The 576,716-nt window shown below is 36.6% G+C and overlaps 1 protein-coding gene across 4 annotated transcripts; it reads left to right on the top strand.

Annotated features, from left to right (window-relative positions):
• The first annotated feature begins 143,890 nt into the window (after nucleotides 1–143,890).
• Nucleotides 143,891–548,739, top strand: LOC108697174 (protocadherin-15). 4 transcript variants are annotated; one of them, XM_041570857.1, is made up of 38 exons: nucleotides 143,891–144,008; nucleotides 200,382–200,396; nucleotides 201,081–201,146; nucleotides 240,137–240,297; nucleotides 248,644–248,799; nucleotides 261,427–261,546; nucleotides 264,303–264,413; nucleotides 270,063–270,233; nucleotides 292,011–292,119; nucleotides 297,503–297,615; nucleotides 310,468–310,674; nucleotides 317,166–317,300; nucleotides 328,287–328,436; nucleotides 334,507–334,700; nucleotides 335,938–336,070; nucleotides 336,265–336,344; nucleotides 339,168–339,261; nucleotides 354,816–354,944; nucleotides 374,319–374,624; nucleotides 378,616–378,840; nucleotides 395,475–395,591; nucleotides 410,507–410,647; nucleotides 412,853–412,965; nucleotides 434,750–434,859; nucleotides 439,398–439,538; nucleotides 456,049–456,176; nucleotides 471,367–471,582; nucleotides 474,968–475,056; nucleotides 500,881–501,057; nucleotides 504,892–505,110; nucleotides 509,901–509,909; nucleotides 514,426–514,536; nucleotides 533,714–533,735; nucleotides 535,346–535,384; nucleotides 537,611–537,684; nucleotides 538,362–538,514; nucleotides 539,043–540,528; nucleotides 546,179–548,739. In XM_041570857.1, exons 1-38 carry the CDS (start codon nucleotides 143,924–143,926, stop codon nucleotides 546,713–546,715), a joined length of 6,642 nt encoding a protein of 2,213 aa, XP_041426791.1. In that variant the 5' UTR covers nucleotides 143,891–143,923; the 3' UTR covers nucleotides 546,716–548,739. The 4 variants fall into 4 exon arrangements, with proteins under 4 accessions (XP_041426791.1, XP_041426790.1, XP_041426788.1 ...); XM_041570856.1 differs by lacking the exon at nucleotides 539,043–540,528 and having other exon boundaries at nucleotides 538,362–538,497; XM_041570854.1 differs by lacking the exons at nucleotides 533,714–533,735; nucleotides 535,346–535,384; nucleotides 537,611–537,684; ... (1 more) ...; nucleotides 539,043–540,528; nucleotides 546,179–548,739 and adding exons at nucleotides 519,770–519,775; nucleotides 523,750–525,990.
• The last annotated feature ends 27,977 nt before the right edge of the window (nucleotides 548,740–576,716 follow it).

The raw sequence follows: 576,716 nt of genomic DNA, 5'->3' as shown, positions 1-576,716 counted from the left end.
CCTATAGTAACAGTGGATAATAGTCTCTGGGAAGGGAGTGTGACTGTGGGATAGCAGGTATGGTAGGGAGAGATGGTGTCTATAGTAACAGTGGGATAATAGTCTCTGGGAAGGGAGTGTGACTGTGGGATAGCAGGTATAGTAGGGAGAGATGGTGTCTATAGTAACAGTGGGATAATAGTCTCTGGGAAGGGAGTGTGACTGTGGGATAACAGGTATAGTAGGGAGAGATGGTGCCTATAGTAACAGTAGATAATAGTCTCTGGGAAGGGAGTGTGACTGTGGGATAGCAGATATAGTAGGGAGAGATGGTGCCTATAGTAACAGTGGATAATAGTCCCTAAGAAGGCAGCATGCCTGTGGAAAGTAGGTATAGAAGGATTTTATTACATTTCAGACATAATACGTAGAATTTGGAACAATTCAGTTATCTTAGAGTATGTTCTGAAGACATTGCATAATAATAAAACTTTGAACAGTAACAAACATGTTTTGGCAAACAGGGAAAATGAGTTCTAAAGATCAGTATAATCATATGACTACAATTAATGATCAGCGGCTGGCAGTGACTGGAAACGAAAAATTGAAATTAAGGGCTAACTGCTATAAACCCATATACCATTATCATAATTCTACATGAGCATAGCCTCTGCATGTGAACTTTGATTATAATTTAGTTTTATAAAAGCCATCTTTCTTTGTAGATGCATATATTAATTAGAATTAGCGCTTCTGAGTTAGTACTCAGATTAATTGTAATGGTTTCAATTTTAATAAAACCACCACTTTAACCTTATTCTTCTGTCCATTTATCCAAATATGCTCACTTTATGACTTTATATCCTTAGTGTGCTCCAAAGCAAGATATAAGCTGATCGTTTGGGTTATATTGTCATTTTATATCTGATAATAACTGAAGGTGACTTTTCCAGGTCAAAGTAATATTTAAGGTTAAACTGAGTGTGAAATAAGGTACAAATATAAAATTGGCCATAAAATGTCAGGCTATTATATTAGTAAATGTAGGCTCTTTATATGTAGATATGTTTTGCCTCCACTAATTCTATTATTATCAGTTGTAAAAACCCCTGGGATGTCCATACATAGAGCAGATCTAATCAAACCTTGGACTGAGGAAGCCATCTAGTTTTTATTCAACACAACAAATAAACAAAACAAAAACATTCATTCTATTAAATTGAAATGTGAGACTTCATAAAAAGAATGGTTGTAAAAAATGGGCTAGTGAGGTGATTTGCTACCCAAAGAGCAGAGAAAAAGTGAGAAAAAAGGGAGGATCTACACTTCTGCACTTTGCTATTTGTCCTGCTGATAACAGAATTGCTTCCCAAATGAAGCACAAGGAACGACATAAGAGACATTAATAAACTCTGTCTTTGCTCATTATGGCTGTATTTACAAAGGACAGAGCATATAGACATCTCATCACCCTTCTTTATCACTAACTTGTGAATCAATCATTTTCACAAGTTGAGGAGGACCTACCAGTAGGCATGTACAGAGGTGAAAAAAAATATTTAGTGGAGATAATTCAGACAATATTTTATTCACCCACCAGGGGGCACCAGCCAGTACAGTTGGCCTGAATGGGGGATTCCCATTCAAGCCCTATATAAGGAAGTTAATTCCTTATATGTTTCATCAGTGGTTGAAACATACATTACTGAGTCAGATCAGGTGGGTACCTGTTCCTTGCTAGGGCTAGACAGAGAGGTAGGAGACTGTTATCAGCTCACTCTAGGAATGAGAGGTAGATAGGATCTCAAGCAAGGACCACCTCCCCATGAGTAAGGAGTATTGGGGTAGAGCACCATGACGATAGTGCACCAGTTCGGGATTAAGTTGCAGTCTAGTGAAGTTGTAGTGAGAAAGTTCAGGAGAAGCTTGAGTTACTGTATGCTGGACACCACAGAGAAGTTGAGGGACAGTTTGTTTGGAAAGAAGGCCCACTCAACAGCTAATGGCACTCTGCCAGTGCATTTTCTCACAATAAGGGTCCTGGAGGCTTCAGGCAAGACATGCTGTGTGTGTGTGATAATGAGAGAGGATCCTCTGCAAAGTGTAACTCCTGTAGCTTAAATTTACTGGTCTGTTGGCTCTGCTCTGCCCCCATGAACCAATGAGAAGCTATTTGATAAATGTTTGCCCTGGTTTATCGCATCAAGTGTGCTATGCCTAGTTATTACAGTTAAGGCCTTCATAATAGGAATGTACCAGTCAAGGGTACCCAATTTATAGGCACTTCTGTGCAGGGTCTAAATAAATGACACAGATCAAAAAGAAAAAAAGAAAAAAAATAAGATATCAAGCAAGTGAGGTGCAAATAACCCAAGGGTAACACCACAACAAGTAACCCAAATCTCTATATATATTTATCTAAATAAATGACCCCACTGATGTACCTATTCTGAATATGTGTTGGCACATTCAGAAGCAGAAGACATGGGTGGGTCAAATCATGGGTAAAGCAGGGACTTTTTGAGAAAGAAAAAACATAGTTTGGGAGTATAGTATTTTTTGAAGTAACTTGGACCCCTTAAATCAAACTATTTGAAGATATTGGTGCATAGCAAACAGTGGATTTGCTTAAAAAACACAAATATATCAACAGAGTTTCATATTTAATTTCTGTTGCCCAAATCAATCCCCTTATCTCATTAGTAATGTAAAGGGCTCACAATCATCTGCCAGTTGCTGAGCATTCGTTGTCTCCTGTAGCATTTATGCAGCTGATAATAATGTATCAAATGATTTCCAAAATGAGATCCATACAAGGGATCATGAATTCTAGGCAAAGGTCTCAATTTGCATTTTCATTTGGTGTTATTAAATTTTCCCTTCACAAAATCATTGCTATTTATAAAGCCTGGAATCCATCTTGAGGAACTGAAGTGTGGCCTTCTCTATGGCCAAGGTAATTTCCATAACAAAGCAAAGTTATTATATGCACTTAAAGGCAGAATATGTTGTTTACAGTTAAACAATGGCAGGCATTTTTTTAACCAGAAATCATGTAATGCAATTTATCAAAGAGAGAAAGAATTCTACTGATGAATAATCCTATCTTCGATATGCAATTTCCTAATTAACTAAATTGCCTCATATTCTGCTTTGTATTGGGGGGGGCTTATTTTCTGTATGTAACGTGCTTGTAATAATTCTATGGATAAAACATCAATGAAATAAATTGCTTTCCACGCTCACCTTTGGTCTTAAGCCTTGATGTCTTTAATCACTTGTCTAACAGCAGATTGATATTTGCAAAGTTGATTATTTGCATGGAAATGAGTTTGATGGGATGGGCTTATTTTTCGATGTTAAATCATCTTTTTAATGAAGATGTACTGTTTTTGATCTCTTACTTTATGATGTATTAAATTTGCAATTTAAGGTTAAGATTTGAATATGTTCTCTTTTTGTAAATAAAAAGGGTAAGATATATGGTTAAATTAGATGTCCTTTAATGAGTTTATATGCCAAGTCAAAGTGCTGTTAATGTTACATCAAGGAAGAAGCCACATTGGTGGAACTACTGGTAGACAGTTATACTTGAAGTTTTGAATTTTTGAATTTCGGAAAAGCTTGAATTAATTTGAGCACAGTTTTTTCTAGATTTCTTGAAAAATTATTAAAAAACGTGATCACATTAAATCGAGCGGGAAAACTCACACTGAATTGCATTCTGTTATTTTCTCTTAAATGAATGTGCAAAATCTATTTTTTTAAACTCAAATTTGAAAATAGTTTGAATTTGTAAATTACATCTCCCATGGACCTCTACAGAAGCTTGCCAGCTTTTAGCTGGCAAATTTAAAGTTTTGAATTTCGCATATTTTTTTTCTTAAATTAATTTTTCCCTTTTTTTTCAATTGCTACATGTCAATCATTTGAAATCGGAGAACTTGAATTTAGAAAATTATTGCAATCATGTTTTTTGCTGTGGAAAACTTCAGTCTTAGAAAAATCAAGATCAAGCAATTGGGTCTCTACTCCTGTTTCACAATAAAATAATATAATATTTGAGTAATACAAGGAGAATAGTGAAGAGGCCTTTTGTGAACCCTCTTTAAGATGAAATTTTAACTTCTGCACCTTAATAACTACTTTTAGCAAGAACTAAATATCTGGCATTCTGCTTACAAATATGCTAATAACAAAATGAAATGTTCAAGTTTCAAAGTGAATTAAACTTCCACAGAGTATTTCTTGAGTATTTTATTTTAGTACACGTTAATGTAATAAATAATGTAATAAAGAATGTGATTGTTACCTACTGTTTTGCATGTGGATTGGGGATTTTGTATTGTTTTGTGATGTATTCTGTGGTGATCCTACTGTGCAAAATAAGCAATGGCAATTGTTTCAGGACGATAATAGCAATAATAACAACATGAATAATTGGATGACAGATGGAAAAGTTCTTTGATGGAATCAAAGAACTTTTATCAATGTTAAAAGAGTGATTTTTTCATAGTTCGAGAAAACTACGTGGACTGATTTAGCAAAGAAGGCAGTGCTAGACTAACATGTCAAAGAACCACCATGTCCAAGTGTGTTCTGGTTAATCAGTATTCGAGGTATTCAAGTTTTTTTCACAATTGCATTCAATCAAGTTTTTTACGTTTGAATTTTTCATAAATATGCAAACATTCAAGTTTTTTTGTGAGTTTATTCGAAGTAGAAAAAACTCACCTCACAAATTGAATCTTTGATAAATAAGGCATAATAGCCAGATTTAGAGATGGATTTCATTTCTGTTATAGTGCCTCTGGAATTAAATATATTATTTATCATTATCATAAATGGGCTAGTCATCCTGATAAATGATAATATCAATAAGCAGACACTTTAAAGTGAACACCTGAATCTAGATCATGTTATTATAATATTAAAGTTTCAGTTCTACTTGATTAGTTTCTATGACATTGCCGCCATCATTTTAATTTATTTTAAAATATGGTACCTATTGGTCTCCTCAATGTTCACATCTCACCAATGACTCCCAGTGACATATTGGTCACGGAAACCGACATAACATTGATTTGCATCCCTGTATTTATCTTGTTTGTAACCAACCAAAATGTAAAATTACCTGAAGAGATTTGTATCCACCACCCTCACGCAAAATACCTTGTATGTATTTTACTAGGTATGGGAGCTTGCCTAACTGTGAGCACAGAAGCTACTGTAGGCCTTTCTGTAGGTATATGTACATCTTTTTTGCATAGATTTCTTCAGGTCCTTGTGATTTTCTCCAAGGCACTGTCCTAATTTAAAAAAAAAAATGTCCAACCAAATTTGTGGTGTATACTTTTGGGCAGTTAAATGATCTTAGACCCTTCAATGCATTGTTGTGTATTCACTTATATTAATTAGGACTATGAATGTCAACAAATAACAAACTTACATGGCTTGCGTCTTCCTTTTATCACTTTATGTGAATAGATTTATAGGGCTTATGATACAAACAGAACCTATTCTTTAGTAGCAATAAGAAATGATGAGCCAAATGGCAGACAGTAACTAATTAGTAGAGGTAAACCATAAATTCTGTAGCAGCTAAACAGTTGTTATGAAATGTGACATTCTTAAGTGTCCCGCAAAGATATCTAAAATTGTCTATGTTTCAGTTTTCCTGCACTGCTTTATGCTGGAGAGCCTCAGGCACATTACATATATTGTATTATAAGAAGTCTCATTGTCAACAGATACTGACAATTTTACCCTTTATCAGACAGCAATCACGGCATTGTCTGTTTGAAAACATGGCATTCCTACAACTTTTCTATACAGAACATGTTGCAGCAATGAAAATAGTGTTCGTATGGCAACACACTGACCTACTTACAAACTTATTTCCAACACACTGACCTACTTACAAACTTATTTCCATTGTTGAAAAGTAGCAAAACAATTAACTGCTTTTCTACCAAGTTGTTTCACAAAGATCAGTAAGCTAAAGAGAACTTTGGGTTAGCACCATATTGCAGAAGACGTGTGAGGCAGTATTGCATTAAATGTCTCTATTCAAGCTAAAATAATCAAGTAACATCAATTCTTTAAGACAAATTAAAGGTTACAATTAATGAATTAGAACCTATGCCCTACATATGTGATTGCTTATTTCTTTAAAGGGTGAAGTTATACATTTGGATACATTTCACATAACATCCCACTTTTAGAATACTAAAATAAAAATAAAGCACCCCCTCAAAAATCATACCTTTTTGATTTGACCAAGATACCAGACCCCAAATGGAAGGATTCATCTGATAACATTGGCAATCACAGTACCCTGGAATGAATACTATCTGGCCCTGGACCTTTGTTTATCTTAGCATGTTCTAGTCTCGTTTGAATTTCTTCATGTGTGAACCATGCATCATTAGTTGTATTACTAGAATTTGGACTATTAAGAAGGAAACCTTCATTAACTGGTTCCTCATTTGTGTAGATATAAAAAATATGAGTTCAGAATCTCAGCTTTTTTTGTTCTCATCAGCCAGCTGACCCCCCTCTGATATTAAGAGTCCCGTCCCTTCCTGCTTCATTTTTTTTACTATTAACATTTAAAAAATAATTTTGGATTCTTTTTATTGCTTGCTGCAATATGATTTTCCATATTGAAAGCCTTAAAAGCATGTATTTTCTTACCCACCTCCACACCAACTCTTCTATTAAAAGGTTTTGCTTTACAACGATGTTCCTTGCTTACAAGGGGAATATACTGACATGTATATTTATTAAGCAGCATTTTAAAGACTTCCCATTTTTGTTTAACCCTGTGAAAAGCATTTCCCACTTAATATGTTGCAGAGATGCCCTTATACTGTCAAAGTTTGCACATCTGAAGTATAGCATTTTAGTTACTCTGTTATAGAATTGCCTCTGCAACAGAATCTCAAATGAGGCCATGTTATGATCACTATTCCGTAAATGCTCACCCACACAAATGCTAGAGATGAATTCAGTATTATTAATTATTACAGGAACCAAAAGAGAGTTATTACTAGTAGGTCCTTGAACGAGCTGGAATAAAAAGTTGTCATTCAGCATACAGTATTTACAAACCTCTAACCAATTCCATCCCTCTAACCAATCCCTCTAACCAATTTAGTTGCACTTAGTCTCTGCACTCTTTCCAGCTCATTTAAGGACTGGAGCCCAAAACTGCATTGCATAGTCCAGGTGACGCCTTACCAGGTACCTATAAAAAGGCATAAATATGTTTTCATCCTTAGAGTTTATGCCCTCTATTGTGGCCACAGAATGACAATACCCAGAATTAGACAACTTGTTATCTACAAAAACCCCTAGATCCTTCACGGTGAAGGAAACTCCCAAAACACTGCCATTAGTGTATAATTTGCATTTATATTATTTCCACCATAACCTTGCATTTATCAACATTGAACCTCATTTTCCAGTTTGCTTTCCAGTTTTCCAACTTAGTCAAATCTCTCTGAAAAATGGCACCGTTCCTGCATGGAACTTATAGTTTTTTGTATCAGCAGCAAAAAAAGAAACAGTACTTTCAATGCCCAGCTCCGGGTGATTAATAAACAAGTTGAAAAGCAAAGGACCATGTACAGAGCCCTGTGGTACAACACTGGTCCAATTAGAAAATGTTCCATTTACCACCACTACTATGTGTAGCTATAACATTTTAGGGTTTAGTGTCCATTAATTTAGAAAAAATAATGAAAAAGTCATTTCCACTATAAGTTTAAAAAGGCCTACCTAATTCAATGTGATTAGCCATTTTAATATTTCTAAAAAATAAAGCTTAGCATTTTGAGAAACCAGCTCATTGTGAACCAAACTCATACTGAGGGCCTTGCTTGCTGATTGCAAAGTACAGAACATTGTTAAACTAACCATTTTGTTTCTCCTACGGTGTAACCTGCAATTGTAGTAGATTTGGTGCTATTACTCCTGGAATAAAGTAGCCCTTACATAGGCAGGACATTCATGTATATTTACAAGCCACTCAAATCAATAAAAATACACACCAATAAATAGAGTATGCTCTGAATTATGCAGTACATTCTATATATAATTAAGTGGGTAAGAGTAAAGGCAAAGCCAACATTGTTTTAGCATCTTCAACTACTGTAGCTTGTGTTTTTAAAATATATAGTATGAATACAAAAGTATTTCAATATCTTTAATTTTATGATACCGTTGCTTTGTAGGATTTGAAATGTAGCTTCTATTTAAAGAAGAATGTAGAACCCTTCTTACTGAGTATTTTGCTATACACTACAGAAAATGCAATTCAACAGATATAGAACAGATTTCGCAATCTTCTGCAGAGTCAGTAGTGATTAACTGTAGAGAGGTTGACAGTTGTAAAATCACAGTTTGCCTGGACTAAAAGCAAAGCTCGCTGCAGTGTGCAACAAATGGTTCTTTTGTAAATAATCCTTCTTGGTATCAATAAGATATAATAACTGTCAATTGGGCAATTGCCTTGGGATTAATAGATCATGTTTCCAGCAAACCATCAAGTATAGGTGATTCAGTCAAAATGAAAGGATCGTTGACTGGCAAATCATCATGATGGAGTGAAGTATTGAAAATGAATAAGCATACTGTATGCTGCAAACCCTTTTCTAAATATAAAGTGAGGCTTATTAAGTGTATGAAATTAGCCTGAATCAAAATCTTTGAAAGGCAAAGAGCATGAATACATTCAGTGGTCTTTATATTTGGTGGTGCTCAATAGACAAAATGATTTCTAGCAAGAGCAATTGAATTCTGGAACTTCCTATGCAGGAAGCTCGAGTGGGTTTAAAATTGGTTTGAATTTCATTTAAATTACAAGTATTTTATTGGTATTGTTGTGAAATCATGGGCTGACCCATGGGGTTTGATTCTGGATGATTTTTCTTCCTGTGGGACCTCCAGAAAGAAAACCTAATGCAGGGTGTATTTTCGTTGTTGACATAATGCACAAATGTAGCAAAAATGACAAATATATGATCATACTTCCCTTATTCCATGCATCGCCAACAACCCCCTGTCTGTATTGACATAACAATGAGAATAATGATGTGCGCTGATGTTCTCAGTTGATGTGCAAATGCATCTCTAGAATAATTCAGCTAAAACTTTGTCTCTTGTGATAGGAATGATGGAAAACACAGCATATGGCTATGTAATGTAATGTTTCACAAAAGGGATTAGCAATGGCAATTTGGTATTGCTTTTTGTTTTATACAAAATAAATTAGCTGGCGGTGCATCTTAATTGTTTCTTTAACGGCTCTTTCTTCTTGTATCTTGTACAGTTACATTGGGGAGCTTTGGGGGCAGAGTACCCTTGATGATCTTGGGGTTTAGGAGTAATAGTGCACCTCAATACACAGGCTTGGAATCCCTTTTCTTGCCCAATAAGCGAAAAGCAGCAGCAAGTTCTTAATTAAAACCATTAAAAACTGTTGACAAGTAGTGATGGGCAAATTTGTCCCGCTTACTTAAAGTTGACGCCTGCGCCCATTAAAGTCAATGGGCGTCCGTTAATCAAGCCGGTGTCAATTTCGTCACGAGCATAAAAAAACTTTGATGCCGGCAAATTTTCATTGCAAATTTGCGCAATTTATTCGCCTGCGTCGAAACATGGAAATATGCAGCAAATTCGCGCCTGGCAAATAAATTTGCCAATCGCTATTGACAAGTCTTGTTCTAAAGGACAAGCATTTAAAAAATAATACAATTATTTATATTATATAATTTGTTGCAGTATAAAAAAAAACACTCCCTTATCTCATTTTCTATAGTATGCAAACTACCTGAGGGAGTGTTGGGATTAACAATTCTGTAACATTTCTTTAAGATGCCAACAATATATTATCTCTTCATGCCATGAAGATTTCTTAAGCAAACACTCCAATAAAGGAATTAAAAATATTTTTCTAGTGAAATCTAAGGCACATGTATCTATGAGCTTATCATTTAATCACTTTTAGAGAAATCACCAAATAAAATGATGTTGGATGTCAAGAAAACAAAATAGGTAGAATTTAAAAAAAATGCAAAAGTCTAATAAAATTCCTATAATATTTATCAATGTCACTAATTTAATTTAATGACCCCACATCAAAGCACTTTTTAAGGGTAATTTCACATGCAGTATATGCACAATTTGCAAATTTGGGTACAACTGATAATTTAGCAAAATGTTAAAAATAAAAAAAACAGGAATGGGATTTGTTATCCAGAATGCATGGAACCTGGGATTTTCTGGAAAAAGTTTTTTTCTGTAATCTGGTTCACCATAACATAAAAATAAATACAAAATAAAAAAATACATTCAACAATTACAAATAAAAAATAAATACAATTAAAAAAACACAACAATGTTTTTTTTCCATAATGTAGATCACCACAAAATAAAATAAATAAATAAAAAGCTAATAAAATACATTTTAAAAATTGAAGAAATAAAATTAAAATGCATTAAATAAAGCCAATAAGATTGTTTTGCTTTCAGATGCAGATGAGTTAGTATCGACTACAAAATACTTGAAAAAAAATGTAAACAAATTATAAGTGGACTTGAGGGGAGATGACGTCCTGTAATTCAGAGATTTCTGAATATCAGTTTTTTTTGGATAGGAGATCCCAAAGCTGTACAATTCATACACTGAGGAAAATGAACTCAAATTTGTTGCACAATATGTTGTATTGCATGTATATAGAGTTATCCATAATATCAACAGTATTAGGTGCAGATTTCTACCCACATTTAGGAATATTGAATGACATTTGATCTGTTCTGTATATTCTTATCTGCAGAATAAAGCAGTAATAAAGATGCATATAACTCTACTTGTACTGCACTGTAAATATTTGATTGACTTAGTGTTTTTGTGTCTCCACACTAAGGGGCAGATTTACTTAGGGTCGAATATCGAGAGTTAATTAACCCTCGATATTCGACTGCCGAATTGAAATCCTTTGACTTCGAATATCGAAGTCGAAGGATTTAGTGCAAACAGTTCGATCGAACGATCGAAGGAATAATCGTTCGATCGAATGATTAAATCCTTCAAATCAAACGATTCGAAAGATTTTAATGCATCGATCGAACGATTATCCTTCGATCAGAAAAACCTTGGAAATCCTATGGGGACCTTCCCCATAGGCTAACATTGATGTTCGGTAGCTTTTAGGTGGCGAAGTAGGTGGTCGAAGTTTTTTTTAAAGAAACAGTACTTCGACTATCGAATGGTCGAATAGTCAAACGTTTTTTAGTTTGAATCATTTGATTCGAAGTCGAAGGTCGAAGTAGCCCATTCGATGGTCGAAGTAGCCAAAAAACCATTCGAAATTTGAAGTTTTTTTCCTCTATTTTCCTCTATTCCTTCACTCGAGCTAAGTAAATGGGCCATCTTTGGAGGCACAGATCTTCCGTGCTAAAGGGCCATGGTTTCCTTGGGCTGGTACAGAAGCCAAAACATAATGTAAAATATTTCTAGCTTACTTCTTCAGTTAAGCTTTAGTTGTCATTAAAAAGAAGCAACAAAAGGAATGTGGAGGTAGCTTGCCAAAAAATGGTGCCAAAAACAGTCCATACAGAATGGAACAACAATCAACAGAGGATGTCTTTCAATATTAACACTTACAGTTTTTTGAATTTAGACATACATTTTCCAATAATGTCAATTATTCATCAACAAGTTAGTATGAGAATGTGGAAGTTACTCTTTTTAATTGCTCCCCAAAGTAACAGTCAGTTTGTTAAAAATGTAATGATCATATAGCATTGACAATGATACACACTGGAAAGATAACTTCATTTGGCTGTTACTGCAGCTGATTTCCCTAGCTATTTCTATTCCAACAGCAATTAAGATATGGTGAACAATAATAGCAAGCCATGTTGGTCCTCAGGGATGATTTAATGAGAAGGTAATGTCCAGCAGTTTTCTGTGAGTTTGGTCACTAGCCTTAAGACTTTAGAGAGGCTGGGTATATTACTGATATCTGCAGATGGCATTTTATGTTGCTTAATTTTGACATCAATTAGTTAAGAAAGAATCTTAGAAATTATGTCTCAGACAGAATTTGAGCAATTTGACAAAGGTTAACAATAACATTAGTAAATAATTTTTCTGTTGTTGGTATGAATTAGATATTTTGTCTAGACCCTGATGTTGGCCAAAAGTTTGCAGACATATTTAAAAATGGTCCAATCTGTGAAGCTAAAATAGCCCTTACTCTTCTTGGAAGACTTATCACTAGATTATGTAACATTGTTACAAGGTCAGGCATCTATTCTATTAGTCAATCTCTTTCACACCCATATCTGACAACTCATTTGGTATAGATCATACTTTGTGTACTAGGGTGGGAGGCATGTGTTGGAGCCGAGAGTTATCAAGAAAGTTGCATGCTGTATGAAGTAGTGGCACTTGTGTCACTTGTTCTGTCTTTGTATCCTTCTATATCCTTCTGTATAATGTATAATGTATAATATAATTAGAAACTACCCTATTGTGACCACATTCTCAAAATTCTATTAAAAATACATGAATGTATAATTGCATATCAAAGACTTGCAATAGCCATGCAAACTAAGTCATCCCAAGCATTGGTCACTTTCCTTACTGGAGCCTCAATGGGTAGAATGCTCTAGTGTGTAGTGATGAGTGGAATTTTTTGCCAAGTTTCATGCAAAAAAAGATGCCCATAGACTAAAATTTCCCTTTAAGTCATAATATTTCTACAACAGAATTAACTTGGAATAATTTATTTTGCTTCATACCTCTGGAGATGTCCCAGACAGAAACAAAGAGAGCCTGAACAGCTTATGAGGCAAACATTCAGTATACAGCACTGATAAGACTATAGTAAGCTTTTAAATGTCTAGCTAGGTCTGCCATTCTCACTTTTAAAAAACAATATATCACTGCTTAATTTATTTCAGTTTTGAATTCTTTAGGACTGATGGATTTTATTTTGCCCACCCTACTGAAATAAGACAACTAATGACAATTAAATGTGTGCTCAAATATACACAGAATTACAAAATCAGAGGGACAGTTAAATTATGTTTTTTTTGCGGAGTTCAATTGTTCTGTGAACATAGGAGTCACATGGCCTAATCTTAAACCACCTTCTTCCAAAGAGGGGTGGTGGATCTTTTTTGTAGGCTCAAAGTAGCAGATGATGACCAAGCTTGAAGGCCAGACAGGGAAATATATTTAATGGAGCAACATTTGACAACATGAGGGCTGATGTTTTTTTTGTTCAAGAGAAATGTCTTGATGCTAGGGCTACAATATTTCATCCATCTAATGTTACTTCACCCATTCAGTAGTCCTTCGTGGAGATCATTGAAGTTTTGCCTGCTCAGTCTAAACTGGCTCACTATCTTAGCTACTAAAGTATTTAGTCACAAAAAGTAGTCCTTTCACTGACTATAGCATATTTACTGGTCCACCTCTTATCACTGGGACTTTCAGTGAGCCAACATTCTCCCTCTTCCTTGAGGGAGATTAAATAAACTAGTCAGTATTAGGGATGCACCAAATCCACTATTTTGGATTCGGCCGAACCCCTGAATCCTTGGTGAAAGATTCGGACGAATACCAACCCCGAATCCAAACCCTAATTTGCATATGAAAATCAGTGAGGGGGAGAAAGAGAGCCATGCAGTGAATCCTGCTGAAATGGCTGAATCCTGGCTGAATACCAAACGAATCCTGAATTTGGTGCATCCCTTGTCAGCATATTGGGCTGACAAGTTCTAGTAGTGGAGCGGACTTATCAAGTAGAAAACTTTAAATGTAATATGTCTTAAAATTTCCCTTCTCTATATTTTGTGATAAATATCTTTAATTATGAGGTCTTAATCTCATCCCGCACAAGAAAGTTGCCAAAGGGAGGTAATCCATTACATTCCAAAGTAACCATTATCAGCTTGAGATTCTTATTGACTTCAGCACTAATTAGAAAACTGTCATCAGTAAGCCAATTATTTATACAGCTGAAATAATCTTTTTCACAGTTTGATTAAGTGTAATTAATACTGTATGCAGTTTGCACAAAACTTGAAATACAGTAAAATGTCACTTTCTTGTTTTTTCACCATACTTTTTTTTGTTTTAATTACTACCTTCTACCAAGCTAGAAATTTTAAGCTTAAAATATGTCAGGCTGTTTTACTTGAAATTATTTTCATTAAAGATATTCTGAATTTCCTGACAACTTTTCCAGGCATTTTTTCTATTGTAATGTTAATTTTTTAAAACAGAAAATAATTTCATCCACTTTACAGTGTGTATATATATATATATATATATATATATATATATATATATATATATATATATATATATATATATTTCATTTTTTTATTTTTATTTTTTATTTTTGTGTGTATATAGATATATGATAGATAGATGTAAATAAATGTAAATATTTAATGCAAAGAAAAGTACAGGTTTGACAATGAATTTTCAACAGGATGAAAAAAATCAGCTTTTTTCCCTCTTGTTTTCTTCACTTTTGTGCCAGAAGGCTAATTTAATTTAGCAAGAAGCAAATAAGAAGAGATTGAGCCAAGTTGAACAGATGCTGCCATTCCTTACAATAAAAGAAAATGTTGCTCGGATACAGTCTTGATCAGGTTTCATGCTGGATTTCCAGCCCCCATGTTTTCTCCAAATATGTCCTCTCAGGGGTACAAATATCTCCTACAATATGCCAAAATAAAGTATCAACAAGAGGGCTGCTATTTGTTGGTACAACCTCATTTACCTTTCTGAACACCATCACACTCCTCCATTCATTAGCTAAGGGAGTCTGAGCCAGTAGCTCAGGCAGTGTAACATGCTCTGGTGTAATGGCGGTAGGAAACCCCCTACAAAGAATGAAAACTGAATTTCAAAAATGTTTCCACGCACCATGTATTATAAGAATTTAATTATTCATTATATCAGTGAAGTTTACAGTTTAATTTCTCTGTCATAGGAACACAACAAATTAACCTGCCAGTATATCTAGAAGCTAGACTACAAACACCTACACAAATGCAATATTAAGATTTATAGATGAATAGATTTATAGGGGCACATTTACTTAGGTCCGAATTTTCGCTTTGGAAAGCTTCGCCATACTTTGCACCACTACGTCAGACATTAATTCGCTACGATTACACATATTCATCAAAATGCAAAAATTGCCTCAGCAAATGAATGCTGGAATATTCGCCAGCGTAAAAGTTTCTAAGCGAATTTTTTTTAGCGTTATTTTCCTCCTACTTTACGATACTTATGCTTATGTCAATTTAAATATGACGGGGGCATACAAGTCATATGTATGTCTTTATAAGTGATGGTGAAATTGCTGGAAATGGCCATTTATTATTAAAAATGTTCAGGAAAAAAAAAAAGACAGGTCCTCTGTTATAAATGTATACATAGGGGGTTATTTATCAAGGTCCGAATTTATCTCAATATCGGCTGCTACATTCTCCGATCTAACCTGCTGGGGTTTTTAACGCTTATTTATTATTACATTTTCCTGAAAATTTGCTTTGTGGGAAAAGCTCAGATTTTAACGATGTTTTTCGTGAATTTTCCCTGAAATCTCCGAATTTTCCGGAGTTTTCACCCGAAAGCTCCGAAAACATTGTGAAATTGCCCAAAACCCCCGACACAACCAAAAATCAATGGGACTGTTCCCATTGACTTTTATACAACCTCGACAGGTTTGAGATGCCGTGTTTTTATATTCGAGCTTTTTAGCCCTCGGGGTTTAATAAATTCTTAAAAATTTGTGATTTTTCAGATTTTATAAAAAAATATAACACATTTTTTTGGATTTTGGGGAATTTCGGTATTCAGAGATAAGTAAATAACCCCTTAAAACAAATGTGGCATGAGCTTCAAATAAATATGAAATAAATATGTCTACTGGAGTTTACATCTTACCTCCACCTTGCTCATGTTCCTACTAAAGGTAACAAGTTGGAGGAGCATAGGAGCATTACTTTACATTATTTTCGTAAATTCATTGTCATCTACTTTCCAGCTCAAAATACTTCTGCCCCCCCCTCCCCCAGGTCCATCTTCATGGGGACAGGCATCGGTACAAATTATGACTATACGAGTGCACGTCTTGTATGTTGTGACACTGTAACATCACTGTTTGGTGCCAAATTTTACAATAACGTATTCCCTGGTTCCTGTTTCATTGCCAAATCATCCTCTGTTCTTCCTCTGTCTCAGTCCTGCCTAAGCCCTGTAATTACTTACTTCACTGGTTTTGACCCTGTGACTGTTCCTGACATTGATTGTCTCTGCCTGCCATGACATCTTTCCTGCCCTGACTATGATTCTGGTTAACCCAAATCTATACCACATTTGTGTGTCAAACTCTGATGTGTCCAGGTTCTTTGTCAGCCTGCAGCAGAAAGTTCTGGGACCCCAAAAGAGCATCAGTGAAGATCAGTCCCAGAAGTCTGTGATTTTTAAAGCAGTCCTTTTGGTTACTATTACACAAATTGTAACAGGGGAAAATGCATAAAAATGCTTTAATTTGCTTGATCACAAAATATGGGAGGAAGATTTATGAAAATTCAGATTTTCATTTTTTTTAATTCTAAAAAAACTTTAATATTTGAACATCTCAAATGTGTGTTTCTATATGAATATAATATACCCTTCCAATCAAATTTTGAATTAATCACAAAAGTTCAAACTGAAAAATAGCTGAAATTGTAAATGTACTTTATTAAGCATAATAAATCTTGAATATTTGAGTCTCTGGAATACCAAATCAATGATTTTCAACAAATAAAATCACAAACTGCAGTAAAAACTTGAATTCAAATGTTTAATCTACCACAGATTTCAAGCAAAGGCTTTGTAATGAATGTGGGCTGGAGAGTATAAAGTATTGATATATATCTTATATTGAGGGTGCCACCTAGTAGGTATTTTGCAGGCCAAGCAGATAAAAATGAGATTTTACGCCATTGTTATCAATATAGAAGAAACATAATTGTGGCCCTAAAGGGGAGAACTCATGTAAACCTTGAAAGATGTTTATACAGTAAGGGGCTGATTCACCAAGGGTCGAATATCGAGGGTTATTTAACCCTCGATATTCGACTGGGAATTAAAATCCTTCGACTTCGAATATCAAAGTCGAAGGATTTTACCACAAATAGTTCGATCGAACGATCGAAGGAATAATCCTTTGAGCGAACGATTAAATCCTTTGAATAGAACGATTCAAAGGATTTTAATCCAACGATCGAAGGATTATCCTTCGATCAAAAAAACGTAGGCAAGCCTATGGGGACCTTTCCCATAGGCTAACATTGAGTTCGGTAGGTTTTAGATGGCGAACTAGGGGGTTTTTTCTTAAAGAGACAGTACTTCGACTATCGAATGGTCGAATAGTCGAACGATTTTTAGTTCTAATCCTTCGATTCGAAGTCGAAGTGGTAGTCGAAGGTCGAAGTAGCCCATTCAATGGTCGAAGTAGCCCAAAAAACACTTCGAAATTCGAAGTTTTTTTACTTCGAATCCTTCACTCGAAGTTAGTGAATCGGCCCCTAAGTAAAAGCATCATTACTCAATCAAGAGTTTTGTCTAAAAAAAAATAATTAATAAAAGGGGTCATTTCCCTACAACATTGTTTTTTTTTGCATAATGAAATTGTAATGTAATTCTAAGCAACTTTACAGTATACATTCAAGGACTTTGCTCTTTCCCCTGCCAGATTTTTCTGAAGTTAAGATTACTTTAGGCTGGGCAATTATCTTAACCTAGAAACAGATTCTACATCATCAGGAAGCTGCTTCCTTGTTAACTGACAACATAGAATATTTTTATTCTCCTCATTCATGTTGGTTCTGACTTTAAAAACAATGTAGCAGGAATCAGGTCTCTAAGTCTTTTAATTAGCCATTAATTAGATGGCTAATATTAAAAGCCAGAAAAATAAGAAAATGTAAACAATATAAGAAATATTAATGTTTATGAACTGATTGTGCTATGGATTTTTTTTAAGTGGCTTGGTAGAATTTCAAATAAATATGTATAGGTATTGACATTTTCTCAAGATGATTGTATTCATTATAGAATTGCACTGCATATCTATCACAAGCATTTTCACATTAAAGTCAGAGTATATCCATCTTTCTAGATACCATCATTATCAATTTTAATGTTGTCAATTACCTGAGAGGTTTTAGAAAAGACTGAAGAGGAGAGGTTTGGGAAAAAATATAAGTGTCTTTTCCTACAGAAGCATATAGTAGGGATACAAGGAAAGTATATTTGTATTTGTAAAAAAGAAAAAAATAAGAATCAGGAATATTATGGGAACAAAATGACATCAGTTCAAGCTCACATCAGAATCATTGGTTCCACATTTTAGGCAAAACTTTTCTGTCTGTTATTTTTCATCTTCTATGGTTTCTCATATGTACCTGCTATAAATTTATATTGCTGGGAATTCTTCATTTTCTCTCAGGCTGATTCAGTTTGCTGAGGTTCTCTCCACGGGAAAGGTTGCAGGGTATATGGTTACTGGAGTTTGAGAAGAGTTTAGTCTTTAAACATATTCCATCAATATTAGTACTCTACAGCAGGTTAAGTTTCAATAGAATGTTCACGATTCTTATGTAGGTGATATCTCCTAGATGACTTTGATAACAGAAAGGTATTGTTTCTGGAATACTAATCAGAATGATCTACATGGAAATTGATTAACAGCAAAACATTCTTAAACCTTTGTATTTGAATATCTGCTTAATTTTTTTGTGCTCATGCTAAAATGGGAAATTTGAAAATGAGACGATTGAGAGAAAATGTTTCCCATGGAATGATGCAGCTCTCTTGCAAGTGCTTTAGTACCAGTAATATAATTGCTGACTCGACCCATATATAAAGACTTAAAGGGCTTATTTAATAAGGTTCGGATTTTAGTGGTTTTAAAGGTTTTTGAAACCATGAATAAACTCATAAACTCAAAAACCAGGACTATCATTGAATCTATTAAACGTTCTGATTAAAAAAGTATGAACATAAAAAAGCACTGAACAAAGTGGTAAAAAATCCTAATACCTTGAAAAATTTTAGTTTTTTGGACAATTTCTATCAGAGAAAAAATTGACCGAATTGATTGAAAGTGGTCCAATAGGATCAGCGCAGCTCCCATTGACTTCTATAGCACCCGACAACTTTCACTTGCTGAAGTTTTGCCTTAGAGGTTTTCATGGTTTTTACACTTAATAAATGTCATATATTTAGAGCTTTTTCGAAACATAGGATAACCCCAAATTTTTCGAGATTTGTGAAAAGAAACTAAATACGATTGTTAGTAAATGGGCCCATAAATAATCATCTGTCACCAGGGAATTTTGTGACACTCAATTGGGGGAAGGAGGTTATCCACTAAGGGGTAGATTTATCAAAGTGTGACATTTTAGCTTGGCACAGTAAATTACTATTTGTCTGAAAGCATAATGCCACCGTTAACACGTGATAGGGGATGAATAATGGTCTGGACTGTTTTTATGCCCAAACCTTAAGTCTACAGTTTACACTGGCAGTTTTGACAATTCCATACATCATATTTTACTTCAAAACATTAATACAATGTGAGGTCTGTATAGAAAGTTTGCTGAGGTAGGAGAAGAAGAACTTGACTGGCCTAAACTGAACCTAAATGAAGACCTGTTGGATGAATTGGACACTGACTGTAAGCCAAGCCTGATCCACAACAACACTGCCCAACCTCACTAATGGTCGTATGGCTGAATGTAAGCAAATGCCACCAGCAAGGTTCCAATATCTATTATAAACCTTACCAGAGCCTGTTTTAAAAAAAAAATGGATGAGCAACTTCATATTAATCCTCTTGTTTTTGGAGATATTTGATAGACCTGTCTAGATATTTTTTTGCCATATTGTGCATCTTAGTCTATTGAAAAATGACATTACTATGACAGTTTTTTTTAATTACCATATTTTTCTGTTCTGACCTCAACTCAAGTATGCCAGCCCTATGACCTCCCAATATTCCACACACAAACCACTTTAAAGGATTATTATACAGGAGATCTTAGTGATAAGATATAAAGAATTTGCATGAGCAAAAGGAACAATGACTGCTCAAGACAAGATAGAATCTGCGAGCAGTTAGTAATATAATTACTTTCCACATAACGTAATAAATACATAAGGACAATCATAACCAAGGCTATTTCAGAAATGTTAATAATAAAGAGACACACAAAATGCAACTGGTAAAAAAGAAACTTTTTCTTTGCTAAAATTTAAATCTCTGCTTTCAGAGGGTTGTTTTAAAATAAAAAATAAAATGATCAGGGCATTTGTTGAGTAAAATGCCATTTTAAAGAAAAGAAAATGTTCTTCAAAATTGGATCTGCCATCTGATTTGGTCAGCCCAACAGCAGTGCTGTAGACAGTCATAAACTTTGTTTTAACAATCATCCTCTACAGACACATCTCATTAGACGTTTCATCAATAGAAGGTTCAAAATGTCAAACCAGTAAGAAGAAAATCTGTATATTTGCTAAGTGCCATCTTTTAATATTTGAGATGACAACTTGCAAACACACATTCCCTGTTATGCTGATGGTTAATATTGTGCCAAACTCTGCAAGACAGAAATCGAATGATTCAGAAATCCTCTGTGCCGGGTGCTGTGCCGTGTACCAAACTGTAGCTATGCCAATCTACATTAGAAAAGTTGAAGCTGTATAATATTTCATAAAAGGTAAGTTTTGTAGGCCATTTTTTGTGATTTGATTGGAATTTTTTTTTAGTGCATTGTTGAGCTTTTTTTTTTTTTTCGTTCTTGCTTTTTATATTTAGATGTTTTAATAAATAACCTGGCATTCATCTTCGCATCTTCTTTGGGGAGACTAATCTCCCCAAACTGCTTTCCCCTGTCTTCCGCCTGCTAGAATGAGAAATGCGGCATGGCACTCGCAGCACTTCCTTTTCCAAAGTCACCTCACAAGGAAACTTCGGGCGACTTCTGAAAACAAAGCGCCTAGCAGGTGGAAGACAGGGGGAAGCAGTTCGGGGAGATTAGTCGCCCCTAAGAAGAGCCGATTAATCACCGGGTGACTAAATCTCCCAGAATTTCCAGGTGTGACCTTATCCTTAGAGATAATTCGTTTATTTGTGGTTTCTAAAACCATTAAATGAGAACGTTAATAAATGGGCCTCTGAATTACAAATAGTTTGCTTTAAGTGGATGCTCTTTTGAGTACTGTTAAATTTAAGTAAGTAGACAGGTCACATACACTACTACTTACTACAAAATATTTTTATTTGTATCTTCTATCTTTATACAAAACAGAATTTGACCAATGCTGCCAAAAAGTTTAAGGGGCAGATGTATCAAGGGTCGAATTTCGTGGGGTTAAATCCCTCGAAATTCAACTGGGAATAGAATCGGATAGGGCATTCAGGCGAATTTACGCGCTGGTGAACATTCGAATGGGCGAATATTCGCCCTGCGAATAGTCGCACGATCGAATATTCAATCTAAGGATTTTCATTCGATTGAATGATCGATCGAATGCCTTTTTATTCGATCAAAAACTTAGAAAACAAGCCTATGGGACTTTCCCATAGGCTTTTAAAGCAATTTGGTAGGTTTAATCTGGCGAAGTAGGCAGTCAAAGTATTTTTAAAAGAGACAGTACTTTGACTATCGAGTGGGTGAATAGTCGCAGCGTTTTTTCGCTAGATCTATTCGAATCATTCTACTCAGGCGAATTTACCCCAATTCGATAGTCGAGGACCACAAAAAACTACTCAAAATTCGTTTTTATTCCCTCTATTCATTCACCCGAGCTTGGTGAATGTGCCCCTTAAAGTCAAAGCTTTTAGATTTCCCATCACTATATTGATCCTGTTCAGATAGACCCTCTGAGTAATATAGTGGCAGATTTATCAAACTGTGACATTGAAGCTCACTGCAGTAAGATTCAACCACTTGCTGTTCATTCCTATAGGAGGAGTATCAAATGGTGATGAACTGTAACTTTCATCCATTGACAAATACACCTGTAAACATCAAATAAGAATGAATTAAAAGTTATAAACTTTAGATTAAAACTAACAAAATTACAGCATTTCCCATTTTATTGACTGTTTTAAAAAGTTTCGTTCTAACAATTAACATAAAATGTAAATGAACCTTCTTCACCTGGTGAACTAGAATAAATGAACGTAACAGAAATCAGAAATTGTTGTCACTGAACACAGTAGCTGACTTAAAATGAGAATCAGGAGGTCATTTGCCTGAAAAACCGTGTAACTAGATTTTCCTCCGATCAGACTGTGTAACATAAATTAAAATTACAGTTTTTATTACAGTTGAATAAGTACAGGACATTTGTGCTGCGTTATACTGAATTTAATCAATATACATTTCATAATTAACCACAGAAAGACAAAGAGATATTTGGACATTTTTCTAGTGAATATAAAAGGGGTGATTTAAGAAAGCAATTGTGGGTTGCATAGTGCAATTCCATTATTAGTGATGGGCGAATTTATTCACCAGGCGCAAATTTGCGGTGATTCGCCGCCACCGAATAAATTCCCGCGAAAATTCGCCAGAAAAAATTAGTCAAAAAACGGGCGCCAGCGTCAAAAACGAGACGCCGGCGCCGTTTCGCAAATTTTTCCGCCATTTTGTGAATTTCGCGCGAAATTCGCTAATTTTTCGGCGAAGCAAAATGGCGCAAATTCGCCCATCACTATCCATGATCAAATGGCATGTTTTTTACCCATAATACACATTTTCCCTCATAATTCCTTGTGGCTATGCTCCAAGCTGTGTTTGGTAATTGCAGCCGGTGCATCAAATTGGATGTACCTGCACCTGTTTATTCAAACCGCAAGTTGCATCTTGTGTTTCCAGAGTGAGAGTTGCTTCTCTTACAGTGAAACCAGTAAAAGGAGAACTAAATAAGGCTATTTTGATCTGTATATATTTTTGTTGCTATTAAAAGCCCACTGTATTGAGCAGTCTATAATTTATTGTTAGTCTTATATAGGATTGAATTTCCTAATTTACAAGGCTTGTCAACCCAAATTAAGGTAAAAGTCTTTTGTAAAGTACAAAGGATTATTTTTTTTTAATCTAAACTAAGATATCAATATTCCAATATTCCAATATTTGAAATGTTTCAATTCAGATAAATAGAATAAAAATGATTGGGTTTGCCATTGTCGATGCATTTCCAGTTTGGAAGCCTGATTGTGAAGCATCAATATGGCAGCCCTCCTCACAAATTAACACCATATTGGTCAAAATTCTTTTCACATTGGCAAATATTTACATATTTTCCACAGTTGAAATTTCTCCAGTGAATATTTACCAAGTGAACACGATTACATTTTTGCCAAGAAAAACTTCTATAGGTTCAGACAAGCAAACTACAATAAAGATAGAGCAATTATTATATATGTGACCACCTTTATGCTAATTTTCCACATACGTCATTTCTTGAAGAGAATTTTCCCCACTACAATTGGTTGGGTAATACACTGGTGAGTTTTCACAGAAAATTTAAACCAAGAGAAGTTTGCCACATTTATCTCTTAACAGTGTGGTTACTATTTCTAGTAATATGAAATGTGTGGTAAAAAAATACTTTGGCAGTATTAAGCAAGGAGAACATTCTCATTTTAGCAAATATACCTCTAAGGGAGGGTGAGTACAATGATTTTCCTCGGCTGCTCAAAGAGGACTAAACCATTTCTCAACATCATAATATCCCTTACATTCCTGACTAGTGATGAGCTAAAAATGTGAGTTTTGTCTCAAAAAAGCCCATAGACTTGAATGGGTGAAAAAAATTGTTGCGTAACAAAAATTGACACGCCATGTCACACGGAATTTTTATTTTTTTACACCTATATACTTCAATGGATTTTGGCAAATTTTTGCAGTTTTTCGCAAATTTTGCGCGAAACGGGTCAGATTCACCCATCACTATTCCTGAACTCACTTTCTGCAGTGACTCACCCCTCTGCTGCCAATCCCTATCATGCCCCTAACATTCATCCTAGCATTCTCTGCCTGCTCTTCCTAGTACCATCGAGGCTCCTCTTCTTGTTACAGAGTCCCCTTCTTATTTACAGTACATTGTTTTTCTTGTAAAACAAAAAAGATGTACTTTGCATTTACTATATGCTTCTTCGTTTGACATTTTGTATCCAAAATAAAAATCATGAATTTGAATAATGGTTTCTTTTCCAAAAATTAAAATAAAAATATAAAAATAACTTTCCATTAATATGTTTAAGAATTTTTGCAAATCAAAGAACAAAGAAAGTATGCAGTTTTTGATATCTTTAAAAAATGGAGGAAATGCACAAAAAAATGCCACTTTTTCTGCTTATTGTCTACATGGGAAATACTGATATATACTTATTGAAGTGTGGCTATTTCCACACTGGAAATAGCCTAATCCCCACTTGAATTTTAGCCGCAGCTTATACCAACACAGTTGTGGAATAAAAAAATTCAGCGCACAATTTATCTAGAAAAATTTAAGTCAAACAGCTGACAAATGTGCATCTAGCCCTTGGCATACAGGATGTTTAACATTTTGAGGGTCTTTTACTAAAATCTGAATTTTTCTCATTATTTTATCAAAACAACTTTGACCAATCACCATCCACAATTTTACCTTATTTATCAATAACATAATTTATGTTGTGCAGGAAAAGACATAAATAAAATCTCAATAAAATTGTGAAAACATTTAAAACTGTTTTGGATTATCGCCCAAAAATCTAAATTTTTTCAGATTATCGCACAAAACCCAGCACAGATCTGCCATTGACTTCTTTATGACCTCAGCAGGTTTGAGATGGAGTATTTTTTTTTATTCTGACTTGTAGCAGCCTTGTGGTATAATAAATCTCGAAATAAAATTCTATTTTGTTCCATGAAAAGTTTTGTTTTTCCCCTTTAAAACTCCGACCAGAAGAAAATTGGACTTTAGTAAATAACCTCTATCTAACTATCTAGAAATTCACAAGTAGCTTTTAATATTTGATTTTGAACCCCAAAATGGGTTGTTTATTTTGCATTTTATATGATGACTTCAGTTTTATAGATATGTTTTCATAAAAAGTCACATTATATCCAAGTTAGCATCTGTGTAATTTACAATCCACTCTGGTTAGCTCTACAATAAATTGTTTTATTTCGCAGGTAAGTAAATCTTCTCATCTTGACACCCCATGTTTACAGAGATGATAGGAAAAGCACAATCTTTCTGTCAGAGTTAGCTGCTTATATCATCCATCATGTACCTTACTCCAGATAGTAAAGATTGATTTTGTTTCAGGTATAGAATCTTTTTCCAGAATGCTTGGGACCTGGAGCACAATGCCTTGCAGCTACTAATAAAAAGCTGATAGGATTCTTTGAGATGAATGTGCATCTAGGCTAACTTAGTAAAGAACAATATACACAGTAAATTCTTATTGCAGCAAACCAGTGAAACATTAAAAAAAATGGAGCATGAGTTTCCAGATAAGAAATACCATGCCTGTAATTGCCATTGTATTTGTTATTGATTACCATATGTTGGGCAGAGAATAATGAATACATCAGAAGCAATGCAAGACATAGGGAAGTGACCATTATTGTGTGAAAGGTAAAGTTAAGCTTCGATCTATCATTTAGGTGAATAAAACCTTTAGTATATTATATCTTTGCATATTATGTTAAAATGGAGTAGTATAATCATGGAAAAATATCTGCTTTATTTCATTCATCAGCTTTGACCCTCCAAAATTAAAATGTCATAATTCCATTCATAACAATGTCTTGTTTTGTCAATTTGCATTGGTTTTACCTATAAAACCTATAAAATATATATATATATATATATATATATATATATATATATATATATATATATATATATATATATATTTAAGACTGTAAAATTTAATGGCTTAATTATTTTTAGAATAGACAGAAATTCTGAATTTCAAAGATATAGCATTAGACCAAATGTGAATAAAATACCAGTTTACCTTGAGAGTTTTTGCCCGTTGTTTTAATGTTTCCATTGAAACACAGAGTAATGATAATAATAATTATAATTTGATATAACTGATCTTTTTGAATTTGGTGCAATTTCTGCTTTGGGCGGCTGCCAGCTGCTTCATACGGTTATAGTATTTTTTCTAAAGAAAAACATTGTTTGCTGTGTAAACTGAGTAGATTATGCTTGTATTGTGCTGTGAAATGACTTCTGGACACTGGGAAAATTGCCTGAAAATTATGATTCATGAAATTCATTGTATTTATGTAAAGTTAGCTCACAATGTTGATTTTAAAAAAAAAACATATTCATCTCTGTAATAAAAACAATCATATGCACCGTATTAGATGCATTCATAAGAGCATTTTCCATATCTGTTTTCCAACCACACTTGCATTTGTTGGAATTCTCCTTATAGAGAATGGATTAATATACAGTATAAAGTCACAGCATATTAAGTAAGAGAAAAGAACCAGAGGAAATCACGAAACACTTCAAAATATTAAATATTATTTAAAACCCCAGGAGAAATCCAATTGTTTGGATGATGAATAGGCTAGGCTTGAAAAAAAAACAAATTCATAGTGCAAAATAACAATACAGATCTAGCCTGATGAATCTGCCTTGTGGCTGTTTAGTGATCCGTGGAACTTTTATGATGAATGGTGTGCAACTGAACCCAGGAGCTACCACCATCCTGGACCTTGAGGTAGAATTAGGGTTTCCCACAATGGGTTGGTCAACAGGTAAACTAGACTTTCACCCAGAAAATCAAATGTAAATACCAATTTGAAGCCACACTCCAGAAATGATACAAGCCCCTATAAGTAAATGCTAGATGCCACTTGCATCCAAACACAAGCGTAGTTTGGACCTTGGCTGCAATTATACTGGAAATATTGGTAAAAATGTTTGCACTTTGCACACTTGACTTGTGTTAATAAATAATCCCTTATGACCTCTATGTTGAACTTAGAAACAAGGCCTCTGAATGTTCCAATAAAATGCGATAACTAGAGATGAACAAACACTTTAAAAATCTGCATTTTGTTATGCTGGAAAAAAACATGCAAAAAGATATAACCTTTTTTGCTTGGGGACATTTTTTTTTATACTTGAAAAAAACTGAAAAAATGGCAAAAGACAGAACACTTTTTTTTGTGTGAAAAATAATAATGTCATTAATACAATTTCTCCCTGCATTTTTCTTAAAATTATGTTGGAAACAATTTCCAATGGAAAAACAGTCAAATGGCAATGGCATTGTTAGAATACTTTTTCTTTTCCCAACAAAAAAAACCTTTTGCACTGGGAAACAATGCAGAAAGAATGTCCATTACCTCCAGTACAGTTGGTGAATGTTTGGCGTAATCTCGTAAATCACTTTGGCAATATTTTGGTGGTTATGTAATTTTTTGGTATCGTTATAAAATGACTTAATGCAATGAAAGATGAAATAGATTCACTAAAAGAGAATGATACATTCACACTGACCACTCTACCAGAAGATAAAAATGCAGTGGGGGGTAAATGGGTCTATGCAACAAAAACAATGCAGACAGATCTGAAATATAAAAAGCTAGATATATTACTAAAGGATACAGTCAAGTAGAGGGAATTGATTACATGTAGACTTATCTGCAACTGTGAACTTTACTTCTATACGCATTTTGATGCAAATGACATGTACAAGACCAAATTTGAGCTGGGTGATAAGTAAACTGTATCAACAAGCCAAATGAACAACATTGGACTATTGCTAAACATGTGATGAGATACGTGACAGGTACTATTGATTTGATGCATATAGTGATGCTAGTTGGGCCTCAGACCTAAATGACAGAAGAAGCACAACAGGATATTGTTTTAGTCTATCCATGAATGGTGCATGGATTTCTTGGAAGTCAAAGAAACAACCCATGGTTGTGATAGACTTCCTGTGAGGCTTAATATATAGAGTTTATACCAGTGTCGGACTGGCCCGACAGGACACCGGGAAAAAACCCAGTGGGCCCCGACCCCTCATGGACCCCCTTCGGGCTAGACCCCCTCTCCCGATAGTCTTTTTTTTTTTTTTTTTTAAAAAAGTATTTTCAGCAGCGCGTGCATGCAGTGCATGCACGTCGAATGCGCGTGCCCACTGAATGTTGCTGTGTGCGAATGTGTACCTTCATGCACGGCAGTTGCAGGAGGGGGACGGGGGGGTCGGAAGGGGCCCTAGTCAGCAGACCCGGTGGGCCCCGGTCACCCAGTCTGACCCTGGTTTATACCCTGTGCAGTTACTCAAAGAAATGGACAGTGAATGTCAATATGAGATCGTTAATTATTTTGAGGATAATCTAGGTGCAATAGCTCTCACAAAGAACCCGGTTTGTCATCAAGGTGCAAACATGTTGATAGCAAATACCATTTTCTTACATCTGTATTAAGCGAGGGAAAGACAACTCTTTAATCGTTCCACAAACAAACGATTAATGACTAAGCCAGTAACAAAGTTTAAATTGGGAGAATTTCTACATTACATATTTAGAGGATAAACCAGTGTACTATACATTTATGCTAAATATATCTTTGGATTATTGTACAAAACCCAGTGTCAATGGGACAACTGCCATTGACTTGTACTAGATCTCGGCAGTTTTGAGTTGGAGTACGGTTTTATTTTGACTTTTAACACCATCAGAGTTTAATAAATTACAAACAAAAAGAAAATATTTTTTCCCCCAAAATAATTGTGGTTTTCCCTTTAAAAGTCTGACCAGAAAATAAATAATTCATATAAATAACCCCCTATATGTATACTTTGGGGTTCTGGTTCCCATTCAATCTACTTATGTAGAGTGAGTTTTTGAAGCATATTCACTGCACACTGACTACTGTATGTCAATAGTAATAGATGATTTGAATTATTTTGCTATAGAAAATGCATTTAAAAATTGGGCACTACTACAGAAATTTGAGCCAGCTGAGCATCTGTCACTTTTAATAGAATATTTTAATGCATTATATAGGTTTTTTTTTTATCAGAAAAATTGACATCTGTTAACTCCAAATATATTCTCATGGTGTTTCTTTATTGGAAGTTGTTCCAAAATACTGCATACTTTCTCTCAAGGACAAGCAATGGACATTAATAATATAAAGACTTGCAGTCAGAATATAATGAGGGCCAGAATAGGAAAGGCCTACATCTTGCTTGAAATGAGGATTATTTTCCCGTGTAGTTTCGTGTCAGTAGAGTATGTATACACGGATCACTCAATAATAATGTATAACGGTCACATCCATGGAAAATAATGTATAACTTGGCAGTGAGAAAGAACATACTATCAAATAACAAGATCATCATGATTAATACTTTTTATAGACTCTGCATTATACATTTATGCTCACATAAACAAAGAAATAATGTAAATTAAGACGTTTGGGTGAGGCATTACTATAGTCAGTGTCGGACTGACCCACCGAGATACCAGGAAAACTCAAAGTGGGCCAAGGTGTCAGTGGGTCCTCCTGCTTGTAAACATTTGGCCTATTTCATGGTCATTACCAATTTCTATGAGAACAAAGATGATAAATAGATGGATTGATAGATTATAATATGTAAAGAAAAGAGACTAGGAAAGTAGAGGTTGAGCGAGGAGAGGAAGAATAATAGTACTGAGAGTGGGCACCTGGTCTAAGGTCTTTGGGTGAGCCCCTGGTGTCCCAGTCCAACACTGTGTGGGGGCCCCCAAGGTAACAGTCAAAGTGGGCCCAGGACTCCCAGTCCGACACTGACTATAGTTTATAACTGTTTAAAATATAATGCACCACACATTACGGGGCACATTTATTTAGCTCGAGTGAAGGATTAGAATGAAAAATACTTAGAATTTCGAAGTATTTTTTTTGCTACTTCGACCATCGAGTTGGCTACTTCAACCTTCGACTACGACTTCGACTTCAAATCGAACGATTCTAAAACGTTCGACTATTTGACCAATCGATAGTCGAAGTACTGTCTCTTTAAAAAAAACTTCGACCACCTAAAACCTACCAAGCACCAATGTTAGCCTATGGGGAAGGTTCCCATAAGCTTTCTAAGCTTTTTTTGATCGAAGGAAAATCCTTCGATCGATGGATTAAAATCCTTCGAATCGTTCAATTCGAAGGATTTAATCGTCGATTTTTTCGTTGATCGTTCGCTTGAAGCATTTGCGGTTAATCCTTCGACTTTGATATTCAAAGTCTAAGGATTTTACTTTGAGGGTCGAATATCGAGGGTTAATTAACCCTCGATATTCGACCAATAGTAAATGTGCCCCTATGTGCACCTAATGTGCATCAATTAATTATAGTCAGTACTGTTCAACATGCAGATTCGCTTGGATGATATTGGCCATTGGAATAGTTGTTTAATGTTTCAATAATAATCATTTTGGACAATAGTGGGTTAAATAATTCTGCTGTGTTAGCTCAGGTGAAGCAGTCAGACAAGCACAGAAACTCCTGTTACATTTATTACAACATGGCAGGTAAGACTGGCCTGCTAGAAGTGAAAACTGGCCAATAAGGATAAACACTACACACAAGGTAAAACCTTTGCAAACAAGCCCTTTGTTATATACCCTTTTATTCAGTATAAAGATGATGAAGCCATTAGGAATTCACATTTTGTCACATTGTGTCCTGACAATATTTTTTAAAGTCTTGTCTCTAGATCAGGGGTTTGCCAAAGCCATGAAACATATTCAGAGGGAAGCAAAGCAAGCATGAAAAATGTTATTGGGTGGTGCAAAATAAAGGTTGTGATTGGCCCTTTGGTAGCTCCTTTGTGGACTCACAGCCTACAGGAGGGCCTGTTTGGTAGTATATCTTGTTTAAATGCAACAAAAACTTGCTTCCAAACCAAGAATTCCAAAATAAGCCCTGCTTTGAGGCCACTGGGAGCAACATCCAATGGTTTAGTGAGCATATTGCTCTTGAGCCAGTGGTTGGGGATTAATGGTCTAGATGGTGCTAAAGTGCCATTTTTTCAGGGCATTTCGTCTGATGGACTAAGGCCATGTATGCATTCTAGCACCATCTATAAGCAGGACTTTGCACTAAAAAAATTACACGATGTGACAAAATATGAAATCCCAATGGCTTTATTTGTATTACTTGCTGATGCTTGAATCAGCTTTTTCTCATTATTGCTACATGGCCATTTTCATTTTTTTAATCACAATTGCATTTTATTTCCTTCTTAATATTTAATGTGATTTTATTTATTTTCTGCCACCAACAGTGGTCCGTCAAGTCCCATTGTGTTAATCAGGTGCCAATGCCTATGTCTATGATGTGCACAGACTTATGTTTCCTTCATTTCCTGCTGTATTTTAATCTTTTTATCTTTAAGTCTCTAATTTCTAAAGCTAAAATAATATCACTTAAAAGGCTTAGGGGCCCATTCACTAAGTTCGAGTGAAGGAAGAGAGGAAAAATAATTCGATTTTTGAATGTTTTTTTTGGCTACTTCAACCATCGAATTGGCTACTTCGACCTTCGACTACGACCTTCGAATCGAACGATTCGAACTAAAAATTGTTTGAATATTCGACCATTCGATAATCGAAGTACTGTCTCTTTAAAAAAAACTTCGACCCCCTAGTTCGCCACCTAAAACCTACCGAGGCCAATGTTAGCCTATGGGGAAGGTCCCCATAGGCTTTACAAGGTTTTTCTGATCGAAGAATAATCCTTAGATCGATGGATTAAAATCCTTCGAATCGTTCGATTCGAAGGATTTAATCGTTCAATCGAACGATTATTCCTTTGATCGTTCGAACGAATTGCGCTAAATCCTTCAACTTCGATATTCGAAGTCAAAGGATTTCAATTCGGCAGTCGAATATCGAGGGTTAATTAACCCTCGCTATTCGACCCTAGGTAAATCTGCCCCTTAATCATTTAAAATGAAGAGCATATGAAATAATACTTATGAAATACTCACATTAGAGTTTGCTAAAATAAGCAGAGATCTGTTTTCACTTCAGCTTCTCAAAGCAAGCATTTTAAAAGTCAGTCTTTTCCAACTCCGTGCACCTCTACCTGCAATAGGTAACTGGTCAAGCATAGGGATAGTCTGTTTTTACCAAATTTTATCATTGCTTGTCTGTGTATTCTACAACCCTAGCTTCTTTCTTACTTTACATGTAAACAATATATTTAGATGGGCGATGCAAAGTGTTGGCTTTGCTGCAAATACAAGCTTTCTTACAATAGAAACAAGACTCCACCCAGTGCAAAAAAATCAGTTTTTCTTTTATTAATGTAAGATCCCAGCAAACGTTTCAGGGCCAAGCCCCATCATCAAGGGGAAGATATATCAAGGGCTGAATTGAAAATTCTAAGTTAAAAAATTTGAATTTTGAGCTATTTTTGTGTACTTCGACTATCAAATAGGCCAAAATTTGATTCGAATTTGAAAAAAATTTGACTATTCGAATATCAAAATTTATCATGTACTGTCTCTTTAAAACTTCGACTTTGACCATTTGCTATCTAAAACCTGCCAAATTGCTGTTTTAGCCTATGGGGGACCTCCTAGAGTAATTTGGTGAACTTTGAAAAATAAAAGTTTTTTGGGGCAAATTTTTCAATTCGAATTCGATAGAATTTGTTAAAACCTCGATTCGAACAATTCAAATGCAGCCTACAGATACAATATAATAGATATTATTTTAAATTGCAGTTTGTTTTAACAATTACTCAATGTTTTCTGTTCTCTGTGCCCTCTTCTATAAAGGCTGAACTGAACTAATCTGATTTTCTCATTTATCATGTGAAAAAAAGAGTGAAAATATTTTCTGCTTCAGTGGGCAAATCCCTATAGGAGTCTGTTATGTTCTCAGATACAGCAAATTTTCTTGCAAAAAGACTCCTTTCAAAATCTGGTGCAAAAATTCACAAGTAGAAAAAACGGTGCAAATACAGTATACCAGGGCTATGAAAATAATGATAAAACATGGAAAGTTCAAACTTGCAAATAAAACATCATTTTTTGAGTAAAATGCAATTACTTAAAATAAAAACTATTATACTGTAATTACTATTATTATATGCTTGTTTAATTAATTAAATAGTAATACAAGTATGTATTATTATTTAGTTTCTTGTTTATTAAAAATGTTAAATTGTTAAAATAATGATGTTAATATATTACTATTATCATTCTTCATTTGCTGTTGTAATAATAATAATAATAATTATAGTCGGTGCTATTATTATTATTATTATTATTATTATTATCATTCATAATAATAATAATAATAATAATAATAATAATAATAATAATAATAATAATAATAATAATAATAATAATAATAAATAATAATAATAACTCAAATATTTTAGTATAGCATTGATGGTGCATGTACTAATTCAGGATTTTGCCTTCCACCTCTATAGATATATTATTTTACATGTACCTGTTCCAAGTTGGCAGCTAGAGGAGACCTGGCCTGACATAATACCTATTCAGTCTGCCCAGTGAACGCAGAAGCCCTAAGGAAGTAAGAGTTTCTTATCAAAGACATGCTTGAGTGATCTCCTGCCTGCTATAGTCACAAGGGAGAAAAGGTCACAGCATTAGTCAACAGCACAATTCATGGACCATTCTCTTGAATAAAAAAGGGATTGCAGAGTTTTGTTCCTGGCTTGGTAATAGGATCTTTCTCCCTAGCCGACTCCTAATCTGAATATCATTCAACTCTAGTGGGCGAAATTAAGATGGGCTATTTTCATAAATGGCAAGCAAGTTAAGTGGGAAACATTTAGAAAACTTCTTAATGGAAATGTATTCTTTTGATCCCATTATGATGTCTCATTACTAGTGATGGGCAAAGCTGACCCGTTTTGCTTTGCCCAAATTCGCGAAACGACTAAATTTACCAAAATGCATTAAAGTCTATGAACAAACATAATTTTTTTTTTTGTTGTTGCGCAATGCGGTGTGTCAATTATTTTTGGGCTCACGGCAATTTTTCTCACCCGTTGGAGTCGATGGGTGTCATTTATGCAGAGAAACTCTATGGAAATCACTACTTGTTACATATAATATATTTCTGTATTGAGTTGGGCAGTTTTTTGGATACAATTTAATGGAAATGGCTCACCTTGATGCAACACAAAACAACACTATATAACTCATGTACACCAGGGGGCCGATTCACTAACTTTGAGTGAAGGATTCGAAATAAAAAAACTTTGAATTTCGAAGTGTTTTTTGGGCTACTTCGACCATCAAATGGGCTACTTCGACCTTCGACTACGACTTCAACTTCGAATCGAAGGATTCTACCTAAAAATCGTTCGACTATTCGACTATTCAATAGTCGAAGTACTGTCTCTTTAAGAAAAAACTTCGACCCCCTAGATCACCATCTAAAAGCTGCCAAAGTCAAAGTTAGCCAATGGGGAAGATCCCCATAGGCTTTCCTAAATTTTTTTGGTCGAAGGATAATCCTTCGATCGTTGGATTAAAATCCTTCGAATCGTTCGATTCGAAGGATTTAATCATTCGATCGAAGGATTATTCCTTCGATCGTTGATCAAACTATTTGCTCTAAAATCCTTCGACTTCGATATTCGAAGTCGAAGGATTTTAATTCCCAGTCGAATATTGAGGGTTAATTAACCCTCGATATTCGACCCTTGGTGAATCGGCCCCTAAGTGCATCTAAACTGGTAAGAGGGAGGGAAGAGTTAAATTATGAGGGGAGACTGTCAAGGTTGGGGTTGTTTTCTCTGGAAAAAAGGCGCTTGCGAGGGGACATGATTACACTTTACAAGTACATTAGAGGACATTATAGACAAATAACAGGGGACCTTTTTACCCATAAAGTGGATCACCGTACCAGAGGCCTCCCCTTTAGACTAGAAGAAAAGAACTTTCATTTGAAGCAACGTAGGGGGTTCTTCACAGTCAGGACAGTGAGGTTGGGGAATGCACTGCCGGGTGATGTTGTGATGCTGATTCAGTTAATGACTATAAGAGGGACTTGGATGATTTTTTGGACAGACATAATATCTTAAGAAACACAACTATTGTTTATTTAAATAAGCTGCTGTGTAGCAATGGGGGCAGCCATTCAAAGGAGAAAAAGCTCAAGTTATATAGCAGATAGCAAATAAGCTCTGTCTGTCTAATGGTGTTATCTGTTATCCATTAGTTAACCTGTGCCATATAGCCATTTTTCAATTTCCACCATTGCTACACAGCAGCTTATTTATATAAACTATAGTAATGTTTCTGAAGCAAAAAGATCAGTTTTACCAGTGCTGGGCAACAGTACATGATATTTTCATTACTTTAAAACACTTAGGGGCAGATGTATGAAGGGTCGAATATCGAGGGTTAATTAACCCTCGATATTCGACTAGGAACTAAAATCGTTCGACTTCGAATATCGCAGTCGAACGATTTAGCGCAAATCCTGATTATTCCTTCGATCGAACGATTAAATCCTTCGAATGGAACGATTCGAAGGATTTTAAACCAACGATCGAAGGAATATCCTTCGATCAAAAAATCTCAGGCAAGCCTATGGGGACCTTCCCCATAGGCTAACATTGACTTCGGTAGCTTTTAGCTGCCGATGTAGGGGGTCGAAGTTTTTCTTAAAGAGACAGTACTTCGACTATCGAATGGTCGAATAGTCGAACGATTTTTAGTTCGAAACGTTCGATTCGAAGTCGAAGTAGTAGTCGAAGGTCGAAGTAGCCCATTCGATGGTCAAAGTAGCCCAAAAAACACTTAGAAATTCGACGTTTTTTTAATTCGAATCCTTCACTCGAGCTTCATGAATCGGCCCCTTACATTTTTTGGTGTTACTTTTCCTTTAACTATGTAACTATGTAACTCTGTAACTATGGTCAGTTTTATCAGAAACAAATTAACCTGCCTTTATGTTTTTGAGGAGCTTAAGAACCCAAGAAACATGCAGTATTTGGGAAGGGGGGGGTTCAATTTAACAAAAGTAGTATTTAATAAAAGACAAAAACATGTGTGGATGAACAATATATATGCCAGTATACACCTTTAAAATGTTGCTTTTGTCTAAAAACTAAAAGTCCTCTTTTCACTTGTTCTTGAACAACTAAGCTATTCTGGTACTTTAGTGCACTGGCTTAATTAGTTGATATGGTAACAGATTATGTGGAACTGTCACTGGCCTTTGCTGGGTATCCAAGTAACAGACTAATGATCAAAACACTTATCGCAACAAACAGAACAAGATATCCAAGTAAGCTGAATATATTATTCACAGTGCTCTGTAACTGATATTTAAAGGCACAAACTTGCAGCAGTCAAACGAAGCAAAAATGGCTTCTGCTAATTATACACTAGTTGCAAAACAAAGCAGTTTGGCTGTCTGAATCACAAAAAAAATAATAATAAACATCTGTACACGGTAGTGATGGGTGAATACATTTGCCAGACGTGAATTTGCTGCAAATTTCCATGTTTTTCCACAGGCAAATACATTTGCGAAACTTTAGCGGAAATTCGCCACGTCAAACAAAACTCGTAAAAATAGTCGCAGTCATGAAAGCTGTCGCCCGTCAGCATTATGTGGACGCCAATTGACTTTAACAAGGGCGTCAAAATTGACGTGGGCGTCAGAATTCGCATTTCGTGAATTTTTCACCATTTTGCAAATTTTGAAGATCACTAGTACATGGTAAAGGATACAATATAGCTCTTTTCATTAGGAATCCAAATTACAACTTAAAGAGGAAGGAAAATGTCTTTAAAAAAACTGGCAGATCCAGAAGATTGTTGCAGCCCAGGGGTTAGTCTGTCCCACCACAGTTCTAAGTATCCTGTAAATCTGACTGCAAGCTAGGTGCCATTCCAGGGCATGTCCTCCTTCAACCAACCATCTACCTCTTCTGAACTGTATAATCTTAACTGCCTTTTTGGCAGCTGAGCTAAGTGTAGCACCAGTAGCGTCATTAGAGGGGGGCGGGCCCTGGTGCGTGACGTGCAGCCGGGCCCCGCCCCCTCCCTGCAGCCGCATTTGTCAGTGGTGCACGGGCTGCCGAGGGGCCCTAAGGGGTGCGGGCCCTGGCCCGCTCGCACCCCCTGCTCCCCCGGTAGTCCCGCCACTGTGTAGCACATTCAGTGCTTGCACCAATGCCTCAAAGGAAATCTAAACCCTCAATAAAGCTGTCTCTCTATGACCCTTAAAAGTAGATGCCCAAAAACATACTAATACAGTAGGTGCTGAAGAATGCTGAAGAATGCTTTCCATCACTATGGAGAGTTCAAACTTCCTCGCTGCAAGTGTGGAGCTCCCCATTCGTCCAGAGTACTCACGTGACCTCCAGTCCCACATCCTGGCATTGGATTCCTTCAACTCTCTCACTACATGGACTTGATTCAAGGACACAATCTGGATACGTTAAAAGTCTTCACATCCTTTATTTATTCATATATAAAAAGTTTTTTATATATATATATATTTATATATATATATATAAATATAAAACTTTTAATATATGAATAAATAAAGGATGTGAAGACTTTTAACGAATCACTATGGAAAGCTCCAGTTGCAGAAATAAAGAACACGGAGTCGAAATTACCAAAATTATCTGGGAATCTCTTTGGAGGATTTTTTGCATTTTAAAGACATCACCATCCTCGCGACAGCTGGCAGCAAAATATTACCCTTGATAATATTTTATGGTTTTAGTGTTATTTCATAATTGACAATGAATTCATGCAAAATAATGAACAGACTGATTTAGGCAGCAAAAATCTCCACGCTTTGCATGGAATCAAGATTTCTGCAGATCAGTTCCCTTGTTTGTTTGTTTTTTAACATCCACACAAATTATTGTTTAAGAACATCTGTTATGATCTTTTTCACAGTCCCTGCTGAAAGGTATAATTGATTGAGACTGAAATAATGATTATGCTTTTCCACTGGTAACAGGTAGGGGGCATCACAACCACTTTAATGGATCATTTGAACGCAACACTTTGCCCACAAAATGTATTGCAAACACTGTGAATGGCCTACTGCCATATCTGATTTATAAAGTGATAACTGGCAGTTTTCCTGCATATTTGCTTTTTTCATTTAAATGTAATTGATTTCATCATTTGTGCAAGACTCCACTAAAACAGTACAGGGATGAAAGTAAAATAGGTGCATTATTTTGGATTGCTTTATAGTATTTGATGTAAATATAAGGTTTTCATTGTAAATATAACTGTGAAAAAGGTTTAACTTACAGCAGATATAAAGGCAATTCATAATTAAACAACCTTGAAATATAGAAAATTGAAAAAAGGGTAGAAACACAATATCAGATTTAGATGTCACCAATAGGTGGCAGTATATGCAACAATTTGGTTCTGCAGGTTGGACGAATCTGACCTTACCCCTTAAAGGGAAATTTTGACTGATAAACCTAAGATCCTACTGGACTGCCGCTGATATTTCTATTGGAAACACTACAGATCTAAAAGAGAAAGGGCAATGTTTGAAGGACTATTTATATCTGCCTATTATTTATTATTTCATACCAAACGTAATAATGGAGTTTCCTGGATGCTAATGGTTAAGGTTTGGGAGCTTTGTCCAGGCTAGGAAGACAGGGAGGAAATGGTTAAGGATATGGCTACAAGTAAAGGGGCATACCTCAATATAAGGGACATACTGTTGCATGTGAAAGAGTAAAGTTATTTTGCCAATAGTGGCAGCATGGGTTGGTGGGTCCATTTTAGTGCAGCTCAGAGCCAGTGATGGGCGAATTCGCGAAACGGCAAAAAATTTGCGAACCGGCGACGGCGTTTAGTTTTTGACGACGGCGTCCGTTTTTGACGCCGGCGTCCGTTTTTTTGGGCGAATTTTTGCGGCCGTTTCACGAATTTATTCGCCGGCGAAGAATCACGCAAATTCGCCGCGAATTCGTGCCTGGCGAATAAATTCACCCATCACTACTCAGAACCTCCTTGGGTCATGTTACTGGGACTGTAGTGGTTTAGAATGGTACTTACATTGCTTTCATTGAGCACAACTGTGGTGGTGGCCACCCTGGCAGGCTTATTCATATCCATCCAGGTACCTCAGTGTGTTCCTACTTAAAGAAAGCATGGAGGGTGGCTAAAAAAGATTGACTTCCTTGATGCTGCCCTGGTCATGACTGTCCTGGTCATGTTCCATCTAATACATTTGTGTTTCAGCAAGATGAAGAATTTAAAATATTAGCAGGAATGCTATTGACTGCTCAGGGAGGGTGGCCAACATAATTGTTGCCAGTGAGAGGCCATTATTTAGGCTCATGCACATAGTCAATGTGCTCTCCATAAATGGTGCACATATATTTAAAAACCCTAATGATGCCCTTGGGTTTCTCTAGAACCAAGAGAAAACAGCAGTCAGTGGAAAGTTGTGTTTTAATTGTCATAGCTGAAAAAGGACCAGTGGCTTGACTAAATAGTACTGGGGGTGTAAATTCATTTTAGGCCCCTCCAGACCTGTTTTACCAATATATATTGGAATTCCTCATTAGGGGGCATCATGGGTCACCCTATAACTTGTGGGCCCCCTTGCAGCCACAGGGTCTGCTTCCTCTGTAGTTACACCCCTAAAAGGGACATCTGGTTGCTATAGGTTACTAGACCTGGGCAAGCTTCTAATTTTGTGTTCCAGTCACCTTCTGGAACTTCTGAGCAATGTGCAGGTGCTTTGCAGATGGTAAGAAAAGGCAATGTATGCAACACGGCTATCAGTGACAGCACTAGTCCTTGCACATGTCTAACCATGTCCAGGCATTATTCAATCTGCAAATAATATAGCAAGGCAACACTGGTTTCATACCTGCACAGCTCAATAGAACCAGGTAGGTTAAATTATTTAGTTACTGCGTTTTTTTGAGTTGACTTGAGTAGAATTGTGTCGCTGGACCAGGCAGCAAGCAATTAAGCCAGTGCAGGTATGTGCCTGTGATATGGAACACGATGGATATATTTTGAATATATTTTCAATTACGTTTGAATAGAGCTGCAGCCATGGAATATTTTTAGAGGCTAAAAAATCCCACCCAGTACTAGCAGTTCTGTGTAAGAGGCAATGCTTGAGGCGGCACGTGAATCTGCTTGGAATACGGAATGAGAGAAAGGCTGAATCTACAATGCTGATATCCACGCAAAGCTCCTACAACAGGTGGCCTGCTTCCACTCATACACAGTCTGCGATTAGGAAATAATCATCTCTCTAATGGGCTTTTCAAGAGACAAACCGGCACAGGCTTCTCAGATATGGCTGTTTGTGTAACTCATCAGATCTATGGATGACTTGTTCTAGTTCTCTAATTAGAGTTGTCACTCTACATTAAAGGAGAACTAAACCCTAGTATTTGGGGGGTGGGGTTTGTAAAGTTGCATAATAGAAAATTGCTTTTCTCCTGTCCCCGGAACTGCAACTGTTATTTTTTCTACGTGGGTTGAACACAAGATAAAAATAAAATCCAATTTGTACATCAGGAATATCTACATGTGGTCGAAGGCAGGTGAAAACTACTAGGCTTGCGCTGCAGGGGTAATGATGTATTTATTGATATATAAAGTACTATAATATAAAATCCTAAGACTTGTTGAGAACAAAGTACAAAATCTGGACACAAATTGCAATGCTTTTTACCCACAGTGCAGCATTTCCCCCAAGTAATGGCAAATATTAATGAGCAAAATTTGTTGCCAGGTTTCGCTGGGAAAAAGACACCCATAGACTCCAATGGGTGAAATAAAATGTTGCATGTCATAAATAAAAATTGTATCCATTGACTTTAATTCATTTGCCGAAATTTTCGCAGTTTCGTGATTTGTCAGCTTAATAAAATAGGTCAGATACGGCAAACGTCACTAATTAATGCTCAACCTGCTAAAGGAACCCTCGGTTTTTTATGAGGTCCATTTCAAAGATAATTCTATGGTTCCCTTGGGTCAAAGTGTGCACCTCCGTATAATTCAGCAGACTGAAGGGGGGCATGAGTTGCAAAGGAGCATATATGAATGTTAGTACATCTAAGGGGTATATTTATTAAAGAGTGAAATTAGAGATCGTCATAGTCCTAGAGTGAAATTCCTGCACTCTCCATTCATTTCTAATATGCCTTTCAAATTCCCATAGAAATGAATGGAGAATGGTGGAATTTCACTCTAGATCAGTGATCCCCAACCAGTAGCTCGTGAGCAACATGTTGCTCTCCAACCCCTTGGATGTTGCTCTCAGTGGCCTCAAAGCAGGTGCTTATTTTTGAATTCCAGACTTGGAGGCAAGTTTTGGTTGTATAAAAACCAGGTGTACTGCCAAACAGAGCCCCAATGTAGGTTTACAATCCCCATAGGGGCTACCAAATGGCCAATCACATCACTTATTTGGCACCCCAAGAACATTTGTCATGCTTATGTTGCTCACCAACTCCTTTTTCTTCTGAATGTTGCTCACGGGTTCAAAAGGTTGGGGATCCCTGCTCTAGATGAATGTGGCAATCTCTAATTTCCCTCTTTGATAAATATACCCCTTTGTGTCCATGTCAACACCAAATTTGGTAAATTTTAACACTTTGTTCTTGTACTGCACCCAAATGTTGTTGATGCATACTGATTAGGTGTCTTTAGGGTACAAACATATCAGTTATACATGGTGAATTGGTGAATTGTTGAGTATAAGCCAAAGTGGGACATTGGGGCTTATTTTGGGCACAGAAACGGACAGCAACCTACTTTTATTATTTGACTTGGATGGAAGCACCTCATCTCTGATACCTTTCTGTGGTTTTTCTCACTGGTGCAAAACTGACAAGAGTTAGTTGAACGAGCCCCATTGAATTTGGTAATAAATGAAAATAATTATGATCACTGATGATTGCTATCATCACCAGTAGTGATGGGCGAATAAATTTCGCTGCCGGCGAATAAGTTTGCAAAACTGCAGAGAAAATTTGCCAGCAAAAAATCTGCCGCGTTCAATACGTTTCACAAATATTTTAACGTTTTCTTAATTTCGCGGGAAATTTGCAATTTTTTTCCGGCCAAGCCAAACAGGACAAATTTGTCCATCATTAATCCCCAGCACAGTGTTTCACAGTGGCACCTGATGCAATAACAAGGGATTGTCCTGCTTTGTTGCCCTCTTCTTCTTTTAGAATCCACTAGATTTCACATATGTGAAGCTGGAACTAGTCTGGGCAATGACAAGAGGTTTGTTGGTTAAAACCTACATTTTTATTGGTTGAGCAGCTCCTATATCCCTAGTGTCCTCAATTCAACAATCACAGCTGGTCACCGCACCCTCTTCTTTTCATAACTACAGTATTGGGGAATTTTTAAATCCATGCAATTCTATATTCTATCTACCCCTTTAAACTACACTGGAAGCAACTACTATCAGTAGCCGTAATTGTAGTAAATACAGTATACATATATTTTACTTATTTGTGGTTGTTCTTACATGCCAGGCACACATAGAGACTCAGTTATTGATTGCCTTTATATTGTGTTTAGATTCATTATCCTTTAGATTTTCTCTTTACTTGAGGATAGAACAACTTCTCATTACCAATGCTCTTAATATAAATAATTCAATAAAAACAGCTTTTTTTCTGAAACCCAAAAGTGAAGATGGCCCTTAACTCCTCTTTGCAACCTCTCAAACCTCAGCTATTAATTAGAAGTCTGAGACCCTGAAGAAGGGCCCTTTATATACTCATTACTGTAGCAAGCTTGCCCTCAGCATTCTGAGCTTTTAAACGGCTCAGTTTTCAGGTGTAAATGAAAAATCCACTTGAAAGATGGGCAATATGCATTTCTCACTAGTGTAATACAATATGCAAAGGCTTTAATTTGTGAGGTTAAATCCAAGGAACTTCATGGCTAATATTGCAGAAGAAGAGATTTATATGTTAGTGGCATTTCACCTAGTTGAATATTGCACATCCAAATGCTTTTATTGACATCATAGGTGTTTCAGAGAAAGGAATTTTGGCTATCGTGGGTGGTTGGGCTGGGGGAGATTTTACAGTGCACGTGATTCATAGGGGGGAGGGCCCGACAGGGGGGCCCAGGTGCTCATCCTATACCAGGTCCTGCCGGTGAGTAGTTACGCTACTGCTTGCAAATAAAATTAATTTAGTTCTTCCCTTAAATTTTTCTTTGCCCAGATGTATATAGCTCCTTGTTTTCCTTGCTTTTCATGGCATTTACATATCTAAACTATAAAGAGCCACATTTTAACTTAAATGCTTACACTAATCAAAAGACAGTTCCTCAGACCCCCGGGGAGCCATTAATAGGCAGAGAAACCAGTTCATGAAGTGGACAGCAGATTATGAAAATAAATCATTTCATTATTCCATCTTCACATAAGCAAATAAGTAGCACATACGCTTCCCACCATGTCATATGGAAATGAGATTGTCCAGTTATGTTACCAAATCCCTCATTAGTGGCGCAATTACACTTGGCCATCTGCTGCAGATATTACTCAATTAAAACAGGTGCAAACAATATCGGCACATGTTAATGACTTTATACTTTATGTTCAAAAAAAATTACTTTTAATGTATTTTTCTTCAATTAAAATCTGCTAATTTGCAGTCTGAAATAGAAAGCACTGAGAGACGTTTGTTGATAGATGAAAGGATACTTTACAGGAACCTTCATCCATTTCTGTTCTATGGTTACGAGGTTATGAGGATGATGAGATGATAATGGAATTAGTGGAACTTTCATCTATTTAATATATAAATCCACAGAAAGGAAGGTTTAGTGAATGTTGAATTAAAAAAAAAATCATTGCTATGTACTTGCCTGCTAATTTCGCTAATTAATAATTCCCTTCCCCTGCTAATTAAGAATTCCTTTGAGATTTTATTCCATAAATCCATGATTGCATCCAAGAATTTTCCATAGCAAGAATTCTGATACTTTTCATTTTTAACAAATTGGACATATGTAATATTTCTTTTATTGCAAAAATCTACAAATGTCTTGATGAGCTAATAATTTCCTGCTTTTATTTGTTTTGTTTATTAAAAATGCCAATAAATATAATTGAAAAGAAAGAACAAATTGGACAACATCTGTGGAATTTCCTAGAAACTAGTGTGAACTGTCACATGTAGTGATGATCAAAAATTGTCACCAGGTTTCACCGCAAAAATGATGACCAAAGACTCCAACGGGGGAAAAAAATTGTAGCATGTCAAAAAAGAATTTGTGCTATTTATTGACAATGCAAAAATGTTATCTATCTATCCATCCATCCATCTATCATCTATCAATCTATCTATCTATCATCTATCTATCTATCTATCATCTATCTATCTGTGAAGTTAGTGTTGCCTCACCCCCAATGATGTCACTGACATTAATGACTAATTACTATATTTAAAATCCACTAATGCAGATACTGGTTGACAGTTTGTTGGACCCTGCTGGCCAGTTTGCCCATGGTAAGTGCTCATAGCTGAACGGTTCCTGTAGTAACTTGCTTCTTTCAAAACCACTACTAGTGCTTGGTCTAACTCATCCTGTGGCATTGACCAGCTGGCCATGAGATCTTACATATTTTGGCCAAAGTGTGGTGTTAACACCTATTTTTTTGTAATAACTATTTTTAAAGGCAAACCATGCACTGGAAAATTTTCTCTTACTTTTTGACTTGTTTCTCTTACAGCCTGAAAGCTGCTTGCCCTACATTATTACTTAAACTTTGGATTTGTGCTGTATTAACCCTGTTGTTTGAAGCCTTGGGCTTTTGTCTGCCTTTACCTTCAGTGCCTACTTTGAATTAACCTTTCTTGGTCTTGATGTTACCTTTTTTGCTCTGCAGAATAAAGTTCTTTTTGTTGACTTAGCTTTTTCCCAGCCTGCCTTTATATGTCTTCTTAAACACCATGACAGTGGCCTCTAAGACTTTGTCGCCCCTCTTGTTGTGACACTATTTAGCTGTCTATCTATTTACATAGTTTTGTCCAGTTCAAAGTACACAGATCATGAATAGGAATGATTTCATGACCATACTGTTAATCCTGACAATCCAATAACACAAACAAAAAATAAAATCTGAAATTTATTCTAACTCTGCTGTAAACTATGAGTATAACAGTAATACATTCACAGCCTTAATGAGTTGGAAGATGTGAATATTTTTATTTGACTCCAAACATCACAATTACTTTTATTATACTCCATCTGTGCTATGGCTGTGTGCTCTGCAATTAAGTCTTATCTTCAGAAACATCTTCCTGCCTTCTCCGTGCTTCTTTACAAATATAAGTTAATTTAAAGGGACAAAAAATCCATCTTTAGTTTTTATATGTTCATATTTGATGAGAAAACGTGCAAAGTATTCTATGAAGAGTACCAGAAGATACTAAGTTTGTGATCTTTAGATATTACCTCTTTACTTTAATGCTATGGGTAGACATCTTTATTCTTGACTACTTCTGTACTGACACTTTCTTTTTTAATTAGCATAAGCAAAGGTGATTGATAGACTGAGATATTTTGTCTTCTACTAAAGGCCTCAGTGTCAAATCAGCTTTAAATTGAGTTTGCATTGAATATTTTTTAATGCAATGTCCCTATAGTGTTTATATTATTTAAATATATTTTGGAATGTTGTGTTGCTATAGAAACAAAGTGTGAGTGATTCTGGCTGGGGCCATATCAAATATAAAGATAGAAATACAGGGAAAAAAAGATGTCCGTGAAGGATGGTGGTATCCCTCAAGTACAATCTAACAGACCAGGAAAGCTGTTGTGACTACAAACTCATTATAGTGAATATGGCCTCTGTACAGGGCTGGATTTACATAGCGGTCGCTACTGTTCGTCGCCCCTGTCCCCTCCCCTTTACTCATTCAAATTTTCATCATCGGGACCGGAGCAATGGGGATTGGTGCATAGGAAATTTAAAAAACGATCTTATCTCCTGCACATCCCCAATGTTTCTGAACCAATTTGTGTGTGTGGTTGGACAACATGCTGCCCCCTAAAATCCTGCCGCTCTAGGCCCGGGTCTTGGTGGCCTTTCCACAAATCCTGGCCTGCCTCTGTATAAACAAATTCAACCAAATTCAACCAATATATGTCCTGTTTGGTCCATAAATGTTAAGCAGCTACTTTATGCCTGTCCTGTCTGCATTTGCATCAAAAAACTACTAGCGATGAGCAAATCTGTCCCGTTTTGCTTTGCAGAAGAATTAGCAAAACTGAAAAAAATTCACAGAACTCAATAGGCGTCAATTTTTTTTAAATTGATTCATTATTTCTCACTCCAAATGCATTAAAGTCAATGGGTGTTTATTTCTTATGGTGACTTTTTTGTCGCGGCATATTTTTTGGGGTGGATTTTTGCTGATGGTGAAGTGGGGAATTCGCTGCAAATCCATGCCTGGCGAAAAAATTCACTCATCACTATAAATTACTAATTCCTAGCAGATTAGCCGTGTATAGCAGATTAGCACTTTTCATTGACCACTGCCTAAAATGCTCTATATTTTTAAAGAGCTACACTTGCCTTCTCTGTCTTCTTATAGCTGACTTCCTGTCATTCTGCTGCTTTAAATGGGCTTTCTCACTTCCTCTTTAGCATTTTGGTATCTTCCATAAAATCCTCCAGAGCAGCTGCCTCATGTAATTAGCACAATTAAGCATTTAAGTATAAACTTGCCAACTCACGAGAACACCATGGGAACCATGATGGACCTCTACCACGTCATGAGAAGTAAGTCTCTATGCTTTGGTAATTTACAGTTCAAGTGAGGGATATTTTAAGTATACCTGGGACAATATACCCCTGTCCTATTTCTCAAGGGAGTCACATCCTCTTTTCTTTTCTATATTATTTTTCTTCCACTTTATCTTCTTCTCTCCTTTTCTCTTTTTCTTCTTTAGACAAACACAAGACCTTTGGTGCAAAGATTGTCAAGAAATTACGTTTTGATACATTTTTCAAAAACCCTTGGGATGCCAGACCTGTCACTCAATATTGCCTGTCTGGTTTTCAGATGTCTCCCCCTGACACACGTCAGCCTCATAAATGTCATGTTTAATTATTTTTAGCCAGTTTTGCAAGTCTTACAAAGGAGATTTCTTAGGCAATGTTTTAAATTCTCAATTCTAAGCAAAAGCCGATGTCTGAATCATGTAGTACTAACAGGGAACGATTTACTGAGCATTTTACTATTGAGCTTAAACCATTTAAAGTTTAAAAGTGTCTACTGTATATTTATGGCAACCATCATGGAATTTCAGGAGCGGCAACACATTGTGCAATTCAGTGTGAAGTTTCAATTGTGTGTTGGTGCTGATCTGTTCATCTTTATTTCTAAAAGAATCATCGCTGTCTAGAACTAAAATCTTGGGAAAATGCTACAGCTCTGCGTTTACTGTATTTCCTTGTTGGAGCACAAGACTTTATTCACTATGACCTACTTGATCTGTCTGCAGACTCCTCTCTCTATATCTTATCCCCTACAGAAATGCTCCACTCACACACAAGATACAAAGAAGTAAGGGTAATCAGCTTCAGACTGAGGCTGCTGCCTCGGGGCCCACCACCACCTGCGGGCCCCCCACACCAGACACAATGCACTCTCTGGCCCCCCTTCCCAAGTCAAACCCCCCCCGCACATACCTTCTTTGTCTTTCAGCCACGCCAGGGGCCAGGGAGGGTTGGTTGGAAGCCACTTCTGACTTCCACTAAAGGACCAGGTCTGGGCCAGGGCCCATCGGGTTTTTCACCTTTGTCTTGCCAGCCCAGTCCAACACAGAAGGCAAAACGTTTTTCATTTAAATTGCTTTTCCACTTGCCTTTTTTTCACAAAAGTTTGATAAAATTCTTCAGAGCGAAATTGTGGGGAACAAGAAAAAAACGAAAATCCTGTTGAGAAAAGAAAACTACAGGCTTAAAAATGCACATTATCATGCGTAAAATGCCACAAAAAAATGCCCGTGTGACCTCGCCTTAAATAACAAACCTCTGTCATAGAGACCATGACATTATCTATTAGAATCCTTGCTTTGTAGAGCTATTGCTCCAAGCTCAAACCTTAACCCATACATGCTGGGACTGACTTTATATTTCTATACCTTCACATATATTTCTTCCTCCTGTGTTTTATTTCTACAGTTATGTAATCTTCTCCTACCTATTGTTAATACCTATGATGATCCAACCATTATAGACAATAAACAGAGCTGGTGGTCCTCCTGTTATCTTTGAAATTCACATATCACTGGGAGAATATAAAAAAAAGTCTTAAAGGGATACTGTCATGAGAAAAAAACATTTTTTCAAAATGAATCAGTTAATAGTGAATATAATACTGAAATCCATTTCTCAAAAGAGCAAACAGATTTTTTTATATTCAAATTTGAAATCTGACATGGGGTTAGACATTTTGTCAATTTCCCAGCTGCCCCAAGTCATGTGACTTGTGCTCAGATAAACTTCAATCACTCTTTACTGCTGTACTGCAAGTTGGAGTAATATCACCCCCCTCCCTTTTCCCCTCCAGCAGCTAAACAAAAGAACAATGGGAAGGTAACCAGATAGCAGCTCCCTAACACAAGATAACAGCTGCCTGGTAGATCTAAGAACAGCACTCAATAGTAAAAACCCATGTCCCACTGAGACACATTCAGTTACATTGAGAAGGAAAAACAGCAGCCTGCCAGAAAGCATTTCTCTCCTAAAGTGCAGGCACAAGTCACATGACCAGGGGCAGCTGGGAAATTGTCAAAATGTCTAGCCCCATGTCAGATTTTAAAATTGAATATAAAAAAATCTGTTTGCTCTTTTGAGAAATGGATTTCAGAACAGAATTCTGCTGGAGCAGCACTATTAACTGATGTGTTTTCCCCATGACAGTATCCCTTTAACTAGTGTAAAAAATACACAAACTTATGAAAAATAGCATTTTTAAAAGCAAGGGTAATGGCACAACAGGTGCTTTGGTGGCTGCAACTATTTAGTAGTTTAGGGGGTAGCACCAAATCACTTGAAGCCTCCCACCCTGTGCATAATGGCAGAAAGCTGAATGCACAATTTCAAGCAAACTTGCCAATGCCCCCGAAATCACCTCTATGTGTCATTGATCAAATTTCAGTTTGAGACCTACTTGATGTTGCTATTTTTTGTTGGAGAACAGTTAAGACTTTTACAGTAAGACATGTTATTACTTGCACTGCTCAAAGCATAACATTTCCTGAAGTAGATGAGTCACTGAGTAGCTTTGTGGCTTTGCAAAAATGATATGAAATAAATGGTAATTCGGGCAAAGGAAAACTGTTTGCTCAGTGTCAGCATGTTTGTGTTGTGCTTTTTGTTCCTATTAACAGCTATTATAACATCCACTCTGTACATCTTTTCTCTCTTTTCTTTCTTTGTTATTCAGCAACCTATGCCTGAATCACTATGCACTTTCATTAATAACTCTGATGCTTGGATTTCTTTTATTGAGCGGGTTTTGACAGTTGACACTGCTGTTTCACAACTTTCTTTCTGTACATCCTTTATTATAATCTTTCAGTGATTCCAGTCTCCAATATGAACTGATGGCTGTCTCAGCTTAATAATCGTGTTCTCTTTCAATATATTTAATTTATTCGTAGTGCCTCTCTCTATCTGACATCAATCAGGGTGCAAAGTGCAGAATGAAGAGCAAAAGCTGCTACTTCCTCTGAATACCATGATGGCTGTGGTCGTAAGGGCTGGTTTCATATGGAATGGGTGGTAGCTGGCATGTGGAAGGGTCGGACTGGCCTGCAGGGATAATGGGAGCAAATCCGGTGGGTCTGGGCCTTTTTTGGCCCCACCGACAGGTTGGCTGGGGAATGTGCAGGAGCTGTTGATCCTTTGGTGGAGATGGATATGACCAGATTGGTGGTGCCCTTTGCTTGGGTTTTCTGATGGGCCCTGCCTCCCCCAATATGACAGTGCATGTGGGCATCTTCTGGAATACCCCCAAGACTTTATTTAATTTAGAGGTGCACACTAAGAAGCACCAGAGGTTGCAAGAGAAAGGAGAGCCCTGTATGTAACTCTGTCTATCTGTCTATTTGACATGAGCCACAAGCATTTATTACCCTTAGTTCCTTTTATTCTTGAATCCAGAGAACTAGCAAAGCGCAGAGCACAGCAACTTTCCCTGAAGCAAATTCTCAGTACATGGGCATTTTGTGCCCCTTAGTTCTCTTGCTCATGCATCCAGGGCATGGGTAACTGAACCATCTATTTATCATTTAACATCTCACATCCTTCTGTCCTCCTCCAGCCAAGTTCACTTAAACCTCCTTGCCTCAAGAACTTTAAGAATGAAATGAGTGCATTAGACAAAAGTTGTGTCAATGCAGCACCTGCTACTGTATATTGAAACCTCTGTGACAAAAACCTCCAACAGTCTGTTGTTGAAGAAGTTCAAGGGAAGTGTATTCATTGTTTGACCACGCTCCTTCTTTCATAGAATCATAGATCACCTGCTGCTCAGTGAAATTCTACCTCCTTTTTGCATCTGGCATGCAGCCTTTACTTTGCATATATAACAGCCCTCATAATGCTTCTCTACAGCTGAGATCCCTATAGTCTTCCCTCACACTGTACTCTGTGTACTGCAAGCTAATATGCAAACTCCAAGTTAATAAATACCTGACTATAATTTTCCTATTCCAATCTGACCTCTCTCAATCCATGTTGTCTAACATGACCATCAACATTAATGCTATATATTTTTTTGTGTGGTCTACAGTACCTACAAGAACTTCAACCTTATCTTCTACTGGCAAAGTCTAATTAACTTGGGTTCCATTTATCAAAATTCAAATTTGCGTTGTTTTAGAGGTTTTTGGAACCACAAATAAATTCATTTTCTCCAAACCCACAAATGCTATGAAAGTAACTAAAAGATCAGAATAGAAAAAGCACACCAAAAAAAAAGCTGAAGGATCCCTAAGAAAATACAAAAAACTTCAAAAAATCTTAAATTTCAAAAAAAACCTCTAAAAACCAGAATGGCTAAAAAAAAAGATCCAATCGGATTAGAGCATCTCCTATTGACTTCCAAAGGAATTCGATTGCTTTTACTTGCCGAAGTTTTGTAGTAGAGTTTTTCGTGATTTTATAAATTTTTAGGGTTTTACAGAAATATGAATTTTTAAAGAAAAAATGGGATTTGTGGAAGAAATTCGAAGTAATTTACTAGTAAACAGACCCCTTAAGCATCTTCCCTATCTTGTCATTTGCATGTATTGTTCTTTGTTTATAACAGTTATAGACCTTTGAAAGTTCCATCCTAAAAGCCCTGCCATTATTCTGCCCTATTATTTGCACCATATCCCTGGTGAGGCCTCCGTTTATAAAGGTAATGTAATAAAACAATGTTTCCTCAGGTCCGCCAACCTGTATCAACCAATCCTTGTATTAAAACAGCTGCCCAGTAAATGCCACCTGCTGATTGGTTGCTATGGATAACTTGACCTGTAGCAAACTTTGCACCTTTACTACATTGCTTCCTAAAGATTAACAAATGTGGTGAGAGAAAGACAAAAACAGAAGGTCACAAGGTACTGGAAATAACACACTGACACTAAGTAAATTTACATCTAGGCTGTTACCCTTGGCAACTGAATATCACAAAGAAAGGTTAGCTGGGTGGATGGACATAAATATATAGCTTCAATCTATGAGAAAAAATCTTTTCCTCGGAACTCAAAAGTATCAAACCTGTGTGTTTTCTTCCTGGATACTCAGTGCTAACTGTGTTACCAAGGGTTTGTACATTGCTCCTGTATAATGAAGTGGGAGGTCTCACTGGACCTCGGGACCCTTCTGTACATGTTTGAGTTTTATCTGAGCAAATTGCAAATCATTAAACGATAAAATGTATGTGTTCCTTCTAGTCTGTTGCTCATGGTATTTCTTTCATACAGGATAAGGGCAGAGACACACATGGAGATTCGGGAGATTAGACGCCCGGTGACAAATCGCCTCTTCTTCGGGTAAATAATTTCCCCAAACTGCCTTCCCGCCAGCTAGAATCTATATCGGCACTCGGAGTGCTTCATTTTCTGAAGTCGCCCAAATTTGCCTCATCAGGAAATATCAGGTGACTTCGGAAAACGAAGCAATCTGAGTGCAATCCCGCCGGCGATTTAGATTCTAGCCGGTGGGATGGCATTGCGGGGCAACTAATCTCCCCCAAATAGCATTGTGTGCCTCTACCCTAAGACTCTTGTTCCATTACTACATAAAAACCTATTCCACTAATTATTCTTACATCAATGTCTATGGATTGTTTCCTTATGATCACACACAATAGGGATAATCCTGGCCCCTTATCTTGACTACTGTAATGCTTTCTTGGTCCAAACATGCCTAGATTTATGGAAAGGCCCAGACCTAGGGTGGCATCCAGACGCATTTAAATTTTTTCAGAGTCCCAACAAAGTCCCAGTCAAAGTCCCAGCACTAGTGAGAATATTGTGCATGCCTGCAGGGAAGTGTTGTGGGAACTGCGACCACCTGGCCTAGGGGCTTACAATTTAAAAATGTAGACCTGGGCCCAAAACTATGTTTTTGGCTACTCCCCATTCTTCTCCTCAGACCCTTACCTCTGATTAGTTACAGAAATACCAAGGAACCTTTAGCCTGGGAAGGGAAACTACCCCCTCCCCTAACTTTTAACTTTTCCGAGGACAACTTAAAGTAAAGATGAACAAAACCTTTACTGTCTTACACTACCATGTGATCATAGGACATTACATTTGGAGTTAACATTGTATTTATCTTGTTATGGGGCAGATTAACATAGGGTCGAATATCGAGGGTTAATTAACCCTTGATATTCAACTGCCGAAGGTAAATCCTTCGACTTTGAATATCGAAGTCAAAGGATTTACCGGAATTAGTTTGATTGAACAATCAAAGGATTTTAATCCATCGATCGAACGATTTTTCTACAACCAAAAAAAACTTCTCCATTCCAAAACACCTTCCCCATAGGCTAACATTGCACCTCGTTAGGTTTTACTTGCCAAAGTTTTTTTTAAAGAGACAGTACTTCGACTATCGAATGGCTGAACGATTTTTAATTCGAATCGTTCGATTCAAAGTTGAAGTCGTTATCTGAAGGCCGAAATAGCCAATTCGATGGTCGAAGTAGCCAAAAAAAACGTTAGAAATTCTAGTTTTTTTTATTCTTCACTCGAACTAAGTAAATGTGCACCTATGTATTCTGGGGTATTATACAGGAAACAGGGAATACATTTATCCTGACACGTGAGATTTTATAGAAGAATTTGGCCTCGGGACACCATCCTAAGGGATGTCTTTAATTAGCCTCCCCAAAAAGAAAAAAAAACACACTCCAGCTGTGAATAATATGTTTCTATTACCTTGAGAAAATATATTTAATGGCTATAAGTGCTTTCAGAAAGCTGTAGGTGGGAACAACATCCTCTGGATCTGAAGTCTATTACTGCAATGCACGACCATAATTCAGTGATGCTTTCCAAATCACTCCCTAATTCTCTGGACTTTAATTAATGTTCAGATTATTCACCTGCTCGGACTTTTCCCATTTTAAAGTAACAGAGAGCCTCATTGTTTAGAATAATAATAATACTAATAAAACTATTGATGCCTTGTTCCTTCCCAAATGTAATATTCTTACACGTCACGCTAACGGTTTGTTAGTTGGAGACATAAGGAGAATGTTAGGCAATTAGTAGGCTTTAAGACCCAGTCTGGCAGTTCCCTCTTTAATCTTCTTTGGGATCTGGCTGTGCAGAGCATGGGAAAAGCAATTTGTCATTCACGAGGAGGCAAATGTTTCATCAATTTGTTACACCCAAGGACCTTCCCATACATGACATTACATCAAGAATTTTTGGCTGCTCTTCTGGGAAATTGCCTTCAGGTTAGAAGAACAAATGTGTGTGTGTGGCTTTTAATTAGCTGTATTTGTTGTGCATTGTCCAGGCTTTACTTAACCCCAGTCTAATAGTTTGGTCAGCACTGGGCAAGAGATTTAATTCTAAGAACCCACGTAAACCTTCTATACCTTAGGGGTCACTGTCATTGTCATTTTCTTTCTCGCTCTTTCTCTATATGTTTTCTGTAAAGGCTTTGATATAAAATCATGTGCTTGTGTATTGAAATATTTAGCCTTTTATGCACCTAACCATGTGAATGCAAAATGCATTACATAATTAGTTTTTTTCTGCTTAAATTAAATGAATGTACTTATCATTTTTAATCCACATAGCCTCTATTTGTGCATTTGAAATCTCACATTCTGCTGCTGATTTGATTTGATTAGTCATTTGCTTGTTACCTCGTATGGACTGCTGTGTATTCGAGATATAATACTGTACCTATGCATAAATAAATAGTGTTTATTCCAAATAACGGCTGTAATCAACAGCTTACTCCCCCAGCTGCCCATGAGTGTGATCATCCAGGTTTAACTTGTATTACAGTTTAGCTTTAAAACTGTTAAATATACAGATTAGGATGAAAACATAAAGTCTTTTGTCCTCATGTCATTTGGACCTACCAGCAAACATTTAGGGCCTTCTTTATCAATATCTGAATTCTTCTGACTATTTCAGTAAATAAAAGTCCAACCAAACTAGAATCCACGATTGGACCTTATTTATCGATAAATACGGATCGGGGACAAACACGGAAAAACCGAGCGTTAATCTGAATCGTATGAATTTATGAGTTTTTTCCCAAAATTTTTCGCATTTGTGCCGTGAGAAATCTGAAATAGTCAGATTTTCAAGCTAATTCCAAGGCAGACCAAAGAAACTTCCAAATAGAATAGGGACCTCTCCCATTGACTTATATACAACCTTGATAGGTCTGTGATGCCGGATTTATCAGATTCCGTCTTTTTCCATCCTCTGGGTTTGATAAATCTTGAAAAAGTCTTTTTTTTCCACTTAAAAATTCAAATTTTATAGTAAAAAAAACCTTGAATTTTTTGAGTTTTTGGCGCTCGGACTTTAATAAATAACCCCCTAAATATATCTTTATTTTTGGCTTTCAATTCTCTTATTTTGTTTTCTATGCCAGAGTGTGCGCAATGGGCAGTTTTATAAATGGCTGATTATCTTAAGGGGACACCAGGCAACATCTTCTAGGGGTCGTGGTGGTTTTTCGCAGATGCCTTTTTATAAAACAAAACAATTCAGAGAGGTGATAAATGTATATTTTTTTGACACTGCCTACTGAATAGATCTCATATTAATCTGCAAAACAGCAAAAGCTCTCCATTTGCTTAACAGCCAATTACAAATGTTCCCTTGGTTTCAGAATAGAGAAGCTCAATGGGATTTAATCTAATCCCTCGCTCTGAACAGATGGACGGCTTGTAGGTCTTTATTAAATAAACTTCCCCGAACTGTAGTCAACACCTCCCAGCCCTGCAATGATCGGCTTGTTTTTATAACATGTTTGGCAGCTCTAAATATAAATATTTAGGGTGGTTTTTTTTTTCCTACAATTTGTAGTTTTTCTCCAGGTTTAAAAAAAGAATTATTCTGATATATTTCTGGACAAAAAAAATTCTGATCAAAGTGCCCTTCCAATTTCCAGCTTACAAATTGCTGCCACTTTTATTACAGTCAACTGCTCCGCATTAAAAATGGAATTATGCAGAACGTTCCACAGAATGTTGATGACTACAGACACTTCAATCAGTTCTAAGTTGTACAGCATCATGTGGAAATTACCGGAGCGAGTTATAAAAGTGCAGAAAAGGCACATAAAATAGGCCTCAAGTTGCTTTCATTACTTTCATTACTTTAGGACACTTTCATTTTCTGGTGTTACTGTTCTTTTAATGCTCCAGTAGATATGCCTCTCAACTGTTGGTCTTGGGAGGGGCTTCATAGAAAAGGGGTGGGGGCAATTGTTGACCTGGGAAGGGTGAACGTGGATTGTGCTGTGGCCTTGGTCGATTAGAAGCAAAGTGAAGCGTGTTGCAAGTTCATAATGCAATTGTTTATTTAATGTTGTGACAACAGAATATTTATAATTTATCACAGTGACGTAACTACCGGTGGAGCTGGTGGTGTGATCTCAACTGGGTCTTCTCCCCCTCGGGGCCGGAGACCGCGGAACAGAAAACGCGGTAAGGAAACCGCGCGTCTGGGAAGGGGGAGCCAGGTGCACATTCTGCACCCAGGCCCGGAAGAGGGTAGTTACGTTGCTGATTTATCGTATGAAATAACCTGTATTACTGAATTATCCACTGTGACCCCCTGGGTGTATATTTAGGATATTTCGGAAAAACAGATGCAATGTATTTCACTCTATAAAACGTTAGGATTTTCAGCTTACAGTGCTATGGGGACAGAATTATACCATTTAACACCAGTGTTGCGGTGCTGTCCACATTAAAAATGCTCTCCATGGCAAACACAAGTTGAAGATATATCTATATGAGTGTAGAGCGTTGCACCTAAATAGTAATATAGTATAGTAACCCCTTGCCTGCTGGGGCCTTCCATTTTGATACACAGTGCAAAACATTATTAGAGAAGGATAAATTCTGTATATTGATTTTTCTTTACCAAGTTTACGCCAGGCATCAGTGTCAGACTGGCCCACCGGGATACCAGGAACCCCAGTGCTAAACATTTGGCCTATTTCATGGCCATTCCCTATTTCTATGAGAACAAAGAGGCTAAATAGATGGAATAAAAGATTATAGTATGTAAAGAAAAGAGACTAGGAGAATAGAGGTTGAGTGAGGAGAGAAAGAATAATAATACTGAGAGTGGGCTCCTGGTTACATAGGTATATAGTTATATAGTTAAATCGGTTGAAAAAAGTCAAGTTCAACCCCTCCAAATAAAAACGCAGCATCCATACACACACACCCCTCCCTACTTTCACATAAATTATATATATAGCATAGAGTTTAGTATTAGTGATTGGCGAATGTGTCCCGTTTCGCTTTGCCAAAAAATTAGCAAATTTCCTGTGAAAAAAAAATTTCCGAAACGCATTGAAGTCAATGGGCGGCAAAATTATTTTGACACCCTTCAATGGGCATCCAAATAATTTTGACGTGCAACAATGTTTATGCGCGCAACTATTCTGACGCACAACCACATTTTTTCAACCCGGCGAATTTTCGCACAGTTTTGCGAATTTATTTGCCGGTGGCGAAACACGCAAATTCGCCGCGAATTTGCGCCTGCCGAATATATTTGCCCATCACTATTTAGTATCACAATACTTGACAGTCTCCCCTCATAATTTAAGTCTTCCTCCCTCTAACCAGTTTAGTTGCACTTAGTCTCTGCACTCTCTCCAGCTCATTTATATCCCTCTTAAGGACTGGAGTCCAAAACTGCCCCCATACTCCAGATGAGGCCTCACCAGGGACCTATAATTATAATTATGTTACTTATACATTTATATATATAATCTACAGTCTGGTCATTTCCCTATGGGACCAGACTGTAAATTATATCCTTATAAACGGCACGTTCTGACATCAGAACGCGCTGTTTATATGGCAGAGACATTTCCGGCTGCTGCTCTGGCTCTGCAGACTTCCCTTCCACTTTTGCCTCCCTCCCGTTTCTGACTGCCAGGGTCACTGCTAGCGCACTCCAGCTGTTGCGCTCCCTCTCAGCCCCTGCTTTAACTTAAAGGGATACTGTCATGGAAAAAAACATTTATTTCAAAATGAATCAGTTAATAGTGCTGCTCCAGCAGAATTCTGTGCTGAAATCCAATTCTCAAAAAAGCAAACAGATTTTTTTATATTTAATTTTGAAATCTGACATGGGGCTAGACATATTGTCAATTTCCCAGCTGCCCCCAGTCATGTGACTTGTGCTCTGATAAACTTCAATCACTCTTTACTGCTGTACTGCAAGTTGGAGTGATATCACCCCCCTCCCTTTTCCCCCCCAGCAGCCAAACAAAAGAACAATGGGAAGGTAACCAGATAACAGCTCCCTAACACAAGATAACAGCTGCCTGGTAGATCTAAGAACAACACTCAATAGTAAAAACCCATGTCCCACTGAGACACATTCAGTTACATTGAGAAGGAAAAACAGCAGCCTGCCAGAAAGCATTTCTCTAAAGTGCAGGCACAAGTCACATGACCAGGGGCAGCTGGGAAATTGACAAAATGTCTAGCCCCATGTCAGATTTCAAAATTGAATATAAAAAAAATCTGTTTGCTCTTTTGAGAAATGGATTTCAGAGCAGAATTCTGCTGGAGTAGCACTATTAACTGATGCGTTTTGAAAAAAACATGTTTTCTGATGACAGGATCCCTTTAGCTATTCAGGTCTTTCTCTGTGCTGCTGACTGTTCGCCCCATGCAGTTTCTTCCCTCACATGCTGACTCTGCAGCCTTCCGGTTCCCTTTGCACGGTCTCTCCTCAGTCTCGCTCCTCTTCCCTTCCGGGCATCCAGCTTCTCACATTTCACTCCCGCTCCTCATGTCAGCTCTGTCGGTTTCTTCCCGTCATGCTGCTTCTCCAGTCTCCCTCCCTTCCACCCACGTCTCAAGTTTCACTCCCACTTTCAATCCCCAGTCTTAATCTCAGTCAAGCTCCCCCTCCACCGATCTCAGCCTGCAACTGAAGTAAACCATGGCAAGCAAGAAGGAAAGGGGCAGAATACAGCAGAGAAATAAAGGTAATTAACTCCAAAAAAAGAACTACAGGGAAACATAAAGAGAAAACTAAAATCAGCAAGGGAAGGGGGGCAAAAGCATAGCCTACTAATAAGTGTCATTTAGAAGTACAGTATGTAAGTGAAGCCATTCTTTACATTGTAAAGCACATAAAAACTGTAGATTATAATGCATAATGTACCGCCCTACTAAAATTTATAAAGATATTAGAAGTCACCTCGGAGTTATGTGACCTGTATAAAAGCACTCGGCCTGCGGCCTCATGTTTTTACGTATATGGTCACATAACTCCTCGGTGACATAATATCTTTATAAATTACAGTAGGGGGTACATTATCCACTATATCATTATGAAAACATAACTATGTTTTCATCTCTTGAGTTTATCCCCTAAGGTTTTTTGGCGGGTCCCTGGTCTAAGGTTTATGGGTGGACCCCTGGTGTCCCAGTCCGACACTGCCAGGCATGTACAGTATATCTGAGCTTCCCACCAATGCACTGGGATAAATTCACTGCTTGCAGAATAAAGGAGGCCAGTGGCATCCCAAAATGACATATTTTAGGCTTTCCTAGAGGATTATCTGCTGTCATTCTGTAAATCTACATTAATAGAAAGAGACTGGTCAATATAGTCCGAAATCCCTGTGGGATAGATAACACAGTTTATCTGCATATTATATAAGGCAATACCTTTAGGCCGGTGATCCCCAACCAGTAGCTCACAAGTAACATGTGTAGATATCAGAGTTTTAGATTTAAGCCATAAGTGGTTATTATCAAAGAACAAAGATTATAGAATATGACACTAGTACAGAATAGCTGTGTTGTAGAAGAAGCTCAAGGTTAAAGGCCATTCTGTTATTAGGGTTGTATAATGTTTGCACAGAACAAGAAATACATCTGTTGTCTCATGTCACAAGTATAGTGCAAGGCCAAGCAAGACACATAGGGGCAAATTCACTAAGCGCCTAAGCGCCGAACGCTAGCGTTACTTCACTAGCGTTTGGCATTTTCGTTACTGCGCAAATTCACTAACGAACGCTGGCGTAGTTTCGCTAGTGTTACTTCGCACCCTTACGCCTGGCGAAGTTTCGCTAGCGACGTAACTACGCAAATTCACTAATGCGCGCAGTGTACTGAACGCTACCTTTTACGCTAGACTTCCCTCGCCACCTCAGACCAGGCGAAGCGCAATAGAGTAGATAGGGATTGCTTCAAAAAAAGTCAAAATTTTTTCTAAGTCCCAAAAAACGCTGGCGTGTTTTCTACATTATGGGTGATAGGCTGAAAAAGATCGAAACATTTTTTGGGGCTCCCCTCCTTCCCCCCTACATTTCCTGACTCATGGCAACTTACCTAGACAGTGGGCACATGTGTAGGGCAAAATAAAAATTTTTATTTGAGGTTTTGAAGCTTTTCTAGCCATTTGTAGTGCTGATACGTATTCCTCCATTGAAATTTGAATTTGGCGCCGTATGCAAATTAGCCTTCGCTAGCGTAACTTCGCTTTACTTAGCGAATCAACGCTAGCGCAACTTCGCGACCTTACGCTACCCCTGAGCGCAACTTCGGATTTTAGTGAATTTGCGAAGCGCTGGCGAAAGTACGCCTGGAGAAGTGCGGCTAAGTGCGGCGAAGTTACGCCTGGCGCAACTACGAATCTTAGTGAATTTGCCCCATATAGTCTCAGAAACTACAGTATAGATACCATTCTGGACACTGAGCTGACACAGTAGTTGCACCTTATTTGGCTTTTGTACTGTGACTGTGAGTCTGTCCCTAAGATGGACATAGTGACACAGTTATGCTAAAACAAGAATGATGATTGGATGCCTCTGGATCAGCCCCATGGAAGAAGAAATGGTTAAATAGTCATCTGTTGTATTGCTAATTGTCCCCCAACGTCCTCACGAGCTTTCAGGACGTATGAGCTATTATTTAATACTCTGTATTGTAATACTCTGTATTAACGTATACCTCAAATAAAGCTGTCTGGTTAATTTCCTTAGAGAATCTGTTTGGTTCAAGTCAGGCCCAGGGGGAACTTCGGGGCCAGGCTCGATTTGAGTAAGTATTTATTCTAATCCAAGAGGGACTTACTCATCGTGGCTGAGAATCTTATATCCCTGGAGGACTATAGGACAACATGTTGTTTTCCAACCCCTCGGATGTTGCTCTCAGTGGTCTCAAAGCAGGTGCTTATTTTTGAATTCCAGGCTTAGAGGAAAGTTTTGGTTGTATAAAAAATAGGTGTACTGACAAACAGAGTCTCCTGTAGGCTCCCAGTCTATATAGGGGCTACCAAATAGCCAATCACAGCTCTTATTTAACATTCCTATGGACTTTTTCATGTTTGTGTTGCTCTCCAACTCTTTTTTTACATTTAAATGTGGCTCACAAGTAAAAAAAAAAGGTTGGGGACTCCTGCTCTAGGCTATAGTTAGTGTCCAACCTGCAGCCCTCCTGCTGTTGCTAAATTAGAACTTTTAGAGGGGAAAGAGAGAGAGAGAGAGAGAGAGAGAGAGAGAGGGGGCAAATTCACTAAGATGCGAAGTTGCGCCAGGCGCAACTTCGCCGCACTTCGCCACACTTCGCCAGGCGTAGTTTCGCCAGGGCTCCGCAAATTCACTAAAATCCGAAGTTGCGCACAGGGGTAGCGTAAGGTTGCGAAGTTGCGCTAGCGTTGATTCACTATATAAAGCGAAGTTGCGCTAGCGAAGGCTAATTTGCATACGGCGCGAAATTCAAATTTCAATGGAGGAACACGTATCTGCACTACAAATGCCTAGAAAACCTTTATATCAGCAAATAAAAATGTTATTTTGCCCTACACATGTGCCCACTGTATAGGTAAGTTGCCATGAGTCAGGAAATGTAGGGGGGAGGAAGGGGAGCCCCAAAAAAATTTTCGATCTTTTTCAGCTATCAGCCAACATGTAGAAAACACGCCAGCGTTTTTTGGGACAGAAAAAAAATTGACTTTTTTTTAAACAATCCCTATCTACTCTATTGCGCTTCGCCAGGTCTGAGGTGGCGAAGGAAGTCTAGCGTAAGGTAGCGTTCACTACACTGCGCAAGTTAGTGAATTTGCGTAGTTTCGTCGCTAGCGAAGATTCGCCTGGCATAAGGGTGCGAAGTAACACTAGCGAAACTACGCCAGCGTTCATTAGTGAATTTGCGCAGTAACGAAAATGCCAAACGCTAGCGAATTAACGCTAGCGTTCTGCGCTTCGGCGCTTAGTGAATTTGCCTCAGAGAGAGAGAGAGAGAGAGAGAGAGAGAGAGGGGGGGGGGAGTAGTTGTTCAGCAAGAGCTGCAACACTACAGATTAAAAGACACATGGATATCATTGTGATGTTTATGCTACAGTACTTCTTAGTAACAGCTGCTTGTGATAATCCTGCAGCGACATCTCAGCCTGGAGACGTTTGCAGACACTTTGCAGCTTCTCTAACAGGCCTGCAGTTCCGCTAGCTACAGACAGAGGGCCGCAAAGCTGCAAACTCCTCATATACTGTACAGAAAACTCTAATTGAAACGAACAATTAAAAAAGGGGTTTGGGGAGGGGCCGGGGAGTCTGCAGTGAGTTGTAGTTCTATGGATTAATATCTGCATTATTTAAATGGCAACTCCGATCGTTTTAAAGCTAAAGGGATTATTAACATGTACAGGTATTTGTCTATGCAAATGCTGCCCCTGTGGCTATGGGGAAAGTACATTTATGGAGATATAAGATAATGATCATGATTTGAAGACTTAAGTGGGCATTGCTGCCGGGGATCGGCAACACCACAAAGCAAGGAGATTCCAGTAAATTTGCATCACAAATTAATTGGGGGTCATCTGGGTCCCAATTACAGGTCCTCAACGCAAACATTGATCCCATTACCAGACAAAGGCCTATCGATCTAGAGATCATGACATGTGCTAATGCCCAGTTATGTGCAGAGTGAGGACTATAACTGCTGCCTCATCATTTCGCTGCTTCTCATACAGAACCTTGTGCTGCTGCTGAAGAACAGTCTCTTGCCATGGAACACACACTTATTACACACTAGGGCTGCTGTACAGAATGACACGGCATAGATATTACATATATAAGTCTATATGTAGGTCTATAATGGCATATAGACTACGAGGCTGAATAATCAGAAGTCAGCAGGTCCGGACTGAGAATCAAAATAGGCCATGCCATTTCAGGTACAGAGAGGCCCAAACAGCCCCCACCAGCCCACTAAATAGTGACTTTCTATGGGACCTTACAGCAGCCCCTCTGGCATTTGCCAGAACCCACAGATTGCCAGTCCGGGCCTGGATGTCAGAAGGGCAAATGGACAGATCTATAGGTAAATAGTGACTACAGAAATATGGGTCTAGGCTGGCTGGTCTGTAAGTGCATATTTTTTATATAAATGACTTGACATTGAGATCTGCCTGCTCCAGTATTATATTGAGACAATGGGGATACTGATGCTCCTATAGGCAGGGTTGCACTGGGGGTCCATATAAAATCTGCCCCGACTGATATCACCACTTTAGCCCAGGCCAGTGAATAGAATGACGGGAATAGGAAGGACCGGGAAGGTTATTTCTCCACCAAGGAATCCCGGTCCCCCTGTATGAGCTCCACAGTCTCACTCACACACTCACATACTCTCTGTCTCTTTCTCTCGCACACACTCTCACTCTATCTCTTTCTCTCACACTCTCTCACTCACACTCAGTAGCGTCACTAGAGGGTGGCGGGCCCTGGTGTGTGACGCGCAGCCGGGCCCCGCCCCCTCCGTACGGCCGTATTTGTCAGTGTTGCGTGAGCTGCCGGGGGGCCCTGAGGGGGTGCAGGCCCTGTCCCACTCGCACCCCCTGCTCCCCCAGTAGTTCCGCCACTGCTCACACTCTCTGGGGTATATTTATCAAAGAGTGAAGTTAATAGTGAAGTTCCGCCACTAGAGTGAAATTCCGCCACTCTCCATTCATTTCTATGGGATTTTTATAGGCGTATTTATCAAAGGGTGAACTTTCACTTTCACCCATTGATAAATACGCCTTTCAAAATCCCATAGAAATGAATGGAGAGTGGAGGAATTTCACTCTAGTGGCGGAACTTCACTCTTTCTCACACACTCTCTCTCTGTCTCTCTCACACACTGTCTCTCTCACACTCTCTCTATGTCTCTTTCTCTCACACTCTCTCTATGTCTCTCTCACACACTCTCTCTCTGTCTCTCTCACACACTCTTTCTCTGTCTCTCTCACACTCTCTCTATGTCTCTCTCACACACTCTCTCTCTCACAAACTCTCTCTCTCTCTGTGTCTCTCACACACTGTCTCTCTCGCACACTCTCTGCCTGTATGTCTCTCTCACACTCTCTCTCTGTCTCTCTCACACACTCTCTGTCTCTCTCACACTCTCTGTCTCTGTCTCTCTCTCTCTCCCACACGCTCTCTCTGTCTCTCTGTCCCTCTCACACCCCGTGCGTCTTTCCCGTCCCACTCAGGTACATGAGAGCAGTCAGTAAGTTCAGCAGCAGCGGCAGCGTCAGATCGCAGATCCCGGCGGCTTTAGGAGCAGCGAGTGTGACAGTGATCGGATCAGAAGCAGAGGGCGGAGTTATTGATCGCACTAAGGGGGAAGCCAACGTGTTTCCCGGGCGCTCAGCTCATTCCTCAGCGATAAGTGCGCCGGGCGGACGAGATTCAGCACCAGGGACAGCTCCCCCCGGGCTCCACCATTTCTCCTGCTCCCCCGCTCCTCTACTTTCAATGAGGGAACGTGAGCCGCACTGTCTGCTGCTGCTGCTGTCGCTCCTGGTGCTTCTGATCGGATTTCAGCAACCTGACTCCGTCTCATCTCCTATAACTGCTGCTGCTTCAGAAGGTCACAGTCCCCCAGTCACAGGATGAGACTCTCCGCCTGCCAGCTGTCCTCAGGGTGATGCTGCCCAAACTGCCACTTGCCTATCTGTCAGTTGTGTCAGAGGAATTGTACAGCACTGGGAGCCCACTGTCCTCTCAATGTGACCCATGCTGCTCCTATACTTCATCATTAACACATGGATTTCTCTTCTTACCCTGCTGGGATCTGTTAATTCACTGCAGTCTCTTTTCCCTAAAGGTAAGAACATCTCTGCCTCTGCTGTCCCTCACTAATCAGGGACATTGTGTCTTCATTGAAGGAAATCTGTCGCTTAAAAGGTTCAGTTTCCCAAAATATCATTTGTGTCATGGGTAAAGCTGTAATATCTGCCCCCCATGACGCTCACCTGATCTTTATGGCATTGCAAGAAAGTTACACCCAACTTTCTGACTTATCTGGTGGGGGATCCAACACTTTGCCCATCGGGATCCCCTACAAACTTTGTGCCTGAGAACTTGAGAATTTCTGCAAATCCACTTTGACTTTGGATACTGTCTATTCTACTGAGTTTTGCTCTTTATTATGCTATACCTTTAATACTGGAATAAAGTGTAGGTTCCTGCGACTTGCACTCCTGTGTATTTCTACCAAGCCCAATGTGCCACTACTCTAATGAATCACAAGTACAAGTTCACCTATTGACGCAGGGGAACCCTGAAGCTACTGCCACCTTAAATATTGACAGTTATTTAAAGGTTCCGACTCTGAGCTGCGTCAATATACACCTCAGACTTGTGACTAAAGAATAACAAGCAAAGAGCAAATAAATCCCACAGCGGGATTAATGGGTAAAATGAACATTGTACATTTCGTCTGAAATAGTGATGAGCGAATCTGTGCAGTTTCGCTTTCCCCAAAACTTTTCGAATTCACAGCGAAGATTCGCAAAAAGTCAATGGGAGTCAAAATAATTTTGACGCAAGCATCAGTTTTTATACACCTAACTATTTGGTCCAAATGCAATAAAGTCAACAGGTGTCCGAATAATTTTGCCGCGGCGGATTTTTCGCCAGCGATTTGTCGCTACAGTTCCATGAATTAATTTGATTGCAGCAAAACAAATCGCCCATCACTAGTCTGAAACGGCGGTTTTAGTTGTAAGTAGTGTGGGCGAATTTGTTTTGCTTCGCTGAAAAATTAGCGACATTCGCAAAACAGCGAAAAATTTTCGAAACGCATTGAAGTCAGTGGCCATCAAAATAATGTTGACGCGCGTCAATTTCGATGCCCGTGACAATTTTTATGTGTGCCTATTTTGTCCAAATGCATTAAAGTCAATGGGTGTCTGAATAATTTTGACGCGCAGCCATTTTTATTCTTGCGATTATTCTGACGCGCGCCCAAATTCTTTTGATACAGTGCACTTTTCGCCAGCAAATTGTTCCAGTAAAATCTGCAAATGTATTATCCAACAGATTTGTCACAGACTCGTGCCAGGCAAATTTATTGGCCCAGCACTAGTTGTAAATGAGCCTTTCAGGGTTTGGATTCGGAAAATGTGACTTTGATGCTAAACGTCAACTCCCTGGGGGGTGGGGCACACCGGAGCGCTGGGAGTTGTAGCGGAAGAGGGACTCTTATAAGGATTTCTTATCCTAAGAAGCCCATGAATTTCAAACTTGGTTGCTGAAGCATCGGGGTATTGCTATGATACTAGATTGTTAATCCAGGCTGCCTAGAGAGATTGTATTACAAAGGGTGACATGTCACCATGTTGTCATCAGAGGATTAGATGAATATGTACTGAGCATCTTGGGTGTTGAGTTTCCAACAATATAGAATTTCTGAAGCAGAAAACTCTAACGTTGTTATTCTGTTTCCTTATTGTACTTCCATTTGGATGTGAGGGTAAGGCTTGTGTTGTCAGCAGAACGTTACATTAAAGGGTTCTCCCGCAGCCAGCAAGTGCTGAGAGTTGCATTAAGATCAGTTTTATATATATATATACTGTACTATACTATACTTTCATATATATATAGATACTGTAAGACAACAGAGTGCTGCTCAATGATGTGCATCATTCTAATGACAAGTCCGGCTAATGAATGTTTCCCCATTGTTTTAGCAAGGTGTCCAAGGCTCCTCATAATCCGGATCACTGAGTCCATATGGAAATGCAACATGTTTGTCTCTGTCTCTTTCTTGCTGTCAACAGTTCTCTATTAGCGCAGTTTTCACTTAACATTCAGCGGCCGCAGGACGCGCGGGGGGGGGGGCGTCTGCCACATGTGGCAGTTTTTTGATTTGAAGCGCAATAAAAAGATGAGGTGTTTATGAAAGGTTGCTTGTTTGTGTGCACTGTAGGACCCAGATAAGATCACATCTGCAGGGATCTCAGAGGACAGTTCAATTTTATTAGAAAACAAAAGTCTGCCTTATAAACACTGACAGGGCTCTGTTGACTGGAATAAAGACATTTCACCACTAATAGATGATATTTAAAGGGGAAAGCACCTCAAAGAGCTTAAGTTTTACATGCACCTTTAAATGCATATAGAAGGAACATGGAGTTAAAAAAAGAAGTACTTTTCTGAATATTAAAGGGATACTGTCATGGGAAAAAACATTTTTTTCAAAATGAATCAGTTAATAGTGCTGCGCCAGCAGAATTCTGCACTGAAATCCATTTCTCAAAAGAGCAACCAGTTTTTTTTTTATATTCAATTTTGAAATCTGACATGGGGCTAGACATATTGTCAATTTCCCAGCTGCCCCAAGTCATGTGACTTGTGCTCTGATAAACTTCAATAACACTTTACTGCTGTGCTGCAAGTTGGAGTGATATCGTCCACCTCCCTTTCCCCCCCAGCAGCCAAACAACAGAACAATGGCAAGGTAACCAGATAGCAGCTCCCTAATACAAGATAACAGCTGCCTGGTAGATCTAAGAACAACACTCAATAGTAAAAACCCATGTCCCACTGAGACACATTCAGTTACATTGAGAAGGAAAAACAGCAGCCTGCCAGAAAGCATTTCTCTCCTAAAGTGCAGGAACAAGTCACATGACCAGGGGCAGCTGGGAAATTGACAAAATGTCTAGCCCCATGTTAGATTTCAAATTTGAATCTAAAAAAAATCTGTTTGCTCTTTTGAAAAATCGATTTCAGTGCAGAATTCTGCTGGAGTAGCACTATTAACTGATGCGTTTTGGAAAAAAACATATTTTCCGATGACAGGATCCCTTTAATGTCCCTTTAAGCTTGGCATATATCAGGGTGCTGTTTCTTGTAAATTTCTTAAAGTTGTATAACGATATGTTCTATTGCATTGCCAGCATGGGATCTATTATCTGGAAAGCTGTTTTCCCAAAAAGGAACAGCATTTATCCTTTGTATCTATTAAATAAACATTTCTTAATCTTTATCCTTGATGTTAATAGGGAAGGAAAATCCTTTAAGTGCCCTCCCCACTGTATTAGTGAGATCTGTCTCAACTTATCTGTGCCCCTGTAGCACTTCTAAAAGTGCAGAGTTGTGCAACAATGTTGGTGGTCACCATTTTTGGCAACGCCACCTCCGTTCTGACCCTGGATTTCGGGGATCAGCGAGCAGACACGGAGTGTTCCTGGGTCATTGTGCATGCTCTTTGTTTCCAAACACAGAGTTTTAAGAAGCCAAAAATGATGACCACTGACAGTAATGGACATACTACAGGGCATAATTTGGTTGGGGCAATTCTCAATGATGCAGTTGGGTTGAGTTGCTTGTGTTTAGGTGCTAGAATGAAAAATTCACCAGGGAAGCTTTACTTCCCCTTTAACTAATCTATGCTGATAGCAAAACATTCCATTATTTTTTTTTCTTTGGCAACGAAAGAGAACAAATGCCTGCTGACCATGCCAGGACCCTCCAAAGGCCTTCACCCCAGTTGAGAACAGAACAAACAGCCTTACAACTGCTTCTATCTGTACCAGGATAAAAATGTATAGTGTTGCACAGCAGAGTTGTTGAGTGCCATCTCATGCCACTTTGAGTCCAACACAGACACTGTGCAGCTAAAACCAGGTCTATGAGAGATGGTCCCCTTCATCTCCACTGCACTTCTCTGCATTACTAGCCAGGTACAGATATAATTGCAGTTGTGAGACCCTAGTGGTGCAGTTTTGGGGGTAGGAAGGATTTTATTTTGAGGGTGCCTGGGGTTGTCAGAAGGTTTTCATTCTCCTTTAAGGCATGGCATACCCCCATTAATGAGAGCTCTTTATTTGGAACTCCCATGCCTCGAGAATAAAAGATACCATATAAATGTCTGCCTTAATTAATTATTTATTACACAATTTATTGGAGAGGCTTTACGCAATTTCTATGTCCCTAGTTTAATTCTATTAAATTCTATGGGGCCGGTTTACTAATATTTCAGATTTCTATTATTTCTCTATTTTTATTTTATTTTTCTGAAACTCAGGATTTAAAAACCACAAAAAAACTCTAATACAAAACAGGGCCAAAAACCAGTTGAGGTCCTATAAAAGTCAATGGGGGCTGTGATAATCCTACTGGACCATTTTTCTAATACCACTAAAATTTAACCTCTAATGATGGGCTTAAGATTTCTCCTAAATATAAGCAGTTGCTTTTTAATATATCTGTGATTGAATGTAGAGTGTATATGATATAGTCCATGATAAAATACGTTTTAAGACCTTATTCCTTATTCCATATCAATTCTGAATTGAGATGGAAAATGTGCTGTGTTAAAATGAGATTTCATCCTCTTCCCGATCTTTATACTATAAAGGTGGCAATTTAGCTTTCTTAATGGGTCCTCAATTATTGGCTCAAAGAAAAATAAAAGTGAACAACTGACAAGCCTCTAATTCAGTTTATCAACCATGAAATCTGACTGAAAGAGTAGACAGAAATATCATTATTCCTCTGACCCCAGGTGGCGTTGTGAGTGGACAGTGAAATTACTAGGGCTCAGTGATAATTGAAAAGATCAGATGAAGACAGATCTCAAGGTCTTCACACATTCCTCATCATCAACAAGCATACCGTGCCAAATGCCAGGATTCTTCTTGCTTTGTTCATGGTTTGAACAGTGTCGTAGAGTGACCTTCTGAAGTAGCTCCTTGTACAAAAAGACATTTGAAATTCCAGTTGTTTGACAAGAAAGAATGTTGACATTACTTTCCTATCTTGTCTGGAAGAAAGATGATGACCAATGGTGTGTTAGCTTTAAAGGCTGGTCCTTCATAGTGTTGCACGTAGTTACCAGCTACTGTTTCTGGTGTCCTATTCAAGTAATATCTTATAAATAATACTTTTTATGCATCTGAACCAGAAGTTGCTGCATTTTTTTTACATCAAAATCAGGGTCTGTTGTCCTTATCTAAAATTCATATAGAAGGTTTTCCTTGGGTCAACCATGCCCTCTAGCCTACAGGACTACTGTGTAGCTGCTTGGCTGGCTCATCGTCTATTGCGCTTCAACCAGGGTCGAATAGGTAAAAGTCAAAAACAGGTTGGTTTGCCAGTGTCTCAGTGACTCATATTTTAATACCATTCAGCTAATCCTTACATATCATAATCAATTGGATATGGTACTACTACTGACTGCCCTTGTGTTTTGAGAATGGCAGTGTCAGACTGGGCCACCGGGATGCCAGGAAAACTCCTGGTTAGTAGGCCCTCTTGCTTATAACCATTTAGCCTATTTCATGGTTATTCCCTATTTCTTTATGGAAAAAAATGCATAAAAATGGAAATATATAGTAAGTAGATATAAAAGACTAGGAAAACAAAGAGGTTGAGTGAGGAGAGGAGGAATAATTGTTTGGAAAGTTGGCCCATGTAAGGCAGGGGTCCCCAACCTTTTTTACCCATGAGACACATAAGAGTTGGGGAGCAACATAAGCATGAAAAAGTCCCTTGGGGTGCCAAATAAGTGCTGTGATTGGCTTTTTGGTAGCCTCAAATGTGGACTGACACTATACTTTTTTTTTGCAATTCAAACTTGCTTCCAAGCCTGGAATTCAAAAATAAGCACCTGTTTTAAGGCCACTGGGATCCAAGGGGTTGAATAGCAACATGTTGCTCATGAGCTACTGGTTGGAGATCACTGGTCTAAGGTTTTCTGGTGGGCCTCCACGGCACTGGAGAATGGGGAGGGAAAACAGTTTTTAGAAAATATTGGATTTATATGAAAATAACTTGAAATATTTAACACAAATAACAATAATAATCATGCCATGGGTAATGCATAATTCTCAACCTATAAGGTCAGGTAAACTGTTGCTGCATTGGGTATATACATTTCTCGACCAGCACAGGAAATGCTACATGTGACATAGTTCTTAGTCAACCATTTTTAAATTAGCAGGCACAACATTGGTTAAACTTACTCTCTGCTATGAATGAGCTTTATTCTGCAAAATTTGTATGCGTTTCCCACTGAACAAAACCTTTAGAGGTCAGTTCTGCTTTTTATAAGATTCATTGACTGTCTTTCAAGTCCAAGCCCTGCCGGTGGGACAGGCACTATAGCCTTCCATCACTGTTAGTTTTCTTGATGTCTTGCTAGTTCAGAAAATTGAATTCCCTTAAACATCCCATGAGCCGGCTTCTTCTTTGCTCTTGGGGGGAAAGGTGTTCCATGCTGGGCTTAGGTTGCAGATACATCTCTAACACAGATGGTTGGTTCTGTGAATGATTAAACTCTTTGTCCAGCCGCAAGATGTTTAGGTCAATGCTTTCAGTTTTGCCTATTCATGTTATATAGTTTTCTTTTATTCTTGAATGAAGTCTGATTATTTCCAAAAAAAAAAAAAAATAGTTTTTTTGAATATGTTAAAGTTACATGTCACTGCTAGGGCTTAGAATTGCCTTACATTGGCAGAAATAAAGCACTTTGCTGGTTTTGAGCTGCGCTTTACTTCTACAGGGATGCATTTGCCTTTCCAGATTATTTTGAATTTGTATGAATTCATTATGTTGGGTTTGAGCATAAACATAAACAACATAACTTAATTATTAACACATTTAGCAAAAAAAAACGGAGGCTATAAACAAAAAATCTGGTTGTTTACAAGGGAAGCTGATATGAGTTCATTTTTATCACATTATAAAATGGCCAACTCTAAGGAACTTTATAGTTGGTCTTTATTTCTTTTTAATAGTTTTTTTTTTAAATGATTAGTCTTCTTCTTCAGCCTCTTTCTAGCTTTCAAATGGAGGCCATCTCAAAAACAAATTCTCTGTAAGGCTACACATTTATTGTTATTGCTTCTTTTTATCACTCACTAATGGAGATGTTGAATAAAAAGCTAGCTAACTCAAAAACCACAAATAATAAAAAATGAAAACCAATTCCACATGGTCTCAGAATACCACTCTCTACACCATACTTTGTGGCAGATTTACTAAGCTCGAGTGAAGAATTTGAATGAAAAAAAATTCAAATTTCGAAGTATTTATTCGGGTACTTCGACCATCGAATTGGTCAAATTCGATAGAATCGTTCGACTATCCAACCGTTTGATAGTCAAAGTACTGTCTCTTTAAAAAATACTTTGTCTTCATACTTCGCCACTTTAAACCTACCGAGGTTCAATGTTAGCCTATGGGGACCTTCCCCAGTACTTTTGTGTGGTCGATTAAAAATCCTTCGATCAATCGCTTAAAATAGTTTGAATCGTTCGATTCGAATGATTTTATCGGTCGATTGAACGATTTTTATTCGATCGTTTGATCGAAGTATTTGCGGTAAATCATTTGAATTCGAAGGATTTTACTTCGAGGGTCGAATTTGAGGGTTCTTTAACCCTCGAAATTCGACCCTTGATAAATATGCCCCCATATGTTAACACAAAGGTGAACAACCCCTTTACAATGTTTAATTAATAATTACAAATTAAAATAATTTTATAATTAGATTCTGGAAAATGCAACTGTATTTTCTAAACATGGACCAGTGTGCTTGTTCTATCCAGTCCATGTTTTGCTACATGCAGTCACTGTTTCTTTCTTATATATTTGAAGCTAAGGTGATATGTTTTAGTTCACTAACTCATATTTCCAGATTTTTCAGTCTTATATAAATTTATCTGAGCCCATAAAACTGCTGCCCTAAGGATGGGACTTACATGTCTATATGGTAAATATGGCCCTGCTCTTTTTTTACACTCTTCACACCAGGAATTTTGGTGACCTGGTAATGTACATTTTGGGGCAGATTAACTAAGGTTTGAATGGTAAATTTGAATTTTCAAAAAAAATAATTTTTTGATTAAAACCACCAACTCGAATTCGAATGTGAGATTTATCACACCTCGACCCTGGAAACAGTTCTCATTCGACTATTCTCCACCTTGTCGAGTTTATGTAGAAATTTGATACGCAAAAGTAGATTTTTTTTTTTCGGAGGAAAACTCAATTCGAATTCGATTCAAATTCAAATCGAGGTTGAAGTGTCATGGAACTTTTCACTGTAAGTCATCTATAAGGGGAACTACATTTAGAAACTTCAATTTCACTAACAAACCTACATAGCTATGGAAAGTTACATTTATTATAAAGCTTTGCATTACATGAGTGCTTCTCTTTCACAAGTCATTGATTGCTCTACAGCTGTAGGGAGTCTGAACCCCAATCAGCTGTTTGATATTCTACAAAGCTGTTTATGGCAGCCTTGGACTCAACCCTAGCTGTGCTTTCGCAACCAGGTCAGCAAGGACAGACCCAATAGAACCTCCTAGAAATACTGTTTTATACAACATAAAATAATTCATTGTATTCAACTGAAAAGGTATAGAAAACATTTTTCTGAATTTCCATTTTCCCTTAGAGATTCGGGGTATGCAGTGATCTCTTGTACTGTAGAACATTTGTCTGATATTCTATGCATTGCTTCTAGGCTATGCCAAGCCACCTGCTACCGTGGCTTAAAGCTTGAACTTCTGGGAAACAACATTTCACAGATACAACAGTTCCTCTATTCGCACAAATAAGCTGTCCAAGGAAAGGACAAAATTAATGTAGTACTTACTATTCAAGCCCAGTGTAGAATGGAATCCAAGATAAGGACAGACGCTGCATTCAGAAGGTCTACAACACAAATTCTATACTTATTTTGATTAAAATGTCTCAATTCTTTATTTTGCACATACACAGAAGTGCCAGACACAACCTCGTTGGCTTTAACGAATCAGGCATGGCAATATAAGGCATCTTTGTCAATAAGAGAAACCGTGTTGCCTTTCAGAGTTGAACATTTCAGTGGCTGTTGGATATTTGTGGTATATGTGCTTAAAAGGTTAAGGGACAGACATTTCAACTCAAATCCCATCGCAGTGTGTTGTGCGCATTAGCAAGCATTTATGCAAACTTAAAACCCAGGCTAGAGATGGTGCACAGGGTGTAGAAATAAGTCCTGTTCTCTATCTAATGACACTCTTTGATAAATATACCAGAATGACAGTTGTTTTAGCCTAATAACTGCCCAAAAGAGTGACTAGTGCTGTTATAAAGCTATATCATGTTCCAGCAAATGCCACCCTCAGGCAACCGATTACTTGCAGCAGGGCAGGGCCAAGGTATTTTGGCACCCTTGGCAGAAGCTTCAATCAGTGCCCCCCACCCAATCCTGCATTAGCATTTCCCACCTTACCATTCATATTGCCCCCTGTACCAGTGCCAGCAGCCATCATGTTGCCTCATGTACCTGTGCCAGCTAGTGATGGGTGAATTTGCGCCGTTTCACCGAAAAATTTGCGAATTTCGCGTGAAATTAGTGAAACGGGGAAAAATTCGCGAAACTGCGCCGGCGTCTCGTTTTTGACGCCGGCGCCCGTTTTTGACGCTGGCGTCCGTTTTTTCGAAAAAAAAATTTGCGGGCGTTTCGCGAATTTATTCTCTGGTGGCGAATCGCGCAAATTCGCCGCGAATTTGTGCCTGGCGAATAAATTCGCCCATCACTGGTGCCAGCACTTATCAAATTTCCCCCATTTATACCTGTGGCAATTGTAGTCAATCCCTCTGCCCCCAATCTGTACCTGTGCCAGCATAAGCCGAAAACATCCATCATATTGTTACTCCCAATCTGTACCTATGCCAGCGAAAGTCAAAAAAAAATCCATCATATTTCCCCTAATTTGTACCCGTGCAGGAGCCAAAAATCCATCATATTGCCACAAACATCTGTGTACCTGTGCCAGCAGCCACTATATTGCCCCATGTACCTGAGCCAGCAACAGCCAATCTCTCATATTGCCCCCAATCTGTACCTGTGCCAGCAGCAGCCAAAACAAATCAACAATATTGCCCATCATATATGTACTTGTGCCAGAAGGAGCCAAAAATCCATCATTTTGCCCCAAATATGTATCTGTGCCAGCAGCTGCCAAGAGGGAGGTGGGGAGTGCGTCTGCCCGCAGTACGGGGCAAGATGGGGTTGTAACAAGCATTTTATACAATTGAAAAACTATTAAAGTCCAAGCAATCCAGGGTTTTAAAAACAATTCCCCTTAAAAGTGCACCCCCTCCATGATTGCGCCCTAGGCGGGTGCCTACTCTTCCTGCCCCTAGGTGCGGCTCTGACTCGCTAGTGCCAAATGCTGCATCTGTTGTTTTTCAGCACATTGTTTTTTCGCGCAATATTAATAATTGTATTGTTCGTTAATGAACAATCCTCGAGATAATGCATATTGCTATTACACTTTGACACTATGGAGTGAATTCATTCAAGTTTTATTTTTTTCCAGCAATTCAAGAAAATTGCAGCGAAGAAAGACAAGTGAAAAAAAAAGGCAGACTCCCAAATTTACAGCTTTTCGTCAATTTGCAAACGTATGTTTTTAGAACAAGTCAGTTATTTAAAAACAAACAGAAAAGTGGGATTTTTTCGAAGCAATTTTGCTTAATTTCCACAAATAAATGGATTGTTTAAGTTTCAATTTCTGCAATCAAAAAACTATAATTCAGAAATGAATAATTTGGCCTCCCCAATTGGTCATAAAAAGATAGCAAACTTTATACATATTATATTTGGCTCAGTTGATGTTTCATGTCCTACCATGTCACTTCATCCAGATAAATCTTTCTGCACCTATTCCATTGGAATGAAAGCACTGTGCTATTACATTTGATATACTAAATACCTTTCTGTCTGGATGTAGCTTTTGTCTTTTCAGATGTTGCTGAACTGCTTTGCTCAAAATATAATGTAATAACAACAGCGATGTTAAACATAGGGTATCTTGTGTACCTGACGAGTTACTTTTTATATTATTAATTAATATTAATATATTATTAGTAGTAGTATATGGCGCAAATTTGCAAACAATTCAACTGTGGATTGCTGATTGATCCGCAGCCATTCAAATTTATCACAGATATTAACACTTTCATGTATCCCAGGAAACTTACATTACTAGTGATGAGCAAATTTTTTTGCCGTGAAAACTTTTTCCCACAACAAAAGCTGCATAGACAAAATTGTCAATGAGACAAAAAAGCAGCAAGAAGAAAAAACGCCCATTGATTTCAATGTAGTTGGGAAAAAAAAATCGCTGATACAAAAATGTCTCCACAAGAAAAACACCTATTGACTTGCATTTGGAGTGAGACAAAATTGTTCAGCGCATAGAACATTGTCATGCAAAAACTTCAATGTGGTTAGCGAATTTTTCGCCATTTCATGAATTTTTCCCCCGTTTGCGATTTCTTCAGCAAAGTTGAATGTAACCGATTCGCTCATCACTAGACATGACTATAAATCTACTCCAATCTCTCAGGAATAAGAGAACAAAATAACTAAAACATCTTCCAATTGGTCATTATTTGTGAACATACTTTTGTTGAAAGAACTGAAAGCTCCACCCATTGTTAATTATTTATCAAGGATTTCTTTCTCTGAGCCCATGACATATGGCAAGAAAAAAAAACACAGCTGCCCTGTAGTTCATAGCCCTATTGATATCTATCTTCAATGTGCAAATATAAAAGAAAATAGGAGCCCCACATACCAACTCTTTTTGGGTTCTTAAGTTATTTATTATCTGGCTCGGAGTGTGATAAAATTACTTTTCCATAGGTTTTTCTAGGGGACAAGTCGGGAAATCTTCCAAAACTCCTCATCTGGTTGCCAAAGTAATTTTAAGTTTTCCCATAAACTACAGGGCCAGCGTTAAGAAATCAGACCAATTTCGTGGGATAGTGTAACCTTTTCCTTTTTATTAGGCATTCCCCCAGCATCCTGACCTCAAATAGTTGATCAGACCGTAGTATTTCACAGTATCTTAACAGATAGCTAATTCTAGAAGCACTGATAACACAAAGGGGTGATTTGACATTTGTTGACTCCGATCAAAGTTTTTTTTATGCTTTCAAAAACTTGTACAAAATGTTTAAAGTTTTAGGGGCCGATTCACTAACTTCGAGTGAAGGATTCGAAGTAAAAAAACTTCGAATTTCGAAGTGTTTTTTGGGCTACTTCGACCATCGAATGGGCTACTACGACCTTCGACTACAACTACGACTTCGAATCGAAGGATTCGAACTTAAAATCGTTCGACTATTCGACCATTCGATAGTCGAAGGACTGTCTCTTTAAGAAAAAACTTCGACCCCCTAGTTCGCCATCTAAAAGCTTCCAACCTCAATGTTAGCCTATGGGGATTGGGGAAGGTCCCCATAGGCTTTCCTAAGTTTTTTTGATCGAAGGATATTCCTTCGATCGTTGGATTAAAATCCTTCGAATCGTTCGATTCAATGGATTTTATAGTTCGATCGAAGGAATAATCCATCGATCGTTCGATTGCACTATTTGCGCTAAAATCCTTCGACTTCGATATTCGAAGTCAAAGGATTTTAATCCCCAGTCGAATATTGAGGGTTAATTAACCCTCGATATTCTACCCTTTGTGAATCGGCCCCCTAATGTCTCAAGTATAAAACTTCAGCATCTAAAAGCTGTTGAGTTCAAGAACAAATCAACGGGAGCCGTCTATGACAAATTTAAAGCATTTTTTTCAAAGCAAGTATTTAGAGTTTTTAATTAATTTTCATGATTTTATTAAATTTTTTTTATATTTGTTTTTTTTAATAAATAAGCAAACTTTTGAGTTTGATAAAAATGTGAATTTATTCAAACTCTAACATTACACAAATTTGAATTTTGATAAATGGGCCTTATAGGTTCAGGGTTGCGAGCCAGAGAACTACCAATATAGATACTGGGAGAGAACCGTGAACAAATATATGGGTAGAATATAAAAAGTACTTCTGCACTAAAAATAATACAATTTGGGCCTTTAGAAGGACTTTGAAGAAGCTATGGAGACTATGAGTGGCCCATAAAGTATTTTTTTACTTGTCATTCTCCTAAAGTGTCATGATCCCAGTAATCTCAACAAATTGACCAGCTCTTATTTGCTTTAGCGCATAGGATGTTGTGACATTCTACAACTAGTATTAAAGCCAGTGGGCTTGGCTTATTTCTTTGTCCTATTTTGTGGGCAAAGCTGACCCGTTTTGCTTTCCTGAAAATTCGCAAAATGGCGAAACTTTGCCGAAATGCATTGAAATCCAGGACCAGAACTAGGGGTAGGCAGAAGAAGAAGAAAAGCTTGGAGGGATGCCAGGCATACCTCATTTGAAGCCTACCCCTAGTCAAGTGTTACCTCAGTGAAAAGTGGGTGCACTCTCTGAATTCAAAGTGTTTTGCACATCGCGTACACGTGTCCTCGGTTGCGCATTGCTGCAGCATAAGCCAAAGTGGTGAGCTGGGTTGCCCAGAGTGCCCGACCGGCTTGGCCCAGCATTGTTGAAGTCTATGGGCGTCCTAGTCCTAATCATGGTTTGCTACAAGTGGAATTTTGTTTAAAAGCAAAAAAAAATAATCATAGCACACCTTTTCATTTTTTATCAAATTTTATAGACACACACACACACACATATATATATATATACCTAGCGTAATATTATTGTGATTGATTTGCTTTGGGTTATTTTTATTCACATTTATTCTCATACAGTGATAAGACACGAATGTAATATCCTTGACAAGTGTATCATCTTGAGTAAGGATTAGTGTTACTGATATAATTTACTGTAATGCTGGCTCATTGCTCTCCTGTGATTCTTGCTTTGTGTCAGAAGAACTAATTTGTAATGTATGGGAATTAATATAAATGGGTCTGTAATGCATTACGTGGGTCAGGAGGACTAATGGATGGAGGAGAAGGGAGTAGTGGACTGAAAAAGAGAAATATCAGCTCATGCCATTTTGGTATTGAATTATATGCAATTCTGTAAATAATGCATTAATGCTCTTTTTAGTCATTTTAATATTGCACTTTTTGGACTTGTCTTTCAATATGATCAGACCAAAGAGAACTGAGAAAACTGGCGAGAACTGGAAAAAGTTTTCATTTACACCTAAGGGAATAGGAATTAAGGCCCTCTGTTCATATTGTTACAGTATAACCCTTATTTGTTAGATTATTGCAAGACTCCTGATTGTTATAAATTGATGTAAAGCTCTTCATAGCTTGCTGGTGCTTTGATGACAAATTGATGATGATGGTACATTTAGGGGCCAATTCATTAACTTCGAGTGAAGGAATAGAAGAAAAAATACTTTGAATTTCGAAGTGTTTTTTTGGTTACTTTGACCATTGAATGGGCTACTTTGACCTTCGACTACGACTTCGACTTCGAATCGAAGGATTCAAACTAAAAATCGTTCGACTATTCGACCATTCGATAGTCGAAGTACTGTCTCTTTAAGAAAAAACTTCGACCCCCTAGTTCGCCACCTAAAACTTACCGAACCCAATGTTAGCCTATGGGGAATGTCCCCATAGGCTTGGCTAAGTTTTTTTGGTCGTAGGATAATCCTTCGATAATTGTTCGATTTGAAGGATTTAATCCTTCGACTTCGATATTCGAATTCAAAGGATTTTCATTCCCAGTCGAATATCGAGGGTTAATTAACCCTCGATATTCGACCCTTGATGAATTTGCCCCCAAGTGAACTTGAGGCAATTGTACCATATGCTTTTCAGTTTTGATTTCAAGCAATTTATGCTCATTAAAAATGAACCCTTTTTTTCATTGTTCTTGTTTAGTGATGGGCGAATTTATTCAGCAGGCGCGAATTTGCGGCAAATTCCCGAGATTCACGAAACCGCTACAAAAAAACGGACGCCGGTGTCCAAAAAATGGACGCCGGCATCAAAAACGAGACGCTATCGATGTTTCACGAATTTTTTGCCGTTACGCAAATTTTTAAGGGACGTTTGAGAATTTTTCGGTGAATCGAAAGCACTATTCTTCTTCTAAGGTAGCAGTATAACCCCTGGAAAATGCATCAGGTATTGAGTGAAAAGAATGCTTAAAGGGATGAATATAGTATATGGATCATATGCATCAAAGCCATTTCCAAGGATTGTTTTCTCTTTCGATTGCTTTAGTGGCATAATGCAGAATCTGTCTGATGCATTTATTTTTTATACACTATTGATTGGGTTAAAAAAATATAACCCACTTAAATATAAATAATGGAAGTATAATGGAAGAATAATGGAAAATAATGAAGTATCTCTAAATCATATAAAGAACACTAATCTGTTCAAGTAGTGGCCATTGCCTGCAAAATGGTAGAGCTATTGCTTAGCTTTACCACATTTTAGCTTTTGAGCGTCAAACTTCTCACGCCATTCAATATACAATTTAATATGAGGTGACAATATAGTGTAAATACAGAAGAGATTGACCAAGAATAAGTTAACATTGTAACTAAGCAAAAGGACACACTTGGATAAACAGAAGCCATAGTGCTAATGTCTGTTATCAGCAGGTTTGACTGTAATATATCACACTGCCATCTTGTGTTTGGCCATGATAGATAATCAATTGTGTAATTGTCATCACTGTTTGGCCAATAAATGGTGGATCAGGGAGTAATGGACTTACTGTTAATGAATCATCTCTTTCCATAATTAATTTCTATCAGTGCAATAAAAATAAGTCATGAGTAGCAAATTAAAGGTCATTGATGTTGGGGGGGAGGGCGGGAGAAAGGCATAAAGATGATCCATATAAACATCCAAAGCCCTATTAGCTATAAAAAAATCAATTAAAATATGCAGTAGTACAGTGGGAAAAGCTGTGTAAAAGAGAATAATGAGGAGTTTGAACAATATTGCACTTAAGGTTCAATTTTATATAAAGATCATCTCCTTGATATAAAGATCATCTACTTGATATATAGCGGTTCTCAAACTTTACTTTGATAATTGCCTTTCAATATTTGCCCCTTGTTCTTCTAAAATCATTTTAATGCTAATTATTATACAAATGACACAACTGTCTGCTTGCAATGTAGTATGATGTCACCAAACCCTCAAGCATCATAGCATTTTTTGCTAGACAGGTGTAAGTTAATATATTTGCTTATCTAAGATCAGTCATAGGGCACATTTACCTTCACATGTAGTGATGGACAAATTTCTCCCGTTTCGATTCGCCGAAAAAATTTACGAATCTCGGATTTTGACGCCCGCGTAAATTTTGACGTCAATTCGTTTAAATTTTGACACGGGTGTTAAAGTCAATGGGCATCCGAATAGTGGCTGTTTTGACTTTTCCAATGCACGTCCAAATTGTTTTGACGCCAGTGAATATTTCACTGATGAATTTTTGCGGATGATTCACAAATTTATTCGCTGGCGGCAAAACTAGGAAGTTTGCCCTGAATTTACACCTGGTGAATTTATTTATTCGCCCATCACTATTCAAAAGTGCAGTTGCGCATGAAACCATTTTTTTTAAAGGAATGTAGTCCTTTCTGCCTTCTATGCTGCTGCACTTATTGACACAGGGGAACACTGGAGTCACCGCCACCTCCAACCAGGTGGTAGCTCCAAGGTTTCTTAAGCACCATTCGTCTATTGACCTAACACACCACTTACATGGCAAACACAAGAAATTATGACAACAAACTCTGGAAACGATGCCAGACAGACTTCAAAAATATTCTGCATAATTGCACCCAAGTTGCAACCAGAATTGTGGCAGTTGCAGCACAATTTTGACAGCAGTGATGCTAGCATTTTGGGGGGAAAAACTCTGCATTGTTGGGTAAAAAAACATAGGGATTACATTCAAAATTGTACTTTTCTTACTGTATTTGTGGACATTCATGTGCCCTCTATTTGAGATAAAATGCGAAGCATTGCCAATAGTGATGAGCAAATATATATATGTGGTTCTTCACAGTGAGGACAGTGAGGTTGTGGAATGCACTGCCGGGTGATGTTGTGATGCTGATTCTGTTGTGATGCCTTTAAGAGTGGCTTGGATGATTTCTTGGACAAGCCGGTGAAATTTGTAAAACCGGCGCAAAAATTCACGGGCGTAAAAAAAATGGACGCCTGTGTCCGTTTTTTTGGACGACCATTATTTCCACCAGTGAATGTGCGCCGGTGTCCAAAAAACGGGCGCTGGCATCCAAAAAATGGATGGCGGCGTCAAAAACGAGACACTGGCATTGTTTCGCTAATTTTTCGCCGTTTCGTGAATTTCGCAGGAAATTGGTTCCATGGGTTACTGCCCAGGTGCAAAAAAGCCCAGTGTTTATAAATAACCCCCATTATGTGTATGTATGGATGCTGGGTTTAATTTGGAGAACTAAACTTGATGGACTTTAGTCTTTTTTCAACTGGATCTAACTATGTAACTATATAAATTAATTATTTAAATTATTAGCACTTTCTTAGAGATAACTTTGCTGTATTTCCACTAGGGAAATATTGCATCCAGACAGCTACAAAATAGAATGGTTGCTGCAAACAGTTTTTAAGCACATTCTTCTTTATGGAGCTTTAACCCAAATATTTTAGAAAACATTTGATCCTCTTAGATCCTCAATCATGAGATCTGAGAATACCGCAAACCACAACGATCAGACACAGAAGATTTTAATTCTGTGTTAAACCTTCAACATAGAAATGCTACAGACCTTTTAGGAACGAGATAGTAACTGGATCTGTAAAAGGATGACACATGTTCCACTCTATAGACTAGGACTGTAAGATACTGTATTTAGTGGAACAGTTTAACAGGAAAAAAAAAGTATGAAGTGAAGTGTGGCTCAGAAAACAATGAAAGGAACAATATTGAAAAAATATGTTTTATTGTGGTTGCTGCTTGCATTTTCCTACAGGGCTATTTTAAATAAGGGTGCATATGGACAGGGGGCCCACCAAGTAGACTTTTCCTCTGGAATAACTTTTTATAAAGAATTCTGCAGAGATCCCCTCATTTTAATTCCTTGGACCCGCTCTACAGCAGTGCTTTTCTATTTATTTCCTAATCTGCTCCCATGACTCTTGGACCAGAATGGCACATCTGGGGATTCACTATATTTCAGTTTGCGTAGACCATTTGTTCCATTGCCTGTCACCTTATATTGAGGTTCATGTTCTTGATGGTTTTCTGATACAAATTACTTGGGTTCATCAGTGTTCAGGGTTGAACAAAATAAATGATGTGCCTCCACCCCCTCTCTTCTTGTTTTTACAGAAGTACACTTTTGTAAATACAGCGGGCAGTGCATCTGTAAGAAAACATTTACAATGCAAAAACAGCCTGGGGATAATACATAACCACAGCTCTTCAATCCATGTTTGGGGGAACAAGTGCTCCAAGGACACCAGAAAGTCACTTAAAGCAATGTTGGCTAATGTTACAAAACAGTGGGATGTTGTATTATAACAATTTATATAATGCTACTCCCTACAGTTATACTGGGATATACATTATGAGTAGATAAGTGTTCTTGATGAGATTTGCAGTGGACAACTAAATTGGCATATCCAATTGTTAAACATCTTATAGTAGTGTTAAAAAAAAGGATTGTTAAACTGAGCAAGCCACAGATGGTTTTTTGCACATACCAGCAGAACTGTAAGGGGCTGATTCACTAAGCTCGAGTGAAGGATTCGAATGAAAAATACTTCGAATTTCGAAGTATTTTTTGGGTACTTCGACCATCGAATTGGTTAAATTCGTTCGAATTCGAACGAAATCGAACGAATCGAACGAAAAATCGTTCGACTATTCGACCATTCGATAGTCGAAGTACTTCCCCTTTAAAAAAAACTTCGACCCCCTACTTCGGCAGCTAAAAGCTACCGAAGTCAATGTTAGCCTATGGGGAAGGTCCCCATAGGCTTGCCTGTGATTTTTTGATCGAAGGATTTTCCTTCGATCGTTGGATTAAAATCCTTCGAATCGTTCGATTCGAAGGATTTAATCGTTCGATCGAACGGAAAATCCTTCGATCGATCGATCGCAGGATTAGCGCTAAATCCTTCGACTTCGATATTCGAAGTCGAAGGATTTCAATCCAAGGGTCGAATTTCGAAGTATTTTTAACTTCGAAATTCGACCCTTAGTGAATCGGCCCCTAACTGTCAATTCATTATCAAAGCCTAACGTAAGCAATTCACCTGCAAAGATTTTACTTTTTTTTTTGCAAGTGCCTATTAAAAATGTGCATAAATATTTAAGAGGCAAATTGAAACAGCCAACACATCATAAATTAATAGCCCTGGTGATTTTTTTTTTTTTTATGATTCCAAGACTCTTTCAAGATTCTCTTACGTGAAAATAACCTAAAAATAAGGAAAAAACAAAAGGTGGAATCGTTTTTGCGGTTGTTTAAAGGTGATTATACAGTAGGTTGAACTTCTTGGGAATCATTCCTGCTTCATTTTTGTGGCAAAAAAATATATTAAATAAAATGGACTATCCAATAAAATAACGAATAAAAATATAAAGCCAAGACTACAAAAAAACAGAAATGATTTATGGCAGATGTATAAAATATTCTATAAATATTCTATAAATGCTATAGCAAATTGATTACCAGTTCAGAGTAATAGCTAAGGGTGCTTCCTTGTTTATTCATTTCAGCTTAATCAGAAACTAAGTATGTCAGTGTTTTCAAGGGGATAAATGTTATACACATGACTCAGTATTTAGTGTGACATTTAGCATAATATGATAATATGGATCTCCTTGACATTTTTGAGAATTCTGATAAATATACAGGCGGAGAAGCAGTGAGATGTAGTGATGGGCGAATTTCCTGGAAAATTTGGCGAACAACGAAAAATTAGTGAAACGCGAATTTTGACGCCAGCGTCAATTCTAGTGATAACTTTAATTTTGACACCATCGTTAAAGTCAATGGGCGTCCAAATAATGTTGGTGCCCCTCAGTTTTGACGCAAACGACTTTTCCAACGAGCATCCAAAATTTTTTGACGCCAGGGAATTTTTGCCAGCAAATTTTTTCTTTATCCAAGCATTGGTGATTTTATTGTTGTTATGGTGTCCAATTAACTAGTAAAATGTCTATTGATTAAAGAAAGCTGTAATACTTTTTTTATCTTCATTTTATTAAGGGTCTGCTATAGTTTATTTGCTCTCTGTATTGTGGCTATATGAACAGTCCATAGGCAGTAGTAGTTTTCCAAATCAAAGGGTAAAGAACAAATTAATACTGTTCTCTCTATCCTTAAAAACAATATTTATCTACTTGCTTTCTATGAAACATATTTTAAAGTATTTTCTGAAATCTCATTTGGAAGCAAAACCAGCCTAATGGGTTTATTTAATGTTTAAATTATTTTCTAGTAGACTTATTGGCAGATTTGTTTAGGTTCGAATGATAAATTAGAATTAGAATTTTCAAAAAAAAAAATTTGTCAAAATTTCGAATTAAAAGCACCAGTTTGAATGTTAATTCAAATGTGAGATTTATCACACCTCGACCATAGAAACAGTTCTTATTCAAATATTTGCCACCTAAAACCTGCCAAATTCATTTACAAATCAATAACAGAGGTTGGTTGACCCATTTGAAGATGTCAATAGGCTTTCTGACATTCGATTTTTTTTGGAGAAAAACTTGAATCGAGTTTCATTCAAATTTGAATTCGATTCAAGTTCGGGTCAGTAACATTCTTTAAAATTTTAGACATTTACGTTTTTTCTTAAATAAGATAACATTCGACTCTTGGGTACATTCAAATTTATTAGTGAAAAAAAAATTCACATAAATTCGAAATTCAACCTCTGATAAATCTGCCCCTTAAGGTATGAAGATCCAAATTACAAAAAGACCTGTTATCCAGAATACTATAGGTCCTGAGCGTTCTGGATAACAGGTCCCATACCTGCATTACCATTACACCATTACATGCTTCTAGACAATGTGTCCTGATTATAATTCCAAAATAAAGTAATAATTACAGTCCAGCCACCACCTAAACAGCTCTGAAAACCATTTTGATTGAGAGTGTGTGTGTTGTTTAAAGTTTTATTCTCCGAAATCAACTACTTAAAGGGAAACTCCGCCTTCCAAACCAAAATTTGATAAAGAGGCCCACATAACACAGAAACCCCTAATATAGAAATTTTTTAAACCACCATTCGAAATTTGAAGTATTTTTTCTTCTATTCCTTCAATCGAGCTAAGTAAATGGGCCCCTATGTCTTAGTTAAAATCTAACTTTATAAGACAACAGGAAAAATTCTGTCTTAGGTTTTCTGGTTGCAAGTATGGAAAGACTAAAAGAATTAAGAGAAAGGGAGGGACATGTGCTGGTCCCCTAAGGAGTACAAAATTGCACCCACAGAACACTTTCACTTTTGGGATTTGATGGGTTTTGCTGTGGGCCACAAGACAGTACTTGACACTTACCATAGTCAGGTGGTATGTACATGCATCTTCTTCATTCTGTGCCCAATTGTGCTCCCTCAATGACACAGGCTGTGGAACACACACCAACACATATTCATTTAGTGCTGCCTATAGTGTCTTTATAGATGGCTATAGTACTCACACTCCATTCTGGGAGCGCAAAATACTCTCTCTATGGGTGCAAAACACAAGGCCTGGTGCAACAATGAATAAACATGGCAATGCTTATATACATTTACTAAAATCAGATCAATATGTCATCTTTCACCCTTCTTTACTCAAAGGACTCCTGGCAAATGAACAGCTAGGGATTTGCTAACTCATTCTTCTTATCAAAGAATGAAAAGTCAAGTAAAACTCCACAGCTTTATTCACTTATATAAATATTCCAACTGTTCCTCTGGCAAACTGGACAAACATGTTGTTCCCCTTTAATAAGCAAGCCCTGAAATATCTACAGCACAACCTAGAAACATGTTTCAGAGAACTAGGGTGTTCAACATCGATGACATTTGTTGTAGACGTGTAAACAACATAATTATATAGAAGCCATTTAAAAAGTTGGTCATTTCTTTACAGATGAATCCTATCATTAAATTCATCTTGCCTTTCAAAGATTACAATTGCTGTCATATTGTGGCTTTTCCAGCAGCACATATTTAGGGGTAGAAATATAGGGTTTTCTATCGTTTTTAGTTCATATAATTCAAACACTAATTCGGCAAAGGCTTTTACACAGGGAAGGTAATTCAATAGGCTGGAATTGTCCATTTTCTTTTAAATTACTCTTTCCTAAGAGATATTGTAGAAGTATAAAGCAATAGAGATGTCGCGAACTGTTCGCCGGCGAACTTGTTCGCGCGAACATCGGGTGTTCGCGCTCGCCGGAAGTTCGCGAACGTCGCGCGACATTCGCCATTTTGGGTTCGCCATTGTTGGCGCTTTTTTTTGCCCTCTCACCCCAGACCAGCAGGTACATGGCAGCCAATCAGGAAGCTCTCCCCTGGACCACTCCCCTTCCCTATAAAAACCGAAGCCCTGCAGCGTTTTTTCACTCTGCCTGTGTGTGCTGAAGAGATAGTGTAGGGAGAGAGCTGCTGCCTGTTAGTGATTTCAGGGACAGTTGAAAGTTTGCTGGCTAGTAATCGTTTTGATACTGCTCTGTTATTGGAGGGACAGAAGTCTGCAGGGGTTTGAGGGACATTTAAGCTTAGGTAGCTTTGCTGGCTAGTAATCTACCTTCTACTGCAGTGCTCTGTATGTAGCTGCAGTGGGCAGCTGTCCTGCTTCTGATCTCATCTGCTGACTGCTGCAATAACAGTAGTCCTTGTAAGGACTGCTTTTATTTATTTTTTTGTTGTTTTACTACTACTACTACTACTACTACTATAAGAGCCCAGTGCTATTAGTCTAGCAGTGTTGGGGAGTGGGACTGGTGTGCTAATCTGCTGCTCCTAGTAGTTCAGCAGCACCAACTTTAATTTTTTTTTTTAATATTCATTTTTTTTTATTTTACTTTTTTTTATTTTACTACCGCTGTAGTAGTGTATAAGTTGACCTTGTAGGCATTGTTTGCCCAGTTTTTTTGGCCGCAGCCACTGAAGCACAGAGGCCAGAAAAAATATGCCATATAAATGCTGAAAATAGTCATTTTTTGCCATACGTTGACTCAACGTATATGGCAAAAAATGACTATTTTCAGCATTTATATGGCATATTTTTTCTGGCAACTGTGCTTCAGTGGCTGCGACCAAAAAAACTGGGCAAACAATGCCTACAAGGTCAACGTATGGCAAAAAATGACTATTTTCAGCATTTATATGGCATATTTTTTCTGGCAACTGTGCTTCAGTGGCTGCGTCCAAAAAAACTGGGCAAACAATGTCTACAAGGTCAACGTATGGCGAAAAATGACTATTTTCAGCATTTATATGGCATATTTTTTCTGGCAACTGTGCTTCAGTGGCTGCGTCCAAAAAAACTGGGCAAACAATGCCTACAAGGTCAACGTATGGCAGTTGTTTAAAGAGAACAGTAGATTACTAGCCAGCAAAGCTACCTAAGCTAAAATGTCCCTCAAATCCCTGCAGACTTCTGTCCCTCCAATACAGAGCAGTATCAAGCAGATTACTAGCCAGCAAACTTACTATCATCTGTCCCTGAAATCACTAACAGCTCTCCCCCTACACTATCTCTTCCAAGCACACACAGGCAGATTTTTCAGATACATTTTTGCCCTTGATCCCCCTCTGGCATGCCACTGTCCAGGTCGTTGCACCCTTTAAACAACTTTAAAATCATTTTTCTGGCCAGAAATGTCTTTTCTAGATGTTAAAGTTCGCCTTCCCATTGAAGTCTATGGGGTTCGCGAACCGTTCGCGAACCGCTCGCATTTTTGCGCAAGTTCGCGAATATGTTCGCGAACTTTTTTTCCGACGTTCGCTACATCCCTATAAAGCAAGGCATTATTTAGAAGGGATCATTGTATTTACTGAGTTCACTATCTTCATTTGTCTTTCCCTGAAAGATTTTAAAAGTACTGATGAAAATGTTTTTTACAACATTTTTACTTACACTGCTGTATGGGTTATTGCTATATGTTCACAATTTTCTATTTTATACCCCCTAGATTTTAAATAAGTCCAGATAAAATGAATTTATAGATTTCGTAACAGAGTTTTTTCCCATGGTATGATGTGCATAGAAATATCTACATACACGTACACTATATTTCCAAAAGTATATGGAAATTACACTGCTTATAAACCCCACCAATTCCCACACATCATTGCAGACACAGGTACTAAAATAGCATGCAGAATTTTTAACAATGTCTGATTCTTAATTTCTAGCAACAGTTTGGGGAAGGCCCATTTATTTATTTTTTCAGCTGGAAAATTACCCTGAACACAAATAAACATCAAGAGAAATTTGGTTTGCAAAAAAAGTTACATAGTTAAATTTGGTTGAAAAAAAGACCAAAGTCCATCAAATTCAACTCCTCCAAATGAAACCCAGCACCCATAAGTATATACACGCTCATACCGACCCCTCCGTACATTCACATAAACTATATATACCCATATCTATACTAACTAATACCCATATCTATACTAACTATAGATTTTAGTATCAAATAGCCTTTGTATTATGTCTGTCCAAAAAATCATCCAAGCCCCTCTTTAAAGCATTAACAGAATCAGCCATCACAACATCATCCAGCAGTGCATTCCCCAACCTCACTGTCCTCACTTTGAAGAACCACCTACGCTGCTTCAAATTAAAGTTATTCTCCTTTAGTCTGTAGTACAGTAATCCTCTTTATGGGTAAAAATTTCCCCTGCTATTTGTCTATAATGTCCTCTAAGATACTAAAGTGTAATCATTTCCACTCAGAAGGGACTTAAGGACTGGAGTCCAAAACTGCACTGCATACTCCAGGTGAGACCTAACCAGGGACACTGCCCAGAAACAGACAACTTGTTATCTACAAAAACCCCAAGATCCTTCTCATTTAAGGAAACACCCAACACATGTGAGCATATCCATTCTATTAAATGTTTATATTGTTTTACCATGTGTCAAAAAATTAGCTTTTGTATTTTAAAAGTGCTGTAAAAAAAGTGTATCACAAAGAAGTATTTTTTGTTTTGTAGTAGCAAAATAATTACAAATAGAGTGAAAATAAATGCAAGCAATATCCCTGAAGATATACTACACAACACCAGGGACAGGTCCGAGGCACATACTACCAATTCTGTAATGTTCTACTGATTTTAGCATTGTAGAAATCTGCGGAAAAAAAGCCCTTAAAACTAAGAAAGCTTTATCAGAAAGGTCTTTATAAATACACCAGTAAACCCTCAAGTTATGCTGATCTAAGTCCTCTGTCAAAAGAAACACAGCATTTATTTTCTTCTATTGTGTACACATGGGTTTTTATATCAGACTTCCTGTTTTCATCTTAAACTTCCAGGGCTAGGGCTTGAGCATGCTCAGTTTGCTCCTCTCTCCCTCTGTCCTCCCTTCTCCCTCCTCCACCCTGCTGTAATCTGAGCCCAGAGCTATGAGTGAACAGGAAGCGACTTAAACAGGAAGTGATGTCACACCAAGACATCAGAGACCAAAACAGAGAGAACTTCAAGAGCAGTTAACTAAGAAATGGTAAAGGAATAAATATAGCATTGTAGCTTTCACTATTGTGGCTAATCTATTGATAATAAATTGATTTGTTAGCTTCCCTTCCCCTTTAACAGGCAATACATGATGTGCATGCCAAAAACTGAACCAGGAAATATGATCATTTTACATAAGAGAAATATGTTACAGTTATTTCTTTGGTCCTGGAATTAATTAGATAAAACAGCGCCAACAGAAAACTCTTTTTTATGAAATTCAACGGCAGAGCTGAACTGTAGGCATTTCTCCTCTATATATTTATATAAAGTAATACAGGTTTTATGGTTACACAATTCATGTAATTCAATAGCATTTTTAGTAATTGCTTTTCCACTTAGAAGGTAATTCAATACACTTGAATTGTCCATTTATTTTAAATTATTCTTTCATGATGCGTAAATAATGATGACACTTTAAACACAATAACACATAGGGAAACAAGTGAGGGTCAGCCATTCAGTTGTTTATTATTCACTGTGAAAACATTAGATTATTCTAAGATCATATAAACAGGTCAGAGAACTTGGCAAATGTGAAAAGTTCAAAGGCTTAGAAAAAGGGTTACTGTCATTTCAGCAAAGTGTCTAGAAGGTTGATTTAACAGCTTGCATATTTTTTCTGTTTCAATTAAAACTTTTTTGAGTTAAAAAATTTATTTGATTATGCTAAACTGCAAAAAAAAACTATTAATTTCAAAAAACACAAAAAACTCCAGTACAAATGGTATCAAATGTGGCAAATGTGACATTTTGGCATTTAAATATTTTCCTTCTTAATTGTATATTATATTCTGTATAGTATAATTGTATATATTTATTGTAAAAGAAAACTAACCCCTAAAACAAATGTAGCTAGAAAGACCATATTAGCTGATGCTGAAGGGCTGATTATTAAGTTATCATGCTAATTTCACTGATTTTGGAGATGCCACATAATGAGAATCTGAATTAATTACTAATCAGCCTTGTATTTTGTCTTCTTTATATGCTGTATACTATGTTGGTCCCTAAGTTCAGGTAAGTGACAGCAATAAAGAGTTTGTGAATTAGAAAAGAAAGATGGGGAGCTACTGGATGAATTTCCAGAGGTACGGATCTTCCCTGCTTCCCTGGTTGCCTTGGACTGGTACAGAAGCCTTAAACATAATGTGCAGAATTTCTACCCGATTTTTAATAAAGATTAATTTTCCTTTATGTCCTTTTGACAATTTTTTTTAATAATAATTATTCATAATTTTTTTGTATTTATTTAAAACTCAAAAAAATCTAAATTTATCAAGTGGAAAGACCACAAAAACCTTAAACACAAAATGGCGCCAAGTTACAGCTGTCGAGGTCCCATAGAAGTCAACCGGAGCTTCACTGATCCTACTGGACCATTTTTAAATGATTTGGACTTTTAGGTGTTTTTGGATTTTTATTCTCTAATAATTGAAAAACTCAAATTATTAGAGGTTTTAGAGAGATTTTTTAGAGCATCATGAAACATATTTTTCATTCTGAATTTTTATATTTGGATCTTTTAATAACTTTTATGGCATTCGTGGTTTTAGAGAAGAGAGTTTAATTGTGATTTGAAAACCCACTAAAATTCGACCTTGAATAAATAGGCCTTCATGTGAGGATTTCTTATACCAGGCCCAGACTGTATGGGGTAAATTTATCAAAGAGTGAAATTCCGCCACTAGAGTGAAATTCCGCAGCTCTCCATTCATTTCTATGGGATTTTGAAAGGCGTATTTATCAATGGGTGAAAGTGAAATTTCACCCTTTGATAAATACGCCTTTAAAAACCCCCATAGAAATCAATGGGAAGTGGTGGTGGAACTTCACTATTAACTTCACTCTTTGATAAATATACCCCTAAGTTTACAGTTCATTAGGGGTTAATGCAATATTTGTCAGGTTACCCTGGTGGTATTGTATTCAATATTCAATATTCTTTGCCATTTCTTTTGTTGAAAACAAAAAAGGAGGAAGAAAATTTTAAACCATTATAGTCATAAAACTATAAGACTAATTCTGCTTGTCTGAAAGACTATAGTTTCACAGTTGTTCATTTCAGATTCTTTATGAAACATCTTTTCTCTGTGTAGCAGATGCCTCTTATTGCTTCTGACTATTCAGCTGGTCTTTGGTCTCGGAAAATTATCTTTACACCAGATGAAGTTTGATTCAAGAATCATAAGTAAATCGGTAACCCTTTATTGCAACAGAATGTTCTGCAAAATGTGACATCTCTGCGCATTTTTGATTAAGGTCTTTCCTCTATGATTATCATGCAATTAAAGGGACTCTGGCATTAAATAAGAGCTTGCCAAAATTCCCAGATGATCTGTTGTAATTATATCCCTGTAATGGAAGTTTACTTGTATGCACGTTGCTTTGAAAGGAATATGTTCCAAGCTTTTCATAGAGCTAAAAAGTTGACAATGAGTTGACAATTCCTTTCAAGTATACTTATTATATTAGTGGTAAAGCAATGGCCTTGCTAATTGGATGATCAAACCAGTACAAATGTATTTGCTATAGAAGTTATGGCATGCCAAATTATAATTTAGGGATGTTCTGAATGCTGGATTTGGTTTTGGACTTGGCCAAATCCCAAACTTATTTTGCAGTTGGATTCACACAAATTGGATCCTTGCAAAACTGAATCCACATCCTTATTATCACTTGACTTTTCTAATGATCATGGAACTTTAGATCATAAATTGGAGAAGTTTTTATTGCTTAAATCAAGTGATTTTGCTAATTTGCATATGGAAATTATGATGTGGGTTTGTTCAAGTGATTTTGTATTTGGCCTATTAAAATTGGACCTAGTAATATCAAGTTACAACACAAATTACTGTTCAGTTTCGCATCCCGAAATATTTCATTACATTTTTAAGGTGAATTTTTTTTGCACCTCTATGATACATTATTCATATCTGAAATGGTAATTTAGTAAGCAACTTAATTGCCTTGTGAAATGGTGATAGCTTTCTGAAATAATATTTGAGGGACTATTTCCCACGGTCTCTCTTTTTATTGAATTGAAAAATCAAAATAATTTAGGTTTCTAAATAAATGTTCTGTCTGATTATATCCTTCATTCTTCTTCCATTGTTCTATCTCAAAAGAATTAGATTGAATAATTATACCTAATTATTATGCATTCTCAATAAGCAAACTTCACAGTTTGCAAAATCCCATGTGCCATGTTTTTAAGAGTCTGAAGTCAAATTTAAGGCTGCCTTTCACAGAAAGTAGCAAAAACTGAAAAGTCATTTGCATGATAAGGAAGTCACCATAAAGATTTTTCGTACATAAAATTAAATTCATAGAGAATGAAGGGGCTGAGAAATGAGTTTAGATAATTTATACAGAAGCTAATAATAGCTGTCAAATTAACATCAAGGGATTTTTTCCCATAGATCTGAATTTTTACTGCATAGTAATGTAATACCTACAATGTTTTATTTCAAGCCAATTATACAATATGTCTTACTCCCTTTTGATACATGTGCCCTGCAGTCTTTTTGGATTACAATGGAGACTCTTTGCACTTTTCTCATTTTATGACAGCTAAAGCTCGTTAATGTTATTAAATAGAATATATAAGTAGTTGGTCTATTGTAAGCTTATGTCTATAGTGTATATAACAGACTTGTGTTTGAAGGTGTGACATCTTAGCAAAAAAAATATTGAGTCAATGAGTAATGTGTCATTGGCAGACAGTGTCGGACTGGGACACCAGGGGCCCACCCAAAAACCTTAGACTAGGGGCTCACCAAAGAACCATAGACCAGAGGCCCACTCTCAGTACTATTATTCTTCTTCTCACTCAACCTCTATTCTCCTAGTCTCTATTTTTACATACTATAATCTATTATTCCATTTATTTAGCCTCTTCTCAAAGAAATAGGTAATGGCCATGAAATAGGCCAAATCTTTAGCCGCACAAGGGCCCACTGACACCTGGGCCCACCGGGAGTTTTCCTGGTATCCCGGTGGGCCAGTCCGACACTGTTGGCAGATCATCTTATTTCATTTATAAAGGCCCTATGTAGAGCATGATTAGTTGGTACTAGAACCTTGGTTCTAGCATAGTTGAAAAAATCTTCAGGCATGATAGAAAAATCCTTACACTAATACTATGTTCCCAAATACACTCTCCCACTATTCTTGGTTTGCTTACACTTTAGGGATTCTATGTTAGGATCTTATTATGCATAGGGTTCTGTGTGTGCTAAATGATCTTGTAGTGAGATTATTATATAGTTGGTTTTCTCATAAGCATCTACTCACTGCCTAAGCTCACATGTTCTGCATTCCAGTGTAATTTTTTTTACTGTTGTACTGCTCTGTGACACTTTCTATAAAAAATTAAGCATATTTATCCCATAGACAGAATTGCACATGCCCCAACTTTGAGTTACACTAGGGTTGATTTATTATGCATTGATATATTGCTATAGTTAGTCCTATTATCCCCTTGGGTTTTTAGGACTCCTATCCTAAAAAAAACATTTCTGGCTTGATTTGGAGTTTTGGGAATGGGAAGCTTGTGTCCTTTTTTGCCTAAATAATTCTGAGGCATTAACTGAGTCTTCAGTGAAAAGGTCCACTGTGACTCTCTTTGCAGCTGCAATGGATTTGTGCTAAAAGTTATTTTTCTTGGGTGCTCAATGGTGCTAGTACTGAGCCCTGACAATTTTCCTATGAAAATAAGTTAAGACATTCAAAAAAATAAAATAAAAAAAATAAGTCAAAAAATGCATACAGGTATAGGACAGGTTATCTGTAAACTCATTATCCAGAAAGCCCCAAAAAACTTTTAATCAAATAATTCTGATTTCTAAAATTGATTTTCTTTTTCTCTGTGATAATAAAACTGTAGCTTGTATTTGATTCTAACTAAGATATAAGTAATCCTTACAAGAGGTAAAACAATCCTATTTGGTTCAATGCTTAAAGATCCATTATCAGGTTATTTTGATAAATAACCCCCTAATTGTCAAAATGCTTATTGCTGTGATAAATACCATCCATTGCCACATGAACAACAAATAATAGATTGCTGTTTATGTAAAGAATGTGGGCATCTGGTATTCAGAGCCCAGAGGTATCACGGGCTGGGGCTTCTAAACTGTAAATTGCTTTTGGGTCTATCATTTCATGTTTCTTAAAAATATATAAATGACTACAGGCATTATTTTAAATAGTGGTGAATGTTTCTACCTAACAGGTCAATGCTCAGATCTTTAGAAATAAAGCAAATTCCTTAATAATAATAATCATTTCACGTAATACGTTGTCAGACTCCAGCTTTCTGTAGAACCTGCTGTAATAGAATTGCGTTGGAATAGCAATTCTCTTGGTTGGGAATTAGATGACGCTACTTCAAATCCCAGCAGTGATTTCCAAACATAATTAAATGAGCTACAAGTTTTAGACATAATTAGCTAGATATTTCACAATCTCTAAAGCATTGTATGGATTGCCTTATATGGTCATTCCTCCTGTAGGCTTCTAGACTTGAAATTTAGAGAAGCAGAAATAAAAACAAGAACAGTAATATGCCATATTAATATGATGGTGAGAAGTTGACTCTTAGAGCATTCAGATACTTAATCATTGGAGATAGGGTCGCCATGTGCGAATCTTTTTGCGAAACTGCAGTGAAAATTTGCTGCAGAAAAATTTGCAGAGAAAAATACCCATAAGAAAAAATGCCCATTGACTTTAATGTCCTGCACAAAAATATTCAGTGGGTGCACTTACCGGACCGCTGACTCAGTGTGCTACACATTCCTCTGCTATCCCATACGGCCAAGTAGATATCCAAGAAAAAATAAATGAATGGAGCACCAAAGACACCAGAAAAAATTAAAAACCTAGAGATTGTATTACATGGCCTTTAAAAATCCAGTTACAGCAGCAACACCTCCATTCTGGCTGCCCGCTTGACACGTTTCGTGGCTCACCGCCAGAAGCGGTTGTCTTCTGTGCTCCATTCATTTATTTTTCCATTGAATTAATGCATTTAGACAAAAAAGTCGCCATAAGAAAAAGCACCCATTGACTTTAATGCATTAGGAGAAATAAGTCGCCATAATAAAAAATGCCCATTGACTTTAATTCATTAGGACAAAAAAGTTGCCATAAGAAAAATTGCCTATTGACTTTAATGCATTTGGAGAAAGAAAAATTGTTGTGCGTGTAAAAAATTGTTGTGCATAAAAACACCCATTGACTTCAATGCGTTTTGGAAATTTCGCTCATCGTTAATCATAAGGTTTCTTACTAAGAGCACACTTATCCTAAACCTAATTGTAAATTGGATATACAGTATATAGTGCTACTGCATGAATTTCAAACATTAATACAATTCAGATTAACTGCAGATCATTTATTCCAGGTTGTGGTTACGCGCCATGTTTTGGGTCAAGTTTTTTTTATCAAGTGTGATACCTAGCCAAAGACAGTGAAATATACACTTCAGAATAGCATTTTAAAAATAATAGGTTTGCCTGGTTAGATCATCATAAACGTCATAGAGAGATTAGGTGCATTAAGGTATTCAATTAAGCACATGAGACAGATTTAGGGAACCATTAATGAATGGGTAGCCAAATTGTTATATAACCATGTTATCCAACCACAATCAGTGCTAATGTGATCTCTAAGCAACTGTCAGTCAGTCTTATGATGTAATTATGATGGTGGCCATTAAAATATATCCACTCCCTTGTTTCTATGTAATCTATATTATGTTTGTAATGATTTGTTAACAAGGTGATTATAACCGATGACATCACTAAGCACTGTTTATAAGGATATCATTTACAGAATATTCATGGCTCTTGTATATATAAAGTAATGCTACAATAGCATTAGATGCAGTTGAAGCAAACTTGGTTTTAAAATCACATGGAGTGTTTGGCACAACACAGACTCCATATTATAGTCTTCATTTCCATAGAAATGTTAATGATCTATTTTATATGAACAGAGTGCCATGGTAGGATGTGAGCAGTCCAGGATTAATGTCGGGATAAAATGTGATCTATCTGTATCTAAGGGGTACGGTTTTGATATGTAACCAGTCTTTATAGCAGACATACATTACACACCTGTGTGTGTAGTCTTATTTCATTTATACAAATAATGGGGGTTCATATAAGCACGGTCTTTGAAAAAACAATAATTGCATATCTCTTAAATAGATACATATGTTCTTTATGCATTGAGTGTTGAACTCAAGAACCTCAGCATCTGTGTGTTTTTGTTCAATTAACCTTCTATGAATAATTCAGTTTATCTATATTGCTTCTCTGGTATCCCCAAGGTATTGTGTATAAATATACAATAAGGAGTCTTATAAAATAATAATACTCAGAGAGTGAAGCAGTGATGTTGGGGTGTGCCAGGTGACATTGGGGCATGTCTGATGTTGCTGGGGTTGTGACTATGATGGCATGTTCACACCGATTGTACAATTTTACATAGTTTTTTAAACTTTAACAAATGGACAGGATATTTTGAACTGGACAGCCCCCTAAAAGACTATCAGGTTCAAAACTGGACAGGTGGCAAACCTATTCATACATTGTGCAGTAGTCCAATATGCCAGTGCTCATTAGGACCTTCCCCAGTGGGAACTATTTAAACATTCATGTGTTAATTCTTGTTTTATTATTTCACTTATAAAGATACATAGGAAAAAAGTGTACATGAAAGTTTAGTGGACATTTAAATGATGGCACCTTTTGAAATTGCAATGCATGAAAACACCAATAGTGAGGTTGACTATTATAAAACTACTACTAATATTTCAATATAACTTTGTATTTTGTATGACACAATTGGAGCTTTTGGCAGAAAGCTACAGTATATGGTTTTATCAAGTAGTTACTACCACTTCCACCATCTACAGTTTCAGCACAAACTCTACTAATTGGGAATATGTTTATCTCAGCATATTTTATCCTTAAGGGAAATTATAATAAGATCTTTGTGAAAGGAGTGCAATTCACTCATGGAAAATAAGCCACAAATCCTACCAACCGGGACACAGTTGGACATAATACAGTATGACATAATATCTTACATGAGTAAGGAAATTAGATTAAGAAATATAAATAATAATTCCTGCCTCTGCCTCTTATGAAACAATGCTTATATGCATAATTTTGTTTATCCTTGGTTATAAGTAAGGTTTATTATCTTGTTTCCTTGTATGCTTAGAATAATTCTTGTGTGCATATTTATATTTATTCATATGATAATAGAACATTACTTGTCTGCATATTCATAATTATACATACAGTATATAACCCTAATTTGGTTACTGACTTTTTAAATAGCAATTAACCCTTTGCAATCCAGGGCCCTGAACCCCTTTTGTGCATAAAAAGTATTGAGAACTGGGATTTACAGCACAGTGCCTCCACCTAGGGAATACTGAGGAGCACACCTCAGGGGGTTTCCACTAGAGAAAATAAAACAAAGAGTTGCAGTACAACAAATATATAAACTGTAGGCAATAACTGTAAAAGCAAATTACATAATGTAACTTTACTCTGGGGAACCTGTGTGGACTATGAACCCCTGGCACAGTCTCTCAATACCCCAGCCCCACACTTCACTCCTGGTGGATAAAAGCAGAATCACTCCAGTCAGTTCAATGTCCCTTCCCGAAGAGCTCTTATGTCCCCAGATAGCGCGACCTGCCCCAAGGAACCTTTCCCTTTGAAAGTAGTAGCCACTCCCACATGGCAGGTACACCAGCAAGACCTGTCCTCACCCTGGGGAACACACAGTGGCCAAAGTATCCATATGTAAGAGATAGAAACTGGCTCTCCCTGATGCTCAGGTGGCTTCTCAAAGCAGAGCAAAACACAGCCCTTTCCTTTTCCTTCTCCTTAGAAAATCTCTGAAAAGCTTTGTCGGAAACCCTGTACATTTAGCTCCCCCTCTCCCAAGGATGAACTGGGGTGCCCAGCCAATGGGATGGTTTTCCCGCTGTAACTGGGCTAGATGATGTCACAGACAGAAAAACATGGGAAAGATTTAGATGTTTAGAAAAGAACCACCACTAAGCCAGCTATATCTGGTGCAAAAATGTTGATGTTTTATATTTTACACATCTTAATTTTTAGTTGGCTCTAAATGGTTAAAATACAGAAATAATAAAATAGAGAGCAAAGGAACTCGTTCTAGAATGTATAATAATTTGTTCTTTGAAGCAGAAGCATGATTTCAACTAAACCAATTTGTATAAATTTTGATTTAACTGAAACCTGGTTGTTGGTACATTTGAATAATAATTAAAAAGTACAGAGAAACTGACATACATAATAAAATTCTTTTGGGTATTTTTGAGGTTTTTGAGGCTTTCACAATAAGGGTCAGATTTACATGAGCTCATGTTTTTCAATCAAATCTGAATAATATTCAAATAGTTTATGCATTTTTCACTACTGCTCAAAACAATTACAAGCTGAGTTTTAAACCCTGTCTAAACTTTCTATTAAAAAAGTATCCAATAATTTTTATTAGGGTGTACCAAATCTGTAAAATCAAAGTAATAGCATCAGATTTGGCATAGTAAAAAAAACAAAAAAATATATAATAAGCAAAAATGAAATGTCAAAAATGTCTGTTGTCAGACAAATTACATTGAGGGTTGAGGTTTTGTTTAGCCAGACACACAGAATTCAACTGAATCCAGTCCTTCAAAAGTGCTAGGATGGAGCCAAGTTCCAAATTGAATTCTAAATCCAGTGCATCTCTAATTTTAAGATAAGCATTTTGGGGAGTCCTAAGGGTTTCCAGACAATGAATCTTTCTGTGAAATATAAACATTAAAACATCCTATGACATTGTTTTGACATCAACATGTTTCTGCTAGCATAATAAGCATTAAACACAAGGTATAGTTTATTATTACAAAAAGCATGCATATACTGGTATATTTGTATATTGGTATAAGACACTTTAAGAGTGATTTGCAGATAAAAAATGCTATAGCTGTGTGTCAACGAGTAAGTGAAATCTATAGTGTTCCCTACAGTATTTTGGTAGGTGGTATATGTGAGCAGGTACAGTATCTCGGAATCTAGCTGCTGCTTGTATTGTAGAAGTGTAGAATTAGGCATAACTAGCCTATGGATTGGTCCTTCACTCACTAAAATCTAAGTGAATAATGAATAATCTTCAGCACATCTTAAAGGAAAACTAAACCTTTAAAATGAATGTGGCTAAAAATGCCATATTTTATATACTGAACTTTTGTACATGCCTTAAGTTTCAGCATGTTAATAGCATCAATAATCCAGGACTTCAAACTTGTCACGGGGGTCACCATCTTGGAAAGTGTCTGTGACACTCACATGCTCAGTGGGCTCTGAGCAGCTGTTGAGAAGCTAAGCTTAAGACTCGTCACTAATTATCCAGCAGAAAATGAGCTTCCCTGGCTGTAATATAAGCTGATGCTACAGGTTTGCTGATTATTAAATTCTGATGCTAATTGCACTGGTTTCTGTGCTGCCATGTAGTAATTATGTGTATTAATTACTAATCAGCCTTATATTGTGACATTTCTATTCTATGTGTACTGTATATTGTGAGTGGGTCCCTAAGCTCAGTAAGTGACAGCAGCACAGAGCATGTGCAGTGAATCAGCAGAAAAGAAGATGGGGAGCTACTGGGGCATCTTTTGAGACACAGATCTTTACTGCTAAAGGGCTGTGGTTGCCTTGGGCTGGTACAGAAGCACAAAACATCATGTACAACATTTCTAGCTACTTCTTTAGTTATATCGAATATCGAAGTCGAACGATTTAGCGCAAATCCTGCGATCGAACGATCGAAGGATTATTCGTTCGATCGAACGATTAAATCCTTCGAATCGAACGATTCGAAGGATTTTAATCCAAAGATCGAACGAATATCCTTCGATCAAAAAAACACAGGGAAGCCTATGGGGACCTTCCCCATAGGCTAACATTGAGTTCAGTAGCTTTTAGCTGCCGAACTAGGGGGTCGAAGTTTTTCTTAAAGAGACAGTACTTTGATTATAGAATGGTCGAATAGTCGAACGATTTTTAGTTCGAATCGTTCGATTCGAAGTCGAAGTAGTAGTCGATGGTCGAACTAGCCCATTCGATGGTCGAAGTAGCCAAAAAAACACTTCGAAATTCGAAGTTTTTTTAATTCGAATCCTTCACTCGAGCTTTGTAAATGTGCCCCTAAGTGTTGACAACATCAACACTCATTTAACATTGTTTTACTGTCTTTAAAGTTTCTTGATTGCTTTTTCATTGATAGACAATGTTCTATGTGTAATAGAAACAGCAGTGGTCTTTGACTTTGATATTCTGTGAAAGATGAATGCTCTTGTATAAGCTATAATGCCCTTTTCTTATTTGGAAACATATAAGTAGATATGGCATGCACTCTGATTTGCTTGTTTGTAGCTGATGGCACAGTCATTTGATACAATTTATGGTGCCTAAATGTAAAAATAGTAATCTGCAACTATTATTATTATTTTTTTTTCTTGATTTGAAACTTGCCTGAGAGCTGAAGCAAAATTTATGCAATAAGTAAATTCTCCCCCATGGACTGAACCCCCCAATGCTCCCTAGTTAGTGTCCTGCATGATATTCAAGCTTAGGTGCCTCCCATGTTCCACCCAGCTCCAGTGGAGTACACGTTGAAGTTTTGGACAAACAAAAAAATCAATACATTTTGAGGAAGAGGAGGAGAAATCGGGACAAAAATGGAACATCACATTAGCCAAGCAGGAGATTTTGCATTGCGTAGAAATGCTTCTCCAGGAATAAAAAAAGTGGGCCTGGTATTTCAGGTGGAACTTTTGATATGTATTGTCTTCTAATAGACATTATTTCTTGGCCAGAATCTTTTCTTCTTGCCTGGTGAAGGGCACATCCTGCTGGTGACATTATCAAATATAAGATACATTATATAGGATACACTATCTTATACATTTTCTTTGCTGAGATCTATATATTATGTTTTATATTTAACAGAAAGCTATGTACAAGAAAGCTAGATGCCCAAGTGAACGTGTGTGCAATCCATTTCTCTTTCTGTGATCAATGTTATCCATTTCTACTTGGCTTTACTCATGCACACGGAATGGCTGGCCTGCAAGCACAGCACAACTGGGCATTTAATTGGTCAAATTGTGAAAATGAAATGGAAGCAACATGGACAGTCACTGCTTAATAAATAAACTACTGTTTGCATCATTTTATTTCTACATCTGAATTTGTTTATTTACAGTATTTTAGCAATAAATCAACAGCAAATAAAAATGTAATTCCATTTCATTAGAGACTTAGGGGGTTATTTATCTCAATATTTTCTGCTACAAACTCCGATCAAATCTGATCTGTTTTTTTACGCTTATTTATTATTAGATTTACCAGAAAATTTTTAGTATTTTTCTCCCAAAAACTTTAGACTTTTGCCCGAAAACTTTTGGGGTATTGCACCAAACCAAGCTCACATCAAAAAATCATTGGGACTTCTCCCATTGACTTATAAACAACCTCGACAGGTCTGAGATACCGGATTTTCTGATTCTGACTTTTCCATCCTCGGGGCTTAATAAATTCTGAAAAAGTCATGATTTTTTAAAATCCGATTTTATAAAAAAAAAATCCAGAATTTTTTATGATTTTTGCAGAGTTTAGTAAATAACCCCCTAAATGTCCCTGCATGCACTTGCATTTTGTTTATGTCCTTTTCTGTTCCAAAAATATGTAAAGAGGTAAAATTTGACAAGTGGGTTTAAATTAAATTAGCTGTAGATTAACCTCTAAACTGTTTAACATTATTTGCATTCTTTGATCCTGCAATTGGTTAACACATAGGCCATACTTACTGGAGCTTTGTGATCAGGACAGTTCAGTCACACAACAATATATGTGAGAATTCTATCATTCATACACCGGTGTCTCTCTATATCACTTGCAGCAGGTTCAGTTTTAGGTTAGAGGCTCTCAGGGCACTCAAGAAAGGTTTCATTCAGCTATTGTGTGGTGGTTTTAGTATAGTATATAGTTATGGTAATGTAACTTCTCCAATAACTCTTTACAATGAAATATTCTCTTTCAGTATTGTTAAAAATTACATGACTGCCTTATTTTAACCCTTTAAGTGCCAGCAGAATTTCACATTTTGGTTACGCGAAATGCCAGCCGTTTTTGAAACATTTTGTGCTCTCTCACTTTAGGGGCATTTTCTGAGGGGAAACCTATAGTTTACCTAGGAAAACTATACATTGTTTTTTTCGGTAGGAACTGAGCTTTCTAAATCTGCCTGAGTTTTCATGTATTTCCACCTGTGCAAAAAAATTTATAGTGCTAAATACCAAAAAAAATGAAAAATTACCATTTTTCATCGTATATCAATTTATACCAGAAAAATATTTCATTTTACGGATGAAAATCCAACTGATTTGTAAAGCCTTATGTCTCTCGAACGTGCCAATACCAGATATGTATAGTTTTAGGGAGATTTAGGATTTCTGTACAGCAAAAACTCCCGGCAGTATATTACCGAATTTTGAAAGCACTAAGGCAGAAAACGGCATGCTTTAGATTCCAAGGCAAAAAATCCTGAAACCGTAGGTTTACCCCAGAAAACCATACATTTTTGAAAAGTACACATTCTGCCGATTACAAAATGGGTAACTATGTCTCTCTACTCCCAACTACCAAACATAAAAGCTTGTCTGAACATATCGGTTTTTCAACAAAAAATTCAAAATTCTGAAAAATCATTTCAAAGGTTTTATTTTGCTGCTCCGCATATCCAAAACTATATTAGGTACCAAGAAAAAGCACCTTAAATATGATTGCCAGGGGTCCACTGAACAGTTTGATACCCATTATGCATAGGTTTACCAAAGTATCTGGCATTTAGAGACACCAATATGAAGTTAGCACATCCAAATTGTTCAGGACTTTACTTCAGCTACTGAGAAATCAACACATTGACTGCAATTTTTGTGGGGTAAAAACACAGAAATATATGTTTACCCCCCAAACCCATATATTTTTGGAAAGTACACATTCTACTGAATCTAAAATGGGTACCCATGCCTTTCTGCTCCAAACTACTGAGTCGCAAGGCTTTCCCAAAATTGTCGGTTTTGGTGAAATATCTGAAAATTGCCTCAAACCTTCAACTTCCCAGCACCATATCGCCCATTTATCATTACGTACTAAGAAAAAGCACCCTAAATATGATTGCCATGGTTCCTCTGAACATTTTGGTGGTCATTGTTCATAAGTTTACCAAAGTATCTGGCATTTAGAGGCCCCAAAATGAAGTTAGCGCATACAAACAGTCCCGTGGGTAACTTCAGCTAATGAAAGATCAACACATTGACTGCAGTTTTGTGGGGTAAAAACACAGAAATATATGTTTACCCCCAAAACCCATATATTTTTGGAAAGTACACATTCTACCGAATCTAAAATGGGTACCCATGCCTTTCTGCTCCAAACTAGTGAGTCGCAAGGCTTTCCCACAATTGTCGGTTTTGGTGAAATATCTGAAAATTGCCTCAAAGCTTCAACTTCCCAGCACCATATCACCCATGTATCGTTATGCACCAAGAAAAAGCACCCTAAATATGATTGCCAGGGTTCCTCCAAACAGTTTGGTGGCCATTGTTCATAGGTTTACCAAAGTATCTGGCATTTAGAGGCCTCAAAATGAAGTTAGCGCATACAAATAGTCCTGTGGGTAACTTCATCTAATGAAAAATCAACACATTGACTGCATTTTTGTGGGGTAAAAACACAGAAATATATGTTTACCCCCCAAACCCATATATTTTTGGAAAGTACACATTCTACTGAATCTAAAATGGGTACCCATGCCTTTCTGCTCCAAACTACTGAGTCGCAAGGCTTTGCCAAAGTTGTCAGTTTTGGTGAAATATCTGAAAATTGCCTCAAAGCTTCAACTTCCCAGCACCATATCACCCATGTGTCATTACGTACTAAGAAAAAGCACCCTAAATATGATTGCCAGGGTTCCTCTGAACATTTTGGTGGCCATTGTTCATAAGTTTACCAAAGTATCTGGCATTTAGAGGCCCCAAAATGAAGTTAGCGCATACAAACAGTCCTGTGGGTAACTTCAGCTAATGAAAAATCAACACATTGACTGCATTTTTGTGGGGTAAAAACACAGAAATATATGTTTACCCCCCAAAACCCATATATTTTTGGAAAGTACACATTCTACAGAATCTAAAATGGGTACCCATGCCTTTCTGCTCCAAACTACTGAGTCGCAAGGCTTTCCCACAATTGTCGGTTTTGGTGAAATATCTGAAAATTGCCTCAAAGCTTCAACTTCCCAGCACCATATCACCCATGTATCGTTATGCACCAAGAAAAAGCACCCTAAATATGATTGCCAGGGTTCCTCCAAACAGTTTGGTGGCCATTGTTCATAAGTTTACCAAAGTATCTGGCATTTAGAGGCCTCAAAATGAAGTTAGCGCATACAAATAGTCCTGTGGGTAACTTCATCTAATGAAAAATCAACACATTGACTGCAATTTTTGTGGGGTAAAAACACAGAAATATATGTTTACTCCCCAAACCCATATATTTTTGGAAAGTACACATTCTACAGAATCTAAAATGGGTACCCATGCCTTTCTGCTCCAAACTACTGAGTCGCAAGGCTTTCCCACAATTGTCGGTTTTGGTGAAATATCTGAAAATTGCCTCAAAGCTTCAACTTCCCAGCACCATATCACCCATGTATCGTTATGCACCAAGAAAAAGCACCCTAAATATGATTGCCAGGGTTCTTCCAAACAGTTTGGTGGCCATTGTTCATAGGTTTACCAAAGTATCTGGCATTCAGAGGCCTCAAAATGAAGTTAGCGCATACAAATAGTCCTGTGGGTAACTTCATCTAATGAAAAATCAACACATTGACTGCATTTTTGTGGGGTAAAAACACAGAAATATATGTTTACCCCCCAAACCCATATATTTTTGGAAAGTACACATTCTACTGAATCTAAAATGGGTACCCATGCCTTTCTGCTCCAAACTACTGAGTCGCAAGGCTTTCCCACAATTGTCGGTTTTGGTGAAATATCTGAAAATTGCCTCAAAGCTTCAACTTCCCAGCACCATATCACCCATGTATCGTTATGCACCAAGAAAAAGCACCCTAAATATGATTGCCAGGGTTCCTCCGAACAGTTTGGTGGCCATTGTTCATAGGCTTACCAAAGTATCTGGCATTTAGAGGCCCCAAAATGAAGTTAGTGCATACAAATAGTCCTGTGGGTAACTTCAGCTAATGAAAGATCAACACATTGACTGCATTTTTGTGGGGTAAAAACACAGAAATATATGTTTACCCCCCAAACCCATACATTTTTGGAAAGTACACATTCTACTGAATCTAAAATGGGTACCCATGCCTTATTGCTCCAAACTACTGAGTCGCAAGGCTTTCCCAAAGTTGTCGGTTTTGGTGAAATATCTGAAAATTGCCTCAAAGCTTCAACTTCCCAGCACCATATCACCCATGTGTCATTACGTACTAAGAAAAAGCACCCTAAATATGATTGCCAGGGTTCCTCTGAACATTTTGGTGGCCATTGTTCATAAGTTTACCAAAGTATATGGCATTTAGAGGCCCCAAAATGAAGTTAGCACATACAAATTGTCCTGTGGGTAACTTTATCTAATGAAAAATCAATACATTGACTGCATTTTTGTGGGGTAAAAACACAGAAATATATGTTTACCCCCCAAAACCCATATATTTTTGGAAAGTACACATTCTACAGAATCTAAAATGGGTACCCATGCCTTTCTGCTCCAAACTACTAAGTCGCAAGGCTTTCCCACAATTGTCGGTTTTGGTGAAATATCTGAAAATTGCCTCAAAGCTTCAACTTTCCAGCATCGTATTGTCCATGTATCATTACCAGCATAAAGCATCCTAAATATAAACATATGGGTCTACTAAACAGTTTGATGCCCAATGTGCATAGATATACCAAACTTTGTGGCGCACAGAGACCCCCAAATGACAATATGTATAGACATTTTCACGGCTGACGCGCTGGCTGCTTCAATATAACCACCTGGTGTGTGTATTATGCGACATTAGACCACCTAACAGTACAGAGACCCCAGAAAACCATATATTTTCAGAAAGTACACATTCTGACGAATCCAATATGGGTAAATAAGTGTTTCTACTGCAAACTGCCAAACTGCAAAGCAATGCTGAACATAACGGTTTTTATCAAATTTCGGAAAATCGTCACAAAGCTTGAATTCTACCCCATTATATGTCAGACATTTCGTAACTTATCAGCATAAAACATCCTAAATATGAACGCCAGGGGTCTACTGAACACTTTGATGCCCAATATGCATAGATATACCAAACTATGTGGCGCACAATGACCCCCAAATGACAATAGTGTATATACATTTTCACGGCTGACGCGCTGGCTGCTGCAATATGAGCACCTGGTGTGTGTATTATGCGACATTAGACCCCCCTAACAGTACAGAGACCCCAGAAAACCATATATTTTCAGAAAGTACACATTCTGACGAATCCAATATGGGTAAATAAGTGTTTCTACTGCAAACTGCCAAACTGCAAAGCAATGCTGAACATAACGGTTTTTATCAAATTTCGGAAAATCGTCACAAAGCTTGAATTCTACCCCATTATATGCCACACATTTCGTAACTTATCAGCATAAAACATCCTAAATATGAACGCCAGGGGTCTACTGAACACTTTGATGCCCAATATGCATAGATATACCAAACTATGTGGCGCACAATGACCCCCAAATGACAATAGTGTATATACATTTTCACGGCTGACGCGCTGGCTGCTGCAATATGGGCACCTGGTGTGTGTATTATGCGACATTAGACCCCCCTAACAGTACAGAGACCCCAGAAAACCATATATTTTCAGAAAGTACACATTCTGACGAATCCAATATGGGTAAATAAGTGTTTCTACTGCAAACTGCCAAACTGCAAAGCAATGCTGAACATAACGGTTTTTATCAAATTTCTGAAAATCGTCACAAAGCTTGAATTTTACCCCATTATATGCCACACATTTCGTAACGTATCAGCATAAAACATCCTAAATATGAACGCCAGGGGTCTACTGAACACTTTGATGCCCAATATGCATAGATATACCAAACTATGTGGCGCACAGAGACCCCCAAATGACAATAGTGTATATACATTTTCACGGCTGACTCGCTGGCTGCTGCAATATGAGCACCTGGTGTGTGTATTATGCGACATTAGACCCCCTAACAGTACAGAGACCCCAGAAAACCATATATTTTCAGAAAGTACACATTCTGACGAATCCAATATGGGTAAATAAGTGTTTCTACTGCAAACTGCCAAACTGCAAAGCAATGCTGAACATAACGTTTTTTATCAAATTTCGGAAAATCGTCACGAAGCTTGAATTCTACCCCATTATATGCCACACATTTCGTAACTTATCAGCATAAAACATCCTAAATATGAACGCCAGGGGTCTACTGAACACTTTGATGCCCAGTATGCATAGATATACCAAACTATGTGGCGCACAGAGACCCCCAAATGACAATAGTGTATATACATTTTCACGGCTGACGCGCTGGCTGCTGCAATATAAGCACCTGGTGTGTGTATTATGCAACATTAGACCCCCCTAACAGTACAGAGACCCCAGAAAACCATATATTTTCAGAAAGTACACATTCTGACGAATCCAATATGGGTAAATAAGTGTTTCTACTGCAAACTGCCAAACTGCAAAGCAAAGCTGAACATAACGGTTTTTATCAAATTTCTGAAAATCGTCACAAAGCTTGAATTTTACCCCATTATATGCCACACATTTCGTAACTTATCAGCATAAAACATCCTAAATATGAACGCCAGGGGTCTACTGAACACTTTGATGCCCAATATGCATAGATATACCAAACTATGTGGCGCACAGAGACCCCCAAATGACAATAGTGTATATACATTTTCACGGCTGACGCGCAGGCTGCTGCAATATGAGCACCTGGTGTGTGTATTATGCGACATTAGACCCCCCTAACAGTTCAGAGACCCCAGAAAACCATATATTTTCAGAAAGTACACATTCTGACGAATCCAATATGGGTAAATAAGTGTTTCTACTGCAAACTGCCAAACTGCAAAGCAATGCTGAACATAACGGTTTTTATCAAATTTCTGAAAATCGTCACAAAGCTTGAATTTTACCCCATTATATGCCACACATTTCGTAACGTATCAGCATAAAACATCCTAAATATAAACGCCAGGGGTCTACTGAACACTTTGATGCCCAATATGCATAGATATACCAAACTATGTGGCGCACAGAGACCCCCAAATGACAATAGTGTATATACATTTTCACGGCTGACGCGCTGGCTGCTGCAACATGAGCACCTGGAGTGTGTATTATGCGACATTAGACCCCCCTAACAGTACAGAGACCCCAGAAAACCATATATTTTCAGAAAGTACACATTCTGACGAATCCAATATGGGTAAATAAGTGTTTCTACTGTAAACTGCCAAACTGCAAAGCAATGCTGAACGTAACGGTTTTTATCAAATTTCTGAAAATCGTCACAAAGCTTGAATTTTACCCCATTATATGCCACACATTTCGTAACTTATCAGCATAAAACATCCTAAATATGAACACCAGGGGTCTACTGAACACTTTGATGCCCAATATGCATAGATATACCAAACTATGTGGCGCACAGAGACCCCCAAATGGATATATAGTAGATAAAATTTACAAGGCAAAACAAAATAAGGCAGTAAAGAGTGAAATGCAAAAAAATCCAATAAAACCACAAAAATCAATGTTTTTTTTTCCAGACTAGTGTTATCGGCCGTCAGAATCACAGTTTGAATATTTTAGCAGGGCCAAACAGGTTATACGGCTAGAAACAAGTGAACACAACATACGCAGAGCTGAAAATGCAATAAAATGGCTAAAAATTCAATAAAATGGCTAAAAATGCACCAAAATACCCAAAATTGCAATATAATCACCGAAATAACATACAAAAGATATTGCACAGTACGGTTAGCGAATACGCTATTCGTAATGGCAATAAAACATTTTTTTCAGCCAAAAAAAGAGACGATGCGATAAGAAAAAAAAAAAGCCACAATGCCATGTATGTGCGTGTGCGTGTGTACAAATGGTAAATTACATGTTATGTGCACGTGTGTGCGTGTGCACGTGTGTGTAAGTGCAGTGAGTGTAAGTGACCCCCCCAATCCCCAAAAATGTATGTGTAAGTGTGTGTAAGTGTGAATCTAAGTGTGTATTACTGTAATAAGTGTGTGTTGGTGTGTTTGTGTGTGTAATTGTTGCACTAACCTGAAAAAGTCGCTGGAGACTGTTGCAGGCGATCAGGAAGAGCCCCTGGAAGACATCTGCGACGTGGTTCCTGTCTCTGTGCTGTGGGGGCGGAGATCGACGGCGCGGTGTAGGCTGCAGCAGCAGGACACGTAAGTAACACGTGCCTGCTGCTGTTTTTGGGCCCCTGGGCGATCGCGCCCCAGGGGCCACTCGATCCCCTGCTCTGCTCGTTGTCTAGGGGCAGGGGATCGTGAAGGAGCGGAGCGAGCGGCTCTAACAGCCGCTCCTCCGCTCGCAAACCCGGAAGTGCTGCAGAACGTAGAATCTACGATCTGTGGCACTTTGGTCCTTTGATCCACAGAACGTAGATTCTACGTTCTGTGGCACTTAAAGGGTTAAAAAATATTAAGGGGGCTATTTACTATTAACTAGTTGGCCAAAGGGACATAAAGGAGTGATTTGCATGTCTTTGCCCATGATGCCTTATGGGAGAATCAAAACTCTAATTTTTGGTATCTAGGCAGTGCTGTGTGTATGGCATGAGACCTTCTGATTTAAGAAGGCATCACTTTGAGTACAATTACTAGCTAAGGGATTTTTGGCTCCTTTCAGCCCTTCTCACCATAACCAAATTTGGTTCCCCATTTTACCAAGAATGAACAAATTTTCTGTATTTGGAGCTGATTTATCAGAGATTGGATTGGTATTCTTGCAGGCCTTTCTTTTTGAAAAGTTTTAGCAATTCCATTAAACTGGTCTGTAAAGTTTGATCAACTTGATAGGTCAGTGTGAACAAGACAGGAATTCATTAATTAAAATCTCCAGTAGAATGAATGGTCTTAAATCCCAAATTCTACAGGAGGAGAAATGTAAAAACATTAAAAAATATTGAGGAATATGTCATACACTGCAGTCTTTGCAGCTCATTGGTAGCCAGTGGTTGTAAATATACATTGGAAAGCTATATCCAATGGTCTCCACTTGGAAAACATTGATATCTGAAATCCTTTAAATTACAAGAAGTCTGACACTTTTTGCAGCCTGAAAAAATGAAATTAAGTCTTGGACCCTGTGGTGACTCTAAAATATTATCTTCAATTTTCTTTACTGGGTACATATATGAATAGTAGTTATTGAAAAAAAAATTTTTTGTAATACGGGCTACAGCTTGATGTTTTTATCCAGGTCCAGGGTGTAACCCTCTAGAAATATGGTGTTATTTTTATTGTATGATATCACACTGTAATCAAACATCCAAGGGATGATATACTGCTGTTTAGTTGTTTTGCGATTTAAAAAATAAGTCTAGATCCATCAGAAAATGATTGAATTTTCATGGAACATGTACAATGTTATCAAAAAGTGTACATAAATGTTCATTAGTGTTACAACTCAGTATTCTTAATTAAAATAGATCAGTCATAATGACTGAATGACTTACTCATTGGTGTTAGGCATTAGTGCGAGGATACATTCATATTTTAACTCTAATGGGTCCTTGGAATCTAAAGCCACAAGCTCTTGAGTTATACTTAAATATTCTTTAAATATTACAGTTTCTTGGTCTTGATCTTTGTTCTGATATATTCAACACAGTCCTTGTCAATGGTGGTTAGGTGTGTACTAACAGTCATGGAATACATTTACACATTTGAAATGTCTCTTTTGTGAACACAAGCAGCAATTAGAATGCATACAGTAAACCATAAAAATCAGCCTAAAAAAATGTTAATTTATGTTGCCATAGCTACACTACTAAAGTAGTTAGCCACAGCAAATCCATTGCTTTGAGTGCTTTTTCATTTCCAAATTGAAATTAGATATGCTGAATCTGTGGTGTCATTTGAAAAAGCAGCAATTGCCAAAAAAAAAAAAAATAAGGTTTTCATGGAATAGAATCTTATCAAAATCAAAAAAATCAGTTCTAAGGCAATTATAAAAAAAAAGCAGGTTAAGACACAGACACAACAGCGTTTGCATCAATGTTCATCAAATCATTTAAAATGGAAAAAGAAAAGACAGTATTAGGGGTAATTTATGACTCCAGGGTGGTGCAAGTTCAGTGACTCTCAGAGATGCACAAGGTAAGGGCGGATAGAGGGGATGATGTCTAAATACTAGAATATTCTACCAGTAAATAAATATTTCAAGAAAAATTTCTTGTATTTTTTCTTGCAATAATTTTTCCCCCAGTATGTTTTCGTACAATTTCATCAAGAATTTTTAAATACCACCCAGCCATTGATTTCAGCCTAAAAATTTGCCTTATTTGAGGAACTACACATAAAATCTAAGCCAAATAAGTATCTAGTTTTCTAACATTGTATACTACTTGGTGGAGAAGGTTTTTGAACTACATGATAGCACTGACTGTCTTTTACTCACAGAGCAACTATGAGGCGTTTTTACGAAGCCTTATATTTTTCTGGTCAAGTTTTAAAAGGGAAAAAGTTTAAATGTTCAGAGGAAAATTTTTTTTAAAGATTTATTATGCTCTGAAGCTGCTAAATATCTGGATCCAAAAATACTCCAGCTAAAATCTGTCGAAGTCATGTAAAAGTCAATAACAGACGGCCCCTTTAACAATAGAAAGATGTTTTTGCCTTCATGATTCTTGATATTTTTGGGCTGTTTTTTGTTCAATAATTCCATAAATTTGAGTTTTTCAGGGCAACAATTAGAAAAAGTCGCATGATTCAAAATGTTGCACAATTTTGTTGAGACTTTTCCCACACAGACAAAAAAATATAAAATAAAAAAATTGGAAAAAGTTTTAGTAAATATGCCCCTATGTGCAAATTCTAGTGTACCACTAGCCAGTCCTGCATGGGGTCCCTCTTCCATTTATACCACTTTTGTCTGATAAATTAAAATAGGTAATAACTGTTAAGTACAGGCACATTCTCTGTGAGCTGAAGGTTGCCAGAGGATGCTTGATTTTATATAAAAACTAGGAGAGAACGATTTGTCAAGGCATTATAACCTTAAAACTGTGCTGCCTTATGTAGATTGTAGATTTTTTTATATGTTCTCACTGCAGATTATGAGCAAGTATGAAAAACGTTTTTTGACTCGACTATCCCTGCCAGATCAGCTTCTCTATCAATTAACCTTAAGTGTAAGATTTTCACACACAATGCAATGATAGTTTAAAGAATAAAAATAGCTTGAATTTTGAAAATACATCTTTTTCGATTTCTATAAAAGCTTTATAGCTGCAGAATTAATTAAAACATTTTTGTGTCTGAAACTTAGAAAATTTGAGATTGAAAAATTCAAATGACAAAATAAGTGCATTAAAAGTGCAAACACAATCTTTAATTGCAGAAAAATCATCCCGTATTAATATATAGAGGGCATTGAAAGGAGAAATTAAAATTCTGAAGGGGAAAACCATGTCTTTAGAATAATGGCAGGATCTTAAAGTACATTCTTAAAGAAATGATTATATAAAATCCCTGTAACAGGAAAGAATTATGCTTTTTACTGTTGATATATTTATATATATATATATATATATATATTAATATTATTATTATTATATAAAAAAGTATAATCTAGCAAATACAAATTGAAGATATTGTGCTCTTAATTTGAAATTGCGTGGGATTTAAAAAAACTTTTGGCATTTGTTGGGGTTAATTAGACAGTTGGGGTTAATTATACAGTTCACTTAATTTTGCTTAATTGGCATTCATATTCCTTTTTTTTGGTTAGAGCTCCGAAATTATCACTGTTATCACCTGTTCTTTGTTTTGCATAATCAATAGTATTTTAAGCAAATGTAAAATAAATTTGGCTGTATTCTCCATTTTAGTGAGTTACAAAAACTGATTTATCATGGTCATGACACATAATAGCTGCTTTGCAATGCTTATGTATTAAATGTACTTTTGCATTCCGGTAATTTTGCTTTTTAACTTTGATTGTTCTTTGATTCATAGCTATTCAGAAGCGTATTATAAACACAAAGCAACATATCAAAAAATAGATGCAGATATGGTCAATGGATTAGTTCTTAGTGTTTACCTATAAAATAATGAATTTGACTGATTTAAACTGAGCCCAAAAGAACTATGGTATATTTAGAGATAATACAAAACTTGGATTGGATTCATCGATAATTCTTATAAATTATCAGACATGTGCACTCTGGTTTCTGAAAACCTATTAGCTTTTCATACCGGAAAGTCTGCTACAGTAAAATGACAGATGTGTTATAATTTTGGTAGATTCCTATTTTCACTGCAAATGAATTTTTTGCACAAAGCCAAAACATCCTACATGTACATGGGTCTAATTAAAGCATAACTATTTTTTAATGTTTTTACATTTCTCCTCCTCTGGAATTTGGGAATTAAGACCATTCATTCTATTGGAGATTAGAATTACTGAATTCCTGGCTTGTTCACACTGACCTATCAAAAGGATCAAACTTTACAGACCAGTTAAATTTGAACTTCCACTTCTCCCAATCACATGACAAGTAACACACTATTGAAAACCAAAATGATTTAAGGTCTTGAGGCAGTTCTGTAAAACAAGTCAGAAAAAATATAGAATCAGAATAATTGGCTTTATTAAAAGAATGCTAGCACGATTCAGGCATCTGTCTTTATTTGAATCTCATGAATAATGAATGTATTTATGTCATATACTTTGAACTAAAATATTCTCGTGTATCTTGCTGACTAATAATGGCATAAAATCTTCTAAAAAATGTAAAAACCTACATAAAAAGTTTACTGGAAAGGTAAGACCTACACTCATCAGACAATATGTGAAAAGTTTTTCTAGCATGTAACTGTTAATTGTTAATCATGTTAAATACTTGCCTTTTGTTTTACCATGTCCAACATGCAACTAGTTCAGACACAAGCAATTTTTTGTAAGCCCTCAAGGACAAAGAATGTGGCTTCAATCAGAGTGACAGAAATTCAAGCTTTTAGTATCTTAGACTCCTTGGAGCAATACAAGGCTTGTGGCACTAGTGTGATGATTCAATAACAAGTTTAAACATTTGCTCCAGGCTTATGAATTTGCAAGGCAATTCTCTAAAAAGAACTGCTATAATATTCTGAAATTAATAATAATGCTGTTTTTTTAGTTATCTGCTAAAATAAGAAAAACAGACATGGAGGCAGAGTTAAAAAAAAACATAAAAAATGCAATCATTTTAAATTTAAAAAAATTCTAAAATCTCAAATTTATGCATGACAGAATTAAAACTGAATTGCTTAAATACATGAAAATCCCAGTAATATCACATTCTACTCTTTATTTTCATTAAGGGCCAAATTTTGAATTCACAAAAACTCAAGGAGTTTTTTTCCTGGTTGGACTTTTAAGTTTTTTGTAGGGAAAGAAACTTGAATTATTCGAGATTTATTAAACCCTGATGGTGTTAAAAGTCCAAATAAAAAAATACTCCACTTCAGACCTGCCGATTCATGTAGAAGTCAATGGCAGATGTCCAGTTGACATTTTGAAGGTATCCTGATCTGCGCTGGGGTTCGTTCAATAATCCGAAGATTTTGTGGTTTCAGGAGTCAAATCCAAAAAAGTTGTCGTTTTTGGCGACAAACCCCAAAAAATTGTACAATTAGGATTTTCTCTCAGTAAATTTTTGTAAATATTTATTGATAAATAAGGGGGGAAGTCCATGTGGAATTGGTCAGAGTGGTTTTCAGAAAATAGTAAAATAATAACCCCCTTAATGTTTATAAATCTGCCCCTTAGTATACCATCCTATGTCATTTAGCTTCAATTTGTTTTTTGTCCATGCGCCTTCCATTTCAACCCAATGAATATTACAATCAAAGTACATATATCTCCTCATTTGATAGTTGATGACGTCCTTCCCCAACACCTCTATGACATCATTTTTCATATACAGTACATCATATCTCAATCTTTGTTGATTAGGAAACATTAGTAAACTGACCATTATCTATTACTGTAGCTCTATTTAAATGAACCCCAGATACTTGCTGAGTCCTTTTTTCTCTAATTATTGATCACATTTTGAGCAGTTTGCCTGTTTAAAATTTTTATACAGGGCATCAAAGCTTAATGGAATATTGACTGATTAATTAGCTCATGAACCACACACATGTCTAAGCATCTTTTCTCAAATGCTTGGATAGCTCTCAGCTACTCAGATATTTTCTATATTATTGTACTTTGAAAAATGAAACATTTAGAAAATATATTTGGTTATCTGAAAACGGAAAGCAAATACTTGTGAGAATTCAAATAGTCTATTGAATTATTAAAATACATGTCAAATCATGTCCTTCTTTAAGAAGAAGAATATATTCACTTTCCTTGAACAACAGCAATGCCTAAATGATTGCTCTGATCGATATCGGGAAAAATATATATTCAACTAAACTGAGGAAAAAGTCAAAACACACTTTTACAAGTGTTCTGTTAATGTGAGCGTGCTTGTTTTTTATTATGTTTTTGAGGGATTTAATATAACAAAGATCTCCTGGCATTGTGTGTTTTTGTCCTTTCCAAACAGGGTGGTATAAGGGAAAACCAAGATAAAATGAGCTTAAACTGAGCAAAGTAACCTCTGAAATTCATATGCTCAAAGTTGACTCGTTGTGGAATTGATCCTTCCCTGACATTTTACTGAACAGTAAAATACAGCATCAGTGGGAATGAGAGGGGAACTGAAGCACATTTTAAATGTTTTTCTGCACATAACAAACTGTCAAGCTTACCAGTATAATCCAGTCGTAGAAGGAGCTGGAGCCGTAGATAGTGAACCCACAAGCGCCTCACACAACCGCTACCCACCTGGAGTAGAACAGGGAGCAGGGTTGTGGAGAGTAGCCAATGAGACGATCAACGAAGTACAAGGGATTAGGCAAAGTCGTAGTCAGGAGGTCCGAGGTCAGAAGGCAGGCAGCGAGATTCGTAAACGATGAGACAGGCCGAAGAGTCGAGACAGGCAGCAGGAAACGTAGTCCGGGTACAGGCAAGGGTCGATAACAGGAATTCAAAGAGTATAGAGACGCTAGGGTTTCAGTAAAACAACCTAATAACCAGGCAATGCATCTCAGTCTGAACCAGGTTTAAATATTGTTAGTTTGGCGCCAAACTTGCCTCAGAGGGGAAAAAAATCCTTCCTGCCTCCAAATTGGCAATCACACTAGTCCCTGGATCAACTTGTACTATGTTCTGTCTTCCATAACCTTATATCCCTCCTTTGCTAAAAATCCATCTAACCTCTTCTTAAAGCTATCTAATGTATCACAACTCTAACTGTAAAAAACCCTTCCAAGCATTTAGCCAGAACCTCTTTTCTTCTAAATGAGATGGGTGACCTTGTGTCAGCTGGAAAGACCTACTGGTAAATCGACATTAGAGAGATTATTATATGATCCCCTTATATATTAGTACATAGTTATCATATCACTAGTGATGGGCGAATCTGACCCATTTTGCTTTGCATAGAAATTTTTTGCAAAAAAATTTGTGAAACGCATTGATGTCAATGCTGTCAAAATTATTTTGATGCATGACAATTTTGACACAAGCGACAATTTTTATACACGCGACTCTTTTGTCCAAATGCATTAAAGTCAATGGGCGTCCGAATAATTTTGACGTGTGTCAGTTTTGACGAGTAACAATTTTTTGGGGGGTTATTTAATGTTTACATGACTTTACATGACTTTCTAGTTGACTTAGGGGCACATTTACTATTGGTCGAATATAGAGGGTTAATTACCCCTCGATATTCTACCCTCGAAGTCAAATCCTTCGCCTTCGAATATCGAAGTCGAAGGATTTACCGCTATTCGTTCAATCGAAGGAATAATCGCTTGATCGAACGATTAAATCCTTCGGGGACCTTCCCCATAGGCTAACATTGATGCTTGGTAGGTTTCACGTGGCGAAGTAGGAGGTCAAAGTTTTTTTCAAAGAGAATTTTATATTCAATTGAATATAAAAAAATCTGTTTGCTCTTTTGAGAAATGGATTTCAGTGCAGAATTCTGCTGGAGCAGCACTATTAACTGATTCATTTTGAAAAAAATGTTTTTTCCCATAACAGTATCCCTTTAAGAAAAATAAAATAAACAAAAGCTACTTACTTAACTGAGTATGCCATCTGAAATTTAAATTTTCATAACATTTGTGCTTTTTTAAATTATATTCAAAATAAAAACACAATTTAAAAAATGATGTTACAAATTCAAAAAAATCGAAATATTAATTTAACGCTAACTTGGCTAAGCAGACCAAAAAGGGGTTAATGTCCAGCTAGTGCTTAGAGCATGCGTTACATGTGACTCAAACACCCCAGGCTAGGGCCTTCGCTAAATGGAAGATTTCAGGAATGGTGTAATGCAACTACAACTCTCAGGCTACTGTGCAACAACAATAAGAAAAAGGGGGCACCAGTAGGTTCTTGCAGTATTACAAAATAACTTTTTTTGTCTGCGATAAATGATCCACAGGTTTACTTACATAATTATAGAGGCATTGGCAATATATACAGGCACACTTAATCACACAGCTTGGAGCTTCCAAGGTAGATGCCAGGGAGTTTCCTCCAGAGACAGCACAGTGGTTCTCCCTGAGGCGATAGTGTCCACCTGAATAGAGGCACCCTCATGATCTCAGCAACTTGACCTGGATCCTCACACAGGGGATCAGGGAACTCACTAGCCCTAATTCCCTATTAGGTTGTGTCCCTCTCTACAGGCCAGTCTTGCCTAAGAGGAGAGCTACCTCCTTGCTATCCCTCCTAGTTGGAGCCAAGCTGCTCTTACTATCTGTACTCTCTATCTCACTCTCCTAGAGAGTCTATAACAGATATATCCCTGCCACATACTAGCCTCATTCACGAGTTCCCGCCTTATCCTTCTAGAGGTACTGGTTCCTCTAGGCACAGGAATTTTCTGGGCCTTGCTGTACCCAGGCTCCCCTAGGCACACTCAGCTGGATCAGCATCCAGCAGCCAAAGAGGAAGATCCACCCCTTCACACTCACTATACCAGAGTGTGACAGGACGTGGTCACAGAGCCTCCATGCCAATAATATAACTATGCAAATAGCTCTAGCTACATGGGAATCTACCCAGCAACTAGGGAGATCAGGAAGTATAGGGCGTTAAAGCCATAGGGGCACATTAACCGAATGGGTCCCTACATTAATATGATTGCTATTACAGGTATGGGATCTGGAAAACCGTTACCCAGAAAGCTCTGAATTACAGAAAGTTTGTCTCCCATAGATTCCATTTTAAACAAATAATCCAAATTTTTAATAATGATCTATTTTTCTTTTCTCATGCCTTTTTCTCTGTAATAATAAAACAGTACCTTTAAACGCCACCGGCAAATAAATTTGCGAAACTGCGGAAAAAATTCAGTTGTGACGTGTCAAAATGATTCTGACGCCCATTGACTTCAATGCATTTGGACAAAATAGGTGCGCATATAAAAAAAAGATTGACGCGCGTCAAAGTAATTTTGATAGCCATTGACTTCAATTCGTTTTGCAAACTTTTTGCCATTTTGTGGAACGGGATAAATTCGCCCATCACTACTGAAGATCCCAGGGCCTAAGCATTCTCTGGATAATAACTTTTATATACTATAATTAGTACTATTTACAATTACATGTTTTAAAATACAAACCGAGGCAAAATACCTTCAATATGATAAAATATTACCATATCACTCATTTTAAGCATCCTTCCAAAAACAGAAATGCTTCTGTAGAATTTCAATGCAGCACAAGGGTCATACAGCAATGGGATTTTAGACCGTTTATTGAAGAAATAGATAAAAAAAAGGTTACCTACTTAGAATTCAAAGACATAGATTACTGACTTGACATTATCACTACCCTTCAAGGTTAATTAGTTATGTTCAAAATATCCATCAGGGTACAGATTTTAGTTGAACAGAATATACCCTTGAAAAAATATTGCTTTGCTTGGTACTTTTTCTTTGGTGTTGATTGCCGTATTGATCCTGGAGTAATAATGTAAGATTGTTGCAAATGGTGATGTTTAATGAACCATCATAATATTTATTTATAGATGTGAATACAAAGCTTTTAAAATCCTCTTAGTTTTATGCTTCATGTTCAGTAATTAAGTAAGAAGAAACCTAATCAGTTTTGGAAGCTCCATATTCCATCAATATCAACTATTGTGATTGCCCCATTGAATCAGTCATTCATATCTAAACACACAAAAAGTGTGAGATTTGTTATTTACAACAACAATAAAATCATGAGGAGAAATGTATATTACTATTTCTTGGTTTGTGTGAACTTTTCATACCGATAGTAGGATTATAGTAAAATAATACACAAAAGTCAAAAATGCTAAATTGTGGTTAAGATAGTAAAGGAGAATACACTCACAGTTCACCTCAGTCAAAAGGTGCAAAATCCAAAAACACTGTATCCAAAAAGGATGTGAGGATCTCCAATAATAAAGAAACAAATATAGAAAAAATAGAAAAATTTATTAGGACATGAGACCTAATACATTTTTCTATTTTTTATATATTTGTTTCTTTATTATTTGAGATCCTCACATCCTTTTTGAATACAGTGTTTTTGGGACCTGTTATTCAAAATGCTCGGGACCTGGGGTTTTCTGGAGAAGGGATCATTCCGTAATTTGGATCTTCATACCTAGTCTACTAGAAAATCATGTAAACATTGCTTTCAATAAAGATTAATTATATTTTAGTTGGGATTAAGTACAAGATACTGTTTTACTACTAAAAAGGAAATCATTTTTGGAAATTAGGATTATTTGAATAAAATAGAGTCTGTGGGAGATGCCCTTTCTGTAATTTGGATATTTCTGGGCAACAGGTTTCCGGATAAGGGATCCTAAACCTGTATTATAAAAAATAATGGACCCCCTGTTGTAAAAATATGAGGATATTAGATGTGACCTGTGACCTGTATAAAAGCACTCAGCCTTCACCTTCATGTCTTTATAGGGTCATAAAACTTCTTGGTGGCATTTAATATCATTTGTACAGTATTTTACAATAGGGGTATATTATTCTGCCATAATAAGGAATATGGCTGATTTATAGAATATTTTACTGGGTGTGATCATCCATCTAAAAAAATTTCATTTACAAAAACTTGAAATTTCATGATGTAAGTTTTGAGTTTTTCAGACTAGATCCTACTTACAACTACATGTAGCACAACAGGGGAAAAATGCAAAAATGTAACATGGGCTGTGATCGTACATTTAGTAGCCCAGGGTTTGGGGATCCTATGTGAAATTACAGGAATCTGTTACAAAAAATATCTGGCTGACCAAGACGTTAAAAAGATATTTAAGGGTCTAGGGGTACAGTATATGGAAAGAGCAACATTTTCTGCACACATCTGTGTAACCCATATGACAAATAATAAAAAATCCTTCCAAATTATGAAGGTATATCCAGAACCCATCGTCTGAGGGAAGTGCTCCTGAAGTGGCAGAGATTGTGGTGGAAGAATATAGAATGCTGCCACAGATGTAGGGGGTCATTTATCAAAGTCCAAGTGTATCTCAATATTTTGTGCTACAAACTCTGATCTGCTTGGTTTTTTACACTTCTCTATTATTACATTTAACCGAAAATTTACTTTGCGCGAAAAAAAAACTGATTTTCACAATTTTCTTTATTTTTCATGGGATTTTCAAAAATTTTTCGGATTTTTCACAGATTTTTCTCAGATTTTTGCCCGAAAACTTTGGGCTATTGCACGAAACCCAGCGCACATCAAAAAAATCATTGGGACTTCTCCCATTGATTTATATGCAACCTCGACAGGTCTGAGATGCCAGATTTTCTGAATCTGACTTTTCCATCCTCGGGGTTTAATAAATTCATTTTTTAAAAGTCCGAGTTTATAAAAAAAAAAAGTTTAGTAAATAACCCCTGTAGAGTGGAATTTATCAGATAGGCCAAAACAGTTTCAAAGGTGCACAGCTACATTATATAACTGCAGTGCACATTGTGATTGAAAGGCAAATCAATTAGAGATGTGTCGAGTCACAGAGGTACTCAAACTGGGTTAAGCAAAGCAGTTGAAGTGTTGTACATCTGCAGTTGCATTGTGTCATTCATACTGATCTTCTGGGTACAACGTTAGAAATCCAAATTTTCACTGTAGATTTAGATCAGGTGAGCAAAGTTCCTGACTAAAGTGAGAAGTAAGAGGTGAAACTTTGCTATTGCGAATGTGGAGCTCCCCAATTCATCCAGACTATTCATGTTCACTATCCTTTTTAAGTATGTTTTTGTAATGCATTTAAAATATTAAAATATTAAGAAGCAATACAAAATAAATATAGTTAAAGGCATCACAATAAGAATTAGAAGAAATTTACCTTTAATGTATCCCTTTAAACACCCCTTTAAGCAGGGTCGGACTGGGGGGCCCGGGGCCCACCGGAACTGCTGTTCCAGGGCCCCCCTCCAGCCCCCCGGCCCCCTACTGTGATTTGCCGACTGTGTGAAGGCACCGCTCAGTGCACATACATGAACGGCGCCATGCGCATGCGCGAGCAGCGTCGCTCGGCACGCATGCGCAGGCTGTGCTCTGCAGCGCGGAAAACTTTTTTCACCCAAAAATTTAAATATCGGAGAGGGGGTCTGGCCCGGCGGGGACCCACGAGGGTCGGGCCCACCGGGTATTTTCCCGGTGTCCCGCCGGGCCAGACCGACACTGCCTTTAAGGATTTGTTTGGGTGTAGTGGTATCTATAAAGTTACGTGTTGTGAATGTTATACTAAACTCTGAGGAAGTGCCTGGAAATGGGGCACAAAACGTGTCAGTGGCTTATCTAGTACACTTTTATTTACTCAGAACAATAAAGGATTTGAAGATTTGAAGAACAGGCTCCTGAACAATATGTGTCCTTAATTGATGTCCGTATTGTGAGAGTGAAGTAAAAGGTGCAAGGAATTTTGTATCTTAAATAAATGATGGCAAATGACAATTCATTTAAAAAATGTTCAAGCCTAGAATTTTAAATATTTTTTTCTTTATCACCTGTCAACAGCTTCAAGAGTAGACAAAGAGTAAACAACTATTTTAGTCACACAAAGTGGAAAATGGTGCATCATTCTGGTTAAGAACCCCATGTTTTTTTTTGGTGAGGTAGTCATCAGGCATAGGGGCACTGCTAATTCACTAAAACCTGAAGTTGCGCTCAGGGAGGCGAAACGGTAGCGAAGTTGCGCTAGCATTAATTCGTCAAGAAAAGCGAAGTTACACTAGCGATGCCTAATTTGCATATTGCGCCAAGTTGAAGTACAATGGACGTCTATGTAGCAGCCACAAGCCTGGGAAAGCTTCATAAAATAAAATAGAGTTGTTATATTGCCCTATACATGTGCCCACTGTATAGTTTATGTGCCATATGTTAGGAAATGTAGGGGGGGAAGGAGGGTACCCCCAAAACAATTTACGATCTTTTTCAGCCTATCACCCTTAAAGAAGGAAAAGACTCCAGCGTTTTTTGTGACTTAGAAAAAATTTCAACTTTTTTTAAAGGACTCCCTATCTACTCTATTGCACTTCGCCTGGTCTGAGGTGGCAAAGGCAAGTCTGGCGCAAGAGGAAACGTTCAGTAAAATGCGCAAGTTAGTGAATTAGTGCAACTTCACATGGCGTAAGGGTGCGAAGAAGCACTAGAGTAGGTCGACTTCGCTAGCGAATTTACACCAGTGCCCGTTAGTAAATTCGGCGAAGTTACGAAATGACGTCACGTTTGTTAATTTTGCGCTAGCGTTAGGCGCTTCACGCTTTCGTGAATTTGCCCCATAGTTTGAAGTCATTTGTTGAATGCATCAGGGTTTTAAAAGTAATAAGAAAAAAATAAATTTAAAGTTATTTGTTATGTCTTCTTTGGTTGTCCTTAGTTGTATGTGGTTGGCAGACTTTAACCAAGAGGTTTTCATACTCTGCTCCTTGTTTTTTGGTTGCTCTTTAAGCCACACGTATCCTCTGCATCTCTTTGTATTTCAAGTATCTGCTAATATTTACTTAGCTGCAAAGTTCAATCATCAGCTACTACACTCGGCGGGTATTTTGTTTGTAGTCGATGAACTCTTAAAGGCAGGAATTACAATAGCCTAATATTTACTGAAGCTCTGTGAACATATTCTTATCATTCTCTGGAATTTCCATTTCAAATTAGGGAGGAGTGAAAGAAAAATATACATAAATATCCAAAGTTATCATGTAGATAACAATGTTGTAGGAAGAGGAAAGATAATTAACAGCATTATTACCTACAATGCCATTAAAGTTTCATCAGTGTATCATTTTCATCAAAAAGGCTGTTTGAATAATCTAATTCATGACAATCATTGCACAAATGTGATGCTTAATCTGACTCTGATAAGCAATGCCTGACCTGCAATGTTAATGGACTACCTTTCATAAACATGATTATCTCCTCAAGGCTGTATTCTTTTATAGCAACTGTAGATCTCAGTGCAGTGATGGAATTACTCAATGTCACAAAAAGGAAGCTATTTTTAATAAGCTTTAATATGGTCATAGAACCATTGTTCGGAAACCCGTTATCCAGAAAGTTCAGAATTACAGAAAGGCTGTCTCCAATAGACTCTATTTTATCCAAATAATCCAAATTGTTTAAAATGATTTCCTTTTTCTCTGTAATAATAAAATGTTTCCTTGTTCTTGATCCAAACTAAGATATAATTAATCCTTATTGGAAGCAAAACCAGCCTATTGTGTTAATTTAATGTTTTTATGTGATTTTCTAATGGATTTAGCATATGCAGATCCGTTATCCCCAGGTCCTGAGCATTCTAATCCCATACAGATCCCATATCTGTACTTGCTAACTTCTCATTTCCTTATAATGTGCAGAAGGGGATACCTAATTCTCTATATTATTTTAGAACAAACATTATATGGACTATGTTGGTACTTTAAAAATAAATATATAATGAATAAAATATCCCCTATTATAAAGTCACCGAGGCCGAAGGCCCAAGTGTTTTTATACCGGTCAGGTTACTTCCAATATCCTCATATTTTCCAACAAGGGCAACTTTATTTATTATGATACACAAGTTTTAGTGAGTCATGAGACAAAAATGACATCCCTAAGCTCCGTTTATAACTGATGACATCACTAAAAGCCGTTTATAAGGATATAATACAAAAAAACAAGAATATCTTGTAAATTATATCCTTATAAACGGTGAGTTCTGATGTCATCAGTTATAAACGGTGAGTTCTGATGTCATCAGTTATAAACGGTGAGTTCTGATGTCATCAGTTATAAACGGTGAGTTCTGATGTCATCAGTTATAAACGGTGAGTTCTGATGTCATTTCTGTCACATGACTCACTGAAACTTGTGTATTATAATAAATAAAGTACCCCCAGATGCAAAATATGAGGATATTAGAAGTTGCCTTCAGCCTCATGTTTTTATATGGTCATGAAACTCCTCAGTAACTTATAATATCCTTATATTTTACAAGAGGGGGTACTTTATTCACTATATAATTTACAGGATATTTACAGGAAAGAAGGGTAGCATCTGACTGGGCACCTTGTTAGCCATGAGAATACACTCCTGTTTTCATAGTAAGTTTGTATTCTTAAAGGAACAGTAACATCACAAAATTAAAGTGTTTGTTTGCTTCAGAAACACTACTATTGTTTATATTAATATGCTGCTGTGAAGCCATGGGGCAGCCATTGAAAGGAGAAAAGGCTCAGGTTACACAGCAGATAACAGATACGCTCTCTAGAACATAATGGTGTTATCTGTTATCCACTATTTAACCTGTGCCATATAGCCTTTTTTCATTTTCCACCATTGCTACACAGCAGGTTGTTTAGATGAACTATAGTAATGTTTCTGAAGCTAACAGATCAGTTTTACCAGTGCAGGGCAACAGTACATGATATTTTCAGTACTTTAAAACACTTTAAATTTTTGGTGTACTGTTCCTTTAAATAAATAGTTCTTGATAAAGCTTTGATAACACCTTCGTTCTTGAGGGTCAATGGTAAAATTGATGTATGATTAATGTTACATTTTAAATAAATAATGATAGATATAACTTTGATAACATCTTCTTTCTTAAAGGCCAACATTCAATTTAATGCAAGATTATGCTCCAATGAGAGCCCTGCATGCTCTGTTTTTAGGGCTCCTTGTTCTTGTACATACAGTAGTCACCTAAACTGCATTAAGGCTTTATCGTTTGTTTGCTTACAATGTTATCTTGGCAAGTGAGAATTGTGCCGTAATCTCCCTAGATTAGAGAATAAGAACATGATTTACTGCAGCTGTCATTGAATGTGGTTCACCCTTTTTGGGGAGCTCAATGAGAGTGTTTTGTGAAAGGTTTATCTCCTCTTCCAGCGTGTGGTATTAATGGTAGAAAACAAAGATTATAGCATGTCTAAAGAAAGAGTGTGCTAAATAGATTCAAGAATTCTAAAAATCAGGTCCTGGGCCTATAACTATTGTTACATGGATATATATATATATATATATATATATATATATATATATATATCTCCTTGGGTTCATGACATCTGAACTGGCACTTTGTAGGAAATCCCTTTTAGTAAATAAACCTATCAAATTTACAGGTCTTCTCCGAACTACCCAATTTACACATTTTATCCACAGTGGAACATATAATATTGAGCTGAAGTCTCTGGATGAAGCTGTTTCTGTCGGGATATGTTTACACATCTCTTGCTCTAAACTACTAGGGACATAATCCTGGCTCATATTGAATATAGGTAGTAGGTAGTATTTTCAAGTGCTTAACATTGTAACTGGTATTTACTGCAGCTGTAATTATTAAATAGGGACTCTATTACTCTGCATAGGCCCATAAAATTTTAATGGTTCATGATCACAAGTTCATTGTGCAATGTGCCATTTCTTATGCAAATAACCATGTTTTTTTTACCCATAATGCAGGATTTTTTCTATAATTCCAGTGTAGATTGGGTAATTTATGATGATCTGCTTTTAAATGACATTAGCATGTGATTGTTTTGATGAAAGTGATTGTTTTGATGAAAATGACCTGCTGGGGGAAACCCAGAATTGACAGCCATGATCACGGTGGCAGTAGCTCCAGGGTTCTACAGTGTTAATACGTTCACCTGTGTGTGATTTAACAGAATGGTGCTTGGGGGGTATATAGAAATACAAATAGCGCATTTGTACATCAATAAGCACAACATTTGCATCTATTTTTGCACGACCACACGTGCAACTGCATTGTAAATGACCCCTATTGTCAGAACTACCACACTTCCCACACATACATGACCATCTAGAGAAAAAGGTAATGTGATAACAGAACGGGAATATCTGGGCTCATTTGTCATTATGATCTATGACAGCAAGTAGGAATTCCCTTCTGTGATACACTGGTGTGATAAAACCTAACAATTGGTCTTGTTTAAGCTCTTGAATTCTAAGTGTGCGACAAGGTGCGACACATTGCAGTTTCCATTCATTGCAGTACAAAGCAGTCTCTTGTGATACAGTCATTTATCAGAGTAGAAATGCTTTGAGCTAGTGATGAACGAAACTTTTTTCCAATAGTAATGACGGCCATAGACTCTAATGAAATGAAAAAAATGAGTGTTTTGTCAAAAATTGGTCGCCCTATTTGTCGCGAGTCAAAAAAAAATGTCGCCCATAGACTTCAATGCATTTTGGAGAATTTTAGCCGTTTTGCTTTGCTGAAAATTCACGAATCTGCGAAAATTCTCCAAAATGCATTGAAATCTATGGGAGACAATTTTTTGACTCTCGACAGATAGGGAGGAAAACGTTTTCATTCATTAGAGTCTATGGCCGTCATTTTTCTAATGAAATGAAAAAAATTAGTTATGTGTCAAAAATTGGTCGCCCTATTTGTCGCAAGTCCAAAAAACTGTTGCCATAGACTTCAATGCATTTTGGAGAATTCACGAAACAGTGAAAATTCGCCAAAATGCATTGAGGTCTATGGCAGACAATTTTTTTGACTTGAGTTAGATTGGGCGACAATTTTTTTCATTCATTAGAGTCTATGGCCATAATTTTCGCAGTGAATCTTGGCAAACAATTTACCCATCACTACTTTAAGCTCCATTTTCAAAGAGATGGGGCTATAGTAGTTGTGTACACACATTTTATTCCATAAATTAACTACTTACTGTATGCCTTGCACTGCTCTGTCTGTTGTCAATGTGGCTGCCCATAGTGTCCCAAGTCTTTGCACCCAATAATTGGGCCTCTGAATTCAGAATTACTGTATGGCATGTAAGATACTTACCACTTGCAATTGGTGAGATTTGCAATGAAGGGAATGGGTTGTACCTATAGCATTGGCCTACAAATTCTGGTGATGCCTAAATCTGTGTTTCAAATACTGAACATGTTCTAAGGAGCAAAAGGTGGCAAAGCATCTTGACCTCACATGGGTTGCTAAAAATAATGGTGGGCAAAATAAACTTAAAGGGTTACAACTGCAAGTTTAGTAAGTGCAATTTTGGATGCAAATCACCATTTTTTTTACCCACAATACAGGATTTTTTGCAGTCACACAAGTATTTGAACAATTGCATTCCAGGTTCTGAAATTCAGGCAAATTGGGCTTTTTTTGTGCTCAAAATTGTTGGGACGTTGTTGGCTTCAAAATTAAATTTGTGTCTTATTATATATGGGAAAATGTTTCTGCTACAATTGCAAAATAAACGCAATTGCACATGTGATAGTAGCCAGCCACATGAAAGTTGTGGTTAAAATATTTAAGGGGGAATGTAATTAAAATCACAAGCTTTGTTTAGCACTGATCGCAATGTAAAATCATTTGCTGGCAAATATTACATTGCTTATTATTGGTATTTTTTAAATCGCAACTTTTTTTTTTAAAAAAAAAAAAACAAATTCAACCAAACTCCCAAACCCCTTCATTTACCAATAAATATTATCCAAAAAATCATTGAGTAAAAAGCTTGAGGCAAAATCTTGAGTCAATTTGGATTATGCAACTTTTTCGATTTGACTCTCGGATCGCCAAAACCTTTGACAACCATGAAGACAAAACACATGTACGAGTAGTTAAAGGGACCATCAGCCTTGACTTTTACATGACTTTGACAGGATTTGGGCCAAATATTTTCGGATTAACATTTTTAACATCTTTGGAGCATATTTTGACAAATTCAAGTTTTTTCCTCTAAAAATTTTAGTTTTTCCCTTTTTTCCCTTCCACCAAAAAAAAATTGAGGTTTAATAGGCGCCTGTCTAACTAAGTCTACCAGAAAATTGTGCAAACATTAAATAAACCCATTTTATAAAATGGGAGATGGCATTTCCTTAATTTAAAGCTTTCTGGATAACAGGTTGCCAGATAATAGATCCCATACTTGTACTACAATTTATTTATCATCTATTCAAAATCAAGTGATTATTTAAAAATTATATGGTACTATTTTTTGCACAAGCCCAAAAAAGCCCCAGTAGCAGACTCAGTATGTATTAGTAGTATTCTCTGGGTAGATAACTTAAAACACCCCTCACCCCAGCATGTCAGTAGAGACACATAGCATACAAAGAATACAAGTGGACACAAAAGATGAAAAGCTCTATTCTCCCAATAAATACCAACAGCAAGTCAATAGTAAAGAGTATAATGCATACTTCAAACTCTCCAGGGTGTACAATTTTAATGGCATAGATGGAGCAATCAATATTGTTTGGTTCAGAGGCAGAAGGATTTGCATTCAAAAGGCACTCGTATTGTTTTTCTCTGGAAGCTACAGTTCTATTGACTGCTCAGAAAAATAACATCAAATGTGTTAATCATCTATTATTATTCATTATCTATGTACTACTGTGTGTTATGCCGTGCTTTCCAGAGAACATTCATCTATCATAGCAGTCCCTGTTCTCAGAAGCTTACATTCTAATTGCACAGTCACCATTTAACCCATGCATATAAAAAGTGCTGGTAGTCGCTACTTTGAATTTGGAGTACAGTAACTTGGTGGGGGTCAGTTAGAAACCTGGCTGCAGTTACTAATTTAAAAGGTCTTAAAACTAAAATAATAAAATGTAATTATTTAATTTTGTAAACTGTTATCCAGAATGCTCGGCGCTTGGGGTTTTCCAGATAAGGGGTCTTTCTGTAATTTGGATATTCATACCTTAAGGGGGTTATTTATCAGAGTTCGAATTTATCTCAATATTTTCTGCTACAAACTCCGATCAAATCCACTCAGGTTTTTTATGCTTATTTATTATTACATTTTACCGAAAATTTGCTTTGCAAAAAAATGCAATTTTCAAATTTTTTTTGATTTTTCATCTGATTTTCACTTTTTTTTTTCTGATTTATCACCCAAAATCTCAGATTTTTGCCCGAAAACTTTGGGGTATTGCACAAAACACAAAAATAATTGGGACTTCTCCCATTGACTTATATTCAACCTTGACAGGTCTGAGATGCCGGATTTTCTGATTCAGACTTTTCCATCTTTGGGCCGGGGTTTAATAAATTCCTAAAAATTCATGATTTTTTAAAAGTCATATTTTGTAAAAAAAACAAAATGTGATTTTTTGCATTTGGGTTTTAGTAAATAACCCCCCAAGTGTACTAAAAATAATTTCAATATTAAATAAACCCAATAGTCTGGTTTTATCTTCAATAAGGATTAATTATATTTTAGTACAAGGTACAGGTATGGGACCTGTTATCCAGAATGCTCAAGACCTGGGGCTTTCTGGATAATGGATCTTTCCGTAATTTGGATCTTCATACCTTATGCCTACTAGAAAATCATGTAAATATTAAATAAACCCAATAGGCTGGTTTTGCTTCCAATAAGGATTAATTATATCTTAGTTGGGATCAAGTACAAGCTACTGTTTTATTATTACACAGAAGAGGGAAATCATTTTTTTAAAAAAAATTTGATTATTTGGGTAAAATGCAGTCTATGGGAGACAGCCTTTCCATAATTCGGAGCTTTCTGGATATCGTCTTTCCGGATAATGAATCCCATACTTATAGTGCTTTTAACATTTAAAGTATTTGTAATTGTAATTGCTATTAAAAGCAGTTTGTTGCTGTCCCTTTCTGCACTGCTGGTTCTGTCTTGAGAAACACTTGAGGAGAATTCAGCCCTGTTAATCAGTTGGCTTGTTCTACATTGTTTTAAAAGTCAGTACCTCCAGAGCAGAGAATAACATGGAAAGACAGATTACACTTACAAACAACCACTGAACAAGTGTTGAAAGAAATGTATATTGTAACGTTGCCTAGAAAAACATTAGGCAAAAAATAATGTTTGGGCATACCTCCCCTTTAATACTGAATAATTCTAAGCATAGTGTTTGTAGTTAACAAGAGAAAAAAATACAGTATCAAATTTGCAACACAAGAAATATTAGTGAATCAGATAAAATTCACACTATGGGAATTTTCACATACATTTACAATTTTTTCAATTTTACAAATATTAAAAAATATTTTGAATCATCAGTAATGATGGGCGAATAAATTTGGCAGGCATGGATTTGCGGCAAAAATTTGCTGGTGCAAAATCTGCTGTGACAAAAAATAATGCATTCAATATAATGCATTTGAACAAAATTGTTGTGCATAAAAATTGTTGCTCGCGTCCAAAATCTACACGTGTCAAAATTATTTCTGCGGTCATTAATTAATCCACAGTTCCTTCTCAGGTGTGTGCTTCCAATAACACCCTTTAAAGGGGAATTTCTTTTTAAATTGGGAATTTCTCAACCTAACATTTTGGGGGTTATTTATTAAAGTCTGATTTTTTTCTGGTTGGACTTTTAAAGTGGAAAACCCATTTTTTTTACAATCTCAAATTTTTTAAGATTTATTAAACCCCGATAGTGTTAAAAGTCAGAATGAAAAAGCAATCCAACTCAGACCTGCCAAGCTCATGTAGAATTCAATAGCAGATCTCCTGTTGGCATTTTGAAGGTATCCTGATCTGCACTGCGTTTCGTTCAATAATCCAAAGATTTTGTGGTCTCGGTATAAAATTAAAAAAAGACACAGGTTTCGGACGCCAAATCCAGATAAGTCACTGGTTTGGTGAAAAATTCAAAAACATCATATGATTTGGATTTTATCCCAATTTTGAGTCTTTTCCCCCAAGAAATTTTTGTGAAAATGTATTGATTAATAGGGGGGAAAGTCTTAAATTTATATAAATAACCCCCTTTAAATTCCAATTTCATCGAACATGGTATTGCTGTGAGTCACTAAAAGATTTCCTTACGGGCTGATCCAAGAATGACACAGAACACACCGGCACAACACAGTTTTATATCAATACAAACAAAAGTAGCGCAAGTATGAACTGAAATATATTTTTATTCGTTTCTATATATTTTTATAAAACGAACACAGCAATTTTTGTCACTTTTTCCAAAAAATTTTTGTAGTTTGGAGTAATTTTTAGTTTTGGCCTATATGTATGCACTTGCACTTATTGTCAGTAATTGATTGTAACATGTTTCACTAATTAACTTAATTGTTATGCTTTTAAATTCTTATGTGCACTAATATCCGGTATGCTTGAGAAAGGGGTCACCCCCCGAAACGTTGCATCCGCAATAAACGAGCAAGGTTATACCTGCTAGAATTACCCATGTTGTGCCGGTGTGTTCTGTGTCTACGCTGTTTTTGAGGTTGCCCAATCCCTCTAACATCGAGCACCTGGGAGTCGTTTGAGTTTGGACGGCCAGGGTGTGTGAGTGTAAGTTTTTCTTTTTTGCAACTGATCCAAGAATGAGTCATCAATTTGCAAACAGCACGGTTGGTTTTTTTTTTTGAAGTAGGGGAAATGATTAGGTTGAGGAAGCATGCAGAAGTTCTTTATTCAGTATGGATGCTATGCAGCATAAATTTAAATCACCATAAATCTACATCTGTTTGTATTTATATTTAAATGGCAGAAAATGTCTCACTCTTTAGTTTTAAATCTTGAATTACCATCATAGTTCTCAATTAGTAGCTGCGAAGCAAAATGGGCATTTTAGCTCCATCGTGGTGTAAAACTCTATGGTTGTAAAAATTTCCTGGTGTAAAAAAGAAAAAACACATGTTCAACAAAAATCAGTTACAGTTCATGTAGTTTATATAAATTCTTCCTTAACTAATTCAGGGTCAGGCAACATGTGGGTTTTCATTTGCTCTTTAACTGCGACTCCTGTGGTTTATTCATGCTGGGAGATGTCTTTCAGAAAGTGCTGTAGACCTACACAGTGGCTTTATCTGATGGAAGTGGTGTATTTATGGAAAAATCCCTGGCGCAGAGAGTGTGAAGTCTCCTTCATTGAATCTATGTGTAAAATCTTTTTTTTTTTAAAGGAGTGTTTCATTCAGGTGCTCTGCTCATTTCCAGGAGATAAGCATCCGCATGTGCTCAAGAAGAGGATAAATCCTGAATGATCTGTTGCAATGTTCCGCCTGCAAAATCTCAGCAGCTGAAAGCGCACAAAATAACCACAATAATTCTTGTTTAAAATCATTTAAAAGGCTTTTTTTTTACACATTGAGCTACTTTCAATACAATCCAATGACATTTTAGAATCAGGAATAAAGCTTACAGTTTTAATTACATTTTAGTCGCTATGGAGTTTCTATAGGTCATGTATTTTTTTGCATTTATACCCTGCCTTGCAGATAGAAGATACAGTATGTATTCACAAGGCACATGCACTTTTTCAATGACCTTTTTTGCACCCTTTAAAGGGGATGTTCAACTTCCAAACACTTTTTTCAGTTGAGTTTAGTGATGGGCGAATTTTTTCGCCTCGTTTTGCCGAAAAAATGACGCCCATAGACTTGTATAGCGGCATGCGTCAAAAAAAAAAACGCGCGTCAAACAATTTCGCCACGTGACAAAATGTTTTTGATGCCCATAGACTTTAATGGGCGTCTGCGACATTTTGCCGGCAGCGAATTTTTGGCAAAATGAAACGGGTCAAATTTGCCCATACCTAATTGAGTTGTTTTCAGATTTTTCACTTTAAGCAAAGACTTTTTTCAGTTGTTTTCCATCTTTTATTGTTTACCGTTTTCCCAAAGTTGAAGTTTAAAGTTGAATGTTCCTGTCTCTTGTTTTTCAAACTGGCAACTCAGTGATCCAGGTGCAGATTCTGAACTGTAACAATTTGCTCTATTAGTTGATCCATTTCTCAGCAGCTGCATCTATGGGGGAATATTAGCAACTATTGTATCAATTCTAAAAGTTGCCTTAAATGAAACTCAGGGAGTCTGCTTAGCTGGGACAAAAATAACAAATGTATCAACTAAATGTATCAATTTCAAACAGCTAAAAAGTTCCCCTCTCCTTTATAAACAGGGTGATAATATCTGCTGGTAAACCAACAACCCCTTTACCTTCTCTAGACATCAGTTTTTCAGTAGCGCATGATCAGGGGCTTCTCAGTAATTGTTAATTAGTGTTATTAGCTAAATTGAAGTTCTTTTGGTACCAGAAGTGACAGGAAGTACTGCAGTAATACTGGCTTCATATTCTTGTGTAGTGTCAGAAAGAACAGATACCATAAATAAGCCTTATTTAAACTATAGGCAAATAGCATGTTCAACACATAAGACCATCATTCATCCTCACAGCGAACAATAATTTGTGTTGTTACAAGTGAAAACACTGTTCCTCAAGCCTAATGGGGTGACCCCTTGTCCTTTAAAGTGACACTCATGCTAAAACGCGCATTGATCTGTTTACATCTGTCTATAATAATCACATGTCTGTGCACTTCATTTTGAAAGCTGTAATCTATAATAGTAACAAAAGGGGAACATCTGAAGAGTACAAACATCACATTCTTTAGCTACTGTATCTTGGTGAAGCCTAATGCACTTCAACCAATGCAGACATGGATATATCATCAATGTATGGAAGTGTGTGCAATCATACCTGCACACACAATGTTGTATTATAAGCCTGTTATTATGTATAGAAGGGCTAGTTTAGCTTTCTGACTGATCTAGTCCTACCCCAAGGGGAATGATGGAGGAGGTGTACTGAAATGATAGAGTGGTGCTGAACCTACTGTATTTTTTCAGCCACATCTATCTATCATCTATCTATCTATCTATCTATCTATCTATCTATCTATCTATCTATCTATCTATCTATCTATTTATCTATCTATACATCCATATATCTATCTATCTATCTATCTATCTATCTATCTATCTATCTATCTATCTATCTATCTATCTATCTATCTATCTATCTATCTATCTATCTATCTATCTATCTATCTATCTATCTATCTATCTATACATCTATCTATCTATCTATCTATCTATCTATCTATCTATCTATCTATCTATCATCTATCTATCTATCTATCTATTTATCATCTATCTATCTATCTATCTATCTATCTATCTATCTATCTATTTATCATCTATCTATCCCTAGCAGAGCATCACATGTAAATAAAAATGTAAATAAGAGTTCTACAATCCTGTCTGAAGGGTGCTTAACTCATTTAATAGCCACAAATATGGCAAAAACTAATGATGATTGAAACTAGCCCATTTCACTTGACTGAAAAATCCACAAAAGTAAATGGTGAAATTTTGCCAAATGCATTAGAATCAGTTGACGTTATTTCTTTGTTATTTCCCAGAGGAGATTTTTTCCAGTGAAATAGGATGGAGAAATGCTTATATTATGGTAATACATTTGAATTAAATTAATTAATAATCAAACTGGGCATTAGAGATGAATTCCCACTAGCTTGATATTTGTGTTGATAGTTGCTACAGCTCTTAGCAGTGCTTAGTTCTAACACCTTTCAGGATAGTGAAGTCCTAGGAAATTAAAGATTAATATGTTAACTAGGGATGGGCGAATTTGACCCGTTTCGTTTCGCCAAAAATTCGCTGCCGGCGAAATGACACCGACGCCCATTAAAGTCTATGTGCATCAAAAAATTTTGTCGCGCGGCAAAATGTTTTTGACGCGTGTCTTTTTATTTTGATGCACAACACCATACAAGTCTATGGGCGTCATTTTTTCGGCGAAACAAGGCGAAAAAATTCGCCCATCCCTAATGTTAACAAATAATCCAATGCAAGCTAATGGGGCTTAATCATTCCATAAAATAAATTTTGCCCATTACTATGAAAATGAGTGATTATAAATCAGCACACTTTTTGGGAAGTCCCCAAATTTTAAGCAAGCTGTATCTCACTGGGAGACTATGGGTTGATGATACCACCACTGAATGATCAGAAGATTGCAATGAATCCTACAACATTAATTTGTGAGTGATCAGTTTGGTAATTGACATAATATTTTTTTAAAAGTGTTTAATTGGGGCACAGGCCCTTATTTTTTTATGTTTTTCAAGTGGAGGAGGGTGCTTTTAAAGCACTTATATAAATCACAGGAATATATAAAAAGCACATGATCACTCCACAATATAAAGGTTCAGCAGTGCAAGAACTGGGTCTCTCAGGGAGTCTTTGATGACTCTTCCCATGGAGGTGATATATGAAATCCTACATTTGATTAATTATGATGCTTATATACGGTGTCACTAGAAATCCCTTTAGCTGCTTTGCTTCTTTCTAGGTTTACCTGGAGATGCGTATTAATATAATCTACTTACTTCTATTATTTGTGTGTGCTTGTGGCTTTGGAAGAGAGCTGGAATGATTGAATTAAACTTCCTTCTCTGATGGTTATTCTTAGATGCTGAGCCAGATTTCACTTTTATGATACATCTGGGAAACCCTCTTCACGAGATAAATATACAAATTCTGTATATTAAGTAGATATTTCTATTGTATTAGGTAAACACAATATAATTTGTCCCGCTTGGGGAGGCATAAAAGAAAAAAGGTTTCAGTATCACTTTATTCTGCATATTATTTTTACATGTATAATATCAGGATTCATTGCTTCTACTGGCTGCAGAATAAAGGATATACAGACTGTGTAAAAGAATATAAAGAAGTATTATAAGCAGTCTTGTGCTGCTATACATTATGCAGAGAAGCCTGTAATGAAAATTTAATGGAATGCTAAAATACATTTCTTTCAAAGGGGAAATATTAAAAAGCGTGAAATGAAGGCTCTTGTTTTCTAAATCCTCTACAGATACTATCAAGATTTGAAAAGGCTCGTTTATAGTGATGGGGGAATTTGCGGCGAATCTCACACGAAATTCGCGAAACGACGAAAAATTCGCGAAACTGCGTCGGCGTCTCGTTATTGACGGCAAAATTATTATTTTTTTTTTTTGATGCTGGTGAATTTTTGCCATGAATTTTAGGGGGGGTTTCGTGAATTTAATCACTGGCGGCGAATCGCGCAAATTAGCTGCGAATTCGCGCCTGGCGAATAAATTCGCCCATCACTACTCATTTATAGAGTTATACTGTACCTGCCTTTCCCAAGACATGAATCTTAGTGAAGTTACTTATACTAAGATACCGGGCAGGTCCACCTCTCAGTGGGAAGGAGGATTCCCCAAATTCCATTTCAGACCCAACTTATGTTTCTCTTTGCAGAATCATCTTAACCATTCTATTGTTTTCCCAGGTGTATATAATATGTAATTAATGGATGCAACCAGCACTCTCAAATTGATGCTTGTATTCATTCATTAAGTAAATGTATAAAATCTCAATGGAAAGGTAAACTTGATTGAGTTAGCAAGCAAAATAACACTGGAGGCTATTTCCTTAAATTGTAGACTTCCCGCCAGTTCCTCTTGGCACATTTCTTAGCTATTACTTAAACGTGAAGACTCATAAATCTAATTTATGTGTTTTCCTGTACTATTTAAAGGGATCCTGTCATCGGAAAACATGTTTTTTTTCAAAACACATCAGTTAATAGTGCTACTCCAGTAGAATTCTGCACTGAAATCTATTTCTCAAAAGAGCAAACAGATTTTTTTTATATTCAATTTTGAAATCTGACATGGAGTTAGACATTTTGTCAATTTCCCAGCTGCCCCCAGTCATGTGACCTGTGCCTGCACTTTCGGAGAGAAATGCTTTCTGGCAGGCTGCTGTTTTTCCTTCTCAATGTAACTGAATGTGTCTCAGTGGGACATGGGATTTTACTATTGAGTGTTGTTCTTAGATCTACCAGGCAGCTGTTATCTTGTGTAAGGGAGCTGCTATCTGGTTACCTTCCCATTGTTATTTTGTTTGGCTGCTGGGGGGAAAAGGGAGGGGGGTGATATCAGTATAACGTGCAGTACAGCAGTAAAGAGTAATTGAAGTTTATCAGAGCACAAGTCACATGACTTGGAGCAGCTGGGAAATTAACAATATGTCTAGCCCCATGTTAGATTTCAAAATTGAACATAATGTTTGCTCTTTTGAGAAATGGATTTCTGCTGGAACAGCATTATTAACTGATTCATTTTGAAAAAATTTTTTTTCCCATGACAGTATCCCTTTAAACTTAAATACATAAAACACATAGCTGCAGTCTCAGAGAAAGACTGAGGTTTATTTCTCATGATCCAAATAAATGGAACAAGTAAAAGAACAAAAACAGCCATTATCTCATTTAAGTGAGATGCCCTATTTTCTGTTTAAATAAATGCAATTTGTCTATCATTGTAATTGAAAAATAAATATTGTAGAGCCTGGAAAACTCTGAGAATAATAAACAATTAGGATTGTTTAACTCGTTCTTTGTAATGAGTGTGGTTTAGTGTGAAATGACTTAATTTGCTGTGCAACAGATCAGTCAGACAGCAGATTAACTCTGTTTACCTGAAGCAAAGTTTTCAATAATGGGATATTTAGCTCCATGAGTAGCCAAGTAGCCAAAATTCTATTCAGGGTCCATTTGTGCAACCTCAGGCCTACAGTGCAACTGCCATGTGTCACTTAGGAACTCACTAATGAACACAGTTGGGAACATCCCCTAGAACAGAGGTATTAGACCTTTAGTAGACAATCCTTTTATTGGCCCTCTGTTAACTCAGTACTGTCAAGGATACATAAAAGCCTTAAGCTTTTTTCCTGTGTCTTTCTTTCACAAAAACTATTTTTTTTCAAGAATAACAAATGTCATGGACACATAATGTGATTGGAGTTTTTCCCTGCTGCAAAAAAAAAAAAACATTTCTCTTTCCCAAGCACAACAAAATACATTCCAGTGTGTATTAGTAAAATTCTAATAATGCCCTATTTGGAAATATATGGGAAAGTTGTTGTACAATATCTTAGCCAATAAAGGTATTACCTTCTTACCACTTTTTTATTTATTTTTTATCGAAATATATGGGAGTTATTTCTGAAATGGCATACAATTAGGGGCCGATTCACTAAGGGTCAAATATTGAGGGTTAATTAACCCTCGATATTCTACTAGGAATTAAAATCCTTCGACTTCGAATATCGAAGTCGAAGGATTTAGCACAGATAGTTCAATCGAACGATCGAAGTATAATTCCTTCGATGGAACGATAAAATCCTTCGAATCGAACGATTCGAAGGATTTTAATCCAACGATCGAAGGAATATCCTTCGATCAAAAAAAGTTAGGCAAGCCTATGGGGACCTTCCCCATAGGCTAACATTGACTTCGGTAGCTTTTAGATGGCGAACTAGGGGGTCGAAGTTTTTTTTAAAGAGACAGTACTTCGACTATTGAATGGTCAAATAGTCGAACGATTTTTACTACGAATCCTTCAATTCGAACTCGTAGTCGAAGTAGCCCATTCGATGGTCGAAGTAGCCCAAAAAAACCTTCGAAATTTGACGTTTTTTACCTTCGAATCCTTCACTCGAAGTTAGTGAATCGGGCCCATAGTGATAGGCGAATTTATTCGCCAGGCGCGAATTTGTGGTGAATTCCTGCTGGTGAATAAATTTGCAAAATATTTGCAAAAATTTTCCCGGTGTCAAAAAAAACGTACACCGGCATCAAAAACAAGACGCCGGCGTCGTTTTGCAAATTTTTCCCCGTTTCGCAAATTTGTCGGGAAATACACAAATTTTTCTGCGAAGCTAAACGCCCCAAATTCGCCCATCACTACTCACACATACTGTATGCACACAACACATACAGTACACAAATCAATGTAGAAACATACACCTGCCAAGACACATAGACACACACAGAAGGACAGATTTACTTCAAACGTCCTTTGTAAATGTGAAATCATGATTTTAAACAACCCATCATTATAAGTGGTTCTGTGGCTGACTACTTAGAATAATTTTGTGATTCCTTGTTGTGGAAGTTGTGACTGTTTGTGGATGAATGCAGAAACTGCATAAAATTAATTTTCATAGACATTCAAAGAGCATAGAAATACAAATAACAATGCTGTATGTTAGGAGGATATGTCACATTAATTTCCAGGCAGCTAGGACTCTTGCTTGACACTGTAAAAATGTAAAGGAGAAGGAAAGGGTTAATAGGAATGTTAAAGTGGCCATAGACGTAACAATTACAATCTTTCTTGGAAAGGATTCATTTCAATACACACATGTAGAGCTGAATCATTAGATATACAGGTAGAAACAATAGAATTCTACCTGTATTTGATGATTCAGCACTAACAATGGCCGATGTTCTGGTGCCTTCAAAGGCGCCCAATCAAAATAATCACTGGGGCATTATAATAACTCTAGGCATCCCCCCCAGTGATTGTGATCCTTCAAAGTTTTATAAAAACAATTTGCAATTAAATCTGAAATATCTATGTTAATCCTGACTGCAATAACTTTAAAAAATGAAAGACATGGGTCAAATTTTGAAGTTATGTGAATTCTTTTTCACTCTAATTAATTCAAATGTACTCACCACTCATTGGGAGGTTATTTAAGAAAAAACTCGAAATGTATAACGTTTGATCGAATACAAAAGATCCGAAAATTCGAATCAAATACAGATCAAATTTGAATCGAGTTTTCCTCTGAAAAAAAATCGAATGTCAGGAAGGCAATTAACATCTTCAAATGGCTTAATGTGCCTCTGCCAATGACTTGTACATGAACTCGGTAGGTTTTAGATGGTGAAGTATTGAAATATAACTGTTTCCAGGGTCGAGGTGTGATAAATCTTACAATCAAATTCAAATTCGAGTTACATAGTTACATAGTTACATAGTTAAATTGGGTTGAAAAAAGAGAAAGTCCATCAAGTTCAACCCCTCCAAATGAAAACCCAGCATCCATACACACACCCCTCCCTACTTTTAATTAAATTCTATATACCCATACCTATACTAACTATAGAGCTTAGTATCACAATAGCCTTTAATATTATGTCTGTCCAAAAAATCATCCAAGCCATTCTTAAAGGCATTAACTGAATCAGCATCACAACATCACCCGGCAGTGCATTCCACAACCTCACTGTCCTGACTGTAAAGAACCCCCTACGTTGCTTCAAATGAAAGTTCTTTTCTTCTAGTCTAAAGGGGAGGCCTCTGGTACGGTGATCCACTTTATGGGTAAAAAGGTCCCCTGCTATTTGTCTATAATGTCCTCTAATGTACTTGTAAAGTCTAATCATGTCCCCTCGCAAGCGCCTTTTTTCCAGAGAAAACAACCCCAACCTTGACAGTCTCCCCTCATAATTTAACTCTTCCCTCCCTCTAACCAATTTAGTTGCACTTAGTCTCTGCACTCTCTCCAGCTCATTTATATCCCTCTTAAGGACTGGAGTCCAAAACTGCCCCCATACTCCAGATGAGGCCTAACCAGGGACCTATAAAGAGGCATAATTATGTTTTCATCCCTTGAGTTAATGCCCTTTTTTATACAAGACAGAACTTTATTTGCAGAACTTTATTAGTTGGTGATTTAAAACTCGAATTTCTGAATTTTGGCTAAATTTTTTAAAATGTAAATCTTACTTAATCTGCCCCTTAATACAGAGATTCCTTCATAGTATCCCAGGCACATGTATCCCATAAAGAATACCCTGGAACATATTGTAAGATAAATATGCTTTATCATAAAAATATTTTTTTTTTATTTTTTGAGCTAAAGTGGAAAAACAGATAAACCCCCTGCATAATGGTCTCCTGCTTCTCTGTAAGCCAAAGCAATCACGAGGGGATCATTTACTGGTATTTAATTTTCTACATTATAAGGACCAAACATGGAGTAGCTTCAAATTACAATATATATAAAAAGTATGCTCAACGCAAACCCTATTCATCAGACTCACGTAATGCAATTATATTGGAAAGTAATTTTTAAGAAAGTATTTGGTATCACCTATGTCACCTTTAACAGTCATTATAAGTCATGGAATCAGTGTGTGTTTTCCTACTGTAAGCTCAAACCTTACCTGATATTTCAAAAAGACCTCAGAAATGTGACACGGACACAATTTCACACAGACGTCTTAGTGTCAGTGTAAGACAGGTTTTATTTTTGATTGATGTTTGTAGCTGCTCTCATTTTTATTATTTTAAGTAATATTTGCTAAACTTCTGAAGCCAATGCAAAATTTTTTCAAAAAAGCAGAATCCTTTGTTTACTGAGGATTTGTTATTCATGATCCATAATCTAGAGTAAATTGAGGGCAATAAAATACATTTAGATTGCCAATTACACTGGAGAGCAGCAGGTACAATGTTTTCGATACAAGTGACTGATGAACTCAACTGAGATGTGAACAATGACAATGTCACTGTACGAATGATAAATGATCATGTCATACCTTCCTTTCATTCTCTGCAACTTTTCATTCCAGGTCTGCCCCGAGTGAAGTTTGACGGAAAATGTTACTGAAGTTTTGGAACTGCATAGCTTTTCTTATAATATTTGAGACATCTTTTAAACGGGCCTTGGCACAGAGTGAAGATGGTAAGTCAGGATTCATCTTCTCCTCAATTGATCAAAAATGCCTCAGATATTTAACTTCTCCTGTAGATTTTTTGTCAAGGTCCATGGCGGCCGAAGCAGACTTAAAGATCTCAGCATCATTTCCTGAACGGCAACATGTTCACATCGTGAGTTAAAGTCCATTAAATGGAAGTTGATTGATTTGGGGAAAAAAATCAATTGTTCAAAAAAGTGCAACTGATTGGAAATGTGTAATGTGTCTGCCAGAGCATGGAAATGACTGACTCCCGTGTCTTGTAGAAAGACCATTAAGTAAACACATACAATTAAAGTGTTTCATTGCTGAATATTAAAGGAATTCAATTCACTGATGGTTTTTAAGTTCATAGGGGAGAGATATAAGATTGAAAAGTAATAACCAAATGTTTCATATCCCCACTGCAAACTTGTTTTGAAAAGAAACATGACTGGAGGAATGCCGTAGAAGTCAACCACTGGCTCACCAAGTACCTTATGTCAATCCCCATCCATCATAGAGTCTCTTCCAATGTCCCTCAATAAAAAGACCTCACCAATTCTGTTGAATAAGTTTGGATAGTGCATGCTTTATTAACAAATAATGTATTAAAAACATTAAACCACCATAAATATGTTACATATGATACATATATTAACCCTAACCATTCTTAACCCTAGCCTAACACAAGAGGTCCTGGGATTACAATGCTGTTCATTGAGCCTTCCTTCAATGTCCAATGTCTTTTATTACCCTCAACCGCAAATACCTGACTCAATGGTATTCTGCCTCACAGCCAAATTCGATACACACATCAATCCAGAGCCTATAATTCTTACACCGTTTACTCTACAGCTTTGGCTGCAACATTTTTTAATTTTTTTAACAGCGCCCTTATATACATTGTAAAACTATAGAACAAGCTCTAAAAACTCCAAGTGAACCCTCCTAATACCACTGAGAGAGGGCAGACCTGCTGTCTGTCCCTACATTGCTGCTGGCCATCAATAAGGTAGAGAAGTTATTTGTTCTAACACATACTTTGCTGGACTTCTGCATGGATTGATTTTGCTTACAACTAGCAAAAAAAAATTGGCTGCATTTCAACTGAGCGTGATTTGTCTCGATTTGAAATTTAAAATTCAGGTATATTGGAAGGAAATCAAAGCATGAATCAATGCATAAAGAGTTAGCAGATGGGTATGTGAAGTCTGAATTAATATGAGTACATTTGGCCATCTCCAAGAGATACACATGAAGACCTTTGACATTTTTACAGGGCAATCCAATGTTTTAGATAAACCTAGTTCCTGAAACCTTAATTTTTTCCACTATGACCACCGAGAGACATATTTTATGAGATATACAGTACCTCGTAGTGGAGATCACACTGTCATTCAGATTATCTTTGAACTGCCGGAGGCAAACTTCTTGCCTCAGGACTAAGTTAATATATTCATCTCTGCAAATGGCTGTTTTTCAAACAACTATTTGGGCTACTCAGCTTCTTTTTAAGCAATTCTTTTTTCCCTAAAGCTTTTCATTCCTTGCACAGTGCCAAGGACTTGGTTCATAATATTATGGAATTCCTTGCTGCTGGAGGTGGTAATAGCAGATTTTCTTAGATACTTCTAATTCTATCAGACTTCAGTGTTTGAAGGTATACCATATTACAGGTGTTTGGGGAAGTAATTATCATGTTGGGGTCAAGGAGTTTATATTTTTACCTTGTGGGTAAACTGTTTTTTTTGCATTCCTGTGAATCAGAACAATGTGAAAGTCCTTGAAATGTTAAACAGGATGCATTATGACTCTGAGTTACTATGCATGTTACTATGTATTGTGAGAAGATTAGATATAACTATAGGTAGATGCAGGGCTGGATTTCCTGTGCAGGTGCTCCTAGGCTGCACGGTCCTAATGCCCAGCTGAGCGGTCCTATCGCTAGCTCTCGCTCCCCCCCATGAGCGTACACCCGGATCCCCAGTGCTCCTCAGATAGCGACTGGGTGGCATGCCGCCTCTAACATTTTGCTGCCCCAGGCCCCAGCCTTTGTGGCCTTGCCACAAATCCAGGCCTGAGTAAGTGCCTTTCTTCTGCAGAGAAAAGACAAGAACATAAATATGCCATAACAATTGACTTTGCCTTAACTATATTCTATTAATATAGACAGGGTGCTTTTCTTCCTGACAAGAGTACACAAAAATATAACAGTTTCTCATATCTGAGATTAACGTCTTCATGACTACCTGAGGACCTCTCCCAGATACTTGAACACTCACACTTCAGAGAACCGTTTTTCTTTTGCATGGCCAGATTCCACATCATAATCACCCACATTACTCAAACATGGCTTTTATCTAGGTACAAATTTCTCTTTTCCACACACAAAGATACCAGAGAATCTCACACTCTCCACATGGCACCAACAGCCTCAACATCTTCAACCATCAGCTCCCTCTATGATTTGCAGGTTCAGCTCTTTGCAGGGTGGCAGATCTTTCCACACCTAATTATTTGGCTAGGAATTAACATTAAACCATTTTCTGCCATACAACCACCTGCCAAGAAGTAATGACTTCATAGTATGGAGGGGGTGATGAAGATAATGAGTGGCTGCTCTACCTTTATTGTATTGAACAGAGTTCAAGAGCATTCCCTTGGTTCAGTTGTTCCTTTATTGGTGGCAGATGGAGGCAGGTGCAATTAAAGAGCCATGTCATAAAACTGTGCCCTTATATATAATATAATACAGTGCTTATACAGTGTTTGTATGCTGGGCAGTGATGATATACTTAGTGAAAGGAAATCACTGAACCTTTATGTTAATGTGAAAAGTATACTAATCTGAGATAGCGGGAAAGTAAATAAGAAAGACGGAGGAATAATATATCTGGAATGGAGAATTAGATTAGCACACCCACCAGATGCTTTCCTTTCAGTCTCATTGATATTTTGCTTTAGGGAACAGTATATTATCATAAATTCCCATTTATTTCTATTTATAGTTGAGAATTATTGAACTACAGTATATTATGGCACATTTTGCTTATTGAAGAGTAACTAGAGCGTAGTGTCTGTTAATATGGAAAACTAAACATGGAATAGAAGAAGACATAATTAGCTTTTGTAGACTACACTATGCATGGGTTATAGAAACCATTTTAGGCTTGATCATGTTGTGCAAGCTCAGTGTAGTGCAAAAATCACTCAGAAGTGCACCAGAGTTTATTTTTTTAAATAACTTGGTAACAGTGAAATAGTTCAAATTCAGGTGAACAGAATTTGCATCTTCAGTAGAGCAGAGACCTGCCAGTTATGCTTCAATGGATCATAATATTCACACATGGGTTCCAAAGGTGGGACTTTCTAGTTAATGTTGTCTGCTGCTAGACGTACAGTATATATTTGATTGCCTATGCTGGTGATATCAAAGCTAACCTAATACACTGGTTTATGGAGCCACAGCTGCTCAGTGCTCACCAAATAGCCCTCTACCTATATAGCACTCTACAAGGGACATAACAGCCTATGGTTAGTAAAAGCCCTTTAGCTGAAATGGACCATAACTGTTTTCTGCCAAAGCATAACCATGTTCTTATTTATGCTTTTGAGAGATTAGCTGTACTTCAAAGGATTACCTTAGCTATAAAAAAGTGACGTTTCTTCTAAAAAAGCTACCCATTCTCCTTGTTGTCAGTCAAAGTCAAAAATCAGTCAAAAAATCATTGTGCTGGGGATCTAAGAACATTTTTCTCATATTGCTTCTGTTCCTGAAATTCAGAACCTACGGATACTTTCTTCAACTTCCCACTCCATCTGCCCCCAAGATTTTAGCAAGGAATGTGCCAGTGACTGCACTGCAATCAGTGGTACCAGACAGCTTCAGGCTATGTTACACCGTATGGTTATACAGTATGCACAAAGGCAGACTGTATATCCATATTATCAGTGGCTTATAGAATCAGAAAGGGGGGGGATTGTTTTGATCATCTTCCTCAAGTCAGGGGCTACTAATCCCCAAACTGCTGTGTGAGACCTCCCACTGTGCCAATGGGAAATTGAGGCATTTTAATGCATTGCATTGACTAATCCCTAGAATTCCTAATTCATATATTTCTACAGCCTGAATCAATTGAACTCTTTCTTCCAAACCACATCAAAAGAGGAAAGGAAAGACCTCTTAAAGGTCATATGACATTATGTATATATATACAGTATACTTGTGTTACATTTTAATAAGAATTTGCACTTAAGACCAGAGGGTAATCTAAAATACAAGAACAGAACTTCAGGCAACAGATGCAGAAATTCCTTTTTGCAATTTGAAACCTACAACTGACAAGAATTGTCAACAGATTTCTTCAGTATCCTGGGGCTAGACTGGAAATTACCATTTATTCATAACACTCAATAAAAAGCGAAACAGGAGGGGGTAGAAAAGACGAATCTTTCTCACCTGATGCTCTCCTATGCCTGAAGAGAATTTCATCAGTTAGGGATCATTTAATAAATGACAGTTTTGTATTTCATCGTGGATTATGTATAATTGTGGGGAAAATAATTGGAATGTCCCGGAAAGAATATGCAGAGGATTTTGAATGACAATGGAGTTCCCGGAATGCCTGTAAAGAAGCAAATGCGCTGCACTGTCAATTTTAATTACTCTAAAAAGTTTTTTTTTACCCATAATTGCAGTATAATAGTGGGTGCCAGCTATGTTGTATTGTGATGCACCAATATGGAAACATATTGCAAATTTAGAAAGTTAAAGTTTTTTTAAACCTTTACTTAAAGTAGTCTCCAATTAGAGTTCGGTGGAGGGAGTTGTTTACCATGTTAGAGTTTCCTTCCTTCTCTGAAAGGGGAGTCAGTTGTCCATAGTCTTTAAAAGAGAAGTTACCATGCTCCTCATTTAGTGGAGCAAGTGCATGGTGCTAGAAAGCCTGAGGCAGAGGCAGACCTCAGTAGGAGATGAAGTTCCAGAAATGGTGGGACTATCTAGCCACTGAGAAGTTGAACCATGGTATACAGTAGCTCAGTCTTGGAATAAGAGTCAGGCTTATGGCAGTTAGCAGAACAACCAGATGGTCCAACAAGGAGGCAGAAGGTTTAGTACCCTAGGAGTCACCTATCATCATAGAGACTCAAGTGGTCAAACATAGGAATAGAGATTCTGGAAGGAGCACCACTGTAAGAGGTGTGCATTCTGGGACAGAACAGTAGTGTTCTGGAAATTAAGGAACCAGATATCAGTTGAATTAAAAGACAACGTTTATTGAATTTTAAGCTCACAAAAAGTCAGAACCCTAAACGAAGGAATCACAGAGTTTTTATAGATTTGTAAAAAGGGAGTTACTGGTGGGAGAGCATAGAGATATTGCACCACAGCACAGAAAAACAAAGAGCTGCTCTTACAGCCAAATAGGAGGCTCTGCCCTCAAGTCCAGGGTACTAGTGACTAAAGGACGAATTGTGTTTGGAGAAAATACAACAAAATGAGAATTCGCACCAGTAAAAAGTGAAAAAGACAATTCACTGGCAAGAAATTTTGCTTGGTTTTGCAAGGTGAATTTTCGTTCAAGCCAACGATCGGTAATCCACATTTTTATCATTACTTTACCCTTTTAGCCAAAGTAATATATGTATATACTTACCTGTATATACTTGTATATACTTACCTGACACTCTGGGCCAGTGCTACTATATTGTTTGTCAAAATTATTCAGATGTCCATTGACTTTAATGCATTTGAACAAAATAGTCGCGCCTTTAAAATTGTTGCCCATCACTAGTGGCCACATGAAATCAACCCACTAGGGATGGACGTGTTTCCTTCCTTTTAATCAGAACTATCTGACATTGCTGTTTGAGCTCTGTTATCTGTTCTGCTCATCACATGCAGTGGGAAATCTGGTGATGTTTTAGTTTCTAGGAACATTTGAAGTGAACAGAATAGAATATATTCCCAGTATGTGACCCTACCAGAAATGTACAAGGCATCTAATTTTTTTAAAAAAACGGTGTTTCTGCCATTGGTTCTTTTACTTAGCACAACAACTGTTTACACATTTGTTGACTTAATTTAAATTAACTAATTTACAACTAAATTTAGAAAAAGATCAATAAACTTCTAGTGAATCTGTTGTTCAATTGCAAGTCAAACTGTTCTTGACTGTGTCCAACTCATTGCAGCAGAAAAACACCTAAAGGGTTAATCCCCCCTACTGCTCAGGAAGTCCCAAATCTGTTATGGTGTCCTGTGGGTGGGAGATATTCCCACTGGCACAGAGTTTAAAGGCTATTTCATATCTATCCTACAGGGATTACTTCCATAGCAATAGCTCAGGCATACGGAACGCATTTTAGGACATCATCAGGGGAAATCCATGTCCTGTATACGATCTCCTATGCTAGACGAATGCAATGTCGCCTGCTTTTCCACTCACCCCTCCTCAAAGCAGACATCACACCTCGCTCCTCCCTCCTCAGCTGTCATGTCGATAGACTACAAAGAGTGGTGGTAAATGGAACATTTTCTAATTGGACCAGTGTTGTTAGTGGAGTACCGCAGGGCGCTGTACTAGGTCCCTTGCTTTTCAACTTGTTTATTAATGACCTGGAGGTGGCCATTGAAAATACTGTTTCTATTTTTGCAGATGAGACTAAATTGTGCAGAACTATAGGTTCCATGCAGGATGCTGCCACTTTGCACAGTGATTTGTCTAAACTGGAAAACTGGGCAGCAAACTGGAAAATGAGGTTCAATGTTGATAAATGCAGGTTATGCACTTTGGCAAAAATAATATAAATGCAAGTTAAACACTAAATGGTGTTGGGAGTTTCCTTAAATGAGAAGGATCTAGGGGTCTTTGTAGATAACACGTTGTCTAATTCTGGGCAGTGTCATTCTGTGGCTACTAAAGCAAATAAAGTTCTGTCTTGCATAAAAAAGGGCATTAACTCAAGGGATGAAAACATAATTATGTCTCTTTATAGGTCCCTGGTAAGGCCTCATCTGGAGTATGCAGTTCAGTTTTGGACTCCAGTCCTTAAGAGGGATATAAATGAGCTGGAGAGAGTGCAGAGACGTGCAACGAAATTGGTTAGAGGGACGGAAGACTTAAATTATGAGGGTAGACTGTCAAGGTTGGGGTTGTTTTCTCTGGAAAAAAGGCGCTTGAAGGGGACATGATTGCACTTTACAAGTACATTAGAGGACATTATAGACAAATAACAGGGGACCTTTTTACCCATAAAGTGGATCACCGTACCAGAGGCCTCCCCTTCAGACTAGAAGAAAAGAACTTTCATTTGAAGCAACGTAGGGGGTTCTTCACAGTCAGGACAGTGAGGTTGTGGAATGCACTGCCGGGTGATGTTGTGATGGCTGATTCAGTTAATGCCTTTAAGAATGGCTTGGATGATTTTTTGGACAGACATATTATCAAAGGCTATTGTGATACTAAGCTCTATAGTTAGTATAGGTATGGGTTGATAGAATTTGATTAAAAGTAGGGAGGGGTGTATGTATGGATGCTGGGTTTTCATTTGGAGGGGTTGAACTTGATGGACTTTGTCTTTTTTCAACCCAATTTAACTATGTAACTATGTAACTATGTCTTGTTCCCTACTCCTCCCTCCACAACCATCCGACCTCGCTCCTTGCTCCTCCCTCCTCAGCCAGCAGTCCTGGGTCCTCCCTCCTCCATCATCCTTCCTGGGTCCTAGCTTCTCCCTCCTCAGCCGTCAGTTCTTGCTCCTCACTCTTCAGGGTGCGCATATTCAGCCTTGCACCCTAATTATAGTTACTTATAGTTACTTGCCATTTCTTTTAGCCAACAGGCGTTTTAGGTTTTTTAATTGCACCAATCAAATTCAAGCAAGAGGTGAGGGCTGAGGAGGGAGAAGATAGGACCCAGGACAAATGGCTGAGGAGGGAGGAGTGAGTAGCAAGAGTTGATGGCTGAGAAGGGAGGAGCGAGGTGTGATGTCAGCCTCACTGGATGGGTGAGTAAAAAAGCATGCCATGTCGCATTCCTCTGGCTTAAGACAGCGCACAGAGAACAACAATTTCTCCTGACAATGTCCTAAAATGCGTTCCGTACAGGCAGCTGCACTAGACTGGAAAGATTTAACTAACTCCCTGCCCTCTGACTATGTGATTCCCTATATGGATAAATGTTCTATAGGTGTAACCCCTAGCTTCCTACTCAAACAAATCAGCAGGAACACTCAAAGCAAAGAAGAGAAATCTCAGGCTGGCTCTCAGTAGATTTGTGCAGAGACCATGCTTTCTTCTTCTCTTCTTCCTGGAAAAGGTCTGCCTCACTTTCATTTTGGCTCCAAACCTCCTTCAGAGAGGTCACAAGGTTAAAAGCAAATCCTTCTTGCTCATTGGCCAGGCTGTGGCTGAAAACTGTCACACTGCAGTACAAGCAGCAGCCATTTTTTCCGTAGATTTAAAGTGACAAGGTTATGCATTTATGGAAAGGGTAAATAACACTTCCCTACACAAATATATATTTTTTAATTTCCTTTTTCTCTTTAATGTTAAAACAGTACTTTGTACTAGTGATGAGCAAATCTGTCCCATTTTGCCATGAGATTGGTGCTACTGTGAAAAAATTGCGAAATGCATAGAAGTCAACGGGTGTCAAAATATTTTCTTTTTTGCGAAAAAATTTGCAGATGGTGAAATGCAGAAATTCGCTCATCACTACTATCTACTTTATCCATCTAAGATATAGTTAATCTTTATTGGAGTCAAAACAATCCTATTGGGTTAAATGTTTTTAAATTATTTTTAAGTAGACTGTCTTAAGGTATGAAGACCCAAATTACAGAAAACCCCAGGTGCCAATCATTCTGGATAAAAGGTCCCATACCTGTATAGTAGGACTGCCTCAGTTGTGTAAGTTGATTTGTTTTGGGCTTAATTATGGGTTTTAAATACAGTTCTCTAAAAGACACTTCTGCTAAAGAGAGAATGGTTCCTTTAGCTATACTTTCACAGTGCCAAAGCAATCCAAAAAAAGCTCATACATATTTTTAACTTCAGCATCAAAATTCTATACCTCTCCAGAGCATTTTATTTTATATAGCAACATGTTCTTGGATATGAACAAGACTCTAAGATCCTTTGGGCTGTCTCTTTACCTCTTTGTGCAATAATTCAGTGGCTGCTGCCTCCAATGTTCGTGTCTGAATTATACTGCGTAACCTTACTCTAGAGACGGTGCTGTAAATTTAGTTGTTGCTTAAACCAGCACAGGCAAGGTTGCTTCCAAAGTAATACAGCTATTAATAAATGCTAAATGAATATTTGATTTAAAGTGAAAATAAACCTTATTTATTTAGTAAGTATGGCTTTCACAAATGCTTCTGTTCATTCTGTTATTCTATACACCATATAGGCATAACTTGTTGGGTGCAAGCTAATGAAGCAATGCATTCCTATTTTTCGTTGATTATATTTATATCTTCACATTCTTCTATTAATTGTGCATCTTTTATACTAAATTCCCAATTCTTGTCCAGTTGCTAGGGTAACTAAGTCTTATCGCCAATATAACTGGTAAGATTGAAAGTCTTGTAGACAAACAATGATAATGATAATTCAAAAACTACATAAATAGAAGATGAAGACCACATGGTAATTTCCTTAAAATACTATTGTCTGCATTGTCTAGTGTTTACGTAAAGTTTAATTTAATTGGTCTGCCCCTTTAAACACCCTAACAAAAGTAAGTGAAGGAAGAGTCAGGACCATGAAGGAGGAGGAGAACACCTCAGTGGAAATCAAGGAAAGAGGCCCATGAAGACAGTCATGAAGAATATTTATAATTAGTAGCCCCATTCTCCACAGAGAAGGGACAGTGTGGGGGTTAGTTCTGCAGGTGACACCCACCAGAGTAAAGTCTTCACTGTATAAGGTTTGTAGAATATATTCTCAAAGAAGACACCTCTGAATATCAAGTACACTGAAGTTGACACCTTTTTTTAGATTAACCTATTCAAGAAATATTAGCAGAGTTAAGTCTAAAGCAACTAGAATTTTTTTTGTAGTTTTCTTGAAAACATTTCACCACTCAATAAAGCGGCTTCTTCAGTTCAAATTTGTTAGATAATGTTTATCATGACCCAGATGAATAAGAATCTCCATAGACTATTAAAGGAAATTAGTACCTTTATTGCCAAATGTTTATTCTTTATTAAGGGGCAGATTTATCAATGGTCGAAGTGAAAATTTGAATTTTGAATTGAAAATTTTGAAATTCGAATTTTCAAGGTTTTTTGTGAGTAGGGTTTAGTTAAAATTTGATTTGAGTTGAAAAAAAAATATCGAATTAGATTTTTGGAATTTATAATACGCTGGCCCTTCATGGGAGTTTAAAATAACTCCCATGAATTTGAAATTTGACCCTTGATAAATCTACCCCTAAATCAATAATTCCTGATTAAGAATATCTTGCATCCAATATGTCTTCCAAAAGTTTGTACAGAGATTGTAGTCCCTTAAAGGACACTTGTTGGCTAAATATATTATCCCCAACCAAAGGTGCAGGCTTAAAGAGTTTGGGGGTAACAGTAATTTGTTTTTTTTAAACTGCCCCCCACCAGTGCTAGGACACTTGCACAGGGAGGGAGCTCCCAGAGTGATCTGCCAAGTCAGCAGAGCCGGGCCACACTGGGTGGGCGCCCTAGGCAACCTGGGCCGACGCTGCGCCGGCTGTGTGCGCGCATGCGCAAGTTGATGCTGGCACGCATGCGCAAATTAACGCTGGCGCGCATGCGCGTGTTAACGCCGGCGCGCATGCGCAGAAGTGTCAATCGACGTGCGCACATGCGCAGAACCATCAATCGCCCGCAGGAAGATGGAGAGTGAGAGGACCGGACATGGGGTAGGCGACAGAGCAGGTACGTGCCTGGCGCCCCCCCCAGCTTTGCGCCCTAGGCACGTGCCTACTCTGCCTACCCCTAGTTCCGGACCTGCAAGTCAGTCAGAGAGCATGCGCATAACATGTTTCTGATGTCACGTGCATGTGCATAAAAAGCAAGTTGCAATATCCGTTTATAATGTGCATGCATGTGCCCCATAATGGTGTAATTTAAAAAAAAAAAAACTAGTTACCCACAATCAGAGTGTGGGCTAATGCCACCTTTGGTTGGGGATAATATATTTAGCCAACAGGTGCCCTTTAAACTTCCTTATTGTGTGATGGCCCAATTGAAAGATTTTGTTCAATTCATAGCCTAATCAAGTCCTTAGTGATGGGCGAATCTCCCCCATTCTCGTGAAAAATTCGCGAAAAATCGTGAAATCGGAAAGTTCACAAAAAAATCATGAAATTCTAACATTTTCACAAAGAAATTATGAAATTCTAAAGTTTTCTCGAAATATTAGAGCAATTGTAACATTTTCACAAAAAAATCGAGCAATTCGAACCTTTTCATGAAAAAATCCAGCAATTCGAACTTTTTCACAACAAAATCGTAAATTGACTATGGCGAATTTTCACGGGCTAATTTTCTCTGGCGATTCGCGAGTTTATTTGCCGGCAGCGATACGCAGGAATTCCTTGCAAATTTGTGCCAGGCAAATTTATTCACCCATCACTAGTCCTTATCTCCTGGGGTAAATTCATTGAAGGAGTTATCAATTTTCTTCTAGTTAAGAATAGTTTAAACGTTTGTGCCCCTGCATTCTTAGGCCACAAGTTTGGATGAGATGCACATTTATATTTGAACTGAGACCCTCAATACAGTCAAGGGCCTATTCATGAACATCTCCGTCATCAGAAAGAAAAACAACAAATCAATCCAGACAAAGGTCAAGGTGAATGGCATATGGAATTAGTTCAATGGGGCTGTATTCTTTATTAAAGACACATTGAGTGTTCACTTTAATTGAAATTGCCAGTGGCACTTTCTAGAAAGAATCAAATAACAGACCAGAGAATATAAACACCAATTCATCTTTGAATAGAAATGTAATTAAAGAAAGGTCAAAGAAAATAAACATTGCATGAAGGTATTATTGAAACAGTCGTCCTTCACTGTTAGCTGCCTCTTGGACTTATTATTTACCAGCTCACAGGTCTCTCTTCTGATTCAATAGTCAAGAACTGTTGCAACAAGCCCACAAACCATCCAAGGAATGTATTTTAGTGACACTGATCAGCTCACACATATATGATTTTTTGAAAATATTGCAAAGGTACTTTCTACTTTCTATATATATAGAAGCAGTTTAACTCTTTAGCAGTAATTACTTGCAAGCATACTGTACATAGCCTTCATCTAGGGATAGCAGACTTTCGTGCATGATCTTAAATAAAAGAGACTAGTCCTTGTCATAAATATTTGTAGAACATCAAGCATCCAGTTACCATACATGTGGGCAATATCTACAAACCTTGTCCTTCATCCCGTAGATACCAAAAGGTTTTTTTCTGTATATTACACCTGTGTCTTATGTAGTTCTGTGTTTTTGTGCTAAGTGATTTAAAGACACATTTTCTGAATGCAAGACTTCCAATAAGGAATGTGTGCTTATTCACTGAAGACACAGGGGCAAGTGTTATGGTGTCACACACCTGGATTATGTAGTCTGTTGACTGCTTCTATAGTACTCGTCCCTATATAGTCCTGTTTTATTTATCCCCTTATTATCACATGGTATCCTTTCCCATGTAGTCCTGTTGCATTGATCCTCATATAGTCTTGTTTTACTCATCCCCATATAATCCTGTTGTACTCATCCACATAAAGTCTTGTTTTGTTCATCCCTTATAAAGTCCTGTTGTACTTATCCCCATATAGTCTTGTTTTACTCATCTCTTATCTAGTCCTGTTGTAATTATCCCCATATAGTCCTGTTGTACTCATATTTCATAGTCTTGTATTCAGTGCTGCATTTAGATTAGGTGCCACCTGATGCACTGGACCTCACTGTGCCCCGTAGCATGACTTCACTTCCTCTATGAGTGATGTCACTGTGACCACACTTTTATGATTGATCCCTCAAACCCCTGCTCCACTGCCATATTGATTAAAATACTCTATGGGGTACATTTATCAAAGAGTGAAGTCTTAGAATGCCACAGCCCATTAGAGTCAAATTCAGCCACTTACCATTCATTTCTGTTGCAAAAAGAGTATTTCTCAATGGGTGAAAGTGAAAGTTCACCGTTTGATAAATATGCCTTTAAAAATGCCACAGAAATGAATGGAGAGTGGCGGGATTTCATTTTAGTGGACTGTGGAGTTCTCAGACTTCATTCTTTGATAAATATACCCCTATGGTGGCTGGGGAGGTGTCTTACTTTTCTAAAAAAATCTTGATGTAGACACCTAAGTTCGGCCTTGGTTGTACTCATTGCCATATAGTTCTGTTGTACTCATCCCTTATTGTCCTGTTGTATTCAGTGCTGTATTTAGGTCTGGTGCCACCGGAGTCATTGGACCTCACTGTGCCCCTAGTGTGACTTCACTTCCATAACAAGTGATGTCATGGTGACCACACTTTGATGATTGACCATTCAAATCCCCAGCTCTGCAGCCAGATTTATTCAGGTGCAATCTGGCGGTAGCTGGGGAGATTTCTTATTTTTCTAAAAAAATCTCGATATACTGTAGGCACCTTGGTACTCATCCCCATATAGTCCTGTTGTGTTAATCCCCATACTCCAGTTCCTGTCATCTCCATATGTAATCATCCCTTCAGTTTCCTGTTGTACCCATACCCATATATGAGAAGACTTTTTGTAAGGTAATAAAGCAACAGAAGGATAAACGTAATGGTGGACATCTAGACGTTAACCTTACTTAATAGTGCTGCCTTCACTTGTTATTAAACTATATTTTAAAATTGAGCACTAGATATGGTATAAAATGAATTACATTGAAAATTCCTTAGAAAGTAGCTGGCTACGGATACTACACCGATTCTGCTAGATGACATCATAGTAATGACTGATTTATCTTTACACACCTACCATGTGACATGGTGTAATCATTTGGTAGTTAGCAGCGGAGTGTGTTGCGATGCCTATCATGCGATGCTTAGATATAAAACTCAGCAGTTGCTTGGGTATACACTTGGAAGTGAATAGAAGCAATGAGGAGAGCACAGCAGGGTTTCTCCAAGCTGTCAGATTTAGCTCTGTGTTAGTATTCTCCCGGGGCTCTTCACATGGAGGAAATACTGTACATCAGTTCCAACACTACCTGCAGGCTTAATTTCCAAGCACGCTGCATATATATGATACAAAACGATAAGCCCTCATTGTGCTATCTGCAAGGCAACAATACGCTGAAATTTCAAAACAGTGATGAAATCCTTGTTATTATGATCTTTGTTATCCGGAAATTATTTGCACCCCCCCAAATAAAAATGGTACAAAAATATATATTATTTTCCTTTTTTTCTTCTATGGTGTTTAAAGGTGAAGGAAAGCTATCGAAGCAGTTTATTGCCACTAGATTAGCCACAATAGTGCAAGCTATAAGACTATATTTATTCTGCAGAATGCTTTACCATACCTGAGTAAACAGCTCTAGAAACTCTCTCTGTTTCTTTGAGATAACAGCTGCCCTATTAGCTTGGTTCTTGCCTGGTTCTCTCCCTGTTCACATATAGATCTGGGCTCAGATTAAAGCAATGAGGGGAGGAGGGAGGGGTAGAGAGAGAGGAGCAAACTGAGCATGCTCAAGCCCTAGCCCTGGAGGGTTATTCTGAAAACAGTAAGTCTGATGCAAAAGCCGATGTTTACACAATAGAAGGAAAGAAATGTGGTGTTTCTTTTGACAGGCGACTCCGAGCAGCATTACTTTGAGGGTTTACTTTATTTATATAGACCTTTCTAATAAAGTTTACTTAATGTTAGCCTTTCCTTCTCCTTTAAAGTTTTAGTATGATTTGAGAAAACATTACATAGGCAGTTATTTATGGTCAGGCTTTATGGTGCAAAACTCAAATGCCTAGAATTTTTCAGGATTTTTTAAAGGCTGTTGCTGCAAAAAAGAAAAGTCAGAAATCTGTCATCTCAGACCTGGTGAGGTTGTATATAAGTCAATGCGAGTAGTCCCTACCCTATTTGGAAGTTTCTGTGGTCAGCACTGAAATTAGCACAAAAAAGGTTTTTTTTCATTGTTTTTTCAAAACTGCACGAGTTGAGTCCCCACTACCTTGTTCCTTGTTCCTGGATAGACAGCTCATTCAAATCTGCTGTGTAGAACATTCTGAAACTGACTATCTATATCTATCATCTATCTATCTATCTATCTATCTATCTATCTATCTATCTATCATCTATCTATCTATCTATCTATCTATCTTCTATCTATCTATCTATCTATCTATCTATCCATCGATCTATCTTCTATCTATCTCTCTTAGTGATGGGAAAATTTATTTGCCAGGCGCAAATTTGCGGCGAATTTGCACGATTCGACGCCAGCGTATAAATTCGCAAAACGCAAAAATTCGCCGGTGTAAAAAAACGGGCACCGGCATCAAAAAAACGGGCACCGGCGTCAAAAACGAGACGCCGGCGCCGTTTTGCGTATTTTTCGGCGAAGCGAAACGGCGCGAATTCGCCCATCACTAATCTCTCTATCTATCCAGCATCTATCTTTCTATTAATCTATCATCTATACATGGTTCTCTGGAAGCACAGAGCTGAAAACTATATGAAGTTGGAGACATACGCATACAGATCAGCAGGGAATTAAAAAAAATCAGGAGAGGAGTTTTCTATTATGTATATTTTTTACTCACCTAAATGATGAAATAATTGTTATTATAAACTCTGTGGGGGCATAATCAGTCAAGGTTCAAAACAAATCTACTGGGGGGAGTACATCAATTGTGGCTACTGCAGCACCAATCTCACGCAATAAGAGAAATTATTTCTCAACAAGGTTAAATTAAATTATGCTGAATATAAAAAAATGCTGTTTTTCCTTTGGTTTGTTTTGACATTCTTGGTTTGTGAGAAAATGTACATAACAGAAAGACTGCTTTTGACTAAACACAGATAAATTATAACTGTCTAGTGGAGAATAACACACATTTCAAATGTTGTATTTCCAAATGTGCTTTCTTCTTGTGTATCTCACTTAAATGTGACAGCAGATGATAAGGACATGGCTTGTGTAGATGTAAATCCCATACATTTTAATGCAGCAGCAGCAGCAGCACGCTGTACAATAAGTTCTATCCTAAGCAATCCACTGAGAGGTCCTTAAAAGAAGCAGCCAGTGATTTAGCCTCAAACTCCCATGTGTATCACACATTATTTATTTCACAGAAGTCTCTGCTAGGTTCCATACTATTGATCACATCCTACCCTACATTCTCAGTCTATTAGTGTTTATTTTGTTTATTTTTTTCTCCCCATCCTGGCTTCTCTCATGGGGATCTCCTGTAACATTTCTAAGTTAATAACTCAATGCTTTTTCTCTCTACTGAATTTGGTGAAACTATCAACTAATTGAATTTCCACTACAGATAAATACTGCTTGTCTTAGATTGGCTCAAATGTAACAGCCAAAATATTAACAGAAACACAATGAAATAAAGTAATTAAAGTGATTAAAGTAGACCTAAACTACTAGTAATAAATAGGCCACCCCAGGGCCCTTGCACCTGAACCAAACTACTTAGGACCCACTAAATGTGTTTGTTTCATCAAGCTTGTTGTAAAGAAGAGTAGAGCTGAAGGCTTGGTGGACTCCATCTCATGCCACTTCAAGTCATCTTTTTGGTGATTGAAGAAACTGAGTATATAGAGTTAACGTCATATCTGCTTTACCTTGTTAGTCTGGTGCTTGGTGATGATGTAACTGAGCTGGGAGGGCTATATGATGTCAGCGCTGACTAGACAGCAGGGTTTTCCCAAGGACTTTGCATGGGATGTCAACATATGCTAGTGGAGCAAAATTCAGACTCACTGGTAACTTGGCCCCTGGTAGGTGCCTTGCACAATGGAATTTGGGCTGCATTAACCATTGCCATGAGTGGAATGCTTTGTTGGGATTTAATTAAAGTTCCTACATTCAGTTAATTCTTACTGTGCCTGCAATTATGTGTGTTCTTCTGAATTACTTTATTTTTGGTGACTCCTGGCTACCTGCTTTCCAGCCAGCCTCCTCCCAGGTCTCTACTCCAAAATGCTACATCTAGTGGCCCCTGAGACTCCATTGTGTCAGTACAAGGCCCCGTTTAGGTAGCACTACTACAGTACTTCTTTAAGGGGTACTACAGGGGGGTAGAGTTCTCAGAAGTCCTCTCCCTTCTAAGAATAACCTCAAAGGACAGACCAGTAGAGAGGTGCCATGAAGTAGAATGGTGGAAATGAGATCTAATGGCTTGTGTAACAAATGATCTGCATTGACTTCACTAAATCCACTTCTGATGTATGTTGCTGTATAACCACTAATCAACAAATTATGGTAACGTGGATCATTAAGCTAATGGTACATAAATGCAAATGTGATTTTAGGAAATGGTTGGATACAATATGTGCTAATTCATAGCTTAATACTGCACATTTTCCTGGGAGGAAAAAATGGAGATAAAAAAATGTGCCCTTGATGTAAAACCAGTCAAGAACTTTGTATCTGATCATGTGATGGATTAAAGGGGAATCATTTTAGACAGGGGGAATCTGCAGAGCCGTTAGTTACAGTAGTTTACAGAATATGGCAAGAACATGCATGAGAATTTTGATTGTTGCTTGTGTGAGAAAATTGTGCATGTGAGAACAATGGCACGATTTAATAAGTGTCTGAAGGTAGAGAATTAATATGAAGGCAGAGTCAAAGGTGACTCCTAAGCAGTGAACTTGGGGAGCTGCGGTTCTTTCTGAACTAGACCAGTAGTGCGGTATAATGAGAATAGGAATGGTGCATTATTATCAATATTAGTAACTGAATCTTACTAGCCATGTATTTTCTCACTTGCTAAAAGGCCATCCAACCCTTTCTTGAAGCTGTCTAATGTACAATGTAGCTGCCTATTATATCCCTTATTATTATTATAAATACTATTATCCTTTATTTATAAATAAAAATGAAATGGGTTATTTTTCTGATTTTCATAGATTTTTTTGTTGTTCTAAAGCCCATTTTGTGGAATAAACCATTGCACAACTTCCTGAGGTTGTATCAGCTGTTATTTGCCTTTCTCCCATTGTGCTATGTCATCCAAAAGAGGTCTAAAGACTACTGCCTGTAGCAGGATGATTGTAAATCAAATCTACTTCTCCCAGCAAAGGCAATATAAAATATGTCAAGATGTGTTAGACCAGTAAATTAGAGAAAAAAAAACACATATAAAAATGTAATTCTTTGCTTATTTTTCTCTTTAATGAGAACTCCAGACCTTGAAGGAACAAGGTATTCCAAATAACAATTCCTAAATTCTGAAATGTGTTTTAAGGGATGGAGCCATATGCAATGCCTCTTCATACTGAAGAATAATGTGTAATAGATTTCCCTTTCAAGGAATATCTTAACTGCTGAAGATACATCAGTTAAAGGGATCCTGTCATCGGAAAACATGTTTTTTTCAAAATGGACCAGTTAATAGTGCTACTCCAGCAGAATTCTGCACTGAAATCCATTTCTCAAAAGAGCAAACTGATTTTTTTATATTCAATTTTGAAATCTGACATGGGGCTAGACATATTGTCAATTTACCAGCTGCCCCTGGTCATGTGACTTGTGCCTGCACTTTAGGGGAGGAATGCTTTCTGGCAGGCTGCTGTTTTTCCTTCTCAATGTAACTAAATGTGTCTCAGTGGGACATGGGTTTTTACTATTGAGTGTTGTTCTTAGATCTACCAGGCAGCTGTTATCTTGTGTTAGGGAGCTGCTATCTGGTTACCTTCCCATTGTTCTTTTGTTTGGCTGCTGGGGGGAAAGAGAGGGGGGTGATATCACTCCAACTTGCAGTACAGCAGTAAAGAGTGATTGAAGTTTATCAGAGCACAAATCACATGACTTGGGGCAGCTGGGAAATTGACAATATGTCTAGCCCCATGCCAGATTTCAAAATAGAATATAAAAAAATCTGTTTGCTCTTTTGAGAAATGGATTTCAGTGCAAAATTCTGCTGGAGCAGCACTATTAATTGATTCATTTTGAATTTTTTTTTTTCCCATGACAGTATCCCTTTAAGGGATGGAGCCATATGCAATGCCTCTTCATACTGAAGAATAATTTATGATAGATTTCCCTTTCAAGGAATATCTTAATTGCTGAAGATACATCAGCTAAATTGTTGGCTTGTTTGACCCAAGTCATGAATATGTATACTCTAAAGCTGATTATTAATTACTTTGTCTAATCAATCGGAAAGGTGTTTTTTAATAGAATAGATGCATACAATTAGGAAGAAGATAGGCAAACACATTGCAATAAATATGAAGTAATTAATGTTTAATGAAACTTAGATAAGGATATCCATGTTAGTGCTTCTCAAGAAAAGAAGAGTTGCAATAGACTTTAAATTTGATCAGATCTTTTAATATGCATGCTTGTGTAATTATAGGGGGTCTATTTATCAGTGTCAGCCTGCCAGTGATAATACACTAGCAATGTACATGTTTTTTTAATATTTTGCACAGCACTTATAAAGGACGTTTCCTTATAATAATTACAGAAATGGAACCACTCTATATTCATCTTTAGCTATGTATCAGAAAGACAGTATGAGGAGAATATAGATTGTATATTAGTTTTTAATATGTCTTTCCTGTCATATTCTTATGATCTGCTGGGGAAATACAGTGACATTCTCATTCTCCATTAATAAGTGTCTTTTTGTATGTTGGGCACTGAATGTGAAGTTGAAACAAAATAGGGGAACATGGTTAGTTACTGACCTCTCATAGTCTCTGTGGCCCCGTAGAGTGCCCAGTAATCAGCCTTTGGACAGGTTGGATTACAGTATAACCCATGTGTGCTACCCCCAAAATAGATTGGGGGGAGGGGTTTAGTTAATTTTCCACTACAGTAACTCCTTTGATCTTACAGTTACTCACTTGCAGAAATTTAAAAAAAAAATTCTTTACATTTTATGACAAGCCCTGCATGTAGAATACCCTTGTGTATCGAATGAATTCACAGCCTATAGTTTATTATTATTGTCATGCTCTTCAGCCTACATAAGGCAATGTTCAAAAATAGGCTCTGCGTGTACCAAATGTTCTTTGATATTTTCTTTCACACTTCCAGCAAAGTCTATTTCATTTACTTCATAAAACTTAGAGATCTGTGGAAAAAGAACAATATTTCCAGATAAAGCTCAATTTTTCCAGAAAATAGTTTTTCTTCAAGCAGTTTTAAAATATTTGTACCCAGTCGTATCATTTTATTTGTCACTGCTAGAATGCTCAGAAATAAAATCATTGAGATATATTGAGTTTCTACTTCAAAGTGGTTACTGACTAGCCTTTGTGCGGAACACATCGAAATCGCATTCAGAAAGTTTCAACATTTACAGTATAGGGAAATGTCAGGAGACTTGTTTTGTGAATTCAGCTATGGCCATTTCCAATTGAGATCAATGCAAAAAGCAATCACCCTCACAAATATATATGGATATGTTTGTATACATTAAAGGCAAGGCCAATCTTTGTTATTGGGATTGTTATTAGAATGAAATGTGCCTTGATTTACAAATGGGAGCAAAAAAAAAAGCCTATATGTTGTGGATATCCAATCTCACCCTTACTAAATTATTTTGAAACCTTCTGTTAGATGTATTGCAGTGTAAAACATTACATGGAAAAATAAAGGTCAGTACAGAAGAAAGCAGATGTCTATATGCAAGCTCGTAGGGATATGTTTTAATGTTTGCCTTGTGATTTTGCTGTAGTTCACATGAACTGATGATTGGTGAATTTGTAAATCTGCTTTAATCATGTAAAAAAATTCAAGCTACTGTACTTTCCATCCTTTTGTGCATCAGACAGAAAGCCTTATGTTTTTTTTTTTGTAACTAAGATTTTCACAATAAACTTACATAGTCAACAACAAAAGACTCATGTCATCATCTATAACAATCAGTTCCGTTCCATGCAAAGGTATCTAAATTACAGTACAGACTGAAGTTTGAATTACAGAAAAGTATCAAAACAGCACAACCGTAATGGAAAAGCAACAGTCAAAATAATAAAAAAAAAAAAAAAAAAAAAAGTTTGGAAAGTAAGAAGAGGGAGAGAAGAAAGCAACCAACACAAGAGATATCATAGGAAGGGGAAGAAGCAGCCAATAGAGACATTACGAATTCCGAGCTGTGTTGAAAGCAATAGGGAAATCAGGATCGGTCATCTCTAGAAGTTAGATAATAATCCCAGTTGCCCCAAATATTATTATGTAATTGCAAGGAATTGTTAATACGGGCAGTCATTTCCTCAAATCGTTTGTTATTTTCAAGCCTAAGGATTATTTCCTGTGCGGAAGGGATGGCGGAGGATTTCCATTTGGAAGTTATTGCCAATCTGGCCACAACAGTTACCTGGTTGACCCACTTTTGAGACGCACCTTTCAAACCCGAAATCGGGAGGGCTAAAAGTAAGTGGGGCATGTCGATATTCAAAGGAGTTCTGAGGACTGCTGTTATTAAATTAACAATCTCCTGCCAGAACTCAGTCAGTTTAGGACAGGCCCATAAAATATGATGAAGCGTGCCCTTATGGTGACACCCCCTCCAACATAGAGGGCTGCTCTGTGGAAACATCTTGGAAAGCCTATCTGGGGTGAGGTACCATTTCATCAGTGTTTTATAAATACTCTCTTTTTGTTGAACACAAGTCGTCATTTTGCGGGCATTTTCCCATATTTTGCCCCATTGGGCGAGGGTTATGCCTGGTTCCCACACAGATTCCCAGTACAGCATGTAGGAGTGTTTAGGGAAGGGGTCTTCTGGGAGGGCGTTCAAAGAGCTGTATAAACGTGAGATTAGACCCTTAAACGGGAACAGGCTACCTAACGGGGGATAGCCTAACAATAGCTTGCTGTCCAAAGAGAGTGGTAATGAAATGCTTAATCTGGAGGAATTCCATCTCCTTCCCCGAACTCCACTTACATCTACGAGCAAGTTCCTGATATGTATACAGCCTGTGCCTTAGCGGATCTACGAAATCAATGATTCTTACAAAATTAAAGGCCGCCCAATGAGATTGGAAAGTCGGTCTCTGACGCGGTTGGAAGTCTGGATTCCCCTGAAGCAGTGTTAGGGCCGAAGGGTGATGGCTAAATTTATATTTCCTTTGGCACTGTCGCCATATAGTACACGTGAATGAGATGGGTTTTGGGGCCAGAGTCGAAAGCTGTAGTTTGGGTTTATCAGATAGTATCAAATTGCTTATGTGAAGGGGAGAAGTCCACGCTGCCTCTAACTGAGCCCATTTGGTTGGAGGAGAAGTTTGCAGCCACACTAAAGTTTGGCGAAGATGAGTGGCTTCATAATATTTCCCCACATCTGGAACTGCCAGGCCACCTTGGCTCCTCCCAGTCAAGAGTACCGATCGAGGGAAACGAGCCTTCGTGGAACCCCAGATGAATTTAAATATAAGCTTTTGAATATGGCCCAGCTGCGATGGTGAAAGTCGAAGTGGAATGGTTTCAAACAAATACAATAATTTGGGGAGTATAGTCATTTTAATTGCAGCAATACGCCCGAGCCAGGAAATATGGTATTGCTGCCAATCTTGGAGATCCTTTGTGATTTGTTTCACCATAGGCGAAAAATTACTTTGAAACAATTGGTGGTAATGAGGGGTTAGTTTGATACCCAAATAGTTAATATGGGACTTGTGCCACTTAAGCCTTATGTTTTGATATCTATGTTTAGGGATGCACCGAATTCATTATTTTGGATTCGGCCGAAACCCCGAATCCTTTGTGAAAGATTCAGCCAAATACCAAACCAAATCTGAATATCCAAATTAGGGTTGGAAAGGGGAAAACATTTTTTACTTCCTTGTTTTGTGACAAAAAGTCACTTAATTTCTCTTCCGCCTCTAATTTGCATTTATCCAAATTAGGATTCGGATTCGGTTCGGCAGGGCAGAAGGATTCAGCCGAATCCAAATCCTTCCGAAAAAGGCCAAATCCTGGCCGAATCCCGAACCGAATCTTGGATTCGGTGCATCTCTATCTGTGTTAGAACAATTCTGTACAGCAGTTTATTTTAAGAATAAAAACATAGTTGTGCAGTTCTAGTCGTCTTTTCTAAACCACTTAATTTTATATAGAGTGAAATTAATTGTTTAGCCAAATACCGAACCAAATCTGAATATTCAAATTAGGGGTGGAAAGGGGAAAACATTTTTTACTTCCATGTTTTGTGACAAAAAGTCACTTGATTTCTCTTCCGCCTCTAATTTGCATTTATGCAAATTAGGATTCGGATTCGGCAGGGCAGAAAAATTCAGCCGAATCCAAATCCTTCTGAAAAAGGCCAAATCCTGGCCGAATCCCGAACCGAATCTTGGATTCGGTGCAAATTAGGATTCGGATTTGGTTCGGCAGGGCAGAAGGATTCAGCCGAATCCAAATCCTTCTGAAAAAGGCCAAATCCTGGCCGAATCCCGAACCGAATCTTGGATTCGGTGCATCCCTATCTGTTTTAGAACAATTCTGTACAGCAGTTTATTTTAAGAATAAAAACATAGTTGTGCAGTTCTAGTCGTCTTTTCTAAACCACTTAATTTTATATAGAGTGAAATTAATTGTTCAGCCAAATACCGAACCAAATCTGAATATTCAAATTAGGGGGTGGAAAGGGGAAAACATTTTTTACTTCCATGTTTTGTTTCTCTCCCGCCTCTAATTTGCATTTCTGCAAATTAGGATTCGGATTCGGTTCTGCAGGGCAGAAAAATTCAACCTAATCCAAATCCTTCTGAAAAAGGATAAATCCTGGCTGAATCCCGAACCGAATCTTGGATTCGGTGCATCCCTATCTGTGTTAGAACAATTCTGTACAGCAGTTTATTTTAAGAATAAAAACATAGTTGTGCAGTTCTAGTCGTCTTTTCTAAACCACTTAATTTTATATAGAGTTATTCTTAAATATTTCTGATATATATTTGTCAGAGTTATATTGGTCTCACAACTAGAAACAAGGTATATTTAAAGCACAGTACAAATGTATCATATGATCTGGATTTATTGTGTGGGACATTGGACTGGTGTATAAGGTAATTATTGTGATAAATATTTTGAGAACATTTTCCCCCTTCATTGTATATTAAAAAGGGGTCATTTACAAAAACCCTGGAGAAAAATGTAAAAGCACTAAGGGTGGCAAGACCCCTATTTGATCTGCAGTAATACAGCAAGCATGAAAGGCAGTGTGCAAAGTGCAAAAAATAGTGGATTGTGCTTGTTTTTTTGCACTTTGCAGAGACCTCCATATTGTAAATGACTCCTACAAACTTTCTGGTTTAACCATGGAGTGCACTTCAACGCCTCATTTCTAATAATAGCAACAGAAAGGATAATTATGGCGATTTTTTAAAGCCTAGAACAGTTGGTATGGTGTTTCATGTGAGATTCAAGGACAGCAAAGTAGATAGGATCCAGCAGAAATAAAAGCTTTAGAAAGCACTCGGCATAAGCATTCAATATCTGCTGAACTAATCCACATCCCCAGCGCTGAAGTGTATTACATTGCTCATATTTTCATTATGTAGAAGATATCAGAATATTTGTCCTAGCTGCAAATCCTGTATGCTATTGAAGACCTTTGCAGTTTGAAGTGCCTTCTAATTTTATTCATACTGTTTTCAGGCCTAGCAGCTCTCTGAGGGCTTGGCCGAACCATCTGAATTACAATCTCGGACTGCATAAATTAAACAAATAAAGCTACATTTATAAGTAACCGAGAGAAAATAAACTAGTTTCCTTTAGATTTTAGATAGGATTCCATCTTGTATCAAAAGTCTGCATTTCTATTCCAGTCACTTTTTGTGTTTGTATACTTACTTCGTACTTGATATTTGTATGCAGCTGGTTGACTCCTATGTGCCCCTGAATTCGAAATAAAAAACAACAACTATTTTCTTCTGATTCTTACTGTACAGCTTCTCTTTCCCAACAAACAAAATATTACTTACCATTAGAAAGTACCCAGTAAATAATATAATAGATATTAACGCTTTGCAGTTGGAAACTAAGATTTGTTTTAGAGTAGGTTCAAGATTATGTAATATGTGGGAGACTCGAAAATAATATAATTAATTCATATTCAATTTACTGACTAATGATCATATTTATTGTTTGTCGACTAGTGATGGGCGAATAAATTCGTCAGGCATGGATTGTCATGAAGTTCTGTTTTTTCACTGCCCGCAAATAAATAGGCGAAACTGCAGTGAAAATTCGGCACTTTAAAAAACAATTGGCGCACGTCAATTGACTTCAATGCGTTTCGAAAAAAATTTGCGAAATGAAATGGGAAAGATTTGCCCATTACTATTGTCGACATAAATTGTTCCAACCCTAAGTAATTTACAATTTACATATAAAGGAATTATGCATGAAAAGGTTTGGTGACTTGCAACTGTCAACAGGTGTGGATAAAAGAATTCAGTTTAGTTGTCCCTATGTCCCTTGATGTATTGCTGCTATAATGCCATACATACATTTTTTCCAAAGGACAAAAAATCTGTAAGCGAGGAAATGATGTTCTCAAAGTAGGACCAAAGTAGATGGCACAGAAAATACATAGGTTTTTTTTTTTATCAAAATCCGAATTTGTCTGATGTTTTAAATAAAAAATGTCTGGCCAAACTAGAATCCACGATTTACACTTTTTAATCATTAAAAAAAAACAAAAAAAGTGGATCGGGAAAAACCAAGCTGTCGCACAAAAAATGCATTTTTTTGGATTTGACGCCCGAAAAGACTGAATTTTTCGTAAAAACGATGGAAAAGTCCAAAATGTTCAGATTATCATATGAAACTCAGTGCAAACCATAATATCTTCAAATTGCAAATAGGACCTCTGCCATTTACTTCTACAGAACCTCGACAGGTTGAAGATGAGTATTTTCGAATTCTGACTTTTTGCGTCCTCAGAGTATAATAAATCTTGAAAAATTCTTATTTTTTTTCACTAAAAATTCGGATTTTATAGTAAAAAAAACCTAGATTTTTTTCGAGTTTTTACCATTCTGAATTGAATAAATAAACCCCAACTATCCAACTGAACACCATTTGGGAAACTTCCGGAAGCATCCTTCTTACTTTATATTGAGTCTTGTACATTTATAGTGAGGCAATTACTCTGATGGTTTAATTTTATAGGCTAGAGTTGGAAACTATATTCAATCACACTTCGGTCAGAACTTCAAAAGGAAAATATTACTTCCCACTGAAACAGTAAACAATTCTGCAAAAAGGGCAATGAGTGGTCTTCTCTTTATTACTGCATAGTTTCACTCCAAACGTACGTCTTCTGGTGGCATGTATTTTAAGGCACGTGCTAGTGCTAAGGTTTGCCTTACTTTGTTTTTTAATGCTGGAATGTAATGATCTTGTAGAAGTTGGTCTACAAAAGGAAAGAAAAGGCTCCAGATATACTAGTCTTTTCTATCCCCTTTTAGAGAAGGCTGTTCCTCCAGTCAAGTTTTCTCAGAGGATGTTGGTTTCTGCAGGCACATGGCAGATCTACCGTGTACCAATCCGGTCCAAAGGATCTTTTTCTGTTTTGGATTTCCAGTTCTTTGGGTGTAGCTCCCAAGGCTCTGTAACCCCCATTTTTCCTCCTGCTGGCTTGCCTTTGACATCCTTTTCAGATTCATATTTCTTCTTTTGGCCCTTGACTGTTTTGTAACTTCATGTATTATCACCAAAACAAAAAAAAAATGTTGCTATAGAGTTCCAGCCCCAGAACCTCAGCTTCAGGGAACATTCCAATTTATTGCAGGCTCTGTTTATAAAATGAATGAGATTGATATGATCCCACTTATCCCCACATTCCAACATTTCATATGATAATCATTTGATATGTCTTGCAGGTACACAGAGTAATCAGTTGTGGATGAATTATTTCATGCTTTAAACTGACTTCAAAAAGAGACAATTTGTAGATTTATTTGTATTAACTACTAGGACAGATGTGTGTTTATGCTCAGGAAAATCTTCATAATGGCCAATTATGATGTTTACAAAGTGTCTGTTTTACATCAAATGAACTGACAGCTTATTTTGAATGTGCACTCCATATGACTAAATACTAATGGATTGCAACGTGTCAGACTGATTCTGCTGCTCTTGTTCATGGAAATCATACAGTCGGTAGATTTATATTGCTTATTTTATGAGTGTCTCGGTATATGTTGTAGTTGTTAATAGTGTTAAATGTCCTCCAGGTACATCATTAATCAGACTCAGAGGAACATTTTATGTTTGCAATGTGCTTAGTCTATAAATGTAGAGTTTGTAAATTTATTTAATTAACTAAACTGCAATGTGAAATAACCTTAAAGGCAGTTTTTTTACTTGGGGCATATTAATGCCACTGCTTCAATGCAACAGGTTGACATTAAGTAAGTAATATGGGTCACACTAACCTGTAGTTATCAGCCAAAAGGGCATTCTTTTCATGTATTCCATTTGGAAGCAACCAGTGGCAATCACAAGTCTTTTTAACTTGGATTAGAGTGAACACATTATTTTCATGAGCTCTACCATTTCTGGGGATGCTTCAGCCAAAAGTAAAAGCAGATGAAAGTCTTATGGTGGCCTCTTTGTTTTGGTGGACCCTGAGCAAATGCTCCACGGAAGCTAAGCCATCTAAACAGCAAATGTTTTCAGTGTAATTTCATCTGATATGCAGGCCCAACTCTGTGTTTTAGCACATTGTCCCCTTGAATTGTGGGAGAAATATCTGCTTTGCTGTTAAATAAAAAAATGCAACCTTGCACCCAAAGTTCCACTTTGCACACTGCAAACATCTGAGAAATAGCAGAAATAGCAGAAAATTTGCAAAATGCATTGAAGTCAATGGGCATCTAAATAATTTTGATTTGTGACAATTTTTTCTAAATGCATTAAAGCCAATGGACATCCGAATTATTTTGACAATTGTTCTGCGCACCAATTTTGACGCGCAACATATTTTTTTAGGTTGCTGAAGATTTTCCGCTGGGGAATTTTTAGTGGAGTTTCATCCGGCAAATCCATACCTGCCGAAATGATTCGCCCATCAATATTAATGCAAGAGCATTAATATTATCATTACATTAATAATTGATTTATTTTTTAGTTTATGTATATAAATGTTGCTTAAAATTACATATTTATTCACAACTCAAAAAGAAAAAGCAAAATCCCCTTTAAGGTTATTGTTTGCAATATTTCTGAAGAACTGATACTTTTTTATGATATGTGAATACAAATTAAGCTTGCAGCTTTCTAGAGTAGGCTATTTGTCAGGATATTTCAGCACCTGTAATGGCTTCATTGATTTGGCTTGAAACCTTTGACAAATGGTTTCATACATGAAATTCAGTACAGTAGTATGTACGTGCATTGGTGGTGAATGCTGTGAGGTTTTTCGAATAGTTCCAGATATTAGACAGACAAAGTTTTGTATGTGAATCATGGTTATAGAATGTTGTACATGCAGAATAATGGGTTCAACTGTAGTGATGGGCGAATTTGCGCCATTTTGCTTCGCCGAAAAATTAGAGAATTTCCAGCGAAATTCGCAAAACGCGAAAAATTCGCAAAACGGTGCCGGCATCCGTTTTTTCCGACGCCGGCGAAAAAAAATGTTTTGACGCTGGACAAAATTCGCCCATCACTATTCAACTGAATTGTGGGGTGATCCCAACAAATTGCAGAACAGTTCTTTTTCACTTAGTTCATTTCAGCATTGGACATTGAACCTAAAATTATGGAATAACTGGTGACATATGTTCTCTTTTTGTTTATGCACTTGTTCCCTAACAGTAAATTGTTCTAAATCCATAAATCAATAAGATTGGACTACTCCAGAGACATATCCTAGAACTGTGAATAAATATGAGTGCTTCACCCACAATGAACCAGTCAGACTACATCATATCAATTGTTGTCTATGCATTAAAACCACCTTTGAGTAGAATCATGTTCCACCAGGCGATATTGTTGAAGGACCACAAAGCTTTTACATGGTTAAACCTGGGTGAAAAATGTACCTCAATGTGGTTACTGTGATTGGCTAGGTAGAACTTCATGTATAATTAGATAATCAGGGTTGGAAAGAGACCAGGCAATATGGATCACAAGACAGACATTGTAGATATGTTAGGCAAACTGGTGTCACACACAGATGAGCAGGTTGAAAGCCATTGGATAATAACCAAAAAGTCAGATCAAAGGCAGCCAGAAGTGTCTAGAGTGGAGGTCCTCAACCATTTTCTTTTGCCCATGAGCCATATTCAAATGCAAACAGAGTTGGGGAGTAACACAAGCATGAAAAAAGTCCCTGAGGGTGCAAAATAATGGCTGCAATTAGCTATTTGGTAGCCCCTATGCGGACTGACAGCCTCCATGAGGCTCTTTTTGGCAGTGCGGTTTTTATCCAACCAAAACTTGTCTCCAAGGCAGTCTCCAGTGCTCTGAGGCCCATAGGAGCAATAACCAAGGAGTTGGTAAGCAACCCCTCTGTTTGGGGATCACAGGAATAGAGAGTGATAAGGTGAGGCCTAAGAGCAAACAGAGAATATCAAAATAGGAATCAATGCTTCCTGCAACAGGTAATTTAACCACACAAGACAGACTGATCAGGATTTATTGTAAATTTTAAATATTAATTTTTCTCAAAGCACGACAAGTCCATCACAGGTCCATCACTTGTCAGAATGATCTGTGTTTAAAGGCACCCCATCCTCCATGATGACAGAACTCTTTACAGGAGAGCTTATGGACTTTGTATATTTATTGCACAGTTTACAAAACAGGGACATATTGTAATCTTCCGTGTGCTAGCACTGAGAATATAAATGGAAGTGACAATGAAAATCGGTGAGTCTGAACTAACCTAATACTGGCAATTAGTTGAACATTTACATTGTGAGCATATTCACTAAGAAGCAGAAGGGTTTATGAATTATGTAGCCTAGAATGTGATAACCCCAATATGCATATCATGAACTGATGAACCTATTATGTGAGCTATTAAAAAGTGATCAGTCACTAGCTACTAGACACTGGATGACTGTAGCTATTAATTAAGGGCAGCAGACAATTGTGGCTTTCATATATTAATTTCATCGGCTGTGAAGCTTCAGTAAGGTTGTTGGATTCATATAGGATTCATATAGTTTCAATGTTTAAATGCAACTGCTGTTGTTGCTGTTGTCATGGGGAATATGTGTATGTGTAAGATTTTATGTTTGAATGGATAGTTTAGGGAACACATTTTTTTTTTCATAATGTATAGAGCACACTTTTTATATAACAAAAAGTTGTGCAATAAAGCGTACATTTTCATATGGATGCATATTCTTTTTGTAAAGGATATTTTTTGTTAACCGCTTGGGCCAGCGATAATCTTCCATTTTCCTAATACACTGGGAAATAAAAAAATAAATAAAACAAATATGCAAATTTCCCTGATAACACAATTATAAAACCCTATAAATTAAATTAATGATTATCTTCATGGAGCTGGCTCTGTTTGTTTTTAACAACACTTCATTATTCCAGGAGCATCACTACTGGTGTTAATTAATACAAATTAAAACATTTTTTGGTCTCGTGCAAGAGAAAAAAAAAACACATGCAAATTAACACATCTGCTCAAAGACTGGCAAGCAGTTAAACAAAGAAATAATTTATTATGCAAAACGTTCAGATTAGGAATTGAAGGTCAACAAGTTGAACATTCAGATAAAACAAGGTTTTGTTGAACTAAAAGTTGATATTTCGTGGAAAGTATCAAGAATCATTTACTGTACAAACCTGGAACTTGTAATTAACTCAATAATCTTTGATAATACTTAAAAGGTCCACTTCAGGGGCTCAGTTATTTGGTCCTAAACCAAGAATCTTATCCCATGGGTCTGTGCAGTTGTTTGGTCCTAAGACAAGAATCTTATGCCATGGGTCTATAGCAAAACCTACAGGGTTGTCCTTGCTGTAGATAGTACTCTGGTGGCTATTTTTGAAACCTCTTGACTTTAGGAGATGGACCCTGCTTTATCCTTACAAAAGAATGATAACACAATAGTAGAACCATAATAGAGTAATAAAATAAAAAGGCCAATGTTTACCAAGGTCTACTTTACCATAGGTCTTAAAAATCTAATTCACATCTACTCTAACAACTAATAAATGCCACCTGCAATTGATTGCAGTGGGTTACTAGTTCAGTCTCAATTGCACCTTTCATTACATGGTGAAAGTGAAAAGTAGAATGAAAGCCTTCCACCTCCAATACCACCCTCCAATACATTCTTAAAAAAATACAGAGTTGTGTATTGGAATTGACAGGCAACATCTACACAACTCCAGGCCCTCCTCTGTTGGATATTGCTGCAGGGACATGTGCATTTGAAAGGGACTCGGACTTCAACTGAAGAGAAGAGGGCCTGAAGGGGCCCAAGATGGGTAATTGTAGGAAGAATGGGAGCAGGAACACACCAGAATACAGTTTAGACTTTATTGTGACATTCCTAAAAAGACACAACGTGATGGGGGGTGGGGGTGTTCCCTTCATCAGGTCAGGACCTGACCCCCAAAGCATGTCTTTCTGCAATGTCGCAATAAAAGCTATCATTGAATCTTAATTCTGTTGAGTGCTGGGCTCCCTTCTTCTAAAAATTATCAAGATGCAACATGGCCAAACGTTTGGAAATTGCACCAATACTGTGAGAGACTTATGTGATATAAGGAGTTCTCCTCAACTTTCTATAAAGGGCCTGCTAACTCCTCTGCAAACCTCTGCATTTTTAAGAAGATAAACTAACTGGTGGTGCAGGGAAGGTTGAAGGAAGGCTTTCCATATTTTACATATGGAGACTATTATACTACTAGTTATGTGTGTCATGGTCATTAGTTAAAATAATATGTAATGATTAAATGTTTGTGTGTACAATGGACTGATTTGATCGATTTCCCTCCATGTAAACACTTGACCAGTTTCCCTGTGGCTATGAATGTCTTGACTTCAAATGCGATTTAATAATATAATTGTAAACATGACTGTTTTGCTCCAAGGCTTTAGATTCTGTTCTTGTCTTTATTGTAATACTGAGCTGATATGTGTCATGTTCTACTCACTGGCCAAATCGTTACTGCTGCATCTTTTTCTCTACTGAAGGAAAGATTGTTTATAGGATGCCACTCAGCGGGGTGCTATATTTTAAAAGCTCCCAAGTGTCAGGTTGTGTTAGTGCTACTCTGAAAAAATAAATAAATCTATATTTACCCAGTCATGTCCTGCAAATAGTTCTCTGACACAGTGGGATGTCAAGGATACCATTATTATTTGCAGATTGTTTTAACTAATCAAATCCGAAACTATCCCAAGGCACTTTATGAATAAAATTGATTCCAAGAGGGTCCTTGTTCTCCGCCATTGGATCGAGTTGACTATTCTTCAGTAGTGTAATTTCTTCAAACCAATAACATGCAGATAATGCACAAGCCAAAGAAAAGATGATGTGTATTCAATTCCAATCTGGGCACTATCTGCATGCTTGCATGCTCCATTGTATTTCAGAGATTCTGGCCGAAAATGTTGCAGACAGGCAATAATTTTTTTGATGAGGGCCAGATTTTTTTCATTTTTTTGACATGCGACACCATACAAGTCTCAAAAAATTCACCCATCCCTATTTATTACATGAAAAAAAGGATTTGTGTTAAAGGAAAACTATACCCCCAAAATGAATACTTAAGCAACAGATAGTTTATATCAAATTGAATGACATATTAAAGAATCTTACCAAACTGGAATATATATTTACATAAATATTGCCCTTTTACATCTCTTGCCTTGAATCACCATTTCATGAATCTATCTGTGCTGCCTCAGAGATCACCTGACCAGAAATACTTCAACTCTAACTGTAACAGGAAGAAGTGAGGAAGCAAAAGGCAGAACTCTGTCTGTTAATTGGCTCATGTGACCTTACATGTGGTTTTTATGTGTGCACAGTGAATCTTACGATCTCAGGGGGCGGCCCTTATTTTTTAAAATGGCAATTTTCTATTTATGATTACCCAATGGCACATACTACTAAAAAAGTATATTATTATGATAATGGTTCATTTACATGAAGCAGGGTTTTACACATGAGCTGTTTTACTCAGTATCTTTTAATAGAGACCTACATTGTTTGGGGGGTATAGTTTTCCTTTAAGAATCAAACATTTCCAAATGTTTTACTGGAAACAATTTTTGTTAGATCAGGTTTATAATAATCCAAAATACCAATTTTCTTAACACTGGACGATCATAATGCTCATTGTCCAGCTAATGAAAAAGTGTTATGGGTGAGGGGCTATTTTGTTCTTATTGTTATAAACATATTTCGGAATAGCCAATTTTAAATAATTTTTAAACAGAACTTAAACTGAGTCTATTCCACCAGCAACAGTACATATTTTTAATGAGGTTTAGTGCATAAACAATTAGGAGGGAATAACTGAATTAATCTAATCAGGACAAAGCAGACGTTTGCCTCTAGGTTCCTGCTGAAGTCAATTGCTTTATCTGTGAATTTATCTTTTAAACTAATAGTGACAATGGGTCTGATGACACATAGTAGTAACTGTTTAACTACTTAAAAATAAACCAAACTATAAGCTATGTTTTAACCTTTCACATCCTGATGCAACAGGCACCTTTTTAATTTGTACCATCTCTAGGCTTAAACACACCACATCAAAGGGGCACCATACTTGGGAATGTGGGCTGCAATAGAAAAAATAGGTCATCCTATGTCTTATTTCTCTAAGCTCTTTTCCTAACTGGGCACCTCAGACCTCCTTTACTTATTATTGGATTTTATTTTTCACCTCCATATTCAAACACACTACTTCCAAGCAGCACTTCCTCTCCATGTAGGATTTATTAAAGTATATTTTAATTTATAGATATGTTTTTGATTGTTTGTTTGATTCCTGGGATTAATAAAGCCCTCTTGGGAAATTGGTGGTAGCATTTTTATAGACCATTTTACCCTCCTTATTAGTTAATATTCATTTTTATTCAATCTATTCAACAGATCAGAAAAACAGCATTCGTTTTTGGTTGGCAAATTGCTTCATAGTTGGTTCTCTGAAGACTGAGCTTTTTCTGCTTCTGGAATTGTAATTCTTTTTATCAACTTATGAATCTTTACTCTCTGTTCATTAAAAACTATTTTTGTACAGTGTAAAAGTAAGACACTAAAAATATTCATAAAGAAAGTAGGTGCAGGCACATCCCAGAGGATCAAGTGAGGCTTTATTTTAACAGACCATCACTTTTAGTCTGCATTTCAATGTATATATTAAATACATGGGTATACAGTATTTTAGCTGCCTACTGAATTATTGGTATAGCTATTTATATGGGCATTAGATTCAGTGGGGATTAAAATAATTGGAATTTTCAAATAATCTTATGTTTAGCTTGTGAAAATTATTTTCTTTGCTTATACAGGTATGGGACCTATTATCTAGAATGCTCGGAACTTGGGAATTGCCATATAAGGGATCTTTCCATTGGTTTTACTTCCAATAAGGGTTAATTATGTCTTAGTTTGAATCAAGTAATGGTACTGTTTTATTATTACTGAGAAAAAGAAAATCATTTTTTAAAAGTAGATTATTTGCATAAAATTGAGTATATTGGAGAAGGCTTTCTGGATAACTGGTATCTGGTATTTGTAAAGTTACCTATAGGTTCTCCCATATACATAAGGGCTTTTCACTCTTGCAAAATGGGCATTATACACAGCGAATGCACCTCTGTGCATATATTAGGTGCAGGCAGTAGCATAGAAACTGCCCAATGACATGCATGAAGATGCAGAAGGAGTGATGGTTGCTCAATTTCCTTCAATGTACAGGTTTACTGTATATGGAGGTTTGTTTAACAGTTCTATATACTGTAAAGGAACTGTGTGCGAATGATTATTTTCTGGCTTTCAATTTCTTGAAAAAAAGAAACCTGAGGTTAAATGAATTAAGAGTTGAGTGTAGTCAAATAATATCATCTCAGAACTTGATCTCTGTGTTCTATCAAATATTTTATGTTGGTGGTCTTTGCTTTGCTTTAAAATATATCATTGTCCTCCACTGTATGACCTTGAACTTCTTTTCTGCATGTTCCATGGGACTTTGTAAGAACAGTTTTATTCTATCACTTCAAACGTACTTGATTTTCTGCCTTTCCCGCTAGGATTTTTCACAGTTGTAGGAAAATTGCTAGTAACAACATTATCAAACAAAACCCCCGGCCGCCTTGATTCCGACTGAAGATCCAATTATAAAATATGTGAAGATTTAGCTTTGGTTGAAATCACACTCATGCTGGTCACCTGATGTTTTGTTCCAGTACTGAAGAAAGCTTGCTTAAGTTATGGCAATGGCATATGGCAACTAACTGGTTCTTATTGACATTATCTCTTCGCTCCATGTGTCTGTTCTTCTCAGACTTTTTTTTTAAGTATAAAGAACATTGCAAATTTGGGTTTAGAATTTGTTTAGCAACAGAGTAGAACAGAAACAAATCAAAAACTATTATTAGAGAAGCTGGACATTTGCTCTCAGTTTTAACCTACTTAAAATGTCTTCTGTTATGCCTTGGCCGTCTGAATCACTTCAAAGGGACAGTGATTCTGGCAAGTCTTTATTTTGTTCTTTCCCCTGGATTATGCTGCATGTTTATGGATGTCATTAAAGTGTTAATGAGGCATTTGAATGCACACATTTTACACCAATGTCTTGTGTTTTAATAAATGTTTTCCCTTTGTGGCAGTGGCTATACTATTGAGTGACAATGGACAAGGAAAGGTACTGCCCGATTCTTCATGTTTTATAGGAAAAGGGTGAAACACAGTAGTGCAGTGAGCATAGAAACCAGGTACAGAAACAAATAAAAAATAGAGATGGAAAACCTAGCTTGTCTCTTTTGCCTTCCTTTCCCCTACAGAAATAGAGGATGGTAGAACTATGTAGGTATTGACTATATAATTAAAAAAATTCACTGTCACATGTGGCAGATACAAGCAGGGTCAGACCCTTTTGATTTATTAGTGAAAAAAATCAATGGTCTGGTGGTAACACCTCTATGACCCTACTTGTATCTGCCATGTTGTTTTACCTATTGGATTGGGAGGGTGCTGATCCCTCCATCATTGAGCACTGGGCTTATAGTAATCCGAAGGTCAGGGTGTGCGGGTTTGGATACATTGTGTTGATCTACTATATAAGGACAGAGATAATGGAACTGGATTGGAAGGTTTACTTCTCACTTCTCAAATGTACAGTAGGTTGATAACAGTGGTTCATGGGCTGGACCCAAACCCATAGGACCAGTGGATGTAACAATTGGTTGGGTAGTTTGCGTCCAACAATTCACTTCCTTCAAGAGTGGAGAAGGCACCTCCAATCTGGAACCATCAAGTGTGCATAAACCTAATTTATATTAATACCCATACTGCACCACAACCCATGGTGACATCATAAATGGGCTTAGGTACAGTATATAAGAGATGGCAACACAGTGTACTGGGCTGGGTTTGGTTTGGAAAAGGACAGGTAATGGTCAGCACTGGCTAATTAATTGTCAACTCGCACATCACTAGATTACTAGTTACAGAAATAGGGCAGCACTAGACAGGTACTAAAATAAAGACACCAGAATTAATTGTTGAAGGGGGTTTTCTGCTGAATTTCATTAACTTTACATAAATAAATTTTTGTAGCACTATATAGATGGTTTATCTATAAGGACAGAGAAAAGGGAGTGATGGAAGTGTACATGTCTCCTCTGTTTTTTATTTAACCTATCATATAAAGGTGTGTTATTGGGTGTTTAGAAGGATGCCTATTATACAGGAATAGATACCCATAAATGCTAATACCATACTGTTTATAGCTAAAGCTCATTTATTAGTTATCAAAGCAAATTTGGTCTTATTTGCATACACAGGGCAATTTAGAACTAGTGTAGGAAAACAGGGCAACAAATTAGCAGTTAGCTCTATTGTGTTTTGATGTCAGAATTATATTGTTAATCTGTATGTTAATTAATAAGTGGATTTTTCAGTAGAGCCACTGAAGGCTTTTGGCGCTCAAGGTTACTTCTAATCCAGATAAGGATTTGCTACCTCCTCTGTCTTCACAATTTCTGTCTCCAATCTGGTTAGACCCACTGCCAGTAATGTAGTCTTCAAAAAGTCTATTTAAATCATTGGGATTTATTAAACACAGTCCCCTGAGTTTCTGGCATTTGTTTATGAGTCTATTCCAACCCTGCTATGATATTAATACTGTTTGATCTCCTGGTCCTGATCCCTGACCTGTTTCTTGGACTTGTTTTGCCTTCTGTTTGCTTTGATATTTAGAGTATTTCATGGAACTGCCCCAATTTATTGCCTATATATGGACTTGTTCTGTCTGCCACCTTCTTCAACCACTGGCCAGTTAGTATAGCCAGTGAAGAAGTTCAATAAATCATTCATATTTGCTCAGTATTGTTGTTTTTATATTTATGAAGCCTATGTATGAATTTCAGGGTTCCACAGCGCCTATATTCCTTCCTGACAGTCACACAATCGTCGTCTTGCCTGACATTTGATCTGCCTGCTGAATGTAAAATAATGTAAGAAAATCTCTGATTGGTTGCAGAGGGTTACTGCACTTGGAAACATATGTCTACCATTAATTTAGACCAGTGTTTTTACAACATTTTTATGTATAATTTAATTTCTTGTTAGGGTAAAGAAACCATACCAAAAGAAAAACTTCAATGTCCTAGTATTTGTGTCGCTATGTTATCCTATCCTGAACTGCATGTAATTTAATTTTAATACTAACAGGACTATAGAATGTCTCAGGGAAGACAAGGAATGATTGGTACACATACCACGTATACTTGAAGAGTAATTTAATGCATTTTGCAAAGAAAAATTGCATAAGTAGGCAAGTTCTGGTGATGCAAGAGTTGTATACTTTTATACAAATACATTCCAATATATTTTACATTTCTACTAACCCGTTCTCAGAAATCACTAGCAGTAAATTAAAATCTTGGAAAAGAATGCACATAGGATTCAGAGATTGCAATATTATAAATTCGAAACAAATAATAGCAGAAATATAAATGAGCCAAGTTGTTTTACTTGCAAATCTGTAGGCAGCAAACCCGAATGCAAATGACCAACGAAAGCATCTCTAGGCTTGTTTATTTATTTATAACAAACTAAAAATGTTTGCAATTGCCATGTTCTATGAAAGGTAAATAGGATAGAGAATTTTAAAATATGTAAGTCCAGAATCTTTAGCTTGCTCCAATTATGGCTACTTTATGTATATGTTTTAAGATGGGGCCTTGATTATTTCTTCAGACTAGGTTTCCTATTGTATTGATTGCTTGTTTTGCTTTAAAAAAACCTAAAAGAAGGATAAGAAAATGAGAAATGAACTTTTCATTTTGGTTTCAGTTTTTTTGGGTCAAAATGGACATCCTAAGGCCCACCAGTGAACCTGATATCCAGGGACACCTCTCACAAAATTATAAATATTGGAATAGGTGCTATATAGACCTATAGTAGAAATAATTAGGGGCTGATGGGCATTGTCCTTAATCTACTCTGGGTCCAATCCCCATCAAATGCTCTTTTGGGGTAATATGACAGCTGGTGATATTATATTACAGCACAATGAAAATCTTATCTGACAAAGCTCTATGGTGTTATTTAAAAAGGACATTGCAGTATCATATGACAGTACACTGGTGGTGTAATGTAGCAGTGATCTGGATCTGGATGTTATGTCATCTGGTGTTTTGTGGCAGTACCTAACATACTGGAGGTGGTATAATTTAACAGTACTTTGACATATTCAAGCTCATTTATTAATGGGGCAAGGTAAACATATCTCATATATTGAGAATCAGAAACCCTTAATTTTTTTAAAATCATAACCAGCACAAGGTTGGATTATGGGCCAGTAGGCATGAATATATAGAAGTATGTGGAATGCCAGGGTTATAGGGAGTAGTGAGGTTGTACTCCAGCAATATAATAACAAATAGAGATGAGAAAATCTTTTCTCCATGCATGGTTTCAGAGCAAAATTCCTCATTTCCCCATCAGCAGATTTTTTAGTCAAACTGTCACAAAAATTTGCAGAAAAAAAATTGGTGAGATAAACCGCCCATTCACTTCAATGCATTTTGAGACAAAACTTGAGAAAAGAAGCCCTTGGACTTAAATGCAGTGAGTGAGAAAAAAAAGTCACCCATAGACTATAATATATTTTGCTACAAAGAAGTTGCCACAACAAAAAAAAGTCATCCATAGACTTAAATCCGTTCTGCACATTTTTTTAGCAGTTTCACAAATTTTTCCTCAAAGCAAAATGGGGGACAGATTCGTTCATCACTAATAACAAATTATAACATGATGCTGATTCAGTCAATCTGTCCCTAAAACAGTGGAAAGGTTACACAACAAGGTACAAAGTTATATGTTCTTTCACTAAATTCTAGGGTTTACTTTGTTCACACTTACATGATTGTGTGATGAAATAAAATGAGGTCTCCATTTAGGCACCTGGTGACTTAAAATGAGTACGGTCATATTCATAAACACTATTATACTTACCTAAATATCAAACTAATGTTGTCTAGACTGCAATAGGCACCTCTAATTGATCACATTCTTACTCCTACAAAAAAAAATATTCTTGTATCCAGTGTCTGACTCTTTCTGTGGAATACATTTCTACTCCAGGAATTATGCTGTTGTATTGTCCGCACTTTGTTAATAAGCACGAGTACTGGCTTTCAGTAAAGAAATGATCATCCCACAATTTAAAGTAATTGTGTTGAGAATTAAGGCTAACAAATGATGAGAGTAGTTGGCTTTGGTAACATTTACAATATGAACATTTGTTTCTCTACATGTTGGTTCTGCTCTGTCCTTTTCAAAGTTGGTTGCATTCAGACAAAAAGGCATTATAGTATATTCTGACTCCCCACTGAAAATGTGTAGAACTTGCAACTCTGTAAAATCTGGTACATTTGTCAGTCAAACAATTAACCACATGGTGTGTGTGTGGGGGGTCATCCATTTGTTTTTAGACTGATTATTCCCTTGTAAAATAACCTTCTTTGCTTGTGCAGTGTAAATGCATTTTTTCAACTTTCTTTTGGATCTTTAAAGTGATCTCTTAACAGTTATGACTGTTGTTGCTGCTATCTATTTCTAGATACACAAATCAAGTTTTGGATTTTCAGGGTTTAAAGAAATCTTCTATTGAGTTTATGCCAACCGCCAGGGGCGAATATGCCAGAGCAGCTTAGAAGAGATAGCTGACTTTGTAGCTCAGTTTCCATCCTCAGGCAAACTATGTCTAGAATCATCAGGAGCTCTGTGAATTTCCTTGTAAATGGGCTTTGGAAGTCTAAGCAGACAAGGAAAAACAAAATAGAAAAGTAAAATATGACTCTGTCGGCGCATTTGGCATGGTGCTATTTCTTGATTTTAAGTTAAAGCATGTCAGTGATCTCAGGTCTTTTGTTTTGAACAATAGGTAATAATAGTATGTCACTTTCTTTACTTTAAAAACAACCCTGAATTAGAATAAGTACCAGCAATAAAGCAAAAGGCAGGTAGTCAATGACTCCATCAGTAGTCTGCCCTTGTATACATTGTATATTGTAAAATTGTATTTCAGAAAATGTTGCTGCTGTGTTTACTTAGTGATAACATCATAAATGGTGGAATCTAATGTTGTGTACATTTAGTTCTTCTCAGCCTTTGCACTTTAAGAAAATTAATTTTTCTGTTCTTAATCAATTGGTTAGTTATTATTGTCCTCCATAAACCTATAAACCTTCATGCTATATGGGTTCGTATAGGAATATGCATTAATGCAGCTTTGAAACCCAAGAATTGTACACAAGGAGTTTTTATATATATAAAATGAACTACGAAACTCATACTTGGTGAATATATTTAAGCAGTTTATTAGCACTTTGTCTTTTCATACTGGCTTGTAGGGATTTTGCAATAAGAGGAAACTATTGTACAAAACAGGATATCTTGACAAGGTGCTTAACTGGACACATTGGTCCTAGATATTGGTCATTCATGTGCAAGTGCCTCTTGGGACCTGGTTACAACTGGTTTCAGGATAAACAATATGTGGCATCCTATCATTGGTCAATGGGATAGGAAATCAAAACTCTAGTCAATGCCTCATTACTGTTACAACTGTATGCACTCCATGTACCCAATACTTCCCACCTCATACTTTCTACAGACTTTCTCTTGTACAAGGGGTAACTCTTCCTGTGGTGATGTGGTTTGCCACTGGATTCAGTATGACACAAGAGAAAGGAGAACAAACAAATGCTAAAACTCATGCTCATTACAAGGAGGAAAGGACACACAGTGCTAGGCCAGGCCAGCCAGGAACCCTAGGCAACCTTGACAGTCATGGCACTGAATGAGCGAGTGCATGTTAGAATAGGTGTGAGAGCACAGTCCCTCATGGCCAGGAGAAGAGAGAGAGGGGACCAGACAAGGTGTAGGATACAGAGAAGGCACATGCTTGGCACCCCCCAGCTCTGCACCGTAGGCACGTGCCTACTCTGCCCACCCGTAGTTCTGGTCCTGAGGACACACAAATGCCACAGTGTTTAAACAAACAAAGAACCAAATAAATGATGTTACCCTAATTTCCAGTTAGGCTGGATATTACATATGAATAAAGCACTTATGAACACTCATTGACTGACCAATGATTAAATACTTTGGGAAAAAGATGAAGAATTTGTAGAAAAATAAATCTGAATTATTCATTCTGGGTCAGCAGTCTGTAAAAAAAATGACTGGAAATGATTTTGTTGTATTTATCTTGGAATAGCAGTAATATGCTTCATATAGTGTTAATATAAATAAATTAGTTGAGTAAAAGAAGAATGGAAATGATCATAGCTTTTTGCTGTAATGCGTACAGAATATTTTACCTTGAATATATTACCTTGAATATTTTCAAGGTACTCACCATTCTATTATGTAGAAGAATTGAGATAATTACCATCAACATTGTTACTTTTTTGATGCAAAATTATAATTGCCTTTTTTTTCCCAAATAAAAAAAATAAATGTGTGTGTCTAAAAAAAAGTACAAAAACCCCCCACAAATCTCACCCTCCTCCTCATCATCGTCTTTATTTTATGCAATGCTTAATGGTTCAAAAGAAACATTTTTTTAAATAAAAACAAAAAGAATGTGTTGTTTAAAAATATAGGTAAGAAAAAATGTATTCCCATTTAGAAATGATAAATCTTTAAATACAATAGCACTATGGCATTCTATGCATGTGTTAGATGCACTGCATTGCTTAGCTTTACTACAACAGGGTTTGGTTGGAAGCCAAGGCATGGAGTTTTAAAAGAGCACTAAATCTGTGCTTGTGGTTTTTGGAAGACGTAAAATATACTTTATATTTAATGGATCTGGGGAGATGAGTTCCCATTAAACAATTTGGAAGTTGCTTAAAGGGAAACCATCATTACATTTTTATAATCCTGTTTCCTTTTAACTGCTGTGGGTCACAATGTGGAATAAGTAATATATTTGTTTTAGTCCTTTTGCCAAAGATGATCACCTTTATTATGCACTGCCATTGGCAAAGAGCAATGAAGGTTACAGGGGAGATAGCCTGTCAAAATGAGTCGTGTGCAAACAGTTTTTTTTAATAAAATCAACAACAGGTTATAGAGGCTTCTACAAGAGCTTTGGGGTATAATAAATCCACATACAGCACTAGACATGTTCTTCTCTTCCCACAGTGATGTCTAGTTTTAGTAGTTCATCTTCAATATTTTTTTATAATTCAGGTTGAACAAACTGGTTACAATAAGTTCTGGTTATTCTACAAACACAGTACACTATTTGGACTGCACTGAAGTTTGACTCCTAACTAATCCAAACTAATCCTCTGGAACTTTGGGTCAATAGACAAGTTTCCAGAAGTTTTATCTGACATAATATCTGGCAGTATACATACTGATTAGTGATCTGCAAATCTCTCCCATTTTGCTTCGCTGAAAAATTTGCAAATTTCCTGCAAAACGGTGAAAAATTCACTGAAGGTTCATGAAAAAATTGTGAAATTCTACAGTTTTCACCAAAAAATCAGGAAATTCGAACATTTTCACAAAAAAATAGAGCAATTCCAAAGTTTTCACAAAAAAATCGAGCACTTTGAACGTTTTAATGAAAAAATCGAGCAATTCAAACCTTTTCACAAAAAAATCGAGAAATTCGAACCTTTTCACAAAAAAATCGTGAAAATCGGAAATTAACATTTTAGAGAAAAAATATGATTCTTGAATTTTTTTTAAAATATAAATTTCAGTAAAACAGCCCCTTTAAAAGTTCAATATTTCAGAGTTCATTGCTCATAAATTTTTGGTTCTGAGGTCTTTACAAAACCTGAGTCCCTGAAAACTGTTCAGTTGAATTTTTCAGGTGACTTTTCAAAGTTTAATTGCACAGCCTTCTTGCTCAGACTTTTTAAAACTTATTTTAGTTTTTTTTTAACATCATTGCATTGCAGTTTTATGACAAGAAGACTCCTTTCTTGATTGGAGTGTCACTACAAGTTCCTTGTTCTTCAAATGGAAATGGGCACTATAAATAACCAATAATGTACAGATGATTCTTGCCATTATGCAGAACTGATTTTATGTATTGTAAGTTTTAGAGAATCTAACAGTGATTTCTGATTGCATGACTGAATTAACCTACATTGTATATGTTGAATAGGACCAAACAAGGAGCATTGTCTGATTTCCTCTGATATAAGGGTTATAGTAAGGCTCATTTTTGAATACAAGAGCTCAAAGTTCTAAAATGTATGCTAAAATCTTCAAATGCTGTTCACAAAGGTATTGGTACTAGTGCATGTTCCTTGACATCATGAGGTCATACAGTATGCCAATACAAATGATCTGGTGTTATCATATGTTTAAGTAAGGAAGTTTAGATGGGCTTTTCCTATCGTTTTCAATTGCAATTGATTGTTCATGAAACAGACAAGCCACAAAATTAAGATCTTTGATGTTCTGCACTATAAAACTGCCCATATCATTTCACAATTATGGGATTTAGTCTGGTTTGAGCAGATGAATACAATAATAAAATGTTGAAATGTAGCAACAATCTACACTTTACACTTTATCAGACAATAAAAGATTAGCAAAAAAAAAAAATCAGTGGGGAAACATTATTGCTTCAGTACTTGTATTGTTACATTTTAGCATGAGCAGCTGGTTCGATTAATTAATAGCTTGTTGAATATATGGAATATGATAATGCAGTTTATATCACTAATGCTTTAATAAAATGGGGCCTCAAAAAGTCAGTGAAAACTGGGACTAGCTGGGCTCTCCTGCCTTACTGAAGAGTTAGAGTCTCCTGGTTCCTGCTTAACTAGCAACCAAATTAATTAATTCATTCATTCATTCATTCATTCATTCATTAATAGCATCTGGTCAAAAAGTGGCAAAACAGGAAAAAAATGTTTATTATTTTCAGTAGTAATTTAAACTAACACCTAGGGGCAAATTTACTTATGGTTGAATATAATTAACCCTCGATATTCGACTGTCGAAGTTAAATCCTTCGACTTCGAATATCGAAGTCGAAGGATTCATCACAATTCGTTCGATCGAAGGATCGAAAGAAAAATTGTTCGATCGAACGATCGAAGGAAAAATTGTTCGATTTTAATCCATTGATCGACCCAAAAAAGATTACTTCCCCATAGGATAACATTTATTTCGGTAGGTTTTAGGTGGCGAACTAGGGGGTCGAAGTTTTTTTTAAAGAGACAGTACATCAACTATCGAATGGTCGAATAATGGAACGATTTTTAGTTCGAATCGTTCGGTTCGAAGTCGAAGTCGTAGTCGAAGGTCGAAGTAACCAATTCGATGGTCGAAGTAGCCAAAAAAAACATTCGAAATTCTAAGTTTTTTTTCTTCTATTCCTTCACTCGAACTAAGTAAATGGGCCCCCTACTGTATATCTGGAAAACCCCAGGTTCCAAGCTTTACGCAAGAGAGGTCGCATACCTGTATTAAATGGTGTTTTACCTTAGTAATAATGTATATGAAAACGGATCACCTGAAAGGTGACACTAAGCTAACGTTAACAGGCAGACAGTTGCATTGTCTTTCAACAGGTCAGTTACAATAAAAGCAAGAAACAAACTCTGTTAAAAGATACTGATGGTGGGAAACATATATTTAATGAACTGAAAACTGCAAAGGCACTTACATAATGACACTAGTGCCCAGTAAACCATGTAAATAATGTATTTTCTGACAGCCACAAAACATAGAAGCAGTAACTCAATATGATGTTTGCTATAAATTATAAATATTTGACTTAATTGTTTAAAAAAATAATCATATGGTATTAGATACGTTGCTGCTAGTAGTCTTTTTATATCATTATGAATAGCAATCTTCTTGCTGTTTGCAAATGAACCAAGAGTAAAAGTCTTCACATTCAATGAATGGGTTATTCTTTATGTTGTACATGGAAACTACATTTTTACCATAAACAAGCTTACTGTATTAATTTAAAGGGGTTTCAGGTTAATTGGTATGTTACAAGTCTGGGAAAAAGGCAAATTCTATTAATGTTTGACAAAGAAACACAAACGAGTAAAACACCGACAATGAAGATGAAAAGAGACCGCTCAAGCCTATAAGGGAATATCACAGCTGGTTGGGTTTTAATAATATGGTAGACATTCTACACTTTTGTGCTTCTTGATGGAAACATTAGCAGCGAGAACCCAGGAATACATTGAATGTCTCACTGACATTTCTCCTTCCACAATGTTCTTGTACAAATCCACTTGTGTACCTGTTCTGATGGGATTTCATGTACTGCCATTTGTAATCCATTAACCTTAACTGAATATCATGAAGCAGCTGTGCTGGAACTTTAGAGATATAGTACACTAAGGGGCTGATTTATCAAAGGTCGAGGTGTATTTTTTAATTTAAAAAATTCCAATTTGAGTTATTTTTGTGTACTTCGACTAGGGAATAGTCCAAATTCGAATTTTGAAATTTATCATGTACTGTCCCTTTAAGAATTCAAATTCGACTATTCACCATCTAAAACATGCCAAATTGGTGTTTTAGCCTATGGGGGACCTCCAACAATCAAAAAAAATTTGGGGGTGAAAAGCCTCAAATCGAATTCAATCGAATTCGATTCTAATTTGATTCGAATTAGAAGCTCGATCCTATTCACCCATTTTTAAAAAATTCTATTTTTTTAATAAATTTTGATTGTTTGTTTTTTTTTGAATATCGAGTTTATGGGAGTTGATAGGAGTTTTTAGAAACTCCCATAAACTCGAAATTCAACCCTTGATAAATCTGCCCCCAAGCAGCACTATGTACTGTATCCTGGTGCCAATAGAACAGTAACTCCAAGGGGGTTATTTATCAAAATCTGAAAAGTTCTCACTATTTTCTGCAAACTGCGACCAAATCCGCACTGACCTTTTCCCTTTATTTACTAATACATTTTCCTGAAAATTTCTTGTGTGGGAAAAACTTGAAAAAAATTGAATCCTTTGGATTTGATGCCAAAAAATTCAACTTTTGCGGATTTAAAGCCTGAAAACTCCAACCTTTTATGCTTCCGATTTAATGCCCGAAACCACAAAATCTTCGGATTATTGAACGAAACCCAGCATAGATCAGGATATCAACAGGACATATGCAATTGACTTCTACATTAACTTGGCAGGCCTGAGTTGGAGTACTTTTTTATTCTGACTTTTAACTTTGGAGTTTAATAAATCTCAAAAAATTATTTTTTCTATGAAAAAATTGTGTTTTTCCCCTTTAACAGTCTGACCAGAAAAAAATGGACTTTAAGAAATAACAGAATGTACAGAATGGTAACATAATTTAGAAACTCACAGAGCTTCTGCAAACAGTATGGTACTTGTGATACTGCCCCCAAGAGCCCATGAAAGCGTCTAGAATCTACAAGAATAAACACACATTTTCAAATTGGCCAATATTGTAATATTCTATTGCACTAGCTTTACTAGTACAGGTATGGGATCCGTTATCCGGAAACCCGTTATCCAGAAAACTCCGAATTATGAAATGCCCGTCTCCCATAGACTCCATTATAATCAAATAATTAATTTTTTTTTAAAATAATTTAATTTTTCGCTGTAATAATAAAACAGTAGCTTGTATTTGATCCCAACTAAGATATAATTAATCCTTGTTGGAAAAAAACAGCCTATTGGGTTTATTTAATGTTTACATGATTTTCTAGTAGACTTAAGGTATGAAGATCGAAATTATGTAAAGATCCCTTATCCGGAAAACCCCAGGTCCCGAGCATTCTGGATAACAGGTCCCATACCTGTATTACATATATATCAAAACACCATTCTCTTAGGATACATTTTTATCTGTGACATTTATTCATATGTGCTGGGTGGATGGTGCCTAGATTTGTTATCAACAATGCCCTGCTCTTCTAACAGTTTTCCAAAAACCAACCCCTTTGATTGGTTTAATTGTGGTCCTTGATGTAAAACATGGCTCAACACACAAGTATCCTAATAGAAAATTCTGTTCCTTAATCATTTTTTTAATTAGACAAATGGTTCGTATTTTATTGATCCTTGTTGTCCTGCAAAAGTTTAGTTCCTCATAGTTGCATATTTTTTTTACAAACCTCTGTGTCAGGGACTCTATGGTCTTCTTGTATTTCCTATTATTAAAGGAGATAGTTTGCATCTGTGTGTTTTAATAATATGGGGTTTTGTGTTTCTGTTTTTTCTCCTGGACTAGCATGCCATTATACAAGACATTGCCTATGCATTATTCATGCATTTCTTGCTGTTTTACATAAGTAAGGTTATTTTTGACTATGTTAGGAATTTGTTCTCACCTCAAGTTTGCTTAAAGATATGTGTAATAAAATGTGACATCTTTATTGTCTAGTCTGAAGGATTTGCTGAAAACCATGACAGATTTGAATGTTTTAGGAACTGCAAACATTTATTGCATTTTTTTTCACAGTTTCGCAAATTTTTAAGCAGTTTTGTGAATTTCGGGATAAATTTGCTCATCACTATTCACTACTAATGGTCATACAGTATAATCAATATTTTATCAATAAATATCATAGCTTTTATAACTAATGGTCACAATGATAACAATAATACAATATCTGCTGGAAGTTTTGTGAAGGCTGCATCAGTGTCAGTTGTCCTATTCATCCACATGTAGTTCTTTTCCTTTCTTTATAACTATTCAAAAAAATGTAAGTGTACAACCTGCATTAGAAGATATTTCTAAATAACAATGTCCTTGTGAAATAGATGCCTATCACCTTTTCTGCAGCCTTGATCATGTAACAGTAAAACATTGATAATATTTAGATGAATTACTGGAGAAATAAGTAAATAAATCTTTTTAGAGATGGGATCTCACTGCCTTCTTTTGTGTTAGTTTCTTAATGAATAGATAAACTACTCTGCAGTAGTGAGTCACTTTAAAAGGAAAGCTTTCTTTCTTCCCAAAGTTACAGCTACTTTTTCTGAAAGCTTTTAGGTTAAAAAGTTCAGAATCACCTATATTATTGGCAAAGTCCATTTTTGTAAGTAATTTTAAGTATTTATTTTTTAGTGAGTAAAGAGATAATATTATGTCTTCCTCTTATGGAGTTTTAGGGAATGTTGCTCACACTGGAAAGTGCGAAAAACTCGTTCTGTTTATTTATTAAAAAATCTGAATATAAAAAAAGAATGATTGCTACCATAAAAAAACTCGAATAATTCTAATTTGTGGGTTTTCAAACTCAAAAAAAATTAAAAAATTGCTTGAAGTTTTACATTTGTGTTTTTAGAGTTATTAACAAAAAACATTTGTGTTTTTAAAATATAATTTACATTTGTTAGTTTTTGTTAAAAAAAAACCCTGTAATTCGAACCTTGACAAATCACCCCCAAAGAGTCCAATTTATTCAAATTCGAATACTTTCTTTTGTAAATTTGTATTGTACTATAGCTTGAATTTTAAAAATACATCTTTCATTGACGTCTACAGAAGCTTATCAGCTTTTAACTGTTGGATAATGAAGAGAGAAGTGGCCTGTTTAGTTGAAAAATATTGTGGAAACATTTGCGAAATGGCAAAATATTGCCAAATGCTCTGGTGTCTGTTGATGTTTTTTTACTGCATTTTTTTTGTTGGAGTCACTTGAGGTTTTTACTTATTCAGATTACTCAGTTAAGTTTTTTCCAGATTGCATCCAGACTGGAATAAAAAAAAATCAAGCAGTGGTAAAAAAAATGCATTAATTTTACAAAATTTAGGCTCAAAAATATAATAGCTTGAGTGTTGAAATACACCTCTCACTGTCTTCTCTTTTACCAGGGTTTAGTCACTGATTTTTTTTAAATTTAAATGTAATTTGTTTTTTAAAATTGAGTTTTTTCCACAATACTCTTGATTGGTGGAAAACTCTTACATTTTATTAACTTTGCCCCTCATGTTATGTGCATACGGACACATGATTTATAACCTATGTGGACCTATGTGGAACTACCCGCCTCTCAGTTTTTAAAAGAGTACATAAAAGATCATTTTTTTTGCACACAGGTCCAAGAAGAAATGTAATATAAACTGATTGCTTCAAATTAAATTACAATGCAAAGCTGAAAATGATTATATTGCATGAGTAGGCAATACAATTGTCTGAGATTATATTACTACTTCTGAAAGCTGAGAAGCTGGGTAGTGTTATTTCTGAGATGCATGTTGAGGGCTGTTATATCTGACTGGATGCCCCCCCCCCAAAAATTCTAAATGGAGGGGAGGACTATGCATTAAAAGTGAAATCTCATAAATGCCCCAAAGAAACTTATAGTATGCAACAATTGAAAAGGACACAAGGCCTTTTATAAAATAAATATAAACTATTTAAAAGATTAAATAGAAGAAATGTGGGATTGGGTTTCCTGTCAGTTGAATAAAATGTTTTAGGAAAAGACAACAGGTCCTGCACAGGTCAGAGCTCTTTTCAATCTGGTAAAAAGTGCACTTATGTTTCATAAGATCATGATTACTGGAGAATCAATATTTAACAACTTTGTTACGGGAAGAGTCTTGCATGGCCAACGAGAACCACCAAGCAAACAAAATGTGGGTCATGAATCAGATACTGGAACAATGTATTTAATTCTGTTCCAGGTAAACATTTGTGTTGCTATACATCACATAAATCATGGTTTGTGGAAATAAACATTTTTAAATTTTTACGCTTAGGAAACTCTATTATTTAATGCAAAATAGATATGTTATGGTTGAAGTAGATAAATCATGACCAGAACCAAAAGTCACATGGTACATTAGCACAATGCCTATACCCATAACAAAATCCACGATTACCATTCTTACAATGAAATTTATAAAACTTACCATGGTAACATCTTAAATATACTGCAAGTTGGGGGCACCTGGCACAGATATATATATATATAAAAAAAGCTAGACAAGAAGAGAGTTACCTGTGTTTAGTGTTGGAAAGTTCGGAAAGTAATGTGCCATCTTTCTTCATTCCAATTTCTGTACTTTTATGGAAAAGTATATTTCAGATTTGCTGAAATAAGTCAAAGCTACTACAGAATAATGTATCCAGCTACATATTCTTATTTTTTATGCACAATTGATGGCTTAGAGTTAATCTAGAGCTTTACTGATTGATAAGTGAGCCCCTGTGAAAATAAATAACACACACAAGAATCAAAGTTACAGCAAGGAAACAAAAGTGAAGGTGAATTTATAATGGTTTATTTCTACAGGGCCAACAGTTTTATGCAGTACTTTGCAGAGATTTTTCATCCTTCACATGAGTCCCTGGCCCCTACAATGTAAGGTCCTGATCATATTAATCAAGAGCCAATTAATCTGCCTGTATATTTAAGGAATGTTTCAGGAAACCAAGGTACCTTGAACAAATTCACACAGACACAGGGGTAAGATACACATTTCTATTGTCAAATAGTTAACTTAAAGTTAAACTACCCCTTTAATATTATAATTACATAATTATGATTAGTGATGAGTAGTGATGAACAAATCTGTCTGGCAAAAAATTTGCAAAACACATCGAAGTCAATAGGCGTTACATTTTATTTTTTACTCATAGCAATTTTTTCTCACTTCAAATGCATTAAAGTCAATGGGCGTTTTTCTTGTGGTGACTTATCGTCTCTGTGATTTTTTTGTGCTTGACGAATTTTTTGTCAGAGCAACTTTTTTATACAAATGCTTTAAAGTCACTGGCCGTTTTTTTTTTAATGGCTACTTTTTTGTCTCTGCAACAATTTTGTCCTGACGACTTTTTTTTTGCAGTGAAATTGATGAATGAATTGTTTTGGCAGCCATGGATTTGCATCACAAAAAAAGCACTCTTTAATGTCATTGGGGCAGATTTACTAAAGGGCAAAGTGGCCGTCACTAGAAAAATTCGCCTGAAATCCCATCAGCAGACACATTGCCTATTTACTAACAGGCACACGCAATTCGCTAGCAAAAGAGACCATTGCTAGCACAGTTCTGTGCCCTGTCGCCTGGCAAATTTTCGCTCAGGCAAACGATCGTTACTCTGCAAGTTCACTGAAGTGCAAATTTTACAGAACGCCTTTGAACTGTCGAACTGATAAGATGAAGTTGCCTCCTCCTCAATCTTGTCATATCCTGTATGCCCAAAAGTCATAAAAGTTCTAAAAAAAAAAACCCTAGCATTTTTTCATAATTTAAAGTGGACCTGTCACCCAGACACAAAAATCTGTATAATAAAATTCATTTTCAAATTAAACATGAAATCGAATTTCTATTTTTTATTAAAGCATTCATAGCTGCTGTAAGCTCATTTAAAAATCTCAGATATCAATCAAATATTGTCTGCCCCTCCTCTAAGCCAATGGCATAGAGGCGGGGCAGACAATTACTTTCACTTTCCATTCAGCACTTCCTACATGTCACTGCTCTCCCCACATTCCCCAGTTCTCTTTACCATTTAATTGTGTAGCCAGGACATGGGGATGGACATCGGGTCCCCCATTCTGGTGCACAAACAAGATTCTGAGATGATGAAAGTCTTTCCTTAAAAACAGTGTCCACAAAATGGCTGCTGCCTGCTTGCTATAATTATGAATTCCCAGACTGAAGGAAACAAGATTCAAATCATTTAAACAGTGTAATTAAAGTTCATTTTGCTTGACTAATGTGATAAAATAGGATTTTGTATAATTTTTTTTTGTGACGGGTCCCCTTTAAAGTAGGATTGCCTTCTAAAGTTCTAACTATTAAAAATGTTTGTATTAACAATATTTTTTTACTAATTTGAGGGGCATGTCACATTTGTTTTAGGGTGGGCTCATGTCTAGGACATTAGAGGATCTCGTTTATCTTTATTTTGCTTCCTTGTTCATGTGTAATAATAAGTGGCCACGTCAATCATTTGCACCAACATCTCTAATAAAGACATATATGTGACCTTTATGTAGCCGCCCTATTAAAATTGACCTTCGGCAGCTGAGACGCAACTTCGCATTTTAGTGAATTCGAGTAGTGGTAGCGAATTTGCGCCTGGTGAAGTGGCGGAGAGTGTGGAGAAGCCTTCGCAGGCAAAAATAAAAAATTTGTGAATTTGCCCCTACAGTATGTATAAATGAATGAATAAAAGCCAAATTTTTCACCAATTCGTGAATTTTTCCACAATTTTGCAAATTTTATGGCAAAGCGAAACTAGACAGCAGCACTCATCTCTAATTATATATGATATGATAATATAAATATAAGAACTAAAACATATTGTTTCTGACCACTAATAATATTGGGAATTATGAATAATCGTCAAATTACCAGCATGTTAATGTCTAAACAAACTTGCCAAAAGCTATTTACTACAATTACATTTCAATATAGAATCTGCTTTAAATGAAAAAAAAAATTATAATATGAATTATATTGACAATTTCATCACCATGTCCATTTCAAACCTAAATTCTGTTTTTACCCAATTTTAAAGAAAAGTTTCTTTGTTCTATGTACAATTTGCATTACGTTATAGTAGATTTGCTAGTAAAGAATTCTAAATAACATTACCTGGGATGGAAGAGCCACTGCTGATAAACTAAGAATGAAAGAGTGAAAAAATGTACAAGCATTTATGTCCTTAGGGACATCAGATAAAATGAAGCCATGAAAGGAAATCTAAACCAGTCAAAAGTCTAATTTTTTAAAAGATGTACATATGTCACACTTGGCAAAAAGTGCATCAATCAAGCCAACTCCTCAACTTGCCTCTTGCGTTGACTCTTAAGAAAAATTATCTATTGATACTTTTTAGAGACTTGTTAATGTGTGACAATGTCTTTTTATCTCTGCTGTCTTTTTCCTGTCTGCTTAAGAGAGGTCTTTATCAGAATGATGCCGACACCAATGTGATGTTCTTGAATTCTAAGATTTATACTCAAGGAAAAGTTGGTTTATTTTATTTTGAATTTAGAAATCAATTTTTGAACTGGTGCAAGATATAAGGTACTAACATTATATAAGATACTAATACACTGGATTTATGTTTAATTTCGATTCTGTTCAATAGAGTTAATTTGAGGCATCGTGTATATAATCTATATAACATTTCTACCCTTCTTGTTTATACTTACAGTATATTCCCCTTAGGCACCAATAGAATGGCACAGTCTATTTTAAGCATGTTTTACTGTGTTTGTGCAATCATTTTTATGGCTTCACTTATCAACTTGGAAGTAGATGGGCAAAAAAAAAAAACGACTTAATTAAATGTTTTTATGAAATTTTAATTAAATTCTTCATTCTATGAGGAAACCACAAGGGTGTACAAACTTTCTGGCAGGAAATTATGATCAATTTGTTTGTATCTCTTTGATATATTATCCCTCCTACTGTCTTCATATATATTTTATATAGAAATGGGGAAATGTGGGAAAAAGTTAAAAATGAAAGTTGATCTCTTTGAAAGGTGCAAAAGTTATTGGTAGGCCTTGCACACTCAGGCATAATAAGGGTTACACTTATACTCTGTCTGCCCAAGAATGAAAATGAAAACTTACTTATAAAGCCCAGAACTTCAGCATAGTATCAGGTGTCATAACTATGGATTTAGTGATGCAGGCAAAAGCTAGCACACAAGCAAGGAACTAGTAGTGGGCAGAAGAGGCACCTACCTATGGCGTAATGATAGGTGGGAGTGCTGGGCAGTTACTGTACCTGTTAAGGGTCTTATGTCTACTCCTAGTGGTGGCTGGACAGGTTGCCAAGGGCTCCCTAGGGCAAGTTCACTGCATACAGGTGCTAATTCAATCAGGTTTAATTTCACCAGTACAGTTGCGATTAACAACCAACCAGCAGCTAGTTTTGATCAGTCTACTAGAAAATAAAGGTAAAGATCTGACTAGTGCAATTTAGCACCTAATGGATTGTAAAGCAAAAGTTTTTCTCCCATTTAATTTACCTGATATGTATGTTATGATTTAATGGATGAATAAAGGTGATTGTCCCATTATCAGTGCTCTCACTATAATGATAATACATTTAGAGGATAATAAATGATACATTAGCTGACTCCTCTCTAGATTAGAAGGTGATGAGGCCAAAGACAAGTGGAAAGGGCTGGATGCTGATTTACAAATGATACAGAACCATCAGAACTAGAGTTCTGAATATTGTTTCACCTTAATGTCCTTATCTTTAAGGATAAGTAAAGACCCAGATTGTCGTTCTCTTGATTTAGCAGCTGCACTTCCCAGGTGCAAAAGTCCTTTGCAAAGACATGTATCCATTCCCCTTGAGATGCACACTTTACAGTTACCATATACACTCGAGTATAAGCCGAGTTTTTCAGCATCCAAAATGTGCTGAAAAAGTCTACCTCGGCTTATACTCGGGTCAGCGGGCAGCAGCTGAGATTGCAGTCACTTTTAATCATTCCTATACCAACAGTTCACTTGGGGAGAGACTGCAATATCGCACAGCGCCCTCTGTTGGTTATATGAAAGAATAACAGTGCGCCCTCTGTTGGTAATATGAAAGAATAACAGTGATTGCAATATCACACAGCGCCCTCTATTGGTTTTATGAAGGATTAACAGTGATGGCAATATCACACAGCACCCTCTGTTGGTTATACGAAAGATTAACAGTGATGGCAATATCACACAGCACCCTCTGCACATGGTAGTGGGACAGTGGGACAATGCACACAGTAATCTGTTTGGCAATTCTCTGTCACCATCAACTTTGCAAAGAAGTCCGATTGATCACTGGGGGGGTCGCTTTGGCGGAATGTGTGCTGCTGGGAGACAGGGCTGTAGTTGTGTCTAGGCTTATACTAGAGTCAATAAGTTTTGCCAGTTTTCGTAGTTAAAATTAGGTACCTCGGCTTATACTCGGGTTGGCTTATACTCGAGTATATACGGTAGCTGTCTATCCCCATTCCTGGTCAACTACATATTATATCATCTTTCTTGTACAATCTGTATCTTATCCCTAACGCAAAGCCCTCTAAAGGGCAATATTTAGCCTATGCCTGTTTATACTATGGTAGAGCCAACATATGTCATCTAAGGCCCTATTAGTAGGCAAGATGATCTTGGGCTTTACCTGCAAAACTTGGTACTTACTTACTTACAATGCTTTTTCAGTTAAAGAAACACCATATTTTGAATCATGAAACTGAATAGGATTGAAGTTATGTAACATCTTTACTCTTCTTTGTAACAGAGATGTGTGACCTGTAGCCCTCAAGATTGTGTTGAACTACAACTGTTAAATGTAGATCAATGAGAGCTAGTGAGCCCACAGGTTGGACATTCCCTTTCTTAATCTAATTTCCATTAACCCCTTGGGCACATAAAAGCTTTCTGTGCATCAGTAGCAACCACTTCAACTGCCCAAAGGGTTAACTCTTTTTCTGCTGTTCTTGCATGTGACGTCTATCTTAAGAATTCTTCTTCTTTATTTCTTTTCTTCCATAATTCTTCTCTGCTTCCATTGATGACTATACTTCAGACTGGCAATATGAGGGTAAGATCCAACAGTTAAAATCCTGACCATTGCTTGTCTGGTATTCATGTGTCATTCTCTTTATAGCATTATTCAGATTCAGCTCACTCACATCAATTAGATCCTTTTGATCTCAATTAAATTCCAATTATGTGTGTTTTTGTTGTGAAGCTTTAATTACAGGTTTTGCCTTTTAATCATCGCTTAATGTTTTTTTTTTTTTCTTTTTCTTTTAATAAAATTACCATAAAATTCCCTGGTCCTGAAGGACTTCAGCTTCACAGCTATGCCTTTCTTAGACTTCAGAGAGGCTTAAAATGTTTTCTTTTCAAAAGCTTAATTTGCATAGAAAGGGAATTCACTTTTGAATATGGAGCAAGGAGTAACATTGTTGTGAGTACATCAGTAGCATTTGTTGTTAAGTGTGACCTGCTTGCTGTTGTGATGTGGCAGAAGCTTGATGTTTGCTTTTAGGGGTGCAGAGGCTCTTAGGAATTACGGTCTCTGTTCAGTGCTGCATTAGGACATTATAGATTATGGGAAAACATTCTGTGCTGCCATTTAATTACATTGCTTTTGGCAGTAAGCCTGTGATTCCAAAAGTATCATCTATTTTATAATAACAATACCAGAAACGTTGTTCGTCTAGTTAAGATTTTGAGACATCCATTTAGTTAATTAATTCCACCTATATTTTCCTTATAGATTGTAAACTGGCCAGAGGCGGCATACCTGCGACTATAGTTGCCATTGACGAAGAAAGCAGAAATGGTAAGGAAATGTATTCTTCTGCTAATTATTAATTCATTTATAGGAATGTCAAATAAAAAGAACTTTGGTACAATAAGGGTCAGTTACAAATGCAAGTACCATGAGAAAAGCAAACTTTAGGAAGCAAATCAGCATGTTCTACCTATAATGCAGCGTTACAATAATTCCACTGAAATTGTGTCCATGCACCAGACTGCATCTTATGTAACTGTCAACTGCCTGGATTAAAACAGTCACAAGTTGCATCTATAAGGCTTGTAAACATAAACCAAAAAAAATTATCACAAATTCACCACATCACACCAAGGAACTCATGCCCCAAACCTTGAGGAGAAACACCAAACAATTCTTGCAAAAATGATCTCAATGAATAAGTCCCCCATGTAGGCATGGAACACATCACGCGTTACCTACACAATGTAAAAGGGTACTAGAAACTTTTAATAAAGGTCCAGTTTGTAGATACACTGATCATCAAAAGAGACAGTGGTAGAAGCATATTTGTGCAGATGTACCTTAATTAATTGCACCAATATGCACTCCTATTGTGTCTGTTTTAAAGCACCTGCCCTTACAAGTGCATTCCTTTTTGGTCCTTCATAAATGAACCATTGAGTTATAAGTTGTTGAAGAAGAAAGGAAGGTATGCAGCTATCCAAAGAGGACTGTGATAGATAAGATATGGGGAAACTGATACAATAAGATCTAAAAGGGTTGCTATTATCCCATAGTATCACTTTTGTGATTAACTTGGTTAGTTTGACCTACAGTATTGTGTAGCAATCAGGTAGAATTGCTTTATAGCACATCTATGTAAATGTATTATATTTCAGATACAAATTGATTTCACTCGAGACATTTAGGATGAGGTTTAGGGGGCACAACCATTGGATTTCTAAGCCTAAAGATGTCCTTGGTTCTATGGTGCCCTATGCCAATCCCAACTTGTGTGGTGCTTTCTACACTTGTATATTAGTATATACCTTGAGCTACAATGATCTATGAAGCATTATCAATCAGAAGCCAGAGTGAAGCCAAGCTACAGTATATGTATTTTTCAACCAAACCAAGAAGCATCGAATTATATCTAGTATAGAAATTTTGCTACACCATACAGTATGTGACTGAGAATGGGAACAAGATCCTGCCTCTACAACCCACTCCACTGGGTCCATGGACCATTCAGTTAAACCATTTCAACCTGCCTCTCCTTGTGCAGGGCCTAATTTTACCATCCTACTGGTTCTTCATGAGCAATGCAGAGCAATGGTCCTGGGGTCTGAATGAGAATGTTCAATTACTTTGTACAGTAAGTTTTAAACAATTGTAGTTAGGCCTTGTTGTGATATTGTCAGGCCTAGTAACATGCTTACCAAACTAACTGCAGTGCTATGAACCGTGAGTATAATTCCTAACTTCTTTCACTCGGACAAATTTTTTAAAAGCTTCTGTGTAACTAAAAAAGGTTCGTCTGATACTGGGCTGTTCCATTTAAGTTTGTTTTCTACCACGTTAGATATGATTTTCATTTCACTGATTGATTTAAAATGCTCCATTAATGCTGGTTATGCTAACATTGTGTGTTTTGTTTATTACTATTAGTATAATTTTTGTGCTTGTCTCTATATATTTATGCGGTTGCATTTCTCGTTAGTCTGTTCATTGTATTTTCATTGTCACTATCATTTTTATGATACACTGTCATTGTTTATTCAATTGATATTTCCCCTCCCTCTGTTAGAGCTGTGGATTAAAGTGACGGCACTTGTTACTTATTTCTGTATCTTTATACTAATGCACAGAGCTCTGTAGTAGTACCAAAAACTATAATATATATACTATAATAATATAAGGATCTTAAAGGCGTACTGTTATGGGAAAATGCATCAGTAAATACTGGTACTCTAGCAGAATTCATGGAAATCCATTTTTCAAAATAGCAAAAGATTTTTTTTATATTTAATTTTGAAATCTGACATGGGGCTAGAAGTAATGTCAGTTTCCCAGGGGCCCTCAGTCATATGACTTGTGCTCTGATAAACTTCAGTCACTCTACTGCTGCACTGCAAGTTGGAGCGATATCATCCCCTACCTTAACCCCCCCAGCAGCCTAGCCCTATAACAATGGCAAGGTAACCCAATAACAGCTCCCTGACACAAGATAACAGCACCCTGGTACATATGAGACTAAAAATCCAAGTCCCACTGCAACTCATCCAATTCCATTGAGTAGGAATAGCCTGTCTGAAAGTAGTTCCAAAGTGCAGCACTGGCTCTTTATTAAAGCACAAGATCAGGTAAAATGACTTGAGATGGCTGCCTACACACCAATTTTACAAGTAAAAAAAAGATATACTCAGGAATAACACTTTATATGGTAGCGTGAATTATTTTCAATAGTCAGCTCTAATTGGTTGCTATCTGTTACTAAACCCTGTGCAACATTTGCGACTGCTGGGATATTTTAGTATTTAGCCAGTCCAATATTTGATAATATATTCAAATAGAGGTATGTAGCAATGCGTAGCAACGTACATGTGTGATTATTATGTTCCTAGCATATATATCCACTATGCACCTGATGGTAAATTGATCTGGACGCTACTTGCTAGCCATTAAATGGATACTGTCATGGAAATTTTTTTTTTCAAAATGCATCAGTTACTAGTGCTGCTCCAGAAGAATTCTGCACTGAAATCCATTTTAAAAGAGCAAACAGATTTTTTACATTTATTTTTTAAATTGTTTCTCAGGTGCCCCCAGTCATGTGACTTGTGCTCAGTCACTCTTTACTGCTGCACTGCAAGTTGGAGTGAGATCACCCCCTCCCTTTTCCCTCCAGCAGCCTAACAACAGAACAATGGGAAGGTAACCAGATAGCAGCTCCCTAACACAAGATAACAGCTGCCTGTTAGATCTAAAAACAGCACTCAATAGTAAAATCCAGGTTCCACTGAGACACATTCAGTTACAGTGAGTAGGAGAAACAACAGCCTGCCAGAAAGCAGTTCCATCCTAAAGTGCTGGCTCTTTCTGAAAGCACATGACCAGCCAAATTGACCTGAGATCGTGCCTATATACTAATATTACAAATAAAAAAAATACACTTGTTGGGTTAGGAATGATATTTTACATAGTAGAGTGAATTATATGCAGTGTAAACAGTGTAATTTAGAAATAAAGACTACACCATAAACATCATGACAGAATGCCTTTCATGATATACAAATATAATAAGGTTATTAAAAACCATCAGGTCACTCCTAATACATGCAAGATGTTGCACTGCGCTGATTGCATACACCTACAGTAAGTTAATTCACAGTGTATCCATTCCAGTTACAATTTATGAAAGTGTCCCCTGCTATTTACATGGATTGGTAATCTTAAATTAGGAGTAACTTCAGGCACCAGATATATTTCAAGCATGTTCTTAATTTCTGCTCAAGGTGATCATGTACTGCAGCCTCACTTTACACCCGTGACTGCTGCATTATTCCTCTTGCACTGAATATTCAATTAAAGGCACAATCAAAATGGTAGAGCAGATTTTAGCTGCCCAGCACCTCATACAAACATTATTTGCATTGCTCTTGTGTTCACATTCAGAAATCAGCCATATTGTGTTTATTATTTTATTTCAATGTATCTGTGTGTGATAAAAAAGATATATAATAAAACACTGCTTTGATCAAGTATTAATCGCTGAATTAAGCCTCCTATTTCATGTGATCTGATGAAATAAAGCCACAAAACGTTTTCTTCTTGAGCGCGAGGAACTTGAGTACTTAAATTGTCTTCTGTTAAAGCAGCTTAGCTCTTTTAAGATCTTAAGTCACATCTAAAGTTATCTGTGTAATAAAGATAATACTCAGGGCAGTTCATAATCAGGCGAATCGTGTAGCAGGCACATTAAGAACGAACATTTTTATCATGATAAATTGCTTAGCAAAATTTCAACAATACTAATGGAGCTACTGCTGTAAGGTCAGGCAATTTATTTTGTAACAGAACCTAAAACAAAATAGAGACATATCTATAAAATGTGATTTTCTTATATGCAGCCTGAAACCACAGTGATTCTGCTTGAACTCTAAGCAGATCTAGTTCTTGCAGACTATAACTTTCACCAGCTCCAGCATGTTCACTTTGACAATGTCATTGATAAAACATTTGAGAATTAATTGCATATTTCACTTTGAAAACGGGAATGGAATAAAGCTTCTTTATTCATTTTCACAATCTAAAGGAGGTTATTTCAGTTTATAATTGTATCATCTTCACATGTGTGTCCATAAATGATCGTAAACATTTCTCCAATTACCCAAAGCCCCATCCATTTGATACTCATATCATATGGAAATCAAAGGTAGGCATCCAACGCCCTTTGATAGGCAACAATGAAATCTACTATAATAACATCACCAATCAGATAATTGTGTCACCTTACTCTTTAAGACTAATTTATATCTGTGAAATGCTTTTTTGTTCATTTTAAATTAGGACCCATGTGTGGGGCTTGGAGAAGTGGCAAGAGCGACTTAGCATGAAAGCTAGTTGGGGTAAGAGAGAATGGTTATTTTCGGACTTAGATGCTTCTAAATTACCAGCTTGAAAGTCATTTAGGTTGAGATTTAGGGTGAATATATATTTGCTGTTAAAGGCATTCTTCAAAACATGACAGAATTACTAATGCACTTACAGTTTCCTATTCCTTCTAAGGGTTGCCCAGACAAAAACGTTAATAAACCTTCAATGAGGAGGCATTGTCCAAACCGAAAATGCTGACAGCCACAGCTCTAATGCATTGCTTACCATGTCACATTGCAAGTAACTCTTCTCAAGAGGAAGCCCAAGTTTTTGATCTTCTCATCTTATAATTTTATGCACCATTTCATCTTTATTTTACATAGTAACATAGTAACATAGTAAGTAAGGTTGAAAAAAGACACATGTCCATCAAGTTCAACCTTTTTTTTTTATCTGCCTAACTGCCAGTTGATCCAGAGGAAGTCAAAAAAAACCCATCTGAAGCCTCTCCAATTTGCCTCAGAGGGGGAAAAAATTCCTTCCTGACTCCAAAATGGCAATGGGACCAGTCCCTGGATCAACTTGTACTATGAGCTATCTCCCATATCCCTGTATTCCCTCACTTGCTAAACACCATCCAACCCCTTCTTATACCTATCTAATGTATCAGCCTGTACCACTGATTCAGGGAGAGAATTCCACATCTTCACAGCTCTCACTGTATTTTGTTGCATTTTTTTATACATGTTTGTGTTCTCTTAGTATCACCCCATCAATGACCTGAAATTGTACAGAGGTAAGGCAACTAGGAACATAGGCAATAAACCTTTGTGCCCTGTGGTTATGTGTGGGCTCGGCCCAAATCCATGGGACCCACTGCTTAAACGGGTTTGGCCTGAATGCTGCAATATAAAATAAAGTTCTGTCTTGCATAAAAAAGGGCATTAACTCAAGGGATGAAAACATAATTTATCCTCTTTGGTAAGGTCTCACCCGTAGTATGCAGTGTAGTTTTGGGCTGGAAAGAGTGCAGTGCAACTAAACTGGTTAGAGGGGTTGAAGACAGATAGCAGCAGACCTTTTTACCCATAAAGAGTAGTGATGAACGAATCTGTCCTGTTTCACTTCGCCAAAAAAAACTCTCCAAAAATTTCTGCTATATGGGTGTCAAAGTTTTTTTTACGGGTGACTATTTTTTTACGCGCGTGACAATTTTTTACAATTTCTTTTCATGCCTGGCAAATACATTTGGTCATTGCTAATACAGAGGATCACTGCACTAGAGGTCACCCCTTCAGACTAGAGGAAAAAATGTAATTTGAAGGAGCACAGGTGGTTGTTAACAGTGAGGGCAGTGAAGTTGTGGAATGACCTGCTGGATGATGTTGTAATGGCCGATTCTGTTAATGCTTTTAAGAGTGGCTTGGAAAAATTTCTTGGATGAGCATAATATCCAAGGCTTTTGTTATTCTAAAATCTACAATTAATATAGTTATTGGTATTTATAGTTTATGCGAGTGTATGGAGGGGTCAGTGTGTGTGTATGTATGGATTTAACTACTTAACTATATAATTGCCCGCACCAAGAACCAAGGAGCTTATTATACCCCTCCTGCTCCACCCTGTCCCTTTCCATGATATGAAAAATGGGTGAGTTAGTGCGGGTCCAATGGTGGATGGGTTGGAGTTGGTACAGTTCAGGAACAGGCAGATTAGGGTCAGTTCTGTCAGATTTCTTAGACTTTATCTACCCCTCCCCCCATAGAGACTATATAAAATGACAGCACTTGATTCCTCATGTTTAGTAGAATAAATCCTTCTCTTGAAAAGTGTCTATTTGCCAACCGTGCAAGGAAGCATCCATTAGGAACTCTAAAGGAACTAAAATCTAGACATTGCTACTAAAGATAACTACAGCTTGTCTATGTGAAATCCACCATTGTGTCACTTATCACAATGAGTGAAAATAACTTTGACATGTCAACTGGAGCAATAAAAATTCAATGAGCTTATCATGTGTGTTGTCTGCTTCAAGCCATCTTCTCAAAGGCATACGTATCTCAGACTACATGAACTACATGAACCTAAGTTGTACTTACCATTTTACATGAGAAAATGTGTAAATATGCTGTCATGCAAAGCAGAGCATTGTACATGGAAAGACACTACAGTGTATATATGTCACTACTGAACACTGTATGTTGATAATGGCTCTGAATAACTGAACATCAGGATTCAGAAAATATGCAGCATTTTATTGAAATTTTATTGAAAACTCCTGTAATTGCAGTGATCAAACTTCTCTGACCTGTATATTGTATTTGCTTAGTCAGTTTAAATAATTAATTGAAGCACCACATGACAACATAAGATTATTCACTTTCCTTATATGCCTTGCCTGTGCATACTGTTTATTGGATGGCTTAATAAATCAAGCTTTAACTCAATATATCAATAGAATGATATACCCAAGGGTCCAGTGTTCCTTGCACCACGTGTAGAATTCTTGGAACAATTTGGATATAAAGCCTAATGTTAAATGCTGCATTTCCTTTTTAAACAAAATAATTAACTCTGCTTTACCATATTTTATCAATTCATTAGCAAAAGTAAGAAAAAAGTAACTGAGAAACGGTTTTTACATCAACTGGGGTAAAAAAAATACAATATGGAATTAGCAGAGCAGTGAACATGAATATTTTTATTCTTTTTCCTTAATCTTAACTTGGAAAAGAAAATATCCACTTCTTAATGACTTTTTAAGAGTTAATATGAGAAGCAATATCACTATATAATTGAAAGGTTCTTTCCCACCCTCCCTCCTCCCCCCTGGCCTACCTGTCCCGCTAGGCAAATGCCCCTAACTTGTTACCCTTCTGCGCAGGTCCAGTCCAGGGAGTTCACAGACAACATCTTCTTCCATGCGATCTTCTTCCTGCTGTGAACGGCGTTTTGGCGCATGCGCAGTAGGATCATTTCTCCGGTACGGATCTACTGCGCATGCGCCAAAAGTCACGCGCATGCGCAGTAGATCGTACCGGCGAAATGCTCCTACTGCGCATGCGCTGTTCAAAGCAGGAAGAAGATCACGTGGAAGAAGATGTCGTCTGTGAACTCCCTGGACTGGACCTGCACAGAAGGGTAAGTAACAAGTTAGGGGCATTTGCCCAGCGGGACCGGTAGGCCAGGGGGGAGGAGGGAGGGTGGGCAACTAATGGGATGGGGGGTGGGGGGTTTGCGCCGACTAGGTTTCCTTCCCCTTTAAGTGGGGTACGACCAGCAGCCTTGACACTGCCCTGGCCAGTGCTAAGAGAATTTTTAAAATGATCCAATGTGACAAAAGTTTGATAATGGTTTCCAGCTCTATATTTTAACTATACTTTTGTGGCTTCCAAAGCCTTATATATTAACTAGACATAAACACAACATTTCAGCAAAGTCTATGAACTTTGATTTGTCCCACAAAAAATCTAAATATGTTGTGGGTGGCAGTGATTTGCACAATGTTCTACCAAACACTTGCAGGAACTTATGTCATTGTCTTGGATTTCAATGGCCATTGAGTGACATGAGAAACTGGTACATGGGAACACAGATACATTTGTTTATAGGCAGAGTAAAGAAAGGGGCAAATGACAGAGGCAACGGGAAAGTAGTGAAGGGGTTATTCTTCAAAGTAATCCATACCTGGCAAAATAGAACATTCTGAAAATCTACATTTGTAAATGCTTCGTTCTTTTATCCTTAGTTTATTTTTGCTTCCTACTGAAAAGAGAGAGAGAAATAATTTGTAATCTAAAATAGTGTTCGTTTCTGTCCAATCAAACACATGACATGCAGAGTTAAAGATTGTTCTTAATGTGTTGCTGCAGTTATCTGAACATCACAATGTGGCTTTATTTTAGCAGTTGAACAGTGTGTGGTATACATACTCATTACATTTTGGAGGCACAGTGAGTATTAAATAGCACATCTAGTGTAGGAGATCAGTGGGGAGTAAAAGCATAAATAAATATCGCTGCTTGTCTACAACTAATAAGCTTATGGAAGCAGGCCTTTTTTCCTCTTATTGAGCTGTATGCTAATCTTCAGGGTAATCTTGTCATTTAATTGGTATATCGATCTGTGCAACCTGCTGTCATACCTCACTTTAGTTGGAAGTAAAAGACTGTGTGTGTGTTATTTACACTGACGTATAGCAATATATATAAACTGGGCAGCAATCTGGAAAATGAGGTTCAATGTTGATAAATGCAGGTTATGCACTTTGGCAAAAATAATATAAATGCAAGTTAAGTTGTGAGTTTCCTTAAATGAGAAGGATCTAGTTTTTGTAGATAACACGTTGTCTAATTCTGGGCAGTGTCATTCTGTGGCTACTAAAGCAAATAAAGTTCTGTCTTGTATAAAAAAGGGGCATTAACTCAAGGGATGAAAACATAATTATGTCTCTTTATAGGTCCCTGGTGAGGCCTCATCTGGAGTATGGGGGCAGTTTTGGACTCCAATCTATAAGAGGGATATAAATGAGCTGGAGAGAGTACAGAGACTAAGTGCAACTAAATTGGTTAGAGGGAGGGAAGACTTAAATTATGGGGGTAGATTGTCAAGGTTGGGGTTGTTTTCTCTGGAAAAAAGGCGCTTGCGAGGGGACATGATTACACTTTACAAGTACATTAGAGGACATTATAGACAAATAGCAGGGGACCTTTTTACCCATAAAGTGGATCACTGTACCAGAGGCCTCCCCTTTAGACTAGAAGAAAAGAACTTTCATTTGAAGCAACGTAGGGCGTTCATCACAGTCAGGACAGTGAGGTTGTGGAATGCACTGCCCGGTGATGTTGTGATGCTGATTCAGTTAATGACTATAATGATTTGGATGATTTCTTGGAATTTTAGTAAAGGTATTCAAATCTGTTTATTTTTGCTACTTGTTCTAGCTCACTGAAATTTCTAAACAATATATTTGGCAAAATAGATTTTTGGTTAGGCATGAAGAGAGAAATTCATTAATTATTTACTGTGGAATCGTATTCTGTAAGAATTCATGGATAAAAAAATTGGAATGATCCCTACCGTGAGAAGCATGGGGTTGAGTAAACCTGTGTAGTTATTGTTGTTATTGTTGACCTTAACCATGTCACACTGTTATTTATTAGTGATCAGCAACATTTTTTGCCAAGTTTAGCTGCGGAAATTATGGCCATAGAAAAAATAGTTTTATGCATGAAAAAATTGTTTTGCAATTATTCACTCATCAAAAAAACTCATGTTGTTTGCCATTGACTTCAATGCATTTCTGCGCATTTTCGCAATTTTTGGTCAGGCAAAACAGGTCAGATTGACTTTTTTTGACTGTTTTTGAGTTGCAAGGTTTTGTTTAAAAAGCACACATTCGAATTTGGTTAAAATTAGATTTTTGATCACAAACCCTCTAAATGTAGTCTAACATGTGAACTTTCTACGCTTTTCTAGTGGACTAGTATTCCATAATCATCCAGGATCCCGTAGGTCTTTCTTCGGTTGATTGCACAGCAACTGGCAAAAATGGACATAGCAGCATCACAGGCTAGGTGCCTGGCAACCATGTATAAGTGGCAAAAATGAAGATGTAGCATCCCAGGGTAGGTGCCTGTTACAGGCAGCAATGGATACATGTGCATACTATCCACTTTAGTAGGGGCAATCTAGATTGATAGTGATCAGCTGGCTGAAAATGTTGCATAAAATTTACGCACAATGCATTAAAGTCAGTGGGTGTTTTTCTCTGCATTTTTCTCAACAAAAATTTTCACAGAGAATTTTTGCAGCAGTTTCATTAAACACATAATTTTGCCACAAATCCTCAGTAATCACTGTTGGTTGATAGTTAACAGTTCCATATTATATATGACCCTGACAATATCACCAATAAATGATATTGTTCTATTAAGACATAAACAACCTTCACCTGTTAGAGATTTGTGTCTGTGGTTGTGGTTTCCATTTTATATTTTGTCTTCCATGTATACTTCATCAGGCATGCTTTGCTTTTTTGTCTTTTCTTTGGTTTTGAATTAGAACATTCTGCCATAATGTTTATAGTTTTAGCAAAATAAAAAATGTTTGCAATATAGTTATGTAACCAAAAATGTAATGTATAAAGGATGGAGTAACTGGATGTATAACATAATAGCCAGAACCCTAATTCTTGTTTTACAGCTCTCTTGCTTTCCACTGATTGGTAAACCAGGCAGTAATAAGTGATTTGAGGGGGGCCATCTGGGCCTTAACTATTAGCTTTTGAATCGGAGCTGCATGCTGAGGATCCATTGCAAACTCACTGAACAGTTATGTCCCATGTGGCCCCTCCTTATAGTCACTGACTAACTCAGAGTTAGAGAGCTGAAAAGCAGGAAGTAGTGTTCTGGCTATTATGTTACACATCCAGTCACTCCAGCCTTTATACATTACATTTTTTACATTAGAAAAACTATTTTAGAAACATTTTTTATTTTTATCAAGTATTTTTACACTGAACTGTTTCTTTAAACAAAGTATAAAGTTTTCATACAAAGAAATCTAGCCATGGAAAAGAAAAAATAATACACTCAACTAAATAGCGATAAAACAACAGCTGTTGCAGCCCAAGGCTCATTAGCACACTTAAAACTCAACATAAAAAGCAAGGTTCAATCACTGGGAGAAGTCTGATGAAGTTTTGTGAAAGATCCTTCTTTCAGTAATTATAAAAGAGCATTAAATGGTGTATAGAACCACTCTGTTGGAAAACAAAGTAATTGAAAGAGTTTAGTATAAATTTGTTTAGAAATATTGCAAATGAATAGATTCTATTTGTTAGGCAGTTAACGTATACTGTATACCCGATAAAGTCTATTAATCACCACTTGTTATGTATCATTTTGGATTGATATTGATAGAGCATTGTTTAACAATCCAGCCTTATTTATCAAAATAAAAAAAGTCTTACCAAACTAGAATCCACAGGTGGACCTTATTTATTATTAAAAAAGCACGATTTAATTGGATCGGGGGAAAACTTCCAGCGAAAACCCGATTCGCATAATTTTATCAAACATTTTTCCCGAATCGCCTGAATTTTTTGGATTTTTACCCAAAAAGTCTGAAATAGTTGGATTTTCGGGCTAATTCCAACGCAGACCACAGAATCTTCCATATAGGATATGGACCTCTCGCAGTGACTTATATACAACCTTGGCAGGTCTGAGATGCCGGATTTTTCCATTCTCAGGGCATAATACATTTTCAAAAATTTCAAGGTTTTTTTTCCACAAAAATTTGGATTTTATAGTAAAAAAAAACTTGAATTTTTCAAGTTTTTGGCATTCGGACTTTAATAAATAATCCCCTTCATGTACATCACGGTAAGGAACAAGCAAAGAATTTTAAATACATTTTGGTTTCAAGTTAAAAAATTCCAACTGTAATACGGCATTCTGTCATGATCTTGGAAATTTCTCTGAAATCAGTTATTTACTCCAATATAAACTTTTAAGATCTTTTGATTGTCGGAAAGTTGGTGTAAGGAATAGGGATGGGTGAATTTTTTCACCTTGTTTTGCCGCAAAAATTACGCCCATAGACTTGTATGGTGGCTTGCTTCAAAAAAACTTCCGAACATAAAGTACTGTATATGGATTATTTCTTAAAGATGATGTCATATAAAGACATCTGTGGAGTCCTGGAGCAGGTTGAGAGCCATACAAATCTCCTGGGGAGCCACATCTGTTTCACAAGACTCCAACTGGACAGGCTAGAATAGTGATGGGTGAATAAATTCTCCCAGACATGGATTTGCGTCAAATTTCTGCATTTCGTCGCCCGAAAATGTTTTAGCGAAAATTCGCAGTGACAAAAAAATTGACACACGCATCAAAATTGATGCGCGTCAAAATTATTTTGACACCCGTTCACTTCAATGTGTTTCGCAAATTTTTCGCCGTTGCACAAATTTTCCAGTGAAGTGAAACGGGACAGATTCGCCCCTCACTACTTTAGAACATTAGGGTTTATAGTCTGAATTCTTTTTAGCAGAAATATTAACATCATTGGTGCAATCGGTTACAAAATCAGTAGGCCACATACTGCATGTATTGGATGGAGAACTGGCTAAAAATAGATTACAAAGAGTGGTGGAACATGAAACACTATATAGTTAGATTACTGTTACTAGTGAAGTAAAGGAGTGTTTTTGGTCCCTTCTATTTAATTTGCTCACATGTGATTTTGAGGGGAGCATAGACTTTGTATTTGCTGATGATATACAACTTAGCAATATTATAAATTCTATGTTGGAAGGATCAACTTTGCAAGACAATTTGAATAAATTGAAAATGTTATGCACCTGGACAAACACAACATAAATGCAAGTTTTAAGGTGGCCATAGACGCAACAATGAAAATCTTTCCTGCTACATGTTAGAGCTGAATCATTAAATATAAAATAGAATTCTACCTGTAGCTGATGATTAAGCACAAGCATTGGCCTATGTTCACCTTCCAAGGAACGCAATCAACATTTTCTGACCTGCACGATCAACGAGCCAACCAATATGATCGCCCCTTTTTGCCTCCTGCCATACACACAGAATATCGTACACGGAACTAGAGGGGGGCAGGCCCTGGCGCAGGATGCGCAGCCGGGCCCCCACCCCCCGCTCCCCTCCGTACACCCAGAACTGGCCGGGAATATGCAGCACGCGGACTGCCAGGGGGCCCTAAGGGGGTGCAGGCCCCCTGCTCCCCAGTAGTTCCGCCCTTGATCGTACAAAACTTTGTTTTGCAGTATATTATCTGTGCATCTATGGCAACCTATACTCTAAATGGAATGATGTTATGGGGATTCTTGGTTGAAAAGAATTTGGGGGTTATAACTTAATTTGCCACTATAGACACCATCAATTGAGCTGACTTGCCAAAGCTACAGTTGCAAGTTGCTGGTACAATGTGCTGCACTGGTACATAGGCAGGCATTCAGGGCTTCCCAGTGCCTTGCAACCTTGAATTACATGTTCTGAACTAGATGCTGAACTAGGTGTTAATGGGCAAGCCCATATGCTGCCCTTTCTGTGTGTGCAGCACTGCCATACACAGACAGCACTGGGAATAGTATAAGGCACAATTATTTACTCCTCTTTCAAGAATACAAAAAGTTTAACCTCAGAGCACAACATATGAGGTATAACATGGATGCCTCGTACCAGACCCAGAGAGAGGTTGATCCCTGTGAGAAAGATTGTTGCTAACTTTAGAGCAGGTGGTAGATATTTACAACTGCAAGTTATCCATAGTAACCGAGTTAATGAAGCGTGCCTTTGCACAAGAGGGAATGATGTGTAGTAGCATTACACAGTTCTACTCCTTGATAAATTATCCCCACGGTGGTCATGGTGGCATTGCATTTCAGTGTTGTTGCTTCTCTCAATAGAGACCTTTGTCTTGCATATATTAATGACCACTGAGCACTCTATAATTGGAAAGAGTATTATATTTAGGTTGAGTTCATGGAGTTTATTATGCTGCCTGACAACATAGCGTATAACAAACAAAAGATCTAAGACATAAGATGTAAAGATCTACAGTAACTGAGCTATCATTAACGAGAATTTAATTCCTCATCTTGAATGTAATTTACTGTATCTTCATGTCCAGTTCTTTAGAACCAATGGATACTTTTAATTCATTTTATAACAGTTTTAACAATAGTTACCTTAGTTCCATTTAGCATATATGTTAGTAAGTTATTCCCTTGGTTTTAATACAATTTGATTTTGGGGGAAAAATATCTTTTTGCTGCATCAATCTAAAGGGGCATATTTATCAAGGGTCGAATTTCGAATAGAAAAAACTTCTAAATTCGAATTCAAAAAGACCAACCAAAATTAAGTTGAAGTTTTTTTGGGTTGAATAGGTCAGTTTTCGATCGAATAGGTCCGTATTCGGTCGAATTCGAATCGTTTGAATCGAAGGAATAGCAAATTCGATCAAATTCGATTCAAAGTTTTCCCCAAAAAACTTAGATTTTTCAAAGTCCACCAATTGACTCCAAATATGTTCTAAGAGGTCCCCCATAGGCTAAAATAGCAATTTGGCAGGTTTGGCGAATGGTAGAAGTCAAATTTTTAAAGAGACAGTACATGATAAATTTCGATATTCGAACTTTTGACTTTTTTTGCAAATTCGAATCGAATTTGGACTATTCCCTAGTCGAAGTACACAAAATAGCTCGAAATTCAAATTTTTTCAATCCAAAAATTCACCTCTACCTTTAATAAATCTGCCCCTAAATGTAACCAGATCCAGGCCCGAGATCCATTTTGCCCCATATGCTAGATACAAGAGAACGGTTCATTTAGTGTGTCCACAGGCAGAAGGGGTGGCCCTTTTTTTAATTCAAAGAGCACTTCTGTTTAGGATCTACCTCCATTCTGCACCTTGTGGTGTATAAAAAAATCAAACATCAGGCACAGAGTGTAGCATTTAATGCCAGACTAATTTAATTTCCTTTTATGAGAAAATGAGCAGGGACCTAGTGACCAAGGTTCAACCTCATTTATATAAAAGAAAAGTATTGATTCCATGAATTATTATACTTTACCTGCCAACAAGCTTGTGTTTTGATTACTGTCATCTTTTCACTTTAAATTGTGTAGTCCAAGGGTCAGAGGGTTAGTATTTGTATCTGGAGTATTCCATAAAAATGGGAAACTTGAAAAAAAAAATTAAATACTTCCCAGAATTAGTTTTTTTGTGTGTGTCCCTGGCAGCAGTGTCAGAAGTGTCGGAGCAGAAGCCACTTAAGTAAACTGTATACAGAGATACATATTTGAACAAACAATAATTACAGACACTGTAATGCAATGATATAGAGGGCAGTGCACTGTAATGTTAGTTATACTAAAACTATAGAATGAAATAGGATCTGTGTCTCCAGGAAAAACAAATCTTTATAGTGTTTATTCGGTGGGAGCATTGTTTAGCATTTTAATCAGAGTCTTGAATCCCTTAAAATGGCAGGATTTAAATATATCATGACTAAAGAAATGATGAGGTCAATAGAGACTCATTCTGACTCATTTGTTCTTAACGTAAGAGTAAACCCAATACCAGAATTAATAAATTCCAGATCCCACTGCTGCTAGACACTTCTAACAGAACATTTGTAATAAGGTTTTGCATCTTTATTTTTGTTCCTTTGGCTTGTAATTAGTTCCTTTTCTACAGATACTAATATTGTTTTAAAAAAAAACATTTTAGTACCATTTTTCCTTTGTATACAATTTTTACAAAGTAGGAAATGAATTTGAATACTGTAAATATGTTATAAAACAATTTATCACCAGGTACCCCAAAGACATTTAGGGCTTTCAGCTTCAATTACATTAAATTGTTGGCTTTCAAAATGTAATTTTTACAGAAGTAGGCATGCTCTCTGTCGGAGTTCTTTGTATATGTTTTTTTTAAAGTGAACAAAATATATTCTTAAGCGTGCAAGCCGTTTTGTTTCATTACACAACTTGATCAATGTGCTAAGCATTCAACAAATGCATTGTAAACAGAGCAATGAACTGGAGCTGAAGAGTGTCTTTAATAATCCTTGTTTTTCTAATCAATTACTTTGATTCAGTATACTTACTGAGCCTAATCTCAAAATAACATTCAATGGAACATTTTAAGAGGAGTTCTTTGTTTTAACATTATGTATGTTTATTGATTATTGCTAAGCACTCTAGTGCAACAGTGAATATGCTAAGTACATTGGTATTCCTAAGCCATTTTTTTTCCTGTTCAGTATTGCTGAATGGATACTATGTAAGAATTACAAGATTCTAGAAGCTTAATGCAACGCAACACAGCATTGAAAAAATATTAAGGGTAGGTTATCTGCAATGTAAAGTTTGTAAATGTTTGGAGTACACATATGTTTTAAATTTAGCAAAACACAACACAAAACAGAGGTCCTGTCTTTCATGATTTCATGATTTCATGATTCATGATTTTATAAGGGGTTTTTTTTTCATCAAAAGTATAAAACTCAAATGGCATGGAGGTCCAATTTAAGGAAGTAAAACTCAACAATGACCAAATCATATTTAGGGGGTTATTTATTAAAAGTCAGTTTTTTTTCTGGTATGACTTTTTACAGGATAAAATACCATTTTTTGTAGGGAAAAAAACCCTCAGATTTTTGTGATTTATTAAACCCCAATTGTGTTAAAATCCAAATTTAAAAGTACCCCATCTCAGACCTGCCGAGTTCAAGTCAATGGCAAATGTCCTGTTTACATCTAAAAGATATCTTGATCTGAGCTGGGTTTTGTTCAATATTCTGAAGATTTTGTGGTTTTCAGGTGATAATCTGAAAAAGTCACAGGTTTTGGGCGTCAAACCGGAAAAAGTCATAGTTTTTGGTGACAAATATGAAAAATTTGAATGATTATGATTTTTTTCATTTTTTTCATAGATTTTTTAATTTTGTAGAATTTTATCATTTCTGGGCAGATTTAGTGGGAGCGGTTTTCAGAAAATAGTGAGAAAATGTTGGATTTTGTTAAATAACCCACTTAATGTAGCCCACATTTACTACAAAGAAAACATCCTTTAGAATGCAAGGCTTATTATTGTCATGGATGAGTCGATGCAGCTCTGTTATGCACCAGCACATGCCAACTAGATGCCAGGAATTCCCAAGGATACTGTATGTAACATCTGGTATCTGTTGCCGGTATTTTTGGCAGTTTGGTCCCATTCCTCTCTGGTAACACTGCCCATGGTCTTTTATTACCCTTACGTGCCTGATTGAGCCTGAACATTGCTGGTCCTGATCTGCTGCCTGTTCAATGGGCTTATGCTGTATTTGCCATTTCTGTACTTAGCCTTTCATTTTCTTCCTTTCTTGCCTTAATGTGCCAGTTGTTGCCTTCAGTTAACCCTTCATGTGTCTGTGCCTGTCTTCATGTTTGCTCTGCTGAATTAAGCTTCCTTTAAATATTAACTCCTGTTTTCCTTTTTCCCAGTCAACCGCTTCCTAGGTTTACTCCAGATGCTAAAACCAGTGGACCCTGAGTCCCTTCGGTGGCCTTATAGTGGTTGTATTAGTACAATTGGGCCACTGGTTGTGGCACCTATGCCTTTCTTGAATTACTGCAACATTATAACCCCAAATATAAAAAGAACCTCCAGTGGTGCATCTAGATATTACTGGGTCCACAGTAAATAATTTTTAGGCCCCCAAAATGTTCAAAGACTGACCCGTTTTACCAATATTTATTGAAATTGTATATAAATCAGGGCTTCAAAGGGCCCCTATTCCTCCTGGGCCCCCCTGAAGCTGCAAGGTTTGCCTCCTCTGTAGTTACACCCCAGAGAACCGCCTAGCTGAATTATACAAAACGTATGCTATGAGTTAAACATGTTAGGGCCAACATTTAATTGTAGGTCAAACAGTTGACTTGGAATGCAAAATAAGAACCACAAAATAGGATTTCTCTTATGTTTCTGTACTGCTTATTTGCCTCACATGACTATTTTTATTTAGTTCATAAAATGTTCATTTCATACACTGCCTGTTTTTGATTTCTTTTTTCCATTCCTTTACTGCACTTCAGGGTCTATGTAGAGTACTGGCTGACAATCTTTGTCATAATGACTCGAGATGAACAAAATGAGTTGTCAAGTTCCACATTTCCTAATTTGATTCCGCATTGCTTCCAAATCATTTTAAAAACCTTTGACTCATTCCAAGTGGAGGGTTTGGAATAAGAAATAAAAATGGACGCAATGATGTGCCAGTCAAAATTTATGTTAGATTCTCAATCAGTAAAAATTCTAATTTTTCTGTAAACACTATTCTAATTATGAATGTTTGGGTTATTTATGTTTTTGGATGACTGGTCTGTGGCAGATGCCATTTTATATGTTTGATGTTTCAGATGTTTTAGAACATTCATCACATTTTGACATTTCCTGAGTTACAAGCATCTTACTGTTCTTTCTTTAAAATGAACAGGAACGTCTTCAAATAACATTGGTTATATAAGCACTGATTACACATCCAGTGGCCTCACAGAGAGGGAAAAATCCTCCAAGATGTTCTCAGTAAAGAGCCAACAAATTAAATAGAGGTCCGTCTCTTAAATCTTCTTGATTGCCATAAAATCATTGCACTTGGCTTTTAGTTTTATGCCCTGAATGAGCAAAAGAACCACCTGCTATGCAACTGCTTGAGAAATATATATATGAGTTACTTTTTAAAGCATGAAAACAAGGAATATTTGTTGATATTTGTGTTCTGTTTCCAGAAATGCCAATTATTTGGATGTGAATGCCTTTGACTTTGACTGCATACTGTAGTGTCGTCAGTACCAGGGTATTTTCTTCTGGTTGGTAGGATTTAATTGTCATTCTACAATCAAACTGTTCATTAATATTAAATAGAACTATTTCTGTTTTCCTTTTTTTTTTGCAAGTACATTTTTTCAGAAATGCATTTGCTTAAACTAACAACTTTACTTTAAACTTTAAAAAATAATTAATTTATTGAATTGTATATGAATTAAAATATTCGTAAATGTTCATGTGTTGTTTGGCATTAAACCAAAATACATGTGGCTTTAATTAATTACAGCATTGGAAATATAGAAAAATTGGATTTCTGTAAAAAGGTTAATTTATATTGTGGCATCCAACATATACTGATGTCAAGTCTATAATGAAGTCTACGCACATAAAGGGCAACTAGATCCCTTACTTAACTTGATCTCAGTCTAATGTACACAATTGTGTTGTTTGTTGAGAAAAGTACGATCTACGGATGAACTAGTTTATGAGCAAAATCTCCCAGCTGTTTGGCCATGGTCCCACACAATTAGATTCAGGCACCAAACAGGTAAATGTGTTCAGTGCATGTCAAATGCCGAGAAGAAGTTCAGGGACAGGGAACAAGTCTCCCCTAAATGAAAAAGAGACTCACAACTTGTTATACTTAAAGCTAGTTTAAAATCTGTAACATATACCAGTCATGCACATTACACTACGCATCTGTATTTTATTAACTTTACATTGCCCATAGGTAAAAGATTTATACGCTTAGGATTTTGTTAAGAAATAGAAAAGCTCTTCATGATCTGAGAGAATTACTTAAGAAATCTTTGGCTCCCTTAACTTATTATATTTAGAGTTCCAATCCAACAGACCATTAATCTGGGAGAGTTGGGATCATAAAAGAAATAATAAAGGAGGAGTCATTTAATGGAGAAGTGAAAGTTAAAAGATGTAAATGTGTTGACCATCTCCAGTGAGTCAAAATGCCAGCCTTGTCACCCAGGCTGGTGTGCGTCTTCCATAAAAATCACACTGGATACTTTCCAGAATAGCACAACCATGCTCTTCAGAAAAGAACATGGAACAACGTGTTGCAATAACCCAAGTATCCCCTAATACTTTTATAAGCCTGCTTTATAAAATCAGGCTTTTAAAAGTTTTTTCAGAATTTATTAAACCCCAAGGCTGGAAAACTGGAATTTGAAATCCCGGCATCTCAGACCTGTCGAGGTTGCATATAAGTCAATGGGAGAAGTCCCAGTGATTTTATTGATGTGCGCTGGTGCCGCCAGGTCTTGTGTCAAAGCCCGAAGTTTTCGGAGGTTTCGGACAGAAATCTGAGAAAATCTGAGTTTTTACCACAGAAGCAATTTTTTTATGTAATAATAAATAAGCTTAGATCGCAGTTTGTAGCAGACAATATTGAGATAAGTTCGGACCTTGATAAATAACCCCCAGGTCAGGACATTGGAAAATAGCATTTGTAATGAAATTTTAAATGACAGTTATGGTGCAACATAAAGGAGAAAACTTCATTATTTCTTTAGATTTTTCGCATCAATCAATAAACTTCAGTGTTGATAAGCTATTCTAAAAGTTCTATGCTGAACAGTTTATAGAATACTGTACAGACATTTGAGAAGCAGCATCAATCACTGCTTAAGCTTAGCTACACTGCTTATTTAAGAGCCAAATCCATATATACATGACAGTTCTATTGATTACTGGTTGCCTGTTTAAAAGTTGAGTTATAAAATTTAGTTTTTGGCCTCAAAGATGGATTTTTACACATGCTCACAAGGATGAATATTAATGAATTAGTATAACGAACATTGAGATTTTATTAATTTTTATGAAGGAATTCCAAAGGTAGATACTAAAATGAAAACAAAACCTTCCCCTTTTTTTTAATTTGGATAGGAAAGTATATGCAGTGACATTATTAGAAATACAATTTGCAACCATGCTTTTCATTTATATCTATTGTTTTTATTAATGTACCTACCTTTAAAGCAAATCTGCCATGATTAAGTCCTATTTGTTTGCTTTATGCGTAGACATAAACTATGCTAGAGCTGCCCCATGTTTCTCATCATGTAGGTATGTGGTGCTATTCCTCTTTGTAATTCGTCTTGGACATTTTGTACAATCTTTCTACTACTCAACAAATTATAACATAGATCAAAACATTAATTAAGACAGATATGCATTATATACTTGCCTATAACTTCAAATAAGCATTGAAAATATATATTCAAATTACTAGAAGAGCACAGAGGATAAAAGTAGTCTATTGCAATACAAATATATAGATCTATCATTTGAAATTGTGGGACCCACAATGACTAGTATAACTGGCCTTTAGCACCATCTTGGCTCTATTGCCTGGAAGTAGAAGGGTCCTAGAGGCCATACATCAGGTCCATAACTAAATCCTCTGTTGGTGCTGGGCCAAAATATTGCCTCAAAAAATGTAATGCTTTGGAAAATCATTAGACCTATAATTTATCAGCCCCATACAGCTGATCATATTGTCCCATAAAGATGGCAGCCCTAATAATATGCATCTATGCAATGTACTTATACATGAAACAAAGTCTTCACCCAACTAGCTCAGTAACTAAATGAAGAATTCACAGTCAAGCACTTGGGTTTGAAACATCTAGGATTTAAAACAGGAGTGTTTTTTTAGATTGAATCAGTGATAATGAATGAGGTACTCTTTCTAGTTAGATACTAAGGGATTATAGTCACTTACTCATCTGTACTTTATATAAATTATAGGCAATTAACATGAAGTAGGGTCTTTTGAGGTAATGGTGTAGTGTGCTTTTAAGTATATAGCAACTCAACTAAAATATGGGCTAATTCTAATTACAGTACTTATACTGTAACATTAATAGTTTGACTGCATATAATAATAAAAATACAACACAATCATCTCTGGGGAATAAAAGCCCTTCCATAACCAAAATTTTCAAGTACTCTGGATTGTTTTTTTGTATATTGATTCCTTAAATAGGTTTCAACTACATGACATTATCTTGGTATGATGCCTCGGTAACAATTTCCCATTTAATCTAATAGCAGTCATAAAAAATAAAAGAATCTTCCATTTCAGAAGAAAGGAAACAATTAATCTAAAAAATTCAGCTTTTAGCTACACTTTTTTTGCTAAAAATAAAAATTGTATTATGGTAGTTGTTATCATTATTATTATTCACAAAAAACAACGAAATATATGGAATGTCTATTAACCCCCTAAGCATAAAAAATACTTCCAGTGCTATTTGGCATAGGTAGAACAATTTTATATTTTAACAAATGCATAGGGAGAATCCAATTTTGAAAATTGGCACTTTACTGCAGATCAGTATAGTGATAAAGAAAGATAAGAGAACCCTCCTCTTTAACAGAGCTACATCATGGTGTAGCTTTATGATTGGGGGTTCATTTTTTCTTGTTTATGATAGTGATAGTTTGTAATGAGCAAATTCGCCATCTGTGAATCTTTTCACAAAACTGCGGCAAAAACTTGCTGCTGAATCTGATGTGAATTTTTGGGTCGTTCCTATTTGATCAAATTTTTAGATATTCAAGTTTTTTCATAAATAACCACCCATTTGACATTTCTACATTTAGAGAATTATTTATTTGTAAGGGATCTATGGGAGATAGCCATCCAGTACTTCAGGGCTTTCTGGTTAATGGACAGTAGCCGGTAAGATCGGGCGGGTTCAGGCCAGACTTGCACTCTTCTTCATGGATGGCCACTTTCAAATGCCGGCTTTCCGACTTCCGGGTTTGTTTTTTATAGACACGGTGCCTGCTCACCCCAGCCCGGAAATCAGATGCGGGCGGGCGCGGCCTAAGGTAGGGCGGGATAACATATGGTGCGGGTCAGGAAAATTCCAACCCGAATATCACTAATGGACAGATAAGCAGTGATGGGTGAATTTATTCGCCATGTAATGTAGAAAATGAACAGCACCATCGATTTGGATGTGGTTTAAAAAGCCTTTATTTGTGCTCTTGTGGGCATCCCCCGTGACGTTTCAGGCCATGTGGCCTTTTATCAAGCTTGATAAAAGGCCACATGGCCTGAAACGTCGCGGGGGATGCCCACAAGAGCACAAATAAAGGCTTTTTAAACCACATCCAAATCGATGGTGCTGTTCATTTTCTACATTACATGGTCTGTCAATGGAAAGTGGTCGTTGCAGAACATGCACCATCAAGGCAAGATACTAAGAATCGGTGTGCTGACTAAATTTGTTCTCTGAATTTATTCGCCAGGCATGAAGTAGTGGCGAATTTGCGCGTTTCGCGCCAGCGAATAAATTTGCAAAACGCCCACGAAAATTCGCCCAAAAAAATTTGCCGGCATCAAAAAAAAATTTCGATGCAGTTGAAAAAAATGGGCGCCGGCATCAAAAATGAGACGCCGTTTCGCGAATTTCGCGGGAAATTCGCAAATTTTCCGTCGAAGCGCAAACGGCGCAAATTCGCCCATCACTACAGATAAGGGATACCATACCTATAATAAAATACTTTATGTAACACCAATAATTATATATAGTTGCAATTAACCCTTTTTATGTATCCACATATATTAATCAAAAATCATAAATGTATAGGATACTAATTACATTTCAAATGTATGGGTTAGACTTTAAAATTATTATTAATATTTTACTTTATTAGATAATATGTACCACCAAAACTGAGCCTTCAATGCATGTATTTATGTATTTAATTCATGTATTTAAATAACTGCCACTGAACTCCCGTGGATAATTATCTTGTGTTCTTATATTTCCGATCTGCATGTTTAGAAATAAATGATGTGCAGTATGCAGATAAATATTAATTTGCCAGTTGATATGGCGTGCTTTGCATAATAAGACATTGATTGTTGTTTCTGCTACTCAGATTTCCACAAATCTGTTTTTATTGTCCTTGAAATTAATTTCAAAGTACAATTCACTTGAACTGAAATCTGTTTTGGTTTACAAGGGGAAATCCTTAAATCTCATTTAACAGGGACTCTTCTACCTGTCTCTTCCTCGTGTACAGATTTGTCTTAATTTTTTAATATGGAAGGACAAATATCATCAATGCAACTAAACTGTGTTTTTTTCCCTTTGTTGTTTCATTTTATTGTTAGAAACATGTTGGCAGAAGGCCAAGGCCCTCTAGTATCTCCATCTCTAGTTTGGGCCCTGATCCCATTTGTAAAATAAATGTGTATATTAAAGCATCTTAGATAGGAAGGAAGGTTGATATCAATGTGCACAATATAATGTAAGGATTCCATCAATAGTATAATCATTAACTAGGAGGAGAGGTATAATGAGAAAGGCCATCTGGAGCTGGTAGTTTGTTATTGAGAGTTTGTCAATAGACAAAATTTATGATTGCCCTGAACACTCCTTAGTGACCTTGCACAGAGGACTTCCATCCAGGGAAATGGTTGGCTTCTGCCTAACCTAGGTCACTGTTCCTACCTATAGGTAGGCAGAATGTTTATGGTTGTCCTGTGCCTTGTGGCACCTTTTGCTTAGCTCATTTGTATGCCCCCTTTTGGTGACCCTTGCGTAATAAAAGAAGTGAGCAATTCTGAAGTGAGTTCTGCTTTAACCCCCCTATAGACAAAACTCACTGGTTAAAGAGCCATCTGAAACTGACAGGGGGCTGCTACAATAACTAGATCTGTTCCCTCTGTAGCAGCATGCTACTGTATGATTAGATATAAGCAGAAGCTACATTAACATAAATGTGAGATATACAGTATGGCACATGAGAATCTCCAAAGAGTTTCAAATAAATAGACTAAACCTAAACACAACACATTATGCTGTTCTTCGATGCAGCCATACAAGTACATCCCTTACCATTTGGAAAATGTAATCCTCAGCTAAATGTGTTCATCCATCCCTAATTAACTTGACACACGTTTAAGCCTCATTGGATTTCTTACACATGTAATACAGTTTAAGGCCCTTCTCTGAACAGTTAAAAAGTATAATTTTAAATGAAGTAGCTTAACGGCAGCCTTCCTAAAGAATGTTATGAAGTTCAGTTCAGTAAAATGTCTATGTTGCTTTAATAATTTCATATAAATGTGACTAACCACACAAGTGTAATGCTACAATTTGTATTGTTCTTTATCCCAACAGTATGGTGCTGTTAATGTTCATATTAAATTGTAATTGACTATAACACTATATATAAACAACACTCTGCTTCATTTGGGTCTGTGATCATTCAGAGTGTACAGATGGTCTCATTTGGTTTTTATCCCTGAAGATTTTATTGCAGATTTAAAAGTATATCTGACCCTTCAGCTTTTCCAGTGCTGGAATATGAAATTCAGAGAGGTACTGAAATCTGAATTCCAGAGGTAATAGCTAATGTCATTTTCAGCTGATTTGTTCTAACTTCCTTGTGTATTTCAAAATATAATGCAGCATAAAAAATTAATTTATCTAAATGTGTATGCGTGTAGCAAGAGACAGAGATGATCTATCTATCTATCTATCTATCTATCTATCTATCTATCTATCTATCTATCATCTATCTATCTATCTATCTATCTATCTATCTATTTATCATCTATATCATCTTTCTATCATCTATCTATCTATCTATCTATTTACTATCTATCTATCTATCTATCTATCTATCTATCATCTATCTATCTATCTATCTATCTATCTATTTATCATCTATATCATCTTTCTATCATCTATCATCTATCATCTATCTATCTATCTATTATCTATCTATCTATCTATCTATCTATCTATCTATCTATCTATCTATCTATCTATTTATCATCTATATCATCTTTCTATCATCTATCTATCTATCATCTATCTATCTATCTATCTATCTATCTATCTATCTATCTATCTATCATCTATCCCCAATCATCTATAAATCCCCAATTCTTTCTTTCTTTCTTTCTTTCTTTCTTTCTTCCTTCCTTCTATCTATATATCTATCTATTGATCTATCATCTACATCATCTATCTATCTATCTATCTATCTATCTATCTATCTTCTATCTATCTATCTATCTATCTATCATCTATCTTTCATCGATCTATCATCTATCAATCAATCTATCATCATCTCTCTACAAGCAGTATTGAACATATCAACATTTTTCTCAGTAAATATAATTCTAATGGGGCTATTGACATGAAATTATGATAACAACCTATGTAATATACACACGCATACAAAGAACTCAAAACAAATAAGTACAAGTAAATTAAGTTATGTGTAGTAAGTGAAATTACACAAGAAATAAGTATTGCAAACATGACAAAAAGGAGGTGCAAACATTTCTCAACTTGTACTAGAAATTAGAAATCGTCGGACTCCATACATCTAAAATATTAGAATTCCCATGGCCAACACATCTGGCTCTTTGTAAATACTATCAGGGACCACACAGTGGGGGTCATTTATAAACACCGGGCAAATTTGCACCTGGGCAGTAACCCATAGCAACCAATCAGTGATTAGCTTTTTTCGGCCAGCTGCATGTTGAACACTGAAAGAAACAATTTGATTGGTTGCCATGGGTTACTGCCCAGGTGCAAATTTGCCCAGGGTTTATAAATGACCCCCATTGTCTTGTCTGCTTGGGAATAGCAAGGTAGAAGTAGTCCATGCTACCATTTGGTGGATCACTAACTAGAGTCCCAACAAAGGCTGCATGGGTCTCAAATTTACTGGGCCCCCTACAGCAGTCCTGTCTGTCCTTCTTGCTGCCAGACCTGAGCCTGTCTACCTTTGGACTATTCCTGTGTTCCTTGTGACTTTATTTTCTTCTAAATGGTAAAGGCAACTTAACATATGCTAAGAAGAGCACCCTTAAATTCATGTTCATGATCCATAATCTGAAATCTTGTGTTGATATCAACCTTAACTACAGATTAAGCTACATTTCCCCAGTGTTTTATGCAAATACATTGGGGACTGAGTTTACTCTTGTTCTGCTACTCATTTTGCATCAGCTGATTAAGTAATGAAATAAGAGAAGAAAGTACAGTTTAGTATAGAACATTGTGACAGTAAAAAAAATGAAATACAATTGAGATAATAAAGATGATAGGAAGTGGATTATTATATCTGACATTTTCCCTGTTGTAATACACAACCAGGGGAACAAAATCATAATAAAAACATAATGTGAGGCCACGGCTCTTCTTTAGCTTAAGAATATACAATATATACAATGCCTGTAAATACATTTTTTGCCTGTGGCTATAAGGAAGAATGCCTTACAGTCAAGCCTTGTGTTTTTATAGCCCAGTACTTTAGCCGCAAGCCAGCTTACTCCCTGGAGGAAAACAAGCAAAAGAATACATGTGCTGCCTATTCAATTTTATTAGGACTACAAAGGACAAGGCTGCGATTTTACACACAATGTATCTGTTTCTCAGTCCATTAAACTGTTAGTAGGTAATAGAATCCATTATATGCATATTGATTAATATATAACCAATACAGATGGCAAAGACATACTGTACATGTAGGTTTATATAATACAAATTTGCCCAGGTCTATTAACTTTGATAACCAGCCGCAAATTCCTTTTTATTATTCAGAGTGCACTAAACCGATGACTTCTAATTGTTTATTGGTTGTTATGGGTTATTAACTATAGCAAACATTGGTGTTGCTACTGAAAACCCCTACAGCATTAATGGGAAACAAATTATACAGAAAAAGGGGCTTTTCATCAATGATACACCAAGGGAACTATTTATTAAACTCAAGATCATGTTTGTTCTGCAATTTGAAAAAATCACAGTGAAAAATATTGTCAAGATCATATTTGCTTCTCAATCTGAGAAAATCACAACAAAAGATATTGTCTCCATTTTTTTAAAAAAAATTAAGCTTTCTGAACTTAAATGATCTTGAAAATTCAAATGAAAAAGGCGGGCAGCTAAAACGTAATGGTTTTCTCTATAAGTCAATGGGTGTTTTTTTTAACTTTTAAGCTGTTTTTTTTTTTTTTAATAACAGTCAAATTTGTAAATGTTACAGTGCAATTTGAGTTTGTTTCCCACAAAATTATATTTTTCCAGAAATACTCTAGCAATCTTAAAAAAGAAAAGGTGAGAGGACCAGTAAACAGACCCATTGTAGATTCTATCCAGAACATAGAGCACAGATGTCCATCATGATATTCCTCTGGTCCTCTAAAGTGCTTTTCCATACCTTCAACTTAATACAGACAAAGCCACTTTGGTTTGTTTGTTTGACACAGAATAACTTAACCCAGATATCCCATTTATCCCATTTAACACAGAAAATTGCATCACAGCATCCCATCTAATTTCAAGCATTCACCATTGTGAACAATGGTGCTTTGGTATGCTAATGAAAAGGTTAAATGTATTAAATGAGTTAAAATGACTTTAGATAACACAGTTTCTTCAATTAATCCCGAGTCAAGACGCATTTAACACACAAATCCAAGTGGCTTCATCTGTACATGGTATATGGAGCACTTATTTCTTTAGCAGCCCAGTCAATATGTTACATTTCTGGAGAAAGACCTTTCAAAAGACCAAGCAAAAGACCTTTCTAGAATATTGAATTTGAAAAGTTCAGCTTTATGGACCAAGAGCTGATCTGTCATCTGGCTTTTGAGCTACAATACCTTGTTGCATAGAAAACAATGATAGATGTGTTGTGCACAAGCTCTGAAAAAAATGAGATTTCCTTCCAGGTCTTTCAGTTTATCTTTTAATCAGAGTCACATATAATTGTCTTCATTCCTCTTGGAAGTGTGCAGTAGTGCACTCTCTGGGGCAGTTTTAGTGGCAAGCAAGGAATCATTTGGTCTGAAACTGTGGCTTTAAAGAACATTGATTCACAAGTCCTATTGAGGCAGATCATTCAGGAGTGGTCACAAGGAAGATGTTTCCCCTGAGGGTATTTGCTGTCTAATGTACATTGTTCCAAAACAGAATTTTGTCACATCTCAAGGAATATCAATCTGCATTAGTTAGGACTGAGGCTACAAGTATAACCATAGTGCAGCAGCCATTTGTATTAGGCTATACCCTCACATACAAGAGTCTGAGATGATTTTCATTCTCATTGCCACTTTTCTTCACTGTCACAGCAAAAGCTGAATATTTGTTTCTGAAATAAATTTCCTTAACTTTTTCCACTTCCCTCAAAGAATATCTTTTCATATTCTTCAAAGGTCATTCATGTTCTGCCAAGAAGTTCCTCCTGTGATCAAATAGTTTAATGAATGTGCCTATATTGTAACAATGGGTTTTAACAAACAAAAATATTTGACAGTTGTAATTAGTAGTTACTCGTTATAATCTATGGCCCTATGTTCTTCATATTATTGTTTCAAAAACTTGTGATACAATAGTCATGTTGCTCATTAACAAGACACAATGGACACAAATGGAAAATCAAGATGTAACTGAACAATCTTTGTCCCAAGTGCTTACAGGTTTGTCCTTGATGCGCATAATTGAAGTAATAAAATTCCTTTATTGATTTGTTTGAGAAATATACCCCTTGAGTACCAGACACACATTTCCAATTAGCCTTAACAAGCAACTGTAAGAGACCAGTTTAAAGAGATCCAGTATTACTAAACTTCTAATACTCATGAAAACAGCTAACATTTAGCAAAGCTGTGGTGACCGGTGTTAAAACCAATTTTTTTTGGCAAAGAAAAACAAATAGGAATAGTTTTCAGATTCTAAAGTAAAGCATTGCCGTGGGAGATTCAGAAAACAGGATATAAGAAAATAAATAATTCTTCATGGTAAAGTACATTCTTCCACTAGAATATCTCTGTATTGCCTCCTCCATGTGAAACCTGTAATGACTTTTAAAGTTGACACAGAACAATGGTATTAATCGTTGTCAATGATCATTGAGCTGTTCAAATAGTGTGCGATTCCATTAATCATTTCCTCATGAATGTGCGCCTTGTCTAATGTGCTTGCCTTCTTAACTGCTCTGCTGGTAGCTAAGCAAAACTACATGGTGTTCCTGTAACAATAGATTCCAGCCAAGCAAACCATTATTGTGTGTCTAAGTTCAATAATGAAGCTCAATAAGACACATTAGATGCACTTCTTTAGCTCTGCAGGTTAATCACCAAAAAGAGCAATTGTAGGTTGAGCAACTCAAAGCTGGCTAGTCTGTAATTATTAGTGAGAAACTTTTAAAGGCTATAGTGCCGTTTTGATTTAAAAACATATGCGTTTTTAGGTAGAACATTATCTGTCATTAGATTTCTTTAAGTAACATACTGTACATTACTTGGTGCACAATATGCTTCAAGCTAACTTCTTTGAAATTGCTCAGAGCACTGCTATAAGCACTTTTGCAATTTACATTTTACAGTATCTAGTCTTGAAGATATTAGCAGCTTTTAAAATTTGAAATTTAATGAAGCTGAAACAGTAAGCCACCTCCGGTTCAATTCGAACAACTGGCTACAGTCTGCTAAAAAGGAATTACATGACAAAAGGAGTGTGAAGTTACTCTGCAATTTCTCTGCTTAATCAGAGTAATTGTAATTTTATAGAATTAAAAGAAAATAATTTTCAGCCGACTGTAATAAGCCAACCAAAATGAAGAACAGGTGGTATGGTAGCATTATTTTCATTATATTACCAAAGGTATTGGCTCCATTATCCAGAAACCTGTTATCCAGAAAGCTCCAAATTACAGAAAGATCATCTCCCATAGACTCCATTTTATCCAAATAATCCTATTTTTTTAAAAAAAATCTCTTTCTCTGTAATAATAAAACAGAACCTGCTACATGATCCAAGCTAATATATAATCAATCTTTACTGAAAGCAGAACTAGCCTATTGGGTTTATTTCCGTGATTTGTTAGTTGACTTAAGGTATGAAGATCCAATATGGAAATATTGATTATCTGGAAAGGCCCAGGTCTCAAGCATTCTGGAAAACGGGTCACATTGTAGTTTAAAAAGCTATGAATATCTTGAAAACTATAAAAATTTATGTTGCAAAGGTGTTTATAGCAGTGCTCTGAGCAATTTTAGAGAAGTTGGTTTTAAGAGAAAAAGAAAGAAGTTAGGGAAAAACATTATTTGCAAAAGTGCTTTGAAGAACACTCTGAGCAATTTTATGTTTATTTGTGTTGGGAATTTTTGTTTCCATTATGTGATGGGACATTTGTAAAGTAAGCCTGCGGTTGATGGGTTCCTAAAAGTGTAGCCATGTCTGTAGGGTTACAGATCCACATATAGATGTACATAATGTGTATTTACAAGTGTAGGGTCTATTATCCATATATCCAATTGTCCCTTTTTCCTATCCTTGTTGGCACCTGCAATATTAAGTACAGTATAATCCTACTATCATACCTATCCACCTGCCAAGCTTACAAGAGTGAGAGTTTTTTTTTTATTTCAGTGAGTTTCTAGGTAATTTCTATAGTTATCAGCACATGAGTGATCTTCAAGACAGATGTGGCTGGTCCATGTCTTCTGTGAGTGTACCACTATATTATCAAAAGATACCCTAAAACTAAAACAAAATCTGCTGACCAAGGGCAAAATACATAACTGGGATGATGATTGGCTGCTCAGGTAATGAATGGGCTTTCGCTTCAACTTCGTGAAACTGAGATGGCCATGTAGGTGAAGAAATAATACTACTATTGTATTAAATCACTCTCATAATGTTGACCGGTATTTTATCCCATTGGGGTGCAGATTTTTCATAACAACATTGATACAAACATATTATCACACATTTTAGTCATGGCACATAATATAAAAGTTGTATTACAATAGTAATATAATACCATAGTAGTTATGTCTGTGACATTAGCTATAATAAATTATCTTCATTTTTTGTACATAACAGCTAATGGAAAGGATTTTTGAAAGGATTGTTGCTTCCTTATATTTAATTGAATAAATGATAGAACTGTAAATGCATTATTTATACTTAGCTTCGTCTTGGTGTAATATTTAGATTCACTGGGCCATACAGAATTTTAAATCAGCAGGCAGATTGCCGTTGCTGATTAGAATTTGTATTATGTAGAACAGATAATTAACATATTAAATACAATCAGCAAAAGACTTTATACAGAGTAGACCCAGCAAGTGAGGCAGAGAAGATATAAATATAAATATATATGTGTTTTAATATAACTTAAGCCAGTTATACATAAATAGATCTGCTCATTTGGCAAAGTCTTAGGGATTCAACAATGTGATGGGCCCAGTCAGAATTATTTGATCTTTGGGTCCCCAGCCAACAATCCAATATGCAGGCTCATTATATCAATTTGACCCTTACCCAACAGGATTTTTAATATTTTGATATCTGGTGAATCCGTGGCACATGATTAGTCATGCTGACTGTAGGTTTGCACTCATACATGGGTCCTAAAGCTACAAACCCAATGTGGAGGGGCTTAACTTGCTTATGTATGGATACTTTTTTACAGAAGGAGCACTAGCTATCCCAAATTTATACAGATTAGCTGGTCTGTCACTTTTGGGGTTTTATTCTACCTTTAATGTCACATAAAAGGATCTCTTTAGGTAGAACTTTCCCAACATCAAGCATTGGTTTAAGGAAGCTAACACGAAAAATGTACATGCTTTTGCTAATGCCTTAGCTAACAACTAATCATGTGTCTAGCCTTAATAGATAGAACTGGAACATTTGGAGACATTGTCCCTTCTATTAAAAGTGACCATAAGATCTTACCAGAAACGTTTACATCCCAAGCAACATATGATTTGAAAATTAATTTTGAATATTTCTACTTATGGATGAATACCAGATAAAACAGCCCAGAATATCAGCAGGAGATTATAGTAAAAGGAAAAGACTTTGAGCTCATTATTAAACTTAGATAAATAGTTTAGCTTGCTGTGTTAATTGCCATAAACGACACTATAAAGATCTAAAAATACTGACAAATTAACCCATCTGTGTTTTAAATATTATACTAATTAAAGGTCTCCACTATTATACCATTATGGCACATGTACTATGTTATGTAGCATTATTCTTTCTATGTAATCGATCTGTATGAGTATTATGAATATTTTAACCTTTTCTTATTTGATCAGTGTCTTAAAATAATATTAAAATAATTATTATCAGAAACCTAGGGTGTAGTGACATAAAGTCAAAAACAAGTCTCTACTTCTGTTAAATGGAAGAAATGCAAAGTGTTCATATAGGTCTCAGATCTTGATTAACTTGTATGAAGCCAGTCCCAATGAGTGTTCAGGAATATCAGCAGGGATGAAAATTGTAAGCATTGTGAGTAGCCCATGGTCCTTATGATCCATAAAACACACAACAGGTGGTAGTGCTGTATTCTTCTATCATTCTCCCAACAGTAGTCAATGTGAAGCCATGAGCAGTAATGTTGTACCTTTTATCCATTCTATGTTTCTATGAAGAAGGAGTTGTGCTTTATATGCCAAATCCAATAGAATAACTTGTTTGTCCAATGCCATAAAATGCTTTAGGATTATTTTATTGCCAATTTGTCAACTAAAAAAAGGCTCATTTAGCAATTAATTTTTTTTTGTAGCTATTGGTTCAGGTGATAGGGCTTTAAAGGGCTACATTTTCAACTGGGAGCCAAGGTGCAATATGCAAAAAACAGGTGCATACTATATGGGCCACACTTGGTCATGATGTTCTGTAAGCCTCCTCATGTGAGCTGTAGTCTCAATCTGGTACTATTTTGAGAAAAAGCTCTATAAAAAGCTATAAAGCTAGGGCATCCACAGAGCAAAACCAAGCACCACCAAGCTTTTGGATAAATGGAGTATAGGGGATTTTATTCTGAGACTGCTATGTGCCTTGTGCCATATTTTAAATCTGTTGAAAGGCAAAAAGCACAAAATGAAAACTACCCTGATATAGGCACAAGTGCTCTGTGTACGGGCCATAAGGTGATCAAATGTCGCCGACGCCCGTTAAAGTTTTTTTTTTGATGCGTGTCTTTTTGACGCACGACGCCATACAAGTCTATGGGCGTCATTTCTGCAGCGAAACAAGGCAAAAAAATTCACCCATCTCTATTGATCAATTTTACACTCTGTATGCCCCTGTACTAATGGTAGAAAAACCGTTCATAGTGTAGCAGAATTCAAAAAACAACAAAACCCTGGAGAGAGAACTGCATTTGTCGTTAGACACCAATAGATGAATGAATGAATGAATGAATGAAAACTTAAATTCATGACATGTATTATTCCCATTAGGTTCTCAATTAATTCATTAGCATAGGAGCAACTATAATGTTTGTCTTTTCTACAGTATTGTGAAACTCCATAAATCTTTGTGGCCTGTGATGTTATATTTATTCTCAGTCCACTGATGACAGTGCGCTTAGGATAACATTAGTCAAACTATCATATGGATGAATAACAGTTGTATTGTCTTGGGTATTCATTTAGCATGGTTTGCAGAAGTTATCTACAGAAGCAAGTTTAACCATTCTTTTGTCTTTTGCGCCTCTAAATATCTCTAAATAATAAGATATTCAACCTTAGTTGCATGTGTAAATATTTATGTATAAATATGCATAAACGTCTGCAGCAACATTGATGTACTAAGAGAGATTTTTCATATTCCCAATCTACTGTAATAGCTACTTATACCCCTTGTATGAAATTCTCTTTTTGTTCTTTTTGTAATTTATTCTTTAAGGGAAAACAAACACCAAAAGATTTTAAACCCAGAGAATCATGTTATGTTCTGTAATCTTTAAAATTTGAGGATGGACATAGTACATCAAGAGGGGCATAAAGTTATCATTTAAAAAAAATTGGGCATTACATTATGTGGATAGAATCTTTGTAACATTTGGAATTGGTTTTTGTAAAATCACAAGTTTCAACTGTGATCAAATTAATATTTATATTTCTTTGAGACTCTACGGTAATATGGATCAGTCTGTAGACCACTCTTACCTTTGTGAGGCGGCAACAGTAGAGAATATGATTTCTGATAAGAAAATGGAAAGCCAAAGATATTAAAATTTATAAGACACCAATTTATAAAAATTAAACAAAGCCAAGGACAATAACAATAGCTATGTGGCTGATATCCTGAGCCTTTGTGTATAAATTAGAAGTTTTGGTTAGAGAAATACAATGGGTGTAAACTGTGGTCTACTTTCTGTCTAGAGTGCAACATTGGTCACCTATCTTTTTTGTTGACATATACTATTACATTATATTTTAAGTAGTGATGGGCGAATTTGCGCCGTTTAGCTGCGCCGTTTTTTTGGCGCCGGCGATTTTTTTCTGGCGAATTTTCGCGGGCGTTTCACGAATAAATTCGCCCATCACTAATTTTAAGGTCATGATTGTTCTAATTGAACAGGTATAACATTGCACACATTTCTCAATTAACAAGTTGTATTACCTTCAAAGCTGAAAAAGGAGAAAAGGCACACAATAAATATCAGATAACAGATAAGCTGAGCAGTATACAATGGGATTCTTCAGAACTCATCTGTTATTTACTGTGTATCCTGTGCTTGAATAGCTGCCCCCGTGGCTAAATGGCAGCTTGTTTATATAAACTATAGTAGTACTTATCTGTTATCTACTGTGTATCATGTGCTTGAATAGCTGCCCCCGTGGCACTATAATAGTGTTTCAATGCAGCGCAACAGTACATTATATTATCATTGCTTTAAAACCTTTTCACTTTTTGGTATTACTGTTCCTTTAATTTATTTGTTTCCAATGTTACAATGTCTTTCAATTTGTCGGAAGTTATCTGCAATTAGTGGATACATTCTGATTTACCCTGAAGGTGTATTTCTTAGCAAGATAGAAAAGGTTGCTATAGGTGAATAATTATCAAGGGAAAGTACATAATTTATGGCACCATCTCCGGTGGCATCTCCTGCGGAACATATAGTAAAGCAAGCTACATCATTTTCTTTAATGTTGACAGTGAAATACAACAAGATACAATATAATGAGCTGCTATTTTTAGCCAGTAGTAGAACTGTTCTACTGCAGAGAATAAATTGTTTCTAATGCATCACATTTACAACACACTGAACCTTTATTTTGTTGTTAAATACTATTCTCATCATGGCCTAATGTCTTTGCTAAGGCTCATGGTTAAGATTTTACTTTCAGTTGACATATCAAGAGCCCCAAAGAAGGAAGGAAAAAGTGCAAACATTCTTTGCAGCAATTCTACTGAATAACTTCATTACAGTAAAGACATTATTGAACTCTTGTGTTCTCACGTACATCATACTGATACAGCACAATGTTATTGTACTATGTTTGTGAATGAAGACTTTTTTGCTACTTCTATTTGGTGGCCTGTTTTCTTCAAAGTGTCTATTCCTTCATGGTTTCTCTCCAACTCTTAATTACAATATGGAAAAAGTGTTTGACAGTCACTCTCCATTTTATTATTGTCTCATTAGAAAACAAATAGTACATTTTATCAAGGAAAAAAGTTGATAAACGTTGGTGCTTTCCTGTGCTAGTACAAGAAGATGGACTAAGGGGAATTCCTGATGTGAATTCAGAATTCAAATTTTCTCTAGCATTTCTTTCTAAGATAGAAAAACCAGATGTCTGGACACATTAGTCATTTAAATTTTAATGGTTTTAGGAATACAGGAATACTGTATGGAAGCATAAACAGTTTAACTAAGTAAATATATATACTGTCTGTAGGAAAATTATGAATGTTACAAAGAAAACAATACAAATAAATATCTACAAAATTTCTGTTGCTGTTCTTATATATAATTTAACAACCTGTATACAGAATGGGTCAAATTACAATGCCAGAAACCATTTACAGTACATTGTTGCTGTCTAATAGAATCTAAAAAAAAAAAGAGCAGGAAATCCTGAATGCTATATTTTTAACATATAGTCATCAATTTCTTATGAAAAAAAATTAATATTTTTTTAATTTACACATTTCTAACAGGCATTAGCTGGGAGAATTTATCATTGATCATGGACATTTTGTATATATTTGTATCCTTTTTATTTTGTCTTGAGCATGGTTTACAATAATTTTTGCATCTCAGATCGGGTAAGACCATGTGCAACAGTGAGAAAAGAATTAGTCATCAGAGCATAGACATTCAGTTTTAAAGCTTAGCTTTAGCTTTTCATGAATGCAAAAAATTTGGAAGGCAGTGTGAAAAGTGAAAAAAAAATGGTCTTGTATAATACTTGAATACAGCAGTTGGCTTGCGTTTGGTAGCTCTGTATTCATGAGAGAGAAGATATTTGAGTGTCACATTCATCCATTACCTGCCCCTTATTTTGGACATCATTCAGACTCTCAAATTAGGGGTCAGTGGTCAAAGTTCCCCAAAAACTCCCAATTTTTCAGAGTTTTCACCCGAAAACTCCAAAAACATTGTGAAATTACCGGAAACCCCCACCCATAGACTTGTATGGTGGCGCATGGACAAAAAAATTAAAATTTCGGCGACATTTCGCTGGTAGAGAATTTTTGTCGAAGCAAAATGGTTCAAATCCGCCCAACCCTAGCCCTAACCTGATATCTTTTGTTTTTATACAATGCAAGATGCAGAGTGCAATCTGACCATGAACAGTGCTTTTTAGCAAGAGAACTAATGGAGGGCTCTTACTTTTTATTGTACTTAAAACCAAGCAGGGGGGGAAACCGAACCTCTTTTTAATAAAGCATCCTATAAGTTTTAGCTGATTTGCATAATCATTATTAGTGATGGGCAAATAAATTCACCTGGCGCGAATTCACAGCGAATTTCTGAGTTTTGGCACTGGCGAATAAATTTGCAAAACTCCAGCGGAAATTCACTGGCCTCAAAAAGTTTTGAATGAATGTCCAAAAAGTTGATCACTCAAAATCGTCAAAACTATTCGGACGCCCATTGACTTTAACGCCGGCATCAAAATTGATGCGATCAGACGCGCTTCCAAAATTGACACGGGTGTCAATCATCAAGTTTCACAAATTTTCACAAATCATCTAGTTTCTCAAATTTTTCACTGTTTCGCAAATTTCGCAGGAGATTTGCGAATGTTATGGGAGAAATTCACCCATCACTGATCATCATGGGTCAGATAAAGGCATACAATTGAAGGCCTACAAGACATATATTATCATTTGCAGATACTGATGCTAAAAAGCTTTTCCCCCATAACATCGAAGATAATATGTTGAATTAGTTATTTTCCATTAATATGTGCAGCATAAAAAGTCTATGCTTCATATATATATATATATATATATATATATATATATATATATATATAAGAAATGTATTTGTAGTTTATATAGTCTACATGGCTTTTATTCGTTTTTTTTATAGAAAAATAAATACCAAATGCATTTCTATGTAAGATATATCATACTGATTTTTACATACTCATTTTGATCAATAATAATACATCTGTTTCATTCTTGTCATCAACTTGACTGTTATGTGCCTGTACACTTAAAAAAATATTTACACACAAAGGTGGTGTTGCAAAATAGGTTTTTTATGTAAATAATTCATTTATCATACACAAGTACAATTTAAGAGTATATATCGAAGTTAAATTTGAAAAAAAACAATGATTGTCAAATACTTACCACCAATTTGTAACCATATTATGTAAGCAATACAAGGAAGCAGATACTCTTGCCAAAAAGTGAGAATTACCCCAACATTTCGGCGTAACATTTTCAAGGGGTTTTCACTTCCTTGTATTGCTTACATAATATGGTTACAAATTGGTGGCATGTATTTGACAATCATTACTGTTTTTTTTACCACCTTTGTGTGTAAATATTTTTTTAAGTGTGCAGGCCCATAACAGTAGATTAGTATTTTAGAAACACCACGTGGGTGTATTTCTGGGATTTTTTTCACTTTATGTCTATTGATATATTCTGATACAATTTTACCTATACAGTAGTGCCCTCCATTTATCTATTCTTGTCATTGACACAGAGAAAAGTAATGTGTTCAAATTGTATGCACTTATTGATTTATTGATGAAAAGTGATATCCCTGTTGGTCTACATAATTATCTGTTCATTTTTTTACAGGCACAATAATTGTGGACAGTATGCAAATCAAAGGGACAGCAGGAGTTCCAGATGCCACTATAGAACTTTCCTTGAAAGATAATACTGACTTCTGGGTCATTTTAGAGGCAAAAACACAAAGGCTATACCTTAACAGTACTGGAAGAGTTCTGGACAGAGATGTAAGTTTATTTGTTTATCTGTTTCAAAGCTTCAATTTGGCATTTTGCTTTTTTTTCAGAATTTTTTTTTCACACAGGAAACAGAGAAAAAACCCTCCATTGACTCATTTAATACAATGAAAAATGCTAATAAAAATGCCAATTGACTCCAATTTATTTGGTGCTAGCAAAAGAAAAACAAGAAAAAACACTATTGACTCTGCATTTGGCTTTTAATAAACTGTATTGCCCATTGACACAAGAAAAACACTGCAAAAACCTGTCCATTGCCTCCAGTGCATTTGGCAAAGTTTCACTCATCACTATTGTACACCTTTTACATTTGTAGGTTTTAAGAATATCACAATTAACAGATTTATCACAGGTTCAAAGCAAATGCAGCAAATGTAGATATCACATTGGATATAGTCTGGATATAGTATAGTATAGATGGGCGAATTTAAATTCCCAAATTTCTCGCGAAATTTGCAAAACGGCAAAAAACTCGCAAAACGTGAATTTTGATGCCGGCGTCAAAATATATTTGCCGTCGGCATCGAAACTGTCGCTGGCGGCAAAATTCACATTTGCGAGTTTTTCGCCATTTCACAAATTTCGCGGGAAAATTTGCAAATTTAAATTTGCCCATCACTAAATAAGACCCTTCAGCCTTATTTTCATATTGACACTGGCGACAATTCTGATGCACATTAAAGTCAAAGGGCGCCTAGAATTTTCACAGCGAATTTCCATGTTTCGCCACTGGCGAATACATTTGAGAAATTGACGCAAAAATTCGCCAGCAAAAATTATGCCCATAGACTCCAATGGGTGAAAAATTGTTTGTGCCTCAAATAAAATGTGATGCCCATAGACCTTAATGCATTTTGTCGACTTTACAGCATTTCGAAAAAAAATTGCGAAACAGGTCAGATTTGCCCATCACTTCTGAGAATATATGTTCTGATCATACTTACATCAGGCTGTGTAATACATCATTTAAGTCATTAAGAATCTGACTGTGTCATATGCTATTTCAGCCACATTTTATAAACCTTGTGCTATATACTGTGAATTTATGATATTTCTTCAAATTCATAAATCTTATTCTAAATTATTACTCGTAATTATGATTGCAATTTATTTTGCTAATTAGTCCTGGTAATTTCATAGTTGCATCCTCTTTACAAAGGTTTTTTGATAATGCCATTTACAGCTAACCCTTTTAATTTAGAACTTTTTACCTTCGTCTTGACAATAGTTTGCTCCCACACACTTTTTATATGAAATCAGATGCCCAATTTAGAATTGGCCCTAAAAAAAATGTTTAATTAATGAGTGATTATAATTTAAACGCTGAAGCATTATTAACATATACCATGTATATTCAGGAGATTTCAAGGCCACCATCTGCTGTCAGTTAATGGTAATTATTTACTGTATCATCTATAGCTGAAGTGGCAATTTGTTAGAAATATAAATAAGAAAAAAAGAAGATTCTATAATTTATTTATAGCTCTTATTTATTCATAATTCAGCAAACCCACTGAAAATATTTTGTCCTTTGCAATAGGAATTGTACAAGACTGATCCTCACTATTAGCTATAAAGTATATTTTTCTTTCAACTACATTTGAGAAAAAATGGCCATTGACGCTAATACATTTGGTGGCCAATTTATTAAAGGTTGAATTTTAGTGGTTTTTGAAGTTTTTGAAACCACAACTAAACTCACGTTCTCTAAAATCACAAATACCATGGAATGTATTAAAAAATTACAATAAAAAAAGTAAGAGCAAAAAAAAGTGCTACAAAAATGTGAATACCTCCAAAACCTCCAAAAAAACTTGTTGTTCTGACAATGCGTAGCAAAAAAAAAAATCGGAAAACGTCTAAAATTCTGAATTTATTCAAAATAGTCCAATCAGATCAGTGCAGCACCCATTGAAATCTATAGGCATTCGACAACTTTTACTCTCAAATTTAACTTTTTAAGAAATACAGTAAAACCACAGATTTTTCAAGATTCGTTTAAAAAATGAATTACAATGCAGTTTGCAAAATGTATGTGTGTTTTGCCATTTCAAACTGAACAGGCCAGTTTCATTCATCATCACTAATACTGGGACAGTAGTAGTTGTCAATGTTAGCTCCAGACCAAAAAACCCATAGTAAATAAACAGACAGTAGATGCTGGCTGGTTGCTGGTGAAACAAGCTAGGCACTGTATTATTGCAGCCCTAACGTCATTTCTACAAATCCTTTTCTGCCCTGATGAGGTCAGAATTAAAGTTCCCTATAACATTCATACACATTATTGTCAATTTATTCCAGAGTCAGTCAACCTGTCTGTATGGTATTGATGAGTGGGGCATAACTGGTACATCCAGAAGAAACCTATGCAGACAAAGGGAAAACAAACACATTCGTTTATGAATACACAGACATATAAAATAGAGTGAAAACACAACAATAACTTTTTATCATTTTATTTCTTTTGAATTATTCATCATGTAAAATCATGAATATACTGATTTTATGCAATATTTCAAAGAGAAAGCCTACTAGTGTGGAACAGTCTTTGCTTTATGCATGAAGTGCAATTTATAGCTTGGAAATCACAGTGCCTTTGCCTTTGGCTACCAATACAAACTCTCACTTCAATTAATTATTGATTGTTAAATACTGTTTCTTTTGCTTTTTGGAATAACTATATATATATATATATATATATATATATATATATATATATATATATATATATATATATATATATATATATATATATATATATATATATATATATATATATGTAATTCTGAAAATACCTATTTTTAAAAATGTTATTTTGATTTGTAAAATGATTGCTTTTGTAGAAATGCTACTTAACCTTGAGAGAATACCACATTAAATCTAATGGTAGAACTTCATCATGTATTAATGCAATTTTGTTTTTTTATTTTTATGTATATATATATATATATTGCAGTTTATTGGTAGCACCTGGGTAATTGCAACGCAATGGTGTGCGGAGGACTTGTGGACCGCGTGTGTGTGTATATATATATATATATGTAGTTGACTATATATATATATATATATATATATATATATATATATATATATATATATATATATATATATATAAATACATATTTAAATATGTAGTCTTGTTTGTAGGTATCGGCACTCACGAAAATTGCAAAAATTATGCCTGGGTGCAAGCATCAAATATCAGTATCCACATAGTCCATAGAAGAAGCACTCATAGGTCTTATGGCAAAAAATACAAAGTCTTTAATATAGGCACACAAAAACTAACGTTTCGGCTGGAACAACAGCCTTTTATACATATTTAAATATATAAATTCAGAAACAAATAATTTACAGTTTATTTTTAATTCACATTTTACATTAAATGGAAAATATAATTTGAACCTCTCATATGCCTAACATACTAACATACCCGTACTAACATTTTCATTAAAATAGTAAACGTTTTTAATAGTATTACTGAGTAAGAATGCAGTAAGAAATTTGCTGAGAGGAAATCTCTGATACACTACACATTAACAGAAGGATAGTAAGCCTTTCGGACAAGAAGCAGTTGATGGCCAAGGGAGGGGTACAGTAAGGTACTCGATGAGTAAGAGTGGGAGATGATCTGGAGCAGGAGTTGGCAAAAAAAGCAGTACAGTATGATGTTGGTTGCAGTGAAGAGATAGCGGACAACAAATTGGAGAAGGAGAGGTGGGCAAAGAAAGTGGACAAACTGGAGAAGATAAAGCAAGAGAAGAAGCAGGGCAGACTGAGCAACAATGCGTAAGCCAGTAAAAATTTAGGAGAAGCATTTAAATCAAGTAGAGTTCATTCATCTTTGATTTGCTGGCTCTAAATAGTCACTGAGACTGCTTGGATTTAGCTGAGACAATTGGGAGTTTAAAAAACAAATTCACCAGGAGTCTTCTGGCTGCCTTCCTGGACCAGTAGTTAGGGAAGGGCAGTCACTAACTGGGAGGTCCATTTTTCAAGTCCCAGAAGAACACTACATTTTCTATTTCCTTTTAAGAAAAAAATTAAAGATAGTTACAATCATTATATATTTTAAGCTTGCAGAAAGAGATCACCGACTAGTGGTTGAAACTTGCGGGTGCCCAGATTGAGGCTGCAGTGTGGCAGAGCCACACTCATAGTTGGGAGTATTCCTGGCATTCAGCTTTGCACAATATGCAGGTGCTCTAAAAATACTTGATGATAATAATAATAATCAGGAATGAAAATAACCTGGAGTGACTCCATTATCAGGGGTTCAGGACAATGCTATTGCCCCACTTCTGGGGTTGAAACTGGAGAGCTGGCTTTGAACATGAATGAAGTTGAACAGCTAGTACTGGATATGAAAAAAGCTTTGGAGGTTGGGATATTGTTTCAGAAAAGTAGAACACATGAAGAAATAAGAATGAGATGGTGGCTATTTATTAAATCAGTATAGTAACAATAGAGCTACAGTCATTGTTTTCCCACCTTCTGTAGTTTTAGGTATTTTTACAGTATGCCTTATTGCTGCACATTGATCAACATTTTAGAGTCAACTTTAAGTTCATGTATCTAGTAAAAAAAATAATGGGCAGCAAAAAAAAGTCCGTATTTATGCAGGGCAGGGAATCCAGAGATCTGTGAGTGAGAAATCATTTGCTTTATCCAAGCTATAGATTTAGTTACCAATGTTTACACAGAATCGAAGGGGGTCAAATTTCGATGTTTTGTGAATTTTTTTATCTAATAAATTCTAATGTACTCAAAAATCGAATGGGAGGTCATTTAAGAAAAAACTCAAACATCTAACATTCGATTGAATATGAACGACCCATAAATCTGAATTGAATTTGAATCCAGTTTTCCTCTGAAAAAAACTTAAATGTCAGGAAGGCTATTAACATCTTTAAATGATTCAACGGACCTCTGTTATTGACTTCTACATGAGTTTGGCAGGTTTTAGGTGACAAAGCATAGTAGAACTGTTTCCAGGGTCAAGATGTGATAAATCCCACATTTGAATTCAATTTGAGTGGGTGGTTTTAAATTCGAAATTGTGAGTTTGACCAAAAAATTTGAATTTGACTTCAAATTTACAATTCAAACTTTGGTAAATCTGCCCCTTAGTGTACAACATCAGTTAAAACACAGTAAAACTATTTTATACGTCAGCCATGTTCATATGTTCATTGAGCAAAACTAAATACAGGTATATAAAGACAAATTCTGCTACTTACTTGTATAAACAGATCTGTGCCCCCATGAAAATGTGACCAAACATAGTGTCCACCTTGGTCTATAGAACAGAAAATTATTTTTCATTTTTGGTACTACAGGCTCTTATAATATTTTAAACACATTTCACAATTAGATTTTCTTTTCATATAGTAGAAAACTATAATTATCTTTTAAGATATAATTTTATTTTGCAGAGTTGGCATTGGGGATTAAACATTTCAACGTCTCTTGCTAATTTTCTTTGTTGATCCACTGCTAATAAATTTGTACTCTTATGAGATGACAGACAGGTAATTATTTAATATTCAGGTGTCTGAACTTTAAAACATCTAAACTCATTTGAATTAAGGAAAAAATAATATTTACTGCAATAATAATCCTGAAGGAACACTCATTCCTTAGAGGGGTAGTTATACAGCTGCTTTTTACTGAAAATGTGTGAAAACATGGAAAATTTAGCTAAATACATGCATGCAATCTTTTTCAAGTTACTGGGTGTTTTTCTTGCACCAATTGCATTGGAGTCAGTGGGCTTGATAAGTTGTAGACTTATCTGGAGTTGCAAAGAGCTGCATATCTCATGAAATCAGCTTGCTTGTGTTGTGGTTTTGACATTCCTGTGGTCAATATCAATACTGATCCACTTTCCTGGAAGCAATTAACATAGTTATATAGTTAAGTTGGTTAAAAAAAAAGACAAAAGTCCACAATGTTCAACCCCTCCAACTGAAGCTCAGAGCATATACTTTTACACACACATTTACAATAACCCCTTCATGCACTCACATGAACTATATAAGCCCATATTTATATTAATTGTAGATTAGTATCACTATAGCCTTTTATGCTTGTCCAAGTAATCATCCACGAAGCCCTTCTTAAGGGCATAACAGAATTAGTCATCACAAAATCATTCGGCAGTGCATTCCACAACCTCACTGTCCTAACTGTGAAAAACCACTTACGTTGTTTCAAATTAATGTACTTTTCCTCTAATTTAGAAGGGTGGCCTCTGGTGCTATGATCCATTTTATGGGAATAAAGATCTCCCGCTATCTGTCTATAATGCCCTCAAATGTACTTATAAAGAGTAATCATGTGCCCTCACAAGCGTATTTTTTTCAAGAGAGAACAACCCCAACCTTGACAGTCTACCTTTATAATTTAAATCTTCCATCCCATTAACCAGTTTAGTTGCATGTCGCTGCACTCTCTCCAGCTCATGTATATCCCTCTTAAGGACTGAAGCCCAAAACTGCTTTCTCATGGTGAGAACTTACCGGGGCAGAATTATGTTTTCATCCCTTGATAATTTTCAAGGTGATTGATTCAATTTAATTGATTCAGAAAGATTCCATAGTTAGCATAATAAATTGCTGCAGTCATTATTAAAGGATTAACGGTAATTGATAATTCCATAAATTAGTTGATAAATCTGCCCTTAAATTTAAAAATTTTGTTTTGAAAAAAACATTTAAGAAAAAGTAGGTAGACATGCCTCCGGTTAAATAATTGTGTATAAAATATACGGCTTCTGTAAATTTTAGAAGCAGCCTGGCAGGTGCTTTGTAGTTTTTCAGCAAAGAAACTTCAACACAGCTTTTACAGGAAATTTTGAATAAATATATATGAATGAATACAAGTGAAAACTGTTTTTCAATGTTCTTCCCTTCCAAACATTTAGCATATGATTGCAGTTGTACATGGTACTTAAATTAAAACTGTAGTAAATCAAAATGCCTAAAAAATGTTACTTTAAATATTTTCAGTACAATAAATTTCCTGGCAGTTAGTGTAATAAGTATGTTAAACTGTCCCTGTAGTATGTTCTCTACTCATTGTTTTTCATTGAGTAAAATCTATCTCATATAGTGTGACTGTCCTGCAGCTGTTAATTGAAGCCAACATTGTCTAAAGCTATTGATGACTTAACAACTATGATTACACTGCAGGGTAAGCATTATTTTAGATTCCTTGGCACAATGAGGCTCTTCCACCTCTGAAAAGAACATTGATTTAAAGAAAGTAAAATGAATTTCTTCTTTAGGAGCCAAAAATGAAATGACATTGCATAAAAACATGATAGACAAAATCCAGAATCACACCAAAAATAGTTGCTGCATGAAAATAGGTGATTTATTTAGCCCATAAGAAATTCACAAACAATCCACGATACATGAGAGAGAGAGAGAGAGAGAGAGAGAGAGAGAGAGAGAGAGACTTCTATATATACTTCTCTATATTCTGCTTCCACAGAGTACATTAATTTTATGCTGTACTAAAATGAATGAATGTTTAAACTTTTATTTTGTGAAAAAAAGACCATTAAATGCCATGACTAGCCTTACTTACTCGCCTTACATGACTTCAAATAAAGACTGCTCTGACAAATACATGTTGGGTTGATAATACTGATAAGATGAACTGCACAACTTTGGAGTAATTATTAAGGCAATTACAAGTCACTTTTGAGATCCATGAAATATATCAGTATGTCTTTTTACATGATAATCGAATCCCTTGGTGATGTCTAATACCTTCTTGATAAAATATACAGTTTGTGTTAACATATATACTTTTGCATTGTGTCAATGATGATCACTGAATATTTAGGTATTATATATCCAGACCCCCTAGGGGGTTATTAATAAATTCCAAATGCAAAAATCACATTTGTGATTTTTTTTTTCTATAAAATCGATGGAAGAATGGAAAATCCGGCATCTCAGACCTGACGAGGTTGCACATAAGTCAGTGGGAGAAATCCCAGTGATTTTTTGAAGTTTTCTGAGTTTTCAGGTAAAAAAGCATAAGAAATCTGAGTTTTTGGGTGAAAAAGCCGAAAATATCATGAAAATCTGATTTTTTTTTCCTGCAAAGCAAATTTTCAGGAAAATGTAATAATAAATAAGCATAAAAAACCTGAGCGGATTTGATCAGAGTTTGTAGCAGAAACTGTTGAGATAAAATTGGACTTTGATAAATAATCCCCCTAGTGTTCCATATATATTTTGTGCTACAACTCGTGGATATTGTATTCAATCAAATAGATTGTAAAAATAAAATTAATTGAAGCTTATGTTTTCTTTACAGCCGCCGTCATCCATCCAGTCCATCGTTGTCCTTGTACAGTGCTTGAATAAAAAAGTTGGCAGCATCATAAACCATGAAGTAAGAATAGTAGTGAGGGACAGAAATGACAACTCACCACAGTTCCAAATGCAGAATTACAGAGCAGTTGTAAATGAGGTAAGATTATATATTTTTGTGTCTCACAGTGTATTACAATGGCTAATATTCTTGTAGGGACATGTGATACATTTTACTTTAAACTGTTTTATTTTCCTGGGAAAACAATTATCACATATGCTATGATACCTGTTAGACAAGTTGAGCCGATCAACTAGACTATAAAACCTGTAGGTATAATTGGTATGTTAAAAGTGTATTTCTGGGGGCGTGGTCTGTACGCGCGAGATGTAGCACGCATCTTTGGTGAGCTCCGTGCACTCAGGATACAAACCCGGCTCACAGGGGCGATCCTTCTCTCTAAAAGCCAGCACGAGCTGTCTAAACCTCGTACGATACAGCGCTGATGGGGAAAACAAGGAAGAAGGGAAGCCCAGCAAAACTTACTGAGTTTTTCTCGGCGATTGAAAACAGGCAACGGCAGAACAAAGATGGCGTTGCGCCGATAACTGCGCATGAGGATATGCGTTCCAGAGAAACATCGTCACAGGAAAGTGCTCTTCCTTTGGATATCCTTGGCGCTTCTGGCACTTATAATAAAGAAACTCCTCTTACAGAGGCTACAATGGTTTCCCTGCTGCACTCGTTTAAAGGCACGATGATGGCGGAATTGAAACAGATGATGACTGAGTTCCAGAAAGAGCTACAACTCATAGGTGAGCGAAAAATCACATTGAAAATAAAATGGGGGAATACGCTAGATCCCATAACGATTTAATAGATGCCAATGATGCTCTGGAAGAGGAAGTAGTATCCTTAAAATTGAAAATGGCAGATTTGGAGGACAGGTCACGTCGAAATAACCTTAGACTGCGAGGTATTTCAGAAGAAATTGTGCCTGACCAACTGTGTGCTTTCTTTCAAACATTATTGAAAACCTGCCTTCCCACTCTAGGAGATAGTGACATTATTATTGACAGGATTCATAGGATCCCAAAGCCTAAGGGTATTCCCTCCTCCCTACCAAGGGATACTATAGTGCGGATCCATTTCTTTCATGTAAAAGAAGCACTTATACAACTCTCCAAAGCAAATTCTGGCCTTCCTGACCCATATAAGGATATCCTCGTATTTTCTGATTTATCTGCCGCCACTCTCGCTAAAAGAAGAGAATTTATGGGAATCACAAAAACTCTAAGAAATAATAATATCCAGTACAAATGGGGCTTTCCAGTTAAGCTCATTATTGTCAGAAACGGAGCCCAGCACATAGCAGCGTCTATTGAGGAAGCGTGCAATCTGCTGCAATCTTGGAACTTGTTAGACTCCACCGAATCTCCCTGTGCTACCCCTGCAAAGCGCAAACGACAAGTGACAAGTGACTGGATGATGACACCGCAGCGTACTAATCGCCATTCATCCCCTTAATGCTCTGGTTTCCCTTCTGGTGCTATCTTATTAACCCAGGAAGTGTTTTGCCCTACTCCTGACCTGAGAGCACGACTCTCGATCTCTGTATAATCTTAGCTCAAGCCCCTGAATCCGGCGTTTCGGATAAAGCAGCTAAGTCACTCCTATATCAGCTCGCTTTTAGTAGAGCTATTTGTTTCTGTTACTTGTTTTATTTTATTTTTTTTTTATTCTTATTATTATGTTTAACGTTTGGCTCTGGTTTTTTACCTCAATTTTATTTTTCTTAAGGTACACGATGCCTAATATGTCAAGTTTGAATATTTGGAATTTATTACTGTTTCTTATAACATTGTATTTCAAATGCAAAGTTGCTCACTTTATTTCCAGTTCTGTGAGAAGAAGTCTTGGAATGTTCTATTATATCATATGTAGACACACTACTTGCTTTGAATGGTACTCTAAGGTTTTAAGATGGCGCAGAAATTCTGCACTTCGGGTTGCTTTATATCTACCACTGCAGTCTCTAGAGTTACTTTACAAGAATCATGGTGTTTAAGATCTTTTCGTTAAATGTCAAGGGGCTAAATAGCCCTTTTAAACGGTCCATGATGTGGTCCGAGATTCTGAAGTCTCAAGCAGATATAGCCTGTCTCCAAGAGACTCATTTCCATAGGAATAAAACCCCGAAATGCTCTCACCCACAATTTTCTACCATATATTTTGCATCTATGCTGGCAAAAAAATGTGGAGTTATGTTAGCCGTTAGAAACACTGTCTCATTGAAACATGAAAAGATTATTTGTGATAAAGAGGGGAGGTATCTTATACTAGTGTGTCACATTAACAATGCTCCTTATACCATAATGAATATATATGCTCCAAATCAGGGTCAAATTAGTTTTATTGAGAATGCGATACAGCTAGCTAAGAAAGAACAAAAAGGATCCTTAATCATTCTAGGGGATTTTAATAAAACTGTGTGTCCATCTGTGGACAGCTCATCCAATAAGAAACAAGCCAAATCAAGACTCGCACAAATTTTTCATAGAGAGGAGCTTTATGACATATGGAGAATTCAACACCAAGGTGACAGAGATTTTACCTACTTTTCTCCTGTACATATGATGTACTCGAGAATTGATCTAATTATCACAGATAAATGGGTATTACAACAAGTTCACAAGACAACCATTGGACATATCACCTGGTCTGATCATGCCCCAATAACGGCAGATATTTCAGAGGCCTTTAACTTAAAAAACCCCCGTATTTGGAAATTACATGCCTTCCGGCTTAAGAATAGTCAATATGTACAAGATATTCAAAAACATCTAGATGAATACTTTCTATTTAATGACAATGGGGAGATATCTAATATGACTTTATGGTTAGCTCATAAAGCATTTCTGAGGGGGATAGTTCTTCAAGTGGAAGCACGTATGAAACGAATAAGCACTACTAAACAAATTGCCATTCTTAACAAACTTTACACACTAGAGCAAAACAATAAAGACTTTCCCACCAAAGAGACCAGTGAACAAATACGACTATTGCAAAAGGAATTAAATGAGATAGCATTTACTAAGCAAACTTATATTTATGAGAAGTTAAAACTAAATTACTACCACCAAGGTGATAAAGCCTCTGCACTATTGGCAAGAAGACTTAAACATAAGCAAGCTACCCAAAGAATTCCGTACTTATTGAATTCTAAGAATGGAAAAGAGATGAACCCTAAAGTAATTGCGGATTTATTTGCTGCATATTACTCAGAGTTATATAATCTAAAAGATAGTACTGAAACAATTCAACCAGTGCAGGAGAAAATTGACGCATTTTTAGCAGAGAGTAAGCTACCCAAGTTAACTTCTGCTCAACTTGAGCTCCTTAACAACCCCATACTCCAAAAGGAAGTAGAATTTGCGATTAGTTCATTGAAATCTAACAAATCTCCGGGTCCAGATGGATTAGTCAATGAATACTATAAAATGTTCTCTCGAACTTTAGCTCCTTTTTTAACTAAAGCGTTTAATCAGGCTGCATTGCAAACAAATTTCCCACCTGAATTTTTACATGCAACTATAGTTACTATCCCCAAAGTTGGAAAGGATCCTGATAGGCCAGGTAACTTTAGACCGATCTCGCTAATAAACTCTGATGCTAAAATATTTGCCAAAATATTGGCTTTTAGATTAATTGATATTATTCCTCAGTTAGTACAGAGTGATCAGGTTGGATTTACTAAAGGTAGACAAGCACCGGATGCCACAAGACGAATCATTAACCTAATTGAATTAGTTGAAAGACGTTCCGTGCCTTCGATTCTTCTTTCATTAGATGCTGAAAAAGCATTCGACCGGGTCCACTGGGGTTATTTATATAGTTTACTGCAGAAGCTGGGGTTCCATGGCCTTATACTAAATGCAATTATGGCACTTTATTCCTGTCCCTCAGCTAGAGTTTTGTCATCTGGTTTTTTATCAAACGAATTTAAAATAACTAATGGAACTCGGCAAGGATGCCCTCTTTCACCATTAATATTTGCTTTAGTCATGGAACCCTTAGCAGCTGCAATAAGAGAGCATAATGATATTGAGGGTATTCAAGTAGGTGCACTTTCCCATAAAATTAGTTTATTTGCAGACGATGTTTTGTTAATTATTGCGAATCCTGTGAGGTCCTTACAAGCTGTACAAAATGTCCTGGATACCTTTTCTCAAATTTCCTATTACAAAATAAATGAAGGGAAATGTATGATTTTAAATATGGGGGTTACTGAGAGCATTGTTTTAACTATACGAAACATATGTCCTTACAAATGGAGCAAAAATTCAATCACTTATTTAGGTATACAATTGACCTTTCCAGTAGCACACATGATGGAGATAAACTATAGTAAATTGTACAATAGCTTAAAAATTGAAGCTCAATTCTATAACAAAACTGAATTTTCTTGGATAGCACGGATAAATATAGTTAAAATGATGCTCCTCCCAAAAGTACTTTATTTAATGAGAACTATTCCCTTAAAAATTCCCACTGATATACTTAAAAAGCTACAAGAGTTATTCCAGGAGTTAATATGGAAAGGTAAAAGGCCTAGAATAAGTAAGGATCAGATGTTTAGACCTGTTTTTCAGGGAGGTATGGGTGTGCCTAATCTGGAAGCATATATGAAAGCAACAGCTCTAGAATTTAGTAAAGCGTGTTGGAAAAATGATACCCAAAAACTTTGGCTAGATATAGAAAATTCCACTGTAAAGGGTACCACAGTTACTAACGCTTTAAGAGCTATAGCTATAAGTCCTGACTGTACTTTCCAAGCATTGTCAACAACTACCTACCTGTGTCAATTATGGCGAGAAATAACGAAACAAAATCACTGGTGGAAACATAATTTTAGGGATATAACTATTGATTCCGTATTTGCACTTCTGCCGACGCTTGAACTACTAGAGTGGAAAGCTAAAGGCATCTTGACAATTGGTGATATTTCAGATGACAGAGGTCTGTGGCCTTTCCAACAAATTAGAGATACATTTTTGATCCAGAAACATAATTTTTTTCTATACCTCCAACTGAGACATATTATTTACCCATTTTTAACAAAAACTGAGGAGGCTCTGAGTGCCTTTCAGGTTTATTTAAATGCGGAACGTGGGAAATTTCGAGGAATATCTTTATGTTACAAATTACTGTCTACGACACACACTGACACCAAAGGAAGCTCTTTTTTGAAATGGGAAAAAGACTTGAATAGGGAATATTCGTCTGAACAATGGGAAGCCGCATTGAAATGGCCAGGTAGGGCTACCAAGTGTATTAATCATATTGAAATTAGCAGGAAAATCTTGTTGAGATGGTATTTAACCCCAATACAGCTGGCAAAAATTGATGATGTAAACTCTAGCCTGTGCTGGAGGAAGTGTGGCCAAAACGCTGATACCATGCATATGTGGTGGACGTGTACAAAAATAGAAGGCTTCTGGATTAAAGTATCGGATCTTATTCGATCAATATTTCCACAAATGGTTGAACTAAGTCCAGATATGGCACTGCTTAATTTAAATATGGAATCTCTGCCGTGTGGTAGTAGTGTGGTTGTTTCTCACATATTAACAGCTGCAAGATATACAATAGCCAAGAACTGGAAAGGTGTGCTAGACCCGCAGATACAGGAGGTTATAAATAGAGTTGATACTCAAGCGTGGATGGAAATTATGTATCAGAAAAATTTGGGAAATTATGCAAAAGTTTATGACCATTGGAAGTATTGGTTGAATAGGATACGTATTAACCCTGCTGTCATTGTTTAGATAGATGCTGCTTTGTATAGCAATTAGTGTCTTACAAATGATTCTGTGATTGTGTGGAACCTTGCAATTTCTTAAGCTTTTATATACAATTGTACCTTGTATCCAATGTTTATACATGTACCTTGTAATTTTTCTTTTTGCTTTTCTTAAAACCAATAAAAATTACTTTTAAAAAAAAAAAAAAAGTGTATTTCTGCAGAGCTATACTTTTGTGTATTACTAGTGGTATAAAGATAATATTAAAAGAAATATTGTAACGGAAACATATCATAGATTAAACATTATTGTCCTCTTTCAATAACTATAAATACCTTTATATTACTGTATGCTTTTGTCAGAATATATAAATCTTTGTAGAAACTGATCTGAAACTGATAAAGAAAACTTTATCTGCATGAAAAACAAGGAAAAGAACTCTCGTTTTTAAGAATCTAACATTTCTTGGAAGTTTTCTTTTCTTTTTTTTTTTTTTTAAGTAAAGTGCATTTATTATTTATAGTTTTGGTTCCATGCATATATAGTCAGTTAGCCAAGCCTTAAAACTATAAAGTCAGCAATTACCCAAAAGAATATATCTGGATTTTGAGTGGCAACAAATATCAGCAGATTTGTAGAGAGCAATACTCTTTCTTGTGGATATGTATTTTATCTCAGTATTTGAGAAGTGAATGATGGCACTTGAAAACACTCCAGCAGTACTTGTGCTTGTGGTTTCGAAACTCAAGAGATTTCTGAGAAAATTTTTAATGTATCACTTAGAAAATCCCCCCACTTAAAAGGAAATAAATATATAACAGTCCTATGATTGGTTTACTTCCCAGAATTTGTCATATAATCCTGTCAACATATTTACATAGTCTTGAATAATTCTGTGAACTTTATTTAAAAAATAGTTTATTGAAAAGTAAATATCTGAAAACATCTTTGGATTTTCTTGATCTGAATTTACTCTTTCATATGTCTTAGATTAAGATCTCTCTGTGCTACAATGCTGAACAAACAGAAATCGTTGATCAAAATGTAAATGTGATTTCTCTTAAACTTTTCTAAAGATGCAAAATTATTTCTTGAGTTATCCCAGATAGTTACTTTAGCTTTTCTGTGCAAATTTCCCCTGGGTTAATCAACTTAAATGAAAATTTATGTTGGGAAAAACAATATAGTTTTTTTAGAGAAATCTTATGAAATCATGCTGCATCCTAATTAGTATTTGGAAACTAGGCCATGCAGATTTTAATCCTTTCAATGTGTAGGCTTAAATTAGGTTATCTGCATTTCCAAAGTATATAGATGACATCTCTGTAATCTACATCCCAAGAGCCAAGAACAATCATCCAGATTTTCAGAATTACGAAGTTGAAATATGAATAACATATGAGTTTATCAAGGTCATTCATATAATTTTGAAAGCTCTGAAAAATACTATCTGATGATATTATTCAAAACGGGTAGGTGAAATTAACACAAAAGAAAAATACAATCCAGTTTCCAATTAATCTGAAACGACTCCATGATCACTTTTTCACTTATGAAATATAAATCTTTGACTTAGTTACTATGATATTTGAACCTGACACTCAGCCCAAGGTTAATGTGTGAATATGTTTACATTATATTAATGGCCATTTAAAAAATTTTTTTCAATGTTATAAATATATGTAAAAATAAGAGACAAATAAGACCCTATATTGGAACTTGATTGAAAACAGACAGATTTTAAGGAGATACAAATGTTAATTAGGAATAAACCCAAGGATAATATTTCTCCCACCCTACTCCCCAAATATAGAATGAGGTACAGATTTCAATTTGCTGGTCTTGTAAAGTTACATGACACTGTAGCAGTTTTTTACTTGGACACAACTTGCATTCAGTGTCTGGTTGTGCTCTACAACTAGCACTGCATTCAAAGTCTGACACAGTGCAGACTGAATAAAGCACAAATTAAGGTGGCCATACATGGGCAGATTAAAGCTGCCAATATCGGTCCTTTAGACTGACAATAATCTGCATGAAAATGTGCAACAAAATATTCAATATTCACTGTTACCTCTTGGCTATTAATGCAACATGGACTAAGCAAAAATGGTTCAATAGGATCAGTGCACCTCCCATTAACTTCTATAGCACCTCAACATATTTTATTTGGCTTTTGTTTTAGTTTAGTTTTGTATTAAAAGCATTCAGTGCTTTTTCTCTTAATAGCTTTTAAATTTTGCTGTTAAGAAATTTAAAAAAAACACAAATTTTTTTGAGATTTGTGCAAAAAAATAACAATTCAGTTGTTAGTTGATGGACCCCTGATGGCACCTTAAGTCTGTATGAATTTTAATAAAATCAATGCAATCTTTGTTAGCAGGACCTGTAAAGAGCCATGCAACATTATGAATGATATTAAGAAAGTCCTTGTAAGCTGGGCTGGCTAAGGGTGTGTACAACATACTTTCTAGTGTTTTGTAGCATTTAACTGCTTTTAAAACACTTTTATCAAGTGATGAGCGAATCTTTTTGCAGGCATGGATTTGCGGCGAACGTCTGAATTTCGCCATCTGCAATTTTTTCACAAAACTACCTCAAAAATCCTTGCCGCAAAAAAATTTGCCATAACAAAAAAGTCGCCAAGAGGAAATTGTCACAGAGACAAAAAAGTTTCCATAAGAAAAAACACCCACTAACTTTAATGCATTTGGACAAAAAAGGATCTGAGACAAAAAAAGTTGTCACAAAAAAACACCCAACTCACTTTAAAGCTTTTGAAGTGAGAAAAAAATAGTCGAATTCATAAAAAAAATGGACACCCATTTTTTCGCCGTTTTGCGGTTTTGCAAATCTTTCTGCAAAGCTTATGAAAAGGTGCAAAACATTGTTAACGATGTACTCTTTCTCTAGCAAATGGTCCTCTTTGCCTGTTAAATAGGCAATGTCCTTGCCGATGGTATTTCGCTGAGGATGGAATTTTCACTAGTGGCGGCGACTTCACCCTTTAGTAAATCTGCCCCCTCAGGGAAAACCATGTAAAGGAAAAAAACTCGTTATAAGGAGAGTGACCAAAAGGAATACTCAATACATAGTCAAAAACAAGTTTAAAAATCAAAGAAAGAGCTGCTGGCTCTGTACCTTGGTGATTGGTGCTCCCAATAATTTCAGCAGAGCCACGTCGAGGATTTCATCAGAGAAGGAAGCTTTATTGATCAAGCACAGATTACAGAAGCATTCAGTAGCTCTGAGATATCTCTTCCCTCAAGCCCCTTACAATGTCTTTTATTATGTAGCAAATTATTTTTATTGGTTAATATTCACTTAGCCATTATGCATAAGCAAAATTGTTCCTAGGCAAACTTAGTTTAAGCAACTTTTAAATTCTCAAGTACCTTTGGTGTCTCAAATGTCCTTTCTCCAACTGACAGTTATCAAGTTCCGCTTTTGATTCTTATCTAGTCACTAGTGATGAGCGAGTCTGTCCCATTTCACTTCATGGAAAAATTTGTGGAACGCATTGAAGATAATGGGAGGCAAAATTATTTGTTACACAGGACACATTTTTTACCCCATCGGAAAAAAAAATTCTAAAAAAAAAGTCAATGGGTGACTTTTTTTGTCTCAGCAACTTTTTTTTTTGTCTCTGGACTTTTTGTCCAAATTCATTGAAATCAATGGGCATTTTTTTCTTATGGTAACTTTTTTGTCTCCAAAACAATTTTATCTTAGCAACTTTTTTGTTGCAGCAAAATTTTTTGTGGCGGATTTTTTGCTACAGTTTAGCAAAAAGCAGAATTCATGCCTGGTGAAAAAATTTGCTCATCACTACTAGTCACTCAGCCAACTTTAGTATAAACAAATATTGTTTTAATAGCTAATGGATATACTTTTATGGTAATTTCTGATGCAGATTATAATACCCCAGTAAGGAAATAACGGCCCTAACATGTCACAAACAAGGAATAAAGATTTTCTTGCAGCAATGAAAAACTAAAGGCTCAGACACTTATAGCTTACTCTGTTTTTGTGTCTAAAATATCTGGCATTGATTTCCCTAGCACAAGTAGTCACCTGTAAGCCATCCATGCAATGATTAAAAGATAATCACTCTAAACATCACAAAGAAGGCCCTTTGGGGAGGGGGGACAAAATAAGTAAACAGCCCCCGATAATTGCTTTTGCAAAGGAAAAGCAAAGAGATTTATGTATCACTAGTACAACTCATAAAATAAAGCCAGAACCCACTGCTATATTGATTACCCTCCCACGTTTAGCTTTGTACTTTAGATCTATATCTGAAGACGCTGTGGAATTTGACCACCCATCATCACGTACTAGCAGCTGCAGGTGGTCTCTTTCTGGCAATCAAAGCTGCTCTTTTTTAGGGATGTAGCGAACCGCCGCCGATGTGTTCGCGAACGCCGTTCGCGAACACCGGCAAAATTTGCGAACTGTTCGCGAACTGTTCGCGAACTTCGATCATCCGAAAATCGTTCGATTCGAACGATCGAAGGATTTTAATCGTTCGATCGAACGATTTTCGTTCGAATCGAACGAAAATCGTTCGATTTTAGCGATCGAATGGTCGAATGGGCGACCGATTTTGACGCGAACGCCTATTGGCGAACGTCGCGCGACGTTCGCGAACTTGCGGCGGACGCGAACAGTCGAAGTTCGCGCGAACTAGTTCGCCGGCGAACAGTTCGCTACATCCCTACTCTTTTTAAGAGACATGCACCATGAAAGCCAAACAAGTTATGCATATTTTATGTGGGTGATAAAATCCCTCTAATTTATAAAATAAAGATTGCTTGCTTATAAGATACAGTTCTACTACTGTATGTTATGATTCAAAGTCTAGTTTGTATAGCTGCACACTAGCGTTAACTGAAGCCCTGCTCTAAAAAATTTTGATCTGAAAGACATAAAGGTCCTCATTTAATATTTGTGGGAAAAGTTCATGTATAGTAAAACACAGTACATAAAGCAACTATAAAATATATGTTTTATTGTGACTACAGCCTATGCAACTACTAACATGATTGAGAATTAGTGATGAGCGAATTTATTCGCCAGACGCTAAATTTGCTGCGAATGCCCGCGATTCGCTACCAGCGAATAAATTAATGAAAGCCAGCGTCCATTTTTTTGGATGCCGGCGCATTTTTGCCAGCGAATTTGCGCCGGCGTCCAAAAAAAGAACGCCGGTGTCAAAAACGAGACGTCGATGCCGTTTCGCACATTTTTCACCTATCACTATTGATAGCCCTTAAATACCTAATTCTCATTCCCCAATTGGTACAATTTTTTGTGCTCTTAAAATTACAGGTTTGCCCAACCACTACACCCAAACTGTCTTCAGTGTAAGTCTTTCTTGGTCGATGCATAATTTGTGCATTCTGCAATTTGCTCAGATTTCTGCATAGCACGTCTATGCTTAGACAGATTGCTAGCTCTGTAGACTAGCAGAACGATTGTATTTATGAATTAACTACTAGAAAAAGCTAATAAAGATTGTCTGCAGAAGGAGGAATACATGAGTTCCTAATGAATATGTATGGAAGGCTTTAGGGTTTTAGAAATATGCGAGAATAATAAGCCACTCTTTAGAGAAGAATCATCTGTACATTGAAGACTAAGGGGCTGATTCACTAAAGGTCGAAAAAGTGAGTGTTATTTATAGCATGCCTTAAAATTTTTATCACTTCTATATTTTGAGAATTAACGATCGATTCACTAAAAGGTCACTTGTCTAACTTAAGAAGTGATATTTCTACGTTCATTTTAGCTCAATGTTGTGCGGTATTTTATAGCATGCATTATTTTGGGTGATATTTTAAAGCATTTAAAGCAATGTTATTAGTAGTGATGGGTGAATTTATTCGCCAGGCGCAAATTCGCAGCGAATTTGCGTGATTCGCCGCTGGCGCAAATTCGCCCATCACTAGTTATTAGTGCACATAAGACATTTGGGATACCACTGGCAGAGTAGAAGCCTCTTTTTACAGTATTCTAGTCATTCTAGTCTAGTCATTCCTTTCCCTGGGAAACTTAATTTAATTCCATGACACAGAACGTAGTGCATTCTGGATCTGCCCAAGGTATCATCAAAATGTGTTAGAGGCTGTAAGTAAGTCCTCGTAAAGGTCTTTAATTGCTGCCCAACAGCTCCTCACTACATCTTCCTTTATTAATCCATCTGATGTTGTTTAATAACGCCTACTCCTGAGAGGTGTTAAATTTCACAAAAGATATTAGTGAATAATGTGTTAGGATTAATTCTATTTTATAAATATAGCAATGCGATTAGAATACCGCTGTGCAGAAATGTAGAGTTAATACTTGCGATATATCTAATAAAACATGTGAAAATACTTTGACGAATCATTCCTTAAATAACGTGTCTTAAATGACGCACAAAACTGTGTTAAGGAATATCGACCTTTTGTGAATCAGCCCCTTAATTTTTTTTAGATATGAAAATGACAGGTAGGTAATTGTATATAGTCTAATTTCTCCATTTGCTGAGTGACTGAAAGAGCTTTTGCAGAACCAGTGCTTTTGTCTGTATTTAAATTATATGGACAGATTCATCTTCTGCCAGATGGTAATTTTGTAGTCATAAAATTCAATGTCTGATCTGACTGCATTATGTGCTAAAATACTGTGTGAGTGGGATACTTCAAGGACAGTCCAGCAAACAACTAAGGTTAAATGATTTTTGTTCTGCTAGATGAAAACATAGCCCTTAAAATTCAAACGGCAAAAATTACATTAAGAGGGTTGTTAACTTTTATAAAAGTTTTAAAAAGATACATAGATTTGCCTCTTGAAATAAGATGTACAAATAAATTATATTATAAAAAAAATCAGCGTTTTTGAATCTAGCAACCTGGAAAGAAAGTGATAGGCAGATCTTTACTGGTGCGCCTCCCATTTTAATCATCCCACCAAAAATAACATGTGCGCTCCTTCACAGCTAACACCAGTTGGAACAACAATCTTTACTGGATTCTCAGGGGATAGAGGAGCTACTGATATAGATGATGGACCAAATGGGCAGATTGAATATGTTATTCGATACAACCCCAATGACACTGTAAGTATTTCTATTAAGTTAATTTACTTGTGTGATGTCACTGTTTTTTCTATTGCTGTTAAATCCTCCATAAAGCTGTCCCACTCCCCATAGCTCATCTAAAGTAGTTGGCATGAACCTAATTAGAGCTGCAAGAGTATTCAGCAATGAAAGACTTGTGAAACATAGACCAAGTATTATGCAATGGTGACTTGCCTATATAACATTGTAATATAATTAAATAACAATGGAAATGCACTTCTTTAAAGATGTTCCAAGATGTATAAATCCAATTGCAGCAACAAATATAACGAAATATATAGTGTAGACCAGGTGGAACTTTCATTGAAGTTCTCTCTTTCTTTCATAGTTTCACTGGACCTAGAAAATTGGAGATACATTTTATTCAGCAATATTGCTTTAAGGATAACACCTTGATGAGCAAAACTTAAAAATGTATATGCATACATTTGTATAAGCAGCCCATTTGTATGATACAGAAAAAAGTAAAAATAAAATCTCGAATGTACAAAAATTGGCATCTAAATGCTGACAAGTTCATATTGGAGTCAATGACAGTTGTCCTAGGCAAAATTCAAGCTATTTTTTTAAATTTAAGTTTTTGACTTTAATTCAAGTTTTCGAGTTTATAAACAGGAAAAATTTTAGTTTTTTTCACTATTGCGTTCAATCAAGTTTTTTTACATTTGGATTTTTTTTCATAAATAAGCATATATTTTAGTTTTTGTAAATTGGGAGTTTATTCAAAACCTCAAACACACAAATGTGATGCTTGATAAATTAGCCCATAAATGTTTTATATCATCTGGTATATTAGACAGTGTCACATGTATGGTTTGAAAGACTATGAAGACGCAGGGGCCGATTCACTAAGGGTCGAATATCGAGGGTTAAATAACCCTCGATATTCGACTAGGAATTAAAATCCTTCGACTTCGAATATCTGGCAACCAAAAAAAAAAACAGATGTTCCATTAAAGTAAATAAACTGATTGAGATAGAGTTGAGAAGCTGATTTGCAGAAATCAGGGACCTCATCTTTTTTAGTGTGATGAGATTAATAGCATGTTGTGATTCAATGCATGTTGCCTCAATGAGGTATTTTAAATTGCCTTATTTTGTTTATGGGGCCGATTCACTAACTTCGAGTGAAGGATTCGAAGGTAAAGAGACAGTACTTCGACTATCGAATGGTCGAATAGTTGAACGATTTTTAGTTCGAACCCTTCGAATTCGAAGACGTAGTCATAGTCGAAGTAGCCCATTCGATGGTCGAAGTAGCCCAAAAAAAACTTTGAAATTTGAAGTTTTTTACCTTCGAATCCTTCACTCGAAGTTAGTGAATCAGCCCCATAAACAAAATAAGGCAATTTAAAATACCTCATTGAGGCAACATGCATTGAATCACAACATGCTATTAATCTCATCACACTAAAAAAGATGAGGTCCCTGATTTCTGCAAATCAGCTTCTCATCTCTATCTCAATCAGTTTATTTACTTTAATGGAACATCTGGTTTTTTTTTTGGTTGCCAGTACTTAAGAATGGACAAGAAATGAAAGAAATGGAAGAATTATCATTGCCAAAAAATGAATCACTGCTCATTTTCAAGTGGCAATTTTCAGGGATTTTCACAGCACTTCTCATTGTTATCAAAGTGACCATTATAGTTTCATCAAAGTTTTTTTTAGTAGCAGTCAAAGTGCCTATGATATAGGCCTAAATAGCTTAGGGGAACCTGGTACATGGTGCTCCAGCACAAACATCATGCATCATTTTAGTAGTATTTAAATATATCTTGAAATCTTTGCATCTACTTTTTACAAAACATATTCTTTAGCAAATAATCCTGTGAAACATTACTTGCCTAGCACACAGGTATATTTATTCTGCTTGTGCCTGCTTCATAGATGTTCTATTTTCTGAGCAAAAAAGAATGAAAGATTTGAAGACAAAGTTGAAAAATAAGTGAGGTACTATAGTGCCAGTGGGCTGAAAAATGCACTCAAGTCATTAATTGCTGCAAAAAATAAATATATTTGTTGCAAAATCAAAATAACATAAAAATAGTCAAACCTTAAAAAAAAAAACACGAGTTGAGTTGCAAAGATGTTAAAACAGGGTCCAGAATATGAGCTCAGGATGTACATGAAAATTGGATCTTGAAATCTTAAAAAAAATAAAAAATATGTGAAAATATGGAGAATGTTATATTTTGAAACACAGTCTTAAGATGACCATATAGGAAACAATTGGAGAGGGCCAGAAAAGGACAACTAAGCTGGTTAAAGGTCTCAGTTCTAAAGAAAGACTGGCTAGGCTGTTTTTTTGTTTTTTTTTTTAAGAAGAATTTAAGTGGTGATATAATAACTACAGCATAAATATTAGGGGAGCATATAGTAATCTCTCTAATGCTTTATTTACCATCCTTCCAGCAGACACCAGGGCAACTATTCCGATTAGATGAATGGAGGTTCCATCTTTATATTCGGAAAGGGTTTTTGTACAGTTAGAGCTGTGAAGTTAGCTTCAAGAATGGGTTGAATGACTTTTTAGCAAGTGAGGGAATACAGGGTTATGGTAGATAGCTAGTGATGAGCAAGCCTTTGACTGCCTTTCATTCCTAAAAAACTTGCAATGCCACACATTTTTTAACGGTCCACTTTAAATGTACCAGTTTTGTAAAAATTATGACCTTGCATTATTTCTCTCTATGAACAAAGATACAACAAAAAATATATTTCCATCTTCTTTAGGCATCAAATCAAACCTTTGACATTCCTCTCACATTGTCTGGAGCAGTGGTATTAAGGAGAAGGCTGAATTATGAAGAGAAGACTCGCTATTTTGTCATTGTTCAAGCCAATGTAAGTTCTTTGTGCATGATAATCAGTGTTCACAAAAAGCTGACTGCACTGTAGGTTTAAACGTGTTTAGAAGTAATGAAAATTTTACAGATGAGGATGCCTTGCACTTTTCATCTGACACTGCCACCGCATAATAGTCCAATGCCACCTCTTTATTATTGTGACCTCTTTTTCTGACATAAGCACAGAAGTAGATTACGGTATGTACCAATAAGAAAATTGCATCTGGATTCAGCTATTCATTCTTTATACTTTAATAATTATGCTATTATAAATAATAAAAAGTATGGTTTTATGTTTATGGATAACAGTGATAAAAATCATTTCAATATTTCTAAACACTATGGGGCCGATTCACTAACTTCGAGTGAAGGAATCAAAGTAAAAAAACTTTGAATTTCGAAGTTTTTTTTGGGCTACTTCGACCATCGAATGGGCTACTTCGACCTTCGACTACGACTTCGAATCGAAGGATTCATAGTAAAAATCTTTGACTATTCGACCATTCGATAGTCGAAGTACTGTCTCTTTAAAAAAAAACTTCGACCCCCTAGTTCGGCAGCTAAAAGCTACCGAAGTCAATGTTAGCCTATGGGGAAGGTCCCCATAGGCTTGGCTAACTTTTTTTGATCGAAGGATATTCCTTCGATCGTTGGATTTAAATCCTTCGAATCGTTCGATCGAACTATCTACGCTAAATCCTTGGACTTTGATATTCGAAGTCAAAGGATTTCAATTCCTAGTCGAATATCGAGGGTTAATTAACCCTCGATATTCGACCCTTAGTGAATCAGCCCCTATCTGTCCTTATCCAAATACTTGACAATACCTGTATATGGTTAGATGGTCAAATGTTGCCATATTTGATCATATACACTAGACAAGTAGTGACGGGCAAATTTGTCCCATTTCGCTTCACCACGAATTTCGCAAATTTCCCGCGAAATTCGTGAAATGGGCAAAAAATTCGTTGAGGTTGATGAGAATGTGAAGGGTGTAGCCATTTTATGCACCAACACTATGGGGCAAATTTACTTATGTTTGAATATCGAGGGTTAATTAACCCTCAATATTCGACTGCCTAATTGAAATCCTTCGACTTCGAATATCATACGATCGAAGGAAAAAACGATTCAAAGGATTTTAATCCATCGGTCGAAGGATTTTCCTTCGATCAGAAAATTGTTAGGAAGCCTAGGGGGACCTTCCCCATAGGCTAACATTGGCCTCGCTAGGTTTTACTTGCCGAAGTAGGGGGTTGAAGTATTTTTTAAAGAGACAGTACTTCGACTATCGAATGGTCAAATACGATTTTTAGTTTGAATCGTTCGATTCGAAGTCGAAGTTGTAGTCAAAGGTCGAAGTAGCCAATTCGATGGTCGAAGTAGCCAAAAAAATCATTCGAAATTCGAAGTTTTTTTTAATCTATTCCTTCACTCGTAAATGTGCCCCCATGTGTTTTGACAAGACTGAACAGACAGGTTCTTTATTAATAACTGATCTTTATGTGTATAGTAAAATTCAGAGTTTTGCCAGAAACTTTTCAGAAACATAGACAAATGGCTCTGCAAGTCACAGCTTTACATGGACGACTGGTTTACAATACATTTAAGATAACATTCGTAGATAACATGAGATGCACAATATTACTAGAATCCAGTAGGTTAAAGCAAATCCCCCTAAAATGTTCCATGTGGATAGTGTTTACATCAAGGCATGAAAACTGCTTAAATGCAAGGAAGAGATAAGGATGATTAAACACAGTCATCTTTTGCTGTAAGCCTTATGTTTTTACACGACAAAGCATATTAATATCATAGTAACACTTTATATTATTCCACACTACCCACTAACTTGCCTTAGGTTGTCTTTATACGGGACACCTTTATAGATCTTACCCATCCATCATCAGTGAGTATCTCCATAAAGGAAGGGTAAAGGAAGTGCCTATAAACCCTTTTATATTCCTCTAAATGTACATAAAATAAAATTATCCAGGCATTAAAACATAACTTATACCAACCAAAAAGTTTTACACCCCATCTGCGTATCAATTTGCAAAAATTTTCTGGCTAAAAATTGGGCACGTCATAAAAAATTGGTCACACGTCAGAATAGTTGCGCCTAAAATTTCCGTGCGTCAAAAATATTCGGACGCCCATTGACTTTAATGCATGTGGACAAAACAGGCGCGCATGTAAAAATCGTGCTGAAAGATCCCTTATCCGGAAAACCCCAGGTCCTGAGCATTCTGAATAAGAGATCCCATACCTGTATAAATATAAATTATAATGAGTAAAATGCAAATCTAGTCCCCTGTTTCATTAATTAGCAGATTTGCGAAATGCAGAATTCATCATTCAAGATGCACAAACCAAGGGATGTCACATTCAACCAGTTCAAGGTGAAAGAAAACATACATTGAAAAACAAATGGAGAAACTGTTAATAAAGTTTCTCTCTTGCAGACCTAAATTTCCATTCATCACACACCCATAACAAGATTAGAAATATCCATACTATGCACTGCTAAATCCAACAATAAAGGAAAATAACATTGTATAGCATTTGTATCCATTAATCCTTGCACATTTATCACAGTACACAACATTCTTTTTGGCAACTGAGAAAAGCAATACATTTAGATTTCTTGCAGTGAAGTTGTTAAACATTTCAGATTAAAATTCTTGAGCTTTGTTATATTTCATCACTTAAGATTAATTCTTGACCTTAACTGAGTGGGATCTATCTCTCCTCTCCTGATTTCAACCCATAACTCCTAACTCGGTTCTCCTCCTGCCTGTCCGCTATCTCTACTTGGATGTAAACGCTACCTTAAATGAAACCTCTCTAAAATGGAAATGGTTATCTATCATAGCTAACAATTCCACTATCATCCCCCTCTCCCCAGGCCCGGTGCCTTGAGACTTTGCCCTGTCCTTCACTCCTCATATCCAGTCATTTATTAAATTATGTTACTTCCACCTAAGGAACATACAAAATATGATCATTTATCACCCAAGATGCTTCCAAAATTCTTATTCACTCTCTCGTCATATCACGTCTAGACTACTGTAACTCTCTTTTAATTGGCCTTCCCCTCCATAGACTGTCACCTCTTCAGTCCATAATGAACACTGCCGAGAGGTTCATAAACCTCAGCAACCACTCCTCCTCTTCCTCAACGCTACTCTCATTACGCTCTCACACGCTCACATTCAGGACTGTGCAAGGGCTGCAACCCTCCTCTGGAATTCTCTCCCACGGTCTGTCCTACTTTCTCCCAACCTTTCTGTTTTCAAAAGATCTCTTAAAACTCACTTCTTTAGAGAAGCTTACCCTCACTCTACTTAACTACCAAATGCAATACCACACACAGTACTACATCACTCACGCACTTAATTCTGATCCTGCCCACTCCCACACCTTGTGTCTTATTCCCTTCCCTTTAGATTGTAAGCTCCATTGCACAGGGCCTCACCTTTTGCACCAGTATTGGTTGTGATGTATGTAACTGAATACGTTCTATGTACAGATGCAGCCACTTTGGTTTGTCTGTTTGACACAGAATAACTAAACACAGACATCCCATTTATCTCATTTAACACAGAAAACTGTGTCACAACATCCCATCTAATTAAAGCATTCACCATTGTGAACAATGGTGCTTTGGTATGCTAATGAAAAGGTTAAATGCATTAAATGAGTTAAGATAACTTTAGATAACACAGTTTCTTCAATTAACTCTGAGTCATGACGCATTTAACTCACAAATCCAAGTGGCTTCATCTGTATGTAATTAATGTTATTCAGTTGTATAAACACATTTACTTTACATCACTGCGAAATATGCTGACACTATAAAAATACATGTTAATAAATAATAAAATAATAATAAAAAAAAGTGCACTTCCTGAATGGTTGCTATTATTATGGAATTACCATTTTTTTCTAGGTGATTTACAATTTCTTAGGCTACTTCACAAAACAAAAACTGTGGTAGCGTGTTAGCAAATAGCAAAAATAACAGATTAAAAAACAAACAAATACAAAAAGTATCGTAGAAGTGATACCTATATTGGCAATACAAACAATAAAAATACATTGCAAGCCTTCAGAGCCCCTTCATCAGGCAAAATACAAATGAATGCTTTCATTTGATAGGTGCACAAAGGAACCAGAAGTGGCAGGTCCTCTTAGACATTGTTTAAAAAAAGCCAATACGCATTGCAGACTATATTAGAAAATTACTGACTATATGCTATAACAAGTATTGTATGTTTCAAGGTGAGCTACTTTACAACATGCTCATTTAGGCGCCTCTCAAACTAGGCAACATTCCTATGAACCAAAATACAAATTCCATCTAAATGTATGTTCTGGGAGCTGTAATAGAAAACAAAATGAAATATCTATTCTGAAATGCTTCTCATTTTCAAGCAACCTTAACATTCCTACCAATATTAGGTTTCAAATGTAACTCTTTAAATTGTATTGTAGTTGACAGAAGGAAAAAACAGCCCTTAATATACAAATATCTGCTTGTCTTTTAAAAATTCATTAAAATATATAAACACTCTCCCTGAATTTTTGAAATACAAGCAAAGAATATAAACCATTTCTTAATGCATTCTGCTTAAAAACTGTATTTGACAAGCCTTATACTGAAAAAAACATATACACTATAATGGAAAACACTGATTTCTTCCTAGAACTGGGACATTGCATTTTTTTCATCTGCTCAAAATTATATTTCCCATACTGTAGGGAAATATATACTACAACCATATAAGAGTGATAACATTTTCTGCTTCTCATTCATCTGTAAGAAAATCCTTCTTCTTGAGATTTTATTGCTGTCATCTAGCCATAATCATTTCACTTAAAATAGCAAATATGATCCTCTTTTTTCAATTCCTTACTTTTCAGTTTCTTGAGAATTATTGAAAGGGGCTTTTGATGGCTTCTTAGCATCTCAAGCAGGACAACATCAGTCTAGCAGTCTGTTTATATGGGAATCAATACTCCACAATCGAATGTTTGACTGTTATTGAAGAACCATATTATATGGCAAAGTCCTTACAATTGAAGATACTAATATTCTTGAGCCAGATTATTGGGATCTTTTCACATTGTATCTATTTTATATTATATTAAAATGTTGGATATAGGACAAAGTCCATTTGACTGTAATTATTCTTGGGAAATCTATAACTTTTTTGTTTGTAAACAGTTTAGGCCCTGTGGGGTTGAGTCAGCCTGTAAAATTATGGCTAATGCCAGTGTTATTGAAAGTTAAATGAAAATAAATACATAAAAGAACTGTAAAATGTGGCTGTTCTACATAAATCTACAAGCAGGGTCAGTGAAACACATATTAAAAGGAAAAGATGACATGAGTTTAAACAGCTAGAATAAACACTACTTGGACTTCCCAGAATAAATATTGTGCACCACTCACTATGGAAATCAGTGGGACTTTAAGTCCAAGAAGCCATCACTTCACAAAGGAACAAGTTACTAACATCCTTTCCTTTGAATATGTAGAATCAGGTATTTTTGTACAAATAAAATATTTGTATTATGAAACCACTAAATGAGATGCAAATGTGATGAATCAATTAGTATGTAAGTATGTAATATTTTACAGGATCGTGCTGCAAATCCTAATGAACGAAGAACCAGCACAACTACTCTGACAGTTGATATCCTAGATGGTGATGACCTAGGACCCATGTTTCTGCCATGCGTCTTAGTGAGCAACACTCGTGATTGCCGCCCCTTAACTTACCAAGCGAGCATTCCAGAACTCCGCAGTCCTGTGAGTATAACCAAAATTGGCAGCAAACAAATTCTCTAATTAAATATCTTATTAATCTATAATATAGAGTGTTTCAAATGGAATTGTCCCACAGCTCAATAAATTGGCCTGCTTTGAGATATTTTAAAAGAACAAGACAAGTTTTGTCTTTCTCTGGTGCCCAGTAGAAATGTAATGCTAATTGTATAACAATAATTTAAACTTGAATTTGTCATTTATGAAAACCTTGGTTTCTCTTCAAATATCTTATGGAACTATAATTTATTTTCTATATTAATGGGTTTTTGTGCTTTTATTGCAAAAATTGTCTTTCTCTAGTTTAATTTAAAGAATTTTAAGTTAGTTAAATGTACTAATTATAATTTCTATTGTTTTGTAATATGAGTATGACTTTTTTAACAGATTTTTATTTTATTATTATGTTATTATTATTGGGCTTTTGTGCTCAGGGAATCATAAAGGCAACACTGGCATATTTTTAGAAAAAATCGAATTGGTTATATGTTACTGCCTTTAATAAAAGTGAATCGCAAATTAAAATTGTATTATGTCGCTTATTTCAATAAAGCTATAAAAATTTAACTGGTAAAAATTTCTTTAAATTTGCCCTATTGCTGTAGATTACATAAACGAGTGCAAATTTTTTTTACAGACCTTCTTGATGAGAATTGATGAGAGGATTAACCAAACAGGACACATCAGAATTAGGCTATATGGACATGTAGGGGCTTATTTATCAAAATCCAACCAAACTAGAATTCACTATGTGACCCTATTCGTTATGAAAAAAGCATGATTTAAATGGATTGGGGACAAACTCAATAAAATTGAGCGAAAACCCGAATCGTACAGAGTTTTCTCCTGAATTGGATTTTCGGGGTAATTCCAGTGCAGACCACAGAAATTTCTAAATAGGAAAGGGACCTCTCCCATTGACTTCAAACGTTTTGCAGAATCAGGCTTTAATAAATCCTGAAAAATGTAAGTCATTTTTTTCGACTAAAAATTCAGATTTAATAATAATAAAACTCAAATTTTTCCAAAATTTGGACTTTAATATATAACTGTTTAATGAGACATTATAACATGGAAAACAGAGTGGACATGAAGTTACTAGATTTGGATTCCTTGCACATTGTTGTCATGGCTTTGTAGCAGTATGTTTTTATTTTCATTGCCTTAAATGATACACTATAATCAAAATATATTGTGCTAGTGACTATATAAAAATATAACTTTAGCAACACTAAACTATTATAATGATAATCGGCAGAGAAAAGGGTTTAATTTATCAGAAACTGCACATGGTTTTAATCACATGCAACTGCGGCTTTAGGAGCCATTTGATCTATGCTGTTATAAAAAAATATACTGCTAAATGAACTATTGATTCACAGCTTTGTTTATGGAGCAATATAATGTAGGATTATAACAAGTAAAATCTGTGGAGATATAATAACAGCAGATGCCACCCTGTTACATAGTTACATAGTTACATAGTTACATAGTTAAATTGGGTTGAAAAAAGACAAAGTCCATCAAGTTCAACCCCTCCAAATGAAAACCCAGCCCCATACACACACCCCTCCCTACTTTTAATTAAATTCTATATACCCATATCTATACTAACTATAGAGTTTAGTATCACAATAGCCTTTAATATTATGTCTGTCCAAAAAATCATCCAAGCCATTCTTATAGTCATTAACTGAATCAGCATCACAACATCACCTGGCAGTGCATTCCCCAACCTCACTGTCCTGACTGTGAAGAACCCCCTACGTTGCTTCAAATGAAAGTTATTTTCTTCTAGTCTAAAGGGGAGGCCTATGGTACGTGATCCACTTTATGGGTAAAAAGGTCCCCTGCTATTTGTCTATAATGTCCTCTAATGTACTTGTAAAGTCTAATCATGTCCCCTCGCAAGCGCCTTTTTTCCAGAGAAAACAACCCCAACCTTGACAGTCTACCCTCATAATTTAACTCTTCCCTCCCTCTAACCAGTTTAGTTGCACTTAGTCTCTGCACTCTCTCCAGCTCATTTATATCCCTCTTAAGGACTGGAGTCCAAAACTGCCCCCATACTCCAAATGAGGCCTCACTAGGGACCTATAAAGAGGCATAATTATGTTTTCATCCCTTGAGTTAATGCCCTTTTTTATGCAAGACAGAACTTTATTTGCTTTAGTAGGCACAGAATGACACTGCCCAGAATTAGACAACGTGTTGTCTAATTCTAATGGTATTCTAATGGTATTTGGATATTAACTACAACACTCTTATAATCCAAGTTTTTTGATACTACCTCCAAGACGGAGCACAAGTGTCTGGGTCTGATAGTAGCATCACTTAATATCTATCATCTATCTATCATATATCTATCTATCTATCTATCTATCTTTATATCATCTATCTATCATTTATCTATTTCTCTATATCTATCTTTTGCATCTATTGAAAAAATCGGACATTTTTTAACAAAAATGTTGTCTTATTTAGCGATGATCGAAAATTTTCGGCAAGTTTAGCCACGAACACATATAAATTCTAATAGGTGAAAAAATTTGGTGTACATCAAAAAAAAAATTGTAATCCATAGATTTCAATTCATTTCCGCAAATTTTTCACTGTTTTACTAATTATTGGTGAAACAGGTCAGATTCGCCTATGACTAGTCATGTTTCATATAGGAGCCAACAGGAGTTGTATTTTTCACTTTTTAGCTATTGTTAGCTATTGTTTACTACATCCTATTTAGCAGTTATAGAGGCATAAAATCACAACTTCATACTCCATATCAGTAATACAAAGTAGTTATAGAGACTGCTGCACTGAATATTTGCAATCATACCGTTTCCATTTACATTTTTAATTCAACATTTTCAATATGTTTGTTTTTCACAAAATTATCGGGTAGAAACTGCCTGGAATTGGACTTTGTTTCACACTGACAATGTTGTTTGTCACTGTCTTTCATCCTGAGGACTCTGCTGTGAATGAAATATGATAAACATCATTCAGCTATGTGATAACATATTCTTTAGAATACCAATTAACATTTTGTGTAAAGTTGCTGTAGCCTGACATTTTAATTACAACCCTCAGTAATAAGTTCTCCAGTGGATGCCTGTGAACCTGTGCATTTAAAAAGATTTTTTTTCTCTTGAAATGTTGCTTTAAATCATCCTGACATGCACACGTATTGAAGGATAAATGGCATTAAATCTAAAAACGTCATGTAGCATAGGTCTTATCCTAGTAACCAGAATTACTTACATAAAGGTTAGATTAGATTAAAATGTACAATTTTAAAATTAATGAATGAATTTGTGTCTGTTTTAAGGCACAAGGCTGCAGGCTGAGTTATACAGGGAACTCTGAGTATCACTCATGTATTATAAGGGATAATGTACCCCCTACTGTAAATGATAAGGATATTAGAAGTCACTGAGGGGTTGTTCTGTGACCATATAAAGGCACAAGTCTGCAGGCTGAGTTATACAGGGAACTCTGAGTATCACTCATGTATTATAAGGGATAATGTACCCCCTACTGTATATGATAAGGATATTAGAAGTCACTGATGGGTTATGTGACCATATAAAGGCACAAGGCTGCAGGCTGAGTTATACAGGAAACTCTGAGTATCACTTGTGTCTTATAAGGGATAATGTACCCCCTACTGTAAATGATAAGGATATTAGCAGTCACTGAGGGGTTGTTCTGTGACCATATAAAGGCACAAGGCTGCAGGCTGAGTTATACAGGGAACTCTGAGTATCACTCATGTATTATAAGGGATAATGTACCCCCTACTGTAAATGATAAGGATATTAGAAGTCACTGAGGGGTTGTTCTGTCACCATATAAAGGCACAAGGCTGCAGGCTGAGTTATACAGGAAACTCTGAGTATCACTTGTGTCTTATAAGAGATAATGTACCACCTACTGTCAATGATAAGGATATTAGGGGTTCTGTGACCATAAAAAGGCACACAGCCATTACTACTACTACTACTACTACTACTACTCTGAAGCTGTATTATATTTATTATTGTATTTATATAGGTCATGGGACCCTAAGGTAACTTCAAATAGCCTTATATTTTGCAATATTTATTATAATAACCATCACAATAAATAACATAACAAAACATTCCATCACTATTATAATGACTTATTACAAATGATAGGGATTTATTTTACAGGCTAAAAGCTCTTGGGTATCATCATTAAATAAGACATATATTATATTTTCAGATTAAGAACCAGAATTCCTCTTTATAGAAAACCTAAATTTCACAACTAATTTTCACAATAACTTTTCTGGCATTTTATAGCCAATAGTTGTTCCATTTGTTCCCTTAAACTTCTTTCTGAAGCCCTTCACGCTTACAGAAGCAATGGTGTTGTATGATGAGCAGAATGCATCATTATTCAGAAATAAAACAAAGCTTACACTTGAAAGCTTTATACCCACAGGTCTCATATTTTTCCAACCTGAAAAAAAGAAGACATTTAATTTGTTTCTCAGCCTTTATCGTTACTACTCAGCACACAACCAGCTATTCAGTACATTATTAACGGTTACTTTAAAGAAGGAAACCCTATTGCTGAAGCTGATTAAAATTTTGCTGCAAATAAACCCAATTTGCTTTACAACTCACACTGGCTACAAGTAATAGTGAAGGGGTGGTGGTGAATTATTCATTCTTATGGTCCTATTGGAAAGGTGTTTTACAATTCTGCCTAAAACACATTTACACTGCACACACATTTTGAGATATTTTTTTCTCAACAAGGGGCACATTTACAGATGATTCTTTTAACAATTCTCTGAAAAAGAACCCAAAAGCCTATACACATACAGTAGTTGGAGGTGACACATTTGTCATATAATTCAATGGAAATGTGGTTTTCATCCTACTATGCCCGTTGAAAGCCTGTACTATGAAAATATATTGCATAAAACAGTTCAGATATTAAACCCAGCTTCATGTAAATGAACCATTTTCATAATAATATACTTTTTTTAGTAGTATGTGCCATTGGGTAATCATAAATAGAAAATTGCCATTATAAAAAATAAGGGCTGCCCCCTGGGATCTTAGGATTTACAGTGCACACAAACATACCAAATAAACTATACTTGTTAGGTCACATGAGCCAATTAACAGACACACTTCTTCCTGCTATAGTTAGAGCTGTAGCATTTCTGGTCAGGTGATCTCTGAGGCAGCACACAGACCATCACGGAATGGTGGTTCAAGGCAAGAGATGTAAAATGGCAATATTTACTTAAATATATATACCAGTGTAGCACCTATTTGGCTGTATTTAGACAAATACCAACTAGTGTGATAGAGCATAGGCTACACACGACCCTCTTTCACCAGGATGGGCTTTCATTATATTGAAATAACATGTGCTGATGTTGTTGAACTACAACTCACTACTGCCAAAGATGTAAAATAACAGATGTCGGACATCAGGGGTTCTTTGCAAACTTTCTTATTCCTAAAGTCATTGTTGACTATTTCCTAGAAAAGCTGCAAAATCCTATGCTTATAATTAATGTCCACATTAATGCTCTTCATTCTTCCTGGAATGGCGTTTTCAAATAATCCAATAAATCTAACTAATAAAAGCAATAAAAGCAAATGATACAGGAATTGGTTGTTAGAACTCACACTGCTGAAACTCATGCCTGACTCATCTGTTCATTAATTCTTATGATAACCTTAAATTTCCTAATCCAACAAATACTCATCCCTCGAACAATACATCTCAAGGTTATTTTGTTAATGTATGACCGAGTTCTCTACACATCTGGAATTTTTAGGCAAAGCAAAATTTATATTTAAATATACAGAACATTATGTATTAGGATCTCTTTACAATCAGTATTTACCATAAATTTTACGTTCAAATTATATATTTTGATTTTTAAAGGAATGCACACTACCCACTTTTTTTCCTCACAGAATATTTTTCATACTACTTAGACTTTTTAAACATTCACCTTAATATGTATAAATGGCATTAAATAGTGAAATTAAAACATTCACCTTATTATGTAATGAATGGCATTAAATTGTGAAATTAAATCTTTTTCCTTAGCACAAAATTAAGATTCCAAATAGGGATGAACAAATATTTGCTGAGAATAGAGATTTGTTGCAAAATTCACGTTTTCCCATGTAGCAAAATATTTCATGATTCTACACTAAAATTTTGCCATGCATTTTGTTTCACAAGGAAATGCGGGAGAAAACTGTGAGCAAAAAAATCCTATTGACACCAATGCATTTTTTGCTGGAAAAAAGGTGAAAAACACCCGGTGACTCAATACATGATGCAAATCTCCATAGTTTAATGTGTTTTTCTTCAAAGTGGAGCATAAGTAAAGTGCTCATAACTAATTTCAAACACATTTGTACTTCACCACCAACAGAAAAAAAGATGCTTTTTGCCATATACACTAGTGCGCAGTAAATGTAATAAAACGATTTGAATCGTGGTCCGGTTGGGGCACTTATCATAGTGTCACAACTAGTGATGGGCAAACACGAAAATTTACAAAACTGTGAAAAATTCACCAAAATATGCAGGTCTATAGACAACATTTTTGTTTGACGCACAACAATTTTTTTAACCATTGAAGTCTATGGGTGCCTTTTTCACAACAAACCTGGCAAAACTTTTACTAGTCACAACTTTTACTTTTTATATGCATCTGTGTGACGAATCATGTCCACCTGCTCTGGGAGCTCCCTCTCAGCCTGGATGCTCCCAGGGGGGCATTTTTTTAAATATTGTTTCCCCTAACTGACGTTCTGAGAACTATTAGCCCACATCTACTGTGAAAAAAAACTATAAAAAAATAGAAATGCTGCAGTTTAAGGTACTGGTTTACCAAAAACCGAGTTAGTGTTTTTTTTTCTATTTGATAAAGAAGGAAAACAAAAAACTCAAAAAGTAGCAGGAAAAAACTCAACAAGTAAAGGCTGGAAAGGTTGTATAGAAGCCAATGGCAATATTCTCTAACAACTTTATTTATTTTCACAGTTTATTAAAATATTTGAGATTTTCAGCCTAATTTAAACTGAATGGGACAATGAGACTCTCACTGGCATGCTTCTTTACCAACCCAAGGTCACCACAGCCCATTATCTATGAGAATGTTTGCTTTAGAAATAGCAGCACATGCTGTGGGCTGATGTCAATGGGTTTAGAGTCCCATTTACAATATACTGTATATTTTACAATTAAACCGAAAATACTCCAGCTAAAACCTATCAAAGTCATATACTGTAGAAGTCAATGGCAGATGGCCTTCAGGTTTCTCAATAGTTTTGGGCTGTTTGCACTGGTTTTCGAATCCGAATTATTTAATTTTTTCACAACTCGAAAAAGTTGAGTTTTCGGTGCATCACTTCAAAAAGTCACCCGATTGAAGTTGATGCTTAGTTTTGTTGTGTTTTTTTTCCACACCAATTTTTTCGAGAAAAATGAGTGATAAATTAAGAGCATTCAGGTTTGGGAGTTTGGTCAGATTTTTTGTAAAATAGAGTGAGAAAAAGTTGAGTTTTAGTAAATAACCCCCTATGTGTTGATGATTTGCAGTTGCGCCTAAGTTTAGCTCCACGCTAAAAAAAGCACAGTTGAAACTCTGGTAAACATGTCAATACACTTTAAACGCCTTTCAAACAAACAACTGGTAATCAAGTAATTTGAAGTTAGTAGCATTCCCTAGGGAATAGCCTAGCAGCAAATATTGAATATAAAAAGTATTGAAACGTTTGCCAGTTTAAACAGGCAGAGTTGTCAGTCGCTGGATGTGATAACTTAATAAAAAGCAACTCTTTTGTATTAAATGCCTTTTTAACAGGGGAGTCTCTTTTACCAATGTCAAAACAGTCGCCTTTAATAAGCATCTGATTGTTTTCTCCTGTATGTTTCCCATCAGAAACCATTTCATCTCTCTATTTTGTCCCCTTAAATCATCCCTCTATTGTGTAACTTATTCATAACTCCTTTTCTATGTTCTCAATGAAAATGCCAGTGTTTGAAATAATCATAACAGTGGAACTCGTTTTATACCCATTAAATATATAACAGTAATAATAATAATAATAAAAAAAAATAATAATAATAATAATAGAAAATTATCTCACTGATTTTTTTTTAAAAAAAACCAGCAGAATTTAATTACCTGTTTTGCATTTGCTTAGATTAAAGGTTTATGCCTTTGAATATTATGGGAGATACCAAGAGGATCTTAGCAATAGAAATTTGAGTTTTTCTGCTAATTTGCTAATTAGGTTTGTCAAAACGATCTAAAAGGCTACAAGATAGATAAAATGAAGGACGTGCTCCCTGGTGAAGTATATTCACATGGGTTTATTAAAGCAATAAAATTGCACTTACAGAATTGTAGTGACAAATTAAAAAGTCATTGCAGCAATGCTCAATGCATTTTATCGATGTAGACTTCATCAGGGGAAGAAAATCAGATGCAAGGTACAGTATGGAGAATATTTTCTTCCCCTGATGAAATCTACAATGACGAAATGTGTTGGGCACTAGTGATGGGCGAATTTGCGTCGTTTCGCTTCGCCGGAAAATTTACGTGAATTTCCAGCGAAACGGTGAAAAATTCACGAAACGGCGTCAGTGTCTTGTTTTTGATGGCGGCGCCCGTTTTGACGCAAATTTTTTCAGGTGAATTTTCGCGGGCGTTTTGCGAATTTATTAGCTGGCGGCGAATTGTGCAAATTCGCTCCTGCCGAATAAATTCGCCCATCACTATTGGGCACTGCTGCATTGACTTTTGCATTGTCACTATAATTTTGTAAGTGCAATGTTATTTCTTTAATGAATCTGATTCTTGGACTGTGATTTGCACGGGTTTCTCTGTTTTTCATATAACATTGTCAACACTTGACTTGCCTTAAAGCGCCCCTTTCATTCTATTTTTAATATTTACAATCACAACTTCACTATCTGAACGTGTTTTGTGACTCGCTTGTTCCGCAATCAACAATTAGCTTTGATTGTTGTAAGGCACTTCAAGTAATTAAAAGGACGAGTAAATGCACTGACTTGGTTCATGCAAACAACTGGTTTATGTACATCTATGTTAGTGAAGGAAAAGAGACTTTAAATGAGTAAAGGAAAATAAAGAAGATTTCTGCAGTCATTAGTCCAGTGTACAAGAGTGAAAAAACACATGACAAATTGAAACTCTCAATTTGGAGCAGGAGGCACTAGGACTGAGCAGGACCAAGCACATCTATGTAGAATTACAAAGAGCACTGTTTGACACAAGGACCTTTAATGAATGGGATTTTTGAAAAAAAAACTTACTGTGGAGAAATATGAAGGACCACAGCTACACTAGCCATCATAAATTATCTGTATAAGGAACAGCAATAGCAAGAATATGTGAGTATACAGTAGGTAGTGCCCTATCCTAAGCTAGACATTTGTGAAGCACATTTGTCCTTTAAAGCTGTATTGTTCAAAGTACTGATTTCTTGCACTGCTCATAAATGTGACATTTTACCTTCAGCTAACAAAGTAATGCATGGATGATTCTACCAATTCCTATTTTTTGGGTGGGGAATAATGAACAAAATAATACATTCTTTTAAAAAAACAGAAATTAGATGGTTAGTCGCAGAAATGATATGGCAAATGCTGAAATGTCATTCAAAATCATTTGGAGATCTTTTAAGATTGGCATTTAACAAAGATGGCTGTACAATGGGCTCTTATCAGTGTTTTGCTTTCTACATATTTCTAATATTATAGCCGCACTTTGCTGTCTTTCCTTCTGGATGAGACTTCCTTTCGCCTTGCTCAGACTTAAATACTTCCTCGGAATGTTATTGTCAAGCCACTGTGAGTTCTGAATGACATACTAATAAAACATTAATCCTTTTGGTTAGATATGGACAACAAGTTAAGCCACAGATGTAACAAGCTGCAGCAAACACTAAACCCATTTTTATTGCACTTTATGGAGCCATGAAATTTTTCAAGATACAACAGCAGTTTTCGAGTTTTATAATTGCTCAAAGGGAAATGAGAGTAGTAAACCATGAAAATAAGTAGAGTTCTGAAATCATTCTGCATGATAGGACAACATTGGTATGCAGAGCTAATTCCCTGCTATTCAATAACCAAAACCAACTAGCAAAGTTTCAATTAAATTGTTGCACTAATTTATAAATATAAATGTAGATATCACTCTCTAATGGAGAAACCAATAATATATTAATAAACTTTTATCATTTTTTTTTATGGGAATATGACATTCTCAGGCATTTCCTAAATACCTAAGTTGATTTAGGGTCAGGGTTAGTAGGGATGTTGCTTATAGCAGCCTTAACTTGTACATATAGGCAGTGGCACACAAGTGAATGTCCCTCATTTACTTTGAGTGACAGTTAACTGAAAGAAAAAGAAAGAAAGAAAGAAAGAAAGAAAGAAAGAAAGAAAGAAAGAAAGAAAGAGAAAGAAAGAAAGAAAGAAAGAAAGAAAGAAAGAAAGAAAGAAAGAAAGAAAGAAAGAAAGAAAGAAAGAAAGAAAGAAAAAGAAAGAAAGAAAGAAAGGAAGAAGAAACATTTAAGAAAAATAAATGGTTTGAGAACTTCAATGAACAGATAAACTATAACAATATTTTAGCATCGTGGTGCACAGCTTAGCAGTTATTGAAAAAGCTGTTGAACAGTTTGTAACACACAAAGATGCTTTTATCTGAATTAGACGAGTTAAACTTGATAAGTCCATGATTTAAGGTTGCCTTCAGGCAGCTCAAGCTTCAGATCTCTCTAGACCTTCTATGTTGCCCTTTGATTTTCCAGGAGACCTCTGAAGAATTGTGTTTCTGAATTTTGTAGCTTCTCTGTGCTAGGCGCATGCATCATTAGTGAGTTTTATGAGATAAAATGTGATGCGAGGTCAAGTTTTTGGTTCTGGATCGGAAGCAGAGGCTTTGGTTGACATCCCACATTGAACTTAAAATAATCACATATACCACATTTAAATGTAGTTTCTCTGCCAGTGGTTTAGGTCAGATGTTAAAGGGATACTTCACTTAAAATTAATATTTAAATTAACAGGTATGGCAAACTTTGAAAACATTTTTGTATAGTATTTTATTTTTAATTCTAAGCTGGTGTGCTGCAAAATAATATCAGCTACATTATCTGCTTGCTAGGGCTTTTCTTTAAGACTAGCAATGCTAAGCAGCCAGAACACTCTGCATATCAGAGGGAGTTAGTGCCACTGAGGACGGGGTTGATATATAATCTATGTAAAGTCATGTTTCAAACGACAGCTCTGTATACATAAAGAATAATAACCAGAAATAGGTCTTACACCCACCTGTGCTGTCATGATGAAGGTTTCCTTCAGAGGCCTGGCACTTCAGACACCTGTGCCCATTGATGAATATTTCTATTTATTTATTTTGAAAATATTTTATTTTCATGTTAAACAAGTAATAGCAGTATGACAGCAAATATTATGCAGATGAAGAAAGACATGTTGCAATCAATACATTGGCATAGTGTAGATTACCATTTCTAAACCTCAGATACATGTGTTAGCATGAGTTAATGCTTTCCTTCATTTCAGTGGATGGTGGAACTCCAATAAAGATAAGGAGTACAAGGTTAAAGGGATACTGTCATGGGAAATCAAGTTTTTTACTTAATAGTGCTGCTCCAGCAGACTTCTGCCCTGAATCCATTTTTCAATGGACATGGGGCTAGACATATTGTCAGTTTCCCATGTGCCCCCAGTCATGTGACTTGTGCTCTGATAAACTTTAGTTACTCTTTACTGCTGTGCTGAAGTGATATCACCCCCCTTCCTCCACCCCCCCCCAGCAGCCGATTAGCGAACAATGAGAAGGCAACAAGATAACAGATAACAGCTCCCTGGTCGATCTAAGAACAGCAGTCGATAGTAAAAATCAATGTCCCACTGTGACTCCTTCAGTTACATTGAGTAGGAGAAACAATAGCCTGTTAGAAAGCAGTTCCTTTGTGCAGCACTGACTCTTTCTAAAAGCACATGACCAGGCAAAATGACGTGAGATGGCTGCGTACACAACAATATTACAACTGAGAAAAAATACAGTTGTTGGGTTAGGAATCAAATTTTACATTATACAGTTCATTATTTGCAGTGTAAACAGTTTACTACTACAGTATAAAAATCTGTTTAAGTATCAATGATAAGGGTCTACAACCTAATAATTGGTGTCTTGGCCTTAAGAAATAAATATGATTAATGAAATATAATGAATGTATAGCAAAAGTAGTTTGCAGTATTAGCAGGCCTATTTTGGATCCCCATTAGCAGGAAATGTATGTACTGTACACTCTGCTGATTTCTTTTCCCTATAACACAATTTTGCCTTATGGTTTTGATGGTCACATTTGACTGTTCATACCTCTTGCAGCTAGTTACATAATGTCCATTTTTGGAAACCATTTTTTTTTTTAAATTTGTGCAACTTTTAGATTTTTGTTAAATTGGTTTCAGCAGTGGGCTCCAAACAAGTTTATATTATATATTGTTAATTATAACTGCTCACGTATTGATAGGGATCTTTTGATACGTTTTCTCGTTAAATGCAGAAGAAACCACTTATGACGTTATTGCATAGAATTAAAGAATCAGTAGCACCAAAACAAAACATGAAACCATTTTAAAATAATTAAAATATCAAGTTATGTTGCTCTGCACTGGTATAACTGATCTGTTTGCATCACAAACACAACTATAGTTCATATAAACACAAGCTGCTGAGTAGCAATGGAGGCAACTGAAATAGGGCTAAAAATGGCACAGGTTAAATAGCAGATTAAATAGCAATCTATGATTTAACCTGAGCTTTTTCTCCTTTAAACAGTTGCCACCACAGCTACACAGCAGCTTATTTATATAGCCCTGTTTAACTACAGTAGTGTTTTTAAAGGCAACATACAGTACATTATATTTTGATTACTTTAAAACACTTTCATTTTTGATGTTACTGTTCCTTTAATGTTGATGTTTTATAATTTCTGTGGAAATGCCAGCCATAATATGACCAACTCAGGTTTCATTTCAGCCAAGTTAGAAGATCAATGTGACACCAATATTAACTTACTTGGCTGGAGCCCCATCTGATTTCTTCTTTTAGTTTAGACTCAAGGTTGAATCATCATATTTTATAAGTATATAAAACTTATATAGCTTGGCACAACTTAGGACTTATTATATGTATTCATTTAGTGCATCCAAACTTTCAACATATTGGTGCAGTTGCCATTATAAGAGTTATTATTAAAGATAATAGGGGTCATTTACAATAACCTGAACACTAGGGGGTTAATTGAATTAAATATGTTGTAGCAAAATATGATTTGCAATAGAAAAATTTTATTACACACACTATGAATGTTCACAAAAGACATTTGGTCGCAAACTCTGTGAGGAAGTTCTTAAAGTCTATAACCAGTCAAAAAAGGGTGCAAATATGGTCACTAACAGTATATTTGCAATGGTCTTTACAAATGTTTTTTGTGCTAATGAAACATATTAAAATTAAAAACATATTTGTGTATCGATATTTGTGATTTCACACACTTCATTATTAGCGACTTTTTTTTATCTTCCATGACATTTTTGTCTACTGAGCAGCATGTCTGTATACTGCGCATCATTTCTATCTACCATGCATCATTTTTGTTGCATGTGAAGCTGACTGTGTGGCAATTTTTTGGTGCCACTCTGCAAAACTATTTGCCGGCTGCAAAACTCAGTAATGCACTATAAAATCATACATGATGAAAAAAATCACTTATTACAAAAGTCACCCGTAGACTTTAAAGTGTTTCTCAAATTTTTTTGGTGTTTAGCTAATATTTTAGCAGTTTCGCAATTTATTTGGTGAAGCAAAATGGGGCAGATTTGTGCATCGCTATTCCTTCATTGCAGATGAAACCAGTTATTAATGCTATTTATGTACTAAATATATCCATTACCTAACAAATTGGTTAAATTATTGATAAATGTTAATACTGACCTTACATGTATCAAATGTTCTGTGGTGCCAATTAAATCAATATTAAAAGCAGGGGAATATATATATGTACTAACATGGTATCATATTCAGTAATAGTCATGACCGTGGCTTCACTTGCTGCCATTTTTGACTTGCGAAATACATTTATGATGCAGGTATTTGTAGCTTATCTGTGAGACTGAAATATCCCTGCATGTAATTAACATCATATCATCATTGCCATTAGTTAAATGTGTAACACAATGTTTCCCGTTTCTGGCAAAACAATTAGCAAATGTGCAGCTGCATCCAACACAATGCTTTTGGGGAATAAAAATGTCATAAACAGAAAAATAATTTGGATAAATAAAAAAATGGAATTTTGAAGTGTGAAATGTAATCCATTCAAGACTCCGGATTTTAATTGCGCGTAGCACAATTATAAGATCTGGTTGAGAGGTTTTATTACATACACTGAACACTGGTATAAATTCTGAAATCCACTTTTGAGAGTTCATTCATTGCTAACTGCCCAATATATTTATAGGGGAAGGAGTAAAGGAAAGTTGTTGGAAAGATTACTTTAATGTGATCTATAAAAGGGAGGTTCCTTATACTAGGAACCAGAAACAAGGGAAAATGTTACCCCGGGCAAATGCCCCTAATATTGTACTTACCCTTTGGTGCAGATTCAGGCATCAGAGTTCATCTCCGCCATCTTGAGCCGATTCGGTAATCTTCGGTATGAGACCGGTGCTTCAGCAATTTTTGTGAGTTTTGCCGCATGCACAGTTGTTGCAAACCAGAAAATTGCTCCAACTGCACATGCGCCGACATACTGGTTTCATTCCAAAGGGTACCAAATTGGCTCAAGATGGCGACCATGAACTCCGATGCCTGAATCTGCACCTAGGGGTTAGTACAATGTTAGGGGCATTTGCCTGGGGTAACACTTAGGCAGGGAGAGGAGGGAGGGGGGCCTAAGTTTGGTAGGGTTTTTTATGTTTTGGGTTGAATTCTCCTTTAAGGAGTACATGTAGAAGCACATAAAATCACGCTATGTGGCTTAATATAGAAGTGAAAATGTTAATAGGAAAGAAGAGAAAGACATTTAAAATGTCTGTTGGAACAGAAACTGCATTTAATGAATATAAACACTGTAATAAATGTTGTAAAACAGCAATCCAGAAGGTATAGATAGGTAATGAGGATCGTATTGCGGCTGTGGTTAAGACTAACTCTAAAAAGTTTTTTAAGTATATTAATAGTAAAAAGATGCGGGTTGAGAGTGTTGTTCCTTTAAATAATCGTACCAGTATGGTTGTAACTGATATAGAAAAGGCAGTCTTCAGTGTATACAAAAGAGGAGTCAGGGTTCCCAGGCTCACTTCATATCTGCACTGTTGACTGAGCTCAATCTAGTCACTGGCTGACTCATGGTATGATTCATAAAGTTTAATAAAAGTAATGTAAACAAGGCGCCAGGGCCAGATGGCATTCACCCCCGGGTTCTAAGAGCGCTTAATTCAGTTTTAGACTTGCTCCTATTTCTGATTTTCTCAGATTTGCTTTCATCTGGTATGGTACCTGTGGATTGGAGAAAAGCTGATGTTATTCCAATATTTAAAAGGGGTTACGATCTCAGCCTGGCAATTACAGACCAGTAAGTTTGACATCTGTGGTGGGCAAATTCTTTGAAGGCTTGTTAAGACATCACATTCAAAATGTTGTCCTAGTGAATGGCATTATAAGCAGCAATCAGTATGGCTTTGTGAAGGATAGGTCATGTCAGACGAATATGATTGCTTTTGATGATGAGGTAAGTAAGATGCTCTACAGTGGGGGAGCAGTAGATGTGATCTATTTGGATTTTGCCAAAGCATTTGATACCATGCCCCAACGACTGCTTTAAACTAAGGTCTGTTGGGCTCAATGAAGTTGTTTGCACATGGATAGGAAACTGGCTTTAGGATCGGGTACAGAGGTTGGTTGTTAATGGTACATTCTCTATTTGGAGTAAGGTTCTTAGTGGGGTCCCTCAGGGCTCGGTATTGGGTCAACTTTTATTTAACTTGTTCATTAATGACTTAGAGGAAGATATTGTAAGTAATGTATCAGTGTTTGCAGATGACACAAAACTATCTAGCCCAATTAATTTCATCCAGGATGCAGCATCCTTGCAACAAGATTTTGACAAACTGCCAATCTGGGCAGCTAAGTGGCAAATGAGATTCAATGTTGTACGTGGGATGTAAAAATATCTAAGCCACTTATACCCTTAATTGGACTGCACTAGGCAAATCCATAATGGAAAAGGACCTTGGAGTCCTTGTAGATAATAAACTTGGTTGTTGCAAGCAATGCCAGTCAGCAGCATCAAGGGCAAATAAGGTCTTGATCTGTATTAAAAGGGGAATTGATTCACTGGAGGAGGGGGTCATTATTTTACTGTAAAGAGCACTGGTAAGGCCCCATCTAGAATATGCCATACAGTTTTGGTCTCCTGTGCTCAAATATGACATTATTGAATTAGAGAGGGTACAGAGAAGGGCAACTAAGCTGGTAAAAGGTATGGAAAATCTTAGCTATGAGGAAAGACTGGCCAAATGGTGGTTGTTCACGCTAGAGAAGAGGCGCTTAAGTGGTGATATGATAACAATGTATACATATATAAGGGGATCATATAATAATCTCTCTAATGCTTTATTTACCAGTAGGTCTTTTCAGCTGACACGAGGTCACACATTCCAATTAGAAGAAAGGAGGCTCCACCTAAATATTCGGAATGGGTTTTTTACAGTGAGAGCTGTGAAGATGTTGAATTCTCCCCCTGAATCAGTGGTACAGGCTGATACATTAGATAGCTTTAAGAATAGGTTGGATGGCTTTTTAGCAAGTGAGGGAATGCAGCGTTATGGAAGATAGCTCACAGTACAAGTTGATCCAGGGACTAGTCCAATTGTCATTTTGGAATCAGGAAGGAATTTTTCCCCCTTGGGCAAATTGGAGAAGCTTCAAATGTTTTTTTTTGCCTTCCTCTAGATCAACTAGCAGCTAGGCAGGCTAAAATAGTTAAAAGGTTGAACTTGATGGACATATGTCTCTTTTCAACCTAACTTACTATGTTACTATGGTTTATTTTTGACCTCATAAATAGGCCTCTCATTATTACTTATCCAGGACAGCATGGTACTTTCCAAAACCATGAGAATCCGCTACATACAAAAAGGTTGTGTGTGGTTGCCCCATGCTGAAAAACATAGAATTAAAGTCTAGTTCATCTGTATTTTTGTATATGAGGGTTTAATTTTTTTAGAAACTGTACAAACCATAAATAAATTATTCTCATTTCAGTAGGCAGAACATAATGCTAAATGTCCTTGGACAACCCTTTATTTCATATTATGTTTTTATTGGCTATGACCCAACTCTTACTTGACTTAAGTATGTCCTATTGCATATCCATTGCCCTGTAGTTGGTAATTTACTGTTAAAACTCAGCATGGGGATTTATATTATTAACTGTCACTTAGCTTTAAGTGCAGTTACTTGAGCAGAGAGTCAAGGGAGTCTACAAGTCAGGTAGAAAGAAACAGGAGACTCTTGCTTTGCCTGTCAATAATATAAACTAGATAGTTGCAAATAAACACCCCACCCCCATCTCATATTTTGGACAAACTCTATTTTAAACAATCACAGGTATGCCCTCTATGTTATTTTAACAAAATACGCTCATAAAGGAATAATTCGTATTTTTACTAATGCTTATCTTTAATGCTAACAAATGGAATTGCAGAAACATGATTAATGGCCCTTTTTTGAACTTTTAACACTTCTACATTATTTATTTGCAACTTTATGTAAACATTCAATGATCTTGGCTGTTGCATTGTAAATAAGAAGGTTAAGATGGCAGCTCATTTTCATATTGTTGTGCTCAATGGCCCATTTTCTGAAAATGGATTCTGTTAATTTCATTGAAGATTGTCTCCTATTAGTTATGCAAATAGAAATTACCAAAATAATTGCTTTACCATGTCTTTATTTCACACAAATAAAGCTCTTATTTACCTTACTAAATTTTTATGGCACTTCATAAACACCTGAAAATTTTCAATGTGAGGCTGAACCTGTCTAAGAAAAATATATCGTGTTTTTGTACTGAATGTAAAACTCAATTTTGTATTCTGATTTTGACTATGGAAGGAACTGTAGCAAAACTGAATGACTGTCTCACACTGAGGGGGTGAAAGGGTCTTTTATAAAAGTGAGGAAATACCAATTCTGTTATTTTATTCTCTTTCATGAGTTGGCATGCTGCCCGTTTATCATTATTATAATATGTCACATATGTCATTGTTCTTGTATGGAAATTAATAGTTTCATGATCTGTAAATGAGCACTTGGAATTCATGTTATTTTAGCAACCTAGAATTATATTATATGGCTTCTTGACAGCTTTTTGCCTGTGAATAATAATAAAGATAAACCTATTAGAAATACAGACTCCATAGACCAACAAATGGCAGATCTTTGGACTTAAAACAGAGCTAGATAATGAGTTCTGCATAAAGAAGATCTTTGTTCTTCAGCTATGCCTCCCAAAAATATAGAAATAAATAAAAATGTTTAGCTAAAGCCTAAAAAAGGACACAAAATATAATTTTAAATGTTCCTTGATATTATAAAAACATAGTGCTTAAAGGGGATCTCTAGTGCTAAATGTGTGCATGAACATGTTTATGTTATGTGACTTAATGCAAAGTACAGGTATCGCTGATCCAAGATGGTGGAGATCATGGATATTTGAGGATACAATAGGTTGTCTCTATAAATGTAGAGCAGCATGCAATAAGGTGACTTAGCCATTTAAGACTATGGATACTATGGAAAGAACAATGGTGGATAAGATGCTCTTCTTCGCATTTCATCATTTTGTGTGTGTCAACCAAGACACTTGTCATTAAGAGTGGTCACAGGTGTTTTGACCTTCAATGTTTTTTGCTGGAGGTCAGCAGTGGTCAAAGCACGTAATAATTAATCCAGCACACGAAGTTTGCTCAAGGGTTATTACCCGTGTTTAATGTCAAGCCAAACAGGTTACAACGTTTCGGGGGCGTACCCCTTCGTTGGGGGTGCCGTCCTCCTATGATCCATGCACCGTGAACGTTGAAAGAGGGACCAGGTGTGCATCTGCATTTCGTTTGGCTGTGGTCAAAGCACCCCATGTTCCTTGTCCCCAAAATACCAAAAATATTCTTTTTTATCATATAGTAATACAATAAACCCAATATTCAGTTCAGGACTCATGTCATAATTTTTCTTATGGTTTAGATTTTGTTGAGTTTAGCACTATATATACAAACATACATTCAGTTAATTGTTTGATTGACAGCCTGTCAGGGCAGTTGAAGATAGGAATATAAAGGAATAGATAGAATTAAAAGTCAGAAACGGAAAGAAAATTAATTATACTAATAGATGACATAAAGAGTTAATCAAATTGCTACTTTCCATAACATTCTACAAAAATGCATTAAATGAGCCCATACATAAAATTGTTCCATTCTAGTCTTTCCCACTGCACACTAACAACTTAGATTTGCATTTTGTTTGAAGCCAATTAAGTCTGCCAAGAACCATGAGGAGAACACCATGTCTGGAAAGGGTTAATACATTGTAGTCCTTTAGAAACAAACACAATTAAGTGTGGTTGATGGATTTGTATTAACTCTTTTCCCATTTTGGTGCAAACAACAGAAAAGGGGTTAAAGGGAATAAACTGCTGAGAAAGTGGATCTGAATAAATAGAGATCAAAGCAAGAATGTATTAACTGTAAAATTAATTAAAAATTATCTTTTATAAAAGCCTACTTGATTAGTATAACATGTACGCTAATTACATTTATCCCACAAGACTAATTTATTCTCCATAAATATTAATACATGATTCAGGTACATGCATTTAGCATGTTAATTCAAATGTTTCTTTTTAAACTCTTCTTATTCAAAGATGTACACTCCTGCACAGAATATATGGTTTAGACAAAATAAATGACTTTGACTTACAGTGGCATAACTACTCACCGGTGGGCACTGGTACAGCATGTGCACTGGGGCCCCCCTTGTTGGGCTCTCCCCCCTATGAATCATGCAAGCTGTAACATCTCCCCCTGTCCAGCCTCCTGTGATAACCATTATTGCGGCTCCAGTGGGCCCCAAGGGGGTGTGGGGCCCGGTGCAATTTCACCCTTTGCACCCCTGGTAGTTACGCCACTGTTGATTTATGTAATAAATAACCATAAAAAGAAAGTTCAGTTCATCCCAAGACTTCAAGGGTCGTTGCACTTAGTCACTGACCCCCCTTCAAGTCAACTGCTTGAATGAAGAGTGACATTTTCTAAAATGATTTACATGAATTTTCTATTTCAAAACAAAAGGTTGAGATTTATCAGTGGTTGTACGGTTAAGGTAAAAAACACTTACTTGACGAATATCCATTTCTGAAAACCTAACCACATTTTAAGATGGGTCACGTGACCAAACAATATTTAGCCATTCGATGGGCCAATGGCCTGAACAAATGGAAATGAACAGAAGCAAGAATTAGTTGGTTTTATTTTTGCTTGTGTTGACACCCCTTCTCTGTTCTAAAATGAGCATTCTGCATGTTAAATCTGGACACACCCACTATGCTACAAACCAAAAGTAATCTTTCAAAACTGCCCTTCAAGGTGAAAACATTCCCAAATGCTCTTATTCTTAAAATATATATATTTTTTAAATTAGATACATAAAAGAGGGCTGTAGTTGTAAAATAAAAGGGTGCTGAATACATTATACTTTAAATTTGATAACAAGGGAAAATGAAGGTGGCCTGCTAATAATATAATATAGACAGGTGGAGCAGTGTGCTTTGTATGGTTTTCAGCTTAAAGGAGAACTAAATCCTAAAAACGAATGTGGCTAAAAATGCCATATTTTATATAGTGAATTTATTGCACGAGGCTAACGTTTCAGCTTGTCAATAGCAGCAATGATCCAGGACTTCAAACTTGTCACAGGGGGTCACCATCTTGGAAAGTGTCTGTGACACTTACATGCTCAGTGGGCTCTGATTGGCTGTTGAGAAGCTAAGCTTAGGGCTCGTCACTAATTATCCAGCAGAAAATGAGCTTCCCTGGCTGTAATATAAGCTGATGCTACAGGTTTGCTGATTATTAAATTCTGATGCTAATTGCACTGGTTTCTGTGCTGCCATGTAGCAATTATGTGAATTAATTACTAATCAGCCTTATATTGTGACATTTCTATTCTATGTGTACTGTATATTGTGAGTGGGTCCCTAAGCTCAGTAAGTGACAGCAGCACAGAGCATGTGCAGTGAATCAGCAGAAAAGAAGATGGGGAGCTATTGGGGCATCTTTGGAGACACAGATCTTTACTGCTAAAGGACTGTAGTTGCCTTGGGCTGGAACAGAAGCACAAAACATAATGTACAACATTCAACTACTTCTTTAGTTAGGCTTTAGTTCTCCTTTAACCTCATTCAATAACTGTAACTGTTTAATTACTGCCTTTTTTGTTCTGGTTTTGAGATGCTTTACAAACACTCCTTTTATTTTATGTAATTGATGTTTTTTTTAAAAAAATATAAGAATATCACTATGCTGGCATGTTATGCTAATAAACAATTGTTTTTATTACAGGCAGCTGTAAACCCAGTCAATGTCACGCCAACTATTCAAGCTATAGACCAGGATCAGAACATACAACCTGTCTCAGATCGGCCTGGGATTCTTTATTCAATTCTTATTGGTTGGTATATTCTAATCTTTGTGACTTTTAACAATGTTTACTCCTGATATTAGCGATATTCATACTTATATTTTGTGTAAATTTGCCTAAAAAATGAACATGGCTAATACGCTATATTTTTCCATACTGAACTAACAGCACCAGCCTAAAGGTCCAGTATCTCTTTGAACTTTCAAACTGTCACAGGAGCTCCCCATCTTGGATTTTGTTAAAAGTCAGTGGCACTGCACATGCTCACTCAGCATGTATAGAAGACAATCATCCTTGTCACAAGTCATGAAAGAGAAAATGAGGTTTGCCTGTCATAGTGGTTGATGCTACATGGCTGATAATTACATGCTAAAACTAATTTCACTGGTTTCATTGTTGCCATATAACAAAAGTCTGAATTAATTACTATTTACCCTTGTATTGGGCATCTTTCAATACACAAAGGGCTGTGGTTGTGTTGGGCTGGTACAGAATCCCAAAACATAATGTACAACATTTCTCGCCTACAGTACTTCTTTGTTAAGATTTGTTTTTTACTTAATTGTCGGATTATGTTTATGCTGTTGAAGGGGATATATGGGATCTATAATCCAAACTACTCTTGGGATCTGGGCCTTTCTGGATAATGAATCTTTCTGTAATTGGGATCTACTAGAAAATAATGTAAACATTAAATAAACCCAATTGGCTATTTCTGCTTCCAATAAAGATTAAATATATCTTAGTTGGGGTCAAGTACAAGCTACTATTTTATTACTACAGAGAAAAGGAAAAAAAGAAATAGTTTTTAACATTTTAGATTATTTGATTAAAATCGAGCACTTAACCAGTAAAATACTGACCTTCAACCTTTTTTTTTTGCTTTTACCTGTAGACATTATATTATTGTATGTGGTTGTTGAGTAGTAGGGTTATCACCAGCACCCCAATAAATGTTGTAACCCTCATCTGAAGTCACAGAGAAAAACTACACAGTTTCTGACCAGAAACTATAACAGCATTAGATAAGAATACAAGAAAGTACTTCTAAATCTTACTTTTCTTTTTTAATAGTTTTAATAGGAATGTTAAAATAGACATTGTATAGGTAATTATATAGTGATTTGAAACTTGGACTCTTTGAAGATAAATTATTGCACAATCTGCTACTTTCCTTTATAAATAACTTTTTGTACATTTTGTTTTACACTGAATACATCATTCTTGATTATATAATAAGACATTCTTCCATCAATCATTCAGTTTGTTATTATTTGCACAAAATTTTGCAAGTTGTCTCCTATAAGAATTTTCAAAGTTCTGGATATTGATTTTTTTGTTCATATTTCCTGCATAAACTGTAAAGATAAGGAGATAAAAAAATAAATATGTTTTATTATAATTTATAGATAAAGAAGGGAAATTGAAACCAATACTTTATATGGTTCTGAGACTGTACTTCACTGAGGAGACACCATTAGTTATTACAGTGCTGAGGACCCAGGGAAGAGTTGGAAATCCCTTTGAGGCAACATTAAGCTAAGGGCAGATGCCTGGTGGTGTGTGTTGGTAGGACAGGAATGGGACCGGGTATCCAGAATTATCGGTATAAGTTGGTTCTTCATACCTTAAGTCTCATAAAAAACAAACATTATTTATTTATTTATCAAAATTCAAAATTGTATGACTATTTTCTGAAAACCACTCCATCCAAATCCCCCTAATTATTTATCAAATAAATAAATGCTATCACGAAATCTTCAAGAAAATTTCTTGTGCAGGAAAAGACTCGATAAAATTGTGGAAAAAATCTGAATCGTACATATTTTTCGAATTTGTTGCAAAAAAATTCTTTTTTTGGATTTGATGCCCAAAACCACAAAATCTTTGGATTATTGAACAAAACCCAGTGCAGATCAGGATATCTAAAAAAAAATGTCAATGGGATATCTGCCATTGACTTCTATATGAACTCGTCAGGTCTGATTTGGAGTGATTTTGTGATTTAAGAAATCATAAAGATTTTGAGTTTTAGTTCTACGAAAAAAATTGTGTTTTTCCAACTTAAATGTCTGATCGTAAAAAATCAGACTTCATCAAAAAAGGATTATGGTCTTCCTATAATACTACTACAAAGGAAGTAGCCTTTTACATTTATTTTTATTTCCCCAATGCATCAGCTGTCATGTTTAAGAACCACTGGTGCCAAAGTTTGAGGGGCAAATTTATTAAGGTTTGAATGGTAAATTGGACTTTGAATTTTCAAATCTTTTTGTGTCAAAACTCAAAAATTAAATTTAAAAGTTAATTTGAATGTGAGATTTATCACACTTGACCATGGAAACAGATCTAAATTTGAATATTCACTGCCTAAAACCTACTGAGTTAATTTACTCAATGGCAAAGGTCCATTGAGTCATTTGAATATGTTAATTGCCTTCCTGGCATTCAAGTTTTTTTTTGAAGGAAAACTCAAATTTGAATCAAGTGTTGTGGTCATGAATATACAATCGAATATTAGACGTTACAGTTTTTCATAAATAACTTCCCATTCGAGGTGTGAGTACATTCCCATTTATTTGAGTTTAAAAAAATTCACATAACTTCAAAATTCTTCCTTTGATAAATAACCCCTTGAGTGTGTGGGAGTTGTGATCAGCCTGGAGACCCTTTACTACAACTCTTTTGTTACTGATTGTAGGAGAAAGACAAATGTAGCAATGTTCTGTCAGTAGAGCAGCAGAAATTAACATATGCCATACAATGCAACAAATACTCCCATGGTTTTATCTGATGATAAATATGTGTTTCATGGCAAAGCACTCCATCTATTTTTATTGATTATAGATAGCACATTTACAGTGAATGCAAATACTTAACCACATGTTTTCCTGTTAAATATACTTTATATTCTTTTTATATATCTGACTGCTTGACAAAGAGTTGTTCAAACAATGTCAGTCAGCCTTGACCACTGGAAATATCACTACCTGATCAAATGTCATTGCTTGCATGTTCAGAATAGTACAGGACATTAAGCAATGTGACAGAGATATATTAGAACCGTTATTCAAAGATGAAGATTTATAGTCTCCAAGACTGATGGAAACATCAATAGTATGGGGAGAAATCTCTCCTGGGGGGAAACCTGAACAATTTGCAAAGAGAAGTAGATTTATTTTCAAGAGAGTTCAGTGTTGGCCAGTAAACACAATGGATGTGATTTATGAGTAAACAGACACAAACAAGTATTTCAAATCTGCAATAGAAGATTTGGCTGAAGGTAAATGGGCTTTGAGAAAGGATCTCAGACAGCTATATCTGAAAGTACTGATGAGTTACACACAGTTGATTGACTACAGAGAACAACATAAATGCAGGAGCGAGGCTTTTAGTATGCAGGTGGTTGCATGGGATTGAAAGATATTCCAAATCATTTAACCTTTAACATTTTTGAACTCTGTAAAGTGACAGATATGAAGGCTGTTTACACCCGCAGGCCTTTTTACTAAGAAATATATTTGCCACACGCAGTGTCTGCATTAGGAAATAAGAGGCCTCAAATACAGGATACATTTTCCCTATCAGTTTATGGATGGGCTTTTATGGATGATTTGCTTCTACTGATCTACTGATATTATAGAAATTAATTCTAAGGAAGAATCTAAGTTTAATTCCTTGATGCTAAAACAGACAATAGTGCATCAAGTTTAACCTCTCCAAATGAACCAGTGCAAGTATATGTATATAAAAAAAAGCCAAAAAAGCCCTTATATTCACTCCAAAAGCCCCACCTCCATGACATCAATAGTGTAGGTGTGTTCAGTACATTTATAGTCCACATTTAATTGTATGAACATAGAGTAATGTTATAATTTAATCATGTAAAGCTCACATTTATATTAAAATAAATAGGAAGAAAACTATTCAATACTATTCAAATATCTTGTTACATAAAGCATATTGCAAAAAACAACTTAGATTCAACTGTTCATTCAGGCCTCTTGGATGCACTGTTTCTAACCTCCATATCCAATAATACTCTCTTTGTAACAATAGGTTTTATTATCATTTTCTGCCTGTGCTGTTTTTAATATTTGCATCTGATTTGACTGACCGTGTGTTTCAGTTCATGGAAATGTTTTGCTGATGTTGTCTCTTTTTAAACCTTTTCCCTTTTTCCATTTCCTACTTGCTTTTCTTTTCCTTATCCAGTTTATAATTTTTAATTGTGTCCTTATGTTCATTCAATCTAATTTTAATTTTTCTTGATGTTTGTCCCAAAAGCCGGGCCAGTCCAGCCAGGCGCCCTAGGCAACCTGGGCGTTCATGGCGCCACTTGGAAGTGCACTTGCGCGCAGATTGTTGCTTGTATGCATGTGTGCAAATTGTCACTGGCGCACATGCACAAATTTACGGTCACGCGCATGCGCAGAACGCCGGAATCTCAAATGGACGGAGAGAGGGGGGACCGGACTAGGGGTAGGCGGCAGAGAAGGTACATGCCTGGTGCCCTCCCCAGCTTTGCACCATAGGCACGTGCCTACTCTCCCTACCCCTAGTTCTGCCCCTGTTTGTCCAACATACTGTAAGCTAACTGGCAGGGGCATTTGAGGCATTATACTATATTTTCATATTACAGGTATAAAAGTCTTTCATAGGAATCCTAGTCCCTTGATGTGGATATATGCAATAATCCCCTGATGTAATGCCAGTACAATTGCCTCAATTAAGGCAGGGAAATATACCTCTCCCCTGTGGTTTTCCATTTTCTGTAACAAAAGCGTGGAAGGGTTTTAAACAATTTCCCATATACCTTGTATTTTTGTAGGTTTGGCCAGTGTCTCCTTATTTATGTATATTATATGTAAAGCACGGCCATTGCACAGAACCCAATAATTTCCAACAAATTTATGTTCTGACACATTATTTAGCTCATTTCTTCTAGTAGCAGAGCAGGTATGTAACTCAGGACTTACTTTATTAAATTCTTCTCTGCTAACTAGAGGTAAAAAGCAGTTTGGAAAAGATAAAGATATACAGACTATAGAAGTTTTAATGCAATTCTGAGAATCAATTGTTTATCCAGCTGAATACATGTATGGTCATCTCTGTACTTTTGTTTTTGTTATTTCACACTTTTCATAAAAGAGCTATGACATTTGCTCAATATAAGTTGCGATTTCAATGTAATGTTCTTGAACTGTCCTTATAATAAAGCAAAAGAAAGACCTATAAAATGAATGTCTAATTACAATCTCTTTGCTTGGATATTGTCTTACTATTTAATGAAGATGATTACATTTATTAAGCTAAATCATAGTGACACAAGTCACAAGGTGATATGTTATTGACAATGATTGCTTTTGTCGAGTGTGAATGAAAAGTTGAATAGAAATGTCTATTTTTCTAGGTACTCCCGCGGATTATCCAGAATATTTTTTTATGAACCAGACTACGGCAGTGCTCAGACTACTGAAGCCAGTAAACCGAGATTTGCACCAGAAATTTGATTTAGTGATAAAGGTATGTGTTTTTTATTTTTATAGAAAAGATTTAGAAAACATTAGGGATCATTTATGATCACAGCCACCTGGTCATGCAAAACTGGATACAATTATTACATGTATTGATGCCATTTATTAAAGAAATTTGGACCGATACATTGTCATTGAATAGCACCTATTTTTTAAGTGTAATTGTATCTGCCCAGGTTATCTGAAGAATTGCACATAATGTACCTACTGACACAGGGGAACCCTCAAACTGGCAGTATACCCATGGTTCCCACTGTGGGTGCAGCAGACATAATGTGCAGCCATAATTATAACTCCAAGTGCAATAATTGACAAAATTCAAATGCAAGGTCTGATTTGTAGAAACTCACAACTGCAATTTTGTATTTTAACATATTTGTCACTATTGTGGAATGTGCAAATTCACACTTAGCCATTCATGCTGGAATTGTGCTTCAACCAAAACTGCACTTGCCATGCTGCAACTGTGTCCGCCAATGAGCCCTGTTGTGTTTTGAGTAGTTCTAAAAGTCAATTTATTATTGACTGAAGGCGAATAAATTTGAAAAAAAAAAATTGCCGGCATAACAATATTTTGGACTCATGGCGGAAAAGTCCCTCACATCAAAACATTATTGGCAAGTCAACATTATTCAGATGCCAATTGACTTTAAAGCCGGCATCAAAATTGACACGGGTGTCAAAATTCGAGCTTCGCGAATTTCTAGTCGTTTTTTCAAATTTCGCAAGGAAATTCTTGAATTTTTTGGGGAAGCAAAACTGGATAAATTCACCCATCACTAATAATTATGCATACAATCATGTAATGGACAGATACGTACAATATACTTTGAAGTCTATTGAAGATAAAATTTTAGAAGTTTTAGAGTTTTTTAATATCAAAATTAAACTCTATGGGGGAAATGTAATAAAATCTGCAAAGAGCAAAACTTTGTGAATACAAATTTGCCTGTTACAATGTAATATTCTTTGTTAGACTTTTATTGCATAGCAAATCCTAAATTTCACATTGCAAACCTTTAACTTCTGCTCTGGAGTTTCATTAAATATGTTATAGCCAGCAATTTGGTCACAAACGTTGAAAAGTTGTTGAGGTCTTTAATCAGTCAAAAATAGTGCAAACATGGTTGCTAACGTTCGAAAAAAGGTTTGCAAACTTTTTTTGGCACTAAAGAAACCTATTATATACCCCCCATATTTCTCTAAAACCATGAATGCCATGAAAGTTATTGAAAGATTGGTTTGTTCTCTTTGCAAATGTTATTACATTTCCCCCTTTGAGCTTGAAATTACCATTATGGCAGCAGATTCCTCTGGTTTCTTGCATTGTTGTCACTAGATGAACCATGGTGATACCTATTACACATGGCACACATGATTGCTTAGGCAACATGCAGAATTATAATTTACATATTTCCATAATTTACATAATTACGTATATTTACATAATTTACATAATGTTAATATATTTACATAATTACATAAAATGTTAGATCAGTTGTATCAAGCCCTGTCTCATAAGAGCTTGTAGTCTAATTTCCCTACTAGACGCACAGGCTAGGATCAACTTCATCAGAAGTCAAATAACCCAAACAGTATGTACTTGGAGGGCACTTAGGGGAGAAGCATAGGGGAGAACTTGTAATTGTAAGCCCAGTATTTCACTTTTGCAAGATAGCAATGCTGGAGACTAGACCATAGATACTACAAATTCGCTATTTGCAGTAATAGGGTTTCAAATAATATGAGAGCCTGATGAAAAAAGTATCAACCCCATCCTCACCTTGTTCCATAGTGAGGTAATGGATTTTGAGAGTTGACATTTCTCTGCTTTCCATAGTGGATTTGGCACAGATTCTCTAGAAATCAGACTGACTTCAAGTCTCAGAATCAAATACTTCACAATTGAAAAAGTTGAGGTTGGGGTTGAATTAGTGAGCCTAAGCAGGTTGGGAAATAAATTCTATGAGTCAGATATAAACCACCATGGTGTTCCTTCAGGCTTTCTCGCACTTTTAGCACTTTTTTAAGGTATTTATTTATCAGAGCACACTCCTATAACCTTGCCTGCTACTTTCAGACTTGGAACCCATATGTAATACAAATGTATAAAGATAATTACTAACAAATGTTAAAATGGGAATGTACTTTTCTTAAAATATTTCTTTTTTTTCTTTTGTAAGTCTTTATTTTTTAATTTTCAAGTATGTGGGGGGTACAGAAGAGAAAAGAAGAGGGGGTGAGGGATACAATATTCCATTGAAGCCACATATCACATTTAGCATACAGTATAGAACAATCATCCTCAGGCTATTCCTTCAAATTATAACCTTTTGTTTTTGTCTTTTGTGTTAGACAGACTGGGAAGCCCCTCTGTCATTTTTTCCTTCTAAATATTTTTCAGTGATTCTATACTGTTGCTATCTAAGTTAGGGGGAGGGGAGAAAAGAGGGAGGGGGTAAACTATGGGGGAATCGGAAGATAATCTAGAACCCCTCTTCATTGGTCCTTCTTTTTGTCTAATTCCCTATATCTCTTCTTCATCTACTCAGTATACCTAAGATTACTTTAGTCTCTTGGATGTTGTCTGTTGACTCGTATTTTCCTGTTATGTATTTTGTAGGTCTTTCCAATCACTCCATATATTTCCAAATTGTTTCATTTAGACTGCCATTTATTTAATAATGACTGAAGTTCTTTAATGTGGTACATGGTTTACTTTATACAAGTCGCCTGGGTGTTTTGGCAACTGAATACCCAGATACGTCACATTGTGCTGGGCCCATTTAAATGGGAGGGTTTACTCCAATAACTGTTCCTGAGTCACTGGGACATTGATATTTAGAATCTCTGACTTAGAATAATTGATCTTAAAGTTTGATACGTTAAAATATTTCTTTATTCATAAATATGTCAGCTCTGTAGTTCCCCTTTAAAGTCCATGATATTTAAATGTAATCCTTAGCTTTCCGGCAAGCAAAGGATAATAAAGGCATGGACAAGTATGTTTTTTGACTGTGGTATGTTATATATATTGCATATGCATTAAAAAAATAATGAAATATAAGTAAAGCTGTGTTGAGCTGGCGACATGTGTACCTTGGTAATTGCCTCTTTGATCGTATGACCTTTAAGAAACTTGAAATAAAATAAGTTGATGCATAATCATGGGGCTTGTTCAAGTGTAATTTCTCCTGATTTCCCATGCCACTTGTAATTACACAATTGCTAGATAACACTATCCTAGTAGAAAGCACTTGACCAGGCTTCTTTTGGATTCCTAGCAGGCTGTTTATTATAAATCTATTCAGTTTATAATATATGTATTTACTTGTCAAATCCATTTTTCTTTTAGGACCTTTCCCTAATGGTTTGATAATGTGCTGAAATATAATAAAGATAATAGAAAATAGTAGTTAAAAGGGACACTGACACCTGGAAAAAGAATGTTCTGTTATGCATCATTTAAAAGTCTACAAAAAACTGCCTATACAGTATATTTACCATTTACATGGCAATTGCCCCTAAGAGCAGTTTGGAAGGTAAATAAAAAAACAAGCTGATACTGCAGGAATAATTGCCTAGATCAGTATTTGGAGCCACTTTGTTTCAGCCATTTTCAAAAGGGCAAGAGGTGAGAGAAAAAAAACTTAAAAAAAAAAACCTCTAGAGTAGGACTGGGGGGCCAAGGGTCCACAGGGGCTGCTGTCTCAAGGGCCTCCTGCCGCAAACCGCCCTCCAGACCCTGGCCACAACTGCAATGCCCCCCACACTTGCACTTATGAGTGTACCCTCTGTTGCTGTGACTGGAGCCAGAGAGGGTGGCCGGGGGCAGCATTGGCAGGGAGCGGGTCTGGGCTGGCGGGCCCTTGAGAGTCGGGCCCACCAGGCTTTTTCCTTGTGTCCCGTTGACTCAGTCCGACTCTTCTTCTATTCTCTTAACAGCAAATGTTGCCTATACTTTTTTTAACAAAAACAAACTGTTTTAATAGAATGTAATGGCATCAAAGGTTTCTTGTATGTAAGATGTATGGCAGTGTTAACTTATAACCAAAAATCTGACACCCAAAGCTCAGTGGAATGCTTCCATCATTAACCTTGCAGATGTCATGTAATTCTCTTGCTTTACATAAGAAGTATGACATATAAAATATAATTTCAAAATTGGCTTAGAACGGGAAGTTTTGGGATACTGACCAAGTCAGTTTCTCCTGTTCTGTGATCTTTTTATAACTGCTTTAGAAGCAATTACCAGGAAATGTTTAACATAAAGGAGGTTATTTATCAAAATTCCAAATTTTTCTGATGTTTTAAATAAAAAAAGTCATTCCAAACTAGAATCCACGATTTGCCTTTATTTATCAATAAAAAACTGAAAATTGAATCAGGAAAATTGACTTGTTTGAATTGTCGCACTTTTTCAGGGTTGTTGCTTAAAAAATCAGAACTTTTTGGATTTGACAACCGGAAAGTCTGGATTTTTTGTGAAATCAACAGAAAAGACTGATATGTTTGACTTATCCTACGAAACCTAGCGCAGACAATAATATTTTCAAATTGCAAATAGGACCTCTGCCATTGACTTCTACAGGACCTCAACAGGTTGCAGATGGAGTATTTTCAGGTTTAGACTTTTTGCAGCCTCGGGGTATAATACAAAATTCAAGTTTTTTTCCCCACTAAAAATTCTGATTTTACAGTTAAAAAAAGGCGAATTTTTCAAAGTTTTTAGCATTCGGACTTGTTTTTGACGCCAGTGTCCGTTTTTGACGCCGGCATCCGTTTTTGATGCTGGTGTCCGTTTTTTGACTATTTTTTTTAACGCCGGCAAATTTTCACCAGCGAATTTTGCCAGGCGTTTCGCGAACTTATTTGCTGGCGGCAAATCCCGCAAATTCGCCGCAAATTTGCGCCTGGCGAATAAATCCGCCCATCACTAGCTCTGAGAGCAATTCCACATGAAATGTATTTAATAAAGGGATTTCAAACTAAAAATGTATAAAATGAACCTAATCACTATGTGTATTATTAAACCATTATTGTATCAACTTGTGGGGCACTGCTACGTTCTCTGATAAATGAAGCTGATTTTGGTAGACATCAAAAACTTTTGTATATTGGTTTTTGAATAGTAAAGTATCATCTGTAAGAGACAAGGAATGAAACATGGGCTGAATTATAAAAAGGTTTCCGGATGGCTGATATACCATGTCTGGTACTTATCCTATTATATTTACATAGACAGTGAGCTTCCTGTTAGCAATTCATTACAGAAGCATTTGGAAAAGTGTATTAAAATCACTTTAATCACACGTCAGAGAGTATAATAGATTGTCAACCCTCTGAAATGAGCAATAAACTTCAATGTTCTTTTTGTTCTCTGACATTACATGAGGAAATATCGATGATAACATATGGAAGTGAATGTAATCTCTTAAGGCTAATATTCAACAATCAGTCAATTAATGGTGCAATTATCCCAAGCAATGTATCTAATTAGATTGAGCCAGCTGCCGGTTCCACGCAAGAATGGTCTACTGCATCTGTTGACCTGTGTTGTTTAATCATTTCTCAAGCTTGTCATCTATTCATCAGTAAACAATAATATTTTTTTTTATATGTTTCACGGTAGTAGGAACATCATTGTTGCTGCCATTTTTTTGTCATGTCACATGCCTTGTTATAGAACACTAACATTAAGGGGCCGATTCACTAAGGGTCGAATATCGAGGGTTAATAAACCCTCGATATTCGACTAGGTATTAAAATCCTTTGACTTCGAATATCGAAGTCGAAGGATTTAGCGAAGGATAGTACGATCGGATTATTCCTAACGATAAAATCCTTCGAATCGAACGATTCGTAGGATTTAAATCCAACGATCGAAGGAATATCCTTCGATCAAAAAAAGTTAGGCAAGCCTATGGGGACCTTCCCCATAGGCTAACATTGACTTCGGTAGCTTTTAGATGGCGAACTAGGGGGTCGGAGTTTTTTTTTAAAGAGACAGTACTTCGACTATCGAATGGTCGAATAGTCGAACGATTTTTACTTCGAATCCTTCGATACGAAGTCGTAGTCGAAGGTCGAAGTAGCCCATTCGATGGTCGAAGTAGCCCAAAAAAACTTCGAAATTCGAAGTTTTTTTACTTCGAATCCTTCATTTGAAGTTAGTGAATCGGCCCCTTAAAGATGTTCCTTTGGCAGTACTGGTTTATGGCTCGTATTTTCATACTGTATATCCCTTTTAAATATTCTGGCTGGAACAAGAAATTATGGCTAGAGGGGAAAATGAAATTTACATGTATGAACTTGATAATAAAAATGATTAAAATTGTGTCTAGTATTTTAATTGCATGTTCATCTAAATGAGCTGAATAGATAGTTTAATGTGAGAGACCATAAAAGGGCTACTATATTGTACCTTATGTTTTTATTTTTCAAAGTCTGCTTTGTTTACCATTGAATGAACCATAGACATAGGTATAGTACAACATTGCAAGGGACTTAGAGAGGCCTTATAGGAGCTTTAGTGTTGTTCCAGGAGAACAGAATTTCAGTATGCAGATTTTTATTGTTAATCTGATGAACTATCTTCACCATGTGCTCACAAGAGCCACAGCAAGTTGCAAACATATTCAAAATTTAAAAATAGGCAGTTACTTCTAGTGATCTGGCAATAAAAGAAGACTTTTATTGATATTTAAGTCAATAATGTTCTCCCAAAGTGCTAATTTAAGACTTTAAAATATTGTGAAATCCTTTAAAAGCCTTACCGTTTGATTGAAAAAAATATATTTTTATAGCTAGGAGAAAACCACATGGAACCCCTCCCTTGCATATATAATTATCATAAATATAAAATGTATAACACATACCCTAAGGGTTGCTTTTATGAAGATTTTTATGAGGGTGATCCTGTCATTTGTACGGAACTCTCACGATGCAGTTCTAACCTATTCTTAGCAGTTTGTTCTAAAGAAACATCCATTAACATTTAGCATGATATTCCCTTGATTTTCTAGAAGGTTGGTGGAGTGGTGTGTACAGATACAGCACAGATATATCACTCTTCCACCCTTGAGAAAGTTGGGACACAACGAAATACTATGGGAAAATATTTAACAGACTTTTTTGACGAACGAGCATTCTCTGCTAAATTGTAAGTGCGATATATTTTTCTTTGAATAAAGGTTCTGGTCCAATTTTACACAATGGGAGCATGCCCCTTCTTTTACCATACATTCATTTGTATACATTCATTTGTAGACTGCTTGGGACCAGCAGATTAAGGAGGCAGCACCCTATGTGGAACATTTGTTTGAGTTATCAGACTATTTTGCCTTTAACCCTTGGAGTATCATTTGTATTTGACCTTTGGTGTACTTGCCCCCCCCTTCCAACCAAGGCTTTGCTATTCATATGCATTATTCGTTTCAATACACAACTGCATTAATCCAGTTAGCACCCTTCTCTCTTATATACATAGATTAAACCATGTATCCAGACTTAGTCAATTTACAATTCTAACAAGCAAAAAAAGCCAAAGATACTCTATACTGTAAGGGATCATTTAAGATAGACAGGGAGAATAAGTGCAGAGCTCTAAAGGGTACAAGAGCACACCCCTTAGTTTTCATTCAGACAGCACATCTTGACAGTTTGGCCTGTGGTCTTTACATGGCCTTTCCTTTTATCCTAGTATTTCACAACCACTGCTAAACCAGGTGAAGAAGTGCGGCTTGAAATCATTAATCTACAGTATGTGCGCTTAGTTCTCTGCCCAGTATTTTAACATGACTACAGTTTCCTTTTTTAATGACTGTTGCTTCAAATCTTTAAGGTCTATAGTGAAACTGGTTTGCGTAAGTGCAAACATTGCCTGAGCTAGGGGGGCAGCCTTTTTCACTATGGGCCCTCACTCTCACTTGATTATGAAAGAGTTTTCCAATCAAAGCACAGCTATACACTTCTAACTTATATGAGACTAAATCTGTTGTAGCATGAAGAAAATATTCATATCTTTTCCATCAATTTGCAGATTTTACTGCTATATTATATTCCCTTCTTCCTATGCAAGTTGACATTTCCAAGCAAAAAGCTTTTCTTAAGTGATATTCCAAGTTTTCGATTTAAAGGTTCCTCAGAGCGTAAGGTCTTGTTATGTTCTTTTACTTATGTGGGTTATGACTTCATTTTCAACTTTATGAAATTCCATTTGTTTTTCTAATGGCCTCAACAATAGAAAGAGAATAAGGTGCATGTTGAATGGACAGAGGCTAAAATGGAATACTATAGATATTGGTTAAAAAGTCGATGACCCTTATACAGAAAGAGAGAGAGATGCAAGGGAAGTATTAATGAAGATAATATTTTGAGAAATTGGGGAATATCATTGCCATAGGGAAGAGTGTTAAAAAAATACCAAATGGGATTAAGGCAAAAGAAAGAAAAACAAAAGTATATTTAAAATTAAAAGTAGTATTCTGCTTTCTACACTATAAGAAAAGAGAGTGTACAATAAACAAAATTGAACTCAGGCTATAAGAATATATTTTTTTTAAGTAAGGAATATCTAAGTTCTTATAAATATGGTTTTTAATACCTGTCATTATGCTTGAATATATCACCTCTACATCTTACAATGCAGGAAAATGTGCCATATTTCACATGCAATTGACAGTGATTTAAACAGAAATAATCTAATATGATTTCTAGCAGAGAGCAGAGACATTTGTCAAGAAAAATAATACACTTTATCTGCAGTTATATCAAAACATCTGCACTCACACACTATCAGTAAATGGAGTGGGTGACATGTTATATGCCAACAGAAATAGCCATGTCTTTTCATAGTTCCAAAGAAACATTGATTCCAAGTAGAGAGCTCTCACCGCAAGGTCACCTATCTTTTGTACAATAGACAGCATCGTTATCTAATCTTTCCAGTTTTCTTTTTTCACTTATTTCTGATATTCATTTTTGTTAAAAGAAGCCCAATAAATAACTTGGGATGATTGATGTCTTTCTGACATATGCTGATATGTGTGTCTATTTCTCTAGGGCTATACGTGTATAGCTAGATGATAGATAGATAGATAGATAGAGATAGATAGATGATAGATAGATAGATAGATAGAGAGAGAGAGAGAGAGAGAGAGAGAGAGAGAGAGAGAGAGAGAGAGAGAGAGAGAGAGAGAGATAGATAGATAGATAGATAGATAGATAGATAGATAGATAGATAGATAGATAGATAGATAGGGATAGATAGATAGATAGATAGATAGATAGATAGATAGATAGATAGATAGATAGATAGATAGATAGATAGATAGATAATAGATAGATAGATAGATAGATAGATAGATAGATAGATAGATAGATAAATAGATGATAGAGATAGATAGATAGATAGATAGATAGATAGATAGATAGATAGATAGATAGATAGATAGATAGATAGATAGATAGATAGATAGATAATAGATAGATAGATAGATAGATAGATAGATAGAACATGAATTTATTTATATGTGTCTTTTTTTCATCCTTTTTCAACAAAAAACTACTGTACAATATGTAACAATGTCCTGCACCTTGTTTGTAGTTCTGTTGAAGTTGTTGTTATGTTAGAACTTCTCAAAATGTGCAGGGGTCATACATTTTGAAAACCATGCAAGATGTTTTTGTATATCTGGCTCATTCCCTCCCCCACCTTTTTAAAAATAATTTTTACAGGGATGATTTAGCGATTTGTAACATCTTTTACACATATTTGAGCCTGCCAGTGCATCTGCTGCCCCTGGCACTTTCATCACATTAACTGCCTTGACTTTATTATGTAGGGGTGTAATTGTATTCTTCCAATTCTAGATTCATAATAGTACTACAGCATCAGTTAGTCAGGCTGCTGTTCCTCCCACACTGTAATTCATTTAGCTGTCATTATTTTCATTGACACATCAATGGAAGAAAAATAGATATTTGTATCATAGGACCTAACAAGTTAACTTCAAAATTGCTGCTTGCTAATCTTTCTTTCTTTCTTTCTTTCTTTCTTTCTTTCTTTCTTTCTTTCTTTCTTTCTTTCTTTCTTTCTTTCTTTCTTTCTTTCTTTCTTTCTTTCTTTCGATCAACTTTTATTTTAGAATTAATGTCAGTGTAATGGGAAATAAATAGAACATAAATTCTTCCCATTAAAATGGATTTATCTGTCTTATAAACAGGGTTTTATATGTTTTCTTAATTATACCTAACTGCCAGCCAAGAGTATAGTTCAGATGTTGGACTGTTGAGCTTCTGATGAGGTATCAATGTTGTAGAACAAGTCTAGAAATAACTGTTACATTTGTTGCCTTTAGATCACACAAGGAATGTGCCATACAAATCAATCACTGCTGTTACTTCGCAAGCCCAGAATATTTAAGCTATAAATTGTGGTTGTACTTTAATATGTTTGGACAGTAGTCGATGATTTTAATGCTTTTCAAATTGTAATTTTCCAATGTTTATCAATTGTGGTAGAACGACCAGAACTGTATAAAAAGGTGGGGTTTGCCTTTAATTTTTCCCTAATAGGAGATTAAAACTGCAAGGAAGATGTTAAAACTAAACTAAACAGGCAATGGGTTCTATGTTTAAAGGATATTGTGGTCTGACCCTGGAAGCTATAATGTTCTGGAAGGAACAGGCAATCCATTCCAGTGGTCCAGTTGGAGCTCACTTTCCACATGAAGACTGTCCAGTGGAAAGGTATTTAATTGTAGTGAAATTGTTAGGAAGGTCTCTCTGAGCAAGGCACAGAACAGGAAGGTCACATGTCTGTGTTAAGAACTCACAGAGGTGACTAAAGTCTAAAGTGATTGAAGTGTTGCCAGATTGTTGGACAGGCCTGAAGCTGGTGAATTTGTGTTCCTGGAGGGGAAAGTCAGAAGGGCTTAGTGAGAAGCCTGAATATTCCAGTGTGGAAACCACCCTGTATGGTGAGAATCCCTGAGTGGGGAAAAGTTGAATATGTGTTGTTAAAACGCTAATAAACTGTGTTTGGTTTGTTTTTTTTCCTGGTTTTAAACTTGTGTTTTTTCCTGAAGATCCCGGGCCCCTGTCTTTATGAAAAACAATAATTCCAGCAGCACTCCGATGTGTGAATCAAAGGTTATTTATTTATGCCATTAGCAGAGCGACGTTTCGGGCTATTCCAGCCCTTTATCAAGCGCTTGATAAAGGGCTGGAATAGCCCGAAACGTCGCTCTGCTAATGGCATAAATAAATAACCTTTGATTCACACATCGGAGTGCTGCTGGAATTATTGTTTTTCGTTGGAATTTTTCCTCGGGCAGAGAGGAATACAGCTGTGCACCCGACGCTGCAAAAGGCGATCCTGTGTGAGTGTGGCACCTTACTGAATTGATTTGGGCCCCTGTCTTTATGCTCCTGATCCTCTACTTACCTGCCTACCATTGCCAGCTGGGCTGTCACACAATAAAAAAACAAAATGATAATTTGACTACAAAAAACAGCAACTAAAACCTGTCAAGCTTATATTGTAGTCAGAGGAAGATGTGTTTTTAACATTCAAACTATTTAAATTTCTTTTTGTTTTTAAGTTTTATAAAAAAAAATTAAAATGCATTGGAAAAATGCAATTTTTGTCACAATCAAGTTTCTTTTCCTTGACTTAACGTGATCAAATTTTCCTCATTTGTATAAAACAGCTATGGATCAAGAAAAAATTGTAATCATGATTTTGGTTTCCTCCTCTAATGTATTTTTTTACAGTCAAAAAGAAAGCCCCCCCTTTTCACATATATAGCTACACTAGCAGGTATAGTCTAAAGATGTTTGACACCTTTGAAGGTTCCCGAAAACATTGTAACGTTAATGCTGAATCATCAGATAGAGCTAAAGAATTGTTTTTGTTTTTATCTGATGATTCAACTCTTAGGGGCAGATTTATCAAGGGTCGAATTTCAAAGTGTAAAATACTTTGAAATTTGGCCATCGAATTGAATCCTACGAAATTCAAATTCGAATTTGTAGGATTTTTAGCAGTGTACGATCGTACTACGATCGTACTTCAAATGGTATGATTCAAACAATTTTATAGGACGATCCTACGATTTTCCTTAGAATGCCAAAAACTTAGAAAAATGCTCTAGATGGTCCCCATAGGCTAACATAGCACTTCAGCAGGTTTAATTTGGCGAAGTATTGAAATCTACGTTTTTTTAAAGAGACAGTACTTTGATTATTGTATGGCCGAATAGTCAAATGATTTTTACTTCGAATCGTTCGAATCAAAGTCGGATATGGCCTATTCGATGGTCGAAGTACCCAAAAAATTACTTTGAAATTCGAACTTTTTTAACTTTCGAAAATTCACTCGAACCTTAGTAAACGAACCTTAGACGAACGATCTTTAGTACGACCAATGGTCATGGAAAAGACCGTAATTGTACCATGTATTGTCACCATTATAAACATTCAACTGGACTGCAGAAAATGAATGTGGTTTGTGACAATCTTTGCAAGGAGATTTAGGGATTTCAGGGGTTTCTTTAACTATGTAAAGACCCCAGGAAATCAATCTAAAAATGTCATTAGGTTGTATTGTAATCTTATTGTGGTCCCTTTCCAAAGTTCAATATTCAGAAAGGCAGCAGTTTTATTTATAGCGAAAATCTCATGGCTTTGGGTTAGTAACCAATTTCTCTGCACTAGATTCAGCAAAATGATTGTAAGCTCTATGGGATGGAGGTTCATTGCACCTCAATAACTGAATTTGTGTAAGAATATGTATAATATCTGTAATGATCTTTATATTTTTATTATCTTTTCATAGGCAGAGCAAGACAACGGGCACCCTCTTCCAGCATTTGCAAACCTTCACATAGACATTTTGGATGAGAATAATCAGGCCCCATATTTTACACTGTATACATATGAAGGCTACATATTGGAGTCTTCACCAGTTGGAACAACTATCTCAGACAGCCAAAATTTAACTGCACCACTAAAATTTTTAGCTCTTGATAATGATATTGAGGAGGTAAGTTTAATTTTATTTTTAATTTTTAATATTTTTACTTTCTTTTATTCAACCCACGCCATGTCTGCCTGTTCATCCTTCCTTTCCCACCTTTACTAATGTCCCATCTTGTACAATTTATTACCTGATCCTAACCGTCATTATTTTTCAAGACTCCTGCCTTCCAAACCTTTAGAAATCCTACAAGAGCTACGATAAAAGGCAAAGTTACCCAGGTCATAGTCTAATTGAGTAGCCTATGCATGGGCATAGAAATCAGGTCATCCATTCTGGAGCATAAACAAGACTTTGGTGTGATGCAAAGTTTAACTTTATAATGATGTTTACAAAATGGCGCCTGTCTACTTGTTGGGATTGTCAATTCCAAGAAGCAAGGAAACAAGATTTAAATAATTTACACAGTGTCATTGAAGTATATTTTGCTTGACAATCACAATAGAAAAGAACTTGGAACTATTTCTTAGGTTGACAAGTCCCCTTTATTAGTACTTCTTAAAACATAACTGAAAATTCTTTTTTTGCAATTAAAATAATTCTGGCATTTTTTAGAAAGTAAAGGATTAACATAAACATATTCAGGCACTGAATAGTAAAATAAATTTGATTCAGAAGATGGACAGAGGTTTTGCAAAGTCCAACTCATCATTATTATGAGTTGTTTCAGTGGCATCAATTTAATTAACCTACATTAATACAGTGCTGAGAAAACAGTTTCAGACTGAAGGTGAAGACTCTGCATACTCAGACTCAAATCTGATTATTTTACAAATGAATATTACATATATAGATTTAGTAATATTTTGATATATAATTTTTCATAATTGTGCATACAGTGCACTGTAGTATTTGAATATTCATGTTAAATATTCAAGCTATCCTTTGGTGTGGATGACAATGAAGTTATGGGGCATCATTGAGTTCTTTAAATCTTTCAGTGCCCTAATTGTTAGATTTTAATATACAGATGCTTCAGAAATGACTAAAGAAGTCTTTCATTTAGTTTGATAGGGAATGTTTAAGCAAATACATTTTATGCTGTATACAGATGCAGCCACTTTGGTTTGTCTGTTTGACACAGAATAACTAAACACAGATATCCCATTTATCTCATTTAACACAGAAAACTGCGTCACAACATCCCATCTAATTAAAGCATTCACCATTGTTCACAATGGTGCTTTGGTATGCTAATGGAAAGGTTAAATGCATTAAATGAGTTAAGATGACTTTAGATAACGCAGTTTCTTCAATTAACCATGAGTCATGACGCATTTATCTCACAAATCCAAGTGGCTTCATCTGTATATACAGTAGGATGCTGGTATTTCTGCAATGCAGCCTTATACATTTGTATTCACTGTTTTTGATATTGCACAAACCTAAATTATAAATATAATGTAATAATGTGATAAAATCTGTTATAAATAAAGAAAAGCATAAATTGCCCCAGTGCAATAAAACTGAAAATGGTTCATATTTTTTTAAGAATTTTTAAAAAAAATTAATTCAAAATTGTAAAACATGTTTTTACTGGTTACTTTTTTAAAAATAATTCCTCTCCACTTCATGAATTGTGTCTGCCATAATGATATTTGAAAAGTTCATGGTCATGCATGTATTAAGATCATGAGGTAAAAGATTCAAGTAGTTGTCAGACCCGACTTCATCAACAGGGGCACACTGTTAGTGGAAGCCATGGCCACCCAAGAGCTTGTGTCCCAATTTGCCTTCCAGGAAAATACCATTAGGAACTGAGTCAAAGAACATGAAGGGTGTTGCATGTATATTCAATGTCTTTTACATTTTCTATGAAAGTACCTATGTGACTTAAAGTGATACTGACACTAAAAAACAAATTTTTAAAATATGAATGTACATTAAAAGTTTTTTTGTAAGTAATTGTTAGTTGAAGTTCCTAAACCTGACTGTTTTGCCAACCTGACTGTCTCATCTCAGCCTGTCAGTTAGAGATACTAATGCTAACGGACTTCTGATGCACAAATATGGCAGCCCCCTTATAGGCAATCAGAGGGAGTCAGATAGTTAATGTTAAAGCATTGGGCAAATACTTTATGGCAAAATTATAAGAAGCATGCAAAGTCAGTTTTGTGGTAGATTTTATGGTAGATGTAAAAAAAGGTTCAATTTCTGGTGTCAGTATCTCTTTAAGCTAAATGTCAAAAACAAGCAAGATTTTAGCCATTATGTTTATTCAATATACTAATAAGTGGCATTATTTTGTTTTACATTATTTTTGTTGCATTCAGATTGTTCATGGTATATTTTATTTTGTTTAATTTTTTTCCTTCTTTTAATTCTCATAAACCATTTTTTTGCTCATACTGTAGATAATGCCGGGCGCAATTCCCGTATGTATAAAGTGTGATGCTTTGTTTGAGCTATCCATAAGAATGCATGGTGTGCAGAATTTCATTTGCTCTTGCATGTCTGTTGCTATCTAAGCAATATAGCTACTTTTTGGGCTTTATTATTACATTATATAACAAATTGAAATTGATCTAATATCTTGCATTACATTCAATTCTTGAAAAAAATCTTTGTGGTTAAGCTGAAGTATGTGTGCAGTCTTTAATGTCATATTTCAAGCAAATTGACTATCCATATGCATAATTATTATTGCCGTTTGAATTAAGCATTGGTAAGAATGTAGGAGCAATTCGTTCATGTTTTCTGGAGATTATTCACAGCAGTTATGACTCCAGTGAGGAGCCACCACGGCAAAGAGAAGCACGTGGTGTACATATACAGGTTCTGAAATGCCTCCACCTGTTGGATTAAATAGAAAAATAAAAAAAAGAGAGGATTAAACTGGTGGATTCATTCCCTTTCATTAACCTTTAAAAAATGTTGACTAATTGACCATATGGATGCCTGTTGGTCTGCATTCTCATTTAATATTAGAGTTCAGTGTCTGTCAGAAACTACAGAAGAGATCCATTTCCCACCTGATTTGTTCAATATTAAAGGACCATAACTAAAAAGTAGGTAGTATCACTAAATGTTTACAACTCTGCAGAGTGGGTGGCCTTCAAGACCAAAATGTACAGGAAATATGTCTTCTGAGACCTGAAAGTTTGATAGAGATGATTGTCATTTACTGAGTAATGGTGGAAAACAAGTTGTTTGGAGATGTTAACAGCATATGAACACAATGGGGCTCATTTAAGACTGGAAAGGCAGTTTGCACAGTGCAAGAAAATTATTCATTTTTGTTTACTTTGCACACTGCATTTTGATTTCCTTAAAAAATCTGCATGTTTTCCCCGTGAATGCAGCGCTGCCTGTGTATTTGGCAACTCTGTACTTATGAGAGGTGGTAGGGGGTATATAAGTGTATTCCTTATCTGTCCCCTAACTTATGTGTCATTCAGACTTTCAAATTAGGGAACTGCAGTGGATGAAACTTATCATATAGCGGGTGGCAAGGGCATGGCTGGTCTGCACACCAGTGGGTTGATCTTTGCACCTTCTCCTGGATTTTTTAATCCAGTTCAAAGCACAGCCAATCTCCGGATAGAAGTTCTATGTGCTACACATCTGCTTGTGGAAACTGTAAATGAGCCCTAATATGTATGAAGACTATTGGGGCAGAACACAGATTGACACCTTATACTGAATCTATTTATAGTACAATGTACCTGCTGGCTCTCCCTCACTTGCATATCTGAATGATGCACAAGTTGGAGGAATGAATAAGGTATCCCTAAGTGCCTTCCCCAACATGCCCTTCATGAATACAGTATTAACATATGCAGGCAGCACTGTATTCATTGATGAGATGCAGGATGCTGTGCTCCATTCTGGAGCTGATTGACCTGCACCTCTGGGAGCTTAGCATGCAACAGCGAAACAATAGGAAAAAAAATAGCAGTTTGCATCTGGTTTTATTGCCCTTTTCATAGGAGAACATATATTGTGCATAAAGTTTACAGAACAGCATGACTTTTTTTGTATGAAATATTTTAGAAACATTATTGGAGAGTTGAATGGGGCAAGGTTGTGAAAAAGATAACAACAAGACGAGATAACAGAGATCTCATCATTCTATGGGATGTCTGGTTCATGCAGCAACAGATGTAGAATAGAGTAGGAACCAGATCAATAAAACGTATCATTTGATATAAATTTTTCATGCAGGTGTGTTGTAAAGACAAGTAGTACAAAGATATGGGGCTAGTTTTGTTCTGTAAGATAATAATTTAGAAGAAGGAAAAGGAAGTTAATAAATAGCACATAGTATAAAATAAAAAGGTATCAATACTGTGTCATATGAAAATCAAAATGAAAAAATACTATTAGGGAAAAGTAGTTTTCAGCAAAACTGTTATTGCATTAGATTTGGTGGACCATATTGATGCACTAATTACTGTTATTATATATTTGATAAGAATATCAAAACATGTTAGAGAATATATGTCTGTGGATAATGTGGATAATTTTTAAGTAGGATAAATATTATATGATGGCCCCTATACATCTAAAAACATAAAGAAAAAACATAATGTTATTATTATTTACCAGTAATAAATGCTGTAATTTTTATTGTGCATCAGTTAATTGATAGATTTTCCACAATGTTGAGTACTTGGGTATTGGAAGGCTGTCAAATGTATCTAAGGCTTGGCATTTCTGAAATTAAATCATTAAAATGAATTGAAGTTGTTGGCATTGGGCCAAGGGGTAAATAGAATAATTACTGGCAATAAAACATGTTTACTATATCATTGCGGTACTTAAATAGAACTATTTGATTAAAATAAATAAATAAAAATATATTTGGGCTGTAAAAGAATGTACACAAACAGCAAATATAAAGTCATCTGTAAAGAGGTTCTGCTTATTTGAGTAAGAAACCAGAAAGATTTTGCTTGAGATACCAGTAGCCTTAAAGGTGATTAGATGGGCCCTTCACATGGCATTTTGTTATTAACCTATATTTAAGTAACAGATGAAACTCTGTGAACAGATTATACACATTATGTAGATCTTTTCTTACTAGAGAGCTGTGGACCTCACAAAGTAATTTTTTGAATACTTCGACCATCGAATAGGATACTATGACTTCGAATTTACTTCGACTTCGATTCAAAGTAAAAATCGTTCAAATATTCGACTATTCTATAATCGAAGTACTGTCTCTTTAAAAAAACTTCGACTTCAATACTTTGCCAAATTAAACCTGCCAAAGTGCTATGTTAGCCTATAGGGACCTTCTACAACCTTTTTCTAAGTCTTAAGCGGTCGAAGGAAAATCCTTCGATCGATCGCTGATATTCGAATTTGAACGATTTTCATTTCACTGCAGGATTGCCACATTTGTTTAAAAAAATTTTAATTTGATATTCGAATTCGAAGTTTTTTAATTCGAAGGTCGAATTTCAACGTTTTTTGTACTTCGAAATTCGACCCATGATAAATTTGCCCCCAAGCTTTGCTTCATATTATTTTATCTCACCTTGCATGGATGGTCAAGCTTAATACAATGTAATTAATAGGTAATTAATTCCTGGTACAGAAATTAGTTAGGCTTGACTTTGGGCCTGTTCGTGTGAGGTTACTAATTCAAATGGAGGGATGTATTTACAGAAGCTGTTTAAGATCAAATAATTCAGAGATTTACGGAAAATGATGGGTTTCAGTTTCAGCAAGGGTTAACTGCAACCCAAGTTAAAGTTAATAAACATAGACATGACAAATAACCATGCTTAGTAGACAAAATATGTAGGTACAGTATAATTGTATAGTGTCTCAACATACCTGCCTCGTTCAGCTGTCTGTATTTCTGATGAGGTTAATTATATACAAGTAAGTAATAGCATGCAGAAAGTTAGCTTGATTTCTAGTAATTTGTGGCAGCAAATTAGTATGCGCCATTTACTTGTCTTACTTGTCTGTAAGGAAACATATGCCAATGGTTACTAGACCTCAAGTAAATGCTGCACTATAAAATGCACTTCAAAATATAAATGTCTAAAGTCTTAGACAGCTCAACATGTTTGATACAAATTTGCTAAAGGTTTTTTTATTTTTTACTATACTTCTTTAAAAATTGCAGGTGTACTATTGTTTTGTTTTTTTTTAAATAAATGCAGATGTTACCACTAAGGGTCATCTGAAAAGAAGACGCAGACTTTCATTATGAAATTACTTTTTTTTTCTGTAAATTCTATTAAATAATCATATTATGGTGGTAAGGTAAGCTATTAAGTATAATGCTGTTCCTAATATTTCTTATTTGCCTTAATATGCACCTTTAAACCGAATTCAATTAAATTAAGCGTGATTGTACCATATTAATGATTGTACCATATTAATGAAAATTAATGACATTCTGTTCATTTCTGTGTTTGTAGACTACAAACTAGACTAGACTAGAAATAACTACAAAACAAAAGAACTGCACATTTTATGATACAGGCATGTAAATGTAACGGTAAAGGTAATGTGAATTATGTATTTTCTTTTTGCAGACAAAAGATCCCCAACTATATCTCTACTTAAATGCATTTCAAACAGTTTTCTCTGTTACACCAACTGGAATTACTCGTTACCTTACTTTACTTCAACCGGTTGACAGAGAGACCCAACAAACCTATCAATTCTCGGTGAGCAATTTCTTGTCTTTCACATTTCTTTCTTTAAATATTGTCATGAATAAGCATGGTTGTTAGGTCAAGGACCATAGTATGAGTAATTGGTGTACAAATGCTGATAAACACAATGGAGCGTTCTTTACTAAAATGTCTTTATTTGTGTATCAAGAGAACTGTTAATGTGGAAAAACTATTTTTGAAAGAATTACAGAAACTTTATATAAATTTCACAATTTGTATTAAATCCAATAGAAATGATTAGTCATATGTAAGTGTCTCTATGATCAATTCATCAATTAACAATTTAATAAACATACTCCCTATTAATGATTTTAGTAATTGCTTATCTTTTTAATATATTATATGCCACTTTTATTATGTGATGATACTGTTAGGATAATGTGTTTTAAAATTAAGAATATAAAGCTTTCATCACACAGAATGGATAAATTAATTCTCTCTGCCACACCAAGCCCATAATAACTATTACTCTGCACTGTGTTTCCCTTTCTTCATTATTGAGTTATTAAACAATATTTTATCTTTTTTATTAACTTACTCCCTTTTCAATTATTGAATATTTGTTGAAAAAAGAATATAACTATAAAAGCTGTTTGTCTTGTACTCAGGAATTCATATGTTGACTTGTTAGTGATGAGCAAGTCATCAAGTTAGTAATTTGCTAGCCATGGGGGCAAATTCAGTAAAGGGTGAATTTTTGCCTGTGAAGGCTCTACCACACTTTATGCCACTTCATCAGGTGAAAATTTGCTACCACTACACTAATTCAATAAAATGCAAAGTTTGGTCTCTGTACCCGAACGCTGGCGAAGTTTTGTTAGCGTTAATTTGTCAGCACGAGCATTTCATAGCGAACTTTCGTTAGTGTTCATTTCTGCCTAGCGAAACTTTGTTAGTACTAGGGATGGGTGAATTTGACCATTTTTTGTTGCGCCAAAAATTTGTCGCAGATGCCCATTAAAGTCTATTGCCGTCAAAAACATTTTGTCGCGCGGCGAAATTTGTTTGATGCGCATCTGTTTTTTTTGAAGCATGCCGCTATACAAGTCTATGGCGTCATTTTTCAGAGAAACAAGGCGAAAAAATTCGCCCATCCCTAGTTAGTACTCTTACACTTATGTCAATTTGAATAGGGCGGGTACATACAGTATAGGTCATATAGACTTCTGCATTAGAGATGTTGGTGGAAATGCTTGAGGTGGCCACATACAGTATTATTACAAATGTCAAAGGAAGCAAAATACCCTAGACAAGAGCCCGCCTAAAATAAATGTGACATGTCCCTCAATTGTTTGGAAAAAAATGTTAACACAACATTTTTTTAATAGTTGGAACTTTTGAAGGCAATCCAGCTTTAAAATATAAAATAATGCCAGCATTTTTCGGCATACAGGATATGATGTCACTGACATAAGATTGAGGAGGATGCAGCTTTATCTTATCAGTTCACCAGGTCTAAGGTGGTTAAGGAAACTGTGGCGAAAAATTCTCACTTCAGTAAATTTGCATAGTAACGATTGTTCGCCAGAGCAAAAATTCCCCTGGCAAAACAATGCTAGTCTCTTTCACTAGAAAATTGGTGATGACCGTGTGGATGGGATTTCTGGTGAATTTTCTCTAGCGATGACACTTCGTGCTTTAGTAAATCTGCCCCATGGATTCAAAGTGAAATTCTCCATATGCAATTTTTTTTTCAAAACCGTGGAAAACTTTTGCTGTGAAAATATTCACTGTGTGGAAGATAAAAATGCAGTACAAAAAAAAAAAAACAGCAAAACCTCCTATTGCATTAAACACAACAAAAAATGCCCATTGACTTCAATGTATTTTGCAATAAAAAACTGAGTAAAAATGTCAATTTACTTCAGTGTATTTTGCACTAAGAAGCCCGTTGACCAATGTATTTACGAGAGAAAAAAATAGTTAAAAAAAAGCCCTTGTGTAGAAAAATGCAGCAAAAATGCCCAATGCACTGGGTAATGACACAAGGAAAAATAATCTTTTTTTGAAAATGTATTAAAATGTATTGTTTATTAATTTTTTTTAATTCAAGTTTTTTTTAAACCAGATATAAGGAATTTTTTTTTATCATGATTGATGCAAGTTGCTGTGTTATAATAATTTTTACAAACGTAACTTTAAAAAACAAAGCTCCCACTGACTTCTGTAGCAGCTTGCCAGGTTTTAAATTACTGAATTTCTTTTTTTATTTGAATTTTCTCGACTTCTTCCCTTGATAAATCATTAGAAATGCCAGTGATTTTCTCAAAAATGCCCAAATCACTGATCTTTTATTATAGAGTCACTGAGAAACCATGATATGGATTGAGTTAATGCAAACAATTCCCTTTTGATATGTGAATTAAGTTATTATGTGATCTACAGAATGAAAAAAAATTAACAAACGGTTGTCGGTAGTGAAACATCTCACACAGTGGTAAAAATATGATTTCTACACAATTTCATCATTCATAGAATAACTCTGCTATGGGAGACAGATTTATTGGCACTAAAAGTTAATACGACTAGAAAAGTGGAGAATGATGTGAAAAGATACTTCTAAGAAAAGTATTTAAGACAAATTGAGGGCAACTACACCCTGTGGGTAATAATAGTAATTTGCCTCAAATTTTTATTTTCAATATAAAACAATTCAGTTGTCCGAGCAATTCTTTTAGCTTTCTAAATTTGATGATAATACTTAATATGATTTGTGTTCAAACACTGCAGAGGATGGTTTGACTGCATATTATACAGTACAAATCATATTTAATAGGGGTTGTGTATATATTTAGTTAGAGTTGTACACTGTTTATTATGACTGTGTATTATGATTTCCAAAATATGACTCCATTTAAACTGATTAGCATTGGAGGTCATGGTTATTTACATGTGAACAGCATTACGCTAAGTCATTTTGTAAAGCATAGATCTGCACAAGGTAAAAGAGAAAACTTGGCAAATCTATTTATTATCATGTTGCCTTCAGGTATTATTGAGGATTTAATTAGCGATGAGCAAATTTTTTTGCCATGTTTCAGGGTGAAAATGAAGCCTATAGATTCTAATGGGTGAAAAAATTTGTTGTGCGTCAAAAAAACATTATTGCCCATAGACATCTATGCCTTTTTGAAAATTTTCACAGTTTCATAAATCTTTGGCAAATCAAAACAAGTCAGATTTGCCGATCACTAGATCTGGTTAGAAACATGTACATAAACAGACCTATTATAGAAAATGATTCCTTATTTATGCTGACAATTGGATTCCACTGTAAAGAAATGTGTGATAGATTAATTAACAGTGTATTCATTATTTTTTTAACTACAGTACTTGACCAGACCAGAAATATATATGAAGACAGCTACAATTCAGTGAGATCTTAGTGTTGGAGGTCTATATTTACCAGATTTTGCATAAATTAAATTGTCACTCTTTGTCTGAACCATCTGCAGATTAGGATCCGCCATATATACTTGATCAAATACATAAACTGTGTCGGCTGCTGATGGGAAACTGATTCCACAAAATTCTAATTTCATCAACAATAATTAAGTCTATTTATAATCTGGATATAAATAGACTGTCACTCTGCACAGAGTAGGTTTAATTGTCACAGAAGTCTGCTCGTGTATAATTCTGTAGGAAAGTAGATTAACAAATGCATGGTGGTGTCTGAACGGATGATAAACCATTAAACAGCAGTGTTGGATATATGTAATCTTACAGTGACACTGTATGCGTAGCAACTACGTTTGCCAATTAGAAGAAGGTTTCATGAAAACTAATTACCAGTGTCTTATACACGTAAATAAGCTTTCTCGTGTGGGATACAATTAGTGAATCTATATATATATATATACACAGCACTCACACCACATTTGTTATCACTTTATACAAAGACCAGCTGTAGTATAGAAACATCAGAACTATGGTTGCTGAGTTGATTAACCGAAAACAAAAGCGACAAAGGAAAACACCAAGGGCAGTTGCATGAACATATTATTTAGTATCTTAAATTGTTCAAAATATTATCAGTGTTTCTTGGCTCAATAAAATAACATAGGGAATTCTTCTATTAAAGTGCATTTTGTTATTTATACTATATATAGAGCCTCAGCTCTTCTGGGAAAGCTTTCCACTAGATAGGGAAACATTTGGCAAGAGTATGACTATAGTATGACTCAATGCCCGGTCTCCATACCCTGTAACACTTACACACATATGGGCATATTTATTATGCTGTGTAAAACAAAATTAGCCTGAAAAAACATTGTAAATTAAATGGCGAATTTATCAAGATGCGTTTTATTTTACGCCATGTGAATGTGTTGCTGTTATTTTTCCAGCAGAAGTCGCAATAAGAAAAATGTGTAAAAAAATTCACACAATTTTTATGCTGTTTTTTACATGACGAAGCCTATTATCCTGCCATTTTATTTACACCACATAATAAATATAGACCATAGACAGCAACTTGGGTGGAAAGGCCACAGCTTTGTGTATTTCCATGTACACTATATTAACATAACAAAAATGGTCCTAACCAAAACAAACTTGTATCTATATAACGTTTGCTAATGTTTGATTAGCATGGTGAACATATACAGTATGTTAACCTATTAGTTGTTAAAGGATGCATAAACCAATTAACATAGCCTACAATAACTTAAAATTATCTCCCTTTAACCAATATCCAGTCTCAAGCCTATGTCTAACCTTCAACCCTAATCCAGTGTCTCTTGGGCCTTCCTGCCCCTAATCCTGGCTCCAGGCCTATCAATTACCAAACAACTTAATACTCATAATACTATGAGTTTGTGCCAGCATGGTTTTATGCGTAATAGATCTTGCCAGACTAACTTAATTTCCTTTTACGAGAATGTAAGTAGAGACCTCGATTCTGGGATGGCAGTGGATGTGATTTACTTAGACTTTGCTAAAGCATTTGATACAGTGCCACACAAAAGGTTACTGGTTAAATTAAGGAATGTTGGCCTGGAACATAGTATTTGTACCTGGATAGAGAACTGGCTAAAAGATAGACTACAAAGAGTGGTGGTAAATGGAACATTTTCTAATTGGACCAGTGTTGTTAGTGGAGTACCGCAGGGCTCTGTACTAGGTCCCTTGCTTTTCAACTTGTTTATTAATGACCTGGAGGTGGGCATTGAAAGTACTGTTTCTATTTTTGCAGATGATACTAAATTGTTCAGAACTATAGGTTCCATGCAGGATGCTGCCACTTTGCAAAGTGATCTGTCTAAACTGGAAAACTGGGCAGCAAACTGGAAAATGAGGTTCAATGTTGATAAATGCAAGGTTATGCACTTTGGCAAAAATAATATAAATGCAAGTTATACACTAAATGGCAATGTGTTGGGAGTTTCCTTAAATGAAAAGGATCTAGGGGTCTTTGTAGATAACACGTTGTCTAATTCTGGGCAGTGTCATTCTGTGACTACTAAAGCAAATAAAGTTCTGTCTTGCATAAAAAAGGGCATTAACTCAAGGGATGAAAACATAATTATGCCTCTTTATAGGTCCCTGGTAAGGCCTCATCTGGAGTATGCAGTTCAGTTTTGGACTCCAGTCCTTAAGAGGGATATAAATGAGCTGGAGAGAGTGCAGAGACGTGCAACTAAATTGGTTAAAGGGACGGAAGACTTAAATTATAAGGGTAGACTGTCAAGGTTGGGGTTGTTTTCTCTGGAGAAAAGGCGCTTGCGAGGGGACATGATTAGACTTTACAAGTACATTAGAGGACATTATAGACAAATGGCAGGGGACCTTTTTACCCATAAAGTGGATCACCGTACCAGAGGCCACCCCTTTAGACTAGAAGAAAAGAACTTTCATTTGAAGCAACGTAGAGGGTTCTTCACAGTCAGGACAGTGAGGTTGTGGAATGCACTGCCGGGTGATGTTGTGATGGCTGATTCAGTTAATTCCTTTAAGAATGGCTTGGATGATTTTTTGGACAGACATAATATCAAAGGCTATTGTGATACTAAACTCTATAGTTAGTATAGGTATGGGTATATAGAATTTTAATTAAAAGTAGGGAGGGGTGTGTGTATGGATGCTGGGTTTTCATTTGGAGGGGTTGAACTTGATGGACTTTGTCTTTTTTCAACCCAATTTAACTATGTAACTATAACTATGTAACTATGTAACTTAAACTTACACCAACCTCCCCTTTTCACTAACCAGTAGAGCAGCTCCACCACACCATAAGCTGCAACAGGACATCTGCCTTATTCCCTATCTTGGGCAGGTGGGGGGTACACTGCCTGGTCCATTGCTAGCATCCTGAAGGTAAAAGACTTCTGCGCTTTCTTTCCCTACTTAAAGCCCAAGCCATTTCTCCTCCTACCCTTGATATCTTTGATTGTCCCTCAGTAATGTAGACCAACAAAACATTGGCCATTATGAATCCTGGCAGAAGAAACAACACACTATAAGTGCTTTTGTTCCTTTTTACTCTTTTACTTTGTTGAAAATAGCCAGCAACCAAAATTTGTACAAGATGGTAAAATTCCACCAGCTATATTTGTATTGTAATTCAATCACTTTCCCAGCATATATTTGGCCTTTACTTTTAAAAGTTACACTAAAGTACAATAAAGATTTTTAGCTGTGTATTGCAAATTACATTTCTTGTTTCTCTGACATGTTCTGGTTTGTCTAAAGAACCATGTTACTTTCGTAATTTGCAATGATTCTCACAAGGTTGAGTCTCTTACCTGACACAATCCCTTAATGAGCTTTCAGCATCTCCTTCCAGAGTCACCTCTGAATATATGGATATGCTAAGAAATCATATCAAAATAATTATTTCAATATATCTTCAGGTATTTCTTCTCTGATTAATATGCATTCGCTGGTATAAGTTGATAATAGTAACAGCACGTTTTCTTAATTTTTAACGTGTAAAGAGAAGGACAAACTCATTTGCAACTGACCTGAAGGATCAGCTGCTGAAACGTTTTTTTTTTGTTATGTATATGTTATACGTTATGTATATGTTTAATAATTTAATTTTCATTTTAATAAGACTACTTCTAGATTTTATTGTGCATGTTACTCTCGACACTGAACATTTTTCTTTACCAAGACCCCAGAAAGTAGTGCAAGAACATGCCATTTAGTGCTTGTTTGGACAGCACTTTTTCCCAGGGTCTGGCTGCTAGTGATGGGCGAATTTATTCGCCAGGCGTGAATTTGCACGAATTGCCGCCAGCGAATAAATTTGTGAAATGCCCGCGAAAATTTGCCTGAAAAAATTCGCCAGCGTCAAAAAAAAATTTTTCACCGCGCCGGAAAAATACGGCCGCCGGCATCAAAAACGGTCGCCGGCGTAAAAAAAAATGCCTGCCGGCGTCAAAAACGGGCACCGGCGTCAAAAACGAGACGCCAGCGCCGTTTCGCGAAATTCACAAATTTTCCGGCGAAGCGAAACGGTGCAAATTCGCCCATCACTACTGGCTGCCTCTTCAGAAAAAAAATCTAGAGCAAGTGTAGAGCACAAAAAAAATAAGCTACCCACTAAAGTTTATCAGTTTTTCACTTTTAACATTCAATTTTTGATAATAGTGATAACAATATATCCCTTTTCACCAAAAAAAATAGCAAAGCAGTGAAATTTCTCAGTGGGTGTTTTTATTTTTATCAGTGGATGACTTTTCCACACAAAATACATTGGTGTATATGCGTCTTGTATTTGTGGCAACATGGCAAAAATTTGTGGGAGTTTCCTGAACAATCACTATGTGAATCTGTACTTTAAGCTAATATAAGGACTTACCTGTATATATATTCTTATTCTTCAGTTTGTTATCCCGAGATGGATGGTCCTGTTTTGATATGTTCTCACATACTTGTCTTAGCTTTACTTTGTATTATTTGGTTTCAGAACTCACAATGACATGAAATTTTAAATAATGCTCTATTAAAATTTGAGGATAATTAGAAGTCTGCTCGTAATTTGTATGGTACCTTGGATGAAATATGTTTCTTGCTACATGACATTAATATTCACATTAATATTCAGTGCTGCTCCTTAGAGAAAAATATTTTCAGTTGCACAAGCAACTTTATAAACTGTGCAACTTTCCAATGAACAGGAAATTAATTTGACAAAAGCCAAGAGTCACTCTAGTATCTTGCAGTATTACAGGAACTTTATATACAGTACAGTACAACTAATTAATCAATACTGTATATACAGTGATTATTGCTAGGATGTTAATAATTTTGGTGTACTTATACTAAAAGAGGTTAACATTATTGAAATTTGTGCTTTTCTCCTAAAAATTCTTGAATTAAAAATGAAATAATTAGCAAGTTATATTTATTTATTTTTGCTGTTGGGATAGGTATACATCAAGGCTCATTTAATGGGTACAAGTATAAGTACACTTAGTAGCCTGCCTTCACTGCTTTAAACAGAATCATGTGCAGTTCAGCATATGTTGTACAGAATAATGTGTAAGAAGTGATCAAATTAGCAACTGGTAAGCAGTTGCAGATCAGTAAACATCTGCGTTTTCAGTAATACAGACCAGTTATTGAAGCAACTATTGAGTTGAACAGGTACACAGTAGTGATTGGCGAATCTGTCATGAAACACATTGAAGTGAATGGACTTCTACATTTTTTGACAAGCAACAATTTTTTCATGCCTGACTATTTTTATGTGTGCGACAATTTTGACATGTGACAATTTTTTTGTGTGTTACTAGAATTTGTTTTGCATATATGTTGCCAGAATATGAAGGACAAAAAAAACAGATCCTCTTTTCCATGAGTTATAAAACCTTACTAGTCTTGGAATGCTGCCTGTGACTTTTCTGCCGGCATTTATCAATTTCTTTTGTATTCAGGAACAAGAACATGGAAACAAAAAGGACTAAAGTCCAACAAGTAAAACTGCTTAATAGGCTGCAATTTATTGAGTAGCTGTTAGAAATAAAAAAAAAGTTCAAGAAATATTCAATTTTAAGTATTTTCTATAATAACAAACTTCAAAGTGTGTTTGTACAGAAAAGTCTAGACTCTGGACTTGCCAGAAAACACTATGAAAAAGGCAAATAATAATGAATAGCAAAAACTATCAAGGATAAATGAAAATGATTGTGAATAGTTGCAAACAATAAGAAATTATCGGTAATGGATTCTATTCTTAATCACAATGTTCATTTATCCCCCAATTACCTTACCCTAGGCCAATTACTCTCACATTATTACCTGTGGGTAATGTGTGAAATTATTATGGCTTGTTCCACAGAAAGGTTTTGAATTACTTCTAATAAAAATGACTATTTAGTGTATCTAACACATACCTCAGCAATGGCACAAGCAACAAATTCTTGTCAATGGCTTAATTGAGGCAGTAAGTGGTGTTATTACTCTGTAGATGTGTGTTCAATCCTGACTTGTTCATGAATAATGTATATTATATTAGAATGTTTTTTCAGCAGGACTAAAAGATTCATAAAACGGTGAAGATTCTTCTAGCTATTCATTGTTTTTGACCTCTTATAAAGAGATTTGTAACAACAATAACAATTAGCCTCAGACTCGAGTTTTTGTTCGCCATCACTGATGAAACATTTGATGTTTTTACGCTTCACCCTCTTATATTGTGCCTTGTGCAGATAAAGGAACAACACACATGACCTTGGTTTTTGAAAACATGACTAAACTCGCAAACTCTAAAACCACGACTGTCATTGAATGTATTTCAAGTTCAGAATATAAAAAGGACTAGTAAAAAAAATTAGAGTTTTCAGTTAATTCGTAGAGAAAAAACCTCTAAAATTCTGATTGGATCAAAAATGGTCCAATAGGATCCATGCATCTCCCATTGACTTCTAAAGCACTTTTAATTAGTGAAGTTTGGTATTCAAGATTTTTAATACACGTTTTCCGCGATGTGTGGGGAAAAAATTGCAATTTGAATATTAGTAAATGGGCTCCTAAATGTCAGCTTTGTTTCATGTAACACTCAAGTACAGCAATAGGCAAATATCGTCCACTGAAACTCACAAAACATCATTTTTAGATGATTTATTGCTGCAGTTAATAACCGCCCTGGCACTGGCCTTAGGCATTAGATAAGTAGTTCCCATCTGTAGGGCTGACCCTTTAGGGATTCTAAATATAGTAGAGAATGCCCACCTTAAAGAATGTTTATGGTAAACATTTAAGTTGAGTGCTTATTTCTTAACTAACCCTGTTAAAATAATGGCCACATTTTTAATATTATAGCTTTTTATCCATTAAAAGGGAGCAATAACCTATTGGGAAACTAAGGGGGTGATTTGTCAACATTCAATTAGAATTTTTGCTACAATTTGTTTTTGAGCTAAAATCCACAAATTTGAATTAAAGTTTCAAAAACTAGAATTTTAGATGTTTATTAAGCACAAAAAAATTGAAAAACTTGAATTTATACATGAAAGCTGTCACACTCAAGCAGAAGTCAATGGGAGTTGTCCTTAACAAAATGAAAGCGATTTTTGTTTTTTTTAAAGGTTTGCAAAAAATGTTTAGCTTGTAAATGCTGACAAATTTGAAGTATTCAAGTTAGTTCCACAATTATTTTGTGATGTTTTAATAAATAAGCACACATTTGAGTTTCTTAATGTGAGTTTATTTTAAGTTAAACAAATCCTCACAAATTCAAATTTTGCTTAATGTGGGGAAATGGGTCTTGAACCCAAATGTCCTGATAAATTTGTTAATGAAAAGTTTAAAAATCTACTTATGAATCTTTTAAAAAATATATTAGCCCTGCTAGATGATCAATTGCAGGCTCGTATGGGTTGTGCTGTAACCTGGAGTGCTGTAAATTCTACAATCTATTACATAAAACTAGTTAATGTCAAAACAACAAAACTGTGACATTTGTTAACGCTATATAAAATGCTGGAATCCTAAATAATGTATTTATTATTTATTCATTCATTGCAGATGATAGCTTCAGATGGCACCCAAGAAAGCTTGCCAGTCACTGTGAACATCATAGTAATAGATGCAAATGACAACACTCCAACTTTCTCCAACATATCTTACAATGTCAAGATTTATACGGACATGAAACCAGGAGAAAGCATCATCCGAGTAAGTCTTCCCCTGCTCATTCAATGTCAATCTCAGAAAAAAAATTCTTCATGAGATATATTTCTTCTTGATAGCATGCAATAATTTAACTGGCCGTGACATAAAATGCCTATGAAGGAATCCATCACAATGAATATTTATTTGAAAGAAAAATCCTAGCAGTGAATCAGTTCACAGTTTTTCATTGATTTATACAGATCCAGACTTTAATTTGACACAAACGGGTCTGAAATGCATAAAACAAATCCATGTGAATAAATTTGGTTCTAGTTAAGATATCTGTGTAAGCCATAGGTTACTGTAGTTTTTACATGCTCTGACATCTAGGGTCTATGTTTGGTCACATGGGTACTTGATTACACAGAGGGCATTGTCCTAAGTCTTTACCCTGTTGTGCAAAAATTGAATATTGTATTTTGAATATATGATCTAGTTATTATGTTTCATTTTGATTTTCAGTATTTATTGTCGGTCAGTTCCAAGTTTTTTAACACTCATCTCACTGTTAATAAGAAACAGCACAAAATTACAACCATAGAAAGGAAAGGTGTGATTACATACAGTAGACTTCAACAACATCTGCTCTTAGGAGCACATGCCTAGATTACACTACCATTAAATAATTTTGTTGGGATGATTTCCCTATAGTAGTGGTGGAGTGGTTTACCCTTATTAGTATTAATAGGGGTCATTTGCAACCTCTAAGCCAATGTGCGAAGGTCAAAAATGGTTGTTCCTCTTTTGCAGAATTGCCACAGGTCTCTAAGAATCATCTAACCAAAATTGTCACTAAAGTGGTTTACTTCAGTGGTTCATTACGTTAGTAAATATAGCAGATATGACCATTTAGTCATTTCGAATATTAGACATAGTTTTTAATAGTACCCTTTATAAAGACAATTTGAGTTAACAGTGAACAATGTTAATAAGGATAAATGTCATAATTGAGTAAACAATTATTTTATAGAAAAAATATCATAGTTTTTATATATTAGAATCAGAGGTAACTTTTATTTTAATATCTGACTGGTGGACAGTCTCTACTATATATATATATATATATAATTCTCATAAGATTATTCATTTCTCAAAAACCTGTAACTAGTGAACCAGTTAAAGTAGTAAGGAGTAAATTTCAGATGATGGTACACAAGGATCCATGGGAATAATGAATCCAAACACTTAAATAAATGAAAGTGTGAAACAATTTAGTCAGTAGTTATTAAACTGAGATCAATAGTTCAAGTTTATTTGCAATCATTTCTAGTTACAGTATTTATTTGCAGTGTGCAAAAATATCAAATTGTTCCAAAAATCTTGAATAAAATAGCATATGAATGTTGAAAATACATCTCCCATTCTCTTCTATAGAAGTGTGACGGGATTTTGTTGTTTTCATTTGAGTTTTTAAGATTTTTTTGTTGGCTACATGTCAAAAATTCGAATTCATAAAACTGAAATTTGAAAATATTTGAATTTGTGTTTATTTGTTATTTTCTTGTGTTATTTGAATTTTAACAGGTTTGGCCCATGCAGTTGACAATAATTTATTATGGAACTGTGGGAGAGTTGGCTGGGTAATGGGATTAATACATTACTTGTTAGCTACTACTCCTCGTGCAACAGACTCTAAGGCCTTATAGTCACTATTTGCTAAAAGAAACCAGTAAATCAAATTTAAAACTCATAAGCTGGTTTGCCTAAATCTAAACAATGCAATTTAAATTCCTAGACTGATTTAGGTCATGAACACTCCCTCAGCAGACCCTCGTTCTACCTGTAATTTGGTTTTGATGCACAAATTGAGTTAGTCGCCATATTAAATCCATATTTCTGTGGTATATTTAAAAGTTAAAATCAAAAACTAGTAGAATGAACAAAGATCAAACAAAAAAGTAATCTGCATTAAATGTCCATCACATTGTGAGACTACTGATTAAATGAGTTAAAAGTTTAAATGGAGTGGATTGCATCTCAGTAAATGATATCTTGTTTTGCTCAATTTGCAAAATAATTTTAGCATTCATGGACTTATATTTTGGATATATTTTGACCCCATTTCTCACAGAGAAGGACTGGGGTGCTATATGTAGAACTACATATGACATATTATCTATTTTAGCATACAGTATCTTCAATCTTGATTTTTCTACTTTATTTCCATTAAATGGATACAATGCTATAATTTCCACTTTGTAGTTTACATAACCTATTGATATACAAACACTCAGATTTACAAGAAAATGTCATGACAGTGATATTTTTCCTAAGCAGTTTATTTTTGAATAAGTACATGGGTATAAAAAAGTAATCTGATTCTTCCAGTTATGACTTAACCTAGTTCTTATTGTATAGAAACAACTTGTAATGCAGACGATATTACTGAAAGCTCAACTTGAGCATGTTGTCTAAGGATTAAAAATTAGGGATGGGCGAATTTGATCTGTTTCATTTCGCCAAAAACTTTTCCACTGGCGAAACATCACCGACGCCCATTAAAGTCTATGGGCATCGACAAATTTTTGACACACAACACCATACAAGTCTATGGGCGTCATTTCCGCGGTGAAACAAGGCAAAAAAATTCTCCCATCCCTATTCAAAATCTAGTGTTTGTGCTCAAGCTTTAATGAACTGCATTTGCCCATGTGATTGGAAAAAGAGGTAATTATTTAATTAAGGAGAACATTTTTCAGGAAAGCATTTAGTAATATATGTATAATGGTACCCTTTCTGAAAGGTTAAAACATTTCACCATGTAACTATGATGTAGCCTGGAATACATACATATCTTGATATGTACATTACAATTATAAATTAATATTCATGCCCATGCAGGTGGATATGACCTGTGCCAGTTGGTGTTTTCTCTTGAGTTTCAGCCATTGTCACACTTGAATCGGACATATGGTATGACAGCTGTTCAGACTTGTTACATGCAGTAATTAAGATTGAGTTTTATTATCTGAGGTGAGTTTGAACCATACCATGAAATCAAGAGAGCGTGGTTTAGCAAATACAGGCTCAGCTGGAAGGTCAATTTCTGAAAGAGGCTTAGGGGCAGATTCATTAAGGGTCGAATTTCGAAGTTAAAAATACTTCGAAATTCGACCCTCGAATTGAAATCCTTCGACTTCGAATATCGAAGTCGAAGGATTTAGCGCTAAACGTTCGTTCGATCAATCGAAGGATTTTTCGTTCGATCGAACGATTAAATCCTTCGAATCGAACGATTCGAAGGATTTTAATCCAACGATCGAAGGAAAATCCTTCGATCAAAAAAAGGTTAGCAAACCTATGGGGACCTTCCCCATAGGCCAACATTGACTTCGGTAGGTTTTATCTGCCGAAGTAGGGGGTCGAAGTTTTTTTTAAAGGGAAAGTACTTCGACTATCGAATGGTCGAATAGTCGAACGATTTTTCGTTCGATTTCGTTCGAATTCGAACGAATTTAACCAATTCGATGGTCGAAGTACCCAAAAAATACTTCGAAATTCGAATTTTTTTCATTCGAATCCTTCACTCGAGCTTAGTGAATCGGCCCCTTAGAGTCTTCAACATAGACAATATATAAATAAATAATCAAAAAAAAAAATTTTTTGACAATTTTACCATGTTTCCCCTGCAGCACAAAAGATCTCTTTTTTAAATCTAGATAATGATAGTTATGATGATTCTAAAGGCGGGAATACTGTTACTCTTGCCAGTGCTTGTTTGCATTCCTAACAAGAGTGTCCTTGAATATACAAAGTAAATTTGTTTCAGCCTCTATTAATCCATATTCATATTTCATGGACTTTTTTACAATTGATTTGGATTTTAAAGATTTTGCTACCAAGTTCAAAGCACCTGTGGTAAAGTCATTGTTTTAACATTTATACGTTTGTTATTGAAGTTAATGCAGTGAAATACATTTGCCTAAAGGGGAAACATATATATTTAATCTAGTTCCTTGTTTAAAAACATTATTATTAGAAAAGAGGTAAAGATTCAAATGAGAGAATGGGAGAAGATGAAACATAGGGATATAGAAGAACATTTTTCTTTTCCTTTGAGATATTCTCAAGAAATGGGAAAGATGGGAAGATTTATCAAAATACAAAATTCTTGCTGATGTTTGTGAGAGAATCTTACATGTCAGAAATGTTATGGAGAACAATTTTGCTGACCTTGGGTATATCATTTTTGTTGCATGAATCTTGTGAGCGCCTGAAAAAAAAAATCCTTTCAAAAGTTCACATAAACTGTAACCACACAACAATTGGAAAATTCTTGAAAGTATTGCAGTAATTGGACTGAAAGTTTTCCATTCAAGCAAATGCTGAAACACAGATTGCTTTTTGAAAGTTTGAGCTCCTGAATTTTCAGCAAAAAAAAGTGCTCCTTACAATGTTGAGCAAAATAAACCTTTGGATGACTGATTCAGCAAGTCCTTTGAGTGCCATTCTTCTGCATTGCTTATATATATATATATTTTTATATATATATATATATAACAAACAAGGGAAAGTTGTGCTCACCACTATTTTTTTAAAACCATTAGGCAGGGGTGCAATGAGGGTGTGACCACAAAATACATATAGTCAACTACAAGAGTTCCTCTGCACTCAACCCATTATCAATATATTTAAGACAGCGACATTTTGTGCATACTGCTACTAAAAAATGCCTTACCCTTTAAACAACACAGGGATTGTTTGTCCATATATTGCAATATATTTAAGCTGGCCAACTACGTCAAAGTCATCCCATATCTGGCCAGTCCTACGCTTAATTTTCATCTGATTCATTAAGAATTCAATTGCTTAATTATACATTTTACAAAGGGACTAAGTTTTACCTGCAACTTACTAGCTGCTTTCAAATTAAAACTCCCAAACTTGGCTGCCCTTTTATTAGACACCAGTGGGATCACCTGACTATAGCTGGGAGGGGTGGGAGCTACAACATGGAGCTGGTCACTGCTCCTGTATAACTATAACAAACAAGGGAAAGTTGTGCTCACCACTATTTTTTTAAAACCATTAGGCAGGGGTGCAATGAGGGTGTGACCACAAAATACATATAGTCAACTACGACATTGACGTAGTTGGCCAGCTTAAATATATTGCAATATATGGACAAACAATCCCTGTGTTGTTTAAAGGGTAAGGCATTTTTTAGTAGCAGTATGCACAAAATGTCTCTGTCTTATATATATTGATAATGGGTTGAGTGCAGAGGAACTCTTGTAGTTGACTATATATATATATATATATATATATATATATATATATATATATATATATATATATATATATATAAAATTGTGTTTTTTCTTTCTGTCCCTTACCCCACCAGGATTCTTCCACAGGAATGAAAGATGTTCTTTAAGAAAGATACCTTTAGCTTATTCACTGAAATTCAATCTGATATTTGCAAAAGCACCAGATCAGCATATTTAAATTATTGATATACTTTAATATGAAATCAATATAAGCCAATAAACAAGCCAATATAATATTGTTTTAAGAGGGACAGATGTTTCAATTGCTTAAACAATTCAACATTACTGATGCTCAATTGAATAGTGCCAAAACAACCAGCATGAGTTCTTTTCAGAAGACTATTTTTATGTGTCTGTAATTTTCCTATTGCAATAACGTATAATGAATTTAAGCTGTATTTATGTGCAGCTTTCTCAGAAGCTTGGTCAGGATGTTCTGCACTAGGTTGAAAGTATTCATCTCCACTCCACTTTGCATCTATCTGGCTCAGATTGGGGCATATCATTAGGTATCTCTAAAAATTGCAGTAGACAAGCAGATGTTAATAGTTGAGAATGTTTTACAGTAGGCGGTACAGTTAAATATTTATCGGGGATCAAACATAGGAGGCAGAGGTTTGCATTAGAGAAAGAAAGAAAAGAGGGTTGAAATACACATTTAATGCTATGAATTAAAGTTCTGGATTGCTCTGCTTTGTGGTTGCTGAGCACCTAAATACCTAAATAAAGTTTTTAAACAGAAGAAGAATAGAATTGCAAAATGCAAAAAAAAATGTAAAACTATTGTTTTTTTATATATACAGCTGATAGCTCTTGATGCAGATGAAGGAATTAATGGACAGATTACTTATGAAATCTTGGCTGGATCTCAGGGAAAATTTGAGATTAATGGAAGAACTGGTGTTATCACAATCTCCCCAGGAGTGTCAGTGTTGGTTGGAGAAACATTTGCTTTAACTGTGAAGGCATCCGACAACGCTCCTCTCAGTCAAAGAAGGTACCACTTTCAACCAAATTGGGACATATCTTGCAACATCAACAAATCTACTGTACCTTTTTCAGTTCTACATGCCCTCAATATCTCTATTTGATAGATCAGTTTCTTGTTTGAATAAAGATGGCTTATTAATGTGCTCCTTTACTAAATAAGAGTCTGACTCCTGCCTGGTACCAGGTTGAGTAGCTTCAGTTGTAACATTTCCAAGAAATAAATGTAAATATAAAGTTTAGTAAGGAGCATTCATTATAGTATCCAAATTGTTTGGGTTCTAGAAGTACAATCACCATTAGAATTCCACAGATGATAGTGGTCAAATGTATTAACTGTACATTGTAAAAGGACAAATAATGCCACAGTTAAAAAAAAGCTCCACATCCTTTATTCATTTATTAGTCATGGTCACTTTCCTGTTGTTAGAGACATCCATGTTTATTACATTTGAAATCTGCATCAGGGTGTTAATTGTTTAATTGCTATTTTTTAATTTGCTAACCAGCCTTCATGAAGTTAAACATATGTTAGACAATTTCTATACCCAACAAGATCTGATGAAACTGTAGGTTCATGATATGAAATTTCCCAGGGGAAGTAAGTTACTCAAAGAAACTTGCCTTCCAGATATCAATATCAAGTTTCCATATGATCTAATAAAAGGAAAGGAAAAACACATAATAAATGAAGATGAAAATTAAACCACAGTACTTAATCTGCTCTTATATACAGTATAAGAGAGTGCACTGTTATTTCTTAAATATTCACTGAGAAGAACCTACTTATAGTGATGTCTCGTTTTTGACGCCGGCCCCCTTTTTTGACGCCGGCGAATTTTTGCCGTGAATTTTCGCGGGCGTTTCACGAATTTATTCGCTGGCGGTGAATTGTGCAAATTCGCCGCGAATTCGCGACTGGCGAATAAATTCGCCCATCACTACCTACTTATGTTTGAAATGCAAATTTTTCTGAAATTAATAAATGCTCAATTAAAATGTTATCTCAGATTTTATTTCTTTAAAAAATCGAAAAAAAAAAATTTTATGTGCAGAAAATGATGGTTGTTTTTTTTTCCTTAAGCCTCCTGATGCAGACATGTATATACTTTATTTGGTCTATGGCCTTGGGCTTTAGAAAGATGTTATGCATACAAAGACAGCTCATACGATCAAGTTATTAAATGCATGGAATTTTTTGATTATACTTTTCCCTTGCTGTGAGTAGTTTTATCTTACTTTTACAGGAGTTCTATCACCACAGTATACATTGAAGTTCTTCCACCAAACAACCAGAGCCCTCCACGCTTCTCACAGTTGTTGTATACTCTTGAAGTTAGTGAAGCTATGCGGATTGGAGCCATTTTATTAAATCTACAGGTAAAGCATATTCTGGTTTTCTTTAAACTTGCAGTTAAAATTGGATATTTTAAACACTATCTAACATCAAGTATAATAAAATACACTATTTAAAGAAAACTTTAAAAATGTATTTTTGATTATTTTTTTAAATTCCAGGCTAGGCTTATTCTGGACTTCTCTGTGATTACATATATATTTTTTATTTTTTTCAGGCTACTGATAGGGAAGGAGACCCAATTACATACTTAATTGAAAATGGAGATCCTCAGAAAGTCTTTAATTTATCTTTGAGGTAAGATAACTGTTATCTCTCAGCTAAACATAAAAAATAGACTTTTTAAAGTATTGTACAAATATTTAGACTTTAGGGATTGCAAAAAGAACAGTAACTATATAACTCATACCAAGGTTAAAAATGCATTAAAACCCCTATGATTACAGAAAACCTAAAACAGCAAATATCTTTCCATTCTTGGAGGTGTAAACTTGAGAACTTGAATATAAAAATGTGTCATCTAAAAAGTGAAGAGTTCAAGTCATTGGAAGTTTTTTTTTTAGCAAAATTCAAGCTACAGTATTTTTCATTTAAAATCAATTGAAAAATGTGTAAACTCATTTAAAATAATGGGTAGAATGTGAAGTCACTCTAAGTTGTTTCTTTGTGTTTTTAAGTAATAATGTTTTTTGCATTCAAGTTTTTTTAATAAATAAACACAGATTGTATATTTACATTTTTTGTGTAATTTTGATAAATCAGCCTCTAATGTAACAATGGCTGAAATATGGATCATGGTGTACCAGTAGATGATCATTTGGCAGCCAGTAGCCATAGATGGCCGTTGTTCACAATGTAATAGGACCTTAACATTCCCCTTAGAGTGGTAGGTCTTAGTAGGATAGCAACACCAAAGAAGACCCCATATAAATAAATTCTGGTGGCCCCTGCCTCAGTGCTATAGTTCTAAATGTACCTAGAATCTCAATCACAAAACAGACAAGAACTGCTGCTGTGAATAAAAATCCATGTTCATTTGAATGCATTATTCTGTACATTTTTCAATCATAACTAAATGCATTTTCCCCAATGCTGTTCTTTAACCAAGAATTCTACATTTAATTCAAACATTACTATATGCTCTATATTTGTGTCCCTGTAGAAGGTTTTTTATGATTTACTGTATGCATACAAGTACAGGTAGCTAACCTTTCTGCATATAATATACCCATCACACAGAGTAAAAATGGTTATTCTAAGATATAATTTTTAATAGTTTTCAATTTTTGGTCAACAGAAAATAGTATATTTATAAAAACATGAAAAATGAACCATAATGAGAACCTCTGTGTCAAAATATGTATATTTAACATATTTTTATGTATTTTTGTCAAAAATAACTTATTGTACATTTATAAAGTAATTGTTCACCAATTACCTCTCTGTTAATATCTCTCTGTTAATAGCAAGACTGGCTTTTGAAAAATGTGCTGGCTTTAACTTCTGATACAGTTGTAAAAACAAAATTATTAAGCCTTTTGCCAACTGCCCAGCATTCTGCAATAACTGGAATTTTTACAGCCCCCTAAACTCTAGTACAGGAATAAAAAAGAAATTTACTGAAATAGGAAATATAGAACTTTTATAGATTTCTTTTTTATTCTGTCCTTCACTAGTCTTTCCAATTGGGTTTTTTAAAGTTGTTATTACATAGAGGTAATTTTAAGCTTGTTAGAAAGAGTAGCTGTAATTTTTAATTATTCTAGTTCATGAAAAGGTGAAATAAGGTTCAATCTTGGACTTGTACAAGAAAACATCCATTTTAGTTTTTCTCATTGTGTTCAATATATGAACGAGAGGTGAATGCAAATTGGACATGGACTTAAAATTAAACACCTTTCAGTTGCATGCAGTTCAAGTGGTGCAACAGTGAGCACCGATGTGTAACACATAAAAAGAGCCCTGTTGTTAAGGGCTCACTTGCACATTTGTCCAAATGTGAATTGGATCTCATGTGTCCCTTGATTCAAAGAATATTTTTAAATTAACTACTGCATCATATAAATGTCAAACCTGAGTCACTACCTAATGATGTTGAGCATTAAGTTTTTACTGTAGATCCCTGCTATGCTTGACTAGGATCATCTAATTGGAACCAAACAAATATACAGATGAAGCCACTTGGATTTGTGAGTTAAATGCGTCATGACTCAGAGTTAATTGAAGAAACTGTGTTATCTAAAGTTATCTTAACTCATTTAATTCATTTAACCTTTTCATTAGCATACCAAAGCACCATTGTTCACAATGGTGAATGCTTTAATTAGATGGGATGTTATGTCACAGTTTTCTGTGTTAAATGAGATAAATGGGATATCTGTGTTTAGTTATTCTGTGTCAAACAGACAAACCAAAGTGGCTGCATCTGTATGCTAACATCTCAATTTCCATCAGGGGGTTGCAATTTTCAAGTAGGCTTAGTATTTAGCTATAGCATCAATGGTGGATTTGTATTTCTAATGCCATTTAAAGGTCCATTATTAGTGATGGGCGAATTTATTCGCCAGGCGCAAATTCAAAATAAATAATTCACAAAACTGCCGCGAAAATTTGTCGGCGGCAAAAAAAAATATTTTTTTTTGCCATTTTGCGAATTTCGCAGAAAATTCGTGAATTTTTCAGCGAAGCAAAACTCGCCAAATTCGTCCATCACACGCCAAATTCGTACATCACTATTTAATTCACTTATATTGTTAATTACTATACTGGTAATCCCTAACTGATTAATTTTGTTGTTTTGGAAATATAACTAGCTGTTAGCAGCTATATTCTGGTAATACATTGTAAATCCTTGTTACAACTAACAAACACCTTGCTAGTGTCCCTTTTTTTTTTTTTTTTTTTTTTAAATCATCCTCTGCTTCCTATGCTTGATCTCTTACTTTAGTCACCAAAGGACAGAAGGAATCCACAAGAGAAAATATAAAGATTTTATGTAAACTCAAGGTTGCATGTTAGCAATGTGTTTTGTAATGGTAGAAGAACACAACAAAACAGAAAAATCTAAAAACTTAAAATGATTATAACATAGTAGAATGTTTGTCTCCTCTTTCTTTTCAGTTCTGGACTTTTAATGTTAGCAAAAGGTTTAGATAGAGAAAGTACAGATCGCTACATTTTGATAGTAACAGCGTCAGATGGCAGAGCAGATGGGGTAAGTTTCTTTGAAATTTTTCTCATATTTTTTACTGAAATTGGTATCCTGTTAGGCAGTGGTGCCCATTGAGTATTAACCTATGACAATGTTGCCCTCTAAGCTCACTAGGGGTCATTTATCAACACTGGGCAAATTTCCACATGGGCAGTAACCCATGGCAACCAAATTGTTGCATTCATTGTTTTACTTGCAGCTGGCTGAAAAAAGCCAATCACTGATTGGTTGCCATGGGTTACTGCCCATGTGCAAATTTGCCCAGTGTTGATAAATAAGCCCCATTGTGTTTTCAGACTGAAGAAGAATAATATGAAGTGGGATGCGGGAGCCAAATTAATTTTCAGTGTAATATATTTCACTTTCATTGGAAACGGAGAAGTAGTTTGATGAAACATTTAGGATGGGCCCATTTGGTACCTTGCCATCACTTATACATTTTAGTGCAAGTTACAATGAAACTCTTTTGCTAAAGTAGTAGTCTCAGAGAAAGTGATGTAAATGTATATCAATATAATTGAATCATTCAAGTACAATGAATCATTTAGGAATTGGTTTTCTAAAAAGACTGTTGTGTGTAACCTGTACCTATATGGCTGGCATTTCATATTTTGAAATTAATTGAAACATTTGCAAGTTTATGGTTAATAAAATGTAGTTTTAGGAAAATATTTAGCCTCGTTTTGCTGAGAAAAAAAGGTCCATAGATTATAATGGATAGTAGATTAAAATGCAGCAAGAAAAATCCCACTGACATCAATGCATTTGGCATTTTGCAAATTTTTGTCAAAGAGATACAAGTCAAATTGGCCCATCAATATTCAGCATCCTATGTATTTTTACATTTTTGAAAATGTGGAGAATTGTATAAACTCTAGAAGTGAAACAAGAAGCAGAGCTCTTTTATGACCGGTAAAAATACTATACACTATTGAAACATCTGTTTTGCAATCCATATAACCCATTATTGTAGGGTTGTATTTTGATGTTACATTTATAGAGACTTGTAACTTTCTGACTAAGATTTAAAAAAAAAAATACATGTTCCTCACATCAAACTATTGTTCTGACAGTTCACTCTTACCTTCCTATCCTGAAGTAAGAGGTAAAAATATTAAATTATCTCTAGTTGCCAAAAAGGGGAATTTCATTTTAATATAATGATAACTAGATCAGACTCTGAATCAGCCTTTATTATAACCATTATACAACAATGTTGTATTTTTCCATAAACTGAAAAAGTATCCAAAACGTTTGTATTTGCCAGTACAAATATTTTCGGCAAAAAAATTCACATCTTCTCCAACCTCCTTGTAAAAGTCTGATATGTAAGTTCAGGTGGAGTCTCCTTTTTTCTAACCATAGGATTTTGCCATGGACATTAAGGGGCACATTTACTTAGCTCAAGTGAAGGATTAGAATGAAAAATACTTTGAATTTCAAAGGTTTTTTTTTACTACTTCGACCATCGAATTGGCTACTTCGACCTTCTACTACGACTTCGACTTCGAATCCAACGATTCGAACTAAAAATCATTCGACTATTCGACCATTCGATAGTTGAAGTACTGTCTCTTTAAAAAAACTTCTACTACCTACTTCGCCACCTAAAACCTACTGAGCACCTACTAAGCTTTTTTTGATCAAAGGAAAATCATTCGATCGATGGATTAAAAATCCTTCGATCGATCGAAGTATTTGCGGTAAATCCTTCGACTTCGATATTCGAAGTCGAAGGATTTTACTTCGATGGTCGAATATCGAGGGTTAATTAACCCTCGATATTCGATCCATAGTAAATGTGCCCCTTAAGATCTGCTGGTGAATAATACTAAATTTTTAAGAAAAAAAACATTTAGATTAATTATATAGGAAAAGAATAATTTTGTATTATTACATAATTGTGATTATTGCATCTGGCCAAATGAGGAGCATTATTTTAGTTATTTACAGTTTGTTGCTTTTATTGCTTACACAAAAATGAGAACCAGTGAGTATTTAATTCTACAGGAGCTGATCCGTAAGGTGTTTTATGTGTCGATTCTCTCTGACCTCAAATATTCCAACTTGTTTTTAATTCAATGTCATGCTTCAGAGATTTTGCCCTTTTGTTTAGCAGCCTCGCACCATTATTAACCACATGTTTTTATGATGTCCTTGGTATTTGTACATTATGGCAGATGCCATTTTATCACAGCACATTTAAACAAACAATTTAATATGCATAATTACATAGCTTTAGCTCTGCTGCAGACATGGAAAGGAAAACAAACCAAGGTGCAGCAAGAAGTCAGATGACAATAGGCAAAGGGCCTTCTTAGCAATAATGAATAATTTAGAGCAATTTGAATAGCGAGAAATGCTGAAATGTAGCACATATTGTAGTATTATAATCTGAACTAGATGGTGTCGTTTCTGAAGAAACCACAAGATGTTGGCTTTGAAACGCAAGAGGTGTTGGGGCCAGTCGCCCCTGGTGCATAGAGAGTACACAAAGCTGGTAGAATCTGGTTTAAAACTGTGAAAATTGAAGCAGATCAAATTGTACCATTAAAATCAATCCAAAAAACCTGATTGGCTGTTTTTGGCTCCACCCACTTTTAAAATTTGAATCCCAGTCCCCCTGTGACCGACTGTGCCAAGTTTGATGTCCCTGCCATTAACTGTGAAAGAATGGCAGCAACTTATATATTGACATTGATTAGCAATAGGTAACATTTGATTGGCTGTTTTAAGCTCCACCCAGTTTTCCGAATTTTAACCCCAGTCACCCAGTCATGGTCTGTACCAAGTTTGGGGCCTCTGGCTTTAAAACTGTGAGAATGGTAGTATTTGAAACTTTTACATTGAAGTCAATAGGTAAAATCTGATTGGCTGTTATTGGCTCCGCCCACTTTTCCTAAATTTTGACCACAGTCACCCAGTGAGTAATTGTGCTGAGTTTGGGACACTTGGCATGGACGCCATAATAATAGCAGCAATTTGGCGTTTTTCATTAAGGTCAATGGCTGAAGTCCGATTGGCTGTTGTTGCCCCGCCCCCTTTTTTTCCTAATTCTGAACCAGAGTCACCAAGTGACTAACACTTTAAGGTTTCGGAATCATGACATTAAACCTGTAAAAATGGCAGCAGTTTTATGTTTTTCTCTTGAAAATCAATGAATGACATTTGATTGGTTGTTGGTGGCTCCACCCACTTTTCCTAACTTTGAAGTGCAAACACCCAGTGACCACATTTGTGATATTCGAGGTCCATGACAGCAATAATGTGCAAATGGCAGCAATTTTAACTTTTTCCCATTGAAATCATCAAAGAAATCTGATTGGTTGTTTTTGGCTCCACCCACTTTTCCAGATTTTGATCCCGGTCCTCCAGTGACCAACTGTGCCAAGTTTGAGGACCCTCCCATGAACAATCTAAGAGCGGCGAGACTGTTTTAACTTTTCCCATTGAAACAAATGGCTAATATTTGATTGGCTGTGGTAGACTCCGCCCACTTTTCCAAATTCTAACCCCAGTGACCCATGGTGCCAAGTTTGGGGTCTCTGGCTTTAACACTGTGGGAATGACAGTGTTTGACATTTTCTCATTGAAGTCAATAGGGAAAATCTGATTGGCTGTTTGTTGCTCCGCCCACTTTTTGGAGTCCCCAAAATGTGACAGAACTTTTCAGGTTGACCCCATGACTAAGTGACCCAAGTTTGGTGAGTGTAACTTTAATGCTGTACGAGTGGCAAAAGTTTCAAATTTCCCAATGAAAGTCTATGGGAAAAAATGGGGTCTTTGGGGGGCCGCCACAGGGCCACGGAGGGTGGGATTGCTTAACAGAGCACAAGCAACCTATTCGGGTATGAGCCGAACAAGTGTGCAAAGTTTCATAATTGTACTCCTAAAACTCTGTGAGGAGTAGCGTTTAGAAAATTGCTAAAATTTCATTGGCTGTTGGTAGCTCCGCCCACTTTGGGGTGCCCCCCCAAAATACATATTTTTATTCGGGGTGGCACCAACAATATGCGGTCCGAGTTTGGGGAGTGTAGCTTCAAAACTGTACGAGCGGCATCGATTTGAAAATTTTCCCTGTCAAAGTCAATACGAAAAACGGCGTCTTCGGTGGTCCGCCGCACGGGCGCAGTGGGTGGGATCGCTTATTAAAGCACAAGCAACGTACTTTGCTATAAGGCGAATAGGTGTGGAAAGTTTGGCGCTTGTACCCCTAAAACTGTAGGAGGAGTAGCGTTTAGAAAACCGGGGGGCGCTAATAATAATAAGAAGAAGAAGAAGAATAAGAACGAGCTGAACTAGTAGATCAAGATGTTGGCTTTTTCAAAGCCAACATAATTATTCATAGTAATTATTGGGTGTAATAAGTCTTCAGCAAAAACATGTGTTTGGCTGGACTGCTAAAAGCTGGATGGCATTTTTGCCAATTTACTGCTATAAAAATATAATGGGCAGCCTGGCCTATAGGCATTGGTGACTTCTAAAGGATAAGATGCTATTAAAATGGCAAAATATAAATTATGGCATCATTGTCCTAGTAGAATTCTCAGATGCCTGCAAGTTTACAGCTAGATAAATGTCTATATTGCTAATACAAAAGAATACAAATGGAATAGTTACATGCAATCTCCATGGCCACAAAAGCCTGGGCCTAGGGTGGCAGATTTACGGGCACTGAAGTCTCCAGTTGTGTGCCTGACAGGATACGCATGCACAGGAAGGGGAAATGGAAAGGTATGTGGAAAAGGAAGGGAATGGGAAGGAGAAGGGGCAGGGAAGGGGTTGAGGAAGGGGTGCTTGGTTTGTAAATCTGGGCCTGGGGATCCCATTGTGTTTTCATGCATCTAAAACTGACCATACACTTAAAGATCTGCTCATTTGGCGAGGTAATTTAGTCACCTGATTCCAAACATAATAGTTTCATCTAACTTATTCAGGTAACATATTAGATGAAATTAAGCAGACACTGGGATGTGGCAGTATGTAGGACCTGGAATCACATTAAGTCAGGTTTTAAGTTGCGTGACTGGAAGTGTGAATTGTTGAAAACCCCACCATAGGTATTGTATATTGCCAGATGTTGTAGTCACCTCATTTACAGTTGTTTGTTCTACTTTGAAATCAGTGGCCTCCTTTATGACTCTTTCCAACCATCTCCTTGAACCAAAATATGCACATTTCTGTCTTCTGAAGAGTATCCTTTTACATGTAGATATGGGTGTCCGCAGAAGGGGGCAAGAGGGGGCATTTGCCCCACCCTGACTTCTCCAGCTAATTCCAAGAAATTGTTTGTGAATTTCATTCATTTCATTCATTTTCAACACAAAATGTTTTTTGTACTTCCCATCCCAAGACAAGCCTTACTTACAGTTTTATTCTGCATTGTCATGACTAGGTTCATCTTCAGTGGGATGTTACCCTATGTGATATTAGTTTACTTGCCTCCACCTGGAAAATTTTCTGTGGTCACCCATGCATGTAGATAGATGGCTTGGTCTTATCCTCAGTTCCTATGTTAGGCCATTCACTAAATGAGTCTTCCTAATGACTGCTACACTGGACATACTGTATATACAGTATACCACATTACACTTGTACACGTAGGGGCCCACTCACTAAGTTCGAGTTAAGGAATAGAGGAAAAATAGTTCTTATTTCGAATGGAGCTTCTGATGAAGTGACGTATTGGTCACGAATGCGTCAAGCTACTCTCCCTGCCCTTGTGTATATATGGTTTTATTTTATCAATAAAGATGAAGTTTTACTCTACATTTGGTTCTGCCCTGGATGAATTGTTTCCTGGTTGCCACCCGTTTGTCTGTACCCTATGAGATGTGTTGCTTACTGCCGTTCCAGACCGGCACCTCTCCTCGACAACCGGAAGTCACTTCTGCCTATCCGTAACGGCGTTCCACACTGTTGCGTATGTTTTTTTTGGCTACTTCGACCATCGAATTGGGTACTTCGACTACGACCTTCGAATTTGAATCGAACGAGTCGAACTAAAAATCGTTCGAATATTCGACCATTCGATAATCGAACTACTGTCTCTTTAAAAATTTCTTCGACCCCCTAGTTCGCCACCTAAAACCTAGCGAGTCCAATGTTAGCCTATGGGGAAGGTCCCCATAGGTTTGCTAACAATTTTCTGATCGAAGGATAATCGTTCGATCGATGGATTACAATCCTTCGATTGGTTTGATTCGAAGGATTTAATCGTTCGATCAAACGAATTGTGCAAAATCCTTTGACTTTGATATTCAAAGTCAAAGGATTTTAATTCGGCAGTCGAATATTAAGGGTTAATTAACCCTTGATATTCGACCCTTGATACATCTGCCCCTTGTTGTTCTTAGAGTGTCTTTGGGTGTATCAGCTTCAGTTGAGGTGTGTTGCTTAGTTTGAAAAAACACAGGAATGTGATGTTCGTTAAAAATCTGTTTTTTTTATATACCAACAACATTGTCATGTAACAGCTGCCTAATTGGGATTCATGGCACCAGTTTGACTGACTGACATTTTCATACCTCACCGTTGTTATTTATTGTACATGCAATGTGCATTTACTTTGTCATTTCTATTGGCTATAGGGTTAAATGTTACCACTTGTTATCACTGAAGACTTTCTATGGCAAAACTACTTTATAGAAAAACATATTGACCCCCTTTTTTAAACTGAAGATTTTCAATTTTATATATGTCATTTAAAAGGTTGATTTTTATAATTACTTTCCTAGATGCCAGTATCTGTAATTTCTTTTTCTAAACTTCAGGTAATACCAGGGTGATTAAGTGAAAGTGTCCGGCACATTCAAAATTTCTTTTTTACTGTCTTCTGATTTTACTTCTAATGTAGAAGTAAAAGTTGTGAATGGCTTTCCACACTGCAGTTTTTCTTCAAATGGATTTGGAACAGGAACATTACATATCATTAAGAGGGATTTGTTACTGTAATCTACTTGCTGTCCATTAGAAACAGATAAAAGCTGAAAAGAAAATATTGCTAAAAACTAAACCAAGAGTACGATTATATGGTACAAGGTTTAGAGTTCATATTACTGGTAACATTTTAAAGGTCATCTGCAAGACATGGCATTGAATTTCACATTCTGTTTAAGAGTAGTGATGGGCGAATAAATTCACCTGTCACAAATTCACGAATCTCCCGTGAAAATTTGCCGGCATCAACAATTTTCGGACGCCCATTGACTTTAACGCCAGCGTCAACACTGATGCGAGCGAGTTTTCAGACACACGTCCAAAATTGAACGTGGGCGTCAATTTCGATTTTTTTTTCACCGTTTCATGAATTTTGCGGGAAATTCACACATTTTTCGGCAAAGCTAAATGGGAGAAATTCATCCATCACTGTTTAAGAGTCTATATCTATAGAAATAAATTAACGAAATGGAAGCACTTCAAACAGGGTGGGGTATGAGATATAAATTATAATTATTGTATCAATGAATAAGTCATCAATGCATTAATATTTGTGGATTAGAGGAGAGAAGGGAGAGAGGGAATGGGGTTTAACAGGAAGCATTCTGCAGAAGATGGAAATCAGAGGAAACAGGAAGAAAAAAACTGAAAGGCAACATAAGAAAAAAAGCAAAACCAGCATTAGTTGGAACTAAACAGTGAAGAAAATAAATATGGCTATTATACATATAACGCAATAGCAAAGGGCTAAACCAATGTTATAGTAGCAAGTAACATGGACCAACTGGTGCTTTTTTCCAGATTATTTGGCCTAATGATGGCCTGCTTATCCTGTAGCCTTCCTGTACTTTTATTATTCCTATGTACAGGGAAAAATGTAAGAAAAAAGGTGAATTGCTCTTAAATTTTGCACTTCACACTCATGACATGTGTGTAATAATTGAGCTCTATTGAGTGTGTAAGACCCTTAGGTACTGCATGATAAAGTCAGCTTTAACATTAAAATGCTGTTGTATGTACTCACATATGACCCTGGTGCAAAATTGGCTTCTGTTACCCTACCCTGAGACATGTAACCATACACTCTCCAACCTTCCAGCCTCCCTGTTTGGTGAATGGTGCCCCCAGTGGCTCCTGGGGGGCAGATCCAGGTGTAGTTGCACCTCACTCCTTTAGTGAATAAAAACAGGGAACTTTTTGCAGGAAGAGTTGCAATATGTTTAGAACTGAAAACTTCAGTAGAGGTTATGAATAGTCTGCATTAGAGCTTTTAAAATGCTCTCTTATTCATTAGTTTAAAAACTTCATATGCATCCTGAAATTAACCTTGGCCTCCTTAGACCTGAAGCTCTCTTTTTGGAAGACAGCTTTTCCTTTTTATCTAGTATAAAATAATTGCAGAGACAAGGGAAAATCTGAATGAAAATTATTTGTTACATGAAATCCATGAAGTATCCATTTAATATTCATGTGTGGATTGTACATAAATTATTTGAATTCTGTTTTTTTCTTTTCTCACTACTCATCTGATTGCTTGCCATTTCCAGATATTGATGTAGTCTTGGCTAGCCCCTAAGTGAGCTGCCAAAGGCTCAAGTCTGGAAATTTGCTAGGCTAGCAACTCGTTTGTATGCAACTTCTTAAACTCTGCTCCTTCTGATGACTGTTTGGGGAAAGCAAACTTTGAAAAAGCTCCAATGAAAAGCTGTTGAAGTTTGTAACAGTTTTTCTGAGTTTATAAAGCCTACTATATGTCAGAAATGATCATGATATGTATCTTATAAATATATATTATCAAGCTCAGAAAGCAACTGAAAGGTTTAATAATGGAAAGTAGTTCATAGTGTATATATTTACATTAAATCATCATACTGGTTTTATACAATAAGTCCACCAGCTACAAGGGGTAATTTACGGATTCTCAAAGTGCTGGTGAAAGGGCATCTGTGCTCTCTGCACCTTAGCGAGTATTGTGAGAGTGGGCACATTGCATAGGGAAGGCAGTAATGACTATTACTTATTAGAATGCCATTCAGGAGAGTGGTAGGGGACAGAAGGGAAGCCATATTTGCCTCCCCTTTCATCTCATGAATACAGGGCTGCCAAATACAGAGAGTTGTATTCATAGGGCAGATGCAAGTTTCTGCACTCAATTTTGGAAAGCAAATACTGTACCTGTGGCCATTCAAAAAAAAAAAAAAACCACAAGACAGGCCACAAGTAGCACAAGTGATCAAAAAAACTTGGCGTTTGCACCTGTTTATTTGCATTACATTTATTAGCTACCCTGACCTGCACTAAGCTCTACAGTGCTTAGGGCGCTTTGTATAGCAAAGGAATAGTGAGGAAATTGGTTAAAGTTTAACTAGTGATGGGCGAATTTATTCGCCAGGTGCGAATTCGCAGCAAATTTCGTGAATTTTTCGCCGTTTCATGAATTTTTCGCCATTTCGCGAATTTTTCAGGAATTTTCCAGCAAAGCGAAATGGCGCAAATTCGCCCATCACTAAGTTTAACAGTGTTATAAAATTTGGCTAATGATAAACCTCTAGTTTGATGGAAATATTTTTTCCACCAATGAAAAATCTTTTTTTTTTTTAAAAATGTTCCCTTATCTATAAAGAAACTTAACATCTCTTTTGATTAATTTGTTCTTTTTCCCTGTCAAAATGTATCGCCATAAGAAAAGTTTTTGTTTCAATGCTTTCTGAAGAAGGTTCCCTGTGCAATACAGTTTATTGTGCAGCAGGTAAATCTAATATTCTATTTTTATTGTGGAATATCCATGTTTTGACTTCCACCACCAGATTCATAAACCATAGCAACCAGTGCTCCATGACCTTAGGAATTTTATGCATGACAGATACTAAAACACATTTCATCAAGAAAAAAAAAAAGAGTTTGTGCTATTTCCATTTGATTAATTAACCAACAGCTAAGCAATATACAGCAGTTAATCAGTCTATATGAACACAAGCTATTTCGTTCAGTGGGATGACTTTATAAAGCATTTTGAGATTTTTGGAAATGTATATTTTTATCTTTTTCATTGCAAAATATATTCATAGTTACATAATTAATTGGGGTTAAAAAAAGACCCCATAAAGGTTAATCCTTTAATTTATCATCACCACTATTGCTTATGAAAATCTTATTATGCGCAAGGTCTAAAGGTTGATGGATTAGATTGTAGTGCTGAAGTGCATTCTTAGGTAATATAGTCATAGCAAATCTATTCATTGGCAACCCTTTTTGAATTTCTGGCTGATCAACTGTGGTATGATCAGGAAATCTCCCATACGGAAATATAACAGCAGATGTAAGACTTTTATACATTTGTGTGGATGCCCAGCTTAAATGTTGGCTGATGTTTCCATTGGCACATACTGTAGGTAAATGTCTTATAAAACTATGAGCTTTATATTAATAACCGTTAAAGTGAATAAATGAAAATTATTTCCCCATCTAACAAAAATTCAATCCATATGAACACATCCAGACAGCATGGGCAGAGAATATACTTCCATTTGAACTGTCTATTAAACTTTACTGTAAATGAATAATCCTTTTTATTGAAAGAGAATATCTAATATCCAAAATTCCATTTTGTGGTATGATTGGAGAGACACCTTTATTAATTTTTGTTGCATTAAGTAGAAACCCTGCACACCAAGGATCAGTAGTCTGGTTTGAAAACCTCACAGGTTTTTATTAATCTTTGAAACCTTTTGTTCTTGTCCACATGGCCGTGCGTCAAGGTGTATCTGCTTTAAAAACGATATGATATGATTTCAGAAAATCTTAATTCACTTTAACTCTGAATCTATCACTCTGCATTGTTGAAGTGAAACTGTAAAACATGGAGGTTTTATTTTTAGTAAAGCAAGGGGGTAGTTTGAATTATATTGTATTTACATTTGGGAACTTGTAGCATGACACTGTGTAATAATAAAAAAATAAAATACAGCATTCTAGTCATATTCTTTTTTAAGCTTTGTTGCTTTTTTAAGCCATAAAAAAGTGTGAACATTATACATTCCCTCAGTCAGAAGGGATGTGTTAGGAATAGAAATAGAGATGAGCCACTGTGTTACACAATTAATTGGTTACTAATTCCAGAAGACGCTACAAACATAGGGGCGGATTCACCAAGGGTCGAATATCGAGGGTTAATTAACCCTCGATATTAGACTGGGAATTAAAATCCTTCGACTTCGAATATCGAAGTCGAAAGATTTTAGCGCAAATAGTTAGATTGAACGATCAAAGGAATAATCCTTCGATCGAACGATTAAATCCTTCGAATCGAACAATTAAATCCTTCGAATCGAACGATTCAAAGGATTTTAATCCAATGATCGAAGACAGTACTTCGACTATCCAATAGTCAAATAGTTGAACGATTTTTAGTTTGAATCCTTCCTTTCGAAGTTGTAGTCGAAGTAGCCCATTCGATGGTCGAAGTAGCCCAAAAAACACTTCGAAATTCAAAGTTTTTTTACTTCGAATCCTTCACTCGAAGTTAGTGAATCGGCCCCATAGTGTTGCTATACTGGTCAAAAACCTTTTTCTTTGAGTGCTTAATTGACAATTGTTTAAAAAACTCACAACTTTGATAAACCATCAACAATATAATTAATAAATCATCACCAATATAAATAAAAAGGCAGCACAAATAGTCTATAAGGTTGTATTCAGTCATTAGCCTTACCTGAATGTCTCAGTTGGCAACTTACACAGATAGGAAGGCTCAAAAATCCCTTTTGCTATGTTACCTAACTGAAAAAGAATTTATATTTTGACAAAGCTCGCTAAATTGGAAACTGTCAGGAGGAAGACATGTTTTATTTGTGCTTGTAAATATCCTGCAGCGTTGACTTAGGTATTTTAGAGTTGTGAAAAATGACTATAAATCTATTCAGAGGGACACTAACTCTAAAAGGAAAATGTCTCCTTTATTATGAACAGCTGTGTTATAAAAGAAATGTGAAAATGGTGGCACTTAAAAGGGAATGTTAAGGTGAGCTAAACAGAGTCCATCTAATAGAAGTTGAAGGGGAAATACAATTGGAGTTGGCATGTGCACAACATGTTGAGGGTGTTTAAAATTTAAACATTTCTTAATTATGTTTTAGAGATATAAATTGTTAATAAATCTTCTTCATTCATATTTTGTGCTGCAAACAACCAGTTGGGTATTGCAAGTAACTGACTTATACTGGAATCAGCCTGTTTAACCAGATGGAAGAATTCTTTTTTTTTTTAAATAATTAGTTGCAAAAAAACTATGACAATCTAGATTATGCATGCATCCACAACAGTGCAGTTGTTCAAATACAGTGATATCTTAACAGAAGGTATTTAAATTGCTTATGCTCTATACCTAGCATTGCTTCAGAATCAAAAATAAGAATCACTCCCTCTACGTTCCTTTGGCTATCTTTACAAGTAGAAGCGATGGCTTGACAACACAGATATAACCATACATTTAGGGGCTGATTCACTATGGGTCGAATATCGAGGGTTAATTAACCCTCGATATTCGACTAGGAATTGAAATCCTTCGACTTCGAATATCGAAGTCGAAGGATTTAGCGCAAATTCTGTGATCGTACGATCGAAGGATTATTCCTTCGATCGAACGATTAAATCCTTCAAATCGAACGATTCGAAGGATTTAAATCCAACGATCGAAGGAATATCCTCCGATCAAAAAAACTTAGGCAAGCCTATCGGGACCTTCCCCATAGGCTAACATTGACTTCGGTAGCTTTTATCTGCCGAACTAGGGGGTCGAAGTTTTTTTAAAGAGACAGTACTTCGACTATCGAATGGTCGAATAGTCGAACGATTTTTACTTTGAATCCTTCGATTCAAAGTCGTAGTCATAGGTCGAAGTAGCCCATTCGATGGTCGAAGTAGCCCAAAAAATACTTCGAAATTCGAAGTTTTTTTACTTCGAATCCTTCACTCGAATTTTGTGAATCGGCCCTTCAAGACCTAAGTAACCAAATCTTCACTTTTTCATCTTAGATATTATTATTGTTACATATTGAAACATAAGTCCTTAGGTGAAGCACCTTAAAAGTAAGAAACCAATAATTATTATGGGCAAATGCATATGGGTTAATCACCAGATTGCTGTCATATTTTTGAAGCCTGGTAGATGGTGCTGTTTCATATACATTATTATCAGTTTTAAAACTGCTAATATCTTGAAAACAAGAGAAATGGTTCATGGTCATTTGCAAAACTGCCCAGAAAAGTGCTCAGATCTTTTTTACATAAATTTGCTTTTAGTTGGGAGTTACATTTCCTTTTATAATGATTAGTCAAGATATGGATATGGTATGTGCATGTACATTGAATCAACACTGTGGTAAATCTGGTAAACTATTTGAATAGTTGTGTGTAGTTATCTGTAAAACTAACTATGGCTTCAGTACTATTTCAAATAGATAAGGCCTTCCTATGGACTGTGATATGCTTGTGAATCAAAGAACACTCAGATAAACAGGGAGAAAGGGTTGTTGGTGATTTGGCAAGTAAGGCCTTTTAACAATTATATTTTATGAAGTCCCAATACAGTGAGAAACTGATCACTTGATTAATTTATTTACCAGCCAGAATCTTTCCAGTGACAACTAACCAAAGTTGTTGTGGCTGACACTTGCCTACACAACTGGGGATCCAACAAGTATAGCCTACTTTTTAAAAAAAAATCAGGTTTGGGTATTTGCCCAGAGTGACATTAGCCTAAATATTCTGAAGGAAATCAATTTCAGTTGTCTTTTAATTCCCAGGTATTTCATTTAAAATTAATTGGCATTATATCTGTTTACTGCCACTTAAATGTTTCATTATAAGCATCTGTTTATTCTGCATGTTTTACACCTTAATGAAGTGTTTGTTGATGAATGTTGACACCAACAGCATCAAGAAAATTAACATTTATAGGGAAGCAATATAGATTGAAAGATCAGTTGTTTCATTCCTCTGAAGTAGCGAGCAAGATATACCCTAGAAATAAAATTGATCTTAGCTTGTGACAATTTATGAACAAAAATTATTTTATCCTGTGGAAAGTTCCATTTCCTATTAAACACATTAAAGACATTAAACTTCTGTTAGCCACATAGATGTGATTAATACATTTTTCATAATTTTGCTAATTTATCGGTGAAGCAAAATGGGACAGATTCGTTCATCCCTAATTGTAGTTATTCACCAATCAAAAACCTTTGGAGATGACTGACCATCAGAATGAAAGATGAAATATTACTTCATGTCCTTAAGGGAAGCACAGTGAGACCTTGTAATATAGTTACGTAGTTAAGTTTCAGGGGATTCAGGGGAATGGATAAATGGAAATAAAAAAATGGTGTGAGCACCAACCACCAACCTGAGAAGCAAGTTGGTGTGCAGGGTCAGTTAATAAATAGTGATGGGCGAATTTATTCGGCTGGCGTGAATTTACGGCGAATTTGTGCGATTAAAATAAATTCTCGAAACGGCAGAGAAAATTCGCTGTCGAAAAAATGGATGCCGGCATCAAAAACGAGATGCCGGCGTCGTTTCGCAAATTTTTCGACGTTTCGCAAATTTTTCTGCGAATCGAAGCGGCGCAAATTCGCCCATCACTATTAATAAATCAATGGAAAAAGAAGTCAAAGAAAGACCCAAATTAACTGCACCATCCGCCATAATTGTCCATGTTACTCTATCCCAAGCTTAAGACATAACTTTTATTGCTATAATAAAATGTATATTGTCCAGAGAAATAAGTTAAAACTAACTAGGTAGTAGCGTTGAAGAAACCCACTCAGGGATATAAGTGGTTAGCAGCTAGCCAGTCAGCTGCAATAAATATAACGGTGCTGCATGCGCTAAATCGCTTAGAGAACCGTTAGAGGTAGGCAACACTGGTATTCACAGATTGGAGTTAGGCGAACCATTACAGCCACTCAGATCGGATCCCCATGTTTCCCTCCGCTACCAGCCCAATGCCCTCCAAACCAACGATTGTCCCATTATAGTAAAGTTCCAATGCCCTGGCTAAGGAAATCTAAAAGATTGGTAGGCCCAAGCTTTATCAAATGCATGGGTTCTCGTTATAGTATTCAGATATAACAACACAGTGTTCTATGATGTGCCATGTAAGCCATTACGATGGGAAAACAAAATGTACTCATATTATGTGGATGCTCCAATGGAGTTGAACAGGATCAGACATCCATTCCATTTCATGGACAGGTTTTATATTCAGATAGCTAAAACTATATACAGTATGTAAAAAGCTTGCCTCTTTGTATTTCAAGCCAAATGGATTTTGATATTTTAGCAATGTTAATTCAATATTCAAAATGTTCTTCACTCAAAAATCAAAACTGACTGTACGAAATTTTGTTTATTTCTTTTAAGTGTTTTACTTTATAGCTTGGAATGATACAATGTATGACAGCTTTTTAGGCACTTCTGCTTTGAAAAAGCTTTGGGTATTGATGTAAAAACAAATGAAGTACTAAGAGAATATAAACAGAATGCTTCACAATACATCCGTTTGGTTTCCAGAAAATATTATATTGCAAGTACTAAATCTAACATGCATTTTCTCACAGACATCAACTGCTACTGTTAATGTGGTGGTGACAGATGTGAATGACAATGACCCAGTCTTTGATCTTTACCTGCCTAGAAATCTCTCAGTCCTGGAGGAGGAATTAAATGCTTTTGTCGGTCAAGTAAGGGTAAGTGAATGCAATTTGATTTGAATGTTTAATTATTGATATAATATGGTATTGTATGCTTTCTGCAAGGATTATTTGCAACTTTATTGGAACAATCGTCCTTAAATATACTTTAGCTGTGAGATAAGCAATAAAATTCCCTAAAAATGTCAGGCTTTATTTATCAATTTGTCTTTTTTGGGATAAACATTTTTTTTATGCCTCTTTCTAGTTGAGAATTAGTCTGCAAGGGTCATTGTCATTAGCAACCACACATTTCACACACACACATATATATATATATATATACTATTAGAGTTACCAAAAATGAGGCATGGTACAATTTTATTAAATATTAACACTCAAGTAGAATGAAAATTACTGATTAACGAGAATAAAAAATCCATATGTTGATAAAAAATGACTGAAAATATTAGGACATGCATATTTGATTCTAATACCATAATTTTGATAGAAAATGGAAATTTATAGACCTCAGGCTACAGCAATATCATTGTGACATGAGGTTGACTTGATAATACAGAGTCTGAATAATTTAATGTCAATTATCTATTAGAAATAAAATATTCACAGTGTGGATTTTTAGTTGTAATTATAGGGCACATTATTCTACTTGTCTTTAAGAAACATCTATTGTTCAACATTTTAATACGAATAAAATAAATGAGCATTTATATGGAATGGACTGTCAAAACAAGTTTGGAACTAACGTGACATAAATGAAGCCATTTTTCTTAAGTTTCAGAACACTATTTTTTTAGGCATGTATTTGTTCCAAACTTGCCACTTGCAGTTTGTAACATGTCAGTAAATAAAATTAGTCAAGAATAAGCTGGCACAATTAGTAGCTTGGGATACAGAACCCATTTTGATTAATATAAATGTATAATAACACTACTGGCAAGTCCTGCAATTGTGATTGTATGATAATATAATTATATTAATACTCATGGTTGTTAAAATAAGTTATATTGTCACTTTAATGCGGCTTAAACCTAATGTCTGTCTGTGTTTTTACATAGTTACAGAATTACAAAAAGTCCCCAAACAGAAAAGTCAGTAGAAAGTTTGGATACAACATAGAAGCTATGATTGTACATAGTAATCGCCAAATTCATTGAGTTGTTATCACATGTACCAAACTTACAATGTAGTCTATTTTAATATATCATCCTTTTTTTTTTAATATTTAATATCTACAGGACAAAACATCATCTGTAAACAGACTAGTTTAAATACCCCAAAACTGAGTTGAGAAGAACTATAGAAAGCTTCTGTTAACTTATTTTAATATGCAGCATGAATAAATTTGTAATTAACAAGTCCAGAGTACTCTGTAGAGACCAAGTATAAATATGCATCTATGTGTCCTGAGGTTCTTAGCCTAAATGGTTGAGAAGTTTTATACATGGTCCACTTACTTACGTTTATTAAACTACCAGTGGCCAGCTTTTTATGTAATTGTATGTGTTATCAAGCAGGTAGAGTTGATGGGAAACAAAAAGGAACTTTTAGGGAGACATTTTAATGCAGGTGTTGTAATGTAGTGTTTTCAACAAAGAAAGAAAAAACATTTTTAAGAAATTTTATAATTCTGTAAAATATTAGGACATTAGAAGTTGCAAAGGGGTTCCATAACTATATGAAGGCATGCTATTTTTTTAATACGAGTTTAAATCAGTCATGTTCATTAAGTGACATCATTATGTACCATAATTGATGGTATAGGTAGAGAATCCATTATTCTGAAAAATGAAAAATCTGAAAGCTCCAGAAAGCAGTCTTCCATAGACTCCATTTTATCAAAAATAATTATATATATTTTTTAAATCATATCCTTTTTCTTTGTAATAATAAAACAGTACCTTGCACTTTATCCAAACATAGATATAATAAATCCTTATTGGAAGCAAAACCAGCCTATTGGGTTTATATAATGTTTCCATGATTTTTCTAGAGACAAGGTATGAAGATCCAAATTACAGAAAGTTCCATTATCTAGAAAACCACAGGTCCTGAGGATTCTGAATAGCAGGTCCCAATTGTCAATTGCTCCAAACAATGGTCAATCAAAACAACCAGGGAAGGGACTACTACAAGTAGCAAATCATAGAGTCCTATGTGCTCACTCTTGGCAATGCAAGTGTTGATTTGCCAGCACTAGGAGGCATGGAGGCAGTGATGTTGTCCAGCTCAAAAAGGGAGATCATCTAATGAAAGAAAACATGCAATCTGATTTCTTGTGTGGAGTTCCTTTAAATAGAAAGTGAATAAATTCCCAGTAAACTGTGGAGGTTTTGTTGTTCTTTAACTTACAAAGGATCAGTTTTCGTATGTTTTTATATTTATAATTTCCTATATTCAAAACCTTTATAGTATAATATGGATTAAAAACAGACAAAATCTAGCCCTGTTTCATAATCTCCATGAATCAAAAAATATATTTTCTATTTTATAAATTCATATTTTAAAAGTGATGAGACTTTTAACATATTATATTATATTAAAATATAGTATTATATTCACATATTAACCTAGTAATTACACAATTTGCTACAAGATTCTAAAAGTAATTTAAAAAATGTAGTAGAAATTTGAGTGCTTAATTTAAATGTCCACTGGTTCTTTTATATTGGTCCAAAATAATGCAGTTATTGAAGTTCCATGCCCTTTTTTCTGTGTATATTTGTTTTATTATATTTGATGTTTTCATTCAAGGGGAACAGAAGGTTTAAAAAGTGCAAGTCTCTGAGGTAGCCATGGCAACTTGTCGCATTAATGCCAATTCTTTAAATCTAAGAGATAAACCTGCAGAAATTTAGGATGACAATAAATGAGTGAAAACTTGTTACAGACAGTGTTTTATTTTAATCTGGTTTATACAAATTCAGGTTTCTTTTATGATGATGATGATAATGATACGTTAGTATTACTGTAATAACATAGAATATAAATGCACTCAAAAATATCTTTTTTTTTATCCTACTTTGTTTCAGACACTATTCATTTATTCACAATCAGCATAACAATTGCTCAAAAAAAAGCATATGGTTTATTGATGACTCCATGTATAACATCAACTTCCAGCATCATAACGTTTTTGCTCAATTGTATATTGAAATCGAAATCAAAATACTTTTAAAGCATGGTGCTAACTTTTCATTCTCATTTATAGATAAACACTTACTTTTGATGACAGCCACCCTTTCTGTCAACATTTTTCTTTCTAATCCTTGTGTCAAAAATTAATAAAATTAAGATGAAGAAATGTGAAAAAAGTGCATGAGAAATATGGATGAAATTGGAGAATTGGTATACAACAAATCATAAGCAGAGTGTGATGAGCTTCTTGGCTAGCCCCAAGGGGTAGATTTATTCAATCAATGATTTTTCCAAAATCCAGGAAAATAGTGTTTCAATGTTTTAATCCAACGTGTTATTTCAAAGGATCTCAACATTTTTTTTAAAAAAAATTGGCAACTAAAACATGGCAAGTTTTTCTAAAACTGTGTATTTTCAAAATTGTATTTTTCAGCCTCTTTTTAAATAGCCAAATTTCTAAAAATGAATGCAACAATGAGATTTTCATTGAGATCGAGTTTTATTTGCAACTTACTGAAATCAATTTTTTCCCATAAATTTGGTAGCAATTAAAAAGAAAACACGGCTAAGTTTTATCACAATATTTTCTCAGCAGTTGAGCTTAATAATAAATTCAGATATAAGAAAATCAATAAATCTGCCTTATAGACAGTAGGAAAAAGAATGTACATTCCTTACAGCCCTGCCAAATGAAACAGGACAGTTTATACTCTCTTAGATAAGCCTGTATTAACCATTTGGGAATATTTGTGCAGAATAACTGTCTTTGGTTCCAAATTGTTTTATTGGGTATAAAGTCCAAAGGCAAAAGAACATTATCATCTCTCCGTTTTTGGTCCATTTTTCATAACATTATTACACTACTTAATGGTGTTTTACAGATCAAACCACTTGAATTTCTGTGTTAAATTTGTCATGACAAAAACATGTTAAACTTTCCCAAAAGCATGCAATACCACCAATGTTAACTTAAGGCCTCAGAATAAAAAACCCTAATTAGATGAAGTGCTATGATGCAATTTAAAGTAAGTTAAATGAATTTAATTATTCTGTGTTAAATACACAAACCAAAGGAGCTTCATCTGTATTTATTAATTTAGTAGTTTTACTTAATTTCGTGTCACTAATTAGTTGTTTGTGATATGTGTAATATCATATGGAAGTCTATTAATCCTTGTATTCTCTCTCAATATGTTCTTGTTCACGATAACAAAAGTCTTATCATATTTGTTGATGCTGTAGCTTTTTTTATGAAAATTACCATTGTTAGTTGGGTAAACTGAGTATAAATAACTTTCTTTCATTAAAATTGTATCTAATTAAAATAAATGATGATTGTTTTAATACTAAACATGTATACATAAATCTTCATCAAGGTGACTTTCCTTGAATGCAGATGGTTAGCTTTGCTAAAATGTTTCTTTTGTATCTTTCATAAAAAAAACTAGCATCATTATGAATCTTTTTTAAAACAAAATACATTATACAGTATATGCATGATATAAAACGAGTATCTGGAATATTCTTTTTCCCATTATTTTATATTCATCTTTTTTTTTGCCTAAATCAACAATGATGCATGTATTGTTTTGTTAGCTTGGGGGAGAGGCATTTGCATAACATAATCATTTGGCAGGTTGCTGAAAATGATTTCTGAAATTTCAGAAAAGTCTTAGTATCTACCACAGCTATTATGAAGATGCTTGGCTTGAAAAGTGAAAGACTCATATTTCCAAGTAAATATGATTAACATATATTTGCAAGATTAATTTTGATCTTAAATTTTTTTAAGATTGCATTTTTAACAGAGTTAAAATCTTTATTGACACATGTTAAGCATGCACGCACATCTGCTTTTTCTGTGCATATTAAATTTTTCATTGGGTTTGTATTTTTATGTGCCATCAATAAGGGTGAGTGAACTTTTTTCCCAGGTACAGTTTTGTAATGAAATTCATGATTTCACAAATCCACACTAAAATGTTGCCATGTACTCTGTTTCGACAAATACTGTTGTTTTTACTAAAAACACAGATGACATTATTTTGCACCCCGTGACTTCCACATTAACCAGTTTGAGTGTGGCCCTCCCCTACCCTCCCCATGTCTAAGAAACGGCAAAGGCATCATGTTTGGAAAAAATTTGAATCATGACTCCAATGCATTTTGGTGAAATGTTGGCATTTTGCTGATATTTACACAGTTTTGCATTCTTGTGCTCCAGAATCTTCCCTCAGAAACTTTAACTTCACTAAGGGACATATTTGTGAGATTTGTAGTGATGGGAGAATTTTGGGGAAATTTGCAAATTTCCGGCAAAATTCGTGAAACGGCACCGGAGTCTCATTTTTTACGCTGGCAGATGCCGGTGGCGAATCGTGGGAAGTCACCACGAATTTGCGCCTGGCGAATAAATTCGCCCATCACTAGAGATGTGTTTTTTCCCCTTGGATAAACTTGAATTTCAAATGTTTGCATTTTTAAGGAAAAATCTGAATGTCAAAATTCGCAAAATGGTGAATTCTAATGATCACGTTTATATATATGTGGGTGTATTTGTGTGTTTCTACCACACAACCCTTCAAGTGTCATTATACATAGTATCAGGAGAGTAGCATAGTGCTGGTCGGACATATATTTGTTTATATGGCAATGCATGATATAGATAAAGGAGTTGACTGTGTCCCAAAGGGATCAATGGAGAGGTATAGAGTATTTATGAAAACATTATAATTGGGTCACTTGAGAACTAAGATAACCCTTTAAATTCATAATGGCATGTTAAGCTCTATGTATGGATCTTTTCTAAGCTTAAGTGTTGTGCTGAAAAGTATAGCTGTAGCCAGGGTCAGAAGACAAACGTTTAGCAGATCCTATGTCAGGGCAAGACATTAACACATATGGTAAATAACTAAGAGACAAGTTACTGTATGTCAACAGGAATATAAGTATAAGCAGTAGAACAGAGACAAAGTCAAAAACATAAGAAAACATAATAACAAGAGCTTCCCAGTAGAATTGTGATGTGGTAGAACCATTGTAAAACCCAAGTACAAGTCATTACAATAGAAACATTCACCTATAGGTGAATGGAAGTGCCACTGCATAAGTTAAAACAAAGTAATAGGCAAGCTGTAGCACACAAACCTCACAAATAATCTGCTTAATCCCTCCTTAAAACATTTTGCTGCTCCACATATTGCCTTTTATAGCTTCCAAAACTTTCTGCAAATCTCTGCAATGTCTTAACAGAAAAAAGGCTATAGTGGCTCAATGAAAGTTTGAGCGGGTGCGAATTCTCTATTAGTAGCACAAAATTATGTTAAACTCACTCTATTTATAATAATAATTTTCCTACAAGGTGGATTTATTCAGTCACAACTCTTATCATAAAGGAGAATTTAGGGGTGCCAAATTTTAGGTACCCCCAAGTGATTGTATTGATTTACCTGAAACCCCGGGCCGGTGCTCCTATCAGCAGAAAAATGCACTGGCCCGGTCTTACTTTTTTTTTGGAAATTAATCTTTTCCAGAACACTGTGGGGTGTGTTCACCACCTTATATTTCATTCTAATAAAGGAAGGGGCTGACATGTGTATAGTCTTGTCTACTTTATACATTAATAAAAAGCTTTCTGTGCTCCAAAGCATGTTGTGATACCACTAAAGCTTTGGCATCTTAGTGAGCTACACCTAAAATTGCAAAAGGGGAAAAGAAGTCTATATTTTCTTTCCAGATCAGTAAACAAATACATAGGGGCAATTTTTATCCAAAGACTGTTAAATAGCTGTATAAGGGAGGGGAGAAGAAATAATCATCTCACAACTCAGTGATTTATTAAACCTGAAAATAAATACTGTACATGATCCCTGCAAAGTAATACATATATATTTAATTGAGTTTTACATTGTACTCATATTGTTCTGAGACATTTGATCTGTCGTTATTGTGCAAACACTTATGGAACACAACCGAGACATTCCTCATCTCAATTAGTTGCAGAGAGGGGGGATAGGTAAAAGACGAGTTATGATGAATAGGCAGTATTCCGTATCATTTCTAGAAAGGGGGCTCTGAATTTGTTTGGATTCCAATTAAAGTATTTTTGTTTTCCGTGCATATTTAGTATGGATGCTCATATTAAGTAACCATCCCCTGTTGTGGGGATTTAATTGCAAATAATTGTTCATGACCTAAACTGTATTGTATTGTATGTTTTGGGCTGAAGGCAACTGTTACAAGCTTTTACAACTGTTTTCAAAATGTGGATTTAAATACTTATATGGAATTATCTCAGTGTTTGAAGAGACTCAAACTCAAAGCTGATTAGTTGCTTAATGTATTTTGACTGTGCTCCAGATTTAATCTTATTAAACTATGATAGCTTCATTCAGAAACATTAAGCATCGCTGCAGGAAAACAGCTTTCTTTCTTCGGTAGTCGAGTGAATTTAAAGTAACACTAAATCTATAGCCAATAATTTAAATGTATAGCTTTAATTTTGTCACGGCCAGCACCCTAAATTCAGAACCAATGCTAAGCACCTGTTCCCGGCTCTTGCTTCTGCCTTTAATAGCCACCTTTCACCTTGGGAGGAGCCCTCGGCTAATCGGATGCCACCAGGTCTTATTAAGAGAGGTGCAAAGCGAGGGGTTCTGAATGAGCAAAGGGGCACAACGGTAATGCATAGTCTTTTGGGCAGAAGGTCGCGACAGAAAGCGTGTCAGATCAGGCCGGGTCGGAGCAGGCAGAGTACAAATGGAGTCAGGCAGGCAAGGGTCAAATCAGGAGATCAATCAGAAGGGATACAGAATAAGCGGAGATGGTTACTAGGCAAGGGTCAGGATACAAAAGTCAGAATCATCTAAAAACAGGCAGGGGTCACAACAAGAATCAGATCACAGAAGCTATACAGCACAGAGGCACCAGGAAACTCAAGAGGAACAAATCCTATAACGGGCAGTGAAAAAATTCTAATTGTCCCTTTAAATACTTTAAATGTTCGCGCCATTGCGCGCTGGCGTGTGTCACCTGCGCCTATAAATGCAGAGGAGGCACACTGCACGCACCCTAGTTCCTGGCTACTACTGAAGAGGAGCGGCGTGGCAGGCATCCCCCCTGATGGCGTGGCGGGCGTCCCCGCCGCGCCGCTGGGCAGCAAGTTATGACAAATTTGTTGCAGGTATGAGACATCAGATAGGGATGCAAATAGGAAACACCGTAGCTCTAACCCTCAAGCAGCCTGTTAGGAGATGCTGAAGTTTATGGTAACAAAGCTTACCTGCATGCACAACAGACACTTTCACTATTTAGCATAACTCAAAGGACAAATATGGGGTGATGTACAAAGTCCCCCATCCCAAGTGCTAGAATGGACATCCATGGCAACCCTGTACTTGCCGTATAGCCTGCACCCATTGCCCACTTTTTACACTTTTCACGTGAAAAACACCATGAATTTTCTCATCTGCATTAAATTCAGGTGAAACACCCTATCCTATAGTGCAGTAACCATGAGTTGCACAATATGAAAATGATGTAATGCAATCAAGATGCCACAAAAATATCTGCGGAAATTGTCTTAGAAGAGAATGTATTTAAAAGCAAGGCTGCAAATGAAAAAGTTTATAGGGATAATTTTGCATGATGAGCTATAATAAGCTAGCAGGAAGTTTTGAGTAATTAATGATTTAACATAATTTTAAATCACCAGTGTACCAATCGCCGTTTTCTTGAAATGGGCTAATTAAAGAAAGTTAATTGGAGTACCATTTCAAAATGCTAAAATGTATTAGAAGTGTATTATTATTATTATTACTATAATTATTACAACTAATATCAATGTGGAAAGAGGGTAGAGCTAATACTATGGATAATATATAATCAGTCTATAAAAAGTAAATAGAGCCACCACATGGCATATACCTTGATGTAAGCAATTTTATGAGTTAGAAGCCTTGTTTTAGACTATGTATGCAGTAGCAAATACGGAATCAATTGTTACACATAGTGATGGGCGAATTTGTAGCGAATTAGCGAAACAAGAATTTTGACGCCCGCATCAATTCTGCCGCTCATGACAATTTTGATTCCGACGTTAAAGTCAATGGGTGTTCGAATAATGTTGACTCGCAACGGTTTCGACGCAATCTACTTTTCTGACGTGCGTCCAAAATAGTTTTCCCCAGTTTTTGCGAATTTTACTTCTTGATGAATTTATTCACCCATCACTAGTTACACATGGATACAAGGAATGCACATTTGCAATGTATATGCAATAATGGCATACAACTTTGACAGTTATATGCCATTATTGCCAAATAATCTGTCATGACTGGCTCTAAATCCAGTGCTAGGCTCTCTTGGCTTCTGGAGGAGCCCTCAGCTAATTGGATGCCGCCAGGTCTTAATAAGAGAGGAGCCAAGCAAAGGTTCTGGACGAGTCGCTAGCAAGGTTTTGGACAGAAGGTACAGTTCAAGGAGCAGACAAAAGCGCAGTCAGATAAGCCGGGGTCGGTGCGGGCAGAATATAAGCAAGGTCAATCAGGCCGGGGTCGGTAAAGGCAGCATTCACGGCTAGTCAGGCAGGTGAGGGTCAATACCAATAGACACAGAATAGTCAGACAGACAAAGATCAGGATAATCAGAGTACAGAGTAGTCAGGCAGGCAAGGGTCAGATTTGGCAGAATTCAGAATGATCATGCAGACAAGGGTCAAAACAGGAATCAACAGCCAGAACTAACAGGTCAGACCTAACAACAGGCAATTCGTTTGAATGAAAAGCCCCTTTAAATACCTTTAATTCTCGTGCCATTCCACAATGACGTCATGATGCTCGCGACGTTGCACCATGAAGTGCACCTATGGCAGACCAGCGCAAAAGGCAAACTGAAAGCACCTCGTGGCAGGCGTACTGGACCACTAATATACCTTGTGTATTTTGCTAGGTTTCATCTTATTTCCATTTGAAAAAAATCAAAACAGTTTTCACTATTGCACAGGGATTATGACTCCTGCTCAACAATAATAAATTGGGTGTTCACAGGTGAATATTAAGAAGCAATTGTTTCAATTGTCAATCTCATTGCATTTAATTTGCATATTATTCTCGAAATTCATGTATCCTGCTGCTAAATGCACTTCCCAGCACAGTAAGCAGGCAGTCACGACTGATGTATGGCAAATGTTCAGCATTTTATATGCCCTAATCTACATTTTTCAAAGATAGATGTCTTTTAATAAAAGTGTTTCTAAGAGGCTGTTATAACCTGAAATGCTACACAGTTTAAAAGGATGTCTAGATTTAACCCTTTCCTGTCAAAGACTACATTTTCTGGGCTAGCAGCAAGGACTCTATGTTTCTGCCTTTATTTATATTTAAATTAATGGAAAAAACTTGTTGTAAATAAAAATATATCGAGTTATACTTCTGGAGTGGAACAAAGTACAGTTTTCAGTTGTTCCCTATAATGCCATTTAAAGCGGTATTGGTTTTAAGTAGATATCCTTTTAAATAGATTAATCTTAAAAAATCAACATGATGTTGGGATCTAGATATTATTTACTCATAATAAACACTGGCTGGAGGCCTTTTCAGCATCCAAATTAAAGTTGCTTGCTTTTCTTTAGATACCACTGCAACTAATAGTCTTAGCATTCTTGTTACCCTGCTCTATTTTAACTACAATATGACTAGTATATGTGTAATGGACCCTGTGGTCTTCACCTAGTACCAAGACTATTTAGGTCCAGGCCTATGCCCCATGATAAGGTGGTTTTCCAATTGGCCCAAAGAACTTTGTGACCAGGTCCTGTCTAAGGTTTATTAAATAGGAAGGAGCACATGACTCTTCCTCTGTGACCTTCACCAGGGCTATTAAGATCTAATCCTATGTCCCATGGAAAGGTGGTTTTCCTATTGGCCCAGATATCTTTGCGACCAGATCCTGTCCATGGGTTATAAATTGGGAAGGAGCACATGACTCTTTCTGTGGTCTCCACCTAGTACCAGGGGTATTAAGATAAATAGACCAGCAATTTTAAATAAATCAGAACCGAATGTAAAGACAATGGATAGCAGTTTCTGTTATAACACACTCATAGTAGTTGTGACAGGTCAGCTTAGTAAAAGCAGTATTGTGCTCCATTAAGATGTAGTAGTGTTCAGATAGTTCTCCAAGATGACCAGTCTAAGGGGCCCATAGAGGAATAGAAGAATAGAAGAAAAAATACTTTGAATTTTGAATGATCGAATATGGCTACTTCGACCATCGAATAGGCTATTTCGACCTTCGACTACGACTTCAACTTCGATACGAACGATTCGAACTAAAAATCGTTCGACTATTCGACCATTCGATAGTTGAAGTACTGTCTCTTTAAAAAATACTTCAACTCCCAAGTTCGCCACCTAAAACCTACCAAGGCCAATATTAGCCTATGGGGAAGGTCCCCATAGGCTTCCTAACAATTTTCTGATCGAAGGAAAATCCTTCGATTGATGGATTAAAATCCTTCGAATCGTTCGATTCAAAGGATTTATTCGTTCGATGGAACGATTATTCCTTCGATCGGCCGATCATAGGAATACCGCTAAATCCTTCAACTTCGATATTCGAAGTCGAAGGATTTACATTCGGCAGTCGAATATCAAGAGTTAATTTACCTTTGATATTCGACCCTATGTAAATCTGCCCCTAAGTGTATGGATCACAGACTGGAAAAAGACTCAGGATAGTTTATCCTAGAGAGGCTTGAAGGGGATCTGTTACATGGAGGTTTGAGTAGCGATGGGCGAATTTATTCGCCAGGCGCGAATTCGCTGTGAATTTTTCCGATTCGCCGCCATCGAATAAATTAGCGAAACGCCCGTGATAGTTCGCGGCAAAAATTCGCCGGCGCCAAAAAAAATATTTTGTTTTTCGCCTAATTTTTCGCCGTTTCGCGAATTGTGCGCGAAATTCGCAAATTTTTCGGCGAAGCAAAACTGCGCAAATTCGCCCATCACTAGGTGTGAGTAGTAAGATTAACCCTTCACATGTTCTTTGTACTAATTGTAGTTTTATTTGTTGTGTTTACAGTGCTTATGTAATGTGCTTGTTGTTCTCTTGCTGCCTCTATATTAAGCCTAATTACTCTGCCAACAGATTGCTTAGTGTATCTATAGCTCTAAAGCAATAAACACAGCTACAATTTTGTGTACATTCCTATTTATATAGAGCACAGACCTCCATTAACTTAATGAAAGTATAGTACGGATTGTGCATTTCAGAGGAATGGATGCCTTGCATTATTTTTAACCAGCTTTCAAATATAGTGCAGGCCAATTTATTTGCAAATTGTTTTGAGGTACTGTATATACTTAGTAAACAACAATTTGGCCAAGACACCAAAGTGAAACAGTTAACAGAGAAGCTAGGATGTGTTTCTTATAAGTAATGGAACATAACGCAAGTTTTATGCTCCGTGTAGCAGAGAGATGACAATTTTTTCTGCTCCTATTAGTGAGAATGTTATAAATTAAGCAGCGTATTTACACTAAAAAGTTCTGGAATGGAAATGAAAGAGATGAAATTATTTCATTCAAACATTTGGCATGTAGGCATAGCTTATTGCATTCCCACACCATTCTTTCAAATAACATTTGCAGATGGAGCTGCCATTTGCTACTGTTAGATCCTACGGTGTTATAATGCCTTAAAGGAAATCTGAAGTGGTGTCTGTGTGGTGTACTAGTCCAGTTAGCATGATTGGGTACATGGCAACTTAGCAGGGCAATAAATTGACAGATGTTTATGTTTTCTTATTGTGAGGTACAATAAACTATGCTCAGCACAATTGAGTGGGAACATTTGAGGGTGTAGTGACCATATAAATCCTATGAGAAAGTTGCTGAAAATGTTTGGCTGGACACCATAAAATGATGCTGAAGACAAATGAACTGTAGTTCAGTGCAGATCACAGAGCTATAGACCTGTGTTGAACTTTGACTACACTAGCAAGATAATAGGGCTTATTAACATTGATTTAGGAAAGAAGTGCAGTATTCTAAGTGGTGCAAGTGCACATTCAGCAAGCCATTCTTGCCCAGTCTGACTTTGATCTGCACCTTGCAGACAATGAACAAGTGAGGTCCAGAGTGCAGTATCAGGGACACAGATAAGTAATGATATGCTGGTTGACCCAAAACCCATGCTGACCCATTGGTTGACTACAGGTTGGGTGGGTTCTGGTTGGAATTTGCACAACCATGGCAGGTTATGGTTGGGTGTGGGTCAGACGGGAAGTTCACTCCTCCTGAAGATTCATATCTTGGAACAGATGCACATACAGAAGTAGTATGCAGAGCAAAAAGACACAGGTACAGGTTGGGTTTTGGTCCTATAATGGCAGCATTTTGTGGGTTAGATTTGATGCGGGTTAAGGTTTTGAGGGTTGGGGGCTGGTTGGCTTTTTCCTGACCCTGTATCCTTTTCTGTTCCCTAACCCGCATGTCAATCATGATATTAGATTTGACCAGAGGTTGTGGTTTGGGGGAAATCTACATGCACCCCTTGCCCCACATAAATATAGTGCTGATGGATGTAATCAGTGCTATATTCTTCAGTGCAGTTGCAGGGTTCTATTCTCCAAAACAGACCCTAGAAAACTGTTTCATGTGCTTATCATAGGTGTTCATAAATTACCCCTAAAGCTACACCAAGACCTCTTGGTCAGTAGGGGCAAAATACCCTTGACTTCTCTTAACTGCTGGAGACTGCACTGTATAATATTACTCGCCTGAATCAATTAGTAAATGCCTGTATTTGTGTGTGTTTACACATGCAAATGAGATGTTATATATCAGCAGTCTTGCTGTGCTTTGTGTTAGTTATATGAAAGAATGAGTCATGTGATGACCTGTATTCTTTACAAGCTGCAAATCAAAAGGGTGATTGATGAAAAACAAACACATGATCAATCTATAGACATATCCTTAGATTGATTTTTTTTCTAGGTTAATCTGCAGCTGATAAATTAATTAAAATAAGTAAACTGCATATTTTATAATATGTTTGTTGTGTTTTTATAGTTTATTTTCTAGGCAGTGTAAAAAATGTTTACACCTATATTTGAATATTTTCATTAGTGAGTGCTGGCAAGAGAACAGGTCAACATTTGCCTCCTTGTCCTCTACCGAGTTCATATATGAGGTTCTAAAGAAGCCTCAAATTTTTCTGGTCGCGTTTTAAAGGGGGAAAAAATCTGAATATTTAGAGGGGGAAAAATTTATTTTTGAGATTTATTATGCTGCAAAGAACCCAAAAATACTTTTTTTTTACGTTCTTGATAGTTTCGTTGTTTGTGCTGGTTTTCATTTAATAATCTGAATGATTCAAGTTTTTCGGGCTACAATTAGGAAAAAGGCTCTTGGAGAGTTTATTCAAAAAAGTTGCACGATTTGAATTGACGCTTGATGTTTTTTCTCACATTTTTTAGAGAAAAATTATCGGTAGGGTTTTTTTAAAAACAGAGTAAGAAAAAGTTTTAGTAAATAACCCTTATATGAAGACTGTATTGCTTACTGAACTTTAACTTATATACAGTGTAGCCGCAAAAAATTATGTTGGTCAGTGGGTTGTGACCTAATGCTATGCCTTATATGCAATTCAAAAAAATACCCCCCCCCACTGTTCCTCATTGGTGCAATACAAATTCCCCCACACTCATTATTTCCTATTAATACATTACGTACTATAATATAATATCCACTATGGGGATTTGTATTTTTTTAGTATTTTTTATTTTTACATTTTGTATTTTTTCACAAATCATATTTTTTTCTCTTTTTGTCTACATTGGTTCAGCTGGGCAGCATACCAAATACTTCATGTATGTGTCTCTACTGGGGGTGCCCATTCACTGTCCTGCAGTTGACATCGACTTACTATTCCCCAATCTACTAAATGATAAAAGTTGATATTGTATGCTGGGAATTCAAATACTGTATAATGTATATGATATATGTGATCCCACATATAGTACTTTACTATTTTTTTCTCCTATTTTTATTCTTTTCCCATTTTCAGATTGGCTTTCTGTGGCTTTGTATGACTGGGCAAGGCATGCATCCGTAAAGACCTTCTTCTTATTCTGTCAATCTCTCTGTGACACCTTTTCATTCCAGAAGGAAAACACCTTCAGACTGTTGTTTTTTTCTGGCACCATCTATCTTTTGAGTGATATTTTGTACACACTAGGTTAGAAATAGTATACTGATATTAATACTTCCAAAAAAGATGTAGTTCATCTACCGTTTACTATCCAGCGATTTTACTATTAACAAAGTTAGCAAAATTAGGTTTGTTTCTACTAACTTGGTCTCTTGGTCTCTTTTAAGGAGGTGTAAATAATAAGAACCGGGTTAGTACAGGAAACTGTGCAAGAGGGTGAAAGGGGCTTCAGAATTATGGCACTCAAAGAGCTTTGATCATTGCCGCATCACACAGCTCATGAATCATGTTGGTGTTCAACGCCAAGTGCTAAACCACCAGCTAAGCAAGAATTCTTTTAAGTGTGATCAAGAAAACTAATTATTTAACTATTTCATTCCTTAGTAATGGTGGATTCTGTAGATCCAAAATGATTAGATGTGATTCTGGCCTCTGAAGGCAAGGTAAATGTCTAAGGCAGAAATCTGATTGAAAAGTTTTGGTTAGGTAGACAATATCAGTTAAAAGGACAATGCAACTTGTTTTATTTATCCATGTTTTGAGTTCTTGATATTGATATTAGGAAAGTGTTTTGTCATTTGAGAGTGGTTCTTTAAAATCAGTGAGTGCTTGAAGAAGCCATTAAAATTGTACTCCTTAATTAGCTTGACAATACCATGAAGAACAGTCTTCCATGGGACAAGGATAGTGGCATAACTGCCATATGGATCTGCTGTATTGTAAGCTTATCCTCAGTCCCTTAAGCTGTTTTAATTTCACTTGTTTTTATTTGACAGGCAACAGAGCAGGCAAGGGTGGGAGGAATAGACAAAGAGGGATCGTGAGCAATGGACTTTCTGCAAATATTATTTTTTGCGGAGGTAACCCAGTCCTTATTATATACACCAATGGAAAGAAACCATATTGCATTTTAATAGATTTTTACAGTGATAATTTTCATTATAATTTGGTACCTCTTATTTTGGCATGTACATATAATTAACAATTAACAAAATATTAAGCAATCCAATCTGCATCTTCCCAATTATAGACAACAGGCTGAGAAATGTTGGCCCAGCAACTCCTCTTAAAAAATAGCTTCTATTACTAAATACTAAGTACTGGGGTAATAACTGTTGATGAAAAAATCTTAAATAAAAGTTACTATTAGTAAGTACTAACTAGTGACTATCCAGCCCTTGCATGCGTATCTAGCTGTAAAGAGTCTAAATTCTCACCTTTTTACAATACATACAAACAGTATGTACAATTATGTTTGCATGATTTGGTTTGAATAACAGTTCACACAGCATGTTCCAGTACATCCGTTTTGCTTGTAAGTAACATTGCTGTCACTGGGTAAGCAGCATGTCATTCGGAACACTTTAGCATATTGTGGTGCACATTTCACAAATGATTATTCCATGAAACAGAGCCTGTTCCATCTGTAGGTTCAGCCGAGGACATTCTAAACTATTGCACTAGTAATTATAAATTGCCATCTTCCCCCACAAAACAGCATGCTTAGTATTAGCCTCATTTGATGTGTATGTTATAGTTGCATCTGAATGCAGAGAAGCCAGTTGTGAATTAAGTAGATCCAAACAGTGCACTGACATGGTAAGACTTCATGACATTGATCCACAAACTCCAGATGCACCCATTGTGGTTTTGTGATGAACTACAACAGTAGAGTGAATCATGTGAATTTACTTTTAACAATTTTAATTGAGTATAAATAGATTTCCAAGAAAGTATAAAAGAAGTATAAATGGTTTCATTACTACAACTCACACAGAGCACCTGGGTTGAAAATGAAACTGTTCGCTGATAACCACAGATTTATATTTTGGCTTCCTCATGAATAGTAGCTGGTTTTATTTATGGGTCTTAATATTAGAAACAACCGGGCTTTACATAGCGTTCTGACAATCATATAAAGAGGTTTATTTAAAGATGCTCTGGCTGAGTGTTCCGGGCTATAAATAGGATAGAAAGCAATGGATATTGTATAAAAAATAATGCTAATATGTCTGTGGAGGACTTCTGCTGAAAAGAGAATTTTAGTTTTCTTGAAGGTAACAAGTGCCCAACTGGAGAAATAATAATTTCTTAGCTTCAACAGGAATACCTTGCTAACTAATACTATTTTTAAAGTCATTTTCAAATATTCTCGTATCAGACTTATATAGTACTCTAATGGAGGAGCAAATAAAAGGTATCAGGCTATTAAGGCTTAGAATAATCAAAAAATAGATAGCACACCCAATTAACGAAAAATAAATTTATTACAAAGAAAAGAATATAATAAAAAATCAAGACCTTAAGGGTCTTCCTCAGGGGCACAAATAATAAAGAAATCAAAAATCTAAATCCTGCCTTTATTAATTTCTTTATTATTTGTGCCCCTGAGGAAGACCCTTAAGGTCGAAACGCAATGGGCTCACTAAGTATTATTTTGTGATTTTTTTTTTTATTCTTTTCTTTATAATAAATAAATTTTTCGTTAATTGCATGTGCTATCTATTTTTTTATTATCTTTAGTTATTTTTGGAGACCCTCATGGGGAGCCTCCTATGGAGTAGCACCGTGTATTTCATTTAGAGGGTGTGCATCTCCTTTTTCTATTATATATTTGCTATTAAGGCTTAGGACAGATGGTTGATTTTGAAAACAAAAAAATTATGTTTTTTTTGTGTAGATTTTTTAAAAAAATGCAATCATCCATATTTTTAACAAATCATCACATATAGTATTGATTTTCCCTATACAATTGAGTGATTATAAATTGTTTCAGTGAGATTTGGAAAACCCAACAGCACTTATCACAGAATGAGTAATTATCCCATACATGCTCTAAATTGGTTCATCAACATTCTGTTTTTTTTTCTATTTTGACTGAAGGGTAATTGAACCACATACATCAAAGAACAGAAGACTTAAACAGGAAAGACTATTAAGTTTGGAGTTGTTTTCTTTGGAGAAAAGGGCTAATTGAAACAAATTAAAATAAATTGTATGGAAAACTCTTTAAATTGTAATATTTAACCAGTAAAAGAAGAATTATTCATGTGAATGGCAAACCCTTGAGTCAAAAATGTGCAAGTTTTAATTCAGAAGTTCATGTGTTTTATACATTTGAGATGTTGCTTCTCAAGTGTCATTGCTGTCAGTTACATAATTTAATTATATCAAACCTCTTTATAAAGAGCAAAGGTAATTTCTTTTGGAATCTCAGTGAAGTATTTTGTGATGAGATCAGAATTCATTATATGTTTTGATGAGGAGTTAATTTCCACTGATGACAATTACAAACACATTCCAGTGTACAAAAAAAGGAAAGCAAGATGCAAAATGGTATATAATTATAGCGTTTAGGGAGCTATCATAAATGAAGAGGCAAGCCCTTATTTGTTAATATACAACATCCTATTATACAGAAAAGGACAATAAAACAATGACAATATCCTTTTTTCCTCCTTTAACCAATGAAATGTTACATACAATAAAATTGTACTTAATCATTACTGTTACAGGATGTGACTTTTAGGGGGTTATTTATTAAAGTATGAATGCTTAAAACTCTTAAAACTATAAAATCTTAAAACTATACAACTCTTAAAACTCTTAAAAACGTAAAACTATAAAATCAGAATTTTTAATGGAAAAATAAACTAAAATTTTTTAGATTAATTATACCCAGAGGTTGCAAAAAGTCTGAATCCAAAAATACTCCATCTTCAACCTGCCGAGGTCCTGCAGAAGTCAATGGCAGAGATCCTATTTGCAATTCGATATTGTCTGCACTGGGTTTTGTATGATAATCCAAACAGTTCAGGCTTTTCCACACATTTTCACCTATCAAATCTGCAAAATTCAGTTTTTTTTTTGTGACAATCTGAAAAAGCAGCAGTTTACGAATACACTCCAAAAAAGTCATGTTTTTTGTCAATCCAATTTTTTCGTGTTTTTTTTTTATTGATGAATAAGGGTTTTGGCCTACCCCTAGATTTGGCCCTGAACTAGCTGAGTAATTTGCATGAAGAATATCTTTAATTCTAATCTTCTTATCCCCCATAGGCAACAGATCCTGATGCTGGAGTCAATGGCCAAGTCCGTTACAGCCTGGCAAATCTAAACAATATTTTTCGTATAACTGCCAACGGGAGTATATATACATCTGTAAAGCTTGACCGAGAAACAAAAGATTATTATGAACTTATTGTTGAAGCAACAGATGGAGCAGCGGACCCACGGCGTAGTACAATAACACTTGCAATTAAAGTGATTGACATTGATGACAATAGCCCCCAGTTTACAAACTTCACTTATTCTGTCTCTGTGCCAGAGAATATGATTCCAGGCACGGTGTTCTTACGCGTACAGGTGAGTTGCAAAAAACTACTGAAGCGAAGTTTCTATTTAATTATGATGTTTAAAATTCCATTGGGGCCTTTATAGCTCTTGATTGATACCATAGTTCAGACAGCATTTAATTAAAGCAAAGAAGCTGCTGCTTGGTATCTCCTGTATTAATCCACTATGGTGAGGAAATACCAATCTAAATAACTAAAAAAAAATCTGTTTAATTATAATTACATTCCACTGTTGAAATTGGGTATTCTAGCCTTTTGCAGTGTTTTTAATCTTAGCGTGTGTGACATAAAAACCCAAGAACATGATTATGCCATTGAACAAAACATGATATTAAAAAAAAAAGGATGAACTGTATTACATTTATTGTCTTGAATTAATTAAGTAGTACATGATTTTCATGTTTGTTTAAATTGGAATTATTTCAGTATGTTCTGGTTAATTGCCCTATATTTCATGCCAAAGGAAATGTGCTCTTTTCATTGTAGTGATGGTAGTGCTTAATATAGTACAAAAAAAGTTAAATGGTTTATATACTGTACACACTGGGGCCGATTCACAAAGGGTAGAATATTGAGGGTTAATTAACCCTCGATATTCGACTGGGAATTAAAATCCTTCGACTTCGAATACCGAAGTCGAAGGATTTTAGCGCAAATAGTGCGATCGAACGATCGAAGGATTATTCCTTCGATCGACCGATAAAATCCTTCGAATCGAACGATTCAAAGGATTTTAATCCAACGATCAAAGGAATATCCTTCAATCAAAAAAAGTAAGCCAAGCCTATGGGACCTTCCCCATAGGCAAACATTGAGTTTGGTAGCTTTTAGATGGCGAACTAGGGGGTCGAAGTTTTTTCTTAAAGAGACAGTACTTCGACTATCGAATGTTCAAATGGTTGAACGATTTTTAGTTCGAATAGTTTGTTTCGAAGTTGTAGTCATAGTCGAAGGTCATAGTAGCCCATTCGATGGTCGAAGTAGCCCAAAAAACACTTAGAAATTCGAAGTTTTTTTACTTCGAATCCTTCACTCGAAGTTAGTGAATCGGCCCCACTGTATACAAAATAAAAAATCAACAAATCAGCATTGTAAAATTATCCACCATCTATACAGCATAGTTTTATGTTCTAAGTAGCTATACAGGTACAGTACCTGTAATTTGGATCTTCATACCTTAAGGCTACTAGAAAATCATGTAAATATTAAATAAACCCAATAGGCTGGTTTTGATTCCAATAGTTTGTTCAAGGCACTGTTTTATTACAGAGAAAAAGGATGGATGCTATGGAAAACATTGTTTCCATAATTCTGAGCTTTCTGGATAATGGGTTTACAGATAATTTATCACATACCTGTACATAATTCCTATTCAATAATATATTTTTATTCACCCACACTGCTGTTTTCAGATGTAGTAGCTTGGCTTTAACTTCTACAAGCAGCTGCAATATGCCTTTTTGACTTCAAATGAAGGTTCCAAAAGATATTTATCTTCATTTTCCTTCAAAAATAGTCTGATAGAATCCTGTGCTCTGGTGAACACTCATTATTTTCAAATTAGGAAAGGCTTTATTTTTCATGTTGCTTTTCTGACAGGAAATTAAGTACAAAGTTAAATGTGCATTTCCTGCTTACCCTCTAAGATAAATGAAAACAACAGTACATAAACTGCGAAAAACTCTTGGGTCTCAAATACAAAAATCTAAATTTTATGATGGATGAAGCCAAACAAATATAATAATTGTCTAAAATAATTAAAATACAATAAAAATGAAGTGACCTAAGATGAATAGACTTGCCATATGTGTTGTAAAATAACAATTTCTTTAAGAAAACTATGATAAATTTAATATTTTATATTTCAGTAAAACAAAATTGTCTATAAATGTTTTACAATGAATGGATAAAAAAAAAAAAAGTTTTAGATCCATTTAGATCCCTGTATTAAAGGTTGTATTACAGAAGATTCCATATATGACAAAATAACCTTAAGTCTGATTTAGGCCGGGTACTAAAACTAGAATATTGTTGTACTAGCATGATATTGTGTTGTTTCAAAGAAATGCATTAAGTAAGTGATACAAAGGTTAAGTGAGTCCTATTCAGCTGTAATGATGGTATATATATATATAAGAAGCACAATTCCTTCCCAGTTAGAAAACACTCACGGCAAATCACTCACATCAGCGTTGGAGTAAAATTATATATTTTATTTTAATCGTTCATTAAAATATATCAACGCTTTTCGATCTATAGAAGATCGTCATCAGGATATATATATATTGTCAAAAAGTTCAAATCCGAAAATCCGCCATCTCAGACCTGACGAGGTTGTATATAACTCAATGGGAGAAGTCCCTATCCTATTTGAAAGTTTCTGTGGTCTGGGCTGGAATTAGCTCAACAATCCAGCTATTGTCTTTTTGGGCAAATATCTGAAAAATTCATACTTTTAGAAAAAAATCCCCAAAAAAATCATTCGATTGGAGAATAAACTCAGAAACGTACGATTCGGGTTTTCGCTCAATTTTATCAAGTTTTTCCCCAGTCTCGTTAAATTGAGCATTTTTAATAATAAATAAGGTCAAAATGTGAATTCTAGTTTGGTTGGACTTTTTTTTAAAATAAAATATAAGAAAAATGTGGATTTTGTTAAATAACCCTCTAAGTGGTTGATCTGGAAACCCATTATTCAGAAAGCTTTTTATCTCCCATAAACTCCATTTTAAATAAAAAAAAAAATTCTGTAATATTAAAACAGTTGCTTGAACTTGATCCCAACTAACATATAGTTAAAACAAACAAGGGAAAGTTGTGCTCACCACAAATTTTTAAAACCATTAGGCGGGGGTGCAATGCGCTGTGACCACAAAATAAATATAGACAAATACAAGAGTCCTCTGCACTCAACCCATTATCAATATATATAAGACAGAGACATTTTGTGCATACTGCTACTGAAAATGCCTTACCCTTTAAACAAAACAGGGATTGTTTGTCCATATATTGCAATATATTTAAGCTGAACAACTACGTCAAAGTCATCCCATATCTGGCCAGTCCTACACTCAATTTTCATCTGATTCATTAAGAATGCTATTGCTTCATTATACATTTTACAAAGGGACTAAGTTTTACCTGCAACTTACTAGCTGCTTTCAAAGTAAAACTCCCAAACTTGGCTGCCCTTTTATTAGACACCAGTGGGATCACCTGACTATAGCTGGGAAGGGTGGGAGCTACAATATGGAGCTGGTCACTGCTCCTGTATAACTATAACAAACAAGGAAAAGTTGTGCTCACCACTAATTTTTAAAACCATTTATTATATCAATATATAAATATATTGATAATGGGTTGAGTGCAGAGGACTCTTGTATTTGTCTATATGTATTTTGTTGTCACAGCCTCATTGCATCCCCCCTAATGGTTTTAAAAATTAGTGGTAAGCACAACTTCTCCTTGTTTGTTATAGTTTATACAGATTTTTAGGATTTCGGGGAATTTCGGGTATTCAGAGCTTAGTAAATAACCCCCTAAGTGTGATTATAAGGTACCTAGTCACTGTTTGAAGAAGATAAAGACTGAAAGATCAGCTCTTACTGCAAGAAATGTAACTTGGATCTAAGTTTTAATGTTTACAAAACATATTTCATTGCATTCCATTATACACAAAATAAAGTTACTACAGCAGTTTAAAAATCAATTCTAATCAAGTTGAGAGATTACAGAATCCACATTTACTGCAAATGTGACAGAAATTTCAGATATATATTTGCTGAACTGTTTTTATTTCTTTTTTTTTTTTTTTTTTTTTACTGATCAATGCATTAAAATGATCCATAACACTAAAGCACAACAACTGTACAAATGTGAGGGCTCGCTAAAACTTATGAAATGTATTTTCTCTCGTTCAATTATTTCTGCCCTTCAACTTGCTTTGTTCACTGGTTTTGTCTGCTTCGATTTTTAATATTGATCTGTTTATTGTGTTTCAGGCAAAAGATGCTGATCTTGGTGCTAATATTACTTATCGGATAAGATCTCAGGAAGTTTTACAGCTCTTTGCAATGAACCAGTCAACTGGGGAGTTGTCCCTTTTGAAACCTCTTGATTATGAGTCATTCACAAACATAGAGGCTGTTTACATGTTTATCATTGAAGCATTTGATGTGACTGGGACTATGCCCCCTGGACTTGCTACCGTAACAGTGAGAGTTAAGGTATGGGATTGTTTTATTTTAATATTATTTGCATAGACTGTAATGATAACGATCATTTTAATTATGCATATGCTGCTGAAAGTCTTATTTACCTCCCAGGACAAGTCACCTCTGATGCACATGCTTACACTGTTACCTATAGTGAATTGAATGTCAGGGTCGTGATGAGCAAATTTTTTCTTCAAGTTTCACCTCAAAAATTATACCCATAGATTCCAAAAAAAATTGTCGTGCTACAACGACCGTTTCACTTAACCTGAAATCCGCAAAATGGCAAAAATCTGACCCGTTTCACTTCACCTGAAATTCGCGAAACTGCAAAAATTCTGGCGGTTTGCGAACTTCAGGTGAAGTGAAACGGGTCAGATTTTTGCTGTTTCACGAATATCAGGTGAAGCGAAACAGGTCAGATTCGCCCATCACTACTCAGAGGCTTACCCGCAAAGCTCTTATTAATAAAACCTAACCTTTCATTTCAAAGCTTCATTCAGGTACTTTCCAAATCGACCACTTCAATTCCTTAATAGTGATGGCCAAATTCATTCGCCAGGCGCAAATTCACAGAGAATGTCAGCGTTTCGCCGCTGGCAAATAAATTCGCAAATTTGTCATGAAAATTTCCAGGCGGCAATTCTAATGCTGGCGACAATTCCGACACCGACGACAATTAAATGCATGCCCATTGACTTTAATGCTTGGCAAATTGTCGACGGCGTCGGAAATTGTTGCATTTCGCAAATGGGACAAATTCGCTCATCACTATTCATTAAATAAATTTGGACTTCCTCCTAAGTAAAGGTGGCCATAAACAGGCAGATAAAAGCTGCCAAAATTGGTATGGTAATTGTATGTGGGCTTCCGATTGGTCTCCCCGATCGATACCTGGCAAAGATATAGATTGGGGAGGTTTGATTTTTTTTTCTGGCAAAGACATAACAAACACTACTTCCTGCTTTTCTCTTGGATTCCACTGATTGGTTACCAGGCAGTAACCAATCAGGGACTTGGGGGGGGCACATGGGTCATAATTGTTGCTTTTGCATCTGAGCTGCATGCTAAGGATCAATTGCAAACTGCTAGAAAATTAGAATAATGGAGATTTGCCCAGGGAAAAGTCACCATGGCATAACGTATATATCTAGTTTATATATCAAATCACAGTTATGGCATACAGGTGATTATTGGCATTGCAAGGAGGTCTGAGACTGAGGTTTAAATATTCTGAATATGTGCCATATGTTACTGTGCTGGTAACTTTCCCTCAGAAATTACAATTGCCAATTAGGCTGGAAAGTAGCATGAATCTTATTTTCCTATGCTCTAAATATTTTTGGCACTTTCTTAATACGTGAAGATTTCAGTGGTGTAATGTAGTGAACCGAGGCATATTTTATTATCTTTTTTCACACTTTTACAAATGTCCCTTTGAGGAAATTGAGACACAGCAGATTTATTCACTCACTGCCAATTTCTATGTCAGAATAAATACAGACATTATTTCATTAACCCTGTAATAATTTTTGTGTGGTTCAGTAAAGTCATAAACAACAGATTTATTTTCTTTAATATTTTATTTTGATACGTTCAAACTCACAACAAAATGATGTAGATTTCAGAGGTTTTATATTAATCAAATCAGGCTTTCCATTAAACTAAACTAAACTAAACTGTAATGCACAATGAATAATAACACACAATACACACAGCATTAAATATCACATGATGCTCACTGAATTTTAATACCCAGTCCTACTCCTTCTTATGTAGGTTAAGAGAAAGGCCAAATGGACTGAGTTTCTGAGACTTAATTCTATAAAATACTAATTATATATAGACATGGTTATGGCAAATTAATAATTTCACATGGGCAGCACATTATGGATTCTCTTTAAGGCAGAATGCAAGAGAAACAATTGTATTCACTAGACGTAGATTGAATAGCATGTTAACCCAATAATCAGGCAAGGTAACCTATTACTTCATGAAATTTCAGTAGTAACGTGGTGTGCAGATGCTTATGGTCAGCAGTTTGTTACAGGGGATATTTTGTGGTAAATAAATATGAAGCCACAGAGCAGCAAAGCAATCATGATTTCTATAAAGAATTTCCCATTTCTGCTTCTGGAATTACTGCTGCTCTTGAAATACTAGTGTAATAAAACCTTGGCTCACAAAACATATTTCAGAAATTACAATAAACCTGCTCGAAGATAAGTGAAAATAGGAAATATGCATTTTGTGACATTGTGCCCAATTTTATATTATCTATCTATCTATCTATCTATCTGTCTGTCTGTCTATATATCTATATATCATCTATCTATCTATCTATCTGTCTGTCTGTCTATATATCTATATATCATCTATCTATCTATCTATCTATCTATCTATCTATCTATCTATCCATCTATCATCTATTATCTATCTGTCTGTCTGTCTGTCTGTCTATCTATCTATCTATCTGTATATCATCTAGCTAGTATCTATCTATCTATCTATCTATCTATCATCTATCATCTATCTATTATCTATCTAGTATCTATCTATCATCTATATATCATTATTTATCCATTCATTCATCCATCCATATCTATCTAATTTTGTAGGGCGTCGTGCATCAAAAAAAAAAAAAAAGACGTGCGTCAAAAAAATTTCGCCGCACGTCAAAATTCTTTTTGACGCCCATAGACTTTAATGGGCATCGGCGACATTTCACCGGGGGCAAATTATTGGTGAAACTAAATGGGTCAAATTCACCCATCCCTACTATCTATCTATCTGTATGTCTGTCTGTCTGTCTGTCTGTCTGTCTTTCTCTGGAAAAAAGGCACTTGCAAAGGGAACATGATTATACTTTACAAATACATTAGAGGACATTATACAGTGTTGGACTGGCCCACCGGGATACCAGGAAAACTCCCAGTGGGCCCAGGTGTCAGGGGGCCCTTGTGCTGCTAAAGATTTGGCCTATTTCATGGTCATTCTCTATTTCTTTGAGAACAAAGAGGCCAAATAGATGGAATATTATGTAAAGAAAAGAGACTAGCAGAATAGAGGTTGAGTGTGGAGAACAACAATAATAGTACTGAGAGTGGGCCCTTGGTCTATGGTTCTTTGGTGGGCCCCTGGTCTAAGGTTTTGAGGTGGGCCCTGGTGTCCCAGTCCGACACTCACTTTATAGACAAATAGCCGGGGACATTTTTACCCATAAAGATGATCCCTATACCATTCATTTAAAACAACATAGGTGGTTTTTTACAGTGAGGACAGTGAGATTGTGAAATGCACTGCCAGGTAATGTTGTGATGCTGATTCTGTTAATGACTATAAGAGGGACTTGGATGATCTATCTATCTATCATCTATCTATTTATCATCTATCCACCTATATTCTCCTGCAACCACCTATAGTCTGTAGCATATTTATCAAACATAGATGTTTTCCTAAAAGAAACTACTTTGAATGTGTTTTCTTTTCATATTTACATATTTATTCCCTGGTGAACAGAAATGCTGATTGTTAAATTGCTACAAAATGACACAAAAATAGGACAATTTATAGATTTCTTGTCTCTTAAAACTAATAGAAAAGAACGTTACAGTATATAAGTCTCAATGTGGCAGTTTAACAACATGGAGAACCTCCATTTCTCAAAGGACTTGGCTTAAAGTATAGATGGAGACGTATGGTGTAAATTGTAATTTAAATAAAGCTGCAAGAGTTTACAAAGAATGGTATAATTAAAAACTTTTTTTTTTAATATTGACAAATATTTCTCAATCTTCACTGCTATTTGTGTTGCATTTAGCAGTGAGGTCTGAAACAGAGGGAATATAGTAATGTGTATATATTTACTGTATATATATATATATTCACAGTCCTTGAACCTTCTGCACTCCGTTCACAAAGGTTGACCCGGGTGGTGCACACCAGGATTTGTTGCAAACAGATTAAAAATCCATTTTTTTTATTTAGTACATTAAAAAGCAGCCAACATTTCGGTCTCCATCTTATATATATATATATATATATATATATATATATATATATATATATATATATATATATATATATATATATATATATATATATAAGCCCAAGTTTGAAAGCACTCACAGCAGATTTCATCAGTGTATAAAAAGGTTTATTCACCGCTCACATCTACGCGTTTCAACCCTCAATGGGTCGTCATCCTGATGACGACCCATTGAGGGTTGAAACGCGTAGATGTGAGCGGTGAATAAACCTTTTATACACTGATGAAATCTGCTGTGAGTGCTTTCAAACTTGGGCTTGTGTGAATTACGGTTAGCACCCAGCCGTGATACGTTATTTGGTGAGTGCCGTTATATGTGGAATTATATATATATATATATATATATATATATATATATATACACCCACTGTGCTGATAACTTTAGCGTATTTTTTTATTACGCAAACATGATTCAAAAAAAGGAGGATGCTAGAACAAAAGACTGTGTGTTTATTCGAAGAAATGCAAAATTTGATAGGGGAGGGCATTCCTTCTGTGTGGTGTCTGAGGAAGGGTTTCAGTTAGAAGAATTGCTCTCTCAGATGTGTTATGAAAATATCCCCTGCACCAAGTAGAATAAGGCTGATTATAACTCAAGAAGTTGCACAATTATTGCAAAGATATACATGATTCCTCATATAAGGAAACCATGATAGTCTGCTTCTGGCTTGCAGGGACCATCCATTCTTAAGATGAAAGATTTATTTATCCCTTACCTCACCTTGTTCCTTGTTAAAGTGATGGATTCTGGGACTTGATGTCCCTCTGCTGTCCATGGCTGATGGTGCACAGATGCTCTAGAAAGCAGAAACTTCAAGGGAGCTATTTGCTAAAACCAAAATTTTTCTGGTCACATTTTTAAAGAAGAAAACATTTTTTTGGTGGAAAAAAAAACCCTAACATTTTTCGAGATTTATTATACCCCAAGTCTGTTAAAAGTCAGAATAAATACTCCATCTAAAACTTGCCACGGTCATGTAGAAGTCAATGGCAGATGTCCCCTTTTCAAGTGTCAAATCCGAAAACATCATATGATTTGATACACAAATCTTTTTTCAAATTATTTAATTGATAAATAAGGTAACATTTTGGAAAGGAGTTTGGTTGAGTAGTTTTAATAAATGAATGAGATGTGTGTTTTAGTAAATCCCCCAAGATACAGACTTACTTTCAACATGAAACAATAATATAATAATTTTTGGTAGTTCAGATTGTGATTATGCATTTTTTACGTAAGCTTGGTTGTCAAAAAGTGTTTTCCATAAAAATATGTAATTCCTGTTAGTTTTCAAAAATTGTCTGTAAAAGGCTGAAAATGAAAGGTGATTGAAACCATATTTTTATTCAAAATATATTTTTGCAGGCAGAAGTACTAACACAATACCTAAGAGCTGTTCACAGAGGTTTTTCAAATAATACCACACTTTGACTAAACAAGATTTTGGGGAGTAAAACACTAGAATGGCTAATTCCATTTGTTTGCCAATTATACTGCTAATTCCATTTAATTAGTATGGAGGTAGGCTCAGTTTACAATAAAAGTTTCATTATCTTTCCTAGTTAATAGTTTGATGGAACAATATTTCAATGTATTTTATGTTCAAGCTTTAACATATTTTGAAAGAAAATGTAACAGCACCTTTAATCCAAGGATTCAGTGGTCATACTCAGCACATCAATTTAGGAAACACAATTTTGAGTCCTGTGGGACAAGGTTTTACTGTGTTGAAAAACAGTTTGTGCACAAAAAGAAACAATAAAAAGAAATAATATTGTTGTACTGTTTGTACTATGGAAGTCATTACGAATAAGCCAGGGAGCAGTGAAAACAGTAAATGTACACAGATTCTTCTAACAATATTGAATTATAAGAATTTTATAGGTTTAGTGAATTGATTTAATGTCAAGTTCCGGAAAGATTGCTATATATTTTCAGAATATACAGTATTTTGTTACAATATGTGTTAAATTCTTCGCCATTTGTAATATTAGGTTTGACAAGAGTTTTCTTATTTAAAGGTTAAATGAAGAATGAATTAAGAATTTTCAATAATAAAAAAAGGATAGAATTTTTTTATGGAAAACTAAAAATATACCATTGATAATAAGCTGAATGAAATTATATCATTAGAATAATACACACTCAATGGAAAACATAATCAGAATAAAACTGTAAGAGAGGAATTTAAAAGTAAATGATGTAATTTTTTTTTTTGGAACTGGGATGCAATGACTTGCCTGTCTTCATCTGGAGTTTCAAACATTGTTTGTCCAACTACTACACGAATTGTATATTATGCTGTACCTGATATAAAGGACTTTATTTGGAATAGTCAACATAATGTAGTTTTACCTAATTACATAGCACTTGTGGTCCTACATAAAACCTGTTTTCCAAATTATCAGAAAAGCATTTTGAGATCTTGGCATACATCCAGTAGGTCCATGGCTGGTGGAGGTTGTGACTGCTGGAAATTAGATTTGTCTTGTCGAGTGGATCTATTTTATTCTTGATCAAAAGGAACAGCATCTATAAGTATGTTACCAGACATTTGATGAAATACTGACAGATTTCTTTATTTGTTGAACTATTTTACATATATAATTGTACAACATTCCTCCATTAACTGATGGATGATGTATTTGCCTGAAATGTCATGCCAGCATTACCTTAAAGGGATTCTATCATGAGTTTTATGATGTAGTTTTTATTTCTAAATTACACTGTTTACACTACAAATAATTCACTCAACAATATAAAATTGCATTCCTGAACCAGCCAGTGTCATATGTTTTAGTTGTATTATTGGTGTGTAGGCAGCCATCTCAAATCATTTTGCCAGCATTTTTAGACTCACAATTGGGTCAAAACTGGAAGATATTGTATGAAAGAAAGAAAGAAAGAAAGAAAGAAAGAAAGAAAGAAAGAAAGAAAGAAAGAAAGAAAGAAAGAAAGAAAGAAATACACAAGTGTTTTTTTACACGTTCAGTGACTAAATCCAGTATATTAAAAGGGGAAAAATTGATTAATTGCACATAGAACAGTCATGCACCTTCTCCTTTACGCCTTTTTGTTCTTCAAGTGACCTTCATTGAAAATAAGCTTGCTGTGCAATAAGTTCTTGTTCTTATGACCTGGGCAGTTTATACAACATTTCCAAAAAGTGGTTTATTTTGTATAGTACCTGACTATTAAGCTAGCAGTATTGTTAGACTCACAATTTGGTGATAACTGGAAGGTATTGTATGAAAGAAAGAAAGAAAGAAAGAAAGAAAGAAAGAAAGAAAGAAAGAAAGAAAGAAAGAAAGAAAGAAAGAAAAAGACAGTGTTTTTTAAATTTTCAGTGACAAAATCCAGCATATTAAAAGGGGGGACATTGATTAATGTCATGTAGTACAGTCATGCACCTTCTCCTTTATGCCTTTTTGTTCTTCAAGTGACCTACACTGAAAATAATGATGCTTGCTGTGCAATAAGTTCTTGTTCTTGTGACCTCGGCACAATGTCACTTAGAATCCTATTGATCATCATCTCTAATAACACTTAATGAATGTCCCCTCGTACATTTCATGGTGTTAATCTATGAATTTATACCTCATTTCATCAGTCAACCCATTTGCAAAGCTAATTCATTTTATCTGTAACTCAGCAAGATACGGAAGTTCCTTCATTATTTAAATATGGCCTGGCACTTAACAAAAAAAAAAAAAAAAATTATATATATATATATATATATATATATATATATATATATATATATATATATACTTTTTAATTGAGCGTGGCATATGAAATGCTCTTTGAACATTTTAGATTGCGATTCATATATTTAGGCAGATCATTAGATATCTTATTTTGAGATCATAAGTAGACTAGAAAGTAATACAAATGTAAAATCAATTGAAATATGAGATTTAACAGCTTATACAAAATTTTAAAGCACTATTTGTCTTATCTTATTTTAATCCTTAATCATTCCAAGTATCGGTTACTGTATGTAATAAAAAATCAGTATTTGTATTCTTTTTAGATAAATGCAAAGGGAGAGAGACTTTTGATCATACAGGATGCTTTCAAGTTTAAAAGGGATGTTTGCCTTTATATTAACTTTTAGTACATAAAAGGACCTATTCTATGCAACTTTTTCAATTGCACTTCATTATTTATTTTATAAAGTTTTTGAATGTTTGCCATTCCTATTCTGCCTAGTTCCACGCTGAACCTTGAATGTTTTTTTGGTTATCTGGCTCACTGACCCCAAAAACAAATTAACTGAGAAGGTTCAATGTTATTGTTGTGGTTATTTATTTTGTTTTGTTTTCTTTCTCTCCTGGCCTTTTCTTATAGGTACTCTATTCAGACTTCCAGACTACCAGTTCGTTTTTAGGGTAGCAAAGTGGCAGAACAAAAAATATAAATATTTTATTGTTTCAAATGCAGTATTAAAACACAAAATAAGAATGATAGCATCTTAGACTACTACTGCCTCATATAAGAGGTATTGTTATGGTGAATTGTGTTGTTGCATAGTCAGTAGCAAAATTATACATGGGGAAAATTAATGGTACAATTTAAGTTTTAACTATGATTTTTGAAAATTGCAGCACAAGAAAACACTGTGATTTAAAATTTTAGTTATCCAAACTATAATTTTTGAAAGTGTAATTGGTAGCATAAACCAGGTAAGCGTCTACAAAAAGTCAATGGGAGTTATATTTTTAAAATTCAAACTATTTATCATTAAACTTTTATAACTATATATTTGTAGAAATGAAAAAGCTTATAAAAAACTTGGAGCAATGGGGATTTTGTTAATGATTAGCTAAATCAAGAGTTTTCATAAATATGATAGTGGTCGAGAAAAAACGTAATCAAGTTTTATCACTAGTGATGAGCAAAATTTTTCACCAGGTTTAGGTACAAAAGTGGAAAAAATTGTAGTACGTCAAAAAAAAGTATTGCGCGTCAAAAAAACATTGTCGCCCATAGACTTCAATGAATCGGGCAAATTTTTTGCCTTTTCACAAATTTTCGGCCAAAGTGAAACGGGTCAGATTTGCCCATGACTGTTAATCACAACTTGCAATTTTATTTAGAAAAAGTCTTGAATTAAAAAAATATATAAATTGGCCTCCTAATAGGTTATTTTGAAAGGCCTGTCTGTACCAATTATGTGTTAAAGGAACAGGTCTTCTTTTCAACATTGGTTCAAAGAATAGGCATTGTGTCTGGGCTTTTGTCTTTACTGGGCAGTAACTCATAGCAGCTAATCAGTGATTAGTATTTTTCAGCTACCTGCAAAGCAGGTAAAATTGATTAAATGTCATGGATAACTGCCCAGGAATACATTTGCCTAGTTTTATTAAATGAACTGTAGTGTGCTTTATAAATATATCAGTTATATTCTTCCTTTAATTTCCATCTCCATTTATCATCAATCCCAAAAGGAAGCTTGACCCACAACTTCATGTATATAAAACATTTATTGAAATACAAAAAGTCAAAATTCTAAATAGAAGCATTTCTCTCTAGTTTATAAAAAATACCTGACAGACATCCTAAATCCCCAGTGTATAATTACCTGCTTTTTTTCTGGTAGATATTACTGGGGGGATTAGTAAAGAACATGAATATTCTAAAATAATTTAGAAAACTTTCAACTAATTGGGATAAATATTAGCTTGAAGCCAAAAGCAGAAAAGTGCACATTATTTATTCTTTGGTAATTACTTTAAGCCTACCTCAATATATTGTGGATTTCAACCTTTGTTAAAGGACACAGAGCAAAATTCCAATGAAAGCAAATATGCAAAATATTACACTATGGGGCATATTTATCAAGGGTCAAATTTCGAGTTTATGGGAGTTTCTAAAAACTCCCATAAACTCAAAAGAAAAAAACATCTGAAATGTATCAAAAAAAAAAAATTTAAAAGTCCACCAAATTTGTTGTAGGAGGTCCCCCATAGGCTAAAACACCAATCCGGCAGTAGTGATGGGTGAATTTGGGACGTTTTGCTTCGCCTAAAATGTTGTGAATTTCCCGCGAAATTCACGAAACGGCAAATAATTCGCGAAACGGCGCTGGCATCTCGTTTTTGCCGCTGGCTTCCATTTTTTTGACGCCGGTGATGTTTCACACCGGTTTCGCGAATACTGGGAATTCGCCACAAACCCGCACCTGTCGAATAAATTTGCCCATCACTATTCGTCAGGTTTTAAATGGCAAATAGTCAAATTTGAATTCATAAAGAATGAAGTAATGAGGATTCCTGATGGAGTTTTTTTGTTCTTTAACATTTAAACCGCAAGCATGTAAATGCTGTGATTATCCATAGGTTGAGTATTACATTGCATTGGAGGACAAAGTACTCACAAATAGGGATGTAGCGAACTGTTCGCCGGCGAACTTCGACCGTTCGCGTCCGCCGAATGTTCGTGAACGTCGCGCGACGTTCGCATTTTGAGTTCGCGTTCGATTCGAATACAAATCGTTCGACCATTCGACCATTCGAATTCCTTCGACCGCTAAAAATCGAACGATTTCCATTCGTTCGAACGATTGTAAGCATTCGATCGAATGAAAAGCATTCGATCGAATGAAAAGCATTCGATCGAATGAAAAGCATTCGATCGAATGCTTCGATCGTTCGATTCGAATGAAAATCGTTCGATCGAACGATTAAAATCCTTCGATCGTTCGAATTGAACGATTTTAGCGGGTGTTTGAAGTTCGCGAACTGTTCGCGAACGTTCGCATTTTTTGCCGGTGTTCGCGAACGGCGTTCGCGAACACCAAATCGGCAGTTCGCTACATCCCTACTCACAAGCCCTTTTACTATCTGACTTTACAGAAGGAGTCTGGGAGTAAATTAATTTGTGGAAAATGTTGCTCTGCTGGTTGTGTGACAGCTACAAATACCACCACTGAACTGAGGGTAATGGGACTTTTCATAGTCATCGTAATTGTCTTTAAATACTCTCTAAAAGTCCTTGTCATAGGCTTCCTTAAGGCCTAAGTTTATCATCAATTATTTTTAGAGTTTCATTTTGTCATAGCAACTTGTAGATGTTCATTTGTAAAATTTCAAAGATCTTTGTGTGCATTTTATGAGATGTTATAGTAAGCCATATGGTAAATTTTTAGGTACAATCTGTATAAACAGTGTGATGTTCAAAGGGAACCGTAGCATTTCATGTCACTTCTACCATACAGCAGCCTGCCTATTTCTCTGAAAATCATCATTTTTACTCACTAAAAGTATACGGAAATGTCACATCAGTTTATATTAGCCAGAGGCAATATCCATATCTCAGCATTTAACAAGACATCTGTAAGGAAATGAGTATTAGTAATGTTTTCACTGCTGGCAGCCTTGTTTACGATTTTTTAAATTTATATTATTATTACAATATATTTCTATAGAAAATAACTACTCAAGGAATATAGATAACATTTACTGTAAGTAGGCCTGCTCATGTAATATACAGGTATGGAACCTGTTATCCAGAATGCTCAGGACCTGGGGTTTTCTGGATAACAGATCTTTCCGTAATTTGGATCTTCATGACTTAAGTCTACTAGGAAATCATGTAAACATGACTTAAACCCAATAGTCTGGTTTTAGTTCCAATAAGGATTAATTATATCTTAGTTGGGATCAAGTACAAGTTACTGTTTTATTATTACAGAGAAAAAGGAAATCATTTTTGAAAACATGGATTATTTGGATAAGGTGCAGTCTATGGACAGCCATTCCGTAATTTGAAGCTTTCTGGATTACAGATTTCCAGATAACAAATCCCATACCTGTATCTGTAAAAATTATTCGAATGTGTCAAAATCTGTCTCCATCATTTACCTTTAATGGATGTTTCCCATTCAAATATACATACCAAACCACACATATTAATACACCACTACTCAATAAAAATATTGGGCTATTGAACCACTTAAAAAGCCAATGTTTCTACTTAATAGTGCTTAGAACCACAGAAAGTTTATGCTTGCAATGCTTAATTTGTATATTTGTCGATAGAAAAGATATTTAAGTTTTCTTGGAAAATGATATGTTTATATGCAGCAGATAACATATAAGCTTTGTAGCATACAATGGGATTCTTCAGAACGTATCTGTTATCTACTGTGTATCCTGTGCTTGAATGGCTGCCCCCATGGCTACACAGCAGCTTGTTTATATAAACTATAGTAGTACTTATCTGTTATCTACTGTGTATCCTGTGCTTGAATGGCTGCCCCCATGGCTACACAGCAGCTTGTTTATATAAACTATAGTAGTACTTATCTGTTATCTACTGTGTATCCTGTGCTTGAATGGCTGCCCCCATGGCTACACAGCAGCTTGTTTATTTAAACTATAGTAGTACTTATCTGTTATCTTCTGTGTATCCTGTGCCAGAATGGCTGCCCCCATGGTTACACAGCAGCTTGTTTATATAAACTATAGTAGTACATATCTGTTATCTACTGTGTATCCTGTGCTTGAATGGCTGCCCCCATGGCTACACAGCAGCTTGTTTATATAAACTATAGTAGTACGTATCTGTTATCGACTGTGTATCCTGTGCTTGAATGGCTCCCCTCATGGCTACACAGCATCTTGTTTATATAAACTATAGTAGTACTTATCTGTTATCTACTGTGTATCCTGTGCTTGAATGGCTGCCCCCATGGCTACACAGCAGCTTGTTTATATAAACTATAGTAGTACTTATCTGTTATCTACTGTGTATCCTGTGTTTGAATGGCTGCCCCCATGGCTACACAGCAGCTTGTTTATATAAACTATAGTAGTACTTATCTGTTATCTACTGTGTATCCTGTGCTTGAATGGCTGCCCCATGGCTATACAGCAGCTTGTTTATATAAACTATAGTAGTACTTATGTTATCTACTGTGTATCCTGTGCTTGAATGGCTGCCCCCATGGCTACACAGCAGCCTGTTTATATAAACTATAGTAGTACTTATCTGTTATCTACTGTGTATCCTGTGCTTGAATGGCTGCCCCCATGGCTACACAGCAGCTTGTTTATATAAACTATAGTAGTACTTATCTGTTATCTGCTGTGTATCCTGTGCTTGAATGGCTGCCCCCATGGCTACACAGCAGCTTGTTTATATAAAATATAGTAGCATTTCTGAAGCAAACACACCAGTTGTACCAGTGCAGCACAACAATACATTACATTTTTTGATTTCTTTAGGACACTTTCATTTTTTAGTGTTACTGTTCCTTTAAAGCCTGATCTACATGTAGTTGAATTGTATATAGCATTTACTTGAACTCTGTTGGAAGATAAACTAGTTACTGTCACATTTACACGAGGAAATATTTATTCCTTTTACATTCACTGTACGCACGCTATCAAAGGTAATTCTAAATAATGCCGGCAAATGAATCGTTGTTGAATTTCTCTGGATAAAATGAATGATTGGCTGATTTAAAAATATTAAAATGTTTATTATGGAAGATTTACTAAGCAGTCAGATACTAAATCAGCCCTCGGCTATGCACATGCAATTTCAGCTGAGTTATGCAAGCCATAATTGATTAGTGCTGTGCATGTTTAGTAAAGTTCAATATATTTAATTTTGTTCATCTACGAAGAGAGAAATTGATGTTATAAAGATGTTATCTACTGTTTTACCAGTTCAGCATTTGCATGGTACATCAATGAGATTGTTATTGTAATCGAGTAGAGGGAATTATGTAAATATTGGAAACAGTTTTCCCTTTACAGTTGTAAAATATGAGCATTTTTGCTGCATTTTCTAACACTATGCACATTGAACAAAACTAAAATTTACAGCAAATCTATAACCTCAAGCTCTATTTTATAACTATGGGATTCATTTCTTCCAGTTTGTTTGCTTTTTTTCAGCACCAAAATGAATTGCTCATATTCAGAAATATGCCCTTACATATAATAAAAGGCATAAATTGGTCTTGCGTTGCATTAATTCACATCAGATACGAGACATTGTCTAAATATCACAAGAGGAAGCAAAGTCAGAAAAGAAGAAAGTCATGTTTATTATAAAAATATACTGTGTGAATGGCTTGATGCTGCATTCTGTATGATAAATTTTTGGATTAGAAAACCAGTACAGGTATAGGATCCCTTATCCGGAAACCTGATATCCAGAAAGCTCCGAATTACGGAATGGCTGTCTCCCATAGACTCCATTTTATCCAAATAGTCCAAATTTTTAAAAATGATTTCCTTTTTCTCTGTAATAATTTCTCCGTTATCCGAAAAAACCCCAGGTCCCGAACATTCTGGATAACAGGTCTCATACCTGTACCAGTACTATGTATAACAGCATACGTCTCCTGGTGGACACAATGCAGTAGCAGCACATGTGTAATGTGGGGCTATAGTTAAACATGTAGGGGCCCATTTACTTAGCTCGAGTGAAGGAATAGAATAAAAAAAACATAGAATTTCGAATGATTTTTTTGGCTACTTCAACCATCGAATTGGCTACTTCGACCATCGAATTGGCTACTTTGACCATCGAATTGGCTACTTCGACCATCGAATTGGCTGCTTCGACCTTCGACTTCGAATCTAACGATTCGAACTAAAAATCGTTTGAATATTCGACCATTCGATAATCGAAGTACTGTCTCTTTAAAAAAACTTCGACCACCTAAAACCTACCGAGGTGCAATGTTTGCTTTTGGGGAAGGTCCCCATAGGCTTTCTAACAATTTTTTGGTTGAAGAAAAATCGTTCGATCAATGGATTAAAATCCTTCGATCCGTTCGATCGTTCAATCAAACTATTTGCGGTAAATCCTTCGACTTCGATATTCGAAGTCGAAGGATTTACATTCGGCAGTCGAATATCAAGGGTTAATTAACCCTCGATATTCAACCCTATGTAAATCTGCCCCCTAGTTATTCTTTGACGCGCGCCTTTTTTTTTTTTGACACACAACACCATACAAGTCTATGGCTGTCATTTCCGTGGCGAAACAAGGTGAAAAAATTCGCCCATCCCTACATATAGTTAAAACAGCTGCAGCTTCTACATTTTTTTATTATTTACAAGATTCCAGTATATTATTCATGGATGTTGGTGACAAAAATCATAGAAAAAATGGAAAAGAACCATTTTCAATGCAACAATCAAACAAACCACAAAAGGGCTCATTTAGAAACTAACCAACACAGTTACTAATGGTAACCAATCAACATGTATAAATGAGCTCTAAAATCTGTTTATATCAAGCCGAAATGTTTAAACATTTTCAAAAAATACAAATTACACTCAAATATGGAAGGTTGTTGTTGTTTTTACTGTTATGGCATAAGATGAGGAAACCATCTGCAATGGACTCCATAAGAAAAGCATAATAATTTAAACAGGAGAATCCTCAATATTCTTTGTGTGAATGAGTTACCAACAAACCTGAATCACTGAGGTTCTTTTATGAACACTGGGCAGATGTATACCAGTACAATTTCAGCTTCAGACTTGCTGTAGACCAGGGGTCTACAACCTTTTTTTAACTATGAGCCACATTCAAATGTAAAAAGAGTTGGGAAAGAACCACAAGCTTAAAAAATGTCCTTGGGGGGCAGATAAGGTCTGTGATTGGCTATTTGGTAGCCCCTTATATGGACTAACAGCCTAAAGGAGGCTCTAAATGGCAATACTACTGGTTTTTATGCAACCAAAAGTTTCCTATAAGCCAAGAGTTCAAAAATAAGTATCTGTTTTGAGGCCAATGAGCACAACATCCAAGGGGTTGGTGAGCAACATGTTGCTCTTGAGTAGGGATGGGCTAATTTGACCCATTTCGTTTTGCCGATGGCGAAATGTCGCAGACACCCATTAAAGTCTATGGGCGTCAAAAAAAATGCTGTTGACGCACAACGCCATGCAAGTCTATGGGCATCATTTTTTCGGTGAAACAAGGCGAAAAAATTCGCCCATCCCTACTCTTGAGCCACTGGTTGGGGATCACTGTTGTACCCTGTAGCCAAAGTTATTTGCTGACTGGTTGCTATACATAAATGTGCCTAGCTATATCCTGTTTCTGCTCCACTCATCTCCAATTTTAGAAATTGACTATTTGTTTATCTCAACTGTAAAATAAATGTGGTGCAATATAAGAAACACAAGCTCACATAAAATAATTATTTTAAAGTAAGAGATTTAAACAATGTGTTTTGTTATTAAAACTGATCGCTTAGTTCTTAACATACATACTGTATATACTTGTTTTACTGTAGCTTAAACTAACCCCCTCCGTCTCAAAAATTATTTACTCTGGGAACACTAGATCTTATTTTGGCACATTTCAATAATAAATAGCCTAGAAGCTTTGTGAGCAGGGAATTATTTGCACTTTATATCATATTAAAGGAATATTGAAAATGTGGCATTTTTTCTTAGTGTGAGAACTGATGCCATAATAATAGAATTGGGAGGGGATTGACTTTGCTAAATGGCTTTTCTTATATAAAGAGAGGTCTACACGTATACAATGAAAATATCATCGTTGTGGGTTGAATTCATAACTATATTTCTCTTTCTCAAGGCTTTAAATTGTGTTTTTTAGGATATGAATGATTACTCACCAGTATTTACTAAAGCTCTGTATTGGGGAATGGTTGCTCCAGATGCTCTCAAGGGCACCCTTGTTGCTACGGTTGCAGCTGAAGATAAAGATCCTCCGGTAAGTCAAATATTTCTATTAACACAGTAATAGTGTAGTCACAAACCTCTGTAACCCATATAAATGACTTGACCCTCATAGGATCAAGGGTAATTATCAAGTTTTTTCTGCAGGCAGTTCATCTCATGCATGTTTGATGCTTTCCAATTTTCCTTTACTACTCTACTTGCTTGCAGGCCTTTTATAACTTCTGGTCTGACACTGACATTTGAATCAATTTAACATCATGAAGTATTTTACTGCAAGAAATAATTTAGATAATCTAAATATACTCTGCAAAAACAAGAAAAACAAATAAATATTGCATGTTATACTCAGATAAATTCAGCCATACCAACACACACAAATCGACTCATTCTTGGAAGTGCACCTAATAAGAGACAATAAAATCTATATACCATATAGCTTATATTATATACACAGGCACCGTAATCTCCAATTAATATATGATACACTTAGACCTTGTACAGAGCTCTTCTCTTTGGGGCCTTGTGCCAGTTGAGACTTATATGAAGCACCCAGTGCAAGACACTGGACAGTGGAGCAATGGAGCCATTGTTGTCTTGAGCATGTAATCCAACTGCACCTTGTTTATCAAACTCTCCTGCTTCTACATCATGAATGACAAACAAGTTGAGGGCAAGCATGGGCTTGCATAAGGAAGCCCATGCATGGAGTTCCCACATGTTCGTGGAGTGTAAAGCGTTTCAACAGAGACACTACCAAGTTGGCCAAGCAGTTTATCTAATATTGACCATTTTTTTGGATGTAAGCCAAGTTGGGGGTTAGTTTTGACAGAATATCCTTTAAAAATGTTGCATTTTAATAAAATTATGATTTGCCGTATCAGTGAGGTCATGGTCCATCAACAGATGAGGAAGTAAAGAGAAGATGCAGATCCTATTCACTTTCTGTAGTTGCAATTTTTCTGGTTTTCGGGTCAAAGCAACTTAACAATGGAATCTAGCCATGTGTACGGATATCCAAAAGCAAGTTATCTCAATCCATAGAATTGTGCTTTGTGTGGGTTCTACATGAAACTGCTGTTACACATGACTAGGTTCCATAATTGTCAAATTATCTGGAAGTATTGGCAAAATGATGAAATCTTGAGGCAGCCATTGAGATTATATTATAAAACATTATTGTGCTTTTAAGAAATGGCAATGATTATATTTAAATCTGCATAATTATTCCCTTTATAACCCATTATTAAGATATCCTTGTTTTATCTAATAGCATTCAGGAAATCAGGAAAATACTATTTCGATCTAAATAATTTTTTTATGTACTTAGGAATGTGAAATGTATCAGAAATCCAAAAGTAATGTCCGTAATTAGTGTAGAAAGTTTTTTAATGGGATAGTGGCTAAATGAAAAACTTTAAGGTTGGGATCCCTTATCTGGAAACCAATTATACAGAAAGCTCCAAAGGCCATCTGACATAAACTCCATTTAAATCAAATAATTGTTGGTTGTTGTAATAATAATAATAATAATAATAATAATAATAATAATAATGTTATGACTAGCAGCTTTTCCAACCATCATCACTGGTGATTAACATTTTGGTAAGGTTAAAGGGGACCTGTCACCCTAAGAAATAATTTCAAATTATTTTCTATCATGTTAGTTGAGCAAAATAAACTTTACTTACACTGTATTTATTATTTAAATTTTGTTTCCTTCTGTTTTGGAATTATACAATCACAGCAAGCAGGCAGCTGCCATTTTGTGGACACGGTTATTAAGGGAAATTGTGTATCACCCCAAAATCTTGTGTATGAACCAGAATGCGGGACCTAATGTCCATGTGCAGTGCCCTACACAATTATAGAGCCTGAGGAGGGAAGGGGGAATGTGAGGAGAGCAGTGACATGTGGGAAGTGCTGAATGGAAAGTGAAAGTAATTGACTGCCCCTCCTCTATGCCACGGGCATAGAGGCGGGGCAGGTAATATTTGATTGACAGTTTAGATATTTAAACATCTTTATAACAGGTATGGATGTTTTAATGAAAAAAATTTTGGGGGTTCCATATTTAATTTGGAAAGGACTTTCATTATGCAGTTTTTTATGTGTAGGTGACGGATCCACTTTAAAGCACTACCAGCAGCAAAAATTAATTTCCTTTGAATTGACATATTATTTATATTTATCCTGTACACAAATGTTTTCTTTGAAGCAATAACCCTGGTTTATTGCAGTTCATTTGCTCTCAGCCATCTTTTAGTTTTTGTCTAAAACTGGCAATTCATGTACCATTAATATTGTATGGAGTGAAGTTTAATGTGATATTTATTGGTATGCGCACGATGTGCTGCTGAGTACAATATTCATACACTATGGATGCCGGCTGGTTTTGAATTCAGGCAAGTTTTGCTAACTTAAGGCTGAGAGTGGTGAAAACGTGTATTTGTTGTGATTTTTGTTTTAAATATAAGACCATATTAAGGGGGCTTTTACTAACAATCTAATTTCTCTCTCTTTTTTTTTTTTTACAAATCTTTAAACATTTAGTTTTTTCAGTATTTCTTTAAAACTGGAAATATATTTAGTGTAAAAACCATGAAAATATCTCTAATACAATGTGCCAAATAAAAGCTATTGAGGTCCCATAGAAGTCAATGGGGCTGCTCTGATCCTATTGGACCATTTTTAATCAATTCAGAATTTTAGTGGTTTTCAGATCTTTTTGCTAGTAATTTTTTAGAGGTTTTAGAGATATTCTTATTTCTTAGCACATCTTTCAGCATTTTTTTTTCGGTTATTACTTTTTTCAGATCTTATAACAAATTCACGGCATTATTTAACCATTACAATTTCCACATTAGTTCCTTTGGAAAAAAGTGGAAGTCGATGGAGGCGCAGTTGAGTAGTCTGCTGGTATTGCCCAACTAGACATATCATCTTTATCCATGTTTTTGCTCTAAATTAATAGTTAGGCCATACGTATATGTATAATGCAGCCTTTGTCTGAATGTTTGATTGCATTGTGTTCATATAACCATTATGTATCTGTTATAGAAGTCGATGTCTTATTTTATCTATGTAGTTACTAGGAGGACTAGGGTGTCCACTTACAATCTAATGTAAATCATGCATGAGCTAGCACCACCACTATAGAAACCAGTACATAGTAGTGCCAGAGAGGTCAAGAGGAGAGGACTCTATAAAACATTGAACTGCGTGCATCATTACTCAATGATTATTTTGGAAACACTGTGTAAAAGTGGCAAACAATTCCAGAACTTCATGCAGCCACATTATTTCACCGTGTAATGCCTAGTCAACATTTCAGATGCTATAACATATTATTATTCCTTTATAATACATAGTTAATTGCATTCCATTTTAGATTGTTTTAAACCGACTGATTCACCTTTAAGTTAACTTTTATTATGTTATTCCAAATAACTTTGAAATTGGTATTCACTTGTTTTTTTTAATCATTTACCTTCCATTTTTACTATTTGTCTCCTCTTCTGCCTCTTTTCTGCTTTCAAATATGGTGTCACTGACCCCAGCAACCCAAAAACTATTGCTCTGTGAGGCTACAATTTTATTGCTATTTTTTATTTATTTTTCTCCTATTCATTCTCTTGCCTATTCATAATCTAGTCTCTCATTCAATCCACTGTCTGATTGCTAGGGTAAATAATAGCCAAGCAACTAGATATCTGCTGAAATACCAAAAATGGAGAGCTGCTGAGCAATAACAACTGAAAAACTACAAAAAATAATTGAGGACTAATTGAGAATTGTCTCATAATGTGAATGTCTGTATTATGCACTGCACCATTTAAATAATGAAGCAGAGGTCAGTATTCATCATTGCTAGAAGTTCAGAGGAATTTCCCTTGCTACATTAACAAACCCACCACCTCTCACTATGGCCCAGTGAAAGCATTGAGGTATGAGTGGCAGTATCAGGCAACAGCAAGGCCAAAAACGTATAGAGAATGTTAATTTTCCTACATTTTAGTAACAATATAGTAGTGTCCTCCAGGTCTCCTTTCTAGATTGTCCATCTAACCCCCTCCATATGCAGATATCCTCTATATTAGAACCAACAAATATACCATATGATAATTAGAAAGATAGTACAGGAAGAATATAGGGAAGGAAGTCCAACTAATCTTTATTACCAATGATAATCACTATATAGGTTAATTCTGCTTACCATTGTTAATAAGCTCTACTTCCATCCCTAAGGATTTAATTAGGTCATTTATCAAGGCTGTGAATAATTCACAACCAAGTTATATTCTTTGCACTTAATGTAAGCTATAACTTGCTTTGACTTTTTATTGCTACTCATTAAACTAGCAATTCTTTAAAGTCTTATTTCTCCTGTGGTGCATTAAAAAATAGAGATCTTCAAGAAGACGCACCCCTATGTTTGTTTGTATAAGAATACTGTCCTAGCTTTCCTCCTGCTTATCAGTGCTCTTCATTTTTTTTTCAAAATCATTATAGGACACCATAAAAATACATTTTAGTAAGGCATAGACAAATTAATTGTAAGACAATAATGCTATTTGGTGTACATTTTTATTTACTGTGATATATAACTTTTCTTTTAAATTTATATTTTTGACTCTTTAGCATGGTGTTTAAGCATCTATCTTTTTGTTAAGGAGAGTAACCACAGCAACAAACAGGGAAAAAACAAAATAATTTTTTATATATATATATATATATATATATATATATATATATATATATATATATATATATATATATATATATATATATACAGAATTTTATTTTCTGGTTATGAAAAATGTGTACAGCAACTTTACCCTCTTTTTAAGTCATATCAGAAATAGATGGGTGTGGATTTTATAGCCATAATGTCATTTCTGAATAGTAGACTAAATTCTTCCTTTTATCAGGGTTTATAAAAAATTACTTACTTTAAAACTGTGTTCAGCGCATCACTTCTTGTATAGATTTCCCCAAGATGCTTGTTATTTAATTTTATAGGTGCTTACTAGTACCATACATGTATTATACTGTAAATAAATACAAAGAACAGTGTTTTGACGTCTCCTACTAATCCTTGAGATTCTGCCAAAATATAACCCAGTCCATAAACCCAGCTTCTTGTAAACTGTCATCAGGATGCAAACTTACATCAGCAAAAGGAGATGCCAGGGGTTGCAGTTGAACCAAACTAATTTATTAATCTTGTCCCACGTCTCTAGCATACAAGCAGGAGCACTTCCATAGGGCTCAAATCTCCCCAACTCCCTCACGCTTATGTAACAATAATTACACTAGGTCTGTGGGGATACCTCACTGGCTTCTCCTCTAGCCTTGGCCTATCCTCTGAAACCCTGACTGGCAGGTGCCTGCTGGGTCATTACGCCCACTCACCCCTTGGGGCCATAGCTGCTGATGCTAATTATCCTGGCTCATCTCACACTCGGTAGAACTTCAACTAACTACATTCAGTACCTCTCTTAGGAGATGAATCTACTGCGTTAGTGGTTCCATGCTTGCTGCCCTTCCCATGATGCATCTCTCTCTCTCCTCCGTTTGGGCCTCTCTATTTATAACCTCCCAGTCTCCACCCTTTGGGGACTTTCCCTAGCTCTTATGAAACTGATGCTAGACTTTAGCTCCCTCTAGGGGCCAACCTGACTTTACCTATCAACCATTAGCTAAACAATTCACATTTCGCAACGTTACTTTCTATTTCAATCTTATACAGATGAACCCACTTCTATCATAAAAAATATAATTTATGCAACATTTTCAGTTTGATTTTTTACACAGCCTCAAGAACTGTATTTCAGATTTTAAAACAAGTTCACAGATAACAGAAGAGATAATGAGATATCCATTTATGGGTTATTCTATTCCTGGGAAATTCTCAGGTGAACTTGTGAGAAGATGGGATAAATGTGACCCTTGCCTTTATGCCTAGGGGATCCTTAACTAAAGAACAGTCATATAAAACATTCGGAGTAGTAAGTTAATGAGATGGTTGTACAGTAAGATTATGTTTTAAAATGCATATTGCCTTAAGGTAAATCATTTTCTTTTCCTTTGTGAGTTTTAATTTGTTTACAAGAACACCATAGAGGGAATGGTGGAATTCTATTGTCTAGAAAATGTTCCTAAATGGAAAAAAAGCTTTAGTCTATACTTCAGAATGGGCAGAAAACTCATGTTTTATTAACTCAGGATGATGTTGCTGATAGATAGCAGGTAATTATATATATATATATATATATATATATATATATATATATATATATATATATATATATATATATATATATATATATATATATATATATATATATATATATATCCTCAAAGTGCTGAAACCTCCAAACAGCTATTCAGCAGCAATCTATTAGCAGGGGGTGTAATTGAACTGTTAGTGCTACAATCAACCTTACGCATAATGTTTCAGAATTCTGTACTATGAGTTTATGCTAAGAGGCTAATGTGGGATCGGGCACTATGTTCAAAATGAGCATGAAAGAGTTCTTATAAATGTCCAATTATTAATGCATTTTCTTTAGTGCTGTATTAATGCAAATAAATTGGGTTTTTAATCCTGTTGTTAAGCGAGTGCATATAATTTGTAGCTTTTTGAACCGGCCAGAAAACAAAAGATTACAAAAGTGCAGACATACACCAGGACAATTATCTTAGATCAAGCTGCTTTCAAAATTAACAGCTAAACACAAGTGCAAATTACTTTTTTTTTTGCCTATAATGAAATAAAATGTTGGCTTAGAATAAATACATTCATAGTTTATCTTACTACAGGATTTTGTATCTATTTAATGCACTGCTGTCATATGAATTTGTGTCTGGAAACAACATTTAATTTTGACAAGTATTATTGGACATTAATTTGCTTAATATATAGAATTTTATTCCGCTGCAATGGAGAATGAATTTCACAGTAGTCAAGCGAAATAATCTACTTTATTTTTGGATATAAACCTCTAAAAAGGGACCATGGGTTTAGTTAATTGGTTACTGGACTGAAACAAATTTAGAAGTGAATGAGAAGGACAACCTTTAGGGGCAAATTCATCAAGGGTCGAATATCGAGGGTTAATTAACCCTCGATATTCGGCTGGGAATGAAAATCCTTCAACTTCGAATATCGAAGTCGAAGGATTTTGCGCAAATACTTAGATCGAACACTCAAAGGAATAATCGATTCGAAGGATTTTAATCCAACGATCGAAGGATTATCCTTCAACCAAAAAAACTTAGCCAAGCCTATGGGGACCTTCCCCATAGGCTAACATTGGGTTCGGTAGCTTTTAGGTGGCGAACTAGGGGGTCGAAGTTTTTCTTAAAGAGACAGTACTTCGAATATCGAATGGTCGAATAGTCGAATGATTTTTAGTTCGAATCCTTCGATTCGAAGTCGTAGTCGTAGTCGAAGGTCGAAGTAGCCAAAAAACACTACGAAATTAAAAGTATTTTTTCTTCTATTCCTTCACTCGAAGTTAATGAATTGGCCTCTTACTGTAGGCAGAATAAATTGTCCCACAAAATAATTTGTTATTAAAGGAAAATTATACCCCCCAAACAATGTAGGTCTCTTTAAAAAGATATTGCATAAAACAGTTCATATGTAACCCTGCGTCATGTAAATAAACCATTTTCATAATAATATACTTTTCTAGTAGTATGTGCCATCGGGTAATCAAAAATAAAAAATTGCCATTTTAAATCATAAGGGCTGCCCCCTGGGATTGTACGATTCACTGTGCACACAAACATACCGACAAACCATACTTGTTAGGTCACATGAGCCAATTAACAGACAGAGTTGTGTCTTTTGCTTCTTCGCACTTCTTCCTGTTACAGTTAGAGCTGCAGTATTTCTGTTCAGGTGATCTCTCAGGCAGCACACAGACCATCACAAAATGGTGGCTCAAGGCAAGAGATGTAAAAGGGCAAGACTTACTTAAATATTTATACCAGTTTGATACGATTCTTTAATATGCCACTTAATATGATATAAACTATCCGTTGATTAAGTGCTCATTTTGAGGGTATAGTTTTCCTTTAATAATTATATCAAAGTGTTGTGGTTCTAAATAAACAATCGTGCAAGTGTGTACAGGGTAGCACACACCAATTAGTTGTGTAATGGTCAGTGTTACTTCTGCAACAGTATCAGAAAAATTATGTCAAGACGGCTGAAAAGGTTAATCAATCAATCAATCAATTAAGGACTCATTTGGCACAGATCAAAGCTATTCAGATTCTTGCTCCCATAATGCTCTTTGTAAACTTTTGTCAAGCTCCTTTTCAACCTCCCAGTGTGCTCTGAAGTGTATAGCTGTGAGAATGGATGCAAAGGATCCTAGAATTCTGGGGAAAATAACAAATAAAAAACAAATACAAAAAGTATCGTATAAGTGATACTTATATTGGCTAACAATAAAAATCCATTGCAAGCTTTCAGAGCACCAAGGCCCATTCTAAATATGCACAGCATGTATTTATTAGATCAGTGAAAGTTATTCATGGGCAATAGATTAGGAAGTTACAGATAGATAGAGATCATGAATAATAAGCTGGCCATATACTATAAGATCCGCTTGTTTGGTGTCATCAAGCAGATCTTTCCCCGATATGCCTACCAACGCAGGGCTATATTCTGAACGTTCGGCCTAGAGGAGCAATAGGCTCGGACAAGTCGATCCCCTGAAAAATTAAACCTTCCCAAACGATATCACGGCCAGATATTGATCGGGATGACCCGTTGGAAGCCCTCATACACGGGCAGATAAGATGCCGAATTGGTCTAAAGGAAGCGGCTTTTATCTGCCCATGTATGGCTACCTTTAGAGTGGGTTGTAAATAGTCCAGGGGCATATTTATCAAACAGTGAAATTAGAGATTGCCCAGTCTGCTAGAGGGAAATACCACCAGTCTCCATTCAGTCCTATGGGATTTTTAAAAGAGTATTTACAGTATCAATGGGTGAAAGTGATTTTATGGTTCATCCTTGTGTGCAATTTTTGTCCTGTATATGCCTCGTGTAGAGCACCTAGTACATGTAATCATCATATACCACATTGGATGAAGCACACGAATAGTAGTCCAGAATGGTGTACTCATCGAGTTTAAGTAATAAATAAGGTCTCTTCATGGATTCTACTTTGGTCGGACATTTTTATTTAAAAAATTCCGAAAAAAAAACGGATTTTGAGAAATAAACCCCTAAATTTATAAATATAACCATGCACAGGGCAAATATATTCACTGTGGAAACCAATCTGCCATGTGCAAAGTTTATAAATGAGTCCCAATGTGTTCTATTGGTTCACCACTGAAATTTAGCACATGGTTTCATTGAACCAATATTAGCTACTATTTGTTTTGTCTGCATTTTAATGACACATAGGGGCCAATTCACAAAGGGTCGAATATTGAGGGTTAATTAACCCTCAATATTCGACTGGGAATGAAAATCCTTCGACTTCGAATATCGAAGTCGAAGGATTTTGGGCAAAAACTGCGATCGAACGATCGAAGGATTTTTTCCTTCGATCGAACGATTAAATCCTTCAAATCGAACGATTCGAAGGATTTTAATCCAACAATCGAAGGATTATCCTTTGACCAAAAAAATTTAGGAAAGCCTATGGGGACCTTCCTCATAGGCTAACATTGACTTCGGTAGCTTTTAGATGGCGAACTAGGGGGTCGAAGTTTTTTTTAAAGAGACAGTACTTCGACTATCGAATGGTCGAATAGTCAAACGATTTTTAGTTTGAATCCTTCGATTTGAAGTCGAAGTCGTAGTCGAAGGTCGAAGTAGCCCATTCAATGGTCGAAGTAGCCCAAAAAACACTTCGAAATTCGAAGTTTTTTTACTTCGAATCCTTCACTCGAAGTTAGTGAATCGGCCCCATAATATCTGTCTGTCCATCTGTTTGTCTGCTTCAAAAGCTTCGAAAACATTTTGCTTCCCTGTTTATTTGAAGTGATACCTTTATTTCTGTATTGGATTTCCAATCCTTTTCAAAATTTCCTTGCAATTAAGAGTTCTCTCAAAATGCAAAACACATGAAACGTCAACTGCAATCCCCAGTGAGTTTGTCTCAGAGAGAAAAGGTTTAGAATAAACTTGTTGAAGTGCTAATTCGATCACTTTCATTCAAGGGCACTTGAGATGACAAACTTTCTTGACAAAGTCACTCAAATGGCATCTGTCTGAGCAGCAATGCTATTTCCAGAGATAATATTTATCTTCGCGAGAATATGTGTGTATCCCCACCTAAAAACAAAGCTATCCTACATAGATTGATAGTGTCAATTTAATAGCAATGTTGAATTGAAAACTAACTTTTGCAAGGGGTGTTTGATAAAAATGTTGATATCTACAAAGATATCTACTTCTAGAAAAAAGTATTACTCAAATCCATTTGTGCAAAGAACAATTCAAGTTGGTATAAGCTCAGTTCAGTGGAACTCTAACCTCTGTGGAATATTAAAGAATATGAAGCTGACATTCTTCTGCTAGTACACAGCCTGCATCACCTTCAAACCAATAAACTACTGGAAAAATGCAATGCTTTTCCACTTTTTTTTATTTTAAATGATTTTGATATCTCGCTATATACCCTATATATTTGACACAGGAGAAAATAGTATTACAGTAAGGGTTGAGTATAAGGAAATATTTTGATAGGTCTATGTCATTCAAACAGTTAATGAATCTAAATGTTTAAAGGACAAGGAAAGGCAAAAAAAAATACAATCCCATTTTTACTTTCTTTAATGAAAAAGAAACCTATCTCCAATATACTTCAATTAAAAAATGTGTACCGTTTTTCTAAGAAACCTGTCTGTATACAGTGAAATTCTCCCTTCCTTTACTGCTGTGGATAGGAATTGTCAGACGGTCCCTAACTGCTGAGCAGGGAAACAATCATACTTATGAACAGCAGGGGGAGCCCCCGCCTTACTTCCCAGCCATGCAGAATTCAAGCAGCTTTGTTTATGACGCTCCCTAAGCAGCCCAGACCACATTGAGCATGTGCACAGTCTTAGTCTTGCAAAAATGTTTAACAAAGTTACAAGATGGTGACCCCCTGTTGCCAACTTTGAAAGCATAAATCGTTTGTTTGATTAGGCTTTGTGGTGCAGTAAGTTCATGTTAATGCTTAGTATACAAAATACAGCATTTCTAGCCTTATTCTATTTTAGACTTTCCTTGTCCTTTAAAGGGGACATATTGTGTGGAAATCAAGAATGTGCCAATGCATTTCTACAAAAACTTCAAAAATTTATTCCACTTTCTGCTGCCTTTTCCCTTAAGAAGGATGTTTATACTTATACGCTTATGCTTTTTTACTTAAACTTGAAGACTGTAGATGGACCAGACTCATTTCTGGGCTTCTTCTTGATCCATGCCACAATTTAAACAATGGGGCACAACAATACTAAAAGGTCCTGGCACACAAATGGATCAATGTTGCATTCATTCATCCATCAAAGCCTTCTTCATCTGTGGGCTTCACAAATACCAGAGCAGGGGAGTAAAAAACTGGGATCTTCTTTATCATATTTCAATACCCTGACTGGGGAGTAGGTTTTTAATCTAAAAAACTTAATTTGACTGCTCAGAAGAGTTGAACAAAATTTTCATCAACTGAGACATTTAGGTTAATGGCACTAGTGGTGTCCATGCATATCTGTCACTGCTCATACCAATATTTAATGGAAATTCCCTGTCCGACACACAGAATGAACTGCCTCTTAATATACTTTTGTTGCATTAAGGGGCTGATTCAAGGGTCGAATATCGAGGGTTAATTAACCCTTGATATTCGACTAGGAATTGAAATCCTTCGACTTCGAATATCGAAGTCGAAGGATTTAGCACAAATACTGCGATCGTACAATTCGAAGGATTTTAATCCAACGATCGAAGGAATATCCTTCGATCAAAAAAAACTTAGGAAAGCCTATGGGGACCTTCCCCATAGGCTAACATTGACTTCGGTAGCTTTTAGCTGCCGAACTAGGGGGTCGAAGTTTTTTTTAAAGAGACAGTACTTTGACTATCGAATGGTCGAATAGTCGAACGATTTTTAGTTCAAATCCTTCGATTCGAAGTCGTAGCAGGGGTGAACATTAAGCATGTGCATCCAGAGTAGTTAAACATGGGGCCCTCAGTGATGAGATAAATTATGTTTTATTTCTCTGGTCAGATTCAGATGCCCCAGTCCAACACTGGGTACTGACGCTTTGGTCAGCAGGGACAACGTGTAAAATGTTGGCGTATCATTACTGCTTGGTAAAAAGGAATAAGGTTTGATAAATCAGCCCCAGATTAGTGCAATAATCCGTTTTCGTGGAAAAACGCTTTATCAGGCATCAAATCCGAAAAATGTGTCCAATTCAATTTTTTTTCACGATTTTATTCCACACAGTAAATTTTTGGAAAAATGGATTGATAAATAAGGGGGACAAATCAGAAATTTTCAGATTTTGATAAATAATCTCCCTTGATGTGTGTGGGCTAAACATAGGAATGAATGCATATTGCATTAAGTTATTCATTTTCATCCGCCCTCTCCGTTTGCAAATAAATAGTGTGCCATTATCTTTTCCCCAAGGTGCTTCATGGAGATTATCGATTTGTATATAAATATTAGCTACAGAAATGGTCCTAACTGCTTACTATAATGCATATGCCATCCTTTAAAAACAAAGTTAGCGGAATGATTAATGATTCTCGTGTTCCTGCAACACCCCATTGTTAGCCTTGTGTGTGACCTGCTTCCCTACGCTGATAGCTTTATGCCGGCACATTCACACTATCATTGCATTGATTTCATTTGCTCACTTTTTGACAGCGTAAGGGTTTTGTTGCACCCGTTACACCGTTGTTGTACCGATGTGTCATTTCTGGGCATTAATCAGAGCCTCTTACAATGTGACACAAGGTTATAATACATATTGTGACATTTGGGTTCCCTTAGTTACCTTGGGACTAAATAATCCGGCTTTAGAAAATGTCACGGTCTCCTTGCATAATAGAACAAGGTGATTTTTCTAACTAATAATTCATTCCAAGAACAGATACTGGACCATTTTAAATGCAGCATGGAAGCAGTGTGCAGCTAAATATATATTTATGCAGACAGTGTAATGAATTGTGTGTTTTTGCAAATCTCTGCATTTTTGTTCACCGGAATATATAATTTTTGAACAGAAAAAAGGCAAGGAAAACGCAAGAAAAAAGCCCTTTGACTCCAAAGCATTTGGTACAAAAAAAAAAACCCAAAGTGAATACAATTATTCACGGATGGTAAAGCATTTGGAGAAATTTAAATTTTATTGACAGTTTTTCCGACAAAGCGAATGTTGTAGTTTCATTCAATATTAGGGGGCCTATTTAGTAAGGTGACTATTTATTAACAATAAAATTGTGATTTTTTTTCCAGGAATCTCTGGTCTTCTTATATTTCTTAAAAGCTCTAAAATTTGAGATTTATCAAGTGAAAAAAGCAATAAACTTTAATGCAAAAATTCACCAAGTGAAAGTTGTTGAGGTTCTATAGAAGTCAGTGGGAGATGCACTGACCCTATTGGATCATTTTTAATCCGATCATATTTTGAGTTTTTAGGATTTTTTTTTAGCTGGGAATTGTCTGATAAACACAAATAAATAAGCCTCCACCATTCAAAAGTCTATTTTTTGGTCTTTAAAATTTTCAGACAAAAACCACGAAAAACTCTGATACAAAACTTTGGTGAGTTAAATCAATCAGGGTCCTATAGAAGTTAATGGGCCTTTTTTGCTAGTAAATGCCCAAAAAAATTAAATTTTTAGAGGTTTTTGTATATCCTTGCCAATCTTTCATAGTATTCATGGTTTAAGAGAAAATGTAAAAAAAACCCTCTAAAACACAAATTTCGATTTTGAACTTTTATGAGTGCCCAATAAAAGTCTTGCTGTGCTCATTAGTGACAAAAGAGCAGAGATATGTGCCATCAAGTACAAGTGAAAAAGGAAAGCATCAGAATTACAGCATTTGCTTAATATGGACTTTGTGGAGGATGTGGAGGATGTTTTTTTTTGGAATATGGAGCTTTCTGGATAATGGGTTTACAGGTAAAACTCTGTACCTGCTGTTACCATCAGTGTGCCATTCCTTCCATTCTACTCACATAATATTCACTGTAATATATGTAAGTGTTCTATAAAGGAGTATAACCCTTTTCCAGACCAAAACTAGCTCTACTTGGCGGATGTAGAGCATCTGTTACACTGGAACCTCTCTCTCAGAAGGGCCCTCGCATTAGTGTGTGGAGTAAGGGACTGGCATGGCTGAACTGCACAACTCAGCAGCACAAACAGGGCTTTGGACCTTCCTAACCATGAATTTAATGTTTATTAAACATAGAAGCAGTATTGGATGTCCTTGACTGGCACATGCACAGTACAGCAGAGCCTTCTTTGCATATGGTTATCAAAAGCTAAGGGGCAGGCTAATGTTCAATGCCCAGGGTACCACTGGACTGAAATCCAACCTTTGCATCATGCCAATAAGGCTCAATGCAGAGGGAGTGAGAGAAATGTTATTTTAAACCCTTTAAAAGCCAATTAATGTGAAAGTGCAAGAAATGTGAGTCCAAAGAGATCTCCCAAATCTCAAGCAATAAACATCGAATCCTTTCAACTTTATGTTTTCCCTCCTGTTGTACGTTGTATATTAAAGGGGCAGAATGTATTGTGTTCAATCAGTACACTGCCAATAATAACCTGTTTAGGTTTGTTCCTAAATTTTATTTTTGTTTCCATTGTTAAAATTTGTACTGTTTTTCTCCTTATGGATTTGTTGGCAAGTGCTTAAATAAGGCTATTGATTTTCTAACAAACTGTGTTGGTTTGTTTTACAGGGCACGCCTGCGAGCAAAGTTCGATACAAGGTAGACGTGGTTCAGTTCCCGTACAGCGCCAGCATATTTGATGTCGAAGAAAATACTGGTCGTGTTTTAACCAGGGTAAATCTCAATGAAGAGCCCAGTACAATTTTTAAGGTAAATATGAAAATAATCCCACTTGAGTTATGGTTATTATTGGTTTACTGTGGGCCTATTAGCTAGAATATGGGCCACCAATTGGTCTTGTTGAGGTAAAACCAGAGACACATTCGGTATCATCTCAGTGGAACTGGCACTCACCTGGCATACTCATAAAAACCACAGAACTGAAAACCAAAATAGCTCTTCCATGGGGTGATCCCCTGTGTTTATTGTGTGAAACAGATTTCTGGGGTGTGCCTCTCACTGTTAGCACAATTATGGGGGAGCAAGATACAGGAATGGGACCTGTTATCCAGAATGCTCAAGACCTGTGGTTTTCCAGATAATGGATCTTTCTATTATTTGGATCTTCATTCCTTAAGTCTACTAGAAAATCATGTAAATATTAAATAAACCCAATAGGCTGGTTTTGCCTCCAATAAGGATTGATTATATCTTAGTTGGGATCAAGTACAAGTTACTGTTTTATTACCGTATATACTCGAGTATAAGCCGACCCGAGTATAAGCCGAGGTACCTAATTTTACCTACCAAAACTGGGAAAACTTATTGACTCGAGTATAAGTCTAGACAAAACTACAGCCCTGTCTCCCAGCAGCGCACATTCCACCAAAGCGACCCCCCCAGCGATCAACCGGACTTCTTTGCAAAGTTGATAGTGACAGAGAATTGCCAAATGGATTATTGTGTGCATTTTCCCACTACCATGTGCAGAGGGTGCTGTGTGATATTGCCATCACTGTTAATCTTTCGTATAACCAACAGAGGTCGCTGTGTGATATTGCCATCACTGTTAATCCTTCATATAACCAACAGAGGGCGCTGTGTGATATTGCCATCACTGTTAATCTTTCGTATAACCAACAGAGGTCGCTGTGTGATATTGCCATCACTGTTAATCCTTCATATAACCAACAGAGGGCGCTGTGTGATATTGCCATCACTGTTAATCCTTCATATAACCAACAGAGGGCGCACTGTTATTCTTTCATATAACCAACAGAGGGTGCTGTTTGATATTGCAGTCACTGTTATTCTTTCATATAACCAACAGATGGCGCTGTGTGATATTGCAGTCACTGTTATTCTTTCATATAACCAACAGAGGGCGGACTGTTATTCTTTCATATAACTAACAGAGGGCGCACTGTTATTCTTTCATATAACCAACAGAGGGCGCTGTGTGATATTGCAGTCTCTCCCCAAGCGAACTGTTGGTATAGGAATGATTAAAAGTGACTGCAATCTCAGCTACTGAACGCTTACTTGAGTATAAGCCGAGGTAGATTTTTCAGCACATTTTGGATGCTGAAAAACTCGGCTTATACTCAAGTATATACGGTATTACACAGAAAAAGGAGAAACAAAATGGTATTATTTGGATAAAATGTAAGATGACCTTTCCATAACTCAAAGGTGTCTAGATCCAATACCTGTATATATAGAGGGCAAAAAATTTAGAACTTTGTGCTTGTTTTTTTTTTGTACTTTGCATGCCCTTCTTAAATAGATGTGCCCTCTAGTATGGTTTTACCTCTGGTAGGAACTGTAGATAAAGCAGTTTATGATTCATGTACACAGTAATAATAAATGGTAAGCAGTAACTGTATTAACCTCATTGCACAACATCAAGCGTGCACAGTCTGCCATGTTTTTTAATTGCTGCAGGTCTTTTTGTTCCAGAATGAAGCACTTACATTCACCTGATAAATATAGCACTACCTGTGTTCTATTCTTTCTATACATGAGGGCAAGGCAGAGGGTTGTTCATATTAGGGAGCACTTCCAGGTAGAGGTCATGATGGAGCCCTATACTCACCATGTTCCCTATGTCATGTTTTCATCTGGCGTAAAGTTCAAAGCACAACCAGATCCAGGACAGAATGTGCATTAAAGAGAGCATTTTTACATTCCTTAGTGATTTTGCATATAGTCAGGGCCCTGCTTTTTCATTATTTTCCAGCGCAGCTTCTTTATTCTTCTCCAGCGTTGGCTTCTTTCTTCTTCTCTGGTGCAGCTTCTTCTGCAGCATGACCAGGCCCCCCTGAAAAACCCGAAATCCACCCCCCCCCGGGACAACTGTCACTACATGCCCCCTGGTCAGGGGTCTCTGTAAATGACCCCCTGTGTTATGAGTGTTCTTATTATATTTATATATTATATATTTGTAGATTCATATTTGTATATTTTTTTTTATAGCTGGGTGTCATCGCCTATGATGATGGAGATCCAGTGAAATATAACAGCACTACAGTGATAATAACAGTTTTGCAGCCATCGGTTATTCCTCGTTTCACACAAGAGGAATACAGGTAAGATATGTTCCTCACTATTATACTGAATGCTGGCGGGTACTTTACATGGAAGCATTTATGAGAAGCTTCAGGCATGCAAAGGATAGAAGTTTGATTAAATGAAATGCACTGAAAACTGGGCAAATTTGCCCATGGGCAATAACCCATGGCAACCAATCAGATTTCTGCATTCATTGTTCAAATTGCATCTGGCTTTAAAAAGCTAATCACTGATTGGTTGCTATAGGTTACTGCCCATGGGCAAATTTGACCAATGTAGATAAATGAGCCCCACTGTGTTTTGCACACTCAGGATACTTTAGATGCTGCTCTGTCAAACCTTTGTCATTGCAAAGTTATTTCCTAGGGGTACAACATTTTAGGTAAAGAGGGTACTTCATTGCATCTGCTTTCATTGGCTGATCGCCACAATGACAGTCATTACTGCTGTAAGGTGGGTCTACATATATACAGTATGCAGTCTTGTGCCTTTAAAGAACCCCTCAGTGACTTGTTATATCCTTATCATTTACAGTAGGGGTACATTATCCCTTATAATACATGAGTGATACTCAGAGTTCCCTGTATAACTCAGCCTGCAGCCTTGTGCCTTTATATGGTCACAGAACAACCCCTCAGTGACTTCTAATATCCTTATCATTTACAGTAGGGGGTACATTATCCCTTATAATACATGAGTGATACTCAGAGTTCCCTGTATAACTCAGCCTGCAGCCTTGTGCCTTTATATGGTCACAGAACAACCCCTCAGTGACTTCTAATATCCTTATCATTTACAGTAGGAGGTACATTATCCCTTATAATACATGAGTGATACTCAGAGTTCCCTGTATAACTCAGCCTGCAGCCTTGTGTCTTTATATGGTCACAGAACAACCCCTCAGTGACTTCTAATATCCTAATCATTTACAGTAGGAGGTACATTATCCCTTATAATACATGAGTGATACTCAGAGTTCCCTGTATAACTCAGCCTGCAGCCTTGTGCCTTTATATGGTCACAGAACAACCCCTCAGTGACTTGTAATATCCTTATCATTTACAGTAGGGGGTACATTATCCCTTATAATACATGAGTGATACTCAGAGTTCCCTGTATAACTCAGCCTGCAGCCTTGTGCCTTTATATGGTCACAGAACAACCCCTCAGTGACTTCTAATATCCTTATCATTTACAGTAGGGGGTACATTATCCCTTATAATACATGAGTGATACTCAGAGTTCCCTGTATAACTCAGCCTGCAGCCTTGTGCCTTTATATGGTCACAGAACAACCCCTCAGTGACTTCTAATATCCTTATCATTTACAGTAGGGGGTACATTATCCCTTATAATACATGAGTGATACTCAGAGTTCCCTGTATAACTCAGCCTGCAGCCTTGTGCCTTTATATGGTCACAGAACAACCCCTCAGTGACTTCTAATATCCTTATCATTTACAGTAGGGGGTACATTATCCCTTATAATACATGAGTGATACTCAGAGTTCCCTGTATAATGCAGCCTGCAGCCTTGTGCCTTTATTTGGTCACAGAACAACCCCTCAGGGACTTCTAATATCCTTATCATTTACAGTAGGGGGTACATTATCCCTTATAATACACGAGTGATACTCAGAGTTCCCTGTATAACTCAGCCTGCAGCCTTGTGTCTTTATATGGTCACAGAACAACCCCTCAGTGACTTCTAATATCCTTATCATTTACAGTAGGGGGTACATTATCCCTTATAATACATGAGTGATACTCAGAGTTCCCTGTATAACTCAGCCTGCAGCCTTGTGCCTTATATGGTCACAGAACAACCCCTCAGTGACTTCTAATATCCTTATCATTTACAGTAGGGGGTACATTATCCCTTATAATACATGAGTGATACTCAGAGTTCCCTGTATAACTCAGCCTGCAGCCTTGTGTCTTTTATATGGTCACAGAAAGCCTATGTGGTCCTTACAATTTACAGTAGGGGGTTTATTATCACTTAAGATTAAATGGCAAACAAAGAATCGAAAGAGAGACTGTCTGAAAGTTAATGACAAAGATCAGACACTGACAAATAAACCTGGGAAACAGGTTTTAAGTTAAAATTTATATATATATATATATATATATATATATATATATATATATATATACACATACAGGTATAGGAACTGTTATCAAGAATGCTCGGGACCTTAGGGTTTTATGGATAACAAATCTTTCTGTAATTTGGATCTCCATACCTTAAGTCTACTAGAAATACTCATGGAATACTCATACTCATACTCATGTGCCCCTTTGTCTCCCACTTGCCTTGTGATTCCATGGGGGAGCAAGATACAGGAATATGACTTTTTATTCAAAATACTCGGGACCTGGGGTTTTCCATATAAGGGATCTTTCTGTAATTTGGATCTTCATGCCTTAAGTCTACTAGAAAATCATATAAACATTAAATAAACCCAATCGGCTGGTTTTGCCTCCAATAAGGATTAATTATATCTTAGTTGGGATCAAGTACAAGTGACTGTTTTATTATTACAGAAAAAAAAAATCAAGTTATTAAAATCTGGATTATTTGATTATAATGGAGTCTATGGGAGACAGCCATTCTGTAATTTGGAGCTTTATGGATAATGAATTTCAGGATAACGGATCCTATACCTGTATATTGTTACATTTCACGTGAAAAAGTCCAGCATGTGTAATGATCCCTCAGCCTTGAGTTTGTAGCTTGGGAAATGATTCCGTTTGTATTTCAGTCCAGTGCACTTATCTTCAGCATTAGAGGAGGAAAATCCATTCAGCTTCTTGAGGCCAAACAAAGCTGTTAAATCAGAATGGCTCCTGAGCTGTAGCAGAAGGTTAACGAGAGTCTGGTGCAGTAAATTAAAAGGAAAGCAGCAAAGTCATTTTGTGCAAGTTGCCTGGTGGGCTTGATTTTCTGCATGGCAGGGGGGTGCAAAGAGGTGTAACTAAACTCTCTTGTATCTTGCCGATGTTTTTACTAGGAAGGGTCTATAAATAGTGATGAGCACATTTTTTTTCGGCAGCCATGGATTTGCTGCGAAATTCCTCACTTTGCCATCTGCAATTTTTTTTGCGAAACTGCGGCAAAAATCCACTGCGACAAAAAAGTCACCATAAGAAAAAATGCCTGTTGACTTTAACGCACTTGGACAATAAAGTTGCTGATAGTCATCAAGACAAAAAAGTCGCCAAAAGAAAAACGTCCAAAGACTTTAATACGTTGAGGGAAAAAAAAAATTGTTGCTTACATAAAAAATTGTTCCACGTAATTAAACATTTTGACTCCTGTTGACTTCAATGCGTTTTGTGAATTTTTTGCAATTTCGCAAATTCATCGGCGATGGGAAACGGGACAGATTGGAATAGTATGGAGAGTAAGGGCAGGACTCCATGGACGATTCCGACGCGATCCGTTGTGCTGCGTAAAAATGCAGGCGTCACGTCGGATGCAACGGAAATAAGTTAAGTAATTCTATTGTTGGATCGTGTTGCAGCGTTGATGCAATGCGACACAACTGTCGGATGCAGATGCTGCACGCTGAGTCTGCATCCGACAGTCGCGTCGCATCAACAATGCGACACGATCCGGCAATAGAATTACTTACCTTATTTCCATTGCACCCAACGTGATGCCTGCGTTTTTGCGCAGCGCGTCGGATCGTGCCGGAATCATCCGTGGAGTCCTGCCCTTAGGCAAGATGATGTTGAAGGAAAGGGCTATGGGACTGGTATGGGACCTGTTATCCAGAATGCTCGGGACCTAGGGTTGTCGGATGCTTCCTTAATTTGGATTTTGATACCTTAAGTCTACTAGAAAATCAAGTAAACATGAAATAAACCCAATAGGCTGGTTTTGCTTCCAATAAGGATTAATTATATCTTAGTGGGGATCAAGTACAAGTTACTGTTTTATTATTACAAAGGAAAAAGTGATAATTTTTAAAAATCTGGATTATTTGATTATAAAGGAGATTTCTGGATAATGGGTTTTCCGGATAACAGGTCCCATACCTGTACCTTGAACAGGTATAGGCTTCAAATGGGATTTTTCACCTTCCTCTGGATCAACTAGTACAGGTATGGGACCTGTTATCCAGAATGCCTGGGACCTGGGGTTTTCCTGGGATCTTTCCGTAATTTGGGTCTTCCTGCCTTAAGTCTACTAGAAAATCCTGTAAACATTAAATAAAGCCAATAGGCTGGTTTTGCATCCAATAAGGATTAATTATATCTTAGTTGGGATCAAGTACAAGTTACTGTTTTATTATTACACAGAAAAAGGAAATCATTTTTAAAAATTTGGATTATTTGGATAAAATGGAGTCTATCGGAGACAGCCATTCCGTAACCCGGAGCTTTCTGGATATTGGGTTTCCGGATAAGGGATCCTATACCTGTAGCTAGGCAGGTTATATATAGACTTAAGGTTGAACTTGATGGACATGTGTCTTTTTTCAACCTAACTTACTATGTTACTCTGTATAATGTAGTTCTGTACCTTAGAATGCAAAAAGCACAGCTGAATATACTCAGCACTTACCTGTGTAATTCGCAAGACACGTTCCTGATTTGCTTTTAAGCTGGTTTTTATGATGCTCCTTTCAGTTGTGCATTAAGTTGATGTTCCGCAGCACGACCCCTGTGACCTTGAGAAGTTCATTCTGTTGAGTATGACGCTGCCACCTCCTCTGTGCCAGATTCATTATTGAAACTGTCATTTTGTGTTCCGTGTGTTATTAACAAAAACACTAATTTGAAGATGACTGGCTCATACATGATTCAAGCAGAAATGACCACATAACGCTAAACTTAAAACAATGTCAGGTTAATCAGGATTTTATTTCCTTTTTCATTTCAAATTCCACTCAATGATTATGTCTCCTCCCTGGGAAAAATGGGACATTACTTAGCTATTATTTTTTATTATTATTATTGTAATAATTATTATTCAGTGCATGGCACTATCCACACATTCAATTTAGTTGTTTAAAACAATCCAATTTTAATTTAGCTCTTGCGCCCTGAGCTGTAATCACCTATAAAACTCTTAAAGTTCTCTAGGCATGCAGAAGCCTTTTTTGTATGGATTTATCTTGGTTATGTTACCATTTATTTCAGTCTTAGAAAGAGAAGCCTCCTAAAATCAGTAAGTAATTACTTGTCTCATGCTATGGGTGGAGACAGGCAAATCAGGCCAACTGTGCATCAAGAGCTGCTGGTTTTAAGCACAAATACACCCTAATAGCACAGAGCTTTATATCCAAACATGCAGACAGTCTACTTCAGCCTTATCAGACTTCATCAGTGTCAGATATTGGAAAATGACCATTGAAAAATGCAAAATGCAAAACTGTGCCTGGTTAGGGTGAGAAGGGCTAAAAGAGGCCAAAAAGCCCTTTACAAGCAATTACATGCAAAGTGAAGCCTTCTGAAATCAGAAGGTATTTACTTGTCTCATGCCATCCACACATCACTGCCTAGATGCCAAAAATGAGTGTTGTAATTCTCCCATAAGGCATCATGGGCAGAGATATGCAAATCACTCCTTTATGTCCCTTTAGCCAACTCTGCATCCAGAACTGCTGGTTTATAGCACAGATACAGTCTAGTTGTTCAGAGCCATATATCCAAACTTGCAGACAGTCTGTTTCAATCTCGTTAGATCTCATCAGTTACAAGATATTGGAACATGGCTTCTGAGTAGTGATGGGTGAATAAATTCGCCAGGCACGAATTTGTGGCAAATTTTCTCTTATCATCGATGGCAAATCAATTTGCAAAATTCCGGCCAAAATTAAAAATTTGCATGCGAGACGGAAATGTCGATTGCATCAAAACTGTCACGCATCAACACTTTTTGGATGCCCATTGACTTAAACACCAGCGTCCAAATTGACGTGGACAACGTAATTCAAGTTTCACAAATTTTTTGCCGTTTCACGAACTTCACAAGAAATTTGTGCATTTATTGGCGAAGTGGGAGGAATTTGCCAATCACTACTTCTGAGGGGATATGACTTGCAGAGTAGCGAAATGGAAAACCATACCTGGTTAGAATGAGAAGGGCTAAATTTAGCCAAAAAGTCCTTTACAAGCAATTACATACAAAGAGAAGCCTTCTGATATCTAAAGTTATTAATATGTCTCTTGTCATGCACAATGCACTGCCTATATACCAAAATTCTAAGCCTAATTTTTTCTGTAAGGCATCACAAGCAGAGACACACAACTCAATCCTTTGTGTCCTTTTAGACAACTAAGTATCAAGAACCACTGATTAAAAGCACAACTACAGTCTAAGGATTTAGAGTCATATAACCAAACAGTCTTTTTTGATCTTGTTAGATCTCCCCACAACAAGATTTGGGAACATAACTTTTGAAGGGGTAGGACTTGGCGAGTAGTGAAATGGAAATCTCTACCTGGTTAAGGTGAGAAGGGCTAAAAGAGGCCAAAAGCCCTTTACAAGCAATTACATGCAAAGTGAAGTCTTCTGAAATCAGAAGGTATTTACTTGTCTCATGCCATACACACAGCACTGCCTAGATACTAAAAATGAGAGTTGTAATTCTCCCATAAGGCATCATGGGCAGAGATATGCAAATCACTCCTTTATGTCCCTTCGGCCAACTATGCATCCAGAACCGCTGGTTTATAGCACAGATACAGCCTAGTGATTCAGAGCCATATATCCAAACTTGCAGACAGTCTGTTTCAATCTTGTTAGATCTCATCAGTGCAACATATTGGAACATGGCTTCTGAGTAGTGATGGGTGAATAAATTCGCCAGGCACAAATTTGCAGCAAATTTTCTCTTTTAGTCGCCGGCAAATAAGTTTGCAAAACTCTGGCTAAAATTCTAAATTTGGACGCGTGGTGGAAATGTCGCTCGCATCAAAAATGTTGCGCATCAACACTATTTGGATGCCCATTGACTTTAACACCGGCGTCCAAATTGACGTGGATAACATAAGTTTCACAAATGTTTTGGAGTTTCACGAACTTTACGGGAAATTTGTGCATTTATTGGCGAAGCGGGAGGAATTTGCCGATCACTATTTCTGAGGAGATATGACTTAGAGAGTAGCAAAATGGAAAACCATACCTGGTTAGGATGAGAAGTGCTGAAAGTAGCCAAAAAGTCCTTTACAAGCCAATTACATGCAAAGAGAAACATTCTGATATCTGAAGTTAATAATGTGTCTCCTGCCATGCAGACTGCACTGCTTATATATAAATAATCTGAGCTTTAGTTTTTCTATATGGTATCACAGGCAGAGACATTCAACTCATTCTTTTGTGTCTCTTTGAACAACTATACATCCAGAACCACTGGTTAAAAGCACAGCTACAGTCTAGTGATTCAGAGTCATATACCCAGAAAAAAGCCTGTTTTGCTCTTGTTAGATCTCATCAATGCAAAATTTGGGAACATAGCTTTTGAAGGGGTAGGACTTGGAGAGTAGTGAAATGGAAATCTGTACCTGGGTAGGATGAAAAGTGCTAAAAGTAGCCAAAAAGTCCTTTACAAGCCAATTACATGCAAAGAGAAGCATTCTGATATCTGAAGAAATTAATTTGTCTCTTGCCATGCACACTGCACATATACCATAAATCAGAGCTTTAATTTTTCTATGCGGCATCACAGGCAGAGACATACATTTCTTTTGTGTCCCTTAAGATAACTATGCATCCAGAACCACTGGCTTTTAGCACAATACAGTCTAGTGATTCAGTCACATATCGAAATAGCCTATTTAGCTCTTGTTAAATCTCACCTCAGAAATATTTAGGAACATTAGCTTAAGAAGGGGTAAGACTTGGAGAGTAGTGAAATGGAAATCTGTACCTGGTTAGGGTGAGAAGGGCTAAAAGCGGCCAAAAATACCTTTACAAGCAATTACATGCAAAGTGAAGTCTTCTGAAATCAGAAGGTATTTACTTGTCTCATGCCATACACACAGTACTGCCTAGATACTAAAAATGTTGTAATTCTCCCATAAGGCATCATGGGCAGAGATATGCAAATCACTCCTTTATGTCTCTTCAGCCAACTATGCATCCAGAACCGCTGGTTTATAGTACAGAGGGGTTTATAGCACAAGTGATGGGTGAATAAATTCGGCAGGCACAAATTCGCTGTGAATTTTCTCTTTTCGTCGCCGGCAACCAAATTTGCAAAACTCCGGCTAAGATTAAAAATTTAGATGCTTGGCAGAAATGTTGCTTGCATCAAAACTGTCGCTCATCAACACTATTCAGATGCCCATTGACTTTGACACTGGGGTCCAAATTGACGTGGGCATCATAATTCATAATTTTTCGCCGTTTCACAAACTTCACAAGAAATTTGTGCATTTATTGGCGAAGCGGGAGGAATTTCACTACTTCTGAGGGGATATGACTTGGAGAGTAACAAAATGGAAAACCATAATTGGTTAGGATGAGAAAGACTAAAAGTAACCAAAAAGTCCTTTACAAACAATTACATACAAAGCGAAGCTTTCTGATATCAGAAAACATTAATTTTTTTATTTGTCATGCAAACAGCACTGCCTAGATACCAAAAATGAAAGCTTTAATTATGCCTCCAGCACCACTGTTTTATAGCACAAAAACAGCCTAGTGATTCAAAGCAATGTATCCAAGCTTGTAAATAAGCTGTTTTGATCTTATTAGATCTCACCAGTGCAATATTTTAGACCATAGCTTATAGAGGGGTAGGAATTGGAGAGTAGTGAAATGGAAATCTGTACCTGGTTAGGGTGAAAAGTGCTAAAAAGTGCTAAAAGGAGCCAAAAAGCTCTTTACAAGCAATTACATGCAAAGTGAAGCCTTCTGAAATCAGAAGGTATTTACGTGTCTCATGCCATACACACAACACTGTCTAAATAAAAGAGATTAGAGTTTTAATTTTCCCATAAGACATGGTGGGTGGAGACATACAAATCACTCTTTTATGTCCTTTCGGCGAACTATGCATCCAGAGTGATTTGCATAAAGAATTAATTTCCCTTGCTCTCCCGCTAACTATCGTCCAGTTTCTTCCATTCGCATCCAAATTACTAGAAAGGCTCGTTTACAAACGCCTGATCCAGCATCTCACTCACAACTCCCTTCTCGACCCCCTGCAATTTGGCTTCCACCCAACACACTCAACTGAAACTGCACTCACCAAAGTAACCAATGATCTTTTACTGGCAAAGTCTAAAGGTCACTATTCCATATTAGTCTTTCTAGATCTCTCTGCAGCCTTTGACACAGTTGACCACACACTCCTCCTAGACATTCTATACTCAGCTGGCATACGTGGCACTGCTCTTTCATGGTTTACATCTTATCTGTCTGACCGTTCCTTTAAAGTTGCCTTCTCTAATTCTATTTCTATTATGTTCCCTCCTGTCTGAGTTCCTCAAGGCTCTGTTCTTGGCCCCCTGCTGTTCTCGCTCTATACAATTTCGCTAGGAAAACTTACTCATTCGTTTAGACTTCAGTATCACCTTTGTGCTAATGACACCCAACTCTACTTGTCTACTCCCAATCTTTCTAATTCTGTCCTTTCCCAAGTCATAGACTGTCTCTCTGCTGTCTCCTTCTGGATGTCACAGCGTCACCTGAAACAGAACCTTTCACAAACAGAACTCATTATATTTCCTCCAAGATCTTCACCTGTCCCTCAGATCACTCACAGTAAACAACACCACCTTTCATTCCACCACACAGGCACGCTGCCTAGGAGTCATCTTAGACTCTCATCTGTCTTTTTCACCACACATTCGAAATCTTGTTGTATCCAACTACCCAAACATTGCCCAAATACCACCATGTTTCAGTTCAGAATCAACTAAAACACTGATTCAGTCTCTCATCATCTCCCACCTTGATTACTGCAACCTACTCCTCACAGGTATTCCAACAAGTCACCTTTCACAACTCCAATCTGTTCTAAACGCGGCCGCTAGACTCATTCATCTATCTCGCCGCTCAACATCAGCTGCTCCCATATGTATGTCCCTTCACTGGCTCCCAATCTCCTCTAGAATTAAATTCAAATTACTTACACTCACATTCAAGGCCCTCAATAATGAAGCCCCTGCCTATATTTCATCTCTGATCTCCATATACTCTCCTTCATGCAACCTTCACTCTGCTTCCGATCTTCGCTTCTCCTCTCATCATTACAAGACTTCTCTGTGGCTTCTGCTTTTCTCTGGAACTCTCTGCCTCAAGCTGTCAGATTTTCTCCTTCTTTCCAAACTTCCAAGCTCTCCTGTTTAAAGAAGCTTATTCAATGTACCTTAATTAATCAATCATTGCTGTATCATAAATCACAAAATTGTTTCTAAAATCCTAATGTCTCAATTGTACCCTAACCTTTAGTTTGTAAACTCTAATTTGTAGGGCCCTCTAATCCTGTTGTACTCTGTAACCCTTGTTTGTTATTCTCTTTTTATTCCCCATTTGTTATAACTAAGGTAAAGCACTGCGTATCTTGTTGGCGCTATATAAATAAATGATGATGTTTTCACCCATGATGCCTTATGGGAGAATTAAAACTCTCAATTTTGGTATCTAGGCAGTGCTGTGTGTATGGCATGAGGCAAGTAAATACTTTTTGATGTCAGAAAACTTCATTTTGCATGTAATTGCTAGTGCTGGGCAAATTTGTGCCGTTTCGCCGGAAAATTTGCGAATTTCGTGAAACTGCGAAAAATTCGCGAAACGGCGCCGGCGTCTCGTTTTTGACGCCGGCACCCGTTTTTGACGCCGGCACACATTTTTTTGACGCCGGCAGCTGGTTTTGATGAAAATGTTTTTTTACGCCGGCGAATTTTTTCAGACGAATTTTCGCGGGCATTTTGCTAATTTATTCGCTGGCGGCGAATCGCGCAAATTCGCCGCGAATTTGCGTCTGGCGAATAAATTCACCCATCACTATTAATTGCTTGCAAAGGGCTTTTTGGCTACTTTTATCCCTTCTCATCCTAACCAGGTACGGTTTTCCATTTCAGTCTTGGTGCACCTAAAATATACAATTCTATTATGCTAATTCTATCATACCAATTCCTAGAGGTATTCATATTTTGCACTTTGTTTTGGTGAGAGGAAAAAACATGAGAACAATGCCAATTGACTAATGTATTTGGAGCAGTTTTTCTGCAGTTTCACACATTTGTCAGTGAAATTTGTCAGTGAAATGAGGCAGTTTCATCACTAGAATGGAAACAACAGCATTACTACAGATAGAGAACCTGTTATACAGAATGCTCTGGACTGGGCATCTCTGGACAATGGAATTTACTGTAATTTGGGTCTCCCTACTAAAGAATCATGTAACGTTATATAATCCCAATAGAGTTGGTCTCTTTTGGTTCTCACATTTGGTGTCCATAGAGCCTGAAACAGAGGCAGGTTTCAGTATAGGAGAAATAAATGCAAAGTAAGCTTTGTAATGTTTACTATAAGAGTACAAGTCAGGATCAAGGTAGTTAGCAGAGCAGTCTGAAGCTTCAGTTAAGAAACTAATAAATATTAGTACCCTGTGGTGTCAATGCTGCCAGTATAGGGACCGAAGCAGTTAGGGTCAGGAGTAGATAGATTCCTCTGTGCTCTTTTGCCAGATCTTGACAAACTGGCAATCTGGGCAGCTAAGTGGCAAATGAGATTCAATGTTGATAAATGTAAAGTCCTGCTCCTGGGATGTAACAATATCCACTTGGAGTCCTTGTAGATGATAAACTTGTCTGTAGCAAGCAATGCCAGTCAGCAGCATCAAGGGCAAATAAGGTCTTGAGTTGTATTAAATGGGGCAGAGAGTCACGGGAGGAGGGGGTCCCACTGTATAGAGCACTGGTAAGGCCCCATCTAGAATATGCTGATCAGTTTTGGTCTCCATCTTTTTTACAGTGAGAGCTGCAAAGATGTTGAATTCTCTCCCTGAATCAGTGGTACAGGCTGATACATTAGATAGGTATAAGAAGGGGTTGGATGGTGTTTAGCAAGTGAGGGAATACAGGGATATGGGAAATAGCTCATAGTACAAGTTGATCCAGGGACTGGTCCCATTGTCATTTTGGAGTCAGGAAGGAATTTTTTCTCCCACTGAGGCAAATTGGAGAGGCTTCAGATGGGTTTTTTTTGCCTTCCTCTGGATCAACTGGCAGTTAGGCAGGTTAAAAAAAAAGTTAAAAGGTTGAACTTGATGGACATGTGTCTGTTTTTCAACCTTACTTACTATGTTACTATGTTACAGTGGAGGTGGTTCACCAAGGCATTACGTACTGAAGGCCCACCTCATGTTATACGTGTCGAACCAGGAGTTGAGCCCAAGATAACTGGGTCCTAAATATACCAATTTGGGGTAATTTTATTTTACAGTATCTCACCCCCATCTACTTGTTACACAAAGGCAAAGAAAGAACACAAATAAATCTGCAGATGAATGGAGTTCAAGGATGTTCCTCATACTAATAAACAGTGAAGAGATTGTGTAAATTGATCCTCATGGGCAGGCCTTGTTACTCGTGTTGATTTGCTTATCACTTGTTTGTTCTCATATTATTGCATTATTAAGTTCAATGTAGCAGATATCAAGTGGAGAAAAACCACATAATTTATAATTTACAATATTCAGTCAAGTGTAATAAAACGCAGCTGAAATTAATAACTTACCATATATCATGCATGGGTGGAAAAACTTTTGCTTACAAGTCATTATAAACATTTCAAATTTTTCTAAAAGCTTTCTAAGATGATTGCTTTCTTCCTTTCAGCTTCCCTCTGTCTTTTCAGCTTTCCTTGTCACATGTATTTGCTTTTCTTTCACTTCATTAACTTGATGTCATTTTTGCCCAGTTGCTTTGCTTCAGTGTTTTAGAAATTATTATCCTCAAATGAGACAGTTTTTAGGCCAGTGGAACTCATTATCAGTTTACTCCAGTCTTCTGGGGGGAGGGGGACTGGTAAGTTCTCACTACCGGGAAAGAGATGAATAAAAATATGTATGAGTTAGTATACAGTGTACTAAATAAAGGCACTCCTATGGGAGCTTGGATTCAGGAATTGAATTTAGTCTCAGCACAGGATATTTTCTTTTTCATTCTAAATTTATTTTGAGTTTCTTTTGTCTTGATGCTGTGGTGTAGTGCCATCTGCTGCTGTATTTAAATGTACTTTTAGGATACAGACAATATATATGATTTCTATATATATTTATAAAATATAGATGTACACCAATATATATATATATATATATATATATATATATATATATATATATATATATATATATATATACACACATACAGGTATGGGACCTGTTATCTAGAATGCTTGGAGCCTGGGGTTTTCATAAACATTAAAAGCAATCCAATAAGGATTAATTATATTTTAGTTGGGATCAAGTAAAAGCTACTGTTTTATTTTTACAGAGGAAAAGGAAATCATTTTTAAAATTTGAATTATTTGATTATAATGGAGGCTATGGGAGAAGGCCTTTTCATAATTCGGAGCTGGATAAAGGGTTTCCATATAACAGTTCCATACCTGTTTATAAGAAAAGCAAGGAAAAAGTTAGGAACCTTCAATCAATCTCATTTTATGTTCTTGACAAGTATTTAGGGATCTTGTAGTACAGGTATGGGATCTATAATTTTATTCTTGGTTAGTGCTAATAGGAACTGCCCCCCAAAAATTTGCAAATCAGTGTAAATATTTGCCAAATGTATTAGAGTCACTGGGCGTTTTTCATTGCATCTTCTATAGGATCAAATGCTTTGGTACCAATTGTCATTTTTTTCTTGTGCCAAATGCATTAGAGGCAGTGGGCTTGTTTTGTAGTTGTTTTTTTTTTTTTAAAACAAATCCCCTGGCGAAATTCTAGTGCAGATTTGCAAAAATTTTCACCATTCACGAAAAAGCACATTTTGCGAAAAAATTTGTTAATCCCTGTTCTTGAGAATTGGGGGTTTCCAGATAAGTATCCTTTCGGTAATTTTGATGACATTTACTTAGGCCCGAATTGTCGCTTAGGAAACCTTCACCATAATTCGTGCAACTACGTCAGACGTTTAGGGATGGGCGAATTTTTTCCGCTTGTTTCGCCGCGGAAATGACGCCCATTGACTTGTATGGCGATGTGCGTCAAAAAAATCTCGGCGCGCGACAAAATGTTTTAGACTTAAATGGGCGTCTGCGACAATTCGCCGCAGCGAATTTTTGCCGAAACAAAACGGCTCAGATTCGCCCATCCCGACGTTTATTTGCTACGACTACATGAATTCATCAAAATGAGAACATTTGTCTCACCATGAATGCTGGCATATATTTGCTAGAGAAAATTCATCAGATCAAAAAGTTTTTGAATTTTCTTTAGCGTTACTTTCTTCCTAGCGAAACATGTGAACGCTCACGTCAATTAAAAAATGGTGGGTGCATACAGGGTATATGTATTTCTTTATTAGTGATGTTGGTGAAATTGTTAGAAATGGCCACTTACAGGAAGCAAATTAAAGACAAAATAGATCCTCTATTGTCCTAAACATGAGCCCACCCTAAAACAAATGTGGCATGAGCTTCAAATGGTTAAAAAAGTGTACAATATTTAAACATAATCCCCCATTTTTCTTTTTTCATGACTTTTTTTGAATACAGGATGTGATATCACTGACGTAGTAATATTGAGACTGTAGCTTCATCTTAACAATGGTAGAACCAGGCGAAGTAGACTTTGGTGAAAATGGTAATATATTGGAAAGTTTACACTTTGTTAATTTGCATTTTAACGAAAAATCATCTGGCGAAACAGTGAGGAAGTTCTGTAGCACTCTAGCACTAGCGAATTACCTTCTTTGCCTTTTAGTAAATAGGCAATGTCATTGTGACTTGTCATTTTGACAAATCTTTGCCAAAAAAACACAATACACCCTTTAGCAAATGTGCCCTGTACCTTTAGTCTACTAAAGTACAAGTGGAGGCCTATTTATTACAAATAACATTTGATTTTAGAGGTTTTTGAAACCATGAATAAACTCATTTCCATGAATGCCAGTCATTAATCAAAAGATCAAAACTGAAAAGGACAAATGGAAAAAGTCAACTTTTTCAACTTGTAACACAGATTGTCGTAGTTAGGTTGCTTAACAAATTCCGGAAAAGTAATGCTTTTATAATGCTGTTTTGGGGGTTTTTTGGTGAAAAAAGCCAGACATGAAAAAGTTGTGGTTTAGTAAACTGACCCATTAGAGACAGATTTATACATTTTTTCATTCATTGTTTCATACATTTTTTTGATTCAAATTTTCAAGGAAAATCATGATAAAATCTTGAAAAATTCTAGTACTAATAATACCTTGAACGTCGTGCTTTTCATACTTTTTCTTGAATTGCAGCAAACAAAACGTTGGATTTTAATATATAGGCTCCTTTAACATATTAACCCAGCAGGTTAATACCATTATTTTACTACCAGTATGGATCTATGCAGCTTGGGTACCATCAGCTACAAGGGTTTTCAGTTAAAAAATTCTGTACTTTCTGTTTTTTTCTACTGAATAATTGTTGCCACCCTAGTGATTTAAGCTTTCCTTGTATTTTAAACAACAAAAGGAATGAACAGACTGGTTGATCCATCTGGCCTTGATCATCTTGCAAATTCTCTGTTCCTAAGTTGATGTGATGTAATGACTTTGATTTATGGCACATCATAATTAGAGTAGGATCTTGAAGTAGAAAGGTGACGGCTGCTTCCTAAAGAAACGTGTTACCTTACATTTTGCCAAGAATTCATTTACATGTGCCCTTAACTGTCAGTGTGCAGAATTAATATGATACGTTATCATGTCTTCACAGAGATGAAATACAATTTCACTTTCCTCAGTTTCCAAAAAAGACTTTGTCTACAAACTCATGACATTCTTAAGGGTAAAGTTATCAATGAAAAACTGAAATAGAAGCTTAGATTTAAGAAAGATATATGATGAGGTAGTGTAATTTATTTCCCATTCATCTTGAACTCTAAGCAGCATAATCAATTTCCCTAGACTTCCCTATCATGGCTGATGTTTGTATCTGAGTGTATTACAATTCCCTGGGTTATCAATTACCCACTTCCACCAGCTTCTAAACAAAGGGGTTATTTACTAAACCTTGAATTTTTCTGATCAAGCAGTTTTTGCCAAAAACTCAAATTTTTTGTGAAAAAAACAACAAAATTTTTTAAGATGTATTATCCCATGATGCTGCAAAAAGCCTGAATTTTGAAAATCAGCCATCTCAGATCTGTCAAGGTCCTGTATAAGTCAATAGGAGAGGCACCAATCCCAATTTGAAGTTATAATGGTCTTCGTTCGTTGGGTTTAGCCAAAAATCCGACTTGTTCTGAGTTTTCGGGAAAAAAACGTAGGTTTCGGGTTTTTTGCTGATCTGATTAAATTGAGTTAATGTATTAATAAATAAGGCAAAATGGGGCATGGGAGTTTGATTGAGCTTTTTTAAATTGGGACAATGAGATAAATTTGGATTTTAGTAAATGGTCCCATAGAGTTTTTCCAGTTATTTTCTTACTGTTAATTATTCTGTATGTTATAATAAGATAAACCAATGGCAGCTCTACCATGAATGCCTACCTGTGGTCATGTTCTGCATCCTGGGTGGTTTCTCCTTAAACCATCAGAAGTCACTCAAATCCAGAGCTTCTGCATATGTGAAAGTGCCCAGCAACTGTTTATATGAAGATTACTTATCATTTTTATTTATTTATATAGTGCAGACATTGTCTGCAGGGTTTTACAGACATCATACATCATTCCCATCAGCCCTGCCCCAGTGGAGCTTACATTCTAAGGTCCCTATCACATTCACAGACACTAGGGTCAGTTTTACCTAAAAGCCATATAACCTGCTTGTATGTATTTAAAGTGTGGGAGGGACCTGGATTTCCCAGATGCAACCCATGCAGGCACAGGGAGAACATACAAACTCTTTGCCCTGGCTATAACCTAGGATCCAAGCACTGCACCATCATTGGGGATTATGTATTGTGCTCTAGTGTACTGAAACTAATATAAACAATTTAACAATATTTTTAGATATATTATACAAAAAAAACATCATATAAATATTTAATATGTAACAACCATAGCAATGTGTGGATGTATCTATAGTGAACTGTGCTCAGATTTATACTTTCTCTGTATATTATTAATACCTGGTCTAAACCCAACCCAACACCTGGGGGCAGATTTACATAGGGTCGAATATCGAGGGTTAATTAACCCTCGATATTCGACTGCCGAAGGTAAATCCTATGACTTCGAATATCGAAGTCGAAGGATTTACCGCAAATTAGTTTAAATCCTTCAAATCAAACGATTCAAAGGATTTTAATCCATCGATCAAACGATTTTTCTACGACCATAAAATGCTTAGAAAGCCTATAGGGCCTTCCCCATAGGCTAACATTGCACCTCGGTAGGTTTTACTTGCTGAAGTAGGGGGTCGAAGTTTATTTTAAAGAGACAGTACTTTGAACGATTTTTAGTTCAAATAGTTCGATTCGAAGTCATAGTCGAAGGTCGAAGTAGCCAATTTCGATGGTCGAAGTAGCCAATTTCGATGGTCGAAGTAGCCGAAAAAAAACGTTCGAAATTCGAATTTTTTTTTATTCTATTCCTTCACTCGAACTAAGTAAATGTGCCCCCTGGTCTAAATAAAACTAACAGTGAAATTAAAATTGTTTAGAAACCATTTACGTTCTGGCTTTCTGTTGCTACGCACTCTAATGAAGACAAATTTTTACAACAGTTTTTCTCCACAAAAACACATCTGTTAATATTGCTTCTCCAGCAGAATCCCGCTTTGAAATCCATTTTTTTAAAAGCGCAAACATTTTTTTTATATTTAACGTTGAAATCTGACATAGAGCTAGACATCGTGTTAGTTTACCAGGTGCTCTTAGTCATTTGACTTTTGCTCTGACAAACTTCAGTCTCCCTTTGTTGCTAAATTGCAAGTTAGAGGGATGTCACTCGTTTCCCTTTCCTCCTACTAGACTGGGTAAAGAATGCTGTAGATTTATCACTTTTAACACTTGCTTTGTAGATATTCATAGAACCTATCAAGGGGAGTTCACCCCTCTATTTCATATCAGAAAATTAAAGTGTTTAGTTTTAAGGACAAATTGGTTGCACACATTTGCCCACATTAATTATTGTTGGAACTTCTAATGAATTTACGCCTATAAAATGGAGAGTTATGGCCGTAATACCATTTTTAACTTGGCATTCAAATAAAATAATTCTCAAAAAAAATATTTAGTATAATTTTGGATTCTGTTTAACAAAAGCACACAATATTCTGTAGTTGCTACAGGATTCAGCTTTTTTCCCTTCTTTTTAGGGTGCAGTGACTACTGTAAAGACAGTAAAGTGTTGGCAGCTTGGATTTTATTCTCCACTTGGGAACATTTACTGTGTCGTTCTTATGAAATATTTCTCAGGTTGCTGTACATTGGCATTCATGTTATGTTTCACTATAGTTCACATTAAAGGGAAGAAATGAGAGGATAAAGCCAATCTAATTACACAATGACAGATTATAGTGAGAGTTTGCTTTTCAACATTAGGACAATTTTCCATTTGCTAATTTATTTTATCTAATCATCGGTATAATTGCCTCATCATTTTTCACTAATGAAAAGCCAGGATTCCTCCAGAGAATTAGCCTCCAGGTTAGATTTGATGCAATAAACTGGATGTTTAAGTGATACTAAGAGCAGAATTATTGTTTGATTCATGCACATGATCCCGGCTTATTCCTTATTTAACAACAACATTTTTTATTTATATAACACTCTTGTGTTGAATCCTTGTTTGGGATTTAGGAAAGTTCAGAGCTATTAGAAATCAATTAATCAATGTCTACAGCTGACTGGGTCAAAATAGATTTTTAATCAAGAACTAAAGTCAAACTTTTTCTCTCTCATATTAAATTCCACCAGTTTTAATACTATTGCATTCGAACGACATTATTAACTGTTAATGACCTCCTTTTTCTCCCATGTAAGCTTGTAGCAGGGTGTATTAGTCCAGCCAAATTCATTAAGTTCAGAGAGTTTTGCACTATTTGAGTCTGAACTAGGGATGGGTGAATTTGCACCGGCAGAAAATTTGCGAATTTCACGCGAAATTCGCGAAACTGCGAAAAATTCATGAAAAGGCGTCGGCTTCTTGTTTTTGACGCCGGTGTCCGTTTTTTGGATGCTGGCGCACATTTGCAGGTAAAATTGCGCCGGTGAATTTTTGCAGCCGTTTCGCGAATTTATTCGCCGGCGGCAACTTGCGCAAATTTGCTGCAAATTCGCGCCTGCCAAATAAATTCGCCCATCACTAGATCTGAACCCCATTTTGCTGCCTTAATAATGTAGATCAGATGGAGTTGGTCACTACTGGTGTAAACTCAATACATACTATAAGGAACAACTTTATGAATTATTTGTTGCAATTTTGCCTTCATTCACAAAAGTTGCAGCTAAAAAAATCAAGATTGTGACTTTTTTAAAACAAGATTGTATTTTTAATGCAATTTACCAAATCAAACTCATCTTACATTAACATTTTTTCATTTTTATTTCTATTTTAATAGGCAAATCTGTCCTTGGTATTACAGAAATATTAAGAAGGGCAAATTCACTAAAATCCAAAGATGCGCTCAGGGGTAGCGTAAGGTTGCGAAGTTGCACTAGCTTTAATTCGCCAAGCAAAGCGAAGTTACGCTAGCGATGGTTAATTTGCGTACGGCACCAAATTCAAGTTACAATGGAGGTATATGTAGCAGAACTACATAAGCCTGGGAAACATTTTTCGATTTTTTCAGCATATCACCCATAATAAAGAAAAAACACCAGCGTTTTTTGGGACTTAGAAAAATTTTTAACTTTTTTTGAAGCAATCCCTATCTACTCTATTGCGTTCGCCTGGTCTGAGGTGGCCAGGGAAGTCTAGAGTAAAAGGTAGCGTTCAGAACAATGTGCACATTAGTGAATTTGCGTAGTTACATCCATTGCGCAAATTCGCCAGGCGTAAGGGTGCGAAGTTACACTAGCGAAGTTACGCCAGCGTCCGTTAGTGAATCTGTGAAGTAACGAAAATGCCCAACGCTGGCGAATTCACGCTAGCGTTAGGCGATTCGGCGCTTAGTGAATTTGCCCCCTTGTGATACAGTGAGAGTGCTCCATTTTACTTTTGCACTTTAAACCCTTTGAGTGGCAACAAAAATATATAATCTTCTAGGCTGGCTTTCCAGTGAAGTCTTCATCTGCAAAGGAGCCTGCCTGGTTTAAAAAGGGGGTAGGGACATTTTACAAGGTTTTTTTGTATTTATGTACTTTTCTGGGATTGTTTTAGGCGGAAGCATTTGTAACAACATGTCATGTCATACAATTAGTCAATGTTTAATCGTCATCATAACAGGAAGAGTCATAGGCGGCAGGTCAGCCTTATTCATTCAACTGCAAATCCATTGGTATTATTATGTTCAGGGAGGGATACCCCTAGGTGTATGGGACATGTAACCTTGTCAGGTGAACGATAACATCAGTATTAATCTAGAAAAATTTAATTTTATTCTTCATATTGAAATGTACTGAACATTAAAAGGCTCACAGGATTGCAATGTTTGAAGGTCAGTGTTTCATAATAATAACGAATGCATTTGAGAGCACAGAATGTCTGAGAACACAAGATTCCTCTGGTGGGTAGCGGAAAGAAGTATCATGTTTCTGGCTTGTCACATGTGCTTTGCCATAAGAACATTAAATAGCACTCAATACAGAAATTCTGTATTTGCAGGCTAAGAGAGCCCACACTTTGGATTGGGGATACAGTAGTATTTTGTCAAGAATGAAGCATGAGGCAGTTGTGTAAAGGCAAATGTACTGTATGAGAGAATGTCCTGGATTGGTCAATATGTACATGTATGTTGCCCTTTCCATTGTCACGTAAGCCATGGGCGGCCATTTTGGGGATGTAGCATGAACACCAGCACCAAAAAAAACAAACCAAAAACGATATCCTCCAATCTCCAGAATGGGTGATATGTTAGCCTGCAGCTCCAGTGGAGGAAACATCATTTTTTGAGATAGGTGCCCTTTAAATATAACTGTATTAGTAAAGGATCAATAAAATACTATCACTATACTACAGGGATTTTTATGAAAGCACAAACTATTCACTTTATGAAAGTGATGCTATTCACAAAAGGTACTTCCTCCCATATATGTTACTTCCAACTGGCGGCTCCTTGTAGGGAGCCCCAATGAATAAATGTTGTCCACTTTGAAGCTTTGTAGATAATTTTGTGTCCTAACTTACCCTTGCTATATACTTTGGTCCATAAATAAGAATATACTACACAATTGTTGACATTTCTTTTTATGCTCCATATTTTTACATGCAGTTTTGAAGGACATCAATATCCCATCTATTGATGGGAGAATGTGCACAGTTTCGCCGGAAAATTCGCGAATTTCCTGCGGAATTCACGAAACGGCGAAAAATACATGAAACGGCACCGGTGCCCGTTTTTGACAGGTGAATTTTCGCGGGCGTTTCACAAATTTATTCGCTGGCGGCAAATCACGCAAATTTGCGCCTGGAGAATAAATTCGCCCATCACTAATCCCATCCCTAAAGGTTAACCGAAGTCAGTGAATAGTTATGTAATATTTTATATTTAAATGTCATAATAAACTTCCCTTTTTTTCCTTATAGGCCGCTTCCTGTGAGTGAATTGGCCCCACTTGGATTAGTTGTAACAGTGGTAACAGCTGCTGCGCTTAATCAAACTGTCGTGTATTCAATTGTCTCAGGAAATGATCAGGGTAAGTGGGCACAAGTCTAACCAGTGGATCTATTGACCATTCCTGTAATCATTTGGGCATGCTGATTGGCTGACATCATACTAACCGCCAGCGGTTTCTTACAGTTGGGCTGAAGCAGACGCTTTATTCAGTTTTCTAATCCCTGTCTTCTAGCACACGAGGAATCATCCTTAGAAATTAAATTATTATTATTATTTTTTTTTCCCCTGTTCTATATAATTTGTGTTTGAAATCAGCCTAGAGAATGGCTGAATAGCTGTCATTGTTTCATGCAATGTCTCTGGGGAGGAAGCAGAAAGGAGAAAATGAAAGAGTCAGAAAAAAGAAAGGTACAATTGGGGTAAGGGATTCATTTAGCAAAGAAAGAGAAGCCGTTTGCACATAGACGCCAGAAATGATTAATGTTGCCGCCTTGCTTCAGCACGAACCCTGACATTTAATTGAATAGAAATCCCAGAGAATTGAGGCTCATTTAACACAAGTTTATTGTTTGCATTGTATTATATATATATATACATATAAATAAAACACAAACGTTTTTACAATAACCTTCCAGTATGAGCCATACAGCTTTAAGCAGTAATACAGGTAAATTGTACAACAGACAGAAGACTAAGCATTAGTTACGGGCGAATTTGGGGCGTTTCGCTTCACCGAAAAATTAGCGAAACGGCGCCGGCATCTAGTAGTGTCCGTTTTTGACACCGGTATACATTTTTTGGACTCCAGCGCAAAATCATTGGCGTCCAAAAAAAAGGATGCCGGCGTGCATTTTTTTTTTGATGTCAGCAAATATTGATGACGAATCTTGGGAATTCGCCGCAAATTTGTGCCTGGTGAATAAATTCGCACATCACTACTAAGCTTTCCATCAGAACTTCTGCTAAAAGTGACGTCTTCCTAAGTACTTTTTCTAGGAAGCTAAATGGCAACAGTATGGTCAAGGCAGAATTTTTCTACAGGTATGGGACCTGTTATCCAGAAAGCTCTGGACCTTGGGGTTTTCCAAATAACAGATCTTTCTGTAATTTCGATCTTTACTTTAAGTCTACTAGAAAATCATTTAAACATTAAATAAACTCAACAGGCTGGTTTTGCTTCCAATAAGGATTAACTATATCTTAGTTTGGATCAAGTACAAGGCACTTTTTTAATATTACAGAGAAAAAGGAAATCATTTTGAAAAATTTGGATTATTTCGATAATATGGAGTCTATGGGAGACAGCCTTTCCGTAATTTGGAGCTTTCTGGATAACGGGTTTCTGGATAAAAGATCCCATACTTACTTAGGGTACAAATTATGGGGTATGCTAGAAGCATAAAGGTCCATTGATGCAATTTACTGAAAATAGACCTCATGTTTGAGATGGGGGACTGGGGGCTCAGCAGGCCCGGACTGGCAATCTGTGGGTTCTGGCAAATGCCAGAGGGGCTGCTGTATGGTTCCATAGAAAATTACCATATAGTGGGCTGGTAGGGGGCTGTTTGGGCCTCTGTGGACTTGGAATGGCAGGGCCTATTTTGACTCCCAGGCCTGGGGCTCAGCATTCTCTGTAGTTGTATAGAAATCCCCCTTGTCCAGTCGTTCTCCTACCTGAAAGTGAGTGGAAAGAGTGGGGACATGAGTGGGAAGGCGGGAAGTGGAGGGCTTGGGTACGGAATGCTGTGTACTCTGGGTCCCTCTGAAAATCTTTTAAAATTTTCTTGGTGCATTTAATTTACTACGTGCAGAGAAGGGGGCAAAATACAAAGAGATTGCCATTATGTTGACTGTGTTACCAACACCTTGATGGGCCAGCAAGATGAAAAAATATACTTCTATATATCTATTTGTATAGTATATTATTGCCAGTCCAACATTATAAAGATTCTTACAGAAGTGCCAAGAGAACTATAAAAGTGACTCGACCCTGTTTATTAGCACATAAGGTAAACGCTACGTACAACATGTTTCCATTGGCAAAGAAATGCTCCTTGGTTCTATGTGCCGTCCTTCTGCCCAGTAATGTTTCAGGTTTTCATTCGTCTTACTAACAGACATCACATAAAGGTATTTTTTAACCTAAGTACTAAAGCCATTGTAGTCTAAATAGCTTATCTTTTATCTACAATGCAAAGTGGTCCCTAGAGAAGCTTGGGACTCAATATTGCAGCTCCCACTCCCACAACAAAGCTCATTTAATAGTATTTGAACTTATAAAGACAGCACATCCGTTTTTCCAAGTGCAGGATAACAGTATATTATTTACAGGGGAACACATTTTGCATAATGAAAGAATATTCATTGCTATAGCACTTGGAACAAGCCCTGCAGAGAAGGTAAACAGCAAGTCAGGCACTGCAGTTATATTTATAAATAACTGTAAAATGATTGCAAATTTTCAATCAATGTTTGGTATATTGATTAGAATAACATTTTCTCTCATCATGGTTGTGGTTGTGTATGTGGGTGTATTCACCTGCTCATGAAAAAATAGAAAAAGTTACTTTAGTGAATGAAGGCCACTTTTATATAGAACACCAATTTTGAGTAGTTTTCATGGATGGATACAGCTTAGCACCCCACGATATGCAGGAAAGAACAATAAGACTAATTTATGACCGCAGCTGCAATTGGGGTTTGCGCATAAATGGTCCAGCCATGAATAAAATGTAATTATTCTGTAAGACAACATGCAACTTTAAAATATTCAGATGAAGCCATCGAGACTTCATAATTTATCATGCTGTGTCCAGACACCAGTCCTGAGTCCTGTCTCTAGATACATAGTAACATAGTAAGTTAGTGTAGGTTGAAAAAAGACATCATCAAGTTCAACCTTTTAAGTCTATATATAACCTGTCTAACTGCCAGTTGAGCCAAAGGAACGCAAAAAAAAATTTGAATCCTTTCCAATTTGCCTCAAAGGGGGAAAAAATCTCTTCCTGGCTCCAAGATGCAATGGTACTAGTCCCTGGATCAACTTGTACTATGAGCTATCTCCCATATTCCTGTATTCCCTCACTTGCTAAACACCATCCAACCCCTTCTTATATCTATCTAATGTATCAGCCTGTACCACTGATTCAGGGAGACAATTCCACATCTTCACAGCTCTCACTGTAACAAAACCCTTCCCAATATTTAGGCGGAACTTGGATATTTTTACATCCCAGGTGCATGACTTTACATTTATCAACATTGAATCTCATTTGCCACTTAGCTGCCCAGATTGCCAGTTTGTCAAGGTCCTGTTGCAAGTGCCACATCCTGGATGGAATTAATTGGGCTGGATAATTTTGTGTCATCTGCAAACACTGATACATTACTTACAATCCCCTCCCCTGAGTCATTAATGAACAAGTTAAATAAAAGTGGACCCAATACTGAGCCCTGAGGGACCCCACTAAGAACCTTACTCCAAGTAGAGAATGTCCCATTAACAACCACCCTCTGTACCCGATCCTGGAGCCAGTTTCCTATCCACGTGCAAACGACTTCATTAAGCCCAACAGACCTTAGTTGGTAAAGCAGTCATTTGTGGGGCACAGTATCAAACATAGTTACATAGTTACATAGTTACATAGTTACATAGTTACATAGTTACATAGTTACATAGTTACATAGTTACAGATGAAGCCACTTGGATTTGTGAGTTAAATGCGTCATGACTCAGAGTTAATTGAAGAAACTGTGTTATCTAAAGTTATCTTAACTCATTTACTGCATTTAACCTTTTCATTAGCATACCAAAGCACCATTGTTCACAATGGTGAATGTTTTAATTAGATGGGATGTTGTGTCACAGTTTTCTATGTTAAATGAGATAAATGGGATATCTGTGTTTAGTTATTCTGTGTCAAACAGACAAACCAAAGTGGCTGCATCTGTACATAGTTACATAGTTAAATCGTTTGAAAAAAGACAAAGTCCATCAAGTTCAACCCCTCCAAATGAAAACCCAGCCCCATAAACACACCCCTCCCTACTTTTAATTAAATTCTATATACCCATATCTATACTAACTATAGAGTTTAGTATCACAATAGCCTTTGATATTATGTCTGTCCAAAAAATCATCCAAGTCCCTCTTATAGTCATTAACTGAATCAGCATCACAACATCACCCGGCAGTGCATTCCCCAACCTCACTGTCCTGACTGTGAAGAACCCCCTACGTTGCTTCAAATGAAAGTTATTTTCTTCTAGTCTAAAGGGGAGGCCTCTGGTACGTGATTCTCTTTATGGGTAAAAAGGTCCCCTGCTATTTGTCTATAATGTCCTCTAATGTACTTGTAAAGTCTAATCATGTCCCCTCGCAAGCGCCTTTTTTCCAGAGAAAACAACCCCAACCTTGACAGTCTATGCTCATAATTTAAAACTATTTGGCAAAATCCAAACAGATGACATATACTGCTCTCCCACTGTCCAGCATCTTACTTCCTCATCATAAGGATAGTGCTAGATCTCGATGGTTTTATCTGCACATCGAAAAGTTATTTCTTGGTTGCTGAACATTGAAAAACGTTCACTATCTTCTTTATTTGCTTCATACAGGAATATTTGCCATTGATAACAGCACCGGGGCTATCACTGTTGCAAAGCCATTGGACTATGAAAACACAACAAGCTACGTGCTCAGAATCCAAGCAGACTCAATGGAAGTAACTAAATATAATCTACGCGCTGCTTCGAAAAGTAAGTTACACTTCATTGGCTGTGAAAGTTTTATTCTCTTCCTAAATCCTGAGCGCTCAAAGAAAGCCTCTTCCTTCTGGAGAACGCCTTGCCTTCAAAACTGTTCTTCTTTTAGGATAGTGAATATTAGTAAGGCCTAACCTAAATAATTCACTCTGCACTGCGCTGTATGTTATCTCAGATATGTTGCTTTAAACTCATATGTGAAAAAATAAGACCTTTTGTTGAACTAAAACCCATTTATACTTCATTTCTTTCCATTTGACCTTTATTCTCCAGAGGTAGCTCCTGCACAAAGCTTTGGTATTTGCTCCATTTTTTATATTTTTTACAATGAAAAATATATAAAAGTAGAAGTCTTTCTGTGTCATGACTTCAGTGTTGTTTTTTTTATATGGCAGTGTTAAATTATAAGGTGACATTAACACATTACACTTACAAGTTTTTGTAGCTTACAGTTGGAACCAACATATAGGCTGTGTTATAAAGATAGTACAGGTATAGGACCTATTATCCAGAATGCTCGGGACTTGGGGTTTTCTGAATAAGGGTTATTGCTGTAATTTGGATCTCCATACTTTAAGTTTATTAAAAAATCATTTAAATGTTAAAAAAAAACAATAGTATTCTTTTGCCTCCAATTAGGATTAATCATATCTTAGTTGGGATCAAGAACATTATTTTTTTATTATTATAGAGAAAAAAGAAAGTACTTTTTAAAAATGTAAATTATGTCATTATAATGGAGTCCATGGGAGATGGCCTTCCCATAATTTGTAGCCATCTGGGTAAATGGTTTGCAGATAAAGGATCCTATACTTATATGTATGAGAATTTATTATAAATGTGAAATCATTCAATCAGATGACCAGTGGAATATCTGTAAGTGGATGAAAAGTTTTAGAAAAATGTGAAAATGAAACACTATGGGGCCAATTCACCAAGCTCGAGTGAAGGATTCGAAGAAAAAAAACTTCGAATTTCGAAGTGTTTTTTGGGCTACTTCGACCATCGAATGGGCTACTTCGACCTTTGACTACGACTTCGACTTCAAATCGAAGGATTCTAACTAAAAATCGTTCGACTATTCGACCATTCGATAGTCGAAGTACTGCCTCTTTAAGAAGAAACTTCGACCCCCTAGTTCGCCATCTAAAACCTACCGAACCCAATGTTAGCCTATGGGGAAGGTCCCCATAGGCTTGCCTAAATTTTTTTGGTTGAAGGATAATCCTTTGATCATTGGATTAAAATCCTTCGAATCGTTCGATTCGAAGGATTTAATCGTTTAATTATTCCGTTGATCGTTTGATCGCAGTATTTGCGCTAAAGTCCTTCGACTTCGATATTCGAAATCGAAGGATTTTAATTCCCAGTCGAATATTGAGGGTTAATTAACCCTCGATATTCAACCCTTAGTGAATTTGTCCCTATCCCACTTGTAATGGAATTAAATCTTTAAAGCTCCACAACACTTTTGAGTGTACTAGCCATCTATAAATGAGCAGAAAGTTACTATATTGGTGGAACAGGTATGAGACCTATTATCCAGAATGCTCAGAGCCCGGGGGGTTCCAGATAAGGGATTTTTCTGTAATGCTAGCCTATGGAGACCTTCCCCATAGGCTAACATTGTACCTCGGTAGCTTTTAGGTGGCGAATTAGCTGGTCGAAGTTTTTTTTAAAGAGACAGTACTTCGACTATCGAATGGTCAAATAGTTGAACGATTTTTAGTTCAAATCGTTTGATTCGAAGTCGTAGTCGAAGGACTAAGTAGCCAATTCGATGGTCGAAGTAGCCAAAAAAATACTTCGAAATTAAAAGTATTTTTTATTCTATTCCTTCACTCGAGCTAAGTAAATGTGCCCCCTAATGTTGACTAATGCATAATTGTTATGAAACATGTTGTTTTCAAATATCATTTTTAGAACCCTATTTAACTGGACATTATGTTCACCAGTTCATGTTTTTAAAAGTCATACAGTATGTTATTATGAATGGTGTGTTTTTTCAGTAAAACATTAATATTCTTATAGTTTAGTGGTACTTTGCTCAGAAAATGCTGCTTACATACAATAAGTCCTATTGTTTTCTTTTTCTATAATATAGTTGAAGGTTTCATACATCTTGACAAAGGCCACATGACCCCAACATTCTGATATGATATTATATCACAGTATGATATAATACCATATAGGAAGCTCTAGGGTGTTAGAAAAGGGGTGGCAAGAAAGCTTGTTTTTTTCAATATACATTCTTTAAAAATGTTCTGTAATTTTCTAGGGATGAGAAAATATTTTCAGCAGGTATATATCTCATTTTGCCATTTGGGAATGTTTAAAAAAAAAAATGAACCAAAAAAAAAACCTGTAGTGACTAGTGATGGGCGAATTTGCGACGTTTCGCCGAAAAATTCGCAAATTTCCTGTGAAATTCGCGAAACAGTGCAAAATTCGCGAAACGGCACCGGCGTCTCGTTTTTGACGCCAGCGTCTGGATTTTGATGCTGGCGGACGTTTTTTACACTGGCGTCCATTTTTTTTCAACCCCCGGCGACAATTTTTTTTGACGCCATCGAAAATTCACCAGCAAATTTTCGTGTGCGTTTCACGAATTTCTTCGCTGGTGGCGAATGACGCAAATTTGCGTCTGGCGAATAAACTCGCCCATCACTAGTAGCGACAAAATCCTCAATGTATTTTACCTGAAAAAATTCACCAAAGAAAAAACATCTGTAGACACCAATGTATTCTGCTTTGAAAAGGCTGCCATAAAAATTTTTCCCTTGGTTTTGCAATATTTTGGCAGAATGAAATGGGACAGATTAGCTCATCACTATTAAATGCAATTGCTTCTGAAAGCATTATCTGTTTATAATACACAAAAGCCATGAATATCCTGTAAATTATATCCTTATAAACGGTGAGTTCTGATGTCATCAGTTATAAACGGTGAGTTCTGATGTCATTTCCGTCACATGACTCACTGAAACTTGTGTATTATAATAAATAAAGTACCCCAGTTGCAAAATATGAGGATATTAGAAGTTACCTCGGAGTTCCATGACCTGTATAGAAACTCCTCGGTAACTTATAATATCCTTATATTTTACAAGAGGGGGTACTTTATTCACTATATATTCTCTTTACCTTCAACTCTAATCCCAGGGAGAACTGACTTTCTACTGTTTTAAGAATCAGATTCAGAGCACAAACGAGGAATAAAAAATATTTCTTTCAATCGCCATTGCATTGACGAAACCCCCTTTTTTTAAAAACTTGCTTTATATTGGCATCTTGCTTGGAATTACTTTTCTACATTCTGGAAAATAAATGGGTGCATACTCCCTTTAAACCTTTGCAAATGAATGTAGAAGGAGGTATAATGAGAAGGCTAGTTAAAACATGATTTATACTGAAAAAAAGGCTATTAATTTGGAAATGTTTTTCCTTTATCAGATCATTACTTAAGAAACATCATTAATAGAAAAGGACCACTGCTGTTTTAAGTGGCACAACTGCCTTTCATAATTTCTTAATGAAGCTGATCTGTATAGAAAGATTAGGATGGTGTACAGCTCAAGGTAATTAGCACAACAGTGACCATTCCTTCCCAAGCAGATTAGCACAGCAGTCCATGTTAAGCAGTTTGCTGTTGCCACATATTTCTATGACCTGAATGAAGTTTTAAATTCTTAAGACGATTAATCCTTTGTTCGCAGTTCAAAAAAATCCTATTAAACAGCAGATAAAGAAGAAACAGTAATATTCAAAGCTACAGTTTAAGCTTCAAAGCATAATCATATTCTTAGTTTTTAACAGAAAGGACAAAATAAAGAAGAATAAAGTGTAGGTTCAATGACACAAGAATAGTTAATAATAATATTCCTGTTGCTATGTTTTCTTTGCTTCTATAAAGGTGTTTGATATATCTTACTGGCAACAGAAGCTTTTATTATATGTTTCAAAGTCCAAGTCAGCTTTGCTTTATGCAGTATCACATGGGGTAAAATCCAAAATAAGGAGGCACAGTCTGAAAGACTTCAGCTAGAGGTGATACATGACCTACTGTACAAGCAATGTTGCTTAAAATGTATGTGCCCTATTTATAAAAGTTCAAAATGTTGATTGAACAAAAAATAGCTAAATTAAATCGCCAGCTATCACAGTTTTCTAATATAGAGGGATGAAGAACTTTTTTTGGAAGAGAAGTAATTATAGATATATCACATCATTGATATTGAAATAATTAAACTTCAATGATATTTTACTAGTTCAACTAAAATCTCCTTTAAAGGAGGAGGAAAGCTACGGAGGCATTTTATTGCCAATAGATTAGCTGCAATAGTGCAAGCTAGAATGCTATATTTATTCTGTAGAATGTTTTACCATACCTGAGTAAAAAGCTCTAGAAACTCTCTGTTTGTTTAGAATAGGAGCTGCAGTATTAATGTGGTGTGACATCACTTCCTGCCTGAGTCTCTCCCTGCTCTGGGCTCAGATTACAGTAGAGAAGGGAAGGGGGAGGGGAGAGGAGCAAACTGAGCATGCTCTTGCCCAGGGCAATGACTTTAAAGTGAAGGCAGGAAGTCTGATACAGAAGCCCATGAGTACACAATAGAAGGAAATAAATGCAGTGTTTCTTTTGACAGGGGACTCAGAGCAACATTACTTTGGGAGTTTACTGGTATATTTAGATGGACCTTTCTGATAAGGCTTACTTAGTTTTAACCTTTCCTTCTCCTTTAATGACAAAACCATTACCAGTGCTCCAGTTTTAGGATAAAATCACGGTTAGACTGACCTCTAGCCCTCATGGGCCCCAGTGGCCTAGATCTGCTCCCGCGTGGTTGGTAGAGCTGCCTGGCCTACCACCACCCGGATGCAGAAAAAATCTGTTGCAGGAAAAGCATTGATAAAATCATAAATAAATCCAAGTTGTACGATTTTTCTGAATTTGATTCTTTGGATTATTGTATAAAACCCAAACCAGATAATCTTCCAATTGGAAACGGGACATCTGCCATTGACTTTTACATGACTTTGGCAGGTTTGAGATGGAGTATTTTTTATCTGAACTTTTAGTAGCATCGAAATAGTTTTTTCCCCCTTAAAACTCCAACCAGGAAAAATTGGACTTTAACAAATAAGCCTCTATCTATTAGTAGTTCCATTTTATCATATGGTCCCTTTCATTTTCTAATTTCATTTAACAGTAGTCAGCATTCAATGATAGATTCTACTTTGTGTAGAGGTTATAGACATCTCGCTCAGCTTTTCAGATAAGTAGAATGAACATGGTCATGCTTCTATTAGTGGTATCAAAGTCGGAGTAAGATAAATATATACTCTATTCTCCTCTCCACCACCACCAAGTTGTACATAATTTCTCTTTATCTTCACTTCAGCTGTTTATCTTGATAAATGTGCTGCAAATAACAAAATCTGATTATGGTAGTTTAGTAATAGGACCTGTCAGAGAGAGTAACTTAGGTCTTTGTCTTCTGATATAACTGAGCAATAAAGCATCCACATGCTCTGGAATGCAATATACACATTGTATGTATATATATATATACATACTGTACAGTATTTATCATAAGGTAATTTGCTATAGACTCACATACACTCCTTTTTCTTTGTAGTAATAAAACAGTACCTTATCCTTGATCCCAACTAAGATATAATTAATTCTTATTGAAGGAAAAACAATCCTTCTGGGTTTAGGGGCAGATTTACATAGGGTCGAAGTTAAATCCCTCGACTTCGAATATCGAAGTCGAAGTATTTAGCGAAATAGTTCAATCGAACGAAAAATCGTTCGATTGAATGATTAAATCCTTCGAAGAGTTTGATTAGAAGGATTTTAATCAATTGATCGAACGATTTTTGTTTCGACCAAAAAAACCTACCAAAGCCTATGGGGACCTTCCCCATAGGCTAACATTGACTTCGGTAGCTTTTAGGTGGCGAACTAGGGGGTCAAAGTTTTTTCTTAAAGAGACAGTACTTTGACTATTGAATGGTCGAATAGTTGAACAATTTTTAGTTCGAATCGTTCGATTCGAAGTCGAAGGTCGAAGCCGAAGGTCGAAGTAGCCCATTCGATGGTCGAAGTAGCCAAAAAAAACATTCGAAATTCAAATTTTTTTTCCTCTATTCCTTCACTCGAGCTAAGTAAATGGGCCCCTTAATTTTCAAATTATTTTTTGCAGAATCAGGGGGTATTTACCAAAACTCATCTTTTTCTCACTTAATTAAAAAAATAATTTGACTAAACTCAAATCCCCTTAATTTACAAATGAAACGTCTAAAAAAATTGGTGCAACAAAACGTCGCAACAAAATCGAGCGTCAATTCGAATCATGCAACTTTTTTTGAATTGTCGCTCCTAAAACTTGACTTTATCGAATAGCGGATTATCAAATGAAGAACAGCAAAAAACTATTGAGAATCCTGAAGGCAAAAAACATCTGCCAGTGACTTCTACATGATTTCAACAGGTTTTCGCTGGAGTATTTTCGGATTTGAACTTTTAGCAGTTTCAGAGCATAATAACTATAGAAAAATTCAAGCTTTTTTCACCTGTAATAATGTGAGGCTTTAATAAATAGGCCCCATAAAGTATGGAAATCCGAATTACAAAAAGGTCAGGAAAACCCAAAATTCTGGATAACAGGTCACATACGTGCATAAGAGATATGTTAAAGGATTGCCACTTTAACAAGTTAGATTAAATAGATGTGAATAAAGTTAAAAAACTGCAAAAGTCTTAATGGGAACATCTAAACCATTATCATTAACAAAGAAGAATCACAAAAACCTTCTAAAATTAGTGAAACTCATTAGGATTCCTTGCCGCTCTGTTGTTTGGTGGCTCAGAACTGATGGGATAATGTACAGTTAGGTGGCAATGAATTATTAAGCAACTGCCGAGTTTAAAGACAATGTTATGATAAACTGCACTAGGGAAAGTTGACATTGAACGAAATCCCTAAAATTAAGTGACAATGAAATTATATAAGTCTCTGGTGCCAGTTGTCTCTGAACTGATTTTTATTGTTATGTGGATCCTGAACATGAAGAAACTTTTTTCTTTCTTTTCTATTTTGAGGCACAAGCTGAAACTAAAGGAACCAATTCACTATGGAAATTATACTTTCTCTGTAAATTGTCCAGCCCTCCCTTCAGGCCCATTACTAATGTGATTTCAAGTTGATTTAATACTTATGAACAGCAGACTGGCAGGAAATTTTGGGTATAAAATGAATATTTGATTGCAGCCGTAAGACAGAAAACTAAATTTTTTTAAAAGGTAATCATTTAGCATTGCACACTCTGTCACTCAAATACACAAGTGTTGACTGTATCCACAATTGTTATAATACGATCTCTTACATTTTAACAACTGAGGGCAAAAAAATGGTGCAAGGTGAAAAAATGGCAGCAAAGATGCATTCAGCATTTCTACTTGTGCTGGTAATTCTTTTTCTATAATGGAATACAAACAGTTAGTGCTCCCTCCAAAGTCAGGCAATGCTGCATATAGAAAGAGGGGAGGAAGAAGGTTACCCTTGGATCCCTCCAGGAACTACCCTAAATTGCACGCCACTCATAATGCGCATACTGGAGAGCACAGTAGGTCAAAAATGCATTAACAAGTGATGGGCGAATTTATTTGACAGGCACGAATGGGGTGAATTTCCGTGTTTCATCGCCGTCAAATAAATTTGCGAATCTCCCACGATAATTCGCCGGCGTAAAAAAAAATGATGCCCATTGAATTTAAGGGGCCGATTCACTAACTTCGAGTGAAGGATTCGAACGTGAAGAACTTTGAATTTCGACGTTTTTTTGGGCTACTTCGACCATCGAATGGGCTACTTCGACCTTCGACTACGACTTCGAATCAAAGGATTCAAACTAAAAATCGTTCGACTATTTGACCATTCGATAGTCGAAGTAAAAAAACTTTGACCCCCTAGTTCACCATCTAAAAGCTACCGAAGTCAATGTTAGCCTATGGGGAAGGTCCCCATAGGCTTGGCTAACTTTTTTTGATCGAAGGATATTCCTTCGATCGTTGGATTAAAATCCTTCGAATCGTTCGATTCGAAGGATTTTATCATTCGATTGAAGGATTTTAATTCCTTGTCGAATATCGAGGCTTAATTAACCCTCGATATTCGACCCTTAGTGAATCGGCCCCTTACATTAACCTTACAATTGATGCGAGCGACTTTTCAGACGCGCATTCAAAATTGGATATGGGCGTCAATTTTACATTTTAAAGATTTTTTTGTGAATATTTTCGCCGTTTCGCGAATTTCGCAAATTTTGCCGAAAATGCGCAGATTTTTCAGTGAAGCAAATCAGGAGAAATTCGCCCATCACTAGTATTGACCCTAAGGAGTGAATTTGGCACTAGTTATGAGCAAAATTTTTTGCCAAATTTCACAATGAAAATAACGTCCATATGACTCCATCCACTAACGGGTGAATTTTCTCCAATGCCAGCTTTGCACCTGTCACACCACTTCGCCACGTGCAAATATTCTACAAATACACTAATTCACTAAAATGTGACGTCCTGGGCGTCAAACACTGGCGACTTTTCGCTGTGCTGTGCGAGCATTTTATAGCGAAGATGCACTAGCATTCATTTGTGCCTATTGAAACTTCACTAGGGATCTTGCGCCTAGTTCAATTTGCATAGGGTGGGAAATTTGAAGTTGTATGGACGTCTTAATTATAAATGTTGCTGAAAATTGCTTAAATTACTGGTTTATATTACACATGTCCAGAGAACCTTAATAAAGACAAGAGAGTTAATATAATGCCCTACACATGAGCCCACTGTAAAATGAATGTTCCATATGTTATGAAATGTCTGGAGAAAACCGGTTCCCCAAAACAAGTTTCTTAAGACATTTGCAGGCAATCACGCTAAAAAAAGGAAAAGTCGACAGCGTTTTTGAACTTTTTTTTTGGCACCTGTGCCTGTTAGTGAATTGCCGATGTCCCTGGGGATGGCAACGCTGGCGTAAAGTTGCTAGCATTAGCCACTTCATCTTTAGTAAATCTTCCCTAAAAATGTTTCCCAGAGACTTCAATGCATTTTGGCAAATTTGCGCCATTTTCAGTGAAGCAAAATGGATTCGATTTGCCCATTACTATTTGGCACCCATGAGTGCTCTAGACATACAATAAAGGCGAGTCATTTTATTATTAGAACTATATAATTTTACGTGTCTTCACCATAGTGCACATCACTTTTCTTGAGATTTCTCATACTTACTAGATGTTGGAGATTGGTGCACACAAGATAGATAGAGTATATGTAGAACTTGCAGTATTCAGGCATGAAGAAGTTAAGTCACATGTGGGTATTCTCTCTTAAAAAGCAATTAACCCTGTGCAAACCAGGGCCCTGAATTCTCTCTACATATGAAAGATACTGTTTGGGTCCAATTGAAAGAACTCATGCCCAACCCAGACCCAGATTGTACAGATATAGGGAGAATAAAAAAATCCCACTAGTTGTGTTTTCATGAGTTGTGTTTCCTGCCATTTTACTGTACTGAAAGAGATCGCACAATCTGTAGTTTATTGTGAATGAACATCATCAGTAAAAAATATCTACGCAGTCGTCCTCTGTAGGACATGGTATGGAACACTTTTGTGTTTATCATACAGTGCACAAAACTTTTTGGCATGTTCCATTACATCGCAAACCTTAACTATATTTCATGCTGGGATTTTTTTGAGTGTTGCCATAAAAGTGACAATAAATAGTAGAATTCTGGCATTTGAGGGATTTACACTTGAATTTTTTAATGCAGTTGGTTTCAAACAGCAGACCCTGCAGCCATGGTATTTATCTTGCACCTTGCTACAAGCCGCTCTGCCATGTAATTTCATTTACTGCTGTTTTGCAGTTGGTTGTTTTAATGGGGTTTGGTACAGCTGAGGATACTGGGAATACACTTCAGCCTGATACCAAAGGACTTTATAGAAAATGCTGCCTCTTTTATAAAGCTTGCTGGGTATACAGTATATATATTTCATATATATATTCTATCTATATATTTAATGATTTTTCACCTTTTTATATTAATAAATTGTGTTTTTTATTACATTCTAGTTTTAGCTTTATGGGGATGCCAGTCATACAATTCACTCACCTTTTCCATTGTGAAGTGATGGATTGTGGGATTATGGTTGTCAGTGGAACATTGTCTGTATAATGTTTCCTAATCATTTCATTTTTTAAAAGTCAATAATGCATCATATACTATAAAAATAAATTCAGAAATACAGAATGTTTTCACTCTTTTCTGAAAACCACTTCGACCTAATCCGCTTTTTTCCCTATTAATCAATACATTTTCAAGAAAATTTCTTTTGCGGGAAAAGATTTGATAAAATTTTTAAAAACCTGAATCGTACTGTTTTTTCCGGATTTGTCGCTCAAACCTGCGACTTTTTTGGATTTGATGCCTGAAACCTGCAACTTTTTCGAATTTGAAAAACCACAAGATCTTCGGATCATTGAACGAAACCCAGCGCAGATCAGGATGTCTTCAAAATGTCAACAGGACATCTGCCATTGACTTCTACATGAGTCAGAGTACATTTTTATTCAGACTTTTAACACCATTGGGGTTTAATAAATCTCCGTTATTTCCTTTAAAATCTGACCAGAAAAAAACTTTAATAAATAAGCCCCTTTCAGTCATTTATCCTAAATCTGATGGAGAAAGCACTGCAGCATAGGCCTATAAACATAGAATATCACAGCTAATATTTCAAAGTACTCTGGGTCATTATGAATACAGGGACTATTAGGGAATAAAGGGACTACTGCCCTTAAGCCAGTGAATACTGAAACATAATTATTATTAAATGCCTAACTGAGCAAATAATACCGATGGCCTAATGTTTTCCACTTATTTTTTGATGGTCACATAAAAAGCCAATGAAGGTATAGTGATTGCCCATTGTACGTGTATATTGAAATGATGACTGTTCTTCATATAGCTAGAGGTTACGTATACCTACTGTGTATAGCCAGCTTTAAGAAACTAGGTTAGTTGTCAGCCTTTGTCCCACTGAAATTCTTGACTCGAATTCCCAAGATGCAATATAACTGCTGGCTGGTGAATTCGTAGCAAACTGATTCTTGATGGCTTGGTGTGGTAGGTATGAAAGTGACGTTAAAGAGAAAATAATTCTAGAGCATCAGTGATTGTTCTTTGACTGTATTTCATTTCATAAATGCTGCTCAGCCCTTGGTTGCATGACTGCCTGCTGTAGTTAACAGCCCATGTTTTATAAACCAGCATCTATTGCATTGACCTCAATATATTCTCCTTTTATCCTTTACCTATATCTAAGCCTTCATGTCTATATACCTTCCCAGCGGGTTCAATTTATCTCTTAAGCTATTAAATATTCTCAGGTCTCTATCTTTCTCTTTAAAGAGAAAGAGAGTATGTCAGTCAACCACTTCTATTGGGCATTGGGATTTCCATTATGTAGCCATACAGCCACTTTCTGGGCCTATTTCATATTCTATATTGTCTTTCAAGGTCTCTTTCTTCTCCTAATGCTTTCCTCAGTACCACACAACCATATCTTTGTGCAACTTTTATAGGCCCAAGTCACAAAAGTCCAAAGGACTGGGCCAGACCCCCCCCCCCAGAATTCTTATGAGATGTATATGTTGTGTTACTGTATGTCTAGATGACCATATGTAGTGAATAAACAGGGTTCCCTCCAAAAGACCCTCATATTTGAAAGTATCACATTGTATAACTGAATGAGTGAAGGTGATAAATGTGTAGATATCAAGAACACTTAACTTCTAAACTGTCAATTTGAAAACAGCATTTGTTACATACAGTTATTACCGTATATACTCGAGTATAAGCCGACCCGAGTATAAGCCGAGGTACCTAGTTTTACCTACGAAAACTAGGAAAATTTATTGACTCTAGTATAAGCCTAGACACAACTACAGCCCTGTCTCCCAGCAGCGCACATTCTGCCAAAGCGACCCCCCAGCGATTAACCGGACTTCTTTGCAAAGTTGATGGTGACAGAGAATTGCCAAATTGATTACTGTGTGCATTGTCCCACTGTCCCACTACCATGTGCAGAGGATGCTGTGTGATATTGCCATCACTGTTAATCCTTCATATAACCAACAGAGGGCGCTGTGTGATATTGCAGTCACTGTTATTCTTTCATATAACCAACAGAGGGCGCTGTGTGATATTGCAGTCACTGTTATTCTTTCATATAACCAACAGAGGGCGCTGTGTGATATTGCAGTCACTGTTATTCTTTAATATAACCAACAGAGGGCGCTGTGTGATATTGCAGTCACTGTTATTCTTTCATATAACCAACAGAGGGCGCTGTGTGATATTGCAGTCACTGTTATTCTTTTATATAACCAACAGAGGGCGCACTGTTATTCTTTCATATAACCAACAGAGGGCGCTGTGTGATATTGCAGTCACTGTTAATCTTTCATATAACCAACAGAGGGCGCACGGTTATTCTTTCATATAACCAACAGAGGGCGCTGTGTGATATTGCAGTCACTGTTATTCTTTCATACAACCAACAGAGGGCGCACTGTTATTCTTTCATATAACCAACAGAGGGCATTGTGGGATATTGCAGTCTCGCCCCAAGTGAACTGTTGGTATAGGAATGATTAAAAGTGACTGCAATCTCAGCTACTGCCCGCTGACCCGAGTATAAGCCTAGGTAGACTTTTTCAGCACATTTTGGATGCTGAAAAACTCGGCTTATACTCAAGTATATACAGTATAATGTAATTTACTGCTGCATCACAAAGTGAAAATGGCTCTGTATGCCACTGTTATTGCAATTGTGTTGGGTAAAACACATTTTTTGAGATTTGTTCAACTCCAATGGTGTTAAAAGTCTGAAAAAAAAGTACTCAAACTCAGACCTGCCGAGTTCATGCAGTAAATGACAGATATCCCATTGATATCCTTATATGCACTGGTTTTCATTAAATAATCTGAAGATTTCTTGGTCTTCGGTTCAAATCCGAAAACGTCACAGCTTTCAGCAACAAATCTGAAGACCCCCCCCCCAGAATTCTTATGAGATGTATATGTTGTGTTACTGTATGTCTAGATGACCATATGTAGTGAATAAACAGGGTTCCCTCCAAAAGACCCTCATATTTGAAAGTATCACATTGTATAACTGAATGAGTGAAGGTGATAAATGTGTAGATATCAAGAACACTTAACTTCTAAACTGTCAATTTGAAAACAGCATTTGTTACATACAGTTATTACCGTATATACTCGAGTATAAGCCGACCCGAGTATAAGCCGAGGTACCTAGTTTTACCTACGAAAACTAGGAAAATTTATTGACTCTAGTATAAGCCTAGACACAACTACAGCCCTGTCTCCCAGCAGCGCACATTCTGCCAAAGCGACCCCCCAGCGATTAACCGGACTTCTTTGCAAAGTTGATGGTGACAGAGAATTGCCAAATTGATTACTGTGTGCATTGTCCCACTGTCCCACTACCATGTGCAGAGGATGCTGTGTGATATTCCCATCACTGTTAATCCTTCATATAACCAACAGAGGGCGCTGTGTGATATTGCAGTCACTGTTATTCTTTCATATAACCAACAGAGGGCGCTGTGTGATATTGCAGTCACTGTTATTCTTTAATATAACCAACAGAGGGTGCTGTGTGATATTGCAGTCACTGTTATTCTTTCATATAACCAACAGAGGGCGCTGTGTGATATTGCAGTCACTGTTAATCTTTCATATAACCAACAGAGGGCACTGTGTGATATTGCAGTCACTGTTATTCTTTCATATAACCAACAGATGGCGCTGTGTGATATTGCAGTCACTGTTATTCTTTCATATAACCAACAGAGGGCGCACTGTTATTCTTTCATATAACCAACAGAGGGCGCTGTGTGATATTGCAGTCACTGTTAATCTTTCATATAACCAACAGAGGGCGCACGGTTATTCTTTCATATAACCAACAGAGGGCGCTGTGTGATATTGCAGTCACTGTTATTCTTTCATACAACCAACAGAGGGCGCACTGTTATTCTTTCATATAACCAACAGAGGGCATTGTGGGATATTGCAGTCTCGCCCCAAGTGAACTGTTGGTATAGGAATGATTAAAAGTGACTGCAATCTCAGCTACTGCCCGCTGACCCAAGTATAAGCCTAGGTAGACTTTTTCAGCACATTTTGGATGCTGAAAAACTTGGCTTATACTCAAGTATATACAGTATAATGTAATTTACTGCTGCATCACAAAGTGAAAATGGCTCTGTATGCCACTGTTATTGCAATTGTGTTGGGTAAAACACATTTTTTGAGATTTGTTCAACTCCAATGGTGTTAAAAGTCTGAAAAAAAAGTACTCAAACTCAGACCTGCCGAGTTCATGCAGTAAATGACAGATATCCCATTGATATCCTTATATGCACTGGTTTTCATTAAATAATCTGAAGATTTCTTGGTCTTCGGTTCAAATCCGAAAACGTCACAGCTTTCAGCAACAAATCTGAAAAACTTGTATGATGTGGATTTTTTTCCACAATTTGATAGTTTTTCCCCACACAAGAAATGTTGGGAAAATGTATTGATAAATAGGGGGGGGGGAGTCTGTGCAGATTTGGTTGGAGTAGTTATACAATGTGATACTTTTTTGTTTCTAAAATTATTATGAAAATTAGGGTTATTTATTATTCATGGTGTCCATTTTATTTTAACATAAAATCAAGATGACTCACATTTTTTTCCTCATTGGAAAAGGGTGCTTTTTTTTTTTTTTTTTTTTACAAAAGGTCAAGTACAAGTTCCACCACCTTAAAGAAAATTGATGCTAAGTTTAGGACTAAAGAGTATCATCAATGGTCTACCTATATCTCTTGTTTTGTATTTTACAGGAAATGCTTACATTCTTCCTTCAGGTAACCAGAAGTGGTATCCTTGGGTTATGTATTAGGATGTAATATGTATATACAGTGTATATAGTTTATTGGATGTATCAGTCTAAATATTTAATAGTTTCAAGCATACCTGAGAACTTTCTGGGTTCTGGACAATCAATCTAGTTGTGCCACTTAGCTCAATCACTTGTAAGCAGGACTGCCATCAGAAATCACAGGGCCCCATACGACAAAATTTCCTGGGCCCCCTGGGCTGCGCCCACTGAAAGCCCCGCCTACAGGTCCGCCCTCCCAACCCCACAGGTCCGCCCCCCACCACACAGTAAAAAAACAAAAAAAATATTGGTGGCTAGGGTTCCCACATGTTAATAACAAAAGAAAAAGATATTGGTGGTCAGGGCCCCCCATAAAAAACATTTGTGGCCAGGCCCCCCATTAAAAAATATTGGTGGCTAGGACCCCACATGAGAAAAAAAATTGGTGGCCTAAATTGGTGGCCAGGCCCCCCCCCCCCACATTATAAGAAAATTGGTGGCCAGGGCCCCTTAAACATCCATGCTTTCCCAAAGTCAGCAGCTCTCGGAAAGATGGGGGGCCCAGCTAATCAAGTAAGTGTGGCGTGGCCGGGCCCCCCTTACCCTCGGGGCCCCCTACAACTCTTCCCCCTGTCCCCCCCTGATGGCTGCCCTTGTCTATACAAAAACAACTGATTTCCTGTTATCTGGAAGACCAGTGTTCATGTGTATGCTTCCAAGCTACAGTATACTTTTGTGTGTGTGTGTTTTTTTTTGCATAGATTAGTTCCTTTTCTGTGTTAGATATGGGACTTCCACAATCCAGACAATATATTACTTTGGTTGACTTTAAAGAACATTTACATGTAACAAAACCAAATGTATTTTTGGCATAATATTACTGGTATATAGCTAAAGGGAATTAATGTACTATCTCTCAGAGAATTTATGTATAAATTGTAGAATACCTCAAGATAAAATAGATAATTATGCTATATACTTTGTTTCTGCTTTTTCTTCAGAAAAGATAATGCAGTTACTTGAGTAGGCATTAGGTGACAACAAGATTTTATATTATTTAAATATCTTCTACTGACCTGAAGATTTTTTTTTTTAAAAAAAGGGTTTGCACATATTTTACTGAACACATTTTTGATTTAACTGAAAATATAACATTCTTATAATGTAACTTAATCTTTTTCATGCATTTGACTTCACAGATTTATTTAATTTAACTAAATTATGAAATTCAAATTTCCTAAACCAAAAGGATAAAGGGTATTGCTTAATCCCAGTTCTCATGCAAACCACAATATGAATAGATTTGCTGTATAACATGTTAGCCAACAGAAAGCATTCATCTCTGCCTAATGTTACAGAAGTGTACAAGATATACAGTAGATTAAGCTAAAGTAATTTGTTCACCACCACTAGTTTGCTAACAAAGCCTTACATTTTAATACTGCTTGATTTCTAAGAAACATCTGATTATGTTTTGTCTTAGGTAACACAGCTATGGTTTACATTGACGTACAAGATGAAAACGACCATGCACCAGTATTTTCCAAAAAAGTCTACCTGGGTGGAGTTTCGGAAGATGCTCGAATGTTTGCTTCAGTACTTAAAGTTAAGGTAAAATTTGAACAAATGTGAAAAGGAATACAAGATTGGTGTAGTCTCAATAATATTAATAAACACTGAGTACCCATACATTATAAGTATAATGGTAACAGACAGCATTATAGATGTGTTTTAGCTACAAATTTGTATCCTTGGCTATGGACTTTAAGCTATGGATGGATCCCTGCAAAGTGTTGTCCAAATAACAGTTGGAAAGACAATGGTGTTACATATTCTGCACCAGGGCCGCCATCGGGGGGGACAGGGGGGACAAGCGTACCGGGCCCGGGCATGAAGGGGGGCCCGGCAGCGCTGCATTTTTTTGAAGATCCGGGCCCCCCTTACGAGCGCCTGAGCCGTACGTCTTGCCTCTTCAGTGCCGAATGCGGAAGTGCCGAAAAGCCGAAGCCGATGCGACGAAAAGACCCGAAGTCACGGAAAAAGCCGAAGTCCCGAAGTCACGAAGCGCCGAAAAGACCCGAAGTCACGAAAACAGCCGAAGTCCTGAAGCAGCGCAAAGACCCGAAGTCACGAAAACAGCCGAAGCCGAAGTCCTGAAGCGGTGAAAAGACCCGAAGTCAAGAAAGGAGGCGAAGTTGAAGTACTGAAGCCATGAGTTCAATTCTACTGAACACCAGTTTGTGGTTTTTTTTTTTAATCCCCTGGCCACCAATGTATTATTTTAATATTCTATAGGACCCTGCCACCAATCTTTTTTTTAAAACTTTTGTTTTTGGGGCCCCAATTTTTTTTTTAACTCGTAAGGGGCCCCTTGCCACCATTGTTTTTTTTTGGGGTTTTTTTTTTTAAAAAAATTAATTTTCTTTTTGGTGGCCCCAAATTTTTTTAACTTGTAAGGGGGCCCCTGCCACCAGTTTTTTTTTTTTTTCAAAAAAAAATTATTTTTTTTTTAAATTTTTTTTGGGGCCCCAATTTGTTTTTAACTTGTAAGGGGGCCCCTGCCACCATTTTTTTTTTTTCAAAAAAATTTTTTTTCTCCAAATTTTTTTTTTGGGGCCCCAATTTGTTTTTAACTTATAAGGGGGCCCCTGCCGCCAATGTTTTTTTTTTTTCAAAAAAAATTAATTTTTTTTCAAATTTTTTTTGGGGCCCCAATTTGTTTTTAACTTATAAGGGGGCCCCTGCCGCCAATGTTTTTTTTTTTTTTAGTTTTTTTACATTTTTTTTTGTTGGGGCCCCAAGTTTTTTTTAACAGGGGGCCCCTGCCACCAATGTTTTTAAAAAAAAAAAAATTTTAATTTTTTTTTTTTTGGGGCCCCAATTTTTTTTATAAGGGGGCCCTGACCATCAATAGCTTTTTACAACTTGTGTGGGGGGGGGGGGTTACTTTTTTAGCGCTGATGTCTGTGTGGTCTTTTAACTGCGATGTGGGCGGGATATGGGGCGGAGCTTGGTCGTCAGTGTGGGCGGGGCCCAGGGGGCCCCAAAAATTTTGTTGTACGGGGCCCCGTGATTTCTAATGGCGGCCCTGTTCTGCACATGGAGTACTCTTGCATATGGAGTATTTACTCTTCCTTTCTTACATTGAATTTGAACCAAAGGATACAATCCATTTAAAAAAAATAAAAATAACAGCATACAACTATATTTCTATAAGATTAAAAATATTACTACAAACTTACCACATCAATAGTGTGATTTGAACAGTTTGTAATTCAGTTCACTCTTACATTCCTTACTAGTGATGGGCGAATTTGCGAAACGGCGCCGGCGTCTCGTTTTTGACGCGCCGGCGTCTCGTTTTTGACGCCGGCGCCCGTTTTTGACGCCGGCGCCCGTTTTTCCGACGCCGGCGCCCGTTTGTGACGCCGGCGTCCGTTTTTCGAAAAAAAAATTTTGACGCCGGCGTATTTTTTCTGCGAATTTTCGCGGGAGTTCGAATTTATTCGCTGGCGGCGAATAGCGCAAATTCGCCGCGAATTCGCGCCTGGCGAATAAATTCGCCCATCACTATTCCTTACTGACATTCAATTTTTTTTGAGAAAAAAACTTGAATCAAGTTTTTAAAATTAGAATCAAGTTTAATTTGAATTTGATTTGAGGTTTCTGGTCTACCCTATTCACCCAAGTTTAAAAAAATCGATTTTTGTAATAAATTTCGATTGGTTTAATTTCAAGTTGATAGGAGTTTAAAAAAAACTCACATTAGGTGACTGAATCTGTCATGCTTTGATTTGCCAAAAAAATTGTGAAACTGCTGAATAATACTTTGCTGAATACTGCTGAATAATACTTTGAATTTCGAACATTTTTTTTGGCTACTTCGACCATCGAATTGGTTACTTCGACCTTCGACTATGACTTGATTCAAACTAAAAATCGTTCGACTATTCGACCATTCAATAGTCGAAGTACTGTCTCTTTAAAAAAACTTAGACCCCCTACTTCGCCAACTAAAACCTACCGGACATCAATGTTAGCCTATGGGGAAGGTCCCCATAGGCTTTCCTGTCAATTTAGGATCGAAGGAAAATCCTTCGATCAATGGATTAAAATCCTTTGAATCGTTCATTCGAAGGATTTAATCGTTCCTTCAATCGTTCGATCAAACTAAGTGCGGTAAATCCTTCGACTTCGATATTCGAAGACGAAGGATTTTACTTCGATGGTCGAATATCGAGGGTTAATTAACCCTCGATATTCAACCAATAGTAAATGTGCCCCTAGGAGTCTGCATTTTTTAAATTTGGGCCAGCATATCTACCAGCTCTATTTTCGTCTTTTCTTCTTGCAATATCAACATGACAATCTGGTTTTGAGCAGTAATTCATTAGGAAAAATATTGCTCACTAATCATATAAAAATTAAAGTAACATTCATTTCACCCTAACCCGTTTTGGGTTAAGGTAATGGCTTAAATGCTTGTAGCTTATGTTTATAAAGATGTTTAAAACACAGAAATAATAATGTGTTAATTGTCATTAGATTTCACTGATTTTTCTATCACATTTTATTGGATTTAATTATGTGTTGACAAGATCACAATCATATAGTCTGTTCTTTGTTTAAAAAACCTTGCATTATCCAGAAATATTCCCTGCATGATAGACACATGACCCACTACAATGAGCAGTGCCAACATACACTAGTTTGATACACAGGCAATAGATTTCTACTTGTTTCTCAGATATTAGAAATATATACAGATGGAACAGGATTTAAAGCAAATCTACCTTATACTAGAAAACACAATTTTTTCACTGAAGTAAATACCGTCACTATTTAACATGATGGATTGTGTACGATGTATAAAGCACCACTAAAAACAATTTTGTTTGTATGATGTTTTCTTTGTACCTGAATAATACAATGTTTGTTTTTATTGAAACTGTGTCCTAGTTTTGTTGAAAAACAATATTTTTTACATGAGCCAGAAAGTGTGACTGTCCCAATATTTAATTCCCATTGTATCGCTTCTTGATTTTTAATGTAATTAATTACAAACAGTAGATATGAAGCTGAAGTCTTAAATATGATCAGTGACTCAACTTCTCCCACTCATGTTTATAAAAGCAGAAGGGATTTTGTGAGCACAATGTGATATGCCTCCATAGGATATTTTTGTTTGTTTTTTAGAAAGGGAGAGACTATAAACCATATTTATCAGTAGGGTGCTGTTTTCTTTTGCCAGTGTAACATGAGCCTGTTATTTTAAATTCAATTTGCAAATTTATATTTTAGTGTAGAAATAGCTTAATTCTTTTAATAATTTAATAATTTTAAAAAAATCATTTGGTTGTAGATTACTGTAATAATATACAGGTGTTTTCTATATAATTGTATGTAATTTTATACTGTGATTAAATTAAGACTCACATAGGCACAGATCAGTAGAGGATTGTCACTGATACAAACAGTAGCATGGAAGCTTTACATCATAAGATGTGAAAAGGGGTTTTTTTTTATAGGGAGATCTGCAAAGTAGTTGTATTGGTAGCTACATTATAGTTTCAAGAAACGGCTGGATGCCTTTTTTAGAAGTCACAAAATACAGGGTTACTGAAATTAACATAGAGTACAGAGTTGGTCAATGGACTGGTTTTCTTGCCAGGGAGGGAATCATTTCCCCCCCCCCCTTCGAGGCAAATTGCAGAGACATCAGAAGGGTTTTTTAATTTTATTCTTGATCAGCATGTAGCTAGGCAGGTTTGCTTAGTCAAAAGGTTTTGTTTTTTTAAAAAAAAAAAAAAAAAACTCATTCACAATGTTACTTTGAATAATGTAGCAGAATATCCCATGTCAGGAAAACTTTACCAAGACTGTAAAATAGAAGGTAAATTTTGTGGTTAAATTAGAGAATAAATATTGAAGTATAAGAAAAGCTCTCACTATTTTCTGAAAACTTCTCTGACCAAATCCACACATACTTTTTCACCCTATTTATCAATACATTTTTCTGTGTGGGGAAAAAAACTCGATAAAATCGTGAAAAAATCCGAATCGTATGAATTTTTCTAACTTTTGCCAAAAACTGACTTTTTTGGATTGGGTGCCCAAAACCTTCGACTTTTCGGTTTTGACACCCGAAAACCACAACATTTTTGGATTGGTGAATGAAACCCAGCGGCGATCAGGATATCAGTGGGACATCTGCCATTGACTTCAACATGAACTCAGCAGGTCTGAGTTGGAGTACTTTATTATTCAGACTTTTAACACAATCAGAGTTTTATAAATTTAAAAAAAATTCAAGTTTTTTTTTCTTAAGAAAAAATTGTGTTTTTTCCCTTTAAAAGTCCAACCATAAAAGATCAGACATAATCAAATTATTTGAAAGCTACTATTAGTCTCTGTGAGAGCTGATTTAAAATGCTTGTAAAATTGATTAGTTGGTATGGATGAATATCCCATATATATACATATATATATATATCATTAGGGTTGCCATGCTACTGTATGTTCATTCTAGGTTAGGAACACATTAGTTCTCTATAAATAATAGATCTAACATTTTTCTTTGGAGTGGGAGATAAAATCATTTCAGCCTAGAATGTCAAGTAGGAAAAAAACACATTCCTATGAAACAACATAACAAAGAAGAATTTTATGCTATTGAAAAGATCATATTAATATTTAAAGGAAAATTGGGTTACTTTCTTTCCGACTGTAAAGTCAACATTTGGTTGCATGAGGGGAAAGAATTGGCTTTGTTACTTTGCCAGTGAATCACTGTTCATATACAGATCACATGGTAATTCCAACAAATTCCATTCAAATTAAAATCCGTATGCAAATGCACCCACATGTTAAAAAGGAAATTCGTTTTACCAAAATATAATCAGCATTTCTATTGGGGAAGATATTTTTAGTACAAGTAACTGAGTGAGAACAAAGACAACTTTTATGCAAAGCAGAATTTTAGGTAATGTTTAGCTATTTCTTTGCTCATCCTTTCATATATCTATGGGAGCTGCTATGTGGTAAGCACGTGCTTTGAATAATCTTTTATATGTGGTTCTCATTGATTCTGAGAATTTACCTGTAGAGGTTTATACAATATATACACTGAAGATCAGCTCTCTGTCACTCAGAGATATGTAAAGCTGCTCATGGTGGAATGTCAAAAAAACAAGTGGCACATTTGCAAAATCTCATATCTCAATGAATAAAATAAATGCAAGTTTTGTAGTTAGCTAGATGATTATCACTATATACTATATATATATATATATATATATATATATATATATATATATATATATATATATATATATATATATATATATATATATATATATATATGAGACGCTGTGTTTGGCGCGAAGATTTGAACTAAAAGTCGTTCAGGACGACAGTTCAATGCCCAATTAAAGGTTCATAATTCTGGTGTTCCTGGGTGTACTTTATTACTATTCTGTTTTGATTCTGGACTGACCCCTGCCTTGATCCTGACCATGATCCTCTGCCCCCTGCCTTGTGAACTTCTGCCTGCATCCTGACTTCACCTCCTGATTAACCCTTTTGGCTACCACAAACTGAACTCTTGGTCTAGTGTTTCCTCCTTGGTCCGGACTTCTCCATTACTGGAGCCGGAAGGCCCCTGACATTAAAATTGGGCATCCACCAAACCAAGCCATACCTGTCCCATCGGTCTGTAACAACCTCTCCCTCTCGTCCATGGACCCACTTAGCTATGGACTTCATCAGGGAGTTGTCTTCCTCTAAAGGGAACACTGTAATTTGGATTGTTGTTAACTGCTTCAGTAAAATGGCGCACATTATTCCCCTTCGGAAACTTTCCTCTGCGGTAGAAATTTCTCAACTATTCATTCAATTAATTTTCTGTCTGCATGGCTTCCCAGCGGAGATAGTTTCTGACAAAGATTCCCAATTCATATCCCGGTTTTAGCACTCTCTATGTAAGGCGCTGGGTATTGTGCTTCAATTCTCCTCTACATACTATCCATAATGGGGCAGCAAATATAGTAAATAAAATATTGGAACAATTCCTGAGGAATCATGTCTCCCTCTGTCAGGATGACTGGTCTGATCTTCTCCCTTGGGCAGAATTCGCTCATAACAATGCATGTCACACATCCACGGGAAGGTCTCCCTGACTGTGTATGGACAACATTCTCAGACCTTCACCCAAGATTTCCTCTTGTTGGATGTTCCTGCTGCAGACGACTATGTGGCCCATATGTCTGCTATTTGGTCTACCACTAAAGCCAACCTGGATAAGAGTTCTTTGATCCACAAGGATTATGCTGAACGAAGATGGAAATCCTCTCCCCAATATAAGGTAGAGGACAAAGTATGGCTGTCTACGAGGATCTTGGTTCCTTCTCCTAAGTTGGGTCCAAGATTTATTGGTCCTTTTTCCATGTTGGAGATCATTAATCCTGTGGCTGTCCGACTTCTACTTCACCTCCAAGGTGCGAATCCACAATATGTTCCATGTTTCCCTGGTGAAACCAGCAATCTCCAATTGTTTCTCTCCAGACCAGTCTCTTCCTTCTTCCATCACTGTGGACGGTCAACAGGAGAACAAAGTTGAAAACATTCTGGACTCCAGATTCTCCAGGGGGTTGTTACAATTCCTCATTAAATGGAAGGGCTTTGGTCCTGAAGAGTGCTCTTGAGAGAAACATACAGATGTTCATGCCCCCCGATTGGTAAGAGACTTCTACAGACAATTTCCCCATAAACCAGGACATAGTGGTCCCTGGAGGAGGGGGTACTGTCAGGAGCTCCCATCCTTTCCTGTGCCGGATCCAAGATGGCAGCGCACTCGGTCGACACATTGGTTTAGGTGCTGGTGTCAGGACGTCGGCGCATAGACATGTGATGTCATGATGCTGTGCTTGGCGTGAAGATTTGAAATAAAAGTCAGTGTTCCTGGGTGTACTTTATTATTATTCTGTTTTGATTCTGGACTTTGACCCCTGTCTTGATCCTGGCCACGATCCTCTGCTGCCTGCCTTGTGAGCTTCTGCCTGCTTCCTGACTTCGCCTTCTGATTAACCCTTTGGCTAGCACAAACTGAACTCTTGGTCTAGTGCTTCCTCCTTGGTCCGGACTTCCCCGTTACTAATGCCGCAAGGCCACTGACAGCATGCCCCTTCATTTCTTACAGATACAATTTGAATGTCACCATAAATTCTACCTAAATGTTTTAAAGAACATTTACTCTGATCCCTGGTCCTACAGATGAAGCCACTTGGATTTGTGAGATAAATGCGTCATGACTCATGGTTAATTGAAGAAACTGCGTTATCTAAAGTCATCTTAACTCATTTAATGCATTTAACCTTTCCATTAGCATACCAAAGCACCATTGTGAACAATGGTGAATGCTTTAATTAGATGGGATGTTGTGACTCAGTTTTCTGTGTTAAATGAGATAAATGGGATATCTGTGTTTAGTTATTCTGTGTCAAACAGACAAACCAAAGTGGCTGCATCTGTATCTTGATTTTGTACATATTTGTGTTTTACTTCAGTACCTTAAACCATTTTGGGCTGGACCACCCAGGAGATGATGTGTAACCTGTTGATATTTGATCTTACAACCCATAACCCATAGTTATTTTTTTTTTTTTATAAAAGATGGTACTTAGTTTATAAGTGGGATCCCTGACCCAGCATACAATGCCCTCAAAAGTTTATCCTAGATACCTTCCTATACCCTGAGCTTTCCCTTTGAGTCACTTTATTGATGAATATACCTGGACTAGAAAACATTCTACTTTCCTCATTGGAGTCTTTGGCTGTTATATTAAATACCCTTTTTGCCATCCATCCATTCCCATGAGAGAAGTGCAATGAGACCTAAAATGTCTGCACCCTTAATTTTTATCCATTGAAGAATAACACTTGGCATCCCTGGCCAATTCTGAATTCCTACCTCCTACAAGGCATGTCTACGCCCTAATATAACATCTAATTTATACCCACTACATTCTATAACATACGCTATACTATTTTTACATTCATTTGTAATACTGTACATCAAGTATATACAGTGCAGAAACCAGTTTATCTTGAAAACATGTTTTTATAACATTTATTAAGGTTAAAATGTGTATGAGAAATTATAGGAAGAAAAAAATTATATGTAGAAGGTTATCAAAATGACTCTATATTAGGTAAACAGCAGTGGCCTTAAAACCAGGGTTCTTCTTTTAAAAAATGATTATTTCGAACTTTAGCATTTGTTATATTAAATATATGACTGAAAATCATGATTACTTTGCTTTTTATTTGCTATCCAGTCTTCCGAGATGTGGTTCCTAAAATGTCAACACTGCAAGACTATAAATTGACTATTTGATGCAACAAAGGTGCTTTCTAGAATAGCAATTTATTTTTGGAAAACTGTTACCAAAGTCATTTTAAATTCTGGTGTGTCTGAAAAGAAAGTGAATGTATGGGTAGTTGTTAATTTGTACTAAAAGCAAGAACCAAATAATATACTGCCCTGATCAAATTAACATTAAAATTGTATTTAGTAAATACAATCATAATAAGAAAAATCCTCTAATTTTCTAATATCTAGAATGCCTAGTATAAGCACAATTACAAATTTAACGGTACATAGTGAAACACCTAGGGGCAGATTTATCAAGGGTCGAATTGAAAAAAATATTTGCCATCTAAAACCTGCCAAATTTAGCCTAGGGGGACCTCACTCAATTTGGAGTAGTTTGGTGGACTTTTGGAAAAAAAAAATTGATTCGACTTTGCAGGTCCATCCTATTCACCCAAATTTAATAAATTAGAATTTTTTAAATACATTTTGATTGGTTTTTTTTCGAATTTTGAGTTTATCAGAGTTTATGGGAGTTTTTAGAAACTCCCATAAACTCAAAATTCAACCATTGATAAATCTGCCCCCCAGTGTAGGAAAATGAGCACACTGCTGTATGGATCTGGATCTCAGCATCAGAAAAACAAGACTGTTTTTCTTTCTTGGGGGCATATTTATCAAGGGTCGAATTTGAATTAAAAAACGTTGAAATTCAAATTCAAAAGACCAACCGAAAGTAAGTCAAAGTTTTTGTTTTGGTCGAATAGGTCCGTTTTCGATCGTATAGCTCCGTGTGTGGCCGAATTCAAATCATACGAATCGAAGTAACAGTGCATTCGATCGAATTGGACTCAAAGTTTTTCCAAAAAAACTTTGATTTTTAAAAGTCCACCAATTGACTCCAAATATGTCCTAGGAGGTCCCCCAAAGGCTAAGACAGCAATTCAGCAGGTTTTAGATGGCAAGTGGTCAAAGTTGAATTTTTAGAGAGACAGTACATGATAAATTTCTATATTCAAATTTTTAGTACACAAAATTAGCTCACAATTTAAATTTTTTTAATTCGAATTTTCACTTCCACCTTTCATAAATCTGCCCCTAAATGGTGAGATAAGAAGCAATCATTCAGGGGCACATTTACTAAGGGTTGAAGTGAAAATTTGATTAAAAAACTTTGAATTTTGAAGTAATTTTTGGGTACTTCGACTATTGAATAGGCCAAAATTAGTTTTGAATATATAAAAATTTGAAAATTTGACCATGCGATAGTTGAAGTACTGTCTTTTTAAAAAACTTCGACTTTGACCCTTCGCCACCTTAAACCTGCCGAATTGCTGTTTTAGCCTATCGGGGACTTTCTATAATCTATATGAGTCTTTGGCGCAGTTTTGAGAAGTCAAAGGGTTTTTTTTGTAAAATCGTTCAAATCAAAGGATTTAATCGTGTGATCGAACGATTTTAATTCGATCGAAAACGGACCTATTCCCTCGAAAAAAAATTAGACGTACTACTAAAATTCGATGGTTGAATTTCGAAGTATTTTCACTTCGAAATTCGCCCTTGACATATCTGCCCCTTAGTGTGGTTGTATATAACAGCCTACTTTAGTTTTAAAGAATTCAGAAAAAAAGCAAAGAAAAATGCAAAACTAAAAAATCTTGAAAATCAAAAAAAAACTAAAAAAATTGAAAATCAAACCTGTACAAGATTTACTTTATATGACTGTGGCCATTCATAAATATATACTGTGACTTGAGCTAGAAATATTTGTATTCACGACAGCCATGTTGGGCTGGGGAAATAATGCACTTATAATACTCTTAGTGAGCAACACAATCATAATGCAATAAAGGCATGTATTCTCTTGTAGCAATAACATGCCATACCTAAAAAAGCTATTTGAGGTCACTCTGAAATGTAATTTAAAGATTGCACTCCACCTATTACTAAAATATTATTTATGAATTCTTACCTTCAAAATGGTTTAAAAGAATGAATGTGTCTGATCCAAATGCATGTAAAGACCCATTACCTATATTAAATGTATTCTCTGCTTGAATGTGAAATGTTAAACAAGAAATGACATTTATCTTTGTTCTTGAGCTGTTATTGCATGTGTTTTATATTAGGAGTAATATATGTAAATTCTATTTAATACAAGGACTCGATGGTTGTCTCACTAATGAAAATGGAATTGTTGTCAAAGTGGGCTCAAGATGTTTATTTTATCTACTATTTAATTGATTTAAAACACCATCCAAATCCAAGTCCATTTTTTGTGTTCAGAAAGATATTCTGTTCTGGAAATGCCTTGTTTTGTAAACAAGAGAAAAAAAATATTAACTGCTTTGATTTTTTTGAACATATGCAAACATTCCATTGGCAGAAGGCCTCAGGTGATCGAATCTCTAATGGAGTCTTCTCAAATGAAAAAATGAAAAGAATTGTAATTTACAAATTATATATATTACTAGAAATCTGTAATACCAAGGGGCAGATTTACTAAGGGTTGAAGTGAGTTTGAGGGAATTTACGAAGTAAAAAAATTCTAAGTATTTTTTTGGATACTTTGACCATCGAATAGGATACTACGACTTCGAATTTACTTCGGCTTTGATTCGAAGTAAAAACCATTCGAATATTCGACCATTCAATAATCTAAGTACTGTCTCGAAAAAAACTTTGACTTCAATACTTCGCCAAATTAAACCTGCCAAATTGCTATGTTAGCCTATGGGGACCTTGTACAACATTTTTCTAGGTCTTTACATATCGAATAAAAATCCTTGGTCAAACGATTTTTATTCAATCACAGGATTGCCAAATTTGTTGAAAAACGTTGAATTCGAATATCAAATTAGAAGTTTTTTAATTTAAATTTGAAGTTTTTTGTACTTCAAAATTTGACCCTTGATAAATCTGCCCCCAAGAATTCTTAACAGTTCATAAATTGCCCATGAAAATGCATTGTGTTCAATTTAATTTAAACTTTTTAAATTGAAGATTTTCAAATTGCCAAAAATTTGGATGAACTGACATGTTAATCAGCTTTGAAATATCTGTAAATTTGTTCTGACCTTCAGGAAAAGTCTCTGGGGTTTTGTGACCATGGTAACATTGAACTGTTGAACTGTTGGAGATTAGCGATGGGTGAATATAACCTGTTTCGCTTCACCAAAGATTTGTGAAATGGCAAAAAAGTCACCAAAGGACTTTTTTTTTGTGTGACAATTTTTCAAATTGTTTAACATTTGTTTATCCATTATAGTATATGGGCAAAATGGATATTTTTAATTTACAAGGCTCTTGAGAACAAAAATATTTGCTAACGTCACATTTGCTGCTTTAAAAAAATAATTATATGTTGTTTTTCTGTATTCAAAGCCTATCTTGGATGCTGTCATATACTTGTCTTCCTTCTGCTATTGTACAGAAATGCTACCATAAATAGTTTTTTTTGTTGTCATAAGCACACTAATAACATGAGTCTAAGAGATGACATACCTTACAGACATAAAACACCTACAGAACATTAAGCACTGTTTTCTTACAAAACCTACTAAGAAAATCATTACCACATACACTGCAAATGTACATTTGTTATCAGATATAATCAGTCCTTGTTATCAGATGGGTTTTGCAGAAGAAAGATGTAAGTACCTGTATACCCCAGCACACTGACATACTGAAGTTGTTTTTTCCATAGGTGTTTTTCTTTGTACTCATGTAACCCTAATTTGGTTATTGTCCCTTTAAATAGCAATTAACCCTTTGCAATCCAGGGGCCCTGAGTCCCTTTTGCATAAGAAAAGTACTGGGATTTACAGGGCAGTGCCTCCACCAAGGGAACACTGAGGAGCACACCTGAGGGGGTTCCACTAGGAAAAATAAAACATACAATTTGCAAATGAAATAAATATAAACTTTATATAAAACAGTAGTGAAAGAACTTGGGCAATCGCATACACAATGCACTCCTGCACTGGGGAAATGTCGGGGGATTTGTCTGATCCCCTTCACTTAATTTTTGTATTCTCCTATAGGGATGGGCGAATTTTTTTCGCCTCGTTTTGCCGAAAAATGACGCCCATAGACTTGTATGGAGATGTGCATCAGAAAAAAAGACGCGCAACAAAATAATTTCGCCGCGCGACAAATTTTTTTTAGACGCCTATCGACTTTAATGGGCGTCTGCGACATTTCACCGGTGGCGAATTTTTGGCGAAACGAAACGGGTCAAATTCGCCCATCCCTTTCTCCTATACTTTTTTCCAAACCTTGATTCCCATAACGTGACCCCTACATACTTTCTCGTTTTTGATGCCGGCGTCCGTTCTTGATTCCCGCGTCCATTTTTTTGGCCGCCGGCGAATTTTCACGAATTTATTCGCTTCGGCGAATCATGGGAAATCGCCGCGAATTTGCTTGCCGAATAAATTCATCCATCACTAGTTGGGATGTAAAAGCCCACAGTTTTATTAAATAGACAAATATAGAGGTATATACATATGATACACAAAAGCCATGAATATCCTGTAAATTATATTGTTATAAACAGCTCTTGTCATGAGTTATAAATGGAGCTAAGTGATGTCATTTTTGTCACATGACTCACTAAAACTTGTGTATTATAATAAATAAAGTACCCCTTATTGGAAAATATAAGGATATTAGAAGTAACATTGCAGTTCCGTGACCTGTTAAACAATAACATGAACATGTATTACTCATGGAATGCTGTCCAGTCCCAATTAATGTGTAACTGCCTGCCGTGCTGGCCACTCGCTGCAGAATCGATGGGTGGGCAAGTGGTACAGGCAACTATGAACACCACGCTCCAAGGTGCTAAATATCCACCACTAGCAGTATGCCAAAACACTGGGATGTACAGAAGCACCCACCACCATTCTTCTGCCAGCTGTCCTGACTATCATATTTACTGACCCCATCCCCAGGGCAGATGGTTGGGATGCTGTTCCTCACCAAGGTAGCACAATGAAAGGGGAGGACTTCCTTCTAGTCTAACCTTAGTGCTGATCCTATCTAACATCCTGTTATGACACTTTCTTCCACCTTTCTCTAGCCACTAGTAATGTCAAGGCTCCTTTCTTCCAACAGAGACATTACTTGATATTTTTAATATGCTCACATGTCCTTTCTTTAAGGGCTCTACTCATTTGTTCTATGTATTGCTTAACACATAGTAAAAGTGGTAAAGTAAAAAAGGTTAAGTATTGCAGTTAACATACTGTTTGTTCTTAAAGGAGAACTAAAACCTAACTAAAGAAGTAGGTAGAAATGTTGTACATGATGTTTTGTGCTTCTGTACCAGCCCAAGGCAACCACAGCCCTTTAGCAGTAAAGATCTGTGTCTCCAAAGATGCCCCAGTAGCTCCCCATCTTCTTTTCTACTTATTCACTGCACATGCTCTGTGCTGCTGTCACTTACTGAGCTTAGGGACCCACAATATGCAGTACACAGAGAATAGAAATGTCACAATATAAGGCTGATTAGTAATTAATACACATAATTACTACATGGCAGCACAGAAACCAGTGCAATTAGCATCAGAATTGAATAATCAGCAAACCTGTAGCATCAGCTTATATTACAGCCAGGGAAGCTCATTTTCTGCTGGATAATTAATGACGAGCCCTAAGCTTAGCTTCTCAACAGCCAATCAGAGCCCACTGAGCATGTGAGTGTCACAGACACTTTCCAAGATGGTGACCCCCCTGTGACAAGTTTGAAGTCCTGGATCATTGCTGCTATTGACAAGCTGAAACTTTAGCCTCGTGCTATAAGTTCACTATATAAAATATGGCATTTTTAGCCCTATTCATTTTTAGGGTTTAGTTCTTCTTTAAAGAACTTTTTTGCAGGAAAGGAGAAAAATAAATAATGACATGTGATGCATCTTTCACTCCCACATTTATTAGTACACTTAAAATTAAACCAATTAAACCAAGTACAGGTATGGTATCTGTTATCCTGAAACCCGTTATCCATAAAGCTCTGAATTTCGGAATGGCCATCTCTCGTAGATTCCATTTTATCCAAATAATCCAAATTTTTATAGTGCAAGTCAGTAGCTAGTTCTGATCGGACAATAGTTCCCAGGGGGACCAGACATTAAGAAGTATATATTCATGTGATGTTTAGTTACAAATAGGGTTTTCACCTTTGTATGGATTATAATTTGGGAGGGGGCAGGACCATGATGTCACAGGGGTGGGTCAGTGACAGTGTGGGCGGGGCATGCTGTCACATGGGTGAGGCTATGGCGTGGAGAGATCCTGCCTGGTTTTCCTTATTTGGAAAGCACTTCTGCAAACTGGGCTGTCCAGGTCAAAGCTGGACGAGTGGCGACCCTAGTTACAAAGCTTTGTCTTGAATATTATTGTAATTTCCTATATTTATTTTTCTTTTAGACTACTGATAGAGATACTGGTAACTACAGCTCCAACAATTACAAGCTGGTAATACCAACCATGAAAGACAGCAAAGAAGGTTTCGTCATTGAAATTCACTCTGGTATCATAAAGACTGCAATGCTGTTTAAAAACATGAGAAGATCGTACTTCAAGTTTAACGTGATCGCAACTGACAATTATGGAAAGGGACAGAGCAGCACAGCAGAAGTTATTGTAAGTACTAGAATTGTAATTAATGGCGACTTTGTTGAGACTTTGGCATCATAAGGTTTTAGGCAACGTGTTAAGCAATCAACACAGAGAAATGTTTGTTTTCTACAGACACAAAACAAACAATACCAATATATTAAGAACGTTTTGTGAATTAAACTACTAACAAAAAAAAAACAGGGATTGTTTGTCCATATATTGCAATATATTAATGCAGGACAACTACGTCAAAGTCATTCCTGGTCTGGCCAGTCCTACACTCACTTTCATCTGATTCATTAAGAATGGTTCAATTTCATTAAACACACCCAGAAACTAAGGGGCCGATTCACTAACTTCGAGTGAAGGATTCTAAGTAAAAAAACTTTGAATTTCAAAGTATTTTTTGGGCTACTTCAACCATCGAATGGGCAACTTCGACCTTCGACTATGACTACGACTTCGAATCGAACGATTCGAACTAAAAATGGTTCGCCTATTCGACCATTCGATAGTCTAAGTACTGTCTCTTTAAAAAAAACTTCGACCCCCTAGTTCGCCATCTAAAAGCTACCGAAGTCAATGTTAGCCTATGGGGAAGGTCCCCATAGGCTTGGCTAACTTTTTTTGATGGAAGGATATTCCTTCGATCGTTGGATTTAAATCCTTCGAATCGTTCGATTCGAAGGATTTAATCGTTTGATTGAAGGAATAATCCTTCGATCGTACGATCGCACTATTTGCGCTAAATCCTTCGACTTATTCGAAGTCGAAGGATTTCAATTCCCAGTCGAATATCGAGGGTTAATTAACCCTCAATATTCGACCCTTAGCGAATCAGCCCATAAGTTTTACCAGCAACCTGCTTTCTTAGGTTAAAACTCCCAAATATTTTCCTGTTTATTAGATATCGCAGGGATCACTTGACTGAATTTGGGTTTGATGGGAGGTACAACATGGAACTGACCACTTCTCCTGTATAAACTGTAGCAAAAGAGAAAGTTATCAAAGGGGGTGGTTTTAAGGGTCTGCCCCTAAAATATGTACAGCAAAGGCAGAAATTCCTCTTTACTCATCCATAATTAATATATTTAGAACATTAATAGGGGCAGATTTATCAAGGGTCGAATTTTGAAGTGATAAATACTTCGAAAACGAACCATCAAATGGCTTTACTTCGACTTCGAATATCGAAGTTGAAGTTTTTTTCACCAAATTTGAAGTAAAATCGAACGATGAAATCCTTCGAATCGAACGATTCAAAGTATTTCATCCATCGATCAATCGATTTTTCTTCGACTTCAAAAAACTTAGAAAAATAGCACTCGATTATCAAATAGTCGAATATTCAAAGTATTTTTACTTCGAATCGAAGTCGTAGTAGCTTATTCAAGGGTCAAAGTATCCAAAAATTACTTCAAATTTTTATTACTTCGAAAATTCCCTCAAATTCACTTCGACCCTTGATAAATCTGCCCCTATGACATTCTGTGCATAAAGCTAATAAAAAGGCCTTCTCCTTAACCAAAGCAGGTTTGAAATTATTTAGTGGTGAGAACCTTTTGTCAACGCTTAAATTTCACTAGACAGAAATGAACATTAGCGAAAGTTCAGCCAGCGTTCGGCTGCTGAGACGCAACTTCATATTTTAGTGAATTTGCGGAGTGGTAGCAAATTTGCGCCTGGCACAGTATGGCGAAGCCTTCGCAGGTGAAAATGAGCCCTTGCTCATATGCAAATTAGGGCCAGGAAAGTAAAAAGTAAAAAAAAAAATCTTCTTTTGTGAAGAAAAGTCACATGATTTCCCTACCTGCCCTTAATTTACTTATGCAAATTAGGATTCATATTCGGTTCGGCCAGGCACAAGGATTCGGCCGAATCCTGCTGAAAAGGCCGAATCCCGAACCGAATCCTGGATTCGGCGCATCCCTATTATGTTGTAGTCAATTTGTAATTACCCATATAAATTAAAAATGAAAAGTTTAAATATTAGCTCATTCAAAAATAATTTTAAATGATCCACAGAAAACACAAAGAATATGAAAATACTCCCTCTGAAACCTGTCAAAATCATGTAAAAGTCAGTGGCAGATGTTCTTTTTACAACTAGACGTCCTTTCTTTTAGCCAAGGTTTTAGAGGTTTTCGGATGTTTTTGACCCTAACTTTTGTGCGACAATACGATAAAGTCATAGTTATTGTGCAACAAGCTGAAAAAGTTACAGTTGTTATGACTTTTCCTGTTTGCTCTTTTTCAGTTTGGATTTTTTAATAAATTTAATTTAGGGGCACATTTACTATGGATCGAATATTGAGGGTTAATTAACCCTCGATATTCGACCATCAAACTTAAAATACCACATTTACTTCAATCAAACGATCGAAGGAAAAATCGTTCGATCGAACGATTAAATCATTTGAATCGAACGATTCGAAGGATTTTAATCCATGGATCGAACGATTTTCCTTCGATCAGAAATTGCATAGAATGCTTATGGGGAAGGTCCCCATAGGCTAACATTGGTGCTCGGTAGGTTTTAGGTGGCGAAGTAGGTAGTCAAAGTTTTTTTTTAAAGAGACAGTACTTCGACTATCGAATGGTCGAATAGTCGAACGATTTTTAGCTCATATCATTTGATTCGAAGTCGTAGTCGAAGGTCGAAGTAGCCAATTTCGATGGTCGAAGTAGCCAAAAAAAAACTTCGAAATTCTAATGTTTTTTTTCATTCTAATCCTTCACTCGAGCTTAGTAAATGTGACCCTAAGATTCGTGGTTTTAGAGGATGTGAATTTAGTCGTGGTTTCAAAAACCTCAAAAAACAACCAAAACCTCAAAAACCACCAAAATGAAACTGCTGATGAATTGGCCTCCACAAACCATGTTTATAAATTGATAAAATATTTTCTCAGAAATAAAATATTTTCTCAAATGGTTATGAATTTTGGACAATACTCAAGGAAGCAGCATGTTCTTTTAATAATATTTCAAATGAGCATAGATGATTGTGGTCCTAAATCAGCACAGCATCAATGCGAGGAAGCACCTGGTTGGTTGGGGTCATCAAGAAATGTTTCCATCTGGAAGATCAAATGAGATTCTCTAGCTCCTATTTATAGAATGGTTATTTGAATATGTTGTGTTTAAGCCCAACTGGCAGTATTAATCAAACAATAATAAAGCAAATGAACATTTCCTAGGAAGAAATCATTTGTGTACTTTTAAATTCTCATCACACTTTCGGCAAACTAGAACAGCAAGATTTTCACGTTCCAATCGCTTTCAGGCAAATGACGAATGCTGAGGTTATGGTGTTGCCTACTATCGAGATGAGAAATAATTCATCACATTTTGTGCTAATCGGTGGAGCTCTTGAAGTTCTTACTGATTTTTCTTTTTTCTATATTTGCAGGTTTCTGTGGTCAATCAGTTGGACATGCAGGTTATTGTCTCTAATGTTCCTCCGACGGTTATTGAAGAAAATATAGATGATCTCATAAGGTAATAAGCTGATTTGTCATCGTTGTTATTCCCATGGTTTTTATTAAAAGGGCACCTATTTGCTTTACATCTTGGATGCACAAACCACTAAACTGAAACCCACATTCACCCACGTATGTTCCCTACGTATACAATCCACCTCTCATATGAAGGATACTGTAACATTTGAAGAATAAAAAGCATGTCTAGAAAATTACCAATTTACTTTTTGATTCATCTAATCTGCCTAATTAGTCTGTCTATGCTTTCAGTAGCCTGTTTTGAGTAGGATTAAATTACTGTAATAATTCTAGAGTGTCTCTATAAAAGGGGAAATAAATCTCTCTGGACAAACATTGCTTTGTGTAGCACAAAAGGCCTATTTATATTTGTTCTATTGCACTTTGACTAGTGATGGGCCAATTTATTCGCCAGGCGCGAATTCACGGCGAATTTGCGCGTTTCGCCACCAGCGAATAAATTCGCGAAACGCCCGCGAAAATTCGCTGCAAAACCGGCGCCGTCGCCAAAAATGGGCGCCGGCGTCGCCGTTTCGCGAATTTCGCGTGAAATTCGCACATTTTTCGGCGAAGCGAAACGGCGCAAATTCGCCCATCACTAACTTTGACTGCTGCGCCTTCCCCATACCCTGGAATATTAGGAACCCAGAAATCTGTACCACTCTGAACTAGTAGTATAATGGCTGACAAGACTGTTTGGCAGTAAGGATGTAAAAGGGGTTAATTGAAAAGCCTATGTTTACATTAGGCACAGGGCCCTATGCTTGTAACTGTTGCTCAGTGCAGGTTTTTTCTCTATTTGTGTGGTTAAATATCTAATTATTTGTGCTAATGGCTCCCTTATATCACAGGACCCAGTTGCAATTATTGAACATCTTGTAGCTACAGCCATGGTGCTTTAAATGGACAGGGATATGAAATCTGAAGCTATTTTATTTACATTTCTATATAATATTTGTCTTTCCATCATGTGTCCATGGATTACATCTGACCCCCATTTCTCGTCAGCGTTGGCATTGTCACCGGCATTGTTGACCGCGAATTGATGCAGGCGTCAAAATTCTCATCTCGTGAATTCTTCACGAATTTCGCAGGAAATTTGCGGGTTTTTTTGGCGAAGCGAAACAGGACAAATTAGCAATTGAGTAGTAAAACAGCATCTGGTAAACAGATTATAGTGGTCATTAACAATGCAGGGGGGAAATTTGCTCGCTGCTTTGCACCTTTAAAAAAAGCCATAGAACTCCATGAATACTGCACTGCCTACAATTAGAAGAGCTATATTCATGGCGGAAGGCCTCCCAATCCTCACCCTACTACTGGGAGTCAATTAGAGACTCAAGTTAGGGAGCACTAGTGGGAACAGGCTGGAATGAAGACCCATTGCAGGCTGTAATGACAGGGCTTCCTTGAGCATGGCAGTGCTACTCTCTTTACCTACCACCAGGTTTCCAATCCAGTGCAAAGTTCAGAGCACAGGCAAATACTGGATGCCTGTACATTCGGAATAAGCAATAAGAGGAGTGTTCTTTTGAGCCCCTTAACCCTTTGCAATGGCATAAGTGGTCTCTGTCAATGAGCCCTTAAATGTTTTCTGCTATGCAAAGCAGGCTCTACAACACTATCAGGCTCATAATAGCTGTTTGCAAAGCTACTATGGAACCATTTTCATTCCTAGAGTTGTGGGGTAAATTATAGTGATGGGCGAATTTGCGCCGTTTCGCTTTGCCGAAAAATTTGTGAATCCCCCACGAAATTTGCGAAATGGCGAAAAATTAGCAAAACGGTGCTAGCGTCTCGTTTTTGACGCCAGCATCCGTTTTTGATGCCGGCGTCCGCTTCTTTTGATGCCGGCATCCGTTTTTACCAGCGAATTTTCACGGCTGTTTCGCTAATTTATTCGCCGGTGGCGAATCACGCAAATTCGCCGCAAATTCGCGCCTGGCGAATAAATTTGCCCATCACTAGTAAATTATACATCCAGCGAATTTTCGCGGCTGTTTCGCTAATTTATTCGCCGGTGGCGAATCACGGATGTATAATTTACTAGTGATGGGCGAATTTATTCACCAGGCGAGAATTTGCGGCGAATTTGCGTGATTCGCCACCGGCGAATAAATTAGCAAAACAGCCGGGAAAATTTGCTGGTAAAAACGGACGCCGGCATCAAAAAAAGCGGACGCCGGCATCAAAAACGGATGCAGGCGTCAAAAACGAGACGCTAGCACCGTTTTGCTAATTTTTCGCCATTTCGCAAATTTCGTGGGGGATTCACAAATTTTTCGGCAAAGCGAAACGGCGCAAATTCGCATCACTTTAATTTACCCCACAACTCTAATACCAATGCTGCCACGAGCAGGGAGCTGTTGTTCTTGCATTTTGATGCAAATCAGTTAAGTCAGAGCAGTCACTTCTGCTAATCGTCATTTCCATGATACTTTAGATTAAATCCACTTCACATATCGATGCTGCTCCACTTTATCATTGCATGCCCTTGCAGTCAATATGAAACAAGAGGTGGGACAGATGCACTAGCACAAAGTGCATACAGTGCAACTATACGGAAGGCTAGTGCAAGAGACATGCTCCTTTAATGAATGGTATAATATACACACTGCCTATGTCTATTTATTTTTAGCAACTGCAGCTACTATGAAGTAGAGATGTCGCGAACTGTTCGCCGGCGAACTTGTTCGCGCGAACATCGGGTGTTCACGCTCGCCGGAAGTTCGCGAACGTCGCGCGACGTTCGCCATTTTGGGTTCGCCATTGTTGGCGCTTTTTTTTGCCCTCTCACCCCAGACCAGCAGGTACATGGCAGCCAATCAGGAAGCTCTCCCCTGGACCACTCCCCTTCCCTATAAAAACCGAAGCCCTGCAGCGTTTTTTCACTCTGCCTGTGTGTGCTGAAGAGATAGTGTAGGGAGAGAGCTGCTGCCTGTTAGTGATTTCAGGGACAGTTGAAAGTTTGCTGGCTAGTAATCGTTTTGATACTGCTCTGTTATTGGAGGGACAGAAGTCTGCAGGGGTTTGAGGGACATTTAAGCTTAGGTAGCTTTGCTGGCTAGTAATCTACCTTCTACTGCAGTGCTCTGTATGTAGCTGCAGTGGGCAGCTGTCCTGCTTCTGATCTCATCTGCTGACTGCTGCAATAACAGTAGTCCTTGTAAGGACTGCTTTTATTTATTTTTTTGTTGTTTTACTACTACTACTACTACTACTATAAGAGCCCAGTGCTATTAGTCTAGCAGTGTTGGGGAGTGGGACTGGTGTGCTAATCTGCTGCTCCTAGTAGTTCAGCAGCACCAACTTTAATTTTTTTTTTTTAATATTCATTTTTTTTTTATTTTACTTTTTTTATTTTACTACCGCTGTAGTAGTGTATAAGTTGACCTTTTAGGCATTATTTGCCCTGTAGGCATTATTTGCACACTGTTTTCTTCAACCCGCCATCTAGCTGTGTGACCTTGTTCACATTCTGTCTAAATATCCATAATATTACCGTCTCCAGAAAAAACACCGGAGTGACTTTTTTCAAGCAGCCATAATATATTTTACGTAATCCGTATCCACCGCTGTAGTAGTGTATACGTTGACCTTGTAGGCATTATTTGCACACTGTTTTCTTCAACCCGCCATCTAGCTGTGTGACCTTGTTCACATTCTGTCTAAATATCCATAATATTACCGTCTCCAGAAAAAACACCGGAGTGACTTTTTTCAAGCAGCCATAATATATTTTACGTAATCCGTATCCACCGCTGTAGTAGTGTATACGTTGACCTTGTAGGCATTATTTGCACACTGTTTTCTTCAACCCGCCATCTAGCTGTGTGACCTTGTTCACATTCTGTCTAAATATCCATAATATTACCGTCTCCAGAAAAAACACCGGAGTGACTTTTTTCAAGCAGCCATAATATATTTTACGTAATCCGTATCCACCGCTGTAGTAGTGTATACGTTGACCTTGTAGGCATTATTTGCACACTGTTTTCTTCAACCCGCCATCTAGCTGTGTGACCTTGTTCACATTCTGTCTAAATATCCATAATATTACCGTCTCCAGAAAAAACACCGGAGTGACTTTTTTCAAGCAGCCATAATATATTTTACGTAATCCGTATCCACCGCTGTAGTAGTGTATACGTTGACCTTGTAGGCATTATTTGCACACTGTTTTCTTCAACCCGCCATCTAGCTGTGTGACCTTGTTCACATTCTGTCTAAATATCCACAATATTACCGTCTCCAGAAAAAACACCGGAGTGACTTTTTTCAAGCAGCCATAATATATTTTACGTAATCCGTATCCACCGCTGTAGTAGTGTATACGTTGACCTTGTAGGCATTATTTGCACACTGTTTTCTTCAACCCGCCATCTAGCTGTGTGACCTTGTTCACATTCTGTCTAAATATCCATAATATTACCGTCTCCAGAAAAAACACCGGAGTGACTTTTTTCAAGCAGCCATAATATATTTTACGTAATCCGTATCCACCGCTGTAGTAGTGTATACGTTGACCTTGTAGGCATTATTTGCACACTGTTTTCTTCAACCCGCCATCTAGCTGTGTGACCTTGTTCACATTCTGTCTAAATATCCATAATATTACCGTCTCCAGAAAAAACACCGGAGTGACTTTTTTCAAGCAGCCATAATATATTTTACGTAATCCGTATCCACCGCTGTAGTAGTGTATACGTTGACCTTGTAGGCATTATTTGCACACTGTTTTCTTCAACCCGCCATCTAGCTGTGTGTATTATCGTTTCCAGAAAAACCAACTGAGTTTTTGTTGTTGTTGTTTTTTTAAAAATAATGCCAGGCAAAGGCAGGCCGCCACGCAGAGGCCGTGCTAGGGGCCGTGCTGCTATGCAATCCTGTGGCCCTAGCAAATTGCCCAGTTTTAAAAAGCCAATGACCCTGAACTCCCAAAATGCTGAAGAGGTAGTTGACTGGCTTACACAGCACACCCCATCCTCTACCGTTTCTAACTTTACCACAACATCCTCCTCATCCTCCACTGCTATGGCCACCCCACGTAACACTTCCTCCACCACCGGTGCCCCTTCTTCACTGGGGTCAGAGGAGTTATTTTCCCATGAGTTTCTTGAACTGAGTAATGCGCAACCATTATTGCCAGAAGAAGATGAAGGAGATGAGGACCTTACACCAGATTTAATTCTGGCAGAGAACACGATAGAGATGGACATAATGAGTGATGAGGAGGAGGTCCCCGCTGCTGCTTCCTTCTGTGATGTGTCAGAAGAAATTGATGCATCTGAGGAGAATGATGATGAGGAGATTGATGTTTTGTGGGTGCCTAGTAGAAGAGAGCAAGAGGAGGGTAGTTCAGATGGAGAGACGGAGAGTCAGAGAGGCAGTAGGAGAATAAGACTTAGAAGAAGCAGGGAGGACAGCCCGCAGGGATCAGTAGGGCAACAACATGTATCGGCACCTGTGTTCAGCCGGCCAACGCACCCGCCATTGCCGCCAATACCGCCAACTCCGCCAACTTCTACTGTTACCGCCAGATCGCACACTTCCAAAAAGTCAGCAGTGTGGGATTTTTTTAATGTGTGTGCCTCTGACAAAAGCATTGTAATTTGCAATGAGTGCAGTCAGAAACTGAGCCTTGGTAAGCCCAACAGCCACATAGGTACAACTTCTATGCGAAGGCACATGAGCGGCAAGCACAAAGCACTTTGGGAGCAACACCTCAAAGGCAACAGGCAAACTAAAAGCCACACTCCTTCTGGTCCAGCATCTTACTGCTCTACCTCTGCTCTCCTTGACCCGTCTGAACCACCCTCCACTCCGCCTTCCACCTTGACCACCTGTTCCCATTCCCAGTCATCTGCCACCAGCCAAGTTTCTGTGAAGGCCATGTTTGAGCGTAAGAAGCCAATGTCTGACTGTCACCCCCTTGCCCGGCGTCTGACAGCTGGCTTGTCTGCACTCTTAGCCCGCCAGCTTTTACCATACCAGCTGGTGGACTCTGAGGCCTTCCGCAAATTTGTAGCAATTGGGACACCGCAGTGGAAGGTACCCAGCCGCAATTTTTTTTCTAAAAAGGGAATACCACACCTGTACCAACATGTGCAGAGCCAAGTTACCGCATCTCTGTCACTTAGTGTTGGGCCAAAGGTCCATATGACTACTGACGCATGGTCCTCCAAGCATGGTCAGGGCAGGTATGTCACCTACACTGCCCACTGGGTGAACTTGGTAATGGCTGGGAAGCAGGGAATGGGTAGCTCAACAACAACAGTGGAGTTGGTGTCACCACCACGGATTGCACGCGGTTCTGCCACCACCTCTACTCCTCCATCGCTCTCTACCTCGTCTTCTTCTTCTTCTTACTCTGCTGCTGGGTCCTCCTTCTCCTCCTCCACACCTGTGCACCCCCAGCTCCCCCTAGGCTATTCGACGTGCCAGGTACGCCGTTGTCACGCTGTCTTGGGGATGACGTGCCTGGAAAGCAAAAACCATACCGGATCTGTACTCCTGTCATCTCTGCAGTCACAGGCCGATCGGTGGCTGACCCCACACCAACTGCAGATCGGAAAAGTGGTGTGTGACAATGGAAGCAATCTGTTGGCAGCGTTGAGACTAGGCAATTTAACACATGTGCCCTGCATGGCACATGTGTTAAATTTAATAGTCCAACGTTTTGTCTCCAAGTACCCAGGATTCCAGGACGTTCTCACCCAGTCCAGAAAGGTGTCGGCCCATTTCAGACGTTCCTACACAGCCATGGCACGCCTTGCTGACATTCAGCAGCGCTACAACATGCCAGTCAGGCGTTTGATTTCTGACAGCCAGACTCGCTGGAATTCAACGCTCCTTATGTTGGAACGTCTGCTGCAACAACAAAGGGCCGTCAACGAGTACCTTTTTGAACTGGGTGGTAGGACTGGATCTGCACAGCTGGGGATTTTTTTCCCCCGTTACTGGGTGCTTATGCGCGATGCCTGCAGGCTCATGCGACCTTTTGAAGAGGTGACAAATATGGTCAGTCGCACCGAAGGCACCATCAGCGACCTAATACCCTTCGCTTTCTTCCTGGAGCGTGCCGTGCGACGAGTGACAGATGAGGCTGTAGACCAGCGTGACGAGGAGCTGGAAGCGCACGATTTCTGGTCGGAATAACCAGAACGAACCCAGGCACCTGCTGCAACGCAGGGAGAGGTGCCAGAAGTGGAGTCAGAGGAGGAAGGTGGCTTTGTGGAGGAGGAGGAGGACCAACAGGAGCAGGCTTCCCAGGGGGCTAGTGGTGACCTTTTGGGGACCCCTGGTCTTGTACGTGGCTGGGGGGAGGAGACCGTGGATGATGCAGTCCTTGATAATGAGGAAGCGGAGATGGATAGCTCTGCATCCAACCTTGTGAGAATGGGGTCTTTCATGCTGTCATGCCTGTTGAAGGACCCCCGTATCAAGAGGCTTAAGGAGAAGGACCTGTACTGGGTCGCAACGCTACTAGACCCTCGGTACAAGCATAAAGTGTCAGAAATGTTACCAACATACCACAAGTCCGAAAAGATGCGGCATTTACAAACCAGCCTGCAAAACATGTTGTACAATGCTTTTAAGGGTGATGTCACTTCAGGAACTCATCAACATTCCAGGGGCAGAGGTGCCAGTAATCCTGCCACGAGCACACCTGCAAGGACAAAGCCCTTTGGCCAGTCTGTAACGTCAGACATGCAAATGTTTTTCTGTCCAAGGCAGCGCCACAACCCTTCTGGATCCACCCTCAAAGAACGCCTCGACCGGCAGGTAGCGGACTACCTGGCATTAACTGCAGATATCGACACTCTGAGGAGCGATGAACCCCTGGACTACTGGGTGCGCAGGCTTGATCTGTGGCCAGAGCTGTCACAATTTGCCATGAACCTCTTGTCTTGCCCAGCCTCAAGTGTGCTCTCAGAAAGGACCTTCAGTGCAGCAGGAGGGATTGTAACTGAGAAGAGAACTCGCCTAGGTCACAAAAGTGTCGATTACCTGACCTTTATTAAAATGAATGAGGGGTGGATCTCGGAGGGTTACTGCACGCCGGAAGACTTGTTCTGACTTCTATGCAGCTGTCCTTCTCTTCAAGCCTCATGACTCCACACACAGCTGTCCTTTAGCGTCCTCCTCCTCCCTCCGCCACCGTTACAAACTAGGGTGCAAACCCTACTGGTTTAATTTTTTCTGGCCTCTGTGCTTCAGTGGCTGCAACCAAAAAAACTGGGCAAACAATGTCTACAAGGTCAACGTATGGCAAAAAATGACTATTTTCAGCATTTATATGGCATATTTTTTCTGGCAACTGTGCTTCAGTGGCTGCGTCCAAAAAAATGCATATTTTCTGCATTTATATGGCATAATTTTTCTGGCAACTGTGCTTCAGTGGCTGCGACCAAAAAAATGCATATTTTCTGCATTTATATGGCATAATTTTTCTGGCCTCTGTGCTTCAGTGGCTGCAACCAAAAAAATTTATATTTTCAGCATTTATATGGCATAATTTTTCTGGCCTCTGTGCTTCAGTGGCTGCAACCAAAAAAATTTATATTTTCAGCATTTATATGGCATAATTTTTCTGGCAACTGTGCTTCAGTGGCTGCGACCAAAAAAATTACTATTTTCAGCATTTATATGGCATATTTTTTCTGGCCTTTGTGCTTCAGTGGCTGCGGCCAAAAAAACTGGGCAAACAATGCCTACAAGGTCAACGACGTTGACCTTGTAGGCATTGTTTGCCCAGTTTTTTTGGCCGCAGCCACTGAAGCACAGAGGCCAGAAAAAATATGCCATATAAATGCGGAAAATAGTAATTTTTTGCCATACGTTGACTCAACGTATATGGCAAAAAATGACTATTTTCAGCATTTATATGGCATATTTTTTCTGGCAACTGTGCTTCAGTGGCTGCGACCAAAAAAATGCATATTTTCTGCATTTATATGGCATAATTTTTCTGGCCTCTGTGCTTCAGTGGCTGCAACCAAAAAAATTTATATTTTCAGCATTTATATGGCATAATTTTTCTGGCAACTGTGCTTCAGTGGCTGCGACCAAAAAAATGCATATTTTCTGCATTTATATGGCATAATTTTTCTGGCCTCTGTGCTTCAGTGGCTACAACCAAAAAAATTTATATTTTCAGCATTTATATGGCATAATTTTTCTGGCAACTGTGCTTCAGTGGCTGCGTCCAAAAAAACTGGGCAAACAATGTCTACAAGGTCAACGTATGGCGAAAAATTACTATTTTCAGCATTTATATGGCATATTTTTTCTGGCAACTGTGCTTCAGTGGCTGCGTCCAAAAAAACTGGGCAAACAATGCCTACAAGGTCAACGTATGGCAGTTGTTTAAAGAGAACAGTAGATTACTAGCCAGCAAAGCTACCTAAGCTAAAATGTCCCTCAAATCCCTGCAGACTTCTGTCCCTCCAATACAGAGCAGTATCAAGCAGATTACTAGCCAGCAAGCTTACTATCATCTGTCCCTGAAATCACTAACAGCTCTCCCCCTACACTATCTCTTCCAAGCACACACAGGCAGATTTTTCAGATACATTTTTGCCCTTGATCCCCCTCTGGCATGCCACTGTCCAGGTCGTTGCACCCTTTAAACAACTTTAAAATCATTTTTCTGGCCAGAAATGTCTTTTCTAGATGTTAAAGTTCGCCTTCCCATTGAAGTCTATGGGGTTCGCGAACCGTTCGCGAACCGCTCGCATTTTTGCGCAAGTTCGCGAATATGTTCGCGAACTTTTTTTCCGACGTTCGCTACATCCCTACTATGAAGTAATTCAAGGCAACAGGGCAGTTAATGTTAAAGTATACCATTACTTTTCATTTTTTGGATCTTACTGTCCCTTTAGTCTTCTTGTTTTGAGCCAATATACTTGAGAGTTGGTACAACAGACTAGTGCAGTGAAATGTACAAAGGGAAGGAATATTCCAAGATAGTTCTGAGGTCTTCTAATACTGTACATGTACTTTTCATGTAATAAACTTAATTAGAGTTAGAAAATTACAAACAAATTCTATTTATCATATTAAATAAATGATTCTTCACAGCCCCACTGGAAATTAAAGCAAACTGGAGGATAATATTATTTTTAAAATCCACCCAGAGGCAGAAATGCATGACTTTCACTCCAACATCCTCCCGTATCTTTAAATGCCATGATGTTACTAATATTGAACATATTTTTCAATCCTTTATCTCTGCCTCGTGTGTCATCCATTACTCGGAAAAACCATCGTATTTTTGCATGGAATGTTAAAATATGCAATATTCATTAAGCCCTGCATTACATATAAATGAAGTCACCAGAGAATGTGCTGACCTTATTAATTAATACGAGCAAAGGTAGTGTGAGGAGCTTTCACTGGAGAGATTGTTTTGGCTCAGGTCAGTTTCCTCTTAGTTTTTTTCCCCTCTAAAAATTCAAATTGTTTCCCTTAAAAAACCCGACCAGGTTAGAGGTTTAATAAATAGGACCCTATGATAGATGTCAATACAGCATAAAACAGTAGGAGGTAAAGAGACACTAAAATAACTGTTGTTCCATAATACTGACCAGTTTCTAAAATATATTAAAATAATATCTTACAATGGAGTGTATGGAAGCCACTGGAAATCTAGGGGCAATCATATTGCACATGATAACAGGTGAATTAAAAGAAGGGTCATAAAAAACAAATCTTAAAAAATAAAAAAATGTATTTAAAAGTGTGTCAGATGTTGTGAATTCTTTGTAAAATTATGAGTTTTTAGTTAATTTACCATCTGAGAGGCTATGTATATATTCACACATTCCACGTTCCAACATATTAATGAATGTGTAGTTGCTATGAATATATACACACTTAAAGATTAGCTCAGTAATTGATTCCTTGCCAGGTGAATTGAATTTGAAAAAATTTCCCTTGGCAAATGGTCAATTTCTTTGGAAGTCTTTGAACTTTCACACAATACTAGGCTGTTTAAATAAAAGTGTAGTAGCAATTATAGCTGCAGTAACAAGGAAGCCATTAAAATGTCTAATAAATGATTGTGTTTGCTTGTATATTGAATATAATATGCCGGTAGGCTTAGAGACACAGAGCTGATGCCTTTCTCTTGTGAACCCTTTTAATTAAACATTCAAAATGTCTTTGGGATGCTAGCTGCACTCACAATAGATAGTGCATCTTGGAAAGCTCTGGTTTTGCCCATTACATTACTCTGATAAGGTGCAACTAGCCTGGCAATTTCATGCAATGCTTTCTTACTTCATTTGCCCTTTTTGTCTTTATTTTGTTTATGCACTAATTACAGTATGGCCAAACTCCTAATTAAACTCTTCATCAGACTCTGTCAGGTACAAGTCTGTCCTATGAAATTCACCAGAATTAAGTTGTATGTGACTTTAATAGAAATCAGTAGAAGTCAATCAATCCAACTAAAGTCAAACCAGGATACTGGTCTCAATGAGCCTTGCTGGTAGATGGACAGGGGTTTATCTCGAATAACAACTGATTAGACAATGGTGATGGGTGAAGCTGATCCCTTTTGAAAACTCAAAACTGTGAAAATTTGCAGAAACCCATTGACACCTATAGGTGAATTTTTTTTTGACAAGCAACAATTTTTTCACCCATTGGAGTCTCTGGGTCTCATTTTCACAGCAAAAAAATAAATAAAATAAATGTAAATATATATATATATATATATTAGAATATACTTGAAAATGTATTTTCCTTTATACTATATTCTTTCCAATGATATAATGACAATTTCGCAAAATGTTAGAGAAACAGTGACTAGAAGTTAAGACGTGTGACCCACATTGGCATTTTCATCAAAATGAGACTTGTAGATGAGTATTACAGGTAGATTGACCTTTATAACTATGTATCTAGAAGTAAAGTGATTGATGATTTTGCAAAATAATCTGGCAATTTTGATTTAGGCTAATTCAGTTAAGAACCCATATATTTAATAGATTCTTTTTTTCAATCTCCTTGGATGTAAAATATCCTTAACAAGTCAATGCACCACATAGTGGTTTATCAGCTCATATTCAAAGCCAATCCCCGCTCTGCTAAGATTATTGAGATCTTGTACAAAGAAGGGTAACATAGAAATAATATTAGCTCCACGTGGGACTTTTGGAATGTCCTAAACCATGAAAATACCCTTGAAATATAATTGTAGACCACTCTTATTAAGAAGAATGCAAAGGAGACTAGTTTCTAATTGGTTCCACCTAGGGGAGTAAACATCCTTGTTGGTTTCATTCAAGAGGAAAGGGTTGATAAGACATTTTATCCAAATATTAGATAAAGTGTACTCACCAATAAATACTGTATCACACAATATAGACTGATAGGCAAGGAATTAGTAGATGGAACATGAATACAGATGAGTAAAGCACTGCGTATCTTGACAGCGCTATATAAATAAATGATGATGATGATGAGTATAGGTAGATATTGTCTATGTAAATATTTTAAGTAGTATAATGGAAAGATTAAGGTGATGAGCAATATGTCAGAAATGTTCATTATGTGGGCCTTGCTGTTTGAAAGCTTTTTATTTTGGCAATTGCAGGTCCAAGAAGATATGTTAAAGTATGACATCATATCCAACAAATATTCTTTATTTTGCAGTCTGTGAACCTAGTGATGTACCAAATTTTTCGAAATATCTCTTTTATTACAATTCTTGCTACACTCACAAATAATTGTTTTCTTTACCAATCCCTGATATAGGGAAATAATGTGATGGTTACGGGTGTAACTTGAAAGTTTTGGAGACAGCATTTACAACAAGAGAAGACTATAGTTTTAGTCTGAATAATGCTTCCACCCCTTGAAACTCACACTAATAGAACAGATCACTCCAGAGTATGGGAACACCCAGTCAATATTTAATTGAGTGCTTAACTGGCCTGCTTTGCTTCACTGAAAAATTTTGAAAAATTTTCTAAATGTTTACATTTTGCTGAAATGTCCCTGAATATGTGTCGCGGTCAGCACCCTAAATTCAGAACTGATGCTAAGCACCCTGTTCTCGGCTCTTGCTTCCGCCTTTATCAGCCGCCTTTCACCTCGGGAGGAGCCCTCGGCTATTCGGATGCCGCCAGGTCTTATTAAGAGAGGTGCAAAGCGAGGGGTTCTGAACAAGCTAAGGGGCACAACTGTAAAGCAGAGTCTTTTGAGCAAAGGGTCATGGTACAAGGCGTAGACAGAATCGTAGTCAGATCAGGCCGGGCCGGGGCAGGCAGAGTACAAAACAGAGTCAGGCAGGCAAGGGTCAAACAGGAGATCAATCAGCAGGGATATAGAATAAGCGAAGTCGGATATCAGGCAAGGGGTCAGGATACAGAAGTCAGGATCATCATAAAGCCAGGCAGGGGTCAAAACAGGAATCAGAATCAGAAATACAAATAGCACAAACGCTCAGAAGCACCAGGAACAAATCCTATAACGGGCAGTGAAAAACTGACAAATGGGCCTTTAAATATTTTCAAATTTTGCGCCATTGCGCGCTGGCGTAACGATGCCAGCGCGCATGCGCCTTTAAATATAGAAGAGATGCAACGCGCGCACCCTAGACACCGGCCCGCTGCACCGCTGGACCACCAGGGCAGTGAGTTATTACAATACGCTAGCAATCGTTTGGAAAACGGATCCACATACACACACAAAATTATGCAGTCGGGGAGTTGACCCCTTTTATTGTGCTACCAAAAGAATCAACATTTTGGGGGGGTGTGGTGGAATAATTACATTTCATTCTGAATGCACTAGGCATTAATTGCCTTTTTTGGCCACAGTTTTTCTGACTCCAAATGCATTGAAGACAAAGCGCCTTTTTTGCTTGACTTATTTTCCCAGGGGTGATTTGCTTTAAAACAAAACACATGGTGAAAGAATTGTAAAAAAATTTTACCAGTCTGTGTCAGGTAAAAATATTCACTCAGTAGTGCTGGGTACACTGTACTTGACCAATGGAAATTGCATCTCTCCATCCAGGGGAGCAAATTTATCAAAATTTTAGTTAAAATATTTTGACATGAAATCTCTAATTCAAATATTCCAATTAGCATTTTCTATTCAATATCACATATTTTAATTGTAATAGGAAGTATAGTGTTAGGGTATTCCTTATTCAATATGCAATCTCTTGTGAAAGCTGCCATAGGGCTTTCTTTGGTAGACTTGGAGCAGGATAGCAAACATACAAGGGGGATTGTGGGAGGTCAGGAGACGCTTATCCCAAGTAATGCTACTATGCAGGGAGGCACAGGCCTTTTATACTGTGACCAGAGGTAAAAAGTTAGGGAACACTGTATGGGGTTTACCTTGACGTGGTATATTGGCTTACCAATTTTATAATCATTACTTTGGAACTAAAAACCCCTGTTTTTGTAAACACATACACTTGCATATATACTGAATTACTTATGAGACAGGGGACCAGGGAATGTGCATTGATTTATTGGCCAAATCAGTAGCACTTCCATTGTATTTAAACACATTTTAACTTAGCCTTGGAGTGCTCCCACAATCAACCTTGTATTTTTTAGCAGTATAGCAACAGGATTGTAAATAGATGGTGACCATGTATACATCTCACGAATCGGCACCCAGAATCCAGAACCAATTCTAGGCCTTTCACCTCGGCAGGAGCTCTCGGCTAATTGGATGCCGCCAGGTCTTATAAAGTGAGGAGCCAAGCTAAGGGTTCTGGACAAGCAGAGGGGCACGATCATTGGCAAAGTCTTTTTGGGCAGAAGGTCAAAATTCAAGGAACAGACAGAAAACATAGTAAAAGCAGGCCGGGTCGGTGCAGGCAGAATTCAAGCGGAGTCAGACAGGCAAGGGCCAAAACTGGTAGATCAAAAGATGCAATGGTCGGGTAACGGAGTGTAGAGTAGTGCGCACAGAAAAACCAGACATGCGTGTCGCGCGCGCCTTGAGGCAGAGGAACATGAGGCACCAAAGGAGCAACACAACGCGGCGGGCGTCCCCACCGGAGGTGCGGTGGGAGTCGCCGCCGGCCCAAAGGACCACCAGGGTGAGTACCCCTTACAATACAGTTAACTACTTGGTATGAAATAAGTCAAATCGTACTTGTGTAGAAAAAAAAAAGAACAACCATGTTTTCTTACCATTGACACCAGGAATATTTCCGGTGCCTTTTATTATTCATGGAAATATCTTCAGAGTATGACAGATATACCACAAATCCAAATTCATCATATTCCCTAATGCTGCTGAGAAATATTTTTACAGCAGGTGACAGGGCCTGAGGTGGATCTTCTTTCAGAGTATTAATGCTCTGCAGAGGGAGAAAATTAGTCCTTCATTAAATTTTATGTTCATATCATATTCTTTTCCGATAAAAATAAAAAGAATCCTGCAGCTCATCTGACAACCTTCCATTCCTATTTTACGATACAGGATCCAAAAAAATCATATGTCATTACGATTGACATTGTTTTATGGAAATTAAATATCCTTATCAAAACTCATCTCAGATAAGTTGCCAAAAAGCTATTATTGAATTGAGATATTTAATCAACTCTGTCCAATGGAAGAAAAGAACTGAAACTTAAAGAACAGTTTTCTAGCAAAGTCAATAAAAATAATAAATTGAGAACTTATTAAATCAAGCATGCAATTGATAAATTCAACCAAATAAAGACAACAAATGAGTACTCAGCTAATTGATCAAGAGTTTCTCAATAGAAATTAAGAAGAAATAAAATTATAGAATTGCCAACCATTGCCCGTGATTGAGCATTTCTGAATACAATTAATCTTTCAAAGTTTCCCAATAATCCACAGAATAGCAGATATCTCATGCCAACGTAAAAGACTTGGAAACCAAAGATATACTCAAGGTGTTCCTAATGCAGCATTTCTTCAAATCAAGCAGTTATTTCTATTACTGGAAAACATTTGTTAAAAATATTAAATATTTCATTTAATTTAAGAATTTTACAAACCTAATCATTGTAAGGATTATATTTTAACAATGTATTCACTTCCAAATTTTTGACAGCACTTTTAAAGGTGCCAATATATAGGGATTCCTTATTAGTTCTTAAAGCTTAAGAAAAGATCTTTTCACTCTGTTCTGTATGCCATCAAATACTTTTGAGTGACAATGACAATAGAATATTCTTTATAATTAAAGGGTAGCACTAGATGGGTGCCTAATAAATAGGGCTTTTATGTTTTTTATTAAAAACTTTACAACAGAACATAAACATAATTTAAACTAAAATTACAATAACATTACACTCATACAGAACCAACATCGCCCCCCCCAGTCCACTGAACAAATATCCTGATGGATAGAATGACAACAGGACAAAGACAGTCTCAGTCTTATGAAGAGTCGATGCCTTTGCCATGGATTCCAAGGGGGGGAACAATGAAAAGACAGAACTACTGTATATACAGCCAGTTGGTGCTCCTGGTGGCCTGAAGGAGTGAAAACCAATGCACTGAGATTGGTATATTTGGAAAACAGTCCCACGTAAGAACGAAGTCTAGCCACAAAGGTAAAACTCATAGAAAGCCTGGTAGGAGCACCTGGCCAATGCCCCATTAGTAGTGAGCTAAATTGAAGTAAAGAATAACCGGCATGCAAGCCAACCACAAGCAAAATAAGGGAGGCAAATATGGGCTCTGCAATCTAGGTACTGGAATGTGACGCTGGGTTAGCTCACTTACAATTGCCCTTACTATACTGTCTACAGATGTGTTTGGATGACCCATAGTTTGTTTGCATCAGAACTGCCAAAGAAAGCACTTAAACACTGACACAATGTGGTAGGTATGGTCAGGACTGTAGACAGAGTTGTCCCGGATTCCATAAGCCAGATGAGCATATCCGGCCACCTCCAGAGAAGAAAACTGCAACTCTGTAGCTAGATAACACCTGATGGCTTTTAATACTGGGCAATGATCCAAAAAAATGGCTTTGAGTCTCCTCAGCAACACATCCCCAGGGGCACACCTGCCCTGTCAAGGAAGTTGATGGTAGTTACATCTCACCTTGAGCTTTCCTTGCAGAGAAAGCCACTGAATTAATATATATGGACAGAGGCAAAGGGAAAAAGTGTTTCTCAGCTCTGATTTCATTCCACCCCCTCCAGTCCAGCTTACTGACCATAGTATGGGGTCTCTCCAAAGGCTTCTGATATCTTTCTTAAATAAATATCTTTCTCTACCCATCAACTACATGTGCTGTTTACTTAAATATATACATATATATCAATATTACACTGTTAAGAAATTACTGGCACCAGGGAGAGATTTATTCTGACCTCAGGCTTTCTGTGTCCAAGCAATAGATATGCAAATATATTGTATGAATCACCTTCCTGTGAAATCTTTTAGTCATGCTTTGAATGCTTATTTTCCCAAGGATCTACAGTTTGTAGCAATTTTCTAGAACCATTAACCAGCCTGGGACTCATTTTTATAAAAAGCTCAAAATATATTTACTTATTTAAAGGTGGAACACATTTTCCTTTGTTGTTTTCAAAAACAAAGTTGGATTTTAGACTGAGAGGAGGGCACATTTCAATTGAAATGAGAGGAGCTTTTTGACACTTTCAGTATCAGCCATTTTGGATGGCAGCTGATCTTCCTTCTGATTACGTTCTCCAACACCAACATTTGGGAATATTTCTAAACATGATAAAACATTTTACTAATGTTTTAAAGTCTGTTGATAAAGGCAAAACACCTCTTTCACATCTAATGGCAGATGCCACAATGTACCAACAGTAATAAGATGGGAATCTGTGTTTTAAAGATTCCCACATGGTCTTATTTTTGGGCTTGCTAACTAATCAGACCCTAAACCAGTGATCCTCAACCAGTAGCTCGTGAGTAACATATTGCTCTCCAACCCCTTGGATGTTGCTCCCAGTGTCCTCAAAGCAGGTGCTTATTTTTGAATTCCAGGCTTGGTTGTATTTTGGTTGTATTAAAACCAGGTGCACTGCCAAACAGAGCCTCAATGTAGGTTGACAATCTTCATAGGGGCTACCAAATGGCCAATCACAGCACTTCTTTGGCACCTTTTTTCATGCTAGTGTTGCTCCCCGACTCCTTTTACTTCTGAATGTTGCTCACAGGTTCAAAGGGTGGGGGATCCCTGCCCTAGCCCTCAGTCAAAAAATAGACATTTGGAAAATGAATAAAGCTAGATTAAATGGTGGCAGTAAGCTTTTGTTGCTAAAAGGTTGATCACTTTTCACTGTTTTAAAATACAAGGAGATGAATGGTGCTAATTCTTGTACATTAAGGGAAATAGGAGCATTATATGTATTTATAATTATATAAACAGAGTATGATTACTCATTATTCATACAACTGCCATTGTCATCTTACTCTGTATTCCATTTAGAATGATACATGCCCTGGATACCAAAAGGAACTGTAAAAGGGTAATTAACACATTACATCACTCGCAATGACATCCAGATTCCAATTCCATAGCAATCAGCCAATCCTGCAAGTCAACCAGAGCCCAAGAAACAATAAAAACACATTAATCATAATCTTTGTTTAAACCATTGGGGAGACCAATTGATGAATCCACCAAAAATCTTAACAACAATTCCAATTCCACTCCAGTAAGGGAGAAAGAGGGAGGTTTGGTAGAAATATCAATTGACCTCTCTGGCCACAAATGGTTTAAACAAAGACCAACACACCACCTCTCATATTTGTATATTCTTCTTAAGGACTGGAGCACAAAACTGCACTGCATACTCCATGTGAGGCCTTACCAGCTATGGAAGACAGAACTTTATATGACTTTAACTATGTAACTATGTAACAAAATGTGTTTCTATAGAGCAAATAAAGTTCTGTCTTGCATAAAAAGGGCATTAACTCAAGAGACGAAAACATAATTCTGCCTCTTTATAGGTCCCTGGTAAGGCCTCGTCTGGAGTATGCAGTGCAGTTTTGGACTCCAGTCCTTAAGAAGAATATAAATGAGTTGGAGAAAGCAATAGCATTAAAATGGAAATCTAGGAGTGGGCCAACAATACAGAGCTGGGAACAGCCAATTGAAAAGTCTCTGCCACTCTACAAACTGACATAAATAAGAAGGGGCTGCCCGGAGACATTTAAAAAGGTTTGGGCTTCATGGACAGATGAAGACCCAGAGGTAGGCATAAACTGCTGAATGAACCATCAGAGTAGAGCTCAAACCCCCCAACCTGATGTTTACCAAGGCCTAGGCCAAGAATAGAGAACAATGAGGTGATAAATAACAAACTGCTTATAGTGGGTAAATAACCTGTACTGCCTTCTTATGATAACCTGAACTTAATGAAGACACCACTTTGGTTATAGCTGTTAAGTTATTATTTTTTTTTTTTGCTTTTATTGTAAATGGCAACTAAACAATAACTGTGAATTTACGCGGCGGTTTCGGGAATCACGGGAATTTGCAACGAATTTGCATCTGGAGAATAAATTCGACCATCACTAATTAGTGTCACTGACGGCTTGAAAAGGTTTTCAAAAACCCCACTCAATTAAGGACAAAGAACTATGAGATGCCAGTGGAGGCTTGGGAAAATAATCACTTTACATGGCATTTTTTTATTGTTAAGGATAATTTGCCTAAAAGGTGAGAAAAACTGTTGGATTGCAGTCGGTCATAGCTAAAATGACTTCAAGCTATGAAAATCTTATTTTCAAAAGTAACATCAACTTCATGCTGAATTATTGTGTGTTTATTTACCTGGGGCTCTAAGCTTCTTTGTGGCTTTTACTATAATTTGCAGCATACAGTGCCAAGAATGTGTCTACTACGTCAATATAAAGGTTAAAGTCAATGGAAGCTTGTCTTAGCATCTCTCATTTAAATTGCAAACATTGTAGGTATTGATGCTATTCTGGTGTACTTATAAATCCTCTCATCCAGGAGTCCGGCAGTGGCACTACATCACTGGATAAATGCATCTCCTCACTCATTATACTCACAGGGAGAAAAGCCAGAGAAATCCAACCAGAGCACAGACCAAAATCCACAGAGGCATTTCTCTTATGTTCCAAACTGATCAGTGCAAAATTTGTTTTTTACCTACAGGCCATCAAAGTTACTATGGCTCATTATATTCATAGAAGATCGGTAGACTTTACATTGTATATTTTTTATTACCGGTGTGATACTGGTGAAAATGATTTTGTTTTATACAGTAAGTTTCAGTTATATTTGCATGGCAATTATTTTTCACCCCATCCCAGTGGAATTATACTTAGGAGCAACCTTTTAGTTCTAAGATTAGTAGAACACATTTGCACATTGACAGAGAGACAGATGATGTAATTTACCCCGGTGGTCTGATGGGCCTGGCGGGGACACCTCCGGTGGGGACGTCCACTGCATGGTGTTGCCTCCTCTTCTGGTGTGGGGGTTTCCTAAGGCATGCAGCATGCGCTTCTGCAATTTACATGCCATGTGTGATGACGTCATTGCACCTTGGCGTGAAATTCAAAGCTATTTAAAGGGGCTTTGTACTTGAAGTCCTTGCCCGTTGTAAGGTCTATTTCGTTAGTATCTGGGTGTGATTCTGTCTGGTTTTGATTCCGGCTTTGATCCTTGCCTGCCTGACTTTTCTGAACTCTACCGATATTGACCCTTGCCTGCCTGACTACTCATTGAACACTGCCTGTACCAACCCCGGCCTGTCTGACCTTGCTTGAACTCCGCCTGTACTGACCACTGCCTGCCTGACCACGCTTATCGTCTATTCCTCAAACTGTTGCCTTCCATCTAAAACCATGGAAACAAATGTGCCCCTTTGCTCGTTCAGAACATCTGCTTTGTTCCTCTCAAGCTAAGACCTGGTGGCATCTGAGTAGCTGCGAGCTCCTCCCAAGGCCAAAGGCGGCTGCTACAGGCAGAAGATTGAGCAGTGACCAGGGAGCCTAGCACTCAGTGTCGGACTGGCCCACCAGGATACCAGGAAAACTCCCGGTGGGCCAAGGTGTCTGTGGGCCCTCCTGCTTCTAACCTTTTGGCCTATTTATGTAAGTGAGGAGGAAGAGACAAAGCTCCTAATGCAAATAGAAAAGGCTGCTAGTTTAGGTAAAGTAATGATAATGGGGGATTTTAATTACCCAGATATTGACTGGAGCAACGGTACTGCTAGATCAGTTAATGGGAGCAAGTTTATAAACTTATTGCACGACAATTTTTTAGCTCAGGTTGTTGAGGAGCCTACCAGAAAAAATGCTATTCTTGATTTAGTGATCTCAAATGACCCAGAACTTATAGCAAATGTGCAAGTCATTGAACCCCTGGGTAATAGTGACCATAATGTTATATCTTTTAATGTCTGGTGCAAAAAACAAAAATATACTGGGGCAACAAAAACCATGAATTTTGCCAAAGCTAATTTTAGTGCCTTGAGGGCTGCCCTACAGAGCATTGATTGGGGCATTAGGTTTTCAGCTAAAAACACAGAACAGAAATGGTTGTCCTTTAAAATGATATTAAATCATTACTGTTCTCAATTTATTCCCTTAAGGACTAAACGTAGAAGCTCTAAGAATCATCCTGTGTGGCTTAATACAGAGGTAAAGATGTTAATGGGAAAGAAGAGAAAGGCATTTAAAAACTACAAATCTGTAGGGACAGAAGCTGCATTTAATGAATATAAACACTGTAATAAATGTTGTAAATCAGCAATCCGGAAGGCTAAGAAAAGAAATGAAGAGTTAATTGCGGTGGAGGTGAAAACTAACCCTAAAAAGTTTTTTAAATATATTAATAGTAAAAAGATGCAGGTTGAGAGTGTTGCTCCATTAAATAATGGTACCAGTATGGTTGTAACAGATACAGATAAGGCAAATGTGTTAAATCAGTTCTTTTCTTCAGTGTATACAATAGAGGAGTCTGGGTTCAAAGGCTCACTTAATAACTGCACGAATGGTTCAGCTCAATCTAGTCAGTGGCTGACTCAGGATATGATTCAAAAAGCTTTAATACAAATTAATGTAAACAAGGCTCCAGGGCCTGATGGCATACACCCCCGGGTTCTAAGAGAGCTTAGTTCAGTTTTAGACCAGCCCTTATTTCTGATTTTCTCAGATTCACTGTCATCTGGTATGGTGCCTATGGATTGGAGAAAAGCTGATGTTATTCCAATATTTAAAAAGGGATTACGATCTCAGCCTGGCAATTATAGGCCAGTAAGCTTGACATCGGTGGTGGGCAAATTATTTGAAGGCTTGTTAAGGGATCAAATACAAAATTTTGTCCTAATGAATGGCATTATGAGCAACAATCAGCATGGCTTTATGAAGGATAGGTCATGTCAGACGAATTTGATTGCATTTTATGATGTGGTAAGTAAGATTCTGGATAGTGGGGGGGCAGTAGATGTGATCTATTTGGATTTTGCCAAAGCGTTTGATACTGTGCCCCACAAACGACTGCTTTCTAAACTAAGGTCTGTTGGGCTTAATGAAGTCGTTTGCACGTGGATAGGAAACTGGCTACAGGATCGGGTACAGAGGGTGGTTGTTAATGGGACATTCTCTACTTGGAGTAAGGTTCTTAGTGGGGTCCCCCAGGGCTCAGTATTGGGTCCACTTTTATTTAACTTGTTCATTAATGACTTAGGGGAGGGTGTTGTAAGTAATGTATCAGTGTTTGCAGATGACACAAAACTATCCAGCCCAATTAATTCCATCCAGGATGTGGCATCCTTGCAACAGGATCTTGACAAACTGGCAATCTGGGCAGCTAAGTGGCAAATGAGATTCAATGTTGATAAATGTAAAGTCATGCACCTGGGATGTAAAAATATCCAAGCCACTTATACCCTTAATGGGACTGCACTAGGCAAATCCATTATGGAAAAGGACCTTGGAGTCCTTGTAGATGATAAACTTGGCTGTAGCAAGCAATGCCAGTCAGCAGCATCAAAGGCAAATAAGGTCTTGAGCTGTATTAAAAGGGGCATAGAGTCACGGGAGGAGGGGGTCATTCTTCCACTGTATAGAGCACTTGTAAGGCCCCATCTAGAATATGCCGTACAGTTTTGGTCTCCATCACTCAAACAGGACATTATTGTATTAGAGAGGGGACAGAGAAGAGCAACTAAGCTGGTAAAAGGTATTGAAAATCTTAGCTATGAGGAAAGACTGGCCAAATTGGGGATGTTCACGCTGGAGAAGAGGCGCTTAAGGGGTGATATGATAACTATGTATAAATATATAAGGGGATCATATAATAATCTCTCTAATGCTTTATTTACCAGTGGGTCTTTCCAGCTGACACGAGGTCACCCATTCCGATTAGAAGAAAAGAGGTTCCGCCTAAATATTCGGAAGGGGTTTTTTACAGTGAGAGCTGTGAAGATGTGGAATTCTCTCCCTGAATCAGTTGTACAGGCTGATACATTAGATAGCTTTAAGAAGGGGTTGGATGGCTTTTTAGCAAGTAAGGGAATACAGGGTTATGGGAAATAGCTCATAGTCCAAGTTGATCCAGGGACTAATCCGATTGCCATTTTGGAGTCAGGAAGGAATTTTTCCCCCTCTAAGGCAAATTGGAGAGGCTTCAGATGGGTTTTTTGCCTTCCTCTGGATCAACTGGCAGATAGGTAGTTAATAAACAAAAAAAAAAAAAAAAAAAAAAGGTTGAACTCGATGGACATGTGTCTTTTTTCAACCTTACTTACTATGTTACTATGTATTTCATGGTCATTCTCTATTTATTTATGGGAATAAAGACGCTTAATAAAAAAAGTATAGAGAATAGTTTGTAGAGAAAAGAGACTAGGAGAATAAAGAGGGTGAGTGAGGAGAGGAGGAATAATAGTTTGGAAAGTGGGCTCTCAACCTAAGGTTTTCTGGTGGGCCCCTGGTATCCCAGTCCAACACTGCTAGCACTTGTTCTGAATTTAGGGAGCCATATGTGACACTAAAACTGCTGTCTGCATCACATCATGGGTTAAACAATGCATCCTGGGCTTTTTTGACTTTCTTCTATTGACAAGTTCATATCTACAGTATTTTATTATTTTGTTAATCAGGCATTGATGTTTGGCCTAAGGTTTATCTTTATCAAAAAGTTGGTCTACTGTGCCAGTCCAAATTTGGCACCTAAAGAGATACTGGCACCAGAAATCAAACTTTTTTTTACATCGATCTTAACATTGTTATTGCATGCTATTTATAATTTTGCCATAAATATAGGGCCATCGTATTTGTGCAGAAGTATTCCATTAGCATTAGAAAAACTGACAGGCTGAAAAAGGACCTCAGGTTGGAACTTCATGTAGCAATTACTTACAAATAGTGATGGGCGAATTTGTGGTGTTTCGCTTCGTCGAAAAATGAAACGGCGAAAATTTTTCAAAATGGCGTCTCTTTTTTTACACCGGCGTCTGTTTTTTTTACGCTGGCGAATTTTCACGGCGGTTTCGCAAATGTATTCGCCGGTGGCGAATTGCAGGAATTCACTGCAAATTTGCGCCTGGTGAATAAATCCGCCCATCACTACTTACAAAAGCAGACATATCAGGGAAAAATGATCAGCTAGACCTATAGGGAACCTTTAGGTACATCAATATTTTGAAGAGTAGTTTTTCTAGTTGCTTCATGTTATATAATTGTTGATGCTCTACAAACCATCAGGGGAACAAAGTAAGAACACATGAGAGCCTTGTGGTCTGGGTGCGTAATATTTCCCAAACTGCACAGTATTTATGATGGTGCTTCTTGCTTTGCAGAATGGAAGGACATACTCTAAGTTTATTTTACTCATGTCATGTGCTGCTTTAGTCAAGATATAGTTTAAGTGATTCTCACAGGTGATGTTGGAACTAAGCATGCTTGTAGTTGGCATGTTTTAATAGACTGTAATGGTTTAACGTAACAGAAGGTTCAGGTTTACTACCCGTAACAACCAAACAGCAAGTAGTACTTAATGTTCTAGACCTGGGTAAACTTTCATACTTTTAGTAAATAACCCCATAACTGCGCCTTAATAAATTCATAGATTAAAGGGGACCCGTCTCCCAAAAAAAGTATTCAAAATCCTATTTTATCACATTAGTCAAGCAAAATGAACTTTAATTACAATGTTTAAATGATTTGAATCTTATTTCCTTCAGTCTGGGAATTCAAAATGATAGCAAGTAGGCAGCAGCCATTTTGTGGACACTGTTTTTAAGGAAAAGCCTTGCATCACCTCAGAATCTTGTTTGTGCACCAGAATGTGGTTCCTGATGTCCATCCCCATGTACTGGCTACACAATTAAATGGTGAAGATAACGGGGGGATGTGGGGAGAGCAGTGACATCTAGGAAGTGCTGAATGGAAAGTGAAAGTAATTGTCTGCCCCGCCTCTATGCCCAGGGCATAGAGGAGGGGCAGACAATATTTGATTGACAGCTGAGATTTTTAAATGAGCTTACAACAGCTATGAATGCTTTAATACAAAATAGAAATTGGATTTCATGTTTAATTTGAAAAGGACTTTTATTATACAGATTTTTGTGTCTGGATGACAGGTCCACTTTAAGTAAATTTGGTAATTCTTTTCAGGTTTCACTGTGATAAAGGTGCGCATAGACCCCAATGGGTAAAAAAAATTTTTTGCCCACAGACTTAAATGCATTTGACAAATTTTTGTTGTTTCACAAATTTTCACTGAAGCAAAATGGGTCAGATTAGTCCATCACTAGTCACACCAAAACATTTGTTCTCATGTTATATACAGTTTATCACTTGTATTGTACTTTATTAACTTCTTTTTTTTCTCCAGGATCCTAGAGGGATATGTGCAGGACCAAATCCCTGGCGCATCGGTGGTGGTGGAATCAATAGGGGCTCGAAGGTTTGGAGATGGGTTTTCCCAAGAGGACTACACTCAGAGCGACCTAATGATTTATGCAGTAGACCCCAAAACTAACAGAGCAATATCACGGAATGAGCTTTACAAGTAAGTTTCCTATTTAATTTCAGGAAATAACAATTAAATGACTCCAAAAAATGAAATAGTTTTAAATGAGTCGCAATATAATGTAGCGATGCGCTGTACTGGTAAAACTGGTGTGTTTGTTTCAGAAATTCTACTATAGTTTATATAAACATTCAAGCACAGGATACACAGTAGATAACAGATAAGTACTACTATAGTTTATATAAACAAGCTGCTGTGTAGCCATGGGGGCAGCCATTCAAGCACAGGATACACAATAGATAACAGATAAGTACTACTATAGTTTATATAAACAAGCTGCTGTGTAGCCATGGGGGCAGCCATTCAAGCACAGGATACACAGTAGATAACAGATAAGTACTACTATAGTTTATATAAACAAGCTGCTGTGTAGCCATGGGGGCAGCCATTCAAGCACAGGATACACAGTAGATAACAGATGAGTACTACTATAGTTTATATAAACAAGCTGCTGTGTAGCCATGGGGGCAGCCATTCAAGCACAGGATACACAGTAGATAACAGATGAGTACTACTATAGTTTATATAAACAAGCTGCTGTGTAGCCATGGGGGCAGCCATTCAAGCACAGGATACACAGTAGATAACAGATGAGTACTACTATAGTTTATATAAACAAGCTGCTGTTTAGCCATGGGGGCAGCCATTCAAGCACAGGATACACAGTAGATAACAGATAAGTACTAGTATAGTTTATATAAACAAGGTGCTGTATAGCCATGGGGGCAGCCATTCAAGCACAGGATACACAGTAGATAACAGATAAGTACTGCTATAGTTTATATAAACAAGCTGCTGTGTAGCCATGGGGGCAGCCATTCAAGCACAGGATACACAGTAGATAACAGATAAGTACTAGTATAGTTTATATAAACAAGGTGCTGTATAACCATGGGGGCAGACATTCAAGCACAGGATACACAGTAAATAACAGATAAGTACTAGTATAGTTTATATAAACAAGGTGCTGTATAGCCATGGGGGCAGACATTCAAGCACAGGATACACAGTAGATAACAGATAAGTACTACTATAGTTTATATAAACAAGCTGCTGTGTAGCCATGGGGGCAGCCATTCATGCACAGGGCACACAGTAGATAACAGATAAGTACTACTATAGTTTATATCAACAAGCTGCTGTGTAGCCATGGGGTAGCCATTCAAGCACAGGATACACAGTAGATAACAGATAAGTACTACTATAGTTTATATAAACAAGCTGCTGTGTAGCCATGGGGGCAGCCATTCAAGCACAGGATACACAGTAGATAACAGATAAGTACTACTATAGTTTATATAAACAAGCTGCTGTGTAGCCATGGGGGCAGCCGTTCAAGCACAGGATACACAGTAGATAACAGATAAGTACTACTATAGTTTATATAAACAAGCTGCTGTGTAGCCATGAGGGCAGCCATTCAAGCACAGGATACACAGTAGATAACAGATAAGTACTACTATAATTTATATAAACAATCTGTTGTGTAGCCATGGGGGCAGCCATTCAAGCACAGGATACACAGTAGATAACAGATAAGTACTACTATAGTTTATATAAACAAGCTGCTGTGTAGCCATGGGAGTAGCCAATCAACACAGGATACACAGTAGATAACAGATAAGTACTACTATAGTTTATAATATAAACAAGCTGCTGTGTAGCCATGGGAGTAGCCAATCAAGCACAGAGTACACAGTAGTTCTACACAGTAGTACTACTATAGTTTATATAAACAGGCTGCTATGTAGTCATGGGGGCAATTATTCACGCACATGTAGCACCTGAAGGTTCTAACCTTGACTCATGGACCTGGAAATCTGGCTCCACTAGTGCAGAGAGTGAGTTATTGTGCTCATTGCACTAGCGATGCTCTGACGTTGCAGGGGAGCGGCAGCTGCAGCCCCTCCCCCTGTTTCCACTTGATTCTCCTGCTTCCATTTTTCTTCATCTTTACCTTTATATCTCTAACCTTTGGAGCATTTGGTGCATTTTGGCATTAACAAATGTAGTTTTAAGACTGCCTGTTTTATTATACAATGTACCTTCCACACTTGCACATTCAGTATTTAGAGATACTGGCTGTTTATCTGTTCTACCGTGTACCCTCAACACACTCAACTCAGAAACTGAATAGTTGGGGGTTCTCCCATCCAGTCCCTGTATATCTGAACCAGGACAAGCTCAGAGGATACAGCATTGAATAAAGGAAGCAAAATCTTTGAACTAAATATGTTAAAGGCAAAAACCTACCATGTACCATAGAGATACATACAGGTATTTTGATGTGGAGCATTAGTAGTAAAGTCCAGCCAACACTGGGACTCACCAGGGTAGACCAGCAGGCCACTTCAATACTGATTGCATAATAAGTATAGTATGATCTTGGCATAACGTTCTGTATACAGGTATGGGAACTGTAATCCAAGAGGCTTGGTACCTGAGGTTTTCCAAATAAGGCAACTTTCCATAATTTGGATCTTTACATATTAAGTCTACTAGGAAACCATGTAAACATAAAGTAAACCCAATAGGCTGTTTTTTCTTTCAATTATTATAGAGAAAAAATAAATCATTTTTTAAAATTTGAATAATTTGGATAAAATGGAGTCTATAGGAGATGGCCTTTCTGTAATTTGGAACTTTCTGGATAATGGGTTTCCGGATAACAGATCCAATACCTAGGTAGTAACATAGTAAGTTAGGTTGAAAAAAGACACACGTACATCAAGTTCAACCTTTTTTTTACCCACCTAACTGCCAGTTGATCCAAAGGATCCAGAGGAAGGCAAAAAAACCCATCTGAAGCCTCTCCAATTTGCCTCAGAGGGGAAATAAATTCTTTCCTGACTCTCAGCCCCTGGATGAACTTGTACTATGAGCTATCTCCCATATCCCTGTATTCCCTCACTTGCTAAACACCATCCAACCCCTTCTTATACCTATCTAATGTATCAGCCTGTACCACTGATTCAGGGAGACAATTCCACATCTTCACAACTCTTAGGGGCACATTTACTTAGCTCGAGTGAAGGATTAGAATGAAAAATACTTCGAATTTCGAAGTATTTTTTTGGCTACTTCGACCATCGAATTTGCTACTTTGACCTTCGACTACGACTTCGACTTAAAAATCGTTTGACTATTCGACCATTCAATAGTCGAAGTACTGTCTCTTTAAAAAAAACTTCGACCACCTACTTCACCACCTAAAACCTACCGAGCACCAATGTTAGCCTATGGGGAAGGTCCCCATAGCCTTACCTAGCAATTTCTGATCGAAGGAAAATCGTTCGATCGATGGATTAAAATCCTTCGAATCGTTCGATTCAAAGGATTTAATCGTTCGATCGACCGATTTTTCCTTCGATCGTTCGATCGAAGAATTGCGGTAAATCCTTCGACTTCGATATTCGAAGTCGAAGGATTTAACTTCGATGGTCGAATATCGAGGGTTAATTAACCCTCGATATTTGACCCATAGTAAATGTGCCCCTATATGTAACAAACCCCTTCCAAATATTTAGGCTGAACCTTCTCTTCTAATCCAAATCGGGGCCCACCTGTCAGCTGGAAAGACCTACTGGTCCTGTAATGAATACGTATGGAATGTGTATGTTTCAAGTAAAGATGTTTCTCAAAAATGACTAGATTAAATAAAAAATGTTGAGTCAGTTGTATAAACATTTCCTGAGTATTTTTGGAATTGGTAATATACCCAGAGCTAATAAACACTTGCACGTTGAAATATACTTTTGTGCATTCGGCTGATTTTCCTGAAAGCGTTATTCTACTTGTATATTTCATCCACAGGTTTTTGGATGGGAAAGTCCTGGATATCAACAAGCAGTTCCAGGATTACATTGGCCAAGGAGGGCGCATTTTGGAAATCCGAACCCCGGATGTTGTAGCCAATGTAAAGAAACAAGCGCAAGCCGTGGGCTACACAGAGGGAGCCTTACTTGCCCTTGCCATTATTATCATTCTCTGCTGCATCCCCGCCATCATGATTGTTATGGTCAGCTACCGACAGTAAGTCACCCCTTTGTCTTTTGGATTTAGAGATATTAGGCAAATACCATTAATGGCAGAATTTGGATAAATGCCCGATATTTATTTATATATAAAAAAGTATTCATAATATCAGTGGAGGAATGACATCCATATACCTGATAGAGAACAGACACAAGGTTATATTACATTGGCCACAGATAAAATGAGTTAATGAAATACTTGGATCTTTGTTGCAAACCTAAGAGATAGATCTAAATGATTTCTGGTGATTGTACACTCCTTGAGCCAATAAAAGCCAAATCACCGGCGCTCCAGTGATCATTAATGTTAAAAACAATATCATGTATATACTTAAGTTCTATTGATCAAGACCAGGAGCGAAGGCATCGTATCCGCTGGAGTTGCTGCAGGCTAGGCATTAAGGCTATCTGTGCTTAAGCACAAAGTCAATTTATCAGCTGAATTAGCATTTTTGCCAGTAGATTTCTGTGTTGGATTCATTAACAGGTATGCGGAAAACATTTCACATTTACTCACGTTTGAAAAGAGGCCCAATGATGCAGATATGAATATCTGAATAGCAAGTACTGTACTGGGTGATTCATCAAAGTCACCTAAGAGACAAGTGCTTAACATTACCATACAAAGCAAATGTTTTTCTTTGCTTCTTCTGGGCAATGGGGCAATGGTTAGGCCTAGCAATGCCGCTAATGAGCTACTTACAATCTTTATTTTCATGCATAACGTAGACTTCTTCAAGTGAGCAATCTATAAATATTAAAGGGTAGCTTGCATTATCCGAGCAAAATAAAAATAATAATCCAAAGAAAAGCACATTTATGCATGGTGGGTTTTCATTTTTCTTGCTCATCCAAGAACACCAACAAATATGGATCAAGCTAACGATGCATCTGGTACGTACACATTCCAACCCCCTGTGCAAGGGTCACCAGGGGGCGGAATGTGAATATTGTCCATTGACTGTTTCTTATTGCATTCACTAAGAAACAGGGTCAGGTTAAACCTATAGCCCTCTAACTGTAGATAAACTATGCCTATCAGCACCACACAGTGGGCAGCAAAGAATTATGATTTTTTTTGTGCCAGCCATGGATATTCCACATTTTGCCATCTGCAATTTTTTTATGAAACTGCATCAAAAATATGTAGTGGAAAATTTGCTGCGACAAATAAATTGGTGCAAATTTTTTTTTTCTGCGACAAAAAAATTCTGCGACAAAAAAAAGCTTATTGACTTTAATACATTTGGAGCAAAGAAAATTGACAAATTTTTTTATGCCCATCGACTTCAATTTACAATGCAATTCTATGCCGTTTTGCAACCATTCAACAAATTCGCTCATCACTAGTTATGAATAATCATCAACTGAAGAGTAGGGATGAGCAAAATTTTTCGTCAGGTTTCACCTTGAAAAAAGATGCCCGTAGACAAAAAAAATTGTTGCACATAGGCATTTGGCAAATTTGTTGCCGTTTCGTGAATTTTCAGCTAAATTAAACTGATCAGATTCATCTCTCACTACTGAAGGGTCAACGTCAACGTTGAACAATCTACATTTAAATAAGTTATTATGCAGTATTACACTGTAATGCTACTATAACTCCTACTACTACTAGTGAGTCAATCACATCAACAGTCAACCATCCAATCATGAATTGACTTTCATTATTCTACTTATAGTAATCAGATTGAAGCTACTTCTTGATTGGTTGCTAGTGGCACAGAAAGTTCTGCCCTTCAAAATCATTGTTCCAAAGGACAGCAGTAGTATTACAAGCAAACCCTATGTTTGAGAATCTTTGCATCTGGGTTTTGCGGCAATTCGTGTAAACTGTGTTTTCATCATAATTTTACTTGTGCCTGCTCCTAATGCTACTTAGATTGAATCATGTTTTTCTGGAAAGTTGAATATGTTGTAGATTGAAATTGCATGAGGACTCTAGTTTCTAGGATATGCTTCACTTAAAAGTTATTCCATTGACCAATGATGAATTCTCTATGGCAAAATTCAGTCTCTAGTGAAAAACTTGAAAACTTGTATAAATTGTTATAACTTTTGAAAAAAGTCTCTGCAAGAGATGACAGAAAGAATCATCGAAAAAGGACAACACCACACATTTTAATGGAAAAAGGTCATTGTTAAGAAGAGGTGATACAACCCTGTCAGATGATTCCATTAGGTGTTGACTGGCCTGTTTTCAAGGAGTAGATTATAGATAACCTATGAGTATGGCCGGAACTGATAATACATGTTTTTTTACAAATAAGTTTTATCATTTTTGTTTCATAGTATTTGAAATATAAATAATCTATTAGTGTGTTTCCTTGAGCATTGGGCACATCTATTAAAATTTTATATTATTTTTTTCAAATTTGAGTTTTCCAAACTCAAGTTTCTGATATTCATCAAAAATTTCAACGAAAAAATTGGACTACTAAAATCTGGTGAGCTCAGTTGTGTAAATTCAACATTTAGGGAATTATTTATTATTGTGTGATTTTTTCTGGTCGGCGTTTTAAAAGAGAAAACAAAATTTTTTCATAGAAAGAAGAAACATATTTTTTGAGATTTATTAAACCCTGAAGCTGCTAAAAATCCTTATAAAAAGTACTCCATCTCAAACCTACAAGGTCATTTAGAAGTCAATGGCAGACGTCCTGTTTACATTTGGAAGATATTATGATCTGCGCTGGGTTTCCTACAATAATTAGAAGAACTTGTCGTTTTTGGGCAATAATACGAAAAAATTTGGGTTTTCAGGCGTCAAATCTAAAAAATCCTTAATTTATTGAAAAATACGGTAAGAATGTGGATGGGAGTTTGGTCTAAGTAGTTTAAAGAAAATAGTGAGAAATTGTTGGATTTAGTAAATAACCCCCATAAACTATTTTATTTTTAAACTTTGGATTTGTAAAAATAAATGGAAACTTCTATAACTATGAATCATGACAAGTTCCAATCATTTTGAAAAAAACTTGAATTGCAACTTGGACTTGAAATATAAAAAAATTGGCCACCTCATGCCTACTTCAAACCACCCAGCCTTGATCTGTGCCAGTTGTGCAATGGAAATTGCTGGCTCACACTGGAATCAGCCAATTACAGCAGGTGAAATCTGTCCGAAAATGTAGGTTGAGAAACTCAAAAGTTGTTATTGAAACATTGAGCATTGACATTGAGCATTGAGTGGGTCTGTGCTGTTTGCAAAATGCTTTAAAGTCGCTGCAACTTTTTTATAGCAAAATATATATTATTATATATTATGGGTAGTGATGGGCGAATTTGCGAAAAATTCGCGAAACTGCGCCGGCGTCTCGTTTTTGACGCCAACGTCCGTTTTTTGATGCTGACGCCTGTTTTTGACGCCGACGCCTGTTTTTAACGCCAGCGTCTGTTTTTTTGGACGCCGGCGACAATTTTTTTTTGACGCCGGCAAACTTTAGTCAGCGAATTTTCGCGAATTTATTTGCCTGAGGCGAATCGCGCAAATTCGCCGCAAATTCGGGCCTGGCGAATAAATTCGCCCATCACTAATTATGGGCAACTTTGCTTCTCACTCCAAATGCATTAAATTCAATTGGTATTTTTCTCAAGCATTTCTTACGTTTGTGAAATTTTTTTTTTTCAAAGCAAATTTTTGTCACAGTTTCGCTCGCCATTATTTTGGAACAAAAAATAGCGAATCTATTGTAACAAAGCTTTGTGAACCATCAGTGGATTTGTTTAACAGCGATGAATCCCCTGAAATCTAGAACTTTCTGAGAACTGCACTGTTGGCAGATTTGAATAGATTGGCCTTAGCAGCTGTACATAATTCTTTCAGACACAGGCCGAAGGCTCTCCAAGAAAGCACAATTATTCTTTTTGAAAAGAAGTGGCTAACAAATTCACTGCACGGGTCCAACCAGGGACCCGACTATAAAAACATATTATAAATCCTTCCCCAGAATACACTGCATGATTAATTCAGCCAAGAGTGTAATTGTACTGTGCTATTTAATCTTTCATTTGCTTCAAGTAGTGTGAACCATAAAGCTACTGTAATTATAAAAAATGACTTTATCATTAATAACTAAATTCTGAGTGTAATCCGGATGATGGAAGAAGCCAGAAGAATGCTTAGCATACAGAACTTTGTTTATCCTCCAACATCTTCCTTTCTGTGTAATTTATAGGGATGTAGCGAACTGCCGATTTGGTGTTTGCGAACGCCGTTCGCGAACACCGGCAAAAAATGCGAACGTTCGCGAACAGTTTGCGAACTTCGAACACCGCTAAAATCGTTCGATTCGAACGATCGAAGGATTTTAATCGTTCGATCGAAGGATTTTCATTCGAATCGAACGATCGAAGCCATTCGATCGAATGCTTTTCATTGAATCGAATGCTTACAATCGTTCGAACGAATGGAAATCGTTCGATTTTTAGCGGTCGAAGGAATTCGAATGGTCGAATGGTCGAACGATCGAACGCGAACTCAAAATGCGAACGTTCCCAAACGTTCGCGAACATTCGGCGGACGCGAACGTTCGGAGTTCGCGCGAACTAGTTCGCGGGCGAACAGTTCGCTACATCCCTAGTAATTTATTGCAACAGCAACTTATACAATAGTGATAATGCCTTTGTAAAGGATATTACATTCATTTAACTTGTGTGAACATTTCAGTTATTAGAATGCCATTAACAGAAAGATACATTTGTGATATGACACAGACAGTATTAGTAACTTTTCTAACATTTTTTTTTTCTTCTCTTTCCTTTTCTGCCGTTGCTGCACGAAACAAGGTTTAAGGAGTAAGTATAGAATTCTTATTATGGTTTTTTTACGTAATACCTTAAATACTGCACTACTGCAAACATTTCCATTTTACAAACTGCTTGGTTTGCTTGGAAACCATTGTAGGATATTTGCTGATTTGCTATTTGATTTAAATGTATGAAAAGAGCAATTTGGCAAGAAAAAGATCTACATTTACTCAGGAAAATAGACTGGCGATAGGAAGACACATTATCACAGTCACAAAAGTCATCACATCTTATATGAAGATACAAGGCTACAGGCTGAGTTATACAGGGAACTCTGAGTATCACTCATGTATTATAAGGGATAATGTACCCCCTACTGTAAATGATAAGGATATTAGAAGTCACTGAGGGGTTGTTCTGTGACCATATAAAGGCACAAGGCTGCAGGCTGAGTTATACAGGGAACTCTGAGTATCACTCATGTATTATAAGGGATAATGTACCCCCTACTGTAAATGATAAGGATATTAGAAGTCACTGAGGGGTTGTTCTGTGACCATATAAAGGCACAAGACTGCAGGCTGAGTTATACAGGGAACTCTGAGTATCACTCGTGTATTATAAGGGATAATGTACCCCCTGCTGTAAATGATAAGGATATTAGAAGTCATTGAGGGGTTGTTCTGTGACCATATAAAGGCACAAGGCTGCAGGCTGAGTTATACAGGGAACTCTGAGTATCACACATGTATTATAAGGGATAATGTACCCCCTACTGTAAATGATAAGGATATTAGAAGTCACTGAGGGGTTCTGTGACCATATAAAGGCACAAGGCTGCAGGCTGAGTTATACAGGGAACTCTGAGTATCACTCATGTATTATAAGGGATAATGTACCCCCTACTGTAAATGATAAGGATATTAGAAGTCACTGAGGGGTTGTTCTGTGACCATATAAAGGCACAAGGCTGCAGGCTGAGTTATACAGGGAACTCTGAGTATCACTCATGTATTATAAGGGATAATGTACCCCCTACTGTAAATGATAAGGATATTAGAAGTCACTGAGGGGTTGTTCTGTGACCATATAAAGACACAAGGCTGCAGGCTGAGTTATACAGGGAACTCTGAGTATCACTCATGTATTATAAGGGATAATGTACCCCCTACTGTAAATGATAAGGATATTAGAAGTCACTGAGGGGTTGTTCTGTGACCATATAAAGACACAAGGCTGCAGGCTGAGTTATACAGGGAACTCTGAGTATCACTCGTGTATTATAAGGGATAATGTACCCCCTACTGTAAATGATAAGGATATTATGGAGGCGTTCCATTATGCAAAGCTGCAGGCAGAGTTACAGTATGTTGCTAAATTGTTTTTTTTTTTTTTGATTTTTCAGTAGAAAGTATATTTTTACACTTTGTATGTGAATGATTGTATTACATACATTTAACTCCCTGTGGCTCATTTAGTGATAAGCAACCAATCAGATATCTAATTTCAGTATCCTGCCTGAGCAAGTCTAATTGCTGATTGATTGTTGTATAGTCTGCTACAAGTTATGAAAAGATCAACCCTCTTTGGCATTAGCAAAATGTTAGCCTTATTGACCTGTAACTGATGGCCGTAATAACATTTTCAGTTGTCTTTTTGGAGGCCTCCAAATGTAAGAGAATTATTGCTCTTTCTATCTGCCTGCCTTTGTTAAAAAATATAATTTAGAGTGTTAAAGTAGGACAAGGTTTTTTTACTTTAAAATTAGAATATAAAGATATAAAATAGTTCCTGTTATTCTCAAACCTCCAACAGACGCTACAGCCCCAGATAAGTAACAATTACAGGTTAACTTTGTAGAAAAGCTTTGTCTTCAGTGGAGTTAGCAGAATGCGGTGTTGGACTATTTGTGTGGAGAAACATACAACCTGCCTGAGTTGGGCATTTTTCCAGCTGTATCAGAACAAATTCATTACCAGCCCCCTGTTCCGAGAGAATAATGCAGTTAAACAGGTGCAGTAGGGTTTGCAAGCCATTCATCAATATACTCACGTGTCTTCCACCACTGTTACTGCTGAAAAGAAAACGCAGACATTATCTGGCATTTGTTTTCACATCAAACAACTTGGCGAAAATTGAAATTAAGCTTAGTAAATGAACAGCAGTACAACGTGTTAATTGGACATACGTGCCCGTTGTGATGCTTGGATTAGCAGCTCTTTAGTCTGGGACAATATAGACATTAATCATGTTTCACTGACACTATCTATAAAGGATACAGTTTGTAGAAGTGAAAAGTATACGTTTTCACACAAATTACCAGAAAGTGTTACAGTCACACTGGATATGTCTCATTTCTAAAAAAGCAGCAGTTCTATCATACATTCTGACTAGTTTTTCATCCATCACCAGTAACAATAATTAAAGCAGAATGAAGCCCCAGTCCTCCTGGTTCCACCTGATGCACATAGTTGTCTTCCCTGAAAGGTCACCATAACACTGATGGATCTGAGTTGTGCAGTATGGTTGGTGGTCTGATCCAGTTTCTGGATCCTGTACAGAAATCACATGCCTTGAACATATGCTGTGGAGACGAGGACCACGTCAGCTTCTGCTGTGCATGCTCCTGGCTGGAGATTGCCACCCAGGAGCCAGAAACCAGATATGAGGAGGCCTAAGATTGCAGCCGTCAACCCTACTGTGCAACTCTACAGATTCAGTGCTGGTACCGGGGTTCTAGAGAAATTGTTGTTGACATTTACAAGGTATTTACTTATACAGGTATTAGATCTATTATCTAGATAGCTTGGGACCTGAGGTTTTCCAGATAAAAAGTTTGTACGGTGTCATGGGAACAACTGTGTAGATTGGACTGCACTCCTTTTAATTAATTAGCCAGGTGCAAGTCAAACCGGGAATCTCTGCCAAATTTCCCCACACATATATACAAAACACAACAATATATTGATGCACTCTGAACTCATTGTATCATTGTATCAACACATTACCTAATGATACAAGTGATACAGATACAGAGTGCACCAGTATATTGTTGCGTCATGGGAAAATATGTTTATTACAAAATGCATCCGTTAATAATGCTCCTCCGGCAGAATCCTGCTCTGAAATCTGTTTTTCAAAAGAGGAAACAGATTTCTTAATATTTAATTTTGAAATCTGACATGGGGCTAGACATGTTTTTAGTTTCTCAGGTGTCCTCAGCCATGTAACATGTGCTCTAAGAAACCTCAGTCACTTTTTAATGCTGCACTGCAAGTTGGTGTGTTAACACCCCCTCCCTATCATAAATTTAGATTTCAGTTATAAGAATCATTGAACTGAGCCAAGAAAAGTAGGGAATTCTACAAAGGGTGGATGGAACGAAAAATAGAGCAGAAACAGTCACGTCCAAGAAATGTTATTGACCCACTTGAATTCCATAACATTGTAGAATCAATAATCAAATTCTTAAGAAAAGGCATATTTTTATTGCCCAAGAGACTATAATAACATGAATTATATATTAAAATCTGAGATTAAATAGGTAAAGGTTAGTTACCTATGAGGAGATAACAGGCATTGTTAGCTGTAATCTTCACAGAGTAGCACTCGGGTTTCTTTAGCTGTTGCCAAAGGAGTATCAGTAAAGTCTAAACAGTTAGATATAGACATAGAACTGCACTTCACGTGTAATATTAATTATATAAGCTTTACATCTCCTGGGTTTGTACATGGATTTTGAAAGCATTAAAAAGTGGAAAGCATTTTTCCAAGTTCCCTGCTCTACAGGAATGTAAGTGGTGTGTACTGCAGAATAAAGGACCCCTAACTGCCCTTAATTTTAGGCACATCAGAAATCATTATTTTTCAATAGATAGATGTTTAGTCATAGCACTTATATTCTACAACAAGGTCTACAACAAGCTTCCATTTTCATGCAGGTCTATCTATCTAGTACCACCTTGCATATGTAACACATGTCAGGAGCCAAGAGTCGAGTGATAGAAGAGATCATGCATAGGAGAGATACAATAGCCAAAGCTTTATCATACTTTCTAAATCATAGACATCAGAAATTGAGCATATGGCTAACATCTCTTCTAGGTATGCCTAATGCAGTCAGAGGTTTACCTATTCAAATCCCAGGATCACAGTTTGTAATATATAATATGATGATGTTTTTGTTTCAAAGGGTCAAAATAAAATTAATAGTAATTTGGCACAAAACACATGGAGCAGCTCTGTATTTACAGTACACCCACACACTAATTGGCAAGCATTTGTCACTCACTGGGTATTTAACTAGGTCAGACCCCATACAAATAGTGAGAAGAACTAAAGCACAAGAATTACTCAATCAAGTGAGAATTCAAATGAAGGTCTAAACCTTTGATAAAAACATAGCAAAAAATGTTTTTTTAGAAATTAATTTTTCTTTTCATTTTTCCCTTCATATAGATTTTATATTAGTTGGAAGTATCACAATATTATATCATTTACATTTTAGCACGTTAGCGCTTAAGTCTTTATATCCTTTAATTCCAATGTTTTCCCATTAAAACAGGAGACAAGCTGAGTGTGCAAAGACAGCAAGGATCCAGATGGCATTACCAACAGGCAAACCATCAACTCCTGCTGCCAATAATCTGTATGAAGAGTTGGGTGGCAGCACTATGTAAGTACAGAATATTAATAGTTTCCTGTGTTATTAATATACTAGGAGTTCTCTGGAATACCTTAAAGTAAATGTGGGTGCCTCGTTTTGCAACACTGTTCGGAACTTTTAGAACTTTTCATGTTAAATATGGATGTATCCAAGCAAGTAATACTGTAGCTTAAAGTACTTCACACAATTTTCTCCAACAACGATCTTGAAAAAATAACACACACAAAAAAAAAATCCAAACATAATTTCTCAGTGGCTGAGCTCTATGGAAGACAAATGATAAATCATTTTCGGTTTCCTACATGGAAAGGTTTGTAAATTACCATGATTACATGGTTTGAGGCTATGATTTTTATTTTATTGAAACGGTGCTTCTGAATGTTGCTTCATTACTGAAATCCAAATGTGATGGGAAGTAGAGTATACAGTATTCTGTTGCATTTCATAATCAGTAAATGCAGTTATTTTAAAGGTCTTATCTTGAAAACAAAGGAATTAAAGGACATGGAACCTTCAACTTCAAAATTTTGAATATTAGCCTTCATAAAATCTATTGGTTTTGGGTGCTCCAAGATCAAGGTGCTCTTCAATAAAGAATAATTTAAAAAAAAATTTTTAAAAAAAGGATGAAATAACTTGACTCTCCTCCACTAGATACTTTTGGGGGAATGTAATATGTTTTGTGCCAAAAACATTCCCAAACACCTTTGCAAACATCATCGACTGTGTTTGTGTCTTTTTTGACCGATTACAGACCTCAATGATTTCCTCAAAAGTTTGTCATCAAATGGCTTTTGCAAACATGCACGGTGTATGTAATAAAATTTCGGTAAATAGTATTAAACCTCAAGAGGATTAACATAATCATTTTGCCTGAAAAAAAAATGAAAGTATTTTCCTGAAATTGTGCTTCTGTAATCCTTTCATTTTTGGACCCATACTCTTCACATTGCAAAGCATGAATAAAACTGACTTAGCCAACTGAAGAGAATCACGTTACAATATAACGTTTGGTTTTGATAAAAGAAAATGACCCACATTGCCCAGAGCTGGAAAAGGTTGCAAATGAAGACCTTGTTCAATGTAACCCCACAGGCTGATTGTATGCTTAAAAAAGATCACTAGGCTGATAGGGCAGATTGTTACTGAGTAGAATATGAAATGCTTAGAAATACCTCTGTTAAGTGTAAAAAAAATCTAAAAGATGGATTCTGCTAGTTCTAATCTTTGATTATACTGTATTGAAAATTGTTCAAGCTTTTAAAGGATAGTATCACCTTTTGAAGGAAAATCATTTATTAGCTTGAATATATATTTTTAGAATTTTCTGGCTTCTATAATGGGAGTTCATCTTTTGTCTTAAAAATCATGTATTAAATTGGGATTATATTTTAGAATATCCTGGTTTGGAAGTTCACCCTTTATCTGTAAGCTTTCACCAAGTGCTGCACTCAGTAGGTGACCTTAGTAAGTTGACTAGAAGCTACAGTGAAACCTCAACCAGAAAAAAAAGTATTTTTTGTACCAGTGGGTCTATTATAAGCACCACTAAGATTTCTCACTAAACTATTTTTGTTCATCTAATTATCAAATAGATTTTTAAGGCATGTTCTAAAAAAGTATTTAAAATTTTTATTCACTCATCATTTTCCAATGACTATGCCATTGGAAAGGGGGAAATTATTTTACCCAACTGACAGCCCACATAGACTTTCACATAGTTAGTATTAATGCAATGCTTGTTCATTTCCTGGGCATTACCATTAGGTGTGGTGTTAGAGCTCAGTGTTGCAGCTGAGCTCTAACACTCCAGAGCACATTTTGCTGCTCAAAAGAAATAATTGTAGGGAACAATTGTTATTCATTATAAGGCCAAGGTTACAGTACTGTCAATGGAAGTGAGACTTTTAGTGGCCCATTAACTATCAATTAAATTGTGATTTTTTTCACAAATCTCAAAAAATTGTGTTTTTCTATATTTCTAAAAAACTATAAACATTCAAAATATATTAAGTAAAAAAAAAATGAATACCTTTAATACAAAAATTCCAAGTATAAGTTGTCAAGGTGTTATAGAAGTCAATGGGAGGTGTGCTTGCTGATCCTATTGCATTTTTAATCCAATCAGAGGTTTTTGGATTTTTTCCTCTACAAGGAAAAAACAATTTATAGAGGTTTTCGGGGTATTCATATTTTTAGTGCATTGTCTTTTTTTTGCGTTCATACTTTTTATGCTTGGATCTTTTATTATATCCCATGACATTCATGGTTTTAAAGTTTTTGCGTTTAGTCGTAGTTTCAAAAGCCTATAAAACAAAATAAAAATGTAGATGAATAAGCCTCTTAGTTCTACATTATTTCTGCTACTGTGCTTTCAACTTCAATCATCCAGTCATTCATTAATTACCCTTAATTTATATATAGTGCACGCTACAGGTTTATAGACAATAGCTCGAAATGGATTAACACAATAGAATAATTAGCAGATAGAGAACCAATAGCTATGAATAACTTTATACTTATAGACAAGGATTAGTGATGTCATCAGTTATAATATATGCTTAGTGAGGTCATGCGTGTCAAAGCTTTTTGAAATTTGTTTATTTAAAGAAAAAAATCATTTACCCCATGTTGCAAAATATGAGGATAATGACCTCTATAAAATATTTTGTATATATTTGAAATTTGAATCAGTTTTAATAGAACAAATGTATGCTCCTCACCGAATTCTATTTTTTCTCACATTTTGTCCCGAATTTGTGAGAAATTTTACAAGATTTAAAAAAACATCCATCCACATTTCCTACTTTCTGTTCAATTAAATCAAGAAGTATTTTTCTTTTAAACCATTCTGGCAGATGTAGTGACACATAATGAGTGACAGCAAGTTCTTTTTTCCTCAATATTGCACCTGGCAGTTAAAAGAACAAAAATATTCAATGTTTTCATCTATCACTTTAAATACCCTGCAGACTCCGTAGGTCATAACCTTTGATTCAGGGTGCCAGGTTAGCAACTTGGCTTAGATGAATGAATGCAGAGAATTCAAAACTGTATCAAAACTGTAACTAAAATAGAAGCTAATTGCACATCATTATGGTTTTAAATAGACAGAGAAAAACTGTAGAAAGCCTCATAAAAGTAAAAGTGTCTTTTAAAAATTCCAATTTGAATTTAAAAAATCACCTACATTTCCATGTCACAACAAGGTCTCGCCTTTGATGCATTATATATTTAATTCCTAGTTCTTTGTCTATGGACATTAAAAGAGGGTTCTAGTGAAATAGGACCCACGTTCATCTTTAAGTGAGTCTGTGGCAGTGGAGGAGTTATGATAGGCATGGATGACAATGCAGGAGAGGTAATAACACATAGCTGTTTTCCATTGGAGGTGAACTTCATGTAGAAATAGAAGCAGTTATTATCAGACTTTTTCAATTCAATCGCCCTTTGACAGGTTACCTTTGGTCAGGGCCCCGCTCCCTCCGCTCAGCTTACAGGTTAAAAATATCAGATAACCTTGGTTTATCAGTCATTCAGCCATATAATATTTAGGACAGCAAATGATCTCTCACCTCAAATCTAACTCAAATTTAATTTCCAAGCTGGAAGTTCAGGTGTTCAAGCATGTTTTCTCTCCAAATCATATCCCAATTTTCTTCCCCCAATGCTCCCTCTTTTTTGAAGCCACAAGTAGAAAGAGAGCTTTTTTTTCAGACATGATCATCAATAGCTCCTATTTACATATGCACTGGGCATTCATGAAATGATCCTCTTGATTGGTAGGATTACCAAAACAGCATATATTTGCCCAATAAGGCCACCCATGTGTTAAACTTAATAAGTGTGGTGTGTTTAGTCTCAGCATACCTTCTGGGAGAGGACTGTATACATTTTTAAGCTGGCTGAGATAGCTGACTTTTTCCCTATACATGGGTCAATAAGGTATCAACTCAGTCTTCAGTGTCATAGTCAGCAGCTAATATCAACCTGTGTATGGTTTAAAATGTAATAATCAAGAACAAACACTCAGAAGAGAACCCCTCTGTAAAAATGTAAGGACCATTAATGACCATAATGGCAAAAATTATCAGGGAGATTTTAGAGTTATAGCAAGGCACCTCTTACTTTGATGAGCTGACTACAAATATGATTAGTAGTAATGAGCAAAAATTTACTCTCAGATTCCAATGCGTGAAAATCTTTTTAAAAAATTGTAGCACATCAAAAAAAAAAATGTCATCTATAGACTTTAATGCATTTGGCAAATTTTTGTCAGTTTCATGAATTTTCGTTGAAGCAAAACAGATCATATTTGCCCATCACTAATGATTATTATGGAGCTACTGAGGGCCTTTGTGCTTCTGATAATAAGGATTCACTTCTGGGCTTTGGATGGCATCAAGATGCTGTGGGTGGAGGAGACTTCTGACAGCAAAAGAGAATGACGTGTTAGATCCACATGGAGGACAATCATCCACTTGCAGAATATAAGATAAACTTTAAAAGAGAAAAAAAAGTCTGTTTGCACTTGGGGGTGCCCAATGTTAGGAACCCCCAGGTGATTGTATTGACTTACCTGAAACCCTGGGTGGTGAGCACCATGGAGGGATCCTCTACCGGTGTCTTCTTTCTTCAAATTTCCCCTGGTAAACACATTCACAGTAGAACGAAATAGCCCACTTTTTAGTCAAAGTTCAGCTTTTGGCACCCCCAAGTAGGGATGTAGCGAACTGTTCGCCTGCGAACTTGTTCGCGCGAACATCGACCGTTCGCGTCCGCCTAATGTTCGCGAACGTTTGGGAACGTTCACAATTTGAGTTCGCGACCATTCGACCGCTAAAATCGAACGATTTCCATTCGTTCGTCCCATTTCCATTCGTTCGAACGATTAAAATCCCTCGAACGTTCGATTCGAATGAAAATCCTTCGATCGAACGATGAAAATCCTTCAAACGTTCGAATCGAACGAAAAATCCTTCGAACGTTCGAATCGAACAATTTTGCGGGTGTTCGAAGTTCGCGAACTGTTCGCGAACCGTTCGCATTTTTTGCCGGTGTTCGCGAACGGCGTTCGCGAACACCAAAACGGCAGTTCGCTACATCCCTACCCCCAAGTGCAAACAGACTTTCCTTCTCCTTTAAGAATCTCTTAAGTTAAACCACATGTTTCTCCGTGTTGCTTATTTCTTTATTCCTGTAATAACATTTCATTCTTTTTCTCCCATTTCTGCATGCACAGATATCAGTAAGTAAACTCTTTCTAGAATAGATGAGTAGATTTCTGCTGTAGTATGTAGAGTACTTGCCTCCCTTTTCCTTTAAGTTTATAATCTTAATGTGAATTGGATCTTACCCTAGCCCAAATAATATCATCTCTAGGCACATTTACAATATAATATTAGTTACAGTATGTGCGTTTCTATTAGAAGTTGAGCTAATGTTATTAGACAGTGCTGTCCAACTTCTGTGGTACTAAGGGCTAGGATTTTTCTGGGCGACATGGCAGAGGGCCGATAATGGAAACCTGTGTTGGCCACTACTAGTTTAAACCACATAAGAACTTTTAAGACCATATCATATTAATGGTAGTAACATGTCAAGAAAACAAATGTTTGGTCATAATAAGACATGCCCTTAAATCCATATGCCTCCTTCCACCTTGTGGATAGCAACACCTAGCAGATAATTAAACACCTTAAGGAACACTATAGTAACTATTTCCAAATGCTAGCAAACTCCCAGAGTGACCCCCATCAGGCTTACCTCCCACAGTATGGCACACACAGGCAGCATAGGACAGGTAGAGTATCACTCACACAGGCAGAGTAGGGAGGCAGAGTATGGCACACACAAGCAGAGTAGGGAACACACAGGCAGAGCAGAGAGGCAGAATATGGCACACACAGACAGAGTAGGGAGGCAGAGTGTGGCCCACACAAGCAAGATAGGGCAGGAAGAGTAGAGAGGTGTAAACAACTCACATTTTGAGTATGAGGTATGAGCAACACAGGGTTTTAGAGAAGTGAAAAAAAAATTGTGAACAAAACAGGGGGTTTTACAGCCTGAGTCTGGGGTGCAAACAATGCAGGGACCAGTTAATCTCAGTATTTATAGCTTTCAATGTTTACACAGCAACCAGACTTTGATGCTGGGGGCCACACAAAGGGGGACCACGGGCCGCCAGTTGGAAAGAACTATTATTAAAAAGCCAGAAAACATCAATCAGAGAATTAATGGCCCATGAAAAAGGTCTCTTTAAGGCTATTAACTGGTTTCTTTATTCAGTCCTAATGATCTATTTTCTGGCAGAATTCTAATTACAGAGGCAGCAGTATCTTTATATGCCAGGTCTTGCACAGCACATAGATACTCTTCAATTTATTGACATTTTTTTCACTACTCAGAAACAGCCCATAAATGGCAAACGAGGATATGAAAAAAACATGAACATGTCATTGAAATTCAGTTCCTTCCCCAGAGGATTCATTTACAACCAATCAAGGAAAGAATGTCTGGGCCCAGAACACAAGATTATACATACATTTGCTGACCCCTTTGACCCACTCACGCAAGTTCTGTCACAGAGCTTAGCATGTAAAGATTCTGCCCTTATTGTTATTAGATAACTGTCAGCCTGACAGAAACTGGAAATGGAACTAGATATCATGTTTTTAAAAACAGGAACATAAAACATCTGTTAGGATATAGTTCCCATCAGACTCCTGAAATGATCATGCTATTATTTTTTAATTTATTTAACTGGGAATGATGTCATTGATTACATGTAGCATTTAATTATAGTTTTCAGTTTCATTAGGATAAGTAGCTAGATTGGGTGTAGTTGAAGTGATCAACCAGCAACACAAATCCATCCCTCTGTTTGTCTGTCTATCTAGTCTATCAATCTGTCTGTTGTCTCTGTAGCTTCAATGTACATGGCTCTTTCAACTAATATTGCCATTACATTGCAATTGCCTTAAAATCTTCTATCGATTTGTTTCCATCAAACATTTGCTTTCCCTTAAATTAATCAAACAAATGGCACTGCTGAAATAAACACACACACACAGTGCAACATTTTTGCAATACAATTTTAATGATAGTGAATCTAATGGAATGTGCAAACAGTGTCAGACTTGACAAAAAACTCCCGGTGGGCCCAGGTGTCAGTGGGCCCTGATGCTGCTAAACAATTGCCTATTTCATGGCCATTCCCTATTTCTATGAGAACAAAGAGGCTAAATAGATGGAATAATAGATTATAGTATGTAAAGAAAAGAGACTAGGAGAATAGAGGTTGAGTGAGGAGAGGAAGAATAATGGTACTGAGAGTGGGACCCTGGTATAATGTTTTTAAGTGGCTCCCTCATCTAAGGTTTTTGGTTGGGTCCCTGATTTAAGGTTTTTGGTTGATCCCTGATTTAAGGTTTTTGGTTGGGTCCCTGATTTAAGGTTTTTGGTTGGGTCCCTGATTTAAGGTTTTTGGCTGGGTCCCTAGTGTCCCAGTCCGACACTGTGTGCAAAACAAACACATTTTTTTAGTTTAAATCCAGAGTGTCAACAAATCAGTATATAAATAAATTCATTGTACCTTAGAAAATATTCCTCCTGGGTATTTCCTTTTGTGGACAGTGGCGCAGAAACAGCAGTTGCAGAGGGGCCTGGACTGTGGCGTCTGCTTCCTCTTTAGCTAATAAGAAACCCCCCTCCTACCCAGCAGCTATCTAACATTGAGGAAGGGGTCGTATGTCGGGGCAGTGATGTGGGTGGAGTCAGGGCAGGATGTGGGTGGAGTTTGGGTGGGTGTGGGCGTGATTGAAGGAGGGATTCGGAAGGGTCAGAAATTGGGCAGGAGGATGGCGATCGGAGTGCGTCGCGCTCCTCTGAAGGTGTTTTTGCAGGGGGCTCAGCGCACTCTAGTTATGCCACTGTCAGTGCATATTCATGTTTGGTTCCTCATATTAAAATGTGGTTTCGAAAGCTCTAGGAAAGCAAATGAGATATAAATTTGGAAACCTTGTTCTCAAGTACCTTCTCTTCCTCCTCTCCCCAACCTTTGCTTTCTTTGTGTCCCTCTCTTTTTCTTATATTTTCTTTCTCCATCGCATTCTCCGTGGGGCCTGTTTATAAACTTTGCACATAATCATCTACACAGTGAAGGTATTTGCCCTGTGTTTTTAAGGTTAAAGCTAGGCAAGATTGATGTATTTAATGTACAGGTTTAGGATCCATTATCTGGAAACCCGTTATCTGGAAAGCTATTTTATCCAAATAATCAACATTTTTAAAAATGATTTCCTTTTTCTCTGTAATAATAAAACAGTAGCTTTTACTTGATCTCAATTAAGATATAATTAATCCTTATTGAAATCAGAACCAGCCTATTGGGTTTATTTAATGTCTACATTATACTAATGTTATAAGTAGACTTAAGGGATGAATTATGGAAATATGGTATCTGTTATCCGGAAACCCTGGATAAATGGTCCCATACCATTACACGCATAATTGTATTGCAGTTGTCCTTTAGAGCTTTTTAAATATGGCATAATCGCACATTTGTGAATATTTAGGCACACGTTCTGCATTCTAGTTACACTACAACTTTGGTGGCAGTAAAATATTTGCCAAATATTTTACGCAAATTGTGAATTAATATTTGCAAAAATAGCTGTTAATGGTATATTTGCCCACAATAACCATGCAGAGTGGCTACGCTCATGCAAACACCCATCTCAAGTGCAAGCCATTACCATTAGCAAATATTTGCAGGTTTGGACTGAGGGGTCCAGGATACACTGGGGCTGCTGTCGCAGGGTGTTTATGCTGTGACAGGCCCAAAGAACGGAACTTGCGGCAGGAAAAAGAGGAGCAATGTGCGGATCTGATCAAATAAAAAAGAGGGGCACAACAGTGCAATATTTAATTGTTTAGGGTAATAGATTCACAAAACACCCATTTGCAAATAAAAATGCGCTCAACAAAGTTTATAAACTGCTCCCAGTCTCTTTCTCTGTTTTATATAAAGTAGGCTTTCTTGTTCCAGGTGTGTCACTCCCAAATCATGATGTATCTTCTCCATTCCCAATATCATTTTTCCTTTACATTTAAAGCAATTCTTACATATTTCTTTATTATTGTAGATTAGTTCATTAGCAAAATGGTGTTTCCTTTCTAGCCCCCTTTTTCTTACATGTGGTTATCTTCTTTTCTTTCAAGTCTTATTCTTCTCTATCATTTCCATCAAAGCAGGGGAAAAAAGTCAGTTTTGCAAGACGGTGACCGACAAAGACTGATCAGTAATTTGGCATCGCGTGCAATTGAAGCCCACAAACTTTCTGGTCTCAGTGGATATCTAAACAATAACCTTCCTAAGTCTGCCAGTAACATTACCTTTCTCTCTGACACCAATCCACTCACAACTCAAAACCCACTGTACCTGGAAGGCTTAGGTCAGTGTAATAGCAGCATGGAGCTAGCATGGAGAAGTAAATTTGCCCTTGGCAAATCAGGAAGAAAAGCTCTCAAAGATTCATTGTTAAACTCAGAGGGCATTCATCGTGCTTGGACTCTGCCAACATGCTTCTCTAAAAGGCATGCATATGATGTCCTTAACAGTCCTGTTATAATGGACCCGATCCAGGGCCAGCATAAAAAGACACAGCAGCTGAGCGAATCATGTGAAAATTCACCCAAAACTGATTGTCCTAGGCCATTGGAGAATGTTAGAACTTATAAATTAAGTGTAAAAGAGCAGGCCAGACAGTTTGAACAAAATGCTTTACAGGAAGCCAAGCAAGTCAAACCTTCTGAAAATAAAGAATTGCAATCAGTGATAGATGTTGAGTTTTATCAGGATTCCACAAAGGCAAAGTCCAAGTCACAAAACAATATTTCTTGCCACAAACTTCCACAATCATCATCACTCCAGCATTTGTCTGAGGCTCATGCACCTGATCCTTTCCTCTCACCATCAATCTTTATCACTCGCTTGGACCACTGTGATGACATTTCTCCTCCACCAACTCGAAAACCAACACCACCTTCTGAACGGAAACATATAACACCTGGTCGATTCCCGATTCTTGAAGACCCTATTCCAGATCCTCCAAATATTCCCCCTCCACTACCACCATTTCCCCATTCAGTGTCATGTTCACAGCTTCTTTTACCTCCTATACCAATTCCTTCTAATAATTTTACACCTCCACCCCCACCTTCCCTAACAGCACCATCACTTCCACCTTCTCTTCCAGAAGAACCACTTGACACACCTTCCCCCACACCTCCTCCTTTAGATACTCCTTCATCGTCTGCACCCCAATCTCAACCAACTCATTTAGCACCTCCACCACCACTTTCCTTTACAGCACCATCACTTCCACCTACTATTCCAGAAGAACCACTTGACACACTTTCCCCAACACCTCCTCAATTAGATACTCCTTCATTGTCTGCACCCCAATCTCAACCAACTCCTTTAGCACCTCCACCCCCACCCCTTCTCCAACACCTTATAACCTCCAGCAGTTTGTATAATTTTTTATCTCATTTAGCCCCTTCTGATTTGTCTGCTGCAAGGGACAAACTATCTCCTATCAAAACATCACCATCAGAATCATCTCAACCAGATCCTGGCCCACGCAGAGAGCTAAAGGGAATTCTCAAAAATCTTCACAATTTAGCAGAGATTGAAAAATCTGTAGCTAACATGTACAATCAAATTGACAAAACAAATATTGTGGTAAAACACTTACCAAAATCCCAATCTCTAACAAACCCAGAAAATCAGATTCCAGAGACTGCGCCCGAGTATGCAAAGCAAAATGGAAACTTGAGCTGTGTTGTCGAGGAACTGGAAAAACGATTCCCTTCACAATCCACAGCACTGTAAAATTAGACTTTGATTTTTCTGTTTTCTAAACACCTTATTTAAAATAAAGAGAGACTGGAGAAGAGAACAGCCGTCATGTTCAGTCAGACATACTAATCAATGTTTTACAAGGCACACTCTGTTGCCAAACTTATTTAGCATCAAAGGCAAAAACGCACAAATGGCAGAAAAAAATAAATTGTTTGATATGTGCTTTGAAAGCCTGAAAACACCTTAGCTAGCTTACAGCATGTACACTGTGAAATTAAATTCTGCCATTACAGTGGACAAAATAAGGAAAATATTTAGGAAGAAGGTTATGAAGATTTTATTCCTATTTAATTTTGTTAAAAGAAAATGAATATGTTTTCATCAAATTTAATGCAAAATTTTAAATATTACTTAAAGTGAAAATTATAATACTTAATTTTTTTAAAACAATTATTGTATTGTTTACTGTTTTATAAACAGAAATCAGTGATTTCAATAAACTGCTGTATACTAAATACCCTTTTTGGCCATATATTAGCTGTTTAGCAGAAGAAAGTACAAATGTCTACAGAGTCTAATTTAAAGGGAAATATGAACCATCACAATATTATTGTAAAATTGCTCAGTTTTGACGTTGACACCCGTTTTTTGATGCCGACGCCCATTTTTCTCGCCGGCGTCTGTTTTGTTTTTTTGTCACCATCGAATTTTCACGGTCGTTTCGTGAATTTATTCGCCGGCAGTGAATCTCGCAAATTCGCCACGAATTCGCGCCTGGCGAATTAATTCGCCCATCACTACTCAATGCCCTTCTGCTAATATAATGAAATTGAGACAACAATACCAACTGCTGGTTAGTTGCACCCTCTCACATGGAGGAGCTGGCCTAGTGGTTAAGCAATCAGCCTTTTACTTGGGACCTCATGCTAGAGACCCTGGTTCATTCTCTGAATGATGGTCTGCTTAGAAAATAGTAGATGACCATCAGAAACTTCTGGAGTTTTCTCCCAGATCAGATGGTCAGCAGAACTGATCAGTAGTTGACACTGTTATCAATTTGATATTTCCTTTCACATGACCCATGATATTCCTGTAAATCAGGATTTCACCAAGGAGCATCTTGATGGAGATTGGTTGGGTACAGGACTTTAAGCATTAATATATTTAATTTATATTATCATGCTTTCATATCTAGAGGTTGGAGTGGGTAGGGACTGGTGAAAGCTCTAAATTGCGTTATAATTATCCATATCAGTCATAAAACACCTGGGGGTCAGGGTGCCCATGGAGACCCATCAGTTGAAGGCTGGACCAATAGAATTTTTTAACCTTGCCACTAGATATCAGTCAGGAGGGCCATTGGAGTGCCCAGTAAATGGGCCAAAAAGTTGTCAACTTGGTCTGGAGGGGCAGAATCGACACATTTATTGACCTGTGTGTGGCCACATTTAAACTACAAGTTAATTTAACATAATATAGCTAATTATTTGTACAAGATAAAAATAAAGGACAAACTAAAAAATGGGCAAGTATAAAAAAGAGATAGATGAGGGCTCCAAAGAGGATTATATAATTAACTCATCTGGCTGTATCCTATAGAATTTAAAAAATAAGATTGACATTGTTTAGTGCATTGTCTTATTGATTTTTACATGACCAGCCACTTTCTCTTGCAATATAAATGTACCTGCTCAGCATGAACCCTCTCTGGCTTCTTGAATGGGGGGGGGATACTTTAGTAGGAATATTGGGAAGATAAAGATGTCGGGACAACAGATAGATAAGAATGGGCCAGATTCAATTAGGTGATAAAACCTTTTGTCCCTGAATTGACTCTCTAGTAAAACTGAAACTTAAAGCTGATCACTATGACTTTTCTAGAAGCTACAGAAAACAAGGGGGAAATATGTCAGTTAGACAAATGAAAAATAATTTAATAAAACAAGTGGACCATTAAAATTTTAAAATAGGTACTTTTTAAATTAGGGTTATCCTCTTTTATCCACAAAGCCCCCTATTACGGAAAGGCCATCTCCCATAGATAATCAAATGATCCAAATTTTTTAAAAATGATTGATTTTTGTCTGTAATAATTAGTGATGGGCGGATTTGAGGCGAAAAATTTGCGAAACGGCGCCGGCGTGTCGTTTTTTGACACGGCGTCCGTTTTTGACACGGCTTCCGTTTTTGACACCGGCGTCCGTTTTTTGATGCCAGCGTCTGTTTTTTTGCACGCCAGCACACATTCGCCGGAGGTGAATTGCTCGACTTCGCGCCTGGCGTATAAATTCGCCCATCACTAGTAATAATAAAACAGTACCTTGTACTTGATCCAAGTAATAATGACTCCCTATCGGAAACAAAAACAGATTTGGTTTATTTAATGTTTATATGATTTTCTAGCATACTTCCAAATTCAAATTACGGGAAAAATTTGCTGCCGGCGAAATGTCGCTGACGGCCATTAAAGTCTATGGGCGTCAAATACATTTTGATGTGCGACAATTTTTTTTACACACGCCGCCAGACAAGTCTATGGGCGTCAAAAAAAAAAAGGTGAAAAAATTCGCCCATCCCTAATCTTCGTTCAATCAAAGCTGAACATTTCGATTTTTTCATTTGACAAACATCATTTTAATTCAGCTCCCTGGGCTAAATCAAGTGAACAAGACTATTTTATCAGGCTTTCTACATTTAAAACAGATCATTTATTCGGTGGAATTGTCCCTTTCCATACCTGGTGGTTTTGTTTCATGCTAAGAAAATGGGATAAATCTGTTGGAATGAATCATAAAATTTTAAAGATCCTATTAAGAACGATCATATGCGTGTCACACGATCCGGGGAATTACGGCGGCCACCACAGATAAAGTATGTTGTAAGTCAGCAAAAGGTTGGAATTTATGAACTAACGCCCTTTTTGAACTCTACCAGTATGATGTATTAATAGACCCACAATTTATAGACTTTCTTTCATGTTCATTACTTTCTGATGCTTTCAGCATTATGTTAAAGGTGAAATTAAGTTTAGAATTTGTTCTTAGAATTTGTAACTGCTGAAAACAGTGTCTAGTTTAGTCCATGGTGACAGAAGGTTATGTATAGAAACTTCTAGTCCAATTATGAGAGGCAAATGGGGAAATACAACAGTATAAAGGTGGCCATACACGGGCAGATAAAGCTGCCGATATCAGTCATTTAGACCAATATCTGCCCGTGTATAGGGGCTTCCGACAGGTCTTCCCGATCGACCCGTTGGATTCCCTTGGCGTATCGTAATCCAATCGTTCGACCATACAGCCGGTATAGCCATGCCGATAGTGGCATATCGGGGAAAGATCCGCTCGTTTGGTGATGTTGCCAAACGAGCGGATCTTTGAGTCTATGGCCAGCTTAAAGGGGAAGGAAACCTAGTCGGCGCAAACCCCCACCCCCCTCCCGTTTGTTGCCCACCCTCCCTCCTCCCCCCTGGCCTACCCGTCCCACTGGGCAAATGCCCCTAACTTGTTACTTACCCTTGTAAGGGCCAAAACGCCGTTCACAGCAGGAAGAAGATGGTGTGGAAGAAGATGTCGTCTGTGAACTCCCTGGACTGGACCTGCGCAGAAGGGTAAGTAACAAGTTAGGGGCATTTGCCCAGCGGGACGGGTAGGCCAGGGGGAAGGAGGGAGGGGGGCAACAAACGGGAGGGGAGGTGGGGGGTTTGCGCCGACTAGGTTTCCTTCCCCTTTAAGCCATCCTAAACTTATTTAATAATCATAGGTATTAATGTCCATGTCCTTATATTAAATTGGGTGGGAGGGGGTTTTGGACTGTATGACAGTTAGGGTTCGATTCTGGGCGCTGCTGAAATTATAGCAGCTTGTCTTTCATATTTACAAACTCATTTATCAAAAAATTGTGTTGCCGTTTTTTCTCAATTCAAGAAAACTGGTGAGAAAAAAGTATATTCTGAAAGCCTTGACTAGTCGGAGTTTATTAAAGGAAAATATTGCGAAAAGTCATCAGAAAAAACTCGCGAAGTTAAAGCTGGTGAGGTTGTATAGAAGTCAATGGGAATATTCTGTAACAACAAAGGGCACTTGAAATGAACCTTTGAACTTATATTTAGTTCCACAGTTTATTAAAACATTTGAGATTTTCAACCTCATTGAAATGAGATTCTAGCTGGCATGCAACTTTTTTTCCACTAAAAACATGTAAGTGAATATTCTGTCACGTTTTTTTTTCTAAAAAATAAGCTAACATTCGGAAGAAAAAAATGTATACAAGTTTTGTCAGCATTTTTTTTTCTGCCTCCATGTTTTTTTGTTTTTTTTTAAAAAAGAATTCAGATTTTGATAAATCCGGCCGCTAATGTATATGTAGCCTTGTCATCAGCGAAAGGGTTTTAACGAAATATTGCACTCTTAAAACGTTTTCTGTAAAGGCTACGCTTCTTACCCCTAGTGGTCTCCTCACCATCATGCTGACAGGGGTGGTCCTCTCTTAGAAGGAGGCTAAATTACAGTAGCATTGTTAGTGTAGCCAACCCAGGCTTACTTTCAAAGTTGAACCGTGACTCCTAATGCCTGGCCGTAGACTGTATGAAGTAAATGAATGGAGTAAAGGTTTTTTTTATTTAACTTGTTAAAGACTTAGCCAATGCAATTAACCAAGCCTCCACTCCAAAGCCTATCACCACAATATCAATATATGGAGAACCCATCTTACTTCTTGCTCCTGAGCTTATAAGTTGGTGCACATTATACATGTAAATGTCTACAATATGACAGAGCAAGCAGGTAGGTATTGTTAAAAATACTGCTGCAACAGAACTGCCAGAATGTTGCAGCAACCTCTTTGTTGTTATCCACTAGTTGGACAATTTCAGTACCATGTTACCACCCGATTACAGTATGAGTAGATGAGTAGCCCATCTCACTGTAACCAGGTTCGGTTTTGCTATTTAGCTGCTCTCCAAGTCCTTCCCCCTCAGAAGCCATGTTGCAATATCGTGCACTGATGAAGATCGAAACAGGCTGTCTGCAAGTTTGTATCTGTGCTATAAAACCAGCAGTCCCGGACGCATAGTTGGCCAAAGGGATATAAAGGAGTGATGTGCATATCTCTGCCCATGATGCCTTATGGGAGAATCAAAACTCAAATTTTTGGTATCTAGGCAGTGCTGTGTTTATGGCATGAGACAAGTAAATACCTTTTGATTTCAGAAGGCTTCAAGTTGCATGTATTTGCTTGTGGCTTTTTGGTTCCTTTTAGCCCATCTCATCCTAACCAGTTTCAGTTTTCTAGTATGAGTAGATAACACTCATAAAACACAAGCCTTGCTTTGTACAACATGTTATACTCTACAACACATCGTTAAAAAAACACTTTGGCGCTTCCTATAACTTGAGGCTCTTACCTCCAAAAACTGAACAAAGATCCCTTATCTGAAAAACCTCAGGATAACAGGTCCCATAACTTTACCAATCTGGAGATCTGCTCAAGACACAAGTGGTCACATTTCCATCTGTACCTCTGGACTCCTGTACATGTATATACTGGGTCCATTTGTTATTGTGTGTAAAAAAGGGTTGTAATTGCCATGCTGAAGCTTTCCCCCAGAAATCTAATTTATCTGGAGCCACTTCTAAGGCACAAAGTTTTGTAGTGGTAAGTAAATCTCAACCTAATGCACCGGAAAAAATTTTTTGTCATGGGTCCAACAATATTTATATTATTATATTTTTGTGTCCATTAGTTCCATGTGTTTTTGTAAGTAACATGTTTGGGTACAATGCGCAAAGGGAACCCTGCACTTTCCTAGCCACAAATCAGTTCTTCACTCGCATTACTGTAATAACAAGAAGCCAAAGGCAATTTGGGTGCAAATGTTAAGTGCATTTTTGTGCCTGGCAGTTGTACCCACATTAGTAAGGCACACCAGAGAACCAGGGGGCAAATTCACTAAGCGCCGAAGCGCCTAACGCTAGCATCAATTCGCTAGCGTTGGGCATTTTCTTTACTTCGCAAATTCACTAAAGAACGCTGGCGTAAATTCGCTAGTGTTACTTCGCACCCTTACGCCTGGCGAATTTTCGCAACGGACGTAACTACGCAAATTCACGAACGCGCGCATTGTACTGAACGCTACCTTTTACGCTAGACTTCCTTCGCCACCTCAGACCAGGCGAAGCGCAATAGAGTAGATAGGGATTGCTTCAAAAAAAGTTCAATTTTTTTCTAAGTCCCAAAAAACGCTGACGTTTTTTCTATATTATGGGTGATAGGTTGAAAAAGATCGAAAAAATTTTTGGGGCTCCCCTCCTTCCCCCCTACATTTCCTGACTTATGGCAACTTAACTATACAGTGGGCACATGTGTAGGGCAAAAAAAAAATTTTATTTGATGTTTTGAAGGTTTCCCAGGCATTTGTAGTGATTGTACGTATTCCTCCATTGAAATTTGAATTTGGCGACGTATGCAAATTAACCATCGCTAGCGTAACTTCGTTTCGCTTAGCGAATCAACGCTAGCGCAACTTCCCAACCTTATGCTACCCCTGAGCGCAACTTCGGATTTTAGTGAATTTGCGTAGCGCTGGCGAAACTACACCTGGCGAAGTGTGGCGAAGTGCGGCGAAGTTACGCCTGGCGCAACTACGAATCTTAGTGAATTTGCCCCCAGGAATGAGAGGATGTGCTACAGTTGCACCCACTTATGCTTGGCTTCATCCATCCAGTTGCTGGAGAAAATTGCAGGAAAAAGATCATATCCAGCATTTTCTGTATCACAAATAAGTTTGTTCAGGATGGAATCAGAAACTTATCTAAAACCGATATTGAATTATTTATAAAGTACAAAAAGCTACATACGGCTACGCACTCCTCCGGTGTTAGTGTATGTGCAACAGTGCAATGTGCACAATCAGGCCACCAATATAGTTACATAGTTCAATTGGGTTGAAAAAAGACAAAGTCCATCAAGTTTAACCCTGGGAGATTAATTGCCATGCAAAGTTTTTCCTGTTTTCTACTGTCAAGGTGCAGGGTTTAAATTCTCATGAATATTTAATGTCCATTGTATGACACAGGATTATTGAATTATTGTTAGAATAAAAGTTTTTTTTTTTTAACGCATTCAAGGGGACTGTATTTTTCTCAGGCGTTTCATGGCTATCTGAAATGGGTCTCATAAAGAAAAGAAAAGCTGAAACATAAAAAAAGTCTTATTATTTATGTTTTCCTTTTTAAAGAATAAAAAAAGAAAGAGAATCAGAACATGTCGTTTTATCTGAATGTCTTGCTGAAGGGTACAAGTGCTGAACAATAAAATAAATAGTTAAGACAGCTATTTGCAAGCAATATATATATGTATACATACAGATATGGGATTCGTTATATGGAAAGCTATGAATTACGGAAAGGCCATCTCCTATAGACTGCATTTTGTCCAAATAATCCAAAAAATGATTTCCTTTTTCTGTATAATAATATAATAATATATATAATAATATTATAACAGTGGCTTGTACTTGATCCCAACTAAGATATAATTAATCCTCATTGGAAGTAAAACCAGCCTATTGGGTTTATTTAATGTTTATATGATTTTCTAGTAGACTTAAGGTATGAAGATCCAAATTATGGAAAGATCCATTATCCGAAAAATCTCAGGTTCTGAGCATTCTGGATAACAGGTCCAATACCTGTATCTTGTACCTGATCCCAACGAAGATATAATTAGTTCTTTATTGGAAGCAAAACCAGCCTATTGGGTTTATTTAATGTTTCCATGATTTTCTAGTAGACTTAAGGTATGAAGATCCAAATTAAGGAAAGATCCATTATCTGGAACCCCATTTGCTGAGCATTCTGGATAACAGATCCCATACATGTATCTTGTACGTGATCCCAACTAAGATATAATTAATCCTTATTGGAAGCAAAACCAGCCTATTGGGTTTATTTAATGTTTACATGATTTTCAAGTAGACTTGAGGTATGAAGATCCAAATTATGGAAAGATCTGTTATCCAGAAACCCCTAGGCCCTGAGCATTCTGGATAACAGGTCCCATACCTGAATCTTGTACTTGATCCCAACTAAGATATAATTAATCCTTATTGGCAGCAAAACCAGCCTATTGGGTTTATTTAATGTTTACATGATTTTCTAGTAGATACGTTATATGGAAAACCAAAGGTTGAGAGCATTCTGGATAACAGATCCCCTACCTGTATTATGTTTTAAGAGTTTACAGTATATGTATTATGTTTATATGTTTATCGAAAATAGCATATTAGAAATATATTTCTTCCTTTTGTTTTAATTACAGGCGTGGATATGCTCGTCAGGAGGTAAGATATCTGCAACGATTTCTATTAAAATGATTTCAGATAAAGATATACAACTTGCTGTTGCTTTGTTGTAATTGCATTACAATGCCTAGTATTACCCATAAGCCCATTGGTAGTAATATTTTGGAGTAATGGCGAAGCAGCAGTGCCAACTAACTGGCGTGTTCTGTACATGTGTATATCAAGTCATAAAGTGAGAGCTGAAATACTATATTATAGCAATCCATACATTATATGGCAAACAGTATTTGTCAATATAAAGACAGAAGAAGTCATTGAATGCTATCCTAAACCCTTACAATGCTTTGTAGTAAAGACCATCACTCAGTGACTATAGAGCAATTTAAGTGACATCCAATTATACAAATTCTCTTGTCGATATGTTCAGCAATGAGGGGAACTGCCCTAGAGATCTGAAGATGTACATTTGTTATAATTGTGCTGAAATGCTACATAAGGCAAAGCTCATTTGTGAAAGTGCCATATACAGCCTTGATTGAAACTCTGTTTATATTGTTCCCTCTTACCTGTTTCAATAAAGTCCCTGTATCGGAATAATCTAGTCCACCTCTGTCTCATCTATCATCATCTATATTTCATCTCTCTCTCTCTCTTTCTCTCTATCTATATATCTATCTATCAATTTATCTATCATCTATCTATCTATCTATCTATCTATCTATCTATCTATCTATCTATCAATCTATCTATCAATTTATCTATCAATTATCTATATCTATCTATCTATCTATCTATCTATCTATCTATCATCTATCTATCATCACTCTCTCTCTCTCTCTCTTTCTATCTATCTATCTATCTATCTATCTATCTATCTATCTATCTATCTATCTATCATCTTTTTATCTATCAATTATCTATATCTATCTATCTATCTATCTATCTATCTATCTATCTATCTATCTATCTATCATCTATCATCTATATATCATATCTCTTTCTCTTTCTCTCTATCTATATATCTATCTATCAATTTATCTATCAATTTATCTATCAATTATCTAGATCTATCTATCTATCTATCTATCATCTATATATCATCTCTCTCTATCTATATATCTATATATATCATCTCTCTCTCTCTCTATCTATATATCTATATATCTATCTATCTATCTATCTATCTATCAATTGATCTATCAATTTATCTATCAATTATATCTATCTATCTATCTATCTATCTATCTATCTATCTATCATCTATTTATCTATCTATCTACATATCTTCTCTATTTATCATTTATCACCTAAATGCATTAAAGGCTTTTCAGGATGTATTCCTTTTAGGCATTACAGAATAGAAAACACCCTGCAGTGAATGAAAGATAATAAATAACAAAGCCCCTAAAAGCATTTTTTTTTTAAATGTTGGTTTATGAACTGGAACAAGGACTTTTATTTCATGTGCTACAATTTCCATTGAAGTGTTTCAACTAGATATCTTCTCTCTCTCCCTCTCCCTCTCTCTCTCTCTCTCTCTCTCTCTCTCTCTCTCTCTCTCTCTCTCTCTCTCTCTCTCCCCCTCTCCTTGCTCTTTTCTCTTTCTCGTGCCTCTTCTTCCGTTCCTCTGTTCCTTTCACTGACAACAGCAACAACAATTACTGAGACCTTCTCTTCTAAAGCCTGAGGTATCTACTTTTCTATGCCTACTTTTCCTGCTAATGTGAAAACTAACCTTGTACATATTAGTCACATACCAAACCCACAACAAGTGGTTGATTAGTACCTATCAACAGTCCATTTTGTTCAGGCCAATTTGATATTTAAAAGTAGAGATTTTTAACCTGTGACTCACATGACAATGATGAATAATAATAACTATTTAGGTGCCACGGTTTGTTTAGCTCTACAGTATATGTTGTGTTCAGACCCCTGTTAAGACTATTTAGTAAAATATATGAAATATTTGTATGTACATTTTTTGTAAATTTGTATATACTTTTATTGTTATATGACCACATTTGATGTCTATGAAGAAATAAGAGGAAAAACGATAGAACAGGAAGATAAAAGGGGAATCACACAGACATACAATAATCAACATGCTATTGTTACTACCTTTTTCTTTTTTTAATGACCTACCCCTTTAATTACACCTAACAATACATATAATTAGGGATTTTGCCTGATGAAGATATATTTGGAGATAAATTACGGAATGCATAAATAATAAATGCCTCATCTGTATTTTGTCTTATTTGATTCCTGGTAGCAGTAACAATCAAAACGTTTTTTTATTAAAGGGCATCTAGTATGAAAATAGTTATCATAAAATGGCATAAATTCGTAATTTCTCTCATTTATGCCATTAAATTCCATATAAATCTAAATTTAATGAGAGAAAGGTTTCAATGGCACAGAAACTGCACAACTGCACAGAAATTCCAAAATTTCTGTGCAGTCGCCTACAAAGTAGAGGCTGCAGCAACTTTGACGCAAATTTGCATATGGTAAATCTCAAACAAGTTGTGTTCACATTTTTTATTTCATCATTGTGGGTACAAATTTCCACCTGCAATAATGCACATGGTGGCAGAAACCAATTACCATGCAGTTGATGGAAGTTGTGGGCTCAACTGATTGTCCATGAGTCTTCCTCAAGGCGGGTGCTAATTCCAAGGCTCCTTTGAATCTGCTTCCCTGTATAGTATAGGCACAAATATAGAGAAACATATATAAATGCAACTTCCCTTGTGTATGTGGAGCCAATAAGTGTTGCCCATAACAGCAGACAGGATTTATCCACAAGGCGATCCACATTTAATAATAATAATAATAATAATAATAAATAATATGGACTACTGTGTCTAACTACAAAGATTAGTTTATAGTAATATTTGTTGTTCTTAGCTATAGTTGTATTGTTACTCTGTGGGGTCAAGTTTTTCTTTGGGTCTAAACAATTGGTCAGCCCCCAGCCCATAACAAGGTTACAATGATAATAAAAAATCACTCTGTAGTACAAGAATATATTCAAGAACATAATGCAAGAATATATTTAATAAAAAAGGTTTACATCTATGTCTCTATTTGACTATCAACCTAGGTTTCCAGCTAGGAGAACACGTCTCAAACCAAATGGCCTTCAGTTTGCCCCACATCAATTTTTTGGGGTCAGGCCCAGAGTTGCTTTAGGGCTCTACATAGCAGCTGTTAGCAGTAGGAAGAGTTGGGGTATTGTAGGTATGCTAGGGTAGGATGGCAATAGTAGGACATAATGGGGGCAGTGGCACTTAAAATGCATTGTTACTTCAGGTGTTGTAGACGTACAACTATTGGCACCCTCCCATTGTCTACTTTGCTATTTTCTACGCTTCTTTTCATTTTCAACTAGATTCTTCCAAGGATATCCTTTATTTTAAGTGCTAGATTCTCTTTTAGCAATGTTTACAAAATTGCACCAGTATCCAGACTTCAGAACAAATCATATCGATTTTCTTCACAAAGATAAACTTTATGTATTGATTTTACAATGATATACTGGAAAAGGATAGAGTTTTGCAGAACTGTTACATCTCCAGCACAAGAACGCTTAAATAACACAAACAGATGGATTGCGGGATTCTGCGAACCCTAATCCATTGCAAGTAAATGCGATGTGCATCACCTTGCAAATGATAGGCTGCAACATGTGGTTGATCTCAGAGGAATATTTTTAAATTGTGGCATATTAGCTGCTGCATTCTCTCAGCTGTTCTCTAAAAAAACAAAGATACTTAGATCAGTATAAGAGGGCTCATCGGAACAACAAAGATGGCAGCAAAGAAGCCTTTTTGGTTTAAATTGCTATGATTCATTTGTAAATCTTTAACCAACGGTTGATGTCATTGTAATGTTGTTTTCCTCCCCAAAAGGAACTGTCCATGGAGTCAGGAATTGATCCTGGTCAAGAATTTTATGGCCAAGACTACTATGGCTATGAACATGGGTATGTCATGTAAAATGTATTCATATCCTTTACTGTTCACTAAAAAATGGCATATATTTAGATTCCCAAAATCCATTTCAAGTTTTGGATTTTTTTTATAAAATAAACATTTTTTAAAATCCAACTTAGTGCTCTTGTACTACTTCTGGGGTCAAAGTAAAGGCCCCAGCTTAAATATGATGTCACATAAACTGGTGTTCATGATGGCCAACAGTCAGGGCCCTAATTTCTATTTTTTTCCACAAATCAAATATTTTCTCTAAAAAATGTTTATTTTTTATTTCTTTAAAACTGTAAAAATTCAAGATTCATAAAATTCCAATGGGACCTGCGTGAATCCTATTGGACTTTTTTTTAGTCATTCAGTCTTTTAGAGTTTTACATTGTTTTTCTTTTAGAGGTTTTCTTATCTGTATTCAGATCGTTAAGCATTTTTTTTTTATTTGTGCATTTTATATTTGAATTTTTTTAATAAATTACAAGATATTTGTGGTTTTAGATAAAATCAAAATGATGAAAAATTATCCTCCCCATGTCTGCAGTATACATTTAGATAAGACATCTCCGACATATATTGAGATCTGAAATTGACATTATGCTAGTGCTGCCAGTTTAAGATTCTTGCTATAAACACAAGTAATTCTAAGAGTCATGCCAGATTATACCTTTTACCGCAGGTATGAACTGCCACAATATGGAAGTCGCCGCAGATTACTGTCACCAGCTGGCATGTATGAAGACTATGGGGAAGTGGTCATGGAGAATGATGGAGGATATTACTACAGCCCACATGGGCCTGGAACAGAAGGCGATGTAAGTAACACTACTATGCATTCTGATATACACAAGTCATAATGAATACACTTTTTGGGATATGCATTTACATCTGCAGCAAAATTTCTAAACCCACTTCAATCTATAGAACTGATGATATGCTTCATACCATAATATTGCGATATAGAGTATTTATATATTATTATATATATATATAAAATAAAATAAAATGTTTCAGAAAGTACCCGCACTCTTAAGTAGTCCAGTGGTGGGTGCTTGGTCAAAAGCTTAGCATACAAAGTTCAAAACACGAGTGATGATTTTATTTAATAAAATCAGTTGAAAAATAATTGGAGTGCTGGTCCAAATTGAACTTTGTATGTTAAGCTTTTGACCAATCACCCACCACTGGACTACGTAAGAGCAACAGTAAAATAATGATACACGCAACTATTAAGGGAATCTTAAAAATGAAGTTGCTGTGGCCCTATAACCTTTTCATAATGCAGGTTATTATTTGCCTTTCTATGGATTTTCTTGATAATTTTTTTCTAAAAAAGATTATTTCCATAATTTCAGAGAAGAATTCCAGCCCGGGTCTCTTCAAGGAGAGGGAGAGGACAGGGTCCTCCCATGGGTAGAGGTATAGCAGGCCGACCTGGATCACCTAGAGCTAGTGTGCAAGGTGTAGCTAGGAGCAGTCAGGGGAAGAAAAAGCTCAAAGCAGTTATGCAATTAAGCCGACTGGCAGTCAGTGCTCAAAAGTCTTCTGAGCCTGCAGATGGTTTGCATCATTCTCCATGGAAAAAAGCAAGAATATTTCCAATGATCCTTAAAAAACGAAAAAGCAGTGGGAAAGAATATGCAAAACTGGTCTCTGCACGTCAAACTGATGGTGAGGATAGCATGGTTATTAAAGGAAGTTATTTCCAAAAGTCAGCTGATGGACCTGCCGCAGTAAGAAAGTTTGACCGTGCTATTAAACGGATCACTGTTGCCCGGAAACTTCAGGGAGGCAGAAGATCACAGAGCTCCTCTGCTAAAACATCTATAGCTGAAAGTGAACATGATGAAGATGAAACTGAAGTTAGTGAGTCTGAAAGAGAGGATAGCAAATCTGGGGTTTCCATTACCGTCACAGCAGAAAGTGAATCTGAAGAAAGTGAAAGTTCAGAGGAGGAGCAGGATGAAAAGGCATCAACATTGTCAGATGAATCTTCGATGAAAGGTAGTAGCGCTCCTTCTCAAACAGAAGATAAAGATTATTTGAAAGTGACCCTAGATCGGGATGACGCTAATGAAAGTACTGTAGACTCAGATGAAGAAAGAGATGAAATTGATGAATCAGAGGATGAAACTCAGTCCACTTCGAAGTCTGTTGTTAGCAAACCAGATGAAACAGAAGAAGAGAGTTCTGAAGATGAAGGTTCTAAAAAGTCAGAAACATCTGACTCCCAAGGAGGCGCTTCAGAATCAGAGGCAGAAGAATCAGAAGCAAAAACATCCAAGAGAAGTTCTGAGAGAGAGTCTGCAAGTAGCAGGCGTGAGAGTGACATTTCCAGTGTGGTTAGTGGAAAAAGTGATGAGGTGAGTGGAGAATCATCTAGAGCAAGTGATAGAAGCAGTTCAAAATCCAGTTACAGGTCCAAGAAATCAGCTGTTGATAGTGAAATAAAAAGTACTATAGAAGAAGGCACAGAGGAAGAATCACAGTCAGAAGAAGAAGAGGAGGAAGAAGAAGAAGAAGAAGAAAATGAAGGAGAGAAAGAGGATAAAAGTAAAGAAAGTGACACTGAGAGTCAAAGAGAAACAGATGACAACATGAGTCGTACTTCTGCCTCAAGAAAATCTGTTGATAGTCAAATGAGTCAAAGTAATGCAGAAAGTAATGATGATGATGACAGTGATAAAGATGAAGAAGAAGATGAAGAAAATAATGATACTCATTCTGCAGTTAGCCGTGAAGCAGATAGCACTAGTAAGCAAAGTGCTAGCATTATACCCAGTCAAGAAGAAGACAATGTATCAGAAGCCTCTCTGGAATCTGATGCACAGAATTCCAGTGGCAGTGTAAAAAGTAACACCCTTAGCAAAAAAATGTCCTCTGATCAATCAGATGCTCATGACACTGGACGTGGTTCCAGCTCTAATTCAGATGCCTCAGACGCAGAAGCAACTGGGGATTCCACTTCATTCTGAATATATTTGGAAGGTAGATAACCTGTACTGAGGAGTGGTTTTGTTTGCAGTGCCCTCTGTGTGATCTCATCTAAAATCTTTCTTTCTTTGACATTCTCATTTTCCTGATTTCCAGGTTATCTTCTTTTTACTGAGGTTTGATGACGTATTACAATTATAGATTATGTTTTCCCTTTGTGTTCTTGTGTCAGCCATTTAGAAGTGGGTGAAAAAGGCCATGTGGTCACAGCACTGGAAGATTCACAGGGAGCCAATGCACTAGAACATTTATAGTTGAGTTTAACTAGTAGGTCTTATATCAAGGAAAAGGTGCTCACCTTGAAGTTCAGACACCCAACTTGTGATCTTTGATCACCTTATCATTTTCACAATTATTATTCCAGGGTCTGTTACCAACCCCAATATGTTATATTTAGTTATTTAAATGTTCACCTATAAGCTCATTAGTGATTACAATACCCTCATTTACCATTATCAGGCTCAAGCACTAGCCATGATCAAGGGAACAAAAATGGCACAAGACACAGAGCAAAGTTCTTTGTGTATAAGGAGCCCTGTAGGAAGGCTTTACTTACAGTGCACCAAATGAACCTTGAGTTCAGAGGTGTCTAGGGGGATAATCACCCCTTTTTTCTGTCAATCACAGTCTTCTATTGTGCAAACAAAGTTCCCTTGAATGTCCAATATATTTAGGTATTAAGATGTTCTTCAGAAAGTGGTATGGGATAGCCACTTGCAAAGCACATTAGCATAAATACAATAGAATCTGCCGGAGAGCTTAGTCAATGTTTGTGGCCTGAAACTTGTAGAGCATTGCATCTATCAACTAGTGCTTCTCAAATATGTTTTTCCTGTACAATGATGTACATTGAGATCATTAAGATTAATAAATTCCCTATGCACTGCATTTCTGCAGAACATGTTTCCCCTTCTGGAAAATTAAAGGGGGAGCAAACCCAAACATAATATTTACCATAGTGTAAGAAATTTTAGTTCTAAACAAGCGAATGGTTTTAAGTATAAATCAATCTGCTTCTGAAAGCATTATTTACCTGTGGCTTGCATGTAACATGTAAAGTGTTACAGGTAGTGAGCTGTTCTCCAGCCCAGGCTCTACTTCCTAAAGAACAGCAAAATAATACACAATATGGCGGAAGTGGCATTGTATATTATAATGTAAAAAGAAAGCCACAGCTCATAAACTTTGCATTTGTATATTCCACCTTAAATGTCATTGGTTTGCTAAGACTGGGTATATAGTGACATCTACTGGATTTATGGAGAACATCAGAGAAAGAATTTAAAATATAGATATTCGTATTTAGTGTTTAAACACCTTCCTGCTTGAGTGCTGAAGAACAGATTCACACCCACTTTTAACGATCATATGAGGAGTGTTTAATTAATTATTTAATTAAACACTTGTTAAAGCAATTGATATAGCAGTTCTGTATTCTTATTTTTATCTCAAGATATATCTGGAGCCTTGTAGTTAATAACTGCCTAAGGCAAGAGTTAAGCAACTGCCTGTCTATGATGAGCCAAATTTTTTCGCCAGCTTTTGCCGCAAAAAAAGATGTCCATAGACTGTAATGGGTGAAAAAAAATTGTCGCACATCAAAAAAAAAAAATCGCCCATAGACTTCAATGCGTTTGGTGAATTTTTTGCCACTTTGCAAATTTTCAGCGATAGGGTCAGATTCACCCATCACTACCTGTCTATCTTACAGTATTATTTTCTCAGGGTCAGCTGGTCCTTCCCATGTAGATAATGAATCCCTACAGTATGTACCCAATGGTGTCTTGTCATGAAAAGCATAGAAATGAATAACTGTCAATATATAGCAATAGAAATGTGACCATATTGGGGCTCATGTACTAACAATACACATTTTCCCAATACAGTCATCAACACATACCAATGAGTATATTAACTGTGTTCAGTCTAGTGCATTTTCCAAATGCTGATGTGAGCCCCATTTTGTACAGTCAGATCAGATTTATACCAGTATTTATGGATAGAACTTATTGGAGTTCTACAGTCTAGGGATGAATATCATCTCAGACCTTCTATTTACTACAGGTATGGAGTCTATTAACAAGAATGCTTTGGGCTTGAGGTTTTCCAAATAAAGGCGCCTGGGGTTAGGGTGAGAGTAGCATTCTCCTTTATACAAACGATTTCTGCATACAAACCATGCACTATGGGAAATTGCTGGTTTTCAGAAAATTCTGAATGAGAGGATCCCAGATACAACACATACTGTATTTTTAATTCTGCTTAGACATCTTGCATCTACTCCATGAAACTTGGCTCTGCTGACAAAATCGAAGATCCTGTAGGCCCTTCTATACTGCATGAGATTGAGGTGATACTTGTTTGTGTGATGTCATAATCCTGTTTCTTTGGGTCAGATCTACAGATTGGTCTTCCTTTACCATGAGTAGAGGTTGTCCTGGTGATGTAGGTGCCTACAGATGTCAAATTGTTCAACCAGACATCAGAATAAGAACAATTAAACATCTCTTGGCAGAGGTCCTTTATTCATCCCAGTTTCATTAGTTATTTGCTAGCTCAGTGGACCCGGATATGACACTACAAGGCAGCACAAACACACGGTACAATGGTAAAACTATATTACATTACAATGTATTTTACTAGACATTTTTGTGACTGCAGAAAAATGTCAGCATTGTTGTACTCATTTTGGATGCAAACCATCCTTGTAATTCACTGATCTGTATCTTAAATGATGCAAGTCAATAGCTGCTCTTCTAAAATAATTAATAAAGACTATTTAACTTAGATTTACACACAAAAAATCTGCTAGCTTTTCCAAAAAAAATAATGTTTAAATCACTGATCTGTCAACATTGACTTTTCAGCGGCAATTTCATTTACTTTAATCGTTGAAATATTTAACACGGTAAACTAAATTGAGTTTAAATTAAAAGCATGTATCTGTCAGTGCAATAGTTACAAAACATCATTTTACGGACACAATAATTCATCAGCATCAGAGAGTGAGAAAGTAACGCGGCGCCCTCTGCTTTTAATTTGATATTAATATTAAAGGTGTCAGAAACATTGTTAACAACAGGCCTGCAAGAATGATGTCACCTATTTGGTTTATTTTTGCAGTCATTATGCAAAGTGCAGGAAATGAATCATTTTAATTATATATATTGCAGATATTACTCTGATTGCTGATTTAATAATGATATCCTGCAAACAACTCATCAAAATTCCAGTGTCTGAAATTAAAAGAAAAAAAGGAAATAATTGAACAGTAAATTCCCAGTCCTGACAACTGCCTTAAAATGTAACATCCGAACTGTTTTATATCAAAGAATATTTCTGGAAACGTATTCCCTTGCTTGATCCTCAACTAAATAAAATCAGTTGGAGACAAGCAAGCAAGAACGTATCAACGATTTACTCATGGTATTATCAAGATTTTCCCTAATGATACTTATCTCAAACCGGCCACAAAAAATGAGTAGTGATGGGCGAATTTATTCGCCAGGCGCGAATTTGCGGCGAATTTGCGCGATTCACCGCCAGCGAATAAATTCACAAAACGCCCGTGAAAATTTGCGGCAAAAATTCGTCTGCGTCAATTTTTTTTTGAAAAAACGGACGCCGGCGTCAAAAATGGGCGCCGGCATCAAAAATGAGACGACGGCGCCAATTCACAAATTTTTCGCTGTTTCGCGTGAAATTCCAGAATTTTTCAGCGAAGCGAAACGGCGCAAATTCGCCCATCACTAAAAATGAGACATCCATCTAATGGACACTAATGGGCAGACTAGGGTTGAGTGAATCTTTCCCGCTTTGCTTTTCTACAGAATTTTCTACAAATTCAGTGACTTTTTCTTTGCGGTGAATTTTTGCCAGTTTCTTTAAGTAATTGTAGATGGTGAAATGCTAAATTTCGTGTGAATTTATGCTTGGCAAAAAAATGTGCTCATCACTAGAGCAGACCATTGGACAGTTGGTGGGCCACACTAAACAAAAATGTGTCCATTAGGAGAGAAATTCAAAACTTGGTTTGGTTTGAATGACTAGATCACATGGGGTAGCCATGTTGTTTCAGCATGTCAATGTGATCAGTACTGTATATGTGGTCTTAGAGTGCAAAGATAAAAAAAGACTGCACAGTGAGTAAAAAAACATCAGCTGCATAAATTCTGCACTTTACACTTTAGAAATGTTAAAAGGATTATGTCATGATTTTCATGGTGTAATTGTTATTTCCAAATTACACTGTTTACACTCTAACTCTAAATTAACTCTACCATGTAAAATTTCATTCCTAATCCAACAAGTGATTATTTTTTAGTGGTCACGTGCTTTCAGAAAGAGCCAGTGGTGGAACTGCTTTCAGGCAGGCAATTGTTTCTCCTACTCAGTGTAACTGAAGGAGTCACAGTGGGACATGGATTTTTACTATTGAGTGCCGTTCTTATATTGATTAAGGAGCTGTTTTCTGGTTACCTTCCCATTGTTCTGCTGATGGTCTGTTGGAGTGGGAGGGGTGATATCACTCCAAGTGCAGTGCAGCAGTAAAGAGTGACTGAAATGTATCACTGCACAAATCACATGACTAGAGACACCTGGGAAACTGACAGTATGTCTAGCACCATGTCAGATTTAAAAAATAAATATAAAAAAATCAGTTTATCTCTTTTGAAAAATTAATTTCAGTGCAGAAGTCTGCTGAAAAAAAAGTTTTCCCATCACAGTATCCCTTTAAGTTGCTTCTACTTACATAGCAATTACACTTATAAAAACTGAAAACCACAGGCTTCTGATATTGATAGAAAGACAAATCTACAGAAAAGAAGCAGTGAAGAATGTTTATAATATGGAAATATGGAACACTAAAGAGAAAAATTCAGTGCCTAGAGTTGATAAAGCTGATGTTATAATTTATAGTGAAGTCTGTGTTATGGCAAACAAGCAAGAATGGTAAGAGAAGGGTGACAAGTACTGCATGCATTATGGACTGCTGAGAAGGTCATTGCAGAAACTACAAAAATCATTAACTAATTCAATTTGAAATTTGTTTCCAAATTCAGTTCCATATTTCCCCACAGACCTTAATGGAGTTGTTGAAGATTTTTCTCATCTAATTGAATCTGACCCAATATTCTGTTTTGTTAAAATAAACCAAGCATTTCAATCAAATGACGTGAAGGGACAAACTAAACATTCATCATAAGTGAGGTCCATAACTGTTCTTCACTGCTTCCTTGAGTGTTTTGTGATGTGTATTAACTTTCAGATCTAAATAACTACAAATGTTAACTTTATCAGGATTGAGAGCTTGATTAGTACATAAAATTAAAACCCCAACAAGTGATTCAGAATGAAGTACATTTGAGAGGCACATTTAAATGAAGATCAGAGACAAGGTCAAAGAGAGTAGGTTGCATACTACCATGGAACACAATGAAATCAATGGTATCACTACTTTAACACTTTTTTTTCTACTCTTCTTTTTCCCCCATAAAACAGATTGCCAAGAATAAAAGGATAAAATTTGTTGTGGATCGGGAATATGAAACCAGTTCAACTGGGGAGGAAAGCGCCCCTGAATCTCAGAAGAGCCAACTCAGTCACCCAAACATTCAAAACAACATCAATGGAAATATATATATTGCACAAAATGGGTCTGTGATTAGAACCAGGCGTTCTTGTCTCACCAATAATTTAAAAATATCTTCACCTTTGAGATTAGGAAAGCAATTAAAAAAATTGGACTTTTTGGGAGTGACACACGAGGAAAATATTCAGTTGAGCACTTTGTCTAAAGAGGCCCCTATTAAACTAAACTCAAAGCCTTCGTGTATATCTCTGGCCTCTAACAATGCCATGGCCAAAAACATAACATTCAAGCCAGGAGAACATAAATTAAAAAGCACAGAAGAACAAGAGTCCGTTGTTGATAATAATGAGGATGTCAAAGAACACAGTGATCAAACACAATCAGATGAAGAAGAGCTATGGATGGGGCCTTGGAACAATCTTCACATACCAATGACAAAACTATGACCTTTTTTTAAAAAAACTGATTCAATTTCTAAAAGACTGCACTTTCTATGATCACAGATGAAAAAATATATAATTATTTTATTGTGCACATTTTACTTTATTTCATTTACAAGTAACAAAATATTGCACTTCAATTTTTTATGTTTAATTACTTTTTCCCCATGACTTTTTTTGACTGGTTAATCATTGGGCAACATTGTGATCCCAGATTAAATTAGGACACTCACGGGGCTTTAATGGTTTAATTTACTGTATAAGTTAATACTAAAATGCATAATTGCTTTTTTAAAATATTTTCTTAAAATAGCAACCTATTACCAATTTTAAATGATTTTACCAAAACTCTGTATCAACTGCCTAACACACTGTACTTGTGTTTTTACTGTGCACAGTAAATTGAGAGAACAAATTTCTCTTTGTTTGTTACTTTTGGATTGTGGCTTCTCGCGTGGATAAAGAAAAAGAGAGTGGTGGAGAAAAAAATGCTAAGACCGTTTCCAAACTACAAAATTTGAGGTTGCATTTTTTGTCATGATTCTATAAAACTGTGACCAAAAAATGTTGACTGCATTCCCAATCAGGTTTTTTCGCTCAAATGTTCAAGATTTATTACACAGTAAACCTTGAAAAACTTGACTTGAAAACTTCTAAATCCTGAAGACATGCCAACGGCAAGTGTATTTTCAGCATCTGCAAAAATTTATACAAATTTTTTTAACACAGTTGAAATTTTACAGCCTCACTAAAAATTATTTTTAAAAAATAAAATTTCTGGTTAATCACAATCTCTGATCAAATTTTGTGGTTTTGGCTATAGCTTTTTTACATGTAATTTAAATCTTAATAAGTCAGCCTCTGGGAGGCTTTTCACATTTTACCCTTGAATAGTCACGTTCAGGTTTTGTTGCAAAAAATACTTTTACATTGTTCTATTCATTTTCAGTGAAGCTGGAAATCTTGGATGATTTAATAAATTGGGAAAATAAATTGTAACACTATTTTGAATTTTCCCATTAACTTGTATAGAACTTTGCCAGTTTTTACTTGCCAAGTTTTTTAGTTAAAACAGCCAGATGATTCCAACCATGGCAACATTTTATTGAGAACTCAAGGTCATATCTATTAAATCCTTTGACAGAAGCCCAAAAAAGTGAGGCATGCACAATCTAAGTAAACCAATGATTATATATGGCATAATTAGGTTCAATGCCCTATTTTTGGATGATCAACTTTGATGCAATCAGATCATTTTAGGAGCCAGAAATCCACATGATAATGCAGTACAGTTGAAAGTCAGACTGCATTAATTTTTAGCCTATCAAAAATTACTAAAAAAGGATGCAGTTGTAGAATCCATGGCTATTCATTTCTCTGTTCTTTTGTACTCAGAATATTTTATATATCTGCTGTTGAGGTTTTATGGTTCAGGACTTCCCATTTTATGTTATGTTATTTGCTATGACAGAGAAGAATGACAAGGGATACCATTTGTAAGCAAATATACTATATATGGGAAAAGCCCAGTGATTATCTTTACTCATACTTCATGGTTGGTTACCAAACTATAATTCAGTCTCAGGGATTTTTTTAGCTACTCTAGCCATATGTTACTGCACTAAAATTGTTTTAGAAAGGAGAAATGTCCCAGTACTAACTCCATACACCATTGGATTATTTTTGTGTGAAAGGGATTACTCCTTATGCGGTTCCTTTAATATATCGCTGTCTACAGAATTTTGCAAGAATTAGTACAATGGAAACACACACAACTTAATTTGTATAATTTATTTTTCCTATCTGCCTGAAGAAGAGAACCTGTTGAAAGCTAGGCTGACAATTTTTGAAGAACTCAGTAACTACGGAAAAACGTACACATTTTTGTCGATTGTTGAAGCTATATAATTTTGACTGACCTAACTGAATTGCTTTCATTAATGCATATTTTTGTCAAATATGGATTGAAAATAGTGCAAAAATGTTTTTGTTGAAATTAACTTTTTTTCTTAGAAAAAACAATGTTATTTTTTTCCATTCCTTATTTTTCTTTCTTTCTTTCTTTCTTAAATATATCCTTCCTTCCTTTTTAATCTTTCATTCCTTTTTTAATTTTAAAATATTTTTTTTCTTTCCACTTTTAATTCATTATTTCTCTTTTTCAATGAATTCTTTAATTTTTAATATCTTTCCTGTAATCTTTTCTTTTTTCATTCTTTCATTTTCAAATGTATCCTCCTTTTCTTTTTTACTTGCATTCCTTTTAAATTTCTTTTTCTTTCTTTCTTTCTTTCTTTCTTTCTTTCTTTCTTTCTTTCTTTCTTTCTTTTTCTCTATCCTGATAATGCCATTGTTCATAATGCAGTGCAATAAATGAAATTATTGTTTTGTTTGTAAATGCTGAAAAGCATGTCTTATATACATTATATACATGTATTTGACTTGTATAATTCAGAGTTATGGCATGCTGGGCAAGAAAAACAAAAAAAGACGTCATTCTGAAGGCCATGAATAGTACATGGTTCAAGACTGGTGGATGTTATCGCCATAGAGTATATGGAAGAGCAAGAAAAGCATTTACTAAATATCACTGACAATATTATGCAATCTGTGCAAGAAAACTATAAAGGGTATATATTTCCTAATGTTTTAATATATAACAAATGTAATTTTAATAAATAATTTGTGGTAAATATGCAATAAGTTTTACCTTAGCATTTTTAATTCACTTCGCACAGTACAAACAACACTTTGCACAGAACTGGTCAATCAGTTTCCAAGAAATGTATACAGAATATTTTTCATGTAAAGTTAATAATTGTGCTTATATTTAAATGACCGTTATTCACTTGCTTATTTTCAAGGAGACTGTAATCATTGTGCATATAAAGCAGGGCCCAGAGTATTCGTTAAAGAACAAAATGGAGAAAATGTGACTTCCCCCATGATTAAATGCAATACCTGCTGAGATTATACCTTGTAACACAGCAAGAATATTCATTAACAAAAGAATGCTCCTTAAATTGTGCTAAGGCAAATGCATCTTGCTGGGGAGAATATTAAATGTTTATGAATGGCATCAGCATTGAAAACTCAACCAAGGACACATATTTCTACCCCAAGTAGAACTTTCTTTAAATTAAGCCATTATTTTGTAAGCCTCGTATTTTAAACATCATGTTACTTTTCATGCTACTAGTGCAAAGATATGTGGCAATGCTAAATATTAGGACTCTGGTGCAATTAAGGAGGCATGAAAACATATGACCATGCCGAACCATGGCATGCATATTTTGTCATATCAGCATATACATGCATTTTAACATATGCCATTATATTCTGCATCTTAATTTTATCAGATTTGACAATGTTCCAATGCTGTATTTTTGTAATTCTGATAATTGATGATGATTAGGAATCTTAGGAATTATATGGATAACAGCGGGGGGCAAATTTACCTAGGGTCGAATATCGAGGGTTAATTAACCCTCGATATTCGACTGCGGAATTAAAATCCTTCGACTTCGAATATCGTAGTCGAAGGATTTAGCGCAATTTGTTTCGAACGATCGAAGGAATAATTGTTCAGAATAATCGTTCGATCTAAGGATTTTAATCCATCGATCGAAGGATTATCCTTCGATCAAAAAATTGATAGGAAGCCTATGGGGACCTTCCCCATAGGCTAACATTGGCCTCGGTAGGTTTTAGGTGGCAAACTAGGGGGTCGAAGAAATTTTCAAAGAGACAGTACTTCGACTATCGAGTGGTCTTATAGTCGAACGTTTTTTTGTTCGAATCATTCGATTCGAAGGTCGTAGTCGAAGGTCGAAGTAGCCCATTCGATGGTCGAAGTAGCCATATTCGACCATTCGAAATTCAAACTTTTTTTTCTCTATTCCTTCACTCGAACTAAGTAAATGGGCCCCAGGTGTTGGCAGGAGTAGAAACATGTGTCTGGAAGCCCATATGTTTTCACATGAACTCAATGGCCCAGTGTAGGCATGGTTTTTAAGGAATGCAAAACTAATAATATATAAAGATATTTATTGTCATTTAGGCTTCAAGTTAGACAATCCATCTTCTCTCTGTTCTCTATACCCCCTTTAGTGGCCAGGTGTATCCATTATAAGCAAATTTTGTATGTGGTGGTTTCCTTGGATGAAGTACAGAAAGGGCTGCCAACTAATATGATTGAGTATTCTGTAATTTCTTTAGTTCTTCATAAATTTATTAGAATAAGCACACCTCCAAGTAGATTCTTCTTCGTACATCCACTATCACTGGTGCCTCCAGTTCCAAAAGCATCAATAGCAGTATTTCACCAAACAAAGGAAATAGGAACTTGAAGCAAGTTAGGAAGGTGCAAGGCTTATAGCCATATTTTTTGCTGAAAAAGCATAGTGCACAATCCACTTCCCTCCCTTCCTCAGGTGAAAGAGTACAAATGACTGTTCCTAATGTATCCTTATACCCAGCGCTCTACAATCATGCCCAAATGGGGGAGAAACTATTAAAAATATTTAACTAGCTATGCTCCACCAACAAAAGTAAAAATAGTGAGAAAAGTCCACAATATCTGTCCATCACAAAGTCCATAGAGAAATAAGACCATATGCTGTGGAAATCCATTTAATTATAGATTAGTCCCAATGCCTTATGTATTGAGACCGATATCAATTAATTTCAAAGGTTAACTGATAAACATTCAAAAACCTGAATATTTCAATTGCATTCAACATAATACTTCATAGCAATTACCTTTCTAAAATCTCTTACCCATATATATTTGTGCAACAGCCACTGGTCCTATCAACTTGTGTTTCCCGAGTTCCTATTTTCTTTGATGGCTTTAGTTCTTGCCATTCCTATTAAATTATTTGCAACTGATAAAAATTACATAAAAGCAAACAATAGGAGATTAAAAATAGTTCTCCTTGTCCCATTAGGATTAATCCATCAAATGAATGGTCACGTTTACAACCCTGTTCTTGATTATATTTTTATATGCATTTCATGGAGAATGTTTAATTCGTTTAAATACAATGTGATATTTAGATAAATTGTTAAAAAGAGATTCAATATTTCTTGAGGCGCTCCTTTCTGTTCTTTACACACACACACACATATTGAGAACACTCAAGGGACTATGAGTATAGAAGACCTTCTTGAAGAAGGTCAATATTCAATTTATATTCTTTGAATTATTTGTTTCAACTGTTTTAACTTTTTCCTTACAAACCCATGAGTGTCGTGGTGAGGATTTTCCTATTTAATTTACAAGATCAAACATAATTTAATGAAGGCATCAAACTTTTATTCCTTGAAGTCTGCAACTGTCTCGGAGACAAAATGTTATAGAGACATTATTTTATACAATGTACAACATAGGAGCATTTGTTTCTGTAGGCATTCTGAAAGCACAAAGCAAAAATATCCAGTGAACAGCAACAATAAGTTCTATTCCAATCATAAATTCATAAATTCAATATTTTTAGATTTATTAGAATCCTGAATAATTTATTTATGAATTTATAATAATTAATATATGAAAATTGGAGCAAATGTCCAAAAAAAAAGACATCCTCCAAATAAAATTTTTACATTTTTAAAATTGAGCTTGATTAAGTTTGATAAAAGGGCGTGTCTCTGAAACGTTGCACTTCTGCATAATAAAAAAAACAAGGGTCTTCCTGCAACTTCAAGCCTCATGTGCCAGTATCTCTGTTCCAGTCATATTCAGCTTACCAGGAAATCCACCATTTCAATATACTATATGTTATATTCTGAAGGTCCATGTTTAGTCAGTTATTTTAAAAAGGGTTAATAATATTTATGTGGTATTAATAATTACAAACAATTGCCTTTAGAAAGATTGCCCTGTGTTTTATTTTAGAATTTTTTCAGGAAATAAATGTGGCCTTTTATGTTACATGTGTGCATGGGTTTTCATTTAATCAATTATAATTTGGTGCCCTCTTCTAAATATGAAAAGAAAAAGATGAAGTTCAAAGCAGGTGAATGCCTTCTATTTAAACAACACATTTATCTACTTTGATGAGTTTAAAATAAAAAAAAATAAAAAAATTTCTTTGAGTAATGTTGACTTTTTTTCTTGACTGCTAGGAAAGTTTTTTAAAATGGCATAGCATCATACTTCTGGGAACTTTATAGGATTCATTGTGAAATGGGCCAGCAAACCCTCACCTCTTCCTCTACAATACGATAGTATGGGGGCACATTTACCTAGGGTCGAATATCGAGGGTTAATTAACCCTCAATATTCGACCGTCGAAGTAAATCCTTCGACTTCGAATATCGAAGTCGAAGGATTTACCGCTATTCCTATGATCGAACGATCAAAGGAATAATCGTTCGATCGAACGATTAAATCCAACGAATCAAAGGATTTTAATTCATCGATCGAAGGATATTCCTTCGATCAGAAAATTGTTAGGAAGCCTATGGGGACCTTCCCCATAGGCTAACATTGGCCTCGGTAGGTTTTAGGTGGTGAACTAGGGGGTCGAAGAATTTTTTAAAGAGACAGTACTTCGACTATCGAATGGTCGAATAGTTGAATGATTTTTAGTTCGAATCGTTTGTTTCGAAGTCGAAGGTCGTAGTCGAAGTAGCCCATTCGATCGTTGAATTAGCCATATTCAACTATTCAAAGTTCGAACTATTTTTCCTCTATTCCTTAACTCGAGCTAAGTAAATGGGCCCCTCAGTGTTTCATATGGAGGGACAGGACTCTCCCAATATAAAAAGCAAAATATAATACCGGCACACCTATGAATTTTAATATTTTTTAAACACCCCAATTCACAAATCAGTCCCAATTTTTCCATTCTAGCATGTTGCAATTGCTCTTATTTTCATAAACGAACCCTGTCTCTCTAAACCAAAGTCACAAAAAAAAAAGCATGCTCCATTTTTCCAGTCCAGTAAAGTAAATTACTTATCAGTCAATATTTGGATTTCGTAGCTCACTTTAGTACAAGGGATTTCTGTGTTATTCAGAGAACCTTTAGATTCAAATGTGGACAATCTATTGGGTGGTTGAAGCCAAACAAGGGAGTCTTTACGATTATGACCAGATTGTAACCATCCTAATGGAATATCTGTTTTAATTGTTTCTTTAGATTCATACAGTATTTGATCAAAGCCTTAGTCCCCCTCCATTCTACTCTCAAATTCTAATATATTTTCTTACTTCTAATGTAATTTATATACTTTCATATTCTTTTGTCTCTTGTTCTTCATGAACTGCTCTAAGGAACTGCAACCGTTGCACTGTAAAGCTCATGGGGGTCTCCCATATCTGGAAGATAAAATAGTTTTTTCCCACAAATGTGCATTACTGATGTTTCAAGGGGTCTGAATGCTGACACACCATGTTTTATGGCAAACTGCTGGTTTCAAAATGAACTTGTATTTCTGGAGGCATTATGAAATGAATCTCCATCTCCTATGTAATTGAAATATCCATCTTCTTCTTTGTTTCCTCTGAACAATATTTTAATAAATATCTACAATATTTCATTGTATTTATATTATTCTGTGAAAGGGAAGTGTTGAGCTGGGGGAGCTTTTACACGTGAGGGTAAACTGAATAAACTTATTTATTTTGAAATGATAAAATGTTATATTTATTTCAAAGATATAAAAGCATATTTATGTCTGGGCACAGTTACTGATCTGGGCAAATCTGATCTGTTTTGAATTGCCAAAAATTCACTAAACGGCTCATCCCTAGACACAAGTGTTCTGCATGCTGTTAGGTGCAGAACTGGGCTCTTGCATCCCCTTTGCATCCTTGTGCCTTTTGAACTTTTAATGCATCTGGCACAAGATAGAGAAGAACTCAATTACATTCCCATGTATGTATAGTATGTAAGGATTGGAAGTGTTAAGTGGCAGCAGAGTTAAATGTGTATATGTTGAGTAAAGGCTTATTAAGGTCTTCTGCTTTATCCATACAAATAGCAAATTTGAGTGACTCTACAACAGCACAAGGCTGCAGGCTGAGTTATACAGGGAACTCTGAGTATCACTCATGTATTATAAGGGATAATGTACCCCCTACTGTAAATGATAAGGATATTAGAAGTCACTGAGGGGTTGTTCTGTGACCATATAAAGGCACAAGGCTGCAGGCTGAGTTATACAGGGAACTCTGAGTATCACTCATGTATTATAAGGGATAATGTACCCCCTACTGTAAATGATAAGGATATTAGAAGTCACTGAGGGGTTCTTCTGTGACCATATAAAGGCACAAGGCTGCAGGCTGAGTTATACAGGGAACTCTGAGTATCACTCATGTATTATAAGGGATAATGTACCCCCTACTGTAAATGATAAGGATATTAGAAGTCACTAAGGGGTTGTTCTGTGACCATACAAAAGGCACAAGGCTGCAGGCTGAGTTATACAAGGAACTCTGAGTATCACTCATGTATTATAAGGGATAATGTACCCCCCACTGTAAATGATAAGGATATTAGAAGTCACTGAGGGGTTGTTCTGTGACCATATAAAGACACAAGGCTGCAGGCTGAGTTATACAGGGAACTCTGAGTATCACTCATGTATTATAAGGGATAATGTACCCCCTACTGTAAATGATAAGGATATTAGAAGTCACTTAGGGGTTCTTCTGTGACCATATAAAGGCACAAGGCTGCAGGCTGAGTTATACAAGGAACTCTGAGTATCACTCATGTATTATAAGGGATAATGTACCCCCTACTGTAAATGATAAGGATATTAGAAGTCACTATGGGGTGGTTCTGTGACCATATAAAGGCACAAGGCTGCAGGCTGAGTTATACAGGGAACTCTGAGTATCACTCATATATTATAAGGGATAATGTACCCCCTACTGTAAATGATAAGGATATTAGAAGTCACTGGGGAGTTGTTCTGTGACCATATAAAGGCACAAGGCTGCAGGCTGAGTTATACACTGAACTCTGAGTATCACTCATGCATTATAAGGGATAATGTACCCCCTACTGTAAATGATAAGGATATTAGAAGTCACTGGGGAGTTGTTCTGTGACCATATAAAGGCACAAGGCTGCAGGCTGAGTTATACAGGGAACTCTGAGTATCACTGATGTATTATAAGGGATAATGTACCCCCTACTGTAAATGATAAGGATATTAGAAGTCACTGAGGGGTTGTTCTGTGACCATATAAAGGCACAAGGCTGCAGGCTGAGTTATACAGGGAACTCTGAGGATCACTCATGTATTATAAGAGATAATGTACCCCCTACTGTAAATGATAAGGATATTAGAAGTCACTGAGGGGTTCTGTGCGCACATAAAGTCACAAAGCTGCAGAGTTATACAGGTGAGGCGACTTTGAATACCACATGTATTATAAGGAGTAATGTACCCTCTTTCTGTAATAAATAAGAAGTTGCATAAATGTAGATAAGACAAAAAAGGTCACATTTTACAGTATTAGTATCACTAATGTATTTACATGCACAAACAATATTTATAAATTGCAAGAATATTACATGGTTTATAGCTGAAACTGGAGGAGATACCAGAGAGACATTTCATTAGTGCTTGAACATGTTTTCTTCACATACACATTTAGTTAAATTAAATTGGCTGCCAAAGATTGGATTCTCAGTACTTTTGAAAGGCATATACTGTACAAAGTTCAGCCAGTGAAGAAGAAGATGCCGTTGGCTCCGACTATTTAATTACAATCAAGTTTGACACTTGGCAGTTTGTGATTATTTGCGAGATGCCGTCTTCTCTAAAACGTTGTTAATATAGATGTAAAAGTAACCCGGCGTTAGAGATGACACGACTGTCACTCATCTTCAAATGATAGGGTGAAAATAATGACGGAGATACGATAAATAAAGCTGACAAATTGGCCTGCACTGTAATTGAACACTGTCTTTCCTGGTGTGTCATTTAGAAGTGGGAGATGATTCCTCGCCGGTGCATCAGCGAATATCTGAATACTTCTCTTTCAGCTGCAGCAGCCTCAGCATTGTGAATTTAAAGCATTGCTTTAAAATGATAGGAAATTATTTCTAAATAACCACTTTGAACAGAATATTAGAAATGCAAGAAACCCCTGATTTACACACACTTTTATTAGAGAACCAGTTGTGTGTGCCGTATAATAATAACCCCATCAATGAATAAATTAATGGTCAGACCAGATGCCGCAGCTTTGAGTATCACGTATGAAATAGGACGCTCATAAGATTTAGGTGTAGCAATTCAATAAATAATAGAGGCAAATAAAAGCATCAACACTGGGGTCCAATGAAATGGGTCAATACGTCAGTCACTGGTATAATGGACACAAGTAAGTGACCAGTGGAGAGGGGTGTCCTGTGAGGGTCCAGCAAGGAGACCTACATGGGCCTTGTACCCACAGAATGTGATCGGATCTCAGCTGTATTAAAGGGATACTGTCATGGGAAAAATGAATCAGTTAATAGTGCTGCTCTAGCAGAATTCTGCACTGAAATCCATTACTCAAAAGAGCAAACAGATTTTTTTATATTCAATTTTGAAATCTGACATGGGGCTAGACATTTTGTCAATTTCCCAGCTGCCCCAAGTCATGTGACTTGTGCTCTGATAAACTTCAATCACTCTTTACTGCTGTACTGCAAGTTGGAGTGATATCACCCCCCTCCCTTTTCCCCCCAGCAGCCAAACAAAAGAACAATGGGAAGGTAACCAGATAGCAGCTCCCTAACACAATATAACAGCTGCCTGGTAGATCTAAGAACAACACTCAATAGTAAAAACCCATGTCCCACTGAGACACATTCAGTTACATTGAGTAGGAAAAAAGGCAGCCTGCCAGAAAGCATTTCTCTCCTAAAGTGCAGGCACAAGTCACATGACATGGGGCAGCTGGGAAATTGACAAAATGTCTAGCAACATGTCAGATTTCAAAATTGAATATAAAAAAATCTGTTTGCTCTTTTGAGAAATGAATTTCAGTGCAGAATTCTGCTGGAGCAGCACTATTAACTGATGTGTTTTAAAAAAAAACATGTTTTCTGATGACAGGATCCCTTTAAACTTCATGTGCCTACTGAGCGAGTGGCCCACGGGTAACCAATCCACTGCAGTGGGTACAGGTGCCGTTCCAGGGGCAACGGATGATTATCTATTCTCCCTAATGAAAAAAAAGATCAGCGTGACATCACTTCCAGTTAATGTGACGTCAGTTTTGACCGGCGCCGCAATCACTGCAGAAATGGGTCAGCTGGTTAGAAGGCGGGTAGGTGGGTCCAGGTCAGGCTTAGAGTAAGTAGGCATGGCTTGGGTGTGGGATTTAAAAAACAGAAGGTTTCTAGTCCAGCAACACAAAATGGGGCAAATTCACTAAGCGCCGAAGTGCAGAAGGTTAGCGTTAATTCACTAGCGTTTGGCATTTTCGGTACTTCGCAAATTCACTAACGAACGCTGGCAGAATTTCGCTAGTGTAACTTCGCACCCTTACGCCTGGCGAATTTGCGCAACAAAGGAAACTACGCAAATTCACTAACATGCGCATTGTTCTTTACGCCACCTTTTACGCTAGACTTCCTTCGCCACCTCAGACCAGGCGAAGCGCAATAGAGTAGATAGGGATTGCTTCAAAAAAAAGTCAACATTTTTTCCAAGTCCCAAAAAACGCTGGCGTGTTTTCTACATTGTGGGTGATAGGCTGAAAAAGATCGAAAAAATTTTTGGGGCTCCCCTCCTTGCCCCCTACATTTCCTGACTCATGGCAACTTAACTATACAGTGGGCACATGTGTAGGGCAAAATAAAAAAAATTTATGTGATGTTTTGAAGGTTTTCTAGGCATTTGTAGTTCTGATACGTATTCCTCCATAGAAATTTGAATTTGGCGCCGTATGCAAATGAACCATCGCTAGCGAAACTTCTCTTCGCTTGGCGAATTAACGCTAGCGCAACTTCGCAAACTTACGCTACCCCTGTGCGCAACTTTGGATTTTAGTGAATTTACGTAGCGCTGGCGAAAATACGCCTGCCGAAGTGCGGCGAAGTTGCGCCTGGCGCAACTTCGAATCTTAGTGAATTTGTCCCAAAGGGTGGGAAGGGAAGGGGTGTCAGTAGAACTTTAACCAGCACTGGGCATAGGTGACAGGAGGACCGCCATTAAGACTGCCTAATTTAGCCTCCTACATTGTAAAGAATATGAACTCTTTTATAAATTCATTCACCGTTTAGCTGAGTTATCTGGGGGCCACTGGGGCAGCAACTTAATGGGCATCTCTTGTGACTCAAGGGCCCCTCTCCCAGTGTCTGCTTCCCCTCCTGTACCATATACCATAAACCACCTTCATCCTCCTCAACAGCTGCAAACGGGTGGGGGAGAATCCGCAGCATCCATCAGGTGCGGGTTTCGATTGGCAAAGCACATAAAGACTGGGGCCCACTGGGTTTTTTTCCTGGTATCCCACTGGTCAAGTCCAACACTGAATCCATTTGGCTAATGCAGGGGTGCCCAAAAAGGCACCACTTCGCCAGGTGCAAATTCGCTACCACTAGTGATGGGCAAATCTCTCCCATTTCGCTGAAAAATTTGCGAATTTCCCGCCAAATTCGAGAAACGGCGAAAAATTCGGGAAAAAAAATAATCGTGGAAATGGAAAGTTCATGAAACATTCGTGATATTCAGCCTTTTTCACGAAAAATTTGTGAAATTCTGACATTTCATGCAAAATCTAGCAATTCTAACCTTTTCACGAAAAAATCATGCATTTCGAAAGTTTTCACAAAAAAATTGTGAAAATCGGAAATTGCCGCAGGCAAATTTTTGCAAATTTATTCGCCGGCGGTGAAATGCGGGAATTCGCCGCAAATTTGTGCCTGGCGAATTTATTCGCCCACCACTACCTACCACTACGCTAATTCACTAATATGCAAAGTTGCGTCCTGGGCGCTGAACGCGACTTTTCAATTGCATTACTTCGGCAGTGCGAGCATTTCATTTTGAAGATGAGCTAGAGTTCATTTGTGCCTAGCGACAATACGCTAGTGATCTTGCTCTTAGGTCAATTTGCATAAGGCGGGTCATTTAAAGTCGTATGGACGTCTTTATTATAAATGTTGGTGTAAATACTTGAAGTTACCACTTTTTCTTACACATGTCCAGGGAACCTTAATAAAGAAAAGAGAGTTAATATAATGCCCTACACATGAGCCCACTGTATAATGAATGTTCCATATGTTATGAAATGTCTGGAGAAAACCAGTTACCCAAAAAAAAAAAAAGTTTGTTAGGATGTCCCTGCGGATTTGATTTCTGGCAAAAAGTTGCTATCGTTAGCCACTTTGCCCTTTAGTAAATCTGTCCCCTACTCTTGGAGGCAACTTTATCAATGTTCTTGATCATTTTTTTTCCTGCAATAAGAAACCCTTGGAGAAAAAAATTCAAAACAATTTTTTTTAGACCCAAGTTTTCCCCAAGTTTGCAACATAAGAAATCCTTGGAGAAAAAAATGCAATCAATTGTTTTTAGACCCAAGTTTTCTGAACTCGAATTTTTGAAATTCATTCATCACTAACATTAAAAAAAAACTCAGCAAATAAAACTTCAGACAATGGGAGGTGTATTTTGACCTTCAAAACAAGTTTAGCCGCTGCATTTCACGGAACTGCGGACACTTTAGGTGATTTGTTCCAATTTATGTATCTGTAAAGACAACTTCCCGTACACAAATACTGTAAAATTGGACTGTTCGTTTTTAAGCTTCTCTTTATTTTTGTTTCTTATTTGAGACTGCCACCCAGTGGACACACCAACTCCCTTTTCTGTAAGTTTGAAAGGGATTTTTAATGAAAGAGGTTTTCTCCTCCGTCTCAAAGTTGCTTCCCAGATTAAATTGCTAGTCCATCAAAAGGTCTACAGACTTGTGGTGGGCTGATTTGGAGCAAATTTGCAAAATTCATCCAATGAATAAATTCGTGAAATTCTCGCAAAAAACCCCTGGGGAAAAATCTGATGCATCAAAAAAAAAAATTTGCCACACTCCAGAATAGTTTTTCGCATAAAAATTGTCACGCGACAAAATTATTCGGACGCCCAGTGACTTTAATGCATTTGGAAAAAATAGACGCGTCTAAAAAAAATTCTCTCTAAATTGGCGCGCGTCAAAATTATTTTGCCGCTCAGTAACTTCAATGCGTTTCACGAATTTTTCGCTATTTTGCGAATTTTGCTGTAAATTTGCAAATTTTTCTGTGAAACGGGACAAATTCACCCATCACTACTAAAGACATAGGGGAATTAGCAACAGGCTGGACACGACTGGCCTACACTCCATTAAACATTCGGGGTTGGTCCTATCAAATCAGTTGATCCTCTTTATGCCACATTGTTGAGTCAGTTGTTGCACTGGATGAGTTAAATGGTTTCACGTCACCTGCAACTGGAGATTCATGGGTGATGACTGGCAGCCTGGGGAGGAACTACAGATGAAGCAGGGGGGCCCAGGAAGTATAGGGGCCCTATGACACCCTAATTCATTCATGAAATTTCAATAAATATTTGTAAAACAGTTCAACCTCTAGACTGTGACTAATGATAGGCGAATTTATTTTTTTCACCGGTGTCAAAGATTTTTTGAAGCTGGCGTCACTTCTGATGACCACGACAATTTTGACACTGGCGACAATTTAGCGGACGCCCATTGACTTTAATGCAACTGGACAAATAGGCGCGTGTCGGAATTGTCACCAGCAACGATTTTGACACCCACAAATTGATGCCAGCATCAAAATTCGCATTTCGTGAAATTTTCAGCAAATTTTTCGGCAAAAGCAAACGGGGACAAATTTGGGGATCACTAACTGTGATGCTTGGTCTCCCAAACCCAGAGTAAACCCCAAGGTCTCAGTCACGGCTCACTGTTCTGCCTTTAACAATCGCCTTTCACTTCCGGAGGAGTCCTCCGCTACTTGGATGCTGCCAGGTCTTCATTTTAGAGGACCAAGAGAACCATACGTACTACTGGAATGGAGAATATGAGCATAGTCAAGGGCAGGCCAAATCAATACCAAGCTGGATAATGTGCAGTACACAATCGTGAGACAGGAACGTAGTTTGGGTCACAGGCCGAGTCCAAATCATGCAGCGTGGTACCAAATTGAAAGACAGGAGCGTAATCAAGGTCACATGCCTGGTCGTAATACAAAGTCAGCAGGTACAAATCAGGATCCGGGAGAATGGTGAGAAAACAGGCAAGAGTCAAGACAGGCAGTAATCAGGACAAGAATCAGGGTCAGTCAAGGTCAAACACGGGATAACAGACTAGATATAGCACCTAGGAACAGACCTACATTGGGCAATGACGCAGTAACAGTTTGGCCTTTAAATATTTGAATTTAGCAACTATGAGCGATGACTATTGATGGGCAGAAAAATTGGCGAAAAAATTGTGAAACTTGAAAATTGATGCCCATGTCCAATTTTGGACGCTCATCCGAAAAGTCCCTTGCGTCAATTTTTTATGCTGGCATTAAAGTCAATGGACGTCCGAATAGTGTTGCCATGCGGCAATTTTGACACGAGCAACTTTTCGGACGCCTGTCCAATATTTTTTGAGGAAATTCGCCGCAAATTCGTGATAGGTGAATTTATTCGCCCATCACTAGCGATGATGTCAAAAAGTGCAGAGGCACCTACAACGTGCGCAGGAGAAAGACACGTCCCGGCCGCACCACCACTGGACCACTAGCGATTTCCCCAGGTAACCTTACATAGATATTTTGGGGGAATGAAAAATAATTTGCTGTGGGGCCCAGTAATATCTAATTACGCCACTGCTTGCAGCTCCATAACAGATGGGTTTATTTATGGTTTAATGCCGAGATATAGACAAAACCTGGAAACCCATAGACACAAATCAGACATTTGCTATTAACAGTATGACTGTGCCAGAGCAATCAAAGCTAATTGCTTGTTGTATCCATGTTTGTAGCTGATAGAAGCTCACAAGCATCTCCTCTCACTTATTAATGAGGAGACATCTCCAAGGCGTCAGTATGGCCTCGTTATGTCAAACAAGCCAGCGCTAATTACCAGCCAGCTCCAGGCGCAGTGATCAATATGGCTGAACTATTAATGCTCCTGTCAGGCGCTGATCAGAACAGTTGGCTCTACGCTGATAACCAACGCCACGTCTGTTTCTACAGAGGAGAATATCATGTTGGGAAAAAGAAAAAATGATAAAATTCCCGACTGCAACAGAATTGATTCTCAGATTGGGTTGAATCGAAGGAGACGGTGGTTTGTAGTGATTTTCATAACGGCAAGTAATGAACTTATTAACAGGGCTAGAATTTAGTGATGAGCGAATTTCTCCCCTTTTGCTTCACCGAAAAATTAGCGAAACTCCAATTTTGATGCCCGCGTCAATTCTGGCGCTCGCGTCAATTTTGACAATGGTGTCAAAGTCAATGGGCGTCCGAATACTGTTGACGCAGTTTTGACGTGAGCGACTTTTAGAGCGAATTTTCGAATTTATTCGCCAGCGTCGAAACACGGAAATTCGCTGTGCATTTGTGCCTGCCAAATTTATTCGCCCATCACTACTGAAGTTATAGGAAGTTATTACAGGGGTTGTTCTCCTTTAAATTAACTTTTACTGTGATGTAGAGAGGGATATTCTGAGACAAATTGCAATTGGTTTTCATTTTGTATTATTTGTGGTTTTTTGAGTTATTTTGTTTTTTATTCAGCAGCTCTCCAGTTTTCAGTTTTAGCAATCAAAAACCAAAAATGGTTGCTAGGGTCCAAATTACCCTAGAAACAATGAATAAGAGACTGTAATATGAAGAGGAGAGGGTCTGAATAGAAAAATGAGTAATAAAAAGTACATGTGTAGCCTTACAGAACATTGTTTTTTTTTAGATGGGGTCAGCAAATAATTCAAGAATTATAAAAAAAATAATAAAAACCAATTGAAAAGCTGCTTAAAATGAAGGTGAATTGCCCTTTAAGCTGTGAGTCTAACTTCTCCAAGGGACCTGTTATCTTATATTGTTACAATTACTTATTTGCTTATCCCTAGTGATGGGCGAATTTCCCCCGTTTTGCCGAAAAATTCTCAAATTTCCTGCGAAATTCGCAAAACGGTGAAAAATTTGTGAAACTCGAATTTTGACGCTCGCGTCAATTTCACCCCTGGCGTTAAAGTCAATGGGCATCAGAATAGTTTTGACGCACGATGGTTTTGACACGAGTGGCTTTTGCGTGTCAACATTTTTTTGACGGGAGTTCGCCAGCGCCGAAACAATAAATTCACAGTGAATTCGCACCTGCCAAATTTATTCGCCCATCACTACTTATCTCATAATTGTTATCTAATCTGCAGCTGTGGCTGCTCTGGGCTCTTTGCCATAAACCAATTAAGTTGGAAACTTTGTTTCTTTTTCTGGCTGTTCATTGCAGAGAAAATCGTGACTTACTAGTACAAATGAGGGACTGTGGGTTGAGCTGTCCCTCTAAAAACTGGACAGTTGGGAGGTATGAATTATTATGGTATGGTCACGCAACTTAGTCAGTGATCCTGCTTCTTAAAGAGATCCTCTCATGGTAGTTGTCATTAATACAGTCTTTCAACTAAAAGGAAAAGGGGGAATTGTCTAGGGTGACCGAATAAGCGTGGGTTTAAAGGGGAAGTTCACCTTTAAATTATCTGTTAACATGATGTAGCATTCATATCCCATGCAACTATTTTTATTTTTTATTTTTTTTGTGGCTTTTGAATCATTTTGCTTTTGGTTCAGCAGCTCTCCAGTGTGGAATTGATGTTGTATTTGGTTGCTATGGTCCAGTTTACCCTAGCAACCAGGAAGTGGTTTGAATGAGAAACTGTAGTTAGGGGGACATCTGGAATAGATAGATAAATTCTATCATTTCAAAACAATAAAAAAAAGGAGGACCATGTAAAAAGTTGTTTACAATAGGAATTCTATAACATACTTATTTTTTACTTTAAAGGTGAACAATCCCTTTAATAAAAAGTACAAAAAAAAACACGGCCCAAGTCCATTTGTTTAGGGTTTCTTTTTTTTTTTTTTTTTGTGCGATTTTGAATGATTTTTTTTTTTTTGCAGAAACCCTACACTCTGGCCTTGGTCATTTCATGCAGAAAGAACAATAAATGAGTTTCCCAGCAAGGCCGGATCGGTGCAAGTTTCTAGGGTGCACCACCTGTTTTTGATGTCACAATTGCCAGACATCAGCACATGTAAAAGGAGGTGCAAGAAACCTCTTCAAATACAACTACCAACAACTTACTAACAATTTATACTGGATAATAATATTATTATTTGTAGTATTTTATAATTACACATTAAAAAAAAAAGTTCACTAGTGATGGGCGAATAAAATTAGTCAGGCGTGAATTCAGGGCGAATTTACGAGTGTGGACGCCGGTGAATACATTTGTGAAGCTCCCCTGAAAATCCACAGGCAAAAATTTCCACGCATCAAAAATTTGGACGCGTGTCTGAAAAGTCGCTTGCGTCAAAACCGTTGCACACCAACACTATTTGTACTCCCATTGACATTAACGCAAGCGTCAAAATTGATGCGAGCGACAAAATTGACGTGAATTTACGCGGGCGTCAAAATTAGACTTTAGGCAATTTAGGCATTAGGCAAATTTTACAGGAAATTCTCTAATTTTACGGCAAAACGGGGGAAATTTGTCCATCACTAATTGGGACAATTTAGGGCTCATTTGCAAACAGAAACTCAGCGTGCAAAGTGAAACATAAAAAGCATCTGCAAATAAACTTGGGCTTCTGTGCTCCATTCCAGTCGCTAGGAAGGCGCACCCTCCCCTCCCCGCCCCATACCAGCCCCCTACGGCACAAGGTGGGAGTGGCAAGATTTCATTAAAGAGTAACATACCTCCCAACTGTCCTGTTTTTCACTGGACAGTCCCTATTTTGACAACTCAGCCCGTAGTCCCTGCTTCTTACTGAAATCTCCAGAGTTTCTCTTTGATCTCCTGCACTGATGCCAGAAAATGATACAAAGTTTCTGAAACTTAATTAAATAAGAGGTTTTTGGCAGAGAACCCAGAATACTCAGCACCTACATTTAGATACAATTGTTACTAATAAGATAAACAAGTCTCTTGCCCATGGGCAGTTACCTATAGTAACCAATCAGTAGTTAGCTTTTTTGAAACCAGCTGTAAGTAGAACAATGAATGCAGCAATCTGATTGGTTGTTATGGGTTACTGCCCATGGGCAAATTTGCCCAGTGTTGATAAATAACCCCCACTGATGGGCGAATTTGTCCCGTTCGATTCACCAAAAATTTTTTGTATTTTGCGTCAAAATTGCCCATCACAGGTGAAAAATTCACTAAATGCGAATCAATTTTGACACCCGCATTAAAGTCAATGGGTGTCCGAATAATGTTGATGCACATCAGTTTTGACGCGAACTATGATTCCGGCGCGTGTCCAAATTTTTTTTGACGCAGGCGAATTTTCTCAGAAGTTTCATGCATTTATTCGCCCGCACCGAAACGTGGAAATTCATTGCGAATTTGCACCTGCCGAATTTATTCTCCCATCACTACTGCCTAATATGCAACAAGCACTTTCCATACCTTGCAAATAAGCAGTGAGAGAAGGCAACTGCCTTTATTAACCCTTAAAGGCCATTCAGGATTTGCCCACTAGATGTCACTAGCAGACAGTTTTTTTACTTTTAGCTACTTAGCAGTGTTCTTCCCAAATGATACAAAATATCTGAAGCAACACACACAGGTTTCAAAGTGTTGTAATGTTTTCTGTCATATTACACATAAACTCTGAATTACGGGAAGGCCGTCTTCCATAGACTCAGGTTTGGGGCCTGTTATCCAGAATGCTCGGGACCTGGGGCTTTCCTGATAACAGATCTTTTTGTAATTTGGGTTTTCATACCTTAAGTCTACTAGAAAATCATATAAACATGAAATAAACCCAATAGGCTGGTTTTGCTTCCAATAAGGATTAATTATATCTTAGTTGGGATCAAGTACAAGCTACTGTTTTATTATTACACAGAAAAAGGAAATCAATTTTAAATATTTGGATTATTTGGATAAAATGGAGTCTATAAGATATGGCCTTCTGGTAATTGGCTTTCTGGATAATAGGTTTCTGAATAACGGATCCCCTACCTGTGTTGATAAAACAGTAGCTTGTACTTGATCCCAACTAAGATATAATTAATCCTTATTGGAAGCAAAACCAGCCTATTGGGTTTTATAATATTTAAATAATTTTTTAGTAGATTTAATATATGGTGATCTAAATTGAGGATGGGCCCCAGGGACTGAGGGATGGTCCAAGAGAAAGGATTATGATGGATAGCGATGAGCAAATCTGTCCCACTTCGCTTCCCCATAAATTCACAAAACTTCGAAAAAAAAATTCGAAACTGCTAAAAATTTGTGAAATGCATTGAAGTCAATGGGCGTCAATTTTTTTACACACCACAAATTTTTACACACGTGCCAATTTTTTCTCACTCCAAATACATTCAAATCAATGGGCATTTTTCTTGTGATGACTTTTTTGCCTCACCAATAGTGATGGGTGAATTTGGGGCGTTTCGCTTCGGCGAAAAATTTGTGAATTTCCAGCGAAATTTGCAAAATGGTGAAAAATTCACGAAACTGCGCTGGCGTCTTGTCTAGTTTTTTTAAGCCAGAGAATTTTCGCTGGCAAATTTTCACGGCGGTTTTGCAAATTCATTCGCCGGCGGTGAATCGCGGGAACTCGCCGCTAATTTGCGCCTGGCGAATAAATTCGCACATCACTACTCACCGACTTTTTTGTCCAATGGGTGTTTTGTTTTTTTGTCAATGGGTGTTTTTTCTTATGGCATATTTTTTGCCTCGGCGCCAGTTTTGTCGCAGCAACTTTTTATATTGCGCCAACATTTTTCACCGCAGGTTTTTGCTTCAGTTTAGCAAAAAAATTTGCAAATGGCGAAATGCGAAATGCAGAATTTCCCTGCAAATCCATGCCTGGTGAAAAAATGTGCTCATCACTAATGCCATAGCAGGGTTAAGCCTGGGACTAGAGATAGTGGTGATAAGCAGGGCCAGATGGGGGTGCTCCTCTCCCATCCACTTCCCACCCCTTGAGATCATCGCTCCACCCAAGTGACGCCACCAGACTAGGGATGGGCGAATTTGACCCGTTTTGTTTTGCCAAAAATTCGGAATGTCGCAGACGCCTATTGAAGTCTATGTGCGTCAACATTTTTTTTTTGACGCGCTGCAAAAATTATTTGACGCATGTCTTTTTTTTTTTTACGCACAAAGCCATACAAGTCTATGGGCGTCATTTCCGCGGTGAAACAAGGCGAAAAAATTTGCCCATCCCTAGCCACCACTGGCCTCTTTTTAACTCCGGCCATGAAGTGTTGGCAATAAAAGTGGCAACCCTAATTGCCTCCCCTCCACCCTGCTCTGGTGAATAAGTCTGCTCAGCTTCATCTTACCAAAACAGACGCTGGTTTGTGACCATATTGGTGCATTGTGCACACATTTTGGTGGACGAGCCCTAATAAATAAACAAGCCCTATTCATTTTTATAGAAGGCATTAGAACTCTGTCACTGATCTCTAAACATTCTATAGAATGTCCAGCCATGTAAGGGGATACTGTCATGGGGAAAAAAAAAATTCAAAACACATCAGTTAATAGTTATGCTCCAGCAGACTTCTGCACTGAAATACATTTCTCAAAAAAAATTTATATTTAATTTTGAAATCTGACATGGGACTAGACATATTGTCAGTTTCCCATCTGCCCCCAGTCATGTGACTTGTGCTCTGATAAACTTCAGTCACTCTTTACTGCTGTACTGCAAGTTGGAGTGATATCACCCCCTCCCTTTCCCCCCCAGCAGCCAAACAACAGAACAATGGGAAGGTAACCAAATAACAGCTCCCTAACACAAGATAACAGCTGCCTGGTAGATCTAAGAACAGAACTCAATAGTAAAATCCAGGTCCCATTGAGACTAATTCAGTTACATTGAGTAGGAGAAACAACAGCCTGCCAGAAAGCAGTTCCATCCTAAAGTGCTGGCTCTTTCTGAAATCACATGACCAGGCAAAATGACCTGAGATGCACCTACACACCAATATTACTACTAAATACACTTGCTGGTTCAGGAATGACATTTTATATTGTACAGTAAATTATTAAACAGTGTAATTTAGAAATAAAAAATTACATCATAAAAATTATGACAGAATCCCTTTAAAAGACATCTGCTTTACATCAGTCTATTTTCTGTGCTAATGTTTATTAGTGGGGGATTCATTAGGATTCCCAAAATTCTAAATCTTTTGTTAGTCTGCCCCCATTAGTGGTTTGTTCCAGGGGCTGCTGTTCTGAACCAGAAGAAACTAAAGCAACTTAGGTAGGAGAGCAATTGAAGGTAGGAGAGCAATAATAACAGGACAGGTAGCGTGTGTTTAAAGGGAATTTCAAAGGGCTCTATTAGAATTCCACAAACAATCAGATCAAAGGGAGGTGAGTTTTCATTTCACCTGAGAGCACCATTGTCTTCTGGCTATAACCTTAGCCACTGTTTAATCTACTAAATGATGTGTTTCCAGAAATAGAGAAATGCAGCTGCAGGGAGTAGTGATGGGCGAATTTATTCGTCGGGCGCGAATTCCTGCGATTGGCCGGTGGCAAATAAATTCGGGTAAAAAAAAACAGACACGGCGTCAAAAAAACGGACGCCGGCATCAAAAATGAGATGCCGGTGCCGTTTTGCCAATTGTTTGCCGTTTCGTGAATTTCCCAGGAAATTTGCGAATTTTTCGGCGAAGCGAAATGCCCCAAATTCGCCTATCGCTAGCAGGGAGACGTGCGAGATTTGCATGTGTGGTGGCTACGGAATACAGAGAAAATATTATATTCTGCATATAGATATCACCTACTCTAACTACAGGGATGGTCTTATAAATGCGCCAGGTGCCAATTTGCGGTGAATTTCCACATTTCACTGACGGCGAATAAATTTGCGGTGAATTTACAGATTTCACTTAAGGACGAATAAATTTGGATGCATATCAGAATAGTCGCGCATCAAAATTATTCGGACGCTCATTGCTTTAATGCATTTGGACAAAATAGGCACGTCAAAATAGTTGTGGGCTGCAAAATTTGCCTTTCACAAATTTTTCGCCTTTTTGTGAATTTTGCTGGAAATTCACTAATTTTTCTGCGAAATGGGACAAATGCACACATCACTAACAGGGGGCCGTGTGGGTGGTGGAGGGCCCCCGACCCCCCAGTCCAATGCTGCCTGAAGCAAATGAGGCTGATGTGTCAAAACTGATGCAGTTGTGCAAAGACATTTTCTACCTCCTGGTTTAATGGTGGTTATTGATCGGTGAATCTGACTGCTGAAAATATGGGAAAAATTTGGCAAATGCATTGAAGTGTATGGCCTACAATTTTGGATGTGTGAAATTTTTTGATGCACGGTTCATTTTTTCGCCCATTGGGGTCTATGAGCGTCTATTTCACTGTGAAACCTGGCGAAAAATTTCACTCATCATTAATAATCTGAAATGTTCCCCTGCTTAATATGCACAACTGCGTGAAATTCAGAACAGGAGACAGACTCCTATCCTGTTCTTACTGTCACACATTCCAATTCCCTTGCCTGCTCAGAACTCTGCCTTGGTTTCGAGTGGCAAGTGCTTGACAAAGAGCGGAGTGTCACTCAAACGTTGCATGATGTTGCTGTGCAAAAAAGAATAAAGACGGTTTTATTGAAAAAGGGGTGCTGTCTATTGGATGAAATCTGTACAACAGGCAGAAGCGTGAGCAGGAACCTTGGCATTTGTTCTGAGTTTTGGGATACCAAATAGTGATGGGCGAATTTATTCGCCAGGCGCAAATTCACAGTGAACTTGCGCGATTCGCCACCGGCGAATACAATCGCAAAATGGCCGCGAAAATTCGCTGATGAAAATTCGCCAAAAAAATTCCAAAAAACGGACGCCGGCGTCAAAAACGAGACGCGGGCGCCGTTTCACAAATTCGCCCATCGCTAATACCAAACGAGACACCCCTTTTGTTAAACAGGATTATAAAAATAAATAATAATAATAATTCTATGAAGTTCTTTACCAGCTGTGTCACAATGTCCGATAGATCTGAGCAGATAAACATCCGAAGATGCCTCCTGCTTCAGTAAATTGAGAATTTGGCATTCTATCCAGCCAACCAGCTGAACAGAACAGCAGGGGGCGCTCCTGTAGCAAATGCATGAGCAGCAAAAAACTGATACCAAAATGATAACTAAAATGTTTTTGTTGTAAATTAAGTTGTTTGGCCTGGTATAGTTTCTCTTTAATGTGAATGATCAAACCCTGGCAAACCAATTTTGAAACAGCTGACAGTAAATGCTACCTGCTCATTGGCTGCTATAGATTTCTGACGTTACCTGCCAGACTGTGCGGCAAACATGGCGGCTATCAGAGCAGAGGGGCGGGAACAGCAAGGGGTTTTATCAGAACATAAGATTTCATGTTCTTCTCTGTATCCCACTTTCAGCACATGGATGTAGGAACGTCGGCTTCACTCAATTTACATAAGAAATCCCTTTGTACATTTTCAGTTAATATAAAACAGAAGGACTTATATCTACACGCTGAGACCAGACCCCAACTGAGGTCACCCCGACTACTGAGCGCAAATAGCTTTTGGCTCCCCCTCCTGTGTCGTTTATAACCCGCTGGTGAAGGATCTATAATGAATTAAAGTTTCTTGGATTGTAATCTGAATCAGCGGACAATGTTTTGTTCCTCAGATCAAAAGAACAACACAGAAAAATGTATAGACACCGCAATCTCAGAGAGACAAAAGGAAACCACACATATCGGCTTGTCATGACTTCTTGTATCTTATTAAATCCTTCTGCTGCTGTTGCTCCAGTCTTGTGCTTCCGTGGAAAGTCAGACCATAACACGGTGCTTGATCCAGACAATTAGTTGCTACTGCTCATTCCCTTCAACAAACAGTTCATATGCACACGGTGGGGATAATTAAATCAAAATCGAAATATTTCTGGTTTAATAAATTCTGAAAAACTAAATTTTTTCCACTAAAAATTCCGATTTTACAGTAAATAAACAAAATTCTATAGAGTTTTTGGCATCCGGACTTTGATAAATAACCCCCTTATACTGAACATGAATCCATTTATCTCCATCTAGTAAGGCGATGCCCTTAGGAGGCCACATTGGTCATGGTGTGGCAGTATATTTTTGACGTGGCCTGATATTATTTGGAATATGGTAGGGATGCACCATATCCACTATTTTGGATATTATCCAGAATGCTGGGCACCTGGTGCTACCCAGAATGCTGTGTAAATATAGTTATTTTGAATCCTGGGGACCTGGAGTTATCCAAAATGCCCATGGCTAGTGATGGGTGGATTTATTCGCCAGGCGCAAATTTGCGGCGAATTTGCGCGATTCGCCGCCAGCGAATAAATTTGCGAAACGCCCACGAAAATTCGCCTGAAAAAAATCATCAAAAACGGCCGCCGGCATCAAAAAAACGGGTGCCGGCGTCAAAATCGGGCGCCAGCGTCAAAAACGAGACGCCAGCGCCGTTTCACGAATTTTTTGTCGTTTCGCGAATTTCGCGCAAAATTTGCAAATTTTCCGGCGAAGCGACACGGCGCAAATTCGCCCATCACTACCCAGGGCCTTCAGTTATCCAGAATACCAGGGACCTGGGATTATCCGGAATGCTGTGGGCCTGATGTTATCTAAAATGCATAGAACCTTGAGCTGTCCAGAATACAAGGGACCAGGAATCACTATTTTACATGCGTATAAGGTTTTTCTGTAGTTTTCCTAAAATACATCAAAATGCATTTAAACCCTGAAAAACAGAGTATTTTGATTTTGGTATTAATATATTGTTGGTTCGTTAAAATCAGTATACAAAAAAAGGGGGGTTGTAGGTGCACTCCAAGGCTAAGTTAAAATGCGTTTAAGTACAATGGAAGTGCTACTGATTTGGCCAATTAATCAATACACATTCCCTGGTCCCCTGTCTCATAAGTAATTCAGTAGATATGCAAGTGCTTGTAGTTACAAAAACAGGGGTTTTAAGTTACAAAGTTATGATCATAAAGTTGATAAGCCACTAAACCACATCAAGGTAAACCCCATAAAGTAGTTCCTAACTGTTTACCTCCAGTCATAGTAAAAAAGGCTTGTGCCTCCCTGCATAGTAGCATTACTTAGGATAAGTGTCTCTGAACCTTGGCATTGGTTTCAGTCTGAGGGCTAGATCCTCTACCGCCACTAGTTTTTGCGGCTTTTAAAGGAGAAGTAAACCCCTTTTTAAAAAAAAAACCCCTACCCTACATAAACCCCTCCTCCCCCCAGCCTAGCTGCTACCCCTGGCAAATGCCTAACATTTTACTTACCCCTCGGTGCAGATTTATTGCATTGGAACTCACGGCAGCCATCTTCTTCTCTTCGGTATTCATCGGGAAGTAAGTTCCATATCAGCGCATGCGCAGTTGGAGCTGTCTTCGGGTTTTTGTCAACTGCGCATGCACAGACAGTCACGAGAATTGCCGAAGCTACAGAAAAAGACCAGATGAAGCCGGAAGAAGAAGATGGCGCCTGTGAACTCAGATGCTGGGAATCTGCACTGAGGGGTAAGTAAAAAATTAGGAGCATTTGCCCAGGGTAGCAGCTAGACTGGGGGGAGGAGAGAGGGAGGGGGTCTATGTAGGGTAGGGGGTAGTGTTTTTTTTAATAAGGGTTTTACTTCTCCTTTAAGAGAGAGACTTTCCAAACCAGCGTCCATTTTTTAAAAGCATAGGACCACCATTTGTTTAAGTGGGTGGATATGGGGTGCTACAAACCAGTTAAAATCAGTTACAAAGTAACATAGTAAAAATATACAGTAGATATGCCTTCTTCAACAAAAAACGAATTGGAATGGCATTGTTGGTTTTGGCTTGAAAAAAACCCGTTGCTTATCCAGGTCCTGCCAGTGTTCCAAATAAAGGCATTTTTTATTCAAAGAAAATTTGTGGTGCTGTACTTCAAGGAATTGTTGGTTTCAGAGCATTATGAATAACAGAAGCCATGCCTGTATCAATGGATCCAGAGGAAGGCAAGTGTAACTCCCATCAGAGCAGAAATATTCCTTGTTAGGCTCAAAGTAAGTAACATAAGACCCAGATCAAAAAGCGCGACTCCACGTTCAGTAGTTCCCATTCCTGCTCGCTCTCCTATCAAGTTCTGAATAATAATAATGCATCGCCTTCATTCAACTTCTCAGCATTCTGCGGTCTTCTACGTAGAAGCTTTTCCCCGCCCCCTCTTGGCGAAATCCCAGCACAAAGCAAGAGTAAATAGGAAAATGTGACTGCGGCTAAGGGTGATTGAAGTGCATTTACCCTGACTTGACCGTTGGATTTACAAAATCACAGAACCTCAAACCACGGCTTCCAACATCGCCCTGACATCGTTAGAGAAATTCTCGAAATGAAACAATGGCTTTCGTGAAGGACTTTTCATCTTTATTGATTGATATTTTTTTTTCCTCTCCCCACTTTTCTATTTGTTTGTGAGTTGCAGATATTTAAAGCAAGGTGCTGTTCTGTACAATTGGCTGCGGTATATCCTTTAACACTGAAGAAAACCAACTATGAGATCTCGAGAGACTAACTTGGGAAATTATAACACCGTTAGAACAATCTCCGAAATAAATTTTCCCACTAGCGGTGACTGAGTATTTGTGTAGACGTATGTCTGGCTCCAGCTTCGGCTGTTGTGGTTTTTGTGGTAACAACTTGTTGGGCTGAAGGAAGCATCCCTCTGGGGTTTTTTTTTCTCTTTTTGGTCCAATTGAGATACTATTTAAAATGTTTCATTTTTGTGCAGAACGTACGACAGGGTTCATGGAAGCAAATAACTAAATAAACTTGACATCAACATAGCGGGTAGGCTAAATATCACAACTTTTCAGGCCTGTATTGTTTTGTTTCCAATGCAAAATATGAGTTATAGGACCTAAAATCACTTTAACATTATCCTCATCATAGAATAATATAACAAAGCTATACAGTATATATAAAAAATAAAATCCCATTTTTTCTTTCTTTAATGAAAAAAGAAACTTATCTCCAATATACTTTAATTAAAAAATGTGTACCGTTTTTATAAGAAACCTGACTGTATGCGGTCCCTTCATTTACTGCTCTGCAGGGAAACAATCATACTTATGAACAGCAGGGGGAGCCCCCGCCTTACTTCCCAGTCATGCAGAACTCAAGCAGCTTTGTTTGTTTCCCTGTAGAGAAGTCGGCGACTGTGTAGAGATTTGTATTGGATTTTATTTTTGCCTTTACATCCCCTTTACTGTTTCCAACTTAAGCTGCAGGGACAAACATCATGGAGCCAAATTTAAACAGAGAAAGGAGAAAGTTTGTATTAAACAATTCAAAAACTATAAAATCCACATTAGATTACATGACAACACAGGAACCAGTACAGTCTGTATATTCTGATTATTAATCAGTCTTGTGTATCGGCTTCTGGCAGATATTATTTGACTTGTGCTGTTTTGATCATTTATGATGGTCCCTAAGCAGCTCAGACCACACTGAGCATGTGCACAGTCTTGGTCTTGCAAAGATGTTTAACAAAGTTACAAGATGGTGACTCCCTGTGGCCAACTTTGAAAGCATAAATCATTTGTTTGATTAGGGTTGTGGTGCAGTAAGTTCATGTTTATGTTTAGTATACAAAATACAGCATTTCTAGCCTTATTCTATTTTAGACTTTACTTCCCCTTTAATTGTTAAACTATTGTAAGACCTCGACTTGTTATAAATTATTGATGCTTGCTGGTGCCATATAAATAAATGATAATGATGAAAGATGGTGACAAATAATTATTACCCTAGGTATTTTCTTAAATTCATGTACTCCAATGGAATCTCACAGTCAGTATCTTACCGATACGTCTTTACAGACAGAAGTGGAATATTCTGGCTAAGTTACCCCTATTCCCCCTCCCCTTCAGGAAGTACAGTAGGCATGACCCAAGAGTGAATGTATAAATGGGTCATCCATATCATAGGGCTCCTGTAATTGCACTAGATTTTGCAACAAACTTTGGAGGCGAAAATTACTGCCAGTCTGTTGGTTATAAATGGCAGCAGCTTTCCCTTTTAGGAAAGGTGTGCAAAGTGGGTTGATGGATTGGCATTTAAAAGCCTTTCTTTTGGCATAAAAACAAGAACCTGTGGTCAAGGCTGGTATTAGATACAGAGGTGCCTTGTACCAGAGTGCACCTTACACCTTGTGCCGCATGCACAAAGTAGGTAAATCAGTAGATTGGCTCACAGACTACTAGCACAGGAAGGTGCATTGTGTAAGGCATTCTAGTAGGTGCAATTCGGCACCGTTTCTAGCACCTAGCTTTGCAAGCAGTGGTCACAAATGAGCTCTCATATCTTTAATATCAATTTCAGTTTTGTCAGCAAAGAAGCACACAGATGCTCACATTTGGCCCGGCAATCCAGACCTTCTTAAAGGGATCCTGTCATCGGAAAACATGTTTTTTTCAAAACACATCAGGTAATAGTGCTACTCCAGCAGAATTCTGCACTGAAATCCATTTCTCAAAAGAGCAAACAGATTTTTTTATATTCAATTTTAAAATCTGACATGGGGCTAGACATTTTGTCAATTTCCCAGCTGCCCCTGGTCATGTGACTTGTGCCTGCACTTTAGGAGAGAAATGCTTTCTGGCAGGCTGCTGTTTTTCCTTCTCAATGTAACTGAATGTGTCTCAGTGGGACCTGGATTTTACTTTTGAGTGTTGTTCTTAGATCTACCAGGCAGCTGTTATCTTGTGTTAGGGAGCTGCTATCTGGTTACCTTCCCATTG

Source organism: Xenopus laevis, chromosome 7S (genome assembly GCF_017654675.1).
Source record: "Xenopus laevis strain J_2021 chromosome 7S, Xenopus_laevis_v10.1, whole genome shotgun sequence".
Classification (NCBI taxonomy): Eukaryota; Metazoa; Chordata; class Amphibia; order Anura; family Pipidae; genus Xenopus; species Xenopus laevis.
This window is presented reverse-complemented; position numbering and strand designations above follow the sequence as displayed.

Bases quoted from the DNA above. Each gene is read 5' to 3' on its own strand.
- LOC108697174 (XM_041570857.1), top strand. From the start codon at position 143,924: ATGTTACTGAAGTTTTGGAACTGCATAGCTTTTCTTATAATATTTGAG. The intron at 264,414-270,062 runs GTAAGTTCTTTG...AATATTTTACAG, and splicing joins TTGTCATTGTTCAAGCCAAT to GATCGTGCTGCAAATCCTAA. The intron at 292,120-297,502 runs GTTGGTATATTC...CTATTTTTCTAG, and splicing joins TCTTTATTCAATTCTTATTG to GTACTCCCGCGGATTATCCA.